This window comes from Aythya ferina (genome assembly GCF_964211825.1).
Source record: "Aythya ferina genome assembly, chromosome: 2".
Classification (NCBI taxonomy): domain Eukaryota; kingdom Metazoa; phylum Chordata; class Aves; order Anseriformes; family Anatidae; genus Aythya; species Aythya ferina.
This window is the reverse complement of record NC_140297.1, coordinates 83,117,692-83,597,363: the sequence shown is the minus strand read 5'-3', so window position 1 is coordinate 83,597,363 and position 479,672 is coordinate 83,117,692. Positions and strand designations below refer to the sequence as shown.

The 479,672-nt window shown below is 40.3% G+C and overlaps 4 protein-coding genes and 3 long non-coding RNA genes across 30 annotated transcripts; 5 read left to right on the top strand and 2 right to left on the bottom strand.

The window, feature by feature from the left end:
• Positions 1 to 33,990: 33,990 nt before the first annotated feature.
• LOC311432689 lies at positions 33,991 to 36,323 on the bottom strand. The gene is made up of 2 exons (XR_014690244.1): positions 35,679 to 36,323; positions 33,991 to 35,550 (listed from the first exon to the last, which is right to left on the bottom strand). It is a non-coding gene; the product is annotated as an uncharacterized lncRNA (long non-coding RNA).
• A 305-nt stretch (positions 36,324 to 36,628) lies between these two features.
• Positions 36,629 to 280,139, top strand: TRIO (trio Rho guanine nucleotide exchange factor). Of its 3 annotated transcripts, XM_084511133.1 has the most exons (58): positions 100,794 to 100,812; positions 101,117 to 101,215; positions 102,325 to 102,399; positions 108,988 to 109,102; positions 112,244 to 112,436; positions 113,084 to 113,596; positions 116,255 to 116,377; positions 127,511 to 127,702; positions 131,074 to 131,205; positions 135,033 to 135,263; positions 143,303 to 143,425; positions 149,319 to 149,510; positions 159,093 to 159,262; positions 160,180 to 160,354; positions 166,598 to 166,793; positions 167,409 to 167,575; positions 173,287 to 173,406; positions 174,734 to 174,925; positions 175,805 to 175,954; positions 177,413 to 177,527; positions 182,062 to 182,177; positions 184,717 to 184,839; positions 187,670 to 187,864; positions 187,987 to 188,102; positions 188,647 to 188,713; positions 189,532 to 189,641; positions 190,309 to 190,378; positions 190,853 to 190,942; positions 194,663 to 194,755; positions 196,761 to 196,872; positions 198,930 to 199,120; positions 202,453 to 202,554; positions 203,958 to 204,100; positions 204,700 to 204,799; positions 212,895 to 213,138; positions 246,253 to 246,545; positions 247,527 to 247,697; positions 251,614 to 251,709; positions 253,755 to 253,903; positions 254,659 to 254,725; positions 257,617 to 257,720; positions 258,069 to 258,138; positions 259,994 to 260,083; positions 260,699 to 260,791; positions 261,388 to 261,438; positions 261,671 to 261,748; positions 262,645 to 262,836; positions 263,785 to 263,962; positions 264,804 to 265,573; positions 269,270 to 269,517; positions 270,339 to 270,477; positions 270,839 to 270,866; positions 271,740 to 271,902; positions 275,778 to 275,899; positions 276,050 to 276,128; positions 276,791 to 276,991; positions 277,719 to 277,857; positions 278,603 to 280,139. In XM_084511133.1, the coding sequence occupies exons 1-58, from the start codon at positions 100,809 to 100,811 to the stop codon at positions 279,143 to 279,145; spliced, it is 9,213 nt and encodes a 3,070-aa protein (XP_084367259.1). In that variant the 5' UTR covers positions 100,794 to 100,808; the 3' UTR covers positions 279,146 to 280,139. The 3 variants fall into 3 exon arrangements, with proteins under 3 accessions (XP_084367260.1, XP_084367258.1, XP_084367259.1); XM_084511132.1 differs by lacking the exons at positions 100,794 to 100,812; positions 101,117 to 101,215 and adding an exon at positions 36,633 to 37,287; XM_084511134.1 differs by lacking the exons at positions 100,794 to 100,812; positions 101,117 to 101,215; positions 270,339 to 270,477; ... (5 more) ...; positions 277,719 to 277,857; positions 278,603 to 280,139 and adding an exon at positions 36,629 to 37,287 and having other exon boundaries at positions 264,804 to 265,019; positions 269,270 to 269,406.
• Positions 280,140 to 292,710: 12,571 nt separating this feature from the next.
• Positions 292,711 to 312,900, top strand: OTULINL (OTU deubiquitinase with linear linkage specificity like). 7 transcript variants are annotated; one of them, XM_084509945.1, is made up of 9 exons: positions 295,203 to 295,642; positions 295,838 to 296,057; positions 304,175 to 304,334; positions 304,440 to 304,471; positions 304,572 to 304,663; positions 306,524 to 306,673; positions 307,492 to 307,620; positions 309,774 to 310,046; positions 310,926 to 312,900. In XM_084509945.1, exons 3-9 carry the CDS (start codon positions 304,228 to 304,230, stop codon positions 311,103 to 311,105), a joined length of 963 nt encoding a protein of 320 aa, XP_084366071.1. In that variant the 5' UTR covers positions 295,203 to 295,642; positions 295,838 to 296,057; positions 304,175 to 304,227; the 3' UTR covers positions 311,106 to 312,900. The 7 variants fall into 7 exon arrangements, with proteins under 7 accessions (XP_084366065.1, XP_084366066.1, XP_084366071.1 ...); XM_084509939.1 differs by lacking the exons at positions 295,203 to 295,642; positions 295,838 to 296,057 and adding an exon at positions 292,711 to 292,918; XM_084509940.1 differs by lacking the exon at positions 295,838 to 296,057 and having other exon boundaries at positions 295,149 to 295,211.
• Positions 312,901 to 318,012: 5,112 nt separating this feature from the next.
• Positions 318,013 to 342,235, top strand: LOC311432376. Of its 2 annotated transcripts, XR_014690026.1 has the most exons (4): positions 318,013 to 319,225; positions 324,421 to 324,499; positions 330,531 to 330,641; positions 341,901 to 342,235. It is a non-coding gene; the product is annotated as an uncharacterized lncRNA (long non-coding RNA). The 2 variants fall into 2 exon arrangements; XR_014690025.1 differs by lacking the exon at positions 330,531 to 330,641.
• Positions 332,715 to 358,452, bottom strand: PRP4K (pre-mRNA processing factor kinase PRP4K). 4 transcript variants are annotated; one of them, XR_014690012.1, is made up of 19 exons: positions 358,296 to 358,452; positions 354,172 to 355,365; positions 351,148 to 351,321; positions 350,737 to 350,892; positions 350,027 to 350,108; positions 349,081 to 349,297; positions 347,192 to 347,265; positions 345,644 to 345,734; positions 344,829 to 344,976; positions 343,538 to 343,675; positions 342,246 to 342,399; positions 339,689 to 339,803; positions 339,037 to 339,188; positions 338,477 to 338,563; positions 336,030 to 336,784; positions 335,470 to 335,515; positions 334,853 to 334,939; positions 333,998 to 334,043; positions 332,715 to 332,900 (listed from the first exon to the last, which is right to left on the bottom strand). XR_014690012.1 is itself a non-coding variant. In XM_084510785.1 (15 exons), the coding sequence occupies exons 1-15, from the start codon at positions 358,334 to 358,336 to the stop codon at positions 336,581 to 336,583; spliced, it is 3,027 nt and encodes a 1,008-aa protein (XP_084366911.1). In that variant the 5' UTR covers positions 358,337 to 358,452; the 3' UTR covers positions 335,264 to 336,580. The 4 variants fall into 4 exon arrangements, 1 of the variants encoding a protein (XP_084366911.1); XR_014690011.1 differs by having other exon boundaries at positions 332,715 to 334,043; XR_014690013.1 differs by lacking the exon at positions 358,296 to 358,452 and adding an exon at positions 355,632 to 355,784 and having other exon boundaries at positions 332,715 to 334,043; positions 335,470 to 336,784.
• Positions 358,453 to 358,477: 25 nt separating this feature from the next.
• On the top strand, positions 358,478 to 448,293 carry LOC311432375. Of its 11 annotated transcripts, none has more exons than XR_014690014.1 (11): positions 358,478 to 358,581; positions 358,743 to 360,054; positions 364,967 to 365,092; positions 366,002 to 366,237; positions 379,741 to 379,789; positions 418,291 to 418,461; positions 420,202 to 420,397; positions 426,686 to 427,111; positions 428,723 to 429,991; positions 431,338 to 432,709; positions 447,773 to 448,293. It is a non-coding gene; the product is annotated as an uncharacterized lncRNA (long non-coding RNA). The 11 variants fall into 11 exon arrangements; XR_014690020.1 differs by lacking the exons at positions 428,723 to 429,991; positions 431,338 to 432,709; positions 447,773 to 448,293 and adding exons at positions 374,212 to 374,232; positions 374,941 to 375,065; positions 398,033 to 398,139 and having other exon boundaries at positions 426,686 to 427,339; XR_014690018.1 differs by lacking the exons at positions 428,723 to 429,991; positions 431,338 to 432,709; positions 447,773 to 448,293 and adding exons at positions 374,212 to 374,232; positions 374,941 to 375,065 and having other exon boundaries at positions 426,686 to 427,339.
• An 8,010-nt stretch (positions 448,294 to 456,303) lies between these two features.
• PXDC1 (PX domain containing 1) lies at positions 456,304 to 479,319 on the top strand. 2 transcript variants are annotated; one of them, XM_084508071.1, is made up of 6 exons: positions 457,182 to 462,064; positions 463,057 to 463,208; positions 467,647 to 467,738; positions 467,981 to 468,098; positions 472,102 to 472,213; positions 477,667 to 479,319. In XM_084508071.1, exons 2-6 carry the CDS (start codon positions 463,079 to 463,081, stop codon positions 477,782 to 477,784), a joined length of 570 nt encoding a protein of 189 aa, XP_084364197.1. In that variant the 5' UTR covers positions 457,182 to 462,064; positions 463,057 to 463,078; the 3' UTR covers positions 477,785 to 479,319. The 2 variants fall into 2 exon arrangements, with proteins under 2 accessions (XP_084364196.1, XP_084364197.1); XM_084508070.1 differs by lacking the exons at positions 457,182 to 462,064; positions 463,057 to 463,208 and adding an exon at positions 456,304 to 456,788.
• Positions 479,320 to 479,672: the final 353 nt, after the last annotated feature.

The following is a 479,672-nucleotide window of genomic DNA, read 5'->3' as shown; positions in this document are numbered from 1 at the left end:
CTCTCCCAGCTTGGTCCTGCATGCGAACACACATTCTCCATTCCCTTATGAGCCTGACTTTCCTAGTCTCCTGTAAGACTGACTTTCATATGATATCTTCCCAGAGTTTCTTGGAAAATAATTTATGGCTTGTCTTTTAACACAGTCTTTCTAACAGCTGCTGACCTCCATCATTAAATTATCAGTAAATTAAAATCAGTAAATTATCAGTAAAAAATCAGTAAACTAGATCATTTCTGTCTTGTTTCTTTAAAAATATATAAACAATATATATATCGCAAGATTTGTGTTGGGAACTTCACTACAAATTAGGGATCTGTTAGATATACTAGTTGCCACTAGGTGAATACATGCCTGCCAAGCAGCTGAACTAACAAGGAAGGTAATTGGATTGATTTGAGATAGATTCTTTGTAAAAAATCCATGTTGTACATTTTCTTTCCCTTTCTTGTCCCCTGAACTGCTAGAAAATGATAGCATAATGATTTGTTCTAGTAATCTTAAGAATTCTTCTTCCCCTATTTCTAAAAGAAAGTTAGTGTCTGATATTTTTATGTCCATGAGACTCTACACATCATCATTGAGAATAGTACTCAAAAAAAAAAAAAAAGACACAAACTGAAAAAATGATATCTTGTTTGGAAGATTGTTCTCAGTATTCAAAGGTATATTTCATTTCCTGTTTTCCTGAGTAGCTCTAAATTATACCAGTATTTCACAATATTTCTTTAATCTGATTCTTTCCTATTCTGGCTGTATCCATACATACCTCTTTTTATTATTTATTAAGGAAAGAGCACTAGGCATTGTCGTCTTCCCTAGGCCACCCACTATTTGTTTACTAGATCATTTGCTCATTCTGCATCACTCCTTTTTGATTTTAATCTTCCACATATAGTTTTCTTATTATAAACATCTCTATATTATGCACTCCTCCTTAGCACTAGTATTCTCCATGTGATTATTTTTTATCTCTCAGGACAAATATATCCTATCACAGTCACCTCACTGAGATTTTAATAGCAATAAGGGTACCAAAGATGCTGCTGTCACACAATCACAGAATAGTTGAAGCTGGAAGGGACCTCTGGGTATTGTCTAGTCCAAAGCCCTGCTCTGAGCAGGTCAACCAGAACAGGTTGCCCAAGACCATGTTCAGTTGAGTCTTTAATATCTCTATTGATGGAGACTTCACAACAACTCTGAGCGACCTGTTCCACTGCTTGGCCACCCTCCTAGCAATTTTTTTTCCCCATACTTTAGCAGAAGTTTCTGTATTTCAATTTGTGCCCATTGCCTTTTGTCCTGTCACTCAGCACCACTGAAAAGAGCCTGGCTCTGTCTTGTTTGTACTCTTCCTTCAGGTATTTATATACATTGATAGGATCCCTCTGAACCTTCTCCTCTCCAGGTTGAGCAGTCCCCACTCTACCAGTCTCTTCTGGTATGAAAGGTGCTCCAGTCCATTAATCATCTTCATGGCCCTTTCTGCACTTGTTCCACCATGTCACTGTGCCTCTTGCAAAAGGGAGTCAAGAAATGGACACACAGCTCCCGATGTGGTCTCACTAGGGGAAAGTAAAAAGGAAGGATCACATTTCTTGACCTGCTGGGGACACTTTTTCCAATACATCCAGGACCCACAGCTCCTTCTCTTCAAAGTTGCTTCCAGTCAGTCAGTCCCAGGACTGTGCACAGTTTTACTCCTCTCCAGATGCAGAACTTGGTACAGCCTTCTGTTGAACTTCATGAAATTCCTGTTGGGCCATATCTCCAGCTTGCTAAAGTCCCCCTAAATGGGCACAGCCATCTGGTATATTATTCCTCCCAGTGTTGTATCATCTACACACTCACAGAGAGTGAGTGTGTCATTGTAAAATCAAAATAAACATCCACTGCTCTCCCCTCATCCAGCAAACTAGTCACATCTTGTAGATGGATGCCAGGCTGTTTTAGAAAAATGTTGGTTCTTATAAAACAGAAATCTATTTTACTAAAATAGTCAGTTACTAATACAAGTTTCTATAGCTGAAGATTATTGTGCGTGTTTTAGAAATATTAGCTATACAAAAAAAAAAATAAACATAGAAGTGTTTTCTCTTCAAATTTAATTTCTAGGAAAAACAGCATTCCAGCTGTTTCTTTACTAATGCTGGGATAAATGAAAGGTTTATTCACATGCCATACTCTTGCTTCGGTGTCTAAATAAACTCAGGAGAGCCTGTGACATATTCAAATCATTGTCAAGTATTTAAGATATGTATTTAAGTATTTAAAATATGTAGATAGATAATGTAATCTATGTATCTATGTAAGATAAGTATTTAAGTATTTAAGTATTTAAGATATGTATTTAAGTATTTAAATCACTTCCATCTGAACCCCTGAAATAATGATAGTTAATTTGAATAATCCCAGTTTTTATATCTTTTCCTAGAACAGCCACTAGAGGGGGAGATAATCCCAAACACTCGAACACGTCTAATCCTAGCTAGAAGATGCTCTACATTTGAGTCTACTTTCTAACAATCACCATGACCATAAATCTGAAATCTACCTTTCTGTACAGTACGATACAAGTGTTCAGTTGCAATGGCTGCTTTACTCTTCATGCACTGTGACCGTGAAAAAAAAATCCAATGATTTGTTGATGATGATAGTGATACTACCCATTTTTCCACCTCTACATGTGTCAATCAGATCAGGGTATTTCTATAGCAGCTGTTAGCCCACAGTAGCCAAGGTAAGGAAGTCTTATATTGTGTTGTGTCATAAATCAATCAAAACCAATAGTTCTCCATAGAAGAGGAACTTTGTAACTACCCACATCTCTGACATTAATGAACGTAATCAAACACAACATAACTATGACAAAATATTTGCCTCAGATAAACGTGGTCCCATTTGACTAAGTGAGGAATCATTATATACTTTGTTGTAATTTATTAGGCAAATTTGTAAGGCGGACATGAAATAATGTGTTGTTTTTGTTCCTGAAAGGCAATCGGTCAAGAAAAAACAAGCAAGATGTGCCCTTGCAGAGCCCTGTGCATCCGCATGCCATTCTGGGCATGCCAGGAGTTCCCTGGTCTCACTTGCTCCTCCATCAATCAAGGCAGGGAAATGGCAGGCCTGACTGCAGAGACTGAATGCCCACCTCAGTGATGATCACAACCAAGGTGATGAAACAAAAGAACGTTTTGTCTTTTAACATCCAATATGAGTGGCCAGGACGAACCACAAACTGAATGCTTTTTATTTATGCAGTATTTTTTGACTGGATGATGAAAACTCCTGGGACTTTTCTATGGTCTATCTGAAGATAAACCAGTAATTTACTGATGGATGAATATTATTAAACAGTACATACAGAGATAGAACTGTACATATATATATATATATATATATATATTCCCTTGGGTATGAGTGTCAGGTAGCAAAAATTAGCATACATTTATTTCTCAAAAGAGGAAAAATAAATGTTGAGGAGAATGACAATTAGATCAAGACAAGAGGTCTAAGTAGTAAGCATAATGAGAAATTGTAATTATGAGATGGATGGAAAGGACAAGAGCTGGCAACTGGAAATTGCCACAGGTATTATGGTCAATCTCAGAAACAGACAGGATTTTTTTTGATGAAGAATGTTTGGGCTTCCAGGCAGATAAATAACTCATGATATATAGTTGAAGAAGAGAAAGGAAAACTATCCCATTGTTGGAGTTATAAATCTGATCTCTTTTTTTCGAAAGCAACGAATAAAAAATGCATTCCAGTTTTCTGAAGGCAGAAGATGAAGTGAGTGACTTTACTGTACCCTTAGGAAATGGGAGTGTGTGAGCTGTGCTGGGTAAACACATACAAATTCCACATGGTAGAAGCACCGGGAGCATTGATAACAATTTAAAGCAGCAGCAGTGTGGCGAGGGTATGCTCTCCTGGCTCTCCCTACAGGTTCTCTGAAAAGAAGGGCCCGGCAGTTGGAGCAAGGAAGTGCTGTAGAGCAATGGGAGCAGCAGAGAAATGTTTGAAGAACTGGTCCAAAAGTGTTCGTGCTGAGAAAGGCGAGAGGAAGCCCTGAAATCAAAGTGTTGTTCCTGAGGGGTGGAGAGCCTTTTCTTTAGGAAAACTGGCTGGTAGCAGGCATGGTTAGTGTTACAGTAGCTAGCATGGATATCATAGGAGGATATAAGAGTCTGAATGTGATTGCTTTCCTTTCCAGTTGCTAAAGAAAACCTCTGAAAAAAAAAAATAATAATAAAATAAAATAAATACATCACATTTTAACAAAGGAAAAATATGTAAATGTCTGCCATGGTTGTGACCATACCAACAAATCCCATGACTAACATTTCAGCCATTCATTGCCAAGAAAGATCACACTAGAGAAGAGTACAAGAAAAGTCAACAAGGCGAAGAGGACAAAGTTCTGGTTACAGTGAAAATCAAGAAACTCTCAGGAAGTTAGAATTTAACTGGAGGTACTTCATGTAAAGTCACAGGAGGGTGTTTAATGATTCAGACTGCTTTTGAAAAACAAAACTGAGTAACTGTGCTCCTAATATACCTGGTGTTTTAGAGCACTTTTACCTTGCAACCTCTTTAAAGAGCTTGTTAAGACCTCAGTAGAAAGTAGATAATAAAATAATTATATTGCTAGGGTCAGTTAAAGAGCTAGCTTGGCAGAGAGCAATTGTGTAAAATGAGAGTTTGGGCTAGAGAAATATGAAGAGCTGTGTGCCACAGAGACCAGTAACAACTGGGAGTGACTTCATTCCTCACATACACATCTTTGGCCAGGGTGAAGGAATATGGCCATAAGGGAGTGGAATCTGCTCATGACACATAACTGGGCAGACATTCAACACAGGGAAAAGAGTAATAAACATCAGAATGTCTTGGACAGGCCCATAGCAACAGGATATGAGTTACTTCTGTACTTTAATTGGGAGAAACAGTGATATTAAATACTGGACCGGTAAAAATGCTGTGGCACTGCCTCTGTAATGCTTCTTCCAGACTTTTTACTGACCATATACAGTAAGGGAGAGGGGCTGCTGCTGCTGAGGACATATAAAATTCTCAGAAGATTAGCACTGGGCACAAGTCTGGATGATACAGTCATCTTCAACAGTACTTTCAAAAATTTTTGAAAAATATGGATGTAAGCCTGATTTTTTTCAGTAACAAAGGTCAGGCCAAGAGAGAACATGGTGTAGGATTCCAAGCAAGCTCTCTTTGGATGTTTTGCAATAATAGTTTTTTTTAATCTGTTTTAAACAGATGAGGCTATACAAAAACTGAGCGAGATGCTGAACAGTAAACTTAATATTAAGGATGCTACTTTGAAGAGTCTATAGCTTTGATTGTTTAAAACTACTTTTACTTAGCAATTTAATTTTGCTGTTTAATAAACATGCATAGAACAAGTGCTGCAAGGTTCATTGTTGTGTCACGGAGGCCTCTTTGTTCGTATTTTTAGATCTTCCAAATATTTGTTTACACATTTCCTGTGGAGAACATACCTTCTGTAACACTGCTTCTGCATCAGCCCACTCCCGATTTATTTTAGTATTGCCCAGCTGATGGGGGACAGATGGGTGCGGGTTGTGAGCAGAGGAATGCTGCCCTGCCTCTGATGGCAGTGAAAGGCATGCAGCTCGCCTCCCCCAGATGGCTCCCAAACCCCTCTTGGGCAAAGGGCCAAAATGACTCCCTTGGTCACTGAAAAGGTTAGAGACTGACAGAAAAATTGTGACTAGGTTGAATCAGCTTTCAGTCTTGAAAGGAAGGGAATGAGTCACTGAGAAGCTGTCCCTGAGGATTCCTGTCCCAGAGAGGTTGTTTAAGATAGAGGGACCAGAGAAATTTCAGTGTGATTACACAATACAAATTTGAAAATTGGTGTCTAGTTTGTTCTGTCCATAAACGTTTCCTACTGCTCCCATCTCCCCCTTTAACTGTAGAATTTAAATTCTATTCTTGTCTTCACAGACTGGGAATTGCATTTTGGATGAACACATTTTGGATTAACACCTTGCAAAATTAATAGAACCTATTGTAGCCACATCTGCAGTATTTTGTGTGTGCAACACAAACCATTTCAGACTGTGATTCCCTGTCTTCTCTGACCATGATGGCACAAAATCCCTACTCGCTGAGAGATGTTCATCTGTGTCTCCTGGTTCAGTCACCATGTCCTTCCCAGCCTCCCAGGAGTTCAGAGCAGTCACAGGAGAGCTCCTGCAGCAGAGCTGCACTGACCATGTCTTGCACACACAATAGGTAGGGCAGAAAGCAGAAGAGAGACCTCTGAAAGCTTTAGTCAGTGCAGACAATTTAGCCATTGTAACAGAAGTTAAAGCAATGAGTAAGACTCTAACCACACAGCTTTCTTTGGGAAATATGGACAATATCACAGATAAATGCTTTGAAAGGGTGTAGGTGCAGAAAACAATGAATTTTAAGGTCAACATTCTTCTAATGCACCATTCGGAAACTCAATTTATGTTCAGTGAGTTCTGTAACACACTGAGCTTACCAGTGAGCTTTTCACCTATGAGTATAATGTACTACTCTCTTTCCAAATAGAAAGCTGGGCTGATTCTCTAGGGAGTAAATGAACACAAACAGCTGCTAGTATTAGTAAGTGATTGTGTACTGATGATGTTGAGATCATGGCACACACTAGTGATGGCAATCAGTACAAACTCAGGATGCAATTAGGCCATGTCCACTGGGAGGGTCTCATAACACTGAATTTTCAGACCCTTCAAAAAATCTATCTAGGACTCAGTCAAAGTTCTGTCTGGTTCCTCCCCTGATTCTCCTTCATCCTCTGAAAAGTCAGACAAACACAGCTGTTTCCTGTGTTATGGTGGCTTTGTCCCTCAACAAATGGTAGAAGCTTCCTGCTGTCTTCTCCCCTGGTATACAAGATTTCAGGACTCAAACAGAAAGTATTGCTGGCTGGCCATGCAGTCAGTCCCACATGCCTTTCTGGCTCCTCCAGGACTGCACAGGGAGTAAAAACCTGTGCTTTACATCACAACTTCTTCTTCCAGTAAGCAGGTGGAGACTGCGGTGGAAGGGCCTGGAGAGAGGAAGCTGAAAGGCCCAGCAGAAAGGAGAGCTGGCAGGCTAATGAGGGCAGATCCTCTGGTACATGTCTGGTGGGAAAGGGAGTTTTATAGAAAATGTTTAGTGGGAAACAGGAGGAAGTCGCCTTGGGAGGAATTAAAAGATTTGAAGTCAGAAAAGAAAGAGAGAAAGAGGCTTTAGGAGAGGGAAAGATTTTCTTCTTCACATCTTTCAACATTCCCATCCAGAAGAAAACATTGTAACTGCTCCACACCACCAAACTATAAATACATTGGAAATTCAGCATTTTCTAATATTTTTGTTCTCACAAACATAGGACTTTTCTATATCAAGAAAAACATAAAGACACTACCTCAAATGATGAAATTGTATATAAACCTGTTTACACTCTGTATCTCTGGGATCTTTTCAGAAAGCTGGGTAAGAATGAAACCCTATGGTTAATGTGACCATTTCACCAGTATTTGGTATACAGAATTGCTGATAAAAAGTACATAACCATAACAAAACAAAGCTTATATGAATAATAATTTCCAGTTCTTTCTTTAATCTGTTAATTTGTTCCTTGCCTTCTAGTTGTCACTATTATCATCGCTTCTGATTTTATACTTGAATACTTTGTTATTTCCTAGACTAAGACCACTTTGAAAATCATAGAATCATAATCCTAGAATGGTTTAGGTTGGATGGGACCTTAAAGCCCACCCCGTTCCAACCCCCTGCCATGGGCAGGGACACCTCCCACCAGACCAGGTTGCTTCAAGCCCCATCCAGCCTGGCCTTGAACACCTCCAGGGATGGGGCATCCACAGCTTCTCCGGGCAGCCTGTGCCAGTGCCTCACCACCCTCATAGTAAAGAATTTCCTCCTTATATCTATTCTAAATCTACTCTCTTTTAGTTTAATGTCATTACTCTTTGTCCTATCACTACACTCCCTGACACAGAGTCCCTCCCCAGCTTTCCTGCAGGCCCCCTTTAGGCACTGGAAGGCTGCTGTAAGCTCTCCCTGGGGCCTTCTCTTCTCCAGGCTGAACAACCCCAACTCCCTCAGCCTGTCTTTGTGGAAGAGGTGCTCCAGCCCTGTGATCATCCTTGTGGCCCTCCTCTGGGCTCACTCTAACAGATCCATGTCCTTCTTGTGCTGGGGACCCCAGAGTTGGATCCAGGTGGGGTCTCACAAGAGCAGAGCAGAGGGGGACAATCACCTCCCTCACCCTGCTGGCCACGCTGCTTTAGATGCAGCCAGGATACAGTTGGCTTTCTGGGCTGCAAGCATACATTGCTAGCTTATATCGATCTCTCATTAACCAACACCCCCAGGTCCTTCTCCTCAGTGCTGCTCTCAATCCACTCTCCACCCACCCTGTATGTGTGCTTGGGATTGCCTCGGCCCAGGTGCATGATCTGGAACTTGGCCTTGCTGAACTTCAAGTCAAACTGAGTCTTGAGTTAGTAGAATATTAATTTCTTCTTTTTAACCAGCTAAGATCATTTTATTTGACCAGAAAATAAATGCACATTAATAATGTCAGTATACCTTTAGGATATAGCTATCATCACAACAAAGCACACCACTAAATATAACACTGTGTTTCATGTTCATGGGGCAGAACCCAGCGATGAAGTATAGACATTTGATTATATTAACATTATATACAAAGACTTACTGGCCATAATTTGTTGCCTAAACATTCTTGAATATCAATGAAGTCTTGAGGGCTGCAGAATTGACAAGCAATTCACTTGAAACACCAATGCAGAACTGGAATTCCATGGGCTATTACATTTCATAATTCTCTTTGATTTTGTGGGTATAGACCTGCCCTCTCAGTGCACATAAAAAAAATTATTCTCTGGGCAGCAATATCTCAAAGTGAGCAGAACACAGGCTTTGAAAATAAAACCACTTTGGGCTCATAAATACTTTTGTATGAATATAACAATACCTAGTACATTTATAAAGCTGACAACACTTACATTGACAATACAATTAAAAATCTAATTTCAGTGTTTATCATACACAGAAATATACTACAAAACAGCATTATTTTGAAGCTTTACATCTGTCACGTGGCTCTGCATGTTAGACTGACCAGAAGAACAATTCTCAAAACCCCACCACTAAATAGAGCCCCACCCCATGTTCTGCTGTGTTCTGAGCTTCCACTTAAAAATGGGAATTTGCGATGAGCAAGATTAAGAGAGCAGGTCGGTAAATAATAAGGGTACTTTGACTGAATTAATGTAATTTATATTCTAGCATACTTGGTTATTTCTCTTTTGCAGCAACAGAAGGATGAAGTGGTCTAAAATTTGCTAGGCTTCTGTTGAGCTTTCCTTATTGTTCTTTGGCTGAGACAGGAAACAAAAACTAGTAAGCTATCGTCTCAAATTGCGCAAGCGATTGCATACTTTGAAAACCATTATCTGCATGAAATCTTTCATGGCAGGAAATTACAAACAGAAAGAAATTCCTTCACAATGAGAGAAAAACCCAGACTATTTTCAATGGTTGTTTGAAAGTACACAACATGCCACAAAAATAGAGCCAGCAGTTGCTTTGATTCCAGATACCTGCTCTGGCAGTAGATAGATTCCTTCAGAAAAAAATATTAAGGGTGTGAAATAAGGAAAAAAGAAAATTGTCTGAAATCCCAGTAGTTAGATTTTCTATCAGTCAATGTGTAATTTCTGACCGCTGGCCACTGAGGAAAAATACAGAGAAAAAAAGAAGAGGCGATCATACAAGTTCTTCTGGTTCAAGGAGCAAAGCAGTGCCATGAAACACTAGGAAAAACATGCCTGACCATTCATATCAGCATATATGCTTTGGAAATGTTTGGCTAACAAGAATAATGGACCAGAAACTTTGGTTCAAATTGATGTAGAAAATTACCCAAGCTACTATCAATGAATATGTTGCAACTCACTGCAAATGATGTTAAGTGACAAAATAAAATTTAGAAAACATAGTGGCCTAACCCTAATTTTTTTTTTTTTTTTCTTTTTTTTCCAGTGGACTTTTTAAAGCCATGCACTTAAAGTGATTCATCTATAGGCCAATGATTCATGCTGGGAGACTGATTTTTGTGAAAACAAGAGAAATACAGTAAACGGCATTTTAATGTCTTTGCTTAGGCTGCTTCAAATGTTCTGAGGCTGTGGTCAGTATGTGACCTTCCTGAGCCTGAGCGGGATGTCCCAGGAAACTCCATGTTTCTGAAGAAAAGGAACTGTGTGATCTTCACAGCAAGGTCACATCCTCATCTGTCAAGCTGCAAAGGTAGCTATATATATATATATATATATATATATATTTTATTTGTAATATATATTTGTTACTTGTTGCATGACACATTTTAAATAACAACAAATAAGGAGAATCCCACCCATATAAAGTATCTCATATTTCAGCTTCATAATGTTGCAATATATATTTTTTTCAAAGTTGAAATACTCCTATCCGTGCCAAAGAACTGATATACTTTAGCTCCTTTCTTTAAGCTGATTCTCTAAAGATCATAAAATGGGAAAGTCACCTCAGCTGGTCTTTTCCTTGGCATGCTGCTTTTATGTAAGACTTCTGGACAACCACACCTCCCTTCCTAGCTGCAATCATCTTCTGCCCTGTGCCCTTTCGGATCTTGTCTGTCTGCCAGTGCCTACTATTACCTTTTTAACAGCACTGCAGATTCCTAGGAGTCATAAATTACAGTCTTTACACTTAATGGTGACTTCTTTAATTCATTTATGTCAGTGACATAATTTAGATCACCCTCTTTTACCAGCAAAAGGGTTGTCCCAATGTCCAAAGGAACAGACATTTTATTGGGCTTTTTTCTTACCCAATTATCAAGTTAGGACAAAAACAAGCAAATGGTGATTTTCTGTGCCACATTTTCAAATGTTGATTTTCTGCACCATATTTTCTTGCTTCTGCTGTCTTCCAGCATCCGTCATACCTGTAAGACTGTATAGCAATTCTTCTTAATCATTTATTCTGTTAAAATTAAAATTGTGTCAACAAATGAAGGTGATTAAACTAATTCTGAAAGAATCCATGCCATCTGCTTGGTCAAACTCTGCCTGCAAGAAATGTTGCCTTCACACCTGTATTAATCATGATTTAGACATATGTGTTCTGCCCTCATATATCAGGAGCAGTATACCTTTCTATAGATGTAATTAACTCAATCTTCCCTGTGGCAAAGCACGAGGCAGATACATCAGTCCATGAATGGCTGAGCCATCTCACCTTCTCCTTTTGTGATTCTTCTTCAACTTGGGACTTTCTGCATTCAGAAAATGCTGGGTTATGCTACTGGGTTATGCTACTGGGCTTTCTTGGAGGCAGTGACATCAGAATTGACACCAAGGCCAAAATAAAAACTGATTTTAGTGTAGATAACAACAGTATTTTAACACTAGGAGGACTTAAATATTGAATGTGGGAGTTACCAGTTATGTTTTTGTTTTGCCTCATACACATTTCCAGAAGAATATTGAATTAGAATTTTTTACTCGTTTTATGTTTGGAAGCTATTTCTTAAATTGGCATAAAATTACCACAGTTGTTGAGATAATACAGAAGATAAAGGCCTGAACTTCTCATCATGAAGTGATATGTTACACAAATACTTATGCAATAAGATATGCTGTGCTTTGACTGGTCAAAAATGTCAGGAAAAGCATAAATAAAGGGTGAAAAGGATAACTATATTGAGACTGCAGTTGTCTTCTGTAACTGCTTTCCACAGTCTATGCCTCTACTGTTCTCTTTCCTCCTGAGGGCCACACCAGGGTGCACATGTCAACTTCAACATCAAGCAATGCATTCATCCAGTGCAACACACGGCTCCGCTGACGGCTGGCACAGGCCAAGGGACTGGATGGGGAACAGAAACAGTGGCTGAGGGCAGGGAGCTGGCATCACTGCCAAGGGGAAAAAACATCCAGGAACAGATGCTCTCACTACATTTCAACAAAATGTTATGGCCAGCCCAACAGTAAGGGAGCAAAAATATCTGTGATGAACAGCCATAGAAAAATACCAAATAAATAAGTAGATAAGCAAATAAATATTTGCTTTACTCAAAAAAAAAAAAAAAAAGTTTGAATTAAGTAGTTGAACTTTTGTAATTTATGCAACAGCTCAAAACTACAGGAGATGTTTCTGATAATGAGTGGCTTGAGTGGCTTTCAGAATAACACAGCTCACTTCTTTGGCTCCTGCTGTCTTCCAGGATTCAGAGAAACGCAGCAGATTTTTTAATAGTAGTAACGTTGTATTGAGATTCTGGCACATCGGTGGGGACACATAGGTACAAAGGGACTTGTGTCCCACCCTCTCTGTACATGAGGTGAGGCTAGAGTGGTTATTTAATTTGCATGTTTAGGAAATGATTGTGTCCTTATACAACAACAAATATTTCATTTATGTACAAGAACGCCTTTATTTTAGCATCCAGAGAAAAATTCTTGTGGGACAGTAACTCCACAGACTGTGGAATATTGTTAACATGGTTAAGCACAACTACGAAGGCTCTTACTTCTTTAAGCTGTTAAATTGGAGAGACACATATTGCATTATATACATGTAATATTGTTTGAAGAAAAAGGGGAAAACTGGACAAGGAATATACATTTAATACAATTTTTTATTTCTGAAAGGCTTCCTAAGCTGAAGGAAAACATGGAAATGAAATTAAAATTTAAGTACAACAGTGTATATTTATTTAAACAGGTATCTAATTTTTGTAATTATACTGCAGTTCATAATTCTGATTTTTAAATGATATGCCATTATTCAGAGAATTATGTATGCAGTATTATGACCACACATTTATATGTCATATAGCAAATATCAATCAATTTCTCTGCTTGCAAAAAAGGGAACAAAACAAAACTAGAACTTCGAAATACATAAATAGAGAGAGACACAGACAGATAAATAGATCTTGAGATCTATCAATCAGACAACACATGCTCTCCAAAAAAGCTACACTCTTAACACCTTTTAGTGAAATGCCATTGCTTTGTAGATCACATATTTAGGGAAAGAGGGGGGCGGGAAACTCATTCTGATAGTTCATCCATGTACTTACACAAATCAAGGTGCAGCTAGGGCACCTTGCAATCTGTTGTTTCTGGGGTCAGAAGGACCCCCCGGACACCCACCATGGAGATTGGCTGGTTTCTTACCCCCTGGGCATTGCAGGCGTTGACTCAGCTGAGGATGAGCAATTTTGCCCCAGAGCTGCAGCAAGTGTGTTGCCACACAGCAAAGCCATGGCTTGAGGGCCAGGCTGGGGGAGGAGAAGTTTTGTATGGCAGCTGCACCAACTTGAGCCTTGCAAATAGAGACAAAACCCCATGCATCCTCTAGACCATTTCAGGATGTTTCAGTGGAGAGTATTGGTGGTATCTCAGACCTATGAGCTGGGCTCTGGGGTTTTCCTGGGTTTTGGTTATGTATTGTGTTTGTGACCACAGTTTTGCCTTGCTGCATCAACACTGTGGGAAGTATTTCCATCATCCCTTTGCCTACAGTCAAAGCCGGTGTCATTAGGTGTGTTAACTACTGGAGTTGTAGGCTGAATGTTTGTGGGTTTTTTACTTTTTATTCTTGTTAATTTCTTTGGATTACTAGCACTCTCATGACACGAATCAACACGACATTTAAACATGAGCCCTGATTGAGTTCCCTGAGATTTAGCACTTGCCTAACCCTGGGCCCATCAGGACAGTTCAGTTCACCAGCAGGCTCTGAGCAGAGCCCTGGTGGCTGTGTCAACGACAAGTCAACACTTCAACGGTGTGGGCTACAGGATTTCACATTTCCACTTTTTTCCACACTGAGGCCCGCAAAGAACTTAATTCTGCGGGACATCTATGACACAGTTCATTGCCTCTCTCTTACTGGAACCAAAACTTATATTCATGGTTAGAGAACTAAATGTCTATTTTCAAACGTCCTTGTTCAAAGAGTATGTTCATGAATAAAAAACTTCTGGCTGTTTGCTACTGCATTCCGATAGAGAGTGTAAGCAAACAGACAAATTAAAGTGAATTGGAGCTTTCAGTCCCTTCTCCAGTGCAGCTATCCCTGGTGAATTTAACTGAATAAATGAATAAACCTCTTCTTTTAAATGACTGTTGAAAAAGAGGAAAAATTGAAAATAGTACCAGTGACCGTTCATAGCTCCCTATTCAACAGTCGTCTGTGAAGAGCTGAGAGGCAATAAATGAACCTCTCTGTGCTTCAGAAAGGCCTCCTTAAAACAATAGGGAATTCACATGTTTCTTTACAGGTATAACCATAAGTACACAGACGGATATATGTGATTGGTTTGCATTTACTCTATTGCTCTTTTCCATCCTTCCAGCATTTAATAGTGCTTAGGGAACTTGGTATACCCGTTATACGTAGTGGTGTATGGAGCCTCTTAATTAGCCAGATTGTTGCAAAGGACACTTAATGTGAAAAATGGGTCAATGAGAATGAACTGCACAACAGAGGCACACTGTGTGTCGGAACTGTAGGTGTTGTGGCAGATCCTCGGTTATGACACCCAGATAATTGCTGATGACAAACTGTGTATTCTTACGCTGCCGCACTCCCACAGCCGCGGGCCCTACAAAGAGACCTTTGTTTGGCCCTGTGGATGCAAGCAAGACCTCCTGCCGCTCTGCTGCCAGCACGCTAATCACTGAGCCCACATTTTCAGAGACTGTTAACCCACCCTCACACAGAGCCAGAAGCCAGGAGACCTCACACCGAGAGTGCACAGAGAGCGGTGTTGCACACAAAGCTCTGAAGAGAAAGTTTGCTGGAGGTCCGCAGTCCATTATCTGAAAAAGATAACACGAATCTGCCTGCACGCTTGTGGAGTGGAGATCTAGAGGCAATGCAGCCAAAGAGCTGCAAGCAAATGTCTTCTCCGTACGCCTCTACACCTTGCCCCAGCTGTGCATCCAAGAGGCTGAGCTTGTCCCTTCAGTGTTTCACTTTGGGATGCCATGGTCTTATCCTGGGTGGTATCATAAATAACCAAGATTTACAGAAAACTCTCTGAAAGAGAGCTGCTTGCAAAATGAACTCTGTGTCACGTGTCTGTCCAGTCCACAATTTCAAGTGGTTTGGTTTTCAGATGTTCTGAGTGAATATCTGTTTCTATACAGGGAACTGCAGTGTACTCTGCTCTTTGAAAAACAGGGCATACACATGGACACGTGTATGTATATGTACATATATATATATATATACACAGACATACAGACTTGGGAGTCTAATTTCCTGCTTCCAGATACAACTATTTTGACTCGTGTTTTTCTATCCACACACCCCATGACATCTATCTACATAACACATATACCCGAAATAAACATGCAGAGCTACAAACAGCCCAGAGGTGTTATTTCCTGTATGCTGGGCACTATTTGCCATGCTGTGCAGTGCCTGCCCTAAGCCCACAGCTGCTGAGTACCTGTGTTACAGTGAGCGTACGTAACACGGCTGAGGATGGGCTCCGTGCCATCCTGACGGATGGGTCTGACAGCCAGAAGACCACGGATGTGCATCCAAGACCAAGGGTCCTTTGCCAGGGAGATGGAAACAGCTCTCTGTTGTGCCTGCTCCTGCTCCAAGGACAAGGCTCACAGTGCACGAGCTCTACACAACCGCAAAGATTGGAGGGGAAGCGTCACGAGTGTCAAAAAAAAAAAAAAAAAAAAAAAAAAAAAAAAAAAAAGCAAAAAAAACCCCACTCCATTCAAATCAAGCTACAAAGCAAAAACATTCACTGAGAAAAGCGAGGCAGCATTATGACACTCCACACCCCTTTGCCTCCCCTCAGGAAGACTGAGCAAAACTGGTCATAACAAGTTAATTTGTCTGAACAAGTCGGCAAGGGTGCAGAAACCTGTTGCACAGGCTTTCTTCCTGTCCCAGAAGCACAGGAGATTTTGAGAAACAAAGGCCTAACTCTCAAATGCTGTGCAGACCCTGCTTTTCTGGATGGTATTAAAATCTGCTGAATAAAGGAGCTCATCTTTTCAGTACAAAGACCATGATTTTAGCTTGTGTCTTTTAATATACAGTTCCAAATGTCCGGTGAACAATGAGGTATTTGCATGGCTAGAAGTAAAAATCTGCTTTCAGAAATTATCCCCATAGAGAATTCACATCCTCAGGTCAGGCCTGTGTGTATTAATACAGAGTGAAGATAGACACCATACGGGCTGTAATTATTCACTGCTCTGAACGGTTCAAGCACAATCAGTGTAGTTTTCGTCATTATCACACATTTCATTCATACCTGCACCCAGAGAAATCTGCATGAAAATGAAGATTTAAAAACAATTGATGTACCTCCACTATAATCTTGAATTAAATTAAATTTAGACAGTGATCTGAGATTTAGCACAACATAGGGAGGGACCAATGCAATTAGATTATGGAAAAAACATATTTCAATACGACATAGATATTTTTAAAGCACTTAGCTGTTCAGCAAACCAACCAAACCATACCAAGTGTGCTCTATGGAAAGCACAGCCATATGAAGGTAAGACACATTTGGGAAGTGATACAAGACCTTACCATACACAAGCTCAAGTGGCAGGTAGAGCAAGGAAGCCAGGAAGCGTAAAAAGGGTTGATGTAAGGGAATTTTATAGCAATACTTAAAATATACATCAGGTTTTTGTGTAAATTAGAAAGCCTGTCCTTAGAAACATTAAAGGAAATTTTGTAACCAGGTTTCCAGGAATGGGTGTTTTCCTCCACCCCTCAGTGATCACCCAAGATGGATGATGCTTCCAAAGAAGCATCTTCCCAGCAGCAATGAAACCCTTCAGTCCCCTCCTCCTCTGATGTCAAGGCTTATGGTTTAAGGACTGATATTCTGAATTATACTTAGAAGAAAAGAAAGTGAAATTCTAGGCCATCTGCAGCCACCTTGTTTAAAAAGGCAATTTATAACGTTGGCAGCATGGGAAATCAAGGAGTGGTAAGCCAGCTTCCTTCCTGCTCCAGACTTCTCAGTAGCTTTTATTGTGTTTTGTTTATTGAATCAGCCCTGTGAAAAGAGGGAGGTTTTTGGAACGTGCTAAGTACTAAAGAACTCAGCCACAATGTGCCTGAACACGGTGGCACCAGCAAAATTGGACTTGTCCTTGGCCTGCGGGTGTAAGAAGAGGACAAAATGGCTTTAAGGAGTTTTAAGCCTTCCTATCTGTTGTATCAACATGGCCACCAAAACAAGCTACCTGCTGCCCTAAGGGCTGCTTTGGCACCTGAGGACTGCTGAGATGTTCACACATTGAAGTCTTCCACTTTCTGTGCGTCTTTGCCTCCTGCACTGTTGGATGCGGAGCTGCCACATGGGTCCTTCATGCCCAGTTCTGCGTAGAGGACGTTTCCTCAGGAGGGGAGCAGATCATGGATTCACTCTGCAACCTCACCAGGGCAATGCAGTAACAAGTGTGTTTGTGCTATATTGCCTATTTTTAAATGCACCTTTTAAACCATAAAATGTACTGTGTAACTTTATGATACCTGAAAAAAAAAAAAAAAAAAAAGTCATCTTAGTCCTCAAAGTTTCTCAAAAACTCTAAGCTTGGGAACATATTGTATTATTAACCAGATTATATCAATATATTAATATCCTGCCTTCTGTCATCTCAGATATTTTTTATTTGGTCTTTGGAGCCATTTTATTATAAACTTGACTCATCAAATAAAAAGTGATCCTCTCCATGTACCCTTCAAAACTCCTAACATTCTTTTAAAGGAAGGAAAAGCACAATCTAAAAGGCTTTCCATTTTAAAATATATTACAAAATTACATAGAATGTCTTATTTTTAATTAGAAAACCTGCTGTCTGTTAGACATCTTAGATATGCAAAAATTATCTGAAACAGTAATGCTTTATGACATGACTCAAATTGTAAATTAATGGTTACTTTGCAAGAGGCAAATGAGGAGATATTTCCAATCAAAATAAATCACATAGACTAAATTATTGTACCTTTTAGATATTCAAGTAATATCTTTTTTCTTGTACCTGGGCATGTTCTACATATTACAAAGCAGACGTGCTAGGAACTAGCTAGTGATGTAATTCTTTACTGTTTGGTTTAACCCTGCATACCTAACTCCTGGAATACCTTGCATTATTCAGTAAACTTATTATTTGGTACATTAAGGGACTGCTATTTAAAATGGGTGTGGAGAAGATATTTTAAATTTTGCAGTGAATCCAATACATTATTTCCAGCAAGAATAACCTCATTACTAATAGCTACTTCTGGACATTCACAGGCATCAAGTTATTTGGAGTTAAAGGATGGGCAAGTTGGCAATTTGTGAAATAGAAAGTTACAAAAGTTTTGGGATAGGAAAATGATTCTTTGCAAGGTAGGCAAATAACTTTGTCTTTGCTAAGATAAATAACTATACTAAAAAACTTGAAAGCTTGCTGCTCTTTGATGTTGTTGTCCAGAATTGTTGTTTTAGTACATGTGTATATCTATATGTTTAGTGCATGTATACATGTATATCTATAGCTGAATAAGGGCTTCCTCCTGGGTATGTATTTTGAATAGCCTGGTTACTTGTGTCTAACCAAGCACAAGTAACGCTCCCGTTGCTAGCTGAACTGCAGGGGAAGCCTCAGAGTTTAACCGGTATTAGCCCTTAGTCCTAGGTGCACTAGCATCTTCCTTCTCTCCAGTCCCAAGGGAAAGCCTGGGGGACCTCTTCAAAGCAGAATAGAACAGCTCCTAGGAATTTTTATTTCTTTTGGACAATAAAGCAGACTCCAACATCCTGAACTAATACTAAGAAAAAAATTTTGAGGGAAATCTTTGTTATGCTTACAGATTTGGATTTTGTTTTCTCTTTTTCACTGTGCTGCTTAAAACCAAAGAACAAAATATTAGAGAATAAGAAAAATGTGTCAGAAGCTGGACAATGAGTGATGTCACATGGTAATCTCAATAAAATCATTAAATGTAACCAAAGCAGTTCATGAAAATAAGAAAGGCAAGTGTGCATTTAATTAAGTTTAAGAGAGTTTCAAAAAGTTTAATCTATTTTCTGGCCAAAAATTAGATGTTCCTTATATTCAAGTGATCTGTGAAAACAGATCTTCACTCTTCCACTCTGCAGTAAGAGAACTCTTTTTCCAGAAGACATTCTGCTACAGAGAGGAAGAAAGCTGGAGTCAGAATAAAAATGAAAAGTGTAACAAGGAGAGAATTAGTAAAAACACAAGCATAATTATTTTTATATTTTTATTTTGGAGATATTCCATATGTTGATATTAATAAAGGGCAAAGCCACCAATTCAACTTGTTCTTAATTATCATGCTATTTGTTTTATCATCCCCAATTGCCATTTCCCTGACAAGGCACTGCACGTCAATTAAGAAAGGTAGTCATTTCTGACGGCGTGGGATAATTTGTAACAGGAGCAAAATCTTAAACACCATGCTAAGAGTAACAAAACTCATAAGGTACCAGATGTTCATCAGTAGGCTCCCTGTGTAGTTAAACAGGATCTCATTATAAAATCAGGAAGTATGTAAATAATCCCAAAATGGTGGAAAATTTAATAAAGATAGCTCATCAACACACTGATAGGAGTGGGAGTAATGTTATGCAAATTAGGCTCGCAGTTCTTCTACATCAAAGGAACTATCAAAGCCAAATCAGAGAGGAAGGAACCATTGCCATCTGCAATTCAGATCATCACTTGTGGCCCCATCATTAAACTTAGAAAACATTGGAGCATTCTACTATTAATCCTTAACAGAAAGTGAAGAAGCAGCACTTATACTTTGGCTCACGTGCCAGAAGCTATTGAGAGCTGAGGACACCAAAGGCGTCCTGAGGTTGGGGTCTAACTTGTCAAATGGCAAGACCATCCCATTCTGGGACTGCAAAGGAGAATGGACACATGCAGTTCACCCTACTTGCTCCTTTTCACTTGCCAGGAAAGAAGAGATAATGCTTATAGCGTCTTGTAGGAGCATGTCTAACCAAGGCAGCACCTGCCCAGCCAAGTCCTCTGCCTTGCATTCCAGCTGTCCAAGAGTGCTGTCACATGGCAGAGACCTCCTGCAAGCCCTGGATTTGTAGAAAGCAAGGGATTAGCCCACATCATGACACTGACCTGCCTGATGTGCAGGAGACCTTAGCAAGATGGTAAAGCATCCTACACCTTGTAAAGTGCCTAAGGTACATCAGTTGTAGAAAGATGGGAACCTAGGGAAGGAGCTAACAGTTGTTCAAGTCTCCACAATCAAGCTGCTTGTGGGGTTTGACGCTAGTTCTCCAGTATTGCCTCACTGCTTTTAATTTCTGCTTGTGCATTGCCACGCACCACAGGAACTGTAAAAAGAAGAGAGGTATTTGTTTTGGAATGGTCCTTACTGTGCAAAGTTGGTCAGCTAGGTAGTTGTTGTGAGAGAGCCCTCTGAGAGGAGCGTGGAATTGCTTGCCATAGTGCCTCCATTTCCTGCTGCAAGGGGCTGAGCTCTCCCTTTGTTTTTGTCCATTGCTTCGTGGCATTGCACCCACACGAGACTAATCTAAGGAAGTCTTTGTTCTTTATACTTAAGCCTCAACTGCCTCTGTTTTGGCCGTGAGAGAAAGTACTGATTTATGTTTTAGGGAACTAAGTCTCAGTAGTGCCAATGAAAAGCGGCTAAAATGAAAGATCCATCTCTGGGATCTTTTATTAAAGGCAGAAATTGCCTCTGCTTGAAACTTCTACTTCATTTATCTATACCTTATCAGATGCCATCTAGCTCTGCTATAATTCAGAATCACTGGTTAAAAACTCACCAAGGAGTAGACTCCAACATCTCCTAACTCAAGTCATGAAAACCAGTTTCGATATTAGTGGTAATTGGTGAGCAAGATCACCTCTTTATATGGTGCACCTACAGAAGGGGCAGCAAAGGGAGGAAATCTTTATGCATATGCTGTTACTTCAGGACAGATTATTTCTGGAGCTCTTTAGACATCTTCTTTAGGCTTGCTCTCAAATGCAGAAAGACAAAGGTGACCAAGAAGCCACTGTGATGGCTGCTGACCTAGTATCTCCTCAGTGTCTGGACAGCAGACCACGTAGCAAGCCTTCCTCAGCCTCTGCTCACTACTCCTTGCAGAATAGTGGCTCTCAAATTGTATCAGGTAGATCACAAGGCATCAGAAGTTCATATGAAAAAAAAATGTAGAATAATAGGACAAACTGATGCATTTACAGGCAAGCAGGCAAGAAAATGGGACTAAATAAAAGTACTAAAATGATATTTGAAGTTTAAAATAATTCAATTTGGTTGTAAGTGAAGAAAAGCATAGCATCTTTGTAAGCTTCCCATAGATTTTATATAAAAAGGAAAGATGAACTTTCACTTTACAAAGGTTGAAGAGACGTGGACTAGAAGGTACAGATACATGATTCACACAGATTGCTTTTGGGGTTGGAAGCATGCATCCAGCTTTGAATGCTTCTTGCATCATAGGATTTAGGCAGAGGCTGGGTCTGGTAGCACATGTGGAACTGATAGAAAATTATTCAACCATTAAGACATGAAAATAAACAGTACAGTTTACTGTGAAACAGATCTGGAAGAGCATTAAAATTAGTAATAGACGGTGAAAGCACCTAAATGTACGCAATCTAGGTTTGCCTATAGACAAAACTTGACTTTTCAGAGCTTCAATTTAACCTCTTGTAAGGGCCTTAATGTTTGTTGTAAGGAACCCATAGTTTTCTTCTTCTTCTTCTATGTGTTTTTTTGTTTTGTTTTGTTTTGTTTTGTTTTTATATAACAAAGGAATGCACCCACAATGGTCTACTGAAATATATATTTAAAAACAATCACAATGCGTACACTCATATACCAGAAGAAGATTAAAATTTCACTTTTCAGTTCACAGGTATGTCTAACTTTCTGAAGGTTACCGATCCAAATAATCATATCACAAAGAAAGGTTCTGTCTGCAATGACATATTTATCTGTTTCTATAGGAACAGTTATATCATTGTATGTTTTATAGTGACATTGTTAAATCAATATGCAGCTATTAAAAGGGTATCGATCTTTGCATTGCCACGGTTGTTCTAGATTAAAAGAAAACTTTTCACTTCAGTTAAAACTCTTTCCAAAGCAATATAGTGTAAACTGAAGAAAATATTCCAGTTTACAAAAGGAATCATTCTGGTGTAAAAATCAATGTATAAATCGACATGTTAGCACATGCAGTATTATTTTCCATGTGCAAAAATTCTTAGATAAATTCCTTTGAAGGAGAAAAGAAGCAAGTCACATAGTGAAGAGCAAAAAGAAAAAGGCAAGCTGAGAAAGAGAAAAGAAAAAAAAAATAAGAGGAGTCACTGTTGAACTTCTTCATGCTGCTATTTCATATCAACAAGGAAAGGCTCTCTACTAGAACCACCATTTTCTTATCTACCCGATTTATTAGCAATTTGAAAGAGAGTGACTCGTAAAATGCAAATATTCATAAATGACTTAGATTAATGCGTATGCAGGGAGGTCTAGATTTTTTAATTACACATTTAATCCTGCACAGTTATAGGTCTGGAAGGCACCTTAAGAGGTTATCCAATTTAGAGCACTATCTCAAGGCAGGGAGACCTAAATCTATTTCATTTCTTCCATTTATTTGTCTAACCTTTTCCTAAATTTATATATTCTTGGAATAATGAATTTATGTCCATACATTAGCTTTCTCTCTCTCTCTTTCTCTCTCTCTCTTTTGGTATTAATTTCTAAACTTTTTTATTGTGTTACTATTCTCACCTCAGAACTAAAAAAAATAAACTTTTATTCTCCCACCAATCTTAATGCAATAAATCCCCACTTTTGTGCAAGTATAAGATAATGGTATTATAAAGGTGCAAAAATGCATTTGCTACATGATCTTTTTAGATGGATTGATTGCAACTCATGGTTTAGACTAAAATAAGATTACACCACCAATGCATTTACTACTAATACTAGAACTTATTATTGCATGAGTACACAGGAAAACCCCAGCTTGAGAAGAAATCAGAAATCTGTTTTCTGTGCATTATCTGATACAGAAGGTAAAGAAGCAATGGAGTCCAGAAAAAAAAACAAAAAAAACTAACAAAATTGTTTAGAACCATGAAAGACATACACATAGGAATGCACAGAAATGATTAAATCCATTTAATATAGAGAGAATGATAACTGCAAAATATGGTCCAGGCTGAATCTGGTAAATGGAACGGAGAGAGCAAGGACTTATTTCCTCCTGTTTTCTCTAATTCGGAAAGGAAAGGAAATAACTTATTTAATGAAAAAGCAGTATGGTCAAATCCAATCAAAAGAAATAATTTATGGACCTCATAACATTCTAAAATATAATTTTTGCCATCTTAATATTCTTAGGACGTAAGAGAAACTAAATTTATAGTGTGAAGAAAGTCTTTAAAAAAAAAAAAAAAAAGTTAAGGCATATAAGACTACTTCAGTTGGTTTGAAGAATGTGCGTGTCTAAAACCTTGTCTGGCTTTTCCAGTTATACCAGCTCATCTGATCAAAGATACCAGCTTTTCCTACCGAGTTTTCCAATTGGCTTCCTACAAGTACAATAGTCACAATGTGAATATCTTTTACAGGATAGTGATACTTGAGTTTTAGGATTTATGATAGCAGTACAAGACTATTGGTAAAGCTCTTTATTTCTCTCCAGCATTTGGTATGTATTGCTCTCTGAAACAAGATAGAGGATGACATTACAGATCAGTATTTTCACTCTTTATGGCAAATGGATTGCTTAGTGAATAGAGAAGAAACCTTCCATTGTGATCATACCGCTTACACTTTCAAAGTCAGCAGTCATTGAAAAAAACAGGCAACTCTGTAATTTGAAACCATTTGTTTTATGGAAACTACGAATACCAGTACTTATTCAGCTCATTCAGTTAGTCTGTTATGAAAAGACTATTGACAGCTTTCTGAAGCAGTTGTGCATCTCTATGACTGGTCTTCAGCTTCAGCTGCCACCTTATTCCTCCACAGATAATACTTGGAGTATAGTTTTGTCTTGTTTATTCATAGTGTTCTGACTGGCCTTGTTCACAAAACCTCAATATTAATAAAAGCAAAGTTTCACTCTTTGAAATTATTTCAATATTTAGCTTATTACCTAATTTATAATAATCTAAAATCTTAGATATGAAAATATTAATATGCTTAAACACATGAAAATATTAATGGGATATTACTATTTTCTGAAGACCATTTATAAATAAAAATATTGTTGATGAATCAATGGGAAACAATAATGTTTCTAAATATATTTCAAGGAATGAATGTGCCTCATGAATGAATGATGATAGAGTGAATTCATGTCATTATGTACGAAAAAGAAGAAAACTAGTTTTGAATACTGCCAAAGAAATCACAGTTGAAGAGAACTGTTGGCTTAAAGATAGTACAGAAAAGTGGCATAAAAGGAGCAAGTGCCAGATTACTCTTACTGTAGTTTAAAAAAAAAAAAAAAAAGGGAACATAATTCTGAAAAATTATGTGTATATAAATATTTATTAATATATGTAGAAATCTATTTTAAATCTTTCATTGCTTTTCTTGATATTGTTCTTAAGGAAAACACCTAAAAAAGCCCACCATATGTCTTGAAAAGTTAATAAAAGTGTCTCTATCTTTGGATGTTACATATAACACATTTAAAACAGAAAGGTTGTGATAAATAGTAGTTATATTTTTCAAATACAGCACAAGATATGACAGTGGAAAATGAAACCCACAATGATGCAAAGAATTTGAGAGCTTGTGAATACTGTAATCCTTTTAATAACTGATACAGGGACTGAAATTATCAGAAATGCAATTTTTTTCACCTCAAAAGGATAAAGCTACATGCTTGCTCCCTTAAATTCTGTAAAATATGATAAAAAGTAAGCCAGTAAATTAAAAATAAAAAATAAATAATAAAATAAAAATTAAGAATTAATAACCATTTTATTATGCAAGTTCTATGGAATCTGGAATGGTCCCAGTCAACCAGAAGCCAGCACATGTTGTCCCAGTTTTTAAGAAGGGCAACAAAGAAGCCACTGGTAATTACAAGTCTGTCAGTCTAACTTCAGTGCCTGGTAAAATTATGGAGAAGATTATTCTGGGATTTTCAAAAAAAAAAAAGCACCTGAAAGACAATGCAGTCATCAGTCATGGCCAATGACAACGAGGGGAAAGGCCTGCTTAATGAACTTAATTTCCATTTATGACAAGGTTACCCACCTAGTTGACCAAGAGAAGCAAGATGATGTGTTCTTTTTGGATTTCATTAAAGCTTTTCATACTGTTTCTCACAATATCCTTCTAAATACAATGTCAGCATACAGCTAGAAAAATACATAAAATGATGGGTTGGCTGATGGATTGTGCTCAAAGGGTAAATGGGATTACACCAGGCTGGTGACCTAGTGGGGTTCCCAAGGAGTACATATTAGGGTCATTTCTCTTCAATGTTTTTATAAATGACCTAGATGTAGGACTTGAAGGTATACTAAGTAAGTTTGCAGATGACACTAAATTAGGAGGAGCTGTTGATTCCCTCAAGAGCAAATAATCCTTGCAGAGAGATCTTCACTAATTAGCAGGCTGGGCAATCACTAACTGCATGAAATTTAGCAAGACTAAGTGAAAGATTCTGCACCTGTGACAAGGCAGTCCTGGCTATACGTATGATCTGGGAAGTGAAAGGCTGGAGAGCAGCCCCACAGAAAGCAATCTGGGGAGTCTGGTTGACGGCAAGTTGTACATGTGTCAACATGAGTCTATCCATGACAGAGGGGCTGGAATTAAATGGTCTTTAAGGTCCCTTACAACCCAAACCATTCTGTGATTCTGTAAACCATGTGCTCTGGCAGCCAAAAGGGTCAACAGGGTAAATCAGGCATGGCACTATCTGGTCGAGGGATAGGATTGTCCCACTCTGCTCTGCGCTGGTGCAGCCTCACCTCGAGTACTGTGTGCAGCTTTCGGCACCACAAGACATGAAGGGCATAAAGCTATTAGAGAGCATCCAAAGGAGGGCAACAAAGATAGTGAAGGTGTCTAGAGGACAAGACATATGAGGAGAGGCTGAGGTCCCTTGGTGTGCTCCACTCAGAGCAGAGCAGGCTGAGGGGAGGCCTCATTGCGGCCTGCAGCTCCCTCAGGAGGGGAGCAGAGGGGCAGGCGCTGAGCTCTGCTCTCTGGGGACAGTGACAAGACCCGAGGGCATGGCATGGAGCTGGGACAGGGGAGGGTCAGGCTGGGGGTTAGGAAAAGGCTCTTCACTGAGAGGTTGGTGGGGCACTGGGACAGGCTCCACAGGGAAGCAGTCACGGCACCGAGCCTGACAGCGTTGAAGAAGCATTTGGACAATGCTTTCAGACACCTCATCTGATTTTTGGTTGGTCCTGTATGAAGCCAGGAGTTGGACTCAATGATCCTTGTGGGTCCCTTTCAACTCAGGATATTCTATGATCTATGATTCTAAGTTAGTTTAGGCTCTACTTACTCATGGACTGACACTTGGTAGTGAAAATAGCATCACAGTAGATATTTTCCTCCAGGTATCACAATTGTGGTTTACTGTAGCTTCTTACAGCCTAATATGATTTTCGTTTGTAAGAAATTATTGTGTGGAATTTTGGATTTGTTAGATTTGTTCAAGGCTTTTGTATTTATCCCTGCTAAAAAGCATGATCAGTTAAATCAGAAATCATACGTCTAGGTGAGCTAATACTTAAATAAAACTAGTATCAACCCCACGATGTCTGACTGGATTTGCTCTTCCCTGTAGCATAACAATAATTTTATATCACATTGTTGTAAAATGTGACTTTTAATAATTACACAAGCTTAGAGGTTAGTCACTGTAGTTAACTGCAGAATCAGACAATAATTCAAAGTAATCAAATTCCACACAGACAAAAAAAATGGAATGCAAGTGAAGTGACAAAATGTAGTATGCATTGCAGCAAGATCAAAAAAAAAAATCGCTTTTTTTTTTTCTTTTTGACAAAACACAGAGGCAGATTGTGTTAGCAGTGGTATTTATTCATGGCTCAACCCAGCAATCAAAGCCTATGAAGAATGTTTTAAATGAGCACATGGAGCTTGAAGCAACATGTTACCTGAAATACCCAAACATGGAAAAGTTGCTTTTATAATGAAATTGTTGCTTGTCACACCATCTCCATAGTGTAATGAAGATGCTCAAATTTCATATTTGGCTAGAGGACACAATTTGGTCTCAATCTTTGCTGCATGCTGCAATGACAAGTACTCACATGAGCTGCTGTTGCTCCTATGCTTCCTTCGTGAAGCCCTTACAGATGTGGCAAATCAAAAGCTTCATAAAACTGTGAAAATCTCCAAAGCTATTTGAGAAATATCTAAGTTTAGGGGAAAACTGGGCCAATACACTTGGTAGGTCTCACACAGGAAATAGTTCTGTTATGAGAAACCAGTAAATAGGAATGTAATTCATGTACATGATTTGAATAGCAAAATTTCAAGTAACTGTTTCATGAGACCCAACGTGCAATCTTTCATTAAGAAGTATTGATCATTTAAATTTTAATGTTTAGGTTAAAAAATGTGCTTAGTAAAGTAACTGAAATGGGTAACTGTATGGCATGTCACTTGCTCCCAGTCTGGTTACTCTATTGTTAGAAATTTACTGTCAAAGACTCATTTTGCACCTCTTATCAATATGAAAGAGATAACTGGTAAAACTCTAAGGATATATACTAATACTGATGGCAACTGAAATGACTGGGTGTAGCCTTCTACCTGTCAAAGGATTATTTTTGGTTATTAAACTGCATCGATCATTTTAGCAAAATGCAGAAATAGTACGTGTCCTACAAGTATGCCAAGGCCCAGAAGTTTGTGGGCATTTCCTGGGAACGCTGCCAACTGAAAACAGCTCCTGTCCCGCATTATCTTCTCCTCTCTGAGAACTGGGAGGCAGGAATACAGTGTAAGCCATGCTGAGCATCTGATCTGTAAACTTGCTTCATGCACAAACCAAGCAGTCCTTTATCTATTCAGGAATGAAAGCATAGATAGATAACATCTTTGGTCTTGTGTACTCACAAAGAGACTATGGACTAGAAACACTTGGGAGCTGAAGCCCTTCTGCGTTTCTATCTTCAGACACAGCAGCTGAGCCCCTGGAGGGAATGTGGAAGACCCAGCGACAGCGTAAGTCCTGAATGGTTTGCCAGTTGCTGAACATCTTCAGAAGCAACTGGCTGTAACTGGAGTTAACATGCCAATAGCAGTATGTGCTGGATACCTTACAGGGCGAATATCAAAAACTTGCCACTGCTGTTCCCAAGAGTTCCACTCTAATTAGCTTATTCTATTGAAAATCGGAAACTGGGACTACCCGTGAAATTAGCTGCTAAATAGAAAAGAGAAGAAAGCTAGCACATGAGGAGCAAAATGCTAACAAACAGTTGCATTTTGCTCAATTAGCTTACTGTGATATAATGAGGGAAGATGAATATACCAGGCAGGATGAAGGAAAATAAAAGAGGGTTTGTCTTCTAATTGAAAAACTGGAGAGGACAGAAAAAAATAAAAACAATTTATTTACTGTCCTCTGTCCACTGAACATTGCTGCAGCTGCTGCTTCTCTGCTGCTGAAAGCCAAGTGGCTGCCCAGACGTGGCAAGGAATTCGACTTTCTGATTATGAATACAGGAAACACTAGGAAACTTTGTTCCACATTGGTCAGCTCTTTCCCACTGCAGCAGCTCCTAGAGGAAGGCAAGGTTGGCAGTTCATGGCTGTGCACCCTCACAAAATTCGTGAAGACCAAGCAATGTCAGAAATGACATCTGCTGCTACTGTCTAACAAATAGCATAACTGACTAGGATGACAATTTTGGCTGACTGGTACGAACGAATCCTTACCTAGAAGCTGACCTCCCTAAATAAAACCATTCACTTACTGATCTGAGAATATCCCATACTATGCACAAAGACAGTAGTGCATAGGCAATTGTGAAATACCCACAGAAAGTGACGAATATCCTAAAATAACCAATCTGGAGACAAACCCTTGACAAAACACAGAGAAGGAATAAATCTTTAAATATATATGTATCTAAAAATAAAGAAATAAAACTGCAAAATGTGGCTTTGATACAAGAGATCAGCTGGGGTGATAGTTGGGCAGGATGGGACTAGCCATGAGTCTCAAGAAATCTCCTTGGGAATCTGGAAATCCTATTTCTGAGCAAACCAATTCTCTCCAACTAAAGCAAATCTGAGGGACGTGTTTACACACTCTTGCCATCTAGTTAAAAATGCTTGCACCAGCGCAGCAGAACAGCCTTGACTGGTACCTTGATTGAAAACCCCTTGAAAGTGTCTCTTTAATGAACTCTCAGGTGAACCTGGAAAACCTCAAGGTCCAATTGTAAATCTTACCTGGCTGACAAACTTAAACTCTTTGCCTTTCAAAGCAGTGAAGTCAGCAAGGACTGAATGCATTCAGGGAGAACTACGAAGCTGTGAAGACTTCAGTCATACAAAACCAACAAACTTATAAGTTACACAAGTTGCTATGAAAGCTAACTGCCTAGCACCAGGTACAAAAGTATTGTAAATATGTATATATATATATATTAAATTGGCAGATTTAAATGATTCAAACTGCAATTCAGTTCTGTGCATAGAAAAGAAACTATGCATTTTTGGTTTGTTTGTTGCATAAGCAATTACTCAAATTTCTTCAAACCCTGTGAGAAGATACTGATTGACAGAAGTGATACAGACATAGGCATCCAAGATGCTTTCCAATCTGGGCAACTCTAAACCAGCATGCTGATGAAGTTACACGAACACGAGTACACAAGCAGCAAAACTGATTTAAATGCCTTCTTTTAAGAGATAATTCTTGAAGCAGGATGCCATTTGTTTTAAGCTTCACTTTTGATTGACTTTTTACTTTGTCTAAGTTCATAGATTTCAATTCTATTTTATGCATGGCTCTTATGTGCTGCTCTATGCCTGCTCTAGCACATTATTTTGACAATTGATTGCAGACAAGCCAGTAAAATTAACAAACCATTAAAGCAGAAGGATAATTTTCTATTGGACTTAATATTGCTTTGATACTAAGTGAACAGTTTTCTCATAGGTGTAGTGTAGGGTGTGTCTAAATGCTTGGTATAAGACAGTGACATAACATAAGGCTGTCCGCTGATCTGTTGGCAATCACTAGCATAATTGCTTAGATTAATTGGTGAGTTATTGTTTGAGTCTCCATCACCAAGAGGTACAGCAGTGCTCTGTTTAAGGGCATGTACAGCATGTAACCAAATGGAACAATCACAACCATTAAAATGATCTGACACCAGTCACGAGGTTGCACAGGTCAGTTACCTAGTTTAGAAAGACAAAACAAAAAGAGCAGCATCCTGGAAGGCCAAGAAGGAAATTTGCAGTGTTAGGCTGTTTATGCTTTCTGAAGTGCAACCAACAGCTATTACATCTTTTTTTTCTGAAGTCAGCCACACAAAGTCCTCATTGTTTCAGTTGGAGCCCAAATTCTTATTTATTTATTTATTTATTTTCATTTTATTCTTAATAGTTCTTAATTTAAACTTATGAAGACTTGCAACAGGATGGTTTCCTTGTTAGGATCAATGAAATAGTGCAAGGTGGAATTAAACAAGAAGAGGATAGTGTTGAATTCTTCTCTGAGCTTTTTTCATAGAACGCTGCTAAAGTTAAAGAAAGACTGAGCAGACATCTTTAACTCTTCATCAGTTAAGGTGAACACATGTAGTGTTGCCAGTATCTTTAACCAGGAAAAACAAAACAAAACAAAAAAAATAATCCTACATTTCTCTTACCTGGAAGCATACCCTAATCAAAGCATAGACTTTGAGAGTTCAGGGATGAAAACACTGATATAAAAGTGTTAAATGATCAAGAATATGTAATTTGACCTGTTGTTCTGTTCAGGAAAATTGTTTTACAAGCAGGTTATGCCGTCTTGAGAATAACTGCTTAAAATGGGGAAGTAACCCATCGATAGAGTCTTTAGCATGCATTGTCCTGCTATTAGGATTTCTGGACGTAGAATCATAGAATCATAAAATATCCTGAGTTGGAAGGGACCCATAAGGATCATCGAGTCCAACTCCTGTCTCCACACAGGTCTACCCCAAAATTCAGACCACGTGACTAAGAGCACAGTCCAAACGCTTCTTAAACTCCGACAGGCTTGGTGCAGTGACTACGTCCCTGGGGAGACTGCTCCAGTGTGCAACAACCCTCTCAGTGAAGAACCTCTTCCTGATGTCTAGCCTAAACCTCCCCTGTTGCAGCTTGACACCGTTCCTGCAGGTCCTATCACTGGTCACTAAAGTGAATGCATTGCCTCCACTCCCTGTTGTGAGGAAACTGTAGACAGCGATGAGGTCTCTCCTCAGCCTCCTCTTCTCCAGGCTGAACAGGCCCAGTGCCCTCAGCCGCTCCTCTTCCTCTGTCTTCCCCTCTAGGCCCTTCACCACCTTTGTAGCCCTCTTCTGGAGACTCTCCAGCAGTGACCATGGACATGATCCAGCTGGGCTGTGGTCTTACACTGAATGTGCATGTTGTTTTCAGCCATAAGTTCAATTCTTTCAGCAGGTGTCTGAAGTACCGCACATATTTCTACCTAGAAAATCTTGGACATGTAGGAAAATACCCTTTGAAAGCTCAGTGTAGCTTAAATTGCAATGCTAGTGATAGAAAATCTGAAATTAGGGTGTGCCTGTGTGTGTCCATTTACATGTATGCACGCTTCCTTAGGGTGAGAAAATGCATTTTGGAAGATGTGGAGAGCAAAGGCAGTGGAATGACTCGTCTGAGATGCAGCCGAGCGGTTCAGCCGCCAATAACTGTACGATAATGTAGAGTTACGAGTGCCTAAGTGTAAAAAGAAAAACCAACACTTCATTAGGCTGAGGTTAGTCAACAGATGGCGTATAGACCACCAGTAGTCTATAAAATATCAGACGGGTGGTGTAATTTCTACACATAACAGAAGTGTCCTTGACATTGACAAGTCAGTACATGTCATGTAGCAGAACTGGGAGCTGGATTTTTATAGAGATATCACATCATTGAAATGGTGAGAATTAAAAACACACACACACATACAAAACAACAACAACTGTGGTTTGGTTATAAATAAAATCGGGATGCTTAACTTTTTTGGTAAATGGCATGTGAAAATGCACAAGTAGGTCTGTAGGTTATTAAAAAACTGCTTGATTCTTTGCTTAAGATTTGACAGTCACGACCACATGAGCAGGAAAACTTTAGCTGTAGTAACCACCAAACCCTGGCCTTCCATAGTTTTTGACCGAAGTGCACTAAGCCTCTCTTTGCAGACACTAAGCCGTGAAACATTATGTCCTGGTGTGTGCTGGCAGCGTTGCTCTAAGTTTACAACAACTGTAAGAATGCAAAATGCCTTACCAGTGGAAGTATGAGGAAAATATTTTCAAGGAGACTGGTGATATTTTATAGAGCTGATAGGCAGTTTATCCTCTATCAGATACTAAAAAAAAAATAACTGTTTTTCAGAAAAGTAGAAAAACAGATGAAAAGTCAAAGGCAGAAGTTTCAAAAGCTGATGGAACTCATATAATGAAAAGAGAACTTGGTTTTACAGCGTAAGGAAGGGGAGCATGTAGACTCAATACTGCTCGAGACAACTGCAGCGCACTTTCGAAAAGACACGGATGCTTCTGCAGGAAAGGAGGAGATAATAATCATAACTGCTGGAAAATGCCTCGGTGCTACTTTACAGATAACAGAGATGTATCTTGTGCTTGAAGGATAATTTGAAGTTGACAAATGTTGCTATAACACAAGCACAATGCAGATTAGAATCCAGATAGCAACTTGGAGGTGGTACACATTAATAACTTTGGTTGCTTTCCTCAACTGCCACAAACTTAAAAGAAGCCTCGTCATCTTAGAAGCGCAGCAGCAACTGGTATGGCATTCTCCAGTAGTTACCACAAATGCTTCTGCCTTGTTTTAAACATTTGGGTGGAACTCCCTGAAAGCCTGCTGCAGAAAAATAAGAAGCAGTTTGTAAGAAGCAGTTCTTGCAGCCTGGTTAGGTCGAAGGGAAGTTGACGTATATTTTCTCTTAAAGAGCTGTCCATGTCCCTCACACTTTTATGCTCTATGTATTAGCTTGTGAGATAAATGTGGATGGTGGAGTGGTAGAGCTTGTGAACAACTATGGGAAGTGAACTTTAATGTAAAAACCTGGCTGTTGGCTCTCTTTTTTTTTTTTTCCTTCTCTTAATTGAAGTTTTTTTTTTTGTTTGTTTTGAGCAATGAGACAAATCAGATTGACCACCCAGAGAGATCAGTATCCTATCTGATGGAGTCTGAAGGACTCTAAGGAGTTTCTAGTTCACTTCTGAAAATTTATAACTGCCGGTGATTTTAAATCAAGCTGTTGCCCCGCTTTCTTCATTGTCTTACCAAATGAGGCAATGCTTTTTCTTCATTAAGTGGACAGCAGATGGTGTAGGAAAAGATCTTGACCAGTAACCAGTCCGCATATGCTTTTAGGGATGAAACATGAGGTGACATGTGGCACTTCTCAGCCTGTATACTGAAGGCTAGACATGGCGCAAGCGTCTTTCCTCACAATAGATCTCTTTGCCTGGAATAAAGATCTTTGTGCATTGATATACTGGTTTTAGAGTGACTGTTCAGCCCAAGTAAGACTCCACACAAAGAAACATAAAGGACAAACAAATGAAACAACACTTCTTTTAGAGTATTTATCTTTCCCAGGTGTAAAACCTTTTGAACAATTTACTTTCATAAAATTAAATAACTTATATATACAAACATGTATGAAGTAGGTATAGAAATTCAGCATGATTTCAACATCTTTAGTTTTTAAGCTCCTGGTGAGGAATTAAAAAATAAATAAATAAAACACTTTAATTTGAATCTCAGCCTTAGCAGTGCTGATATTTAGCAGGTTGTAGCACCCTTAAAGTATCCTTTTTGTGCATAAGAGTATTTCTCCTTTACTGCATTTACCACCCTAACTGGTGCGGAACCACTTGTAGGCTGACAAAATCTGAGACAAGCAAAGTAGGAGCTGAGGATGGAGAACAATGCTGTTCTCCAATGCCAGGCTTCCAGAGTAGGCAAACTCACACAACTTTTCAATATGCAATTTTCTCCACATGGAGAATTTATACCTTTTTAAAAATGTAGTTTTCTTTTTTTTCCCTCCATTTTTATATCTCAAATGATCAAGAACAACCGAATTAAGAACCTTGATTCCCTAATGTTAAAATATTAAATCTGAGATCTAAAGTGGATACCAGTGAATGAAGTCTTTGCTTTATTCCAAGAGTTAAGTAACTTGGTCATAATGTCATTTTCCTATATTTGTCTTTTTATCATCAATTATCCTTCAGTAAATGTTGCATCATGAATGTGACTGTACTACACTCCAGTACACTGAACTGTACTACAATCCCTTTGAATGCTGCAGAGGACATCTATTTGGCTGTTGAAGGTTTCTCTGTATGGACCATTTCTGGTGCAGGTAAAGAACTTTAACTGTGGCTGTTTGATCTCAGTCAATGCATGGAACTAAATCCTAGGAGCTAGGAACCACTCCAGATTCTCTTAGTTTTGTATTGATGAGAGGCTCTTCCAGTGGGAGACACGGCTTAAGGCATCCATGTATTAAAGAAAAACAAAAGCATCATCACCTGCAGTTCAGCAGATGGCGGAAACAGGGAAAAGGGAAAAAAATCAGTCACACAGCCTGCAAAATTTATCAAACAAACCTTGACTTTTTAGCAGCTACTGACAATCAGTTGTACAGTATGCTGGATAAGCAACTTAGGTGGAAACAAGTGGTCAATATCTCATTTTCAACAGCTCTTGGACAGAACAGTATTCCAAAGCTAACACTGGCAATAACTGGTTACAAATGGCAATCGGTAAACTTCAGACCTGTGACCTTGCTCCTGCTTCTACAATTATTATTACACCATCTTGTTCTCAAGTCACCAAAAACTTGAACTATGGAAGTTCCAGGAGACCTGTATTCTCTTTAATCATTATATTAAGTCTTTTCATTCACCTATCCCGTTTTCTCTCATTCTCATACAATTTCCTCAGCGCTGATGTAAAATATCCTAGTACTACTCCCAGGTCAGGCTACTTCTTGCTAAAGAGCACTTGTTCCAGCAGTTTTATTGCTAGGTGGTTGCTGCTAGGCCAGCTAGAAAGGAATTCACATTGCAACCACTTCTGCCAGTGGGGTGCTAATTTGGAACTCTTTCCTGTGCCCGCTGTCTGAAAGAAAAACATAAAAAAAAAATCTTTTCAGTCAAACTAATCTCGTCTCTATAAGAGAAATTAGGGCAAGGGTAGTCGCACAAAAGCTTTTTCATCGAGCTACACGACTTTGCCCAGACACAAACCTTGGGAAAACAACTTCCACATCATCTGACTGCGATAAACCAACAGAACCACGTTTTTCTCTTGAAGTTACCTCTGCTCCTAACGCTTACGGAAGGTTCAGGAGTTTAATTCTTGCAGCTGTACTGCTTCTCAGCTATGCCCTGTGATGTTCCTGACTATTCAGCTATGAGCATTTCAGCTACACTCTGCAGTGTTTCTGACCATTGACCGTGAGCTTTTGAGACGTTATTTGGCTGTATAAATTTGTGCAAGTGTTCAGCTGCCTTCTTCACCACTCTCTCTTCAGCCCTGCCTTCATGTTACGCTGAGGGGATACCACGAGAAGCACGACTGTGCCAGGACGTGCTTGAACCGTGCACCCGACTGCACTTTCTATCACAAACCATTGGCTTATTTTTTTGTTTGTTGGGCTGGTGCACGACAGGAAACGCTTCAAAGCTTCCCCAAAATCACTGAAAAATAAAAAAATTGAAGATAGTTACTGGTGTTGTTGGAACGCACAGCAGTTGGAACCTAATGCAGCGGAAGATAAAATAACTACAGTCATTGTTTGAACACATGATAGTCAGAATCTTATGCAGTGGATTGCCTCAGTGTCTTTTAAATGCACTTCCCTGGGGGATAAAATCAACATTTATCCTCATTTTTTCCCCAAATCCAGCAGCGACCCCTCAGCCCCACCCCCCACTCCCCCTCAATCCTCCTCACACCCCACAGCCCCCTCACAGCCCCCCCCCCTCCCCTCCCCGCGGGCTCCCCCGGCCCCGCGCCGCAGCCAATGGGGTGCGGGCTCGGCGGGAGCCGTGACGTCATGCCCCGCCCCTTGCCGAGCAGCGGCGGAGGCAGCCGGAGAATCCCGAGCGCCCCCCCCCCCCCCTCCCCACCTCCCTCCCCTCCCTCCCCTCCCTCCTCTCCCGGCTCCCAAACAAGATGGAGGCCGGCGGCTGCTGCGGGCACCGGCGCTAGCGCGGCCGCCGCTCCTCCGCCTGGCGGGGAGAAAAAATAAAACCATAAATAAATAAATTTAAAAACAAACAAAAAAAAAACGGCAAAAAGGCTGGAAGCGTCTCCATCCTCCTTCCTCCTCCTCCTCGCTGCGCTGGCTGCTGGCCCTCCCCACGCCGTCGTCGCCCTCCTCCTCCTCCTCCTCCTCTTCCTCCTCCTCCTCCTCCTCCTCCTCCCGCAATTGTCTGCGCTCCGGCTCCGTGCATGCCCGCGCCGCCTCCTAGGTGGCTGCGGGGGGTGGGCGCTCCCGGCGCTGCCATTCCGCGCATACCTCCCCATGTCCCTGCGCCCGCCGTGGCCGCCCGCAGCCGCGTACCGCCCGCTCCGGCTGCTGCTGCTGCCGCCGCCGCCCTGAGAGCCGCGCCCGCCCGGGGCTGAAGCCGGGGGCGGCGGCGCCGGGGCCGGGGGGGTCTCGCCCCGAGGAGCCGCCGCACGCCGCAGCCATGAGCAGCGCCGCCGCTGCCGCCGCTGCCACCGCCGCCGCCGCCGCCTCCTCCTCCTCCACCGCCGCCGCCGCCACCGCCGCGGCCGGCAGCGGCGCCGGGGAAGGGGCCGAGGAGGCGGCCAAGGACTCGGCGGACATCGCGGCGTTCTTCCGATCCGGTGAGTGCGGGGCGGGGGGTGTGTGTGTGTGTGTGTGTGCGGGGGGCTGTGTGTGTGTGTGTGTGTGTGTGTGTGTGTGTGCATGGCGGGGTGCAGCGACATCTGCCCCCCGGCTTTGTCAGGTGGCCCCGCGGCCAGGTGGGAGCCCTCCGGGCTGAGCGCGCCGCCCGGCTGGGCAGTGTCCATCTTGCCGCCTCCTCCTCCTCCTCCTCCTCCTCGGACAACGGCGCCGCTGCGGGCTGGGGGCCGGGAGCCGCCGCTGCCGGTGACAGGTGCGGCTGCCGCTACCGGGCGGCGAGGATGAAGAGGAGGAGGAGGAGGAATAGGAGGAGAGCGGGAGCCGAGGCAGCGGCGTGCCGCAGGGCTGCGGCCACGGGGGGAGCGCAGGGCGCCCGGCCAGGCGGTGGTGGCGGCGGGGAGGCGGCCGCCAGCCGGCCCCGGGGCTCCCCGGCCGGCGCTGACAGCCCGGCGGGGTGCAACATGGAGGCCGCCACCGTGCCCCCGGTAATGGCGGCGGGGAGGGGGCGGCGGCGGCCGAGCCTCCCTCCGCTGCTCGGGGCCCTTCCCCGGGCGGCGGCTGCTGCTGCTGCTGCTTCTCCTCCTCGTCCTCCTCCTCCTCCTCCTTCATCCTCCTCCTCTTCCTCGCCGGCGGCGGCTCCTCGTCCCCCCGGGCAGCCCCGGGCGGGGCGGGCGCTTCGCTCCCTTGGGCTGCCTAAAAAAGGAGCGGCGTGAGAGGAAAATGCAGACTCACCGCCGGGAGAGATGGAGGGGGATTGCCGCTTTTTGCCTGTGGTGGAGAAAAAAAGAAAAAAAAAGACAATAAATAATAAAGCCGATGGCTGTAAGAAACAATGCTGACGAAGGCTGCGTTAATTTTTTTTTTATTTTTAAGGAAAGTCGGTGAGGGAAGTGGGAAGCGGCGCGATGGGTGCACGGTGCTGGCCGTGCTGGGCTTCGTGGGGATGAAGGAGGAGGTGTGATTCGCAGCAGGCATCCCAAAAACAGGGTTTGGAGCCGCCTGTGTGCGGACAGACGGACTGAGGCAGCGGGTCGAGGCTGCGAGGGGCCTGGTGCTGCCCAGAAACCTGTCTCGCCTGACAGCGCCGAGCGCGAAACTCGCTGTGGAGATGCCGGCCGTGGTGGGCTGTGGCGTGGAAGAAGGGCTGATGTGAGCCCTGCCGCTCTCAAAACGCCATTTTCACACTAAAATCGAAATGCTGGGTCCTGGTAGTAGGCTTGCGTAGTTACAAAGAGGTACGCGTCGTGTAGTAATCTGGCAGCTCTGGACGACCCAGCCAGCTGTATTAATAGTCAGCCTCCACGCTGGTGTGTGGGCAGGGGGATGACACAGACTTGATGAGCTCGTAAGTGGTGCAGCGAGGACTTGTGATGCTGGTAGCTTCTGATAGCAGGGGAGTTGCACCGAGCTTAGTCTTGCAGCAGCTGAAAATCTGAAAGCAGTAGAGAAAGACATCGCGTGTTATTGAGGAACTCTTTTATAATATTTAAAGACTGGCGTTCCCATTTCTCTGTTTACGTGTGGAGGTGATGTGGTTCAGCCAGGGCAGCGTCACACGCTGGAAAAGGTTCTGGCATCTCTGTGGGTGTTTGGTATTACGAAGAGCTCATTGAACTCTGCACCCCTACATGATCGACTATTCGATAAGAAAAGGGTCCATTAAAAGATCTTGGTGCTTCCCTTTGTTTGGACAGGAGGTACAATTTTTTTTTTATTTTGGTGAAACACAATGGACACAGCGATCAATGAACAAGCACAAAGCTTAGTTTGGTGTACGTGGGAGCAGACAAAATATTTTTCTCTTTACAGTATTTACAATGACAAATGCTTCCTTTTTCCTGTCACTTGCAGAGAATGTCAGCAAAGCTGTAGCTGTTACTTAAAAGAGAAAATGAGTAAAAATGTTACAGTGTTTTCCAGGAGAGGGGAAAAACCCACCCAAAAACAAATGAAAACCACAATGCCTGAACAATCAGTTCTAATCTTAGGTCAGTTAAATTGGTCAGTTGTACAGCCAGGGGGGGTGTTAGCTTTCCTCCTGTCCTTTTGAAAGACAAAGCCTGAAGCAGAACTGAAGTAGCCTGAAGAACAGCATTTCAGCGTTTGGAAGATGTTTTATTAGGATATTGAACAATGGCCATGCTCACTTGAAATGTGCATGTTTCCAGTTTCTGCTTTGGTTATGTAAATGTAAACTCCCTCTGAGTTGTTGTGGAAATTGGTTGCAACTGAAACACAAAGACATGTTACTGAAGGAAGAAGCTGGACTGGAAGTGAGGTGGTACTATGAAAACATAAAGATAAGGAGTCTTGAATTTCAATTTAAAATTAGATGTATCAGAGTTGGAAGCAATAGAGGCAGCTGACTTGTTATGTATTTGCTATCCAGATCTTATTAACTGAAGATGAAAAGGCGAGAGCACCTTGTTAGATCTGTCACCTTCTTTGTGGCACGATTAAGAGTGAAACCGCTAAGAAGCAGAGATGGTGCCAAGCAAAGCGATTACGTTTGGACTGAGAAAACACAGTGGTTGTAGGAAGTGCCTTTCTGTGCTATATGTAAACTGGAGATTAGAGATGACAGTGTAACTGATGGGGAGGATATGTTTTGAGCTGAAGGTGTGTAGACAAGTGTCCCTTTTTGTCTAATTAAAGTTGTGCAACTTGATGAATAAAATCTCTTAGTCTACAATTTTGTTTTATAATTCTAAGAGTCTGGGTAGCAAGGTATTGATGCATGTGTTAAGTATACAAGATCTATTCTGCGTCAAAGTATTAGGTACAAACCTCTCAAAATGTATTCAAAGCTTTAACTAAAAATCATGTGAACATACTTTTCAGGAAATAAATGTACGAAGTGAAATTGAGAGACAGTCATCAAGGCATGGCTTGCAAGGCAGTAAACATACAGAAGACTTGTTTGTTTATGCTGTCTTTTCATTGTTACTGTTTTTAAATCTCCATCCTTAGAGCTTCAAGTCCGTAATATTTTGGGAAGGTGGTGCACCAGTCAGCTGACATCTTCGCGATGCGAGAATGAGAGCTGTCCATTTAAGTTTAATCAAGCTATTCTAACATCGTCCTCCAAGCCAAATGGTTATTGCAAGTTGAAGTTCATTAATTTTGTTTTTAGGCGATGAGAACAAAACTTTTTTTCCATCCAGCATCTTAGCTAGGTATAAGGGATAGTGATTGTACATCATAGTTAAATTTACCTTCCCGGAATGCTGAAGAGGTGTGTGAATACCAGACAATGCAGAGAAAAAGGCTTGCAGACACTTAGGCAACTCTTAGCTAGACAATATAGCAAGTACCTTTATAAAGGACTGCAAGAAGTCTCAGTGGAAAAACAAATAAGCAAGTTGCCAACTGATAACTCTTTGCTGTTTTGTGATGCAAGTGGATGTAATTATTTCCTGTATGATAAATTACATCTGAGAGCCTTCGGAGAGCTGTGCAGTAACTTCATTCATGCACGGACCGATGGTACCATTTCTGAAGCCCCTGAGGAGATTCTGATTGTTACCACTGCTTATTGCAACACTCACCACATTTGCAGAAGCAGAAAAGTTTACATTCTCGGGGACCTTGCTCTGGCTAAGCCTGAGTAGTTACGCACCCTATTGATAAGATGTCCAGGGTGTCTTACTTTTCCTTTGTTTTTCAGACATTTCTGTCTTTGCCAGATCAAATCCAAATACATCTGTCAATCATAATTCAGAACTTGATCTAGGAAAGCACAAAGGTGGAGGACTTGCCATGTTAAAAATGAGTCTCCGCAGGTGGCAGCAGTCCTTTCTCCGGAGGAGGTCTCTGAGATGGAAGAGGAGCGGGTCTGGAGGAGAAAGGTGTCTGAAGTTTGGTGTGCCACCTCTCCCCGACGGGAAGTCGGAGAAGGAGGTGGTTGCCAGAACAGTTTTGAATGGCACTTGATTCTAGCATTGTGTGCTTAGCCTTTCCTGGAGCTGCTCCTTATTGTAAGCTTAACGGTAGGAAAACTTTAAACTTTGTTTTGAGCTCTATCTGGGCACTTAAATGTTTATGGGAGTATTTTGGGAAAATGGGATGCTGAATTCTGTCATGGTTATGGACATCAGATTGAAGACTTCTGCAAGTACCAGTGGCTTGAGAGACTTTGGTCAGTCTGCATAAGGCTTGAGTACAAGTCTGCCTATTGCAGGCTAGGCTGAGTAGGTAAAACCGTATAGGAAGTATTAATAGCATAAATGCATTCACTTGTTGTTTTTTCCTCCTAAATGATGAATTTGTGGCTTGATTAGTTTTCGTGAATAGCACTTAAATAATAACATAAAGATAAAAACCAAAGGATTTGTTGAGAAATGCAGGATTTCAAGTTTAAAGTGAGGAACTGTATTTTGCTTCTTCCTTGTCACCGTGTTTTGCACAACTTGGTCTTGTTGCTTTACATTAGTGTCCAAGTGTAGTAGTGGCTAGGAGGGCTGTCTGCAGTAGATAATATTAAAAATGCTAGTGAAGAAAATAAAATCTGTTGGAAGAGGGGAAGAAAAAGGCGGGGGGGGGGAGGGAAGAAATGGAGAAGAAAGTATGCATGCTGTGCAGCAAACTTTTCCATGAATACTGCTAATCAGAAACATGCTACCTTGTAGATCACGGACAACATAACTTTCATACTAGGCATCAAATTTTAAAACCAAGGGCAATTTTCAGCTTAAATCCGTGGAGCAGAACACACAACGTGTCAGGTTCAGGTAGCGGCTTTCTACCAAGGTTTATCCATCTCCTGCCGATACGTAGCGGCTGACTTACAGTGAGTGCAGTCAGAGCTGTGGTTGTGTGGGTTACTTGGCATGGCATCTGGGCTAGCTACAGAGTAGCTGCAAACATCTAATAAAAATAGTCTAATAGGGAAGCCAAAAACCAAGTGTTGGCAGGGAAAACCGGTGGTACCCCACGTGGCATCTCCGTGCTCTTCTCTGCAAGTATTCGTTCGGGGCCCTGCGGCTGTCAGGAGCTGGGGCACGTTGGGGGTTTTGTGAAGTGGTGAGGTCCGCAGAGAGCATGAGCTACGAAACAGGTTGGCCATTGCTTTTCACGACTCTGTTATTTTGTCCTGTGAGCCTCACTGGTCAGTGGGGAAGTTGCAGCAGCATTGCTGTCATTTGGGCTGCCTGATTCAGGCTGGGGAAGAAGTGGGACCTCCTGTGAAGTTTTCAATTGGGCTCCACAACATCCATTGTAATAAGATGCGGGGGGAGGGAGGGAGCTGAAAAAGCTGAAAGACAGAGAAATGTCCCAGCTTGGTAGTTGCAGGACTAAAATAACTACAGAAACAATACAATGGAGAAGTTACCCTGGGAATAGTGTTGTTGGATTGACATTTCCTGGAATAACGAGCGAGAGGACAGCGCGTGTCGGTGTGAGGCGCAACAGCTGCTGTGCCACTGCGTTTGGTGTGGAAGAGCCAAACCTCTTGGGGTACTGAAGGACGGGGAAAGGTAGAGGTTAGGCTGTGTGTGCAAGAGAGGCAGAAGTCATGATCATTACCAAGAGGAAACGGGATTACTTGTAACATCCGTGACAGCTGACAGTTGATAAACTAAATGCACGTTTGAAGTGGAAGGTAAATGGGAGCTAGAGAAAAGCCAGGCCAGTTCTTGAGAGGAGTAAGTTTGAGCAGGCATGAAGCACTGACACGCTCAGAACTAAGCTTAGAAAAGAGGCTTGTTGCAGCTCAGGCTTGCACTGTTTGCAGGGCTTCATTGCTGTGTAGATGAGGTGGCTGGTAAGCTTCTCGCAAAGAAGTGTTTTCTCCAGCTGGATGTGTTCTGCAGAACCAAGTATGAAACTTCAAACTGAGCTTTCACATGGCTTCCCAAAGCTTTTCAATGTAAAACGGTTGTGAAAATACATAAAATCTTGACAAGGATTGAAAAGACTTTCCCTATCCCAATATAAAGAGAAAATACTACAATCACTCTACTATTTTTCAATTTTAAAAAAGTAGTTCTAGTGTGAACAAATAGCACTCTTTAGATGCAGACCGTTTGGTCAGTTTATTAATAGGCTGAAACTGCACTGTGATTTTGCTCTGCAGCTTGAAGAAGGAGATGAGATCACTCTGAAATAGCTGTTTATGGTCAGCAAAAGCGTTAAAACAGGAAAGACATGCAAACTTTGGAAATGCCCTGGTAGGTGTGTGACGTCCTTTTGAAATTAAATGATGATTTTTATTAGAACAAAGGGAAATAATTTTTCTTCTTGATGCTGTGAGAAACAAGTATCGTCTAAAAAGAAGAGGTCTACAAAAGGGCTACTGGTTAAAATGAAAAATTAAAGCCATAGCAAGCTATTTTAGAACTAATCACTAAAATGGTTGCATGCTTGGTTCTTCTCATAAAGACATTTGTTTGATTTAGAGAAAGAACTTTGTCTAACTTAACATTTTTTTTTTCTTGGTGCAGTGAAATCAAAAAGTAGATTACTGGTGAAGTAATACGCATGATCTGCAAAGCTGAGTCATGTTCCTTCAGGAAGGATACTGCTGTTTTGAGAAAACAGATCACTTTCCCAGTAGTGAGGAGGAGGAATTGAAATGACAAGGAACAACAACTCAAGTGCTTTTAGCAGTAGACACTACATTAAAGCACCCGCTTTTGCATCTCTAGAATAGGTTGGTATATTGATACACAAAGAGGAGGGTCAAAAATGACTTGTGTCCACAACATTTCACCAAACAGTCTGTGTGGCAAGAGCCTACAGGCTCAGCTGTAATGACACCAAGCCCCTTCCATTCACTTGTCTGCCAAATGGATGTTCTAACTCATCTGAAACTGGAGCTGTGGATCCCAGATGCTTGTGGTTGCACAGAGGAGCTGGGGCTGGCCTAATTGTCTTTGGGCATTTATTTAAAAAAATAGGGCTGGTTTCCATGGTTGTTGAATGGAGTCTTGTCAAAGCATTGTCAAATCTGTTTCATCACCTTACATCATTACTACTGCCATGCATAAATGCCTGTAGCAATGATTGATTTTTAAAAAACAAAGGCAAAAAAAAAAAAACCCTGCATATATCAAACAGGTTTTCCTAGTGTGCAGTGCTCACCTGTGCATCTTGCTGCTGCTTTGAATGTGGCATTTGTAACCTGGAACTTAGTAATACTGATTTCAGTTCTTCAGTGTTTTATAATGCTGCTTTTTTTTTTTTTTTTTTTTTTTTCCCCCCCCCCATAAGAGGACCTCTGCAGAGAGGTGAGTAAATTCCTTAGTAGTATCGTGGATGGTTAGGAAGCAAGATTTAAATGATCAGAAGAAAACTGTAGGTCTCCAGCAGTTGCAATGCGCCAGTGGATTGCTTTGTCTGGTATGATTTATGTGGAAGCGTTTCAACAGGGTGCACAGATAATTCATTCCTACAAATCTGTGTAGGAGTCAAGTTAATATTATCAACTTACGCAACAGTCAGAATGTGAGGCTCAGATTCAGGAAGGTTTGTTTAACTAATTTGCCTGGGAATAAATATATAGATAAGTGTGTGTGTATGCTGGCAAAAAGAATATTCTGTGTGGCTTGAAAACTGGGTTGGTTTGATGAATCTTAACAAAAAGTTGGGGAAAAGTATTCTGGGCAGTAGGTGCCTAACAGCACTATTGTGACTAATGTGCTGTGTTCTGGTCTGCCATGAAAATAGCCAGAGTTTAATTACTCATGTTTCCTTGCTGTTTTAGTACGTAGATGAGCAATAATAGTCATTCTTAAGGTGTCTGCAGACTATGTGAACAACTAACAGTGCTTTCTGTAGTTAGCTTCATACGCAAGTGTTTAGCAATTGGAGGCTGGGGGTCTGGGGTCATGGTGAAAAGAGATTTCATAAGTGCTGAAAAATTAACAGGGAAGTACACTATGGCCAATAAGGCTCACAAGGAAGTGTTAAATACCTACTTGTTTTTATATAGCCCATTACCTCACTTCTTGTTTAAAAGAGCAAATTAAAATAATAATAAAAAAATATAAGAAATTGTTGCATTGTTGTGCATCAGTGAAACCTGCAGCCTTTTGAGATAGTCTGGCAAGGCATTTGGTCAAAGGTTTTCTCTAAGCTTTGTGATTGTCACAGAGCTGGTAAATAACTTTGAGGCCATCAAGGAACAAGAGATGTTATTGCTGATATTTCTTGACAAAAATAATTGTCAAAAACTGAAGTCTTGGGGACTGCTTGTTTTCAGAGCCAAAGCAGATGTTAAATTCTTGGATGAAATGGGGTGACGTGTCTTAAAATTTGGCCGAGACAATAAAGGGAGGATACATAAGAACAGCAGGAGAATACATCAAGAACATCCTGAGAAGTGAGTTAGAATAAATGGAGTGTTTAAATACTAGGCATTACTTAGCCTCTTACAGTCCACAATGTGCTATGCTGTAGCCATTGTGTGGACTTGGCTGTACACTACTGAATAGAATTTTCTAGTGGAGCGCTAAGGTTGTAAGACCTTTGCTTTCCAAATGTTTTTCATGCTACTAACTTCTGGACATGTTAAGTTATGTAGCATTGGAAGCAAAGATGATATCATTTTCTGAGAACGTGAAAATGTTCCTCCCTCTTCTAAAAAAAAAAAAAAAATATTTGGGTTAAGGTTGAAATGTCTTCGCTTTTTCTAATTCTTGTGGAATTGGAGAAATGGTTATCTGCAGTTGAAAGCATGGGAAAAATGTGGAAAGCTGCAGCAAAGCAAGGTGAATCGATACGTAAGTTTGCTGTGGATGGTTCCTGTTCTAAAGCTGATCAGACTTTAGATGTCAAACCCCACCCTTTTGAAGCCTCCCTCTGCTACTATACAGAAATAAAATAGGGTATGGTATCTCTGCTAAAGAAACTGAAAAACCGTGATTGTCATTTTTGAAAAAAAATCCATTCTTAATATCTAAGCTTTTATCCCCGACTTAATTTATTTATCTATTTTGTTGACGTCAGTTAGCACGCCCATTTTGGTTGCAATTGCACGTCAGGGTGGCCCTAAAACAACGGAAATGTGATGGTTACAGCATTAGCTTATGCTCTGCTTTGCACCCCTTGGAGTCACGTTTTGTATATGTCAAGTAGCTGTTTCTGCAGTTAGGGATAGTTGTTAGACTTGGACTTGTCGTGGCCTGCAAAGCTCAGAGAGGAAATCAGTGCCTTGCCGTGTTTATCTGACAGGGCTTCTTGTGAGCTGGGCTTCTGTAAGGACAACAAAGGCAAGCCAACCTCAAATTCATTAGGACTGTGACACCTTTTCAGACGAAAGGACTATGTGAGCTGTAATCTCTTATCTAGTATAGCAACTTGTTGGTTGGCTTCTTGGTGCTTCAGTAAATAGATAGATAGATAAAGACATCAGCTTCTCCAAATTTAGCTTTTAAAATCAAAACAAGAACGCTCACTCGACTGAATTTCTTGTCTTGGTGGCTTAGCAAAGAGTAAGAAAACCTGAACTTCATTTTTGTTCCCGTTGTGGGAAAATTGTACTGCTTGTCTGTTGAATTACAAAGTCAGCAGAGCTAAGGCAAGCCTGCTTGTAAGAAAGTGATAAAATACAGTTTGGATCTCGTGGTGATCCTTGCAGAAGATAGCCCTGATGTGCTGCTGTCTGTTGGTGCAGAAAGCAGTATCATTTATTTGTTGTGTGCTGCAAAGGTTGCAGTTGGATTTGCCTGTCCTTAACTCGGAATAAGGGTAATAAGGGTGCAGCTTCTCCAACAATAACCACTTGGCGTGTGTGTGTTAACTTCTTTTTTTTTTTTTTTAAGCTTGGAATCAGATGCATCCTTCCCTAGCCAAAGGGAAACATTTGAGAAGCTGTGACGCATTTACACAGATGAAGGAAGGAAATGTCCAAAAGAGTCAAAAGCTAAATATAGATCAGTTTACTGAGTTGAACTCTGGGTGGGAATTGAAGAACTAAATATAAATCCAAATTTGTACCTTTGTAACTTACATAACCGAGTAGTATAACCCTTTTCTGTTTTTTCATTTGTTAAACTTTATAGTGGACAACTTCGGGTAAAGAATTGTGTCAAGCCTTGTGAGAGAGCTTTCCAAGTGCCTTAAATACGAGACGGCACTGAGAAGTCTAACTGTTTCTCGATTATTTCTATAGCTCAGTTTAATTCTCTGGAAAAGTGGATTGTGGATTTTACTGTGTGGGTTTTTGTTGTTTTCTTAGCTCCGCTGTGGAAATTATATTTCCTGAGTTGGACAGTGAGATTGAGTGCACCCTCAGCAGATTTGCCAACAACACCAAACTGTGTGGTTCAGTCGACACGCTGGAGGGAAGGGATGCCATCCAGAGGGACCTGGACGGGCTTGAGAAGAGGGCCTGTGTGAACCTCAGGAGGCTGAACAAGGCCAAGGGCAAGGCCATGCATCAGGGCCAGGACAATCCCAAGCACAAGTACAGGCTGGGCAGAGAACGCATTGAGAACAGCCCTAAGGGGAAGGACCTAGGGAGTGCTGGCTGATGAGAAACTTGATATGAGCTGGCAGTGTGTGCTTGCAGCCCTGAAAGCCAACCGTATCCTGGCTGCATCTAAAGCACTGTGGCCAGCAGGGTGAGGGAGGTGATTGTCCCCCTCTGCTCTGCTCTTGTGAGACCCCACCTGGAGCCCTGCCTTCAGCTCCAGGGCCCCCAGCACAAGAAGGACATGGACCTGTTGGAGTGAGCCCAGAGGAGGGCCACAAGGATGATCAACGGGCGGGAGACAGGCTGAGGGAGGTGGGTTTGTTCAGCCTGGGGAAGAGAAGGCCCCAGGGAGAGCTTCCAGTACCTAAAGGGGGCCTGCAGGAAAGCTGGAGAAGGACTCTGTGTCAGGGAGTGTAGTGATAGGACAAGGAATTATGTTTTTAAACTAAGAGGGTAGATTGAGATTAGATAAAAGGAAGAAGTTCTTTATCCAGAGGGTGGTGAGGCCCTGGCACAGGCTGCCCAGAGAAGCTGTGGATGCCCCATCCCTGGAGGAGGTGCTCAAGGCCAGGCTGGATGAGGCTTTGGGCAACCTGGTCTGGTGGGAGGTGTCCCTGCCCATGGCAGGGAGGTTGAAATTAGATGAGCACAGGAGTGCCATCAAAGTCAAGATAAGTTGTCTTTTTTTCTGGAGCAATGCTTCCCTTTTGGGGAGACATGTACTTTGCTGGTAAAACAAGCGTTACTCTATTTGTAAACATAACTAATAGTAAGTGCAGGAGGAATTTATGGGTAAACATGGTAGCACTAGGGTCTGTAACTTTAAGCAGTAGCTGTCTCCACTCCCTCCTGCCTCCCCCGCAGATGAGGGGTAAGGTTTGCTATTTAATGTCTTCTCTTTTCTTAGTGTGTTGCCTACTGAAGAATGTTTACTTGACAGATGCATTAATAGTTGTGCTCTTGTTTGTTTTTGTTTGGTTTTCCAGAGGAGCTTAAGAATGTTTTTTCAAGGTTGTTTTGAACAAATTTTGCTGTCTTTGATAACTAAAATAGTATCTGTTCCAAGCAGCAATTTATCTGTTAAGGCAATAAACAGTTTGTAGAAAAATGACCTGACTACTTACAGTAGTGGTTCAGTGTGCCAACTGGAACTTGGTATTCATGAAGTATATTGGGATGTAGCAAAGCATTGCAGCTACTGTTCTTAAAATCTCATTTTTGTAGCGTGGTGTTGAAATGGATTTGCCCATGTTGCTGTTCTCGCTGTGCTAACCGCTGTCCTGAAATTAAAGCTGTAAAAACTCCTTGAAAGACCAGCTGGTTAGCTGAGTTGCGAACTTAATGAGCGATGTTTCTGCTTGTAGGCAAGTTTATGACTTGGAACCTGTGCCAGGGCTGAACTTGCAGTTCATGTCCACTGAGGCAACAAGAGGGGCATCAAGGAACAAGAAGATAGAGCTCCCCATAGTGTTGCAGATGGTCTTTAGGCAGTGAAAAGGAAGTTGTAGTGTCCTGTATTTGAGTGTGGGAAGATAAGCATTGGGTATACCTTGATGTTAAGGTACAACACTGAGGGACAGCTTTTGAGTTGTCTAGGCAGCCTGAGCTCAACTCCTTTGTCTGCATGTGCTGCAGGATTTGTGTGTGTTGATACAGCAGACAAAAAGATCGATTTTTTTTTTTTTTTTTTTTTTGTGTGTGTGAGTTCGCTAGCAGGCAGCGTGCTATTCTAGGCTTGAATTTTTGTTCGTGCAGTGTTTTCCGGTACTTGTCATGGGAATTTCACTCCCGGTTACCTCCTCTGCAAATGCATTGTGTTCTGACTTGTGTTGCAGCTACAAAACTTCAGAGGTGAGTACAGAACTGGCTGCTTTGGGTTCCCCTGGTTTAATGAGACTTTTCTTAGGGCACGAGAGATTAGAGGAAGGATAGCCATCTTTTTCCAGAGTGGCTTTTTACTGTCTTAATTGTTGTCCTCACGTGTGTGATCCCTTCTTTTGTTCCTCTTGCTCAATAAATAAGACAGAGGTCTGGCAGACAATGAGCTCAATCACTAGGCATCAGTGTTCATCTCCATAGGAGGTCCATTATGTGTACACAGATAAGTAGGGGGTCATATGGAAAAGTGATGCATTGCAAGTGTTAAAGCATGTGTGCTGCATTGAATAATAAGGGTTGCACAGGCAGCTTTTGTGCTGCATTACCTAGTTTCTGAGTGCTTTTTTTTTGTGGCTGCTTCTATCAAGCTTGGTGCTAGCTCAATTAAGTCATTGTTTAGGGTTTTTATTTAGGGTTTAAGTTTTTATGAAATGCCTTAGTGCATGATAATAGATGATGCTGGTTTTAGCAGACTATGCTGGATTACTGTGTTATATCAGTTACTTTGGGAGTAGAAGGGCGATAGTTCACTGTATTATGATATGAAGGAGGGTGGATGTATAAGCTGCTTTCTTAAACAGAGATGTTGCTTGCAGGAAAGCATCTCTTTACAAACACAGGTTAAGTACTTTACTAGGAGGCAACATTTTTTTTTAATTTTTTTTTTGGACTAACAACCTGAATACACTAAAACGTTAAATTTGCTAGCTTGTTCAAAAAAAGGTTGGTTTGATTTGTTTCACTTGAGCACCAGGTCAGTTCTGTCATGCTTGTATAAACTAAGTAAAGCAAGATCTAAAAAAACCATCAAATGTTAAGAAGAAAAAAGGAACCAAATGCTATGTTATGCTTGCATAAGCCTATACGTAGTTAAGATCTTAAAAGACATAAACTGTGTCGAGATGAGGGAAAACTTCCATGGCGTTACAGGCTAGGCTTCATGTGCAAAACCCCTCCCTAGAAGCCCACATGGCACTGAAGGGCTTAGGTGGATATACATGGTGATAAGTGACATAAGTTACTACGCTAGAATTTTTGCCAGCATGCAAGCAGTAACATTTCTGCTTTAATAAGAAACTTTCTGAACTGAGCTGTCATGTAACTTCTGAAGAAAGGACCCGAATGCAGACCAAGGGATGCCTGCCCTTGGGATAGAAAAGAATGTTGTTGCTGTGCAAAAGCCATGTAACTCCTGTCTGGTGAAACAGAAATTGGCTAAATATGTAAAATAATTGCTGCTTCATAGTAAGCTAAAGCTAGTGCAGCATTGAAATGGGTTCCTTATTGAAAAATGGCTAGGGAGATTGTTATCAGAGAGGAAATCTCCATAGTGGCATTGCATGTCAGAGGTGACAAACATCTGGAAATGTTAGTTACAATTTTGGTATTCGTTGGTTTCAGAGTCCTTGTTCTGGGCAAGGACTTTTTTTTTCATTGCTTCTCTGAGTTTTTGAACAGCACATAACACAAGGGCAGTGTTGCCATCCACTTTAACAACAAGCATGAATGAGTTCTGCTGGAATGGGTTGCCCAGGGAAGTGTTAGATCACCCGTCTTTGGAGGTTTTTAAGAGATGTGTGGACATGGCAGTAAGATACAAGGTTAAGTAATGGACCTCTGGACTTGATGATCTTGAAGGTCTTTTCCGACCTGAATATTATTTTTTCGGTGCATTCCTCTTGGGGGTGTCCCCTCCTGCTGAAGCAAATATGAAGAATTAGGTCAGGATCTGAGTCAAAGTTGAGGTTTCAGTCACATTGCTGATATTGTGGAGAAGGGGAGGGAGAAATGAGCAAAACAGTTGCTCGCATTAAGGAGTAATTGAGCAATTTATATGCAGTGAGGCAGGCCTGTGGTGTGAATTGTTGAGCATCCAGTGGTTGAAGTAGACCTCCAGAGAATAAGCTCTGCTGTCCTTATTCTGTTCAGCTCAAATATGCTCAGAATTGGCACTGATGTAGGAAATAGTCTTTGAGGAGGCAGAAAGGCTTGGCTTTGGGGCGGGCTGGAGCATATCTTTAGGTGATGAGGGATCAAAGAGAAATCTAGGAAGGTGAAGAGAGAACTGGTAGAATTCAGGGTGAGGGTTGGTTTGTTCACAAAAACACTGGAAGCCACCACACCACCTTCCTGCTGCCAGAGCCTCTGCCTCTTGTGGCTAAGGTCTTACAGGAATAGTGAAGCAGAGTTAAATGGCCTACTGATGTACACAGCCAGAGTAATAGATGCAAGGCAGCCTACATTTTCACAGGCCATTTGACAAAAATGCACTGTTCCCCTGAAGCAAATAGTGATTTCGAGGCCAAAAGGAAGGTTTTGTTGTTTTAAAATAAAGCGTGACAACTATGAGGCTAGGCCGAAGAATGGGAGGGAGATAATGGGTACCTGCTGCAGGAAACCCGAAATTGCTAGTGCTGAGAGGTTGTTGAGAGGACCAGTGCTTGGAAGGAATGGGGCAGTGGGTTGCCTCTTGCATGCACCGTGCTGCTCACATGTTTGTGTTACAGTGATAGTGTGCTAAAAGGAGAGGCAAGCTGTTAATAGGCCGTGCCCCAGATAGGCCTAACATTTCTTCATACCCTGAAGAAAAGAGCAAGAACCAGGAGAGGAAAACTTTCATAGAAGGTCTTACTTTTGTACTGTAAAGTGCAGTCTGGTTGACTTAACTCAAGAATAAGTTACTGTTAACCTGTGTTAACCTTAAAAATGACCTTTCGTCTCTCACTCTTCCTGCCACCCACAGCACTACTATTTGGCCCTTTGCGGAAAGAGCAGCTCAGTTGTTCCTGAAATACATTGGCAGCACAGTCTTAGGTGCACAAGGACCCCAGCACAGGAACAACTTTGTGGTCAGTCCCCTCACTGTCTCCTCTGATTTGTAAGAAGCACTGCAGAGGATATGTATAAGAGGCCACACAGATCTCCGAAGATATGTTGAACCGTATCTCTAGGTAATCATCTTGCTGTGTTCAGATGAGATTGCTAATCGCATCTTTTAATTAGAGAAATGTCATAGCTGTAGGAAAATAAAGCTGTTTGAAAATGTGGGTGGTGACTGGTTGTTTTGCTGACAGTCTCCTCTGCTTCAGCAGGCAGATCTAAGCCTCCTGAATTGGGAAACTTACGCTCTCTAATAAAAAGGAACTGTGACTAATTTCAGGCTGACGTCTTCCCAGGGACTTTTTCTTCTTTGTGGTCAAAAGTTCTTGTTGGTGAAGCGGTGTGAGATGAAAAACATTAATTGCCTTGAACTGAACCTAGGAAGAGGCAGCTAAGTCACCTTCGTTCTGATTGTTGCCTTGTAGCCAAGAATGTTGAAGGAAAGGCTGACATTGTTCGTGTAAAGATAAGTTTCCAAAAAGGGCAGTTCACATAGCTGAAAAACTGAGGTTGAGCAAAGAAACAAGAGCTAACTCCAGTTTACTCGCGGGGCTAACAGTAATTTCCAAGTTAGCATATTCTGCGAAGTTGCTTTGACAGCAATCTTGGATCTGGTCCTGCAGTGTGCAATTAGAATTGTCATTCCCTGTGATATTTAAAACACTTGTAACTTACTTCAGTTTAGCGCAGAAAGTGAGTGTGGCTGAGCTATTTTTTCCAGATAACATCTACTTCAATAGCTGCTTTCTGTGCAGATTATCTCATGCTAACAGCATTAATGTTTCTAAAATGAGAAATAGATTGGCATAAGAAATAAGCAAATCACACCCCATACGTTTTGCTCGCTGCCTTTAATTTAAGAGGCATACGTGGTGGTATTATTGTCTGTCCTGCTTTTGTGCCATGTTTGGTCAGGGTTCTGAGTCCATCAAAAGTATTTTCAGTCTGTGTTTTAAAGATGAAATGTCACAATAATGATTTTTATTTGAATCTGGTGGAGGAAATTGTCAGGTAGCCAAATGTATGAAATTACTAATTGGCTGATAACTTGAAAATGGCTCTTAATTAACAGAATAGGTTTTATAAAGATAGCTATGTACTAATGAGCTAACTTTATTTTTTTTTCCTTTAGAATTGGCCTTGCCAAAGGGATGGTATCCTATAATGGGAGGAGTGGAAAAAATGGTTAATGGAATAGAAGCACAGGTAGAAAGAGGCTTGTGTTCATGTACGCTTGAAAAAAAGTAGACTGAAAAACCATGCTGATAAGAAGGAACAAATGTATGAGAGCAGTAACTTACAGCAAGCAATGCATGTTTCTGAACAGGATCACAAGTGCCCTTCTCAGGCCTAGCTTAACTGTAAAACCTGAAAATAAGTGCTGTTTGCTTCCCTTGTGCTGCTGGTGGTTCTCCCAGTGAACGTGCTGTGATCTGACTTTTATGCTGTAGTTGCTTCTAAGGCTAGAAATGATTAGTCAAGTTTTGCTGAGGCACGCTGTCTGATAGTACTGCGCTTTTACTTCTTTGAATATATGGGATTTGAATATATGTTCTTTGAATATATGGGATTGCCTGCCTGCTGCCCTGCTTCTTAGTGCAGGTGTGAAAGTTGTTTTTTGTTGTTTTTTTTTTTTTTTTTTTTTTTTTTTTTGGAAGCCAAGGTGATACGGTCTTTAGTTGCAAGGATCCTGTGGTCTGACTGGCTCCTGCGTGTCAAAGGAAGAGTTGAATATAGGCTATACAGCTCGAATTCCCGAGGGGAAAGAGGTTGTACGTGTGTTCTTAAAGACATTTTTAGTCACCACATCTCTGCCTTTCCCTTAAGCTTTCAGAGACCTATTTGATTATAGCCTCAATTAAATTCCCGTCCTTTGATGAAGGAAGTCCTTTGCTTAATGTGTAGTTGGTATAGCTGGAACATTAGGGCATCAGTCAGGATCCAAAATTAATTGCCACTTGGGACTGCTAGTGACACCGAAGCATTGAAAAGAACATTGTCTCTTTCAAAGGCTTTCTGAAATGGTCAACTTAGCAAACAAGGCACATCCTTATTACATTAAGGGATTGTTAGTGTTGAACCTTGCTTCTCATTTTTACGTTGTAATGACAAAGGTGAAGGCATACTTTATCTGTTGAAGACAATGCAAGTTGAGGGAGGAGAGCCAAATGCTCCTCACGTGGTGCTCTCTTGTGCTCTGTCCTCCAGCAGCTCCCCTGTACAGGAGGAAAAAGCCCCAAGCTGACACCAAGGGAGGAGAGGAGAGCATCTCGTCCCACAACCAGCAACAAGCGTGTCAGCGGTAGAACAATATGGGTTCAACATCCTGTGCTTTCCTTTGTGTTGAATTCCTTCCTGTTTGAGAACATTGCCTTTAAAACATATCAGCTTGAGCTGTAGGAACATTGTGCTTATTACCACGGTATCTATATTCAATGATCGGTGCAGCTGTTTGAGGTCGCAAAAAAAAAGAGGAGCTAAGAAGGCATTGGCTGTGGGACAGCAGAGCTGTGAAGGCACATCCGATGCGTGGAGAGCTAAAAGAAGGCAGGACCTGGGAGGGGCTGAAGCTGCTGCCTGTGGGAGCACAGCGGTGGAGGAAGATCCAGCAGCCAGGCCAAGCTGTGCTAGGTGATCTGGATCCAAGCACACAGCTGCCAGCTAAATAGTTGAGATGAATCTCAGCGAAGCAACCGAGGGGTGCTAGGAAACGTGGTGTCAGCTTGCATTGTATCAGCTGATACAGAAGATTAGGCTCTACATGCTTAATTAAAGGAAACGCCTAATTTTCAGTAATGTTTGAGCTAATATCCACGCACTTCTCTGACTTGAGCTTCAAAAGTAAAATTTGAGGTAGCTACTCTACATTTTCTCTCTGACTAATTTCTGTGACTGGTATTGAACTGGTTGTGGGCAAGCGGGGAAGGGAGAGCACTGCATTTTTTCAATAATTGTATAATTAAATTCATTGATGGTAGGCCAAGAATACTGATCACAAGGGTTGGTGCTGAATCAGAAGGAATACTTTAAATGGTGCTCTGTTAAGCAGAGACATAATTGCCCTCTCTTTCCCTTTCTTGGCTTATTGGATGACTGCATTGCTTGTTTCATACGTGACTTTGAGTGTGACTAGAGCTGTGAATCAGTATTTGTGAGAATTCTGCATCTGGCTTGTGCTCTGACTTCCCTTTTATGAGCTGGAGAGGCTGGTTGTGTTATTACCAGCTACGCAGTGAAAATCCTCTTAAACTCTCCTCGTTATGAGTGGGTGAAAATGTTTGGCAAACATGGGAATCAATAATTGCTTATTCGCCTTGCTACTGCTATTCAAAAGCAGCACTGTCCTTTTTGTGTTTGCAGAGATAATCGATGCCTGTCCTCAGATGATAACCAACAGGGATAGGTAACTTTGGGTCTTACTTTGAAAAGTCATCCTGCGACTACATGTGTTTTTGCAACTGCTCTTGCTTCCACTCCTGATCTTTTGTCAGCTGCAGCAGGGCTTGCATCAAAACAGTAATAGTTTCTTTGCAATCAGAAAAACTTGATGGTTATTTTAGTTCAACTTAGTCACTGGTTTGCCATGCTGCTGAAATGCCTGGAGCTCTGTGCATCACAAAAAAGAATGAGTAAACTGAGTTAAAGCTCCTAAAAGGGAAATAAACACTTGTCTCAGTCTGAGGAAGAGCACTGTGTAACTTGACCTGGTAAGTTTTCATAAAGAAGAGTCTGGCTTTTTAATGGCCTAGTCTAACATGTCCATTTTGTTCTACTGTTGCCGGCTGAAATTGAAAATTAAAATGAGGGAAAAATACCTTCATGATTACAGTTTTCCCTTGGGAACTATTTCATTTGTGGCTTTCTCAGAAGAGAGATTGTGGCTTCCGTTCTATTTCTGTGGCATGAAAATTCAGATTTGTGTAGCCTGTTTCTAAAGTTAAGAAAATTCTAGATGCCAGCCATGGAAGATATAAACAGCTTCCAGGTGTCTGCAATTTGAGGAAGTCCCTAGCTGAAGCAGATTGCCATCTTGATGTGACCTTTGCCAAAAATAACTGTAGTAGTACGTGCACAAAGTGCCTGTGCGCTGTAGTAAGAAGACAACAAAAACAATCTGTTTTAGTGTACAAGATCTGTTTGCTTTTATAGAATTGTGTTTCTGTAGTGGAAAGGCAAGCTTCTGAAACTGCTTTACTTTGATGATACTCTGGTCAGTAGCATCTTACTCCATTGGAGGACTGCAATATAGACTGTAGCTGCTCATGTGGTCCCAAATCAGTAGGGCTCACTGTGCATCTTGCTTTATTCCAGCACTCGGCTTCTTGATCCACTGAAAACCTACTTTATGATACTTTTGGTACCATAACTTACACCAACTAACAAACAGGATTCCTTTCAGATAAAAGATAGCACAATTCGGGCTTCAAACTGCGTTGTTCCATAGATCAGATCTACCGTAGATGCAATATCTGTATCTGTCCAAACCTTCAAGTATAGGCAGATTGTATCTCGGTGGTATGATATAATGGAAAAGATGTTTCTTCAGTGTACAGAAATTAGGGTAAAAAGGATTACTTTCCCCTGCATTCTGTAGGCCTGGTACTGCATAGTCTGATTTGGTGTCTAGAGCCTTTAATGGCTGTCTCTCATTAGCATTTTAGTTCAGATCAAAGTGTGCTTTTGAAGTGCATCTTGTGTTTGCCCCATTTTATAGTTATTTGCTCTCTATTGTGGAGCACTGGAGGTGCACAAACAGGATTCCTTTCAGATAAAACCAAGCTAAAAGGCATGCTGTCTCTACAAATAGATACCAAGTGAACGCAACCAGAAAACAGCTAGTCTGAAATAAAACCTCCTGCAAAACATGAGTCCTCAGCACCGAGATTTTGCTGTACTGACCTTCTTCTGTTGTGCTGCACTAGAAGCTAAAATGAAGACTCAGCCAAAGAGGGCCAGGTTATATCCTGAAACTGAGCAGGTGATCAAATGAAATAACAAAGACCTTTTAGTGATGGAGAATCTTACATTTACCGTGAGAGTTGAGTGATTGCTCTAAAGGAGTGCATCGTGCTTCAGACGAAGGGCAGCCAAGCTTTCTGGGTAGCCAGATACCTTGGGACTGCCAGGACTTGGAGTGCTGAAGGAAGGGAAGAGCTGGCTGCTCAATTTACAGGTAAGAGATGAGGGACATGGTGCTGCGTGGGGCACAGCCACCGTTGCAGTTGTACTCGCTTCTGTAGTGAGACATTTCGATGACCTGTCAGCACCACCCCAGGGCAGGTCCTAGTTTTGAGTGGGACCTGTGCTTCAAGTTGTGAAGAGCTCTGCGTGTATAAAAGTTGCTCACTAATGCTCTAGAGAAGGGTAGACATTTAAGGTTCCTCTCTACCCTATATCTTTTCTTCATCTACACATTCAGTCTTAGAGAAAACATGGTGGAGGCACGAATGAGAAGATAGCTATACACTTCCCACTCCTGTGTTTATTGAAAATGTCAAAACGTTTCTCTGTAGAGCTGCTCAAAGTCAAGCAGCAATTGAAACCCTGTAGGAAGAAGACAACCAGAAGTAGGCATGTGAATTGACTCTCCAATGCAGATGTGCTGGAGAAACTATTCTCACCCCAAAAGCTTCTCCAAAGTTGTTTTTTTTTTTGATTTCTTGTTGTTGTTGTTGTTCAGAAAGGAATTTAGTAACTAAATTGTCTTCAATAGTTGAGTTCTGCTCATACTTTCTTTTTTTTTCTTAATAAATAGAGACTTTAAAAATTATTGTAAAATTCATTACCATCTGTGAAACATTTTTGGAACAGGCTGGAGAAGTGTGACTCTGCCCAAGGTATAACACTATTTAGAAGGTAGTTCTTCTCACTATGCCCATTCTGATGGGCATAAACTAGTAGCTCTCCAAATACTTAGATGAATTTTGGCATTGAGTGCTATTCATTAACCTGGCATCAGCTTGGTGCTTGAATAGGCTTGCTGTGTTAGCTGGACTTGAATTCTTTTCCCTACTTGCCAGGGTTTACATCTCCGTAGTAGAGTTACCTGAGTATGTTCTCAAGTCTCAGCTGTTTGTGTTGTCTCAGCTTTGCTGTAGCTCAGTTCAAATGTCACTGGGTTATGGGATTGCAAGGTTGCGCTTCAGAGGAGGTGCCAGCACTCCCATTTGTCTTCCCTGTGGGTGTCTTCAGGAGCAGGAGGATGTCAGGATAACTGCAGAAGAGAAGACGTGTAAGCAACACTGATCAATGCTGATTAAAAATCCTGGTGTAGAGCACTTAATGCTAAAGGGCTTAATGAAGGTCACTGCCGGCAGTTAGGATTTGTTGAGATCCAGGCTCTTCAAGGGCTGCTGCCAACTTCAAAAACTTCAAGACCCCAAATCTTTTGGCTGCTGAATTTGTTCACATTGCCCAGGAAGGGGTGTCAGGAGTCTAGAGTGAAAATTTGGGTTTCCTAAGACCTGCTGTGAGTGAGTTCACTTGCATTTGTGATTTTTTTTTCTGGAGAGAAGGTGTGGGACAGGCATGCACCTTATTTCTTAATCTATCACGAGTTGTAAGTTAACATTGTATGACAATGTAATTAAATTAACTTTCTAAAAAAGCTTTTTTTTTTTTCTATCCTTAAGTTTGGAAGTGATGACTCGAAACAGCTCCTCTAGATTCAGAGCTCCAGGTATAAATTTCACGTTTAGTTCTACTGTAGAAAGCCTTAGTGTTGAATTTGTAAAACTTGTCAGTCTTTGATGCCGTCGGTGAGATTGCCCAGTCAGCACTATGTACAGTCTTGGCAATACATTTGCATCTTTAAAATTTACTTGTAATATGTATCTTGCTACGCTCTGTTTAGTACCTTAATACTGTCATTTTTGCAGGAGGACGATGCAAACCTTGTTCCTCTGGCAATTCTTTCGGTGCCTGTATGTTGATGCATCAACAGCCAGCCACCATCTGTTTACTCCTGGACTTTAACCCTAACTTTGTGAGCTGTAAGCAGATTTGGATGTACAGCTTTGTTTCTTGAGAGGGAGGTTAAAATAATGGTGTGACTTAGTGGGTAGTTGATAAATACTTGTATTAATAGACTTAGTTTGAATCTTGGATAAGTGAATGTAACTAAGGAACGTTTAAGAAAAGAACAATATGTTTAAGATGACCGTGTTACAAATGGTCTTGTGGCATGAAAATAGTGGTGTTGTGGTGTGTTTTTTTTTTCTTTTCTTTCATCCCAGAGTCAGGGGTGTGAAGGGAAGTCTTGTCTTTGGAAGGAATTCAGTCTGCCTTTGCTTTCTTTGGGTGCATTCACAACTTGCTGTTGGTTTCAGATGGATAAGCCTGCCTGACTCTTCTGGAGACAGTAGACCCTCACCCATTCTCTTTACCGTACCTCTGTTCAGAGACAGTGCAACAGTTTTTCTCAAGTTGGCTTAGATATCAAAAAAAAAAATCTATGGAGAGAAAAGGGTACCTCAGGCTGCAGTATATTCTGACCTTCTTGTCTTCTAGCGAGCTCCCAGTGCTCCAAACTTCAGTGCGCTTCTTTCCTCCTCTGGTGGGCAAGCAGTTGTAGTCATTTGCGTGGCTCTGCTAACAGACCATTTGTAAAATCGAAATCATCAGGCATGATTGAAAACATTCCCTGCAGAGTCAGGATTGCCATGTTTGGAGTTGTGTTTATAAAGAGAGGAGAGAAGGGAGTATTTCTGGGATGTTTTTCTTCCCTCCTGCAGCCCACTCGACCGTTCGGTTTTGCAGTCAGTGCTACGAGGGCAGAAAGTCCCTTGGTGACAGAGCTGCCGAATCCTGCGGGCGTGCATGGATAAGATAACCAAGGGACAGGTCTCAGCAGAGGTTTTACTCAAGTATGCAGGGCTCTGGTGGGAACGTCCACTTCAGTTCATGTGAGCTCTGCCTGTCCCCCCTTGTACGTTCTGTTGTAGGTTGCCAAGAGTTGAGTGTGGAGCCTCTCAGAAGTATCACTTATCCCTGGTCATTTTTTTGACTAATGGATTCAAATGGAGAAAAGACCAAACGTTGCTGTGATATTAACGATGAGTGTTTGATTGAGAGGAGCTGTTGCTCCACTAACTTGAGTAATGTAACATAGACGTGTCTTCCAGGTAGTAGTGAAATGACTAGAGCAATCTTTGGTTACCTTTCATTTTAGATGATAAATGGCAGGTGAGAGTTATCACAGAATGCTACTTACTCATGTTATAATATATGGTATCCCAGTGGGTGCTCTTAAGTTACGAAACTTGTTATTAGTGGCTGAAGCTCCTGTCTGTAAATTTCTGTGAAATGTCTTAGGCTACAGGAACGCGAGGAACTATGATCCCTCTGGGTCAAGCCAAATGTGCACCCGTCCCATTATCCTACCTCCACTGGTGGCCAAAACAGCTGCCCACGAAATAAATGCTCCACAGGGTTAAGGTAAACCTCTGTGGTGCTTCCCTCAGCGTCCAGCTGGGTTTTCCAAAGACAAGTGATATTTTTGTATTTTCAGTGACCTGCGGAGCTTATTATCTATTAACTTGTTGAGTGTCCCCGTGGGATTATGTACACTTCTATCTTTAAAATCAAATGGTAGAGTTTCATAGCTTTTACTACACGTTGTGTGAGGAGAGGCATCCTTCTGTTGTTCTGAACATGTTACCACCTAGTTTTGTTTAATAGACACATCTCTTCTGCTGGAAGAGTTGGCACAAGATTAAGTACAATTAATTTGCCTTGTTTTGGTCACTTAGGGTTTTATCAAATCCTTCTCATGTTTCCCAATTTTCCATGCCAAAGAGTCTTACTCTATCCATTTACTCTATCCATTTGTGTGTGTGTGTAAGACTCATTTTAATTATCCTAGTTGGTTTTTGCTGAACTTTCCTTCATTTTTGTATCTTGTTTGAGAAGGTGGAACTAGATTGTCTTGAAGATGTGAACACACAGCTATATGATGTTGTTTCTAGTGTTCTCTCTTCCTTTCCCACTAATTCTGAGCGTTTGATCTGCTTTCTTTATTTCTTTATTTTTTCCCCATGTGCATGCTTTTGCTTTCATCTACATTGAGCATATCCTTGAAGATAAGATGATTAAAATACTTAGTAAACTTGTAAATTAAGCTGAGGCAGTCACCAAATCAGAGCCAATGTAGTTTGGGCACTAGGGGCTGAGTTAAACCACGTCCCCAAGTAAGAGAAGTTCAGTACTTATAAGCCATTTGTTGTGAATGTAAGTGAAAGTGTTAGTGACCTTGGATTGCCTGATAACAGGAAGCAAGACTCACGTCTCAGGAAATCTTGAAATTAATTTTTAATCTTTAAAAGTAAGGTGATTTATTTCTAGTCTCTTCAAATCCTGCCTCTCATAGCTGTTAACTCCTGTTTGAAGTAACTGACCTTGAAAACTTTCAGTATTCAGGTATGTTTTTTATTTCGCAGAGGGTTGGGATGGCTTCTCATCCCTTTTGCACAACAGCTGTAATATCACTGCCTTGTTTAACGTGTCATTTCAGTGTTTATACGCTGTTGCATCTGTTGGGGTTTATGAACATGACAGTGATGCTATTAGAGAATATAGAAACAAAGGGATCTCTGTACTCTTCTAAGGTAATGTTTAATTGTAAAATAAGCTGATTAGTTCATTGTATAGATTTTATCAGTTTTTCCCTTACAAAGACAGCTGTTGTAGTATAACTTCATTTAGACCAATGCTATCACAATTTTATTTCTGTTTGGAAATAGGGTGAAGTGAAACTGTCATGCCACGTGTGGCAGTGCTATTAATGATGTTTAAATGGTTCTTGGGACTGGGCTCGATATTTAAGCTTTGATAGTAGTACTCAGTTCTGAAATCCTTGCAGATGGCCTCAGCTTCCAGAAGGATGTACTGGGAAATCTCACTGTTCCTACTCACAGTAGTGCATGAGGTAAACTGATTGCTGAGACTGAATGGAGAGGGTTTTTTGTGAGTACTGGCACGTATGTATGTAAATACATCTAAATACATGGACATCTTTGAGGAAGGGAAGGATGTAGGAGTGGTTGGCCCAATGAAGGGTAAGCTTTGAACTTGCAAGATTTTTCCATTTTATTTCATTTTCCTCCAATTGAGTCAACTCCTTGGAGTTTGGATAGTAAACCTGGCTTAGGGAAATGTTTTTTTCTCTTGGCGAAGCACATAGTGTCAGTGCCCATGAAAGGTGGGGAGAGTGTCTTGTGTGAATGAAAGAAATAAATGAAAGGAATAAAGCAAAACTGGCCATTCTCCAGTAGTTACACCTAGTTGTAAAACTGCTCCAAAGAGTTGATGTTACACATAAAGCATTATGAGCTTTTTAAATGAAATTTATATGGTACAGACTTAAAAATAGATTTCTTCACAAGGATTAATATGATCAGATCATATAATATTAGGTGTTGCACTGTGTGTATTATTCACCTTACATGATACTTTTTCTAAAAAAGTTGAATTAATTCACTTTTATTTGTTGTAAATTCCAAGTTCCTTAAATAACAATAGATATATTTTATGGCTATTTCATAATCATAACAATAATGTGATTTGTGATAATAAGCAATATATATAATAAGCTTGTAATGACAAAGCTTAGTATAAATGTTCTTAAAATACAAGAGGTGATAATAGAGAAGCAAAGGCAGGTATAATCTTGTAGTCTGCTCAAACTACCATATACTTTAGACAGTGTTACCTACGTTCAGTGTAGTCTTGCCAAATTAATTGTGGAGCTTAATGATGAATGAGAATACCGATGAACTGAGTTTCAATAATCTGTAGGCTGTTTCTCTTCTATAGAGGAGAAGCCAAGAAATCTCTTACAAGTTCTCATCCAAATCCATTTTTTTTATCTACACCACCTGTATTTGGTGATAAAATGACACTGCTTGATTAGCTGCAGATACTTAAAATTCAAAGAGAAGTTTGCTGTCTATTTTTAGTCAAGTATGCCACTAGCTTTGGAAAACGCTGTCTAAATGTACAATACAAAGCAAATGAGGAAAAAAAAACACTTGTAAAATAGAAGTAACTTCTATTTAAAACTCTTCTTTTTGTGGGGGGTGGGGGGACTTTTCACAGGAAATTCAGTAGACAGGATATATGATATTCCTGAATTATGAAGTTGCAAAAAAACTTGGAATGCATGGATAAAATTATTACCACAGGTTTATACTTAGATTTTCTTTTCTTTTCTTTTCTTTTTTTTTTTTCTGGGTGTAGAACAAAATCACTTGTACTTCATGTGCAAATAGCTTGCTATTTCTACTTTTCCATGCTTGTTCACAAAGAACTTTGAAAAGTCCATTATTATCTTTAATCGTGCTGTGTTTCTCATAAAAAGAAGATTAATGCCAGGGCTACTGTTCTGGTTGCAAAGGAATATTTTTGATTAAGCTTGACTGTGAATACATACAATTATAGAAAGAAACGTCATCTCTTTGGTCTGTGGAGATTGGGAAAGCTGCTGATTATGTAAATGAGTTGTTAAGGCATAGGTTAGATTAGTTAGCTCTTACTGGGGTTGTGGTTTAATTCTCTTGATGTAGCTTTTCTGAGGAAATACTTGTTGCTGATACTATGCTGTTGGACTAAAGTGTTCTTCCTAGTAGTAGCATCCTTGAAAAACTTGTTCATGTCTCCTGCTGAAATGTGTGTGTGCCCAAACAGAAGACTTTCATCTCAGTGAAGAAGTACTTACAGCCTGAATGTAAAGTAGGTAAAGAAACATTAGCACACTTTATAAAGCGGTCTGTTTTATTTATTTTAATCATTTACTTCAAGTTAGTAATAATATTTATAGCTAGGTTGGAATTAGTAAAGTTAAGCTCCGTATTATTTTGTTTTGCATTCCCTTGCTGAAGTTTTTCTAAGAAAGGGTTTAACTAATTAGGTATGTCAAACAGCTCAAAGTAGTGCAAGTGGGGAAGTGCCTGGTAGGAACAAATGGTAACAAGTCTTGTAATTAAATGCTTTTAAAGTGAGAGAGTGGTTTCCAGGCCTTCCATTGTGAAGGTGCTTTTTAAGCAGTATTACAATTGCTCATGTGAGTCATAGCAGTACAGAACTTACCTGGTTTTGTTTGTGTTTGTTTTTCCTTCCAGTTTGCCTGATTGCTTGGGGTGAAGAGTTGATAATTTTTTTTTCTTTTACTACAATAAAAGGTAGAGAGGAGGATGTGTCTCCTCATACGAAGACAGATCTTAGAAAGGACTCGAGTGTAAATGATGAGTGAAAACTTGGTATGTGTGTAGCTCAACCTGAACTGTTGTTCTGGATGTTTCAGTAACAGCAGCACTGATTAAGTCTATCTTCACAGCATGCTGACATCATCTCAAGCATTAATTAAACTCGTTAGTTGCCCCTAACTATACTCCATGAAAATGTAAGCGCCTTTGTTTAAATATTAAATTTTAAACACCAGATGAAATCAGTCCTTTGCTGACATGGTCGGGTACTCACCAGAGGCAACTGGCAATCCTTTCATGATGTATTGGTTAGTTGTAATTGTTGAAATCAAGTTGAGTAACTAAAATGTCATTATTGATCGAGTGCAATGCGCGTAGACCAATTTGAAGGCTATTTAATTAGAATAATGTTTGTACTGTCTTTAAAGCACTGTCTATTAAAGGGAAGTGCCTTAAATGTGTGTGTACCATGCATCTCGGCAGGCACACCTCAAGGGACAGGAGGAGAGGGTATACACGCACATCTCATGTTGCATAGGCCAAGGAAAGCAGGAGAGTAGGAGAGCTCACAGAGCAGGTGTGGAGGTTGGAAACTTCAGTGAAGTGAGCTAAACCTTCTGCTTTTAAATGCCTAATCATGATTTTGATGTTGTTAGCCTTAAAGTTGAGATGTCAAAGGAACAACAGTTGCGTCTTGTAACAGCAGTGGCAGTCACCGCGTGCTGAGCGGAGCGTGAGGCCTGCGAGGTCCTGGGGGTGTCCATGGCCGAGGAGCAGCTCAAAAAGGGACCAGCAGTGCTGGGTGGCTGCAGGCACAACACGAGCCAGCAGTGTGCCTTGGCAGCCAAGGGACAAAGCATATTTTGGGTGCATTAAACACAGCCAGCCGGTCCAAAGAGGTGATTGTCCTACTGTCTTCAGCGTTGGCGTGGCCTCACCTTGAATGTTGTGTGCAGTTCTGGGCTCCACAATACAGAAAGCGTGTTAAGGTCCTTGAAAGTGTCCAGAGGAAGGACTTGAGGACACTTGAATTGTCTCTTCTGGAGAAGAGGAGGCTGAGAGGTAACCCCATGGCTCTCTGCAACTCCCTGAGGCAGGGGAAGACCAGAGGGAGGCGCCAGTCTCTGCTCCTGGTCACCGATGGCAGGACAGGAATGGCACAAAGCTGTGCCAGGCTGGACACGAGGAAAAATGAGGGTGGTCGAACACTGGCACGGGCTTCCTAGCGAGGTGGTTGATGCCCCAAGCCTGTCAGTGTTCAAGAGGCATTTGGACCATGCCCTCAATAACATGCTTTAATTTTTGGGTAGCCCTGAAGAGGTCCGGCCATTGGGCTTTGGCCTTTGAAGGTCCCTTCCAACTGAACTGTTCTTTTCTGTTGTATTGTATATTTAAATGGTAGATACCCAAAAAGGGGAGAAAAAGAAAAAAAAGAAAAAAAACAAACACCTAGAGTGAAAAAGCAGAGCTGTGGAATTGAGTACCTTTGTACTCTGTTATGTAAAAGACTTTTCACTTGGAAACTGCATGGGAATCCTAAAGGCTTGCAAAAGATAAGCCTGGGTAAGGGCTTCAGTTTGTTCTTGCTAACAAGTGATGGCCTAAGGATTCTCAGAATCAAGAAGTGGTGGTGGTGGTTTCTTAATCTGTTACTATGTGATACCTCTTGAATTTGGTCTAGGCAATCGAATTTTGCTTTAATCAGAACATTCTAAACCAGCTTTACCACTGGTCATTATATCAATCTGCATTGGTTTGCATCTTGTGGTGCAAGTTCGTTGTAGCTTTGTCACGCTTGCTTCTTAAGAAAAGGCAGCAGGAGTTTGAGTTGTGTTGTGTGTCCTGGAATTATGAACTTGCCTTTTTTTTCCTGCTCCCAGATGTGAAAAACTAGGGCACCCTTAGTTCTTGTCCTTGATCTACTGCTTAGGATGTTAGCAGTGGATGTAATACTTGACTGTATTAATTGCGCAGTGGCTTAGTGCAGCCTGTCTAGCAATAGCACTGCTACAGCCAGCACGCAAATAATACTGCTGAGTGGATAAGTTCTCATTTAATGGCAGTGACTTAATCCCTGCTCCCAGTTTGCTTTAGGGCTTGGGTTTACAGCAAAAAATGCTTGTTGTTTCAAACATTTGTAGTTGGAACAAATGCTGTTCCTACTAACAGTAAACTCAAAAAGTGTGTTTTGTAATGACATTTTAAAAAGTATTTAATAATGTCAGTGTTTTGAACATTAGAAGTTGTTTCTAATACTGGTCAGATACTTTATAGTTAAATAAGGTATATAAATTATTGCCCAAACCTGAAGAATCAAAACATGGAAATGATTTTGAAGCACACAAGAGGAAAAACAAAAAAAAAAAACTTTCTAATTATTTCATCTTGTTCAAGAAGTTGTATGCTGGTGTGGCCTGACTAAAGTATGTTTTCTAGTAATATTCTACTAAGGAGCTTATGTATACTTAACACAAATAAAAAGCAAACTGTCTGTAACTAAGAGCTCTAGTACACTGAATGTAAGGAAGCATGTGTTTCAGTTACTTACCCAAGGATTCAGTTTTAAGACACTGTATGAAAAATTAAAATTTTGTAAAAACACACAACTAGATGTTTTGGGCTGCAAGCTAGATTAATCCTTAGTGATTTCATATGTAATAGTGGAAGCACCAACAACACAGTGATGCATAGTGGCTGTGTGATTTGACTGCCAAATAATCCTAACAGTTAGTTTTCAGCACCTGCTACTTCATTGTGTTGTTTGGAATACATCTGAGTTATGGAAATAAAGCAAATAACACTGCAGGATAAGCACAGGTAACAGTGATATGGACTTTTAATGGACTTTTTAATTGCTTTGGCTAAGGGAATGCTATAGCTGAGTGAAGTAGCAATTCTTTACTGTTGGAAGTGAAAAAATGAATACTTACGTGAAAAGAGAGATGAAAGAAAACCGTTTCCTGACTCGATGTTAAAATTTAGGGGGCAAATTCTTAAACAGAATTGCATCTGCGTTGTTTCAAACTTGATCTGTTCCCCAAGTGCCTTTGGGATTTAAAAAAAAAAAAAAAAAAGAAAAGCAGGTGGGAATTATTGTCTGTTATTGTTATAGAGTTTGCTGTTAATTTGAGACACTTGAAAGTCAACCCAAAAAACAGGATACACTTAAAAAAATAACGCAGTGTGTCTTCGTCTTGAAATGAAATAAATATGAATCAAAATTAAGGTTAAATACTATGCCAGGGATACTAGTTTGTGATGGCCCCCCAGAAAATAGCAAAGTTAAAATCTTCAGGTATAGTTAATACTCAAAATTTAGACTTATTGAAAGTAGGTAATTCACTTAAAGTGCAGCATGAGGGCTTATTTGTATCACAGAAAAATGCACAGGTTTTGAATGCTGTGCGCTTATTTTCCATTAGCAAGCTTAATGATCACAATACTAAAATACTGCTGAGAAAAGTTTTAAAACATCTTTGAGTGCTTCAGTCTAATGGCTCTGAAAAAAATAAGTCTGTAGAATTTTTGTAGAAACTAATCTATCTTAATTTTACTTCCAGGGGAGGTGAATATAATTAAAGTGATTTTAGTCATTTTGTAGCAAACTTGTATTATTTATTTTCCAGATAGGAGTTAAATGATAAGCTTTAAGAACTATGTAGGTAAATAAATGCATTTTTATTTAGGTTAGACTTAGTTACATGACGGTGATTAACTTTTCCCCTTCTTTCCTTCTTAGCTTATGCAGTTGTTCCCTGAAATAGAGAGAGGTTTAGCAGCTGATGTGGAACAATGAACTTTCAGCCACTAAATGAGTAACACTTGAAAATTGTCTTGCAATTGAGGAGTTATTTCTATAAGGTAACTGCATGGTGCAGGGAGGAGCAGGTGGGATGCTCAGAAATTTCCTTTCAAATAGAATCCTTTCAAAGCCTGATGTTAAAGAAGAAAGTGAACTGCCAGACTGAGTGAGAGGTGAGATGCACATGACAAAGTGGTGGAGGAGGCTGCTTAGTAGCAGGACATCATGTTATCCAGAAAACAGATTGTGAAGAAGCCTTGAAACTTGACTCACTTAAATATTTAAATGATCAAAAGCCTATAGAAAACAGAGTTAATTTGATGAGTTTTGACATCCAAATAAAGTGAAAGTGTCCCATAATATTTGAGCCATGACTTCATTTAAAGGAAGGAACAAAACCAAAACTGATGTAGATAGGTGCTTAGGAATATCTTTGCCATTGAAGACAAAAAAATCTATGTATGATGTTAAGCTGCAGAAACCAAAAGAAGCATGTATCCATGTGCTGTTGTGTGTATTGTTTTTGTTAGTCTAAGAAATGTGACAGCTAATGAATTAAAGTTCGAGAACTTAGAGATGATTACGGACATGGTGAACTTCTGATTATAACTTAAATTTTGAGAAAAGCATTAGCCATTTCCTTCCATTGTATTTCACCTTTAATGGTGGCTCGTCCTTTGAAGTTAATCCTTGTGAGCTGGTGGAAAAGGAGAGCTGCTAAAACAGAACAGTTAAATGAGGGACATTGGCTGTAAAGTTGTAGAAAAGTAACTTGGAGAATTACTGAACACCGTCCTTGAAAAACTTACCATAATGTTGGTGTTTACCCAGCTTGGATCAGTTAAACCTGTAAAGCAAATGCTGACTTGTTTTCCTATTGCTATAAAGTGAGAGTTGTTGGAATGGCTGGTGTTGGGGGCAGGAGGGCATGACTCATGTCACAGCTCTGAAGAACTTCCTAAATACTCTCAGGTGCTGCCATGAGCATGTATGTCATTCACAGATGGAAGAAGCTCTGTGGATTCATTTAACATGGATCTGGGAATGTGAATTACCTGCTCCAATGCTGACAGACTTCTTAGAATTTAAAAATGATTTTGGAAGGATACTTTTTCCTTATAAATGTTCAACAAAACCTGCTTCTAGTGCTAGCAGGAAAGTTTATTGAAAAGGAATTTTGGTGTTAATATGAAGCTGTGCCATTAATGGAATCCGGATTGAATAGGTAATAAATATGTAATATTTTTTACTTCTCAAATAGATTTGGGGTGATTTCAGCGAACTGAACTTGCATGGGAAATAGCCTTTCTTCAGGAGTAACTAGTTGTTAGCATACATGCCGGCAGCATGATGGACGTTCCTTAACACAGGAGTAGGAACAGATCAGATCATAACCAGAAGTGGTTCCCACAACTAAAATCCGAATGAAAAGTTCAATTGTCTTGTTGTTTTTGATACTTCTACCTATTGTCTCAGGTGCGTTACTGTAAAACTGTAGGCCTGGTTAAACTGGTTACTGGTTGTCGTGGTTTAACCCGGCTGGCAGCTAAACACCACGCAGCCGTTCGCTCACCCTCCCCCCTCCCTCTCTGGGACGGTAAAAGAGTAAAGTAAATGTGTGAAAAGAAGAAACAGGTAGCCAGAGATGCTGTGGAAAATCTAGGAAAAAAGGTTGGGTCTGAGAGATGATTCATAGCAGGACTGCTGCTTAACTGAATTGAAGAATTAAGGCTTCTGTGAAATCATAGCAGAATAATAATAGTAATAATAAAAAAGATAATATTGCTGTGATTGTATCTACATGTAAGAGTATGCAACGTGGAAACAGAAGGGAACTGACAACGTGCAAGTAGAGCCATGAATGAATGAATAGTACCTTAAATCCCTGCTGTTGAGCCAGGGGAGTTTTAGGTTAGATGTTAGGAAGAACTTCTTTACAGAAAGGGTTGTGAGGCATTGGAACAGGCTGCCCAGGGAAGTGGTGGAGTCACCATCCCTGGAAGTCTTCAAAAGAAGCTTAGATGTAGAGCTTAGGGATATGGTTTAGTGGAGGGCTGTTAGCGTTAGGTTGGAGGTTGGACTCGATGACCTTGAGGTCTCTTCCAACCTAGAAAATTCTGTGATTCTGTGATTCTGTAGAGAAAAACATGGATGAGCAATTGTGATTTCACAACCAAAAGTGGTCAAAGTAACTAGAGTGGTGTTTTTATGACCAAGTTTAGAGTTTCGTGTCTATCTGTAGTGTGTATTTTTCTGTCTTGCATCAGGAAAAGGCTTTCAAGAGCAGGATTGTTAAACACCTGATCATAGTGTGGTGGTGGAGGTGTTAATATGGATGTGCAAGCATGTATTAGTGTCAGTATGTTGAAGTAACATGAAGCTGAAAACAAGTCTGATTATTACTGCTTAGGGATTTTGGTGTGAAGTGTCAGTTTGAGCAGCTCCAGATGGCACTGAGAAAGAAGAATCAGAAAATTAAGTGCAAGGGCTTTGGGCATCTGTGAGCAAAGAATAAGAAACACATAAAAAAAAAAAATGTTGCTGTTCATTATTATTGCATGAGATGGGGACCCCTTGAAAAGAGAGTCTTGACTTTTCTCAAGGTGATCCATTTGAGCGTCGTGATACTGGAGTGTGCGATGTCTGTCTCTTACCCGTCAAATATTGGCGGGTTTTGGGGCAGTTGTTTGAGGAAATTGAGGAAAGGAATACATAGCAGTCTTTGGTAGTTCATAGCCAGAGAAGAGTGAATATACATGTGAGAAAGCAAAGTGGTGTTACCACGGTACCTTTGTAATTTCTCTGAATTTTATGCAGTCATGGCCTCTTGTCATAGTATTACCTATGAAATGCAAGTGCTGCGTACGCCAGAGTAGCCAGAGTGCTCAAGCTGAGCTGAAACAGTCTTCTGGAAATTTATGGGCTACAGAAAACAAGTGAAGAGAGAAGAATTACTAGTGCTTACAGGGAGATTTGGATAACTCCTATTTCTCCTCTGTAATTCCATGGCTCAAAACAAATGACATTTTGGAGCACTGTGTCTTCAGTGATGCACTGTTTCCAGGCCATGCAAGCTCCCATTTTCCATCGAGGATCACTTGGAGAGAACACAACTTTATTGCCAGGCATCCACATGGTGCTGTTGTTCATTTCGTGACCTCACAAGCGTGAGATTGATGCTTGATGGTGGTTTGTTCCACTTCAGAGTCCAGTAATTTCTAGTGTACGTAAAAGCTGCTTGGTGATTCAGAATGGTGTATGCTGAATAATGTTGAGCTAGCAAGAACACGAGACGGGGAAACATGGGAGAGGAAGAGGGTTAAATTTTTGAAAGAGAAGTTCAGACATGCATGTGAATTGCATTTCTTGCAGCTCATAGGTATAAGGTATATGTTTTATGTCCAATCTCTCTACTACCTATTTTACCTGGATTTTCAATGCGTAGCTTAAATGTGCAGAATCGTGGTAGATTGAACATGAAAATACTGATAATACTGAAAATACTGATAATTTGCCAGCTCAAATCACCTGTCCTGTTCAAAGGAAGGGAATTCATGCATAGCTAATTGTTTGGACTGCTGGAGGAGTGAAAACATAGATCTGACAAGAAGATATTAGGGCGATTTCTTAAACAATTTGTCTCAACAAAAAAGCAAAGGCCAGAGTTTAGCTTGGGCACAACTTAATTTAAGCCACTTGCTTTTTTCTTCAGCTTATGTAGAAGCATGTAACACCCGATACAGGAGACTGATGGGCTGCCTTCATACAGGGGGAAGCGAGTCCTGCCGAGGATGCTTTTTGGAGCCATTTTACACACCAGTAGCAGTCTCTCGGATGACTTAATGTTTAGTCTCTTGGATGAGCTAATGTTTTTCTCAAGTTGGACTTACTGATGCAGCAGAAGCCCTGTGGGTTGAAGATAGCAATGATACAAATTATCACTGGAGGAATTTATTTTATCTGACTGTCACTATCTGGGTGTTAAGACAAGCAGCAGAAAGGAAGTAGGGAGCTTTGTAGAAAGAAGTAGGAGACTGGTGGAGTGGAGTTTAATGACTTTTAGCTGCAGCCAAATAACTAGCATTCCAGTTCATAGGGTATAGTTTTCCCTTTCCCTTGTCACCGTACAGTCTTGTGCCCACCCCTCGTTTCTTGAAGTTTATTAGAGAGAGCTCCAGCAACAAATTTGCTCATGTTTCAAAGCTGGTTGGTCAAATAGTACCAGTTGCGGGTATTTGTGATAAGTAGCACTTGGAGCAGTCAGAAGTGCTCACAAGTGCTTTCAAAAGGCATTTTGTGTGACTGGGCTGGTTATCATCTGGTGGGTTGTTGTTAAGGATGTGCTAATTGCATTACTGTGCAGGCAGCTAGGAGCAGTGATGGTGCACCCAAATTCCGTCCGAAAGATGTGGTAGAGTTGAAGATGCTGAGTAGGGGAATCCTACCTGGTTTCCACAGGAAGAGGGGACTACGTGGGAGGTGTAATGAACTACATGAACAACTCAGAGTGCCGTCAGTGGCTTGATTGCTTTAGGTCATTGAATGACTATAGATTCAAATGCCATTAGATAGTCACTTTTGATTAATGACATTCAGTACATGCTCTGCTGATTCTTTCCCCTGCATCTACTCCCTCGGTAATAGGCAGCTGTGAGACAGAAGTATATGCCACAGTCAGCCTCTGGAAGGGCTTGGCAGGGGATGGAGTAACCTCCATAAAACGGGATTTGGGTGGGAATAGGGTGATGCTTGCACAATGTGGAGACCGTGCTGTATCTGCTGTAGTTTATTGGCTTAAAATTTCTCAGCAACCTCAGGCTTCGGAGGTATTGTGGCTCTTTGATCTGCTGGAGATCTAACAGGGTTGAGGTTGGGTCTGTACTAATTATCATGGCTTGTTTCACACGTGTGGTGTCTTCACTCAAGGTGCTTAGTTGTCTGAACTGTTAGCGGCTTGGAAACTCTAGGGCAGTGCTGGTCTATGGGAAATCAGCTGCAGTGCCTTAGTAGCAATTAGAAAACCTGCTTTTCTGATCCTGTACTTGAAATTGTAACAGGGCAGAAAAACTTCTAGGAGTTTTCCACTGCTAAGATAACTTTTTGTCACACTTTGCCATAACACTGAGTGATTTTCTAGGTTTATTTGCTTATTGTTTTTAGAAATGTCTCTTCTTGAAGCCATGCTTGCCTGAGTAAATTGCAGCTCTTCATTTCAATGTCTTATTGTTCATATTGCTATTCTAATAGGGTAACTTTCATTTCTTTGGCTGAAGACATGTGGTGCGGGGGTGGGTTCCCCCTTGTTCCCTGCCATTTGGATTGCTGCTTAGCTTTCTGTGCCTGGCTTTATAATTGAGTGAGCACAGCAATTTTAACTGGGACAAATTAGCCTTTTGTTGACTTGCATAGGCCAGGATACTGGATTTCTTCTGAAGAAAGATTTCATTTGAATAGATTAAAGGACAAAGTGAAACCTGTTAAATTTCAGCATAGTGTCATCTTGTTCTCTGTAGTATGATGAAAAAAATAAATAATTTTTACATTGCTGTTAAAAACATTATGCCACTCACATTGCTGGGGTTACATGATGTTACTAGAATGCACAACCTAAATTGAAGTTTATGAATAAAATAAAATATAACTTAATGTAATGGAGGGAAATTCTGAGTATGTTATGCAAAGTACATTTTTAGATTTGGTTGATTTAGGTTGGGTTGTGGAAACTGAAAAGTTGACAGCTTACATGAAGATTATTTTAGTCTAAAGAGGGAAGTAGTATGTTTTGTTAGCAGAACATGCCTGGGGTGTAACTCAAATTATTGTTCTTAGCAGTACTTCTGTCACACTAAAACTTCTCCTTCCTTTCAAAAGAAAGGTGGTCTTGCAGTCTTCATATGAAGTATGTGTGTGAGGTATGCATGCGAAGGATTTTAGGATTGGTGTAAATAACAAGATAATCTGGGATTTTTCTACCTAGCCTTTCAGAAATGTGAATGTTTTCATGTAGAGTAGGAGAATGATACTTCGCCTCGGACCTGCAGCGTGCACAGTGCCTTGGAAATCAGGAAAAGGGAAGGAATACAGCAGTGTATTTCAAATGGTGAAAATCACTAGTTTGCAAGCCTATAAGACTGGCTGAAGTTGTGGCAAAAAAAAAAAAAAAAAAAAAAAAAGCCCCAAACCCAAGGAAACAGCCACCACTTTACAATTTAACTCGTTCTGCCCTCAGTGTATTGCCAAGCAGCAAGAGTGCTGCTAAGACTTCTCTCAGTAGTATTTGCCTTCTGTGCTTGTCCCAGCACCTCTAGTTTCAGAGCATCTCTTTCATGCTCGACCTCTTCTGCCTCTCTTCCCACACTTGCTCTCCACCACCTTTTACACCCCCTGCTCTTCCAGAGCATGCTCTTCCCTTGCCCTGATGGACCTTGCCTTGGATGCTGCTGGTTGTTTTGCTGGTGATAGGCAGGAGCGTACTGGAGGTGACTGTGCTGCTTGCAGGGCTGAGCCATCATCTTGTGCTGTGCTCTTCTACTCCCATCTCTTACTCCTGATTCTCTTTCCATGTTGAAGGAGAACAACTTCTGCTGTGGCTTTCCTCTCAGCTTGTCAAGCCTTGGTGGCCTTCTTGCAGTATAGTGGATGTGTGAGGAGGTAAAAGGACTTTTGAGTATCTGTTAATGGTGTGATGATGGTTTGAGGACTGAGGCAAGCCAAGGGGACTGCAGTGGGGATGGTCCTGTGATGCCCAAGCTTGATTTAATTCTATAAAGAAATAAGCACATGCCCCAGGATGTTCTGCTTTCTCTACTCTGCCTATAGGTCTTGGGAAAAATCATATTTCAACTTTGTAGTTATAAGTTTCTTACAAGGTGTTGACAAATTACGCTCAAAGCTTCTCAATAGTTGTTGGTTTTAATTGTGCTGCGTGTAATCTTCAGCTGGATAGGTAGCATGCAGGACCACAGTTACATGGGAAAACGCAACAGCATGTTTTAATAGTAGTAGATTTTGACCTTAAGCTTTAGGTAGAGATCTGGTGGGTCAAAGCGATTTAGGGACTGCTGCAAGTTGGTCTATGTTAAGAATTTACAAAGCCAGTTACATACTGCTCATTTTTAGTGGGCTCCATTTAGGTGCTGCTTCTGTGATCGTTCACCTCCAGCCTGTGATCATACGCTCTTATTTTCATAGCAGTGTTTTTTCAATCTTGTGTGTGTGTAGCTTATATATATATGTATATATATATATATATATATAAAATATATATTTATATATATACACACACATACATTTATATGTAAGTATATTTTCTTTTTACTACTTGAATATGCGGATTGATTGCAAATTGTTAAGATTTCTACTGGCTACAAATACATGATTGTATGGATAATGTATGGTTCCAAAAACATTAAGCTATAAATATTGCTACTTGAATAGTTGCAGTCATCTGCCAGGGAGAGCTGCAAGTGCGTTGTGAGCATTGTTTTGGGTTGCTGTTCGGTTAGATATTTATCCTAGCTGCAGTCACCTGCAGAGAACAGCACGCCTAAAGCCTCCTTGTGCAGCAGTGGCCAGAAAGCTGCTGGCACCGTTCGATCAGCGTAGGAGGCCAGAGTACAGGGCCTCGACTAAACCAGTTCTTAGAATTTAGGGTGGTGAGAAGTCTTCAAGCTGATTTGGCTCTCGGCAGAAAGAGCCTGTTGAGAAGAGGACAAAAAGGACCCTCACCTTGGGCGAGGGTTCAGCTTGCAGCTCGGAAGCGGTGCCAGATCGAGCTTCCTGGCTGCTCGCGCTGGGTTTGAACAAAACGGAGTCAGTTTAAGACCTTCTCCCCCCAAGTCCTTTCAGCAGATCGCTCTTTGGCTGGATCAGTTCCCTGCTGCTTTTCATCGCGCAGCTGCACAAATACTTCTGTTGGCACGGCAGCGGGAGCAGAGCCGGGGCAGGAATGAGCAGCTGGGGACACGGGCGCCTTGGGTCGGGTTAGGGATCCACCAGCCCGGCCTGCAACATCGCTCGGCGTAAGGAGAAGAGAAGTATCATGATGGGGCTTGTCTGAAGGCTTGAATCCCAGCTCTAGCAGGCTGCATGGATTTATCTTTTTTTAAAATATTGATATCTATCAGCTGGATCCCATTTTAGCTGGAGGCGGCTGGACATCTGAGAACGCCATACCGCGTCAGTGACTTTATTGTGCCTGGATATAGGGGTAGAGATGCCCTCCGTAAGCATTGCTGCAGCCTTCGAACTATTCGTGGCATGCAGAGGGTATTTCTAATTCAGTCTTGATCATCTGCTGCAAAATGTCCACAACTGCTCCTAGTTCCTTTGCTTCCACAAAGGGACCTCTGGCTTTCCTTTGGGTGCTTTCCTTCTCGTTGTCTAGGCGAAACTTGAATTGTTGACTTGTGTGGATTGCTTTGCTTGTCAGAGCGCTGCTGAGAGGAGCAGACAGCAGACATCTCATTTTTTTCTTCCTTTAAAATTTCTTCTAAGCCATTTCTATTAGGGTGAAGTCCTTGTGGCTGAGTTCAGCTAAACAAGCTATTCGTTTTTCTTTCAAATCATGCATTCAGGGAAGATTTCGAGATGTCACTGATAACTTTAGCAGTCACAACTGTCATTAATTTCTTCCAGCACTGCTGGTGTCCAAATACAAAATGGTGCTGTCATTTTGTTTTTTAACTCTGGTAGGGCACTAGGGTTTTCAGGCTTTTTCTGTCAGTGTACTCACGCTTTTTGCAGTAACTGAGGAGTGGAGACACATCAAGGGATGAAGATGAAGCTGGAACAGCTTGGTTTGTCAGTGGGCTGATATGGAGAAAGCATGAGAGGACAACACTGAGATATGGAAAGTAACATTAGGGAACTGATAGCCTGCTATATCCTGGCTGAGTGGAAGCAATACATGGCATGTAATTGGCAGGAATGTGGCTATTCAGTTATCCAATGAAGATATCTGCAAAACAACAGCAGTATGTTTCAAACCAACAAAAAAACATCTCCTTGTGATCTTTGGAAGATGAATGGCTCGCTGAATTGCCTGCTGATGGCTGAGTTGTTGCATCTCTTCAGCTGGTGCTTAGGAACTCCTTGAGAGCCCCTGGCTGAAGCACTTTTACTTGCCTTGCTGGCAAAGTGCATTAACTTTCTGGAAATAGGTTTCAGAAAGAATGTTCCATGTAAATTTTAAGTGGACTCTTGAATGGTATCCCTGAAGTGATGTGATACATATTTTAAGAGACTGACTCACTTTTGAAATCCTGCCAGCATTCTGCAAAAAGGAAGATCTGAGTATTATCAGTTAGAAAATATGTCTACAGGGACAGTTAATAGCAGAGGATTTTTTTTTTCCTACTAGATGTCTCAAATAAATAGGGTGTTGTCTGAAGATGAAGCCCCATCTACCAATGTGTTTAGCATTGCTGAAGAAGCTGAGCAGATTTTTCTAGGGTGTGGTGGTTTTTGTTTAAGACAAAAAGTCTTTTTTTTTTTAATGACTTCTGAAAGGAATTTGTTACTGAAGAAGTAAGGAAAACGTATTTGAGGAATCCCATCTGTAAATGCAGTCTAAGCAGACTGAAGAATTACAGATGAAACCTAATATGAAAGCTCTTCCAGCGGTAACAAAAAGCTGCCAGGGAAGGTAAGTGACAGGATCCAACTGCACACCAAATGCACATGAGAAGATTGGAGTCCTGAGTGTTGCTGGAAAGCTACTTGAATCAGTGCACAAAACAAAGAGGGAAGCTATCTCAAGCCAAATGAAGAACAATTATTTTGTTGTTTGTTACTGAAGTAGAAAGCATAATTAATGTTATTACCAGTACTGTAGTTTTACATGTGCATTATCTGAGAGTGCTATTCACTATTTCACTATTCACTATTTTACCTGAGCTCTGAGCTGAAGCAGTCTCCTAATGTCCATGAGGACTCCAGGGAAGAAGTTGGCAGCTTTGACTTCATTCATCTCAAGTGTGAGGTTCATGGACAGTTCTTTCAACTAGGAAGCCTTGTTTTCAGGTCAGGGTGGAGAAGGGGAAGATATCGGAGCTGTATGTAGTGACCCAGAACTGTGCCCTCGTTGTTGTTGATGAAAAGGAGAATCGTGACAGCCTTATTCCCTCTGAATCAGATATTTTCATGTCTTCACCATTTCATTTTGTGCTAAATACAGCTTAAAGATCAGTCATAATGAGTAAGCTTAGCCTGTGGATCAAACAAAATTAGATAATAGCTGTTCAAAATGATCCGACTGGTAACAGAGAAGATCAAACCTTAGGTTTGATCCTGTAATTGTGAAGGGAGCTGAGATCCTCATAAAAGCATGACTCAACTTCAGTGCATCAAATGATCTAGGAGGGCTGTGAGGACTAGACAAAAGCCACAAAAACAAATGCTGTGGATGGCTTAAACAGGAAATAATAGAAGCTTGTGTCTCCAGATGGGCACTTTGACAATGATAAAGAAGGTTTCCAAAGGAAACAAGATCTCAACCTAACTGTTTGGGTACTACTTTGGTCACTTAGGTGCCAATATATAGCATAATAGGCTGAGCCTTGTTTTACTTGAAGCATTTCAAGCTAGTTTGAGCAGATTAAAGACAAATCTAGCTAGCTAGCTTAATTGTGCAAGTCCTTGACTGGCCAGATCTTAAGAGGAGAAATAAACTATTTGTAGGATAATCCAAGTCTAAAAAGAAATCTGAAGTTGAAATTAAATGAACTATACAACAGTGGCTACTGCCACCTGGAGAATGGGCATGCTTTGGATATAATGTTAAGGTGTAAGCTCGTGCTATAGAAGACGGGAACAATTCAGAACATGCTGCAGTGTGAAAGACATTTAAAAATAGTAGGAGGCAAGGACTCCTCTAGCTGGGCTTCATTTTGTGCATAGTGGGTTTCCATTTGCTCTGTTTGTCAAGGCAAATGGAGAAAATGTGAACCCTTTTCCTCTGTACAGCAAATGTGTGAACTTATAATGCCGTTTATAAATTAATGTGGTTTATCAATTGAGGAATGTAAGAACACGTAAGAAGGAAGAACTTTGGGAATGACAAAAACAGGCAAGAGGTACAAAGCTCTAAGTTTGTAAAGCTGCTTTCCACCTGTCGGTAGACAGTAAATTCCATCTCAATTAATTTTAATGTACAGCCAGGCTGTAAAATATTGCCCTGTGTAGCTCATAGCCAAAAGCTTTTTCATCTTTGAATATATCAGAGAATTTTACATGAGATCCATCGGCTTAAACAGTATTGTTGGCGTCTTAGTTCAACAGCGGGTTTACACAGATTGTCCTGATGAAGTGCAGAAATACCTAGAAAGGTGCCTGCTGTCTGTAGGTGGATAAAAATGTACGTTATACTAATGTACCATTTTTACAAGTCTTTACTGATCTGTATGAATGACAGTTCTTCAAGTTCGTGTTACCACATGATTCTTTCAGTGGGATTCCAGCAGACCTTTATCCGGCTACAACACAATGGTGAGCCAAGGAAAAAACTTGATTTATTAGCAAGAGGAAACGTAGGGAAAAATGTGTATGGGTGAATTTCAGAGTCAGTCGTTTGATTTCTCTTTGCATCATTTTTCTCGCACAAATTCCTCAGAGTTGAGGTTAACTCAGATATGTTTCTGTGAGAATTTGGCATGTTTAAACACTTTTGTGGACTGCAGAGCAGAGCAGGGCAATCTCTTCCCTTGACAGTCTAGCATGTCTGAAGACTTTCTGCCTGCAGGTTTGCTTACAGTGCATGCATCTGTTCACAGACTGATGAAACTGATGTAATGTGGGCCAGTAGCTGGGGTGGCCATGCAGGCTAAACTAACCTCTAGGCTGTTGATGTACTCGATAATGTCGAAATTCTATTAATTTGTTGCAGATTATATTGTATGCTAAATTTGTGGGCATGAAATGAATTTATACAGTTGTCAATGCGTTGTCACCCGTCTTCTGGTTGGCTTTAAAAGTCCTTTTTCAGAGAAGAATCTGTACTCTCGCCATCATTTCCTCTAACTATTACAAAGGATCTCTATTTTTAGAAGTTCAGTATTTGCCACGAAAACATGGGAAAATATTGGAGATTCTAGCTGAATTCCTCTGCTGAAAAAAAAAAAAAAAGCAATCAGCAGATCTTTACACTGAACATGGTATTTTGAGCAGTAGCTAATATTTGGCAGGGTAGGACAGCAAAGGCATTTTAGCTTGGAAGTTTTAAGTTTAAGTAAACATTTGGTTCAGTGTAACAAAACAGGTATCTTTGCAGAGAATTTCTGTATGCTTTAGAAGCTTGCCTTGAAAAACTGGGGAAGAACTATATAAAGCTTTTAAAGTGTACACAGAATCGTTAGGCATTAGTAATAACATGCCAATCTGACATGCAGTGCGGAATATTAATTGCTATATATGTTGTGGTTGGCATTTCACACTTCAAAAATTAGTTTCTCAAAGTTCATTTGAAGTGTTCTTAATTCTGTGTGTTTCAAGACACGTAAATAATTGCAATTTTTCCCTCTAGACATAAATTGATTTTCTCTGAGTAGGAGTTTGACACACAAACTTAGGTTTCACTTCATCTCAGCCATAAAGTAACTTTTTTCAAGAGGGTGTTGGGGGCGGGGGGAATTAGGGCTACTTGTAAGTTGTTTTTGGACTGCACTTATACTCTCTCTATGAGCAGATGCTTTGAAGACGTTCCTGTTAGTTAATGAGCTCTTTGTTTAGAGTGGATAAACAACACCACCCCCCACCATCAGTGACAAAAATACTGCTGATTTTTTTTCATCTCAAACATCTCCAGAAACAATCTTACTGCAATTTGATCTGAAATTTCTTAACTTATAAATAAATAATAGTTCAAACATTTAACAGAAGATTTTAAGGCAAGGGAAGTCACTGACAAATTCAGTTGCCCTACTACAAAAGCATTGCCATGCTGGCTTTTTTTCTTGATTCTGCAGCATTACTGTAGAGCATGGCCCAGCAGCTCATTTCCATAGTTAAATATATATAAACCCAGTGGGACCAAGACAAAATACGTATCAGCCCCATAAAAATATTTTGTTGATGGTTCAATAATACCTGTATATGTATGGAATTGTATCATACTCAAATGCTATTGACTGAATCTTAAACATCAAGGCTGCTTGAAATACTAAATGCAAGAAACAAGGTCAGCATTTACAGCATCCTTACGATTGACAAACAGTTTTTAGAAGAGCTGTGAATCCGGTCTGATATTGAAGTTTGAAGAATTTTTAGCTGGACAAGATTATTTCCTGTTAGAGAGTGGTGTTTCAGTGGCAAGTCAAATGGACGTGTGGTGTGAATTTTTGTTTGTTTGTTTGTTTTTAGTAAACTGAGCAAATACACGTATTTGGGATCAATTTGGTGGACTGAACTCAATGTGGACCGTCGTGGTTTAGTAGAAATGAAGTGAGGTTAGTATGGAAGTGGATGAGAAGGTAAGGTAGATGGTGGTGAAATTTCTGCTGAAGTGTAGAGGGTTCCACGTATCTGGGAGGTGTGGAGGTACCAAACCTGAAAAGACATTCGGGTAGTTCTACATACGTTCAAACATAATGTATGTTGCTCTCAGGATTGTTGTGCAGGGCTGAGCTGGTAGTTCGTCCATTCTTGAGGAACACAACTAACCTAGGCGCTGAGTTTTCCCCATCAGATGGGAACCCTAGATTGTGATGTGCTGGTTTGTTGGTTTGTCATGCTTACGTGTCTGTAGACTTGAAGTGGATCACTGAGTCTAATCATCCAGCAGAGTTCAGACAGCAGCAGTTTGATGTGGCTGTCTGTGTGCAGAGATTAAACTGGTAGTCATGATTAAACTGGCAGCCCCTGCAACAGAACCATTGCAACAAGGTGAGCTCCCGACGGTTGCCTTGGGCCAGTCTGCTACGCTTAGTGAAATTACTGCTGGAAGTGCCGGGCTGAGAATGTGCTAAATTGTTATGTACCTTTCTGCAGTACACGTCAGGTGGCGATCCTGATTTTTTGTTTTGAAGACTTGCAGAGAAAACGTAGTAGCTGTGTTGTTTTTTTAAGAAAAAAAAATGTGTAGCTGGAGAAGGTATGGACACTTGCACAAGGTAACTACTCAGAGTTGGTCCACTCTAGTGCTCAGAGTAATTTAAATACATCACTGTGGAAATATTTAAAAATGGATCTAAAATGTTTTGTCTTAATTGGAGAGATTTAGATGTCTGTTGTTTAAATGGTACAATTAGGATTAATACAGAAAGGTAAACAAGCATACAGTGACAATCTGAAATAAGTGCAGAATGTTGTAATACACTGAAGTTTTTGTTGCAAGAAAAATATGCGGAGAAGATGTTTAGAGCATTGCATTCCGTATCATTTCATGTTCAGTGTGTGTATCATAGCTATAGAAATAATCTTACAGAAAACAGAATTATTAGGATGGGTGTCATTATATTCATTGGTCTGAAGTGAGGGACCATTTCTTCATTTTTTCAGTTACCTTTTCATTCTGTTTTCATCCAGAAATGAGAATGTAAAGCTGTTCACAGAATCACAGTGAAGTTAGTTAAAAGCTAAGGTTTCGTTTCAGTCCATTAAGAGTTAATTAGTTACCTTTCACATGTTTTACTAATTGTTCATTTCTCTACGCTGGTCAGGCCCCAGCGTATATTGGTACATGGGATTATTCCTCCCTGGGTGCAGGACTTTGCATTTCTCTTTGAGCTTTGTAAGGTTCCCATCAGTCTGTCTCTCCAGCTTGTCCAGGTCCCTCTGGATGGCAGCAGGACCCTCTGTATCAGCCCCTTCTCCTAGTTCTGTGTCATCTGCAGACATGCTGAGGGTATGCTCTGCCTTGTCATCCACGTAATTACTGAAGAAGTTAAACAGGATTAGACCCCAGTATAGACCCCGTGAGGTATGCCATTAAATTATGGCCTCCAGCTATACTTACTAGCTGTTTCCAAATTAGTTACCCCAAGAGAGTTACTTTTCCTTCATTAACAACCACTTTATCAGTAAATCTTTATATTATAGTTAGAAATCATATGTACAACTGAAGATGTACAAAAATCAGAACAGAAATTCTGAGTCTGCTGCTGTTTCTGAACACATCAAAAATAACTAGGGTATTCTCTTGACTTAAAAGGTTAGCAAAACAGACAACAAGGTATTCATATGCTATTTGAAGTTAAAGAAATAAATAATAGTTTGTCTTTTCTATACAGCTGATTGTATAGGGGCAGATGAACCTGAGGTAGCTTTTGATCTGCTTAGCTTGATAATGGTAATTTTTGAGAAAACACTTTTTGTGAGTGATTTCCTGTATGGAGGGGTTTCCCACCTGAAGCCTGTTGCCATGTTGTCTCTGTAACGATCAGACTTGCTGAATACAAATTAGTCGAGGTATTTGCTCATCAACAATGAGAGGATTTTCCTGGTACTGAATTGCAGTACTCGGAAGGCTGTAGTCTCTCCCCTCTGCAATTTGGCAAGAAGAATATAAAGCTACTGGAATGAAGTGCAAGCAAATTTATCATAATCACATTAGGTTAAAGTGCTTTGTTAAAGAGGAGAATCAGTGAAATTATACTTTGCGATACTTGTGCTGATTAGTGGCAATGTGATCAGGAATGGCAGCATCAGAGTTGATCCAGCTTGGGCTACTGCTGCTCTTTTACTTACAGGAGTAGGAGAATTAACTGGTCAAAACCAAAGAAATTGCTCAGTTTTGTACCTGACTTCATCTGTCTGTATTTAAAGAAGTAGCTTTCACCTGTTTGTCAAAATCCCTCATAGAAGATGTTAAGCTTTTGCTTTTCTTCCAGTCTGGGAAGACAGCACGTTCCTCCAGTTGTGACTTCTTGTGGGCTGCTGTTTACAAGCGTAGCATTTTGACGTAGCTATCCCTTACATTTATTGTGCTCTTCAACCTCTCAAGCAGAGTGCCTTATTTGTATAAAAATCCACTACAGCTCCCCAAACAGGCTATGACTGTATCAATGGGATTTTTGGCTTGCTAAACTTAAATATGCAGAAAACAACATCTCACACCAGGATTTGCCAGTTCTCTTGGTCAGAATGTTTGAAATAGCAGAGAGCTGCTGTTCTCTCTGTTAACCTTTGGCAGAAGACTACTAATGGGAGATGGATGCAAATGGCTAAACGGTTGGGCTTGCTTTGACAGAAGTGAATAATCTTACGGTGATTTAGGATGCTTTATTACAACCTTATGGTTGATTGACCTGTCGTATATGTTTTAAACTTGATGGCTGTGTGGTTAGCTCAAGATTTAATTGTTAAAAATGTTGTTATGATTTTAATGGTCAATAAAAGCTATCTTTGGATCTTCTCTGTATATTTACAGTGACAGTGCTTCCTCTCACTTTTTCTTCAGTGATCAAATTACAGGCCTATGATATTGTTGGCATCTTTTCCTTTTTAAAAACTTGCTGTAGTAATCTGGATTTGTAATAGGAAGGTTAATAGCATGATTTCTGAGATGTTTACTTAGAGGAAAATAACTGAGAACTTTGGATGCTAGTATGTAGTCCTAACAGTTGCTTTGTTAATATGTTAATTTAATTTTATTTATATAAAAGAGCCCAAAACTTGATTGTACATGGTCTGCCCAGAGTTTACTCCAGCTGAAGTAAGATGGAGTTATTCCATCACACCAAAAATACAGCGGTATCAGCTATCTCACCACTTCTGTAATTGTTCTCCATTTTAAGGACAAACTGTATTCTAGGTGTTCTTCGGTGAGCAAGTATGAATATGAGATGGCTTTAGGAAATGTATAAAATATATGTTCTTGGCACTCCGCAGGAACTGTAGAAAGTTGATCTGCAGAGTGGGATTTTAGGAACAGGTTGTGTAAACTAAGTGGCAACGAGGAATGTCTCAGTGCACAATGAGATAGTCGTGTTGCACCTTCCTTGCCAGCTCCAACGACAAATTAGATTTTAGGAGCAATCAGTTCAAGGGGAAAGCTCTTGAGACAATGAATTAGGTGAAGTCCAAGAAAATTCATGATATCAGAGTATCTGCAGGAAAAATGCCAAGGAGTAATGCAAAGGAAAAGCAAAAGTTCAGCCAGAGTTGAAACAAGAGATGGACATTGAGGGCAATAAGAGTTGCTCCTTCTACACTAGCAGCAGAAGAATAAACAAGAAAAAGGTGTGCCTGTTGCTGAATGGGGCAGGGAATTTAGTGACCACAGATGTAGGTGAGGCAGGGTTACTCAATGACTTCTTTCCCATCAAGAAGAGCTAAAGATCTTTTTTTTTTTTTTTTTTTTTTTTTTTTTTTTTTTTTTTTAGCTAGAGACAGGATTTGGAGAGAAGTGGAAGAGGTTCTAGTCAAGGAGCTGTTGAAGTCATGACCCATGTCAGCCAAGTCCATGTACATATTAGGGTGCCAAGATACATGCTTGACACCAGAACACGTGCTCTGTCATCTTTGCAAGGCCACGGATATGGGACGAGTTTCTCAATGACTGGCAAAAGGCAAATCTTAAAGAACAAGAGTTGTCATCCAGGGAACTACAGGCTGGTCAGCTTCACTTTGATACACAAGAAAATCATGGGCCAAGTCCAGCTGTGGGTTTGTGAAGATGGTGTTGCTGCTTGGGCATAGCTGGCATCAATTTACTGGGGATAAATCATGTCTGACCAACCTGATCACCCTCTGTGATGAACTGTGAGTGGATCTGTGGATAAGGGGAAGAGCAGTGGATGTCCTCTATTTTGAATTTTAGTAAGCCTTTTGATGTGGTCTCCCCACAGCAACAGCTTTGTATTTGAGTTGGGACACTGATCTAGACAGGTAGGCTGCGTGTGGAGTGAAAGCTGTCAGGATCATCAGGTTCAGAGGACAGTCATTAGTGATCCATTCTGTACCTGTTACAAGTGGAGCTCTTTTATCCCAAGCCCTATGCTGCCTAATATCTTCATCAGTGCTCTAGAAGAGGACGCAGCCCACCCTCATTACGTTTGTGGGTGTCCCCAGACTTGGGGGAGTGGGTATAGTGGGTTGAGGGCAGGCTGCTGGTGAGAGGGATCTCCACAGGGCAGACCTCAGGAAATCCAGCAAGGACAAATACAAGGTTTCACGTGTGGGATGGACCAACCCCTGTGTGTTAATACAGGGTGGGGACTGAGTGGTTGCAACTGAGGACAGGAAGGCCTCAGGGAACCTGGTAGTAGCTTTCTGATAGCTGGAAGGAGGGAATTGAGAAGATGAAGACAGCCTCTTTGTGCGTGAGAGGAGAAGCAAGAGTCTACAGTTATAAACTGAAACTTGGGAGATTTTCCCTGTGAGGATAATTAAGCACTAGAAAGGTTGCCCAGAGAGGCTGTGGAATTTGGCTCTTGCAGGTTTAAAGACCAAACTGGATTAAATTCTGAGCAGTCTGGTCTGACCTCAGCTGATCCTGCTTTGAGCAGGAGGTTGTATTAAGGTTCCTTCCAATCTGAGTTGTTCTGTATTTGGAGCTGGTATTCAAGTTAAACAGAGCCTTCAGGAGCTGCTTTGTCTCTCAGGGTCCTAAGACCAGGCACCTTTGTTAGTACTTCAGATTACTCATTTTGAGTTAGAGGATTTATTTCATGTAAAGGGTGTAGAGAGAATCTGAATATCCGCTAGTATCTTTTGACCTTAAAGTGTAGTAGGTTATAGTTGGCTCTTTACAGTGGTGTCCAGTGCCAGGAAAGGAAGCAAGGGGCACAAACTGAAATACAGGAGGCTCTGCCTGAACATCAGGAAACATTCCTTATTGTGTGGGTGACAGAGCCCGGCACAGGTTGCCCAGAGAAGTTGTGGAGTCTCCCTTCTTGGAGATCTTCAGAAGCCTCCTGGGCAAGTGGCTCTTGGTGGCCCTGCTTGTGCAGGAGAGATGGATCAGAAGAGCTCCAGAGGTCCCTTCCAACCACTACCATTTTGTGAAATACAAGTCTAAAGATAGCAGTAAGGACAACATTACTATTAGCTGATGTTGAAGTGAGTCATAAATTCCTGCAATTTGGTGAGTGAAGTAACATTATCACTCAGGAAACTGAGGCAGAGCAGGGAAGTTGCTTCCCCATTGGCATTATAGACATCGCTGCAGGACCAGCCCTGGTGAAGGGAAGCAATCTCAAGAAAGAAAAGGAACATAAATTAGAAAAGAAGCAGCTGGAGAGGAAATTATGGACTGCTTATTATGCCAGAATCCTGGTATAGCAGTGAACAACTGTAGGTGAAAACACAAATCTAAACAAGTATTTATCTTATGTCGAAACCAAATGTCTTAAGGACACTCAGTTTAATTGCTTACAAGCCCTTGTTATCCTGTACACCTTCCTGTGCATGTTCAAGCTACAAGAATCTGGAATGTAAACATAAGTTTTAAGGGCAGAGCTAAAGCTGCTGGGTTACGAGAGTTAAAAGTTCAAGAGTTAATGGCTGTGACAGGGGGGTGCTGAACATCCAGAGTGGTTCTGATCAGCTTCAGGTGGCTTCATGCATGTAGGCCTCTGAAGAAAGCTACGTTAACAGCCTGTATGGTAAATGTGAGAAATTTTCCTCAGATGAAGCAAGAGATGTGTGGTACCATGAATTACAACTGATTTTCAGACGTGGCAACAATGAATTACTGTAATTTTTTGAGCATGGATATACGGGGCCTGCAGTGGCAAGTGAGCGAGTCCCTCGTGAGGCCATGCTTAGCTGGGAGCTAGGCCGTGTGTTTGGGCTGTCCTCGTTTGATTTTTTGGGGTAGTTGTTGCTGTGGTACTCCTGCCCGCATGATGCTAGGGAGGCCAGTGTTTAGCAACACATGGATACTTAATCGAGATACTTACTCGTCTGTCACAGCTGCATTCGTGTTCTGCAGTAACCCCTGGCATCCTAGTCTAAGCTGAATTGCTTACATAGTTGGCGTAGACCTACTGAAGTAATTGTCGATGTATGGAGTAGTGTTTCATGGTAAAATACTCTTTTCAAGTGCTTGAGTCATGTTATAAGCACGTTGTCTGGAAATGGCTAAAAGAGCATCCTTGTGGTTTCCTTTGTACTCTTGTTTCCTGAAGAAGAAGGGGGGGTTGGGGCTAGTCATTTTTGCGTAGCAGACTGATGTGGAGTCACGGTGGCCCTCAGCTAGGACAGACTGTGTCCTGGGTCTGTCAGGAAGGCTGTCAGTGCTGCAGGTTGATGCTCTTGCTTTGGCACAGATCAAATGTTCTCCTGCAGCTAATAATCGTCAGCACGCTTTCTGATACGCCTGATGTCAGGGAGGCATTCTGGTTTTGTGCTGAGCACAGACAAAACAGTAAAAGAGGAACCTGTCTTTCTTTATTCCTAAATAAATAAATATAATCTTCTATTAGCTCTTTTAACAAAATCATCTGGTTTTGTTTGGAAGTCCTGGAAACAAAAGGCAAGATTCATGAAGTATTGGCAAACACATGCACAAATCTGGAAGTTGTATGTATTCCTGGGTGCTCCTAGCTGTGCTGTGCAAGTTGTTAAACAAACCTGTGGAAGACTCGCTGACAGGGAGGCTGGAGTTTTTGCCTGCCCAAATGCTTCTGCCACACAGAGCACCCGCGACTAACACTGCAGATTAAAACGAGAGGACTGACTTAATAGAGGTCCTCTTCTTTAAGTACTAAAATGGCCGTGTCTAATTCAAAGCAAATAAGCACATTCATTTATCTTTGGATGAAAGTGGGTAATTTAGGTGTTGTGGAGCCAAGTTTGAGTTCAGCTTTTCATGAAGCATTAAGACCGCAGCCTGTTAATAATGCTGAAGTTGTAGTCTGGTTAGATGTGGTGTTTCACCTGAATTGTCGTGGAGTAGAGATGCTGAGTACTTTGTCTGGAAGTGCTCCAGCTTTGGCATGGATTTCTTGTGCCCTGTATTATTGTGACACACTGTAGGTCAGTCTTGAAAAATGGCAATTAATCTTCCATCTTTGCATTTGTTTTTAGTATCTTGTTTTTGATAACTCAATCCCAAAGGAGCCCCCCACCCCACTTTTTTTCTTCTCATACTCAGAGCTGGCGTTAAGAAGTTGAAATCCATCACTCATAATTACTATCCAGCTATGTTGGCTTTTTGATTAGATTGTCAAGTAGTGATATAATGCAGCATTTGATATTTTCAAGGTGAAATCAAGTAGATTATTTTGTTCTTCTCTTCTGTAATTTGTCTTAAGGTTTATCAGCTGGTGCTGTAGGCAGGAGTTGTTACTCACCCTACAAATGCTTAGTGCTTCTTCTTAATTTAATTGCTGATGTAGTTTATTATCTAAATCTTAGGTATGTGTTATGCTGAAAATAACTTTATCAGACAGTTAATAATTGTTCAGGTTATTTGTCTATATCTGTAGAGTATTAAATAGAAAATATTGTGGGGATGTTAGGTTGTTTTCTTTTGGGAAGGATTTTCTAGTGTTTAAGTGATTAAGAAAAACTTTGTTGGTTCGATTTTAATTTTCTGAGGCCATGTATGTGGATATTCATTTAGATCGTGGCAATATCTTCTTCAGTAGGATAAGCATTTCAGAAACTGGGATGTGGACGTTCAGGGATAATCGAAGAATTCTGTTTCATGTTAATATGAGCTGAGATGAAACAATTAAGGAAGTAATTCCATATTTTGTTGTATCTCCCAGATTTTTGTGGCACATCCTTGCTATCCTTGCTATTCTTGTGGATACTGAAGCTTTTTATGTAACAAATGCTGTTATTGTACTATGGGGATTATATATTAGAAGTCATTAAAAAAAAGAAAGGATGAAATCCACAGATGATTCAAATGAGAAATTATATATATATATACACACTGCTCATTAAATAGTCCTAGAAGCTGGCAGCTCTAAACATATCAGAAAAAAACTGAGAATGGCTAACAACCGTCCACCTAGTTGTAGAAGTTGAACACAATTGAAAGCGTAGTTTTTTATTAGATGACTGGCCAGAGAGAAAGCTAACTGTTGAGCTTAAATTGTATTGCACCAAGGGTATTTCAGGTTTTGGCATTTGTGTTGTACTATTTCAAAGATGGTTTAAGTGCTGACACTTAGTTGTTAGCCTTGTTACTTGGTTTTATTGAAATGTCATTACCTAAAGTACAAACATTATAAATTTCAGATTATCAAACTGAAACTTTCAGTAAGGAATTATGTCTTATTTATAACTATTTGCTTTTCATAGATCAGAGATACATTTGTTTAAAACAGTTTAATAGCTTTTGTTTGTGGTAGAGTGGTCCGTTTTATTGTTGAGTTTTGCAGATAGAAGGTTTCTGGTGCATGACTCTAGACTTGGATGTAGTCAGGGAGACTGTGTTTTTAAACTGTCGTGCTATCTGGGAACAGTTGCATCTGGGTATTACATAGGATTAAATAGCAATCATTGTCAAAGCCTATTTGGTAGTAAATCCAGGCAGAGCAACTGTTAAACAAACTGACAGTCAAGCAAAACTGTACAAGCAGAAGATATGCATCGGCAAAAATGACTTAGATTTAGGACATGCATTGTACTTCTTTTTTTCTTTTCTTTCGTCTGACTGCTCAAACAAGACTGGTTGAAAAATGTTTTGACTTGAAAATAGACCTTTTTGGAGAAGATGAGCCTAGCAGTTATGGAAACTACATCAGATTCACTTGGGACTTGAACTCTGAGTTTTTGAAATATATATATATATATATTTTTATTTCTTTTTGATAAAAGGATAAGGATTTAATTCGCTGCTGTTCCTAAACACCGTTTAGTTCATCCATTCTGTTGGCCACGGGCACTTTAAACCTTTGGGGTACGAACAATGTGTTCTTGTAAGTGGGATACAAACCAAAAACCAGGTGTACTGATACTTCTGAATGGTAAGTTGACTATTCCTTGAACTTTGTCTTGTAATAGCACGTTACTGTATAATATCCAAAATGAATGTGTAGCTATAATATGGTAGAATCCTCTCTACTTGTGCTTTAGTTACTGACCTTGTAAGATGGAGAAACTGAAAACATAGTTATGGTGGGTGAAGCTTGACAGTGCTTCTTGACAACGTGTCAAAGCAATTCTGTATTCTTTTACTCTCCAAATAGATGTGGGTAACACTTCATGTTTTAGCATGATGTAAGTGATAATGGCAGCTATGGTATTAGGCGTCAATCAAAATAGCGTGCTCGTAATATTAGTCATCTGCTGAAGGGAGCATAAATGCGGATACTGAGCTCATTATAAAAAAGGAATGCCTATGGTGTATTCAGGACAATAGCACTTCCTAGTAAATGAAGATGATTCTGGAGATAAGGATGTACACAGATAGGATAATGGCCTTCTGTGTCAAAATAGCACTGTTCACCTGACAAGTATTCATTAAAGAACAGTCTTTGAGCCAGTAACAACACAGCGTTTCCTTGCTCTAAAACTGCTGTTCTGGAAGGAAAAAATTCAGGGGATGGCATTGTAGCTGACTACTGTAATGGAGTAATTCTGGCTTTTGTAATTCAACCTTAATCTCTAGTGGCATTCCTACAAGTGCTGCCGTCTGCTTTAGGTTAATTTTATTGTAATGCAGGGTTTCCATGATGCTGCTCTTCAAAATTTTCTTTCTCTTTTTGGAAACACGAAGGACCTCTGAAGAGCCTTCCCAATTCAAGATGCTAGTTGACGTGTGATATGTTTTGCTTGAATTTGCCATAGTATTTTAAAATTCAAACTCACAGCTGAGCTGCTGATGCTTGAAATTAAGCATACAGGTGTGGTTGGTTCATTTAGCTTCAGATTGTGTTTGTTTGGTAGGCTGGAATTCTGGAACCAGATCAGCTCCACAGGCAGGTGCCAGAGCCATCTCTTAATCTTCAGTAATATCCTTCCATCCTATAATACTTGATAAGTGTGCAGAGATACCAGCCATGTATTTGAATGTGTAGATCATATTTTCTTTTTTTTTTTTTTTGATTGTAAGCTTAAGCATAATGGGCAATTAAGCTTAAGAAATCAGCAGTATACGTTTATTTTATTATGTGATATATTGGTTTCTGTTAATTATATTTCTGTCAATCACTTTGTTACAAGAAATTTAAATGTTACAGCAATTTAAATGCTTTTAAGGGGAGGGATTAAATACAGTCTTTACTTTCAAGACTGTTCCACAACTGAAGTCTTTGAATTTGTTTCTACGTAATTTACAATTTGGTTAATTTAACTTGGTTTTTGTAGGAGAAAGTGCAACAGCTACACTTGAAGGTTAAAAATAAATAAATAAAAATACTGACATTTCCTTAAACAATTTGTCGAGGTGTTTGTTGAAACACTAAATTGCATTTCTTTCGTTTAAACAGGCATCTGATTTAAGATACCATCTTCAGTCACAGATTACTTTGTCAATCCTAGAAACTTGTAAACACGCTACTGATTTTTTTTTGTTCTAAATTCAGTTGTTTCTTATTAATTCATTACGTGTCTGAGAGATTTTCATGGCTGTCACTGTAAAGTTTTTTTGTTTTGCTTTTGCAAAATAGCTCTCCAAATAGCTTATTCTGTTTTACATTTCATACCCTTTTGCTCTCTGATGGAGCAGTGTGCTAGTAAGAGAGATGCTCGTTAACGTCGCTGTATCTTCATTTTGGAGATACAAATACCCACGTGGATTCAGTGCCTTGATGTTGACCAATAACAGCCAGTAAGTCTTCTCTTAAGGAAGGCAAAGATGAGTATTTCAAATTGTGTGCTTTTTTTTTTTTTTTTTTTTTTTTTTTTTTTTTTTAAACAATAGCCAAAATATGCAAAATTAATTACAGATATTTGTGACTTGAACAGATAAGTCTGTTTACTCTTGACTTGAACAGGTTATTTTCATATACCTTGTATTTAGCTCAGCTGCCTGTCCTGATTTAAATATGGATTTGGAAGTCTGCTTACGTGCCTGCCTGGTGTCTTTGCTGTGTTGGTGAAGACTGTCTCTTCCTGATAGAACATGATCACTCGAATAGCCTTCGTTTCTGAGGCCTCAAAAAAATCTATTTATATTGAAAATTCTCCATCTCTCTCTCCTTCCCCCGCTCTAGAAGTGAAAACTTCCTCAAGTGTGTTTTCTCCTGGTTGATAATGTTTATGTTTCAGTAGGAAGATCTCTATTTATTGAACTTCATTTTTTATTTTTAACCAGCTCATCAAAGGACAGCTGTACTTGATAATCAGAGTTAAATGTGTGGTAGCCTCTCTTCTGACTACCAACACGATAGTGGTTAATCAAACTAAGAATCCTCAGCTTATTTTAAGCTACCAGTGCCACCAGAAGGGACTATTGGCCAAATCACATCCTTGATAGTGTGGTTGCATGGCACTTGTTCTTGGGCAGAACCCTTTCCTCCACTTTCACTGTGTCACAGCTTGCATGCACGCACATATAATCCCCACGAGCATTTAATGAGCTCTCGGTACCTGTTTAAACAGAGTCTGTACTGGAAAATCAAAATATTGTAGCTTTGTATTGGACCTTGGAGCTTAGTACTTTGATAAAGGCTTAATGCTTGAAGTGAAGTGTGTCCTTTTGGAAAACTACAAGTAACTTTCCATTAGATCTTGGTGGTTAGTTCACCAGCTGCCACAAGTTACATCCTGCCCAGCCTAATTGTATCATTTTGCATTTATATGTTTGGTAGAAGGAGTTCAACTACATGATATAATGAAGCCTTAAAGTCCTTTGAAATCAGCTGGTAGGTGCTGAAAGATTAAAAAGTAACAACACTAGGCTGAGATGCTGAGATGGTAAAATAAAGCAGACTGGAAAGTTTTGCTTTCTGTTCAGAGGCTCGAACAATTCTTGTTCTACCTTTTAGCTGAGTGATTCAGTTTTAGATACTGCAAAACAAATGGTCAGTGCATGTGAAGAGCTATTGCTCATAATCATCAGTTATTTCAATGCTCACAAACTTGATTTTCACATTTAATCGGAAGCCTTTATGAGAAATCAGATTTTGTAAATGCTGATATCTGTAATGTGCAATATTTTACTTTTAATTGGAAAGATTAAAAAAAGAATCTGATTAGGTTAGGGAGCTCATTCATCGAAGGTCATTGAGCCAAAAGCTTGAAGAATGACAGTTCAACAAATCTGGATATAAAAAGAGCCATCTGAAAGGTGATTTTAATGGCAATCAATTACCCAAAGAAGTCAAAATCAGGCCTTGTGTAAGGACAGGATTACCTCACATCTGCCAACAACAGGCTGCTTTGGTGGGCAGTTAATGCTTCTAATATTGGCCTTGTCTGGAAAACATTTTGGACTCATTTGAGGTATCTTGTTGTACATCCAAATAAACTTGAAATAGCTTTGTTGATTTTGATTCTTAAATTACTGTTCTGTATAATATGATAATAAAAACAAAACTATTGAGACAAGTTGAAAATTGCATTATGATACTTAACTTGAATCTTATCATCATGCATATAGTTATTTTAAGGTTAAGTTACAGAATAAGTCCTGTTATTTCAAAATTTTGCTCTTGTCTCAACTACTTCATGTTTTTTTCCCCTGATGTTGAGATGGCAGTACGCTTCTTAGTTTGCTTTGAAATCAAGGCAGTTTTGCTGCTGCTAACAGTATCAGCATTCTGGGATAAATGCATTGTGAGATAAATGTGTACTGCTTCTTGCTTGCTTGGTGGCAGTGTCTTTGAACAGTTAAAAGCCATGGAGTTCACCTGGGTTTCGTGCTCTCAGTTACCATGTTCAGAACTAGGCTGACATTAGAAGTGATTTGAGCTGCCTGGGATGCTCTTCATGCAGCTGAGTTGAATGGTCTAAGTGTTGTCTCTCTTCCTCATGAGGACAGAAGCATCCTGAGTCAAAGCATCTGCTGGAGGACGGGTCTTCAGACATCTCAAGCTGATGTCCGTGTACTTCAAGTTCTCTTAAGTAACTTCTGCAGAAGACTAGTCCTCCTGATGCCCTTTGTGAAGAGTAAATGGACAGCAGATAAAATGCTCCATCTATTTCTATCACTCTTGAGGTAGTGCCGACAAACTGACCTGTCGTTAGCCAGGAGCAAGGCTGGGGGATGCGGTAGTAGTGGAGGTAAAAGCATAACAGGAAAACTGTGTGCATAAAGGACTTAGTGGGAATGCTCTTGTAAATCAAACGTACTAGGAGATGCTGGCCGTATACATTTGTGCTTGGTTAGGGAAGCATAAAGGAAGGCAGTTGTGATGTATCAGCTATTGAAGCTTTTGAGGAAGTCTTTTACAGAGAAGTTGCAGTCCAAGTCTTGCAATCTTTTAATTGGATGCTCAGTAACAATGTTGGACTCGACACACTTTTCCATGTGCTGAGTCCAGAATACGCCCATCATCTGTTCAAACGTTTTGAAAAAGCCAAAGGACTTGGGCTGGGAAAGGTTATGGCTAGGTAAACCTCTGTGACTTGATTTCTCAGGTTTTCTGTCTTTATTATTGTTTTTTAATAATAGTAGATATTCCATTCAAATTGCCAGACTCTCATGTCTCTGAGTTTTGGAGCTCAAAAGCAACGAAGAATGCTGCTGCGTGACTTGACTACAACAAAAGTGGCTCTGTACCAAAAGCACTTCAGTAGAGAGTGCCTCTCATTTAATAATGTGTAAAAATAAAAATATTTGCCAAACTAAATAATGTATCAATGATTGCTCCTCTGTACTACTGCCATAAACTTGCATGTTAACCTTATGAGATGGTCTGAGAAGGAAAAATCTATGTATTTTTTAAAGTAAAGGTGAAAACAGCTTAAGAAATCTAATTTCACGTTGTGTTACTGTTACTGCAAGGGTTAGTATTTCTAACCACACTTGCTAGGTGATTTAGCACTGCTAATTGGTTTTAGACTGAAATTTTCAGAGACAATTTGTGTGTCTTTAATTGTGGGAGAAACCAAAGACGTGAAGACAGAAACATTGTTGAAATCTTACCTAGTGCTTTTAAAATACATTGTAGACTTCTGAAGTAATGCATTCCTATGCATGCCAAAGTACATTGCTGCTTTTTAATGCAATTAAAATGTTGGTTAAAGAGCTTTTCCAGGAAGCCATGTGTGTTCAGAGTTTTGTGTAAAGTGAATCAGGTTTTGTAGAGTGACAAACCCATTTTAATCCAGTTTAAATTAGGCAAATTTGTGTGCACTTAATTAAGGTATCATAATTTACAGTGCCTGTGTCACTGACATCATGGGGCATCTGTCTTATGAGGAGAGACTGAGAGCTGTTAAGCCTAGGGATGAAGAGATGGAGAGGGGATGTTAGCACCCTCCACAGCTACCTCAGGGGACAGTGTAATGGGGATGGGGCCAAACTCTGCTCGGTGGTGGCCAGTGATGATGGGGCAAGGGGTAATAAATTGAACCCCAGGAGGTTTCATCGCCACATGAGGTGTGGGTGACGGAGCACTGGAGCAGGCTGCCCAGAGAAGCTGTGGAGTCTCCTTCTCTGGAGATATCCAAAACCTGCCTGTGTAACATGCTCTAGGTGACCCTGCTTGAGCAGAGGGGTTGGACCAGTGCACAAAATGGGCACGAGGCTCATTTATTTGTCCAAAAAAACAGCTTCACGCTGCCCGTGCCATGACGGAGCTGCGGCAGCGGCGGGCGGGAGGCGCCGCCTCCTTCCCCCCCCCGCTCCCGCCCGTGGCTGCGGACGTGCGGCGCGGGCAGCTGCGCGCGGCCGGCCGTTGGCGGCTGGGAGGGGCCGCGGGGCGGCCCTGTGGTGATCGGGGGGGGGGGGGGGGGGGGAAGCGCACACGTTTTCAGCAAATAAAGGGAAAAAAACGGATAAAGGCGCCGGATGCCTGGCTCACAGGAAGCGCAAAAGCGCTGCGTGAGGCTGTAAGGCGCTGCCTTTCGTCGATGTGTGTTTTGAACAGAGGAGGGTTAAAAATAGAAAGAGAACCCCACGCATTTAGGGAAATCTGAAAATGCCCCCAGCTGAGAGCGGTGTCAGCAGCTCATCGCAGGCTCGTAATTCCCATTTTCCTCCTTCAAGGCAGCTTCTAAAGCAATTCACTTCTGTGAGGCCCCAGCTGGCCGTGTGGCAGCACTGCACAGCAGCTCTGCACTGGTGTGGTGCAGCTCGGTGCAGCCTGTGCTGATAGCACGTAGGATGCAAAACAACACAGCAGTGAAACGTTTCTGGGAGCTGCTGGGATTAAATTCTGGGTTTGGAGGTGTCGCGTTTTCTGATGAGCACGATTTTGAGCCTGATCAGAGGTGGAGAGGTGGGAAGGATGCTCATATCGTGTTACTGGGATTGCTTTAAATTAAGGACAGGTTTCGTAGTGATATGAACAGCTGTAAGGACAGATTTCTTAGTGATAAGAACAGCTATTAGCTACAACGAATACTTTATTTGAGAGGTAGTAGGAACTAATCTTAATACTTTTATTAAGAGGCTGTGGGAACTACACTGAAGTCACGCTCCTCTGGTTTTATGCCTCTAAGCTGTGCCCTTGCAGTTAACTGTAGGCTTTACAATCCTGTCCGAGAAGCATGAATGAGTAAATGATGAATGCTAAGGTTAATAATATTGCTTAATGATCTGTACATCATTTAAAAAAATAAAATACTGATAGAATACTTCATTTTTTTCCCAAAACAGAAGATGTATGTTTTTAAAGATTCAGTGGCAGCCATTCTTAAAAGTTAGAATCCGTGAGATGAATTCCCATTTTTATACCTGCTGTAACTGGTCAGCTGGAAGAAAACACAGTTGTATTCTTTGCCATAATTTCTCCGAGTTTTTTTTTTTTTTATTTTATTTATTTTTTCAACATGAAATATGGTGTGAGATTGCTTAGCAGAAATGAATACAGGCAACGTCTATATCGGGAAGTGATAACAGTGCAGTTGGTGAACTGACAGCTCCAATCGCTTTATGAATCCTGTACTTGGACACAGAAGTATGAATTTATAGTTAAGCATACCACAAAATTGAATTCAGCACTTAAAATTCCATGTTAGAATCAAGAGAAACTGCCAGTAGTCCCACACGTGTATTAACACTAGTTACCTTTTGTTTCCTCTTGATGGGACAGTATTCTCAATTAGCATTACATGTATTTTTGCCCCTTTCTGCTTTATGAAAGTTCAGTTTCTTTTCTCACCTGTACCTCAGTAGTCTGATTGCATTTGTAAACCTGTGAAACAGTGGTGCTTAGCTCAGCAACCATTTTTACGGATCTTATTGAAGATCTGGAAAGAGTTGAATGTTTCTGCTGACTTAATCTGTGCTGGTTGGTATGTATCAACTTCAGCGTGAGGATGTGAAAGGTTTCATGGTGTCTGCTTGTCAATCTATTCAGATTTTGCTTGGAAGTATTTTTTTCTTTATATAGGCTAAAACAATCTTTAGAAACTGACTAATTTTAAAACCTTTCCATAGCAAACTAAGAGAAACAGGGACCTGCCTTGCGCTCTCTTTCTTTCTGGACACTTGGAAAACAAGGGAGGGAACTTATAAATAAACTTCAACCTGTGGTTTTGTCGTATACAGTTGTTAACTGATAGGCAAAGCTGAATAAACCTATTCGTTTTCAGGAGTTAATATCAGTGTCATCATCTTTTATGGGAAAAAGAAAAAAAAAAGACAAATCTGAATGAATCAGTCTGATAATGAACGATTTCATTTTATTATATTTACAGCTTCTTTACTTTTCTTTTTTTTAATTAACTTGAAGGCAATTTCTCTTGAAATGTGACTATGATGGCTTTATAGTTGCGGGGAGGAATAGCTCAGGTATGAAAATCCTGTGGTTAATATCATTCGTGCTGTGACACAGAGGAAATGCTGAAGGCAGCAGCAGCATCTTGGTGCCTTCTTGCTTAAAAGTGGGCTGGCAGCAGCTTTGAGCCTTTCTACGCCAAGAAGAAACTTTATTAGCACAGAGGGGCCGGTGAAAGCGAGAAGCCGCACGGAACAGCTCAGTGAGGGGAGCAGCCTTTGTCTGCCCGGCAGCGGGTGACGTCACCGCCCGGCGGAGGGTGACGTCACCGCCCGGCCGGAGGGTGACGTCACCTGCCGCAGCAGGCGGCGGAGGGGCGGCAAATGGCGCCGCCTCCCAGCCAGCCCCTCCTCGGGGGTGGTGGCTTGGCGTTTGCTCCCTGCTTCGGCACAGGCGGAGTTAAGATGGGTTCAGGGCTTAGGGGTGGGAGCACCCCGGTGTCGGGGGGAATGCGGAGCTAAGGCAGGCAGCGAGGCGCAGCGCTGCTTGCTGCGTGCTTCTTAGGTGAGGAGAAAGCGTTTTCTACCTCTAAATGCACTGTCAAGCAAAGGAGTTGCCACGGTTCTTGTGAAAGCCGGGCATGCTAAATCGACATTAAGCTTACGGTGGTGTAGCTCGGAGCGTGTTACAAAAAGCATTTAACTCTGGAAGTGTGCCTGTATGCTGTAGCAGTCAACTGAAGCACAAATATAAATTTCAGGTTGGAGAAAGGTATTTGCTGTCTTTTTAGATTGAGTTATTTAAGCCCAGGGTTTTCGTGGACTCTTGATGACAGCTTTAGTTCCTACCAGATGAAAACAGAGGATGTGTACAACTGGAGGCAGGTTCCCTAAAATATTACTAACCCACAGCCAGTACTCTGGACAATGGCAAGAGGTCCCGTTTGAGCCACCTTAAGCTCCTAGGAGCCAAAGTGCAAACATGGAGCCACATGAGTGCAAAATCCTGCCTCACGCTTACAGCTCAGAAGTGCTCTGAGCAGCTGGGGGTTGCCTGAGGATCTGTCCCGCTCCCAGCCCTGCCTCTCTGAGAGCTTGTAGCCCATTTGGTGTTCACAAGGAAAAACAAAAACAACAAAAAACCTAGACAGTGAGTGGAAGAGTTGTTTAGTTTTGCTCCGTTTGCAGTGGGTGGCGAGGCAATATTCCAGCTGAACACTTGCAGTGATCTGGAGGGACTCTGCCATGGCCTACATTCGTGGCATTTCTGACAGACATGTCTAATGCATTTTTAAAACATCCCCAGCGGTTGCCAGTCCACAGGCAGTCAATCTCCTGTGCTGCTTCACTCTTCTTTCGTTTACAAAACTTCATGTCCCACACCATAAATGTCTTGCTGCAGTTCTGGACAGCTTACTTTTGCCACCAGTGGACTTGCATGTGTTTTGTGCGCTGCTACCGTGTCTCCCCTCAATTCATCACAGTAAATGTTTTGGTTTGGTCCTTCCTCATAGCTCATGACCTATAAACACCCAGCTGGCTGCGTTCCTCAGGTGTTTGGTTTGGTGTGGGTTTTGAAGGATAGTGCCTGCGACTAGCTACAGTGGCACAGAAGTCTCAGGATTACCAACTGGAACAAGAAACCTGTTGAGCGTTTGATGTGTATGATGCCTGTATTTACAAGTCTTGTGTTTTTCATGCACTCATATGTTACTTCCAGGTTTTAGCTCAGAAGCATGCCGCTGTTTTGTTAAGGCTCAGAGGCTTGAGACAAAGGGATATGAAACATTTTGGATATTTTTGAGAAGTGATAGCCTGCTTCAGATGTTTTGCTGCACTCGCTAGAGGGATTGCACAGAGAAAGAACAGTTCATTTTAGAAAATAATGCCACATGCATACCTGAGCCTACTCTTGTAAGAATTCCCAGAAACTATAAATATTGAAGAAGGTTATTTTATCTTTTAGGTAACTCAAACTGTTGCTTTGAAGGAACACAACAGCTGTGCTCTAACAGGCTTCTGGGGCTATTTTTACTAAACAGCAATCAGCACTTCTGGGCTTCAGGTGTGGTAAAGAAATAAGTGCTTCCCACTTACTGCAGGAGACAGACATGAGTTTGTTGTTGTAGTAGTTTAAAAAAATAAAAAAGTGGGGTTCAGATTACTGAGTATCATAACATACATGTATTCTATAACTTGATAAGTAACCTTTGCTTGATGGCATGATGGCTTTTTGAGGTGCTTAATCTCTCATTGTTTGTTTAAAAATAAGAGACGTGAATCCAGAGAGACTGGGAAAAGTCACAGGGGCATTTAGTTAAAGTGTGCGTACAGAACCACCCAGTTTGTGTAAGATGAACCAGCTTGGCCCAGAAGCAGCTAATGTCGTATTGTACAGATCAATATGGAACTTAAGATCATAAATATAATGCTTCCTCAATCTCTGTTACTAAAGGAAAAGTTTATAATCTGTCCACAGAAATGTGATAGAAATAGAAGAAAATAAGAGGGCAAACCGGTGATACACAGCTTTGCAAAACTGACAGTAATAGCTCATCCTAGGGACCATTTCAAACTGTGTGTAGAGTTAATAAGGCAAAGTGTGCTCTGATACGAGATACTACTCTTGCAGGCAGCAGAGAAGATGTAGTTTGATCTCTGATTCTGCTTAGGGAAGTAACATGATGAAAGTTGGATTTAAATGGTGTTGCTGTGTTAGCTTAAAAAAAAAAAATATATATATATATATAAAATGATGGAAAATGTCTGGTACCTGCTTTTAAGGAACCTACTCTTATGAGCTTTATATTACTCCTTTGCTGGAGCAGAAAGTGGGAGATGAAGTTGGAATGCCTAAAAGTAACAGGAGCCAAGTGGCGGTTTTTATGTACTGACAGAAAAGGCTAATTCCCATGTCCTGTTTTCTAAGGATCCTTGCTAGGATACTACGATGTTTGTGTTAAGCTAGTCAAAGTGGTGATTTCTTTATTAATAATTTTAAAAGCTTTATGGCTTATTTTTCACAGCCTTTTTTTTGGTAAGATTATCTTAATTCCTGTCAGCATAACATGGAGATTGTGTTCCAAGGGTAAATGTTACACAGTTATTTTCATTAAATGTAGCAGCTAAATCTCTGAATTTCTGACTAATTACCTTGTCTTGTTCATTTTTCAGGGTTTCGCAAAAATGATGAAATGAAGGCTATGGAAGTTTTGCCAATTTTAAAGGAAAAAGTTGCATACCTTTCAGGTACAGTTACTTTCTTCTGTTGTGTAATGCATAACTCTGTTATTAGTCACATACAAAATAGCATTTAAATACTATAAATATCATTGCAAAAATCACAGGAATACAGGAAAGCGACTAATATAGCTAGGTATCCCAATTGTAACATGAGCATTGCAAAAGGATCTGCAATAATGAAGTTATGTGTTTTGTTGAATGTGGAGCATACTGCTTGTAACTGCATATCCAGCAGCATTATTTGGAACAACCTGGACTGTAGTCATATTTGTTGTCGTATTTCTGGTTCTTCTGGTGGAGAGTTTTGCAGAGTTGGCTTTGTTACTGGTCATTCTGAGGCATGGGAGAAATGTCTGTGTAGCAGAGGTGAAACTTCAGTGCATCTCCTTTGAAGCACATACAATATCTTCACGGTAAAATGAGTTTGCATCTAATTTTAGCTACCTCTAACATACACCTTGAAGTTAGTTGATTACTTAAGAAGGAGTAGCAGAGGATTTAAAAGTGGGGCTCAGATTAATGAATATTATAATTTATTTTGTAACTGGATAAGTAACTTGATAGAATGATGGCTATTTGAGGTGCTTATTCTTGTGAACTGCATTTTGGGTGTGACTTTCTGAAGTAAGTACATCCAAATCTGTTGGGATTAATCAGCATCATGCTCTTCGCCGTGATCTTAGCGTCAGGTGATTTAGAAGACAGTCTCATATTTGAAAGGGTTTTTTCAGAGGAGGCAGGTTCAGGATAAATAATTTGTCAGGAACTCCAGAAATAAGACTCATATCTGTAAATATTAAAGCACACAAAATAATCCCTGATACGGCACTTTATAGAGACTTACTGTGCGTGGATGATGACGCTTGCGAGAACAGTGTGGAGTTCACAGTACTGCATTCTGTCCGCTCTGCTGAGTCAAGTGTCATTGTAAAACAAGAAAGACGTTTTTATAAAATGTCTTGTCCTGGTAATTCTAGTGACTGACATAACAGACTGCCTAGGGTCAATTTCCTTGGTAGTCCAGAAACTCCTGATTCTTTTCCTTATGGATTGTAATGCTGGTGAAGGTGTGCTTAAAACGGTATTTTCTGAGGAAAAAAAGAGAAAACAGATTTAAACACAGAATTTCAGTCCCTCGTTGCCCTTCTTTATGCTTTATGGCATTTTATGAAAACTTTTATCTGTTTCCATTCCAAGACTTATAAATTTCCAGATTGTCCAGAGCTTAGTTTAGACCCCATAGGAGGGCACTGAAAGATGATAGGTTTTCTCTAATGTGATTTTGTAACATTATGCCCTTCTCAAAAAGCACTAATTCGGTAAAAGTAAAAAAGCCAAATGAAAGCTGGAGATGCATTTCAGTGGAGATGACGGATTGTGAACCAGAGGAGATGTGGTGTAGGCAGAAATGGTTGCCAGTGAGCCCGTGTGAAGGTAGTAACTTCTGACAGAGGAATGGAGCAAACAGCTGGGGACAGTGAGGCTGGCTGGAGCTGACCTGCCAAAATCCATAGTTTCACATTTCCATTGCAAGTGGTTCTCAATTGAAATGAGATATATTGGTAATGCAAGTGATTAATATCTTCCTCACCACTTCCCCCAACAAACAAAGTAACACCACCTCTAGGGCTTAACCATTTTGGAATAAGATCTGTCCAGCCTTGTATCTGGGAACACAAAGGTACCTGAGACCCACTTAACTACTGATTTACAGAGGCTTTCAATGTGCATCCTATGTTTTCCTCAAAAATACAGCTTTTGCTTTAATACTGAGTATTAATATTTTTAAGTACAATAACTGGTTAAGTAGGAAAAAAGATACTGCAAGTATCTGTACTAAAACTGCCTAAAGAAAACTAAGCTGTCTTTGCTAAAACCTGTAATACTCCCATTAAAGCTAAGATCCACAAACATCACTATGGTTTCTGTAGTTTTTTTCTCCAATTTTGTGTTGGAGCTCTGGTAGAGCTGTTGCAACATGTTCAGAGTAGATTCTCAAGTGCCTTCTTAAGGAGAAATAAAGTATGACAATCAATAGTGCAAAGAAATGTGTCTCTTTTATAGAGCAGGAAAGTCACATAAATAGCACTGTCTGAAGAAAAAAAAGAGTGCTTTTGATTCTTGGTTCATGTCCCATCTTTTGTCTGTCTGCCTTTCTCAAATGAGGCCGGCCTTCTCAAAGTTACATGAATAAGAATGGTCTGTATGGCAGTATATTCACCTTTGTGTTCTTAGAATACTAAGGACACTGATTTTTATACAATGATGACTTTATTGAGTACTTTCTGAGAGCAGCTTATTTGAAATAAGAGGTCTGAATCTGAAGTATTTGCTGGAAAGTCGGAGACTCCCAGCTCCACCAGGATTTTGGGAACCTACTGCAGCATTTCTGCCTACGTTGCTCCTGTTTTGAGCACCAGCCTGTTTCGACCATAGGTATTTCCTAAGTCATTCTTGAAATAATGTTTTGACAGAATCTGAAATCCTAGTGCATTAGGAGTTAAAGCACTTGATTTCAGATACCTTCCCCAGAGTTATCGTTTTTACTCCAACTGCACCATACTGCAGTTAAACTGTATTGGAGACCTCCCCTTTCTGCCTCCAACAGGTGCCTCTTCAGGCTGAGTTAGGCTGTAACTCTGTATTGCTTTGTTTCTGTCTTTCCATTTATTCCTCCCATTTGTTTTCAAGTGGATACGTTTTACATGCCTACTCAGCATTATTTCTTTCTTTCTCTTTGCACAGTCTGAGCACTTCATCACTTTTGAAAAGACTGTTTGTCATTGCTTTTTCTCTACCACAAACCACAGTGGGTCTGATGTGATTCACTCTTGGTTTCTTCTCCATTGTTGCAATCCAGTTTAGCCCCTCTTATTGATCTGTTAATGATGTGTTTTTGTAAATAAATAATAAAAAAAAATAAGTGTGTTTTCTTAGTCTAGCACGTCTGACGATATATTTAGACAGAAGAGAATTCTGCCACCTTGTCTCAGTTATTTGCGGCACAGGCCAGGTTAAGTGGGTTTTTGTTTGTCTGTTTTCAAAGAACTTTAAACGAAATGCTTCCCAATAAAAAATGTACAAATGAGGACTGTGATGTGGTTACTCATCTGGACTTGTTAAAATCTGTGGGCTCTGTTTGCATCTTAAAGTATGTTAGCATATATCTGCGATGCTCAAACTGCTAAAGCAGGGTGAAGTTAATGACTGAGGTGACGGTGTGAGAAGGAGAGATGTAGTCTCTGAATGAGAATTCAAATCTGAAACAGATCTGCAGGTATTTTGTGCTAAGACAGGAGGCAGTGAGGTGCAGAACAAATACTTCTGTCAGGTGTTGTGGCGTGCATCTTGCCGTATGTAGGGTGATAACTGCAAAGCCAAAAAGCTCCCCAGACTAGCCTCGGTTGTGTACATACTGGTACTGGAGTAATGCTGCATTGGAAATAACTGTCCTGACATCGCTCACTGGCTGGACAGCTTTATCTTCTACTGGACAAAGTAATGAAAGAACTCGATTATTTTGCTGCCATGGTGAGAGTAGGATGCAAATGCATTGTGCATCTTCCCTCTGAATCCTTTGTTGTTTTTATAATATTACTAACGGAGTGGTTCTCCAAAAAAGTGGAGTGAGAGGGAAAGAAAAGACTTCCTTGAACTGACTTACACCGAACTGGGCAATAATCTGCTGGTGTATTGGGCATCTCGTTGTCTGAAACAGAAAAGCCTTCTTGGCTTGTTACCATGAAGTAAAGATGGATTCTGGGATACAGTCTGTTGTTCAGGCTGAAGCCTGTTGAGTACGGGCACTCTTGTATCTCCACACATACTTAAGCAAGGGGAGCATTTTCTTAAAAGGAAGCATTTTTTCTCTAGGAAACCTGTGCCAGTGTTTGAGCACCCTCACAGTGAAGACATTTTCCTCATGTCCAGTCTGAACCTCCCCTGGAGCAGCTTGGTGCCATTCCCATGCATCCTGTCATTGGTGACCAGGGAGAAGAGACCTGCACCTCCCTCTCCATACAAGCTTACTGCCTAGCTTTACCTAAGTATTTTGAGACAGGGTAAAAAGGTATTTCCTGAACAAAAACTGCACTGCTCAGCCTGTTTGGTTCTGAGGTCTTTTGGAGACCGTCGACAAGACTTCTCTTTGCGATGTGCACTAGACAGAAGTGATTCATGTTGGCTGACTCATGTGAGTTGATCGGCTACTCATATGACACATCTGGGTATAAACAGAGATATTCTATCTCGGTAGCATGAGGGTTTTGTATAAAAGAAAAGGGTAAAAATGGAAGAGTGACTGATGAAAGCAGTAGCTTAATATGGTTTTTGTTAAGCCAGGACAAATAAGGGGGTTGAGTTGAAGAAAAGCTATTGTGAGACAGGAAATTCCCACCTGATGCCTCATACATTGTTACTTTTAACTGTGTATGACACAGCAGCATCAGGCAGAAAGGAAACCAGAGTTATTTATTGGAAAAGGCCTATGTTTTGGCTCTCCAGGCATAAGGATGAAAAAACCTTTGTGTTTAGTAGATGAAAAAGATATCGGTTGTATCCTAAAGCCTTAGGGATTTCTTTGCTTAATACTTAGGATCTTAGCATCTGGTTCAAGACTGGATAGTGAAACTTGTCTTGCTAAAAATCAAGGCTATTATTAATTTATCCATTACTCATCTAGACCTGAAATGAACATGACAAATTTCGTCCGCAATGTACCAAAATTTTGGGATATGATTTATCAGAAATTTACGCACTGTACTTTAAAAACTTATTTCCTCTGTGGTGTATGTGTGGAGCTGGGAGTCAGTTGCAGAGGCATCCAGAAAGACATTAAAAGTATGTGTTTCTTTCTTCTGCCATGCTGGAAAATAACATGATATAATACTTGATCTGTGGGAAAGGCCTGGGGAACGATCTGAGATGACTTTGTATAACAAGGCATTTGTGTAAAAAGCTTGGAGAGTGTTAAGAAGATTCAGTGCATGCTTTTCACTGCTAGCTGTTGCTTTTGAAGGAAGAATTTTGACTTTGAGCAATCAACCCCACTTTTTCTGTGGTGTTGGAATTAGTGATATTTTCTAGCTGTAACCTAAATCTTTTAGATCTGTAGCTGAGGAGAGAGAACAGTAAGGGCTGCAGCAGACTTTGAGCTAAGTTTGTTAGCTTTGAAGCCCACTGGTCATTGTGGAGCTGAGCAGAGGCTTGGGCTGTTAGACTCCTGGTCTGATCATTTAGACCTCCTTTCTCTGTGGCTTTTGTCCCGTCTTCGTTCTGTCTCTTGCTACACAAAATCCTCAATGTGCTCTTCTTGGCAAATGGGCTGGGCTGGTCAAGGCTAGACTTTAGAAGAAGAGTTGGTTTTACTCTCTCACCCCATTTAAGAGGGTCATAAAACATAAGATGAATTCCCTTTTATGTCTAAGTTTCTGGCATTGCAGCTTGACAGAAATCCAGAGCTGCTCTTCCCTGCTCTGAGTTTCAATTGGTGCCTTGTGGGGAATGTGTCCAGTGGAGGTGCTTTCTGAAGACCTTGGCATCTAGGCTTAGGGTCTCTAGCAACTACACACGGAGTGCTCTGGAGAGGATACTGATGGATTCTTGAGTGACTGAATTTATTCATTCACTTTTGGTCTGTCTTTTTAAAGGATTTTTTAAAACTCTGCTTAATAAAAACTCTGTTTAATAACATGGATTTACAATGGAGAGCTGATTTACAACGAGAAATCACTCAGGAGTACTGAATGGTGTTTCTCTGCATTTCCACGGGAGAGGAGAAAATAGTCCGTGCATCTGTGGTTGAGAACATGTATGTGAAATTCAGCTTGTAGGAATGACTGCTATTGTACAAGCATTGATAAAGACAGGTTACTGACTTGAATCTGATATTTACTAAACATAACATTTTGTTTCCACTAGCAATGCGTTGAATATAAAATTTTATTTTAAGTATACATTAAAAAAAAAAAGGAGCCACCTCAGTTTTTTTAAACCCTTTGAATTGAGTGGATTCAGAATTACCTTCATTTGCATTGCTAACAATTAAAAGCTATAAACTGACCATTCAGAATCTGCACATCGCAACAGGGTAAAACGATGTAACAGTACTCATGCTCTTCTGGTATACTCTATGCCTAAACGTGGTGCTAGTAATGAAGTTAACACTGAATATTGTCTAAATGCTAGCCAACAGAGTGACATAACTCTGCAATTAAATTTCATCTGTATAACTGCTGATTCAAAAATTAAATATGTAACAAAGCACCAGTGCTAGAGATGTCAGACTGCCCATCAGACTTGAATGTGATGGTAATACGTAATTGTAATGCTATCATCAGTCTTCGTTTCACTTTTTTTTTTCTTTGACAGGTATTTCCTCATTGTAGGAATTGTGACAATGTACTCACTGATAATCCCAAAATGCGATTTTAAGCTGGTCTCTGAATGACAGTGTTAGCATTTAACTTGAAATCTTGAAGTGGTTATTCATTCAAGTGTAGGAGTTAGGCTTTCCAAAAGCATTATGAAGACTGCTTTTGCAAACAAGAATGGTGTTAAGCTGTGTTGATTTGTTTTTGACGTTTTGTTTTTCAGGTGGCAGAGATAAGCGTGGAGGCCCCATCCTAACGTTTCCAGCTCGTAGTAATCATGATAGAATACGGCAGGAAGACCTTAGGAGACTAATTTCTTACCTAGCTTGTATTCCTAGGTAAGTGATGATAAGCCTTGATACGCTCTGATGCTGTGCAACAAAACAAAGGGAATATATTTCAGTACACTTAGAAGCTAAGAGACTGAGTGTTTAAAGAAAATGAGCAAATTTGTACCAAGTTCTGTCAGTTACTGTTTTCAGACAGTTTTTGAAAAGGCCCAAGTAGTTACTCTGCCCTGTAGAAGGACGGCTGTTGGCAGAATGTCTGGCGTGCTTTAGCTGGAAGTAGTTTGTCTTGGAAATAGTACTGCCGTGCTACATAGCTGTCACTGGGGAAAATTTGTGAATACAACTCAAAGGCGTTCAGTACATCAATAATTAGAAACATGGTGGTCATCATTCACAATATATCTTGCGTGAACTGGGATCAGCACAACACTCCAAACTGTTATTTGCATCGGACGTGTTGAATCAGGATGCTATAATTTAGGAATAACCAGGAGAAATGTATGTAAAATTTGCTTGTACAGGTCTCAGATAAACCTGTGGAGAGATCTGTGAAACTACTGATATTACTGTAAAAAATTAAACTATGTATTACAATGTGTTATTTAAACTAATCACCAAATCTAGTGCTTGTATGTGTGCATGTATATATGAATATATATTTAAAAATATATATTAAAAGAAATAGTAAAAAAAAAAATTGTTCAGATAGAACTTTGTTCTTGAGTAGTAAAACTAAGGAGAAAAATGAGCTTAAGACACTGATTGTAGGTTTATCTCAGATTCCGCCAACATTTGGTACAGACTAGAGCAACTCCAACTGTGCTTGAAAATGTTTGCATGCAACTTGCAGGACCAGTTGTCAAAATCTCCAGGACAACATGCCTGAATGTATTTTTTTCCATATTTCTGTAAGGTGTTAATTTGTGTGCACTCTTCCTTGCATCTGATGTAATCAGATAGCAGTTTCAGATTGACATAAATGTTCTCATTAAGCAAAGAAAAACAACTGCCCAAAACAAAACAAACAAACAAAAAAAGCTAAACCTTCACAAATTCTAGTTGAGAGTGTTTATGGCTTTCCTTAGGATTAATTGTTGGTAATTCAATTTCTCTGGTATTTACTTCACTTTTAAGCTTAGGAGTACTTAGTGTTTTTTCTTTATTTTTGATTAAACTGGGAGATTTGGAGAGACAGAGGAAGGGAGAGGAAAAGAAGTCTTGAAATTTTTACCTTTGAAAGCATTTGATTTCACATTTGAACGTTTGAGATGTATTCTGGTCCTCTAGATTTTTAAGTTACTAGAGACATTAATAGCATCAAAATAGGCCCTAGAGAGTTTTGTGGAGATAATCTGGCAAATACAGTTGTATTCTGGCAAAAGGAGTATGTTAATCAATAGATTTAAAATAGAAACTTTGTACAGGATTTTATATCTCTGCAAACATGGCAAAGATTTGAGTATAAAGGGAGCTTTATTAAAAGCTAGACTGATTTTCACACACATCATGTTTTAGGGGGCTGGTCATGTAACTCCTTAACTGAGAAGTCCTGGGTCTTCTCAACTGGTGCAAAATTTTACCAAGTTTAAGTCATCAACACTTACTTGACCAGCTATTAGTGCAGTTCAGGTTTACCAAACAGAGGACCTTGGCTGACCAAAGCCTCCCAGAACAGTTTTTATTGTTTTGATCCTTAGCTAAGAGGGATTTGTCTTTTGTCAGCTGATGGGGCCACATGAGTGGAGGACACATCTGCATCACGTGGTGAGCAGCTGCTTTGTGCATCCTAGTAGATGTACACCTCGTGAATTAGTGGCAAGCAGTCTTCCTTATGCAGTAGCCAGTTTGTGTGCTTGGATAGGGATGGGCTGAGCAGCTCTCATGTAACATGCAGCCTTTCAATAATGGGTGTGTCTTAGCTTCAAAACAATATTAGGTTTTGTCCTTTTAATTGTGTGTGTACCTTTGGGCAGGTGGGAGAGCCAGCATTTATCTTGATAAACTCCTTTTTTAAACTTTTTCTTTTTTCAAACTAACTTCAAAAAGCTACTCTCCTAAGGAAAGCCATATTACAACTCCTTTCAGAAGCTCTTCTGCCCTCCAGAGTCAGTCATAACTCATCTTTCTCATAATACTGCCAGTGAAGCATCCTTACTTCCTGGACACGCTAAAAACCTTAACACATGAACTCCAGAATTCCGTTTACGTTAGTCACATCCCTGTAAGTGACTAATGTACTTAAACAGCAGACATTTGGTCCCTCTTAATAGTCCATTGGCTATGACGCAGCTTTAAAATATTTTCCCTTTACACGTTAACAAGGTTCTTGTAGTAGGCTCTCTTGGAACAAAATCAAAATTCCCGGTGCTGGTGGTGATTGCTGCTTTTGATCAGCAGCAAGTAGTTAGTGTACAATAAGTAATGAAGAAAAGAAATGAAATCTGACATTTTCAGAAAAGTTGCCAGGAAATTTTTGTATGAGGTCTGCTAACTTTTGGACAGCAAAATTGAGATCAAATTTTGTAGAAACAGGTTAGTATGGTTTTCTTCACAGCCATGAAATGCTTTCTTATCCGTTAGCTATCCACAGATTGACCCCATTACAGAAGTAGTTGTTAGTAAAGGTTTTCCCTCTGCAAACTAACATTTTTTAACTCTTAGAAAATACAAAACAAAATCTGAGTTCAAAAATGTTTCAGAAGCAGTAGGGAAGAACAGCATACCAACTTCTGTCTTCTAGAGGAACCCCTCGATCATTAGAAAAACATGAACACTGTCATCAGTGAAGTGTGTGCTATGGAGTCATTTGTAAATTAATTACATTTTGGTGCTTCTGTAAATGGTGAGTGTGTGTGTTGGGTGAAGGAGAGAGGACTGAATTCTGGTTTATATTCATGTGAATATAAAAAAGGAAAATGAAAGAGGAGGTGAAGGCAGATTATCTAATCGGCAACAAGTTTAAAGCTATCACCCACCAGGAGTTTGGCAGTGGGGTGACAGCAAGCTTCCTGAGAGGTTTTGCACTGCTGTCATGAGAACTGCTTTGTGCATCAGATAGTCAACAGTGATGCCCTAGGGATGGAATTGTTAGCTGGAGAGAGCACGTTCATTAGGCAGTGTGTTGCAGTAGAAGTGCTGCGTTCAAATTTGTAATGCTTGCTTGGTAACGTTTTCTCCTTTCTTCTGCAGTGAGGAAGTATGTAAAAGGGGATTCACCGTCATTGTAGATATGCGTGGGTCAAAATGGGACTCCATAAAGCCTCTGCTGAAGATTTTACAGGAATCCTTCCCATGCTGTATTCATGTTGCACTGATAATCAAGCCAGACAACTTCTGGCAGAAACAGAGGACTAACTTTGGCAGCTCTAAGTTTGAGTTTGAGGTAATTTCCCCTATCGTATATGAATTTATGTTTATTTCATGGTTTAAGTGTGCTCAGTACTGATCAGCATCTTGAGCAGTCTCAAATTATGTTCCGGATAAGAGAGGGGTAGATGGGGCCAGTTGTTCTAGAAGAAATGTAGTTTATTTCATAAGCTGAAACTAGGTAATTGTGCACATTGTCATACATACTTTTTCTGAGCATGAAAAAGATGGACTTAGGGTTTTACCCCTCATGGTAAAGTGTTAGGTTTCATCTTTATTTTGTCTTGGTCTGTTCTGTGGTAATCATTCTGTCACCACCATTCCATGCAGATGAAAGCAGCCAAATAAACCTTGCTTCTATCCTGCTTCTGCTCACAATATCCAAGTCAAAATCTAATCAAAACAGTAGCCAGAAAAGTGGTTGCTGTTTTTTTTTTCCTTCAGTGTAGTAGGGTAAGAAACAAGATTTCTCTGACTGAGTGAAAATACCTGCAAGACAGGAGGCTCATCAGAATTGGCATTGGAAAAGACATGTATAAGCAAAGTTAAGTCAGGTGGACTTCAAAAGTCATGATCAACTTTTTAAACAGAGAGAAACAAAAACTTGCAAGAAAATGTCAAATTCATTCCACTAACAGTATTTGTTTGTTTTTCTTGTTTTAGACAAATATGGTGTCTCTGGAAGGCCTTACCAAAGTAGTTGATCCTTCTCAGCTAACCCCAGAATTCGATGGCTGTTTGGAGTACAACCATGAGGAGTGGATAGAAATCAGAGTTGCCTTTGAGGACTACATTAGCAATGCAACCCATATGCTGTCCAGACTGGAGGAACTGCAAGATATATTGTCGAAAAAGGAAATGCCTCAGGACCTGGAAGGTGCTCGCAATATGATAGAGGAGCATTCGCAATTAAAAAAGAAAGTCATTAAGGCTCCTATTGAGGACCTTGATGTGGAAGGACAAAAGCTGCTCCAGCGAATACAGAGCAGCGATAGCTTCCCCAAAAAGAACTCTGGGTCAGGGAATGCAGACTTACAGAACCTTTTACCCAAAGTATCCACCATGCTGGACAGGCTGCACTCGACGCGGCAGCATCTGCATCAGATGTGGCATGTGCGGAAATTGAAATTGGACCAATGTTTTCAGCTCAGGCTGTTCGAGCAGGATGCTGAAAAGGTAAGGGATTGGGGAGGGGAAGATTGGGGAAGGGCACGAACAACGACTGACTGACTTGAGAAGAGTACCAAGGATAATTACGAAGAGTAATTTCTGTCTTCTAAAGACAAAACTCTAAGTTAGTCACTACGCTTTTAATGAGAAGTAAGGGATTTTTTTATTGATACTGAATCTTAGTCTTCTGGAGTAGAGTGGATGGAGTAGTAATTCCAAGCTGTAAAGAACACAGGTAACTTTCATGGAAGAAAAATTTAAGTGGTAGCAACTTTAAAGCTTTTTCTTTAAAAGCTTTAAAGCTTTGCTCCAGACAGAAGCTTTTTCAAGCATCAAATGAAGATGGATGATGTATGCTTTATAAATACAGCTGATTAAGGATTGCATCAGTCTCCTTTTGAGTGACCCTTGGGATTTGAGTGGCAGGTAGCTGACAAAGTTTGAAGAGGTTGACGTGGCAAACTGCTTCATTGATGCGAGATTTAAGGTCCCAGGCTAAAAACTGATGTATCTTTTTTGACAATCATATGTCATTAACGGGGGACTGACTGATTTCAGAGTGTTTCGGGTTAACCAGTCCCTTTGAAGGATAAAGCTCTTGATTGACATGAAATCTGAAGAACCACCATAGCAGGCAGTGCACTGTTAGCTGAGCTCAAATAAGATCTATTTTCATATAGAATGGTTTTGCAATCGCTAACTTGCTACCATGGAACAAATAGCTTTAAGGAAGGATGGGGAGTTTTTTCTCTGGGAGAAGAAGTAACTAGACTATCCAGTCCAGTGGTAAGTATGGTCTTTGTCAGATTTCTTAAAGTATTCAACATAAGAATGTCTGAACTGGGTGAGACCAAAGGTCTACGTTAAACTAGTATCTTGCTCTCCAGTAGTGGTCACAAGCAGATGTCTGGGAAAACAGAGCAAGCAGATAAAATACTTCTCCTTCCTCTGTCTTCTTCCCCTGTACTTTCCTGTCCCCTGGTCATTTCTGCTCAGGAACTTTCAGAGCAGGACTCTTAATGTTTTCTGCCGTGTTTAAAAAAGAAACTTCAGGGCCATTTAAAGCGAATGTTTACTGAGTGTAGCTGAAAATAGTAGGGGCATGTAAGGAGTTGAAAAAAATCCAGTCACGTGAATTTAGAGTCATAAAGTTATTTAGGAAATAATAAGCCAATGATCTAATACTGCTCTTTCAGGCCCAAAATGATTTTAGTAACTGTTCAGCCACTTAATTACAGCATTAACAAAATACATTTTGATGATGCTCAAGTGGTATTGAAAAGTACATTCTTCATTTACTCATCTAAAAGTTGCATACGTAACTTGGGCTTTAAGAAACCCCTTGTCAAATATGTGAGCCCATGGAACTGATCTCTGCCCTGCCATGTGATTGTATAGGCTCATACCTGTGTTTCCTATGTTCCTGATTCCAAGAATCTGTAATAGATTCAATAGATCCATCTTTCAAAAATAGCAGCAAGTACGAGGCACCTCAAAAGGAGGTTGACAGCAGCCAGTGTTCTTGGAACTTGATTCCCCCATCAAACACTAGAAAAAGATTTGAAAGATGGTTTATGCGGTATCCCAACTGCTTTTTGGTTAAGGCCGTTGTCTTAATCTACATCTTCAATGTATTCTAGACAAGAAACCAAAAATTTTAGGAGTGTGTAATCATCTGTCTCAGTTGTCTAAACCCTTAAAACTTTTTGTTTGTTTGCGGTTCTTACCATACTGTTGTCCACTTACAATTTGTTTTTTCATGCACCTGGGTAGAATATTGGACCTGGTAACATTGCTCTGTTAGCCTGCGTACTTTAAAGCATCTTTAAATGAGTGCTTACTACTCATTGTAGCCATTTCTTTCAGAAGTATCTTTTTAAGCTAACCCAGAGTGTAGGTGGGTCTTTTGAGCTGAAATATAGCAAAGAGTTCAAGACCACGTTGTGTGTGTAGAACTGTAAAACTCGGTCTTTTGTTGTGCTGCTTGGTCTTTGAAAACTTTGTTTTCCAGTGCCACTGTTAACATACCTATTGTACCTTCAGTAATGGCCATTGGTAGATAAAACCTTTCCCAAACTTTGTTTGAATATTATTTTTTTGTTTTGTTGTGTTTTTACACATCTTTGAAGTTTATTCATATTTTTTTCTGGAAGAAAGTAATGTGTAATACTGCTTAAGTATTATTATTTTTAATTTGCTTAGCAGTAGAAAAGTTATTTTCAAATCTGCCATAAAGTTGTGAGCTAAAAATATCAAACTTACTGAAATACTTTATTTCCATGAGTTGACATTCTCATTTTAAATTACTAAATTGCTGACATCACAAAATGCCAACACTAAGGAATGTATAAGCTTTGTAACATAGGGCTGTGCTCCAAGTTTGTTTGTTTACTATGTCTTTGTAGTAATGATGTTGACTTCACTGTAGCTTGAGATAAACATCTGAGGAAAAGGTTCAACAGCTGAGGATACTGGTCCGAACAGTCAGATTTCAGTATTGATTTCTTTAAAATGTAGAGTAACTTACAGGGGAAAGACAATCAGCGTTAATTTTAACTGGCAGCTCTTTCTGTCGTCTTTGTCATGGATATCTAATGTTACTTGCATGTGATTTCTTCCGTAACACATCAGTGATTTTTTTTTTTCTTTAACATTTCCTTTCAGATGTTTGACTGGATCACACACAACAAAGGTCTGTTTCTAAACAGCTACACGGAGATCGGAACCAGTCATCCCCACGCTATGGAACTTCAGACACAGCACAATCACTTTGCCATGAACTGTATGGTAAGAATGGGCCTTGCTTCACAACACTGACATTTGCTCTTAGTTAAGGTAGAATTCATAAATCACACGCACAAATCATTCCTTCTATTACAACTAGTACAACTTGTATTTGAGCAGTAAAGTTGTATAACAAAAGAAGAAAATAAAAGGTGGCCAAGGACAGAGGTACTGTGATTGAGCAACTGAATTATTCGGACAGCTGGCAATATTCAGTTGAACTTTGGAACTTCTAAAATACATGCATCCAAACTTTTAGAACCTGGGATATGTGTTTGAGTACAGTCTTGCATCTTTTAGGAAATTTCAGGAATCATATATAATATGCTATAAAAAAGCAAACAAACAACAACAAAAAAAAACCAAACAGGATCTTCAGAATAGATTGCATCTCAGGTACAAAAAGTTTTGAGAAGTGCTAATCAGTAGCTGAACCCAGTGTAATAATTTTCCTTTTTTTTTTTTTTTTTTTTTTTTTATTTATTTATTTTTATTTTTAAGAGCACACACGTCTCTTTTCTGGTGCAGTGGCATGGAGCTAAAGCAAATATTTTACTTGTCAAATATTATCTTGATAAGGCATCATGTGCAATTAAGAATTCAGTTTCTAACCTGCAGTGAGTGAAAGCTGCTTATTATCAGTTTCATGAATGCCCTGTTCAGACATGGGGACTAAATTCTCAAGCATATTTTGGTTCTTTTTCACTAGGAGGGTTGGAGGTGTATAAGTAACTTCAGGAGCCTGGGCCTAAATCCAGTCCCTGTCTGTCAGCTCAATGGAAGAAGAACACTACAACTCTTGTTAGAAATTAACATCCTTGGCAGTCCAAGGATGGGAATTGAATTAAAGTATGGTTGAAACAATCAACTCTTGCAAGAGGGTGTTTTTGTAGGACAGTACTACTAACTGTGGAAAGAAAGCATGTCAAAGTAAACTACCCGTGGTTATTTGTCTTGCTAAAATCATTAAAGAGATAGTGAGGCAGCTCTTGTGTCTAGTTTTGACCAAGTTAAGGCAGTAGGAGACAGCAGTAGAGAAGTAAGTTTTCTTCTGCAACTCAGCTATCTTTGTGAAAGTTTTTTTTAACAAATAAATAAAAGCAGTGGTTTATTTTTTGCCAAGAATAAAGCGAACATTGTGGAACATTGTATTGAAGTTATACATGTATAACATCATGCATGGAAGTAACTTTGACCTTTAGGTTTGGAAGGTACAGGTCCGCTCTTGGGGCATAGCAATTTGCTGCTTCATGGAGTAACTAATTACTGCTGTTCATTGCTCTGCACATAAAACGCAACAGAAGGGCACTCAGAGGAGGACAGTAGGTGTCATTGACATGAGATGACTTTTGAAACTTGGTGATATTGGATATCCTTCCAGGCTGTTCTTGGGCTCATACTGTACAGGTTAAATTATTCTTGTTCTGTTAGCCTCTCCTGATGTTAGTTACTGTGACTTCTTCTTCAAATTAGGTGGCTTGTTTTCTTCTCCTTCATTGTCTTTAAAAACAAACAAGCAAAAAAAGTCCATACTGTTTAGATGCTAGCAACACTAGGAAGCACTCGGGTGATGTAACATAATCCCCCCTGTTCTTAATCTTTTGATTTTAATCTCTGTTTTGTTTGTAATAGTCATGTGTGTCAATTACACAGGGCTTTTTCTCATCTTGCACAATGATTTCTTGAAGCATGTAAGGAGCAGTTTAAATCTGGAGCAAGCATAGTCCCCATGAAGTGTTTTTTTCCCATAGAATGAGAAAACAATTAGCCCTTAGTTTTGATTTCAAGAGCATTCAGGTTTTCTGTTTTATTTGGTTAACTAACCAAAATTGAACACATATAGTATGGGGGGAAATTATGCTGAATATGACTTGAAAAAATGACATGAGCTGATTGAAATTTGACAGTTTTTAAGTGGGAAAATACCACTCCATCCTAACTCCTGCGAAGCATGTTCAGTTTCTCCCTGACCTCTCCTCAGATGCGTTCTGTGCTCACCAAGCTACTGTTTTGTTTGCTGCTGCAGTCAGCACAACTCTTCAGTAATCAGAGCTCATTTACGATCTCTTAGTGAGTGCTCTAACACTAGAGATGGAATTTCACTTCTAACACATCTACAGCAATGTAAATTTATCCAATTGGATGGCATGGAGGAAGGAGGAGTGGCAACTAAGTATTATTATATGCTGGAGATTTTGAAGGCTTTTCATTGTGGCCCTAATTGGCCCCTGATAGATCTTGCTTTCCAGGCAGTTTCTGTAGGCTCGCTTTAGGCAGGGAAGGGCCGTTCAAAGGATAAATGCTGCCCAAGCAGCTAAATACCTCTTGCACTTGCTCACAGCTTAACCCTGATAATTGATGTTGCAGCTGCTTTTCTTAACACATTGTGATTGCTGCAGGGCACATGCTCCCTTTGCAGCAGGTGCTACCCTCCATCAATGGCTGGCTCTCCCATCTCCCCTTCCTTCCCAAGTAGCAGCTTGGCTTTCCAAGAGGTGCAGGAGGGCAGCTTCTGCAGCTGCTTCTGCCGAGCTCGGGTGAGAAAGTATCAGCCTTTGGGTGAGATGCCAAAACTTTAATCTGGTCTTCCAGTCTGAAATGAGCCACCTGGTTGTAAACCATTGTGAAAACTACTTAGTTCCTGTTATCAAAAAGAGTTGGCTACATCAAGGGTAAAGAAGGTTTGCTGAATTTTTCTTTTTTCCTTTCAATGGCTTTCCGCCATTCTTAGAACCCAGTTTTCAGTATTACAGCACAAAGTAGCTGGAAGTTTAAACCAAATGTGAAAACAAACAGGTGAAGAATATATTGGGGGAGGAAGTTTAGCTGCACTTTTAGCAGTTTCGTTCTCAAGTGATACATCTAGGCATCTTGCATATTCAGTTTGTGATAGACACATGTGCAGAGGAGTACATTCACAAAAGTCTGAAGCTTAACACGCAGGCTGGTTCTTGTGGCAATGAAACTGTCCTGGGGAAAAGCTGGATAGGTGCAGTGATGCATGTCAAAAATGGAAATATGTTTTGTTACCGTTACTCAACACACACATTGGTATGGCTGGAAAGGATGCTGTCTGAAATACAGTTCACATGTTCAGCTGTAGGTAGGTATGTGATGTCCCGTTACTGAAATCAAGAAGCTGTGCACTGATAAGGGGCAAGATCGTTTCTTTAAAGGGCAAGTAGTTCCCATCTTCCCTAACCGTGTGGAAAAACAGTATCTTAGTGATTCTCTCCTCTAAAGACGAATATGTTCAGGTTGGAAATTAAGTGAAATTTCGTCTTAGAAGGAGTAGTCTGGCATTGGAAAGGGTTGCCCAGGGAGATGGTGGAGGGTGGTGGTCTCACAGGTGTGGGTGGTCCCCAGGGGTGTTCAAGGAAAGGTTGGACCTGGTGCTTAGGGATATGGTTTAGTGGGTGACATTGGTGGTAGGGCAGTGGTTGATGATCTTGGAGGTCTTTTTCAACTTTAATGATTCTATATTTTTTTCGCTATCATTTAAAAGACCTGCTTTCAGCAACAACAAATTGCTGTTGACAAGTCCTGAGATTTATGTGAGCTAAGCAATGCTCAGTTCTAACTTCAAGTTCCTCTTCAGATGAATAAACCGATGCTTCACTTCTCAAAACAAATTTTTACTACCTTTTAGGGTAGAAACTTGCAAATAAGACATTATAGGAGTTGTAAATACAAAAAAAAAAAATCCATCTAGGTTTTAAAATGCAGAATTTATGCTGTGATTGTACTATTAGTCATCATGGAAGAACAGGAGGGACTGATACTGTGTCCACTCTTATTCTTGCTATTTTCTGCAAGTTTTCTGTGACACAAGGGAAGCTAAAGCAGTCATATGAGATATGGGTGAGGAGGAGGATGATGTTATCTGTTTGTATATCTTCTTCTATTTTTGTTGCTGGATCAAAGGGCCTTGCTTTCATTAAAGGTTAACTGTGCCCCTCACTGCATAGGTGAGGGCCAAAATGATTGGAAAGCAATGCAACCAAAAATAAGCTTTCCTTGGAGAAGGTTGACTGTCTACTGTCAAAGGTAGACTACTATGACTACTTCTTGTCTCAGCGTGCTGATAGGACCATCAGTGGAACCAGTGTTTAGTAGCCATAATCCAGAAAGTCTTGTTACTGTGTCAGTCATGAGCATATTGGTAAATCAATTAATCCTGTTCCCAGAACAGGCTGTTGGCATACACTAGACCACTTTATCAAGGTGGCAATCAAGTAATCAGTTTCACTCAAAAAGAAAGTGCCAGAGATGAGCACTGGTGAGAGAATGGGGAGCTTGAAATAAAAGTATGAACATAACACTTGGCTCTCGCTGGGATTACAGAGTTAAAAGTTTCAAGGATGACAAACTTGCCTTGGCTTGCTCGAGTCCAGCCACAGGGACTGGTAAAAATGAAAACATTAAGAAGGTCAGGTGGGGTAAAATCAACTTAGCTGACAGTTCGTGTGACTCTTTCTACTGCTTTGTACTACTGATATTTTTCACTCTTGATTCCTTTTATTTAAAATACATTTTGTAACCACACAAAGTTGTCATTTAAGATAGACTTAATCACCATGTGAATTCTAAACTCCCCTGAGTCCTCTTCAGCACAAAAGACCAAAACCGTAGGTTGTGAATTGTGCAATTTTTGTTATGTGGTGGTTTTACCCCGCTGGGCAGCTGAGCTCCACTACAGCCGCTCTCTCCCTCCCTCTCCTCAAAGGGAAAGGGGGAGAAAATACGATGGAAAGGGCTCAAGGGTTGAGATAAGGACAGGGAGATCGCTCAACAATTAGCATCACGGCCAAACAGACTGACAGGCAGATCAATATAATGTCTTACCTATTACTAGCAGGCTAGAGCAGTGAGAAACTAAAACCACCTTCCCCCCCATCCACCCTCTTCTATGTCCTCCCCCTGAATTGTGCAAGGGAACAATGAATGGGGGCTGCGGTCAGTCCCTAACATTTTCTCTGCCGCTCCTTCACAGTCACTCTCTCCTCCTGCGGGGGCTCCTCTCCACAGGCTGCAGCTCCGGCCCGGGGCCTGCTCCTGCGGGGGCTCTCCATGGGCCGCAGCCTCCTCCAGGCCACATCCAGCTGCTCCACCGGGGGCTCCTCCACCCACGGGGGGGCTGCAGCGTGGAGATCTGCTCCATGGGGGACCCATGGGCTGCAGGGGGACAGCCTGCTCCACCGGGGGCCTCTCCCTGCACAGCCCGCAGGGGAACTGCTGCTGCCTGCCTGCAGCACCTCCTGCCCTCCTGCTGCACTCACCTGGGGGGGCTGCAGGGCTGCTTCTCACTTCTCACTCTCCCAGCCTTTGTGGCACAGCAGTTTTTTCCCCTTTCTTAAGTCTGCTCTCCAGAGGCCCACCCAACATTGCTCACTGGCTCAGCTCTGTTGAGCAGCAGGTCCCTCTGTAGCCAGCTGGAGCTGGCTCTGATCTGACATGGAGCAGCTGCTGGGCTCTGCTCACAGAGGTCACCCCTGCAACCCCTCACTACCAAAACCTTGCCACATAAACCCAATTTTAAAATTTGTTTTAAAACAAATTTAAACCCTAGTTTAATTTTTCTTTTATTTTTTTTCTTTTTTCAACTAATAGCTTGCTCAGGCAGGGCTTTCAGTAAAAATACTTAGAGGTTTAACAAGAAGTCTCTCAGCTCTCCAACCAATCTAAAATCCTTAACAGAAAGGGTATGTTCACCTTCAGGTATGTTCATGTCAGTGGATCATGAACTGAAGAAATACTGTTGCTTAAAGCGCTACTGCAAAGGAGCAACCTTGTTTCACTTTTAAAAATTATTGGAGGTGCTGAACTTAAGATTTCTGAAAAATTGCCTTGTTTCAGTCAGTCCTCCTAGAGAGCCAGGTCTGGTTTAGATCACTGTACTTACTGATGTGATGGGGAGCATCCCGATGAAGAATGACGCAGCTGTAAGGACAGGATGAAGGCATGGGTGTTTACTGTGAGAAAGGGAAAATAAGTGAAAAGCAAAGGAGAAACAATGGTGATGGTGGTGGACTATAGTCTTAGTTTCCCTGGGTCTACCATGAAAAATACAGGAAAGCGAGATGAAAAATTTGAAAAAAGTTAGAGCGGAATGAAATTATATTTAACTTGTTACAATACTGATAGCAACATTTAAATGGTTATCTGAGAATATTTTGAGGACCCACATAGCTGAAGAACGGGTTAACTATTTCCTCCGTTGTAGTCTGTGTGTTGCTGGTTTTATTTTTGTTCAAGGCAAGAGACACAGTGACTTGTGCTTGTTCTGCAGCTCCCTTTACTGTTGCTTCAAGAGAGATAACAAAAGAGGAGGCTTACAAAACATTTAAATCATTAAAGCAGGTGCTACTTCATACATTAATGCTATACCTTGCCTTAGTCGCCACTTCTGTGGTGAAGTGGCAGATGAATTGGAAATTCCATTGCTAGAACAGTGCTAAGATATTTTCATTGCAGATGATTAGTTTATAACTCACTGCAGTACATTACAGAGGTGCCAGTTATGATGCTTATGGCCCATGTCACTGGGGTGGTTCTTTTTAACACTGGATGCTTAATATTCTTTGTGTCAGAAAACTCCTGTTAGGAATCTTAGCACTAAACAAACATTTTATAAATGGGTCTAGGAAAATCAGGAAATAAAATAAAGCCTTCCGGGCATCTGCCAGCTATGTTTTGTATGCAGTACAACCGAAGTTCAGTCAAGCTGGCAGGCTGTCACCTATATTTTTCCATGTACTCGCTTTTCAGGCATGCAGCAAAGAATGACAGTGCACTACAGCTTGTGTTAGGCTACTAATCATGTTGCCTTGTAGCGAATAACTCTCTGCTGAGGAGCTTTCCAGATATTATAAGGTGTCTTTTCAGCTCTTGGCTAGAGGGTATTGTGAGAGAAAATAATTGTACTACATACATTAATGTACTTACTGTGCACACTGTAATGCTGTAACTTGAGATGTTCCCTTTTTAGTTTTCCTACATTGTTCGTGTGTAATACAATGAAGGAATTGAAGTACTGCTTTAGCATTTTGCTTTTTAGATGGCTGGTGAGTATTTAGAAGCTGCAGTTGTGTTGTGTAGATTCACATAATATAAATGAGATGGCTAAAAGAAAGTCTGTAACAGTTACTACCTGATAGCTGTTGTTTCTTTAGCTGAAATGAGGATGTGAATCCATGCAATGAGTAACAACAAGTCAGTTCCTGGAACCAAAGGAATGAGTGGAAGATAGCTTGGAATGGTGCTGCTGAAACTGTGCACAAAATATATGTTTGTTATATAATAATGACAATAAACCTGCCTGTCCCTTTAGAAAATGGAATAATATTTGTAAACCTTCAAGGATTAGTTGGACGTTCCAATTGTTCCAATTGCTCTCTGGAGTTCTTTTTCCTCATTAACTAAGTCTTGATCTCCTGGTCACTGCATTCTAAAATACTGGAATTTAAATGTTTAGTAGATGTAGGTATGTCAGTTAGTACGAGATATGATAGCAGAAAAAGTTGTTGAGATTGCTACAGGATTTTTTTGAGGAAAGGAACGTGGTATGCATAGTTTGGAAAGTGTTCAACTGTCAGTATATTAATTCATATTCGTACTACTGCAGGGGGTATTCCACATTTGTGAAGCCAGATTGCCACGGGAAGCTGGATGCATTTTAACCACAGCTTGGTTTTGATGTACTTAGCGGCCTATTTTTGTGCCCTGTCCTTCATCAGTGTGCTCCTGTCAACCAACGTTCCAGAATTACCAAAATTCTTTTATTATGATACATAGGTATTTAAAGTAGCAGTCTAATACAGCCTTTATGCTCTTCTCTTTTGACACATGTTTTTTCATGCCATTGTCCCATGTACTTGTTTTCTGGATTCATTTAGCAGTCTAGCATTTATGCTATTACACTTTAATACATGTAGGTGCAAGTGCTCTCAAGTCATCCACAATTTGTTGGAAACAACAGTTCTGTTCTCCTATGGTTGTTCAGGTGTGCTTAAGAGGAAAGCAGAGGCGTGAGAGATAACAATGAAAAGGTAGCATTGTGCAGGGAAGAAAGACAACATAACACTCCTGCGTTCAATTTAAGCGGACCAACTGAGGTGCAAGCTGTCAGGAAACTTTATGTCCACCCTTGCATATGTACATATATACACATACAACTATCAGAGACCTGTGCCAGCTACCTCTCAGACAAGTCAGCAGAGCAAAGCCTGGGGGAACTGCGACACTCACTCCTTTGTCAGGCCCCGGGCAGCAGCTCAGTGCCAGCAAGTAGTGCTTCCACCTCGGGCACAGCGTCTACGTGGCGTTGGGTGTCCCCAGTCCAGTGCTCCCCTGACCTCTTGTACTGGTAGGAGAATAGGCAGATTTCAGCACAAGCTGCCCAGCAAATCTATCCACAGTAATTTAACAACACAGATTTCAAGAAATTTGGGGTTTTGTTCCTCTGTCATTGTTGATTTGTGGCCTTTACTGAGAGCTGTCGCAGTTGGTTCTTGCCTGCATTGTTCTGTCTCCCTTGGCTCATGATGCTGTGTTACCCAACCCTTGACCAGGGCAGGCTGCGGTGCTGCTGCTGACAAGTAGCTCACTGCTCCGTGCCTTTTCTTGCCTACTGGAATTTCAGAAAGCACTGCACAGACAGGAGGGAAAACATTGCCTTAAAGAACATAAAGAGAATGATTATTTTTTCCTGCCCAACTATTGTTTCTGACCATGTTTGGCAGTTTGAGCTCGTGTAAATTTTTAGAATATAGGCAAGAGTGAGTTGCTAATGGAGGCAGCCAGCTGCAATTCGCACTGCAGTTCACGGAAAGGACCAGCAACTGTGCTCAGCACAGCACCCATGTCCTCAGCAGCGGTGATGTGCCACAGGGGCCTCCATCCTGGGGGAGCTCCAAAAGGAAGATGCAGCTCTGAGGCTGCAGGGAGTGCCTGTGGCCTCTTGCCAGGGCTGGGGCAGCCAGAGGTGGTTTCCTTGCCCACAGGAGGTGTGCAGTTATTAAGGAGCTGTGCTGCCAAGTGAAGGAGCTGCAGGAGGAGGTCAGCAGACTTGCAGAGCATCAGAGATGATAAGAGATTGACCAGATCTTTTCCATGACTCTGCAGCTTGAAGAGCCCAAGCTGCTAATTGCACTGAAGGGAGGCTCAGGCGGAGTCTGTGCCTGTCTTTTTGGGAAAAGGGAGTTGCCGTGATGTTTCAGGTTGGATGGTGATGGCTTCTGGCACAGGGAGGAAGGTTCCTGCTCCGCCTCAAGACTTGCAGCTGTAGAATCGGTTCCCTGACCTCATAGCTGACGAGGAGCCAGGAGCTGTGTCAAATGAAACATCTGTGCTGGCTGAGGTTGAGCCACACAGGAGCACCGAAGGAAGTGGTGAGTGAGAGCAAAGGGAGTTCCCTTCTGCAGGGGACAGAGGACCCCATCTGCAAGCCTGACTGTCTATGGAAGTGTGCTTCCTGTTGTGGACTTGGACTTGGGATGTTGCCGAAAGACTGCCAAAGCTTGTGCAGCCCTCAGACTATGGCCCCCTGCTGCTCTTCCACGTGAGCACCAGTGATACTGCCAGGGCGACCTGGAAAGTATCAAATGTGGCTCTAGGGTCAGCGGTCAAGGGCTTGGGGGCCCAGATGTTGCTCTCCTCTGTCCTGGTGGTGAGAAAGTAGGACTTGAGAAGGAGCAGGTCAACAGCTGCAGGTCAACAGTTGGTTACACAGCTGGTGTTGGCAGCAGGGTTTGGCTTCTACAACCATGGGACCCTTTCGAGGCTGCTACCTGACTACGTGGAGCAGAAGTATATTTGGCAGCATGCTGACCAACCCGTGATGAAGCAAGTCCAGCAAAGGGCCACAGAGATGATTATGGGATTGACGCATTTATTGGACAAGGAAAAGCTGAGAGAGCTGGGATTGGTTTCCAGGGATAAGAGAACACTCAGAAGGTTTTTTAAATACCTGATGGGAGGGAGTAAAGAACACAGAACCAGACTTTTCCGCACGGTAGCAAATAATAGAACAAGAGGTAATGAGTACAAGCTGAAATACAATGAATTCCCTTTAAACATAAGTCAAAAACTTTTTTTTTTTCCTGCGAGAATGATTAAACACTAGAGCAGGTTGCCCAGAGAGATTGTGTTGTCTCCACCTGTGGAGATTTTCAAAAGCCCACTGGACATGGCTCTGAGCAACCTGCTCTGATTGACCCTGCTTTGAGCAGGTGTTTGGACTAGATGATCTCCAGAGGAGATGGCCAGCTTCAGCAATGCTGTGATTCTAAGAACTTTATTCCAGGTATATAAGAGTCAGCCCTGTTAAAAGAAGTGTCAACCCAGCACTGTGTACGTGTGGCTCTGAAGGACCTACCTAGAAACTGTTTGGTAGTGAAGCTATTTTTGTTTCTGACTTTGAAGAAATCGGAAACACTCGTTTGCTTCCTTTGAAAAACACTGTTTGTTCATACAGAATCAAGAACGGCTTTTAGACACTTCAGGTCAAAATGCATACGTGAGTTGGAAGGAAAGAAAATTACAGTGACTAAGAGCCATTGTTTAACAGTACTTGTAAGCTAGGGAATCTTACTGGTCAGTGACCTTATTTGTCTAGTTCTCAGTGTTAAGATCTGAGGCAGTACAGTGGTAGGAACATCATATCTTAAAATGTTGAACTCTTTAGAACTCAGAGTTCTGTGTTTTGTTACTCTAGAAGTCGAAGTACTTCCAGAATTGATGTGTTTTTAGAATGTTGTTCCCCATGTACGTACCATTGAGAGATCAAATGCATGCTGATGATACTTTGAATTTCCTGTATTGCATGTGTCTAAGTGTCTTGTTGACTTGAACATCTACGGTCAGCTTTTCTTCTTTGTAGTAATAATGGGTCTTCACATAACATAACTTTAAGCTAATCCTTGAGACTCCCTAGTCTTTTCAAGTTGTCCTTCTCTCTTACCAGTGATATCAATCAGCTGCTACAGTATACACCTAGATTCCAAAATCAGGCATGTGCAAATTCGTCAAGTAAAACCAGTCTACTAAGCATTGCTGTATTAAAGGATAATTTTATAGAAGTATACTTACATATTTAAGTGGTCTGCAAACTAATTTTTCCCTTCATCTTCTCCACAGAATGTGTACGTAAACATAAACCGCATCATGTCAGTGGCAAATCGCCTGGTTGAGTCTGGTCATTACGCTTCACAGCAAATAAAACAGATCGCTAGTCAGCTGGAGCAAGAATGGAAAGCGTTTGCTGCAGCCTTGGATGAACGTAGCACACTACTGGATATGTCCTCCATCTTCCATCAGAAAGCTGAACAGGTTAGTGCATGTGGAAGGAGCCAACAAAAGTTTTCGTGCTGGAATGGTGAATTCTGTTGTACTTCTGTCCAAATCACAAGTAAGTAGAGTGTTTAAAAAGGTTGGTTAGAAAGCCAGAGCATTCATTTCTGACAGTTTCAGCTGATGTTCCAGTGGAAACTTGTTCTCTGTAGGACGGCCTGCTACCCTTATATTCTCCCCAAAATGCCTCGCCAACAACGTGAGATAAATCTTAGACAAACTAGATACATGAGTCAAAATTAAGTAGACATAAAAGCTTAACTATATGAAGCTTTTGAGTTGAAGGAAGGGAAGAAAAACATTTAATATAATCAGCATCAGTATAATGCCTTTTCTATCTCCAGAAATCATTGCTTGTTCTATTTACTTCACCACTCCACCCCAATGAGAGAGAAGTGTTCACAAATCAGTTCTAGAGTTGTTAGTATTTAGCTCCTAATAATTGCTTGTAGAAAACCAAGCTGAACTGGCCTGAAAGTTGAGAAGTTAATTAAGTCTTCTGAATCTGAAATTATGGTGGGAGATGTTTACTTAGTATCCCGTAAGAGATTCCTCCTAAATTAAACAAAAAATTTAGCTGTAGGCCCATACCAATTATTTTAATTAAGTCATTAACCATGTGTAACTGCAAGAGAGGAGGTATATATAGGGGAATAGGAATAAATATCCTCAAGTTAATCTTCTTGATGGTGAAAGCATGTTTTTCCCCTCAAGGGAATTCAGTTCTGAAGGAGTTGCTATGCGTGTGCTGTTGAGTCACCCATTGATATTATAGACTGTCTACTGTGTATGTCTCTGGTGAATTTGGAGGGCAGAGGTTCTCGAATGCTTATGGCTGACTGAAGCTCTGGTATGCTGTACAGCTGCCATAGATACTTTTCTTTCCATTTGCAATGCTAGATTGGATCTAAGAAAAGGTCTCGTGTCTGATATAACTTTAATTTAGAATAATTGAATGGACCAGTTGGGAGTTGATGACGACTGCAGAAATCGAGAGAAGCAGCACACCTTATTATTTTAAGAAGTGTTTTTTTTCCATTTTCTACTATACAGAAATTCAACTTCATAAATGCCCAGAGATTAGAAATGTGAACATACTAAGATGCAAATACACAGTGCCTCTCATTGTTAGTGATGACATTGGTTTAACCTTAGAGAGCTTAAGGTAAAGTATATAAACTAACGCCACTATAATAAATATTTTTAGCAGGTTTTAAAGAGAAGCTGCACAGAAAGAAGAGGAAGAAATTGTTTTCTGCTGTAAAAGTCACAAACCAGCTTGAAGGATGTGTTAGACACATCATGATAGTTGATCAGCATTGATGCTCTTCTAATTGCTGAGGTTATTTAGGTTAATTTTTAAGCATTGTTGGTCTTACATGTGTGAGAAGGATGGTAAAACATGAACAGATATATCCTCAGACTGAAGTGTCGTCCTGTTTTGTAAAAAAATTGAGTTTAATCAGAAGTCAGGAGAGTACATTTTTTGTGTGCAAAGAATTTTGTGGACAACTGTGGTAGTAGTTGGTGTTCCCTTCTTCAGTACTACATAAATCTAAAGAAGGGGAAAGAGAAGAATGAGAGAAAATACTGCAGTATGTTCAGGGATTCATTTACTTCCTCTCCTTAATTGTACCTTTTGCAGTTTTCACTTGATTAACTCTGATGGATTGTCATAGTTGCTTTGTAAGATACCTGGCCTTGATGCATTAGCTGTTGACAGTGGAGAGTGAGTTTGGAGTGAGAGGAATGACCCCTTTAGAGACTGGTGATGCTTGACCTGCATAGAAATTATTAATAAATAAGTAGCGAAAGAAATAATGCACCCTTCTTGAATGCATGTGTTCCCTTACAAGCTACATGTAAGTGTCATTGCCTCAGACACAGAGAAGACTGCACCCAACTGTGAGTTCATGCTGACTGGTACAAAAGATGCAGCTCCATGGTCCTACGTGGAGCTTCTTTTAATGTTCAGTGCTTAATGTTAGAGATTTGTTAAAACTGTCCCTTGATTAAATGAGAATTAAGCAAGTATCTAAGAAATAAACACTTCACCACCCTTTCTTCCTGTAGTCAAACACTAGTGGAATACCAGAGGTGGTCTGCGGATTACTTTTCCTCAAAAGACGACATGTGACCCAGGAATTAAGATATATGTAATGAGAGAAATGCCTTGGCTTCTTAAAGCTTTTGAGACTAGAGAACTTCACACAAAGAGAAGACAAATTTAGTTTACAAGCTGTCACACGTGTTTGGCTAAGCTAAGTGTAACAGCTATGAAAAATCCTAGAAACAAACAGATTCTTTTTTCCTCTTTCCTTTCCTAGTGTAACAAGGGTATAAAATCCATGCCCCCTAGCTGTCAAAAATAAGTTGACAGAACTTTTGAAGTGCATACAGCTGTGATGACAGTTTCTGTTCTGTCAGGGCAGCTTAAGCTTCAGAGATAACTTGAGTTATCCGCAGAAGAGATTCTGTCGCAGTATCCTCAATTTCCCCTGCAAGGTTTGACTTGAGCGGCTATGCTGACATAGCTGTGTGCTCAAAGTACAGTGTTAGTCCTAAGAGACCCCCGCTTAAGTTGTAAATCCCTTACGTGCTTGCTACTGTAGTAGCTTGCCAAATGGATTTAGTGCTGCTCTGGATGGAGAACTTAGTGCTGTGGGGACTAAGGTGTGAATTTACTGTGCTCTAACATGCTTTGCCTCCTTGACACTCTTTCCAACAAAAGACAACTAGGAAGTGTTTCAGTGAACCATTAATTGGCTTTCACCATTAAGTCTGTGTATGTAAGTGTGCACAAGTGCAAAATAACTTTGTTTTCTCTAAAGGTTTTTAAAAAGTGAGGGAATGGCTTAATTAATGTACCATGAGTATCTGCACAGGGAATTGACAGGTAAGAGGGTCTGTAGCATGTTTTTACCTATTTTTGTAGACAAGATCTTTGTTACCTTTCATGCATCTGAAATGGTAGGTGCAGAGTGAAATGAAGTTTTTTCTTAGCTGCAAAGTTGAGAAGAGGAGCAAGAGTAAACTTGAAGTATCAGCGGTGCCAACAGTTTAATTGGTGCTGAAGGCTGCCAGCATGTAATTAAGCCTGCCTGTCTGTGAAGGGCTGAAAGAGTTCCGTATGTATACCTAGAAGCAGCAGTACCGTCAGGCTTGAAAATTTGTTTCTATTCTAATATAATCTTATATTAGTTCAGAAATAAATGCATTGAAGAGTTTTCACTTAACAGGTGTCTTCTCAGTGATTGTCACACAGATATTTGTCCTTTTGTGTGTTTCTAAAGTATATTTACTTATTGATAGAACCCCAAATTAAGTAGGATGTCTCTTCTCTGTTGCAGTATATGAGCAATGTGGATTCATGGTGTAAAGCCTGTGGAGAGGTGGAACTTCCCTCAGAACTGCAAGATTTAGAAGATGCTATCCATCATCATCAGGGGATATATGAGCATATTACCTTGGCTTACTCTGAGGCAAGCATCTTCTTTGTTTCCTCAGGTTGCTGACTTGATAATATGGTGTAATATTAAGGTTGGGTCATAAACTGGCATTGGCTGTTGCATGATGTGTTAGTTGGAAACTCAAACGCCAGGCTTTCTCCCCCTAGTTTGATTCACTGTATTTTGCTGCTATTATTCAAAGTTAAAGTTAAATTTTAAGTCATCCTCCTAATCTTCTCAAAGAAATTTAAAGGCAAGATGAAACCAAACATGGTACAAACAATCCATGTAGTGTATTAAGTACGTTTAGTTTACAGTTGTGTATTCCTACCTTCTAATAGCAGTATGATACTGTCATTAAAATGTTTGAAGGGAAACAAGCTGGAAAAGTATCCCGTTGGTATGGATTGCTTTAAGTGTGTTTTGAAAATCAGTCTGTGAAACTGTCTGACAAAAAGGGCTTAACCATCTCAGGACATCATTTGACAAACCAGAAGTTATATACTTAGTTTTGCCAACCTTGGCACTTCAGTGAGCCAGCATGCCTGTGTAATCAGCCTTCATAAGATTAGCATATCCTATGCTGCTGCTCTGATCTTGGATTCTGAACATACTAGGGTATTTTTGAGAATGCTTTTTAGTATTTGTATTACTTGTAAATACAACTTAAATGCTTATTCTGAAGGTGTCCTAAAAACAATGACTGATGTATACATCATTTTTCTTCAAACTCAGTTCTCTTATGTTCTTCAGTTAACTTAGAGAAATCAAATGGGTATAGACTTCGCTATTAGCTCACAGGTATTTTTTGTATTACTTTGAGCTTTGGTTACCTCCCCCTCCGAGTTATCAGCATCACAGAATAAAACTATTTCTGGTGTTATATGCAACTGATTGAATCAAATAAAGCGGTTTCTGTTGCAACTTACGTGGAAATACGCATTTGATTAAATCATGGTATAAAATTATCGACACAGGACATGGACACAGGACAGCTTAGGCCACAGATTGCACATTTTAAAAGGAAGTGGTGTAGGAATGAAGTAACGTTTGCGATTTATGCTTGACAAAAAAGACAAAACTACTTTGTGATGAATCAACTCTGTTATGGGCAGTTGAATCTTACGTGTGGTCACGTTTCATTTAGCGGTAAAGGAATGTAAGGTTAGTGCTGATGATCAGTCCGTATTGTTAGTATACTGGATTTTTTGCATGCCTACCATCTTAGGGCCTGCGTAAACTTTATTGCCATTAGTCACAAGTCCAGAGTTCACAAGCTGTTGTCTCGTGTAAAACACATGCTGATATCCCTGTTCCTGTTACCATCTTTGTTGATAAAAGTTATGATCTTGCCACATGTTTTAACTCATTCTTGAGAACTTACGTTATAGGAAAGTTTTTTATTTTTTTATTGTAACCTTTGTTCATTGAGAGGATCCCCTTTTTAAATGCGAGAGAGAGCGACGTGGCATGTTTGTAGTAGGTGAGTGTGACAAGAGGCAATCTGCAGTGCATGCTCCATGAGAATGCAGCAAGGAATAAAAAGGTTTGGGCTGTCTGGAATAATTATAAAGCATTGAAGTTAAAGCATTGGGATTTTTGTTTGGTTGGTTTTTGTTCTTATTTGGTGTGTTTTTAAACAGGAATGTGAATGAATTGGAGTCTGCTGTTAAGTGTAAATAATTACTGTGGATTACTGTGGTAAATACTGTTTACTTCCTGGTGATGCATAATAAAAATAAATGAGATGGGTAGATAATAGGATTGCTCACAAACATTTTGTAAATTTATCTAGAGTTTCAGAGCTGTAGCTTTTGACATAGGCACCTTTCTTCTGATTTTAGGTTATTGCTTTTCCCCATCTGGTAAAGGAATAGCTTATTCTTTAGAAATCAGAATTTGTGCAGGAACAGTAGTCATATACGTATGTACAAGTCATGTTCCTCTGGACAGGTGGTTTCATTTCCTCTTATTTAAATGTGCATTTTTTTTTGGAGATCGATGGAGTTACCTTTCTGTGTAAAGATATTTTAGAACTACTGCTTATTATTGTTACATGTATGACTTCATTTCTGTTACAGCACAGATCTCCTTTCATTTTGTGATGAATGAACAGTTGGGAGAAAGGAGCAGTGTGGAAATTATAACAGTCATTTTTAGATTGTGATGTCTTAACAATACAATTTGGTTGCAAAGTAGAAGACAGAGTAAATGGTTTTAAGACTAGCTCTGAGTCTTATTTTACTGAGGATAATTGCTGTATACTACTAGAAAAGTAATTTATCTGAGTTTATGAGCCTAGATGACTAGTGTGCTTGAAAATCCAATAGCTGTGCCTTAAATGTTGTTACATATATCTAGCTGAAATCTCAGGGTAGTTATGCCCTGGGAAGGAAGAAAGTCTCACTGGGGAAACAGGCATGGTCATTTGCTTGTGAAGCTAATAAACTGATCAGATCAAGGGGCTTTCACATATTTTTTTCTAAATTTCATGGACTCTTGATAGGTAATTGAAGTCTGTTGCCTTCAAATATTTGAACGGCTTGTTCTAGATGATGGTTTGGGTATAGAAAGGGAATAAAAATCATTATTATAATAGCAGCTACTGTGGACTACACTTTTTTTTTTTTTTCTACCTGACTGGACTTTATGAGAGCTACTGTTTCAAGTGAGCTTCATTCTGTGCATTCATAGCTACTACTGAAATGAAAAAGCTTAAATGAGAAATAAACTCTCTTGTAAACTATTTATTAGAAAAGAACTTCCTTTCAGTCTGTTTGACTACTAAACAGCAGTCTTTAATTGTGCCTAAATTTAGTGAAAATTGATGAAAATAGCCATTGGGAAAAAGCCTTGGCCAATTTTCTGTTTGTGACATGGTGTTGATTTGACAGATTCTGACTGTTGTTCACATCCCACTCTTGTGGTTTTGGACGAATTTCCCTTCCTATTAGATGAGCAATTAGGAAAGTTTTTTACAGGTAGCTGAGTGATACCAAACTGTAACAGTTCTCTGAGCTTCATGCTAAAAGTGACGGAGTAGCTAACAGCAATGAAAAGTGCTTTCAACAGCCTTGCAAGTGTTAAACATCAACAGTGGCCAGATAAGGAAGGATTATTGCATTTTAATGCATGCACACTAAATGTTTTTGCCATGGTTTGAATCAGAGAAGACAGTAACTAAATTACTAGCATTCTTACAGCTTCAGTAGTTAGACACGTTTTGGAAAAGAACATATTGTGCTACATGGAGAGGTTTTAAGTAATTTGATCAGGTTAAGTTTGTCTTAACACCAGTTTGCCTTTGGCTTGCCAGTACCAGTAATAATCTGAAAGTTGTAAATCATGTCAGACGAAACTCTGTCCTAAGTCCATATCTGTTGGTCTAAATGCATTCATCAGATTAATATTAACTCATAGAAGGTAACTTCCCTGTTCCCCTTCACAGCAACATAGAAGAGAGAGATGATCCTGGAAAGACAGTTCTGGACAATTGTACAATTTTTGGTGCTTACTTGATGAGAGTGCTGAAGCTTAAAAGAGCTTCATAGTGAGATTTGACTGTTCAAAAAAAAAAAAAAGTCACAGTAAAGGAAAGGCACTCTTATCAAAAGGCAGGCTGTTACTTAGAAGAGTGCTGCTTCTTTAAATTTGCTTTCATAGAGTAAAGATATAAAAACGCAGTTGTGTGTTTTCTTTTTTTTCGTAGAACAGCTGCACATAATCACGCCTGGAATAGTAATAAAGATTTCGTACTGCTCCCCGAGTTCTTAAATCTAAAATAGGGAGCAGGGGAAATGAAATAGTAGAGTAGCGAGATTTTGGCAGACAAGTAATTCTTTGTGCTTCCTGGTGGTCAGGTGAGCCAAGATGGAAAGTCGCTGCTTGACAAACTTCAGAGGCCGTTGACTCCTGGAAGTTCCGATTCTCTCACTGCTTCTGCCAACTACTCAAAAGCAGTTCATCACGTTCTGGATGTCATCCATGAAGTACTGCACCACCAGCGCCAACTGGAAAACATTTGGCAGCATCGAAAGGTCCGCTTGCACCAGCGGCTTCAGCTATGTGTTTTTCAACAGGATGTTCAACAGGTAGGTTTTACTTCATGCTTTCTAAATGCATTTCTGTTCTGTCAGGTTGTGATTGGGTGCTGGTTGCAGTGACAGGTGGGTTTGATTGCTAGACCCCATGTTCTTTAATTCAACAATCAAATATATCCATGGGATCGATTGACTGATTCCGAGTTCTGTGTGTTAAGAGAGAAGACTTGCTATTACAGGTAGAAATTATGTTCATAAGTTAGCTCCACTTCATTTTCTTTCTGTTTTTAAATTACCTTCTCTTTTTTACTTGAATTCAGGTAGGATGACAAAGATTTTTATTCTAGACAGAGGCTGTTTTAAGTTCGTGCTGGAAGCTGGTATTCACATTCTAGGTAAAATTCTGGACTTGATGACAGAAAAGAGTTGTAGTAGTAACATGCAATAAATTGTGTTATTCTGTAACAAGGTTTTAGTTTCAAATTCTCAGGGATACTTTACAGGTGTGGTTTTTTTTTGTTTTTTTTTTTTTTTTTTTTTTTAGAACCTGAACATACTGTGTTAAATAGGCAGAATAATTACAGATAACATTACTTTCTGACATTGTCACTGTTTTTGAATTGATGGCTATTAGCTGCCATGTTTTTGCTATTATTACGGCATCCATAAAAGTTAGGAGTGAAGTACAAACATTAATATCTCTGTGACCTGGTTTTAGCTTAAAAAGGTAAAGCTGTAAAAAAAAAAAAAAAAAAATGTTAATGGATTTTTAGTAAACAGAAAATGTTTATTTTCGATGGCAGTTAACAGAGTTACTAGTAATGTATTCCTTGATATCTGTTCTATAAAAAGTAAAGATACGGTCAATACTTACTAATCATGTTCTTTCATTTTAGTGTGAAGGTGTTTACAGACAGGAACTTCTGAATGTGAATTTTAGATAACCAGTCATATGTTCTGTTAAAATAATCTTGTTTCTTCCAAATTAGTTGCACTTTAATTCAAATTTCATGTACTTACCTGTTTCATGTACTTAGACTGAGAAAATGTTGGGTGTAAGCAGTTGGGAGGAAAATAGCCTGGTTTCCATTTGCAGTCATCGACAAAGAGATTTTAATCAGGTAGGGGTAGGGTGTGTGTAAGCAATCTTGTTTGCTCGAATTTCTATACATAGTGCCTATCTTTTCCTGTACAATAAATAAAAAAGATTAAAGAATACTTAAACATGAAGTGTAAAATTATTTAAAACATTCATTATTTTTTAATGTTAAAAAAGGCAAATATTCAAAAGGCAAGCATTTTTCCAAATTCTCAACAGTGAGCTGTGACAAAGAATGTGGAAATGTGTGAAAAACGTCAGCTGACCAAAAAAATGAAAAAAAAAAAGCAGAGTTAATGTTATGAATGTCAGGAAAATCACTGAGAACCAATCTGAAAACACTCTTATGCCACTGTATAAATCCTAGGAGCTCCTCATCAAGTTTGTTATATCAACAGTAGTTAGTCTGGAGGGTCTGATGTTGGTACTTGCATGTGAATAGTCAGGGAAGTGGACTTGTCAAAATCACCTCTTACATTTAACAGCCTTCATTCTGAAGAAATTTTCAGATACAGAAATTAAAATAGTAGTTTGTTTCTCATATGGAAAAAGTAGATCCTCTCATCTGTAGTCTAGTCTCAACAAGAGTGGATTGGGCCCTGAAACTTGCTCAACTACCCTGAATTCAGTCAAGGGAGGACCTACTTGGACAACCAAGGCAAAGTGCCTCCTGCGGTTGTTTGCAGGGTGTATAATTCAGATTTCAGGCCTGTAGGTTAGGCTGCAGGCAGTTTATTTCCTGGGGTGTTCATTACATGCTACAGTGAGCCTTACTGTGCTGAGCCTACTCTTTGCTTTTATTATCTTGGGAGTCATAAAATGTTTATATGAAATTCTTGTTTTCCTCTACATCCTAATTCACGGCTCTGGGTGAAAGACTGAGCTCTGAGACTGCTTGTTTCTTTAAAGCTGGCAAATAACCCTTTGTCAGACTGAGGTCATGGTAGAGTCATGATCTGCTTCTTCAGCAAGGAGATGGACGTTCCTCCTCTGCCTAAGACCAGTCAGCTCTCAGAACCGGTGCGTTTAGCATCAGTCACAGGACTGAAAACACTGAAGTAGACAGCTTTACCTACTTGTATGACTTTGAGTATCAGGAATGCATTATCCAAGTTACACGTGCAGATTATGGGTATTCCAGAAGTTCTTGTTACAAAAAATTCAAGAAGGTTACTCTCCCTCTAGGTGTATTATTCAGTGCTTACTGGCTAGCGAAATTTCTCTTCCTTGTTATGCCCATTTTTTCTGTATGCTATGCAAGGCAGATCTTGCGTTAAGGTATCAAGATGACCTCTTGACAATTTGAAACTGCATCTTCTAGTGTTAATGTGCATCTCTATCAACCACTTCAGATTTAGAAGTAAATTTTATGTACAGAAATACAGCCCCTGGTTCAGCGAAGTAGAACACGGTTGCCATGCTCCTCAGTCCTTCCCTTAATATCCAGTAGCTGTTCCTGTCAAAGACCGTGTTGTCCTTTGGTTTATCCTTGTAATTGTCATTAGCCATCCACTTTAAGGATTGTGAAATGTTTCATGTGGAGGTATAGCTTTTTGTTACATTATTTCAAATTAACTATATACTGGCCTATTTTTGATGCTGCTTTTTAGTTGATCACAATGTGAATTATGATTAATGTTCCCTCTTGAAATACAGCTCATCATTCTCTAATTTCATGCTGTAAGACAATAATAAATCAACATCCACACCAGATAAATTCATCAGACAGTAGCCAGTAGCAGAGCTCTTAAAGAAAATGGCAAGCACATAATGAAGGTTCCCTGGAATAGTTTTGCTTTGGCAATTTGTAGCTCCCTTAGCTTTGAAAATCCACAGGGGGAAAAAAAAAGTGATCTTGAACAATAAAGATTCCTTTTTCTTGAAAGAGAAAACCAAAACAAATCTTACTAGATCATCTAATTCGTCTGAGCAATGTTAGCTCTTCAACTGAACACTCATTGACTCTATTCAGTGCATGAAATTACTTGGTTTTGAAGCGTTGCTTAAATGCATATCCAAGACAATTCTGGCATGATTATGTAGAGCTCCAAAGAAACTTTCTCAAATATCTTAGTTTTCATTTGCATGTTCTCTCAAGCTTGCTAATCTTTGTTCAAATGTTAATAAATTAATTTCAGATTGTCTAGCATGATTTAACAACTGGTGTGAAAATCTTTTTTCATCATTGTCAGGGAAGCTAAATGTAATTTTTTTCCGTGACAAAGTAAACGAAGTGTAGCCCTTTTCCACTGTTTATAGTTAAATAAAACACAGTGGCAAGTAACCAAGTTGCACTGTAAGTGAATTTATAACTGTCCTTTAGGATGAGTCAGTGATTTCCTCCTTACCCCTGTCCTGGCTCAGTTTTCTACCAGGTTAATGAAATAAATCGGTTCATGAAAGTGTTAAGTGAGTGACAGAGCTGAGTTGGAAGACAAATAGGCTGTGTACCATATTTTGTGGTACTCCTCCTTAGCTGCTTTCCCCCCCCCCCCCGTTTTGCTCAGCATTGGGACGGAGTTTTTTGTGGAGCTTTCCAAATCAACAAAAACATGATGGTGCTAGCTAGCTACATACACCAAGAATCATCTGTTAATTTCTTGGAGCAAACAGTAATGCAAGGCACTTGAAATAATAAAAATGATAGGTACCACATAAATTACATCAGATCTGAAAGGTGGAATGTGAAAACCTCTGACTGTGTTAAACTGCACAGAGTTCTGAGTTTCACATTAAATAGCAGAAACGTGCCAGGATATCTCATTTCTAGTTAATTTATATTACTGCCAAAAATTGGATGCTAATTAAAAAAAAAAAATTAAAGCTGTTGCATTCAATTGTTGAAAATAATCCTTCTAATATAAAATATGCTAACAAAATTATAATTTTATGCTTAAGAATTGACAGGCTTACTGAGTGGAAAATATAAACGTCACATCAGGAAAGAAAAGGAAGCAGCTCTGACAATTCTGATTTAAAAAAAAATAATATTTTTTTTTAAAAAGCAGACTTCTAATAGAATTGTTGTATGTGGTTTTATGGTGCTAAGTCTTAAAAGGTCAAAATGAAGATAATGTTTCTGGTATAGAGATACTGTTTACACTCATACAGGGAAAGCTTTAGGGCCTGAAAAACAACGTTAGTGGCTTGCAAGTCAGAAATTAGTAAAACATACATGTAAAAGTTTATTTAAATCATGTATTTATTACGTCCCCACTGACCTTGGATGTCGTCTCTGTCTGTTCTGGATAAATGTGCTGTTTCTTCCTCCTTGATCTGCCATCCACACAGACTGAGTTTTTTGTTTTAACAGTCATTTGTTTCAGTCTGGACTAATGAAGGGCGGGTCAAGAATGCTTTCTAGTTTCTCGGCATCAAAATACTACTGATTTCACTGCATGATTCTACTGTCGCGTTTGGAGGCGGTGCCAGTGTGAAATAATTGTTTTGGGGAGAGAGTTTTTGCACATTTTAACTACTTGAAGATTAGAAATTCCAAGATTTCCTCCCTCCCCTTCTAAATTTTATGTCTGGAAAATAGCACCGAGTAAAGCAGTGGAGATCAGAAAAATGTAAGTGTGTAAAGGAGCTAAAGGGAGAGTGGGGAGGGAAGGACTGGATAATAATGTGGGAAAAATTGGTGAAAATGAGCATGTTGAATCTGCAAAAGATCAGCTGTCTATCATTTATTTCTGCAAACAGCATATCCACAACGTATATTGCAGCCATCAATGATGATTTTGTCAAGATGAAGCCATCTTTCCATAATAATTACTACTTTTAAATATTCTGTATCAGTGCTTTAAGGATGAGCACTTTTCTAGATCCTATATTGGGCGTAAGGATGATTCTGCTGAGACTGCAGTTACAGCTTAATTGCAATTTACTAAAGCAGCTTGCAGTAGTTGAGAGTAAGATTATTCACCCTTTCAATGAAAATTGTTTTAAATTCCTGTGTATTACTGCGTTACTGGAGTGTATTCCATGTGCTTCCAGTACTAGTAGACAAGTTCTTAGTGGGTTTGTATGATATATAGGATAATTCTTTACCTCTTCCAGGAGGAGAGAGAAAATGCATCATTTAAGTTGCAAATGCCTAATATCAGTGTCAACTAATGGTATTGTCCTTTGGGCAAAGTGGTACGTAGGAGTTTTCAGTGATGGGTAAGAGAATGCTCTTACGTCTGAGTCTGTTTTTACATGCTGTGAAATTTCCAAACACAGTGCTACCTCAGTTTTGTTAAGAATCAAGGTAAGAAGGCTGAACACTAATAAGATTTGTATTCATACTGGTTTCATTTAGGGGCAGCAGTGCCTCTATAGCTTACTGGTTTAAGTTATCGCCTGTGTACTGGATTTCTGTGGCAATTTCTTCTCTTGAGAATTTAAATGAGCATTATTTGTCACAAAATGAGTTCTCACTGTACTGCTTTTTGCTTTTCATCCAGGTTTCTGGGGCAGATTTTGCTGCTGATTTCATTTGTTAGCTTGTAAGTGTCAGTAGTCCCTAGACTCTAGTCTAATTCTCTCATCCAAACATGTCTCTCTTCAGCTCTTTTTAGAATGAGAAGGGCAGAATGGTGTACTGAAACTAGTCAAAAGCATTGGTAACATAAACTTTACAGATGACTGAGGCCATGTTTGGCTGCTCCTTCTACCTTCTTCAATCAATTCTTACACTTGAAAGAATCAAGTGAAATTGTACATTGAATGAAAAAACAATAAGCATTCATTTGGCAATATTTACGTGGAAAAACAAGCATGTACATGCCATAGATATTCAGTGAAGTGATGGTGATTTGCGATGGCTGTACTACATAGTACTATGGGATTGTTTGTTGTCTTGAAGGTGTCGAGTGGACAAGGATTTGCAAATGAAAAAAGATTCTGACAGTCAAGATAAATGAGAAAATCACACGACATGATTTCATTTTGTGTACTAAAGAAAGCATGGCTGTCTTGTACGGGAATAGTGTGTGGGATTGTATGTGTATCAAATAGAGCCATGAGTGATGTTGCAGGAATAGTTCTTAACTCTGTGATTGTACGAAAGCAAGAAAATTATCTTTCTCTTCAGTTGTACTACATGTCAAGTGCTTTTAGTACGAGGCAAATACAGTGTGTGTGGGGGAAGCACCCAGTTCTTTGAATCAGAGTTAAGGACACCAGTAGATGAGGAGAGATGGTATGGGGTTCTGGCAAGTTTATTTCAGAAGGAAGCAAAACATTACGTTTTTAAATTTCTCTGATTGGAGAAATGGGTTGATAGGAACCTCATGAAGTTCAAAAAGTGTGAAGTCCTGCATCTGGAGAGGATTAGCCTCAGACACCCACCCAGCTGGAAAGCAGGTTGGTTGAAAAGGAGCTGAGCATCCTGATATACATGTACACCAAGTTGACCATGAACTAGCAGTGTGCCCTTGTCACAAAGAAGACTAATGGTATCCAGGGCTGCTTTAGGCAAAGTGCTACTGGACTACCATGAACAGTACCACTGAAGGACCATGGAAATGGTGAAGGGACTGGAACATCTCTCATGTGAGGAGAGGCAGAGAGAGCGGGGACTGTTCAGCCTGGAGAAGTGGAGGCTCAGGGGGGATCTCATCAATGTGCATTCATACCTGAAAGGAGGGTGCAAAGAGGATGGAGCCAGGCTCTGTGCAGTGGTGCTCAGTGACAGAACAAGAGCCAGAGGGCACAAACTGGTGCACAGGAGGTGCTGTCTGAACGTCAGGAAACACTACGGTGTGAGTCACTGAGCACTGACACAAGTTGCCCAGAGTGGTTGTGGAGGCCCGTGGAGACATTCAGAAGTCTCCTGGTCCTGGTCCTGGGCAAGTGATTCCACTTGAGCAGGGGCTTGGACCAGATGATCTCCAGAGGTCCCTTCCACCCTCAGCTACTCAGAGATTCTATGATAAAGTAAAAGAATGCTGGAGGTGAATATTAAGTGAAGCATTCCACACCTCTTCATAAATACTGTATAAAAGCAATTAGCTGACTTAAAAAAATTACTCATATGGAGTTGTTTTTAATTCTGAACAGCATTCTTGAACCTCAGAGTATCTTCCAAAGAATAAAATACCATATGCATGCTAGTTTAATGAAGGAATTAAAATATGGCTAAGATGTATTAATTTGGAGAGAGACCAGATGTTTTTGTTCATTCGCTCATCAGAAACTTGGTATGTGTGCAGTAATGCTTTGTGTTAACTGGCAGGAACTAATTGCATGTACAACTTACTATTTATAAAGCCGTCAGACCAGTCATTGTGGTAGAAGCTTTAATGTCCTTAAAACGTCTTTCATTCCTCCCATTTTCTGCTATGGAATTTACAATACACAGTTATGTCTATCTGATGTTTTGGGGAGATACTTCTGTGGAACTGGGGCAGAATTCTTCATGTGCTCTGAATGCAGACGTCATTCATCTCATGAGGATTTCAACTCAATTATATTGTGTTAGTTAAAAAAAAAAATACTTTTCTTCTTGTCTTCACAATATGCAGTAGGAGAAGCAACTGCTCCTCTAATATAAGACATTACTGTTATTCACCAGCATTGTTTGAGAATGTGCAGACTCCATTAGCGTTACATTGCAGAAGAATGTCAGCTGAAGGCACAGGCTACAGAGAGACAACTCACCAGGGGTCTCGCCAACTGGATCAGATTTGCTGTCAAATTTATGAATGTGCAGAAATTACGCTGTCCTTGGTAGACTTCAAATGCATCCTAAGTCATACAATTTACCTACTTTCATCTAGTTTGGGCCTTCATGAAAGTTCATATGAGTGCTCATAAGAGGATATAACTAATGGCTTCTGATGGCAGTACTGCATTTTAATCCATCAATACAGTTCCTTATATGCAGTCCCTTTAAAGCTCCTTAGTTTCTTGAATAGTTGTCTTTTTATCACAACGGTTGTCTTTGTATTGCAACAAGATATTCAGTGCATTCATTTAGTTTTTGTGTTTTTCTTTTGCACCACAGGTGTTGGATTGGATTGAAAACCATGGAGAAGCCTTTCTTAGCAAACATACCGGAGTGGGGAAATCCCTTCATCGAGCTAGGGCATTGCAGAAACGCCACGAAGACTTTGAAGAGGTCGCACAGGTAAAAAATAAAAAAAATGAGACTTGCAGTACTGTGTGCTTGCCATTGAAATATATGAAAACCTTTTGCTCTGGAACTGAAGGGCTAGACAGAGAGCTCTACTACTACTACCAAAAAAAATCCATTCCAAGAATGGCCTATTTTGTTTCTATCACAAGCTTTTATTCATTTACCTTCTGCACTCCAGCTTCAGTAAGAAAAAAAATAAAAAATCCACAGTGTTACAGAGAGTGGGAGCCTTGAAGCCTGAAAGAACTGCTATTATTCTTTTATTTTCTTTATTTTCACTTAGTTGTTTGAAAGCATTCCTTAAAAAATAAAAGGGATAAAATGAAAATCAGGCTTCTAAGAAACCAGGTGCGCCAGAAAACCCCTTTAGGTTATTTGCTTTGAATGCAGTTGAGTTTGTATATGCCCTCTTGTTTTGAATGACTAATACCAGTGTTTTTTCTGTGGGAAGACTCTAGTTTTAGCTTTTAGTGGAACTGATGATATAACTTCAAAACACACTTTTCTGTAGCACTTAAAAAAAAAAAAAAAAATCAAGCTGAATGAAGTAGAGGCTCCAAGAAATTCAGGGAGCACAGCAAGGAGGTTGATTTGAGTAGCAGCCTAGAAAAGGGATGTGAGGTTAGTAAAACCCATCTACAAGAAGCTGAAGGCTTGAATCCACCCCATTAGTAACACACGGTGTCTATTCAAAATTAACAGTTAGTGATAGTAAACATCCAATGTTCATCAAGAAGAATCTCATTAAGGTGGGGTCCTTCACTCAAAACAGAAGGTGAATTATAAAATTCTGAAGTGACATGCAGTAGCTTAGCAGTGACACCTGGTATGTTAGATGCATGGGAGGTGTGTTTATAGTTTGCCTGTTTCATTTGCCTGTGTTTATAGTTTGCCTGTTTTATTACTAAAAACAAATTGTAAATATGGTCTTAGAGCAGTCCAGTGGCAGCTATAATTGGAATTGTATCACAAAGCTTCATTAATATTGATTTTCTATTAACTTTTGCTAAATAATAAGCTTTGTTAGTTTTATACATTCACATGCTGGATTTTCCATATGCATGCCTAATACTTCATTTTAAGTAAAATCTGTAATATTTTCCATAGAGACATACTTATTTTTCTGGGTCAGACAAGCAAGAATCTATTTGTGTAAGACACTTCAGAAAACCCAAATGATCTCATACTTAATACTGTGTTATTTGAGCAAAGAAGAATAAAATGTTTGAGTAACCAAAGGGGATGAAGTGTGTAGAACTATTTAGTGGGATGTAAACTGATGGAAAAAAAAAAAAAAAGGAAAGAAAAGCATCTTGTTAATTTGCATTTTTATTTAAGCTAGAAAGAAGTTATACAGCAAATACTTAGCAAAAGCTTCCTAAAACTGAATGCTACTAGAGTTTAAAATGATCTCTTTAGGGGATGGGTGGAATTTCTATTTTTGGCGACACTGAAAACTAGACTGGTCAGAGGGCTTAAATATACTACGGGGAACCATCCTCTGCTGACAGAAGGGTGGATGAAATGATCTAATAAGTAAATCTTTTTTTTTTTTTTCATCTCTAACTTTTTCAATTTATAGTGACTGCCAAGAGAGGCACACCCTCTGAATTATTTCTCTTACTTGTGGATATAAGCAGGCTGTAAAAGACATCTTTGCTGTTGGTATTATAAGAAAGATTATGTTCAAGTATAAGAAAGCAAGCAATCTGAAGTCCCTGTTACTAACTTTCAGTTAATTTATTCTCTACCTACATTTCTGGTTGGTCCAGGTACTTCATTTATTTGTTTCTTAATAGGACCCTAGGCATCATCGGAGATTTTCAGTCAGCTCTAGTCAGAAGTTGAGAGGAAGCAGTGTCAAGTGATCTGCCAGCGGCCCAGCAAAATTTTATAAAATGCAGCAAGCCAATAGTAATCCTGAAATGTTCCTGGTCGAAGACTAACTACAGATTAGAGCTATTTTTCTTTTTTTCTTCCCTTCTGCTTCCTCCCTCATTTGTTTTTTTTGTTTGTTTTTTAATATGAATGAGATGCCAGTTCTTCAGCAGCAGTCAAAGAGATGTTAAAATAAGCTGTCTATAGAATAGAAAAGATGTTCCAGAGTCAATGGACTGTAGGCTTACAAATTATTCAGTTTAAAATTCATGTGAAAGGAAGGCTTGTCTCTATTTTTACACTTTTTGGTACCACCGCAGAAACATTACATAGTCAAAACTCATCTGACTGGAAATCCTCCCCAGATTCTCATGTGTCGACATCCATGCTACACATGCACACTTTGACTTGTACCCACTGAAGGAAAACTTAGTTTTGCTCTTTTCACATGTAGCCTGCCCTATCCACTTTCTACTTAGCATTTCTCCACCTCCCACCCCACTTCCCATGACCACCTTCATATCCATGAGACTATTTAGTCAGTGCCAGGAGTCCAGCTTTTGACTTAACCAGTTCACGTACGGGCACAGATTTGCAGCTTAGAGCACTGGATGCAGATCAGTAGTGCAGTTGTACTTCCCCGTGCATTTCAGCATGAGATTTGAAGTCAGCTTCTCTTCTTTCAACTATGATTGATGCCTGCTTTTTCACACTCAAAACCCATGAAAATGTTATGGCAAGAATTAATCAGTGTGACATTTTTCCACAGCTCAGTTCTCTTCTCTATCTGTAGACTGCATCTGAGTTAAGAGCTCAGTCTGCTTGGTGCAAGAGATGCACAAAAATGATACTTCCTTATTCCAATACACCTGGAAGTTTCCTACAGGCACCAGTACCACCTCCTTTAAGGATGGAAGAAAGCTTCTCTGCATGAATTGATTCTCACTTTACTGTACCCATGAATGGCTGTAGTGCATCAAACTGAAGGTCTATGTCTTGTGGCCATCACCTGATTAAAAAAAAAAAAAGTTATCTTTACTCTCCCAATTGTTTCGGTCTGTTTGATGTCTGGAACTGAAGGATGCATCAGAACCAGTGTTTAGTCATTGATGGACTTCTCTTCCCTTAATTGGGCTAGCTGCTTCTTGAACCAATTTATGCTTCTGGAATGTATGCCAGTCCCTGTGCCAATGAGTTATGCAATTTAATTGCTCCTTAGATGAAAAGTACTTCTGCTTTCTCATTTTAAGTGTGTTGTCTGATGCTTAAACGTGATAGCATCCACTGCATTTAATGAGTAATCTATTTTAATTTTCTCTACCTTTAATGCTTTGTATACCTCTGTTAATCTCCCTCTGTCCATAATACGTCTCTCTCCCTCCCCTCCACAGTGCACTAGACTCCGCACACTCCTGTTGTATTTATTGTTGTCAGTACTCATTTATGCATTAATCTCTTAAATTTAATTTTGACTTTTCAGTGCTCTGTCACTTCCTATCCTTTCTAAAAATATCAGGCTTGGTTTTTTTTCTGGAGAATATGCAGAGAAAGACTTCTCAACAGGAAGACTAGGAAAGCTATAGGATACATCATTTGGGAAAGGGAGGCATCTCCGTTATTGGATTTTTGCAGTATTTTAGAAAATAATGCTTATTAAAGATTTGAGTATAGTTGATCGTGCCCTGGGGCACTGAGGGATGGACTAAAGGACCTAAAGTTCTTACCAGGTTGGTTCTCTTCCTCTGAGATTTGGGGAGGGCGTACTAGTGGAGAAATTATGAGGAAATGTTAATTGGTTTCCAACCTCTGTGTTGAATGTGTCATCGTGAAGGCTTCTTTGTCAGGTTAGGAAAGGGGCATAAGCAGATTTGAGGGAGAGCTCCTGCCCTTGCTGCCTAACCTTGTAACTGGCGGCTGCCCCTTGCTACCAACACTTCTAAAATCTTCACTGTTCTGCTTTTTCCTCCAAGCTTTGTTTAGAAGTAAGCACAGAGCTGGCAGCAGCATGAGCTAGGAGAGCACTCGTATTTGCTATGGTTTCTTTTCTGGATGGCAGTTACTATCTCCCAAGATAAATATTTATATTGTATTCCAGCTCTACTTGGAAGAGGACTTTTAGCGATAAGGCATGCGTCTGCTGTTACGGCTTGAGATTTGCAACCTGCTTTGAAAGCAGCCTCTAGGTTGGGTTCATTTTGAAGCGCAGGTAGCTCACCATCCAGCTTACAGGAAGAGAAATTTGCTGTGCCTGGGCCTGTTACGTGGAAGATCCTCCTGGAATTCATAAACAACGCTTCATGTGCGAGATCAAGTTTTCATTAAAATGGGAAACTTTTGTTTTAGCCATCTGTAGCTGGGTGTGGCTCTCGGGGCTGATGAAGTATTTGTTGTTGAGGAGTGCCTTGAGGATCTTCAGCCTTGCCCCTGGAACACGTGTAGTCTGTGACTGGGGAGAGCAAAGCAGCAGAGCACAGATCAGAGCCCGTTCTGGGCCAGCACGGCCTGAGCTGCAGCTCTGGAGCGCTGAGTAATACGCTCCGCTCTGAAAAGGGTGGGTTTGTCTGCGTCTCTGCAGGCTTTCCCAGGGAAAGTGTGGAGGAGTTCTCTGCCTCTCAGTGCAATTAAAAAGCTGAAGGTTAAGGAAGGACTGAGGTGCACATAGTCAAAATCCAGAAGCAGCATGGGTTGAATTCTTTGCATAGATACCATAAATGAAGGGGGAACTCCCCCCAAATATGCAAAGGCTGCACTGGGTCGTGCAATCCATCCTGGGCTTGCTTTATGCAATTTGCTTGAGACCCTGGAGGAGAACTCTCATTTTCTGCCTCTTAGTTGAGTTTAAGGGCCAGGTTTGGATTTAAATTTTCTGAATATCATAATATTAATTAGAGGTGTGATACAATATTTATGGCAAAGAAAAACATTTACATAAGCTTAATTTACCCTTGCAAGCAAATTGAGTTGAGAGAAAATGGTGAGGGAGGCGAGAAAAGAAAAGGTTCGGTTTATATTGTCAACGTTTTTTTACATACTCTGTAGTACAGCCTTGTCAGGAGACCTCATGCGGTGACATCAGCAAAGCCTCTTTACTGTACATTTGACTTTTATTTGTATTCACCAAAGTTTACCATCCTACTGTGCTTTCTTGATGAGTCCATTCTGAGAACCATTCTAATTCATGCATGAAAACCCAAGGTTAGGCTCAGAACAGAGCATGCCCAAATTATAGCACGTATGGAAAAATTCCTGTTAATGAGAATCATAAAGATGCAGGCTGCAAGTGCTAAGTTTTAAGAGTTGTTACCTCTCTCTCTCTCTCTTCTCTGGACCACAGCACGCTCAGCACATCAGATAGCAGATTTCTCCCATTCTGTTTTTGCTGTGACTGACTGATCAGCTTTAGTTAATCCTATGACACATTGGGACAATATTCCTCTCCAACACTCAGCCATAGACTACTTCTAAATCTTATTTTGTTGTTGCTGCTTTCACAAATGGTGACCCAGCTGACATGAATTTTGGATACCTCATTTCTGTAAGGATGAAGATAATTTTTTCTGTTTCTGTGCCCGGTCACTTTCCACCTTTTTGCTGGATGTATCAATTTGATGCCAAGTGTCTCTGTCAGCAGCTAGGACTTTCTCACCTTTGATAATACACTTTTGAAAAATCTCCTTGTCATTACTGTTGCGGTTTTTTTCACCGTGGGAACAGGCCAGTTTACAAGTTATTAGACATTTAGATTGATATTTATTCTTGTTGTGAATGTAAAATACTAATACCAAAGAAGAATAAGTAGTTTTCTAAGGTATGGCTCAAGGAGACTTTTGAATGGACATAAACAAGAAATTAATTCAACAGTTAAATGAAAAAGTATCTAGAAATACAATAAAATCTTTAGTAAGTTCATGTTCTACTGCCTTAAAAAAATAAGAAAGAAAAACACATTCCAAGGGTCCTCTTGTTCTTTGATTTAACCCTGTGAAACTAACTTATTTCTCTGCAGAACACATATACCAACGCAGATAAACTTCTAGAAGCAGCCGAGCAGCTTGCTCAGACGGGAGAGTGTGATCCAGAGGAAATCTATCAAGCTGCCCATCAGCTCGAAGACAGGATACAGGATTTTGTTAGGCGTGTGGAGCAACGCAAGATCCTGCTGGACATGTCTGTGTCCTTTCACACTCATGTTAAAGAGGTAAAACTGCTGATAAGTCACAGTCCTATCTTTAAGACTTAGACTCGTTATTGTCCGACGTTACTTTCATTGGTAAACCTTTGTCATGTGAAGTAATGAACCCCCTATTGCACAGTGAGTTCCAGGTTGCTTTTTTGGTGTGGTTCTTTATTATTTTTGTTATTATCATTACTGTTTTCCATAAGCAGCTTTCACCTTCTTTTTTGTGCAGGTGTACTTGCTTGTTCAGTCAAGGGGAAAGAGTCAGATCAGGGGACCGATACAGCTGAAGGTTAGCGTTGCTGTGCACTTGTGGTTTTTTATCCAGCAACTGAGTTGTCAGGCACGTGGTTAGATGGACACAGTTCAGTTTAGTTCAGAAGTGAATGGCTAGTTAAGGCAATCCTGCTGATCAGAGAGACTTTTTTTTTTCAGTTTTAGACAAATCATCTTACTCATTTACATTGACAGTTCTTCTCAACCTAAAGAGTTCATCTGATATTAACAATGGTTTGCCTCATGTTTTAGTCTCCTGCAAAGGTTCTGTTACCTTTGATGCCAGACATTACATAATGAGTTGGTAAGTTAGCATTCAGGAGCAAACCTGTTTCAAATAAATAAATGAAACCATTCTGATAAGTGGTGTAAAAGTTACTGTAGTTCCATAGTGAGCTGAGGAACTGATAAACCAGGAAAAAAATACATCAGGCAAAGACACTTAATTTTTAGCCAGATCAGTTTTTCTCATCTCATTCAGGGACACAGACCATATGTATTTACAAGCTCATGGGGACGGTAGAATAAGCTAGAGCTAAAATAAAGGCTTCAGTAAGGGTTTTTGGTTATAGACTGTGGCAAATCTTGACAACTGTGGATTTGTTTTCTGTTAGGTTAAATCTTTTTGCAACTTAAATTAGGTGAAAATATGAAAGGCTTGTGGATCATTACATGTCAATTTATATGTATTTCTCCCCTTCGCCCGACGTAAAGAAATGGTCTGTTCAGTAGGAAAGTGTGGTGTTCAAAGGATTTTCTTAAGCAAAACCTTGTAGAGGATCAGAACGGGAGGTTTTTGTATGTGAATCATCTGCTTTCCACTTGAAACAAATGCACAAGGCAGTTGCTCTTTGAAGAAGGTTGGGATTGTATTACATTTTAGCTTTAGATATGAGGACATAGCTCCCCCATCAGTTTTCTGTTAGATGCTTTCTCGATAATACTTTCCCAGGACCCTGCTTGTTTAAAAAAAAACATAAATGCTGAATCTTAAACTATTCTTCTGAAACTACTCTAATGAACTTTTTGCTTTATTTTTCTTGAGCACTTAGTGCTGTTCTGTTACCTGTTATGAAGCACAGGAGCAACCAGCTGCTGTGAGCCATGCTTGGTGTTTCTGTAGATGTCTTCATTACCTGTTTTTCTGAGCATCAAGAAGAGCAGCTTAAATGATATTTAAATGGACACAGTTGATTGTAGTGATGAAAGATTAAGACTATAAAAGGAGTTGCGAGGAAGGTCCTTAAAAAAAAAAATCATACTGGACTGTGAGTCACTGTTGAGAAATTCTGGGAGGCTGATCCAGATGTGCTGGCGTGTTGCCACTGCTCCCCTAGATAATAATGTTTTACTGAAAAAAAATACTCTGCATCTTGATTTATTTCTCCTTAAAAATGGATGTTATTGTGACCCTGTAAGTGCACACAGCTGTTACTATGGCAGCCTCTTTGCAGCCTGGACTTTGGGAAAAGACACTGTAGTTGATGTCTAAATGTTTGCTTATTTGTTTATTTTTTTATTTATAGTTGTGTGGCTGACCTCTATACTTAATAAAGCAGGGAAAATTAAAAAGAGTGTTTATTTACGTAAGCAAGACTATCTTACTTATTTGCATACTACTTAAAAATACAGAGGACAGCAAGTCTGGCAGTTCACGTTTAGTAGACGAGCCCTTTGGTTAATGTGCAGAGAAACAGCCAGCTCAGAGATGTCCTGTGCTTTCTGTATTCTGTTTTGTTTTCAAGAGCACGTTGTTTGTTATCAAACACGCATGTGGAGTGCTGAGAAGGCATCGCAAAGCAGATGGAAGATAAAAATGCCCTAAACCTGAAAGTCATCCATGCTTTGTTGGCAGGAGAATTGCATTTCTCCCACAGGATGTGGGAAGTCGCTGCATAAATTAGTGCATACCTGTAAGAATGTAACCTTTCTGCTGGATAGCTGAGTTATGAAATTAATGCGTGTGCTTAACTGGCAAAGGGAGGAGTTCACGTAGCAGGATGAGATGCTGTTTGTTGAACTGAACAGAGGCATTGCAGTTGCTTTAAAAATAAAAAAAAATGTTTCGCTCTTCAAGTATTCAGGGTGAATTTTGTGCCATGTGAGTGTTGTCTTTGTGTTTTCCTCAACTACAAAATGGGCACGAAGAATAAAAACCCTGTTCGTGTGTGACAGCTTGGACAGAGCCGCAAAGCCAACAAAAGCTGGTACTCAGAGCTGTTGGCTGTTTTAGAGGCTTTGAAGTCCCGCTCCAAAAGACATCCAATATCTTGACTGTTGAAGTGGGATGTTTTGTTGTATTTTATTCTTTTCCCTGGAAATACTTCACACTGAATGAATGTTCCTCATCTGGATAAGAGCATTCCAGTACTCCTCCCCCCCCGCACCCCGTTTGTGTAACCTTTATCCTTTACGCAGAATTTGCCTGCAACTTTTCCCAGTTTCCCTGGGAAGCATCAGCCCTGCTGTGTCTGCTCCGTTCTGTTGCTCTGTTCTCACTTATTAAACCAGTTTCTGCTTTCAGAAGCAGCCCCGTTGCTACAAACGCAATAGATCCATTTGACACATCCTAGAAGTAACAGACTTTTGCTATACCTTTGCACAAAGCAGCTGTGTAATCTGTGCACAGCAGCCTGTTTTGATGCACTTTGGAAGTGCTGGCTCTGTTTAATGTTTCCAGAAGTTCTGTGGCCGGGTTATTACAAGCTGGTAAAGTTCCCTGTGGCTTAGAAACATCAGAAAACAGCGTGGAAGTTCTCAGACGCCTCGTGAACAAACCTCAGTAGGCCACATCTCTCAGTGGGACAAAAAAGGATGTATTCAGGGAAGGCAGAAATGAGATGTTAAGTAATGCTCTCACCATTACCTATCTTGCTTATTGGTGATCCAAGCAAATCTGTTATTTCTTATATGTACATCGATTCCATTCTGCTATGCTATTTTTAGATTTAAGTTTGTAAAATTGTGAGTACTGACTCTTAGTTCCCATTCAAACAGTGAGAAATTTCAGTCTAAGCCAAATTTTTCAGGAAGTGAAGCGCTGAAGTTAAAGATGTCCACTGGTGAGCTTTAGAAGTGTGGGGGACCAAAAATATCCCATCAGAGTCATTGCATTGAACGGACTGTGCCCAGGTTCCCAGCCTGGGGATGGATAAAACGCAGCTGATCACCCAAAACTATTCACCCTTGCTAGACAGTGAATCTCTTCTGGCCTTTGCCACTTTGGTGTTTAATAATAGGGGGAAGGACATGGTCAAATGAGATGTTATGGGAGACAAATCCCACAGGTAGAAGATACATTCCTAAATAAATGGTTACCATAAAAGCTTGTGTGCAAAACATAAGAGCAAAAGCCACAGTAGTCTTTGTTGTGAAATCTGCCACCAGGTAGAGTTGAACAGAATTTTGGTGTGAATTGAAATTGTTCCATGCTCTCTCTCTCTCTCTCTCTCTCTCTCTCTCTCTCTCTCTCAGCTCCCTCAACATCTATGAGTGGGAAGACTGAAATTACGGCCAAACCAGGTGTTTGTAGTAGTGCCAAAGCAGAGCAACAGATATTTTCCTAACTAGAGTGAAGTGTGGGAATATAGATAAGGGCTGAATGCTCATGGAAGAAAATGATCTCTTAAGAGCCTGTTGACTTTTGCATATAACCTTTGTGTATGTTTTGACAAGTTGATTATAAAATAGCTCACAGCACTTTTTATGTATACACAATATGTTTAATAGTGTTAGAAGAAGATTTATCTTTTCTTTTTTTTTTTTTTTCATCTTACTCAAACTAAACTTTACACCAGAATATACTGGGGCTGGAACAAAGACAAGGGAAGTGGAGTTGGCAGAGATTTCAAATACAGAAAGCCATGGTTCCTGAACAAAACGGGTAAAACAGTAGTCAGTGCAAGCTGCTGAAGGAAGGTGCCATCATTTTGAAGCTGTCAGTGCATGGGAAAGCTGAGGAGGCCTTGCTCTGATCATAGTGCTGCTGACTGACTCACATCAGGCTATGGAGTGTGTGCACTTGATTCAAAAAAGCACAGTGATATGGTCTCACTTTCTCTTGACTCGGTGCCAGAATTCTGTGATTCTGTGTGATTCTGTGATCAGAAATACGCTCTCCTTTGCATTATCCAGCACAGAAGGATGTCTGCCTGCACGGGGTTTCATACATTTCATCCCGGGGCGCACCTTGGGGTGACAGACCTGCTGTTCTGTCACTCCCGAGGAATTGGTTCTTCTGTGTTGGTGGAGCGTTCCCTTCCCAGGCAGCTGGTCTGGCAAAATACGGGAAGTGCAGCCTCTGATGGCTATGTTGATATGCTGGTATTCTTGGATTTTAGAGTTGAGCAGGACAATTTCTAAATCTGAAATAAGAGAGAAACATTCAGCAGCAGTACATTAGAGTGTATTACGCTTTATTGGCTTGATGGGATCCAGCACAAATTGCCTCTCTCAAGTTTTTCAATGCTGATTGCTACTTTGGCTTGAAAGAAATGGCCCAAGTTTATGGGTTGCAGTCCAGGTGTTATTGAAATAGTACTAAGAGCTTTGGAAAAGTGAAGCAGAAATAGACCTCTAAAGCTATGGTGTGGGCTTTTTTATACTCGTTCAGTTAAGTAATGGGACAACTGGTGACAGGATGCTGGTAGTTAATGTGATTTTAGGGAGATGTAAGAAACTTGGTGATGCTTCAAGGATGAACTTATTCTGAATTGGAATATATATATATATTAAAGTATATATATATGATTATAACTGTAGAACAGATGGGGATCTTTGAAGCTTTTAAATATAATTAAATCTAATTTTCAAGAAATATCTGTGTATTCAGTATCTTAAGTGTCACAGAAAGGTCCTTGGAAGACAGCCTACCGAGGCTTTAACATCTCAACTTTTTTTGTTCTTAAGATGCAATTTTTGCCAACTGGATGTCCTGAAGGCCAAAGCTTTCAGGCAGACATCAGACTCCCATGCCCAGACATACATGCCAGGGAATCTTATGGCAACGTTTGGCCCAGTACAAATACCATCTCCTTAAAAAATCGCCTGTGGTAATACGCAGACTGCAACACTGTGCTAGGGGGCAGAGGTAAAAAGAGGAATTGACAGTTTTTAAATGCGGAAACTGTGCGCCTTTTTTTGGTTTAGCCTACTGAAAAGACTGACTGCATATCCAGAAGCTATTACCAAAATGAAAAAAAAACAAGTAAATTATCTGATTCGAAAATAATGAAAGTGGCAGATACTTTGCTTAATAAAATAAGTGTGAACTTGGGAAGGTACTTACTCACAAATAATTGTTCTCTGATTATATTCAGCAAAATCCTGTAAGGTCTTATTTCGCTTCAGTCTTTCAGGGGATTGCAGGGATGGGACTTAAATGGATGGAGGCCCATGATGGAAACACTGAAACTTCCAGGATGTTGCAGACAATTAAAGTAATACCATCTCAGTGACTAATGGCATGCTCCCAAGAACTTAGGAAAGAGGTAGGACAGGATGCAGGCTCGTTCAAGCAGATGTTTCTTAGTCTGTGCTATATTTAGATCAAGAAAAAATGTGCTGGGTGAAACATTTGCCTGTCAGAGATTCAGAATTTGATTTCCCTCTCTAATTTTAATTCTGATAAGATGTGGAGAGCAGATGAAAAGAGCAGAAGAGCCTCATTCTGTGCCTGGATTTAGTTATTTATATGTTTTTCTCACTGTACATTAAAGCTGTATTGCCACTGGATAAAGTTCTTATTAAGGTCACAGGGCCTAGTGGTTTGTTTGGGGATTTTTTGGCTTCTCTTTTACAATGAATTGGAAAACATGATAAGATGTTGCTCAGAAATTCACATTGGGAGAAGGTTAATGTTTTTTCAGTGATGATTTTTTTTCCCCATCAGATTCTTGTTGCTTTCACTATTTGATGGAATAATGAGTTGCCACAGAGCATCACTGCAGTATAAAATCTGTAGTTCTGCACTTCTGAACATGTATGGATAAGCTCCAGTATCTGTTCTTTACCCACAGTAAACTGTTTGGCTTCCTTTGACTTTACTGTACAACTTCGTACTGTCTTCATCCTTAGTTTTGTATCTGAAAACAAGGTAATTTATGTACCTTTCAGTATTCCCTGTGCTTGTGTTGGTTTTAAAGCTCTACACAAGCCAGCACACTGTTCCAGATATTGTGAATTAAGCTCTCAATAAATTGCAAACATTTATATTCAGTTTTGATAACCTGACAGTTCTGTTCACCTGTGGTAGCTTAACTCTAACTTTTGCATGTAGACTGCATCAGATAAGATTATTTTGAGGGGAAACTATTTGGCAGAAACTTACATAGTGGAAAAGTGCAAAAAGCTTACCTGGTGGTAATGTATTAGATCATATTTTTTTTTCCTATGGAAGTGTCACAAAGCTCTTCAGTCGCTTCAGAAATGGCTTATACTGTTGAAAGTAGAACAATTTATGAATCACAGCTAGACAAGTTGTGCATGCTAATTACCATCACGCTCTTTCTGCACATTTGTCAAATGCTTTTCCTGCCCAAGCAGCGGGTGATTTGACTAATGAACTAGGCAAATGCAGTGTATTTCTGAGCTCCTTGGCACCGTGGGGTCAAGATACCATGCTTACACTCATGCTGTGCTGATTCTGCACGGAGAAACTGGTTCTCTGTTCCTGGCAACCAGGCACCATGCCAGCCAGAACGTCATGCTGTTGTGCTAGCACCCATGTCCTTCTGCTCCAGGTAGGTGGTGATGCTTTGGGCCGACTACGCAGAGCAAAGTGTGCTTGTTCTGTGCTGGCTTTGTCTCCAGTACCCAGGGTGAGCTTTCAGGGAAGTGTTCCCGGGCTGAATACATCACCAGTCCAACGCTCGTAAGTTTTGTTGACCCTGTCAGGTCTTCTCCCACCAGGCATAGGAATGGCTGAAGCATTTGTGAAGAACAGGAATCCCAGAGGCAAAGTGTCCCTGTACAGATGTGACCCAAGGCTCAGCTGCAAAAGACGTAGTGGAAAAACATGAAGTGGTGCTTAGACCTCCCGTGAGCTGCAGCGCAGGTGCTTGTAAGGGAGCCACGGGGCAAGTCCGATATAGTCCAGGAGACCCAAAATGGCTTTAATTCCGGTTTGTCTGTGATAAAAGTCTCTGAAAACTGGGCCTTTTATAGGCAGTGCAGTAAGCGTGAGGTAAAGCTCTTCTAACTAACACCAAATGCATTCCATTTGTAGTCAGCAGCAATGTTATGCTTTCTGCAGTGTGTATTTGCACAGTTGCAAGGTGCAGGAACTGTGTGCACACCAGCTCTCTCAAAAGATCTCAAACTCTGCATCCTAGTTCTATAATTTAGACAAAGCTTATAAACTAGGACAGGAATAAAAGCATGTCTTCTGGCCATCGAAATCTGAGTAAAGTTTGTGGGTTGTACTATCAGGCTTCTTGCTCTTAAGTTTCATTTGCCTTGAAGTGAAATTTGCATTTCTAAATACGCATTTGAAAAAATATTTGTTTTGGATCTTGCATTGAGTTGTGCTGCTGGAATGAATGTTGACTAGGGCTTTTGATGCACTTGGTAAGTTCCATTGATTCGTGCTCTTTTATTATGAGAGACTGCTGTGACTCGAGCTTGTGGTGTTTATGACTGCAGAGTTGCATTCAAATGTGTGACAGGCATTGTCTTTGAAGCATATGAGCAGTCAGAAGATGAGTGTGGATGAATAGGCAGTTCTGGTTTTTGTTGTTGTTATTGTTTGTTCGTTGGGTGTTTCTTCTTAGTAAATTTGGGGAAAAGGGTTTGGTTAAGTATCATTAATATTTCCTGGTTTGTGAAAGCATAGCCTAGAACTTGGCTCACTCAAAACTGAAGTAGGGGCGTGTAAGGCTCTAAGATATTAAAGCAAACAAAAGAAAAACAAAAGCCTAGCATTTGGTTTTAAAGCTGTAATGGAACTTATCAAAACTCAGAGTCCTTCAATGAATTTTCTATTTTATTGTAAATCCATTGGGAGTTAATAAACCCTTACGGGGTTAACATTGTAAGAGACACCAGCATAAAATGGGTATTTCTGTAGAAAATGTTAAGCAAAGAAATAAAGCATTTGTTCTACTGTCTTTGAAGCTAAGCCATTTTGATTGCTTACTGACTTTATTTTAACACTGTTAACCTCTTAATTAGGTTCGGGGTTAAAGAAGCCTATTTATATCTCTAAAATATTTATTAAATTAAAATGTAGACAAAAGATCTCAATCTTGTCAATCAGAACAGAGTTGTCTTTTCAGGATAGAAGGCAGACTTTATTCCTTGTTCTTGGAAATCACAGAGTTTGAGATGTGATGATAAAACAAAGGGGAGGGCCTGATGTGGATGCTTCCTGTGAGAATAGCTGTTTCCTTGTGCTCTAAGCACTCGCAGGAGGGTCGTAGGGGACACAGGCACAGTCCCTCTCTTCAAGCAGTGTTTTTATCATTTGCACAGTAGTTGGTTTGTGGGTGAATAATTTCCACACAGAGCTTAGGATGCAACAGCTTGCCTCATAAAATTGTGGAAAGAACACAGTTGGATTCAAGTGATGACCGGTAATGATATCTCGCTGGCATATTCCTGGGGATTTTTCCATCTACTGCAATGTGTGGGCAATTCTGAACAGGGTTACGTGCATACGTTAGAGGAAAAAAAAATAATTGTTGGTGTAATTCCTCGTGATGATTTTTGTTTGTAATGGTGTGATACTGAAAGCAACAGGGTAAGCACCACAGCTGTAGAGATCGTGGTAGAAAAATAACTTCTCACATCTGGTATCTCTCAGTATATTGTTTGCTGAAATGCCCTTTTCTTTTTCCTTTTTCTGAAGGCCACTGAAAAGTGTCATGCTATCTGTGTGCATGTGTCAGCCTGGCAGTGTAAATTTGATGGTGGCTACAATACATCTCCCTTCCTTCCTTCCTTCCTTCCTTCTCTCAGGGAGTGTTACCATAGCATTTCCCTCCCCGCGACTCTCGCAGAGCTGCAGATGGGATTCTCGCTATGAACTCTCTGCTGCTCAGTCGGATACACTCAGTACCGTAGAAGGAAAATAGGAAAGAAAGGGTGACTTAGCAACACAGAGAAAGCTTTCCTGGTATTTCCAAGACACGAAAACCTTATTTGAAACAAAGGCTCATTTTTATTAAATTGAAGACGGGATTTTTCTATGAAGAGGAACAAATCCTGTTTCAACCCGCTACCCCAAACCAATCTATTTTCTCCTGATTGATTTGGAATAATGACTGCCTGACCCTGGTGCTTACATTTGTTGTTTTTTTTTTTTTCTATTTTATTTTTTTCCTCCTTTAGCTGTGGACATGGCTTGAAGAGCTGCAGAAAGAACTGCTTGATGATGTCTATGCTGAGTCTGTGGAGGCTGTCCAAGACCTGATTAAACGTTTTGGTCAACAGCAACAGACTACTCTGCAGGTTACGGTCAATGTCATAAAAGAAGGCGAAGATCTCATACAGCAACTAAGGTAAAACAAGTTTCTATTTAAATCTCTTCTGGCAAACCTCTGATATTCTGCACGGCTCTTTCTATTTTGAGAGTACAGATAATGACTACAAGTTATGACCTATAAATAAAATTTGTAAATATTAAGACTAGTTATGTTTCATGCTGTACTGATGGTCTCTAACCCTCTGTTTACAGGAAGCTCAGCTTATAAACACTACCTTCATAAAGTGGAGACTTTGTTTACATAAGCTACCTTTGTAATAGGAGCAGTTGTATGCCTTTGTAGTCTGACACGCAGGACTCCACAGTATTTTGAGTTCTGAGTAGCAGACTTTTCATAAAGAGATGTTTGAAATTGTTTTGCAGTCCAATATGTAACATTTTCATAGTGAAGATTATCAGTTTGCAGTCCGTTCAATTCATTAATAATCTAAATAAATTTAGGGCCCCTAAACTGTGTACGTTACATGTCCTATTTGCCACAGGACTTCATATTATCATATATGAATTTGCAACATTTTTTTTTATACTACAATAAAATATTTGTTGTTTTTTTTAGTATCTTACAATGATTTTTCACTGCCAGGAAGATCCCATGAAGTAAATAGTTATCATATGGCACTTCCTTTTCACAAAAAAGGGTTTCTCTCTGGTTTTAAATTTTGTTCTTCCTGTAAGCAGAATGTCCTTAGGTGTTGAATCAGTCAAAAATGAAAGCCGTCTAATTTTTTAATGCTTTTTCAAGTACTAAAATAGAATTTGGATTTTTATAAACAAAATGTACAGACTTAGCTTTCAAGTAATAAGACTGGTACTAACCTTTTCTAAGGAAGCCTTGCATTTCATGGTCATGTATAGCATCCAAATTGTGTGGTTTTCTTTCTTCAGTAACAATCTCCCCTCTCTATTCCTCCCCACCCCCTCTGCTTTGAATAGGGATTCGGCCATTTCTAGTAACAAGACCCCCCATAACAGCTCGATCAACCACATAGAGACAGTCCTGCAGCAGCTGGATGAGGCCCAATCTCAGATGGAGGAGCTGTTTCAAGAACGCAAGATCAAGCTTGAGCTGTTTCTGCAGCTCCGCATATTTGAAAGAGATGCAATAGATGTGAGTGTCTGCTCTTGGCGTCGTACAGCACCTTTCTCATTGTGGAAGAACATTTATGCTGAGATGGTTGTGTGGTCGCATTGGCACGTGGCTCAAGTGTCTGATAGTTCGTACCTGAAACAAGACTTATGTCTTGTATGTGAAAGTCTCAGAAGAGAGCAGAGCTCGCTGATGTTAATTCCCACTCTGGTTGCCTCCCAGTGTGTGTGTAAGCAAGTGTCGTGTGTCTTGTTGTGTGAAATCAGCGTGCCATTTGCTTCATCTGGCAAATGTGGTTCAAATATCAAGCTGCCTTGACATAACTAGCATGCTAACACGTAATGTGAATTAGAAGACTTGCAAGATGGCTTCATACAAAACATGTAAGCTGTTGCTTTGTAGTAACATCTCTCTTTTCCTTTTCCAAATCGGCAGCCTTTTTTGCAGTTGACAGCTGTAAATGGTGTTCAGAATTCTGTTTTAACCTTTTGGAATGTTGTTTGCAATCTCCTTCTCTCCCTCCCTCCTTCTCTGTCTTCCTCTCTCAAATGAGATGTTTTTCCATCTCTGAAAATAACAAAAAAGTAGTTGTAGTGCTACACCCCTGCAAAACTGGAGGCGTTTTTTAAGTTGTACAGGTTTTGGAGGAGGGTTGCAGCTGTGCCACTTGGAAAGGTTCTGTTCATGTGCAGGGACATGCACGCAGACATGAAACTTCACATGGAGTTTATGTTAATAGAATTGCATTATAAAGTTTCAGCTAAGCTGATCATTCAACTTCTGTAAAACAGGAGCATTGTACACAGTGACTAAAACTGAGATGGTGCTTCAGAAAGTTTGTGGTTATCCATTGGTACGTGATCCTGTTTGGCTATATAATGGTTTACCTTGAGACTCAGGAAACCAGGAGTTACAATGCTGCAGGAGTTGCTAACTCAATCTCTTCCCGTTTACATAAGTAAAAGCTGCAGCTGTTAGATGTGGATGGTGTAAGGATAAAGAGTCAATCATCAGAAGTTATAGCTTCCAAGTTTTTTTTCTTAAAACCAGGATTAGATATCGTTGCTGGATTCTGGTTTAGATAAGCAAATTGTCATGTGCAGTGCAGGCACAGGCAGACACAGTTCCTTGATTTGTGCCCGCAGAGGAAGTGAGACTGTATGCTCCATGGTAATAATAACTACTGTAAAGGAAGACTGAGAAGCTTCTCTATTTTGGTGTTCACATTGAGGAGGTGAAACTAGTCTGCAGGGACTTTGCTATTTAGATGATGTGAGGGTAGCTGTCTTGAGTATGCAAGGGAAAGGTTTGGCAGAATTGTGATTGCAATGGTTAATTGAATGACTGGTACATGTGGAGGAACATGAAAGGTATCCTCTTTTATAGCACTGTCAGCAACTTTACAATCAGTGCAGAGCTGATCCTCAGTGCTCGATGGGGTCTGCACAATGTTCTCACAACACTTGTGTCAAGGAAATGGCAGCTGCAGGGGGCAAAGGCATGCTAAGAAAATTAAAGAATGAATTACGTTCAAGGACTCAGTGAAGTTGTTAAGGTGACTGCTCTCTGCTGTAGGTTACCTAAACCAGATTTGTATAGTACCAGAGAGCCAGTTGCAGAATCCCTGCTTTGCAGATGTGTTTTATTCATTTGGTGCAGGATGACATCACGTAGGCAGTAGTACTGCTGTGTGTGTTGTGTGGTGACGTCTGTGGGATTTTGCATTGGAAAGCTGCATATTCTAGCTTCACAGGTTTTACTTTTTCTGCAGCTGACACTTGGCAAGCTTTACAATTTGGCCCATACAACATAAGGTAAAGCACCAGTTGCTGTGTTAAAAGAGCTGGTATGTTTTGTTTATATGGCTTGTAAACAAAAATTGTACTTATTTAGGATTGCCAAGAAGCCCTCCTAGGAAGAAATTGGGCTGTGACGACCCTGGCTGCAGAGCATCTTCAGCAAAATGTTGATTGCTTTGCTGTCTCTGCTTCCTCAGCAAAGCATGCTTCTCTTTTCCCTCTCCCTGAAGGCAGACATCTGTTTGGAAACTTCCGGGAAGAAAAAGCAGGGACTGGTTCCAGGTCAGCCATGCGAAAGCAGAAGCCGAGCTGAAGTAACATGATAGCGAGGAGGAGCCAGACATCAGCTATGAACTCGCAGGCTTTGTTTTGACATCCTCCTTTGCCCGGTGATTTAAGACTTGGTTGTAGGGGCAGTTCATTCAGGGGAACATCCTGTGAGAAACGTTTTTGTGGGAGGCGAGTAGTGTCGCTAGCTTGTCTTAGAGCTTGCAAAATAGCACACTCTTAAGTGGAACAAAGGGCTCCCGTAGGCATTGCAGGTTCATACTGTGCAGCCGTGCTCCTGGGGACAGTGAGGAGATTTGCTGCCAGGGTCAGTCATCCTCTTTTTGTCCCTCTGCTTCCCCTCACTAGTTAAATACTCTTTCCTTTAGTTGCTTTTATCCTGCAACTTGGGCCCGTTGTGAATGCCTGTATTAACTAAAGGCAGGAAGGAGCAAAATAAGGTATATGAAGAGTCTCGTGTTAGAGTGAACAAGTATTTGCAGCATAAGGAAGCTGTGTATGGACCTGATCAGTAGCAAGGTAACACTGGTGGCAAGGAATGGAGCCAAATGTATGTGTGGTTTGGTTTGTGTAAATTGTCGTTCACCTGTGTGCATTTTTTTTCACTTGTCCATGACTTAAATATCTCTAGACCTATGTCAGGGCTCCACAGAAAGCATACTGCACACTTTTCAACCCACAGCCTTATCTCTGCTCTATTTCTGGACCATACTTACAAGATGCCTGTGAAGTCATCCAGCTGAAAAGGCAAGTGTGCAAAGTGCTGGATCACAAAGACTGAACTCTTCTCCCTTTTCTATTCTCCCTTTTTCTTTCTCCCTAGTAGATAAAATTTTCCAGGTCCAGGTTAGTGTTCAGTTGCTGCGAGCAATGCTGGTTACACCCTTCTGAGAAGAGACCCGTGTTTTTTTTTCTTTCCCATCCAGTGTGAAAGAATCTGCATCTCTTCTGTGTTATACCCTGCCTTCTTTCCTGTCAGTGCTCCCTAGGTTGTAACAAATACAAAGGTGTGTCAGGCAGCTCAGACTCTGTGCTAGGAACTTTTTGAACAAATGCTATGGTAATTGCCCTGTATTTTTGCTGGGTTGTCCATTTCTTGAGAGCAATATTAATTTGCAATTCAGTTACTCTAGTTGTCTAGTAGTCATTCATCTTTGTTCTGCATAATTAATGCTGAATGGCTTGACAAAACTTCAGAAACAAAATAGGAGCCTGGTCTCTAAGTGTTACTTGTAAAGCGGAGGAACTTCCGGGGGAAGCCCTGAAGTACGTGAGCAGACAGGGCTTAACATGCTCTTTTTGTTTTTAACTCTGCCCTCAACACACAGTGGGTTCATAATGGCTGAAATAGATCATCATGAGCCACACAATTACTGCTGAGAGAATGTAAGGACTACTGCTCTTGTTAGGAACCCTGGTGGAGGCAGTATCACTGAAACCTCTTGGCTGAGGTGATAACACAGTGTTGACCTCTTAAAACTACCCGTTGTTTGTATCAGGTGAATCGTAGGAATAGTCTGAGAAGACACAGTGGCTGCAATCTACTTAGAGTAAACCATTCCATTAATACAAAAAAATTGAAGCTTAATCACAGCAATCTCCTGTTCTAAGACAGTTTTTCCACCTTATTTAACGCTCAGGTTTTTCAGTTTTGCCAAGTCTAACAACAATTATTTCTTGAGAGTAACTTATGAATGTTGCTAACTAGATGAAAATGAGATGGCAACTCTGATTCCGGAGAGCTTTCATAATGCAGTGGATGGTTTCAGGAAGCAAAATGTTATTTTTAGTAAAAACCAAACACCGTGTTACCCTGATCTGAGAGCTACTGGAAAGTATGCTCATGATGATGAACTTCATGGTGACTGTGATGTCTCCAGTGAAAAGTAAGCACACCATCACTAGGAAGCTTGTTGTGAAGTCTGAAGTATTCTGTAACAGAAGTTTGAAAGTATGCCACAGTCATTGGACTTGATAGGTGTTAGAAGAAAGTAGAAAACTAATCCGATTTTACAGACAAGAAAGCTATGGCAACAGATTTTCACAGGGAAAAAAAAAATCTCGTTGTTATTTACCCTGTTTTGTATTTCAAGGGGTAATTCACTTAGTATCTCATTGCACAGTGTCAGAAGGGAAGTAAGTTGTGGAGTTGGAAGTAAGGAATTTCTCAGACTGGACTGTCAGGAAGACTTGAAGTTTGCGAAATACTTCAAGTCGGTTAAAAGGAGATAAGAGCAGAGGGAGGTGATGAGACAGGTCAGATGCGGACCAAGCAGAAGGGAAACAAATGGGAGTTGTGTAGGACTTCGTAAGAGGGGAAGCCTCGGTGTGTGTTTCGAGGGGAAGCCAGTCATAATGCATAAGTAGATTGTGTGTGATGTCTGAAGTACACAGAAGAGAGATGAAAGAAACTTTAAGCAGTAGCAAAAGGCCTAATCCTGTATATCTTCCTTTACCCATCAGATTTTATCCATCAGATTTTGTTTTCAGTGTTACCCCTGAAACATGAGCTTCTGCCTGTTTCCTCTGAGGTAGAACTGGACAACCAAGATTAGAGTTTGTAACTTGCCGTCCTAATTGTTGAGTGTCTCCATCACAGCATGGCGTAGAACTTGAATTTGTAGTGTAAATTTTTTTTTAGAAGTAAAATTTTTGCAGAACACCTTTAAACCATGAAGTCGCTGATGCCACAATTTTAAAATAGTTGCTTGACATGTCTAGTTTTTATGGTGCCATGTGAGCAGAATGGAAACAAACCATCAAGAAACTGTAGAAAATTTCGACAGATGATTTGGCTTTGCTTTCTTTTTAATTCTGTTTTTATTCTACATGTGTTTTTCGTTCTTTTTCCCTGGAGTTTCTGTTGTAGTTTAACGGTCTTGGTAACTTCACAGCTCTGATGAACCACTTGGAAAGCTTGGTGGCATACTCCTGCTGACAACAAATGGCTTTGGTTAAATATTTATGCAGACAACAGTTTTGTTGCTAGTGCCGCTTTGGCCAGATTCTCTTTTTGCTCTGCCTTGCTGTATGAATGGGTGTATTCCTCTCCATCACTTAACATTGTTCACATCAGTTTGTCCTACTGCTGAAATTGCAGAACTCGAGAGCTAAGACAGATGTGGTTCCTGATATCTGTAACTTTGCTTTCCCAGTGATCTGCGTTAATTTGTGGCAAAATTCTGCTGAAAACTCTGAGAAGAAAAAAAAAAAAAAAAAAAAGACTGCAGGCTTAATGGTAACCAGTTGGCCTGTCTGAAATAAATAACTGATGCATCAAACCTGTGCCATAAGACACTTCGATCAGCATAATTTGTAAGCATTAACTGTTATCCTTGAAAGCAGTTTGGTATTCCAGTTGAAAGGAGTTTGTTTTCAGCCGGGTTTTGGAATGTGATTTGGAAAACATGCATGTGTGGATGGGCAAGGAAGACTTTTTGTTCTGACACATGTTAAAACTAAAAATCCTTCCTTAACGCCTTCTCTGGACATTTTATGGCTGAGAGTAAAATCCAGAATTAGCATATCTGAATTATTTCAGCATAGAAATTTAACTCTGATTAGTTTTTGTTCTTGTTCCATTCGCTAAGTACCTTGCCTTTTGTGACAGGTATTGCTTCCCAGTTGTTTGTTAGAAGTTGAAGGTGCTCACAGAGCCTAACACTTCTTCTCTCAGAGGGGTAAAGCTGACTTTTTTGTAAAAGAGCTTGAGAATGGTGTAAATGAAAGCTGAGCTGGCACTTCGTGCATGAGTTAGTACTTGATGTAGTCTGAAAAACTGAAAGATGTTTTAAGACAACAGTTTCCCTTGAAGGTGGAGATAATGTTTTTAACCTTTTTAATGTTTTAATCTGTTTCACAAGTGATGTGTTGGTGAACGAATTACTTTAAACAATGCTAGGCTATCCACGGTGTTAGGTGCTTGACAAGGCAAGCTCTGTTTGAACGAGAGGTGTTTTGATTCTCAAATATATTCTTCTGGATTGTTCGCTAAAATTTAAAACCCCTGCTGAAACAACCCATGTCTGATCCATATCAAACCTGATCAGTGAATTCAACCAACAATGCGTGACTCAAGTTTCTGAACTCCATCTTAAGTGCAACATTGGAAATAAAAATGCATTGTGTAAGTGAACGTGTTGATAAGTGAACATTGTCTTTCTACTTTTTCTCTCAGATAATTTCAGACCTTGAGTCTTGGAATGATGAGCTCTCTCAGCAGATGAATGACTTCGACACTGAAGATCTTACAATAGCAGAACAAAGGCTCCAGCATCATGCAGACAAAGCCCTGACCATGAATAATTTGACGTTTGATGTCATCCACCAAGGGCAGGATCTGCTGCAGTATGTCAATGAAGTGCAGGCATCTGGTAAGATGGCTCCTTCGTGCTATTCAAGGTAGTGGCTTTACAAGAATTATCCAGTTGTCTCTCTATGGGATGTCTGAAAATGACAGACATGCTGGTTAAATGTAAACTGGAGAAGTGTGGACCTGTTTTTTCTTCTTCATGCTCAAATCATTTGAATAGCATTCATCATTATATGTTGTAATTACGGCATGCAATTGTTATCTAGGAGTTGGCAACACCTGGAGACGTTTAGTTTTGTAACAGATTCAATGCAGGAAGCCAGTAAAAATTAGCGTAAATAGTAGGGAGTTAATTTTATAGTTATGTGGAAGAATTTAACCAAGTTACAATTTTCAGCTTCCATTAGGAACTCTTCCTTTGTGGTTTCTTATGATCCTTCAGTTGATGTTTTTAACTGTATTCAGTCACTTGGGGTAGGTCACAGGCTTCTTAAAAATAATAATAATAATAATTTTGCATTTTTAAAAGGATGCAAAACCGTATTGTTTAAGCAAATGCTTTAAAATCAGGTTATACATGTGCTTTGAGAAGTAACTGGAAAAGTGTAGAATAGAGGAAATGTCCTGTTTGTCTTCAGAAGATTTACATCTTTTATAAACGTCTGGCTGATTACAGGTGTTGAGCTGCTTTGTGACAGAGATGTAGACATGGCAACTCGTGTTCAGGATCTGCTGGAATTTCTCCATGAGAAGCAGCAGGAGCTGGATTTAGCCGCCGAGCAGCATCGCAAGCACTTGGAACAGTGCGTACAGCTGCGCCATCTGCAGGCTGAAGTCAAGCAGGTACGAATTAATTGTGCCATGAGCTGGGGGATCAACCCCCAAGAGCTATTTTCAGACCTCCTGGAGAGATACAGCCCCATAAATATAAATAAAAAATTACTTTGTTATATGAACTCTTGTACTTGGAGGTAAGGAGGAACAAATTTGAATTAAGCACCTAAAGAAATTTCATCCTTTGTTAATATTAAGCGATTTTTAAAATTTGCATTAACACTCTTCGTACATCAATGCAAGCCATGTATTTGAAGTGCAATTTGAATCTGGATAAAAACCATAGTTTTATCTTCTGTTTGGTGATTAATAGAAATATTCAGTGACATTCCCTGAACAGTGCCCTGATACTTCTTTGTATATTGTTTGCTGCATCTACACATAGTGGCATCGTAATAAGGTTTACTTTCCTAGAGGTGAAAACTGAATTCTCCTTATCATGGCAATAAAGTGTTAAGTTTTGAGATCCTCACCTGAGAAACACTTAAACCTTTGGTGAATTTGAGATGCCATGGGTGAAGCCACTAAAGCAGGTGAAAATAGTGTGGTTTCTTTTTTTTCTTTTTTTTTTTGCTTTGTTTGTTTGCTTAGTGTTTTAATAATAAAATAACACTAGAAAGTAATACTTCGACCTTATTAGACTTGAAGACCTCGCAGAAGTCTTCTAAAAGTTGTTGCATTTAATATGTCACATAATGCCTCCCAGTACAACTTGTTTTTTTTTTTTTTTTTTCATTTGTCACGAGCTCTTAGAAAAATTCATGTTCCTTGTGAGACTGTGAATGATAAACTTCACAGATTGCAAAGTAATACAGAAGGGGTCCAGTTATCATTGGAGAGGTGAATGGTAGATTCCCAAAATATTTCCAGGAAGCCGTTGGTGAATGTGGTGGAACACCCAAAGTTTCAGTGTGGTCTTGAATTAAAGGGGTGCAGAGAACTTGTAGTGTCTACTGTGTGCAGTCTATGGTAGTAATCAAATATATGGCCTTCTAGTTAAAGCCTTCGCATACTCTGCTGAATTATCCTGTGTATATCATAGTACTTGTTCACCTCCAGAAAATGCAAACTACAGATGACTTTTCACATAAATAATGGTTGAAATAGAAGTTGTTGTGGATTAGAATAGTTTCTGTACTCAGTTGCAAGCTGTTCTGAGGATGAAGGAAAAGAGTGCAAATTTGCAAAGAAAATTAAAAATTAGAAAGAAAGAATGTGAATACCAGCTGAGGCAGTCTCATTGCATTATGGTACATCAGTAGGCAACAATGGGATAGATTAGTAAGAAAGATAAGTCATGAATTCCCACTGAACTGAAATAATATTTGGTTACAGAACAGAATGTAGCACTATAAAATAGTTATTTCCTTTGGATGCTCCCACAAGAAACTGAGTACCTTTCTGCATTAGCTTTATTTGCATACAAGTTAAATATGACAAGAAAGAGACACCTGTTTAGAATGTATTTGCAGAAGAAATGTTTCATATTTTGGCAGATACAAGCAAAAGATGAATATCATGGATTGTAGAGGAATATCCATATTACACTTAGTACATGGTTTGTGGATTCATTCTGTAAGATGTTTGTAACTTTTCCAAGCCAGTACTAGCCCTGACTGAATATGAAGTTCAAGTTTAGATTTTTAAAAAAGCACTGGAAAAAAAAATCAGTTCATCTCATAATTAATAGAGAGGTATATGCTATTCTAGCCAGCTACTTCATCATAATAGAGTGGGTTTTAGGAGAGAAACATTATTCTATTTTATATTCTTAGAACACATATCTATCAACTGTCAAGTTGGATTTTATTTTGAATTAAAAGCTCTAATTGATGTGAATTTTCAAACAAGCTTACATGAACACCTAGCTGACAGGTTCGTGTATTACAGACTCCTCTTCCAAGTTTTCATTGTACCAATGAATCTGCAATGGTTCCCCAGCTTGAAGGCCTAAAAAATGAACTAAAACAACGTTATATTGTCTTACAAGATTTCTTTTGATCCTTTGGGGAATGTTTTGGGTCTAGTAACTTCTACTTTTGGTGATTTCAGTTGCCTTTCCAGAAAAACGCTTCTGATTTACCTTAATTTTATGAACTATCAGGAAGCATGATCTTTGTTTTTTCCTCTTAACTGGGAAAAGCTCCATAGCTCAGCAGGTCACAGCAGGTGTGCTTGACTTGAGAGTAAAATGACACAGTAAACCTCCCCTTCAGTCTGTTTTGTTATTTGTATTTTATTGCCTGAAGCAGTGAGCACACGGTTTTCTAGTCCCATTATTGTGATTTCCTACCAGATTTATTGTTGATGAAGAGAGCTTAAGCATACTTATTATGTAGATGGGATATTGTCTCCATATTTAAGTTTTTAATAAGATTGACATTTGATTTTTTTTTTCCTGCCAAAACTGAAACGACTGCTGTTGTAGTTTCACATTTTACACACATGTATTTAGCTTGTAGTCATGACAGATTATTAGATTGGAATACTGTAGGGATTTTTCCATGGGGTGCATCCCTCAGGTTGTTAAAATTGAGACCAGAAAACTGTCTCCTGGCTTCATTTTTAGCTAAGTATTTTTTTTAAGCCTTTATAAGTTAATTAAGCCTTTATAAGTAAGTCAGTCTTTATAAGTTAATAAAGTCATTTCAGTACTAGGTGAACTTCTTTTGAGCACAGAAAGCAAATAAAAACACCCAGTGTTACTTCTCCCTCAACTACAGTACCAGTTCTGCTTTGTGTCATTGAAGTTCTGTAGATCAAACCTCAAGGAGGAAGCAGAAGGGCTAGAAGACAAACAGGTTTAAAGAAATCCTACAGAGAATTTGCTTTCCAACCTGATATTTAATAGGTACAGAAAGGGCAAAAGCAGACAGAAAATTGAGGTTTTCTTACACCATAGAAGTCAGGAGGAAGAGGGTGCTCACTAAAGTAAGAAAGGACAGCTATATGTAGAAAAAACAACACGGAAAGGAAAATGCAATCACTTTATACAGGGTAGAGAAATACAAGTAGAGGCAGAGAAATAGTTAAGAGAGCATCTGGTTCATCCACAACTACACTTGCATGTTTGCCAGCCAAACCTCTGATCACCTAAAATATATAGCTGCTGGATTACTTATTGGTGCAATCGCTCCCATGTACCATTGTGTAGAATGAATGCTTTGGTTGTCTTAGCATGCATCATCTACATTGGTCAAATTCTCTACCGAGCTCCGAAGTGCACTGGTTTTACTATTCTTGTTAAACCTTTGCAGTGCACTGTTTGCAGCTGTGATTATGGTATATGTTCTTGGATATGCTTATATATTCACATGTATAACAGCGTAGTCCAAGCTTGAATCCTCAAGGATGCCTTGAGCTGCCTTGGATTCATACATGTAGATCTTAAAGCTTGGTGCAAACACAGTCCACAGTGTTTGAGCTCTGATTCTCCAAGAATACTATTCAGGGCGAGTATCCTGGCACTCCATACAGGGCCATATGGATATGAAAATGCACACAGGACTGCTTGCTGAAGCAGGTGTGTCTTGTGATCATGTCTAGTTGGAGTAAAAAATCAATGCAAGAAACCAAACTGAGAACAAGCATTTTTCTATAGAACTACCCTTTCAAGGGTCCCAAACTCTTAGTTTCATTTCCACAATTTTGCTGATGTTCTGCTGATGCTTTACTAGCCTGCTGAAGACTAGAAAGGGAAAAGATGGGAGGTGTGGTCCATTCCGGTAGTGAGGTGATGGGAATACGCCAACAAACACTGCAAGGCAACAGCCTTGGAAAAAGAACAGGCTTGCTGTTTACTGGTACTTACGTTATCCCTTCCAGTCAGAGCAGAGAGAAGGGAAAGGATGAAATGCTGCTGGCAACTTCCCTCCTGTGAGTCCCACCCGCTTCTGCACTTCCATCCTAATCTGCAATAAGCAGGAGTGAAAATCCTTGTGTTTGAAATAGCAAGTTCTGTGCTAGCTGTCTCCTCTGTGTGATGGGATGCCAAGTCAAGAAGAGCTTTGAATTAGTGCTGCCTTAAACACTCCCATTCTTTGTAAATTCTCTGGAGAAGGCTAAATGTGTTTTAACACAAAGGTGGTGCATTTTATTACGTTATACCTGGAAGAATTAATTTGTGAGATAAAAAGCAGGTTTAGAAATGCTTGCATAAGACAAAATAGTAATTAAAAAGTGATTTTAAAAAATCTTCCACCCTCTGTGTTCTTCAAGATAAATCCTTTCCTCCAAGCTTAATTTCTAAGTCTTCTGAACCCATCTGTTTCCTAGGAGCCTTTTCTTGTTCTTGAGGCCTTCCTTGGCTTGCTCCCTTGAGTATTTAAAAACCCCAGGTGTCTTAACCTTTTTTCATGGCACTCTTCACCTGCCCTGTGCTGTGATCTGGGAGCCTTTCCTTGCAGCAGAAGAGGTTGTTTCAAGGCCAGAAGGTTATGTTTGTAGTTAGAAAATCTGTAGGTTGGTGTAGAGATTATGATATTAAATTTGAAGATGAAGGCAAAAGTAACTGGAAAAGGTACTTCAATTTATCTGAAGACACTGAATTACAGTTCAGGACAATCTTGATGCATTGGAGAATTCTGCTGCATGAAGGATATGGATTTTATTAGTGACAAATGCAGAGCATGATTTACTGGCAGGAATAATCAGCTGAACAAATGCAGCACAGGGGTAATTACTGGCTGGGCAGTAATTCTGCAGAAAAGTTCACAGACAACAGTGAATAACCTCAATTATGCCCAGCTTTACTCAGTAATTGAAAGATTTTGATAGAACTGATGGTTATCAACTGGAGAGAGCTCATAAAAGAGTAGTGAGAAAAATTAGGAGGCTAAGTTCATAGGGGAGTGGTTGAAGACAGGTGTCAATGAGGAGTGTTGTCTAGAGGAAGGAATTAGGGTAAAACTATTGATGAAGAGGATGGGGGAAAATGATGCCAAGAGGGAGACAAGTTTTTTGTTTGTTTGTTTTAGTATATTTTGGGCAGGACAAATTAGATAAACTGAAATTAAAGCAAGAGAGATTTTGACGGCTAGACATTAGGAAGAAGACGTAAGGTGATAAAAATGTCTGGTGAAAGTGTGGGATGCCCGTTATTGGAGTCTTGAGTAATGAACAGGGAACAGATCTTTGGTGGGAGGGAGGCCTTAAGTTAATGTTTCTGCTGTTGGTGAGGAATGCACTAGGTGGCCTCCTGAGGCTTCTCCCCATCCTGCAATTCTTGTGCTTTCAGTGGACGAGTCAAGAAGGCACTTCCTGGAAAACAAAAACCTTCAAGCAATTAGAAAACACTTAACAGTCGTGTTTTTCTTAATATTCTGAATAATTTGCTCTCTTTTTACGAAGGTGCATGTCCTCAATTTATGTGACTGACACTGGCTTTTCAGCAAATATTACTTGTAACTTCAATCTGTTTTCCAGGTGGCATAAGTGACATTCAGAAGCACAACCTTGCTTCAGTAAAAAATGAACCTACAAACATGTAATAGTTGACTGAAACATACAAGTTGTCAGCAAAGTGAAATAGGCAATTAAAGTGAATGTCATTGCCTGTGTTATATTACATATCTATTGCTCACTGTAAATGTATAATAAATGATTTAGGCATCCATTCCAGAACCACATGTGTCCATAAATGGTTTTGTCCCTAGCAATGATGCTTTTCTTGCTGGCTGGCAGTGGAATTGCGTATTTTAAGGTCTTCTCTTTTGTTACAGGTTTTGGGCTGGATCCGAAATGGGGAGTCTATGCTAAATGCTGGCCTTATCACTGCTAGCTCTTTGCAGGAAGCAGAACAGTTACAGAGGGAACACGAGCAGTTTCAACATGCAATAGAGGTAAAAGCACCATTTCAGTGACCGTATCCAAGAAGTCCTCTATTATTGTTCATGAGTCTCTGTAAACAGCGTTGTCCTAAGGAGATGTATCTCCTCTTTCCCTTTTCATACTGGTGGGTTAACGCTACAGCATTGAAATCATCTTATGGCAAAGAGATAAAAACACTTATTGGGAAGGTGGGGATTTTGTTCTTTTTTTTTTTTCTTGTTTTGGAGCTGCAATGCCAGACGATCACCTCTTCTTGGTGCCTTTTTTGCAGCATTGTAAAATAGTAATTTTTTGATCAGAGAAGAATAAAAAAGTTAAAAAAAAACAAATCAAGTAAGTCTGTTAACAGCAGCTTTACTGAAAATGGTGGTTCCCTTTTTTAGAATACAACAATATTAAACTAGGCATTAAAGTTGAGAATATATGAAACAGCACACATTAATTGTATGTATTCTGATTAAAGAACAACCACCATTTATTCATTGTATTATGATATGGTCTTTTAATGTTTCCATTTTTGTTCAATGTTAAGTTTTACTGAAATTTATGTGTGGTGAAGTGTCCTTCCTCCTGCTTTGATTTCAAACTAAATATATTGGACTGGTCATCTCTGTGCAAAAATTGTACAGAGATCTTAAGTTTGACTGGAACACAGTAATACTGATTTATATGCTCTATTGAGGGATTTGTGGTGACTTTCATTGTATATAGTATGTTTTTAAAAAAACTTCTGATGCAAATGTAACCAATGTTATGTTCCTTTGGGAAAACTATTTTCATTTTCAGAAGTACTGTCCTGCAATAATAGTTTAATGCTCTTGCGCCATTTTGTGGAGCAATTTTTCTTCTAATGAGTGGAGAGAGTTGTCTTTTTTATTGTCCTATATGCTTGCGTCTTTGTTCACTACTAATTTGCAATAGACTTTCTTAAAGCTGTGAGGACAGAAATAGCAATCAGACCAAAATAAGATAAATCCTTTTCATCTTTTTTCCCCTTCTTATGATGAAGGGAAAGCAAATCAACCTGGAATTCATGGTTATAAAGAATTTTACTGTGACATAGAGATGAGATGTGTGATTAATGCTTTGCAGTCGGCTTTTATTGTAGTCTGCTAATCATTGTTGATTTGCTGGTAAATCTCCATAGGATTTATTTTCCTTGTGTTTGCATAATGAAGTCATGCAGTGACTAATATTAGACAGTTATTTTTAGTTTATGAGTATGTGTGTGTGCATGTAGAAGTGTCACTGACACAAGTGGAAATGTGACCCTTTGAGGTCTTCAAGAACATGAACTCAAATGCTCTCCTGAACCCCTGAATTTTCATCTCTTGTCAGAAAACGCATCAAAGTGCCCTACAGGTTCAGCAGAAGGCAGAGGCAATGCTGCAGGCTAATCACTATGACATGGATATGATCAGGGAGTGTGCAGAGAAGGTTGCTTCCCATTGGCAACAACTGATGCTGAAGATGGAGGACCGTCTCAAGCTTGTGAATGCCTCTGTTGCCTTCTATAAAACTTCTGAACAGGTACAGAAATGCTACATGAGCTGTGTCAGCCTTGGTAAATTCTTCAGTGCAGTGTCAAAAAAAATTGGTTGACTGTATTTGGTTATGTTTACCAATTTGATAACAATGAAATGCAGTCATAAAATACAAAAAAATCAAAAAGCAAATTATTTTCCCAGCTGCCTTAGAAACAGAAATCATGGTTTTAACTGAGTAGTAGACAAATTGCACTAACTACTTGGAGGCTACAGTGTAATTTGTCTGGCTACACTCGCTTCAATTAGAAAAATTCAAAGATTACCAAAGTGCTGTGGTTATTGGTGAAGACTCAAATCTTTGTCAGCCTCTTCTGTCTCTCTGGCCTTTAATATTCCCCAGATTCTTATTTTAATTGAGATAAAGGCCTGTAAAACATTTCCGAAATAAAACAGGAATACAAGTGCTTAGTTTTATTACTGCTTGTATCAAGAAGTTTTGCTTAAACCACAAGCAAGTTACACGGAGGTTTTAATGGAACTACTGCAGATGGTTAATGCTGTGTTTTGTGTGAGAGTCAGAGAAAAGTCAGCTTTATTTGACTTGTCAGCAGAAGAGTTAGTGGGAATATTGGCAAGGTTACTTCCTTTGCAATCATGTCTGAAGCTTATCCTGAACTTTGCAGTCACAGAAACTGGGAAAGATGAGCAACTTCAGAGAGAGCATCCTGAGAAATGTCGCCTAAGAAGGCCAATGCTTGCAATCCTAAAGCCAAAGTTGGTTATTTTCTATTAAGTTACAGTGAAAATATGTCAGAGCCTAAGATATATGTAAGGGATAGATCAGTTTTCATTTTTACTGCCCTGAATTTCAAATTTTTGTTGTACTGAATTACACTCAAGTTGGACTCCTCCTGCCTGATAGGTGTGCAGCGTGCTGGAAAGCCTGGAGCAAGAATATAAGCGAGAAGAGGACTGGTGTGGGGGTGCAGACAAACTGGGTCCCAACTCTGAAACAGATCATGTTACACCCATGATAAGCAAACACCTGGAACAGAAGGAGGCGTTCCTAAAGGTAGGTCTTGTCACTTATTGTGGTCTTCCGTGTCTTAGAAAACAAGCAGTCAAACATTGACTATTGGAGCACTGAAACGTGCCTGGAAAGCAATGGAGCAGTGTCTAGTTAAAAGCTAAGCTATGTACATGTTCTGAACCACAAAATGTGGTAAGTGGCATGTTAACCACTTCTGACGGTGAATAGCAGAGTATAGCCAAGTGCATAAAATTGTGGCCAGCCCTGTAAATGTATTTCCTGTGGAACTTCAATAGATGTCAGGTCTCCCACTGTGACTGAAGTTGAATTGGGAATCACAGCTTTGAGCAACTGTCAATGTAAAGAATACTTAAAAGCTGCTGCTTTGGAAAAGAAGTGGCAGTCACATATTGTCATTACTGCCTGCGTATCAGAGCAACTCTTAGTTGTACTTGGACTACAGTACAAAAAGAAGAAAATTACTAGACAAGCGTCTGGAAGTAGCTGGGATTGTGTAATAGTCTGCAGATAAATTAAAGGTTTTTTATTCTAGCTAATGCCCTAATGAAGAGAGTTATTGATCATACCGAATAAAAGTGTAACGGATGCTTGCAAAGCAGCATGACTAAGCCTATAACCAAAGGCTTTTTCCAGTATCGCCTTGAAAGACTTCACAGTATATAACTTAGTTTTACTAAAAGCCTTTTTGTTCTCAGTGCACAGATGAGAACATTCAAAAATGTATTAGCATTGCTCTAATAATGCTGTCAAACGCATCTTTCAGCAGTGGGCATGTGAATTTCCAGTCTTTGGGTTAAAATAATTCGAGAAATTACTTGGTATCTTTGTTACTGCATGTAACCAATTTAAAGCAGCATTTCATGTTCTGGTTATTAGAAATAAGGCAGCCAGGCCATATATAGTACTTGATGTGCATTAAGATGAAGAAGGCAGCTGAGCTGAGCGTTGGCAGTACAGCTGAGAGGACTCAAGGTTCTCAAGGCCTTTAAAGGACATCTTAATATTTTAGCACTTTTGGTTTCACTTCAGCAAAGCAATTACTTTTTGTCTAAAGTATTGGTGGATGTTTTAGAATATGCAGGTGATGTCATAAGCATGTGCACTCTGTTTATGCAATAAATCATTTCAAGTGGCACATACACAAAACAAACTATGAGCTCTGAGTCATGCTGAAAGCTCTAAAGCAGGTAATTGCTTTCCAGGATCTTCAGATAAAAACTAGTAGCATTTTGTTTGGTTGGGTTTTTTGTTTCAGTTTTTAGGTGTGGTTTTTTTTTTCCTGCCAGATAAGTAAGGATTATTTGTTGGGGAAACAATTTTAATGGTTGGGTTGGCTTACTTGTAGAAGAATTTAATAGGCAACGTTTCTTAATGTGGAAAGGGGGGGATATATACAAAAAGGGGGAGAGGAAGGCTCTTCATCTCTTTTGAATGCATATGCGTACATCTTGGAAGAAAATAATACTGCTGACTCTCTAGGCTTGCACACTGGCCCGGAGGAATGCCGATGTCTTCCTGAAATACCTGCACAGGAATAGCGTTAACATGCCAGGGATGGTGACACACATTAAAGCACCTGAACAGCAAGTCAAAAGTAAGGGGACTCTTGTTCTTATTCTTTTTTCTTTTCTTTTTTTTCCCATCCAAAGAGCGCAATGATCATGTGCTGTGGTGTGTGTGATGCTGGGGGACTGAAGCCCGCACAAGTGGAAATGGTTCTGTCAGGCTTAACAGGAATTAATTAAAATTGTTCTCACACTTTGAAAGAGCTGACAGTCGTCAAATTTTCTTATACCCAAATGAATTTGCTCTGAATTTATTTATCTCCTTCTTACGCTTGATCTTCTTGCAATTTGAAACTCAGATGTGCTGCTTTTGTTTAGAGAATGAGATAGTAAACTTCCATGTGATGATGTTTGGTCTGAAGCCAAGAGGGAGCTGCTGATCACTTGAAGCTTACTCAGTCTGCCGGTGTGGTGCATTTTGTGAGTTCCTCAGGAATGCCAGGGTGATACAAGGCAATCCCTCGAATGATGCCCTTGGGATCTTCATATAGTTGAATCGTTTAAAGGAACTTGATGAAATATAGGATAACTGGTGTCATGTTTAAATTTCTTGTTTAGATAAGTAGTAGCTGAGATGAGGCAGGAAAGTACCATTATGTGGGGCTTGGCTTTTGGTAGGACTAATTCAACATAGTGCAGCTTTGAGGTGTAACTTGTGTTGTGGGGAATGGACTAGAGACAGAAATCTGCAGGGTTTTCAGGGATGAAAGTGGCAAAATGACAGAAATTAGTAGGGTGTGCATAAATGGTGGGTGAAGCAGGCAGAACAGAGATTAGAGGGAGACATTCAGAAATAAATACTGCGTTTTAATAGCTTATTTGCTGGTCATATACTGCTTGATGCATTTTGAACCTGTGGCTGAACATGTCAGTGCTACAAACTCAGAAGCAGAGAAGTCTAAGTCAAATTGCCTAATTAATTGCTGTTTGCAGGTATCCAAAGGGAGTTGTGCAGAAGGTGGAGCCAAACTGAGAGGAACACAGCATTGGGACCTTGATGTAAATTTTTGGTCCTAATAGAAAATTCTGATATAAGGAAAAACTGGTAAAGCAGGAGTGAGAAACCACTGAGTAGAACAGGTACTCCAGAGAGGTGGTGGAGTCTTTGGGAAAATTTAAAATTCATTTGAACATGTCCCTGAATGATTCTGAAGTTACTCTTGCTCTGAGGGGGACATTGGAATGGATGATCTCCAGAGGTCACTTCCACTCTAAATTATTTTTGATTCTACCAGAAAAGGACATGCTGACTTTCTTCATTTTCCTATAACAGAAAAAAAAAAGTTTGCTAAGCTCATCTATGTATCTGATGGTACTCAAACTGAAAATCTCCCTGTGCTGATTTTTTCTTCTTGGAGAGATAATAGAGTATCGGACATTTGTAGGGAAATAATTAGATTGTGTCTGTTGAAACTTTGGACGTGTGCAGATCAGACAAAGGATTATTTCTCCCCCTATCCTGAAGACATCAACATTTATAAAACTGCATAAGACAAAATTTCTATGCAGATTCAGGTCGTATCAATAGTGAAAAATTGTTAATGACATTTGTCAATTATCTCTACTCTTAGTAGTGGAAAACAAAATCAAAGCAGAAGCAAGCAGAAAGTTGAGCTATAATGTTTCTTGAGTGTAAGAAAAAAAGTTTTAGGACTTGTAGGCAAACTTTTAAGATTTGGTTCCAAAAGCTGTTTTGTGCAGAAAACAGTCATTCTGAGAAAGATAAATATGTTCAAATGAGGGAAAAGTAGAGAAGTCTTTGCTAATGTCCTTAAAAATAATTACATTTCAGAACAGTAGTCTCTTTTAATCTCTTTTCTAAATAGATAGGATTGAAAAGAATAGAGTGTTTATTTCAAGAATACATCTAAGTACGAGTGTGTGTAATGGTCCTGCAGAACAGATGCACCCTGTGTTTCAACAAAATGAAATAATGTGTTAGACTGTGCTCATTATATAGTATTCAGACATTAAAAAGAACTGTTTATAAAATGGAGTAACCCTTGAGTTTCTGCAGAACTGCTGAACTTTTTTTTAAAACAAACAAAAAAGCAAATTACCATACATTATTCAGTGGCAGACTTGATCCTTGTTCCCAGATGCAGGTTAAAATATCTAGAAAAGCAATCTGTTAATATAGGCAAAGTTTAGCTAAACACATTCTTCCTGGGAAACAGTAATCACAATGATACTGAACTCTGAAAGATGTCATTCTGTCCCTTCATACCAGTGTAAACAATTTTCTTGACATGTCGTTACAGCTATAGAAATTCTGTATCAGACACCATGCCAAAGCCAATCTTTATGAAGTAGTAGTGGCCCGAAACTTTGTTGTGGCAGGTGGATACAGCCAGTGACAATAGCTGTAAGCTCAGAAACAGAGCATCTTCATTTTTCCTTCTGCTGCTAATTTCATGTGCTTCTTCCTTGCCTCTCCTTCACAGGTTACAGGTGAACAACGTAGATGAAGGAACTTTGGTCTAGTGTTGCTCGTATTTTTAGATAATCTGATAGAGAGTGCAAGAAGTGTAGAGACGAGCTCCAAGAGATTTCAGCTGATAGAATAAATTGAAAGCTTAGGAACTACTTTGGTATCCTAACAAATGATGGAACTAAAGAAAACTACTGTTCAGAAGGCTCAAAATAGGTTGAACTGCTCATCTAAACACGATATGAAAAGTCGACATTCTATAACTTCTTATTATTATGTTATAAAATGTGTTCTATTCCTTGTCAGTCCAAGAAATTAATGGCAGTAACATTAATGGGACTCAGCCAAATGCCTCTCACTGGCTTGCCATCTGTATCATGTCCTCACAGAACAAGTGCTGTTCCAATTAGCTAAATTCACCTTACTCGCTGTGTATCAGAACTACTTCACTTGCGTCATTATCAAGACATCTCTTCTTAAATGCTGTCCATTTGGGTTTATTACATTACAAAATGGTAGTTCCCCAGAAATCTGGTGTATGTTCTGTGCAAGCATTTCAGAGGTGGCCTAAGGCAGAAATAAAACTGAGAAAGCAGGTGAGGCAGCACTGCATATAGCAGTTCAGCTCATGACTTGGCAAGGGGACAGATGAGTTGAGGCATGTTTGAGGGTAGCCTGCCCAGCAGGAATAAAACATTGGCTGCAGTTACCAGCTTCCAACGAAAAGCAAATTCTGGGTGATCTCAGCACTCCGTGTCAAATGGGACTACGGTATTTCCAAGCAGGAAGATACTGGCAGCAGTGTAGCCAAGTTTCATAATCCTCAGGAAGGCAGTAGCAGGTGATTGTAATTGGTCCCAGCTCACCCATGGGTAGGGAGAGATGTTTTTCCCTTCAGGCTGCCTTTGAGCTTATCTGTCAAACCGTTTCTCTGAGTTGCTAGCTTTTGCAAGTTAAGACGTGGTGGACCAGCACCATGAGGCTGGGGGACACAAAGATGTTCAGAGGTCTAGCCCCTAAGACTCTTCACATTTGTTGAAAATACGCAGTTGTGGGTGTCAGTAGAAAAACAAGTAAAGCATTGCTGTGAAGGATAAGCCTTTTTTGTGGTCTCTCCTGTTCTTTTCAAATGGTGGAGGCTTCCCTGTGGGTTCTTTGCACTTCCAACAGAATCACCTGACAGAGATCTTGTGATTCCCCATTCCCATGTATTTCAGCTTGCCATCTAGGTTTGCAGTAGCTACAAAATCCACTAGGGTTGCTGCTCTGAAAGAAACAGTGGGTAAAGTGAGCTTAACAAGAAACTGCTAGGATTTATTTATTTGAAATAAAAACCAATAAGCATTAAAGGAGCAGAGTTCAGATAAGATCCACAGCATATTGTAAGCAAAAACCCTTTGCCATCAAAGAATTTATAAGCCAGACACATGGAATTGCAGGTTAACAGTATAATTTGGATGCAATTCTCAATGCTAGACAGTTTCTTATACTCAGAAATGGAATAGCAAATTGTGGAGTTAATTATTTGATTACCTGGAAATTCTGTCGAGGCTCAATGAACATGGATATTTGAGCAAGTCATCATTCTCAATTATACTGTTATTTTGTCTTTTTTCTTTTTTTCTTGTTATTCCATATGTCCAAATGTGTGGCATTTGTTATTGTAGTGAGCTAAGCTTATATACTTACCCATATATATTAAATTGTAAAAACACTTTATAGGAAACTTGTATATTCAGAAAAAAAAGGTATTCTGTGGTTAATATGAGCCTTTAAGCATATTGTGATTGCTTCTGCATGCTCACTGTTTCTGAGAAAATCCTTCAAGAACTATCTTTGTCATACTAAGCTTTGAGCTCTTTTAAACAGTGGCAATCCCTGATTGAAAAGCATCTGATAGAAGAAAAGGTGTCATTAATAGGTTTCAATTACATCTCTGGTTTCTTTAACTAATGTTTCTCTAAACAAAAAAGGAGCACCAACATTTTATGAACATGAAAAAGAGCAAAATAGAGTAACAGAGAGTAACACCATTACCAATTCTATAGTGTAAACTACTTCCACTGATTTTGGTATGTTATTTCAAAATTGTTTGTCATAACCTCTGATGAAACTGTTTGCATTCCTTGCAGATATCTTGAATGAGCTCTTCCAGCGGGAAAACCGTGTGCTGCATTATTGGACCATGCGTAAAAGGCGTCTTGATCAATGCCAACAGTATGTGGTGTTTGAAAGAAGTGCCAAACAGGTGAGGGTTGTACATAAAAATTCTCTTCAGAGCGATTAAGGTTTGACATAAACTGGCATGTCCTGTAATTGCAAATTTGCCATTAACTTCAATATTCCAAATGCTCGAAAGATCAATAATTAAAGTAGAAGGTAAGATGAATTATTTGCTGTTCCTTTAATACAGAACAACTAAATCTGCTGAGGCAGGCTGTCTTTATTGCTGTAATTTAAAGGTAGTGTTTTACTTCTGCCAGCTTGATCTGATACTGCCTAGTCTCATTTCTTCAAGCTTGTGTTGACAAATTGTTATGCTTGTTAACTTTTACACACACACACAATTTGATCAGGGAAATAACAGACATCAACATATTTCTCAGATGGTTGGGGGTAGGAGGGAATCTAATTAATCTAGATAAACCTAATCTAGAAAATAGAAGTGGGATAATTCATTAAACAGTGTAATTGAATGACTGCAAAGGTCTTCGCAATTTTTGTGTATTTGCATGGTAGGTCCAACTTCTTATATTTTGTTGAATTTAGCAGTCTGGAAATAACCATTAAGAAATTACAGCTGAAAAAAATCCCCTTTACTAATCATAATGGAAGCCATAAAAATAAACTGGGGGGTTCCAAGGCAAAATTGCTAACTGGAATGATCGGCAAATCTTTTTTTTTTTTTTTTAACTGGATATAGGACAAAGAAAGGAAGCTAATCTATTCCTGTTCCGCAAAAACGAATGCAACGCCCGTAGTGCAAAATATAGTTAGACATATTTTAAAGGACTCTAAAAGCTAATCTTATATTTCTTTCTGACAGCCGGTGTAGGCAGAGGCTTAATTACTAGTGGTCTGTTTTGATCTTGAAAGGTTTCTGAAGTCTGTCTTTCATGACTTCACAAAGAAAGTAATGCAAGTTAAATCCTGGAGTGAAGTTAAAGATGAATAAGCCTTTAAAACAACAATTAAAAACTACAACACCCCCACTCCAACCCCTCTTCCCGGTTTGTGAATGACCTTAACTTCAACTTCTGCCAAGCACATGACCTGCTTGCTTTTGAACAGAGATTACTGACTAATGGTCAAACACCAGAGATAAAGATCTGTCAGCGTTTTCATTGTAAATCCCATTTTGCAACAACCTTCAGTTTAGTCACTGCCATGTTTATTGGCACTCCACACTGATTAACCATAAATGGGAAATATTGCTGTCTTTGTTATGGTGTTTGTTTGGAAGTTGGAAGAACCCATGATTTGTGCTTTCAGATCTATGTTCCCTGCTATGGAAACAGATACCACAATAGTTTGCAAGGAAAGTGATTGAATGACTGATCATCCCAGAATTAAGGGCTCACCTGGTCTCTAAATTGATTTTTTCCAGTTCATGTCTGCTGATGTGCATCTCCATACATTTTAGCTTGGTGAAGAGAAGACTTAGAGGGGATTTTATCAGTGTGTACAAGTATCTAAAGGGTGGGTGTTAAGAGGAGGGGGCTGGACTCTTCAGTGGTACCCAGTGACAGGGCAAGAGGCAGTGGGCACAAACTGAAACACAGGAAGTTCCAGCTGAATACGAGGAGACATTTCTGTACTGTAAGGGTGACAGAGCACTGGAACAGCTTGGACAGAGAGGTTGTGGAGTCTCCTTCTTTGGATTTAGAGAACTCAAAACCCACCTGGATGCCATCCTATGAAATGTGCACTAGGTGATCCTGCTTGGCAAGGGGGTTGGACCAGATGATCTCCAGAGGTCCCTTCCAACCTCAACAGGTCTGTGATTGTATGATTCCAGCATACAGTCCTGACCTTCACATGAAATAAGCTGACTTAAACTGTAAGAATTAACATCAATATTAACTTCGGGTCACATGACTCTAGAGAGCTGCCAAGAAGTAATGCAAGGGTGATACTTGCAGAGGGAAAGTTCTGTTTGTCACTCATTCCAGCACTGTGTAATAAACCGACAAAAAAAAAAAAAAGGAGGCTAAAAAGTGAAAAAGCAAGAAGTATCAAAATAAACATTGTTTATAGCAATAACCTTTAATGTGCTTCTTGTCTATATCGGGCTTCACCTGCAAAGTTTGACATTAGAATTGACAAGAGACATTGTGCAGGTGGCCAGCTGATGTGCACCTCTTCTTGATCCCAGTCCAAGAGTCATTGGCTTGTTTCCGTCAATGGCACTTGAAAAGTGCAGGCCCATCTCGTCAGGCTAGCATCTGCACTAGTATGTGACCGGGTAAATTGCATGCTCGTACACCCTTACAGTCTTTAACATTCAGACACTGACGGTCAGTGTTCTAGCCAAACAGTATTGAACTCATTGAACACTTAAGATGTCAGAACCAAGAAGTTTCTAAGTGCATGTGCCTCTGCACGCTGCCATAGCAGCCTGTATTAAGAGTTTGTGCCTCAATTTGTGCCACAATTGCCTCAAGTGGAGTAGAGCAAAATTTACCTGTAACCAAGCTGTGTTTGTGAAATGTTGATAAAAGTTGGTTTCTGTTGGCAAAAGTATACTGCCTTCTCTCTTACTTTTCCTTCATTCTTGCTTTATTTAGGCTCTGGAATGGATTCATGACAACGGAGAGTTTTATTTATCCACGCATACTTCCACTGGTTCCAGTATCCAGCACACTCAAGAGCTGCTAAAAGAACATGAAGAATTTCAGATCACAGCAAAGGTAAAATAGAATTACAGAATGCGTTGGGTTGGAAGGGTCCTCAAAAATGACCTAGTTCCAACACCCCTACCATGGGCAGGGACACCACCCACTTGATCAGGTTGCCCAAGGCCCCACCCAGACTAGCCTTGAACACCTCCAGGGATGGGACATCCACAGCTTCTCTGGGCAACCTCTTCCAGTGCCTCACTGCCCTCTGAGTGAAGAATTCCCTCCTAACCTCTAATCTAAATCTCCATTCTTTTAGTTTAAAACCATTCCCCCTTGTTCTGTTATTATCTGCATGAGCAAAAAGTTCTATCTTTTTTAAAAGCCCCCTTTATGTACTGAAATGTCACAATGAGGTCTCCCCGGAGCCTTCTCTTCTCCCGGCTGAACATCTCCAGCTCTCTCAGCCTTTTTTTGTAAGAGCAGCCATCTGATCAACTTTGTGGCCCTCCACTGGACCTGTTCTAACAGGTCCACATCTTTCTTGTGCTGGGACCTCCAGACCTGGGCACAGTACTCCAAGCGGGGCCTTAGGAGGGCAGAGCAGAGGGGGACAGTCACCTCTCTCCACCTGCTGGCTACTCCTCTGGCGATGAAGCCCAGGATGCAGTTGGCCTTCTGGGCTGCAAACACTCACTGCCAGCTCATGTCGAACTTTTCATCCATCAGATTTCCCAAGTCCTTCTCTGCAGGCTGCTGTCAGTGAGTTCTTTTCTCAGTCTGTACTTGCATCTGGGATTGCCCCAACCCAGGTGCAGCACCTTGTACTTGGACTTGTTGAACCTCATTAGGGTCCACTTCTCAAGCTTGTCCAGGTCCCCTTGGTTGGTATCCCTTCTTGCTGGTGTATCAACTGCACCCATTCAGTTCAGTGTTGTCTGTGCTCTATGAAAAGTATCCTTAAAGAGCTGCTAGCTATGATCAGTTTCTCTGTGCACAAGGATAAAAATAAATAAATAAACCATGTACCATTTAAAAAACAAGCAAACAAAAAAACACAGTAAGAATGTCATGAAGAAGCTTAGTGTATTTGCATTGTCTTTCTGTATTTCTTCTGGGAACGGAATAAAACAAAAAATAATCAGAAAATTATCACCGTGTTACTAGAGCTCTATCAGCCAGCCCTATGTGCAGTTGATTTCTTATGACAGAATTGTAGTGAAATAGTTTTAAAATGACTTTAAAAAAAAGGAACCATGAGGTCCTTTGATTTCCATTTTTACATTCTTATGCCCGTGGATTACTGAATGTTCATTTAGGATATAAAACACAACAGAACATGTTATTCATCTACAATTTAATTGTAGCATAGTAGAAAAACAGCAGATAGTGAAAAATCATTACTGCTAAGGTTATTTGTTTTATTAAAATATTTTGTGATTCTATTGCAACTTTTTGAACTGTGGCAGAATTATTTTCTTCTCTGTTTCTGGAGGCCTATGCAGAGATGGAGATGTTACGTGTGAGGCTTAGTAGTTTTCACATGTGAAAAAACAACAGCTAGTGCATGACCAAAGTACCTGAGATTACGTAAACTTGTCAGTCTTTGTGTTTCATTTTGCAACTGTCACCTGTTTCCAACTCTTGGCTCTCCAGTCTTCCAAGGAGCCCAAAAAAGTAAACAAGAGTTCATTTTTCTAAAGGACTGCCTCAGAAGGAAAGAGACTTGGAGGTAGAGTTGGTCATGGAAAGGGAGAAAAGAGAATCCAGAAAGAACAGAGACCATATTTGTTTTTCAAACCCAGATTTTCTTCCGAGTTTCGCTCCAGCCTTTGTTCTGTTGGATTCCATCCAGCATGCAGAGCGCCACTGCCCCCGTTACTTCCTCTGTCAGTCAGTGGATGACGCTGGTGCCCCTTTTGAGAGGATGTTGTTAGTGCCACTCCCTACTTGTTTCAACCAGTTTCATTACTGGCTGGGAGGAAATACTAGCCCTGGCTTGCTCTTACACTTGGAATTCCACAGTGAAAAAAAGTGCTTAGATGAGTGACCATAAGGAAAGAGAAAGAAAAGAAAGAAAATAAAAAAAAAAGAAAGGATGAACACCACCACCAAAAAAAAAAAAAAAAAAAAAAAAAAAAGTCAAGTTCTTATTAACTGCTTTGCTTAACTCTCTGTTATCAAGGGCACTGGCAGGATGTTTTACTCTGACACCGTATCATAGAGAGGTGGACATATAAAGTCATGTTATGGATAATTTATGATTTACACAAAGAAAGTGCATAGTGTTAGGGAGCATGTTAATTGGGAAACACACTTAGTTACAGACTTGGTGGTGGTTTCTTGTTCTTTTAGAATCTAAGGACTATGTGAGAGCAAAACATCGTATGAAAAAATGTAAAGAATATAGTCTATATCCATTAAATTGTAAAGTGTATAACAAAAATGGTATCTATCACATCATTTCATTGATGCCCTTGTAAAAAGAGAGGAAGATTCCTGAGATCTTGTGGGCCTGGCCCAATACCAGTGCTTCAGTGGTAGTGAAGAAAATACTTTCAGTGGGATCAAAATCCTTTTGTGTTAGTGCAAGGAGATAAGTGTGCTCTGCAAAGCTCTTCTAGCAGAATTTAGTCTCTGGGTTAGATATGGAAATTCACATTTTTGAAAGAGAAACAAGTAACCAGCTTATAATGTAACAGTAAAACCCAAGGAGTTCTGTATTCATCCTGTGCCATTTGTATTTAGAAATTGATATCTGTTTAAAGAAGTTCTGGGATGAGAGGAGGAAGCTAGCTCCTTTCATGGCTTCTTCACCTGTACTTAGTAGCAAGTTAAGCAAAATGATCCCCTTCATGACAGGTAGAGTTCCTAACTGTTTGATATTTTCCTGTTTTCATAGCAAACCAAAGAGAGGGTGAAGTTGTTGATACAGCTGGCTGATGGCTTTTGTGAAAAAGGGCATGCTCATGCAACAGAGATTAAAAAATGTGTCACAGCAGTGGATAAGAGGTACAGAGACTTTTCCCTGCGCATGGAGAAATACAGGACCTCTTTAGAGAAAGCTCTGGGTATTTCCTCTGATTCCAATAAATCGGTAAGTGAAATTGGAGTGTGATGATAGACACACAAAAAAAAAAACAACTTTGCTTGCATTTGATTTAGTTATCATTTTCTCTTGTCTCTTGCCTTAATTAATATTTCCTTTCTTTAATAAAGAGCAAAAGCTTGCAGCTGGATATAATCCCAGCCAGTGTCCCTGGGTCAGAGGTGAAACTGCGCGATGCTGCTCATGAGCTTAATGAAGAAAAACGAAAATCTGCCCGCAGGAAAGAGTAATGAATTTATTTATTTTTAATCAATGAGAGTGCATAAATCAATCCTGATAATGAAGCAACTGTCGTGGCTTGTCTGGGAGCTTAGAAATCAGATAAATAGTAAAAGAGAGTGATACTCTTCATTAGCTCCTATTGCCTTTTATTCAATGCTTATTCTCACAGAAAATTCGAGCATGTCAGAATGCTAAGCTTCCAAAGCCATGTTACACTTTGTAACTTTTTTTTCTTTTTCTTTTTAGAATTAATGTGAATTATATGTGTAAGGGGAGGAGGGAGTTTAAGTTAAATCAATATAGCAATGGAAAAGCATTTGACAAAACTTCCATCTCCTTCCCCATTTCTTTTTGCACTGATTAATAATGGAGAAATGTTATCTGTTATGTTGCCTTCATGTGTTTTCTCTTGTTGCATTTCAGTTCCCAGATATTTCCTAGAACAGTAGAAAAAGCAAAACCTGATGAGAAATGTGTATTCTGGTTATTATATATTCATAATGATTAAACAGACTGAGATTTGATTAGTCTTTCTGTTGTCACCTAAGGTTTATTATGGCTGAACTAATTCAGACAGAAAAGGCTTACGTAAGAGACCTCCGGGAATGCATGGATGTAAGTTTTCTTCTTTCACTGGTTTTTGAATTCAGGATTCAATCTGTTGCTTTCTACTTCTTTCTGATAAAAATAAAAAAAAAATAAAAATGTGGGGATCAGTTTGTTGTCATAAGACTTAAATTGTTTTTTCTGCAATTAATAGGAAACTTAGAATTACAATTGTTATCAGCCATTTCAGAATTCATCCTATATGTTTTGCTTTTGTCAGTACTGAGTTTTAGTATTTGATAATTTCCTTATTCATAAACTTTTTTTCTCTTTTCCCTTTTCTCCTCTCTTTTCCCTTTCCTCCTCTCCTTTCCCTCTTTTTGGTGAGGGACAGGAAAAAGGAGGGGATTAATTTATGTGCTTTGCTAGCAAGAGAAAAGAGCTTGTGTTAATTCCGTTATTATGTGTATCACATGTTCTGCTACTTGCTGACTTATCGAATAGAAATTCAGAGAGATTCTATGGAAAAATGCCCAGTAATTGTTATGCTCGAGCTAGTAATGTTCAGCGTTAGCTCTTGCACAAAACATGAACTTCCAGACTGCAGACATGACCTTCATAAGGAATATCCTGAAGCGTTAGAGGTTGTCAAGAGCACTATGCATTTTAAATGATGTAATCTGAAGGACTGTGTTAAATTGTCAGTTTTAAAACGTGGATTTGCCTGTCAGAATCACAAGGTACATGTGACACAACAGACAACTGGAATTGATGATGCTACGTGATTTTCACCAATTTCTCTGCATGAGTGTGTGCTTACAGATAACCTGAGTGCTTCTGTTCAGCTTTTTGATGATTTTTTCATGCATCTTTTTTGTTCTGGGCAGACGTATCTATGGGAAATGACAAGTGGAGTTGAAGAGATCCCACCTGGTATTGTAAACAAAGAACACATTATCTTTGGAAACATGCAGGAAATCTATGAGTTCCACAATAAGTGAGTGACTTATCTCCCATTTCCATATTAGTGGTAAATCCACATGATGACCTGAGGGATTTCCTAATGAAAATATAGTGCATATGAATAATGAACTCTTTGCCATCAAAAATGTAAAGGATTTCTTCTCATACTGTTAAATTGTTAAAATTGTTGCTTTTTGTACCCAGGTAGGTACACCACTAAAAACTGTCTTTTTCAGTCTCAGGCGTCTTTCAGCTTTTAAGAAATTATTTGAATGCATTAAAATATTGCTGTACATTTTCCACTTGTCATGAAGAGGTAGAAATCACTGAACTCAGCAGGTATAGCACAAGCTGTTTCTTTAGTTAACATGAGTATTTAAAAAGCAAGTCAGCCTCCTGTTTCTCTTGAGATGAAGGCTAAACTTTTCCTGAAACTGATGTGTACGTGTATTAACTGCGTAAGTCTGCTGGAGCAACTTGGAACTTTCACATCAGAGTTTGTATTGAATTATAATAGCTAATTTATATTATTTCTGATATTACACATTTGTCATCCATTCCTTTTGATTCTGTTAGCTCATGTTGTTGGTATGAATTACAGTAAGATTTCTATCTTTATTCACAGACAATAGATCAAAGTCAGCTGCTCTAATGAAAGTGTTTCATGTGCCTTATACAGTTCCTTTCTTCTCTACCCATAGTATATTCCTCAAAGAGCTGGAAAAATATGAACAGTTACCAGAAGATGTTGGACACTGCTTCGTGACATGGGTAACAAAGTCAGATTTGTGTTTAGAAGTAACAAGGGAGATAGGAAGCATGGAGGGGTAGATACTTACTCTCAAGTCTCTTATAAATTTGGGTCTCTGTAAAAGTAACTCTTCCTTGAAATTTGGATTTAAAAAATTGTCTATCTTGAACAGGAAAATAATTAAGGTACTGCTGTCAGGTGCCAGTACTTGGCTGCTCTCAAAGTTTTTGTGAATTGCCGAAACCTCCATTTGGGTTTTTGTTTAGTTCATTATCTTTGTCTTAGCTATGAATAATCTACTTTTGCATATGCTGCCATTGTTTTCAGTTGCATTTGTATGATGTATTTTCCTATGCTGCCAGTTTAAGTAGGTAAATAATCCTATGTTGTTTAGTTTCTTGAGACAGATGAAATGTTCTCTGATAACTGTAAAAACTTTTTGAGACAGCAGTTACACTCTGTGATTACACGTAAATTTCCATTTCCGTCTGCAGGCAGACAAGTTCCAAATGTATGTTACTTACTGTAAAAATAAGCCTGATTCTACCCAGCTGATATTAGAACATGCGGGAGCATACTTTGATGTAAGTACTTCGTGTCCATCTTAAAAATATGTCTTTCTAGTTTGAATCTTGTATTTATGTTTATATTGAGTGCCTTATTTCTTAAGAAAATGCAAGCTTAATACTAAAATTTACTGTCATCTTAAGAAAATCAATCATATCTCACATGGTTAATTTATATTGCTCAATTGGTCTTCATAAATCTGTTAAATCAAATATAATAAGTCAGTGTTATATCACAGCAGTTCAGAACTGCAAACAGGGTTTTGGCAGCAACAACCAAGACATGAGTCTTCAGTTCTCACTAGCACATTCTTCAAATCTTAGCATTTTGATTTGCTTAGGTTGCACCACACATAAAAAAGACGACCATCTTTGTTAAATTTGTTGGGGTGCCTTTGACTTGTAATTGAATGCAGTAGTAATTTAGTTGACTGGCATTGTTCAGAGCTGCTAAACCAACCACATTGCTAATTCAGTCCCAAAGATACCTGGTCTACATGTAACATTCCATTTAGGAAAGGACAAAAATATGGTAGCTGTTGGAATTTTTGGAGAATTTCAGTCATTCTGAAGGACTTTGTGCCCTTCTTTGGTGATTTTGTTGAATACATATTTACAGATGATTCAATTACATTGTTTCCTCCTTTCCCCTGCTAAGCTACTAGATGTGTAGCAACAACACCGTTGTTCTTTAGAATTAGCTGTGGAAATAGAGGGAAGGGCATAATATAAATAATATTATCCCTGAAGCTCTTGGTGTTAATTTCAAAAGCCTTTCACTAAGGAGATGGGGGCTTCTTAACAGTATAAGGTAAAGTCTTTCTGTGAAGCCTCTGGTTAGTTTTCAATGCTTGTACAAGAGTAGATACATTACAGAAAATCAGGTCATCTCAATTAGATATGGTCATATGACCACAAAAATTTAAAGAAGTTATTAAATACTGTAATTGCTGATGAAAAAAAAAAAATCGGTGATAAAAGAAAGACTAGGAAAATTGTGGGCTTTCTCTAGAATGAAATGGGAGACCTGGTCACCCAGGATATGGAGCAGGCTGAGGTACTTCATAACTATTTTGCCTCAGTCTTCATTGATAAGAGCTCCAGCCACATGGCCCAAGCTCCCAGAAGGGATTGGAAGAATGATGAACCAGCCAGTGTAGGAGATCAGGTTCAAGACCATCTAAGGACCCTGAAGGTGCAGAGGTCAATCGGACCTGATGAGGTACATCTACAGGTTCTGAAGGAACTGGCAGATGTAGTTGCTAAGCCAGTGTCCTTCATATTTGAGAAGTCATGGCAGTCCCTTGAAGTTCCTGCTGATGGGAAAAGGGGAAACACAACCCCCATTTTTTAAAAAGGGAAAAAAATATTGGCCCTGGGGAACTACAGGCCAGTCAGTCTCGCCTCTGTGCCTGGAAAGATCATGGAGCAGATCCTCCTGGAAACTATGCTAAGGCACTTGGAAAACAGAGAGGTAACCGATGACAGCCGACATGGCTTCACTAATGGCAGATCATGCCTGACAAATCTGGTGGCCTTCTACAATGGGGTGATAGCATTGGTGGATGGGGAAGAGCCACTGACATCATCTACTTTGACTTGCGCAAAACATTTAACACTGCCCCCCTTTATATGCATGTCTCTAAATTGGAGAGACGGGGATGTGACAGATGGACTGCTCAGTGGGTAAGGAATTTGCTGGATGGTTGCGCTCAAATTGTTGTGGTCAATGGCTCAATGTGCAGGTGGAGATCAGTAATGAGTAGTGTTCCTTAGGGGTCAGTACTGGGACCACTGCTGTTTAATATCTTTGTCAGTGACATGGACAGTGAGATTGAGTGCACCCTCAGCAAGTCTGCTGATGACACCACACTGTGTGGTGCAGTTGACATGCAGGAGGGGAAGGGGTGCCATCCAGAGGGACCTGGGCAGGCTTGAGAGGTTGGTCTGTGTGAATCTCATGAGGTTCAACAAGGCCAAGTGCAAGGTCCTGCACCTGGACAGAGAATGGATTGAAAGCAGCCATGAGGAAAAAGATCTTGGGGTGCTAGTTTACAAGAAGCTCAACATGAGCCGACAATGTGTGCCTGCAGCTCAGAAAGCTGACTGTATCCTGGGCTGCATCACAAGCAGCATGGCCAGCAGGATGAGGGAGGGGATTCTCCCTCTCTGCTCTGCTCTCATGAGACCCCACCTGGAGACCTGCGATGAGCTCTGGAGCCCCCAGCACAAGAAAGAGATGGACCTGTTGGAGTGAGTCCAGAGGAGGGCCACAAAGATGATCAAGGGGCTCAGCACCTCTCCTGCAAAGACAGGCTGAGGGAGTTGGGGTTGTTCAGCTTGGAGAAGAGAAGGCTCTGGGGGAGACCTTGCAGCAGCCTTCCAACACCTAAAAGTGGCCTACAGGAAAGCTGGGGAGGGACTCTGTGTCAGGGAGTGTAGTGACAAGACAAGGAGTAACAGTGTTAACTAGAAAGGGGTAGGTTTAGATTAGATATAAGGAAGAAATTCTTTACTGTGAGGGTAGTGAGGCCCTGTCACAGGCTGCCCAGAGAAGCTGTGGATGCCCCATCCCTGGAAGTATTTGAGGCCAGGCTGGATGGGGCTTTGAACAACCTGATCTTCTGGGAGTATCCCTGCCCATGGCAAGGGGGCGGAATTAGATGATCTTCAAGGTCCCTTCCAACCCAAACTGATCTATGATTCCATGATACTATTTTTAAAAGCAACAAAAGCTCTAATAAAAATGTTTTAGAAATATGTTATTGCCACTGCTTCCAGTGGAACATCCTCAATTCCTCTATTTTAGCAGTGTATCCAGCGCTCCATCCCCTAATTCAATTAAGGTGGATTAGAAAAGTGAAGACCTGACTGTGTACAGGTAACTTCAAGAGCTCCTGGTGATGTCATGACTGGGCCACATGAAAATGTCATGTGAATCCTATGTTGAGAATTTCTGATGCTGTAATCGTGGTTAAAAGGCCTATAGCTGTAGTGCATAAGCCTGCAGCTAGAAATAACGTGGTTAAAATACATACAATTCTGTGATAAAAGGCAAGCAATGACTTTGAAGTTCATCCATGATCTGTATTTGAATTCCATAATTATCCCATGTAATTATCATGTCATTTTTATTTTCCTCCTTTAGCTTAGCCAAAGACATCTTTATTTATAAGTGGCTCTGGTTTCTTTTTAACCTCTTGCATAACTTCTTTCCTTTGGTTAGAAAATGTTACTTCTTGCTCCCCCTTGTGGATTTGTAACAGCTTTTGGGGAAAAAAGGCTCTGTGACTGTTAGTTAAAACTAGCAGATGATCCCGAGAAACTTCTTTCTCAGTCTTCATGCAGTAGTCCTCTCTGTTCTCTAGAACTCTTAGATTTGCTTTCTTTTCTGTCCTGAAAGTAACCAAACCCCACAAATTCCAGTTTATAAAAATAATATTAAGGCAGTGCCACTTGATCGATATTCCTAATCACTGCTGTTTGGATTTAGGCTTGTTGAAATACTTCAGAGGCACCCTTGGAGGTAATAGTCTTTTGTTTGCATAAAGTGAGAGGGTAAATTCTCAACTAAATTACTTCCTGTGACCGGAATATGTTGTCAACCAGTTGTCTTTTTTCTTCTTCTTTCTTCCTTCTAAAATAGAAATTTTAGTTAATGTCTATTACATAGCTTTCAGAACAAGCTATATCTGCATGTTGGTGCTCACAGTCCTCACGTTTCCTTTTTTCATTTAGGAGATACAACAGCGACATGGACTGGCCAACTCCATCTCCTCTTACCTTATCAAACCTGTCCAAAGGATAACAAAATACCAGCTTCTTTTAAAGGTCAGTACTAATTCAAAGTTCTTAACCTGATTTTGCTGTTCATAAGCATGCAAAGCTGTTTCTGAAATCAGGAAGGGTTTTTAACTCTTCACTCTGAGACTACAGCATCCTGGGCAGCTTTACTCTTGCTGCAATATTTGTTAGGAAAACACTGAAAAAGAAAGATGGCATAAATAAGGAACTTTTTTCCAGATTTCTGTACATCAGAAGGATACCTCTCTACTAATGTTTACGTAGAAAATATCCTTTGGGTTTCCAGAGCAAAAAATCATTCACGGCAGTGAGGACAAGTGTGTTTTTGTAATGGTTTCAGCAACAAATTTTCACTAACCATTAGCTATGATAATGGTATTAAGTTGTTACTTGTAATGTTGCCTGGTAATATCAAGTACAAAGTAGCTGTTAAAATAACTGAAACCTTTGGTTACCACTTTCACTCAGTGGACAGATGTTTCATTGGCTAAGCAGCTATGTTCTCAAGCTGTGCTAGATCTCTACTAGATGGCATTGCTTAGTTTGTAATAGCCCCTACAAAAGTAACTTAACTGATCTTTGTCTCCCCTTTCCGATCAAGAACTGCCATGGATAATTGTTTTTTTAAAACTTCTGGAAAACATTCCTTGCTATTTCTGGTTGAGTTGGATGGAAAGGAGTCTGTGATATTTCAATTTCTTCCCTTGCAAAAAAAAAAATGCAGTTTGATTAAGTTAATAACTTGCATAAATAGGTTATTGTGTTTTAGAAGTTTTAGCGACTGATTTCAGCAATTACTTTCTAAATCTTATTTAATGTCTTAGCCCATGCATTATTGAAGGAATGGATAGATTGGTTTCACCAGGCTTTTCAGAGCCAGATGGCTTTGCTGCATAATAAAATGGATTTATTTGATGGCTGTTGAGTTTTCTTCTTTCTATAAGAGAAGAGTCAAGAAACATGGAAGGATAAAGAGCCCGAATCTTGAATGATGGCAAAATACACCTTCAGAAATTCTGTTTATTTTTGCAAACAGTGCTGAAACTGCTAATCTTCTCCCTCTCCAAGAGGATATTTAGTTACATTCACTTTTCTGTGGTGTTGTCATGAGAAATTTAAGTGTAGTGCTGTACAGTTTTGATGCAATGATTGATAGTGTTGGCAGTTAAATAAAAATAGTGCAACAATGCAATGCAGGAGTCACCTGGCTTTCTCTTTGAAAGGAATTTAACCTGAGGGAGTGAATTAAGTGGACTTTTTGAATTACAGAGAGAACATAACGTGCCCTTTTGGTTATGTAAGCTACATTTGATCTTGATACTATTCAAACGCTCAAAGTATGTGAGGAAATTTGAATATCTGCTCAAGCACTCGTACATTAATATCGTTGAGTCTTGAATGTGCACTGAACTGAGTCGCCTTAAATTACTACATTTCAGTATATTCCTTTTTCTAACTTGTCCATTATTTAATGGTTGTTTGTATACAAAAATAAAACTTACCTGTAGGATGCTTTCAGCTGTGTGAATGATGCAAAATAGAGTAGATCACTGCATATTTGAAATGAAACAATGTAAATACTTTTATCAGCAGTAGTACAGTCCGGGTCTTTGGAGCAGTAGAGTAAAGATTGACATGCAGACCCTTTTGTACTATCCCACTTTCCACTAGGTTCATGACTCAGCATCTATATTGTTCTGGGCCTTGAGGTAGCACTACATCCGATAGCTGTGTCATGGCTTATCAAAAAAAAAAATAAAATACTGTCCTTATTTTAATTTTTAAAGATTTATTATTAACCTGATAATCTTAGTTAAATCAGAGGTGGTTAACTGAATGCTTGGGCTGCTCTGTGAAGAAAAGATCGTGATAAATACAACGTATGCTATCAGTCATTGGAAGAGTAAGAAGTACAAAATAACAAAGTAGATGTTACTTGCAAAAAGTAATTTTTTGCTTTTTTTGCTTTTTAGAAGTAGCATTTGATTGCCTCGTTTAGAAACAGGATAGATTGTCTGCTTTTGTTTTGCAGGAGTTGCTCACATGCTGTGAAGAAGGTAAAGGTGAGATTAAAGATGGCCTGGAGGTGATGCTTAGTGTGCCAAAGCGAGCCAATGATGCCATGCACCTCAGCATGCTGGAAGGTAGGATTCAAACTGGCCTTTTAACTCAGTCGTATGATGTATATTAACTTTGTTTAATAACTTTTTATATTACTATATGCTGAGAAGATCTGAAGAATATCAACATTTTTATATCTCTGGGTTTGTATTTTATATACTTTTTATTTAGAGGTATATAAAATGCAAACTTATTTAGGAAAATCAATTGTGTAAAACTGGTACAGTTTTGTTAATGCTTTAAAAATGATCTTTCATCCTGATCTACACCTCTGCCACTGCAGGTTTGAAAAATACATAGGCTAGCAAAATTTTCCACCAGTCACCTAAAATATAGTAGATGAATAGTCAGATATAGTAGCTTCATCTACGTTTTCCAACTAGTATCCTTCTTTATAAGAGGGTCATACATGTATTAGGGTTGATTTTTCTGATTTATGTGTCAAATAATAGTCTCCAAGAAATTCTTGGTTTTCACATCTGTTTGCTGCCTGTTCCACAGACTTCTGGTTGAAATGAAATGTACCTTCTGGCAGTAAAATGTCAGCATAAGCCAATTTAGCCTGAGCCTTAGCCAGAACAGCATAATCATGTTCATGGCAGACAGTTGAGGTTGGATGTAATTGCTTCTATGTGCTGAGAACGACTTTCTGCCAAAATCCATTTTGTAATTGGCGTTTTATCATGTATGATGGTGCCATCGTAGTAATAAAACTTTTTTTCATTGGCAAAGCAATTTTTTTTTTTGAGATAAAAGCAGAGCCACCTTAGCTTGCAGTTGCAGAATAAAGACTTATTGTAAAGTGTTTTCAGTCAATATTGTTTATCTTCCTCTGTGCCTTCGTAATGGAGTTTGTAATAGGAATGCAGTACCATGCAAGTTACTATAAAACTCATCTTGGTTTGACATGTGATCCTTGGTCACATGAATGCTCAAAATCACCTTTCTTCCCTGATTTAAAACAACAGGAATGTTGGTCAGTCTGCAGGATCAGCTCCAAACGCTTTGTTGAGGAGATGCTGTTAGTATAAATGCTGACCAGCATTGGCAATAATCATTTAACACCGGGAATGTGACTCTGGAGAATATCCTAATCTTTTACATAAGTTGGTGTTATAACAAATCATGCGTATATAGTTGAGTCATCCCATGTTAAACAAATAGAGTGAGTGAGCACATTTCCTCTTTATGTCTCTGGAGGTTTTTGAATGAACATCCTGAAGCAACTTGCCTCTGATGCTCTCCATACTTCTGCTCTGTTTAGAAAAGCAAGGAACTGTTGTTCTCCTGACAAGGCCAGTGCTTTTCTGTTGAGAGACTATTGGCAAGCACTATTTCTTCAAAATGCAATTTTATACCACTCAGAAGAGTATCGTAGACTAATTTCTGTTATCCTGTAGATCTAAAGCTCTGTATTAAACTGGGAGAATGCTGTCACTAGAACATGGAAGTAAACTCATTGGTATTCTCAACTTTCACCTTTGTTATATATATCAAAATGAGTAATCCAGCTGCAATTTCTTGATTGTGGAGTGAATCAACAGCAGGCTCATCACCTGGCAGCAGCTCTGAGCTGCCATCTTTTTTCATTCTCTGTTGGAATACATTTACATACTTCTTTCATGCACTATAGGGAAGGTGTACTAGCAGAAAAGATGGTGTTTGGGATCCTGTTCGTGTCAGAACCTGATCTGCTCTCTTTGTCCTTGCAAGCTGTTCACTTTCTACAATGGCAGAAACCTAGTAGGAAAAATAATTTTTGTTGTGGAAGAAGTTAAGAGAAGTCAACAGAAAGAGATGCTGATTGTTGGTGAAATACTGCCAGAAGAGTTGATAAACTTCCTAACAGTTGAATTTCTAAATTTAGGCATAAACTTGAGCTACAGTTTCATTCAGTGTATTACAATGTTAAAATCAAGGCTTGTTTTTAGTATTGCTTCCTTGGTCTCCTATCTTTTCCAAGCTGTATTTGGGAAAAAAAAATGTCAGATGAATTGCTTAATGAACTGAAGCTGTGCTTTTTAATTTCCTCATATTATCAACTTTTCATGGTGAACTTTTCTTCTCCTTGGGTTTTTAGGCTTTGATGAAAATATAGAATCTCAGGGAGAGCTCATCCTTCAAGAATCCTTCCAAGTATGGGACCCCAAAACTCTAATTCGAAAGGGAAGAGAGAGGCACCTTTTCCTTTTTGAGATGTCCTTGGTTTTCAGTAAAGAAGTAAAGGACTCAAGTGGAAGGAGCAAGTACATTTACAAGAGTAAACTGTTTGTAAGTATGGAAAAATGAGTGGTCATATTTAGAAAACTGGCTAGATGATTATGACTAAGCTCAGATAATTTAAACATGCCTGAAGAACTGGAACAACGATTATACTGCACTGAAACGTGCAGACTGACTCTTCTAACTTAGCTATTTTGTTATGCTTTTCAGGAGACAGAGTAGGTTGATAGCGACTGCTGAAGACTATGTGTCAGTGTCAGGATGGGGAAATCAAGACTAGGCCAGACTGTTTTTGTTTCATGTGTGTTGGTTCTTTAAGAGCCTTTAAGGCTCATTTTTAGAAAGCAGAAGGATGTAAGTAGTTGACAGAATGCATTCATTATACTAGTTTAACATGGATATTACTGTAACACGTGTAGTAAAGATCCATTCTGGTGGATATTCTACACATTCTGGTCTGGAAACACAGGTACTCCTTGTTATGGAAAAGTTAATTCCAGAATGTCTACTGAGACTAGTAGTCTCAGTAATACTTTTTGTTGTTGTTGTTTGTTTGTTTGTTTGTTTGTTTTTAATAAATAAATAAAAAGCTCTTATGGTCCACTGAAAGGATGTAGAGATGAGATTTTTTTTCCTTTCCATTTAAAAATAAAAAGTAATAATAATATAAAAATCCCCTCTTGCATTCCTCATCTATAGCATGTATGCTTTACAAGTGTAATTCACACATCTTATATGATGACTTGGGTGAGAGCAGTATTCACGCTCTGTAAATTTAGGTAGTCAAGTGACAGTCTCCCTTGGTTTGATTTGCCCCCAACCAATGCAAGATTGGCTTTCGTAATAGTTTAGAAAAAGAATTTGAAATAACTTTACCTCTCAAAATCAAGCTCTAAAAGAGCTTTTTATTCTGTTGATCTGATTGGGGTATATGACCAAGTCTAGGAGGTATGAATACTGAGCCTTTTTTCCCTGCTTCAGCACCTTCTTACCCCTCCTTTCCCTCTTCCCACCTCTGTGTCCAAACTGGTAAAGCAGGTTGGTTCAGAAAATGATTTTTCTCTGTCTTACTTTGCATGTTCTGTCACTTCATTTCAAACACTTGTTGTCCTTCCTGATATAAGGTAGCTGGCAGGCAACAAAACAGCAGCAGTGTTGTTGGTCACGTCTTTCTTTGGTGCCCTGAAGAACCTGAAATACAAAAAACTTCAGGTGTACTGGAGGTAATATCAGCTGCCAAAGCATTACGTGGGAAAGGAGACAGAGATGAAAAATCAGTCCCATAAGCTTGTTGTGTCAGTTCATCTGGCAAGAACAAGTAATTGTATAGAGTCTAGAAAAGTTCCTGGAAATGTTGAAAACTGATACTGTACCCCATTCTTAAAATACAAGCTTATCTTTATGTCTTCATATCCTAGTTTGCAAAATGTCCTGTAGTGCAGATTACTTACAATAGCAATCCTTGTAGTTTGATCTTTAGAAAAGGCATTATTAGAGATGTTGAAGGCATGAATGTTGTTTGAAAGATCTTTCTTGCACATTATCCTGTCTTCCACCTCTGGAAGGCAGTTTTAAGAAAGTGAGGGTCATCTCTAATACTGTGGATGTGATTACTATTGTGGTTTCCCAGTGCAGGATATTCAATGGCATGACTTGTATTAGTAGAAGAATGTGTTTATGAGCTCTTTTGAAAAGACATAAAGTGGCCAAAAGCAAGTGCCTCAGGAGGGATATGGAAACAAAGCAAGCAAGTGAAAACAAAGCAAGTAAATTGCCAAAATAACTCTCCCAGCCATCCATAATTGGCAGTTTAGGTGCTTCCTTGCCTGGGTGTGGTTTCTGTGCACTCAGTAACCCCAAAAGGATTTTTCTTTCATGAGCTTGTCCACAGACCTCATACAGACTTTTGACGTTTCTAGTGTTCTTTGGCAAAGAGATGTTTTTCTTAGCTACGTGTTAGGTACAGGACAACCTCTGTGTGTTGTGCTTGAACCTTACTCCCTCTCACTAGTTTTGATTGACACCCACCAGTATGGAAAGGGACAGTGACCAACCTCTGTCTGCTTCACCACTCATTATTGTACAGGCCTCTATCACATAGTCTCAGTTGTTCCTGAATTAATAACATTTGCAAGTGTACCAAGGCTTCTAATTTTACTGGGCTTTAAAAAAAATATTTAAGTTGTACTATCCTGGTCTCTCAGACTTTACAATGGGCAGTACAGTAATAAATATTTTCTCAGAGTTGATTAATGTGATGTTGCATCAAGTATTTTATAAGCTTTTTAACAGGCACAGGAGTTGTTGGTGAGTCAAGTTTAAAACATATTGCAGACTTTCAGCATTTCAATGAAAATTTTACCAAGTGAGATGACAGAGATGAAAGGGTGGGTGTTTTTCTCTTAAAAAAAAAAAAAAAAAAAAAAAAAAAGACACCAAAACGAAAAAGCAGCAACAAAAACAAGTCAGTATCCAAGCAAGACAAGAACCAAAGTACCTTTACTCAGGTACAGTGCATCCAACACCTCTTGCAATAAATGTATTTGCTACAGATGATGCATGTGAGGGGAAAAATACAGTTTCTAATAATGTCGGAATGCTTGTCAGCTATCTTTTGGAGTAAGGATTCTTGTTATTTCTCAGTTGTAATTTTTTTTGGAGTAAAGTCTATATGAGATGTGTAAGTGGAAGCAAATTCGCATGATTGAGATGTTATTCCAGTTGGAAAGCAAAATCATTTTTGATGATAATTAGCTATAAAGGTCTGACATTAAAACATTCCCAGAGACTGATTGTTAATGTAGTTGTTCCACAAAATTCTCAGGGGAAACTGAATTTTTGAATTTCTTCATCAGTTTCACACTACAAGGACTCACTTGTGAAGGAAACACTATAAAGAACATGCTTGGCAGAAAATAGTTGTAGAAGATATCAAGACAATTCTTAAGCATATCTTATCTTTAAAAAAAAAACAACAAAAAAAAAACAACATAAAAATCAATAAGTGATGAGTGTTCCCTAATGGAAATCAGCAAGGAGAGAAGCCAACACTTGGCTTTCACCAAGTATTTCTAAAGTTACCCGGCTTTTTTTGGTTTTGTCAAGTCAAAAATGTGGAATAAGCAATTTGGTATTTCAGGTTATAAATGCTATTGTTAATAGTTACTTTACTGAAAAAAATAAAGTAAAAAAGATATCTTGCAGCCACTGCTTCTGAAGAAGCCCCCTCCACCCTCCCAAGAAAAAACAATTCTCTCTGAAGCTAGACTGAACCTTCCAATACTCTCTTCAAATAGCAGAGCTCAATTGTTATATTAGCATCCCTTTGTGTCTCCTGAGAAAAAAGTTGCGATGTTCTAACTTTTTTTTCTTAATTCCAGACTTCTGAACTGGGTGTCACAGAACATGTAGAAGGAGATCCCTGCAAGTTTGCTCTTTGGGTTGGAAGGACACCAACTTCAGACAACAAAATTGTTCTCAAGGTAATTTTAATGAATATGTTTAGTGAATTTATATGGATATACCAAGTACCAAAGTGAATTTATATGGATATACCAATTATACCAAGTTGTAATACCAACAAGTAGTTATTGTTCTTGCTTGTTAGGAATGCAACAAGTGATGACTTCTGCTACGTTTAGTGACAGCTGCTGACAAATAGTCTTCCCTTGTATGGAAGCAAATATGGTGTACGTATAACCAAAGTGACTTGACAGCAGAGGGGAATCTGTGTTGGCCTACTGAAAGACTAAACCAATACAAACAGTATAAAGGGTTTTGTTTTCAAGGGATTGTTCTCCATAAGATCACTTTAAGGTGTTCCTATTCTTTTCTGTACTTTGAGTGTAGGTGTTTAGATAATTTGTATGGTATCTGAAGCTTTTCAATCAAATTTGTTGATTTTTTTATTTGTTTTTGAAGGTTGAAAGTAGCATGGCCTTAGCTCACTAATAATATAAGTAAATTCCATGAAAACAGTAAATAAAAGATTTAACAAAACTGTATTTGGCTTCTAAATAGGTTTGTTTGTAAAAGAAAACAAACATGTTTCCTAACTGTTCATTGTTCCTCCAGTTTTTTCCACCCCTTTAGAATTCTATTTTGATTTTTTCCTTGTTTATTGAATGTATATAATATATGAGAAATCAATTATTTCAGAAGATAACGATTAAGAGAAGTAAGACTTTATACACAATATTTTTTTTAATCCACACCAATGCCTATATTTAATAGAATTTCAGGTGCAGGGTAACTGGGCTAAATTGGATTCAACAGTCAGATTACACGTTGAGCAGCTGGATATCAAATCTTTTCTGAGGTATCTCAACGGTATAGATGATGTGTTGCAGACAGTCATTAAAATACAATCTCTAAATTAGCTTTCCTCTTCAATATAGGTTTCAAAAGTGGTAACAGTAATATATAAAATACGTTATGTTGTGACGCATATACTTCCATAAGTTTTCTTTCAGTGATAGCAGATTGTTATATAAAGTTAGAATTGACCTAAAACATATCAGGAGTTTAAAATACTAATATTCAAGGTGTTATTACTGGAATTCTTTTTAATTTAATCAATCCACTGTCACTATCATGAGGTATGTATAGGGCTTCAGCCTTCTTGGGCCTTTAAGTTATGAAAGAAGAATGTAAATCTTAAATAAAATGTTTTTATATGAACAATATTAACAATGTTGATAAGTGTAAAGTAGTATTGTTGGTTCAAAATGAAGACAACTAGCTTGAATTTCCATTTCTCTGTTCATGTTTTCAAAAATGATTCACACAGTCTTTCTTTTTGTCTTTGATATTCATTAGACTATTTGTGGATTTTCTCAGCTCTAATAGTCCAGTCTGGTGTTTTTGTTTCTTTTACATATCAAAGGCATCCAGTATAGAAAATAAACAGGACTGGATTAAACATATCCGGGAAGTGATACAAGAAAGGACCATTCATCTGAAAGGAGCATTGAAAGAACCAATCCACATCCCCAAAACGGCACCAACAACAAAACAGAAAGGAAGAAGGTAATTAATATTTTAAAAAGTCAGAGATCTTCAAGTATGCTGTTTCAGCAGCACTGTTTCCTCTGCAGTGTTGAATTTCTAATAGATTTCAGTGAACTGGACAAAACCAAGAGCCATAGTGTCCAGTGCTGAATGTATTGAGGTTTCTGCGCTGCACAGTCCCTGACTAGTGTAGATTTAACCATTACAGAAGGAATTTGGAACTGCAGTACAGGATAGCTGTGCATTTTAGATTTTCACAATTCTGTGTGTGTTACTCATATTCAGGTCTTTGGTTTACTTTGACAGAGCTTAAAATGAGTGACTTAGACAAAACTAGCAAGCAGAGTGCTAAGTGGCTGTTTCTTGCCAGAGTTGGCATGAAAACTTGCTCTGGCTGGTTGGTTACATTAATTCCATGATGTTGATGTAGATGTTGAACAAAAGAATCTATTCTCTTTAAGCATAGAACAAAGTATTAAATGCTGAATATTTGATTTTTACATCAGTTATTTTGTCTGTCTAGGGTCCATTGCCACAGTATCCCCTTTCTTAGAGTTGTAAGTATGAGCATTACAAACACAATGCTAATATTGTAATGAAAACTGAACTATTTGCAGAGACGGCGAGGACCTGGACAGTCAGGGAGATGGTAGCAGCCAACCTGATACTATTTCAATTGCCTCAAGAACCTCACAGAACACACTAGACAGCGATAAGGTAAGTTTCCCAGGTGTTGCTCTATTCTTAGAGCGAACAATTCGTAGCTTAGTGTGAGTTAGCACCTGAAAGTAGTCCTTAGTACTTTCAGAGAAAAGGCATGGAAGCATTTGATCTTTTAAAAATAGCTGTATGCAAGAGTAAAATATCTTATGTAAGAATAAGTATCTTGAATACAGTGGGGGACCAGGGGTGATTATTTGAATCCAGTAGGTCATACATATATTCTGTTTATTACAAACTGAAAATATTTTGCCCCCTCTCTTCTGCAGATTGTCCAACGCTTTGTCACAGTTTAAAAATGAAGTTATATTTTCCATAGAATTTAATGCAGTGCACAGTTTTTTTCATGATGGCAGTCTCAGCTTTTCTGAAGGCATATCATCTGGTTTTTGACTCTCTTGAGGTTGGTGATTTCCATGTGGTTACTGTTGTGAAGCAAACACACATAGACAGTAAGCGTTCAGTGTCTGCATGAGAACTAATGAAAATCACCTTATTAGAGAGGAGTAACCCACAAGTTGAAGTATCATATGATACTAGTACTAGTGTTTTCTTTCCTCCATCTTTGCCTATAGATTTTGGCTGGGTTGTCCCATAAGGATAACACAGCCAAAGTTTCCCATGGGTAGAAGAAAGATAGGCATCGAAAGAGCAAAAATTCTTATATGAAACATGTGTGTATTACTTTGGAGTTGAAAGATTTCTGGCAAGTGAGAAGTGTTAAGACCTCACAGGGAGGTAGAGATGGCTAATAGGTATTTATCAAATAGGAGAATGAAAAAAAGATAGAAACTGAGTAGTAAATTACTTGAAAACACATTTACGAATTTTTGGCCTGTTACCTCATTCAGTAGAATTCTTCTGATGAGCCACTCAAATTATACAAGTAAAATAATGAGTATATTACAGGGCAGCTGGGTGAGTAGCTTCTCAGAGAAACATTTTGACAATTCCCACAGTCATCTAAAAGAGAGTTTGTTTTCCGTATTTTTGTGTGTCACGTAAATTCTGTGATTTAATTTTCTCTTTCCTGTCTTCCTCTTCTTTACAAAAATAAGTATGAAGGGCTTAGGTTTGTTCTCATATTAGTCAAAAATAGCTTCTGCTTTGACCTGGTACATTTGTACCGAAGTTGGTCTGTAGTTCTGGTGGTTCTTCTTCTGTGGATATCTGTTAGAAAAATGGTTGCTTAGAGCAAGAAGACACTCTTTCAGTGACAATCTTGCTATTTTATTCCTTGCATTCTTAGTTATAGAGTGATTTACAAAAAAAAAAAAAAAGTCTTATCTATACTGAAAAATAGCTTTTAGTTTTTCAATGTGTTCTTAAAACCTGTGTTGCTATTTCTGCTCTTAACAGTCCATGACTAGTGTAGATTTGGGGTGATCTATCACACTCAAAGCCAAGACACAATCTCTCTGATTTCCACGATTGTTGACTGAGATGTTAAGCTGTTTGTCTAGATTGTCCTTCAATTTCAGCTGAGGTGATGCAATCCATCCCTGCTATGTACAGCAATTGCCCATCCTCAGTTGCTTATGATGTACTTATTTACAGGGAAATGATATGGATGGTCTCCTGTTGCCCTTCATAGCAATATTTCAGGCATCATACAAGAATTACTAAGAAAGTTGGCAAAGTGAAATGCCCCCAGGATTGTCTTTCAGTTTGACATGAGGAAGAATCTTACCAACAACCTGATAAACAGGATTTATAAGTTAAAAGGAGGAGAAATAGAAGGAAAGAGGGATGGAGAGAGCTTTTAAATATTTTATTGACAAGTTATATTGTAAAGTTGGCTAGTGAGCTTAGTTGTTTGGTTTTTTTTTGTTTTTTTTTTTTAAGTAGCTTTGATTTTTCAAATTAACAGATAAAATTCTTGTTAGACTTTTCTTTGACAAGAACAGATCAATCCATACTGGAAACTGGGAAATCACCTAGAGGTTACTTGTGCTGTGTCTTTCCTATATGTGTCCAAGGAAGGAACTGACTTTATGCACTTTTTGAAGTGTGCGAATTAAAATATTTTTGTTTAATATTTCTGTGTTTTGATTTGTTAAATACATTAAGATGAGAAATTTAAGATATCTGTTTATAAATAAAAGTTGTTAAGGAACAGCAACAGGCAGAAAGCCAGTGAAATAAGTAGGATATGTTGATACTTGCTGAATCTGAAGTAATCTTTCATTTCATATGTTGAGAATTCATTGGCTCTAGTCTGTTTGGGATTTAAAATTGACTGAATTTTTTTTTCTTCAGATTGGAAGCTTAAAGTGTGTTTGAATGCCTTACAGAGATGGAGTGAAACAATTATAGGGATTTTAGGTGCTGTTAATGTGTTTAGTCAGTTGGAGCAGTGGAACTTCTCAGTCAGTTTTGGAGCATGTCCCAAACTGAGCTTAGATTCCAAACTGAGAAGCATTAAAGCTATCAGCTAATTCAGTATGTTAAGCAAGTGGTAAAAATGTTTAGCATTTTATCACCTACTGTGTTGTTGCTGAACTTTATTGTGTTCACATGTCCACTATTGTGGTTAAGAAAAAACAATACCAAACAACTCATACTAATCAGCAACCAAGTAAAACCTTTTTTCTGTTCTATCCAGTCATACGTTCAGACAATTGACTCTTTTTAAATAATGTTTTGGTTAGAAGCGCTAAGTTGTTATACGTGGAGAACAGCAAGTGTGAAATCTTTTATCCAAAATAAAATAGTCTCTCTTGCCTGGTCAGACATCTGTTTTGAAAGAACTAAAAATCCTTGGCCTTGGAAGTCGTTGAGCATTGTCCAGATGAACTTTTTTCTTTGCATCCTGTTTTGTGACTTAATTGGCAATGCCTTAACAACAGAAAATAACTTTCTCATTACCTTTTTTCTTCTCCACCCTGGCTTTTTGGGCTTATTATTGGGCAAAGAATTGTAACTTTTGATTGTTGGCTGTAGGTCTGCATTCTGCTTTTTAGTAATGACCCAGTAATGATCCAGTAAACCACTTATAAAGGCTGACATCCTTCCCAGCTTCATGTTACCTGAAAACTGTATTGGAAGAAGGAATTAGCATTCAGAATCATCTTGGTACAGGGAAAAATGAACTGGCAAAATACTAATTTAATAGGGACTCATTTGAGTTAATATGAATGGGTGGAAATAATTAAGTATTAATGAAAATGGTGACAGTACTGAACAGTTTTTTGAGAAGGAGATCTAGAAGTTACAGAGGCTCACCACGTGTATTATTTTAAGTGTGATGCCATTATGAAATGGGACGAAGCAGCCCTATACTGATGGTCAGAAAGTCCTCATTCTTTACTCAGTAATTGTAAGGCTTCTATTAGGTACTGCATCCAGTTTTGAATACAGAATTTTAACAAATTAGTGGGCCATTGGAAGAGTTCCAGCAAAGCCAAAAGATTTGATTAGAGGTTTACCAATCATAATTTACTTTGTAAGACAAGAGCCCCAAAAGAGTTAGGTCTGATGAGTGTAAAGAAAAAAGGTGCGAAGAAAAACGTAAGGTCTTCAAGTGTGTAAAAACTACATGGAGTTACAGACCAGTCTTTTACCCATATTTTTAGTGGATACAATGAGATTAAAAGACATCGTCTTTATAAAAGATTGCATGTTGCAAAGACTTTTTTTTATATATATCTATGGAAATGTGAAGCTCTAGAGCAGCCTGGTTTGGAAGGCTAGTGAATATCCATAATTGGAAATATTTGTGAAAGCTTTGGATAAATGTTAGTCATGATTCACATAGATGCAATTGATCGTGCTCTAGAGGAAGAGAAAGGAATGGACTTAAGATCCTTTTCCACCTACCTTTCATATTTCCTCCATTCACGTTCTGTAGCTGTGTACCCAGCATTTTATGTGGCTAATGAATAAAAGAGATGACACTCAGTCTTTCTTTCCAGCCTTCAGCAGTTACCTAGCCTCAGAGCTTGGATCTGTTTTTAGCATCTTGTTTTGAATGTAATCCAATGCATAAGAAACAAAATGGGGAAGCTGAAGGAAACAACATAGATCTGATGGATCTTTTTATGCTTGTGTTAACAGAGCTGGCAGAGATACAAAATAATCCAAACTACGATTTTGGTAGCTGAGAAGAGATAGGCTTTTATAAGAGCTGTCATAGGATGTTATCCTAAATAGGAGGTGTCAAGCTAGCCTAGCTACCCTGTGTGGTCAGTGCAGCAATATTTTATTTTTAATGAATTGTCTTTTGAGTCCAGCTGGTATTACTTTGTATTGTTGTCTGTGTGAAGTTGTATTTCATTCACATGCTTCTTTAAACTTGTGTGTAGTACTTCAGGAAATAGAAAAAGGCCTGAAGCAGTGGGAGACAACCAAGTATTTAGTTCTACCAGCTGAGTACACAGAAGGAAGAAAAAAAAAAAAAAAAAAAAGAAAAGAAAAAAGTGTCTGCCAGCAGGAAAAAAAAAATCTAATTTTTAATTTTAGTAAAAAAAAAAAAAAAAATGAAGAAGCAGACATAGTTCTGAGAATACACCTCTCCTCAGCGTCAGAAATCAGGTCCGAGCAGCTGCCTGGTCAAAGTGAAATACTATGAGAAGAAAACTTCTCCCCTATTTTCTTTACTCCCACAGTGCACTTGTTTCCATTTTTAAAAAGAGGTTATAGATTTTTCACACTTCAAATAATTGAGAAATCTTATTAGCTGCTCTTTCCTCCCTCATAATGTGAAATTACCATGTGGAAGTAAATTTAATAAGCAGCCCTGAGATGAGGTAATACGGCCTGATGTAAAGGCTGTCATTGTACTTGGCAGAACTCAGCCACTAGTGATCTTCACGGGGTCTGATGGCAGATGAAATTCTGATGTGGTGTCTCTGACTTCACTGAGAATCTACGTAACCAGCATGTTATGCTTTTATTTCTTTTTCCTCTCTACAGTCAGCAGTGATTAAAAAAGCCCCAGAGAGATGAACTTAGATGGCTAACATTAAGTTCAGCAACAGCAAGGCACTGTCCCATGATAAGCTGTTTAATTAAACCTTACACTTTTTTAATCTGCTGTTCTATTTTTGTCTGGCTTTTGTTTCTCGTCTTGTCTCTGTCTCTCCATTTTCCATGTTTCAGACATAGCCTCATTTATTTTTATCATGCCTGATTAATTCAGTTTACGTAAAGGGTTTCTTGAGAATGATGGATAAAGCATAAAAAGCCCTTGTTCAGCCTAAATTTGGATTTAGGTGGTTTGTAACTCCCTTCTTTTCAGTGCAAGACAGTCTCCTGGTTCTTCCGTGCCTCTTTCTCTTCCCTCCAGCTAGCCTGGAGAGCCTTGCCAAAGCTGTCCAACAACAGCTGTTGAGCAATGTACTTAATTCCAAACACTCCTTGCTGTCCAACTGCATTTAATCAGTGTAGAGGATGAAACTGCTTTCAGAAAGCATGTTATGGAAAGAAAACAAGCACCAAAACAAAGAGGAACGCGCTGTTTGCTGGCCATTACAGCTGTGGGGAGAAAGAATGGTTGTCATCCCAGGGGAGGTGAAGGTTGGTGCTGGTCGACTGTCCAAGATGGTAACTTGGAGGTGGGCTCAGGAGAGCACAGCACTGGTGTAGGTGCTTTAGGCAGCAGCAGAGAAGTCCTGTGCTGAGTTGCATCTAACAATGTCAGTGTGTTTCAGAACGGTGCGGAGCTAACACCTGCATGGGGGAAGTGTCTTGCACATTGAAGTGCGAAGGATGGAGTAGTTGGTTTCAGTGCAATACTCATCAGCTAGGACCTCCAGTTCCCACACAGTCTTAATGACTTTTTTGGTACCTTGGTAGTTTCTGACATAGCTACTATCAACATTTGTTTGCTTTTTCCTTTAGCTTAATACTATATAAAATACTTAACAAACAAAAAGTCTTAGCTGCTTTTGTTGTTTTTGTTTGTTTGTTTGTTTGTTGTTTTTTTTTTTCAATCAGGAGAAGAAATAACATCTACATGAAAGCCAAAAGCAGATGTTCTTTGCACTGGTGTTAAAGTATATTTTAATCTCCTATTAAAGGAGATGAAGGGTCAGACAAGGAAGTAGAGCACCAGAGCTGTGCTCCTGTAGGTATTCAGGAGAAAATACAATGGCTAAATGGAGTTTCTGGAAAGTGTCCACTTGTTACTGTCTCGGTGCTTGGACTGACTGAGGATGTATATGGACTTGCCTGAGAAAAATTCAATCTGCATTAGCCACCTTGTGAAGTCATACTACATCAGCTTTTTCTTGGTCCCCATCAGGCATACAGATGGTTTCAATTGTTGCTTAGTTTGTCTGAAGAAGGATGTAATATAAATCAATACCAGAAAACAAGGGAAAGCTCTTACTTTTTCCCCTTTGGCATAGTTTTGCATGGATTAAAAACTAATATAATACAGAGAAGAGGGGGGGAGGGAAAAGGAAGTTTTTAATGAGGGAGAAGGTAGCATGTTTTGAAGATGTAACTACCATAATTTGGGTATTAGGACTGTCTGGAGAGATGTAGTAGTAAACAATTTGATTAACTTTTAGCCTGGATCTAAACGGATACAACCTGACTTACCATCCTTAAACACTAGATGTATAACAATTTTCATCTCTTCTTAGTCCCTGCATTTCCCCAAAGAAAACTTTGTTCCTTCCTCGTGTGCAGGCACAAGCAAGGGTAGCCATTGAGATTAGCAGGCAGAAACCATGGGAAAGCCCTGGAGTTACTACAGGCTGTCTGCTAGGAGTTACATCCTGTTGTTTGTTTGAGTAAGGGAAGGTCAGAATTAGCCTTTTAGTCTTACTTGGGTTTTTGCATTTTTTGTCATCTGTTCTAAAATGCTTGATAACCAATAGTGTTACCCTAGCAAAGTTTCTGTCTGTTGCTTTAGTTAAAGGCTTTCAGTGAACACTAATAAATAACAGTGCAGGCTGTTACTTCCTTTTCCTAAAGCTCGTAGGATGTAGGCTGCATTTAAAAGCCTAAATGCAATAGGCAAAAATAATGTGGTGAGAATGGTTCAACATGTTGGTATAGAGGCACATGCCTCTATATCAGCTAGAGGTGGAACTCTCACAGAGTGTTTGTCCACCTTTGTCCAAGTGTAAAGCATTGCGGGGTTACTGCCCTGAGTTGGAGGAGTTCACTGGCTTGATCCAAGCTACTGAATTCATAGAAGGGGTGTACCAGCCATGATCTAACGTGCATGTTGCACTGCAGCATCCTGAAGGTTTCTGACACGAAAATCTGAAGTAGCCAGGAACACTGCTGCCTCGTGTAAGGAGAAGGCATTCCCAGGCTGTTTGGTTACGTTAGGTGTGTGTTCTGGCACCGAGCAATCTTGGGAACTTTGCAAAGCTGAAATAATAATTTTCAGATCAAAGCAGCTGAAACAATCAAAGAGAGGAAACATAAGCTTAGGCAAAAAAAATTATAATAAAGTGTTTTGGAGTTGGGGGGGAAACCCTGAGCTTGCATGCTTTTAATTCCAGTTTGTGTGGTTTTATTTGGGGAATCAGCAAGAAGGCGGAAGTTACAAGTAAATGTGGGGTTTGTATCAGATAGTTAAGTATTTGAGAATCTTATGTGAAGAAGTTTATGCTGATTTTTATATTTATGTATGGAGTATCCTGAGTGATTTTGTGACCTGCATGTATGTAGAACTGTAAATGGCATGGGAATGGGACACTAAGCTCATTTGAAAAAGATCACTTTTCTGCCTTGGGTTTGCAAGATGATAAAGCTCGTGAGTGATTGTATTTAGCAATATCTGTCTTTTTGCTGCAAATTATCAACCATAAAGCATTCTGAAGTGGCTGCTACTTCAACTTCCAGGGTAAGGAGCAGTCTAGCAAGAAAAACTGCTTAAATCCTCCGCCCAACACTGTCACAAGCAGTGTATTTTGAACACAGGAAGAGACAAGCAGAGTTAAAAATCTGTACTAAAACATCAGAACTGCTTGGTTTTGAGATGATCCCTTCTTGATGTGGAAAGCCCCAGAAGCTTGCTATCTCATCCAAAACACAAATCCTGCCAGGAATCCTAAATAGGTAACGGTATGTGACGGATGGTTTGATAACGAGCGTTCATCTGGCTTCTTGTTCTTGTTTTCCCTGACAGTTGTCTGGTGGGTGCGAGCTGACGGTGGTAATCCACGACTTCACCGCCTGCAACAGTAATGAGCTGACGATCCGCCGTGGGCAGACCGTGGAGGTCCTGGAGCGACCCCATGACAAGCCTGACTGGTGTCTGGTTCGAACCACGGATCGGTCCCCAGCCGCAGAAGGCCTGGTCCCCTGCGGGTCCCTCTGCATCGCTCACTCTCGCAGTAGTATGGAGATGGAGGGGATCTTTAACCACAAAGGTAAGAAATGATGAAAAACAAGTCTCTAGTCAGCAGCATGAGTTCGGGGTAATAGGGAGAACCTCGTAAATGGGAACTTCAGTGTTCTTGCTCTGCTTTGGTTTCTAATTTTTCAGTTAGATAAAACACAGTGCTTTTTGGAACCTACAGCCATGCTGTCTATTCCAAAATAAACAGCAGTTTTTTTGTGAAAATGTGGCTGAAGACACGGAAGAGATTTAGGCAAATTATGTCGTGGTAAACACAGTTACGTATCATGTTAGATCAAGCTTCGATAATAAGAAAATCTGTTCCTGTCGTGCACTGAAAGTGGGGAAGAAGAAAATCTCCTGCATGTAATAACAATAGCTCGCTTAGAAACTGTGCATTAAAAAGTTGTGATAAAGTCAGGCTCAGTGATGGAAGAGGTAAATACACCCATGTGCCCTGGCACTGATTATTTGGAGTTCTGTATTTTACTTCAATGAGTTTTCCAGACAAGCAGTGGCAAAATTAATTCATTTTTCCAGCGTAGCTAGATTCTGAAATCTTACTTCAATTTTGTTTCTGAATGGAAGAATGGGCCCCTGAAGAGTGCAGTAAAAATCTGATAATTGTTTGATAGTTGAGGTTTTGCTATGCTGTAGTCCATTGGCTTAGTAAACTTCCCAGGCTCACAGAGTAGGTAGTTATTGGAAAAGATGTTTGCTTGCTTCGTTTGAAACCATTTGAATTTGAAGCCTTCTACCAGAAAGCAGTATGGATTTAAATAATTAAATAAATAAAAGCCAGTTCATTAGAAGGTGTTTCAGCACATGCTGTGGAAAAAAGATGCATTTCAAAAAGTTTGTTATTGCAAGTAGCAAGATTAGTAAGAAAATAGTATTGGGGAAAACTTGTTTTCTGAAACACAAACTTCTGTCTTTGGAGAGTTTTTCATAAATATGCTCATATTTTTTTTAATTATTCAGTCCATCCCAGCTAGCACATGACAGTTTTTCTCAGTTAATACAGACCCAGTATTAATATGCTTGCTTAAAAAAGGGAGAGTTTGTATTTTTTTACATCAGGAACACGCACGGCAGGAACTTCCTGAATGTGGGGTGATAAAAACATCTGAAGGATTTAGTTGTAATACTTCTTTGAATTCTTGTATCCTGTAACCATTTGGGAAGAAAAAGTTTGCAGTTATTTTGATAACATTGAAAACGCATTTGGGTATCACTAAAACATTTCTTCCTTGTACAAGGGGGTGAAATCATGGAAATGTTAACAGGCATTTTTTATTTTTTAAATACCCACAGAATTGATAAATCCAGTTTCCTTTGGAGCTAGGGACTTTACCTTTGAATGCAGATAATTTTATTAAGTGAGGCAGGCTGTACTGGACAATAGATGGTATATCAAGAACACTGGGCCTGTCAGACTCCTGAGGGAGACACAGAGCTGTTTTTGTCTTTGAGAGGTTACTTTCAGTGGATGTAATATGTATTGCTTTTTTTCCTCTAGCGTTTGTTTGGGGAGAAAAGAGGGCAGTGCATTGTAAAATTAATTTAGTTTCTGATTGACATATTGATTTGAAAAAGAAGAGGTTTAATTAATTTTATTGATCATGGACGTTGAAGAACAGGAGCAGGCAAATGCTAGAATCGACATGATTTGAAGGGCTGAATGCAAGCTCAAGTGACTTCTGTTCCTGCCTCTGCCACGGCCTTCCTGTGTGATGTTATTGCATGCCATCTAAACCCCAGCTGATAAGAAGCAGCTGCTACTTGTTTATTCCCACATTACTGGGTGTCAGGCTTTAGGACTTGGATGTTTGATTTGTAAAGTTTCCCGTGCATGTGACTGAAGTCACTCTGAACTGTCTTGAACATGCAGCCTATTATATAACGCTAAGTAATCTGGAGAGGCAAATAAAAAAAGCTTTAGATTGTGCACTTGAAACCGCAGGATGCTTTGGCTTTGGTCTATAACTCAGCTCTTTATTGCTTGAAAGAGGTTGATAGCACTCATTGCACAGAGGGGTTACAAAAAAAATTAACGAAAGTTGGTGGAGTGCTTTGATTATTTTTCCCCCACGTAGTGAAAAGTACCTGAGACAATCTCAGAGAGCAATTGTTCTTTCTCAAGTGCTGGATTTGATTAAAGATCTGTAAACAAGACATTGGGGAATATGCTAATCAGAAGAGTGGAAAAACAATTAGATGATGATCTCAGTTTTTAAGTATTGTTCATTGTGGGCATTGATTGAGGTATGAATTCTTCCAAGCAACAACAAAACCCTTAACCAACAGCAACAACAACAAAACACCCTCATAAGAAAGAATAAGTGAATGACTTAAATAATTCAAGGCAGACCTTCCTGCACTTGGGCTAACACGTCTTAAATTTCCTAGATTTCTAGTGATTGATTCTGCAACTTCAGCCTTTTTAATACATATTTTTGTTTGTTTATTTTTTTGTTTACAATGCAGTAAAACTTGCAGAGTATTTGAATGATTTAACAAAGGAGGATATTGCCCTCTGGAGTTTTTAGGTCTGCAAATGTATGTGATACGTCACACTGTGTGAGCATCAGGTGTGAGTAATTCTATACAGTTCGTGGGTTAAGAGATGTGCAGCAGAGATGAGTCTGGCATTTGCATATGTCTGGCATCTCAATCTGCTGTACAAGGCTCAGAGAAAGAGAGAGGTTTTATGTAATCCTAAAGCAAAAGGGGAGATGACCCACCATCAGCAAAGCAGTGGGATAGCTGCTTGAATGCTGAGTGCTTAGCTTACAAAAATGGATTAAGTGAAAAGTTTTTGCACTCCTTTCAGTATAGTTTGAACACTGTAGATCTTTAGTAATATCCTCTAACTTCATCTGTTTTTGTGAAACAATATTCAGAGTTTTTCTGGTGCCTCATATTTCAAGTTCTACAGACCGTAAATTTTGATCTTTTCAATAGTTTTTAGCAGTGCCATCTGTTGACTAAACAAGCTGGAAAGCCATGTAATATCAGAGATGAAGTGAGCATCCAAGTTCTGAAATGGCAAACCTCTTCTAATGTACAGCTGATCCTTAAGTTGCATAAAGTCACATCTCATCACTAAGTACAAAAGTGTTGGGTTATTTAATGCCGTAAATTATCTGAAGTGAGGATCATCCAAAGTAGGGTAATACTTTCTGCTTTAATAATCTTTTGTATGTTCAGTGAAGCCTAGTTCAGACAGCTGATCTTGGTCATTCAGTTTCTGTCCACAGGCTGTTAACCACGAAAGAAAAATGTTGTTTTATTCTCATGTTAGAAGATGAGATGACAGCCCAGAAAGTGACTCTCTTCATTTGCATACAGATCTTTGTAGATCTTATTTGTCCCCTGAGAATGTCTGTTATTTTAAACATCGAATCGGTATCAAGGGGTACAAAAAAATATTTACAGTATCTTTACTCTTAAGAATTTTATAGTAGTTAATAGTATGGGGAAGGATTACATAGAAAAAAGCCTTTCATGAGGTGGATGGATAGTCATTTACAGGGAGTTGATTGCAGATTCCAGACCTCTTGCTTGCTCTGCTGGATATCAAATCTATTTTTATAAGTTATTTGGGTCATTTAATCAATTTAATATGCATTTTTACAGATGAGCACATTTTAAAAAATCTCAATCCCTTTTATAATAGGGAAAAAGACAAACAAGTGGGTAGTGAAGAGGCTGAATAACAGTTGGTGCACTCTAAAAAAAAAAAATAAATAAATTACTAGCTTGGGAAGAACATGTTTTTCACAAGTAATACATACGGCAACAATTTTTTTTTTCCAATGATTCCCCACATGTTATTGGGTATGGGTGAGAAAGAATGTTCCTGTTGTTTTATTTGGTGCTTTTCTCTTCTTTTTTTTAACAAGGTTTCTTTTCATTCTGTTGAACATTCTTTTTATATATACAGTTCTCTTTCCTTTGTTTGCAGGGCATTTACATAGCCACAAGGCTTTGGGTAAAAAAGCAAGGGACAGAAGATTTAGTATAACAAAATTAAGGTTGTAAGTTCAGAAAAAAAATTGGCAGGTATTCAAAATTGTTTGTAAATCTTTTACCTGTTTACATCAGAAAGTTCACCATCTTTTCCAACTTTGAGTACTTCCGAAATCTGGAGAATTTGTGTTAGTCCCAAATATCCCTCCTGCAGATGTCACTGTTTGGAGAGCAACAAGGAGCAACAAACCCTTGCTCAGGAGGCTTACAGTTACACGTCGTCATTATGAGTTACACTTTTGGGGGGGACCACATCTCACTGCCAAATGTTGTTGCGATCTGTTTGGTTCAAAACTTGGCCACAAAGGTGTTTTGACAGGTACAACGTCTGCCTGCTTTACAACTTAAAATACGAGTATCTGTACAGGTTTGCTCAGATATGAAAGGTGGTTGACACCTTAGTAAAGTGGTGGGATGTACAGTGCACTGCAACAGTAATGAATGCTGGCTTTTGATTTTACTCTGAGGATGCAGTCCTTACTGGTGCCATAAACTGAAAAATGTTTTTTCAGCAGTCTTTTTTTTTTTTCACCAACTGTAGCATCTCTCAAAGTATCTGTGGTAATAAAAAAGGATCAAAGAGCTGACACAAAGGTAGACAGACTTCATTGAAGAGCTGTGTCTGAGGTGTCAAGGCTTTTCTTGAATGGTTACAGGGACCTCCTACCCAGGAATAAGAAAAAAAAAATACTGAATGGGTGATCTAGAGATACTTCCCCAGAAAAGAGAGGCATTTTATAGCTGAGGCCACAGAATGAGATAAAACAGTCTCAAATTTGTTGCATTTAAGTTTGATGTCATAAAACTGGAGACCCTCTGTTCGGAGTATTAATTTTAGGTGAAAGGCAAAGGGGAGAGAATAAAGGTGAAACATCGCATATGTGATGGAGAACTTTGAAAGTTACGGTTGAGAAATGGAGTGTTTCCATGTGGAGCCCAAATACTGCGAGGAGGGAAGAGGAAGTTCTAACAGCACAGCAGCAGAATTTGATCAAGTAAAACGGGAATCCAGTTTGAGCAAATGAAGATGGACTGCCTGTTTGCAGTGGGAGTAAAGGAAGAAAAAACATGGCTTAAGCAGCAATGGTTTGCTTAAAAGCAGAGGGAGGCTGCAGAAGGGGGAGATTTGCTGTTTTAAGACTGTGAGCAAGCAAAGTAGGGGCCATGAGTAAGGACAAAGATCTCTGGGCGTGTGGCTCAGAGCCAAAGCATTGCCTCTGAGAGACTGTCTGACAACCTTTGCAGCTGCAGGAAATGAAAAAGTTACAACCCAGGCCAACAGGGAAAGCAACTCGTAACAATGACTAGGTATGTTGCTTGCTCTGCTTTGTTGCCTTGGGGCCAGGGGGCAAAAGGTGCAGGCTGTGGTTTCCAGGGCACAGTACAGCGAGGGATTAGCTCCTGCTGCATAGGCAGATATGATCGCATGCAGAAAGCGATACTGAGGAATATGGTTCAGCATACAAGATGCTGAATGTTAATTTAAGAATTCCATGTCTTGATGAATCAATTGTCTCCTAATAGCATTTCCAAATAGCAGGCTGCCCATCCAGATAACCAGCTGATGGAAAGCCTCAGGAGCAGCTCACAGGATACAGAGCTGAGCAGTCAGTTGGATTTCACACTCTGCTAGTCTGAATTAGCAAGAAAATATAAATGTCTTGCTGCGGTGTCAGTTCAAGATAGTTACCAGGCGAACTTGAGCTTGAAAAGGTGCAGGCACTTTATTAGCTGAAGTCCAACTTCACAATTACCAGTTGTTTTGAAAGCCTAATAAATCATAGATTTCCATGTAATCGCAAATATTTTACCAAGAAGCATCGATAGTCTAATTGTTGCAAAGATAATTTGAAGGGGGGAGTTGGGGCTTTTTTAAAAACATGTTCTCATGCTCTGGTCCAAGTAAATAAAATAGCTGCAGTGTAGAAGTAAAACAAGAATTCTCTATCCTGCCTTTCCCACCTCACAGTTTTCAGTTAAGTTTGCGGTTAAAACCATGCTTTGAGGATAAGTAAACTTAAGTAAAATGTCAGCAATTACCTGTGGGCTGTTCAATCATAATTGTTGCATTGAGTTTTATAGCTGTACTATTCTAATTCAGCCTTGAACAAACAGCAGAGTCTGTGCTAATTGCTTCCCTGGCGTTGTTCAGTCCTAAATTAGATAGCATGGGTTTTGAAGATTCACTGAATCTCACAGTTTGAATTGCTGGGAGAGTTCTCTATAAATCAAGTTTGCATTTGCTCAAAGCACTCATAGGAGTGATTTTGGCATAAATCTGCCTCTAATTTAAGAGGTATTCTACCATAACCCAGTCCAGGAAGACCCGTCCGATGTATCTGCATTCCCCATGCTGACTCTAATTGCAGGCATAAGGACGTGGTTAATTTGTCTCTGGGATTTTTGTACTGAGGTAGTGAAAGCTGTTTGCCCTGTTGAGGAGTTCGCTATTATATCTGAGCAAAAGAAGAAACGTTGTAATACGGGCTGGAATGTACTTTTGGTCCCAGAGATCTGCCAAATGTATTTTCTCTTATAAATCGCAGATGGAAAGGAAATCACTGTGTAAAAAGTATCTGCTTCAGAACAGATGTATTTGCACAGCTGATCTCTGGGAGGTAGAAGGTGGATATAAAGCAGCAATTCTGATGGCTTTAGATTTCCCCAGGGAGTTATTTCACTTGCAATTAGCCTTTTTCTGACAGCAGCTTTTTTTGCCTAACCAGGATTTTGAGGCAGACCAGAGTCCAAGCTAAAATTGTACACTGCAGCGTTGCTAGTATTTTGCAATTGAGCATCCTGGAGTGTTTATTTTCCATAACTGTCCAAAGTGCAACAAATCGTTGAAAAAGCTGCTTTAGAGGTAGAAACCACTCGTTGAGGGTGCCTTTGTGCCCCGTGTTTTCTTTTGCATTAAGCAATGCTTCGGAGCTGGTGCTGGCCTGCCCAGAGCAACCTGGAAGATTTTCCCTTCCGCAAGGAGCAGCCTGGCAGGGCGGAGAGGGGAAGGGCACTGGGGTGGGAGACGGCTCCTCGGCAGGGAGGGTGCTCTGAAAGACTGGGTAATTCGACTCGATCAGTTTTTCTTCTGTCACAGAACTATGTAATGTGGCTGTCCATAAGGTCGTCTGTTCCTTTTCTGGCTCTCTGGTTTTCTGGTACTTGTGCTGCTGTGGTTGGTGTTCTTAAACTTGGTGCTGGAAAGAGTATTTGTGTTGTGTGAAGAGAGGAGAAAATGGAGGGAGGAGAAAATAGTTGGGGAGCAGGCTAGAGTGGATGTTCTTGTGCACCTTTCAGGAGGCCGTCACGTAATCGCCTGATGTCTTCCCTGCCTGCAGGTGGAAGTTGGAGGATTTTGCAGCCCATTGACTTCCTCCAATTCTGGTTTTGTGAGGAGGCTGCTGAAAGTATGCATCTTGTTGACTTCATTTCACTTCTTCTGAAATCAGAGAGTAAATTAGTCTCTGTTGCATGTGCTAAACCAGAAATGCTCATCGCTTTTAATGCTGCTATCTCAGAAGGGTTGGTTTGTGGTTTTTTGTTTGTTTGTTACTGTTGTTTTTTTTTTTGTTTTGTTGTTGTTTAACAGATGCTTTTTACCTCTTGTAAATTGTTGACATTAGTTTCAAATCACTACTTCATTATACAATATTTTATTACTGCTATGAGTGCACATTTTGTGATACAGCTATTGATCAGAAGGCTGGACTAGATAAATTTGTGAGGTCCCTTTCAACGTGGGTCGTCCTGTGTTAAAAGTTGGAATCGTTAGCATGGACTTGTTATGTTCAAAGTGTGGTCTCAATTCCTGGACTCCAGTTAGAGTCTGCAGGGATGTCAGAATTGCATGGGTTTTGCCCTAAAATACATCAATTTGGTGTAAGAAATGGAAATGAACCGTAAAAAATATTTCTTTTCAAACGGAGTTATTCTGTTTGGGTGTGATCATAGCCTGATTAGGCATGTGTTTGTTCCTTAATGTACGCTTTAAGGAATACATGATATGGAGATTCCTTAAACACAAAGTCAAGGTAAATCTAGTTGTGTGTGAGAACCTGCAAATATGCCAAGAGGAGGAAAGCTTCTAAGGAAGCCACCTGTAAAGAGCTAGTGAGGCTGAATGGTCTTCTTTCTACAGAAATGTTTATGGTACGTGGAAGTAAATGGGGTCTTCAGTCTTAAGTTCATGTAGTTGTTCTTTTGGGAAACTGTGAGATTTCTCTTTCTTGCTGCTCCTTTTCTCAGTGAAAGAGTGATCGAGCAGAATTTTCTAAGGCACAACATAATTTAGTGGCTAAGCACGTGTAAAACTGATAAGGAAATTCAAAGTAAAACCCTCCTCCTTACAGATTTTGGGGGTTTGGTTTGGTTGTTTTTTTTTTCAATTCCCCTGGCTCTCCTTTGAAATTATCTTCACTTGTAGTAGCACCCACCTTGTACTGGACTGTCCATTTGTTCTGATGGGACCTAAAGGCTCTTAAAAGGTAGTATTTCCCCTTATGAATAATAGGAGGAGATAATTGGAGTGTTAAAGGTGGGGGATTTGTATTGAAGACAAAGATCATAAAAGACAATGAGAAGGAAAATGGGGCTCATTGGTAGAAAAGTATATTAAATGGAAGTTTTAACTAATAAATAACAGAACTGGTTGAGTGAGTGGATTAATGTTTGGTTTGGGCAGTATTAAACAGAAAAACTCAATTGGTGAAAACCACCAAATTTATTAAGCATTTGTCTTAGGATTTTTATCTATCACTAGTCATTTGAAGGATATTTATCATGGCCTGACTAGGTTGTTCGTCTATCCTAGTATGTTTTGTGCTAACTTTTCACATTGTCTCAAGGGTAATAAAACATGTGTGCTCTAATTGCTGATTGATTTAGTAGAACAGGCTTGGATATGTTAATCCTTTCATCCTGAAGATTTGGTAGGACTAACTGCAATTGTGCCAGAATCAGTTTGGTAAACCACTGACTCAGAGGTCTGGTTACAGGTCCAGAGTAACATCTAAAGAAAAAGTACTTACATTAGGCTGTGCCCTGAAGATATGTGCAGAAGGAGATAGTACAGTTTTGTCTTAACTTCAAGCTTTTGAAGGGCACTATTACCTTTTAAAAAAGAGTTTCAGATAAAATTAAGTATGACTGATATAAAACTTTTACCATGATGGCACGCATGTTCATGAGGAGCTAGCTCAGAAAGGAGAACTGGCAATGAAAAATACTTTCTTGCACCTCAATTCTAATTGCTGTGCTGAAGAGGCATTGTTGTCTCAACTGACTAGTTACTTTCTGAAATACTTGAGGTCTAGAATCAGACTGGCCATTTCATAACTTCATTATCACCGTTCTGGTGAGTGGTGATGATGCAAGCTGTACAAAGTATACTCCTTTCAATTTTGTGAACTGTGTGAACGTGTTTGGTTTTTGGTTCAAACCTAACTTTTTTTTTTTTTTTTAATGGAGGTAAAACATATACTGTGTAACCCAAACAAAAATGTTTTATCTATTTCAGGACTGAATTATTCTACATCTAAAATTCAGAGTGGTTAGAAAAAATGTTAATTACAGGGCAGAAATACACATTTGGGGAATTGTTTGGCAGTACCTGTTCTCTAGTGTTTCTGTGTTTTAATATCTGATAGGCAAAGTAGAATAATGAACCCCTTTGCTGCGGGCTTGTTGCTCCCTTATTCCCCTTCTCACTGTGGTAAGGCTAGGCTCCAAATATGCTTAAATATGGTTAGTAACAAAGCTCTGGTTATAACTGATAAATATGCAGCATGTGAAATCCTGATTATACATAAAGAGAGAAAATCCCCATTTCTGATTTTGTTCAGCTGTTAGATGTACTAGAGAGGACTTGTTGGAGGTTACTTCATTTTACTGAAGTATCTTTTTATATAATAAAAGTATCTGTGAAAGTATGCAAGGTGTTACACACTAGTTAAACACTAGTGCTTGAAATCCAGATGTCCTACAGGTGTATTCAGTGCCCAAGTGCCTGCCCTGCTACCAGAAAAAGCAAGATGTTGGTTTGTGGCTGGTACTCAGCAGAGATGAAAAGTGATGAAAGTCTTGATGAAAACTCTTTGGAACTAACAAAAATGTGTTTCTGTACAATTTGAACTTAGCAGAAGTGGAATAAGAAATGTATTTCGATCAGCAGTATTGACCAGCAAGTAGCCCAGGCAGATTGCAGAAGCAATTTCTCTGGATACACGTGTACACATGGAATTTCAGTATCAATATTTCTTATGGAGTTCGTGCATCCAATATTAAAAATGTTTTTCTTTCATTTTAATGACCTAATTTGGCTACTAGACATGTTCATTTTCCTTTTAAGTGACTTAAATTCATGTTAAGTCAGGAATGTGCTTCAATATTCTGAAGATTTTGGATAAATATATTCTCATCCTTTCCTTTTATCTTTGTCTGCATGCATTTCCCATTAAGATAATGAGCAGAGATTTATGTTAAGAAGCACCCAATTCCTGTATGTGCAGTTACAACTGGTTTGGAAAAGTGAACAACACTGTGTTGACTGGATTTTTTTTTCTAGCCAACAAGCTGATTCCTTTTTTTTCTTTGGAGGGGGGAAGGAAGAGAAAGGGTGTTTTAAGTATGGCTGAGGAGACTACTTCAAAAAATCCAAGTAAACAAAACAGTGAGAAGGATGCTTAAGGGTGACTTGGATAATAAAATTAATGTCAAAATCCAGCATTTCTTCCATATGTCTCATTAGGACTGCAAGTATTTCTCGCGTGGAACGCTTTTTCTGTTTTCTCCAATGCAGAGAGGAGGCATGGCATATTTCTTCTCCCCTCCCACCCTTTGCTAAGTGGTGCATGTATGTGGAGCAACATTCCTTGGACTCACCCAGAAGATTTTGTTTGAATTATCTGAAGCTGGTTTGTTGTGGTTTTGCTGACAGTGGCTGGGATCCTTCAAGCTGATTTGGCATTCTGCAGTGGTGACTGTTGAGGAGTCAGAACTTTCCCAAAGCTTTTCCAGATAAACAGAAAGCCAGGGACACTGAACGTCTCACCATTTCTCTGAAAGGCCTCTGCATTCTTGGGAGGGGTATACATACTCCAGTTCCTTGGCTACAGCACAGAACAGGCTTAAAAATTTGAGAAAGGAACGGCCTAATGAGTAAGATGAGAGAGTTTTGTATGTCGTGTGCTTTTCGATATTCTTTCTTACTGCAGGCATGAGCAACAGCTAGGGCATGTTCTGCGAAGCTGGAGACAGGAAGGGCTTGTTTAGATCCTGGCCTTGCTGACTGAACAGTTGGATAAATGGTTCATTTCCCAGCAGTTTTAATTAAAGCCTGAGTACTTCAGTGTCTTGATATCAGTTGCTCTTGACAAATGCCTTACCCATGATGTAGAAAGGAGAGGGATATTCATCCTCCAGCTGAAAATATCTCTTTACCATCAATCAGAAAATACTTACCCCAGGTTTACTAGCTAATGAGATAGCTTTAACTCAAAAACATAACATTGCTTTTTTTTTTTTTTTTTTTTTTTTTTTTTAAATTGAAATTGGATTGAAAGGAGTTCTTAGAAATCCCAGATCAGGGATGCTGACACAGTTCACTGCAGAGTACAATTTCTGACTGATTCAGTGCAGAGTGCTTTTGGCAGCTGGCAGCACGGGTAGGAAAGAACAGGAAACAACGTGCTGAATGTAAACGCAGAGAGCCGCTGTGAGAACGACTCCACGCCGTGCAGACCGGCAGTGTTATCTGTGAGAGCGAGGAGAAGCGAGGCTGGGTTTTGGGAACAGGATGATCTTTGTGTGTGGAGCTGAAGAAACCAGATCCTAGTGGCGCAGCTGTGCTCCAAGCCTCTAAACTGTGGGCACATTGTACGGTGAGGAAAAGGCAAAGCTAGCTGCCTTTCAGAATTGTAATCGTGGTGTGGGAACTCACCTTATGAAGGCTCAACCTCAGATTTATTTATCGATGCATTTCTGCCGGTCCGCAGTTTCTTGGTTGTGTTGGAGCATTCTGCTGTGAGATAGAGATGCTAACTTGCCAAAGATAGGGTTTGTATGCAAAGTCCGCCTGATTATTATTTTTAAAAATGGGCAATGCACAGCGTAAATAAAATTCCAGTTGGTTTGTGCAATGTTAATTTAGTGCAAGAATTTTAAGAGTTACAGATTTATGTCTAACTTTGACTCCTAGGTCTGGGTGGTCTTTGGTCCTGCACAGTTCTGGAGAAGTCTGAGTCCTTTCTCTCCCACATGCGGAAGCATGACTCAAAATTCTGAGAACAGTGCACTTCGAAATGGTGAAAAAAAATTGCCTTATAGACAACTTTGAAAAATGATTTTGAAATTGTGATGTTTAGATGCTGGCAGAACTGAATATGAAAGAATCATGCTTCTATTAATTTCAACTAGCTTCTATAATTCTAAGAAGAACAGGATTTTTTTTCTCCCCAAGTATCTTTGTAGTACAGATTTCAAAATATGGGAATTGCTTTTTTTAATTTGAATGTCTGGAATAAGAGGGGGAAGATTTCAGAGACAGGTGTAGTTTGCTTGAGAACAGAATTGTATTTTGAAGCCTTTCCCCCCCCCCCCCATTACAATCTCTGAAATTCTTTTTTCCTTGCAAAAAAACAGGTATTAAGGGAAAAAAAAAAAAAAAAAAGTTGGTTCTTGGGCTTTTTTTTCAAGGTCTCAACTTAAACAAGTGTTTAAAAATGAAATTTCTGCATTTTATTAGCTTCCCTTTCTTGTTTTGCTTGTTTTACCCAAGATGGTGCAAAAAGTAATGAGGCCTTAGGAGGATTAGGCTGGAATGCTGTTTATCCTTGCCTTAATGTCAGTTAAGATGTTGTTTCTCTTACCATGCAAATGTTTTAGAGAAATGCAGTCAGTTTAACTCCAGTTGTCATCTTAAACAAAAGAGATGAATGTTTCCATCCTTACATGCAAGGCTAATAGTACCCAGAAATGAAGTAGCACTTCCATCCGGGGGCTCATACCATGGCAAATGGTTGCAGACACAGCAGGTTGCAGCTAGTACCTCTGAGCCACCGAAGTTGCAGCAAGCTGAGCTGTTGACCAGCAGAGGCAGAGACTGATGAGCTGTTCCTTCTGTTCTGGGTGAGCAGGCAAAACCTACTAACTTAAATTGTTTTTGTCGGTCTGATGTTGTCTGTCAGGGAGTCCCAAGATTAACTGCAGATAGTTAATCCTATTCCCTTGCTGTCTAATAGATAGGGGCATGATGCTTCGCTTACACGTGGTATACAAGGTATGCACTACTCAATCTCCTGAGAATATACAGTGCTCTTCTAGAAACTGCTGGGCTTTTTGGTTTCTCTGTTCACTCTTTGGGATGTAGTCTCTTTTTCAAAATGCTGTCTTGAAAGTAAGGGGACTGTTTTGACTGAAATAGCCATTGACGAGAAAATTTTCACCAGGATGCTTCTTTTGTCACAGATCAAAGAAAAACTGCTCACCAGTGAAGTCTTAAACTGCTAAGGGTAGGGGTCTGGAGGGCCTTTCATGAGTTATCAGCAGGATTGATAACTGTCTACTTTTTTGAAGGAAACAGTGTAAGCTGCTCAGCTGAGAAAATGCCTTTCAGCTCTGCAACAGCTAAGGTGAAAAAGGAAATAGTTAATTTTGTCTTTTAAGAAGTGCTATTTTAGATGCTGCCAAATGACATGGGTTGTTATTTGAGTGTTTTTCTTCGTGAATCTAATTTGAGCTTGTTCTTCCATTGAGCTGACTTCTAGAAGTATTTAAGCAGAGGGTAGTGGTGGGGGCAACTCTGTGCCCCTGTGCTATGCGTGTCACGCAGTCCGAGCTCTTCTGTGCCCAAGCCTTGTTGCTGCCTAAAGGTGTTCTGCACGTAGGTATTTTCTTGTCTGCTGAATTAAGGCTACCTGGCTGGTTTGTTATTACTGAGGATGAGTTCCTATGAAAAGTGTCTGAGGTGAGGAGTCGCAGAACGAGCTCTCCAGCAGACCAGGAGAGCTAAAGCAGAATAAGGCTCTGGAATACAGACAAGCTGATGGAGCTAAAGGACAAAGAGAGCTTTGTAGTAGAGCCTGAAGTAAACCACAGAAAAGCATTAATAGGCTGCTTGTTTGGGCTTCAAAATACATATATTGATAGAGGTCACTGCCTCAGATGGAGATTGATACTTGTGGTACATCTTTAGGTATTTCAGGCTAATCTAAGATGATAATGGTACTAAATAATGGTCCCCATGGGTTCAGTAGCTATAGCTATTGTTTCAGTATATGCACTGAGATGTCTCTGAATCAATTTCTTACAGGTAGCCACAACCACGCGGCAAGCATGTTCATGTGGAGTGTGCTGTCTCCACTGTAGTGGTGCTATGGGGCTTTTTATGGCAATTTTGTTTATTGATAACAAGTGCATATTCTCGATGCATTCCTCTTTACCAAGTAACCTGTGAGATATGCATTATGTAGTTGTTCATGTGGTCATTCACCCCCTACCGCCACCATAATTTACTTTTCAGATTTCTCTTCTGAGAAAGGATCAAAGCAAAACCTGAAAATAATGGTGTTCAAGTTGAGTAGAGAAAAGGAAGGACTAGTTGCAGTAGCAAGATGCAAATGCTTTGGTTTCCACAGCATTTCAAATATCTTCCTGCATATGTTATTGCTGTTATAAGGTCAGTTTATATGCAGTTTAAAACACACACACACACATATATATATGTATATATAGAAATATATATATATACGCACACAAACTTTGCTATGTGTTAGTCAAAAGCTTTCTTACTTCTGGAAATCAGTATTTCAAAGCTATACAGGTGACTTCACTAGCTTTTTCGAAATGTTGAAGATTTTGAGTATAACTACAGGAAGAATGGCTGGTTATTGTGTAGCATGTTTGATGTGTGTGAGAACTGCTGGGGAGTAGTGGAAGAGGATTGTTTCATTTATTATTTTTCTTACTCAACAACTAGAAACTAGAATCACTTTCAGATGTTCTACAATTTCATGAAGAATAAACTAGCCTTAGTGGAAGTCTCACTGTAGGTGGCAAACTATAAAAATAACTAAATCGTTTATCTTCAGAAAAGAAGATTTTTTTTCTTTTTTTTCCCCTCCCCTCGGGAATTCAGTGTCATTTGAAACACATCTTGGGTCAGAAGAAAAATGTTAAGGATTCAGAATTAATGGATTCAGTGAAGGACGCTATGAAAGAGAAACTACTTCAGAGCTTAGGATGGCTTTCCTTAGAAATAAGAAGAAAACAAAATTTTAATCTCAGGTGGAGGGTGCACACATCTCCTTAATACTGCAAACAGGTTAATGTGTGTATCCAGTTTGTGTTAAGTGCCGATGGTGAGCCTTCTTTGTCTTTAGGTCACTATGTGCTCTCAGCTCCACATAAAATTCCTACCTTTCCTTTCATTACATGCAATTGTTTGCACTGTTATCATTGGCAACCTCCTTAATGCTTTTTCTTTTTTCCCACTACATGCTGAGGGGTTTTTTTGCAGTACTGTTTGTTCAATCTCACTTCTTGATGGCCCTTTTTCATGACAGTATGATGAAAGCATTTCATTACTGTTTTTACAGAAATTTAATCCTTGCTTTGGCCTCCTAGATGTTTATCTATCTAGTGGTTGTAGCTTTTTGTATGTCCTCTAAAATTAGATGATGAGCTGTTCAGGAGAAGATACCAAGCATCTTCTATAGGTTTTACAAGTGTTTAGTTAAGAAACAAAAATGAATCCTCTGGGACAAATGCTTGTGTGGTATGCTAAGTGAAGAATGCATAGACTGGAAAAAAATTTCATGCAGTTTCAGTTTACTGAACAAGCAGACAGTATGATAAACTAGAAATGTATCTCACAGAATATGAGCTTAGAACTGCATAGATCTGAAATCTGCTTTAAACCAGGGCAGGACCTTAAATGAGTTAATGAGAAGCTGTGGATTTTCTAGTGTTTGACTTCTTATTCTTTGTCACCAGCTAGGCTCAAGAGAAGATGAAGGTAAGGGTAATTCGGTGCAGATTTCATGAAGGAAAATGGGAGCTACACAGCAAGAGCTGCATGCTGTAGCTGACCGGAAAATGTCCGTCTTTTTTGTGTTTCTTGTTGCTTTAGCTCAAAGCATTGAAACCTAACTGTGAGCTGTAAAATAAAAAGGAGGTGTTAAAGGTGGGCTTTGTGCCTTCCAGTTGCTATAAAGCTTTGTAGAGGTGCCAGGCTGTATCTTTTCTGGAGGCTGGGAGGAAAAATATCTGCTTGACTGTGTTTTTAAGATGAACTTGAGCCTCAATTAGGGTAGTTACGGTAGAGTGTAATCTGCTGCATCTGGCTATTCCCACATGTGAATTTAAAGACTGGAACCGTGCTCAGTGAGTCAGAGGAGAGCATCCCTAGAAGAGAGGAGCTGCTCTGACAGCAGGGCAGTGGGCTAGACCAGGCTGCAGAGATAATAGCAACCTCCTCGATTTGCTGGCTTTGCTTGCAATGCTGCCTGTGTGAACACCTCCCGGAGGAGCCGTAACACATCCCTGGGGTGCAGGCGAGTAGGGGTTTGTAAGCTGGGGGTATCGGACCAGCTGACTCCTCGCCATGCCAAACAGGATTAAGCAGACCGACACGCTGGGATCGCTTCATTCAGTGAACCCTACCTGCTGCAGCAACGGGCAGCCAAGCGGCTGTAAATACTGGATCCTGGATTTAGGTACAGATAAGTACGATAGAAATAACGGGCTGGGGGAGGAGGGTTGTTTGTTTGTCTTGGGATTGTTTTCCAGTCATAGGATCTTAGTAGGATGTTTGCTTTTCTCCTTCTCTCTCTGCCTCTACTCTCCCCTCCCTCTTGACCCCAATCAAAACGTGCAGAGTATAACAGAAAGGACCTGCATGGGAAAGGCAGCAGTTATGAAATGAGTCTGCTGCGTAACCTGCCGGGATGCTGTACAGTAAGCTCTTTCAGAAAAAGAATGTAAAATGCATGTACTGCTTCATTATTTTTAGTTGGGATGTGGAAGTGAGAAATGGTAACTCTTGTTCTGTGAGATGTTAACAGGGGTAGTAATTTGTTTTAACAGCTTAGAAATTTTCTTAGAATAATGCTACTAAATCAAAAAATAATAGTGTTTAATATTTGTCAGTTACTTTCACTAAGTTACTGTGGAGAAGTAACAGTTCAGGAATAGAGCTTGAAAGGAAAGGGTGGTTGGGAAATAAACCGGTCTGTATGCAACTTGTTTAGAGACATCATTGCTACTGAAATGGGTAATGTGGAAGAAAGCAATGCTGTTTCCATCATGACTGCAGAAACACAGGTAAGGTTGGGGATATTCATGTTAAACTCGGTTGTTGCTGGGTCTGCATCTCCTTCTCCATTCTAATATTAACAGGAAATGATATTTGTCCTTGCCACTTTGTTGCTGCAGAACAAGTTTGATTCTTGTGTGTAACGCTCTGAAATGTCTGCAGGAGAAAACAGTGCTGACCATCAGTGTCTGGAGCTGAGGTAGCTGTTGGGATGCTTCCTTTTCAGCTGTTTGCAGCTAGGGTCAAGTCTTGCATACCTGTTGCTGTGTGCTGTGAGCTTTTATGTAAAATAAGCTGCAAAAGGCCAGTTATGTCATTTGTTAGTAGCAAAATTGCTTTTATGGGTGAAAGGAGAGGGAAGATGGCAGGAGGGTAACAAATACAGAATCAAGGGTATCATGGAAAGTAATCTCAAAGGGCTGCATGTAAGTCTCAGTAGCTCCTCAAAGACAGCATGGCATCAGAGTACCAGCCAAAGGGAGTCAGTGTTAGCAGGCTATCAGCTCTGATCCTGGCAATAGAGCTCTGATCTCAGAAAGCTGCTCTGTAGCCCCCAGTGCTGTGTAATCACTTTCTAAAACAACAGTTATTGCAGATGTAAACAAGTACCCAGTATCTTGGAAGTGGGGGGATGAAAGGAGTCGATTGCAAATAATAATTGATAGGCAGAATGCTTTGCAGCAAACTGTCCAACAGCAATAGCTTACCCAGAGCTGTGTCTGCCTTCTCAGCTGGAAGTCTGTTAAAGGCATGGCAAGAGTCTTTTCCTCTTTAATGTTGCTTTGCATTTTCCTGTCTTCACTTTTTTGCTTCATTTTTGAACTCTTGTTGCTGCGGTGGTTACTCAGGCTTAGATTTATCTATTTTTTTAATTCCAAAGTATTTTTAGAAAACCTGCTTTGTAAAACGCTGGGTGTAGTCAATTTTTATATAAATTAAGATCATAGACATGTACAAAGTCTTGTTGGGCAAGCATACGTGATTTCACAAGCATTTTTCATTGTTCTCTCACTGTTTCTTAAAAACAGATGTCCGTGTAAACAAACCATGTTGTAAAAAAGCTCAATAGCCTTTCATAATAGGCGAACAAATGTACTTGCATGCCCCCAATATAACTGTATGCTGTTGCTTGAACTGGAATGAGTAAAATTATAACTTTGGTATTTCTGGCCACTACAAATCTAAAACTGATAATTTGGTTTTAGACTGAATATTCACAATGTACTAGATCTACTGCGTGATTTTATTGATAGAAAAGCTCAACCAAGTCTTTGACTTTTCAAATTCCTTAAAAATTCTCTAAGCCTGTTCAGTTTATTTTTCATCAGCACGTTGGATGCATGTAGTGCAATTGATAACCGTGTACTCCTGTTTAACTGAAGGATCCAAAATTTTTTCCCACTTTTTCCTGAAGCCTGAGGAGGAAAAAATGCAGTCCAAATTGAGGGAGAAAGAAAATAAGGCCTTAAGTAATGAACTGGCAAGAAACTACTGAAATTAATAAATACATACTGTATCTTTGCCTTCATCTGACATCAGTTGGAGAAAGTAGTGGCGATGTTGGGAGGAAACCAATTCTCATGGTAATTCCACCCATTCCCATAACTTAAAAATGCTCTGCTTTTGAGACAAGTGTGGATAAACATCGAAGTTGTTTATGGTTATCTGGCTGAAGAGAGAGTTGAGTAGTTTGTCTGGAACTGGATATTAGAAATCATAACATCTTTTTTCAGTTACCTTATGAGCTGGAGGAAACAATAGCATGTATGTATTTCAGTCCCTAAGAGGGTCACGTGAGTCTATATTTCACTTGGGAAATTTGAGAGGCAAATCTCATGGATGAAGTCCAGGGAATAAATCTACAGAACCAAAATTTATCCTGAAGTTATTAACCATCTGGGGGCCGGTTTGGAGGAGGAAAGGTGGTCGTAGGAGTACAGAGTTCTCATTTAGCTTTGAAGAAATCTATTTATTAAGCTTGCAATAGATGGTTAGAAATCATGTGTATGAATCAAACTAGCTTTTTTTTTTTCCTTTCATAACATTTTATGGTATATCAAGCTTCAGAAATCATTCATCCATAAAACAGGATGCTTTTACTATAGAGTAATTGTTAGCAAACTGTGTCCAAGAGAGGATAAGAGGTCTCTGAGGACTAGACTCAGAGGATGCAGTGGGAGAGTCCAGTATTACTAATGGGTTGGTGTAATTCTTGGCGTAGATCCACCTCTACACTTTGAAAATCTATTCTTTTAGAATACAGATGGAAGCTGTTAAGTATGTGCTGTGTTTGCTTTTCCATCTCCACCAAAAGAGCATGCACCACGAATCCTCCTGAAACTGAGCTCATGTGTCAGCTGCATCGTTCAGTATGCAAAGGTGCTGCTTCTTGACCTGTATGTCCTTCCTCGCTGTTCTTGCAAAAGGGCTTTTTTGAATCCTCAGGCTTCAAGACTTAGAAGAGGGTTATCTTGTGCTGTTTCTTGGTTAGTAAAAACTGAAGTACATGTCAGATACTGCCAGCTTACTTACCCTGTGCTTGCACATGTGATCCAGCTGCTTCCCTCGTGTCAACACGAGCAAGCACGCAGGCAGCCAGACCAGGGAGTTGATCTAGCAGAAAACATTGTACCACTCCCTTGCTACCCTCAACATCCCTCCCTTTTTCCCCCTAAAATGAATTCAGATGTAGGAGCTTATGCAGGAAGACTGATGTCCTTTCACAGCTGTCATCTTTACTTGTGAACTTGAAGATTTCAGGCTTGGGTTTCTTGCTCTGAATGAGGTCGTAAGATCCCCAGGTATCCATGTTTTCATCTGAGCTACACCAAGTTTTTCTCCCCTATGGTTTGGATGTGTCTCTTCAGTCAAACTTGCCATATTTTGATTCATGTAACTTTCATATGTATTACTTGCTTTATGAAATAAGCTGAGACTGAACAGCAGTGTGGATGGAATTAGCCCCAAGCAGCCTGCTCTGCCTCTGATCCTTGGGAGTCTGTTCCCTCTACTGCAGTGTTTTCTTGTCTGACCTCTTACAAGTACTGCATGAAAATGTAGTAACTGAAATTGCTCTGTGACTACCAACTCCTTGTCAAGCTGGCTACTCAGCTCTTAGTTTAAAAGAGTTTGGAAAGATCACAGAATCACAGAATTTCTAGGTTGGAAGAGACCTCAAGATCATTGAGTCCAACCTCTGACCTAACACTAACAGTCCCCACTAAACCATATCCCTAAGCTAAGCTAAGATGTAAAAGGAAAATGTATACTGTTCTAAAGGAGATGTTGTTAGGTTTGTCCTGCAAACTTTATGTAATGAGGACTTGTAACTCCATTTTTGTAATAAGAAAAAAATATATATATTTAGGCATTTTTGGGTTCTGCTAAGATGACTGTATTCCAATTTATCATTAATGAAGAATATTCAAAATCTGAAGTAGGAAAGAACTTCTAGACTTAATTCCAAAAAGGTGATGGGAAAAAAGTACTCAATACCAAGAAGAAGGCTTCCTAAATGCAGAGAAAGACTCCAGAATGAATAGTGATACATTTTGAGAAGGTTGGAGTTTGATTCCATACAGGAAGATAGCAGCTGCCTCTTCACCTCCTCAACAAATCTGTTTTTCTCTGAGAGTACCTGTAACAAAGCATTTGGTGCAGGTATTTTTGGTATCATGGTCAAAAGTCTGTATCTGAGTGGATGGGCTTAACCTGAGCAAAGCAGAAATGCCTCAACTCACATTTCAACTTGTCTCTTGCTTTATTACAGCTCTATTTTAAATGAATTACTTCAGTGAAGCAGCAGGATAAGAATAAGCTATCACCTTACGTAATGAAAGTTCCCTCAAGGTGCTCATTGCTAGACTGGTAAAGAACAACATGTTCATAATCTCCCTTTGAATGTGGCTGCAAGCAGCTGTAAAAATCCATTGAATATGCCCACCAAGGCTTGCTCTGACTCATTCCTTTAATCGAGGTGATGAGAAGAACAGAATTTAGGTGGTGTAAGTATACCGCATCCTGCTTTGAAGAGACCACGTTAATAATGTAACAATTCCCTGTAAGGATTGGTTTTCTTCAGAGAATAGGAAAGTATGTCTATTAGACCATATTTTTTTCCTTGTTTTTGAACGTGAGATTGGGCACCTCCAGTCCATTTCTGTGAATTAGTGTTTAAAAAAAAAAAAAAAACAACACGTAACCCTATTTGATGAGGGAGGTAGTTTGCTCTAAGAAGAAAACTTCATAGAGGTCAGCTGCTGAGACGCACTCATTGTATGAAAAGCAGGGGACCTGATTAAAAGAAAAAAAAAATCAATGCAGAAAAGAAGGGAAGCTAATTAAATTCTGTTTCCTTCAAATAATTCATGTTTCCCCTAAATTTAGGCTTACGGTTGAGTCTATAACTTAAAAAGGTGATTAACAATGATCTTTGTTGTGTAGAAGTTACTATTGACACCAATCTCTTCCCCCCTGCCCTTTCTGTCTAACTAAAGCAAACAATAAAAATTCTACTTTATTGCCTTTCAAAAGAAGTAGTTTTGCTTCTTTTATTTGCCCCCCCCCCTTTTTTTTTCCTTTTGATTCCTACATGCAAAGCAGTTTTGGACAGCTTTACCATGATGCTATCACGTTCTCCTGTGGCCACTTAGGTAGTACTGGATGGGTGGGAGCTGGGGAATGATTCTAGGAACTGAGATTTAGATGACTGAGAGTTCATGACATCAACTTTCTTCTGAGCCTTTATTGGGAATAATTGTGAAGGAAATAAAAACAACAGTTGCATGGCAAAAAGCAGCTTTTTTTGTGTGCGCAATATGGGCTTTTATCATGCCAAAGAAAACTCAGCAGTGCATATGTTATTTCTGAAGAGACTGTAATCAAATTAATAACGTGGCAATGATGGATTCTGTTTTTAGTATTCAGTGTAGTCTGGGTTTCATACATTTTAATTGCACTTTAAGATAAAATGTCACATCTTCTGCTAATTTATAGGCTGCTTGTTTTAAAATACATTTATACAAGAGTTATCTTTCCCCTTCTAACTCATTCGGCTTCTTTTTTTCCAAGATTGATGAAGTTGTAGAGGAGCATCTTCCCCTTTCCTAATCTCTTACCATGCTTCACCCTGAAAAGGCATCTATGTAGGAATCTGCAGTTACGATTTTAATAGCTATCTGCTAGTCAACCTTGACTGCGAGTCTTTTTAAAAAAAATACTTCCAGCGTGGCTAACCTTTATTAAAATCATGTGTGCTCTTGCTGCTTTGCTCAGGTTACATTTCCATCTGTAGATAAAAAGTCTAAAAACAGTTCAGTTTCCAATCACTGTCATCTAAGTCTGCTCTTGATAATGGCGTTATTGAGCAGGGATTGAGCCCGGAGGAAGTTGTCTGTCAGCACCTACAGCCATCTAGCTGAGCAGTGTGGAGGCTGATAGCAGTGGCATGGCTATATGTGTGCTCATGAATACTCCAGGTAGTCTGTGCACTAAAAAGGTTAAGGTTTTACAACACAAAACACTGTTAGTAAAATTAGTTTATATCTATATTAAGTGAATTGGATAAGGAAGCATCTTTTCTATGCATTAATTTTGGAGCACAGATTTTGTCATGGTTTTAGCAGTTCTTTCTCTCCTCCCAATTCACTTAATTACCTTCTTAATTTATTTTTTGAGCTACAACAACAAAGTATTTAGAAAGAGAAAATGACCACAGTTATTGTAATAGCCCCAAAGCTAAATGATATGAGTATATTATTATTAAGCTTATGGCAGAGTTCCTAACTTGAGATTGATGTGTTTGCACAGCTGTTGCTAAAGCTGTGGCTCCAAACAATCGCTGGTTGTTCTAATGAACTCTTCTGCTTTGAATCAAGAGGATGGAGGAAAAAAAAAGAGACTGTTAAAATCAGTGTTGGATTAGTATGTGTATTTATGTTAACATGTAACTGCAATAAGTGAAGAGAAGAGGAAATAAGTATTTTTTTTAGTATGAGTGTTCTAATAACTTGGGTTTTATAAGAAATAAAATTATATAGAAGTAATTATTTCTCTTCTGTTACTTGTTCTTCTAAGTTAAAATTACTACTGTGTACTGTCTCTTTATTTACATTTATGGGCTTTATTAACAGCCTTGAATATATGATCATAAATCATTACTAATATCTACACTTTGTGATTCAAAGTATCTGTTTATTGACTCTTACCACATATTTTCACAATTTTAATAGGGAATTTTTGGAGGTTTTCTCATGTGTTGGAATTTTTTACGGTATCGGTGGGGGGTGGAGAATAAAATACATCTGCTTTCATCTTTCCCTGGTGTCTACTCCTTTGTAAATATCTGGCAGAGGTTATACTTGCTCTGTTTTTTTCAATCTTCTGGACAAAAGGAGAAAAAAAAAAAAAAAGATGTTCGTTTAGCAGCATTTTATGCTGATTTTATATATGATAGTTTTTTGTCTTTATAATTGTGAAGTTTTTTTTTATTGCTTTTGCTAGGGTAATGGAAGCTAATTTCCTCCCTACCTGTATGTATCTTCTCAATTTCAAAATTACACCAATAGAGCTGTGCATCCCCTACTTCCTTCTGAGATCAGATTTGCTTGAACTCACTTGCAATAATGTAGTTAATACGCGGCTTTTTTGCTGGAGGAGTGAAGATATTCTAAACTCTTAATAGGATAAATTCCTTCTGTTTGGATGCTCTGCATTGTTGAGCTTTTGCACAGAAAAGTATGTCATGTACTGCTTTAAATAACATCTGAGATGAGGCTCTTCCTAATGAGCTTCCCAGTTTCTGCAGGCATGCTTCCTTTCTTCTCCTCCCCCATATATTTCTCTGATTTTCAGTACAGCCGAAGACTTGATAAATGAATGTTTTTGTTGTTTGTTTTTCCTTTTGGTTGCCTGTTCTGTTATCTGCATTGATAGGGCGTTTTTCATATCTGTTCATGTCTTCCTCTTCTGGACTGCTGCACGTGGCATATCAGACAAGTTGCTGTGCTGCTTCATAACTATTTCGAGGAGTGGCATTTATCTTGATCCATTTCAGATGGCAACATTACTTTGCAGCAAAAAATAAAGGAGCGGATTATAAAACGCTGCAGCTCAGTAACAGATGAGCAGAAATGGATTGTGCAGTTGCCCTGATTAAAAACGGAAACTGCTTGTCACAGATCTTGTGTAAATAGTGGCTTCCATTTGTAGTAAGTGACACACAGCTCTCCACCAAGCGCAGAGCCACATCATTGCCGCTAACATCACGCGGCATGGCTCTTCAAAAGTAGGTTGCACTCAGCGTGCATGAGACAAATGGCTTGTCAACAGCCAGCAAAACTTTCTGCCTAGTGTCTTAAGTGCCAGCACTGCCTATGAGGCCCAGGCCCAGAGCTTCTGCCTCCACTCTTTCCCTTCTTTGGCTCACAGCTTGCTTCTCCCCACCAGCTTGATTTTGTCAAAGGCTGGGAGCTCTGCAGCTCTGAGCAGTGGGAAGGAAGCTGATGCTGCCAGCTCCCACAGCTCCAGGAGCTGTGCTGTGCCCTCTGCCAGCTCCTTGTGCTGATGTCTGGAACTAATAAGCAGTGACGTGAGCAGGGGCAAGCCAGAGGCGAGGGCTGTGTGTGGCTCTGCTCTGCTCCAGGCCAGGGCCTTGGGCCTGCACCATGGCAGCTGCTGGCACTCACCGCTCCTGTGGCACCCGGTCTGCTGGAGGAAGAAGGGAACAGACCATGCCTTCATCCAGTCTTCTCATTTGGTCATCTTAATGGAGCTGGAGATTGCTCATGCCAAGGCGTCCGGGGAGGGAAAAAGCATGCAAAGAAGACCTCTTAAAATGCGTGTGTCTCTCTGTAATAAAACTCCAGCACACACGCTTTGAAAATGAGTGATGTAGTTGAGACTTTATGAAACATCTCAGTGACAATTTGATTTTAAAAGCTGTATTTTAAGGGATATAGGAAAATTACATTTGATTTTTTGGAAAAAATGTATTGCTTTCTGACATAGAAAATAAGTATTTCTCTTATTTTCTTTCTCTGCACTGGAGAACTTTCACAACTATTTAATGGAAGGAGGGTGGTACCTTAATATTTCTAATTACGTGGTTTGTGTCAGTCCCTCTGAGGGAGTTGTGTGTGTAATTATTAAATCTATTAGTGAAAATCTTGCCTGTTACAGCTCTGCAGAGAAAGTGTGTCAAGTGCTCCATCATGGTGCTGTAAAATGATGTCATATGTAGAAGGCACTAGGGAGCTGTGAGAGAGAGGCAACTAACTGATGTCCCAAAGAAACCCACTGGAGATTGTGCATGAAAAGAAGAGAACTTTGTCTGAGAGTTAGAGCATGGGTTTCTAATGATGGGTTTATCAGCTCTTGCGTAAAAGCATGCAAGCCCTGTGCAATTAAGGATAGTAGAAGTACAACCTTCGTCTAGGGGAAGATGAATAATTTAGTATAATTAATTGTACTAAAATGATCACTTTGATCTGTAGAGATATGATAGAGGATATCTTGCTTGTTGCGCTTAATAGACTTTATTGGACTGGCATAGGATGAGAACCTGACTGACAAACTGACAACCGACATAAATCTGTCTGTCCTGCCAGGCACGTGGATGTAGTTGTCTTTAAGTATGAGCTGAAAGAGTTGAGTTTAGATCAAGACATCGATCATTAAAATATAAGCTGCATACAGGGAAGCTGATTAATCTATTAAAAGCTTGTGATTTTCACAAACTGGGAAGCTGAACTTCAGTAGTATAAGTAACTAAACAAAAAAAAAAAATCTTCTCAAAAGTAGTATTGAATAACAGCTTGTTGCAAAGATTGAAATACCCCACATAATCCACTCTCCTTCTCAAGCACTATCTAGCACTTGCAGTAATACACAAAATTTAAGTTTGGGGTTTTTTTATCCATGCGGTCTTAATTCCAGGGAGTACAAACAGAACTACTTCTGTTCACCTGAGAAAGTGTTTTTTGGCACAGTATTATCCCTTCTTCCTGCTGAAGAAGAAAAAAAGTGTGGATGCAAAACCATCCAGCAGTTGTAAGAGGAGGCTTTTTTTCAGTGTTGGTGTTTAGCTCGCAGCTAACAGTGGTGTGTTTACAGCGCTCCCCATGAGTGATTTATAACGCCTATGAAATTGTTAAAAATTTTAAAACCTCTATTTCTGAACAGGGTAGAAAGGAAGGTAGGAAATGATATTTGGAAAAAAGAAAAGATTATGAGATGACAGAACAGTAATAACATAAACAGTGTATTAAACCCTTCAGGCATGTAACACTGATTTTCTGTCTCAAACACACAGTATATTCTTCTTGCACTTACTCAGATATTTTCCTCATTCCTTCCTCTACTGATATCGCAGATATGTTTGTTGGATGACTTTTTTCAATTTCAGAAAGACCTTTGGAAGTTAAGCTGACAATGTCTGTCTCCACCTCTCTCTGGAGGTTTTCTGTGTTTTTCTGTTAAAATTGCAGACATGCTCATGGGGCAGCTTAGGATCTCATTAAAAGAAGTTGACTAGTATCTAGCCTCAAGCTTAGAATTCCAGTCTGCCTGATACTAACACAATCATCTTTTGATAACTTGAAAGGTTTAATTATTGAATATATTTACATCTAAATGGTCTGGGCATGTATGTGCGTCAGTCACAATTAATACAGACAAATCATTAATCTGGGAAGATATACTAATAATTGAGCTATCTTCTTTTAGCTACACACACTGGAAATACCAGAAAATATATTTCAGCATAGAGCATAACTTGAAATAAAAGGCTGTAAAGATTTGCTGACCAGAAGTTCATAGGCAGTGTGTTCCACTTCTTCAGTCTCATTTGTATCTGGATTTGCGTTTATGTATTGAATACTATTTTTTTGCATCTATGAAAATTAACAATTAATGAAAATTATCTTTGTATCATAAGTGAAATTAGTGCTTCCCAAAGAACATTGGTAAAATTCCACATTTGCAAGCTTAATAAACTAAAACTGTATTGTCTTTAAATGGTAACTGCTTTTATGGTGGTTTGGTAAAGCTGAAACACATCCAGTGTATTTTGATATGTTCCAGCATTGGTTTACAAAAACTGTGCAGTAAGGGTCCAGGGAGGATACCCAGCAGGAGAGAACTGAAATTCCTGGCATGCATGGAGTTCTGAATGGTCTTGTACGTGGCACCTTGACTGCCTCTTACTGCAAAAGAAATTCCCAGGCAGAAACCGCATGCGTGTCCACAAGTAAAATAAGCTTCTCACTCTTTTTCTTTTTTTCAAGCCTTCCCCATCTCATCTAGTAACAAACGATAACTGTATGATTGGGGCTTTGTGGGCTTTTGTCATTTTTTGCTTCAGAGGAAGTTACCTGTTGACTTGGCTCAAAATGGATCATGCTTGTTTGTAGGTAGATATAGTCTTGGAGATTGTTGCTTCCAATTGCTCCCAACTTACATATTAAACTCTTTTATTTTTTTTGAACCAACAAGCAGCTCTCATCCCCAGATATTTGTAATGTACCTACTTGTAATGTACCTACATCACAATTTACAGATAGCTGACTTGTAGCCCTATGTGGTCTCTTCAGTCTGTACAGGCCATGGCAGCGGACAGGACTTGCAGTGGTAGTGTGGCACACCACGTAGGGGCCTACCGAGCTTGCTTTGCTCCTTTTTTTTTTTTATCTTTTTATTTTTTTAAAACTCCTTGACCTGTTTCTGTTTCATAGTCCCCAGAGTGGGTGAGGTGTTTGCAGCATTTTGGTTTTAGATGGTGCAGAGCAGGCATCAAGGAGACTGTTTGATTCCCTAGGTAAGGAAGTCGGGTTTTTGTAGCCCCTTACTCTCCTTGTAAATACAGAAAGTCTAGAAATTGCAATATGGAAATAGTTAATATGAAGCAGAGTCTTTCAAGTCATCAACTAGCTCAATATGGCTGATTTATTTTTTAGGAAAAAAAACAGTTTATTAATTGCAGATGTGCGTGTTTCCAGCGTTAAGAAAGCTGGGACTAGAACGAAAATTGCCATTTCCCTTTAAGTTTCAAAAATTTGTCTGTTCACTGAAGTAACTTTATCTTCTGGGTTGAGGGGGGTTACAACCCCCTCTGCCTGCCCTTTTTCTTTTACTTAAAAATATATTTATGGACTCTGAGTGAACTCTCTGACCTTAGCAACAGAGCAACATATGTGATTTTACTCGGAGAGAAATGGAAGTTAAATGCCCTCTTTTCTTATTGTGGCTATGCATTATGAAAGAAAGCACATCCCTTCGTTTTGTTTTGTATTGTTTTTAATAAGCTATTGAATTATAAAGCTGTCTCTACTTGAGTAAATGGTGGTTTAATTAAGTTTGATGGTTTCTAGTTGGATTGGTGTTGCTATGTGTGATTGTTATGTGCGTTGGGGTTTTTTTGCTCTCCAAGATGGCCATCTGTTGCATTTATCTTTTTCTAAAAGGGAATCTGACACTCACTAGAAAGTTTACTGTACTTGAAACACAGTTGGGGTTTGCATACCCCAAATTTATTCCATCTGTTTTGGTTTAAAAAGTCCGTGTTGTTCTTGGTTTAATTTTTGAATACTCCTTTTTTCCTCTTAGCATGTTTTAGTGATAAAATATTCTTGAGCAACCCTAGAAAAACAATTTGTTATGTAGTCATGAAGGAAACAAAGCCAATTTTAGCATAAACATTCCCAAGCATAGTAATCAATCAAAGTGTGTATCTCTGATTAGATAGATAGATAGATATGGTATATAGTGATGGGCCAGGCAAAAATAAGACACACCCAAATGGCTTTTCTCAGAGTGAAGATTAAAGGTCTTTCATTTTGTGTTCTTGAAAACCTCCTGTATTGGATGCTGAATATTCCCCAAGGTTTGAACCTGACAGTGTGTCCACTTGAATGTATGAACTTGAACAGCTTTTTTTTTTTTTTTCCATGACTGTGCCCAAGTATTGTGACCCTTGGCTAGAAACACTGATCTGAGGAAACTCATAGGAGTAGGAATTGCAGAATCTGGACTCCTGTGAGCTGGGATAGGATGGGAAAATGGACAATAAAAGGTCTCCCTGGAAAAACACTGCAGTGTTTTATTTGCACTGAGTATTAACATCGATCCATGGGACTGTGGGGGTGTTTTCTGCAAATTTAAGGAGGCCAGAGGGAGGAATCAAGTCTCATCTCTGAAGAGACCAGTGGGTTGACATTCCATTTGGGTTAATACAGGTGATGTTAAACCTTTTTTTTTCTTTCCAACACTTTTTAAGTAGAATTGGATATTTAGGGTGATGTTTTTATGGCGATGCAGTATTTTTTATTCATTTTAGGGTTTTTCTTATCCCCCAGTGCTTTCACAGTCAAAGGGGAGCAGTGCTATCATTTTGGTGTACTGCTTACACTCCGTCCACTTTTATGATTCCCTGAAGCCCTAATAATGCTTCAATAAGTACTTTATATTAAATCTTGCAGAAGAGAAGATGAGAAGCAGTTACATGCTGAACGCCAAATGAAAATTAATGCTGTGTGGGAGGATATGGCTAAAGTATGTGCTGTGAAACATGTCTGGCTGACATTGTTTTGTCTTTTAGATCCTCTCCACTTGAGTGGAGTGTATGCATTTCTTCCTGCTCTCTTCACTCCTCCTGCCCACAAACTGTTGGCTGCCTGGAGTTAAGAGTAGGAGTGGTACAGCAACAGTGCATTCAGACAAAAATACTACTTTCCCACACTTCCAGGGGCTCTCCGTTGTGCTGTTTGTTTTTATGAGAAATCCATTATTTCATGTGTTGACTGTCAAAAGGATGGGCAAAAATTTGAGGAGGTTTTAGAAAAAGGTTTTATTAACTACTGGCGTGTTAGATGCTTAGGGATAGGCATGTTTATGTAAAAATAAATCTTACGCAATCTGTTACTGCACCACAATGCTGCCTTTTCCTTAGCAGGGAGTAACTGTAAAGGAAAGAAATGCCAACAGATACAAAAACACAAAACAGTTAGTGCTTGGTGAACTTCTATGTGAAGGCCTAATTGTTTTTTTTACTAATCAAATGAACATACTAGGTTTTATGTGTGGGTGGACTTATATGGACCCTTATTGGGACCCAAAAATTATATACAAATGGAAGAAAATTGGCTGAGTGCTTATAACATCCTCAAAGTCTTGAAAGCACAAATTCAGTTTGTGCTTTCAGAAACTTATTTACGAGAACCCCACTGATGGCAGAGAGTTATTGAAGTATCCATCAGCTGATACTTGCTTAGATTCCTGAAATGAGAAATCTGGTAAAAAAAATTAAAGATGCTCGATACAATAAAGGTAAAGGTGGATTTGGTGAAAGAGCAGTCTAACTTCTTACAGAGGCTTACAGGGAGACTGGATTCCCGTGGAGAGCTTGCAGGTGATAGGGAGATTTGTTTGGATTTCTTTTTTAATAAACAGACAACTTTATTTAAAAAATGAAATCTGTAGTGAGGTGGGTGCTGATGGCTAGTATGCTAGCTTTTCGAACATACATGCTGATGACCCCTATACAGTAATTCACAGGCCTTAGAGGGATCTTCAGACTGCAAGTTGAGAACTGTGGTTATAGATAATTAATTTCTTCCATATGTTTCCTGCTTCACCAGAAAGAAGTGTGTAGTAATTCTGTAACACTCGCGTCTCTACATCTTGAGAAAAAGGTGACTAACATAATTCTGCATCTGCTTTTTGATGGTCCCCATTCTTAAGGCCTTAGATCAGGTTGATAGCATTACAGGAGGTCTGCTTAGTCTTGCGCAGCACACTTACAGAGAGTAATTCTGTAGATGCATCCTGATTCTGATTTGAAGTGCTAGTAACTAGGTTGCTGGACTGAAAGTGTGTTTTATGAAGCTTGTTTTCTTTATGGAAAAACAAAAAAGCAGTTATTGGTCTGGATGTGTACATTCAGTATAACAGAGCAGATCTTAGCACCAGAGCCAATGTGTTTTAACAGTCACATGCCTGTTAATGCAGGCAGATCTGGTTTTATTGGAGCAAACTGGAATGTTTATAAACAGCCTGATCACAATTTTGGTTTCCAAGGAAAGGAATGTCGCTTTTTTTTTTTCCCTCAGTATTTTGCATTTTTTTAAGATAGTCCTCCTTGAAACACAATGAACAGTTATGGAAAAAGGTGTTGTCTTATTATCTTCACATTCTATGTCTCTTTCACCATCTTAGCTGTGGCTTTCAAGACAGAATTTGCTCTTAATATTCTCTGGAAACAGAGCAGACTCACATACTGGTGTGTAGATCCAAGTGATCCAGGATTTGTGTGTTTGCAGTGAAGTGCATTGCTATAACAGTGACCTTATTATCCAACAAGATTCAAACTACCTCTGGTCAGCCTGGCAATATGCCTCTTATGGAAAAGCTGCCAGAAGAGGTGACCTGAACGTCTGTGTCAAACTTCAAGAAGGAATGCAAACACTGCATTTAATTCCCAGCAGAAGAAACATTCAACAAAACATGATTTATGTCATCTTTATATAAACTAGCTATCTACAAAAGTGCACACATGGGAGGAAAAAAAAAAAAAAACACACTATACTTGACAACCTAGCAGAGTCTTGTTAATATGCTGATGGTAGGTAATATTCATAGGAGTGGCATTATGAGAATGTGTCTTTCTTTATATAAAATACATATATACATATATATATGCTTTTAGGGAAAAGAGCAATCGGGGAAAGAAATGTTGTGCTGCATGGGAAAAATCAATGTAGTCTCGCAAGAGCTCACCCAGGGAGTGTTTATCATAAGCATACTCTATGGTCCAAGTGCCTTGGTGGGAAGGTAATATTGACCTCATGTGCATATAGCTATTGCTATATCCTTTGACTATAGAACTTTACAGGCATTGTCATGCTAAGAAATACTGCTGATCCTGAGACTTGAAGAAATGGGCCTTTAAACGTAGTTGTTCACTACCTAAAAAAAAAAATAATAATAATTAATTAATTAAACAAAATAAACAGATATTTATCTGTTCTCTTGATTCTTCTTTCCCTGTTTTCCAGGGTGGAAAATAAATAAATAAATAAAGTAACTAGAGCATTTGTAATGAAATTTGGGGTTTACAGAATTTTACTTGTCTCACTGAGGTAAAACTTTTTGCTTTTTGTGTCCATGCTCAAAGCAATATGCATTAAAGGGTAAAATAGTCATATCATTCCATAAAATTAGGTTATATAATGAAAGAATAATCTGTTAACAAAGAAGTATCAATAGTGCTGATATGAATTGCAAGAATGGAGTCAGTCAGAACTACGTAATGTTTGCTTGACTGCTGTAAACAAAGTGCTTATTAGTGGGTGGCCATGTGCTGCGTGGACACTGATAGCTCTAGTGTTATTAAAGGCCAGTTTACTTTAAAATAATTTTGTCTATTCTATCATATGTCCAATCTGAGTTTATCAGATAGTCCTTAGGGTCCTTAAAACTGCTCTACTAGCATGTTTTATATTGAGCATAGTAAGTTACATGTCAGTTTTGGGAAGTCAGTACAGGTTTCTAATAGTGTTTATGCTTGCTGTGTAGTTTCAAGTGATATGAACAGCTGGCAGGAGTAGCCTACTAGTTTTCATATGTGTGATTTGACTGTTAATGCTATGTTACCATCAGTCTTTGATTTGCATGAGATAGTAATGCCTTTTAAACTATTTTTTGAGTCAAACTGGTGGAGGGTTTACACAAATGAGCTACCAGTCATTTGCCTCGTTTTTCCCTTACAAGTATCTCATCTTTAAAATGCTCTCCTCGTTCTTTTCTTTTTAGACTCCCTTTCAGTCTCCAGCAATGATGCCAGTCCTCCTGCTTCAGTAACATCGCTTCAACCCCATATGATTGGAGCACAGAGTTCCCCGGGTCCCAAGCGCCCTGGCAACACTTTGAGAAAATGGCTTACCAGTCCTGTGAGGCGTCTCAGCAGTGGAAAAGCAGATGGGCATGTCAAAAAACTGGCCCACAAACATAAGAAGAGTAGAGAGGTTCGCAAAAGTGCCGATGCAGGCTCTCAGAAGGACTCTGATGATAGCGCAGCAACCCCACAAGATGAAACTATTGAAGAGGTGAGTGTTCAGGGCAACTGCCCGAGCCGTGTTTCTGTGACTCTTCTAGAACTTGTTTTCTCATAGAGATTATATTTTCAGTTGACTCTACAGTCAATTATTTCTCATTTTTCTTCATCTTGATGTATTTTGCTGCAAGCTTGGACCATCAGCAAGTTACACAGTGAATATAGGGAAAGAGAAGACTAGTGACTTGGTAGCATGGTGAAGTGGGAGATGTGGTTTGGGAAAGAATATTGGCATCTGTCCTTGAATGCCAGACTCTACAGAGACTCTCTATGGTGCAGTTGCAGCCTTGTTTTGAGGGCATCATTCTGCAGTTCTGTGAGTGAGGGAAAATCTACGACCAGGTTTCCTCTTAAAAGTGAGGAAAGAACAATAACTGTCTATACTGTCTTCCTTTAAATGTACTTAAATTATCCTGTGAAGTCAGTTGCATTAAAGTTTAGCTAATTTATAGTTCCTTGTGTGGTTGGAAGGACTGTCTTTCAACATGACTGTAAAAATTATACAGGCAGTCTGCTTTCACTACTTTAAAGTGGAGCTGTATGTTTCAGTTAGAAAGGATGGTTGACAAAATACTTCTTTTAATGTTTTTGTAGCTTCAGACATCTCGATACAAAGGTCAGTACTTCCAATACAAAGTCCTTGAGTTACTAAATTAGAAAAACGTGACTTTAACTTTACAGAACCAAACTGGGAAGGCAAGCATTGCTTTGGTAACACCCTCCTGTAGTAAATTTCAAGCTGACTGTTTCAGTATCTCAATCCATCTGCTTTTGCCCCAGACATTGAAAACATAATCTTTGGCATAGGCTTTTTTTTTTCCATTGTTGAGGAGTTGACCTGTGTGTGTAGGATCATCTTGACTTGTTGGAAGACAGGTGAATCTACAAAACTGTCTTAAGACAAGCTTGTGTTTAACAAGCTTCATGCTACTGAGGAGGCAATGGAGCTTGAATGTCTTAATTTTATTTACAGAGAGGTCGGAATGAAGGGCTGAGCAGTGGCACTCTCTCCAAGTCATCCTCTTCAGGCATGCAGAGCTGTGGAGAGGAAGAAGGTGAAGAGGGAGCAGATGCTGTACCACTGCCTCCTCCCATGGCAATTCAGCAACACAGTCTTCTCCAGCCCGATTCGCAGGACGACAAGGTAGGAAGAGGAAGCAGGGAAGGCTTCGCATGTTGAGACAACCTCTGCCAAAATCTTTCTTCTGTCTCCAAAAGTCTTTGTAGAGTATGTAATACATCTTTATGGTAGACAAAAACTATCAACATGCAACTTGAGACAATATTAAAAGGGTTTCCTGTGGAAAGTGTGTGAATAAACTGTGTATTTTAAATGCAGAAGTGCAAAAATTTTTCTACTGGACCTTTCTATGTAGAAATGAGAAGCTTGATGTTTTTGCAGACCTATTTACATCTGTTTAACAGATGTCATATTTAGAGATTAGAATTTTATTGCTTTATAACCATACCTTTGGTACTCAAGTTAAAATATTATGTGCAAGTAAAGTTTATCTGGAGAAATGAACAGTTATATATTGGAAACTTTTTTAGATCATAGACTATTCACTAAACCGTATTATTTTGGATAGCCTCATGTTTGGAAAAAAAAACAAACAAACAATGTACATACCTTAACAGAAAGAGCTGTTGGCATTGACTTCAAGTTGTTTTTGTATAGCAGCATATTTTTATTATTTTTTATTTTTAAATGTGTGCCTTTACATTTGTGCCACAAAGTTAATATCCAAGTGAGGGTAATAATCCAGCTGTTGGGCTTTTTTGGGTTTGTTTTTTGGTGGTGGTGGTGTTTTTTTGTTTGGTTGGTTGTTTTTTTTTTAAACAAACGCACATTTAAATTGAGGGTTAGAACTTCTGTCTTAGTAGGTGAAATTCTGGATAAAGGTAATAACTTCGTGAAGGAGTTCTATGTATATAACCAGTTTTTCTTAAATGTTGTGAAGTTCATACATTTAGAGGGTTTATTTCAATTTTCAACATAGATTGAATGTTTAGGGGACAACTGTCAAGCCAGGAAATGAAGGTTTTTAGAACAGAAAGTCTGGACTTGCACAGCAAATATTCACATTACAATTGTCTACCCATTTTGCTGTTGAAAATTTTTAACCATTGTAATATAGTGTAAAGACTCTTGATGAATATTGTGAGTATATCGTCACTATTTTGAGTGATGAAGATGTCACTGACAGCTTTGACTGATCTCGTTGACCTTTTTTTTTTTTTCCTTTTACCTGACTGCCTTTCAGTAGGGATCTCAATCATCCCCAAAGCTGTCGTTTGTAGGATTAAACTGGCTGGCTTCCATGTTCTATGCGTATTTCCTACATGTTTTCTGAATTGGAATATTAAAATACACAAGTTGGGGTGAGGGGAATGTTAATATATTGGGAAACACTCCTGAAACAAAACAGGCATTTTAAAATCTTGCTGACCTTCAGACCTGAGAGAATATTTTAGGGCTAGAAAACAATAATCTCTCTTTGAGGTTAAGGAATAGAGTAAAAATACTGTTGGTGAAAATACATTGAAACTCCTGCTGAGAAGCTGCCATGTTTTCATGTCCCTTCAAGTGATACAGAAAGAAATTATGAGAAAGCCATATAAAAATTTGTCCAGATAAAAGTGGCTTTTGCTTATAATTAGTTATTTTTACACCGCAGGAACATTAATTTGAAGAGGTATGCTTGTAACTTCATTCTAAAGAAACCTTACAAGTTAGTTAAAATTCGGTACAGTTATATGCTATGCCATAACTGTTCAAAATAAAACTGTTTCTTCTGAGGCACATCGTTTTGATGCAGTATCTGCATGGTTGGAAGCAAATCACACAGCAGCCTTAGAGTTTGTGTGTGCCACCCTGAAGTCCACACACTGAAACATAACACCAATTTCCAGTACCTAAAGCAAATGCTTTTTATATACACAAAAGTGAGAAGCCAGAGCCAAGTTTTACCCAGCAGAACTCAGTTGGCTCTATTGACTGATTAATAAAAGCTCACAAACAAATTCCCTGCCATCTGCCTTCTGGGTGGAGTCTTTCACATTCCTGCTATGGTCAGTGGTTTCTTGGGTTGCTCAGCTCCTCTGGATCCCGAGGAATGTCCGCTCCTTTTCATGACCTCAGAGGCTTGGCTTTGGTCTGCACCTCACTGCAAACATTTCTTCCTTTCTGTGGCTCCTGATCTACACTCACGCTGCAAACTCCCAGCTTTTCTGGGCTTTCCCTGTCCTGCCCAGCCTGCTGTGGACTCCAGCAGCATCTCACACCTGTATGTGCTCATTTGCTCCTTCCATCTTTCTTCATTTTCTGGGCAAGGGTTGTGCTCTGCTCCCAGAGCAAATACATCAGAAAGAAGATTAACAGACAGACTTCATCTGTGCAGCCCAACAGCTCCTTCTTTTTCGGATAATATACGATATACCACATGAACTGGAAACCGAGCAGTTCGGAAGTTTTACCCACAGTCACACTTGATATACTCCCACAGCACGACAGAGAGAAGGGTCCTTGACCAGAATCTGATTACAATGCTGACAGTGTTTTGTGAGGCTGAGCTGAGCCCCACATCCAAAGTGAAAAGCTGCATACCAGCACAGCTTTGGGAAAAAATTGTTTACAGATATCAGGAGCATATGATTGCCTAAAAGACACGCTAGCTGTGGGCTGCCTTAGTTTTCGGTGTGCATGCAAGTATCATCTGCTAGGCCATGCTGGTATGTCTAATATCACTACATGACAACCATTTTCTCCCCTAAGAGCTCACCTGCACAGTATGCATTCTTCTGTTTGGTAGAATCATTGCACACTTCATGGATTTGCATTTGATGGCAGTTTACAAGTTGTTTGCGTTTAATTTTTGGATAAGCAGTATTAAAGTTTCAAGATCAGTTATACTAATATGAAACTAATTATTTTTGCTTTTTGTTTTCTCTTTGTAAACTCTGACGCAGCATTATGTTGACTTGTGTTCTGTCTCTGCTTTGGCTCAGTTCCCGTATCTTTCCATTTAAAGCTGCCTGTGTTTCCTTTGCTTACCCAACCCCTCTTTTCCTTTCCGAATAAGGCGAATACAAGGCAAACTACCCCAAATCTGTACGTTGCTTTTTGTATTGACTTAAGGAGAACCTTGTCCCACCCATACTTGATTTGAGCGGAACCTCCTGTGTGAAGTCATTATACATGCCATTTCTTTGTCCAATTTGTTGGAAACATTTGCAGGACAGCTTACCCTGTGCTACGTGATGTTCACCGTGCTGTTTGTAATATGAAATAAGGTTCATATTACACCCTGTTTCCGCTTTCCAGTTATTTAATGATGAATGTAATGTGCAAACAACTCTGTTTGCAAATTACTGAGACTGAGTTTAATGGCCCTCTCCCAGAATCCTTTACTGTGAACACCTTTTGCCTTCAGTTGTATCTATAAACTGGCATTTTATAGCTTGTGAGGCCAGAGATCTTCTGTACTCTACACATACCATTGGGGAAAATGGATGGCACAAGGAATGGTGAGCTCAATTTCCCCTCTGAATCTGGGCAATGTATTCCAGCTCCTTTAGCAAAGTAGATGCCCCTGAGTTACTGCTGTATTTTTTTCTTAGTTTAATTGGTGTTTCATCTTATATTTCAAGCCCTCTTGGTTCATGTTAGTTTTCTGCAGTTGTCATTTTGTTTAACCAGCAATAAAATGTTAACTGTTTGTTGTTCACTGGGTCAGCTCAGGTGATATTTTTATAGCCATTTGTCAGGCATAATTAGCAAGATGAAGGATATTTCCTTGACTTCTATTGCATGTAGGAACAGGAATTTTCATCCCAGTAATTATAATGAAAGGCATGAAATATTTTGACATTTAACTTCTGTGGGGTTTACTTAAAATTTCCAATTCCAGTTGCCTAAGTTGGGATGATTTTAGTGTTATGTTACACTGACAGTTATTGTTGGGTACTTTTGTCTGACAGAGAGGTGAAGGAAGTCTCTTGGTTCTTGAGCAAGTGCTAAACTAACTCTGGGATTCTCCTTCCTTTATGTCATTGCACAGACATCTTCTCGATTATTGGTGCGGCCTACCAGCTCCGAGACACCCAGTGCTGCAGAGCTCGTCAGTGCAATTGAAGAGCTTGTCAAAAGCAAAATGGTGAGGCTGATTGATAGATGCGCGTTTTCTTTTAATTGTCTTTAAGTCCCAATTTGCTATTCAGAGAAAAACTCCATGCCCATCCTGAGCATCACGTTCTGGGTTGGTGTATGGGTCACTTTATACACCCTTTTCTGTGAAAGCAGTTAAACAATAGGTGAGTGGCTTTGTAGAGAGGTAAAAAACAATAAATATGAGGAGGAAGAGAACAAAGGAAATGCACATCCTCTTAGCAAAAATAGAATTAAAATGTCCTATTAGAAAAATGAATGCTAATACCCAGAGTTACCCTGATTTGCCTGATAGACCTTTATTAGAAGAATACTTGAAACTAAATTTGCAGTGGATCTTGCAGAGTAAAACAAAACTAACCCTCAAACAGAAATGTTTATGCTATCTAGTTTCTCTTTAGACAACAAAATAATGCAGAAATACGTAAAAGAGTAAGGGAGGATTGCTTTGTATGTTATTGGCTCCTTCTTTGCTTTGCAATGTTTGCTAACAAATTAAGTAGTAGCACTTTGTGTCAGCTTTTTAAAGTTAATATTTTCAAGTTTATTTGTCCTTGAGATGCTTACTGACAGGGAATGGGTTATACAGATTGTTCCAGAAAGTTCTACCTTCATACTCAAAATCCAACTGGACAGTCCTGGAAAACATGCTCTAGCCTACCATGTTAGCAAAGGTGCTGGACTAGATGGTCCTCTCCAACCTCACAAATTCTGTGATTCCATTGATACCTTTAATTCTGTCTTCTGCAACATACAGAAGACCCCTTTAGGCTTGGTAGAAGTGCCACTGTGGAAACTCTACCAAGGACTGCAACTTGGCAAGCCCATGTTACCAGAAGTTGATATTTCCGTGTTGGTTTTTTTTTTTTTTTCCTCATTTTAAGCAGCTTTGAATTTCAGAATGAGATCTTTGAATTTCCATTTACTCATTCATTCAAAAAGACTTAACACTTCACTTACGTTGCTGCATGAAGTAACTTCTGCACTTCTTTGGAGTATTAACTTCAATTTTTACTTCTGTTGCACCAGAAGGGTGAATAAGAAGTAATCTATGGAAAAATTCAAAGCAGCCTTTTGTAAATGGAAAGTTTGGTTGTTCATGTCTCTTTCGGGCAACCTAGCAGTGGATATAGATTAATGATCCATGCATGTAGTCCCTGTTGGAGATGTTCTCATTTCACATTTTTAGCCAAGGGTCAGCTTCTCCTGTTTTTGGGGCCAGTCTTATCATTATGGGCTTTTTACTGTTTGTAAGGAAACAACAAAAAATGCAGTTGAACCCCACCCTAGTGAAGTAAACGTGTCTTGTGTTAAAGACTGTATCGCATGCAAGGAAAATGTGACACACAACCATAGCTTGATCCAAGTTCATAGCTTAAATTAAAGAAATCCAATAAATACATCAGAAATGTGTTCACATTATTTTTCCCATGGCTTCTCCATCTCTTATACAAATAATAAGACTGAGGAGTTCATGCATGGGAGACAGTGTATGGCAGAAAGGGCTGCTTCTTCCCTAGGATTTGACCAGTTCTGAAGCTCAAAAACAGCATTGGCACTGTAGAAGTCATTATTTTGGCTGGCTATATAAAATGTTTGGCAAAGAATACCCCCTCTGTTGTGATATAAAAAATTGAACATCCAAACAATCCCCTTGAAGTTTGTTCCATTTATTATCGAAAGTAGCTTGCATATCAGAGAACTAAAATATAACAAATACGATTTAACCTCTAGCAATAAGCACATATACACATGTCAAACATGATCGTGACACATGATCAAACAAGTTGCACTCCATTCTTTTACTGTGAAGGACAGACTGATGTATTTAAGATGTGCTTCTGGGAGCTTAGATTATCTGTCCTGGAAAACTAAGCTGTTGGTTGGTTTTCTAGAAGCTTGAGATGTCCTTTGCCAATATACATTGCAGTAACTGATCTTTCACGGGTTCCCATATACAGCTGTACATAAATGTATGTTGTGAATAAAGAGGAAATAAATCACTGTTGCATTCTTTCTTGAATGCCTTCTCAGGCCCTGGAGGACCGTCCAAGTTCATTATTGGTAGATCAAGGTGACAGCAGCAGTCCGTCCTTCAACCCCTCAGATAACTCTCTTCTCTCCTCCTCATCACCCATAGATGAGATGGAAGAAAGGAAATCCAGCTCCTTAAAAAGACGACAGTAAGACCTCATTTTTGCTCTATTCTTGATAATGTTTTAAAGGGAGAAGTGGAGTGTTTAAAGAATGTTCCTTTTGAGCTGGCAGTGGAAACTGTTAATCTGGAAGGGACAGGACTCACATTAGGTGTCAAGCACACATTCACATTGTGCAAAGAAAAAACTTTTCTCAAACACTAGTCCCAGTATAAATTTCTTGTGAATTTTAATCTGTCACACCTGTGTTTGACTTTTAGAACATCAGTGTTACTTATGCAGAATGATACTGATCTTTGAATATTCAGAGGTCTGTTAGGCTTCAAAAAACTGGTCATTCCCCTTGTTCTGTTTCCCCACACCATTCCTCCAAGGACTCTGAATTTCTTTTGTAGTAGTAAACTGTTACCATGGTAGAACAAAAATATTCCTGGTTTCAAAAATTATTTAAATATGTGGCAAGGAAAAACTCTCAGTTCATATGCTTAAGAGTCTCCAGACCAGAGATGTAATAGCATTTTATTTTAAACAATAGTTAAATGTTTAATTTTAATGACACGTGTAGGAAAACATCTGACTTTTGATAAACAGAAGCAAGCCTGCTCCAGTTCCAAAGTCAAAGACTCTTCTTGCTTAGAAAGAATGGGCATTAATTCTTCCCTTTCAGCTCTGCTTATCAAGAATATGTGACTGCAAATGTGTAAAAGGTTGTATGTCATTAATCCTCTCTTAGAATGTTTTCTTTAATGAAACGTGTGTTCACCATTTTCTTTCCCTTGTAGCTACGTCTTGCAGGAATTGGTGGAGACAGAGCGAGATTATGTACGAGATCTGGGCTATGTAGTTGAGGTATGATTTTTTTTTTTTAATGTGGTACCAATCAACTGTATTGCTTAAACCTCAATTTTTATTTTTTTTCAAATCAAAACACAGGAAGAAACTGAACATCTGAATGTTTGCGTTAAGAATTTTCCCTCCTGCAGGTTTTTAATATATTAGAAATACCACATCAGATTTCATTCCTTCTTTCTTCCTAATATTGTGTGCTTCTTACTGTTCTTTTGAAGACTGTAGTTCTTTTGTCATTTTGAAGATCACTACCTCTGGTGTAATTGTATCTTAGACTACGTGATTTTATTTTTAGCCCAGCTGAATTCAAAAAGCCTTGTAGCTAAGCAGGTAGAACAACCATACTGGATTTGCAAGACTTACCCCCTTTCCTGCTGCTAGGCTTCTCTTAGACTTCCTAGATTTCCCTTTTGTGAAAGGAAATAAGACTTAATGAAGGTGTGTGATTTTGAGCTACCAGTAAAATGCAAATGGAAGAGCAGGAAGAATGCATATACCAGTGAATTTTAACAAGGGTCAGTTCTTAAACTCTGTTTTAATGGAAGGAATAAAAAAAAAAAAAAGGCACTTAATTTTCCTCTAGTGGAGCCAAAATTTGTTTCTAGCTCTGAATCCTCCTCCAGAAAAGCATCTGTCTCTGCCAGACTATGGGAGAGCCTACAAATAGTAACCTCTGGGGCAAGGGGCAGCCTTTTGAGAACATTCCCATTGAGTGTTGTCATTCATGAATATCATTTTCATCAGGATCTTGTTACGTTCTTGTCCAAGTGCCGCAAATTATTTTTTTATCCGATTAACAAGTTTTGTAAGACTGATAGTTAAACATCATCCATCCGTTGTGTTATCCAGTGCAATTCTTATGGACTATGGAGCTAGCAAAAAGACTTACAGAGCTTTCACCATCAATAGCTGAAGAAATTATTTTTGATCGCTAAGATAGCTAAAATGAATTTTTTGTTTGCTTTCCCTGTCATTCTATGTGACTTTTTTTTTTGGCATTCAGTTACAAACTGAGTAGACTTTTCTAATCTGCATGTTTAATATTCTTAAGAGCTTATTTGTGCATGTAGGAGGACTTTAAACATCCATGAATTCACAAGCATCTTCCATTTTCCTTTTGTTTCTGTTTGCTACATCCATTTGTTAAGTATTTGTTAAGAATTAATTTAGACCCTAAACCCATTAACACTTCCATAGGTGTGCAACTTCTCTCAGGTAAGGTTAGTGACAGTACTCAAGTGAGTACTGTTGTGTATGTTGCTGTACTTCTGGCAGTATGTCTTAAACTGAAGAGTGATTTCAGGCAAGACATTCTTTTAATACAGCTAAATGGCACCTTAGGTATTGATGCTCGCATCTGAAGAAGAGAAAAATGTTCTCGGAAAATGAAAAATAGGGCAAACTTGATTTTAAAAAGGACACTGTATGATACTGCTACCAGTTTGAAAACAGTTTACTGTGTACTTGTATTTTAGCACCACATTTGATCAGCTTAAATTTGCAGAAAGATTTAAGACTGCTGTTTATCTGTATTGGTTTCTTGGATTTTTTCCCCCTGGATCTACACATTTCCAAAAGAAAGCTGCTTAGCAGGCCTGTAGCTAGATCAGAGGCAACTCCGTGTATGTATGAGGTCTGTGCTGAATCAGTTCCAAACACTGCAGGCTTTGTGCGCTAAACATTTATACTGGATTAATATTTTATACACGAGATAAAATGCTTATGCATATAAAATGTCTTTATGTTGTGCATGGAGGTTACGGGTACAGAATGTCTTCAGTAATCTGAAATTAATCCTCCTCTCTCATCAAAGAGTGTCTTTTATTTTTCATATGATTTATTGAGAAAGGACATGAAATGATTTCAGATAACAGCTTTATGTTACTCTGATGGTGAATTTTGTATCAATATTGAAAACTATAATCTTACCACTATGCAGATGAAGGTCAATTCACACATATTTGTTCACTTTATCCACAGAAGCAGCTATAAAGATGTTTGGCTTTTTTTTAATAAGCAGCTATAATGAATGTGTGCTTTTCCTGCTATTGTAATAGCCATCATACACTATTTAAAGGGAGCATTAGAAAGCTATGAACAGGTATTATTTTCATAACTAACAAAAAAATTCCTAATGAAAACATTAGATATCAAAACATGAATTTGGCAAACTAAAAAAAAAATACCTGGCTAATTAGGAAAAGAAGTCTTAGAAGAAGTAGAAGGAGTAGACTTGAATGAATATTAAGAAATTTTAAAAAGCCAGTGGGATTGCACAGTGAAACAAGTCTATGTAGATCAGAAAACAGAAGACAAGACTACTGGAAATGCTAAATGAAACTATCCTGCAGCCAGAATGCTTGCTAATAGAATCGACGTTCAATTGTTTGGTGTTCAGTTTGCTCTTACCACAAATTTTAGTCCATGTAATGCAGTCCTATATGCAGTGCAGTTGCTTTCTTCTTCCACATATCTTAGTGTAGGGTTAGTTTGGATGACCTGAAATAAACACTGAGAAAAGGAGCACAGAAGCTTGTTCAGTGGCTCTGACTTGGGCAAAGCATTGCAGCTGGTTCAAATGAATAAGGGTGGAACTGCTGAATTCTCAATATGCTTTGAGCCTGTTCACACAGTCTAAGTTATCTAAGGTGAACTAATCTTTCCAGCACTCTGGGCACTGTTGCACAGACAACCTCAAACTAATTCATGTTGTTTGCAGACATGCTTTATATGAAGTTATGTTATAGAGCAGTTTTTTTGGCTTGTTTGCATATGTGTCCTAAGCAAGTTGTTGTTATGGGCGGTTTGGAAGGTGTCTGGGGAAAGGGAGTTGGGAAGGCAATTCTCACTTTAAGTTGAAATACTAAGTGAGTTTCCGTGGATTGTTGCAGGGTTACATGGCACTTATGAAGGAAGATGGAGTTCCTGATGACATGAAAGGCAAAGATAAGATTGTATTTGGAAACATTCATCAGATTTATGACTGGCACAGAGAGTAAGTATATCTGCAACTTAAAGGACACCTGCTGAACAGTTCTACCTAGAAAATACTAGTTTGGCAACCTCAAGCACTCAGACTGAGTAGGAGAAAAGTTTCAATCGATATATGAAAGAAAAATTTATTAACGAACATCAGTATTTTTCCATCTTGGCATATGTGTCCCTTTGGAATATGTATTAAAATACTACACTGTTAATATTGTCATTTTGGAAGTAGGTTAATGCCCAAAGCTGTTGACAGGGGATGCAAAGTATGTATTGTAATACGACTGCATTGCCTTGCAATCACCTGTTGCCATAGTATGTGCTATCAGAAGAAAATACTTATTGTGTTTATGTTCAGCTTCTTTTTAGGAGAATTGGAGAAGTGCCTTGAAGATCCAGAAAAGCTGGGATCCCTGTTTGTTAAGCATGTAAGTGCAAATGTTTTCTTTGGCCAACCCCTATTGTTGCTGCTGTCTAATGTGTTTATTAAGGATTTATGGGGTAACATGGTTAAGAAAGTTAATAAAAAAAAAATGTTTCTCACTGCAAGAGAAAGAGGGAGAGAGAGGTTGTAAGAGCTTGTAAGTAAACTAGTAAGAATCTCACTAGTGATTGAGATTCCTCCCTCCTCACCTGGGGAAGAAATCACAAGTGCCAGGCATTCGTGATGTTTAATCTTAGTCCAACACCGAACCCTTTATAATTTTATGCAAGTCCCTTTTTTTCCCCGCTTTTCATCTGCTTGCTAAAAGGAATAGCCATGTGATACATCTAGATGTGGTAATGCTTTGGAAGGAAATAATATAAACTAGTTATCTAGAAACTAGATATCAGACTTCATGTACTACTAATCATTCTCCTACCCTCTTTTGAGTGAAGTCTCTTTGTGTAGAAGAACACCTTAGCATCTATTTGAGATGAGGTCTCAAGGTACTCCAAATCACACCAGGTAGCAGAAGGGAAACTTGCCTACTATATGTGATTGCACAAGTGTGCAAAGACTGGGGACAGAGTGGATTTAAGCACATTTAGTGGGCTTCAGTTTTTTCCTTGTGGACTGTTTGAAGTCAATACCAAGGTAGCAAAAGAGTACGGAACCAAGCATTAATAGAACAGTAACACTGGAAGTCAGGTCTAATTCCTGAGCTAATGATGAGGAGTGAGCTGTTTCATTTCTGTGGGATCACAAAAAAAAAAAAAAAAAAAGCACAGGAAGAGGGGAGAATCCTGACACTGGTAAAATGGGAAACTTCAAGGGAGTAACTCTTTCTGTTTCTGATTGTTCTGATTGCTGTTTTACTTTCTCCTGGAATATTTGTAACTGAATTGTTTTTGAAAAGCACCCTTACTACTGCAGATGGAAAGGCAAGCTATGATCCTATTACAACATACTCTGGCAAAACCCTATTGGCTAAAACTTCCTAGAAATAGAAAATTCCATTTCTGCTCTTAATCTACGTCCTTTGTCCTTTTCAAGCACCTTCTTATATCTTCTTTTTTTATTTTGTTTGTCTTCACTGGTCATTGTTCTATAATTTTCTGACTAGCAAAGCATCAATAGCAAACTAACCCTGGTAAAATAAGGAAGATTTTGGAGTAGATAATAAACACATTATTGTGTGTCTGTGTTTCTTAACCAGCATGGTGGTAACCAAGAATGAATCTTAAAGGTCAAAGTTATGCTCTTTCTGTTTCTTTGTTGCCTCAGTCTTAAAAACACGTGCACACAAAATACAGAATCAGAGTTCAAAAATACTAGCACCACCATTTCCAGGCTACATCACCTACTCCCACACTCAAATTCCAATATGACATCTTCTGTGTAAAAGACAGACAGGCTTTGCTTAACTGCTCTGTACAGCAGAATAGGAGGGAGACATTATGATATTAGAGTAATAATGAGATCATTAAAATAAAAAAAATCAAAAATACAATATTTCAGAGGCTCCCTACATTATTCTTGGTAAAGAACATTGTTCCACTAAAAGAAACCATTTCTGTGGTTCTTTTTATTATGGGACTTGCTAAGCTATCATTTCTATACGCCTGAGGCATTTTTTTACTTGTGTTTTCTTTCTAAAATCATTATGACATATCCAGATAAATTTGGTTTCAGATCTGTAATTTCTGCATGTGTAGCTGCTTCTTTTCATCAAAAGGACCTTTTTATGCTTATACATTGGAACAGTTGTACTTCTTAAAATTATACTCTGTTTCGATCTGGCACGCGTTTTCCTGATGATAACATTGATAACATATCGTTTTGTATCTTTGTTCTTCTAGGAGAGAAGGTTGCACATGTACATAGTTTACTGCCAAAACAAACCAAAGTCTGAGCACATTGTCTCAGAATACATTGATACATTTTTTGAGGTAAGTTCTTGAGGGAGGATATATGTAAAGCGAAGGATGTGTACAAATCATAAGCATTATCAGATCTGCTAGTTTTTTGGTTTTTTTTTTTAAAAAAAAAAAGGCACATTTGGTTGTTGTTGTTATTCCTTTGAATTATAATTCTTGCCCATTTCTATTCTCACTTCTCAAGTCTGATACAGGCTCCTAAAGCCAATTATTAATCTTGTATCTGAACTTGAGTTTTCCTCTCTAAGGTATTGATTAATCAGTAGTCTTATCCTTACTATCCCTAGCCTAGGTGGTTAACTGTGTATATAATATGAAGTGGTAATATTGGATGACCAAAGATCGCTGTAGAGAAATGGCCAATATACAACCTGTGACTGAAAAATTCCGTTTCACTGAACAATCATTTAAAAATAAATAAATAAAGATTCTGGGAGGAGAGAATACTTTGGAAGTAGAGCTGATACAGATAAAGGGAAGGACTCCAACTTTTGCTAATTGCAAATCAACTTCTGCTCTGACTTTTACCAGTTTTGTTTTGGTAGCCATTAATAGTGATATATGCTGCTATGTTTCTTAGTATCAGAATATTTTAAGCCCCCCAAATATTTGTTTTACATCCTTCAGGATCTAAAGCAACGCCTGGGCCACAGACTTCAGCTCACGGACTTGCTAATAAAACCTGTGCAGAGAATTATGAAATACCAGCTGTTACTAAAGGTAAAGTGAATGATTTAATGTATGTTTTAAATATGTTTTCCTTTTTTAAATATTGCTTATGCTCTTCCAATGTAGAATGATTATTTTCTGAACATATTCAGGTAGTTGTAAAAATTGAAGTAAATCGCTTGGACTGTTTTTTGCATTTGTTTGTTTTTTAATGTTAAAGACCAGATGAACTCAAGTCAGTGACATGAAATGTTTAAAATTTGTACAAATATTATGCAATGATGACAGTGATATCCCAACTCTTTTCATCTCTAAATGTGATATTAGTTACTGGGATTCCTCCCAGTTTTTCCATCTACATGTGCAACCATTTTAATACCGTGTAAATGTTTACTGAAAACCAACCATGCCTATCACAGGTGTCATTAAGTTAGTACATGTTCTTGTGTAATCTAAAATAAATAGTTAATAAATCTTAAAAAAATATATGTATTAGGGGGAAGCCCCCCAACAAGAAGCTTTAAGAAGGAAAAAAAAAGTGTATGTGTTCTGTAGTCGTTCATCCTCTGACAGGATAGCAAGTATCTAAGATATCTCTGTGTGGTTTAATGAGCAAAAACTTACATTATTGATTTTTCCTTTTTCAGGACTTCCTCAAATATTCTAAAAAAGCTAACCTTGATACAACAGAACTAGAGGTACTTGAGACATTTTCTCTCAGTGATTTAAATGCTCTAAACTCTGAACTTATACTTTTTTTTGGCAAGTTATTTTCCTTTTCTTATCTTCTTGAGGATGTGCTTATGATAAGTGCTTACTTTTCACATTACTTTCTGTTCTAAATCAACCATAGCAAATGAAACTAAATTTCATCCTGCTAACTTGGTTTTGGAAAAATAAGCTTTGACTTTTTTTTTTTATCTTGAACAGAGAGCTGTAGAGGTCATGTGTATAGTACCAAAACGGTGTAATGACATGATGAATGTTGGCCGCCTGCAAGGATTTGATGTAAGTTGACTGGGATTTTTCAGTGGATTTTGCTTAGAGCTTCTGTCAGATGCTCTAGAAATTAACCATTAATATTGTGGGGGGAGTTGATGGGGATAAGGAGAGGTGGGGTGCTCCTTCACCATATGGTTAGCTAGTGCAAAAAGTAGTGAATGCAGAATTATGTCTTAGCCCTGCCAAGGACTTCGTCTTGGAAAGCTTACCTCCTAAGTCAGTCACACTGGAGAAGTCTGTCTACAAAATCTGGGAAGTGCTTGTGTTATTACAGTTCACGTATTGACTAATGATTTCGAAATACTAAAGTCATCAGTTATTAGCAGATGAGCAGACCTCAGCAATGTAGACAAAGGAGAAGTTTGCTACGGTCAGTAACGTACCTGAGGCAGCTGTAGCGCTTCTTGTTTTGGTAAGGCTAGAGGAGATGAAAGTTGGCTGTTGAAGCAGTATGCATCAGCCAGATTGTAGTCATGTGTTCTACTTGCAAAGCCATTTGAAAAAAAAAAAAAAAAAAAAGCCCTTTCTGCTCTGCAGGTATGAACTTGAATTCTTCCCCTTTTCAGTACTCGAAGACACTGGAAGTATATATGAGTTACTGTGTGAGAAGTGGCAGGGAAGGAATATCTTAATAGAGAGATGAAAGCCTTCCAATTTTACCAGTGTTACTAATAAGCCTCCAACTGCAGTATGAATTTAAAGGGGGGCAGGGGCTGTTTTTTGAGAGAGGTCACAAGCGTATCTTGTGTATTGTAGGATCAATTAATATATAATGGTCAGTGACACTGAGAAACTGGAAAATGTACAAAGCTATTTTGGCATGAGCATCTGCTAAAAAAAAGATTTATTGGGTTAAAATGAAAGGTTGCACTAACTATGTTTCCACTTGCTTCTGTCTATAGGGTAAAATTGTAGCCCAGGGTAAGCTCCTGCTCCAGGACACATTCTTGGTTACAGACCAGGACACAGGTCTTCTGCCACGCTGCAAGGAGAGACGGGTCTTCCTGTTTGAGCAGATTGTCATTTTCAGTGAGCCGCTAGATAAAAAGAAAGGTTTCTCCATGCCCGGATTCTTGTTTAAAAACAGTATCAAGGTAACTGTTTTGTGTGAATCTTAGCAGAGTTTGTGCAAGGGACACAAAGGTAACGGTTCCTAATACAGTGTGGAGTCACTAATGGCATCTAGAAGGGGAATCTGGAAGCACAGCAAGGTGTCAGTCATTTCCTCGAATGACCTCCTATTGGATTTATGCTCACTCTGATGATAAATGGAAGTATTTGGATTCCAGCTGTCTGATGCTTCCCGCGTGAAGCATGCAAAAGCAGGTGTTGCTGGACAAAACGTTGCATGTACACCACATAGCAAAGTAATTGCAAATAAGGAAAAGTCTTTAAGTATCCCTTCTGATGAGTTTCAGCTGCAGTCAGTCCCAATGTGTAGGTAACATTTGTCACCTTCTTGGATGTATCAGCTTTTCTGCAAGCAAATCCCCCACTTCAAACCTTCCCAGAAACAAAAGCAGTTGCTGGTATTGCTCACCAGCCCTCCTCACGAAGCATTTTGTGTGGACCCTGCTTCCTCTGATTTGCCTTGCCGCTCCGTGTACCAGCTGCACATCCTGTTCTGCCCTGGGCAGGCAGCCTGTTCCATGGTGTTGCTGTCTCTGCGGGAGAAGACTTTAGTGGGGCCATCAGCAGAGCTCCAGAGTGGGCTCAGCATTTTAAAGAACACAAGGGGAGAGCAAGGGCTGATGGGGAGAACATTAAGCCATAGTGTCCATGTAGAGATAATAAGAGTGCAGTGCATCAGTCGGTTGCACTCTCTGGAGCAAAGGCTGCTGTAGAGTAAGACTGTTGTTGATACTTTGCTTTAGCCAAAAATTACATATGTTAATCCTTAGTTTACTGTAATCCTTCATTTCATGGTATTGAGCAAAAAGATGGTCACCTTAATTACATTTGAAGATTTGACTCTGAGTTATCAAGTAAGCAATTTCTCAAAAAATGCATGAAGGAAATTCTCTTTTTTTTTTTTTGTGAAGGTGAGTTGCCTTTCCCTGGAGGAAAATGTGGACAGCGATCCATGTAAATTTGCACTAACATCAAGAACGGGCGATGTCACGGAGACCTTTGTTTTGCATTCTGCCAGCCCAGCAGTCCGACAGCTATGGATCCATGAAATTAACCAAATTTTGGAAAACCAGCGCAACTTTTTAAATGGTAAATGATTTGCTCTCTTTGAAAGTTCATAATTGAGTGACTTCTCTCTCATCTGTTGTTTCTTGGCTTTGAAATTGTTTGCAAGTTTCCTTTTTCCTGAGCTAATGCAGAACAGTTGGGGGTTATGTGCCACGTTTTTGCTTCAGAACAGATGCTAGCATTTGTCATAAGAGTGGTAGTCTGAATTTACATGGTGTTCCCTCAGTGAAATTTTCCAAATGTTTTGTAGGAGTGAACTACGACTGGTACCATCCGTTGATGTGGAGAGTTTGTGTACCCCATTTAAGCAAATGCAAGCTTTTAAAGACTAAATGCAAGTGGAATTTTAAGCATCCATTCAAAATATATTTTGCTTGTGTTATTCTGGTGGCCATTGTTGTCGCACTTACTGTGGCAGCAGCATTCAGATTCTGCAGGAGAACAGTAGAAGTGTCTGCCGTGACACCAGAAGTTTCTTGCTATATTTCTATATCCATCAGTTGTTTCCCTGATGCAGGTTTTTTGAAGAGATGTATAGAGAAAAATGAGCTGATTATTGGAATCACACTTGTTTTTTTCCCTCTTGGTTGCTGACCGACAATGTGATCTAGAGGAAAACAAGGAAAACATTTTTCCCTGGATTTACCTCTTTTGTCTTTAATGAAGATTAAATATAGCAGATCGTGAAGGTGTAATATAGAACAGTGACTTGATGTCTGCAGTATGACCGTCATTGCTAAGGGAATTCATCATATTTGAGCGGTGCTCCCCTTTTGCTACTAAGCGTGTCTGTTTTAAGCTGTTCTTGTTCCCTTTCCTGCTCTCCTTTCCCTGACCACCTGCTCTCCTTTCCCCATTGCAGCCTTGACGTCCCCAATCGAGTACCAGAGGAACCACAGCAGCGGTGGAGGCGGCAGCGGAAGCAGCAGCAGTAACAGCAGCGGCCCCAGCAGCTCTAGTGGAATCCCCAGCTCCAGCCGTAGCCGGCCATCCCGGATCCCCCAGCCTGTCAGACACCATTCCCCAGTCCTGGTCTCCTCTGCAGCCTCGGCCCAAGCAGAGGCAGACAAGATGTCAGGTATGTCCATTCACAATCTCTCCCTGCCACACTACAACACCTCCTTAGAAACTGGCCTGAGCCAGCCAGACAGGCACCCTCCCAGTGCAGAACCGGACGGTCCTCAGAGAGAAGCTGAGCAGATTCCCAAGATGAAAGTTATTGAGAGTCCCAGGAAGACAGCGGGAAACATTTCTGGCTCAGCTGACGGAGCCCAGAAAGACTCACGTGGAAGCTCAGAGGAAAGTCGCTCAAGAAACAGCATAGGATCACTGACGCTGGGGAAGCCAAGGCCAGGAGCCATCTCACCAATGAACTCTCCTCTCTCCACGACTTTCCCTTCTCCTTTTGGCAAAGAAACCTTTCCACCCAGCAGCCCCCTGCAGAAGGGCTCCTTTTGGAGCTCCATCCCAGCATCCCCTGCCAGCCGCCCTGGCTCCTTCACTTTCCCTGGGGACAATGACTCCCTCCAGCGGCAGGTTCACCGCCACTCTTCACACAGCAAGGACACAGACCGCATGAGCACATGCTCCTCGACCAGCGAGCAGTCAGTTCACTCCACCCAGAGTAATGGGGTAAGAGCGGAGCACCTCTGTCCTGCGAGCTCTTCTAAAACCTTCCCATGCTCCTTTTCTGTGCGTTACCATCACTCTCCGTACTAACTTCTGGCTCTCCGGCGCTGTACTGCTCTGAAATAATCAACTGTTCCAGTGTCTTCTGCACATTAAAAAACAAAATTATCTACCTCTTGTGTATGTATACATAAAAACATAGACGGTGATATGTATACAGACACACGAACACTGCTAACATTAGATGCAATTTCTGCCTCTGCTGAAAATATAGATCACTAGGCTGATACTTACTAACTTGCTGTCCTTGCTTTTTCGTCTCTAATTTGAAGGCACATAATTAACATGCTGAAGCGTGGCAACCAGAGCACCTTGGGGTATGCATTGCAGCCAGCATTTAAATCTGACTTTGAGATTTTGGCAGATTGCCTTGGGGCTTTTTTCCCTGTCACGCCAAATCCGCCAGCACTGTCCTGTTGAGTTTTAACTTCGTTGAGATGTCTACGGTACAGTCCCTGGGCTGCTTGATTTTTATTTTGTATTTATTTCTGCCCCCCACCTCCTCCTTTCAGCCTTAGGTGATGTGCAGCATTCTCTTTTTAAATTCTTTGCCTGGTCAAGGAAGCTTCCTGCAGTCCACTCAAAATAGGCAAACAAAACCTAGCTAAAATAATCAACTGTTCTTCTACTACAATCAAAACAAATAGTGGCTCCACTTTTCTCTTCTGCTTTATAAGAAGAACTGTTTTAGGGCATCTGGAGATTCAACCTTTTAGTATGTACTTGGTATGTTTGTGCGGAAAGCTGGGGTATCAACAGAATCCACATTCTCTGTAATAAAATCTACCAGGAAATGCAACACAGCAATCACAGGGGCATGTGCAAATATAAGCAAAAATGTCAAGGCACTTGCCATGGATGGTAGGCAGGCTCTGGTGCCTTTTTGATTTCTAATAAAGGTGCGTTTGATTTTCTTCTCACTAAGTATTGTGTTCACAAATGTTTGTTTTTCTACTCTCTCACAAATCGTATGCAGTACCAATTTTGCAAATCAACCTAACTTGCTGTACTTTTTAAAATGCATGCATTTCTTTATAGAACTGCTAAATGTAACTAAACAGAGAGCTTTCTTGACTTCTTAGTTCTTATACTTTTATAGTAGCTTCAGAAGAACAAATTGTGCTTTGCATGTATCATATTTTTATCCTGATCTTTCAACTTTTCATTTGGTTTAGCTCTGTCTTGTGTGTATCTTCAGTCTAGCAAAATGTGATGATAATATAATAGCTGGGGTAATCGGACTTCCTCACAATTACTGCACAGCATGTGAATCAAGACTTGCATAGTATTAATTGATGTAATTACATTAAAAAAGAGGGAGAGAAAGAATGGCACTAAGTTTTCAAAACATTTGAATTTTGATACTGTCAGCAAAGATACCTTTGCTTGTTTTTATCTTACTGTAAAACAGTGTCTGAATGTGCCTTCTGCTGCTTCACAACTACATTGCGCTTGATAATTAAGCTTCATAATGCTTACTTTGTAAACCATATTTTAGCAGGATTTCACACCGCATTCAACAAGCTGGAGAAGATGGGTTGTGAAGGCATATTTTAACCATTTGCTTGTGTATATTTACATGCACGCATGGTTAAGTTTTCTTCACAAGCTTACTTATGCATGGAAAGGTTACTCCTAAGAAGAAAAAAAATGAGTAGTTCTTGCTAGCTTTGTAGGAATATGGGAGCAGTTTCTTAGATTTTGATTGTATATCCTCTGTAATTTAGTAATTGCAGACAGTGATGACCAGCAACACTTGCAGTAGGAAAAAAAAAATCCTGTGCAAGAATAATTACTTCTTTGCAAGGCAGAGGAAGGGCTGTCTTTCTGTGGTGAGAATAAATTCTGATATAAACATGTTCACAAGATAGAAAGTTACTTTGTACTTACCAGACAATTTAGTAGATTTATCTGTCCTTGCGACAATAAGAAATATTCAGACTTTAAAGTGGTCCTTCAAGGCTTAACTATTAAAAAGAGATGTATGCAAGCCAGTCCTGCGTACAAATTCTACTGCATGCTAAGAAACAGTACATTCAGTGGTAGTGTATGGGGCAAGGTTTGGGTATAGGTTGGTTTTACTACTTCAGCCTTCCTCTCCTCTTCCCCATAGGTCTAACAGAAGGAATTAGTAAAAGCAACTTTCTCTGAATGGAGGTTTTTTCCATCTAGCTAGAAAAATGTATGAATTTGTAATCTTAGTTTAAACAGCGACTGAAAATAAGACTTCTGCATTTTTTAGGTGCTACTATTCCCAGTTTGCCAGAAGGATGGAAGGGTCTTGCTAATACAAAAGACCACGTAGACAGTCCTGTAAGCTGCACAAACTGTTCTTACCACTGGAAGTATAGCACCTGGAATTAAATATAAATATCCTTTAGTAGAGGTACAGTCCAGGGGCGACGTTGCTCTCAGGTAGCATTTGCTTCATCATCCTAATAGAGAAAACAGGAAAGGGATTGGAAACCCAAGCATTGATGAGCTGAACATTGTAGGAATGAGTAATCGGAGCTCCCTTCTGAACGCCCTTGTTTCTCAGTGCACCAGTCAGCCAGCACGCCCACGAGGAAGCGCAGGCTCCAAGAGATGGAGTGACTTGATCGTGGCCGTTAGCAGATAGGATGAAAATGTGGGTTTGGGGGCTCCCAGTGCACCATGCTCTCATCTGACCCCTGCTGTGTCTCCGCAACACTGATGAGACAAATATTTGAGAGTTTTGAGAAAAAAAGGTGGCGCTATTTTAATCCTGTGTGCCAAGCTTCCTACGTGCTGCGTGCACATACATGATGCTACCACATGGCTGTGCCATATGAGCCATAGTAGCGTTCAGCTACAGCTGGGTACTGCTTTCCTTCTTCAGCTCAGTTACTGCTAGGCAATAGTGAGTACTCGCTGATAGCAAGCTGAAAGAGTTTGAAGTAAGAACACAGAATCAGAAGGCAGGTGTGCACACATACATACCTCATCGACTTCGTTTTTAACTTGTTTCAAGAAGGAAATCACTTATTTCAGGGGATAGGTTGCATAGTCTGATAATAGATTTCACACCTCTATTTATTAAACCTAATACGAGAAATGCATGTATTTGGGCAAAAAGAGTCTTACTTTAGTAAGTTACCATGGATTCATGGTGTCTGAGATCTGACAAATGGTGCTAGGAAAGACTATTATGTGTGTTTCATTGTTAGTTTCCAGTGTTTATGAGGTCAAGTCTTGGTTTGTTATACACCCATAAGACTTAATGAAAAATTGTCACATGTGATGTAATGTGGCTTTGTCACCTGATAAAGATGTCAGGTTTAGTGTCAGAGCTGGAAAGGAAGACTAGTTGAGATCCTGTAAAAAATGGAAGAAGTAAAATTAAGTAGTGATCTTTACTAAAAAGGAATAAATTTCTGCGCCTGCTATACATAATGGTGTTCAAAAATCAAACTAATTTACACAAGATAAATCAATACAAGCAGCTCTATAAGAGAAATCTGATTTCTTTTCTTTGACTACAGCTTAATCTATGTGTATTACGCAGGTCATGGTTGAAATGTAGCAGGCCAAGAGCAGCCTTTCTCCTTTATAAACTTTAAACTTGATTCTCTTTTCTTCTTTTTGCCTCCTCTTTGTGCTTCTGGTTGACACTTGCAGAGTGAAAGTAGCAGCAGTAGCAATATCTCCACCATGCTGGTGACACACGATTACACGGCAGTGAAGGAGGATGAGATAAATGTCTACCAAGGAGAGGTCGTGCAGATTCTAGCCAGCAACCAACAGAACATGTTTTTGGTGTTCAGAGCCGCCACTGATCAGTGCCCCGCAGCCGAGGGCTGGATTCCCGGCTATGTCTTGGGGCATACCAGTGCAGTCATCATTGACAACCCTGATGGAACCATCAAGTGAGTGCCTGGGTGTGGGTAGAAGGGGCAGAAGGGAGAAAACCTACCAGTTCAGACAATTTGAAACTTATAAACTGAAAGTTGAAGTTATCTTTGAGATATAAATGAACATCAAACAGAATGAGTACGTGTGAGGTCTCTTAGAAAAAATATTAAAAAAAAAAAAAAAAGTGGTAAGAAAGAACTTAAATGCATGTATTCTTTATCGAAAAGCTGTAGTAGTGCAATCTTCTGGGAAAAGTAGATTAATAATACTTCCCTTAAGAGAAGCAACTGTTCCTAGCTTATTCAATAGGATGAGTTGCCAGGTTAGACATCTTTGTTTAGGAAAACCATCATAATGTTTGCTCCAAGCAAAATGAGATTTCAGAGTTCCTAGATTTCCATCTTGAGCCACAAACCTACTTAAAATGGCTGGTGGTGCTAAAAAGATCTCTCTCAACTCTGCTGTAGCGGATCTAATATCACAACCACATTCTTAGCAGTTGTATGTAAAGCTTTTATAGGCTGTATTTGAAATGGATTTTGTGCTGTTTGTTGTTCAGTTTGATTGACAATTTGTATTTTCATATGGAAAGTTTATGATTGCAGCAAAGAATTCAAGAAATACTGAACTACAGACTAATCTTAAGAGCTTGCTTACAGTTTTAACCAAAGATAGCATCTCTTATGGAATACTTAATGTATTTCATTTCAGTATGCTTTAATACAATGAAATAACATTCTGGGATAAATGTCATCTTCATCTCAAGCTAGAGATTATAACACATAACTGAGAGTTTGAAAAGAAAATTTATCAAAGCTTATTGTTCCACATTCAGGAAGTCAACATCTTGGCACACAGCACTCCGTTTAAGGAAGAAATCTGAGAAAAAAGATAAAGACGGCAAAAGGGAAGGCAAGCTAGAAAATGGTTACCGCAAATCCCGAGAAGGACTTGCCAACAAGGTTTCTGTAAAGGTAAATGTGACAAAGAAGTAGTAGTTTTCAAAAGGAGTTATGTTGGAATTTCTTTAAAAGTTGCTTCTAGTTCTAGCTCTGATAGAATTTCACGTGAAGGAATTGGAAACAACAGTGGTTCTAATGGTCAGTGTTTGTCAAATCTCAAAACAAGATGATAGGATTTTTGAACCCACAGGCATGATACTGCATATAGATACTGCAGAAAAAGTAGAGTGGTACAGAAAATCTGATATTTAAGTGTTTATTGGACCTTTGTGGGTACAACTAACGTCTGCCCATCACTGTGCTTTATTTTCTATAATTCTTTTATTTATTATACATTTATAAGGACACTAATTCTTTGATTTCTCCTTTCCAGCTTCTCAACCCCAATTACATTTATGATGGTAAGTTGTTTTCATCTTTAAAAGTCACAGTAAATGTAACTTGATTAAAGCATGATTTATTTTCTTTGAACTTGCTTGACATGAATTACATCAGGAATTAGTGTTTTCTGTAAAATACATGTAGCCTCATTTGGGACAGGAGAGGCAGTTAGTGAAATGTCATCTCTCTTTTTTTCTTTTTAAGATTAAAGGAAGATGTTCTTGTTTACATGTCCAAAACAATGTAAAATACAAGGATCATATGATATGTTGCTCAGAAATATTTGTACTAGTGCACGTGCACTGAGACTGTATGGAAGTTGGGCACTGCTGAATTTGCAAAATAAGAAGGTCAAGAGTTGGAGACCTCTGCTGCTTCATTTTTCACCTTGCATCCTAGGGGATGTGCAGGGTCTCTCCAGTGCAGAGGCTGATCAGGAGAAAAACAGTGGCACTCTGGAGTAAGAGCCAAACTTCTTGAGTTTCACCTGTAAGCAAAAAGGGAAACCACTACACTGTAGAGAAGGTGTTTTGTGTTCCCTTCTGCAAATGCAGCTGGACATAAAGATATCCTAGCTGAACACATCCTTAAATATTTTTTACTTCTGGGTTTATTTAGCTGACTTGACCCAAAAGGTTTGGTTCACTGTGGTAAATTTCAGGGTTATCCATAGCATGTCAGTAGTGTCATGTCCAAGTTTATGCAGAGAAAAAGTATTAGCTCTACAGAGCCCCAGCAAGTGCCCTAAATGTGGACATGCTCCAAGGGCAGAGGGATAGATAAACCCTGGAAACTGTAAGTACAACATACTTTGTCTAATAGAAGAGAGAGTGAAATAGAAAAGCAAATTGATGAACTTCAATTGACCTAATGCCATTAAATTCTTCTTCCAGTTCCCCCAGAATTTATAATACCATTGAGTGAGGTTACATGTGAGACAGGAGAGACCATCGTGCTTAGGTGTAAAGTCTGTGGTCGCCCCAAGGCTTCAATTACTTGGAAGGGTCCTGATCATAACACACTGAGCAATGACGGTCATCACAGCATTTCGTACAGGTACAGTAATTTATGTAGTATATCTCTTTGTCTTAAAAGGGAAAATTATTCTAAATTACCTCGGTGGCTTACTTGTTTTGATATGTTTGGGGCATTGTCCTTAATTATATCCTCTATTTCCTCCTAGCATTGGGCATCCAAAAAACAAACAAACCTTAGCTCATGATGATACTCTGATGCCACACAGAAAGATTCCAGTGATAGCAATTCAATTCTCAGCTTGCCGCTGTCACATAAATTTCCAGGTGCCAGTGGCAAGAAGATTCAAAGCTGGTCTTGATGGATAAAACCCCAGTGTCAGAAGGCTACTTTAATCTTACAGGACTCATTAATATTTAGCTAACCCTTGTGCTTGTGTTAAAGTTGGCTAATGAGTTTTCCATCCCTGGGTCGTAGTTGGTTCCCACTCAGCTGTGCCAGCATAGCAGTTTCTGTTGGATAGAATCACAGAATCACAGAATTTTCTAGGTTGGAAGAGACCTCAAGGTCATCGAGTCCAACCTCCAACCTAACGCTAACAGCCCTCCACTAAACCATATCCCTAAGCTCTACATCTAAACGTCTTTTGAAGACTTCCAAGGATGGTGACTCCACCACTTCCCTGGGCAGCCTGTTCCAGTGCCTCACAACCCTTTCAGTGAAGAAGTTCTTCCTAACATCTAGCCTAAAACTCCCCTGGCTCAACTTAAACCCATTCCCCCTCGTCCTGTCACCAGGCACGTGGGAGAACAGGCCAACCCCCACCTCGCTACAGCCTCCCTTGAGGTACCTATAAAGAGCGATAAGGTCGCCCCTGAGCCTCCTCTTCTCCAGGCTGAACAAGCCCAGCTCCCTCAGCCGCTCCTCGTAGGACTTGTTCTCCAGGCCCCTCACCAGCTTCGTCGCCCTTCTCTGCACCCGCTCAAGCACCTCGATGTCCTTCTTGTAGCGAGGGGCCCAAAACTGAACACAGTACTCGAGGTGTGGCCTCACCAGAGCTGAGTACAGGGGGACGATCACCTCCCTAGCCCTGCTGGTCACGCTGTTCCTAATACAAGCCAGGATGCCGTTGGCCTTCTTGGCCACCTGAGCACACTGCTGGCTCATATTCAGCCGACTGTCCACCATCACTCCCAGGTCCTTCTCTGCCTGGCAGCTCTCCAACCATTCCTCTCCCAGCCTGTAGCTCTGCTTGGGGTTATTGCGCCCCAGGTGCAGGACCCGGCACTTGGCCTTGTTAAACTTCATGCAGTTGACCTCAGCCCATCGGTCCAGCCTATCCAGATCCTCCTGCAGAGCTTTCCTACCCTCAAGCAGATCGACACACGCACCTAACTTGGTGTCATCTGCGAACTTACTGAGGGTGCACTCGATGCCCTCGTCCAGATCATCGATGAAGATATTAAAGAGGACCGGCCCCAGCGCCGAGCCCTGGGGGACGCCACTAGTGACTGGCCTCCAACTGGACTTGGCTCCATTCACCACGACTCTTTGGGCCCGGCTATCCAGCCAGTTTCTAACCCAACGAAGCGTGCGCCAGTCCAAGCCAAGAGCAGCCAGTTTCTTGAGGAGAATGCTGTGGGAGACGGTGTCAAAAGCCTTGCTGAAGTCAAGGTAGACCACATCCACAGCCTTTCCCTCATCCACACAAAACTGCTTTAGCACTGTTAACAGGATCACTGAGGTGATTTGTGATAAAAAGCAGACTTCTCTTCACCTGGAGGAAGGTGGAACACTTCTAATCTGGATCCTGGATCACTTCTTTCCTGGATCCAGGAAAAGCAAAACTCCAGCGAAGGAACAGGGACTGCTGAATCTGTTGTGTTTCGTAGCCTTGGTGCAGGATAACTTTCGGCTTTGAGACATAAAGATGGGATTGTCCTCAGACAGGAATACTTCATTGTTGGGATTTTCTGGAAGTGTTGTTTAACTTTATCTGAGTATGGCCAGGGGTACTCTCATGTCATATTCAGTTGATTTTAAAAACAATAAAATTCAGATGGTATTTTTCATTAATTACCGCAGAAGAGACCATGGTTCTCTCACACTGACCCAGTGCTTGAACTAGAGCAGTATGCTGTGGCATTCCAGTGCTGTGACATGCCACATTGCCAGTCCTTTCTTTTCATTAGTAGCATACATCGTTTTAGAGGCAAATGACTGCTTTTGGAATGATTATGACAGTACTTTGCAAAGAAAAGCCTCTGGTTCATATTAACATTGCAGTGCTACTGTTTTCAGTGTCGAAGCACGGAAACAAATATCTTTGTCTGGTTTTAGCTTTGCTGTGATAGAACTGAGCAGACTTAACTGGTAATTCAATGAGCTGAGTAATAACAGATATTACTGCATTTTGGATCGTGAAACTACCTGTTAGAAACGTTTTTTTTTCATTTATTTTTTATCCATTTACTGAAAGCGTTATTTAGTCACTTCAGTGTGAATACGTCTTGTTTATGAATTACGTTCTCACTTCAGAATGAAGTTTTTTTGTGAAACCTTTCCTCCTTAATAGCTATATTAGAGGCTGTATGATAGAGCCCAATGCATATGCAAACCTGTTAGCATGTTATGTTGTTCTTTATATTCTACTGTAGCTGCTTTTTTCTTTTCACCTGGTATAATTTTTGTTGTGGAGAGACAGGAACATTGTGGCAGCTGTGCTGTTGTATCCAGGACCATTGTGAGACCCCAGTAAGAGCTAGATTCACTAGAATTATCTCACAGTGATCTGTTACCGTTGCAGAATTATAACCAGTTAATCATGCTGGTTGTGGCTGACAGATTTTTGGAGATACTAGTAAAGAAATGTTCTTTGAGCTGAGGGAGGAGAGTCATCTTCCTGTGTTCCTAAAATTTACATTGTTTTCCCCTGAAATTAAATGGTATAATAAAGACAGAGGCAAACAGCTTTTGTTTTAGTAACTCAAATGACTTGAGTAACTGGGGTGGATCCAAAGGCAAACAATAAGAATGATGAAAAATCTTGAAAATATGCCATGTTGTGAAAGAATAGCACAATGTTTTGAGCCTAGAGGTGAAAAGCATAGGCAAGATATGCCAAGTGTTCACATTTGTAAGAGACTTATGCAAATAGAATTATTTACTGTTCCTGTCAGTGGTAGATGGTATAGAAAGTACTAAAAATGGTATATGGTAGATGGTATAAAAAGTACTAGAATTGCACAGAGGAAGATTAAGGCAGACATTTGAAGACAAACCATCAAATAAAAAGGGCAGTTGAGCAATGAGAAAATTTAAGGAAGAGTTTGTAGAATCTTTCTCCTGTCTGATATAGATTATTGCTGTCTCTTCTGGAGCTGAGAGAAAACTTCAAAAGACTTCCTGAGTTTCCTCATACCCTCATACTCCCAGATTCTGAGGTCTCTGAAGTCACACTGTGGTGTACCTTTTGTACTGAAGGTGGAGCCCATTCCTACAATGAATGAATGCTTTGAAAGTAAAAACATTAACCCAGCTTGTATACAGTTCCAGGGAGTCAGGGATGGAAACTAACCTCTCAGAAGGAATAATGATGGATGGTTGTCTTGATACTGCCTCTAATTAATTTGCAAGAAATAGAGGGAGCATGGAAAGCATTTGCTTTTTCAAACATAGAGGAACCTAGGATGCACTAAGACAGTGTCAGTGAGGATGTTTTTTTTATTAAAAAAACACTATTGTCTGCAGGATGTTCCATGATAATTTGTACACACAAAATGTTTGGATTCTGCTAGACGCTTCTGAAATGGCAGGAACAGGGTTGAAGTTGTCAGTAGAGTACAGGGGCTGGACAATAAGAAATCTTAACATTGTCGCTCTCACTTTGTCTAATTTTCATAGTTTAAGGTCTGTAAACTGAATGCAATGTTCATGGATGCCATTGTGTTTCCCAGTGACTTAGGAGAGGCTTCACTGAAAATCATTGGCGTCACTGCAGAAGACGATGGTATCTATACGTGTATAGCTGCAAACGATATGGGTTCGGTTTCATCTTCCGCCAGTCTACGAGTTTTAGGTAGGCCTGTCTCGTTGCTCTTTTCTTTATGATTACATTCAAAGCACCAGGTACCCAGTTCGATAACTACAAACATTTAGTTCTAAGGAGGCTCTGACTGTATTAAATATTGCCTTTACTATCCTTCTCTTTTTCTTTCTTCTTCTGTAGGTCCTGGAAGTGACGGAATCATGGTAATCTGGAAAGACAACTTTGATTCCCTCTACAGTGAAGTGGCTGAGCTTGGCAGGTGCGTTCTGTATGCTGATGTCAAAATATGAGCTTCTGATTCAAGAAATTGAATTGTCTTTCTAAAATGCTTATATGATCCTAGAAGGACATAATTACATTGAGCTAAATAAAAATGAGGAAGCCAAAATCTTACTTGCACTAGATGGCACTGCATAAATAGAACACAGTTAGGCTGAATTAGTGTCATAGATTCACGGATGAGTGTTCGAGTATTTTGGAAAGCTACAGTCCTTTTTTTTTTTTTTTTTTTTTCATTTTTTTAGTATGCCTTACTAAAGCTGCTTCTACAGCGAAGCACTCCAAAACTTTACTTAGGGTATGAAAATTAAAGCCCAAAAACATCTGAAATTGAGCAAAATATGAAATAGCTCATGCAGAATATACATTTGTCTCGCTTATTGGATGGACCTTTGAAAGCTGGATATCACCTTGACTTCTTTGCAAATGCATTAAAACAGATCTCTATCTGCAGCTAATTATTTATACAGACATATTTTGTAGAAGATATATGGACTTTTAAATCTTGTTTATGGCCAGAACTATTCTGCAAGGATATCTTATCAGAGATCTCAAATTGGTATCTCCCAGAAACTTTGAAGGTATAAGCATTTCCTTACTGCATTTTTCAGTTAATCCTTTCCTTTCAATACTGTATTCCAGGGGCAGATTTTCTGTCGTTAAGAAGTGTGACCAGAAGGGAACCAAGCGAGCAGTAGCCACTAAGTTTGTGAATAAGAAGTTGATGAAGCGAGACCAGGTTACCCATGAACTTGGAGTCATGCAGAATCTCCAGCATCCCCAGCTCATTGGCCTTCTCGATACCTTTGAGACCTCCACCAACTACATACTAGTATTAGAAATGTGCGTAAAATGCAGTCTCTACAGCAGACTTTCCAGGGTGTTCATAGTAGTTTATAAATAAGAAACATTAAGATTTCAGGGAAGTTTGACAACACCTAAGCAAAATACTGCGGTTCTCTAATACTGTAACTAAAATGTCAGGTTTAATAATAAATTTGGGAGGAAACAAGCTGGCATATTAAACTGACATGTAGGTTATCTTAGTCTGGAATTCCAGAAATGATTTTAGGTCAAGCAATTGCAGAAGTGAATTTGAAATGTTGTGATCTGGTAGTTTGATGTCAGCTCTTCCCTTCATATCCTAGTCTTTGGTCTTCTAGATTTTGAAGGCTCTAGCAATTCCCATAGCCTAATGGCAGGACACATCTGATCTTTCGGTCTAGATAACATGCTATATTTCTTCCTTTTTTTCTTTGCCTTTACCCTCTGCTCCCAGTCCAAAGTTAGTTCACCTTATTTTAGGTGCAGGTGAGCTGTAAATGACAAAACATTGCGGCTGGCAGGCAGAAAAGTGTATGATAGAGCAACTCAAGCCAGACAAGAGAAACAGTGATGATTACTTCATGAAATTGTGGTTGTTAGGGGATGCTTGCTATGAAGGTTTTTTTTAATATAACATTCAAAATTGATTGTATGGTGTAGGCTTTTTTTTTTTCTTTTAGTTCTTGTATACAGTATTAAAATGTAAATGTTTTAAGACTTGCATTAAAATGTAACCTTCCAATAGGGCTGACCAAGGTCGCCTTCTAGACTACGTCGTGCGATGGGGAAACCTCACTGAGGGGAAGATCAGACTCTACCTGGGAGAGATTCTGGAAGCTGTGCAGTATCTTCACAACTGCAGAATAGCACATTTGGACCTAAAGGTAAGGAGCGAATGGAATTTCCAGCAGTGTGCGCCTTTCCAGGCATAAAAACTTCCTTCTAGGAAACTGGCAGCTGTATGAAGGAGAGGGAGGCAGGGAGGAACACTATCCCCAGATGCTTTAAATCACTCATAGCCATCAAAGCAGAAGCTTTGAATTCCCTACGCTTTCCTCTTAAAGCTTGCTGGCTGTTTCCTTTGTGCTGGAAGTAATTGCTGTCAAGCACGATTGCTTTGTTTTGGTTTTTAATATATATTTATTTTATTTTTCCCAGTGAAACTTGCAGCAGAAGTTCAAATGCAAGGTTTTTGTTCTTTATGTGTCATAAAGCAAATAGAGTAATTGTTTATCCACCCTCTATTTATAATTGCTGTACTTTAAGATTAAGTTCCCAAACACAGTTTTCTGTGAAATTTTGCAGAGCTGTTTTTGCAAACACTTGCAGTCTTATCTGGCAGAGCTATATTTCCTGCAAAAGTTAAAATACCAACAGCTGAAGCACATTAATGGCACACTTCAGTTGGCAAGAGAGTGCCTGCCAGTCAGTCTGGGGAAAGGACTGGTAGGACTGCCTAGGAGCTTAGCAGAGCTGCCTACAGCAGTGATCCTCATCATTTGTAGCTGTTTGTTACTTTCTTGAGCTAGCAGCTCGGGCTAGGAAACAGTAATGTTGGAACACCAAATGTGTGTTGGATTGACCTGAAAAAATACTTCTTTTTTTTGCTTTTGCTTTTATGTCTTCTAGCCTGAAAATATTTTGGTGGACCAGAGTTCCTCTAAGCCAACAATAAAACTGGCTGACTTTGGAGACGCGGTCCAGCTCAATACCACGTATTATATCCACCAGTTACTTGGAAACCCAGAGTTTGCAGCTCCTGAAATTATTCTCGGAAATCCTGTTTCCCTCACTTCAGATGTTTGGAGCATTGGAGTGCTCACATATGTCCTTCTTAGTGGCGTCTCTCCTTTCCTGGATGAAAGTGTAGAGGAAACTTGCCTGAATATTTGCCGCTTAGACTTTAGTTTCCCAGATGACTACTTCAAAGGAGTTAGCCAGAAGGCCAAAGATTTTGTATGCTTCCTGCTTCAGGATGATCCAGCTAAGCGTCCCTCGGCTGCACTGGCCCTCCAGGAGCAATGGCTGCAGCTGGGGAATAGCAAAAGTGCTGACAGCATTGACATATCCAGACTGACTTCGTTCATTGAGCGGCGAAAACACCAGAATGATGTTCGACCCATCCGTAGCATTAAAAACTTCTTACAGAGCAGGCTCTTGCCAAGAGTTTGACCTTGCTTGAAGTTCTCTCTCATTCTCTTTCACCTGCCAATCAATCAGACTGGAGATAGACTCCTCCTGCCAATCAATCAGACTGGAGATAGACTCCTCCTGCCAATCAGCTGTTGACTTGAATTTTGAGGAAAGCAAACCCCGAGCCAACCAGCTGCTAGCGAATGTTCGTGTGCAAACGCATTCCAAGGGGACCACGCGAGGTGGCGCGTGGGACTTGCAATGCAGACTTCACTGGGGTGGAGGACGATAGCACTGTACTCTGCAAAAAAGCAGTCACGAGTGATACAGTAACAGTATTTTATTCAGGTTTCTGCAAAAAAAAAATAGTTTTTTTAATAAACAAGAGTTGAATTTTGCAAGTGAACTTAACTACCGTTTTCAAGATTTATTCAAGGAAGAAATGCCTATGTTCAAAGCACTGGTGTTAAAACAAAAATGAAATCACGCCTGGAGAAGACTCACCCAAATGGCTGCCCATTGATAAGGCTTCCATTTATAACATCTGGTTTTCACTTGGTCCTAGAGCTTTCCAGTTGCCTCGCCTGTATGTATCTCACGTAGCAGTGCACTGAGATCAGACTCTGCTTTTAAGTGCATCCAACCTCAAAGTTTTTGCATACAAATAGAATGAATCGTTTTGCTCTGATAAAATGTAGGCCTTACTTGTATATAGACTGTTACCTGCCTTCGGTCTGTAATTTTTTTCCCTCCTTATCCTTTTTTCCCCCCCTCCTTCCTAAATGGTGGTATACCACTGTGCGGGTCTTCAGTTTGGGTCAGTGTTTGCTGTCCCGTTTGAAAAGGACGTCCGGTTGGTGCCCAGCTTGCCAACCCGGCTGTCAAGCAGTATACAGCAGGATGAAATACTGTAAATGCACTCATTTGGGATTTTGTTTTATTTCATATCATGTGCAATGTTGTGGCTTTAACATTTTATGCAACTATTTATGAGGACCTCTGTTGTAACTGTAATAAATATATAGAAAAAGCACATACTTAGTACGGCGAGCTTTATGGTTTTGTTTGTGTGTTTGGGGTTTTTGGGTGGGCAGGGGAGGGTGTTGTACCACACTGTCATTATTAGTTTAAGATGAGGGTTAGCGTAGAATTTAGTCAAGACTAGTCAGTTTTAAGGATTGTTGAAAAGAGAGAGAGAGAGAGAGAAAGAGAGAGATTCGTATCCCAAATCTCCAACCGTTTAAGAAATAGGGTGACACTTTTTAAAATTTATTATTATATTCAAAATGCCAAAGTATGACTTTCCCAAAATCAGTCTCAACACTTGCTACTTTTTAAGAATTTTCAAAGCTGTTTACTTCTTTCTGTGAAATGAACAAATGACTTTTGTGCTCTTTGGTGAAGAATTACATTCAAAAAAAGTAGTGGTCAGATGATGAGAGTCTGACACGTAATGTAATTGTCTTAGTAACTGTTTTTAAGGTTGAAGTAATATTAACGTGAGCTATTTAAGAAGACAGAGATGGTTTTCTGTGCATCACTGAGTTCATATGGGTGTGCTGTCATCTATGTTTGTGTGAAATGCCATGTTTAAAGAAACCAAGCCGACATCCCACAGTAGTTAGATACATGGGTCTTAAGCCATAACCTAGCTTGGGTTAGTTTTGAGCTTTGCGGCTTCCACTGTATTCTATTTATTCCTTTTTTTTTTTTTTTTTTTTTTGTAAAGTTGTACAGAAACTTTTTAAAAGAAAACAACTGACTTCAGAACTGGATGTGTATTCGTACCAACCTCATATCATTATGTTTGTGTATTATTTTCCTTTATTGTTTTAGTTAAATTTTTGCTTTATTTTGCATGTATATTTCTTTGTACAGTGACGTTACATGTTTACACAGTATGACGTGATGTAAATACTTTATTTTGCCATCAGTTATTTTGAAAAAAAATTAAACATATTTGACATATTTGTCTGATCTCTTGCTTTAAGGAGTTTGAAAGTAGGTTTGGTTATATTTTAATTTGGCTCTGTATTGGGGAAAAAAAAAAAGTACGTTGTTTTATTGCCATAGAATTCATTTTAATTTGCAATGATGTATCTTTATTTCGTGCCTTACAAAATAATATTTGCCTTTGCTCCAAGTGTTGAGTGCTTTGTAGCGTCCTGATTGCTTTCATATAAAACATGCATAATGCTCTGTGGAAATTCATTACAGTCTTTATTAGCCAGTAAATTCTGATCAGCAGAGTTTTCTTCCAGATGTTCCCAATTAAAGACCAAAGGATTACAATTTGGTTTAATATTAAGCCAGGGAACAAATTTCCCACATCTTCATAATGAAGCTGGAAGGCCTCAAAGGAAAAGTTTATTTAATCCATAAAGATTTGGGTTCTCTGTTCACATCCTACAAGGGATGAAGCAGAAAGGTTTTTCATTCATTTTGGGTATTTAGCACTCTCCCTTTTCTGTTAACACACTTGCAACTTGAAGTCCAAGGTCAAGAAACAATGCAGATTGTTTTTGCTTGTCACTGCATGGTATACATGACCTATTTACACTTTTTATTCTGCTGTTATGTGTCAGTGATGAAACTGCTCCTTTATACCTCGCAATTTACTGTTGAGACAGAAAACTGAGAGAGGCAACTTAAATTGAGACAGAGAGTATTTAGGGAAGATGTACTGCCAAGCGTGAGCCACTAGAAACTTTTTCCATGGCAATGAAATAGACGGCAGCATCATCTGTAGGAGGGTTTGTATCCTTGAGTTCTCTAAAATGCTTCTTTCTTGACTGAAAATACACTTAGCAGGGGAGAAGTCACCCAGGTGGCATACCCAAGAGAAGTAACGTGCTTGTAGGTGTTTCCAGCAGCAAGGAAGCATCCCCCTTAGAGCTGTGGAACTTGTAATCATTTCTGAACCAGAGCTCACCGTTTCTGGCACCAATTTGAGAGCCCAGTTACTTGGGGGAAGCTAACATCTTGCAGCAAAGCAGGGTTTTACACTAGCCTTAACTGGAAAGCCGTGATGCCTCTGGTAAGCAGGGAAGCTGGCTAGGAAATGTTTCTGTGGTGGGGGATGCAGTTGGCGCTGCCTTACCCACCACCTCCCTGCCTGTGCTCATGGGGAGAGCCTGGCTTTTGTTTCAGGTGAGTACAGATGTCACTTAGTACAAGCTACCCTCGTTCTCAGGTGGGACTATTCACCTTATAACGAGTAGAAGAGAGGTAAGTGGCTGTCTGTTTCTCCAAATTCGACGGCCTGTTCAGGCTAGGGCACAACAGATCCTCCAGAATGGCACAGCAAAGGCATTCGGCTTCCTGCAAAGATTTCAGTGCCTGTGCAAACCTGACTGGCGGTGTTAGGTGCCTGAAAATACAATGGGATGTTCTTTCCATGTAATGTCCTTCGTGATAGTGTCAGAAACATTAAGACCCTGCTGCTGAGGCAGTCCGGATAGGACTCCATGTAAAAGATGGGCTGAGGAGCGAGAAATGAATGTAAGCAAGGACACAAACAAGGGCTGACACAAGTTCAGTTTGGGAACCCCAGGGTTCCCAAAATCTTGAGAGAAACAACAGAGTGTACTTGATCAGTGGGTGCAGGTAGTGAAGTGTATGAGGAGCCGTTCTTCAGGGAAGTGTTTGGACAGCCCCCCTTTGCTGCAAACAGCTGTGTATTTGTGTTTTAGGGATTAATGCAAGGAGTGAGGTCATCTCTCGTCCAGTCCAGAAGACGAGCAAAGCTTTATATACCTTTCCCGTTTGTGTGTAGGCTTAGTGTGTGCAGGCATGATTAGTTTCTCTGCTATAGTGTTTCATTTGCACGTGGAGGTGGGTGAAAACAAACAAAAGCTGTTTCTGTATTTGTTTAAACCACCTCTAGACACTGGTGTTTTTGTCCTCAAAATAGGAACGCTTCTCATCTTGGGTCGCTTCCTTACACAAAAAAGCTTCAGCAAAATGAGCAGCAGGGGGAAAGCTGGAGTTGTTGAGAGCAGCCTATTCTTCTCTTCTAGTACTGTGAGGAGGGCCAGCACCCAGCCTGCTCATAATAAGCTCTCATCAGCCAATTTATGCCTTCCAATAAAAGAAGCCATTATGAACTTACTAGTATTAGAGAAAAGCACCGATTTTCTAGCTTTCCCCCCAGGTTATAGCTCAAAGTGATGAAACATGGTAGAGATGTCTGAAGTTTAAAATAATAATAATGATAATTAAAAAAAAAAAAAAAAAGAGTTCTTTGAGTTATCTTCAGGAAAGATTTCATATTTGTATTATCTTTATTATCATTTTATTCCCCGAACCAAGCAGAGTTATTACCACTGGCTTAGGGTGAGGTTGTTCTGAGGGAACTCAGCACAGAGGTCTGTTACATTAAACACACAGAAACTGGCTGCTGTTGGCCTTCATTTTACCCTTCAGATGATCAGCCTAGCTCCCCTGACTTTTTCAAGAACTTATTTCACAGGAGTCTATCCTGGCAAGAGACTTTTCTTGCCAGCTCCTGGAGCCACTGGACCCAGTTCCTCTCATTCTGTGGGAGGAAATTGTCCAAGCCTACCTTGGACTCCATGGCACTGAAACTCCAAGTACTGAGGAAGAGCTGGCAGCAGCTTGAAGTTTGCACTGTTGTGCATTGAGGAATCGCTTCTGGTCAAGTAGTTCTGTTTTCTCTCAGGATTTTTTTTAGGTACAAAATGTCCTTTCCAAATTCCTATTAAACTTTTGGTTCCTCCATAAGTTGTAAGCCTTGTGGTCGTGCTAGGGATGAGGCAATCATCTGAGCTCCTAACAGCTTCACCTTTCAACAAAGTTTTTTTTTTCTTCCAATAGCATGAGAGAGATTCAGGTTTGAGAACTGGATCCAGATCATCTCTCATTTTGGTAAGAGGGACTGGAGCTTTGTGTTTGTTAGGCATTGGAACAGGCTGCCCAGGGAAGTGGTGGAGTCACCATCCCCGGAAGTCTTCAAAAGAGGTTTAGATGTAGAGCTTAGGGATATGGTTTAGTGGGGACTGTTAGTGTTAGGTCAGAGGTTGGACTCGATGATCTTGAGGTCTCTTCCAACCTAGAAATTCTGTGATTCTGTGATTCTGTTCTTGCTAGGAGTCAATAAATTAATTTGTCTTTTTTTTTTTTTCGTTTCCCTCTAACACTTCTATGTTCGAGTTGCTTCATAACTCACACACAACTTCGGCTTTGGTTTTTGTCCTGCAGAAAATCCAGCCGTTCATGTCAATCCCCATACATGGTGGTTGCTACAGCCAAATGATGGAAGAATGTGGCCCTGGGGAAGTTGTCTTACTGGCTACCTGGCTGTTTCATGGCCTGCAGCAAGACTGTCAAGTTAGATCTGCTCTCTTTGCTGAGACCATTCTCCACTGCAATTCAAACAATAGCAATTAAAAATGTCTTTGGATTTGCAATGTCATTTTAGCACATAATCACTACGCTGTTACTTAGCTTCCATACAAGAAGATGCACGTATGTTGACAAAGTGTGTAAGTTTCTTCAGGGTGTGCTGACTGCATACACAATCCCTACTATTTTTTTTTTTTTTCTGAATTCAGGGCTTGCAAACTAACAAAATGATATCTGCCCTTCCTTGCTTTCCCCCTCAATAGAAATACAGCAGTGGTGAAGAGGGGCATAGGGGACTGTTTATATGACCAAAGAAAGGAAGCCTGGTTTCCTAGGGTTTTGCCTCCGAGCTTAATTATGTGATAATTAATGAGAAAGACTTTAAGGCTTTTCCAACATCTGAGACACTCATAACGTAACCCATAATACTCCTAATATGCTGAGTGAGTCGCTGGTGTCAAAGAGGAGTTTGGTTAACCTGTTCCTTCTTCCATAGAGCACTGGTACAGCCTCTGTCCTCCACATGGCCACCTAAGTGCATTACCTTGTTCCGCCTAGTGCCGTGGAAAAGCTGGGGTGCTACACCCAGTCAAGCCAGCCAACAATTTCCAAAAGTACTTAGGGAGGCCAGGACAGGTGGAGGCTGAGGAGAAATAAAATGAGAGAGGAAGAAAGAGAAGTTGAAGACAGCAGGCAGACACACAAAGGAATTGACTGCAATGTCTCACTATGGTGCCAAGTTTCAAAGCCTCCTTAGGAATAGGAGTGGCCAACTCGGGGCTTTCTTTAATTGCAAGCCCGATCCCTGCCAGCACCTTGCAGTCTGACCACTGGTAGAGCAGGCCACCTACAGAAACCAAAGCTTGCCTGCCTGCACACCTCCTGCTTTTTCACATGGAGCTTCACAGCAGATGTTCTCTAATTCACGTCCTCTCTTTTCCTCTGAGCTGATGTATCACTGTTTCCTGCCCCTGTGTGCTTGCTGTCTGATACTGGGCTGCGGCTGGCGTTACGGTGTGCTGCCATCAGCAGCTCAGCCAGGGGAAAGCCATCACAGCCAACTTCTGACATCTTTGGAACAGGACCGGAGGGCTGCTGAGGAGGATGGCACCACCTGCAGAAAGACTGGCTTGGAAACGTGTTCAAATAAAATAGTAATCAAAACCTTTAGTCAAAAAAAAAAAGTATTTGCAGCAGTTCTGAGAAGCTAGTGGTTCTAGTGGTGGCAAGATACAGCACACAGAAGAGGTGGCATCCTTTCAAAATAACTCGCTGTACAAGTTAAAAGTGTTCCCCAGAAGTCTTCGCCTCTTGTCCTGGAAGCTAATATCCCAGAGAGACTGCAGAGATAAAGTTCAGGGAGGGGAAAATATCTTTATTTGGTATTTAATAAAGATATTATGAGTCTATTTGAGTAAGAATGGTCTGGGATAGTTGGTACATGGCTGGCTGTGACTCCTGCTCAGCCTCCAGAACATTTATGGTTGGGTAGGGATGGCATTTGCCTGTGAAAGAGAACATCTGTTTCTGTTTGCATGATGTGACTTTTCCGGTTGTGGTGTGGCAGGGTAAGTAGTGCAAGTACTTGATTAAAGTTGAATCTTCCTCTTGAGTCTGTAATGTTTGATTTGACAAATAATCAAGAAACATATTTTTCTCTGTTAATCAACTTCAAGAGTTGAGAGGGGTAACCTTTCACAAGGCCAGGACACCATCTCTCAGTTTAAAAAAAAAAAATAAGAGGAAATGGTAATGCTTTTTTTTCCATCAGTTCAGATGTGAACTGTTTCTGTACTGAAGTGCTTCACGGAAATTCTTTATCAGCTTTGTAAATCTATTCCTAGATAACCTATTTTTTCTAGTAATCTTATTTTTAAAGTTTTTCTTTTCTATCACACATCAGACCCTGTGTTAGGAAACAAACATTGTGATGAATCTATTGAGATGTGAAGTGACTTAAAAAATATGTATATATATAGTATTACAATCACATGTGCATGCTGTGGAATCCAGTGCCATGGAAGCTGCAGTCTGTGTTCTAAAGTGTTTTGTTTTGTTTTGTTTTGTTTTTAGAGCTATTATTGTCCTACATAATGCAGGGTTTTATTTTCCATGGCTCACTTTGCTCGATGTCAAATATTGACTTTTTGCCCACGATAGGTGGTGAAGTATCAATTTCTACAATGTTACTTGAGCTTTTTCCTCTGTTATATTTTATAGGTGCAAGAGAAAAGCTTTCCAGCTGGATGCAGGGGTATTAGATGAGGGATATACCCTGGGTAAATGTTGGAGGTCATCTGCAGTATAAAAGTGGGTTGTCTCAGCCATAAGCAGCTCTTGTATTTCTCTGTCATGCTGCAGTGTTGTCATGGGACACCTGCCATTTCGCCTTATTGCAGATACTTCTTGTAGTCACTGAGGCTTTTAAAAAATAAAAATAAAAATAAAAAAATAAAAAGTCTTTCAAGTCCAGCCACTGGACTTGAAAATTATGTTATTTTACTGTGAAGAAGCTCTGCTGGATCCGATCCCCCAAGATGTCTGTTTATATTTCTCCCCTTATAAGTTCTTCCTTTCTATACATAGGGGACCAGAAGGGGACATCTCCACGTCCAAAGCACCCTGTCCTAGACACAAAGTGCTCAGGTGCTGAGAGCAGTTATGCTGGGAGGAAAATACATGTGATCCATATGATCCAGCATTTAAACAGGAAATCACTGTATACAAATTCATGTGAACTCCTGATTTTTCCCTAAAGATTTTTTCAAGCACATTGCATGTCCTAGCCTCCTTTTGAGGCAAATGAGCAGGCATTAGATCTTACATCTGTCAGAGCAACGCACATATCTCAGCTTCCTGTTCCTAACCAGATAGCTGGCTTCACACCCTGGAGCTCCTGTATCAAAAGTCAAAACCCTTCCAGACGTTCTGGACAGTGGTGTTTGGCTTAGCAAGGCTATCGCCGTAGTTAGGTGGTGGAGGTGGGAAGGCAGCAGAGGTCTCTGTGTTGCACAGTTAAACCCCAGACTGGTTTCTGACCAGGAAAATATGAGGTATGGCAACTGCCTGGAGTGTGCTTGCCACTCTGTCAGCCACATTTACACTGCTTTTTTGAAATGTGTCAATTAATTCCAAGAACAAGTCAAATATGATGTTAGATTTGGAGGGGAAAAAAGAAAAAAAAAAAGCTTTCAGAGGCTATAGGTCTCTGTACAGAGCCACCGGCTGTTCAGCTCGCCAAATCTGCTGCCACCTGCAGCCTTATCATTGGCATTTTAGGCCTCCCACTAGTTTGACTATACAAATGTCTCGGTGCCTACTGAGCTGCTCATTTGCAGCCAACATATTGCCACTTAAAAGTAGTTGCTCGTTTCTGGCTGAGTTGCCCACTGGGCTTTGTAACAGCTCTCTGTGTTTGCTTGTTGAGCATAGAGTATTTTACTACCGGGTGTAGCTCTGTCTGAAGTCTGTCTCCTGGAAATATTTTCACTGAAAGGAAGTACAAATATATTATATTTACCTTGCCATGATGCCGTTTTAGTCATGCTGTTTGAGTCATGCTAGTACGTTTTGTGCCAGAATAGTACTCAAAGGTCAGTGGAGTAGGGACTGCTCCCGTGTTCACTTGAGAAAAATAAAAAAATAAATACATAAAAATGTAGAGGAGCACAAATAAGGTTTTGCTTTTTTTTTTTTTTTTTTTTTTTTTTACTTATAAAATACAATTGATGGAAAAATAGCTTCACTAGCAGAAGCTGGAGTTGTGCATTTGATACTTAGGTTAGATCTAATTTAGGAAGAAAGGAAGAAAGGAAGAAAGGAAGAAAAAGGAGCAGAGGAGAGAAGAAAGGAAATCCAGCACCATTATGCTTGTATGACCTGTAGAGGAGTGCTCCAAGGCATACTAGAATAGCTTACAGTGGATGGAGAAAGAAGCAGAATATCATACTGAGCTTTTTGAAACAACCCAAAGGTGAGGTATCTGGGGAACGTGAGACACTTATTAGCAGAAGAGAATCCAGGAACGAGGCTCTTTACCATCTCAGAGCTGTGAGGCTATATTTAACAGGAGCAATGGTTGTACATTCTGTTCCTCATTGGTTTCCTGCTGTCTCTCTGCTATGGCAGATTCCTTTCTTCACAAAAATGGAAGTTTAGACGGTCTCCCTTTCATTTCTGCTCCCAGAAAATTTGTCATGCCTTTAAGCTGTTGTTGCTAAAGTAAGTTTATTAGCATATGTAGAAATCACTTAAGCTTTTTTAAACAAAGCTTGGGACATAAGGATCTAATTATGTGATAGTATAGTTGATAATCATTCTAAATGTAAAACACCCCATAAAAAGTTGGTAGGAGCTTTGAGTATCTGCAAGCTGTCAACTATAAGTGCTACAGAAAATACCATTATTCTGATGTAACATAAACCCAGGTTGTTCAGAGGATATCATTTAATCTCCAAATGATAGGGAGGAGATAAAGGCAGAATCCAAGGGACAGTTCTTCTCTTGAGCTTAGGAGAGAGATTACTGCTTTGCTCTTCAATTGCTACCCAAAATCCATGCTTTCCTTCTGTCAAACGGCTGCAAGAGGAGGGTGCTGAGCATCCCCTGCAAGCAGGGGGATCCTGTTCTTATTTCCACTGCCTGAAAAAGGAGAAGAGAGTGCTGCTCGTCCACACAGCGGGTGCTGAATGCCCAGCTGAGCGGTCTCCATCACCATGGCATTTTCAGTATTTCTCAATGCTAATCTTCAAGCTTCACTTTTCAGATGGAGAAAGCTTCCTATTCCCTTTCCCCTTTTTTAACAGGTGGTAGAAGGATTTGCTGAAGATACATATGATGCAGGCGAGTGCAAAAACAGAATTTCATCCTCTGGACTCCTGCCTCGCATCCCACCCCATGGGTGGTGATGCTGTTAGGAGATGGGGAGAAAAATGGCAAATAGAGCCAGAAAAAAATGGCAAATGGAGCCATTCTCTAGCCCTCGTCTCTTCATGACCTTTCCATCAGCTCTGTTGCTCCTTTGTGCACATGCAGCTGTTTTCTCTCCGTGGCCTGGAGTGTTACATCTGGCTCATTTTCCTGCTTGTTGCTAACTCTCCATCTGAAGGAAGTTCATTCTTTGCACTGATGGCATTTCACATTTTGGGTTGGGGTGGCTCCTTCCTCTTAAAAGAACGAGCTCTTTTCTTTCCCTTAGTGATCCGGTTTTGCTGTTTTAACACAAAAACTGCAGTTCCTAGCAGAGAAGTGGCTCGCTCCTTCTACTTCGGAGGGGAAATACAAGGAGGAGGGTGCTCTGATTTGGTTCTGGAGTCTTAGTGCATCACTTACAGCTGCCGGGTCTTAAAATACTTACTTTTATTTGCAGCTAAGCACTTATGACAGTGAAACATAAATCTTTAGTTGTTGTTGCAAAGGCAGGCACTAACACTAGAAAAAAAAAAAAAAAAATCTGTGCTTTGCTTCTTTCTTTATGGAGAAATAGCAGAATATGGGGAGCTGACTTCTAAGGAGAAAGAAGCCATGCTACGGACTCTTGTTACAAGTAGGAAGTATCTTATTTACAAAGTGCTGTCCAAAAGCAAGGCCTGTCAGAGGCTTTGCAACAGGGATTCCTCTTCCCAAAGGTGCTGATCTCCTGTGCCCATACTCAGGGCACAGAGGGCATCTCTGTGCTAACAACCTGCTTGATGCTTCCAAAATCCTAATCTGCCCAGAAATTAGCAGGTACTGATGCTAGATTCATTAATAGTCTTCAGAAGGAAGAGGATAACCCATCATCCCACTAAGTCACCTCTTGTGCACCTGCACAGGACAGCACCTCTCCTGCCCCCGTCCTCTCCTGCCTGTGGCAGAAAGTTGCTGGCGATGAGGATAATTGTTCCTAACAGGGTCATTTTCTTCCAGGTAACAGAGAAGAGGGTGGAAGAACTTGTGATGGTGGGGCAAAAATGTCTACCTACAATTGGGGTTTGGGGGTTGTTGTCTCTGGAACCTTAGTCAGCTTCCAAAAGGAAGGGAGGGGACAGAAAGAAAGGAAGCAGCTGGCTTTGGAGCTCAGTAGTAGAGATGAAATTGCCTGCAACTCTGGGACAGCTCTGTTCATTGCATCTCTACAGTATTGGTGCTTAAAATATTCAGATAGCTGGGTGATGTTCTGACACAGCATGCTTGGGTTTCCAAACTGCTGGTGGAGGACCAAGAGCTTTCCTATCGTTTGCGAGCAGGGCAAGGAGCCTGCTGAGCTGTGGCAAAGTCAAACGCCGAGCTCGCTCTCTGCATCTTGCAGAACCACAAGGGAATGTCACGGGTAGGAGAGGCACGCTGATAACACCAGCCACAGAAGTGCGGGGGTGGACAAAGGAAATTTCCTCGTCAGCTTTGTGAACATGATAAAGAGTGCAAATACGCAGGCATGCAAACACTGGCTACTTAGCAAAACACAGCGACTCCGAGCCTGTGGGTTGTATTAGCCCAGGTGCTCACTGCCTCTGGCACGCCGAGCTTGCCGTCTTCCACTTTGGAGTTTTCTCCCCCTTTTCACCATGACCCTGCATAAATCTCATCAATGATCCTAATAAAAAAAAGCACAGGGTGTGTGGAGGAGGGATTTTATCCTGTTTTTTATTATTTTGGTGTGTTGGTGTGTTACTTAGTCCAGCTGCAAAGCTCAGCTGAGGCTTTCCTGCAAGTAAGGGCTGCTGAAGGTCTTAGTCTGTCCTCTTCTTCCTTTCGGAGCTCTGCCTGTCCCCTGCCCCTGTTGAAGCAGAGATGATCTCACTTCCCAAAACTTCTCCAAGTTCCTAGATCCCTGCGTCATACAGTTCAGAAACCCCAGTATTTTCACCATGCTCTAAAGATGCTCACAGGACTATAGAAGATGTGCAGAGCTCATGCAAATATTCATGCCCCAGGACAGCAGGAAACTGAGGGAATCCATGCTTTTCCTGCTTGGATAAAGCATACAGAGTTGATAAATAGTTGATAAACAGGTGAACCAGTCAGCCATGTTTGGTTGAGAAATACGTTATATGTGATAAAGGATGTGGAAATTCAAGAAAAGAGACTGAGTAAGCAGTGCTAACCATCCACAACTGTTTCTGGCAGGGGCAAAACAACCTACCAGGCAAAATGAATTAGGAAGGTGGACACAGACAAAAAACAAACAAACAAACAAACAAAAACACCCAGAAACAAAACAAAACAAAACAAAAAAACATCTTGCATAAAATACTTGCCTATATCCATATAAATACAGGCATATAGATACACAACCCACTTTCCCACCTGCACTTTCTCAAATATCCATCACTGTTTTAAGCAAATGCTCCTGATCCAAGGATGTTAATGGAGGCACATTTTCAAAATTAACTTAACAAAAATAGCATAATAAAAAAAAATAAAAATGTAGGCAGGGAAATCAACATTCCCGTGACAGGGAAAATGTGAGTCAGTAACCATACACATTCCAGCAATTTTTTTTAAATCCATCTGCAATGTGGTGCAACAGCCAACAGGCGACCAATCTGGCAAAGCAAACGGTTGCTTCCATGTCTGAAATAGGAACTTGTGGGCATTTTCAGAGCAGAAGACTGGATTTAGTGAACTTGTAGGCTGTGGCATTGCAATATATCTTCCTACAGTGTAATTAAGAAAGAATTAGTAGCCTTTGGCTGTTGAGAAACCGCTGGCCTCATTTATCTTAAAACAAGTCAGGAGGGGATAGGAAAGAATCTCTCAAAGGACTACTTTCTTACTCTTATTAAAACCCTGTATCTATGAAGTGAATTAATAGTATCATCTGTGTAAATTTTACTTTTATCCATGGTCCCCACCTTTTACCCATGGTCTATATCTTAAGGGAGATGGGTTGGTTGTGTGAACCACCTCTTCACAGTCCTGGTGTTTCTACAGAAGTACCTTGACTGCGTATGTTAAAGACATAGTAACCAAACATGACCTAGGAGTTGAAAGGAAGAGGCAGCACCGAGGCAGACTCTCTGAAGATTACTACTGCGATACAGCCCATGCATGGGTGGTTCATCACCGTTTGAGAGTCACTCCAACACTCAGACAACTTGGAAGATGCACAGAGAGGTAACAACTTGACCTTTACAAATAGCTGAGTTATGCTTGATTTTTACTTTTTTTTTTCTTCTTGTGGCTTGGATATAGAGAAGCACACACAGCCTGGGTGACTTTGAAAACTCGAACGGAAATGAAACAGGAAGTCAGATCCTTTCACCGTTTGTTGATCTGTAAAGACGAACTCAGCCTGTAAAGCCTCATTTTGTCCCCAGCACGAGAAGCTGGGGAGAGAAACCCAGCTGGGAGGATACTCCGGAGGGAAGATGCAGAGGCGACATGACAGGATTGCAAGCAAAAACAGAGACCAGTTCTCTGAGCAAGAAAAAAGAAGCAGAATTAACCACTCGAAGAGAACGGTTGGTAAGTTCATTGAGCTGTGCCTCTAATTTTGGCATCTCACCAAGCTGCTGATCAACCATAGGAAGCCTTTGTGATGGAGATCATAGCTGCATGGGCGCTACTTTTACCTTTGTGTTGGACTATACCTACCTGAGTAGTAGTAGTAAATTATAATATACAGGGAAATTGTTCCTGACTCTTAATAATGGACTTGAAAACCTGAAGGCTGAAGCTCTCATCAGCTCTGTACCTAGGTTTTTCACTTTTACTGAGCTGGATACTGTTGCCTTTGTCTCAGTGAATATTTTCAGCACTCTTTTTGAATTGTTCATGTTCTTTGGGCTGTGGTTATAATCCTGCCACTCATCTGTAGACAGGAGCAAGAACATGCAGTTTCTTCTGCTGATGATTTGTCAGTTTAAGCAGAGACAGCTAAAATGTCTTCATACTCGCTCAGTGCGGCTTCCAGTATAAGCTTTTGCTGTGCTTGCTCTGGAGTCCCACGTGGGTACAAGCAGAGGGAGGTCAACACAAGTCATGCTGCAGCTTGCAGATGCCATCACCTGGAGAAACGCACCAAGGTGAGGTTCGTGTTATGGGCAAGTTTATAACACTCCCCTAAAAGCAGGAAATATCATAAATATCCTGAAGCAGTAGAGGTTTGCCACTGGCACGTAGCCGTGCCTGAGCATCATGAATATGTGCAAAGGGCCGTGAGCAGAAAGTCTGGAGGATGAGACTCAGGCTCAGGCTGCTTTCAGCTTTTCAGTTTTTGCTCCTGGAGCTTCCCCATTGTCCCCAAGGAGCTGCTGCCTGCTCCGCAGGGAGGCGTTACTTCTGCAGAAAAAACTTGAGCACTCTTTCTAAATAGGTCCTTCTCTAGCTCCCTGCATGGGTCTCCAGGGTGTTTTGGGGAAGTTCACAAGCTTTCTGAGCCCTTGTAGCAGCACAGAGAGACATAGGCTGTTCTGCAGATCGCACCGACGTGGTGAACGGATGCCCTGAGGGGAGGGCAGAGAGGAGCTGGGAAGGGCTCACCGACACAGGCCTTGGTTCGCAGCTTTTGCACTAGGTGTGTTTCACCTCGCTTCCCCAATGAGTCAGCAGCCAGATAAACATTAACTTTCATGCCCAGCTGCGCATGGAAGCCATCTATTAAATCCCGAGACACTAACACGAGTCAGAATGGGCAGAAAGAGGACAAATTTGGGCCTGAACGGAGCATGAAACCATGAAGCAGCACTGAAACCGGCCTGCTGAGCACGGGGTGGAGAGCAGCGCCTGGAGATGGAGCCAGAGGGGGAAACTGAAGCCTGTGGGTGCCGAGGTGGCACTCGGGAATTCTTTATTTTATTTTATTTTATTTTATTTTATTTTATTTTATTTTATTTTATTTTATTTTATTTTATTTTATTTTATTTTATTATTTTACTGTTATTTATTATTATTATTTCTGAGAAGGATTTTTCCATGGAGCAGCACAGAGTGCTGTGCAAGTGACAGCTTTGTGTCTTTGAAATCAAGTATTTACTGTCTGTTCATAACTTTTTTGTTTGTTTTATTTTTCTTTTAAAACTTAGATTTTCTTCTGCTTGTGTGATCCTTCTCGTGGCTTTCTGTGAGCTTGCACTTGACAGGTTTGTCCCCAGCCCCGTTAAGCTCCTGAGCGCAGCCCTGTGAGCTTGTCCCAGCCCCGGGCCGCAGCGAGCTGCTAATAACTCTGTGAAAGATTTAAGCCTGCGTCACTGGCTCAGCCCATTACAATTCCCTTCTGTTTCTCCTGCAAAGTCCCCGGGGGAGATGAAAGAAAACTGCTTTTTAATGTGTAACCAGAAAAGGAATAGCTCTGCTCTATGCAAATACCCCACGCCGGGGCTGGGGCGGGTTGCAGCCCAGGCACTGCTGCAGGGGAAGGGATCTGGCAGGGAAGCTCTTTCGGGACGAACGCGCTCCACCCTGCTTAATGAATGAATTAGTGAGGAAACGAATTTTTAATGGTAGAAAAAAAAAAAAAAAAAAAAAAAGACAACAAAGCACAAAGTGACTCTGAGGTCACCAAGCTGCCTTTACACATCATGGTTTGATCTCAGGCAGAGCTTGGCCTCCGTTGGGGGGTCCTGTTGCTGACAGAAAACACCAAACAACCACCCCACAAAGTTTGGGGGGACAGAGAAGGGGGGGACACGGCCACGTCCCCCCGCCCCCGTCCCGCCCCCTGCCCGCCCGGGGCGGTGCCGGCCTCCGCCCCATGGCCGCCGCCCCATGGCCTCCACCCGCCGGCCTCCAGCCGGGCTCCGGGCGCTGGCAGGGAGCGGTGAGGCCTGTGGGGGGGGATTGCGCGGTTCCTTCTCCTTATTTCATTATTATTTATTATTGTCGTTGTGGTTTCGGTTCCCGCGAGGCCGTTTTTCAGGCGAAAAGTGGGATTATCGGGAGCGCTGCTGCTGGTGCTGCGGGGAGGTGGCTGTGGGGCGAGGGGCAGGTCTCCTGGGGGAGCACTGCCTCTGGGAGCGGGTCTGCTCGTGTGGGGGCTGTGTGTTTTGGGGGCCTCCATGGGAGTCCCTGCGAGGTGTGTGTGGCTTGTGGTGGCTCTGCTGTGATGGCACGTGTCGCTCCGTGATGGGTGCACCCGTGGGCTCCTGCGGGTTTCGTGCATTTGGCTCTTGCTCTTCTCATTTGTCTGGGTTTTGCTGTGCCGGATCTGCACCCAAACGCTGCCCGCTGGCTTCTGTGCCCATCAGGCAGGTGAGGGTTTGGGGTAAAGAGGATCGGAAAGGAGCATGTGGGAAGATGCACGCATCCCTTTGGACCCGTGGCGTGTGGCTCTTGGCACCGCGTCCTCTGGAGCCCCGTCGAGTGATGCTGTGGGCAGCAGGTGCTGGGACACCTTTCTGCCTCCTGGGTACCGCTTCAGCCCTCTTTTTGCACCACCTTCCACAGGAACCAGCTGTCTGTTCCCTGAAGGAGCCCTGCGGACTTAATTATTACACCTCCATTTTCTGAAGTGGAGAAAGAAGCGGCTTTCGGGGGCACTGAGTGAGTGAGCTTTACTCTTTCGTGGTGCCAAGTGCCCTGTTGCCAACTAACGTGTGGCAGCACGGTTATCCCCACTTCCGTCCTCTGACCCGCTCCAGTTTCTGCAAGTGATGAAACAAAAGAGGTAAAAAGCGTGTGACACAGGAAAGAATGATTCGCTTTGGTTTTAACACTCACAAAACTGTTGGCTCGTCACTGAAGCTTGTTCTTGCATGCTGTTACTGCTGGGCACATAGCTTAGTAAGGAATCGAAGGGGACACCGTGAGGAAAAGCTGCTGGTTTGCATATTTATATGATCTACTAACAGTGTTGCTTAAGCATCACGTAAATTCACATAAAGGGTGAAGGGTGTTAGAATTGTTTTTCAAGGGTAAAAGCAGCAAGATGCTAGTCAGCATATAAATCACAGGTGCTTTTCAGGTTTGGCCTTCTAAAACATACATATATATATATATAATTTTCATAGTTCTGAGTTTGTTTTTTCTGTTGGGATATATGTTTTATTATTTTGTTTTACGTTTTGGACCAGGCTGCCTGACCAGGTGGTGTGGCTTTCCCTCTCAGGATCAGGACTTTCTCTCCACCCCGTTTCTTAGATACAGCTTCCAGGTTAAATCCTCAGCTCCTATCTACCGAGGCTGTAATAACAAACATTAACAGCTTTTTTCAGTAAAGCCTGCAATTTTCCCAGAGCTTAATGTCTGAAAAGGATTGACCTTGCGTGATTACCCAGGCAAATGAGTTAGAGATTTGAGAAACACCTCCCTTCTGTGCTTCCTGGCCCCACACAGCTGAGCCGTGGGAGTCACAGCGCCAGATCATGCTAGGGCAGAGGGGGATGGCTGTAATTCAGCTGTTGTGAAAACACGAGGGAATAACCAGTGCTCTGGTGTCAAAAGGTTGTGCAGATCTGCTGCTGTCATTACACCCACATAACTAAGTTTGTGAGTGTGATTTAGGTAGCATAAAGTTCGTCTTGAGGAGCTTCTTAGGTTCCTTTTAGTTGAAGCTGGGAAACTCTTTTTAAAATTACCATCGGGCCCTGTTAGTCCTATTATATTCATGCTTTTATTCAGCCATCCTGACTTCTAAAAGAGTTGTAGTGCTCCTTAAAGTCAAATGCTCGTCAGAGTTGCTGTCTGGTGTTTGACCCCACATCATTTAAGGATCCATTTTTTGCTGTGAGGGAATTCCTGGGAGCACAGCAGACGTGCAGCAGCATCCTGCCTGCACTCCCAGGCCGATGCAGCTTTCATGTTGTGGGCCTGTCAGAGGAACAGGGGACTTTGCCCACGTGCCCTGGTGCTGGGATTCCCGGCACGGCAGAGCTGGTGCGTGGCTGGGACACCGCAGCAAGCTGCCTTCCAAAATTGCAGAGAGAGAGCTGCTCATTAGCCAAAACATAATTGTTTCCTGATGGAAAGCCCAGGACTTGCGTGTACCAGGCTCAGCGACATAAAGAGGGGTCGTTTGTGGCTAGGGATCTCGTGCCAGTACCGAGGTGCTAGACAGAGTTTAGTCTGTGCGTTGCATGGCTTGGTGTGAGGGGAAGTTGTTTTCCAAGGAGCGGTGTAACTCACGGCTGGGTCAGCTGTCAGCTGAACCTGCAGTAAGTCAGAGTTTCACCCCAGTGTGAGAAAAGCTGGGGATGGGGGTGCTGCTGTCCTTGTCTCGAGAAGGATCCGGCGAGGGCAAACACTGCCCAATACTCCAGAGCAGCAGGAGAGCACTTCATGAATTTTCTGAAAAACTTTCTGTCGGCAACTTCTAGTTTCTTTGTAGCCTTGTTCTGTCACTGTAGTATCTTCCTCATTTTTCACTGCTGAGGGGCAATGCTGTCCAGTTTTGGCAGTCTCAGGATCCAGAGCCTGGCATTTGGGGTTTCCCTATAGCTCGTGCTGGACGCTTCTGACAAGGTGAGGAGGGGAGTCCCAAGCTCCTGTCCCCGTGCCACCAGCAAGGACAGGAGCCACTTGCACTGTGTGGCTGACAAGGCTACTTGTGCTGCCCAGAGACTGCTTTCACCTAACATTTATCAGGCTGACCAGAGAAGCTGTGTGTCTTATTTGAACTCAGTCACCTGTTGTTCTGCAGACTTGGATGCTTCCCTTAGGGCTGTGCGACAGGGATGTCCCACCAGCTTCTCCCAGTTTTGTTCAGAGCGCTGCGTGTCCCTGCCGTGTTTGCACCGGAGCGACCCGCTGGCTTCCTCGGCGCTCTGCAGTTCTGGTTTCACTTCGTATCACTTCCTGTGCACGAATCTGAGCTGTGGCATGCCTGCCAAAGGGTGAGGTTTTAAAAATAGGCGCTTTCACATCACTGGAGATCTTCTAAACGCTGCGCTGCCACGTTCCAAGGCTGGAAAACGGCCCGAAATTTTGTGTATCATTTCCTCAGTTTCCAAGTGAGAAGAAGTTGTGCCTTTGCCAAGTGCCACCCCCTCGAAAAGAGCTTGATATGTGAGGGTGACACCCGAGTGTATTTTTACAGGGCTGCATCCTCTGCACTTCATGTGCAGCTCCTCACCTAGCTGCCAGGTGCTCGGGCGGCTGCTGCAAACACTAGCAGCATGGGCTCTGCAGAAGGAAGCTGGAGCTGTGGCTTTCATCGGGTTGGACGTTGAGAGGAGGAGGGCAAGAGATGCAAGACCAATCCCAGTCACTTGTATTCAAAGTGACGACTGGTATTTTGCTTTCTGTTGCTTTTCTCTTCTGTTTTGAATCCATCTTGGGAACGGGGAGAGAGACGAGCCAAACTCCCAGGCAGACAGATGATGGTGCTGGGATAACCTCTGCACGCACCTCCTGGGAAAGCACAGGGATTGTGATCTGACCTGCCGCCAGGAGATGTTGCTTTGTAATCCTTATGAAAAATGCACAGCTCTGCGTAGCACCTCATTATGTGCAGTCTGGTAGGCTTTTGGAGTCTCAGGGATGCAGCAGCAAAGATCTGATGGGACTGACAAGCTGCGTGGATGCAACCTGATTAAAGGGACTGGCTTTCGGAGCAGGATCTTAACAAAGCCCTGATGTCGAATGGGTGCACTGCCTGTAAGACCAAGCAGCTGTTCCTGATGGTGCTCAGGGGGTGAACAGGCTCAGACGAGTTCATTTTTTTGTTGGTGGTGTTTGTCATGGTGCTACCGTGTTCTTATTACTAACGTAAGACTTCAGCTTTTTTCCAGACAGAGGCTTCAGCTCTCTAGACAAATCAACAGAAAAACCCAAGGCGTTCATACGGCTCCGGCCTATTAGCGAAACTTAAGCGCAAGGAGACATGCAGGAGGAAACTATTTACTTTGCTCTGTCCATTTGGGTTGAGCACAGGGGAAAAAAAAAAAAGCATTAGAGAACCCATTTGGAGGAGTTGTGTCTGCAAATAGATAAAACAGAAACAAATGTGAGTGGCTTTAGGGATGACTCAACGTGCAGCCCAACAGCAGGCAGAATAAGCACCCTTGGAGTGGGCTTCCTTGAAAGAATGGGTTTAGCGCTTTTACGTCAGTTCTGCCTGAAGTTTACAGGCACTAAATAGCGTTTCTGAATGAGGACAGATGTTTTTCCACAGGAGGGAGAGAGAGAAAAAAAAAAAAAAAAGGAATCAGCACAGCAGAAAATTCAGAGGCTCATTCTTTAAAAGGAAGTTGATTTTATTTATTTTTAAATCATGGTTAGGAAAAAGAGATTTTTAAGAAATAGTTCGGGTTTTTTATGGTGCAAAAATTTTTTGCATATTGCTCTGGACTGTAAAATCTCTGAAGGCTTCTCTCATGTGTTGTTTTTTCTTATGTAGATGGAAGTGGTGTTGAGCTTGGTTCGTCTGAAGGTCCCGGCTGGCACCCTGTGCCTTAAGAAAAGGAAACTGAGTTACCCAGGAGATCACGCACTGACCTTTCCTTTAGTTCTTGCAGGAATTTGTAGAGAAGAAGTGGTGTGTGTGGGCTGAGGCACGCATTAATGCCTTGACTGTGTAGCTGATATCGGTTCTGGGAAGGTAACTACAATAGGGTGTGCTTCAGATCATCACGCCGCCGGTGGGAGCTCCTCGTGCCTGCTGCTGCAGAGCGGGAGTAGGCGGCTGTCAGAGGGGGCTGGAAACATTAGCAGCAGCAGCCCGGCTCCTCTTAAAGACCAGGGAAGCCAAATGAGGCTGCCTGCCTTTTTCCTGAAAGACCTTTGCAGAACGGGGACGAGGGCTGAGAGGACATCTGAGACTCCTACACGGACCAGCTGTGTAAATAGAGGCTCCCTTGCCGGTTATGGGCCTCGGTGCTGCAGAAACATTCCCATTTTCTAGGTAATTGCATGATTCTGGTAACAGCGTGGGGCTGGGGTTTTGTTTAATTTTGCTGGGTAGAAGTTGAGATGCGGTCAGTAGACACGGTTTAACTTCTGGTAAGTCGCTGACGATTCCTGTCTTTGCCTGTAAATGGTTCCTTCCCTTCTTATCCCAAGCAGAGATCCTAATCTCCAGTTGTTACATCAGAACAGCTGAAGAAAGTTTGCTCAGCGGGTTGACCTTGCTTTGCTTGGTAAAGGAAGGGTTTCCGAATGAGGTGGTTATTGAATACCACATGTTTGATCTGTGCTGGGCTTGGTAGTTTCTCTTATTTATTTATTTATGGTGCGGTGCTGATAATAAACTGGGAAATCAAAGTAGTCACTCAGCACTGCTTAAAAAGGCGTGCTTCTTGCTCTTCAGCTGTTGTGGGATGTAATCCATCATAGCTATTAAATACGTATAATTAATAGCTTTTTGTCTCTTCTGGCTCAAAGGGTTGAGGTGCGTGTGCAGACCCGTGTGCCACTCAAAGGATGGCTGTTTTATAAGGATCGGTGGGACCTTGTTCCCATAAAAGAGGGAGTTAGCAGGTTTTATGCCGTACCCTGGTACTTGTGCTACATAGTTTGGGAAAACAGAACGTGCCACAAAGACGGCTCTGCAGCACAGGAGTGCAGGCAAACTTGGACCTCCTGGTGTCAAGCCTTGCTTCTGTTACTTGAGGTATTTAAGAAATTCCTCAGCTGGAGGTTCAGGAAAGCTGGAAGAGGGTCTGATGAGTTCTGCACTTTTTAGTGTAGGGTCAAGGACTCCCACACTATCTTTCTAGCTCTGGATCCAGGAGAGGAGTGAAAAGGAGGGTGGTATGGGTGGGCAGCAGAAGCAGATGCTGCAGATGTCTCTTACTCGTCATTTTTCTGGCGTTTTTTTCTTCTGTGTGTCTCTCCTGCTGACTTCGGCAGGGCAAAACCCGCAGGTTTGGCACTAGCAGGAAGTTGCTGATGTGGCACAAAAAGAAAACACAGCGCGTTACGTACTTGGTAAGACAAACACTGCTATCAGCTCCTGCTCCGGCGCTGCTCAGCCTCTGTTCATCCCAGTTTCTCCTTGGAGCTCTGGGAGATGTCAGTCAGCCTCCAAAGAGATGTCGTGTTGCAGAGCAGCCGGGCTGTGGCTGTCTGCAGAGAGAGAGAGCAGGAATTGCATCCATATCCTAGGGAACGGACTGGGTTGAAAGGTCCGTGGGTTTATTTTCCTGCCCCTCCCCGGCATGTTATTAATGTAATTGCGCTTCATTTTCTGAAGAGTTGGGGAGGGGGAGGAAAGATCTACTTTAAATCGCTCTCTTTGTTAATCCGTGTCTTGTTCGTGATGTATTTTTGTCTGCAGCACGTTGTGATCCAGCTGACACTTCTGGATGTCACTTGAATAATAAAAAAAGGTAATTAAATTTCAAAGTGTGACGTGTTCACTGAAAGTGGTAACTGAATCACCAAGTGCTGTTTGAACAGCAGCTTTCCCATGACAGGAGGGAAAGTTTATGAGGACCAGGGTGTGCTGTAATAAAAGTGTAGTGAAAACACTCAAAATCACTTGTCTGCAGGTTTTCCCATCTCCTGTTAGGCTTTTTGGTAGGGAAATTGTCTCCTTGGAGAACAGTGGCTCATGCACTTGCTAACCCTGTGCCTCGAAAGGGGTTTTGTTGGACTCCCAGCAAAAGGTTGGTTCTTTTTGCAGGATTAATGCCATCCAAAGCTTAGCTTGCTTGTTTTAACGTAAGAGCTCATGCGGATGCACTTCTCTCATCTTTTTGCCTGTTAAGGGAGGTGAGGAAGAATTTTTACATGCTGGTGGACTGTTCACATACACTTCTGGTACCCAATAAAGCAGAGCATGTCAGATGAACACAAACCAGTTTCACTTTTTATGGTACCAGCTGGTTCAAAATCAAGAAAGGGAGCATACACTCATTTTAGATAATGAGATGAAAGGCTGCTGCATCTTCCTTTAGGTACCGTATGTTGAAGTTGCTGTTCACAAGTTCTGGTCAGTCGTTGACTGGGTGGACCCAATAACATCTGTAAGCCTTTAAGCTTTCAGTCAGCAAGAGGTTCAGGTATTTATGGCTGAATGAGGTTTTTCAGTGCTGATACTTCTATCCTAAGGAAGCAGAGAGAATATATTGCTGTGACATGATCCTGCTAGGAGCGTTGTCTTCTACTAGTTCTGTTTTTGTTCTCTTGGTAGCAGTTTGGGTGCTTATTAAGAAGGCATCTCTTGGTTTCCATCAGCAGTGTGTGCTCAAAGTGGGAGTATCCCAGTGTTTCCATGAGCTGTGACACTTCTGCCCCATGCAGCTGATGTTTTGCTGTCTGTTACTTGGGACCAGTCATAAACACTTCCTACAGCTTTGGATTTTTGGTCTTTTTGGTTGTGTGCATGGTTTGTGCCTGCCCTTTTCCCCCTCGGCGTGTACAGGCTGTGCTAGCTAAGCCCTTGTTAGTGCAGCATGTGAGTAGTAGATAAGGGGTCTGTCTTGTACAAATTTACACAAAATCCATACTGCTGCAAACACCATTTATACTTGTGGCCAAAAATCTTTTCCCATTACCTCTTTATGAGCACCTTTACATTTACAGCTCTTGGCCTGCCTCTTGTTCAAGGTAGGCACTAGTTATGGGTCTTGCATCCAGACAGTGTGTGTATGACATCCTGTAATAAAGTTTCTTAAAAATAAAGTTTCTTAAAGTTTCTGAATATTGGGAAAGGCCAAACGTCAGCAGTGCTCCGACTACACGCTGCAGTGCTCATAAAACTGTACGTGTGGCTGTTGATCTCAGTGCCAAGGCTTGACTTCATATGTAACTCTGTGACTGGATATCTGTCAGCGGTGCATGGGCTTAAGCTCCTTGGAAAACTTAAGCCCCTCTTAAATTTCCTGTTACAGCCAGGAGGGGCAGAAGTTCAACTGACATAAAACTATGCTGAATGAATTATTCCCTTCAGGAACTCTCCAGAGAATAATCTTTGCAGCCTTCTCTGGAGATGCCTTAAAAAAAAAAAAAAAAAAAGTTCTCTTAAAATTTGGTACAAAAGCAGTGAAGAAGTTACTAACAGCAGCTGTTGGTCATAAAATCTGGGAATTTCCTATGCTCAGATTTCAGCCAGAGAATACATTTCTCACTTAGGGAGCAGACACTGCATTTGTCAGCTCCTCAGCCTCCCTACCCTCTCTCAATTCTAGGGTTTTTGATTAACAGAAGACTACCCAACCCTTGTTTAACCCTCCCAATAATTCCAGGAGATCAGCAGAAACTTGTCCTGGCTTATGTCAGTGAAGAACAGTGTGATTGAGCCCTCTTTATGACCATCTCCTGAGCTTTCTACCAAATCCCTGGGGAGGAGCTTTCTCCCAAGTTTTAAATTGCTCCTAAACTTGCCCAAATTGAGCCAGGAACACTCCTTTAATTCCTGTGGCATTCATAGGATGCTTAGTCAGCTAATGCATCGCCTGATACAGCACATTTGCAGACTACAACTCCCAGGAACCTGTGGTCATTAAAATCTTGGCTGAATGGCAAAGTAATGACAGCACGAGTCTCTGACCTAGCACGTCCTGAAACAATTTTTCTGTTGTTGTTGTTGTCATTGAACAGTTGCTTTGGTATTGGTCTTCTTGTGAAGCCTTCCACTCTATTTTGGCTATATATCTAGCCTTGGTTGTGTGGAGGAAAACTTGGAAGCATGAATGGTGTGCACCCCAAAACCTATAGACTTGAAAAACCAAGTAAGTTACTAAACGTATTGTGCCTTTGGCATTTCAGCTTTCATTTGGAATGATATGGTGCTTGGATGATTTTTCCTTTTGAAATTAAAAAAAAAAAAAAATAGAAACAAGTATTGTTAAGCAGTAAAAAGATCTTATTTTTTCTCTCTTTCTCTCTTTATCACTGTTGTAGGAAGGCATGAGGTGCAGTCCTGGACAAGAGCTACCAAGCAATCCTTGTGTCTCATGTGGCAAAAAGTGAAAATACAGCTGATGCTAAGCATGTCTTTCCTCGTTGCTGTTTTTTGGTATTGCAGAAGGCTGTACAGCTTTTTAGCACAGCTATTGAAACGGTAGGTTTTTATTACGCAGACTGCTGACTTTCAGTGCTGTTGCTTGTTTCAGTATTTTCCTTGGACAACTCCTTTCTGATACCTGTTTTCTCGTTTGGATTTCAGGTGGAGCGACTACCTTCAAAGAAAACTCATAAGTAATCTTTTTGTTGTCATTCTCTGCTTGTCATTAATCCCCCTGCCCCTTAAATGCAGAACAAGAGAAGGTAACTAATCCCTGACTTAATCTTGATTTAGAGAATCACAGTGTGTTGGCAGAAGTCGATCTACTTGGCTATAGCGCAAGAGAATGGAAAGGAGAAACCAAGCAGGCCAAACATATGAGGGAGGTAAGAGTTAGAATTTAATCTCTGCGTGCGGATGGGGGAGAGGTACCTGAGAAAAGAAGAGCAGTTGCAGAACAAGCAGCTGCTGCAACTACCAGAGCTTGCTGCACCACTTGCTTAAGTGAACAGAAAGATGGATAACATTAGCATGAGTCCAAATAAAGACTGCAGTAGAACAGATCGCGATCCAGATCAGATTTTAGTTTTACATCTCCAAATTCCCCCCCACAATACCAGCCACCCAAGCAGCGGCTGTAAGTGCTTGGGGTGAGCTCCCATTACAACAGCACGAAAATATGATCCCAGGCACTGCAGCCCAAATAACTTGGCCTTAGGCAGCGCCTCCTGCATCCGAGACGCCAGCTGCATTCTTCTTAATCATTATTCTTCTCCTTGGGTTTTTATTTCTCTTACCTTGCATCATTTCAGCTGGCATTTTCTCACAGCTTCGTAGGTTTTCTTCTTAATTAGGTGACAAGGTGACAAGGTTGTGTTGTACGTGTGCTTACACCCCCATAGGCAGAAACGGCAGCTGCGTTTCTCACAGAAGACATCAGGTATCACACATGCAAAGGGCTGCTGGCTGCTGCATCTTGGTGGCCTGTGATGGAGGCAGTGTGGCAGGGGGCACGCCAGGAGCCATGATGCGCTCTGGAGGGCCCTGGCAGGTGCTTGCAGTTGTAGCAGTCCTCCAGTACCCTAATTTGTGATGGGGCTGGGGCTCCAGGAGCAAAGAGGAGCAGATACCTATTTCGTGGCTCACTGTTTCAACTATGATAAGTGTCAGTGGCCAAGGGAGGCTTGGAGGCTGCGGGCTGGAGCTATACTTTTCTCATACCACTTCTAGCTGAAGTAGCTGTCCGGGTGGTGGAGTAGTGGTATCTGTTAAAGCTTAGTGTCAAATCCTAGTTAATCAGCTAACTGGGACGCTGTATCCTTGCATCCTCATGGTGTGGTATTCCAGACCAGCTCAGCACAAATACGGCACTGGTCTGTATTTCTGATTATCTAACGATGGTGAGAACACAAAAGGAGTTGTGCTGAGAGAGATCGGAGAGGCAGAGGGAGCAGGAGATGCGGTAGTAAGAAGAGATGCTGAATATCTGCCCTGGGCAACAGCTAGGGGGGTCAGCTTCAAGGTGCTGCCAGTGGCTGTTTCATGGGACAGTTTTTCAGGGAGCTTTAGGAAAGGGAAGCAACCCTTGCCTTGGACCTGAGTAGTGCATAGGATCTGCCTTAGAATACTGCTTTCTAATTAATATTGCCACTCTCTGGAGCAGGAGAGAGCAAGCATTGTATCAACATCCTTACAAGACCAACAAGTCAAAAGAATCCTTACAACTGCATCCTTCTTCAGAAAGGGAAACTACATAAAAATGAGGAAGCTTGTTAAAAAGAACCTAAGGAGAGACCTGACTCCCTGCTGTCATGTGCTCCCAGTGCACCTCTTGTGCTGGCCCTGGCATTCATCCGATCCTTCTCTGAACCACCTGAACCTGCCGAAGCAGCAGGAAGCTAACCCTGCAGGAAGAATTTGTTAGGCTACAATTATCTCAGCCGGTGCAAAGGAAGGGTTGGGGAGGCTGCACAGCCAAGAAGTGGTATTGGCTGAGGTTGCTGCCACTCTTCCTTAGCTTTAAGTCATCACCAGTGCAGAATCCCTTTTAAGGGGCAGTGCCAGTTTAAAGGTGTTTACAAAAATGATGATGTTAGGCCATTTTTGTGTATATAAAACTTACAAATATAGTCTCTCTTTCCCCTAGTTCCCTCTTACGAATAGTTTGGAATTGGGCTCCAGTTGAACATGGGTTTGATCCAAGTTCTAAAATGTTTATTGCTACATTTCTTGTTGGTCTTTTTTAGGCATATAATGAATTGTTTTGGAACTATCATATCAAGTATCTGCGACAGGTCAAGAAGGACAACTATTGCGTGCTAAGAGCAGTACTTTTTCAAATACTCAGCCAAGGCATTCCTTTTCCATCATGGATGAGGGAGAGAGATATCTTAAAGGTAAAATTAAGTTCCTAAATCAACAAGATCTAGGGGCCCTTGCAAAGCAGAAGGAAGCTTTGTTCAATGGTAAAAGGGAAATGTATTCTGTGGTAGTAGAGGAAAATTATTATTAGAATTTAAAGAGAACTTTTTCAAATTCTTTGAACTATAAAAAAAAGTCCTGATCTAAATATAGTGACATGAACATGAGGTTTAAAAAAAAAAAAAAAAAATGTGGTAGGATAAATATTTCTGCTGCTCTGCTAGATGTCACTCCCTTAACACTAAAGGACTTGACTCTCCCTCGTTCACATCCATGTAAAATCCAGTAGCTCGTTTGGGAGCACAGCTGAAGAAAGCGTCAAGCGTGGCTGCTCAGCGTGTTGCTGGAGCAGTGTGAGCTCTGCACTGGGTTCCAGGAGCTCTGTCAAGAGACAGCAGTGGGGAGGTGGGATCGATAGCTGCTGCCTGTGGGGGCACATCTGCCAGCTGGAAAGTGCCTGGAATCCTAGAAACCTTACTGAGTTTGGATGTATCCAGCTTTCCTGGAGTGTGGGCTATATATTTTGCTGAGAACATATTTTCTTCTTTTTTGGCTGGCATTGTTTTAAAAGTTTCATAAGGACTTGGCAGTCAAGTGGAGCTTCCTTAACATTTGATTTGTTCTGAAGCCTATTTCTATTTTCTGTTTGAGCTGTACAACCAGAGGGTAGAACCACATCATAAACTAAAATGTGTTGCAATCTCTGTAGGCAAGTTTATATAACTTTATGTTCTACTTCTTGTTATGGTTATGATCTCTACTTAATTAATTTTCTTGTTCTTTTTTCTTCCAGCTCCCTGAAAAGCTTTTGTATTCTCAAGGTTGCAACTGGATTCAGCAGTACAGTTTTGGTCCAGAAAGATATACAGGTCCCAATGCTTTTGGAAAATTACGCAAGTGCATGGAAACATTAAAGACAAACGTGAGTATTTAGGAGGTGCTCGGGAGGCATAAAAGCACTGAGAAGTGGATTGAGGCTGAATTAGGGATCTTCACTACGTATTTCTGTGGCAGTCTGCTTCCCAGGTTCAGAGAGCTCAGCTACTGGGCAGGCCATCATTTCTCCTGCAGAGGAATTCAGTTTTTGGGGGATTCTGCAAGCTAAGTAGTTGGGATCTCCTAGCAAGCTAGGAAGGCCATCCTATCCATGGCTGTTACTGCATGGTTGGCTGCCCTTGTCATCAAGTGGCTCCTGCAATACCTCACAATTTCAATAAAAATAACTACGTGCTATAGGATATCCTGCTAGATTCCCTCCCCAGATTGGATGGAACAAACAAATGGTGCATTTTCTTCTCAATCTTGAATTTCCTCCATTCTCCTCTCAGTTAAATGTTTTATTTACAGAGTTCTATTATAAGTTCTCTCTGTAAGCCAAAGCAACTGATTACAGCAACAACTGTGTAGTTTTAAACACTATCAGTGATAGTGACCAACCATTTTAAAACAACAATAAAATCTTAACTAGACTTATTTAGCTATAGAAGCAGAGTATTAGGAAATAAAAAGAGGGAATTAAAACTGAGAACCAGTCCTTGTCTCTTGCCTGCAGTGTCAGCTGCCTGTCTTCTTCGAACGTGTCTCGTGGTTCTTGTGCAGTTACCATCTTGTCCTAATTGCTCTTTGTATTTGTCCTAGTTGCTCTTTGTATTAGTTTTTTGGCTTTTTTTTTTTGATCTTCTTGTGGTTCTTTGTAAGTCCATGTTATTTCCATAGCACTAAGCATTTAGCTGGATGTTTGTACAGAAAAACATTTCAAATCAGCATGGTAAACAAATCCATACAGTTTACAAATTGTTGCAGAGCAGCTTTATTATGCAGTATGCTGTTACTGACCGTGAGGTCTAACTCCCAGTTTTATTGTTAAAAAAGATGCAGTTTGGCCAGTGGGATGAATTTTTGCTTATTTTCACAAACAGGTTTTTATGGTACATTTAGAGGTGTGAAAAGAGCCAGCACTGGGAGTTAGGGTTCTGTTGCATTTAACCATCTGCTTGCTTCATTATTTGGCAGGGAAAGAACAAGGATTTACAAGAAATCTTGTGTGTTTTTGTGGAGCTTGAACAGCCAGATTTACTAAATGTTTCTTGGTGTCCAAAGCCTATAGATGCACTTCTGCTGTGGCTATGGTGTGAAGAGGCAGGGAGAGTGGGCTCCTGCCAGAAGTATTTGAAGACTTTTGAGGAATATTAGTCACACACCAGCATGCTTTTTCAAGAGGTTTGCTCTGCACCCTGAACTCAGGAGATTGAGCCTCCTCACTCCAGACTTGCCTCAGTTGACCAAGATGCAGCAGAGTGCCCGGTTGTTGGCTAAGCCCAGGGCAGCCACTTCAAGCTTTCTGATTTGGTGTCCTGTCCAATGTTATCAGTCTCCTGGCCAACCCCTTTTCTAGGTGTGAGCACTGACGTTTGACCCCTCTAAAATAACACGGAGTTAAGGAGGTCAGAGGTTGGACTAGGTGATCTTGGAGGTCTCTTCCAACCTAGATGATTCTGTGATTCTGTAAGAAATTCCTACCCATTGTAGTCCTACGTGGCCTCATGAAGCTGAACACCGAAGATATACAAATGTGTATAGTTCATAATGGCATGCTGGCACATCCTGTTTATATAAGTTCCTTTTAACTGATCTACTTCTGAGTTAGGTCTGGCATCTAAAGAATTTAAGCTAGCATAACTTTAATATAAAGGATACTGTAGGAAAATAACTAAATTTTGGAAAGCTGTAAGTTAAAAACAGGCCAGGAGTCATCACTTAAGCTAACCTTTGTTTATGGCTTAGTGTGTGTTTGACGGACCCACACAGATTTTCTACAACTTTCTCAGGTACTTTTGGTAGTTACATGCCTTACAGACTCTTTACTTACAGTCACAGCAGGATTTTCTATTGTGACACTGGGTGGCTTTTGTATGGGGGAATTGCATTTGCTTTCTCATAGCCTATCATTAGCATACAGATGCTTGGAGCTCTATGTAGAAAATAGGTTCAGCTGGATAAATGGCAAATGAAATGAGTAAGGTTTGAAATCTCACTGCAGAACCTGTAATTATTGTTCTTCTGTGTGCTTTCTAGTGGATTGAAATAAGTGGTACTAAAGATCACGAAGAAAGAGGAAACCTGTGTAACGCACTCTTTTCTGATGAGAGCAAGGAGCACAGACTATATGAGGCCATAAAATTCATCATGCTTTATGAAGTTGTTGAAGCCTATGAGCAGATAAAGAACAGGGAAGAACCCATACCCCATCTTTTTAGCCTCCTCCTTGCTCGGGATACTTCGTCTGACCCTTTGAGTTTCATGATGAATCATCTGAACTCCATAGGTGACTCTGGTTGCCTAGACCAGGTAACGATAAAAATGAAAAACAAATCACAATTATTCACCTAATGACATCAGAGATGGAATATATTGTACATTATCTGTGATAATTGGCCTGTTTTTTTCTTTGGGACGTAGGGAAGTGCACTGTGGACAGGCATTTATCTTCCAAGGAGATTAAAAAAACAAACAAACATGCAATAAAGTAAAATAGGGTTGGCAGCTTTCTTGCTGGGCCAGAAATAAGTGCTGTGAGCACATAATTTAGAGCTTTGCAATGGGTGAAATCATTTCTCGTAATCAGTTCCAGTTATCAAGTCATTCATTAGATGTTGCATTCCCCTTCAGTTTGATATAGCTACAGATGTTATGCTCTGTCTGGCTATGCCCAAGGAAGTGAGTTTTTTCCAAAGCATTTTTCCAGATTAAGGCAGGTTTTGCAAGTGCTATGGATGAAGAGCCAGTTCTCAAGCATAATATGCATGAAGTACAAAGAAATGTTTCCTTTCACCATTATATTTTGCTAACAAGTGATCACAAGGTGGCAGGCTTCCTATTTTCTAAGGTGTATCAATCTTTTAATGTTAGTCCCATCTTGCTCCCCAGTAAGGTGTGTGAGCCGAGTTTGGGAGCAGATTATATATTGTGTAAGGTGGAAGACATGCTTCCAAAACTGCATGTGTTAGCCAGAGTACCCTAACATGCAAAAGAGCAGTGGAAAGATGGTTGGGACACTGTGAATATCCTCAATCTTTTAATTTCCTTACTTCAGTTACAAATGGGCCCTTGTAATTCTTTGTCTACTGTTTTGAAATAAGCTAGGTGACTTGCTTTAACTTAGAAAACTGAAATGAAGAATAATCCAGGTCTAGAAATACATGTCTTACAAGCCTGTTTTATTTTTAGGTTGAAATATTTCTTCTTGGATACTTACTTGAAGTGAAGATTAGAGTTTACAGACTGCATAGGTTTAATACTGAAGAATTTCAGGTAAACTACCCAGATGAGTACCGAAGGGAATGGAATGAGATTTCTCTCCTGACTGAGGATGACCGCTATTATCACATCCCTGTTATCAGAACGTGAAAGTCCAATGACTGTGTTTTATTTTTTTTTTTATTTGTACAATATAGTGAGTAACCGGTTCCAGTGAATTAGGTTTCTAATTGGCAGCAGATATGCATGTTGATGATTACAAAATGATTTGTGGGTTTATTGTGTAAACACTTTGCTTTCCCATTACAGCTCAATTCACTGCCAGTCAGCCATAAAGAAGCACAAAATGTATTGTTATATACTGTCTGGGGGAAAATGTCATATTTGAGGGTTGTTGGACACAAAAGATTAGACTGCATGACCAAGAAAGAAAAGGTAGCGTTATGTTTTCCTTTGTTAGGCTAATGGTTTACTCAGACAATACCTGGATGGCTTAAACTGAAGTTCCTAAAGCAATTCCTGCCTCTCCCTTTTCTATCTAGCTAGGGTGGATGAATCACACAGGGGGCAACTCCTGGGGTCCTGAGTTTATACTCCAGGATATGAAACTCACACTGATTTGAGGCTGCCTAGCATGTGAGGCTGTAAACTGGGGCCACTGTGTAGCTGATTCAGATCACATCCAGCTTTCACAGTTGCTGCAATGTCTCCCTCCAGAGACAGAAAGAGCAAACAGCTGCAGACTGCAGTTACTTCAGACACTTGAAATTAAGCTGTCTGCACTCAGTACTGGTATCTGAAACTGAAGAAGTGTTACAAAGAATGAGAGAAAAACCACACACACAAGAATATAGTGCCAGATGAAAGTTTAGACTCCAGTGTTTGAAGAAATCTGTCTGGGACAACTAAATGAGATTTACTTTATTATATGGGACCTTTTGCCTGATTCTATTTTCTAAAATACTCAATTGTGTTTTGATTATTTCTAAAATGAGGGACCTTAACTTGAACAAATATTAAAATGATATAGTAGATCTTGCAAAATATTTGTGAAATACTTAAAATCCCATAGGTATCAGTTACATTGAGAAAGTGGGGGTTATTAAGAAACTAAGTCTCCTCTTTCCTTGTCCTAGAGGCACAGTAGTAGGTAGGTTTGGTTTTAATTCTTGCAGGGGAAAACAGAAGCCCCTAGTAGTAATTAAGCCCATTTAGTAGGAATTAAGAATACAAAAATGTAATCTGGGCCTGCAGGAGCTACAGCAGTTGAATGTGGTGACTAAATGGTAATGTTTGGAGTGCACAAGGACTACTCTGCTCCTTTGTGCAAAGCAATGAAATTTTATCCCTTACAGTCCTTTTATTTGTATGTATATGTGTGTATATATATATATATATTTATAAATACAAACACTTGAGTGCTGTATTATAGCAGGTTTGTTTCTTGGAAGCTTTTCCAAGTTCAGTTTTGTTCAGTAATTTGTAGCTTTTAATTAAAAAGGCTTGATAGGTATAAGAATTTCATCTCATCAAGATCTGCATGACGAATATTTATTTAAAACAAACAAGCAAAAAACAAAACAAAACCAACTTTTTTCACTGAAAATTTTCACTTTTTTGCCCACTTCAGATTTGGTTCTGCTCCATGTGGGGAAATGTTATAATGCCTGGGCGCAGAATATTGTTGTCTATTTTTCATCAACAGTATGTATAACACTTGCACCGATCAATAAACTTATCTATATTTTATTCTTGTTTTGGTACAAGCAGACATACCAAAAACTGTATATTTTTATAGAGAGCTTTGTAATTGTTTGCTATTATTTATGAATAGCAATGCAAAAGCATGATAGCTGAAAGTGTTAAATTGTCAAAATGTATGTTTATGGAACGTCAAGCACCTTAATAGAAGGGAATTAATAAAGATCTAACAAAGACAGTGAAATTTATCTCTGGTTTGGATGTTTACATGTGATCTAAGTCACCTTGGGCACCCTGCAAGGTCAGTGGAGGGCAGTGGCAGAGGAGTTACAGGCAGGTAATCAGAGGAATTGATCTCCAGAAGAACATGGTTCCTCCTCGCTGACTGTAATGGGAGCTGGCAGTGACCAGCATACAAAGACCTGGTCTAGATGTCTGAAGTTAAATTATTCCAGGAATCCAGAAAGGATGTGCTGAAACATCAGATGGCAGTGGTGCTGGCTGAATCATGACAACAGCAGAAGTGAGACGTGAAGGAGGAGAAATTTGAGGTGAGGATAATTGCAAGTCTTACAGATGAATTCAGAAAGCACTCTGAGAAACATTGAGACAGGTTTGGAGCTGCACTGACTTTAATCGTGTTTTCTGATAATTCATTTTAACTACAGATAAAGCAAATATTTTATGTGCAAAGAAATGTGTATTTTATACGTATGTATATAAATGTAAATATGTATATATGAAAAAAACATCCTGAATCAGTGGTTGCAGACAAGCTTGCTGTAGTGCTGTAGGAATCCAGAAAGCTGAGCACTAGGACATGCACCGGAGAGCTCTGTTCTACTGATGTCAAGTGATCAAAGAGCTCTTTTCATCTTTTGAACCTGTGATTACTGCCTTTCTGCTCTTGAACTTTGGAAGGCTGCCTTTTTAAAATCACTTGTGTCCAATAACTTTCCTTTGTAATTTGTAGAAATGGGACAAATTTGGGAATGACAAGCCACTGAACACAGCGTACAGATGTCTCGTGTAGATCCTTTGTATATGATGTATGTATTTTTTATTTTATCTAGTCATCACTGAAATGAATGGTTGTCTACTGTAGGTCCAAACCTTGGAGCTGTGAACCGCTTACCATACACCTAAGCAGGAAGCTCAGGTCAATGTGACTCAGAATCAATTGTTTGTGAAATAATTTCATCACTAATCCTTCAGAAAATTATCAAGGTCAACTAAAACAAGCTTTGCTTGGTTTAAAAAAAAAAAAAAAAAGTTTTATAATAACGTTTATAGCTTTCTTTGCGCTTAGTTTCATCTTTCCCCATGAAGAAAATACGGTAATAAGACGTGGATCTTTGCACTGAAGGAGTCCTCAAAGTCTCAGTTATGAGTATGAGAGAGAAAACCAGATCAGAATGACTTAATAAAGTCAAGGCAAAAGCATTTAAGTTTGTGGTGAGAATGACAGCAACAATAAGTGGAGAGACATTACCATTTTTTTTAACTGCAGTATTATAGACAACTAAAAGTTTCAGATCAAAATGTGTTTATAATTTGTCACTGCTGGCTTAACAAGACGAAGCGTATTGAAACCTCAGTGGTGGGGTGGGTTTGGATTCTTCCCAAAACTTGAAAATGTATGTTAAGAATATTAAGTAGCTGAAGTAGTGTGTATCTTTGTTATAACAGTGGGTAAGAAAAATCTTGTTTCTAAGTGACATCTTTTTAAACAACTGCTTATCAAAAATGTATGAAAAATCCATATTTCATGTCAACTCCATAGTGCAATATTGGCAATCTGGATTCTTCTACCCTCGTACCTCATGTCTAGATAGTAGACAATCTAAACGTGAAGCTAAGTTGAAGCAAATTTAAAATCACCAGGTGTAGTTGTTTGCCTTGGCTGGTGAGTTTCATAGTTTGAAGTCCTCCCTTTGAGGAGAGAAGCTCCTTTGAGTTTGGGCCTGGTTTTTTGAGAGGACAGGACATGGTTCTTCAAGGAACTTTTAAAATCATCTGGGAGTAGAGCCTGGCATGGCAGCTGGGGTTGGAGGTGTGCTGCTGCCTTAACTCATGGCATTCATTCCTGCTTCACTGCTTGGAAAAATTGAAAATATGAAAGAAGTCAGGCAGGTGCTGGATGTTTTCATCTTCCAGTGTACTCCAGTTTTGCATAATTCAAAATGTAATGCCTCAGAGGACATTTAACCAGAGCTTTTTCCACGTTAGCAGAGCTTTTGGCCATGAATCAACTCTTTATTGAAATGTGGTGGCAACTATTTTGAATCCACTTGTGCAGGTTTGTGTGCAGCTTCTGCTGAAGCCTATAGCAAGTAGCTGCTAATAACTCTGTATCCTTTGAGCCAAGTTGCATGTTAAGCTGAATGCTTTCCCTATGGCAGTAATTTTGGGGATTTTCATACACTGTGTGCTACAAATCTTGGAAATTATCATCTTTTGAGTTATCAAATTTAGCTTTTTGCTGATTAAGGATGTTGTGTTTGTCTTACCCATCCAGTAGATGGCTTCCAAGCATCAGAAAATGTATTTCAGTAAGCTCATTTCTGGGAATCTTCTGCTCCTGTCGCACTTACCCGGATGATGGCAGTGGGTCGACCCCAGCCAACAGCCACGTACCCACACAGCTGCTTGCTCACTGCCCCTGACCCAGCGGGACAGCAGAGAAAACACCGTGAACAGGAGCAAGAAGGCTTGTAGGTGGAGATGAGGACAAGGAAATCACTTGCCAAGGTCCATCATGGGCAAAACGGGCTTGAGGAATTTAACTTAGTTTTGTGCCAAACAGCATAAATATTTAATTACTGGTTTGGATATTGGGAAAGAAATAAGCAAAAATGTGATTACTAAAATACTTAGGGAAAAATACCACTCCTCCTTCCCAGGCTCAGCTTCCCTCCAGACTCCTCTCCTGCCCCTTGGTATTGCCAATATACTGAATACTGACTAGTGGTGTTCAATCTTTCTGCTTAGAATCTGATCTTTCATTCGTTTGAAAAAACTTCTTGCTTATGAAAGCAAGAAAGCATGATACACGCCTATCAACACATATATAGGGCGAGACTCTTCCTTCCTCTTCCCAAAGGTTTCTAGTTATGAAAAGCTTCCTGTGATTCAGATTGATTAAATTCCAGCTAGATTATGTCAAAAAATAAAGCTTGCAGTTACTAATGCTAAACTCACTTAAATAAGTTCAATAAGTTGATTTACCGTTAATAGTAATTAATTTTTTGAATAAAATATTGGTCTGGCAGAAGCAGTATTGTTATTACATATTCTAACATTTTTCTCTTTCATACAAAGTAAACTGTTCTCTTAAAATACATTAATCCTTTGTTTTCCAAGGATAGTGAGTGAATGAAAAAAAAAAAAAAAAAAAAGAAGAAAGGAGAAACTCCTGGTAAGCTACACTTTAATTACCATTTTTATAAAAGTTTGTTCATCTTTATATAGTTTCTACCCATGGTACTGGAGTAAAAACATTTAAAAACATCTAGTCAGGAAGTATGGATGATCAAATTGGACCACATGCCTGTCTTGAGTGTCACCAAAGGTATAGTCGAGGGAATGCTGCCAAACTTCCCAGGTTAGCTTTCAGCATGGGAGCTTGTGGGAGTTCTTACTGATGAAGTACTAGACCACAATACATAATCTAAGTAACGAGAAAAGTAGGAGTCAAACTTCAGACACTTAGCATACTAGCAAGGTAAATTTCTTTATGTTTTGGACATGATATGGCATTTGGTGTGAAGACAACTCCAGAAAGCTGTGGGCACAGGTATCTGGAATTGAGACGTTCCTAATAGCTTCCAGCGAAGTCACCTGAGCACAAATGAAACTGCGAAGTAATGACCACTGGATGCTCTACCTGGTTTAGTAGCACAAGGAGCCTAAGGGTGTTGGGCACCCACACAGCAGTGAGAAGTTCATGTTGGCTGATATTTAGAAGAATCCATGCAAATTCAACAAGGGTTTGGTTCTGTTCTGGCCATCTTCAGTCCAAGCAGTTGCCACTATTTATGCTCGTAAATTGAGGATTATTTTGGTCAACTTTGTCAGTGGTAATACATCCATACTTGTGAAGAAGCCACGGTCCGCAACAACTGATTTGTCTGCAGCAACCACAGGGCAGAAGCAACCTGATCTGCAGTTTCACACCTTTCTGGAATTGCAGTTGGTACTAGTCATTTCTGTTTGGCTGTTATTTCTGTGTCTGTTATCCTCTCCATGCTTTGTTACTGACTTAAATCCACATTCAGACACATGCACATGCAAAGCCTCAGTTCCAGCTATCCCATCTGTATTTCTGCCTAAATGATGCAGCACAGCAGCTCGGTCCATGGAATGCTTTTAAACATCATGAACATGCTCCATTTCAATCTTGGCGTATGACCTGGGAGTCCTCTTTATATATATATATTTTTTTTTTCACTAACACTGGTGGCATAGAGCTAGGACTCAACATTAGCTGTCTCATCTCTGATCCTAGGCTGCTTGATGTGCACCAGGTCACAGTAAATATTTTGGATTTAAACTTACGGTTCAAAACACAGTTTAGCTAGCATTCAGTCTCTCTTCATAAACTAAAGTTGTGCTAGGTTTGAATAGAAGGTGAGAGATATTTGCTGGATATTAGGACCTCAATTATTGAACTTGCAATGATATTCTTAAGACAGAGGGAAGCAACTGATGCTTTCACTGTAGTAGGATAGTTTAGGCTATGGGGTTAAATTAGTAGGTTAATATTTTGTCTTAATTTTTTGGCAGTTTAGAAATTTGAGGTAAAGTAATTAGGAGATCTTTTGTTGGAAAGCAGGAACTCTTGAAGCACTGATGAAAGTGAACATTATTTTAGAACATAATGCTTTGTTTGTTATGCTTTATAACTTTTTTTTATGCAATGTTTGAAAAGTGAACAGTAAATAAACATGTCAAGCTACATGCCAACAGGACAACAGAAGAAATAGTGACCTGATGTGCATGTGTACCAGTGTTTTTGTTTCTAATCTATTTCCATTCTTTTCAGACATAGTTGTCAGTAGTAGAGTTTTCTGTTGATAGAAACTATTGATAGAAAATCTATTGATAGAAAACAACAGTATCTAATAAAATTCTTAAGCACATAGAAATGTGGTTACTTCTGCCTTTCTTCCCTTATTGGTCCCAAGCAAATTTTTATCACAATATTTCAATATTTAGAAGTCTGTTTAGAAGTTGTCTTCTTCAACTTTTTCTTTTGTTACCAACTGTACTCTTTTTTTTTTTTTTTTTTTTTTTTTTTTTTTTTTTAGATTTAATGTACCACTTCAATAGGCTTGATTTTTCAACATAGAGCTAGCTGAAATATTTTACTGATCTAAGTGGGCAGTAGAAATTCATTTGTGTGTCTTCACCAAATCCCTGTGCAAAAGCAGAATGCCACATGCATCAGTCTATTTTCTCCTTAGATAGGTGAGTATCACTGGACTTGCTGGTCATATTGCATGAAGTATGCTCATTTTCTGTAACAGAAAATACTAAGCCCTTACCTTAGGTCTTTTTCCCTGTGCCCTTTTATGAAAGTTTAGCTTGGTAGGAAGGCATGCAGTTCCTCTATGAAAATACACAAATGAAACAGACATGGGACTTAAATTCAACAAACATGCAAAAATAAGGAAAGCAAGAAAATAAATGTTTAAAAATTCCTATGTCTGTGAGTTCCCTTTTTCAATCAGTAAGAATCCACTAATTTGCATTTTTGTTTCCTGGCTTTAGTGGTGTTGACTGTTTTGCCCTGTGTCAAGTACGAAACTCTCTGCTGTTGCTCCCCTTTGATGCTGGTATGCTCCCTTACGGCTGGAAACCTGGTGTGGCTGGCAACCACCCTCTCTCTAACTTATAAATGTAGATTGGCAGTAGAATGATATCACTAAAATCACTTGTAACTTTGTTATCAATTTCTGCTTGGATCGATGCTGAGACATGATTTGCATCGGATGATTTCACAGATGGGATTTTAATCCAGGGCAACTAAATTCCAATTGATCTCAAGTCTCCCCAGAGGTAGCCCTCCCCGATTTCTTTATGGGACTTGAAAATATTCAGAACTTTAAAATAGCATGTTAGTCCTCTGTAAGCTCCTTGAAAGGTAGTGAACAAAGTGTCATTCAGCTGCAATCAGAAAGTTTAGCAGAAAGCCTTGCCAAAAGCCACATTATTCAGCAACAGCTTTGCTTTCCTTACTCCTCATTCAAATACATATGTGTGACGTGTGATGTGGGTGGCTGACCCAAGCTGACTTCACTGCTTTCCCTGTGTCACTCTCAAGAATTAGTGGAGTAAAACATGCTTCTGAAGGCAGTTACCCTGACCTTTAGCAGGAGGAGAGCCACAGCACAAGGTGACAGGGAAAGGAAAGTGAATTCAAGGAAGAAAGTACTTAGGTTTTAGCAGCAAAATGAAGCAATGAGAGAACAAAATACACAGCTCAGCTTCATACTGGATTGATCCTGGGTCAAAACAATGGAAGCAGCTGAAAGCCTGCTCAGAAGCAAAAGCATAGGAGAAACAAGGTAAAAAAAAGATACTTTTTATACTCAGTAATGTGAGAATTATGTACTTGTTGTTTGTTTATGTTGTGAAACAGTATTTAATTGTCATGACTAGGAAATGTGAAAGTAAATGTTATTAATTCAGGTGAGAATGAGATGCAAATATAACAAAGTCATCAGCTAGCTGCTACACTTTGTTAAACAATTTTTAAAAGCAAACTGTTCTAGTATCAAGTAAGACATTAACTGGAGATATTTTTGAGTTTTCTTGTACTTGAAGCAGCAGCTACAATTACATGTCCTAATCAAAGAAGGTATTTAGGAGAGATTAAATATAGGTAAATGCTATTTTGTTTATATATTATTATATAAACAAATATTATATTTATATATTATATTTATATATTATAGATTATATAGTTGTTTATAATCTACACACATACACCTAGCCACATTGTATCTCCAGTAAAGAGATAGATAATCTTAAAAAAAATAATAAAGTTAAAAAGAGAGTTCTTTAAGATGTTTTATTATTTCAGTAACCCAGACTGAGGCTACTTCTCTTGACCATAATGGTACATGCTGTCACAAAGTACATTTGACTACAAAAGACATCCTCCTGTTACACATGAAGTCAGGCTCACAGGTTTGCCATCACTACAGCTGATGAGGGTGGTCTCTCTCTGTGCTCATTTGTAGGTGTGCAAATAAGCTTTTATCACATAACCGAACAAATATGACAGGTACAGACATGTCAGACTCCCTAGGCAGAACATTATAACTCACCGTTTGACTTCATCTTGATCACATGTCATGGCAAATCCAGATGGTGGTTTTGCTTCTCACTGTTGGGCTTTCACTTCATTACGCCTGGGTGGTCAGGCAGACTCATGATCTGCTTCACTTCAAAGAGGAGGTCACACCAGATAGAAGGAGAAGTTGGTGGCCCTGCCAACTGCATGCTTCTCAACTCAAATCTGTATTTAACTAACTCTGCTAGCAGAATTTTTTGCTTGAAACAACAGCCTGGAGCTTCAGGCCAGAACCTGCTGTATAGCCTGGGTACTTCCCTTTATCATGCAGTCCAGCTAATGGGGTATTTCACAACTGGGTTTAGGTAGCTTCAGAAGCCTACTGATAGTAATCAATTTATTAAACTCAACACTAACAGAAAGTCAGTCTTGGCAGCAGCAGCGAGGATGCTGATTGACACAAGCAAAATGCTCCTTGTTTTCTGCTATCTTATGAAAACAAGACCCACTTGTTTCTGTAATATAATAAACATACACACAACTTTGGTAGATCTAATGTAAAATCTTGAGCACAAATGCTAATTCTAAACTTCCTTTGCAAGTACAAAGAAAATTCAAGCAATCAATAATGGAAAAACATACTTGATACAGTGTAGAAGATGGGGCAACCCATTTGCTTATATTTCAATTGCTGTCTCCTTCAAACCAACATCAGAAATTCAACAGAATCCTGTGGAGATTCTTCTTAGCATCTGTAATTTCAGCATTTCTGTAATGTGTGTACATATGCTTAAGAGTAGGCAATGACAAAAAGCAAGACACTGTCACTGTCTTGAAGACTTTACACAGGACAACTGTCATTTGTTGGAAAAAACAACTCTACTGATGTATATAAGTCAATACGTATGACCAAGCTGCAAATTAAAGTAGTGACTAGTTATGACTAACATATTCTGTTCAAATGTCAATACAAAATGGAAAACACAAGAAGCAGCTGCGTGCACTGATATTTTATCTAATACACTTAAATTTATATAAATCTGTTGCTTAGAAATATTGCATACTTTGAGCAAGTTAGACTGCTTTTATATATATAGATTGCATCTGTTAGAATATTAAACTGAATATACACATCAGAAAGGGGTCTTTGTTTTGAAGTGGGTTTAAGAATTATCTCAGAAAAAAAAATGGTTCACCACTTGCAGTCTTCTTAGTAATGACAAAAGTGGTTTGCCTCCTGTACATGAGACCTCCAGATCTAATGTAACAAGCATAATTTCAGAAATCTGTGTTATATTTTTCCATGAATTGCTTCATATTTTGCTTTTTCTGGGGAAAAAAAAAAAAGAAAAAAAGAAAAAAAGACCATATTAAGACCTTTTACTGTAGCCACTTAACAATTAAATTCCCAGAGCAATTATCTTTCAAGACAATTTCTTCAGTGTTCACAGATGTCTTTACCCTCTCAAAATCAGGGCAGAGAGTGCACAAGGAACTGAAGAGGACAGGGCCAGGCTGCTGAAAGCAGGTAGGAATCATGCCAGTGAAGGCAAATGGTGGAGAAAGCAAATGGTGCCTCTTGATCACAATGAGTTGGTGTTGACAAAAAGGAGGTCAAAAAATAAAAAGATGCAACCCCAGTCCCTGCAACTCCTCGCAACAAAATGGCTGCCCACATCCTCTGCGACAAAATGGCTGCCCGCAACATGGTGTTGGGGTGAGGGGCTGGGTGGTATGGACTGGCTGAGGGATGCCACAATGCAGCTGCTGGGCTGCCAGCAAGGAGCCGTGGGGAGGCAATGGGTGCACCCAGAGGAGCTGCACCGGCACAGGTGTCAGCAGGACACCATGAAGTGCAAGGCCCTATGCTGGGCACAAAATGGTGGTCACTGCGTCGGAGCGAGGAGGAGGTCCAGGGCCACGGCAGCCCCTGAACTTGGAGATGGCTCAGGTAGGGTGAAGCATGTCTTTGTCTTGACAAGGTTTTTATGGCTTACGAGATTTTTTATATATATTTTTAATGACATCTTGGGTTGGAGAGCAGCTGTGCAAGCTCGTGGTTCACATGCTGAATCCGTGAAGTATCGTTTTTGGGGGTTTTATGGTACGGTGGTGGTGGCATAGGTTGCTGTGACCTGATGGGTGAAAGAGCAGAAATAGGGCTTCCTTGATCGGGGAATGCTAGTATGTCATGGTAATGGAAGAAAAATTTTGATTTTGTAATGAATTAGATCTGTTGGAATAGTTTTTCTTTCTGTTCTGACTGAATAATGAGAATAAATCAACATTACTTGTAGGGAATGGTACTTTCTGGGTGATTTTAGGTAACTTATTGGAAAATCAAAGATATAATTATTCCTATAGAATGTCTCAAATCTCTTACGGAGCTTACCAACATCTTTAGCTGCTCTTACACATTTTATAGGTGTTATTCCATTATTATCAACAAAATATGACTGATGAATCTCTTCAAACAATTTTTATTTACTCCATATAAAAATATATACAAAAATAGCAATTTCAGATAACTTATGCTGGAATAGAGTCATGTTTTAATGATATTTATTATAATTAGAATGTCAGGATTCTAACAAATGTTCTGGAATGTTCCCTCCCTTCCCTTCAAAGTACTGCCATCGATGGTGTCTGTGCTGCTAACATGGAGGTGCAGGCAGTGTGCAATAGGATTCAAGTCACACTTGCCATAATTATACATTTGTTTTGTGATCTGCTTCCTTGTTTGTGTAGAGTCACAAGTAAATAATCAAATATATCATGAAGGTATACCAATGGCAAAGTATTTGAACACAGGCTTGGAAAATTATTACATGTAGTTCAAAGCTTACACTGGGTACTGTTTTATTATAAAAGATCCAGTATGTTCAGGCTGCATCAAATGCCAACTCTTATGTTTTTATATATGTGTTTTATAACGTTGTATTTATGGTTTAGTTGTAAATATCACATAACAACTCTGCTGTATCAAAGTGCCTCTCCGTTGTCCCAATTGAAACTAACCACATAATATTATAGATTTCTGATCTAAGCACGGACTTCTGTGTTTTTCAAGTAAGTTAGAATTTATGATGGAAAACTCTAAACCATGATTGTCCTCTAAAGGTTTCCTGCATCTATAAACCTTCCTAACTTACTTGCAGATAACAGTAGATGTTATATAATCTTCAAGTAGTAACTACGCAAATATTTTCTATTTGCACAATTTTCCTGGAAGGTTAGTTTTTCTTTTTGGTTTGTAACCCAGCGAACTTTAAAACACATTGCACATTGTTTGTAAGAGGTAAAATGTAGTATCAACACTGTAGCCTTAAGTAGATGGAATAAGTCTAGCTTGCAACGTCTAAAACATTAAAAAGAAATCCTTTTGTAAGACACTAACTACTTCTTCGTTCAAAATAATCAAGATGTATATGCTTGAAAGGAACTTGTATATAGTGTTTAACATGATATTACTTTGATTAATTGGTTATAGTGGAAAATATCTGTGATAGCAGTTCAGCAGCTTCTCACCAAGAAGTTTACACAGTATGAGAAGATGTAGTTCATGAATCATATTTGACTTTGCTGCCCATTCACGAGTCAAATACAACTGCAGAGCTTTTCAAGGTTTTTAGTTTAAAGGCTGCAGGAGACTGGAGCAAAAGGCTAAGATTGCTACTGTTATGTTGTCTGTAACTTTGGAATTACAGTGTAAATGTGTGTGAGTGAAAATTCAATAGTATCTGGTCAGGCAGTAGCTAGTCTATGGATCAAAGTTTTGGGTGTATATTTTTTTCCCCTTCTACATGCTCTGTCTGGGCTGAGGTGTTCTTTCTTGGGCCTTGCAAACCAGCACTTTTCATGAATACAAAGTTTACGTACACCTATATTGTATCAGAGGTATAGTGTGCCATGAATGTAAAGAAAACAAGGTTTGGAGGAAGAGGTACTATTCTTGGTTAGAGTAGTTTGTGTAGTATAAAAGGTGGAAAACTTTTCTGGCATATGGCTCTTTCTTCACATGCCCCAGTAATACTCCTCTGTTTTCCAACTATTGTAGTTAGTTTTACAGAAGGTATTTTTCCCTACCTAAAATCCTCATCTTTTTAAGGTGAAGACACAGCATTTGAAGCATGTTATTAAAAGGTGAGTTCAGCTCACTGAAACCAACAGAGATGTGTATTTTAACAGGTAGAAATATCTGGAGTTAAAGATCCAGGAAGATTAATTAATGATTTCTAGAAAGTGCACTAAATCCCCCAGTTGTTAGTTTATTCTTTTGAAGGACTCTTAGAGACTTCCCCTGGAATTACTGGCAGACTTAAAGTCATCTGAGAATAAGAATGGCACAGTACAGGTAAACTTTGGCCAAATAAATTAGCTATCATGTTTTATTTCGTATTCATTGTGTTCATTCTAAAACATGTCACTAATATTTAAACAAAACTGTTTTTTTCCTTACTTTAGCAAAGTCAAAATATCAGCAAGGAAGGAATGTTTCATGCCTGGAGGAAGACACATTGTGAAGGAGTATTGCTGTGAGCAGGTAAAATAATGTTTTAATACTTATATTTATATCCTTCCAATTTAATTAAGACCCTTTTTTTTTTTTTTTTTTTTTTTTTTCTGTCTTACAGGCCTGCTGAATAATGTTCTTTTTCCTTTTGACTTCTAAATTGATTAGATTTAAGGAATATTTTAAAACTTAAAATATTTGAGCAACAAAAGAGCAGAAGCGAAGGCATGATCACAATTTACCGTTAGCTCTGATCTTCTAAGAAAGTGTGACTTTACTCTTCTGTTGTGACATAGCACCTTAAGTTTTTATATCAGGGTCTGCTATTATACAAGTAGCAGAAGGTAGAATATCAACATCACATTAGTGGAGAGAGTTTCTTGGAAGTCTCCTCCCTGCTCTGCAATAATAAACCAGAACAAAACTTAGTCCATATTTGTCAAGGACAAACAATGCCAAAGTGATCTAATTTCCATTGTTAGTGTGGCTTGGTGTATATGTGAACAGCAGGGAATGCAATTTAAAATTTAGTAAGGCTTCTGTACTGCTCTGCTATGCAGCTGCCATAAACAATTCCAGGAAATATGACCTAAATTAAATCAGTGTTGTAGAGTTGTAGAAACAGCTGAAGCAATCTACTAAGCAGTAGTCATGTTATCAAAGTGAGAGGGCATAGATTGGGATCTGACAGGAGTTTATGCTGGTGTTGCTTTCGCTCAGTATCTTCATGAATGAGTTGGATGTCTCAAGAGGGTGTCCTCTTACAAAGTGTGTGGCTAACACCAAGATTCAGAAGCATCTTGGTGAGTTGGGTTATTCAAAACCACCAGGGTGAATTTCAAGAGAGAAGCACCTTTCCGCTTACCCCTAATACTACTGAATTTTATTTTGTTCTAGTGATGACTATACTGTATTCTGATGCTGAAATTAAATACCCCAAGATCTTGTATAACTGCTCCAAACTGTTTACCTCAGTATGTTGGTTTGAAGTTTAACATGCACTAATACACCCATCAAGGCAGAACAACTTCTGCCACATTAGGCAAGAACCCAAAATACATGCAGAAACACTTAAATTAAGTGCTTCCTTTTCCCAAGCCATTCACTTTATCCATATTTTCAATACTGTGAAAATTTGTTGTTCTTTTGTGCTTGTTGAAAAACAGAGAGCACAGTAAGTCTAATAGGGTAGAGTGAGAAATTGTCCTGAGGTTTGGTACTCTGTGCTAGCAGAAAGCACATTGTTATGTTTTTGTGCTTTCCAAATGCTTTTGTGAACTTTTTGTAAACTGCATTTCAAAGATTGAGGGACAATCCCTGTGAGATTGCATTTCCCATTGCAGGGCATTCCTGTTGCAGTTGTGCCATCTGCTTCTGTAGAAAATCAGGAAAGCAATTAAAATCTGCTTGATTGTCTCCCCCAGGAGTAGACTGGGAACTAGAAGAACCATAAGGGTGGCTTCTGCCAGTCTTTATTTCTCAAATCCATAGAACATTATGGAAGTCTAGTGGCTTAACAGTACTCAGTAAAGATAGCATTTTACTTCTATCATGGATGAGAAACCAAGAAACAACTTCATTTTTTTTAACTCCTTTAACTTGTGTTTTGTGCAAACTCAGCTTAAAACAAACCACAATTTCCCTTGTGGCTTTCCAGCTTCAATTCCTTTTTTCTTTCTTGTTGTAGATAAACAACTTGATATTATTTTAAGTTTTTCTTCTGGGCAGTGTTCTAATCATCATGGGACAGTAGGCTTCCTCTGGCTATTGGGACAAAGGAGATTGGAGCCAGAATACTCTTTAAAGCAAACCAGACTGCTGTGCTTTTCATAAATTTTGTCCAGTATCTTGCTGTGTCATAGCACTCTAGATCATTTTTTATTCATAATATTGCAACATATACTCAGAACAAGACTGTGCTTTGCCACAGTAAAATTCCTTTCATGAAACATCAGCTGCAAAGAATCAGAGAAACCTAGAAGGTGATACACTGGCAGTAGTTTGTTACTTTGTGTAGTGATGGCCTAGTATTTGCTTTGTTCTGTAATTGATGTATTAGAAAAGCAGAAATACAGAATATGTTGTTATTCTAGTAGAAACAGTACTAAAAAGAACCTCCCTCAGCCTTTTGTAGTTGGAGGATAGAAAAGTAAGCAAGGTGCACATCTTCTGGTGGGAGTCTAGAAGAAAAGGATTGGTTTCAGTCTCTGGAGCTGAACATAGCTCATGTGAACTAAAAGCATGGATGTTCCTTTTGGGACACCCCTTGTCATGTAGAAAATGAAGAAAATTTTAGATAACATTCATGTTATTATTTATTATTTTACAATACTTTTGCTGCTAATCATGATGTGGAAAGTAATGTGACTGAACATTAAACAGCATCTTACACCAACCTTCAGCAGACACCAGTAGTAATCTGCTGGTCAAAGCGAGACTGGCATATTTTTCCAACACTAGAGCTTAAACCCTGATTGCCAGTTTAGAGCCCTTTCTGTTTACAAATGTAGCATCGAGTTACAAAATGGTAACACAGAGGAGAGTCTTTCAACAGAAAAAAATAATGTATCTGAGAATGAAAAGATAAATAATGATTTGTCTATATATTTAATATTCATTTTGTATTTTTTTATATATATAAGCACAGATTTTAATTAAAAAGCCATAAACTATAGAACTGAAAAACTAATATCCAGATGTGAAAAGGAAATATTCCTCTCCTCTCCTTTCCCTGCCATTCATTAATCTTTTCAGAAGGTAGTGTTTACAAAGTAGGATAACCACAAGTGAGGTGCTGATCTGTCCCTAGGGAAGACCAAGACCTCACAGCTTTTGCCCTGATGATAATCAGCACTCAACCTATTTATTCCAAGTGCACGTGTCAGTCAGCCAGGGCTATCTCAGTCTTCCTGTCTTCAGTCAGGTTTTAATCAAGAAAATGCTGTACATGTTTGAGCTGTTCAAAATGTGTTTGCCAGCACTATTGGACAAGCAGGTGTGTAGTGGAACACCCACAGCAAGCAGTTCCGCTGTGCGGGAGCTGAGAGCATCACGCAATACTCCGGAGAGCTCCAAGACACCACTATTTTAAAAACAAACCATATGCTCTTGAGGAGACCTTCCTCTTGCTCTGTTGCCGAACAAAGCCCTCATTCAGCTGTTTTGGCAACTTCAAAGTTAAAGCCAAGTACAGCCACCACCTCTACCCTTTCTGCAAGGAAGATGTCATTGCATATGAACAATATAGGAGCAAAAAAAGCCTCTTCAGACAAAGCTCAATAGTGACTAAGCTTTTATCATGTCAAAAAGGTAGGGTTTCTCACTTGCCATGCCAAAGCAGAAATACGCTCGTATGAAAAGTAATAATTTCTTGAATTATTTATCTGTTATAAGTGAGTCGCATTCAGCACTGCTATTTTAGTTTAGTTTATAGGTTAAGTGGATACATGTTCTAAGCAGTAAGAGAAGCAATGGGAAATACCTCATGGGAGTTGAGTACAGCTGTATTATTTAAAAAAAAAAAAAAAAAAGTATTTCATCTGTTTTATGTGCCAGGATCTTGAGACATTTTGTAAGACCTCTTTGTAAACAAACCAGTACTTAATTTTCTTCCAAAGGGGTTTTCCTTACTACAATTTTATTTTCCCCCCTGTGTCTTGGGAAAGCACTAATAAAACATAGCATACAGGCTGTGTTTTAGTTGTGTTAATTACAGTTTTATTACTTAGCATAATTATGTTTAAACAGTGGAAAAGTAGGGGAAGGAATTAGATGCAGTCTCTGGTTCGCATTCCAACTTTCTGAAACTGGTGTGGACTCAACGTTTTTCAGGCTCCAGAGGAATTACTTGCATTAGCCTTGGTATAAATAGATTAACCTGCAAGATAGCTTACTGAGAGCTCTGACTATCTGAGACCAAATAATGAATGACCTTGTAAATTCAATACGTACATGATTACATCTGTCTCGGACTCTGGAACGTGCTTCTGTGGACTCACGGCTTTTGGAGGACTGTGACAACTATTTCAAGAAAACCTCTTCACACTGGGAAAACGACATGGGAAATGACTGGGAAAATGACACGCTTAATTTCTTTTTGTCTTTAAGAAACTCGTTTCCATTAATATCTATTTAAACTATATTGATTTCTCTGTACAGAAACTTCCCAAACACATGAATCTTGCTGTTTCTCTCACTTTAAAATTCAGATGTTGCTTATGCAGGTCTTCAGTGGGATGCCTTAAACTGCTCTTACATATATGTATATATACATATACATACATACATACATATATATATATGTACTACTACATATTTTACGTGTTGAGATTTTTTTGATTATTTCAAATTAAAACCTGAAGGAGAAAAGCATGAGATAGATATTATTTTGGATTCTGGTATAAACAGCTGTTTGTTTATTAAGCCCTTATGAAACAATATAGATTAATTACTTGCAAGTAGAAATGGGTGTGGTATATTAGCGTTAATGAGCTAGAAGACCAGTTAGAGTCAGGTCCTGAAATCAGCTCTTTCCTGTCTTGCAATGCTGCCTGGCTGTTCTATTAAAATGCTAGGAATTCTGTGCCTAAATTTACACTGCCAGTTCTTTGGAAACAAAGAATTTCTTAATTTAGGCCTCCTAGGGGAAGAAAATAGGTAGGCATTTTGAGTATTGCAAAACTAACTTAAAATTTCCCAGAGAGAGTGGGTGAATTGCTATTTTCTGAGTGTACAAAGTCACTTAAAATGAAAAGTGATTGCAAGCTTTCCTCTTGTTCAGCCCTGATTAAAAAAAAAAAAAAAAAAAATCTTCATTCAGGAGTCTGAATGGAACAGTATCTTTACTTAAATCCAGAGTAAATTTTGTAAAAATGTGTTTGACTATCTATGTCACCATTATAGATGTTTGGTAGGTACACAAGCGGATATGGTGTAAAGGTCAGCTTGGCTTTAGATGAGAACTCTGTTCCTACAGAAAGAGTACAGTCCACATGTTCTATGTAGTGTTCCGTATAGAGGATCTCATCTGGATAATGGTTTAGGATGAGCTTTATTTTAATAGGAGATAGATTTGTAGAATGTCTGAACTTCAGATGTATTTAGGTAATGTAAATCTTTTCAATGTAGCAGGTGAGGTTCAACTTCTTCACTGGAGAAGAAGCTTAGGAGCAGAAAGATTACAGATAAATTCGGAGTGGTGAGTGAGACAGTTCAAAGCTACTGTCAAGAGTACTTACAGACGAAATGGTTTTGTCAAAAATCGTGAATATAAATTCTGCTGCTCCTGCTTGCATTATGTTCAGCACTTCTCTTACTGTTTTCAAGAGTTCATCTCACCTTCAATTAATGGAAGAATATTCTCCTGTTTATTCTCATGAGGATATGTATTCATCAGGTGAGAATTAAGGTAACAGCAAGATACAGTACTTACGAAAGGATAAGGCTCAAACATTTTATTACTTTAGAACCAAAACCTCATTTCTTGCAAGAAACTTCACATAAAAAACAACACTGCTAGTAAATGAGCTTTTACAAAGGCCAGAAGTAAGCCCCAAATCATAGCAGTCCTCTCCAGTCTATGTTATTCTGTAGGCCATCTGGTCTTGCCCCCTGCTCAAAGCAGGGTCAGCTACAGAGGTAAATTAGGTTGCTTGATGCTGCATCTTGTTCAGTTTTGACCGTCTCCAAGAACAGAAATTTCATAGCCTTTCTGAGTAACCAGCCTGTTCAATACAAGCTGCTGGCTTCCTATTACGCTAGTGAAACTTCCAGCAGCCTGGAAAACAGGCTTATCTTTTTCTCTCTGGGAATTTCCTTCCAGTTTTATCTGCAGAAGATAATACAAAAAACTCTTACGCTCCAGTCAGGATGCAGTGAATAAAGTGCCTGTAGTTCCAGCCTGTCCTGACTGAAAAAACGCATTTAGCCAGGGAGATTTGGAAGCAGCAGGGTTGAGAGGCTATGGTACAGTTAGAAGAAAGGATGTACAAAATGCCAAAAAAAAAAATCTCCTGAGACACCTGATGACTTACTTAAAAGTAGTTGCCATTCTTTCCATCAGTGCAGGAATTCACCTGAATGCTCGCTGTTATGAAATTGTCCCTCTGCCTGATGATGCTTCAGATTCCATGAGAAATCCAAACAGAAAGGCCTGGTGCAGCTCCTGGTCTAAGTAAGTTTTCAAAGACTTTCTTCACTTATTACTGTTGGCAGTAACTCTCATCAGCCCTGTTCTGTGGTAGTGTGTATCTATCTTAGTAGTCTTCACAGGTACCCCCTGCTCGTTTCTTTTAACAATCTTCCACAAGTTGCGTAGGTTTTGCCTTTTTGTAAGTTAAGTGCAAGTTGTAGTGAAATTCTGGCTTTATTGTTCTTGCGGGGATGCCATCTCCCTCTCTGAGGAAAGCTCTTCAACACTGTTTTGAAGAGATTGTTTCCAGGCCACAGGAACAAGATTATAGCGGCTGGTCCTCTTCACCTACATTGTGAAACAAATCTAAAAATACTGGTCTCTACTTTGTAGCCTTTGGGGCAAATGGTAACCAACTGCATGGAAGTACCGTATCTCCCTTTGCACTTGATATATCGACAGTGCAATATTATCTGTGATAATTGTACACTACCACAAAAGTAGGGTTAGGCCTAGTTACAAAATACACGTGGAATTTAGATCACATTTTATGCATAACCAAGAACTGAAATTGAATGCTTTGACTGGCAATGAACCCCAGAAACCTGAGATTTAGTGGTTCAGATTGGCAATGAACTGTGTATTTCAGAAGAATGCTCTAGTGTGTGGAACTATGTCTCGGTCACTTCTCCAAACCATCCCCCAGAGTCAGTATGTGGCTGTGCTTGAGCGTAACAGATCTGTATCTTCTACTAGCAAAATGATGACAGCAACAGATAGGAGGGGTGAAAAATAAAATGCTAACCTCCAGAACACATAAAAAAAGCCACGTTTCTTGTACTCCCACTTGAAAAGCAACACTTCAAAGAATGAGCCATGAACAGTTAGTTACAAAATAGACTGTGACCGTATCAGTATCTACCCAGAAATCTCCTACACTCCTGGCATAGATTATCAGCAAAATATGGAGTTTACAGGGCAGCCTGCTGTGCCAACACAATCATTGACAAACTAATTTGAACAAATTATCTTCATGTATCCTCTCTGTAAGATGCCAGAAAAAATAGCTGGGAAACAATTGTTTAAAGAAATTGTATTGAAACAGAGAACAGTTTCACCTGTGATCACAGCTGCTGATGGCTCTAACTTAAAAAAAAAATACAGGAAGAAAATAAAACTAGAATTAGATTTTACTACTGACTTTTTGAACAGAAGCAGCGAAATGTGATAGGAAGGAGTAGTATAGAGAAGCTGACTAGCCTGATGTGCTAACAATATTTTGATTTCTTCCAGCATTTATTTCTACCTGCCCTAAGGAGCTTTACATTTTGTCTCACGAATTTAAATTGAACAGGCTGTAGCATTATAAAATATTTTTAATCTTTTTGCTAACTTATAATTAGCTTATAGTTTGTAGAAAGATAGGGGCTGCACTCAAAAATCAGTGCTTATGAGGAAACAGTTGAAATGATAATGTGTACTTTATTTATTACAAGTTTAAACTAGATTTTAGTTAAATATTTGGATGAGCAAAACTAAAATGTGAGACTAAGAAACTTTCTTTCAAAGGGACATTACCAACTATCTTTCCATAATCTCGTAATAACAAAGATATACTTAAACTAATGATGTGATCCATAGTTTTACAGGTTAGATGTGAAAATACGCAACTCCATCTCATTTCACCAATCAGCACTTCTCCCATTTGTCTAGCCTCACTTTTCTTATCAAGATCTATCAGTAGGTAAGCTAAGACTAAGCTACATGAAAAGATACTTTTGTATCCTTCATTTAAGCTTTTTCAGGCTTGCACTGAAAAAGTTTGAAGAAATTTCCCATCTCCTGTAACTAGTGATGTAAAGACGACATGACAGCCACGTCATCAACCAAGCAGTTTAGCAGTCATCTCTATCAACACTACATTCATTCTCTCCACAAAAAAAAACAAACACAGCCATATCACAGCATCCCCCAAGCTTTTACTACCTCTGCCAGCTAAAGCAGACAAACCCATTCAAAAAAAAATTGTTTATAATACATTTCAAAATTGTTCATGTATTGAGAAGTTTTGCAAGTTCCACACTTGTGAACACAACAGAAAAGATCCGATCCAAGTAAGTTTTAAGCATGTTTTATTAACTTCAAGCAATTGCCACTTCCCAGCATTCTCCACGCAGCGTTACAATCTGACACACACTGTAGAAGATTGCTCTATCCCCAGTAGTCTCACAAACTGGTCTGCCTTCTTTATACGGGTCATTATACATATAAAGGTTCTTCAGAGGTTTAATGCCACTTACCCTATGTATGGAGATAAAGTATTATTAAAGATATTTTACAGAATATTACATTCTAGCTATCAAAGGCTCTTAAACAGATTTTAACTTCTTACTTAAAGCAGTATATACCATAGTAATAAAAACACAATCTAACTGCATATTTAATTTGTTGCAGCACAAAAGAAAAAAAGACAGGGCATTTCATCTCCTGAGGAAGCTGAGTTAAATCAATTTGAGTTAAATCCAAAGAAGTAGTATTTTGTTTTTCTCTAGATGTGTGGTAAACTAAACATATTAAAATAGGTGAAGTCCCTTGTTGCCATGAGGGCAAAGTAAGTTGTTAGCACAGTAGATTTAACCAGACTTTCAGTAGGTAGGACCTCAGGTAAAGATACAAATTCTATCTTCACACATAGGAGGAAAAGATAAACTATCCTCCCTTCTTAGATCAGCTGAAGAATAGTGTAACAAGAAAGCCTTGTTGTTCTGTTTGTACAAAGCTGCAGCCACAGGAATTCAGTTGACTGCTGGGGCCACCAGCAGCTTTTCTGCTGTCCTCAAAGACCAGAGGCTACAAGGACAGGTGTTGCCTAAAACTGCAGAGGTTCCTTAACCTTGTCAGGAAGTTTTTGATTCTAAAGGCTTTGAAGTTAGATTTCAGGTCTTCTGCTGTTGTCAACATAAATGCCTGAAACTGATACTGGATGAAGGACTGAAATCCACTTGTTTTGAATAATGCCTGTCAGCTAATCTCTGCATCAATATAGTTTGACAGTTAATGAACCTGCTGATGCTAAAGAAAAAAACACATCACCTGCTCAGCTATTTGCTAGCTACAAGCAAATGGCAGGCTTTCCTAAATGACAGGTTTTGTAGCCATCGTTCTATCATTTTAAGAAATTTGCATTAAACAGTCATGCTTATTTACCTACATTTAATCACAATTACAAATCTCTTCAACCAGAAACAAAACAAGCACAGTAGGCATACAGTAGGTGTGCTTCAGGAATTATCAATACCGCAGCAGCGTTAATCGATTCTAATCGGAATGCTGGAAACCAAAAGATTAGGACAGAACTATATGAAGAGTATTTTTCATATCTTTTATAGGACAGAAACCTTTGTTCATGTCTTCTGGTAGTCATCATCTTCTTTTGAGCTGCACCTACAACACAAAGAACAAGTGAACGAGCAACTTTATGCTTCTCTAGAGTAGCTTAAAACAGTTCTGTAGGCATTAAGGTGCATCTTTCCTACTGCTTTTTGTATCACCAACTCATTTGCTTTATATTCCTAATTTAAGAATAAATTACAAAGCAACAGAAAAAATAAGCTTTTACTACCTGTGTAAAACTGCCCTCAGAAGTGCTGCCTATGTCGTGGAAGTGCAAGTTACTTTCTGCATTTAACTAGCAAGCAACTAGTACTTCATTAAGTGTGAAAGCTGAATTTATTTCTGGTACATAATGAGATACCTTAATAGGTGAAAATAAAGTCTGATTATTTTTTATAAAAAATTCTACAGTAAAAAATTGAGAAGAGACAGGTTGAAGGTTCAAAATAGGCATACAAAACCACCCATCTCCTGCCTGCTTTTGTAGTTAGTTCATTACATCTCCTTGGTGGGGTATTCCCCACCAGCAAAATGACTGCTTTGCCTCATTTCCCATTCCTGCGTGCACTAAGAGTGCATGATTTTTGTCAATGTATACCTAGATGGATAAAAAAACCTTTCTTAATTCAAAGAATTATAATAAAATATGTGAAACCAGTGGGTTTATCACACCTTTTCAGAATATATTAATAAAAAAGTAAAGAGGAACCTCTTAATTTTGTAAAAGAGAACATTAAAACAGCAGTAAGGACCTGAAAAGTTTGATTCTGTTTTCCTCCTGTTGTATAACCAACTCAAATGTTTCAAGCTGTTTTTAACTTGTTGCTAAATGTTTATCTACACATGCTGTCAGAAATAACCTTGTTAGGAAGGTGAAGTTGGTGTCTCAGCAAATCAGACCCCATGGAGTAGGCGTTGAGTGGCCTGTGACTCGCTTTCCTTTTTCTCTTTCAGCACCATCAAAAGGAAAAGTGAGAAAAACAGCACAAACATTAGTTAAAGCCTGAATTTAATCCCACGTCCTACAGGAATAATTTCATTACAATGAAAGCAGACAGACAGTATCTGTAGAGTTTTTTGCTTTCTTTTGTTTTTTTTTTTAAGCAGTGATAATTATATATCTAATTAATATAGCCTATAGCTCTTCCAAAGATCATAGTTTTTAATAGTCCCTTTAATTAAATGATTAATAGAAAATGCAGGGGTGGTTCTTACAAATTACCTGATTTACCATCACTGAAGACAGATTCTTTTAAAAATGGCTACAAATGCCTTGTTCACAAAAGACTTTATTATCTAATGATGCATACTGAAAACATACAGAAATCTGCATGGTCCACTTTACATGCAGCAGAACAATCTTCACTTTACAATAAGTAAGTGTCAACTGTTTTATGCAAGAGACAACACTTTAAAGTCACATTTCTTAAAGAAAAGCTTCATTTACAAAAGAAATAAAAGGTAAAGAAGCAATTACCGCTTTTAAAAAGCAGCTGCTTTGTTCAAGAGTGGAAGGTTTATGCCTGTATTGAAAGACAACATGATCACAAATAATGAAAACAATGAACAAATGAAACACTTTTAGCATAAAGCAGTACACTTTCAAAATGACATACAAATAGTTAAAAAGTTTCATTATGTTGTCTATCTATCCTTTAGATATAAGGTCTTTTGAATGAGATCCCAACGTATGTAATTACTAAATGAAAACTCTTCTGTAAGTATTGGCTCTATGTCATAGTGAACTGTATTTAACAAAATGTATACAAAGTCTATAGCAAGTTGATTAAAAAAATTAAAGTAATAAGAAACAGTACACTGAAGGCGCTCTATCCATCAAGTGCGCACTCTCAAAATTTTAAATGTGATGAACAGAACAGAAGTTGTAACTATGCCACGGTTGCAATGCCAGAAAATAAAACAAGATCATTTCTCAAACATGCAGGGAATTCTGCCACAATGCTATTGTCTCTCATTTGTCAGTTGTTCCAGTAAAATAACAGCTTAAACACCGGTGATGTTGATGGGTTAGCTTACCTTCAGTGTACTGAAAGTTGTACACAACCTGCTTTAAAAGAGGAGACCATCCCTGCGGGCAGGCTCAAGAAGGAACAGACCCCCTTCGGCACTGACTACACCAAGGGCATGCTGCTGTGGCCTGCACACACACACCTAGGAAAACGTGAATATAAACAGCATTTATGCTGGCCATTTTTTAAAGACAAAAATGAAGCCAAGTCTGCTAAAAACAAATCAACCACCCAGTATTACTGCTTTTTTTTTTTAAACAGATGCTTTTTTCTTTTTTATAATATATACGAACTGCAACCATATACATTAGCATTGTACTTCTGTGCAGTCTTGGCAATTAAAACAGTTCTACAGTGAAAATTCTCACATAAGACACAAAAACAGAATTACTCTAACATTTCTAAAAGAAATATCAGCCTTGATGTTAATTCAAATGCATCTTTCTTCCTCAACTTTGCAGGGGAAATATTTATGTTTATATACATTAATAACTGTTGTGAAATTTCTTCAGTCTTTGTATCTTAATTACTCAAACCCTTTGAACTTCTTCATCTGGCTTAAATTTTTTCCTGGATGAAGGCGTGCTGCAGAGCCTGGTTGATGCTAATCCGTTTAGCTGGATCTAACATTAGGATCTGGTCCAACAAGTCCTTGAGCTGGTGTACTTTTTTACGCTGGTCTTCAGGGAGTCGCTGGCACCCAATCAAGTCTGCTAACAGGTCCTTGGTTGGATTAATGGTGCTCATTACAGTAACTTTCTCCTACAAACACAAAAGTGGCAACCTTGTAGAAAAGACGTAACACACAAAAACCCCATACCTTGTATACAACTTCACCCTGTAAAAACAGTAGCTGCTTATCTTATCTCTCATCAGCAACACCCTTCATCATCATCACATGGCATCCTAAGTATTCAGGGCTGGCAAAGGAAAAGTGGAAGTAAAGCCACTGGGGTAGGCCAGTAGTACCTGCAGCTATTGCCAGCAGCAGGTACATACCAGAACCTAATATCCCTGTTGACAGAGAAGGTAAAAATTCCCCTTGGGAAGGAAGTGTCCCCTATCTGACCACTAATTCTGCCGTTCTTAATAAATACAGCGTGTTAAAATCATAGGAGGCCACTGCTACTTTCTGTGCAACACAGTCACATTACACTGAAGTCTGACACCCTTCTCGGAAATGAAGGCAGAATTTCTTTTACTTAGTAACTAAAGCTTAGGTTATGCGGAGACAGCCTTTCTACCTACGAAGATTAAACTCTCATCTCACAGAATCACATAAAAATCATGGTTGGAAGGGACCTCTGGAGGTCACCTGGTCCAACCCTGCTGCTCAAACAGGGCCATCTATAGCAGGTTGCCCAGGACCACATCCAGACAGCTTTTGAGGATCTCCAAGGAAACTCCACGACCTCTTGGGGCAACCTGTGCCAGTACTCCGTCACCTGCACAGCAAAGAAGTACTTCCTCATGTTCAGAGAGAACCTCTGGTGTTCCAGTTTGTGCCCATTGCCTCCTGTCCTGGCACTGGGGACCACTGAACAGAGCCTGGCTCCATCTCCATTGCACCCTCTCTTCAGGTGTTTAGATGCATTGATAAGATTCCATGCCACACCCCTGAGCCTCCTCTTCTCCAGGCTCAGTAATTCCAGTTCTCGTGGCCTTTCCTCACCAGAGAGTTGCTCCAGCCCTTTGATCATCTTTGTGTCCCTACGCTAAACATTTTCTAGCATGTCCAGGTCTCTCTTGTACTGGGGGTCCCAGGACTGGACACAGTACTTCAGACACAGCCTCACCAACGCTGAGAAGAGCTAAAGGACCACTCACCTCTCTTGACCTGCTGGTGATACTTTGCCTAATGCAGCCGAGGGTACTGTTAGCCTTCTTACTGCCAAGGGCACATTGCTGACACGTTCAGCTTAGCATCATGCAGAACTCCTAGTCCATTTCTACAGACCTGCTTTCCAACTGGGTGGCCTCCAGCATGTACTGGTGCCTGGAGTTGTTCCTCTCCAGGTGCAGGACTTTGCTGAGCCTCACGAGGTTCTTGCCAGCCCATCTCTCCAGCCTGCTGAGGTCCCTCTGGGTGGCTGCGTGGCCCTCTGGGGTATCAGCCACTCCCTGTGGTTTTGTGCCATCTGTGAATTTGCTGAGGGTGCACTCTACCTCATTATCCAGACCATTAATGAAGAAGCTGAACAGGACTGGACCCAGTACTGACCCACCGGGAGTATTCTGCTCCATCTCGACCTCCAAATGTTTCTCTTAAAACATGTTACTGAATCACAGGAAACTTCTTATTCTACCAGTTTAGAAGCTTCTATTCTACCAGTTTATAATTATGTAACTTGTACGCACTGCTGTGAAAGGACATTCTGATAGTTTACAAATCATGACTTTTAGTTATCGAGGTATGTTTGAGATACTGTAATAGTGGACACATTAAGGACTTACCCTTTCCGTCACTTTATCTACTTCTATATACATAAAGTTGAGATTTTGATCAAAGTGCTGATCTTTGAACACACCTTTTCGAATCATCTGAAAAATTAGTGAAAAGCAAGAGCTTTAGGTAAGGTATCTACGCGGTATCAAATCCATAATTAGCATCAACACCTACCAACTGATTGCAACATGACTAATTTAGCATTTCTGAAATATACAGCAAAAGGACAGTGAGAAATAACTAGACTGAATAAAAAACACAGTTCAAGCCACTTGCAAAAGGAGAGAGCATCTTCCATTGACTTACGTATCTTTTTCAGGTCAGTGCTTAGAAGTTTTCTGCTTTCACTTTATACTTAGTCTATGAAAAAGAAGCTGTATACTTTCACTTCTTAAGATTTTAAATCAATATAAATTATACAGTCATAGGATGTCTGATATTTACTTGCTGTTAAGAGAAGATGTATATGATAAGAAGCAGAATTCAGGCAGGAAATAGAAATTATGTTCTGCTGTTCATAACAGCAGTTTTAGATATTAATTAAGAGTCATATACTTATTTTCCGTACCTTGTTTGGCATCTTTCCTTTGAGATCCATGGCTAGTTTCAACATGTGGTTATTGGTTTTGCCAGGAAAGAGGATTTTTCCTGTATAAAGTTCATACAATGTGCAGCCTACAGACCACATATCTATACCATAGTCATAGATTTTTCCTATAACTGAAACAGAACAATGTAAGTTAATTCCATAAAAGCAGCTTTAAGGACATAACAGCAGACAGATGAAAGAAATATCTGGTTTGGAAACAATATAGGTTCTTATTCCTGAGAGGAGAAGCACCATAATTATCATAAATGCAGGATGCAAGCCTTTTCATTATGCTTCCCAGTTTTAGAAAGACAGGCTTTTACCTTACACCCAAACTAATCACAATACCTTAAGTCAGTCAAAAACCGCTAAGTCCGAACAGTACCTCTGAATTAAAACAGAACTACAACAAATCAGAATGACTTCTCCCTGTCCTCACTGAGCTGACCACCAACACATACGAAGAGTCACATATGCTTTCAAGTCTGAATTTTTTGACAGCCATCATATTTCCAGAGTGGTGTTTTGCTCAGACCAAGCAGGAAGTAAACTCAAGTCAAATTCTCATTTCCTACTACTGGTATATACTACTGCTGCTTAAAATACGTGTAACCAATCCAAATTTACTTACTGATTTCGGGAGCTCGGTAAAATCTACTAACTAGATATGGCGTGATATCGTTATCTGCGACATGTGAAGCTGATCCAAAATCACAAAGCTTTAATATCGTTTTAGACTCATTCACCTGAAAAGTTAAACATTAATACATGTTAGCACTAGTTGTAGACAAAGTTGGCAACAGCACCGTGAAAGTAACAATACATTTAAGTCAGAGATCAGAAAAACATTCAGCCTTTAAATTGCAGTTTCTTCCCGTATTTCAATCTTTCTTCTCTGTATTCTAAGGAAACTATCAAACCTTCTTAAACCAAAAGTGACAGTTAATGTCTTCAGATCCTAAGAAACATGAAAAAGGTCAGTTTCACGTATTTTTTCTCTTACCATGTTACTTTTTTTCAAAGTTACTCCATTATTTCTGCATCAATTGTGTGTATTTACACATTACTTAGCAGCTTCCATCTGTACAATGATCAAAAACTAAACAGAAAATATTCCCAATTTTTTTTTGCCTCCTTGTTTTAAGACTTCTTCACAGAGCACACTAGTAGTGACATCTGCTGAGAGAGTCAGAAATAAACTCTCACAGCTTTGGACAATCATGGCATGACACTGAATGGCATGCGAAGGATTACTGAGTGAATATCACTTAAATCAGCAACTCTTTAAGAAATAATGCAAAGAACAATAAAATCCCACATACCATTATCGCAGTACTTTCTAAATAGTTATTAAATAAGGTACATCATTTGCCACAGTGCCCAGACAACTCTCCCACGGTATTAGGGCACCAGCTTCACTTTGCTTCATCTGAACTGGTACAAAAGTTATTTGAAAAGGTAATCCCTCAAGCATCCTCTAAATATTATTCATGTCCCTTGAGAATTAAAAAGTTAGCATCTTCTGAACAGGCAGACAATATCCTACTAATCAGCCCAGGATGTAAAGGCATGTCAGTCACTAAGGAGGTAAGCGAGCCACTTCTGCAGTGCGACTTGAGACAAGACACGCCACATGAAGGGCAATCAAAAGTTGTTTAAAAACCTGAATGTGCTTAATTGCACCACCCTATCCCTAATGAACGCAACATGCACATTAAACTGGTTACAAGAGAAACATCTTTCTAAACTCTTTAGTCATTAGTGAGCTAATCACTTGTTATGTATTTATATATAGATAGATAGATAGATAGATAGATAGATAGATAGATAGATATCTCCATTTTTTTCCCAGGTAATTCCATATTGGAGTTTAAATAATAAGAAATAGACTATTTATTTGGGTCACCTTACTTAATCAATCCTTTATTATTACCTACATGAAAGCAAGTCTTCTGGGTATCAAAAGTTTAGTTTCGAAATGGCAATGCACACAATGGAAATCCCTTTTTCCCTGACAGAGTCCTAGTTAAGCCATAACAAAGGAGTATCAGAACTTCCTAATATAAATATAATTGCAATGAAATGAAAAATAGTACACTTCGTAACAGAATGCAGAAATTTTTAAGAGAGAACCCCATAGAAATTGAACGTGTAGTAGTAGGAAACAATTTTTTTAATGTAAAATTGTCAAGGCCAGCATGTTATTCAGGTAAGTACTACTATTTTCCGTAATAATGGATAGACTTCTTATTATTAAAACAAATGCAGTCATATTCCTTGCTGCCTAATCATCACATTCAAGTATCTACTTGGTAAAGTCAGCCACTATGTTAGTATTTAAATCTGTTAAACATTATTTCACAGCTGGTGATAAAAAGGCTTTCTGGAAATGACTACAAATGCTCAGTAAGGTGTCAGGAGGCCACCAATGACATGCAGTCATCCCATTCTCCACAAAGTATGGAAAAATATCATTGCTGGCCATGGATTTCATTCTAGATAATCCAATTGTAACAGTTCAGACTTCCACCTCTGGTATCCAGAGCACCATTCATAAAACAGAGTGCTGTTCGCATATCTCATGCTCAACCAGTACATTTTACTGCAGAGATGGCAAGAACTGACCATTTTAAATAAAATAAAATTCTGTGTTTGTCACGTGGGTGACCAACAAGAAAATTAAAGTCAACACACTTGATTCTTCTGATGTACCTGTTACACTGCTAACCACAATGTTTAATAGGAAAAAAATAAGAGGACATGAATGACTTTTCCCAATCATCTCATTCACACAAACAGAAGAATCTACTTCCAAGCTTAACCAAATTATTTCCATTTTGCAGAAAGCAAGAACACTTAACTACTGATGAAAGAAGTCCCAAGATTTTTCCTAAGAAAGGATGCTGTCTTTGGAAGATCTACTTTCTAAAAAGATACAATGGATGCAGGTTAGTTTGAGAAAGATTGCCTGAAAGATGTTATTTAGATGCTGCATTATACTTCTTACTAACTTATTTATACCATGATAGCATTTCATTTCAAAGCATGACATTTTATTTCAAAAGGTTTTCTTAACCTTTTCAGGTGAAGTAATTTTTTACTTAACCCAAATTAACAGTATGGTGTTCATTTCACATCTTGATTTTATACTGTCCATGCAAAATAGGTTTTGATTACGTATTACTTACCAAAATATTATCTGGTTTAATATCTGCATGTAGGATATTGCATCTTTTAAGAAGTTTTAAAGCCAGGAACAACTGTTGGCTGTAGGAACGCACAGCTTTAATATGGAGACCAACATCTTTCCCATACTTTTTCAACACCTCTCGTAAATTCATACTATTGTAAGAAAGAGAAAGAACAGTAGAGAACTTAGCAAGGAAAATATACTTGCCTTCAAAACCTAAGATGAAGAACATGAAGAAACTAGTTAACTTCAGACATTTTTGGGGAAAGTTACATTCAACTTCAGATATATACCTTGCTATTTTCTACAGCAATAAACTAAGATACTGAGCAATCAGATCCATCCTGTACTGCATAATTTCTACTTACTAGACTGGACTGACATCACTTCAGAATATATTTTTAATCCAGATTAATTTGAGAGGATTACTTTGCACATGAACAGCATTTTCTTAACAACTGTACTGCCCCTGTACCAAGTTTCTTGAGAAACGAGTGAAAACGAAAATATGCAAGAGATAGAAGTTGATGAGGCAGTGTTTTGATGATGAATGGCAGATAAAAAGACCACTATTCCTGGACAAAGCCATCACTGGATTGAAACACTGTACAAATGTGCTACAAAGAAACAGCACATCACAAGACAGTAGTTTGCCACATGGCTTATTAATGAAAACAAGTAGACATTTCAATAAACTTGTATTGCTTCAGCAAATGACTCATCTTCACCTCAAATATCTATGGCAAGAATTAAAATATGACAGAAAAACAGTGGATACAAACAACATCAAAGTAGGAATGGGAATTACTGCATCTATATCTATGAAAAAAGAGAGTGTCTACAATCAACCTGTTAAAGAAGCCTAATGATTTGAAGAAGTGAGCATGCAAACCACTTTTCTTTCTTGGGTTGTTGTATATGCATTCTTCATAGAACATACATATACTCCACCTCTCCGGTAATGCATTTTCAACCCAAATTTGTAAAGAATTAGTCAAAAATTTGTCTTAGCTTTCATAAAAAGCAGTTAAGAGGAGCACCGCTGAGATGAACCATCTTTAATAATGCATTATTCTGTTTCAAATATTGACCGGGCATAAAGTTCACAGTGACACTATGTAAACCTGAACTAGTTCAGCAGACTGTGGGTGTGTACCTCTGGATTACAATTCTTAGTGTTCCTGAACGTTGGCAATAGAACACGGTGTCAAAATTAGAACAATAGCCAAGTTAAAGATCACTTAGTACTACCTCACTTTTACAGAGAACCCCATCCATTTGTCACCTTACCTCAGTGGCTCAAATACCAGACAGAGATGTTGTTTGTGGTAGAAGTGCCTGAACAACCTTAGACAATGAAACTTGTCATCAGGATCTGCATCATTGAGCTTCTTCAAAAATTCCAGTTCTTTTAGGCCAGTTTTTTGCCTGAAAACAAAAAAGCAGAATTAGAAAACGAAATGAGATTCTAGTACCTTGCTTAATCTACAGATTTACTTGCATTGTTTTAATTGTCAGAAAATGAGAAGTGTCTCGTGATTACATAATATAGCGCTGCTTAAAACACCAGCAGAGTGGTTTACTGTCATTGTCTACCTTTTTAATTCTTTGATTACCCGTGACTTTTTAACCTACTTATCCTTTCCTCCCTCCTCCTAGTTGCGTCCTGTAATATGACAATATTTCAAACAAAAACTACTTAACTACATACACTATTTAAAAAGTTTTATACTAAACTGACTACACTCAAGTACATGCACAAACCAAATTACCTTAACATACCAAACAAATAGCTTATTACCTTTTTTCTTAAACATTTCTAGATAGTATTCATATAGCTCAAAATAGCCCAGTTACACAAACAGCAAGGCAACTTTTAAAACTTCCAACATAAAATGCATAAAAAGTGGAAAAGATTTTCATTTAAGTTGCTCATAATGGAAGAAGACAACACATGACCACAACAATACTGCAGCAGATGCTGAAAGCGACTATTAGAGACAAGTCCTCATATAACATAATGCAGTTTAATTCATCACCCTAGTTAATGTTCACTCATTCTAAAAGACCTCCAGTAATTTTTGTCCTACAGGCAGCGTTCCATCACTGTCTTATCTTATATGCATGCACACATACAAAGAATATGCGAAGATAATTAACTTAGAGGTCTTCTTGTAAGTTAGAAATGACTGATTAGTATCCAACCCACAATTTTCCAAATGGATTTGGTCCATCAAAGCAACACTTGACAGTCTACAGCTCCCATCTCAGAAATCTTAGGGCTGGGCAGACCACGTGAACAACTGTAAGCTTCTTTCTTGCCACCATACCCTGCAGCTTTGCAAATGAGATAGTGCCTGATGAAAATGCAAGTACCCTGCTCCTGTGATAGCTGTAAAGTGCAGATATACAGTCCTCAAGCGCTTCCAATTACATGGCTCATATTAGCAGAACAGGCTGGAATCACAGCTGTAATCTGTTACTTCACTTGAAACAAAGGAAGATTCAAATCACATTGGGAAAAACTTCCAGCAGTCTCACGTGATTTATTATGACATTATTAAACAAAAACATTACTTACATAAGTTCATTGTTCCTGATGATTTTAACCGCTACTTCTTGGTTTGCTCTTGCCATGTCCCTGGCTCGTACTACATTACTGAAGACTCCCTGACCAGTGTAACCATAGACATTGTAACGTTTATCTAGAACTTCACCTATATTAACACCTGAAGGATAAAATCAAGTAATTTAAAGTAAGAGTTGTGAGTGACATGCATCATAAAACATTTTATGAAAAATAAACGATTCTGTATAATTCATAAAGAGGACAAAATGGTACAATTTTACATTACCTAACATACAAAACATACAATGTTTTATATCACCCAGATTCGTGGAAACTACACAGAATGAACTGTGCTTCAAAGCCTGGAATATTTGCATTCCTGAGGTTAAAACCTGCATGCTTATTTAATCTATTACATGAATATTTTGGCCTTCACACTTCAATACTGACTAGTGAAGTGAAACATGCTTAATTATCTCCCTTTTGAATTGCAGATGACAACTACCACAACTGCTATCTGTATTCTCTTGGATGCTTGTTCTCTTCGTTTCAGATCCTGGCAAGCACCCCTTACTTTGTGAGGGTGATCTCATGGCTGTAACTATGGACAGGTTTTAGTTTTACTTTGATTTTTTTTTTTTTTTTATGTATGAGTAACTCGATGCTACACAAGTGTGCAAGACCAGAAAACTACTGTGGGCATGCCACACTCAGTGAAGGCACAGCAGAACATTTCCATTAGAATGTTTCAGTACATTGACATGAGGATCTTTTTCATTTAGCATCCTTCTTTTATCTATAGTCAGAAATCAACAAATAAAACTTACGGTAATAGCCTTCGGCATCAGTCCAGTTATCCCTGAGATTTGGGTTTTCTTTGAAGTCTTTTCCAAACCCAGCTGCCCTTAAACGAGCACTCTGAAACAGAAAGAACGAAATTAACAGCTCTGATTGCACACTCATATATTTTTCCTTAATGTTTACTAATACAAACCAGGTCGATGTGATTAGGCACTTTTATCCTACTGAAACAATGCTCTTTCCCACACTACAAACACACTTACCTTGTAGGAGAAGAGAAACTACTGAACACAAAAGGCTATTTAAATACAAGCATTTGAAGACTGCTGCAAGGGAAGGGGGTAGGGACAACCAATGGAACTATTATTAAAGATGAGAAATGGGCCAAGTTTCAACTATTACCTACACAGATTCTACACAAGTCAAATTAGAACACGCATTTTGGGTCATCTGAATAAGACACTGCATTCAGTATGTTTGTAGTAAAGTTTAGCAATTTGAGGGGTAATTTTAATAGTTTAAGCCTTGAATTTCTGTTCATTCAGTGCCACTTCACAGAATCCATACTATTATACTTATGACCATACAATTATTACAATTGCTGTTGACATCTTTTAACAGATTTGGCAATATATTATCAAAAATCCAAATGGGTAGTACAAAACACCTTCAATTGCACAACAGTTTTTTAGAGGGGGAACTGGTTACTTACAAGCTATTTAAATCCCTCCTTGCAATTTTGAAGTTTTTAAAAGAACAAAACCTCCATTGTTCTTTAAGTATTTATCTTTTTCCAGGTTTAAGTGTTCTGTTTTTTTTTGTTGTTGTTGTTTTTGTATGTTATAGTGATACAAAGGCAGCCTTCTGTCACCAATACTTCTGTCAAAACTTACAGATTATGTCTGCCATAAAACAAGTTTAACTGGAGAATCTGAGTTAAGAAAAAAAAATTTACCTGTACATATTTCAAGTTGTTGCACATCAGCAACAACTAGTATCAAAACTATTCGCTGGACTGGCAAGATTTGCATGCCACTTCAGCACATTTACAGAAAAGCTGCTGGAATAGTGCAAAAAGTAAAAACAGGAAATGCAACTCTTCATCCAAGAACAAGCCACTACATTACTCCAACACAGCATCATTAGCAAATCAAAACACACTACACAGACACTTTCTAATTAACCATACACAAATCTCTGCAGAAAGTACACTTCCCTGAAGAAAGAACAGTGCAGCATGCTAACTCGAACATAAAAGAGTAACGTATAAATAAGTTTGTTACTGTGTGCAATCATAGGCCCCATTTAAACAGCAGATTATATCCCTGTTTATTCTGGCAAAAATCCTCTTAATTTCAGCAGGTTTTGTGTGTGTGTTTTTTTTTTTTTACCCCCCACTGAAATATTAACTAACAACCACTTTGTCTGCCTCAGCTGATCAAAAGAACACATTATCCACTCAGTTACACGTGCTTGTACAAATAAGCATTCCCACAAACCTCAAGCAACAGCAACTCCTCAACAAAAATCAAGCAGGGAAAAAATGATACATTTCATCTCCAAGAATTACCTACATCAAAGTATGCAGCAAACATATCATCTGATTCTGTGAACATATCAGGAGCTAGCAGTTTCTTCTGAGCTGAACCTTAAAAGGAAATTCAGGTTACTCAACATGAAAGAGATGACAAACTTATAACTGTTACCAATACAATTTTTGACTTGATATTCTTACAATATAATCTCAAAATCGATATGGTGGCAAACAGGTGGCTTTACTAACAAATACCATTTTATATCCTAGAAATACAAAACTCAGATGGGTGAAGTTCTTCAAAGCACTCAAAAAATTTGCACCTCCTTGAAAAATTAAGTATGACAGCTTTCAAGCAACTCACATAACAGAAAGAAAGAATAAATACTGTACATGATCCCTACAGACAAGGACAGTGTGTATATGTATTAAAAAACTGACATGTTTTTAATACACAAGTTCAGGGGTTTCTGCTAATCACAAAGTATTTTAGTAAAAGTTGAAAAGCCCAGAAACCCTTTCTTCGGTTAGTGCTTTCTTCAACCATGTCAAAAAGGATCTTGTGTAGCTTACAGTTAAGGACAAAGTTAATTATGTTTAAAGAGAGAGACATAAGAGAATCTTAATGTGGGCAAGATTATCCCTTTCTCACCTTTTAATCATCTTTAAAGTCCCAAAGACATTTTACTTGGTTGACAAGATAAAAACAAAGAAATACAAATTAAGCACACATTAGTGAATGCAAATAACCTTCAAACTATTTTGCAACACAAATTATGATAGCATTCCTTCATGACCATAGTGAATTACACATACTCCATTTAGGATATCAAGCAATGGAGAAAAATAAACCCTTTACCTTGGTATTCTTCAGTTCTCATAATGCCTACAGACTTTCCTACAAAATATCTGGACTGAAATCTGAAAGCATCACAATGCTCATCCATCATGCTGACACCATTGTTTCCAGGTGTACACCCTTCCAGCAACTGCCTTAAGTTTTCTTCGTTTGAGTTGCTGACGTTTTCACTGGGCTACAATGAATTACTAACTAGTTCCTTAGCGACTTACTATCATGCCTCTATAGGAGGGCAGGATATAAATCAAAAATAGGTCTGACAAAAAACAGATGATCCACTGTTTCCTATTGTTGTTATAGCCACCCCTGATCCAGAATCCTATCAATATAAAAAAAAAAATCCTTGACATCATGTGTGTATTCGATCAGTTTTTTTTAAAAAAAATCTCTTGCATCTTAAAAATGTCTGTGTAGTTAACAGCTGTATTTCCGCGTACATTAGTGGACAAAATGAGAGAACATCATATACCTCTCACAAAAAAGGAACAAGATATTATTGACTGTACACACAGAAAAGATTCAGTTTCAACTTGTGCTATGCTTAACAGAGGGCAGGTGGTTAGTATGATTCCTTCTACCTCCACTGCACAAGAATAATCTGAAAACATACTGCCCAAGGGAACACCAGGACAAACTACAGAGCAGTTTGTCGTGATACCAGTCCCAAAGAAATGCAGCTTTACTACTGCAAAGCAGCATCCACTAGGACACAGCTTATTTAGTTCCCAAAGATGTATCTAGTACATGATACGAAATGCAAGCTAACTGTCCAACTATCTCCTGAAGGGTTTTGCAGGTTAAACAGCACGATGCTGCAATTACCTGAGTAGTTAAACTAGCCCAAGTATATTTGCGTGGCAACTAGAGACACACCTTTGACTGCTTGGAAGATTTACAGCAATCCCATTTCAAAGGGCAAAAAAAAAAGGCAGTTTTTCCAAACACTACAGGCTGCATTGCAGACGGTCTATGAAGGTGTACAAAGAAATCAAGCGATGGCTCTTTTGCAGTGTTCTGCTTACGAGCTGAGCATTCACACAGTTTTATACAGCGGTATTTCAGATTCTTACCATTGTTCTGTTCAACCGTCATGAGGTTGTGCTTGGCTTTCACTGATGCCTCAAATGTGTCCACATTTTCCCGTTCGTACTCTTTAACATCAGCAGCTACCCTTTCTAGGATGTCATCTGGCGAATTTGAGCGACTACGCGTACTACTTTGAGGACTGCTTGGTTCAGATGGCACAGATATATTACTGTCTTCTGGCTGGACCTGGCCCTTGTATTTCTAAACACAACAGAATTATTAATCTCAGCAACACAGTTTATCACAATTATTTTTTATGCTCACTCTGAATGGTTTGTGCTAAAGTTAAGCTTTCATAATCACCTACATCTCTAACGGCAACAGATTTGTAGAACTGGATACAGCTTGTGAAAACTCATTCTGCTACAACGCACTACTGCTGAAGCCAAAAAATCAGGCTAAAAAAGTTGTCTTTTCAGGCTTTTATATTTCTGTAAAAGTTGAATTTAGTGAAAATCAACGGATTCCTTGGGCTTGACAAAATGTCAATGCTTCCAGATTTATTCTGAAACCACTCCGGCACACAGAGTGAAAGAGAGTGCTTAAGAAAAAAATAATCATAGTTCTAAAGAATTTTTACAATGAGCATTGCATAAAACTCAAAATGTGACTATTATAACATAGACCTTATTTTAAACAGCACTAATTATGAGCAATATTTTTACAAATAAATATGCTAAAGCATTTTGCCTACTGCATTCTAACCATGTGCTAAATGCCATCCTTAAAAGACACCCAACTTGTGGTTTAGAATTACAACCCCTTGGCTTGGCGTCAGCTCCCTTTCAGGGGACTCAACCACGTCATACCTGTCACTACTGCCACTTCTTACAAGGAGCAAGACCTTCATGGGAATAAATTCACATGTACAACTAAATACATTATTTACTTTCATGAAGGGGGAACCCACGTGATAATACAACCACATACCTGAACAATTGCTTCCCGCTGTAACCTTCTTTGTCTTATCTCTGCTTCTTCATCTTCTTCTTCCAAATCAAAATCTTCTAGACTATAAAAATATAATTACTTTTTATATAACATTATAAAGATAAGATTACGTACTGAATTTTATCAAATGCAGTTTTTAGTGCAGAATAAAATATTAAACAAAGGCTATACAGCTAACTCAGAAAGCAAAGGTGTAACCTCACACACTGGGATTTAATACATCTCCTTACTGAGAAAAGGTGCCTTTAGTTATCTCACTGGGACTCAGTATTTTATTTGTAACTGCAAACCTGATTGTTATGAATGCATATTCTTATTCAGTTGGATTAATTAGATATTTAGCGAGTACAAAAACAATTTGCTAGTGGCAATCCTTTCAGCTGTTACAGTTTTTCAAGCAATAAGCTGAGATACACACAGACCAAATGATTTTCACAAGATATTAATCAAGTTGAATTTAGCAACCAAACCACACATCATCCCCTCTGGCCTGCCCACTAGACAACAGATCTCGATACTCTAGGGCATCTCAACAGTCATTTGATAAGATTATAAGTACTAAAACATGTGATTAAGGTTTTAGGTGACAAGCCAGAAACTACAGCATGAAATAAAAACATCAATTCATTCTCCATGTAATGAGATCTGTATTTTCAGATAAGAAGCTTAAGTTAGATCTTAAAACTTACTTTTCATCCGATGAAGATTCCTGTTCAGCTTTCATACCCTCAGAAAGACTACCTTTAAATTTGTCTTCTTTAACTTTGCTTCTACTCCTACGTCTATGGCCACCACGTGACCTGGATCTCCTTCGAAGGCGAGATCTACTTCTTCGGCCTCTATCCCTAGTAACAGTAAGAGGGTTATTTTTTTGGTTTTGTTTTCTTGATTTTCAAAAGAAAAGGAGGAAAATCAATTCAAGAAACAAAGATACACAGCAACTCCAAGTAACAAATCAATTTGTGGAGCACAAAATTAATTCAACTACGCTAGCACATAAATGTGGACTGAAAATGCATAAATCTTTTTTCTTCTCAGGAGATGCTTAGTGTTTTTTAATTCCCATTTTAAGAAACAAAATGGAACTGTGGTATCTTTACCTCCTCCGAGGAGACCTACTCCGCCTTCTTGGTGATCGGCTACGCCGAAGAGGTGACCGAGACCTCCTTCTAATGGGTGACCGAGACCTCCTTCTGGATGGAGACCATCTGCTGGGTGGGCTGATATCTTTTGATCTTTCGCGTCTGGACAAAATATCATCTCTGGTCCGCGTTCTAAAAATAAAGAGAGAGGACAGTAGTAAAATTGGGAGCAAAGTGAGAAAAGCAAACCTGCAATTCCTTCTAAAAGCTCGCTTTAAGTATCTCACTGCAGGTGAGGGTCCACCAGACGGGCTTCTGAGGGCAGGAAATGGATAAAAATGCATTACAGAACTGGCTGCCCTCCTTGCAGGTTTCTTCCCACGCTGGGAAATACGTGCCCATACGTAGGTCTAGTTTAGGACAATTCTGGAAGCAAAGCTCAATTGCTATGATAAAGCTGAGAAAGGTTTTAAAACAGAGCTCGTATTTACTTAAATAGTGGCCTGTTTTCATGTTTATCAGAAGCTGTATTTAAGCAGTAAAGAAAACCCAAAAACTAATTGTTGAAATTCTCAGAAACTTCACAATAAAGTTTAAATTTAGCACAAAGCTACTCCACAGCAATGACTTCCATGTCTTCCTCAATTTGGGCACTAGAACTGGACTGTTCCAGCATTTCACACATTCTAGTACAGCAGCTGGAAACTACAATTCTCACTTAACCCTTCTCAAATTTAAAGAAGTTAGACACCATGTACTGTTCAAAATTTGTTCATTCTTGTCTACATAGATGCACAATTATTTAAGAAAGAAAAACATCCTTGATGAGCCAATGATATTTAAAAGCTTAATTGTATTCCTTGACCCAAAATTGTAAAGAATGAATGCTAAAAAAATATTTGACTACTATTCTGACAAGGCTGCAACATAAACTCTTGGAAATATTTCTATGCCATTGTTCAAACATTCAAATAAACCGTTGCTATTCTATTTCTTTTAATTTTCTTTTAAATTGAATCAGGACAAGTTATTGCTGTACGCCATCAATGAACAAAGTCTCTCGGGTCTGAAAGATTAATTCTACCCATTCTGTAATGATTTTTTATTTTTTGCAACTATTATTTCAGGTTCAAATACCCTAGCTATGTATAAGGGACACACATACAGAACTGATGCATAGGAGTGAATGGTGAGACACAAAAAGTTAAGGGCATACAGAAGTTCTGCCAGTTTCTGCAAGAATCCAACGATGGAGCAGGCTGATTGATCTCTTTATCCCATTTAATTTAGGCTGTGTTCTTGTGAACAGTATTACCAAAAAATAATAATCAGAGGATAAACTGACAGTTCTAGGCTTCCTAATTAACAAAGTGGTTGTACTGCCAAAATATCAAAATATCTGTAAGAAAAACAATTTCAGTCATAGAACTAAGCACCTCACATGACTAGAACACTGGAAACAAACAGGAAAAATAAAGTTACTGGCAATCTGTGGTTAGAAATGCTCGTCAAAGCTGAATTTCTCTGGCAGCCTGGGTAGTCACAGGTAGGTAATACTCCAACATAGGAGCGTTGGCTCAAGATGTCCCACAAAAACGTCTCCTAATGATTTGCAAACGCTTCCAGCAAAAGGTATTTCTCAGTAGTCCCCTACTCACCACAGCATTACCAAAGTTACCTTTCTATAAACTTGACAGCACAATTCTAGACATATGCATCACTTGAAGTAGTGTTGAGACAACTAATTCAAACTGGCTACACTGCCAGCTGTCATTAGAAATGAAAAGTGAAAGATGTAAAACGCTAAGACAGACAAATACCACATCAAAGAAGCTTAACGGCATGCCCATTCACCGAGAAGCAGTCAGATAAACTGGCTGCATTTACAATACTCGTTCAATCTGGTTAACACCACTGGGGCCATTCTCCAAAGCAGCTGCACTATTGCTTATCAACAGCCCAGTCAAAGCAAGCTGGTAACCGTGCCTGTGGAAGATACCCATACTTGAAACTAGAGTAACCCTGGTGATGCAGGCAGAACGACTTTCACACTTACGTGATGCTAATTACCGAGTTATATCTGAGCGGTTCCAAGGTGCGAGTTCATACTTCTTAGTTCTCTGAATGTGTGAAGCTAAAATCCATGTTAAAAAGTTTAAAACTATTTAAAACTTATTCATCATCCAAAAGCGATGCCGAACGCTTTTGCCCGCTGAATTGTTTTTGCATTTAACGAGTTATCTTCCAGAAGAGTATACATTTTTGTTGTTCTCTGGAAACTTACCACCCAGGCCGTGTCAGCTTCAGAGACGGGGATACTAGAAATTATTACCTGATGGTTTACACCAGATCTCAAGGTAACTTCTTTTCAGAGGCTAAACCACCTTTTAAAACAAATGCTAAACGTGCACTAAAAAGGTTTCTGCCTGTCTTCCCTCAGTTGGGTGTATGCAGAATATGGCAATGATACATGAGCTCAGTCTCAGCAGTAACACAGATCAATACAGAGAAACCCTACCGTACCTATAGCAAACGAGTGACAAAATACTTAAGAAATAAACAACTAAGAAGGACATCTTGATACTAAAGATTTGTTTACATCGTGCTGACAGTATGACTATTTTGGGGGGTGTGTGGTGGTGTTAATTACCCACTGTCAGCCACCACTGAAATTTAAGAGTAGAGCGAAGAGAGAGAGCTCTCTTCTCAGGAATTCCTGAAAACAAATCCATTAACTAAGACCCAAATTGGAAATTCAAACCTGGATGGAACAGAGTGACAAAAGGCCAAACCTGAGCTATAAAACTTGCTCACAGTACTGGCGTGAGCAGCAAGTAACTCGGTATTTTAACAACCCACACTGAGTCTGCATGTCTGGGGGGGGAATATTTCTGAAACCTGAACATATACAAAGGAAACTTGTAACATACAATCAGATTCCCCTTTTAATAGCTATTTTCAAAATAAAAGAGAAACACCAAACTAGAAGACAGTTCACCCCATAAGGCATTTTTGCAACAGTTCATGACATCTTCAAGTTACCTGGGAGAAGACAGACGCCTCCTTTCCGATTCTCTTCTTTTCCTTTCTACTGATCTACTCCTCAGTCTTCTACCTGGAGACCGGGTTCGAGAGGGGGATTTACTCTGTTTAGATCTACGATCATTAAAGAGAGGGGATCTGCTTCTTCTCGACTTTTCACGTGGTTTGGGAGATAAGCTTCTTCCTTTTGGGCTTCGGCCAGGTCTTCTAGGGGACCTGTTTTCTTTCCCTGAAGAAGCATCTTTAGAAGGAGATTTAATTGGCTTTTTTTCTTTGTCAGTCTCTGATCGCCTAGATTTTCTATCTTTGGACCGTGATCGTCTATCTTTGGATTTGCTTCTGAGTTCTGTTGGAGATTTGGATTTTCTGCCACGATCTCGACTTTTGCTTTCATTTACAACCGGAGACTTTCTGCGATCTCTTGATTTACTTTTATCATCAGCCTTATTTCTGTCTTCTGGGGGAGATTTAGACTTCCTATTTTTCTCCTGAGATCGCCTTTTAAGCATCGGAGATCTTGATTTCCTTGTCTGATCTTGAGACTTACTTCTTTTGTAAGGGCTTTTGGATTTTCTCCTTTCTTTTGACTTGCTTCTAGTTGTCTTCTCTTTGATTCCGTCAACTCCTACCTTGCTTTTCTTTTTGTCAGACCTGTGCCTAGTCCTTTCTTTTGATTCACTCTTATTTCCTTTCTTGGAACTAGCTTTATTTTCCACAGGTTCTAGTTTCCCCTTGGTGCTTGACTTTGTTGCGGGCCTCGTCCCATTCCGCACTTTTTCATTAATTTCCCCCTCTTCTTCAGATCCTGACTCGTAACCTTGTAATATTAATCCCATACCAGACTGGACTTTTCCTTCCATTAATTCATTTTCAAGTTCAGCTTTCAATAATGCTCTTTGTTTCTCCAAGTCTTCCAGAGGAGCTAGAAAATCAATTTTAGTTCTTTTAGCTGGTCCATCTTCTTTGTCAGAGGCATCGGCTACCTCTTTCCGTTTATGTTTCTTATGTTTGTGTCTGTGTTTGTGTTTTTTGTCCTTATCTTCTTCTGAAGAATGTTTATGTTTCTTGTGTTTACTTCGATGTTTGTGTTTCTTTTTTTTGTGTCGGTTGTGCTTGTTCTGAGGTTGGTCTGCCTCCGATACTTCCCCATTTTCTTCATTTGTACTTTTCTCCGACACATTAGTATCCTCAGCCCTGCAAAAATACATACAGATTAGTATTAGCAACTCACTTCAGTCCTTTACTTTATCTCATGTTACTTTGCTAGCCTTTTATGATAGAAGTAGGATTTATCTGCTTTTGAGAGAACTAAAAGCGTACAGCCATTGTAACGAAGTTATAACAGCAGATTCATCATGGACAGACAGCTGACTGCAAAAAACAAAACAAAACAACAAAAAAAAAAACACCACAGAAGGAAGGTACAGCAAATCATCTTTCTTATTTGCTGCTCTACTCACATGCCTAACTCAAGCTATGCCTTTTAAAAGTACTTTCAGATGGCAGGCCACAGTTTTGCTTCCAAGATCAAAACTTATGCCAAGGGATGATTCTGACCACCTAAGTAAACCATTGTGCAAAACTTCAGGCAAGGCAGACTGATTCTCTTGTTACTCCTTTCTGTACATGTATACACCTGTCGGAAAATAAAAATATGTTTTTATGATCTATTTATATTTGCAAAGCAGGGAACACTATCAAGGACAGGAGAAATTAAGGAAGTTTAATTTCAGAAAAGCCTTCCAATCGTGTATAGAAGACTATCGGCTTCATGAGAAAAAAAAGCAGTTATCTTTAGACCTGCAGGATGGCATTGGGCAAAAAAATAGAAAATAAGTATACAGCAGGTTATTAAAATTAGAATGGTAATGTCTAAAAAAAACCTCAATTCAATTAGCTAGTAAAAGCAATGTGCAATTTAATTAGTACAACACCTTCAAAAGTTACATTATCCAGCCCTGACATGTCAGGCATTCGTTTGTGTTACCTTCCTTAGAAGCCAAAACTGGATTATCAATAGACTTGCACAGTGTTTAGCAAATACCTTCTTCAGAACATCAATTAAGTTATCAGCTATGCTACAATGGATATTTGCCTTCTGAAATCTGTTGCCAAATCACAGCACAGGTGCCAGCTAAATTAACCTTTCCACAAACTCACCCCACCTGTACTAGTTTTGGAATTTACCAACACTCCAGTCATTTAAATACAGATCTTTCTCAGGCTTGCTCACAGACAAGAAGTTCTCTGACCACGATGGCCTGGAGCAGTGGTGGGATGTGCACAGAAAGGTAGAGACATCCTCTGAACTCCGCTAGGGTCATACGCCCAGCAATCCAGTAGTTTAAGTGTATCAGAAATATTCTAAGACATCTAAGCGACAGCACCTCACTATAAATGAGATCAGTGTTTTCCTAATTAAGAACAGGATGTATAAACAGCACAGTACAGGATTCTCTCCTACCTGAGTTGGTGCAAATTCAAGTACTGGAAAACAAACCTGACTTTTTGGCGATATTCACCAAAATAATTTGCTAAGACCATTAACCCTTTATTGTTTTGAAGTGTTCTCCTTCACTTTCTGAGGGGACAGACTGGGAGTTACAAAATACTGAAGTTTCTAATAGAAACTTAAGTCTGAACACTGTATGTTTTCCCTTCTACATATCTACCACTACTACTGCTTACTGCAAAGCAGGGTATTCCTCTTAACTGCCCCCTCCTGTCACTTGACACGGTTGTGACAAGAGAATATCCAAAAGAAAGAGGACAAACAGTGTGATGAGTTCATTCAATGTCACATTAGGCACAAAAAAAATACCAAAAACAAAAAAAGGGTTAGGTTTAAAACTTTCTCAGTTCGGATTTGCAATCCACATAGCATCCAAATAGCATCAGTGCAATGAGTTAGCAAAAGGGCAGAGAAAGGTGGCAAGGGGAGTACTGAGGTAACCGTGCATCTTTTAGGATTCCTTTAAGCTGGCTACAGGAAACTGTGAGAGTACCCTGTTAACACACTGATGTCCTTCCAGTACAATACAGAAATATTAAGGAACAGCAACAAAAAACCTGATCTGTTCAAGCTGCTCCAGATAAGGTGACACCAAAAGCCAGAAGGAAGTTTTTTTTAATCAAATGTATCACCACGTTATGTAAGATCTTTGCCTCACTTTCTGCAAAAGCGAGAGCTGGTAGCAGAGGCCCCAGACGGGGTGCCCCCCCACGGCAGCATCTCTGGCCACCAGACTGCTAACATGACCACCCGTTTTCTTTGCTTTTGCGCCTCAAACACTCAATTATTGATAAGTTCTGTCAGCATGAGATATTTCGGTCAGTTCACGTGCAGGATTTCCCTCAAGCAGTGCCGTGGGAACACGCACAAACTTTTGCTGCATGTGAACGGCTCGGAGCTGGGAAAGCTTTTAGGGAGACCTCACAAAGCGGGGAGGCAGCGAGGTAGCTGCACATTTTGGGGCCAGGGGCTTCAGCCTGAGAGGGGTCAGGACTTACTCCTGTGACAGCCCCGGCTCCACAGGGAGTTCAGGAAGCTCTGCGAGGCGGCGGCGCCCATTTTTCCTACCTTCGGGCTCCCTCTCACCGCCTCATTTCCTCGCTTTGCCTCTCCGAGCGCCCTTATTTTTATTTATATATATATATATTTTTTTACACGCTCTTCACTCGCGTCCTCTACTCCCAAGATTAACCGGAGCAGAAAAAAAAAATAAATAAAAAAAAAAAAATAAAATGCTCAGAGGGCAGAAACCAGGCACGGAAGCACCTCGTGGGGCCACACGAGGAGGAGGAGGAGGAGGAGGAGGGCAGGCCGAGGCGGGAGGAAGGCTCGCCTCAGCGCCCTCCGAGCCCGCGGCCCACGCGGTGCCGGCCCCGCGCCTTCCTCCCCCTCCTCCTCCTCCTCCTCCTCCTCTTCCTCCTCGCGGTCGCCGTGCCCCGCCGGCCGCCTCTTAGCAACCCCTCTCCGTCCACGCCGCCTCCCTTCTCCCTTCTCCCTTCTCCCTCCTCCATCCACCACCACCGCTCCCCTCACCCCCGTCCCCTTCTCCTTCCTTCCTCCCCTCCCTCCTCCTCCTCTTCCTCCTCCCCCCCCCCCTCCGCCGCCCCCTTACTCGGGCGCCCGCAGCAGCTGGGGCTCGGCCGCGGCGGCCATTTTGAACGTCCCAACTCCTGCGCCGCCGCCGCGCACGCGCGCCCTGCGCGGCCGGGAGGAGCCGGGGCCGGGGCTGGGGCTTGGGGCCGGGGCTGGGGCTTGGGATGGGGCCGGCAGCCGAGGCGGTGGCGGCGGCGGCGGGCGGGCGGGCGGAAGCCGCGGCCGGGGCTGTGGGCGGGGAGCGGGCCCCGCAGCGCCGCCCCTGCCCCACAGCAGCCGGGGGCGGCGCCCGGCGGCCCCGTGAGGTCGGTGCCGGGGAGGGGGGAGGAGGGTGGGGGGGGGTGTGAGGGGGAGCTTCGCGGAGGGGAAATGCGTTCTTGGGGTCGTCTTCAGAGATTTGGGGTCTGGGTGTTGTGGCCTGGTGTGGAGTTTAACTGCTTTTACTGTGTTGTTCTGTCTTCTGTAGGTATGCCTGACAGAAATGTCCGACGATGAATCACAGAGCCATTAGGATTGGAAAAGACCCCAAAATGACCTGGTGCAACCACCCCCTACCACCAATGTCACCACTAAACCGTGTCCCCAAACTCCACGTCCAGCCTCTCCTTGAACACCTCCATGGACGGTGACCCCACCACCTCCCTGCACAACCCATTCAATGCCCGACCTCCCTTTCTGAGAAGGAAGCCAGCAAACCCGCATCTCCCAGAGGGAAACGAAACATCCCAGCTGCATGCTGCTCGCTCTGAGGGTCTTGAAGCCCAGGCTGCTGGCCTGGAGGAGATGTTTCAGGTGGAGGTATGAAGGTGCAAGCTCTGCCAGTTCACAAGCAGCATCACAAGTAAGATCGCGACGTGCCTTACACGAAAAAGATAACAGCGTGTCACACTTCAGTCTGTCCTAAAACGGACCCAGATGCAAATGAGTCGTACAGCATAGGAGATGAAGTTAACCAAGAAAAGAAGGAAAGCAAAGAAAATCTTGTAAAATCGTCCCATCTATTACCCATGTGTCAGATGCGTCAAAATGCAAACCCTCACTGATGTGACATGAGCCCAGGGAGTCCGAGCAATAATTCTCATGCCGCTCACTCATGAAGTGAAGAACACCTTGTTTGGAGAAGAAACAGGCCATTTCCAGCTTGAGGAGCCCTGGCCTGCAGTGCCTGGTTCTCTTTCCTATATCATGGACTTCAGCAAATCCAGAAAGAGCAAAGGTAAAGAAGAAGCACAGTCTGTTACAACTTTTGGCCAGTGTTGCGTTTCCAGTGTTAGAACTCCAACTGTAGTTGAGGAGGTAAAAAAACAAACCTGAAGCTGAAATGGGGCCTGAAAATTGCAAAAATCAGAAGAAAGCTAGGCATGATAATAACATGGTAAGCTCTTCCTATGAAAGAAGTTTGCACCTTAAATCTGAATTCTGAGACAACACAGCATTTCTGCAACACGTGCAGTGTAGTATTGAAGTCAAAAGATGCTCATAAAATCCAGGAAAGGTATCATGACGTGGATTGCAGTCACTTGACGGTGGGTCTTAACAGAAAATCTATTAAAATCATACAAGCGCATAGTAGTAACCTACTAGTGCTTCATCTGTTAAAGTGTTCGTAATATCACAGTGTACCTGGAAAGCGCACAAAACACCACCAGAGGAAACCTCATCTCTCTCAGCACGAGAAGTGTTCATCATTATCATCATTTGAGAATGAGAAGATAGGATGTCTTCATGTAGCTTGCTGCTAGTAGTCTACATTCAATGTATCCAATGTGATTTTATCAGTAAGTCAAATACATTTTTAATTCTCATACAATTGTCTCAGCTATAAAGTTGTCAGTGCACATGACTATTTGGTCATGTGTAAATTTATTAGAGAGTTTCAGTGTGAAGTACAAATGCTTTCATGAGAAACCAAGGCAAAACATTTTAATACTGGTTGAAAAAAAAATGTAAGAAATAATTGCAAAAATTCTAAAAGGTGTTGTAAATGTCCACTTTTTGGTGATACTCCTTCATTTTGCAAAATCCTAGCTCACTTTATAGTGTGGATTCGGAAAGTTTCTAGGACTAGTTGACCGTCACATTGCAGGAATTTGTAGATTATTAGTTTTTTAATGGGTCTGTAATGTTACTGAGAAATTATCAAGATTAATGTTTTTTGTTTGTTTGTTTGTTTTATTGCTAAGTTGTGTGAAACAACTAATAGGTAAATATTATCTCCCTTTATAAATGAGTAACTTAATCTGGATCTCGTAAATTAGAAAAGGACAGGATGCCAGTACTCCTCTGCTGTTTTTTACATTGATGACAAGAGTTGTCATCAGACCAAGTGTTCTTTAATTGAGCAAGGGATGAAAAACTTTAAATTGTTTCTGTTACTAATTGCAGGTGCTTTCCTCTCAATAAAGCGTTGCGTTTAGTGCTTACCTTCAAGACACTGGGTAAACTTGTGCAAAATCTGCATCCATGGGTGTCCATTTAACTGCTCAGGGTTGCAGGTGATCTGCAGTGACTGCAGATTTTCTTATTTATGTTTAGCAAGGCTGCCTTGGCAGCTGCTGCTCATACAGACCAAATTCTTGCTGCCCGGGTTGAACTGCTGGCTCAGTTCTGATTGCTCAGTAAGGCTGCTGCCAAGGAACTGCAAGTCTTTATGAAACGAGGTGGTGGCTCACAGGAGTGCTCGGAGTTTGTGGCAGTGGTTGGATTAAGCAAACCCTCTGCTTGTGGGGAATGTGGAATAACAGGGCTTCCTGTGTTCGTAGCCACGCCAGACTTTGCATCTGCATTGTGGTGTTGGGTTTGGAGGCTTTAGGTTAGATTGTGCTCGGCAGTCTAATTTTGAAGTCTTCTTGTTTATCTTTGGGAAAGGTAGGGTTGTTCTGAAACTTAACTGCTTAAAATGGCAGTGCTTAAAATTTCCACGGAAGATTGTAGCAGAATTTCTGCAGGAAAAGTAACTTTTTTTTAAAAAAAAAAGTCATTTTTAAAGCTAAAAGCAGAATGGGTTTTTTACTTCTTTGCTCACAACAGCACAGTGTCTCCATTTAGTTATATGTAACTAAGCGGGCAGCAAGACTGCAGTCCACTCTATAAGGGGTTGGGAAGAAGGGTGTAGGAGACAGCTGGAATTGTGACAGCCCCTCTCACTTCTGTCACAGTGTTTCAAAACAGAAATGGTTATAAGGGTGGAAAGCTTTATGAGTACCTATGTAAACAATACTTTCTTAGGTCAAAGGAGAGCTGTTTTGTATTGACAGTTGTATCTTTTAAAGGATAACTTCCAGTTTGTTTGAAAAAGAGATCAAAAATCCACCTCCCTTGCAACTGTAGTGAGAGGACATCCTGGGGTGATGTCTTCTGGGTTACTTGTTTCGCAATTTCCATTATGGTCGAGAAGTGATGAATTTTGAGAGTTGTAACCATTCACTGTTAACATACGCAGAAAGTTTTCTTAATTTTAACCTCCCATCTAAATAAAAGTAATTGTCAATACTTACACAAGTTGTATAGCAACAGTTTGCTGTCTGTACTGGGGATGAAGAAGCAAAAGGCCTGAGACTAATCATGCTGCTGCCCGTCACCTTTTTTGGGCTTTGAATTTTAAAAGAGAGTCTAGAACTTGCTATGAAATTCAATGATTTTATATTAAAAGCTTTACAGGAAACAGTTCGTGGTCTCGATTCCACTTACCATGAAACAGAAATCCTCTATGCAAAACCCACAACCTCCAATCAAGTTCTTTCTGGAGACCAAATTTAGACTGTCAGCAGATGCACTTTGAAGAAAATGGGCATGTGAAGCATATTGCATCTCACCACTAAAAATAGTCCTCTGAAACGTGGGTATTTTGCTTGTTTCTTAAGTATCTGTTCCTTCAGGGTTTTTCAGGCGTTCCATAATTCACATCAAAACAACTCTGCAGCAGCGGTGTCTTTTGCTAACTCATGTTTAATTGTGGCGTGAAGTCTTTGAGAGCTGCTTGTCATCCTTTTGTTGCTGCTGCTGTTCTGTCCGATGCTGGGAGAGAGGAAGGGACTGAGCACCCCTAGTGCTGAGCTGACCTTGCATTTGCCACCAGAGCCCCTGTGCTCAAATCGGGTCTTCATGATCAACAATTGCTCTTTCTTCTGATGTACTGTGCATCTGAAGCAAATTCAGCCTCATACAGCTCAGAAAAACAACACCACCAACAACAAAAAACACCACAAAACACTTTAAAACTACGCAGGAGTTAAGTTTGAACATTTATGTTAGCGCGTGTTTAATGTGGACCAGCTGTTTAGTACACAGAAGTGAAAGAAGAGAGTGCAGGGAGATACGAGGAATTGAGATGCATGGCACCATGAAATATTTGCCTTTTTGCATTTCTTTCTGCTGATTTGATTGCCTGATTGACTTGTTTTGGTAATTTCCAAAACTAATCATTTTTGGCAATTGATAATTGCTTGGTTAAGCAATTGCTTGATTGCCTGTTAGTTTATAAGAAATAATGAGTTAATAGCAGCAAATTTATCTTCAGTCTGCTTCATCTTACTCTGTGAGAGCTTTCTTCCAATCTGCAACAGGTAAGATTGGTTTGAAAGCTTTATACAGAAAAGGCTCTGTGTTATCTCATAATTCTGACTGGATCCTTCACTTGTGTGGGGAGATGACCGTGCTGTATAAAATGTCAAAGCTGAGGGGTGCTTCACGTGTGAAACTTTTCTGATTTGAACTCGGTGACAGTTTGACTGGAACATCATCAGAATTTGGATGCTTGTCAATGCAGGCCGGCTTTGTTCAAACCACAAATTAGATCCATGTTTGCAAAGAGTTTGGTCTCTCTCTGATTCCTCTTGTGCACTGAACGATGCCAGAGGCACACGTTGCAGTTTGTACCATTAGCAGCTCCAGCTCCTCCGAACTCAGCCTGCAGCTTCCCAGACCTGTGGTGTTTGGACCAGGGCTGTGTGGAGAAACCTGTCCCTGCTTCTCCGATTTCTGACTGCTGTCTTCAGTTAATGAGGTTACCTGAAGCTGGGTGAATCTGACGAGGAACTATTTAGCAGCCTATCAATCAATATATATATTGGATTTAGTTCCATCAAATATGGGTAACTTCAACATTTCTTAAATCATAAAGTGACTTTCTAAGGACACCCTCCAGCTTTGTCCCTTGCTGAGGGAGCTGAGCGATCTTGCAGAATCTTCACACCCTCAAATCTGACTGTTTAATTTCAATTGTAATAGTGGTAGAGGCTATGCATCTAACAACAGCTCCTCTCCATGCTGGTAAATGTTCCTCAACATTATGTTAAAGAAAGGTAATTCCTCAAAAAATTATTGTTCATGATGTTTTAAAGTGGAAGCAGTAAGAGTGTGGCTTTTATTTAAAAAGCCCTAATGACCCATGGCTTGCAGGAACACTCTAAGCATTTTCAGATGGTGTTTTCCATAAGAAGAGCTGAAAGGCATGCTCCTGATGCAAAAACCTGTCTTGGTTTGGCCTCTTCACAGCCTCTGGAAAGTGCAGGGAGCAATGAAGAGACTTTACTGTAGGAAGCTAATTGTGCTTTGTGCTTTAGGGAGGGAGGACTAAGAAAACTTGACGGTTTTCTTTGGTCCCAAATGTTTTGAATTCATTCATAGAGAGCATTTTAAAAAAGCTGGATACTGAAGACTGGTGGAGTTGGAAAACCTGTGAGAAGTTGCTAGAGGTCAGGATGAGATGGGTAGGTGAACTTGAGCACAATTTTACAAACACAGAAACTGCAACTGGGACTGGGCACAGCACACAGCGTAAAATAAAGTGGCAAGTCTCGGAGAATGAAAGTGCCTTAGGATACAGGGTGGTCTGAAGCTGAGGGAAAGGATTTTGAGTCTCAAATAAGTGGACCAGCAGTAATAGAAGAGGGTAAAAGATTGCAGTTATCAGCAATTAATTCAAACATCAGAGGTTTCTGGTGTGTGTAAGGGTTTCAGCAATGCCAGCGGGCCCAAAGATGTTTAGATGTAGAGCTTAGTGATACGGTTTAGTGGAGGACTGGTTAGTGTTAGGTCAGAGGTTGGACTCGGTGATCTTGGAGGTCTCTTCCAACCTAGGTGATTCTGTGATTCTGTGATCCCCATTGTGAAATCTGGAATTTCTGTCTGAACTTCTTAAGTACGTTGTTTCAAAAAGTAAAGCCCAAGCCATACCAAGAAGTTTGTTTGTTTGGTTGTTTTTTTGTTTGTTTGTTTAAAAGCAAAAGCTCACAGTAAAAGCTCCAAAGTCAGATACTCATCTTCTGCGTGGGTGTGTAGGTACATTTTAAAAGTCTTCAGTTGCCTGCCTGCATACAATCTTTCTTTCTTTTTTGTTATCCTTCCCAAATTCAGTGCAAGAATGAATAGTGCTTTAGTAGTTTTTTTTAGTGAGTGTTGAGTGTATAGGCAGAAAGCAATGAAATTAAGGTTACCAAGGCAACTTTGATTATGGCACTTCCTAATTATTTTATTTCTTGGCTTAGCAAATTTAATGAGCTGGGGGTTTTATTGTGTTTTAATATAGGATTTATTTAGTGTTGAGGGAGATATGTTGGGAATCTGCCTTAACGTATTAAAATAAGTTACCAAAAATCCATTGGCTTTCCCAAGATGTGGTGTAGGCTCTTGGTGACCAGCCTGTGAGACCATGAAGCACATTGTTACATGCACGGATTTGTTCCTTAGGTCCTGTGACGTCTAGACCCTCTAGGGTTGCCGGGTTTGCCTCCATCAGGACATCCTAACATATACGCTGCATTGGTTGATGATGTATTGATCACCAGAGCTGGCACACACGGCATAGAGGGTGAGGTAAGTGTTTGTTCATAACGCTTACTTGCGTATACGATCTCAAAGAAGACGTATGACATGTTAAAGTTTTTGCTGTTGCTTTTTGATCTATAAATGTTCACAATTGAGGAGACCTAGAAAGCACGAGTTTTTTAAATGTGCATTTTTAGATACAGCTTTTGTATGATAAAAACATTTAATTTGATAAAACCAATGGATTCAGATCAAACGAGATTCTTGAAAATCGTGGCTCTCTTCTCTACTTTCTCATTTTTAAAAAAGCAAGGATGTTTATTGTGGCAACAAGCGTGTCAAAGACAGCAGAAACTTTCCGAGTGTTTTTATATTGCCATTATCACTTGTGCTTATTTCACCTCCTTTTTCTCTTTGTGCAGAGCAGCACCATAGCAATTCTGTGATGGAAGTGTGCATACAGAATGACAGTCTGTTCTTTCAGGGTGTGTGTGAATGGCAGTTAAACATTCCTGGAAGTCATCTACTATTTATATGTGCGAACATAAAATAGACCATTTACTTCCTCAACATCAGCAACTTAGATCTAATTCTGCCCTACAGTTAAAAATCAAATGGCTTGTCTAGCTCTTCGGCTCTTCTGGGAAGCTTTTTTTTTTTTTTCTCCCCTTCTGTGTGTGTTTGTGTGTTTGTTTCACAAACATAACCTAGAATGATCTGCAAGGGTTTTTTTTTTTGTTTGGTTGTTTTTGTTTTCTCTTAGTGGACTGATTTATGAAGGTTACAGTATTTCAAAAGTCCCTTTAAAACTGTCTTTTGAAGATACTTTTGAAAGTATCTTACCTGAAATTAAGTCTTTTCGGTCATTGATGGTAATGTAAAATATCAGTTGATACTGTATTTTTGGGTTTCTTTTTGAATTAGCTTACTTAATTTAGTTCTTTCTTGACAATCTAGAGCAGAGTTGAAAGAACATGTGAAAAACCACAAAACTTCTCCAGCCTTTTTGTGTTCAATTTGTGGTCGAGTATTCAAAACCAGACATCAGATGAATGGACATCGCAAACAAATCTATTAGAAAACGCAAATTAAAGAGAGGAAGAGATGAAGGCTGAAGATAATCCCGTGTGGTCCAACACAAAAGCAACTGGAAAGAAGAGTTCAAGTGAATTTGCATGCAGTACCTGCAGTCGGTATGGCCCGTATTATAGCAAAATTCTCTATTCCGCTTGATATGCTCCAATTAATTCTGTAGATCTTTACTGCAGAATCATAGAATGAATGAATCAAAGAATCACAGAATGGCCTGGGTTGAAAATGACCTTAAAGGTCATCTAGTTTCCACCCCCCTGCTCTGGGCAGTGTTGCCAACCACTAGAGCAGGCTGCCCAGAGACACATCCAGCCTGGAACAATTGATAATGTGGCACACTTATTTCCTTACTCACCTATTTTTACAACAAAGATTTCCACAGATAGCCTGAATGAAAATAAGGTACCCTATCCAAATAATTGTGTCTTCTACTTGTCTTGTGATGGTACCAGTCTTTTTGAATAAAGCAGGCAGGAGCTGTTTGAAAGGTGTTTCTAAAGCTTGCATTTTATTCAAGCAGTAAGAAAGAACCACTGAGATGTGCTCATTGAAGTGGCAAGAGATGTGTACTCTTGTGCACGTGTGAGGCTTTTCAGAGTCCTGCACACAAACTGGATGAAAAAAATTGTGACAATGTACAGCTTTCTCTGCAGTCAATGGTATGTTTGTAATAGGCATAGTTACTGAATAATCACTTCTGTCAATTAATGCAGAGTTCAATTTATCTGCAGCTATGAGTTCACACTAAGACTTTGCCTGATCTCAAGTGCATCCTCTCTTCTGAAGAGAACTTAAGAAAGCATTTGATGCTTTTATGTTGTTCAGAAAAGATCCTTTGGTAGCCACCTGTCCATGACTTAACATCACACAATATTCTAGTGATAGTTTTCCTACTACTTAGGTAAAGGACTTAATGAATGTTCTGTTTCTGAAGGTTTCTTCTAAGTATGTGAGTTTGTTTTTGAGGTTGTTTTATTTGTGATGTGTGACCATACGTTATATGCCTGTTATATTACTAGAAAACTTTTTCACAATACACACCTACTGTTTAAGTAGAGAAACCACTTTCTGACTTTTAAAGTTATGTACAGTAATCTAAATAATTCACATTTTCACGGATTTTTCCCAAATAGTTTCTTTACCCTGCTGTTTGGTAGGACTGAAATAACTGTCTGTAATGAATCTGGATTTCCTGTTTTAAAGTCATTATTGCTCACGTGGAAAGAAATAAATACGTTTTAATTGCTTACTGAAATTGGTATAATAAAAAAGAAAAAGAATTTGGGCTTGGATAGTCAAAGGCCTGATTACTTCTAATGAACTAGCAGCATTGCTAATAGATACAGAATAGACTGACATGCTGGTGATGTACCTTTCACATAGGCATATTTTTTTTAATTAAGCAGTCTCTTAACAAGCCTTGTCATAGTCAAAGCACATTCCAGCCATAACAAATTGTGCAAACAGAGCAGTCAGACAAGTTGCTCTTACATTCACAGCGAGGTATTTTGACATAACTTGTCTCAATTTTGAAGTGTTTGAGAAGTATATTTGTACAAGGTTAAGCATTTGACATTCTTACATCATTACAACTGTTGGTTCTAGCAAGTGGACTATGGCAACTCAGATTTAGTGTAAGGTTACTTACAAAATGTGATGTTATCTGATGTAAGTGTAACACCTCTGATTCAGAAGTAAAAGGTGTGTTTGCAGAAGGGGTCTCTGGAACTATTCCCCAACAATCCTTCCAAATACAGCAAATAAGGAATTTACTTGAGTTTTTCATACCTCATTCTCACATGAGTTTTGCTGTGCTATCTGTCCAGCAAAGCAAGCTTCGAGCTAACCCTGTTTCTTTCTTACAGCCTCTTTGAAAGGCATGCTAGCAGAACTGCTAAGTATCCGTGATGAAAGATAAGAAGACGGCCACAGGCTTTCCCCTAAAGATTCGCCTGAGAATCTGTGGCAGCTCCTGTACAGCAGAATCTGTTGTGAACTGCAGCCAATTCAGTGCTGTGCTCAGGAGCTTAGGTTAAATCGCTGATGGCAGAATGGCACACAGATAATCCTGCTGTGCTGGCTGTGCCTCTGAATGCGCAGAATGTGCTGCTGTGCACAGCTCCGGAGTGCCAAAGCAAGCAGCCTTGCTTTCCCTGCTTCCTAGAGTTGTCTCTCATTATGCCTAAATTAACAGCTCGTTTGGGAAATATATTTTAGTGTTTATTGATGCTTCAAAATTAAAACTTAAAAAAAATAATCCGAAGCCTTTAAAATGAAAAAGATCTGCTGTCCCAAGGCTGAGTCGTCTGAGAAATGGAGGTAACGGTGTGCAGGGACCAGCTATTTTCCTGTCTTCTTGTTATGTTTGTTTTGTTTTCCACAAGGGGGCAGCAAAAGAGCAACATAACCCTGGCTTTTTCAAGGGCTTTTTCAGTGTTCCTTTTTGACTGTATACCTACCTCAGCGTAGGCTACCTACTCTTGTCAGAGATCCAGTTTAAAATTATAATTTCTACCTAACTCATGTGATACAAGGATAGCTGTAATACATGAATTAGATGTCTTCATTCTTTTCAGTTTTAGACAATAGAGTTTACTTAGTAAAATCGAATTTGAATTTATACAATTTTAGGAAAAAAAGGTAGCTCCATGTGAAGGCTTAAGATTTTTGACTATGACATTGGGTGTATGTATATTTTAAAGGACAAGATAGTAGAACAACAGAACGCCATGACATACTCCATGACATTATAAGTTAGTCACCTAAGTCTTGCTCATGTTTTTCAAATATCTGGTATTTTCTACATTCAAGTTAAATTAAGGTAATGTTACAATTCAAAATAATGCTCCCTTGGCCATTTTTCTCCCATCAGAAAATAAGGCTGAGAGTACATTAAATGTAGAGATAATTTTAATTCACATATTAATTTAGTACGAGGATGGCTCTTGCTTTCTTCCAACAGTGTATGCAAGTTAAAGACTTCAATTCAAAGGGAGTAGTAGAGCTACTAAACAGTATAACCAAATTTTATTGCCTTCTTTCAGCTATGAAGTACAGTTTTTATAACCTAAAACTTTATGGAGACATGCCATATTATCAGTTTTGGAGAATAGTGTTTTCTAACTACATGGGAAAATGTTGGCATACCTAATGTCTTGACTTTCTTGAAAGTGTGTGGCCATAATTCTATTTACATTACAGAAGAAGTAGTTAGCAAAAAATGGCAGAGAGAGGGCAGTCTAACCTCTTCAGTTGCTGAGTTTTATCTGCTAGAGTGGCTTCTGTGATGATCAGCTACCTATAATCAGTGTTCAAAGGCTAACTGGGAAGAATGAAACTGATTCTTGACAGTCTTGCCTGACTGTTTTGTTAATTTTGTAAGTGTTATAATGGGGGGGGGGGAGCCTTTATTGAGCCTAAAAATCTGATGAAGTATATTCATGATAATCCATTCTGTTCCAAAACCCAGAAAAACCCTTTGCTCTTAATGTGCCTGACTTGCCCAATGTTTCAAATAAGGCTTAGTGAGATCTCAAGGATGACAGGTTGAAAAATCCATACTACAGTTCCAGGTTCGTTTGGACTTTTGGTCCTTAGCCCATGAAGATCTCCTAGTAACACAGTCCTTCTTTTCTCATGAAAGAAAAAATGACACACCGGTATCTGTGGGTAGTTTGCACTACAAACACTGCATGTGATGGGCACTGTCCACAACATCAGAATTCCAAAGTCTGTATTTAAAGCTGTTACTTTTGTTGAGGCATCTCTGCTTAAACTTGCTAAGGAGTGACTGAAATAGCCAGAAAATCCAAATAGCTCTACTCTTCTACAAAGCATTTAATCCACTAACAGGGAAAGGTTGTTCTGCTATGTCACTGTGAAAGACATCCTCTGAATGCATAAAAGTACACTTTTATTTCTGATTTCAATGAATAGAAATGGTAACAAAGAATGTTTTCCCAGTCTGTTAATCAGCACATTATATACATTAAAACTACCGTGCTTGTGTTAGATTCACAAAGATATTACAGAAATCAGCCTCTGCATTTTTGGTCTCTGTTTTGTAGTGCTAAAAAAGTTCTGTCTATCCTGTAGGAGCTGAGAATCTAGATCTTTCACAATGTGAAAGCCTTTTTGTGATAGCCTTTCCCCATGAGAGAACACAAATGTTTAGGGAAGAGGGGAAAAATTAATGCAAAGAGTTATTCAGAATTGTACTGCTCGCCTTTCAGAGTTGGCTTTCATCTTGAAGCCCACTGTTTAAATCCCAGACTTTTCCGTATAGGCCCTTGGTTTTACTGAGATTATTGTTTTAGCTTTCACACCTTCTATGTATCAAACACTTCAACAATTCCCCTAAGTACTTTAGTTCCCTCATGCAAATTAAGGGCTTTTATTCTTTAAGCAATGTAAGCTTTATTTCTCTGGTGTGAAGCTTTATTTCTCTGGTGTAAGAAAGTATTAAGCTACACAAATAATTGGGGATTAAGCCAAGTCCCCTTTTGCATCTTTCTTGTTTTGAATCCTATTACATAAAATAACAGCCGTATGATTCAGTCTTTCTTTTGAATTAGCAGAAATACTTTTACCAGTAGAAGTCTTGAGCATTATATAAACTAATTTCATTGTTTTCTAAAATACGTTGTTTGTAAGATGGCAGAACTTCAATGGCCTTCACAAATGTGTCATGAAAATAACTGTGTTTTCATTATGGAGTGTTTAAAGAATGAGTAACCCTGTTTATTACATCTAACGTGAATGTAGTGCGTGTAGTTAGAATTAGTATTTACTTGGTAGTTAATTATTTACAGCTATGATTTGAAAGGGAATTGTTTCATTTTGCTATGTTGATCAATAATCTGGATAGAGGGGTAAGCACCTTTTAAACCTGCTGTAGTTAACTTCCACAGGACAGGGATTTTGAAGTTGTTCTCTGCTTATATTTCTCCCTTTGAAATTATTGTGTTATAGATGTGCATTACAGACTTGAATTTGTGAACAACCAGTGCTTCCTGTATTTTTGCTGAGCTTTGAGGAACTTTAAATGCTTGAGGCATAGAGTTAAATGGTTTTGAGGTATTATAAGCATGGTGTGGGGAAGAATCTGGCAAATCGAGGAATTTGGAACAGTAGATCTATGATCTGTAAATGTTTTATGATTTTGTTTCCTAGGAATCCTCTCTTTGTTTACAAGCACATGGAATGCTGACACATATTATTTTTCCATTTGGAGAAATTCCACTTGCAGGTCTGAAAGTGTAACAGGTCATGCCATAGAGAAGGTAGGGTCTGTATTTCTCACGCAGAGAAAAAAACTCTAAGAAGTGTAGGCAGACCATTCAAGCAGGAAAATCCAACAATCCAATGTGATCCTGCTGCGCTGTACAGTATTGGCTGCTAGTGAATTCCTTCAACACAGGAAGCTATGTCATTCTGGGAATATAACTAGTTGAAAGATCATAAAATAATAACTGAATTACTTGACTGTAGACAGGTCTGATAGGAATCTTTATGCTCTCATCCCTCCCGTAATGATATCAGTATTTCCTATATAAATTATAAGCTCAAATACTCGTGATAATAATCATCAAAAACCTGAATTAACACACTAGCTGAGAAATATCATCCCTTCAGACCACTTATACAGGAAAAATAGATGACGATTTTCCAACTCTGACAAGGTTCATTTCCTTTCTGTCAGGAAGTGTTCTCAAAGTTAGCTTTGCAGGGACACATGGGAATACATGCTGGCATCAAAGCCTTTCACTACCTGCACTATGAGTCCTAAACAAGTCTCAAGGCCTCTCTGATACAGCATGTATGAATTTGTACAGGTGGATTACATGTGTGTCTTTTTTATGTTACCACTTGAACTACTTAAGGAAAAAAAAACAACAACTGTACAGTCAAATGTTGAGTGCTGTTTAAGGCAAAAACTGAGTGCTTCTTTTATGCTGTGGAAAGGATCTCTCAAGAAAAGGGGTATTTTTTATTTTTTATCAACTGGTATTTCTTCCTCTTATGTTGAATATGAAACAACCAAACAAAATCAGATCCTGATTTAACAAAATGAGCAAATTTTTAACTAAATTATTTCTGTGGCCTATCCCTTAAGGATATGTTTGTGTTGCTTCCCTGAATATGGGTGTACTTTAGGAAATCCTGGCTTAGGATCTATATTCAGAAGACACTTGTGACAAAGTATAGGTATAACTAAGACAAGAACAGCTTGTATCCCTGGCACGTTAACTGAGCAAGGTGTCCTTGCTAGTTTGGAGGGATGTGGACTTGAATCAGATGATGATTTCTTATTCTCTATTGGTACACCATGAGCAGAAAAGAATGGGAATGCCTTTGCAAAACTTTTGAAATCAACTTGCACATTTTTGTACACTTCAAGATTCTTTTTAACATTATAGATTGATTTTTGCCTGCCTTGGCTATATTCCCTTTCATTTTCTGATGTGTTTCCTACTTGAGAGTTCTGTTTCAAAGTTCAACCTTGAGCCTGTTGGAAGGCCCAGCCTCTGCCTGACTGATGCTGTGTTTGCTTTTTTCCTATCTTAGTCAAGTAATTTGTTTACATACACTTTATATTACCACGGTTATATCAAGTCTGTCATCACGCCAAAATGAAGGCATTTGTATTTAGAAATCCTGAGTTTGCACAGAACATACTTTCTATCACTGCTTGGAGCTTTTGCTCCATCTTGCAGGTATTCAAAAAGTGAAGTCTTTCTCCGTTTTTGAGCTGAGCATTTTGTGAGATCTGTAAGTTTGTTTAATGGGAAGAATAGCACGGGAATGTGTTGCATTAATGGCCTTCTGAAATCTGCTCTGTAAAGTGAGTGGGTGGGCAGGACAGTGGAGAGGCAATTACCTGCTTGTGAGAATATTGAGATAAATCCGCCTGTGGAGAACTCATCCCATAGCATAACAAATAGGAGACCTCCACTTTCGCCCATGTTGAGGAGATGAACTTTTCGGCAGGTTTAAGGACCGAAACGCTCTTGCAGGGGTTTGGCAGGAGTACGGCGTGCCTTGACTTGGGTAACATGGGCGCTGCTCCCTCTTGCAGCGCTGGGAGCACGGCAGGAGGGGAGGGCAGGCAGCTGGCTGGCAGGCAGCGGAGGCGTGAAGGAGGCTGCCAGACGTCACACGCTGCTGGGACAGATGGCTCCACGTCTATGCGGCAGCGAGTATGCCGCCTCTCGAAAGGCAGGCGTGTGCTCTGCTCAGTATTCTTGGCCTGTGTGGAAGGCAACTGGCTTCAAAAGGTAGAGGGAAAAGACCGTGATATATACATGTAAAGGTGAGATAACTGGTGACAGCTGGGAAGTTGACTAGACGCTGTGGCCTGGCACTGTTAAAGGTATTCAGGTGTATGAGTAGACACATGACCAAACCCATCCTCAATAAATGAAACTTCTGCCAAAAAAATGAATAAAATCACTGTCTAGAAGAAGGATTGCAAACCCAGAACAGTTCCCTATCGCTTGTTCTGCCACTGACTTGCTATGTAACTTTCTGCAAATGCATGTAACAACTTTTGGGAAGCTGCTTGTTACCTGTGGAAAACGTAGTCTGTTATCTGGCCATCTGACAATTGCTCCTGAAAATGTCCTCAGCCTTTTCCTGTTTGCTTCTCCATTGACAATTGGGAGTAAACATTAAAAAATAAAAATAAATCTCCATGTTATGCTGACCCTGTAATGAGTACACAATGTTATATCCTCTGTGTTAATTCTTAATAGATAACACTAATAAAACTGAAGTGCTGTACACTGGATAAACTGTACAAGTAACTGGAGTTACTTGTAATAATGTTGCCTTAAAATGCTGTCTTGAGAATTATTACTGTACCAGGGTTATTGTTAGGACTTCAGTTCTTAAAATCTGTTCATTTTTCTTTATTTTTACCTTGAAGTTATTTACTTGCTTTGTGCTTGATTTTGAAGATGAAGATAAATTTGCCCATTTGGGGTTGGACTAGATGGTCCTCCCAACATCAACCATTTTGTAATTCTGCAATTCTATTTCATTTTTTTTTTAATCTGTGCTTTCTTTCTGTTTAGGTGCATTTCAGGTTTTCCACTGTAAGTATAGTATTTTGGAATTCCGTTACCTCAGAAAAATATGCACATAAATGTTGTGAATTGGAAATTGTTAGTGTGCATGCAGATGAACGAGGAGGGCAGTTCTTTAAGAATATACCTCACAATGCTTTTGTTATTGAAATTCATAGTTTATCTTTGCATCTGTGACCTAAATGGTTGCCCTTGCTATCTTTCGAGAAAATTCTTTGTGTGTTTTCTTCATTAAGTGCAAAATGACTTTCCTTTAATGTCATTTCCTTTTGCCTCTTGAAACCTTCCTGTTCTGCTCCCATTCTGAGGGATGGCTTTGTGTTTTGTGCTTCTTTGGTTTGTTTGTTTTGTGGAGGTTTTCCATGACAGAGTAGGCTGAAAGCACGCCGAACTTTGATTCAGAAGAAAAGATCAAAACTAAATTTGGAAATGGGTCTGGCCAGTTTTTCTTGATTACACTTATGGTGGAAGCCAAATTTAAATGCGGTAGGTCTCCTGCTGATAACACTGGCCATAACCTTTAACTGAAGAGACTTTTATGAAAGATCATGATTCATTAGCAGTGAGTTCACGTGAAAGATGAGCTGTGGGTTTGAGGATGTGCTGTAAATGCTAATCCACTGATCTATTATTATTACTATTTTTTTATTTCATTTTCCTCCCTCTTCTCTGAGTTCCCATAGAAGGTACTAGATTCTTCACGTTTGCTTTCTGTAGGCCAGAAGCCTTTCAAATATGAAATCTGCCCTTACAACTCCAATGATGAAAGTGGTGAAGTGGCAGGATTTACAGACACACACTAGTGAGATGCCTTGAGAATGTCTACTCTGTTCATAAAGTTGGTAAGTGTAAATAACCACTCTGTCAGACTAATTCTGAAAAAAATGTACAGTGTTGTGGTTTTTTGTTTGTTTGTTTGTTTGTTTTTGGTTGGTGATGTTTATTTTTATAGGAAAGACTTTAAGGTATGCACTCCTACCCATTAATAAAAGCAAGTCAAGCATTTACATATATTCCTGTAGGGAGCTTGGCTCTATGAGGGCTTTTTTGTTTAAAGGAATTCCTTTCTGTCCTTTCTTTATAGCTCTTTCTGTACATAACTACTAGATAGACCATTCTGGAAGATGTGTGGAACAGTAATGTGACAAATACAAAAGTACCTGATCGAAGAAGGTGACAGTGTCTGTGTGTATTCATTCAGTAGCCATGTGTCTTAATTTACCGTGCTAGGTGTGTACAATTCTGCTTCTTCACACTGATTTTGTCTGCAGCTTTGCTTTTGTCTGCAGCTTTGCTTGTAGTGTTTTGATTCCACGCTCCCACCCTGCCAATTGAGGAAATGATCACATTTCTGACAGTGCTAACACATTTCATTTTGCAGTGTTGGCAGAGTGCATCATGTGCTGAGTGGGAGCATTAGCTAGTCGTAGTGTAGCTGAAGTACACGTTGAAAGTGTGTGCTTAGCAGCCTTAGAGACTGTTTAAATGTTAAATTTTTGTGTGTTTAAACTCTGTACGCTAACGGATGTACTGTTTGCTCTGTTTTTTAACTCCAGAGGTTTAAACTAGGATAAGCTAATGTCCACAAGTCGCATAAGCTGCTTCTTGAAGCACACAGTGGTTGGAGAGGGCTTGATAAGTTTTTGTTTGTTGCTTTTGTGGAGGAAAACTTGGTTTACTGTTTCTTTATCTGTCATAATAATTGTAATTCTGATTATAAAACTAGTGCTACTTTTGGAGAGTCTTCTAATGCCAGAAGTAAAACTGGGAAATGCATCTATCAGAAGTGATAGGATACCTTGAGCTGAAAGAAAATTCCTTCTTTGCTGAGAGTTTTTCAGCAACTGAGTAATGGAATAACAGGAAAAAAGGCCTTTTCCTAACTTTTGTGGCAGCTGGGTAGAAATGCAGACTTGTAAACATTACGCAATATTTGTATTAAAAAATGAAGGGAATTTGAAAAATCAAATGGTCTCTTGCTGTCCCAGTTACTTGTTTGCAGATGTCTTTTTTATTCTTAGGAAAGGAGATGGCAAGTATAACTTTCTAGATGACAAGTATGTCCTATTATATGTACAGGAGAAAACAGTAGTTGGGATAATTGAGAGGAATGGCAGTGATGAACTCGACAGACTATAGAGTAGAACACTGGTAACCTCTTTATTCATTCATTTTTTTTCTGGTAGGCACGAGAAATCCGGTTTCCTTTCCTATCAGATAAACATTAGTTATTGGATAGAGCTAAGCATAACAGCAGACTGTCATTTTAAGTCTGGTACTGCTAAAAATCTTTTTATTTTATTTTATTTTATTTTATTTTATTTTATTTTATTTTATTTTATTTTATTTTATTTTATTTTATTTTATTTTATTTTATTTTATTTTATTTTATTTTATTTTATTTTATTTTATTTTATTTTATTTTATTTTATTTTACTATTTTACTTTATTTTATTTTTAATTTATTAAACCACTCTGTAATATGTCATAGTATTGTCTCTTTTGCAATATACTTTTTCATGTATTTGTAGTAAGTCAGCCCTACTTACAGGAATCAAAGATTTTGTTGCTTGCAAATTAATGTGTCCCCTTCCACCAGCCTGCTTGGATGTACTTTAGTCATCATAATGTAGATGCTTGCATGCTTAACTTTTGCTGTGGGACTGTTTTTATTAAAGTTGATAGAATTGTTCTTTAATAAGCTAAAAATTTGTAACATTATGAAAGTCCATAGGATCGGAACGTAAATGTTTTAATCGGTGTCTGTAAGAGTAAATGATAACACTGCCTGGAAGTACTATTTTCTTTTATGTAAAATACGTATTAATGTAAAATCTTTTAGTTCCTGTCTGCAAAATGGTAAGTGTAAATGCTTGCATAGTGTTCTAGACCTAATTAATTTGGATGTTTGAAATTGACACTTGGGAAACAGTTTGCTTCAATTGGGTAAACATAGTTCAGGCTTTTTTTTGTTCTAAGTTATCTCTGTCAGGTATGCGATAGCCTTAAGATTTTAAGGACAGTACACTGTAACACCCTTTATTTGGGGAATTGTAGGAGGAATACAACAATATGTAGGAATACAAAAGAAGCAGAAAACAGACACTGAACACCTAAAGCCAACAACTCTTTACCAGTCCCCAAGCATATGATTTACACCCACACAGAACCCATTGACTGATTCAGTGGGCTGTATTCAAAAGTGAGGTGTAAAGGGTGGAAACAGAAATCATGAGCAAGCAAATCTGAATGTAAGCAAAGCTAAGGATGGCATAACCACATTAATGAAATCTGGAAAAGTTAAGAGACGACACTTTTCTGTAGTATTTGGGTTTAGTTTGAGAATAAAAATGCATTGTTTACTGATACTCAATTAGAAAAGAATTTCATTATTCATGCTCTCATGAGCTAATACTATTTGTGCTCTGTGTTTAGCAGAGACGTTTCTTTTCAGTAATCATATAGATGCCAGTACAGTGAAATCTCAAGTGGCAACTCTTCATCAAAATTCAGAATTACACTGAAATTTATTTTTAAAATGTATTGATATGAATCTGTGAATGTTTGTGTAATGAACTCTAGACTGGAAATGTTCACAGAATCATATGTGTATGAATCTAGGCTGTTTACAACAGGTTGAGTGCTTTTACTTTAAGGCTTTTGTCATATTAAAAGCTGAAAGTGATCTGGAAGAAGAAAAGTCAGTTAGCATGAGATATCTGCATTACTCAGCGACTGAAGTCAGATGACTGCTTCTGATGGCACAGAATCCGACAGGTTCACATTTTCGGTAGTTTTGCTGTCAAAGGCTGCAACAGGATTTCCTGAAAATTATGTGTTCCTGATGATAATGCAGATAGGGATTTAAAGAGTTCTGTGATGATTTAATAAGAATGTCTGGGAAAATATTTAATCTTTTCCATAAACCGTAACTTGAAAGCCAAAGTTTTTTTTTTGTCTGTGCTGTAAAACATTTTCTCATGTGCCGGATTAACCAATTACACTTCTGTTATGTGTGAGAGGAAGAGGGGAGTTAAGTCTACAGTCTTTTGCTTGTTCCATCCACATAAATAACACCACTACTTAAGTACTACAACCCCGTATATAGAAAACTGGTAAATATTTGCAGCACAAACCATGATTTTTTTTTAAGCTAGTAGGGTGCATTTACCAAGTCTAAGAATTAATTTTAGTCTACTTTGTTGCTTGTTTAATCTGACATCTCTGTAGTTCCCCTTCTATAATCAATGGAAAATGATGGGTATTCACACAAGACATCCTAATTTCATAATAGACACTTAAATGTGTGGGCTGATTCACCCCAGTAGTGTTACTTACTACCTGCCTGTAGTTAATTGTACAGAGGAAACCTGGGAGATAATATGCCTGTTAGATAACATTATGTGGGATGAATCCTACTGTAGGTTTTGATTCCTAGCTCATAGCACTGTCTGTGGCTGTTGCCAAAGTAAACAGATCCTTAGCATATGCTGGGGGCAAGGGACTTAAATTCAAAGACTCTTACATTACAAATTTATAAGCTTTGAATTCTGACTGGTTGGTGTTTGGTAGCAAATGCTGAGAGTAACCCACGTGTCTCAGTCCGGATTCTCTTACGGTCTGTACACAGTTACATCCTAGGCTGGCCTCGTACAGAGGAAGTGCGAAAACCAAGCTTTAGATCCTAGATTTGGCATTAGGCCAGTCTAAAGGAACAAAGGGTTTGATTAAGACCAGGAGATAATCCCACTGGTTTAGACACATAGTAAGTATGTAGGAGACCTCACAATTTAATATAGAATGAACCCTTGACACAATTTGTGTTATGGTTAAATTATTTATTTAAAGATTTGCCCCCCTTTTTGTAACACAAAATTGATAGAACAGGATGGCAAGTGCAAGGTCAAAACTGTATTCAGACTGATTAGCTGTGTTCATTATGTTGAGCTGGAATTACATGCAGATAGATGCACATGCATGTGAAAATGCATGCAGCTATGCTCTGTGTAGCTGCAAACTGGAGTAATTGTATCCTCACTATAGAAATGCATACATGTTCTATTAAGACAAAAGAATAAATTGGCAGACTTGTGCTTCTAGGAGTTTTTAATTTTAATGTCTGTACAGAGGTTTTGATTTCAAAGAATATAGGTATCCACAGGTACACAACTGAAACTAAAATAGAAATCGTGCTGACAATATGGTGCACGCTACACTAACTTTTTGCAGTGGTAGGCAAAAGATCTGGTGAAAGAGATCATCTTTCTCATTTAAAATGACATATTTTAGGTCATTTTTATAGGAAAAGAGCATGCTGGAGCTGAAATCTTTGGCCTAGAAGTCAGGAGAGCTGTGTTCTAGTCTAGCTCTGTCACTGGAGAGAGCCATGCAATCTTTTTAGGGATGACTCACCCCTAACCTACTGTTCAGCTATTTTGGAACTGGAGACTGACGGCCTGTGTTTGTGCAATGCTCACAGTTGGCACTAGTGACTGATATATTTTTAAATTTTTACAGGATTCAGAAGACAAGGTTGGACCTTCTCATGTACACCGACATTGCACTGGTGAGACATTTGGCTGTAGTTTTTGCTGGTATTCTTCCCCTGACAAACAACTTCTCTGAAAACACATTAAGAAATATCATCTGGGTGCAGGAACCTCATTAATCAGTTCCCAGCCCACCTCAACTCACTTCTTATGGAATGTTAGGTTCTTCGTGCTTAAGCTTCCACCAGAGCATCCCAGCAAATAAAGAAGCTGTTGGCATTGTCAGATTTTTGTGCTGAAAGCCAGGGATGATCTGGAAGAAGAGAAGAAACAGTCCTCTTGTGGCAATTGGAAGCATGGGTGAACATATTGAAATAAGATGCTTAAGATGGTCATCCCCAAAACATGTGTGTGTGTTACAGTACAGGTTGTAACTCTAATTTGCTGAAAGGAGCATGGAGATTTGTGTTCTGTAAGGAGTGAATATGTTGGTTTTTCATTCTGGTTACATCTTCCTGATATATTCTGCTTGATTACAAATGAAGAGTTTGACATTTGAAGGCAGAATGTGTTGAAATGTGCCTGAAGTAACAGTGAACCCTACAGGTTGTTTCTGTGCTACATCTCTCATTTTTAATATTGGTCTCTTTATATAAAACATTAAAGGATTCAAGAAAATCTGTTGACACTGTAATACTCATAAGTCAGTAAATTGTTTCCTGGATTTTGTTTTTAAACAAAATATATCTATTATGAACTAGTCCAAGTTAAAGTAAAAATATAAACTATTGAAATATGACATCAAATAAACCTGACTTGAAAATTCAGTGGCTAAATACATCTGTGCCTAATTCAACCACATGGAAATTGCTCACTTTAAAGAATATCAAGTTAGAAGGAAAATATTTTCCAACTTTAGGCTGTCAGAGGACTGGTTTTACTCTAAGACTCCACATTCTTTGACTATGGTGGTTTTGTAGAGTTTCTTATTAGCTATGAATGCTATTCAGGAAAAGTAACTCTTACTAAAAATAAAAATAAAAAAATCATAACATCACAATTCCTACTAGACAGAAGCAAACACTGACTGAAGTGTGCCTACACTGTTCTCTTAAACTTAAAGAGTACACTAGTTCGACAGGATAGAAATTTCTCTTCAGGTAAGTTTTAGTTTCCTTGATTTACACCAAGATGCTAGTAAAAGGAGTTATGTGAAGAATAGCTATTGGCAAGTGGTAGGAGACATGTAAAAAGATATATTTTATTTTCCAAAGAAAAATGTTGATATTGTTAAAAACTGATGCACATCTTCCTGTCATGAAGTCAGAACAGAAAAGCTTGGAAACACATACCTGACACAGACACTTGGTTCCTCTTCATCTAGAGTTGTAATAGTTGGACATTGCAACTAAACACATACATAATTACTAATGAGAAGTTTTTACTTCTCTTTAGTACAATTTACGTTGTACAAACCACTCAAAATGCTGTAATATTCTGATAGTTCTTTAACTTGAATTTACTTGAATGGTTAAGTACTCATTTACAAAAATAGCTGTTCTTTATTCAGAAGTATTTCAGAAGCTTTTCCCTAACTTTGCACCAGGGAACTACTTCGATCCTTGCTGATGTTAGACCCAGAGGACATTGACTTAGCATGTTCATTATTTAATAGCATTTAGAAGTAGATGTGTGGATGTAGATGTGTGGAATTTAATTAACCAAACTGGAATTCAGCCAAAGTTCAGATCAACAGTTGCAATCTTGCAAAAAGCACAAGGGGACTTCTAATAGTTAAGTGGACTGAGCTTTCATTTGAATGTCACCTTGACAATTGTGGTGTAAGCAATACAGTGCCTACTTTTCTAGGGAATTCATTCAGTAATATTGTGAAGGGTGGACTATACCACTTACCAAATTACTAGACATCACTTCTGGCAGCATTCTGTCTGGTTTTTGCATCTTTCGTGTAGGCACCAAGTTCAACCCTAGTATTTGAAAACAGGCAAGGGTACAGCTTGGAGCAGCAGAGCTGCAGGCTGAGCATGGTGCAGTTGCATGCCCACTAGAATTTCTAATGTGCTGATTTTTTTTCTTTTTCTCTCTTTTTTTTTTCTTTTTTTTTTTCGCCTCTGTTATTTGTGTAGTTGTATAATAGGCTTGAGAAATTAATTGAGCTTGGATCATGAATGTAAAATAAGCACTTCATTTTATATATATATATATTTATTAGCCTATTGTAAGTGGGCAGAAATATTCATCATTAGTGTACTGAAGAGAGTGACTGCTGACAGCAGTTTTTATATGTACAAGGTATGATTTATAGAACCAAATTCTAATCTGTTCTTTATACTAGCCTCAGGCAGTACACTTAGTCTGCAGTGAAGTGAAATATTTTGGTGTGTCCTTGTAAGTGATCTTTAATAAGCATATGACACAACCTGTCAGAAGTACCTCCTTGTTCTCTGGAAAGGGGACAAAATTCAGATACAAAAAGTAGTAATCTCGACACGTTTCTTGTTTGTTTGTGTAAGGTATCTTGGAATCCTGGCCTTTTATCAAAAGTCCACACACCCTAATAACTCAGGAATAGCTATTAATGGAATTCTGAAGTGTCTATAATGTAAACCTATCACTTATTAATATAAAATAGTAACAATTTCATTAGCTTAGAAATCAGTTTCTAGTTCAATTAATGTGTATTACAGATCCTATGAGTCCACTTCTGGCTCCAAGCACAATTCGTCTAGGAATAACCTAGGTTAGTATGCTTTGCTTTCTTTCTGTGCAAACCAGTAAAGCTAAGTGTTGTGTGTGTTTTTTTCTGAGCTTTAGTTTATGTGAGTACAAGGGGAAAGAGAAGAAAGTTTTCTGTGCAACTGTTATGAAGCCGTTAAATGAAATGTGCTTTTTCCTGAAAGAATTGTCCGCTGCTTTCTGTTTCCTTCTCTCTCCCTTTGCTGTCAGGGCAGACATTGCATAGAACGCTTGTTCCACAGAGTGCAGTCTCAGCATAGGTTAGGGGTTGTAGCAGAGTTGACAAAGGACTCTTTGTCTTGTTACAGTGAGGCAAGGGTTCTACTGCTATAAATAATGCATATTTTAATTGGAAACTGCGCATAGCAATACCTGTCTCTACAAGCTTGTTGATTTCTGTGTAATCTGTTAGGGGCAGATTCTGTTTGCGTACTAAACATACAACACATTCCCCAAATTTGTGGTTGGTTGTTTCTGTTAGTACTACCTGTGCTAATGAGTTCCTATGTACAAATCGAGACAAATGCCATATCTAGCTAACCATCTGGGAATTTCTGTCACCATATATTATGAAAGTTGCCTAAACCACTTTGCTAAGGCAATTACAAGACTAGGTACGCATTTTCCTTGGTCAATAATAATAGAATCATGCATTGTATCTGTTGAAAATAAATTTAAGTATTAGTAGGGGATGAATTATACAACAGATAATAAACGTGCTCATTTCTTGCCAGATTAATCTGGGATTAATCACATTGTGCCTGATGTTAGCCACAGGTTTAGGCTTGTATGCATAGCTTCTGTGGTGAGGCTCATACATGGCTGGAACACTAATCACATCTCAGAGGATGAACACAACTTCTTCTACTGTTTTAATTAAATTGATTTAAAACCACACCTTAAGGCCTGTTCTGAACAGAACATCCTACCAGGTTTAGTGAAGATGCCTGACAGTTACCTGAGTGGTGCATAAATGTGGGAATACCGGTCTGCGTGAAGGCTATTAGATTGCTTTGGGCTAGATTGATTTTTTTTTTCTTTACTTTGGATCATTTCTATGTACATGTCATTACCAATCTTGTTTTAAACTGATTTAATGGTGTTAAGAGGAATTTTGCAGATTTTTTTTTTCTTCTTAATTTCATATATGTATATATATATATATATTTGAATAGTGAGTGAGCCCCCCTTCTCCTTCCTCAACTTGCAAAACTGTAGAAGAAAGGGGAGGCAGATTAGGGTGGCCCGTAATACTAATTCAGTGCCAATGTTATTTTATTACTGTCCAGTTTGGGCAATCTCAATCTCCTGCTGTTTGTGGACAAGCCTGAGAAACATGAACTTAAGAGTGTTTCTGCCAGGAATAATTGAGGATTTAAATAAGGCCTAAATTTATAGCACTCCTAAGTGACATGGATTCCTTCCAATAGTAACTGAAGGCTGATTCCAGGAAATGTTGTAGGAACACCAGACCCTAAGTTTGGAGTGCCTACAGCAACCCCATGTCCTAGCTTTGGTATGAATTGAGCTATAGGAGAGCTGGGTTACCTCAGAGTCCAATCCAGATGTTGACCCTGAGGAGGGAGCCTTCAAGTTAAGGACTTAAGTCGACTGGAATTTGCTCTGACAAAACAACAACAACCAGGGAAAGTCCGAGGAGCCCTACTTTAATGTATATAATGTAATCCTAGTGTTTAAATACCAGATGGCAGTTCAGATCACTTCTTTGCACAGGAGAACACTGGTTTGTATTCTGTGTTTCCTATGAGAGTGCAGAAGACGAAAGCCTCTTGAAAATGGGCTTATAAAGTAAGGCAGCAAAAGTGTTATACACATGCATGAAGATATCAGGGATCTAATTTCTATTCCAGAGAATTTTTAGATCTTCCATGTTAGACAGAACAGGAATTAGTTCTCATCATTATGCGGTGTTTACAGTCTCATGTTGGCTAACAGTTACTGAATTAGTCTCTTCGAAGCAGTGGTTTCGGGTGTTCTAGCATTACGGTCAGGACCCTTCCTTTAGAGGTGATGGCAATATCATCAGGCAGATGAGTTGTTGTTTTTTTTTTTAAATTTTTCCTTCACTTGAGGTTTCAAAGCAAGTCAGGGCAGGAGCTAGAGAATCACAGACTCACTGAGGTTGGACACGACCTCTGGAGGTCACCTGGCCCAATCCCTCTGCTCAGGCAGGCCCACCTAGAGCCAGTAGCCCAGGACCATGTCCAGACAGCTTTGGAATATCTCTAATGATGGAGGCTCCACAACCTCTTGGGGCAATCTGGAAAAATAGTTCTGTCTCATGCATCAGCCTTTTCAAACGTATATGTCCCTTTTAGGACAACAGAAAAAATCGAGAAGAAAGATAACTTCCTTCCCTCCCTCCCCAAGAAGATCCTTCTTGAAAACAAATTCAGGATAGCCAATAAAACTAAAATTTAGGAGGGAGAAATGTGACTCAGATAGAATTGCTTCAACCTGAAATTTCTCAGAGGACCAGGAGTTAAACCATAATGCAAGGTAATGTGTCCTTGATCATACCTAAACAGGGCTTAGTGATACATACGCTGTACATTCTTGAATTGCATTGCTTGAAACGTCTTGGATAATTTCTTGAGTGTATTGGAAATCTAAATGCTATGTTTTTAACTTGACATTCTCTTGAAGGGTATTCTGTGTATAACAGGAAATATAAAAGGCCAACAGAAACAAATTGGCTGCAAACACAGCAGCAGTCTATGTAGAAAGATACCCCAAAAATGTTTACGGATTTTTTTCCCTCATGTACAGTGTATTGATTATTTTCACAACAAGCAGCTGTCAGTAGAGCCTTAGATACAGAAAACACGTGACAGGAGACGACATACAAAGACGAATCACCAGACAAACCAACAGAGGAGGGGTAGGTGAAAGTTCCCTGCCATACACTGACACTCAGCATTCTTTTGGGTCGTTTCCTTGATAGCTCCACACCCAGTGAGTAATACCCAGGGAACAGGGACAAGCCACTAGAGCCCAGGGAAGCTCTATTTGTGTTCCTAACCAGGCATATTCAAAGGTATGCTTGTATTAGGAACAGCGTGACCAGCAGGGCTAGGGAGGTGATCGTCCCCCTGTACTCAGCTCTGGTGAGGCCGCACCTCGAGTACTGTGTTCAGTTTTGGGCCCCTCGCTACAAGAAGGACATCGAGGTGCTTGAGCGGGTGCAGAGAAGGGCGACGAAGCTGGTGAGGGACCTGGAGAACAAGTCCTACGAGGAGTGGCTGAGGGAGCTGGGCTTGTTCAGCCTGGAGAAGAGGAGGCTCAGGGGTGACCTTATCGCTCTTTTTAGGTACCTCAAGGGAGGCTGTAGCGAGGTGGGGGTTGGCCTGTTCTCCCACGTGCCTGGTGACAGGATGAGGGGGAATGGGTTTAAGTTGAGCCAGGGGAGTTTTAGGTTAGATGTTAGGAAGAACTTCTTCACTGAAAGGGTTGTGAGGCACTGGAACAGGCTGCCCAGGGAAGTGGTGGAGTCACCATCCCTGGAAGTCTTCAAAAGACGTTTAGATGTAGAGCTTAGGGATATGGTTTAGTGGAGGGCTGTTAGCGTTAGGTCAGAGGTTGGACTCGATGACCTTGAGGTCTCTTCCAACCTAGAAAATTCTGTGATTCTGTGAAAAAGTGCTGACTGCACCCAATCGGTGTTCATTTGCTGTGCTCGGAATTGCACTGCCTAATAGCTGCTAGCAGGAGCCGAGGAATTTTGCCCTTTATAGGTGGGGCTCAGAGCCTTGTCGATTCAAGTCTAGCAGGAGAACAGAGTGCATTGCTATGATTATTAGTAACTCTTATCCCTGGGGAAAGGAATCTGTAGCTCTCCTCTTTTGTGTCATGAGGAATACTTTGGCGAGAATTTTACTGCTTCCTGCCAACATGTGTTGGTAAGAGGCTGGGGCTTGCTGTCCTGTCTGTGTATCCCCATTGGCCCTACGTGTGAGGTTATGTGCGCTAGCAGTGGGCTGGAATGGGATTGCTCAGAGGGCTGCTACTGATTCACTTGCTTGACACAGTGTCTCTTTGCCTCTCCTCAAAATTTTAGGCGTGGGTGTGTCCAGGGTCAGTGTGACAGGATTAGAAAATGCCTTGCAATCGTAAATAGCTGTGTTACAGTTTATTGTTGCTATTCTTTGTTCGCACACAAATACAAGGAAAAAAACAACTGAATAACGTAAGCATTTGACACGCTCAGAAAACATCACTTCCTCAGCGTTACTTGGTATGACTGTCTCGAGATGTTTGATTGTTGTCTGAATTTCGGAAATGATGTCTTGATGATTGGAATGCCTTTTCTTCCCATGCCAACCCCTGCGTGGAGATGCAGCAACTCCATTTTCATGTGGCAGCTTTAATTTCTGTTTCCTTAACAGCAAATGAGCAATGCAGTACACCTTTCACAGGATACAATTAATCCTGCCTTAGTCACAGCTCGAGGAACAGGCAGAAACAGGTCATTTAATACAATCTGTCTCCTAATAAAAGAGGCAGACATGTCCTGTTGAAGAGTTGGGGCATTTTTCTTTCAGGTAAATACCTGCCTCTTATGGATGGACATTGTGTGATGTTTCTTCTGTTGTACTTCCCTTCCTGTAGATGACAGTTATAGTTAAATGTCGAGTTACTGAGATTGAAGCCAGGGTTTCATGCACCATGTCTGTAGGCAATGCCTTTCCTCCCCACCCTACTAAAAGGCTGCGCTCTGCCTGCCATTGAATCTTCCCAACTGATCTGGTGTAGGTTTCCAGCTCTCCTGGAGCCAGGTGTGTGATCCATCTAAACTTTAGTAGCCAAAGAAATCGCGTGTTCCATCTAAAATTAAGCACTTGGATTCATTCTAGGGCCAATGGAAGCAGAAGTTATTCTCTGAGTGTAATTAATCCTACTTTGATGGGAGCTTCCTAGATGTGGCCACAGCCGGGAGCATTCGAACAGCCAGGGCCTCTGCTCTCTGCACACCTGATATTGCAAAAGGATCTGCGAAGGGATCTTTTTCCAGGTTAGATTTTCTGTCAAATGAGATGCCATCAGTAGCCAGAAGTCATATTAAAAATCTTCCTTTGGGGGGATCTGTCTGATAATTGCAGTGGCATTTAAAAAAGAGCAGTCCCTGCAGCCTAATGGCGAATGTGGCATTTGAATGAGTAAGGAAAGCAGTGTTACCCACCACATTTTTCACTACTAAAAATGGATTCTCTGGTGTCTAATGCTGTGGCCAGTTCCTCTGTGGGGAAAATGAGATCCTCTCGCTTTTGTCTATTTTCACAAATTGTTTAGCAATTTAGTATTTTACAGCCCCCTTACCTTTCTGTTGAAGTTACTTCGAATTGGCCACTGGGCTCCAGAATTGCCTAGTAAGAGGCAGTGGACAGACCCACGTCTGTGCGGAGCACAAAGTTGTGCTTTATTTTCATAGGAAACTTGGCAAAACTGTAGAGCGAGGGGGTTGGTGGTGACTGATTTCAAAGGGTGGTTGGCCCCAAGAAGCACAGAAGGGGGCCTGTGTCAGATCTCCTACCTTGCCTTTTCTCTGCAGTCCCTTCCACAGAACTTCTCTGTGCCCACTTGTGTCAGACAAGGGATGGCTTGTGTTTTAAGAAAAGGTTATATCACCTAAAACCAAAAAAGAATCTGCTGTTTCTGTTTGTAATCAGTCTTAGTGATGTCTTATAGCTAAAATGTTGCCTATTTTATTTCTGAATTTACATAGCTATTTTTAGCTTTAATTTCTTACTATTGATTCTTGCAGTGCATTTCTGCGCTAGGTTATACAACCCCCTGGGACCAGCTATTTTTCACCATGAAGGTGTGTTTGCACACTGTAATCAGATCATTCTTTATTTCCTTTTTGATAAGTCAAGTGCTGTAAACCCCAGTGGAAGTGTGTTTTCTCTAGCCTTCCTATTACTCTGGCTCTTCTTTTCATTTTGTAATTGCAATCAGTGTGGTCAAAAAACAGTTCATAAATTCCTTGTCAGAGTCAGTCTATAGCCTGTTTCCTGGCTGGCACAGAACCTGCAGAAAGAGGGCGATATCCTGTTTCCTCTCTGCTTTGCACAGTAAAAACATATGATAATCTAAGAATGGCAACACCAAAAAGTTTTTTTTTTTTTTTTTTTTTTTTTTCCTCCAGTGTGACTGTGAAGATGCTAGTACAGTACAAGCTGTAAAGCAGCTAATTTATGAAACTGCTTTTTAAAATCTTAAGTTTTCCTTTTACAACTCCTGCATTCACCAGCAAGCATGTGTCGAATCATGCTGTTCCTTGGAGATCCTCAAACGCCCTACTCAAAGTCAAGCAGTCAAACTCGAAGTGTGCATTCATTAAGATGTCAGCCTATCACAACACATTTCCTTTTTTCTCACTATGAAGATGAATTTAAATTCATTACTGCCAACTGTTTCTTTCTACTGTGTATTTTTTTCTCATGTCATTAGTAATTCTGATGGATTCAAGTCATTGCCCTGCATATAAAAGGAACAGGACTGTTCCACAATGTTAATTTTACTGGCAAATTTACCACCACAAGAGATAGAAAGCCATCAGCAGAGTTTGACCAAATTTTGCTCTCTTAAAATGCCCTCTGAAGTAAGTAATAAGATTTTGTTAAAAAAAATACACTAATAAACAAATGTGGTTAAGCTTATATTTTTTTGTCAGTTTTATCCAGAGAGGTCATCTTATTACGCTTCTCTTGTGTAAATAGTTGCACCAGTTTTGTTTGCTTTTCCCTTTCTGGCTCATGAGGGTGTCATCTCATTCACTTCTTTACCCTCTTGCTGACAACGCAGCAACTGTTCCACAGAGACACAGTGATAGGCTTAATCCTTGATCTCTGAGGTTGATCAATAGATTTAAGTTAACCATTTCACTTTATGGCTAAACATTAATTATACAAAGTGTACTAAGGTGGTTTTTTTTTGGAAACATTTTACCCATATGCTTTGAGTGATCAAGTCCTGGCAGGCCATTTTTTTCCTGAGCTTCCTAGTGATTTGCAACTGTGTTTGTAGCTGGGAGATGAGTAGCATGGGTTTGAAAAGATGCTACTGGAAAAAAGGATGGGTTGAAACCCATATTCTATTGTTGTTACAGAGCAGCCAGGCTGCAATGAAGTGGCAGTGGTTCAAGTACATGCTAGACAGACCATATGCTCCGTAGAGTGAAATGAAGTGGTGTTGTATAGCTGTATTGCTAAGCATAAGGACAACAACTCCAGCTTCCAGAGCTGCTGGCAGGAGTCCTACATGGAAGAAATGTATTCTTCCTCTATCCTTTAAAAGTCATTCAGAAGTGAAGCCAATGTCTGTTCCTGCCCGCCACATGCTAGAGCAAGACGTAACTAGGAAAACACGGCTGATGTAAAGGAATAGACATCGGTATTATACTTTAACTATATATGCAGCTAAGTTCTAGAATCGGCATCTAAAATCATCACAAAACAGTCACTTTTGAAATACAGGACTGCAAAGGATCTCTCGTATCACTGAGTCTCATCCCCATTCTCACAAGAATTAAATGATTTTCAACTATTCAAATAAATTCCATTCTGAGAGTTGTTTTTGTGCCTTTATTGGAAAGTTGCTCAGAGCTTTGGTTCTCTTCTGCCGTAAATTAATTTTCTAATGTCCGTCTGTCCCTATGCCCTGCTACTAACCACAACATTTTCTCCCAACCCCAGTTTACTTAGGTAGCAAGGGCTGGAGGCAAGTGGTGTTATTCTTCTACTGTTCAGCTGGTAAAAGACGAGTGAAGAAGAAATGTAAGAGACTCATCACTGAGGACATATTCTGCCAGCCTCTGTGCTTTTGTGAGACTCTTGCCTGAGCAGAAACACGAGTCTTAAGACAGTTACGTGGAATTGTAGCCCTATGTAAGTTTAAATGTCAGCAGGTGGCAACTAATTTGTCACTTTTCTAAAACTATAAAGTCTGTGCTAGAACACTGCTGATAGTGGTGGGATAGAGGTACAGTGTCAGAAACAGGAATATAACTATTAAGTCAACTTTTTGAGTCTGACATAATTTCTTGAGAATATTCTGGCTGTTTCATCTGTTTCACAAATATTCCCAAGTGTAGTGCAGTCTGCCTGTGTTCCTGGACATTGAAACTTGCTCTCTATTATCTTACCCATTTTACAAACCCCACTGTCTTTTTGTGTTGTGCTCCAAATAAATCAGAACAGGGATGAAAACGGATAAAGCTTATGGAGGGCAGAGAAAAGCTGAACGCTCAGCTCTTTCCATCGCAACCCTGGAAAGCTCTGCTGTGACTCAGCCATGGGTGAGACAATGACAACACAGACAAATGCTGAAGCAAATTGCTCTGTGAGGGAAGTGCAGCTCTACATCCTTCATCAGCAACATCCTCAGGATCTTCCTTTGCTCTTTTCAGGACATGGTATTGTTAGCTCTAGTGCTGTGCTCTCCATGCAGGGTAGTGAAATGAAATGCATGTGCACTTCAAAGAGAAGGTAACTCACACAGGTTCTTTGGCCTTGGCTTCTGACTTACATGCTCCTGGGCTTGTTATGATGTCATTTGCTAAAAAGCAAAAGGGAGTAAGCCATTAGCAGGAAGTCATTTCATTTTATTATTTTTTTATTTTCTTCTATGAAATGCTTCCACACTGTTAGTCAGAACATTGGCTGCATCGAACCTGCCCAAGTTTGTGTGTTGTGCTGGCTGCCATCCAGAAAGAGAGAGAACAATTTAAACACATCTCCATGCAGTGACACCTAAAAAAAAATTGGGAGCTGCTAAACGAGTCTGTGAAGTGTGAGGGGCATGTGGTTTAGTGGTTTCCTCTGTGCTGACAACAAAAGTAGAAGACCAGTTTCATCACAGCACTGTGTGTATGTGACAGAAGTAGCAGGAATCTCACAGAATGGAAAGAAACTAATACATACTCTAAACTTTGTCACTGCGGTGTCTTCTAAGTTAGCATGACAAATGCAGTGCTGCTGGAAGACTGTGAGAGATGGCGTTGTGTTGTGCTTTTTGATTTGCACTGCGTACATGTACATCAGCATGGGTTTCTGAGGTCAGGTTTCCAGCTGGTACAAATCATGACAGTGAAAGAAATGTTGATGCAAATTCCCCTCATAATCTTTAATTCATTTTTCTAGATCACATGGCAACTGCAAAGTAATTTGTCTTCATTAACATGAGGCAAAAACCCTAGATGCTTGGACAGTTTAAGTAGAAAAAATATATATCTTGTAGTGTAGATGTTCTAGCTGAAAGCAACCCAACTCCATCACCTCAGAAGGAAAGTTGCTCAGAATTCAGCATCACTAGCACCAAACACTGCAGCAGCATCAAATTTAGAGCCCAGTTGTCTTCTCCTCTTGCACTGGTGTAAATTGGTGTCGTATCAAAAGAAATTAGTGGGCTTGTGCTGATTCTGCACTGGTAAAAGCAAAGAGGGTGATGGTCTCAAGTGGAATATCTTCTACAAAACCTGAGATTCCCTTTCTTGTAGGGGATGGCTTCAGGTTAGCACAGTAGTTTATAAATCTCCTTCTATGCTGTAAATACAGCTATGCTGTTTGACATTGAATAAGATCCCTTTGGAGAACCACACTGCGTGTAGATCTGTGGCCAGACCTACGCTGCAGATTTCTGTTGGCACAGCAAAACCAGCCAGGGACGTGACAAACTGTGAACTTTGGCCAGTGGAGCTGGGCCAGGAAAATCTCCCAGTCCTAATGCAGTTACACCAGTATAGCTATTACGTAGTTATAGGGTGACTTTCAGGAGGGTTGGCAAATGCTGTGGTCCTGCTGTTCAAAGTTACATCCACGCTGGGGATGCACTGATGGCTGCATATGGCTGAAACAGTTACTCCAGCAACAGGTCCTATTAACATAGATCAGATTAGTGTCCTTTGAGGCCTGCCTTTTTTATCACAGCAGTGAATAATTAGCAGGCTTTAGGCAAATGCGGAATCTGAGCTTTTCAGCAAACTGTGGAAGACAGGTTAAAGGTGCCAAAAAGAACCTGTGCATCATGGCAGTAGTGAAGCAGTAATTGCAGACCCCACTTGCAAGCACAACATGGAAGAAAAACACATTTCAGAAAGTATTTGTTTTGCTCATTAAGACATTTTCTTTTCTTTGCCTTTTTTTTTTTTTTTTTTCCTGCTCTTTTTGCCAGGAGTTACCAAAATACATGATGTATATAATTCCAAGGGAAGTAGAAATGCAGGGTTTTAAAAGCATGATGTAGTGTTTGAGTTTGAACAATGTTATAAAATAAAACGAAAAGCAATACTGCATATCATCTGGGTATAGATGATTATCCTGCAATCTAAATCCCAGAGTTTTTGGAGCCCATCCATGGACCTAGTCCCAGAACCACATCTCTCCCTGGGAACAGCAGGTGCTCCACATCTCACAGAGCTCTTTTCTCCCTCACTTTCCGTATTGATGAAGTTTTTCCCCGGGTCAGGAAAAAATAATGGTAAGTTTTTGCATGTTTAAAAATAAAAGAGGATTCCAGAAATTAGGAATAAATGGAGTTAGTAATAATGTTAAATAATCAAGCTGCTCTCGGAGGGAAAAAGAAAGAAAAAAAAAAAAAAAGAAGAAAAGCTATTTTTCTCTAGCTATTGATTTTATTTTTGCAGTATGATTTGCAGTAATGCTTCCAGCACAGAAATTCTTAGGGAGCTTAAACTTCTCTTCTCTGTAATTTGTTGTAGTTTTGGACAATCTAGTCACTGGTACTGATGGCAGAATGGGAAGACTGGGACAGATTTGTTCCAGTGTGTACACTAGGACTTGCATTAATCTCTGGTTTATGTGCCTGGAAGGATTCCCATCCCTCCCCTCCAAGCATGGCCTGCATGTGTCTGGGATTTGTTGCCTTCCAGTCAGTGCAGCATAAATTCTTATTAGATAGCTCGTAATGATTCCTGCTGCTCAGCTCGGGCATGTATTTGATGACTGTAGCCATTTACTAGTAGAATTTGAAACAGGTTTCTACTGAAACATGATTAGTAAAGCAGCCTTTCGATTTTTAATATCCTAAGTAAGCTAGTTTTATCAATTCCGCCCCTTCAGATTGACTTCTTAAGGCATCTCCCTGAACGTGTTGCCAGATTAAGATATTGGAGAGAAAAATACCAGAAGAGTGGGAAAATCTCTAGAGCCAAAATGCAAGAGAAAGAAGTTTTGGTGTGTGTGGTTTGAAATGGGCTGAAAACTAGTGAAGCAAAGCACCACCAGGAAAATTGCTGCCGTCAACACTGCTGGGAAGAGCTGCGGTGGGAGCAGTGCTGGTTCTGACAGACAGCTGCAGAAACCTTGAGGCTCGGTTGCTCTGCAGCACATCTGGGACACTTAAACCCGTTTTTAATGACATGAATGCAAAAGGATGGAAAACGAGGCTCACTAGTCACTTTTAGTGCAGTACGGTAAATGGTTGCAGGGCCTGATCCAAGGATGGGGAGAGCGTTCTCCAATATCATCCAGTAAAAGCAGACAAGAAAAGCAAACTTTCTCCAGGCAAACTCCCACTGATCATACACTACATGTCCAAATCCTCCATAGGAAAGAGTGCCAGCTAAGATTTGAGGTAAGCATTAGCATAATTACAAGCTTCTCTCACTGATCAGAGCTGTCATCTCAGCTATGTGTAAAAATAATTTTGTCTAGAACTGCCCCCATGCATCTCTTAAGGAGATAACCTTTGGGGGATAAATCCTGCTTTTGCTCTTCAAGCTTTCTGTTTTCTGCTGTAGTGTCTCTTGTGGGAGCAAAGGGACAGCACTTTTGAAAAGTTTGTTGTGGAGAATTCACTACAGTTTGCCATCTGCTGTGTCACTGATCAGGTTAGCATCACCGAACTGTTCTGCAGTCTTATCACGGGATGAACAAGCAGACCTCCAGAGCATGAGGAAGCTCTCTACGCTTTAAAAATACAAATTCTGACTTTGTTAGATGGGCTTTGTAGAAAATGTCACAACTCCACACACTTACTGTGGAAAGGGCTTTGGTATTTGAAAACGCCAGACTTTGGCCTGAATATTACCATTGGATCAATGTGCTTGTCATGCTACCTTTAGTAAACCGTGGAGAAATGAACATAATTTTGAAAGTATTATGTGATTTGGCCTGCATCACAATTATGGCTTTAGCTCGCAGTTTACTCACGAACAACTGAAAGTGTTTAAATGTACAAGGTTCAGTTTTCATCGCTCCTGGCATGAAAAACCAGTCAACCAGCTCCTCACCCCCTGAGACCAACAGCCTGGGAAGTTAACTCTCCAAAAGAGAAGGGGGCTTTTGATAGTCAAGTGAGTTTTCTTAATGCAAGGAACTCTTTCTTTGCTGTTGATATCTCTAAAATCTGATTTCCAGATGGCAGCCTGGTAAGTCCTCTTCACCAGACTTGCTCTCTCCCTTGTTATTTATGGAGGGGCTTACAAATTGGTTCACTCGGAAAATGTACACTACACAGCAGGAGTAACTAGCTACCTAGCACAGAAAGGGGAGTTTTATGTGAAGATGATAAATTTTACTTCATCGAGCGGAAGATAATACAGGATTTAAAACTAGTGGCCAGAAGTGCTTTTTGAAAAGAACTGGCAAAACTTATGCTGACATGATGAAATAACACCTGAAACACCTGAACATGATGAAAAAACACCTTTCCAATTCCAGGTGAACTGGAATTGGAAAGTACCCCTAAAGAAAGTCGAGGTGGGTCACTCCAGTTTACTGGCTTTGAAGGTACAAAATCTGTCCAGATGTTTGAGCTATTCCTGCAGCATTTAGAAGTACGTATTTCTTAAGAGGCATAACATAGTTTTGAACTACTTTGGTTGGGGGAACTCTGTCATTCTCATTAGTCTGAGAAATGGATAATGCAAGCTGGAGGTAGATACAATGCAGCCAGCTCTTGAGCAGCCCGTGATAGCTCATTCATAACCCAAGGCAAAACAGTGCAGGAGAAGACTTTGCAGTGTGGGGCTCCAGCAATCTTAACTGTCATTGATTTTCCCAGCTCTCACTTTTTGTAAACCAGCCTGTTCTCCTGGTCTTCTCAAGAAACGTTAAGTAGCATGCTACAAATGAGTTACTTCCTGACCTAAAATGCAGTATGAAGTACCAGCTTGGCCCAGTGGGATTTAAAGTAGTTCTGATTCAAGCTCAGGTTTTCTGATCCATAGCTTTTGGGAGTGAAACACGCTTGCCTCTCTACAGACAGCAAAGGCTGGAGGGACCCAAAGAGATTAGGAGCTGTTGTAATTTTGCTCATGTATTCTCTCAGCTCAGTTTATCTGCCCATGTTGAGGTTTTAAGTAAGGAGATGCAATGTAAGGGTAGTTTTGAGTATTTGGGGTCTCATTTCCACTCTGTCCTTCTTTGGTTATTTATGCTGATCTTGTACCAATCTTACTGGGAAAGCACCAATTCCAAAGTAAACATCGAGCAGCTGCCAAATGAGGTACATGCATACATACATCATCGGTAGTGGCAGAATGGTGAAGGTGCCTCTGCTGCCAGACCATTTACCTCTTTGGAAGGGCCTGTGTCCCTTCAGTCTGGGACCTCATTGCAGGTAAGATGATAAAAGAAGGTTGGTTGACAACTTACAGTGATCAAAACTAAGCTGTACAGTATTAAATCCCAACCTCTGAAGTGACAAGCATCTCAAAATATGCAAGTCTTCTGCTTCACTCTTCTTCCCTTGCAGCTGTATGCCCAATACGTAATGCTGCAGAGCATGGTGCTAGAACTATGCAAAAAGATGAAATTCTTCAATACCCTTAACACCATGCAGTGTCTATTAAATTACATTTTCTCTGGGTTTAGTGTAGATTTTCTGCAATATTTTTGTTCCTTGCTATTCCTTATTTATGTAAAAATATGCAACGGGGAGGGAATGCAGAGTTTCCATTTGAAAACTAGGAATGGTAAAAGTGTTATTTGATGAAATATGGGAAAAGAGTATTCTGGTCTGGGCCAGTTTGTTTTGGCATCTGAGATGATGCAAGTCCTTAGCTGGTTGCTAAGTATCATTTCATGCTCTTCAGATATTCTGATCCAGCATTTCCTTCTCTGGCTCATAGTTGTCCTGGTTGGTCTTGGTACATCAACAGGTTTTTTTTCTTTCTCCCTGGAAGTTTAGCAGTTTTTCAAGGATAAAGAAAAAAAAAAAAAGTTTGATTTTCATCTCCAGAAGAAAAAAAAAGCTTTCCAGCTTTTTTTATACTGATATTTGGCCTCAGCAAGAGACTATGGAAATGTGTTTGACAGAAACCAGTGCTATGAGTAAGGAAAGCATTCTGAAGTGCCACCTGTATTGTTAGCTTCTGATTGTAACTGGATTAGCAGCACATTGGCATAAGCCTGAAATTAAGCATAGGCTTGATTTTTTACTGAAATGCTGTCTCTAGGTTATTGGTATGTCTTTGGGGCTTGGAAGAAACAAGTTTTCAGAAGATTGAATTAACAGTCTCTTAAAAATCTGTTTCTTTGTGCATATACTATTATTACTCATAGAATAAACCAAGTTGTCTCTGTGTTTCATTAGCTTTGCCTATGCATGCGTACATAAATTGTATGGCAATGCCCACTGAATAGGCAGTCTCTCAGTACTCCATTGTGTTTGCACATGCATGCATAAGAGTGTTGCATTTTTATATATAAAGGCTATGTGATCTGTGATGATGCTTCTGGAAGAAAGCAAGGTTCCTGGAGAGTCCTGTCTCATGCTGCCAAAGACCCTATATCACTGTTTATCTGCTTTGGGCAAAGGTATTTGGCTTTCCAGACCCAGTACTCTCACTTCACATGATTAGATTTCTGTATTAAAAACAACCTGCCCTCCTTCCTGGAGTTTTCTTGATTAAAAATAAACAAATGAAAAGCCACTGAAGTCACTGGAAGGACAGTAAAGTTGCAGAGTTCTTAAATGGCTAGAAATGCCTCAAAGCATGTCACCCCTGTAAGTTTAATTCTGCTCCCTTTGAGGTTTTGCAATTCAGTCTTTTCTAATTGAAGCACTCATTTTAATTCGACGGAAAGAATTGTTCTGACTGGACAAAATGATGCAGAACTGTGCAGCAAACAGTGAGAAAGAATTTGTAAGGGACTTTTCACGTCAAGTGTACAGTCACAGCCAGAACCACAAAGATCACAGTTTGTCTTACAGTGTTACTGCATTTCCAGACACCGTCTTTTCTGTAGAGGGAACAAGAGCAGGTTTACATGGATTAAACAGCACATGATCAAATGATTAAGTAGTGTATCTGAGTGCATAATGCACAGGAAACGTGATTAAAAATCCTGTTGGGACTCTTAATGTGGGTTTCTATGTAGGAAAACAGACAGGTAGTACTTAAGAGTGTGAATTAAAAACTACGTAATGCTTGCACATATATACACAAACTGTGTAGTGAAGAAGATAAATGGTGGAGATATCCAGCTGTGTAAGAAGCTGCTGAATAAAATGTGTACAGCTTGCCATGAAGAAAATGCTTTGGCTGTAAACTAAATGATATTTCCCTCCTATTCTAGAATTGATATGGCTGGAGAGAGGTGGTGACCGTCCTGTTGGTGTGTTAGTCTGAGAATTAGTGAAGAATCTACACAGTGGAGAATTACATCAGTGTTGCCTCATCCAGGTCAGATTTTATTCAAATTCCAGTTTAAATGCTAGTCGCAACAGAGGAAAGTGTTTTACAGAACTGCTCAGCCTGGGGTCTCCTCCTTGAAATCCTTGCAGACTGGCTATGACATTCACTCTCCTGGCATTCCTCAGTGTCCCCCTTGCAGACATCTGGGGTGTTTCTGTTTCTCCCCCAGGGGCTGGTTATGCTGGCTCCACCGTAGGAACATGTGCTGATGCCTTCTGAAGTCTGTGGGCATCTGCTTATTTAAGCAAATGATTATCAAAGCAAACCCTCATCTCAGGCAGTTGCAGTGCTTCCTGTAGCCAGTGGGGAAGCATTAATTTCTGCTCTGGCAGTTTTTGGGTACCATCTGCCCAGCCAGGCTGTCAGAAAGTGCAGCTCAGTAACCTAGCTGGTAGTGTTTGGGGATATAGTATGGCTAAACACAGGGGTTGCTTCTCCACCCTCAGCTACTGCTCCAAAGCTGCCTTTCAGGAGGCTCTCAGCAGACATGGAAAATCTTGGAAGCCAAAGTAATGCAGCAGAGAGTGGTGAATCTCCACATTTCCTCTGATAAGCCCCACCGTTCTTACGAAAACCCTGCTTGGGGAGGGAAGCGGACAGGTAAATCCTGGCCTTTGCTGGGAACAGCCAAGCAGAGCCCCAGGTAGTGCCTCGGGCAGATATATAAGCCAACAGGTAATGTTTGACTGACCAGACCTGAATGGATGATCAAAAAGTGGAAGCCGCCGTGGCCATTCATCCATTTTCTCTGTCTGAAACAGAACCCTTGAAACCATTTGAGTTTGAAGTGCTTAGAAAATTAGACCTTATAAGCCTGGAGAGAGTGTGTGTGGGGGGAAGATCCTCAGTTTTGATTATTTCTCTACTTATAGATTCACATTTCTGTGTTATGCATTATTCATGGCATCAGTATATGGTACTGCTGACATTTGTCACTGCTGATTTCATTCTATGCAAATCTGCAAACCACTTTTGTAGACACTACATGAGACTCCTTTTCATTACGTGAAAGAGTGAATGTGTAATTAACAGTGTACCAGTGAAAACAGCACTTACTTGGCCTATCAGAACAGGAATCTGTTCTTTAACAGCATTTCCAGTTCATCACACATACCCTATCTCCTTGGGATATGAGTAATAACCTTGCCTTTCTTGAGTCAGATTCAAATGGCTTTTTTTTTTTTTTTTTTTTATTGTTGTGGAAGGAGTCTGAACACTGTTGTACATGGTAATTTAAGCTACCCCTGTTCCGATGTTGCTGGCCTCCACTGGTACATAAACCTCCACAACATCGGGCTTTCATTAGCTCTAAGTATGAAAATTAAGTTCTGATCGTGGTTATCCCGATACATCTCTGGAACACATCCACTGAGAGCCACAGCCTGACACCAGATGTTGTGTTGTACCTGGGGTGATGGAGGCAGCTTGCCTTGGGAAGTGAGTCAAAGGCAACTGGTACCCTGCAAATAAGGCCCCTAGATTTATGTGTAAATAAGAGAGGATTTTGGCTCCGGAGTAACGAATGATACTCAGGGGAGGGTGCTTTCATTGCATTCATTTTAAGAAAAATCTGCTATTGGACCAGGAACAATTTAACTCTTATTATGCTCATTCCTATGTGGCTCACTGAAATACTCCCTGCTCGAATATTATTTAGAGGCTTATTACCTCCCATATAAAACTCTTCATTTGTTTAAAGTTTCTTAGGTTAAAACCTCAAGTACTAAATAAATCATTATAACAAATACTTTCTGTATTTCAGAGTTCACTGACCTTTCAAGCAAACAAAAAAATATTGCCCTTATCCAATTCTCCTTTCCTATTAGGTCTGTGTTCACCCTTCCAACACAGTGCTCAGGTAAACAGTTTCTGTCTGTAGCTCTTTGCAGGAACAGTGAGGGAATAAAGGAAAACTGGCTTATACACACTGTCCTTGTTTCACTGTGGAAGGAAAAACACCACAGTGCCATGTGTGAGAATCCCTTTGGAGCTGCTGCAGCCCATGTCAGAGCCTGAGTGGGGAGATTCAGACTAAGCAAGCGCACAAGGAGCACAGAAAAGCTTCACAAGTCTTTCCTCCTCTCTATCTTTTTTCTGCAAGCTCAGCAACAAAGGAAGTAAGGACAGTGAAATTTAAACGTATGCCTTTTAAAACATCCAGTTTATGTAGTTTTCTAGCCTGCCATGGCTGTATTAGAAGGCAAAGCTGCACTTAGAATATTTGCAGAAATTGTTCAAAACCCTTTTATTCCCCTCTCTTAGCTAGAATTTTGGTTTTGGCCACAAAGGGGTTTTTCACTAAAAATAAAAATGTTTCATTCAAAAGTCTTTACAGCAGAAAATCCTTTTGTTTGTTAAATTAAAAACAGAAACCATTTCACTTCAGAAACCCCTACCTCCTCTTTTTTTGAAGTTTCCGTGGAAAATATATATATTTTTTTCACCAGCTCATATCACAGAACATAGTAGACTCTTAGGAATTTATTCTATTGCTGTTGAAATATCTTAGCAAATTAAGCCTTCCCTAGTCTGTGATTTCATCTCAATACCTCTGCACACACTCTGTACTCAAAGGCTTTTCACTGCACTGAAATCAAACTGAACCCTAACATGCCTCCTGCAACTCAGTGGATGAATTTGACCTCTGAAATCTGCAAAGCAATTAAGCAAACATCTTTTGCAGGATGGATCAGGTGAGAAATTGTTGCTGTTCTATCTAATCTCATTCAATTTTCTGGGTGAGAAGGGACCGTGTTGATCCTCCTGTTCAGCAGCAGGATTTTCAGGGCATTGTGAAGTTCAGACATGTGAAGGTCACCCACATACTGCTTCAGCTGTGTGTTTTTCACCTCTGGAAACAAGAGCTTCTCAAAAAAGGCACGATTGTTATTGCTACTTATACTTATGTCTTGAAAGAGCTACCATTATGCAGTAAATTACAGTGTTTATATATGGGTTTGGGACCTTGAACAAAAATAGAGAGTTTTCTTAATCCTGTTTGTCAGAGGCTAAGATTAAGTGTAGATGATCCACTAAAAGAAAAATTGAAAGAGTGTCTGGATTTGATCCTAGCCTGACAGAAGTGCTAAACTAGGGATTGAAGCTATTCACTCTTAAAGCTGAGCCAGCGATTCTCCTGGAAACCATTATGGCTAATGACAAATTCTATAGAAATCCTTAATGTATGAAAATATAACACGTACAACATCCAGCAAGATACAGATGAAGCCAAGCAGAATTCCTAGACATTTCTGGCACTGTTGCACAGAGGAGTCTTTGTGGTGTGTCAGTAAACTGGATTTAACCCCTGGCAAAAGCAGCTTGCAAGTACCATACATTTTGGAGTAGGCAAAGGCTTTACAATGTCGCAGAGGGAAAAACTGAAATTCCACTGTAATCCCAGCCATCCACCGGGGCTCGTGTGGTACATAATGGACTCCTGAAGCTTCTTTTGCACAGGAGCCTGATGCCGTTGCTGGGAAGGATCTCCTCCCAGACATGGAGGCCTGGGTTACAAGGTGCAGAAGGATGGGGGCAGCCACGTTAGTTGTGTCTTCTGGAGAGAAAATTGAGGAAGATGATTAAATGTTATACATTTGGAGGTAACCAAGCTAAGGGTCCTGGGTCAGATCTCTGTCATTAGTAGAAGTCTGGGACTGCTGCTGTGTATGTGTAAAATAACGTGGATGTTTTGTAAGGCAGAGAAACTGGAAGAAAAACACAGCACATCAGAAGGTGGCCACGAGCTAGCCAGTTTATTCCAAGAAGGAAAATGAGAGATGGAAAGGAGGTGAGATTTTTGTAAAAGTTCTTCAGTGTAGAAATTAAAAAAAACTTTGCAGGCTTCTGAGGCAGACCTAAGGGAGGTTCATAAGCCTGGTTCTGGTGCAGAGTGCTTTCTGCCATGTCTGGCTGTAGTGGAAATGGATCTCCAAAAATGTACAGCTTCTGTCTCAGGACTCAGATCCTTTCTTGACATGTAAGAAGGACTCAGGGAGCTAGATGAGACTTTGAAGGTTACAAGTGTGTTTGTGCATGTTCAGAGCTCTGAAGCCATTTGGATTTGGGTCAGCTGTAGAAGTGAAGAAGTAATTCTTCTGCTCAAAGCATTTGAGAAATGTAACAGGAAGAGGTAAATGAATAACTGTTCATTAAGAGTTTGCAGCTGAAATTTACACATCTGTGACAGAAACTGTACAGCTTGCTTATGGCTGAAGCTCTTACAGCCTTATGGTCAGCAAATGCTGAAGTACAGTTTGTTTTATTGTCTCTGGAAGTGATCACTGTGCAGAGTCACTGTGATCAGCAATATGTAGCTTTGCTCCCAGCAGGAGAGGGAAGTGCTTTTTCTGCTTTGAAAAATTCAAAAGTTGACTTCAAAACAAATTGTTGTACATCTATTGCGATGCAGGAGTCATAGGTTGGCTACAACGTGCTGTGCAAAAACAAAAAAAAAAAAAAAAGAAAAACCAGATGAATTTTCTGTGATGCTCTGAAAAGCTCTTCCTTTCCAAGAAAGGCTAGGAACAAACAAAAGTGGAGCAATATAACAGGCTAGTGGTATATAATGGTGCTGCCATAATAGTTCCCTGTTCTGTCCATGCAAACCTATCAGCCAGGCCTGGGTCATTGCTGTTTCATACCTCACAGTGCTCTCCCCACCATGTCTCCTGCATCGTTGTTGTTTTTTTTAGCCAAGTGTGAAAACAGGCCTTCACTTACTGTAAGGTGTCGGGGAATACACACATGAAGCAAATTGTGGTCTGTATGTGCAGCTTTTGAAAAGGGGCTTTCTTCCAGAAAACAGGATGGTGTTGTGACCTGTGTCCTTGGTTTCCCTACCCCACAAATCCAATTAAAGGTCTCCAAACAAAATCAGATTCATGAACCTCCTGCCTCGTGAAATGCTATTCCAGGCACAGTTCTCGTCCCCCAAAGAGGGCCGCTGCTGTCATTCTTTAGTGGGCACTGACAGGATTTGAATGTCTCTAAATTGCTCTTTTCTATTTAACACTTTTCTTCTGCTGCTGGGCTCTTTCATTGTCTGTGGCTCCACTTCTGCTCATCTGTATTCAATTTATTTTGTGGTTTCAAGAACTGCGGTAGTTAATGCTGCAAGCCGCAAAGGCTGATGAATTATAAATCTTTTCAGTAAATCCTTCTGAAAGGAGCACAGTGCTTGAGAAAGGTCCTGAGCGGACAGGATTGGCACCTAATGTCCCTACTTGTGCAGGAAGCCCCTCTGAGGCAGCATCCCCCATATTTTAGCAAGATGCTCGTTGGACGTGGCTGACTCGGCAGGACGTGGCCCCACAGCTTGAGGGATCTGGCTACTGTTTTTGTCATGGTGGGTGAGCTGCTGGCCAGCCCCTCTACCTACCTGTGCCTCCTCATCCTCTGCAGCGTGAGGCCACTGCTGCTGGCTGTAACAGCACGCCTGTGGAAGGCACTCTCAAGGGAAAGGGGAGAGCTTGACAGCTATTCAAGGCCCACGGGCAAACAGCAGTTTGGGTGTGTGGGTAGGGCTGTCACGTTAGCCTTGCTCTGCGCTCACCTGGACCATTTGTAGCTCTGGGAGGCTCTGTCTCTGCCCGTGCTGTATGATTCATACAATATTCTATGTCACTGGGCTAATAAATACAGTTATGTATTGTAGCATGGGTACATCTGGCCAGTATTGGACTCCATGAATGCAGTTGTTGGCTTTTGGTTACCCTAGGAATACACAGTAAAATATCCCATAAGTGGTGGGATGATGCTAAAATTCATCTTCTAGAGTGCTTCAACATAAAGCTTGGGTAGCTGGTAGCCAGAGCAGTGCCAGACAGCATTGCTTCTGAGTATTGCTATTAATTATGTATTATAATTTATTTATAATTGATACTGCTTTTTTTTTCAGATGGGCATAGGGTCTTTGACCTACCTAAATGTACCTAAGAATGCGATCTGTATGAGAGGTCAAAATTAGCCATGTCACACATGGGGATCAGCACAAATGGTGTCCTGCACCTTGTTGTTGCTTGTGACAATGAAGCCATTGTGTGGGCAGGAGGGGAGGGAAGGGGAGGCACAGCCACAGCTGCAGCTTGCCTCGTGCACTCTTCCTACGCCCTTGCTCTGCCTTACAACAAAACTCTTCCAAAAGGGGAAACTCACTGTAGAAGTACTTGGTGCAGTGACACCGGTGCATCCCATGAGGGTGAATTTCACAGTCTGCCGCAGCAACAGCTGAGCTGGGATGTGCCTCCCAGAGGGGCCATGAACTGCTGGGTTCTGGGGAAAGGCAGTGAGCTCCAGCTCAACAGGGCAGTGCAGGAAAGGAGCAAGGTGCTTTAGTTAACACTGAATTACGATCCCAGCCTTTTCACTTGCGCTGGTGTCTGCATTAGTCTCTTCTTGCCTGACCTGTTCAGATTGGATGAGAGCCCAAGCCAAAATCCCAAAGAGCACCGTCCACTCTTGTTTTGTTAGGGTCTGGATGGAAGGAGCCCGCAACTCATCTGTCATTAAAGCGATGTCTCTGGAGCTGGGTGGGTTCTGAGTCTATTTCTGCGCTGTTTCTAGCAGCCAGCAGATCTGCTGAGGGGCTGAGCTGGAGGAAATCCAACGTTATTGTAGTCTTAAAATCTGACATCCAGAGATGTTTCTGTTGCCTCTTTCTTACAAATGTATTTTCTAAAATAGTAGCCAGAGAGCCTCAGTCAGGCAGAGACTTCAAACCCCGAGCAGTTTCTCATGACCCTCCACTTTGGTTGGTGACTTTTACCTATGTTGTGATAAAAATTCCCTATCAGTTTAAGTTACTTGTTTCCTTCAAGAAACTTAATGACTTTGTGAAACTATCTTAAATGAGTGTCAGCTCTTAAACACCCTGTTCCTCTTCCTCTGCAAGGTTCAATGATTTTTAACAATACAGAATGCTAAAAGAGGTCACTGCAGCTAATCATATATATCAAATATTCAGCATCCTTTCTTCCTGGAAGGAAGTGGTCCGAGCATCCTTCAACTTTGACTATATAAATAATGAGGATATTGCTTCTATTTTTCACAAGTCAATATAATAAAATGTCAAAAGATAAATACACTCTATTAAAAAGATTTTATTGTTTGTGCTACAGGAGATTTATTACTTCACTAAGAAAAATATTTAGCAGACATATGTGCTATTTTACAATTGCGTTAAGTGCAATATATTGGCAGTGCAATGAAGACAATGTTTTCCAGGGCTATGAGACAACTGTGCCATAAGATGTTTTGAGGTGGCAGTATAATGATGAGACATAAAAATATTATGATTTATTATAAAATATTTTTAAACTAAAATAAATTATATATATATACATATATATCTATATAAACTACTAAGGCTTATTGAAGTCTAAGGTTCATGAATAACCTGAAGAATGTAACCTAGAATACAAATATAGCTGTTATTTCTGGTTATATCCTTTCATGGCACTATGAAGTGTTTTCATGAGTTATCACAGGGCTTTGTTCCGTAAGTAAGAACTCCCACACTCTACAAAAGCACTTTATAATGCCAAAAGATGGTCATAGAGTCCTTTTAGTCTGTACTATAACAACATTAGTATGTCTGCAACCCTTTCCCTCTAAGGACCACTCAAGCATCTCTTGAGGAAAAGCACTGTGGATAAATGGTGGTTCACAACCTGAAAATGAGAATTGCTGCTATAGGTGATGGTATTTTTTTTTTGTGTTTACCCACAGTAGGGAATGATTTTGAAGGCACTCAGGAAAGAGAGTTAAAAATAAATAAATAAATAAAAATAGGATGTATATGGAAATATTTCTGTATTTCCAAATTTGTTCTCACTACTAAGATAAGATTTTTTTCTTATTATTTATTTATTTATTTATTTTTAATAAGAGCCCTGCAGACATTTTGCAGTATTTGGGAGCCGTAAATAGCTGAGCAAGAAAAGAACTTATACTGAATAGAGAGCTGCAATAGGCTGCCAAAACTGTGGGTGGGCATTCCAGAGCTAAAGAAATTAAGAAAAAAAATGGGAAAGTCGGCTGTCTCTGAGGGATTTCTCTCCAAAAAGCTTTTGTGTGATGGGAATTCAGCTACCAGCTGTTGAGGAGGCAATAATGTGAATGACAAATATACTGGAAAAAAAGAGTGGCTCGACTAGCATGGCATTGCATTTTCTATGCTAGCTGCTCAAGTGCTTGATTTCTGTTGTTGTGGTTTTTGTTGTTGTTTTCACTTTTTTTTTTTTCTCTTTTTTACCTGATGTCTCATAATTTGCAACATATTCTGGATCAGAGATGTTCATCCTGATGCTGGACTGTGCAGTGGCTGCCAGTACTAGTCTCAGCTCTCAGGGCTGTTGATTCACTGATGTTGGTAATTGTTTGTAGTAGAGCCCATCCAAAACAGGAGGCCCGTCAGATATGCTCTTGATTACTAGATTATTGGATTGTGGTTGCCTCGATTATTACTATTTTTTTACTCTATTTTTTTCCTGTCTAAGATAGCTGTGCTTTTAAAAGCCAGTGTCAAGTGTCACTTTTAGATGCCATATTACATGTCAGAGATTTTAAGACCTGTGTGGTAATAAAGGCCAATAAAACTGCAGTTTTATTGCTTAACCACTGAGCTCAGATTAGCATTATAAGGGTCTTTCTTTAAAAACACTCACAAATATGACTGCAGTGGCATATAACTGGGTTCTTTCTAAGGGATCAGGACTCATCCTCCAATACTTGTGCAGAATAGTTAGACCAACCCTAGGAGTGCCCAAATGCTGGAATAGCTTCTTTCAGCGTAATATTTTAATGTGTGTGTCTCTGATAGAGACATAGCTTAAAGTTAGTCTTTTCTGCTATAGCTGTACTCTTTAAGGAGGTATTTCAAGGGTGTTGAGTTGCTTAGGGGACCCCTTGTACTTAGTGTGAACTAGTGGAGATCGGCTCAGCTGATAGCACTTAGATGGATTTTGAAGGCATGTTTGTATGACTTCTGCTAGTGCTGATCTTTTCTAACACATCCAGGTTTTAAAATCTTGACACATATTTATTTGCTAATCTCCAGGAGTTAATTGCTCCCTTGTGGAAATCCCAGAACAAAAAGTATTCTGTATACTGTCCTTGGAGAGGCTCAGAATACACATTTCTTGACATACATTTCCTTTTCTGAGGCTTTTTCTTCCTGATGGTGTTGCTTGATTCATTTTCTTCAGTTCTCACTGGCAGAGATGAATGAGAAAGAGGTAATGATCCCTCCTCAAACTTGCTATAGAAATGTGGCCGCTTTGTACACCTGAGAACTGGCACTGAGAAGACCCAGTAAGTGCAGCGTGCCCGGGAGCAGCCCAAGCAGTAGGCCACCTTTGGGCAAAGTGGCTATCATCACGTCCAGAAGAGGCTCGTCATGGGTGAAGCACCTTCTGGAGAAGGTCCTGAGACCATCCCAACTGCTGGTCTGTGTCTGGCGATGGTTTGAAGAGAGTGTGGCTGGAAGGGGTAAATTTGGGACAGAGAGGACATTTGAGAAATTAACAGGTGGAGAGGAGCACATTGGGGTGCTTGGGAATGCTCTTGAACATCGTTTGTTGTTGTGGCCTAGATGAGTATGATGCACTGATGTCCTCTTTCACATGGAAACTGTATAGTATATGGCAAAAGTACTGCAACTGGAGCTGGAAGAGCTCATTTCTAATTCTACCTCAAAAGCAGATCTGTTGCTTGATCCTCATGAACCTACCTGTCACTGTGCCTCTGGCTGAAAACACGGGGAAAATTACATTTCTTGAATGACTTCCAGTCACATTGCTACTGCTGCTATTAGTACTGCTATTACCACTACTTAGGAGCAGTTTGTGGATCTACACAATCTGGCCATAGCCACTGCTGTGGCTCCAGACAAGGCCTACTGCAATTTCAATGTCACCTGGTGGGCGGGAAGCCAGTCTGACAATGTCAATTCTCTGAAGTTTGAGTACTCTTAGCACTATATCAACACTCACAAATGTTTGTAGCGGCTGTAAAATTATGCAGCCTTAAAAAAAAAATCCAGAGACATGCCAGTTCTATTATAGACCCCATCTGTGCATCTACTGGTTCAAAATGGAAAAAAAATCCTTGCGTAGCATGTTGATCAACTAATTATTATAAACTATATCTCGTAGTAACATTCTGTTTCAATGGTGTACAGCTGTTTCTGTCTCTGTGTTCCCTTCTCCTTTTTTGTGTCTTTTCTCATGCTCCCTTCTCAGTGCTTTGCATCCAGTGGAAGAACTGAGAAAGTCTTTAAAATATTTGATCTGAAGCCTGGATCCGAAGCAGTGCACTCAGTAACAGCCTTTCAAATGAATTCAGTGGACTCTAGATCAGTATCTAATCATAAAAGGTGACAGGCAATGAAACATACCCTCTGTTTTTATTTCTCCACCAAAGCTACAGACACTATACCTTCTTTTGAAGGCCTGCAGGGATTTTGAACAGCTTCTCAGGCTGCACTGTGGTGTGGCATGATCAGAGGGGTGCTCCGGCAGCAGTGCTGGCTTACAGGGCCCAGATCCCTGTCAGGTCGTGGCTTGGCATGGTGTTGTGCTTGATCCTTCTCTGCCTGCCCTTACTTCCCATTCTCCTTTCCAGATGCCCCTCTCAGGCATGCTAGCACAGTGGCTTGTGATCCCACTCTGAATGGGATCAGGAAACCAGACTGGTTTATAACTCTTTGTTCCCCTCCCCACGTTTTCATGCCTTTTTTTTTTTTCCTTTAAGCTGGACCCTTCCCCTTACTGGTCTTCCAGTTTGGCCATCCCAACAGGCATGTTGGCAAAGCTGAAGATGAACAGCATGGGCTGAAGAGTAGGGGAGTCAGGTGAATAACCAGGGAACTATTTGGAGGCTGTTTTCCCTTGACCATGCAAAGCAGAAGCCGAGGAAGCGGAGTTAACCCAGAAGACTAAAGTGGGAGGCTCCTGCTCATGGTTCAGCTTTTACCCTCTGAATATTTCCCCTGAAGCTGCTGCTGCTGCTCCCGGGAAGGAAGCACAGTCTGACAGTGTCAGCCCCTGGCTCAAAGGCAGGCCCATCTGGCGATGGATCTCTTTCAAACATGAAGTAAATTTGGACTGATCTATGCTTTTACCTAAAAATCATGCAGTGCTCCCAGAGCTGAATATTCAGTTGATTCTGAACCAGGCAGTGTTGTAACTGTATTTATCTCAGTTGTTTGTCTTTGCAAATCAGCTCAGACTGAAGGCAGAGAAAGATTTGCATTCATGATTGCAAACAAAAACTTGCTGATTTCTCCAAACTCTAGTTAATTGACCATCCACCAACTCGGGGAGAAACAGATGTAAATTGTGGCCAGCAAAATAACTTAAAAAACAATCCTCGAAACACCAACAAAGAACCTGCAGCACAAGGCTATAGCAACAGCTGCCTTCTGGGGATCCTTGGGGCTCATTCAGAACAGGGAGCAAAGCAAGAGCATATGCGACCCTTGGACTTCATTTCTTGTTGGCAGAGAGCCACCCAATTGTTGCATATAATAAACATCGCCTCCTCTTCCTTGGCACTGACAGGTTTTCCCACAGGGTGTCAATGCCAGCAGCACTGAAGGTTTTCTGAGTGCTTCTCAAAGAAAGAGGTTGTGTCTGAAAACCAGAGTCAAGTGGCGAGCTGACGAAAGGCCTCTGCAACGAGTCAGCTAGAAAAGATAGAAAAGCCTTTGTCTGAGGAGGAAGCAATTTGCCCTGAAATTCAAAGAATATCTCTGAGGACATGTCTGTGGAGCCAGATGTCACCCAAGGAATCCTTCTCCTGTCCTGTACCCAAAATTGCATTTTGGGTAGCAATTCAATTGCAGTGTATAAAGCAAATCCAAGATCTAAGACTGCATTCCCTCTTGGTCTCTTGGCTGTTCATGTAGGAGGGGTGAGGAGAAAACATACAAATGTCCTTATTTGCACTTCTTGTTTGAAGGCTGTATTGTGCAAGTCCAGACAACGGGCAAGATTAGTCTGCCTGAAAGAAGTAATTGAAGATAATCTTTGGGAGATGCTTAGTGCGGGGGGACAGGTATGAAGCCTGTGTCAATGCCTGAGGAAGAGAGAGAAGTCCACGAAACAGCCGGCCTAGGGATGCGAATTCAGACACTTTGTCCTGCTTTTGGAGAGCTGAGACCCTTCAGTCGCCTTTGTGACTGGGGCAGCTGCTCCACATCCACGGCGAGGATGTCCCCGTGCCTCCATGGCAGATGTCAGACACGGCGCGTTAGGGGACAGGGTGCCGCTGCAGCCCCAGCCAGGAGGCCGTGAAAGAAAGGGCACAAAAGCAAGGCCGCATCTGTTCAGGAACAAAGGACATCTGTCCCTGGCCCGAGCAGCTTTTGGCATGATTTCACAAGGACAAAGGCTCAGGTTGGCCGCTACAAGGCTGGTACTCCATAAAACAAGCCGTAGGGTCGTAGGCTGTCCAAATGCGTGCTGACAGTGAGACGGCGCTCTGGTAGGAGTGAGGTTTTGTTCCATCTAGGGGAGAGTGTAGCACAGGATGGGGACCATCCTTAAACCACACATCTGCCCGTGTTTTGGGATCTCTTTGTGCAGTACAAAAACTAGACTACCATCAGATTATACACAACAGATGTTCTGTTCAAGTACATTTATGTGTGACATCCTCGTATCAGGAAAATTTCTTTTGCCTTTTTAGAAACTGAGTTCATCTGTTGCTTTCTCTGGGTTGTTAAATTTTTGTTGCGAGGGCAACTTATTTATTGAAAGGCTGCAAACCACAGATGCACATCTGCCTTCTGCATGAATGTGAGTCTTACAGGAGAAAATATTTTAGAAAGGGCAGATTTGTACTGTGCCTTCAGTACAGTGCTCTGGAATGAGCTGAACATAACAAATTCTAATTAATAGCTTGCTTAGCATCATTGTTCAAAAATATGCTGTACTTCCTTCCCTCTTCTGCTGGTGCCAGCACTGGCTGTAATGCTTTTTAGCTGGTGGGATCACAGCAGCAAATTTTGTATTGGAGTGTATGTGCATGTGTGCACGAAACTGTAATGTGGTGGAAATTTAGGAGAACAGTATCATGCAAAACAAGAATAGTCTGGGTTATTCATTACCAAGATTGTGCTAACAAGATGAAAATATATAGTTGTTGAATAAAAAACAAACAAATATGTCCAGTAATCATAGTTGCCAAAACTGTTGACCTTGCCCAGCTATTTAAGAAGCTACTGCATCTTTGAAGAAAAAGAAGAGTATATTTACAGGGAACCAAGACCAGAGATACATGCCATCACTCTCTTCAATGAATGGAGAATTTGAGCAAAAAAGGGAAAAGTGTTTTGAAATTGTAACACTCCCCTAGATGGTCTGAGAGGCACCTGCTGGTGCACCTGCTACATTTGCAGTCATAACAGAGGGACGTAAGGCAAAAAATGCACACCAGGATCCAGATGAACTCTGTATACCATCATGTACAAAGACCAAAACAAAAAAAGTGGAAATTGCTCTTGTGTATGCAAGAGTGTCCAGATAAGATTTCAGATGTCCAGCAAAGTTACGTGAAACTGCAGTAAGAGAATGGTTTAAAAAAATAAATGTACTTTTCAACTGCTAAATGAAGATTTTCTTCTTCAGAACAATTTGTTACATACCGCTGTTCGAATGGCTTTTGTGAGTGCACATTTGTAATAGCTTTTCTGGGATTTGAGCAATTTGCAAAGTTAAAAGCTCTGTTAATTTCCTTTGGCCCTCAAAGTGACAGAAGTAAGTACAGAGACATATACGGAACATTCACCTTGGCTGGCTTTGTTCACCTAGCTTAAAAGCCTAAATTAAAATTGCAGGCATCATACCCAGCCAGTGGGACCTCCAGAGAGGGACTGAGAGTGCATCCATGAGGGAGCTTTCCTCTCTTCATTCCTCTCCACTATACGAGCAGTCTCAACTTGGGCAGTGAGAATCCTCCACTTGAACTGAGTTGATATGCAGCATCCTGAGATATGCCCTGGAGTCCTTCCGTGTTGACTTAACCACTGCCTGGCCTCTGCTAGCACATGCTGAGCACGAGAGATGATGGAGCCCTCCTCCTGATCAACCTGTTTTCATCTGAACCTGCTGCCACTGGTTATGCAAGGATAAACTCTTTGAATGCTCTTCCTGGTTCTTGTGTGGGAAGCTGCTCTTACATCTAATTTATTGCCTACAGGGATGTCAAAATGCTCCATCAGTAGGTGAGATAAAGGCATCAATTTTGGCATAAAACTGATTGGTAGACACTTGTGTACATAGGAAGAGAGTTTAATATATCTACAGATGTTTCTCTTGCTGCTAGTGCCTGCTTTGGGGCCACCTGTCTCCTCCTTTTTAATTCATTCTTCATTCATTGTACAGGTGAATCAGATCAGGGAATTTATTCGGATTAAAAATATCCCAATGTAAAACCTGCATCAATTCCCTGACCAGTTCACATTATGCTGTTCACAAGTGGGTTGTATAACCACGTCCTGAATAACTGCTACAAGCAAAGTGATACCACCTGAGGTTTGTTAAATATGAATTTTTATTCAAGAAGTGTCCTGGCTCCACTAAGGGGGTGGTGGAGTAGTGGAAATGAATAGCTGTGAAGGAGATGGGAGCTGATGGAGATTCACACGAGCACTGAAGGAGACATCCAGAATCCATGGTCTGGGTGGTTTGTAGGTGTAATGTGCTATACAGGGCATAGCAAAACGTATATTCCTGAGTTACTATCAATTAAGAAATGCAGGGATAGGTCTCAAGCTTCTACTACGGACCTGTACAACTTAATCTGCTGGAGACTTTTCATTCCCTAAATTCCTCAAGCACTCAAGAAGTTATATATAGCCAAGGTTGTTGGAAGGCAGCCACTTGTGAGGAAAGGGACAGTAGTTGGCATGCATTGTTGCTGTGGCTGGCGCTCGGAGAAAATCTAGAGATATGCAAAATCAAAGAGGTGCTGTGTTTAAAGTTAACAAGTTCTTTAAGCAATCATTACTGTGAAGTGTTCACCCAAGAGGATGAGACACCGAAACTCCATCTATTTTATCAGCAAAATAAGAAAAGTTGGAATTATTTTTTTTTTTCTGATTTTGAACTGTTACTTGGCCACCCCCTCCATCTATCTGAAACAAAATAAGAGTCATTGTTTATGTACTGCTTTAAAGCCAGTTCTTTCACTGAACTTTTCTAAATCTGGTAGCGTAAGGATCAGTACTTTGCAATGTCTATTAGAGCATTTTAAGGCGTATTTTAGATTATGTTGTTTCAAAATTAAAAATCTCAGGTGTTCACAGTAATTACTGAGATAAATTAAGAAAGTTTCTCTTGCAAAATGTCATTCCCACTCTTCCTTAGTTAGCCTTAGCCCTCAGCCAAAATTTATCTCCAAGTTATATGCCACACCCCAAAGAAATACTAACACTTTCTTAAGAGAAAAAGAATGCTTTGGAGTCGCCAGAATAAAAGGTTCCAGAATTATCTTAGTGATTGAGTCATAAGGAAAATCACTTGGACACGGATGTGTAGAAGTCATAGGGATTAATACAGACCTTGCATGTTGGTAGCTGTTAATACTTCTGTGCCACAGGCTCCGGTTCTGCTGTGGAGGTGAACAGATGCCCCAAATGCAGAGCGTGGGCATGCTGAGTACCAGAGATGTCCAGGTTTTGCTTTGGTTTTGGTCCCTGATGCTCTGCCCCATCTCTATAGTTAGCCAAATCCAAGCTGTAGAGCCAAATATCTCAGTCTCTTGGACTGACACTGCGACCTCGACTACTCAGCTGGCCCCTGCAAAATCCCATGCCCTAAAAAGAGACAGGATGGGACTGTAAATAATGGAAAGGAGATTGTTCATTATTGCCACTAGTAGTAAATGGAATCCATCGTTTCTCCACAGAATCTAGCATCTGAGTAAACATGCTCTGGGTTATCTGTTGTCACCACAGAGAGCTCCCCCGCTGGATTGGACAAAGAACTTTGCAGGACTCTTGCTCGTTTCTTAAGAGTTTTTTGGCATTACAACGAGCCATTTATTTTCCAGTGGAAAGTTTGAAAACGAACACTGGTAATTCTTAAATGAAAACACACAGTTTTAAAAATTTGGTTGCTCTGTCCCTTTACCCCAAATTCCTCATCACTTCCAATTGTAGATGGATACCAGTCAAAAATGTGCTTTTGGATTTGTTTTGTTCTGTTTTGTTTTTAACAGATCTTTCTCTGCAGTTTATTCTGAGGCTTCCCTGATGGATGTGAAAGAAATCTGAAAGCTGTAGGTTTTATTTATTTATTTACTAAGTTGCTTTGCTGTTAAGCTCCTGGAATGATCATTTGCTTTACTCTGAGGAGTTGTTAATTATGTAGCATGAATTATACATGGTTTTCGAGACCGCAGTTTTCTTGCACAATGGCCCCTGTGGTAAAGGGTAGAGAAGCCTCATCATGGTACCCGTTAGCACTATTTTAGCTAAGAAGCTGTCAGTCTCCATTATAACCCCCATTATTCAGGATTTCTGAGCAATCTATAAATATTTGCTCTAGTACAAAAGAGCTCAGCTGAAGAGCTCCTATTTTTAGCTGGAGGTTAGTTTTGGTTGTTTGTTGTTTTGTTTTTCCATCTCCTTTTAAAAAGATGCTCTCAAGGTTAATGGAACCATAATTTGACCTTCCTTTATTATACTGTGCCTGCTTGCCCTCTGCTTGTATTTCTGTATATATGAGTATTCCCCTGACAAATGTGTCACAACATGAGTCACTGTGAAAGATGCAGACCGAATAACAAAGTTCATATTGACAGTCTGTTCAAGACTGAATTCAGTAGTAGTCAGGGTACAGTATATCTTCTGTCACAAGGTTTTGAACCTTTGTTAGAAATAAAAAAGTCCTGCAATTAATCCTGTTAATCCTTGATGCCTCGCTTAGTGGACTACTCATGCGATGGGATCTGCCTGTGCTGGCCTAAATGCTCAGTGAATGGTGTAGTCTCCTGCCCTGACCCAACAAAGTGTTTTAACAGGGAGAGTCGCCCTTGTGACACATAGGTTTGATGGGCTTGTGTTTTATTAAATGGCATGTAGGTTCTCCTAATGAACCTGTAGTGGTGTTTTATTCTGATTGTTACTACTATAGGAAGTCTGCTAACGAGAGCAATCAAAATTATCATCAGTCATGGTGAACTGAATGGAGCTCAGCTGTCCTTATTGTGAAAGGCCCAGACCAAGTGCTTCAAAGGCCAAATCATATCTCATAAACTCTGCTGGTAAAGAATGCTGCACATTTTGATTAGCATTTATTGGTGTTCATCTACACAGCTGGCATCATATACATAGATATAAACACGAAGAGGAAAAAATGTTTGGGCTTTGCTCATCCATGTATCTAATTTTAGAGAGCAAGAGGTTGGCCTTTAGCTGTTGAGCTTTTTGTTTTTGATGTTGAATTCTACAGCAAGTTACAAATACATACTAAATCATGCATTGAAAAAAGTATTGCCAAAGTCTTGCCCTTGGAAACTGAGAAGAGCAAGAATTAGAGTTGCAGTGCAATCTGAATTTGGCCCATTTGGGCATAAAGAGTAGAATAATGTCTTTGTTTGCTCTTACAGTTTCAGTGCATGTGACTGACAAGATAGATGTCTAAAAGGTACAGAAACCCAAATCATCTAATTTCATGCTCACAGCTTCCCTAAGCCTACTAGCAGAGTCTGTGGGAATGTGAATGTTCTTACTTTCTGTAGATATGGTAGGGAGTACTAAGCCAATCTGACGTATGGAAGTACATAGGACCACACAGGATGCACCACAAGGTGAGAATGGAGCCAGCTGATGTCACCTTGTGGCTGCTCTCTATCCTTTTTGAAAAGTTTTAGCAATTGAGGTAGGTTCCTGATGACTGGGAAAAGGCAAACATCTCCCCTGCCTTCAAGAAGAGGATCCAGGGTGTTATGGGTTGCTCAGACTCCCCTCAGTCCATGAGAAGGGCAGGGAAACTTGTGAGGCAACATCTGGAATACTATGTCCAGTTTTGGCCTCTCCAGTACTAGAAGAACATTGATATACTGGAGTGAGTTCAATGGAGGGACACAAAAATGGTGAGGTGCTTGAAGCACAAGATTTGTGAGAAAAGGCTGAGAAAGCTGGGTCTGTCACCTCCTGGGGAAGAGAAGGCTGAAGAGAGACCTTAGTGCTATCTACAGCTACCTATACAACAGGGAGAAGATGGGGCCAGACTCTTCTCAGGGGCAGACCATGACAGGACAAGAGGCAACAAATGAAGGAACATGGGAAATTCTGGTTTCATATGAAGATAATATTTTCCTGTGAAGGTGGCCAACCACCAGAACCTATTCTTAGAGGACTTGTAAACTCTCCACCCCAGGGATCTTCAAAACACAGCTGCATATGTAGAACTGTTTCAGATGGTGCCTAGCCGTGGGAGGCAATTGCAATGACACAGCAGAAAATTGTCATGAGATTACCACATGTAGAAAAGGTTTAGTGATAGCAACTTAGGTCACGGTCAAACTTCACCTCAGAAAGTCTTCTTTTTTTAGGTTCTTTCACCCTAGTCATTCTACAGGACCTGGATCATCACAGCCTCTCCGGAGTCCTGCAACACAGCAGCTCCACTGTTCACCATACAAATCATCAGTGTATATAACTGGAGCACGCTATTTAGTGTAGCGAGCCCAGAAAATGCCAGACACTTGCAAAATTGTACACTATTAAAACCATATGTGTAACAGCTTTTCAGTGACAATTTGACCTTGTAATTTCGTAAAAGGACTTAGGCTGGGTTTATACCAGTAAACTAAATGTGCACGGGAATGTTCCCAGCTGTTGAGGCTAACTGGCGAGGAGCAGCCTGCATCTACGCTCGTGCACAGCATTCGCTTGTGCTAGGTGGCTGCAAGCAAAGTGCTGCTTGGGTGTGGTTCCTGGCACACTCCAGCTACCAGAACAGGTCCAGAAGTTGCTTGGGGAAGCGTTAGTTGGAGCAGGCTACTTTCATGCCAGGGAACTCGCTCACTGCTTATTAGTATAGGTAACCGTGCTGGAATTTCATAGGCACATGGTGAGCGGGCTTGAATTTACTAGCAGAGTTTTATGGTCTAAGGCAGATGAGCTAACAAATCTTTGTGATTAGAAATGAAGGTTTAAACTCCAGCTAAGGACCTATTCCTGAGACATCAAGTACTGTCAGATGACCCCTATCTTCTCCCAGTACTTGCTTGCTAGAGACTTCTTGAGGCTTAGCCTTTTGAGTTGGCTTCAATCCCTTTGCCAGAACTTTTGTACTTAGAGCTACTTTAATGTTTTTCTCTCTGGCAATACCCAGTATGTTGGGTCTTAGGTCAAGAAAGTGCTAGTGAGAAAATTTAAAACCAAATTTGTTTTCTGCTTCTGTAACGATTCTCACCCATCAATAAATATGTGTATAGACTCTCTTGCAAGAAAATAGGGCAGGCATGAGAGCCAAAGCCTTCTCTGAGACAGTGAATTCTCGGTGACTTCAGCCAATTCTGGCGAAAGTGTTTCATTGATCCTCATGCGACGCCTTGAAAATCTTTTTTGCTATAAACGAGACATATGTTACAAATATCTCCAAATGATAAAGCTAGAAACAAACAACTCTTGTTCCCAATGTCATGTAAACCCAACTGAGCATGCACTACAGGCCTTGGAAAGGCTGCAAGTTGGAAAAGTTAAAGCCCAAAGGAGTTGTTCCTCTCTGTTGTATATGAGTAGAACACTAGCTTATGCCTGCACATATCTAATCTGCAAAATACGTACAATTGGAATGAACCTGATCAAGCAAGGACAAGAGCTATTCTTCAGAAGGAGGAAACAAGTGCGGAAGTGGAGCAATTGCTTGAGTCAGTCATGACATATTTTTCTTTTATGAACATTTCTGTTAAAAGCATAGAAGAAATCCCTCTGGTTTTTGATGGCTTCAAAAACAGCCTACAGAGAAGGTCAGGCCAATACTCTGAGGATGTTGTTGGCACTATGGCTCCAGTGCCTGCATAAATTTCTTTCATTTGCTCATAACATAAATTTTCAAGTGTAAAGGACAGAAAGCAGATGGTGGTGGGAATCTCTTGGCTTTCCTCTTTCCCTGCTTGCAGAACGCATCCGTACAAGACAGGATGGTACCAGAAGGTGACACACGTTCTCCCTGGAAGGACTCCTACTGTGGCAAACTGACAGTATCTGCTGTGGTTACATTACACTGCCTTCACAACTGATGGGAATCCCTCCTGGGACTGCAGGAACAAAGTCACTGGAATAACTGCCAGGTAGAGCCTTTTGATTTTCAGTATGAGGGCATTTTTACATCTGGCCTGAGAAAATATGTCCATAGTCTTTCAAAAACTTTCATTGAAAGCTTATGTGTGTGTCCAAGGATGCTCCTAGGGAAGCATCCCCTAGACTTTGCTCCAGGGTACCCTCCGTGGGCAGAAGGCTACAGAAAGTAGTTTCAGCTGGTCACAAGAGTCACGTGAGGACTTATATTGAATATATTTCAGCAGGTGGCAAACACTGGGGCTGCAAGGATGTATAGGGTCTTACAGCTGTTTGGTAGGCCATACACCACACTCTACTGCTGTCTAAAGAAGAGAAATTTTGTGAACTTAAAGTTCATTGACTTGGAAATTTGGAATCACTTTTCTGAAACTGAAATCAGTAAGTAGACTTCCGCTTGAGTTCTTGTTGCCTCAAGCCTTTACCCCCACATTCAGGAACAGGAGCAGTGTTACCATGACACAGTAGATATCTCACAAAACTTACAATTTATCTTCTGCCAACTTACTTTTGAGACTGGGATCAAATTATAACACAATGATACAGGATAGTAGCAGTGATCACCATTAGACCATCTAATCCTTTTTTTTTTTTTTTTTAAAGAAGCCACAAAATGCTGTTCTTCAAGTCTTTCTCCACAAATGCAAGGAGTGAAAGAGTTTAGTTCTAACTTGTGGTATTTTTTTTACAAGTTTTAAGCTGGTCTTCAAAAGTGATCCCTTTTCTGCCTGTTATGAGTTAATGAATTTTAAGTTCAATACCACAAATAGTTCTGATCACTCTCATTGAAGAAAGGTGAATTGGAACTGGTAGATGCAGAATACGGCAGTGAGAAAGATCAGACAGACAAGGATCCTGCTTTATGGTAGGAAATTGAAGGGAAAGATTTGTTTAACCTTGCAAAACAAAAGCAGAAATGGGATATGTTTGCTGTCTGGAAATGTACCAGGTGGGTAAATACCAGAGAGGAGAAAAGGAGCCATGGATGCTTCAGAATACAAATAACCAGGAATAAATTCAGGCTTGAAATTAGAAAATGGTTTCTAGGCATTCAAACAGTAGTCCCACAAATGGGATTCGTGACTGCTTTTAAGACAGAACTTGCTGTGGTTACAAATGGGAAAGGCTGGCGTGGTGCTTTTATTAGTGGGCTAGACTGAATGACCTGGTAGGTCCCTACTAGTTTTGTCTTCCTACCATCAATGCGTTGAAAAACTCTCTTGGAGATAATACTGCGATGACAGTGAGACACACACCCAGCAGATTTCTTCCTTCCTAAGCAGTAGGTCCTCTTCATCATTTTAAATTGTCTTCTCCTATGGATTGCAGTATCTCCTGGTTTGACTCTTGCCTTGGGTAAAAAATGCTAATCCTTCTAGAGATGGGCCTGATACATATTGAGGACAGCACTTACCTGCAAGTCAGACACCAAAGCCAAGCTGAGAGGACTTTTTGGTCCTGATCCACCTCATCCTAATGAAGTCATATCCAAGAGCTGGGTCCCATAAAGACTTGTATGGGAGATAAACCTTTTTTAGCCCATCTTCTTTGGGTTAGCTTTTCAGGGGCAAAGAAGCTGCTCTGCAGAGTTGGCCAGTACAGTTGTAGAGGAGGAGTAAAACTGGTGTGAAGAAACCTATCGCAGAATGCACTGTGAACAGATACTTCTGGGTATTTGAACAGATATTCCTACCTGCTCTAGCACTGATATTTTTTTCCTGAATGGTTTTCAGCAAGCAGAATTGCTATAGGGTCCAAGCAGCAGCATCCTCAAGAAAGCAATTCTTCTGTGCACCTGAAATATTCCACACAAGGGAAATTTGGGATTACCTCTTCCCCTGCAGATCAAACTGTGCTGGTGAATTTCCAGCCATAGATGATGACAAGACAGATTATTTTGTGTTGTGGAAGAAAAACAGAGGTAAAAAGGTAAGTTGACAGAGGCTAAAAAAAAAATAAAAGAAAGCAGATCGTATACTCTGGAGATTTGGGTAGCCCTAAAAAGAAGACAGATGGGTTCCGGTAAGTGACAGTCCAATTTCATTTGATGTTCCTGAAGCTGTGGGAAGAAATTACCCTTTTAATGTGGAGTCACGGCTCCTTGAAGTGGATGAGAAAATTGGCTGAATTACACCCAGAGGGTGTCAGTGCCACAGTTTGGCAGAAAACCTGGACTTAGAAGATGTGAAGACTAGTGCCTTTCTGTGGAGAATGGAGCTGCTCTGACTCACAAGTAATGACCAAGCCGTGAGCAAATGAGACACAACAGACCTATATGACAGTTTCCCTGAATTTTGCTTGGGGGCTGATGGTGGAAGAAATGGCTTAAAGCTCTCAGTGGCAAAATCGTTGAAGAAAAGACCTCTGTGATGAATAAGTACAAATTGTAGAGAGTTTTTACTGTATTTTTCTTGCTCCATTATTATTTTGATATATTTGTTTCTTGTGATCACTTCAAGGAGAACTTTTTCCTAGCAGAGATTTACCAGTGATGCTCTGACATCAATTCCTGTTTTGCTCTGAAGCCTGTAATAATTGGCAACAGAGCTGCAATCATGGACGAGCTAATAATGACAGGGATGGTTTGGAGATGTTCAAATGAAAAGGGGAACCTCAGGTATAGTGGTCCACAGGTACAGCTGTTTTGCACAATTTTTGGCAATTCTGCGGTGCAAACACAGCCCTGCCAGTCTTGAAACTGTTTTCATGAGCATGTGTATTGTAAATGTACAATGGGCTGTGGGTCGGTTAATCCATTTGGGCAACACAGAAACTAGTAAGAAAACAGAGATCAGAACAGGTTACATGATACATTCAGACATGACCTGTCCAGTAGAAATAATGCCCACACAAGTCAGTGCTCCAAGAAAATAGTATTGGCCAATTTGGGCTATGGGAGTAATAGCAGGGTATAATCAATAAAACCTTCACGTTAGTGAGTTGGAGAACGTTTGTGGCATGGGGCATCTCAATGCTGCCAGCCTGCCCCAAATGTGTAGTAACCTTCCATCACCATTACTCTCTAAATCAGTGGTGTACAGGGGAAAATAGGCCAGCTAAATCTCTCACAGGTCCAAATTGTTCTTGTTTTGGAGCACACCATGTTAAATGGTCGGTGAGGTATTTGGCCCTGAATGCAGTTTCTTTCCTTGCTTCCTTCCTTGCAATATCGCAATATTTTACAGTCTGTCAGAACTCTGTGGTACCTCTCCTTCCTCCTTGTGCTTAGGTAATACAATTTTATATGCAGTTCATCAATTCACCTAACCTCTAGTTTATACTAACCTTTATACTTGTAATTTATACTAACCGTACATAACCTTTTTAGTTTAATATGCATCATGTGGCAGTTGTGAAACACCAGTCCTTTTATTTTACTCATCTTTAAGTCCAGATTTATTGGCTGTCAGCATAAATAGCTATTCTTGCCCTTGTCTTGTTGTCTGGTCTTTAAAATAGGGATAAGAAAGGTGAAGATTCAGATTTACTTCACGGGAGTTTTTGAAGGTTAATGTAATTAATATTTGCCAAGTATTGGCTGGAATGCGCTAGGGGATTGCAAGGTCTTCCTGCTATTCCAAATGAGATATCTGGTGCCTGATAAATACCTGCAAATGCACAAAATGGAGCCGTCAGAGGAACTTTTTTCCTCTGGCTTTTATTCATCCAAATCAGCTTGGGATCCTCTCATCCCAACTTCACTATGAGGGTTTGAGGAGTATACGAAGCTATACTGAAAAATACTTATCAGCCAGCTGCTGGTGGTGACATCAGCTTGGCCTGTAACAGGGAACAAAGTGTGTATTGCTAACTCCTGCTAAATAAAGCCCATGACTTGTCATCGTTCTTCCTTTTTAAAGAGCAGATTTCCTTATGGGAAAAAAAAAAAAAAATCACAACACAACACAACGCCAAGGCAACGAGTCTCATTCCAGTACTTTCAGGTTCTGTTTTTATTGCTCTCAGCTCTCTCCTACTTCCAATTATTTATGGAACAAGCTATGAGTCACATGGTGGAGCCGGAATGATTCAGGAGTTTGTTGAGCGAAGGGAAACAGGAAAAGAAGGGCCTGGCGGTTCAGGCAAATGACATCAGTGCTTCGGCATCCCATCCCAGGCCTCGAAAAACTCAGCCCTCGCTGCTAGAAGCACTGCGGAGCAATACTCAGAGGCAGAAGCGGTTTGTTTTTTTGGCTGGCCTGCAAAATAACACTGGATGTGGTCTTGCAAGGTGTATGGATAGCGATGAGTCAAGTGGGAGATGTGGATATGTAAATTGTAGCAAGGGATATAGCTGAAAGTATTGAAGAAAAAGCCCATCAAAATGGGCAATTGTGCATCTGCAAAAAGTACAGAAACTGCAAGGAGTGTCTAATCTTCTTCATATTTCTTAGCCGATTGCCAGCGCAGGTTTGCTTGGCCGGATTTTCTTATTTTTCCTTCTTGAAAGTAGGGATTATGCCTAGGTGACAATTCCTGTGTACTCTGCAAGCACAAAGCTAGCAAAGAATTATTTATTTTCCAGGATAATGAAAAGGAAGCCGCCAGACACTCATCACAGCCAGATATCCTTTATCCCTGGGTTCTTGAGACTGTGCTTCTGTACCACGTAAGAGATTAGCTGGAAAATCTTGAGATGCTAAAGCAGCATGTTTGCAGTGACATAGTTTCCTTTCAAAGTGGCTTTGGCTTAAGGACCACTCAGTAGCATAGCTGATAAGAGTCGGTGAAATCCAGCACATTGCTGTAGCTCAGTAGACAGTGCCTAGGACAATGGGTGTCTCTGCAGCTGCTACAATAAAAGAACAGCACAAAAATCTATGGCAGTGCCTGGTTCTTACATATCCCAGTGAAAAAAATAAAACTGGGTCATATGTTGGGGGAAACAAAATCTAGTATATGTTCATGTTAAAATATTTTCTTTTATAAACTTGATTTGCATAAATGTATGGGGCACCAGCACTGTTATTGCATTAGTTGCTTACTCTAGTCCAGTGTGTACAGTTTTTAAGGAACATGCATATATGTGCTGTTAGTAATGATGTTTTACTGACATAGTATCTAAGAAAACACGCCTCGTGACAAGCTGGTGAAAAACTATTTTGTAAAACAAGCTCAAACATATTTTACAACCCCACTTTGGTTCTGTTTTCTGCATTAGGGTTTTCTTATTGAAATGACTGAAAGAGCCCTGTTTTAGCCTCTGCAGCATGACCCAGGTGTTCAGCTCTTTTCTAGAGAGAGCGAAGCCAAAGTGTGGAGCACTAAGAGGTTGTGCCAACACGGGCTGGGGATGTGCACACTGCTGCAACCACTGCTACTTTAACCCCTGTCACTCTTCCAGGCTCTGCATATTGCCCTGGGGGAGCGTGGTATGGGAAAAGGTACAGAAGAAGGAGGTGTAGGCACTAATCCTGCCCATCAGGTATGTCATTCCTCCCTAAATGTGCTCATTTGCAGTAAGCACAAGCAGTGCATAAAGCAAAACAGCCTCGAGCTGCCCAGCCCCATGCTGCTGGCAGGGAAACAGCCACAGCAGAGGGGCTGGGCAGGTCGGGTAGCAGTGTGAGGGGCAGAGCCACAAGACCACGTCAGGAGGAAGGATGGAGAGCAGCAGCAGGCAGCAATAATGATGGCACAGCTAAAAACGTAACTCTTCAGCAGGAAGGCACAAGTGCAGGTGCAAGAGGTGTGGCCACAATGGCCCGTGGTTGGCCTGCAGTAGTCATAAGTGTGTTTATTTTGGCCAGTGAAGCTCTCAGGCCCTGCCTGCCAAACGTATTTTAGGAAACTGGTTGGTGCCGAGGCCCTGGCATCGCCGAGGCAGCCTCTGTGGGGAGAGGATGCTCTTGCAGGAGGAAGGCTTAGTGAGGAAGTTGTGGTGCTGGTCCCCACCGTCCTCACCCGCTGGCACCAGAGCCTCTCTGCCCTGTGCCCAGGAGCGGCCCCAGGCACTGCACTTCCTCTTTTGCCTTTAAGATGTGGTTTAGTGAGGGGAAGGAAAAGGTAGCGCAAGGAGAGTAGCAAATGTCTTTTTTTTTGGAGGAGAGGTGAATGTCTCGAGGAGTCCTTTTCCTACTAGCAGCTCCAGTGCCGCTGCAGCGGGCATGGCTGACTCGGGGGCACAAAAATAAATGGGTGATTCACTAGGAGGCAATCTCAGGAATGACAAGTGTTTAAAACAGCCTTAATGAAAGCCTTATAGTTTGTCAATGAAGGCGCATGTTCAGGTTACAGCAGTCCAGGTTGGCATAAGGCTATACAGGGAAACACTTCAGCAGCAGGCGGATTTGTGTGTGGGAGGGGAGTTAAGATGCTTCCTTGACAGCTCCAAGAGTTTGCACAGGAGGACCAGTGAGTGCTCCCACAGCAGCCGCAGCCAGTCAGAAACCACCAGACCTTATGTGGGTTAGTCACGTCAGGTCACAAGATGTGACATTAACTGGTGACTCTTGCACATGCTGCAAATGGCTTGTTTTCCTATGCGGAGAGCAACTCGTTTCCTTCTTTCTTGGGAAAGTAAGCAAGCAAAAAAACTGTTTTGATTGGATACAATATTCTGGCAGCATCCAAGTTTTGGTGAGGCATTTAAATTAGTTTGAACCTCCCTTAATTCCCTTTCAAAATCACATTTGGTCAGGTTTCAAGATAGAAAAAAGTGTTATTTGAAGGTGTACAAATAATGATTTTGACTATCCTATTTTTTCTCTCTTTCTTTTAGCTTAAATTGTTCTATGATTTTTGTTCCAAATGTGTAGGTTACTTCTCTCCCCCAAGAAACTTCATGAATATTTGTTATTATAGTTATAAATATAGCATGTGATATATGTAAATATTTTGACTATTTTAAACGTAATACATGCCCAGACCAGGTGCGAGCAAGCATCATCATCATCATTCCTCTGCTTTAGTCACCTTTTTCTGAAGAGGAATTCAGGTTCCTATACCTGCTTCATGCTTTTTTCATCTCCAGCAAAATCAGCCACTGTGAAATTCCCAGGAACAACTGTCTTGGTTCTTTGCTTTAAAAATCTCACACTTTGCCTACAAGTGACTGGATTTCCAAAGAGTCTCAGTGTTGTTTTTTTTCTTTTCTGTAAGGAGTGGTAAATAAGGCTATTTCTAAAGAACTCTGTGGGCTCACACTGACACCAAACTTAGAACTCTGTCTGCAAAATCTGTTTCAGGGGAAGTCCCTAAAAGCAGGGCTATTCCAGTTATTATGAAACTTGTGTGAAACAGCCTAGTTCTGACACAGGCTGAAGGTCTGATCTCTATTTATGACTAGGTCTTGATGTGGAAGCTGGACGTTTTCAGTGGTGTTATGAGTTACATTTTGGGATTTGCTCTAACAGCACTTTGAAGGAGGAGACATAACTAAAGGGGAAAAAAAAAAAAAAGCAGCAAATAGTTATTTTGCATTTGAAGCCTGCCATCCAAAAAGAGATGGATTTTGCCTTGAATGTGTACATTATTGGAGGAAATCTGTTCCGAGTTAAACGAGTAAAATGTGTTATGAAAACTGAAGAATATGTGGATGTTTCCTGTAAACAGCAGTGTGAAAGAGGAGGATAGAAGTTGAATGGTTCCTGTGTTTTCACCCATTGCCCTGGCAGCTGAGAAAATAAATGGCTGATTTAGTGAAGCTGAAGTCGGTTGCAATAAGAGAATAATTGTAATTACCATCGGAATACAAAGCTTCCACACAAGGCCAATTACAGATGTCCTGTAACACCATGGCTATTTTTAATTAGCTTGTATGTGGGAGAGGAAAAAAATGTTCTATTTGGGTGTATCGTTGGCATCAAAAATTCAGGAAACATTAGCTACATGACCCTTAAGCCAGATGAGTGAGCTTTGCCCCTGTCTCTCAGACAGTAACATGTGACTTTAAAGTATTTCCTATGGTCTGGGTTTTAGGCTGTAAATGCATTATAGACTTTTTGCTACCTCCCGGTAGCTTCAGTTTCATTCCAACAACCCTGTTAGACACCCTCTGTATTCCCAGAATGTACATTTTTGCTTCATATGGGTGATGTGTGACATCTGCTTAAACATGGAGGGTGGACGACCAGCTCAGATGCCCCAAACCTGAGTTTCTTCAATCCCATGGAAACGCTTTTAAGAGAACCAGGAAAATTATTTTGTGGGCAAACACGCAGATTTTTTTTCTTTGTTTCATTACTTCATGCTTGTTCTGATTTTTTTTTTTAACAGGAACATTCAGAGAACAATTTTACTTCCCTTATGTGCCTATGCTATAGTGCTGTCAGCAGGCACAGTCTGGGCTGTGGATTAAAATAACAGAGGAATATGAGTGCATCAAGATCTCTGCCTGAAAGAGTGGCCATATAATGGTCTAGATGAAGATCTGGCTACAACTTTTCAACTTTCTTCACCGGCACAAATTCATACGCGCATCCGTATTGAACAGCCACGTGCATGTAAAGAAATAGTTGTTAAAAGAGTGTTTGAGGTCTTGTTACAACACAATTCCCAGGAAGTGAGAAGATGAATGCAATAAAATAATATTCGGACCACTCTGCTTCCCAGGTATTTCATAAACATTAGCTTGTTCTCAAAACACTTCTATGAGCTACAGAAACTTCATCCCCAGTTTACAAAAGAGGGATCTGAAAGGCGGTGAGTTGGAAATTTCAGTGAAGCTCCTGACTGTCACATACTTGCCTTGGCTCGATCCAACTGGCTTTCTCTCAAGGCACTGTAACATTCAATGCTTCCTATAAAAACTACACTGCGGGTCTTCTGAGCCTGCAAAACCAGCATCCCCAGTGCAGCCACGACTGTTATAACAATACTGACCTTTTGTCATGTGCTTTAACTTTTTAAGTAATTTTTCTTAACAACATGGCTATGATAGACTGATCTTCGTCATTCTGAAGTGTGTCCCAGTTTGTTTTGCCTACTGACTATGGGTAAAGGCATCCTAGGTTAGTGCCATCCCTTCTTGCCCAGCAGCAGGTTGCTCACAACAATTCTCACCTCAAATCTGACATTCCCTTGGATGTACAGTCAGTGGTATCCCTCGGCCATTTGCCAGAACTATTATAATTAGAGCAAATTCAAGTTAACTCACCTGTTTGGGGTTGCATCTAGGTTGTGAGTCAGTCTTATCTGACCCCTAGAAATGCTTGGGGTCTGCAAATGAACCCAACTTCATGTGGATGGGCTATGTTTTATAGCAAAGTCCCTACCCAGAATAACTTTGCCATAATTTGTTTGGGACAGGAACAGAGTTAATGGCTGCAATCATTTTGGTCTGGTCTTTGTGCCTGACAGAAAGCAACTGTTTCGGAGCTGGGGAAATACGTGAAGCCTTCTAAGCATTCATGAGAAGTTTATTTCCCAGGGAAACAAGCTGTATTCTGCCAGTTTCACTTTTTATGGGTATTGTTTGGCTTTTGCTGTCATTTTTCTGTTGAAATTAATCCTATCCAAGGCATGTGATACCTCTTCCTCGTGGCATTTCCATTAGCAGGATCTGCTTCACTGCCTCAAATGGCCTTTATTCAGGACTTCAGCATATGCTTGAAGGAATAGGATGCTTTGAAAAAAGCCTGGGCCTTTATATGAAACTGTAGCTATCATATTATCTGGTCCTTGTGCTTCTCTGCAGTCCTGCGTTACATGTTTTCCCGATTATGGCCTGTACCTTGTGAATGCCCATGGCTGACGGTGTTCCCCTGAGGCAGCACCCTGCATTTCTCATGGCCCAGCATTTTGCAAAGGATGTGTTTTTATACTTGGTTTTAGCAGGGCTTTTGTAGAAGAGGCCTCGAAGGGGCTTCATGCTTCCACTGACAAACTGTGGGCAGTCCTCCAATGTTTCATACAATTACTGGGAAACTTGTGGGGGATATTTTATTGTATTTCTTGCTCTTTATGTATGACCTGCTGTAGAAGAGCCCTGGAATCATGCCTCTTGTGGAAGCAGTGCCTCTGGAAACTGGGACCAAATTCCTCCACAGAGGTAGCAAATTTTCTGTAGTCTGAGATGGTTTCTCGAAAGAGTTTCGAGACTCATCTATTATATATCACATGCTTTGGACATTTTTTCATGTTTGAAAGAATATGTTTTTGTTTTCTAACTACACCCATTTTCTTAAGACAGCCATGCTTTGTTTATCTTGCAGAACTCTCCTGACATTCCTGACTATTTCATGTTTTGTTGAATAATCTGCTCACCTAAGTGACTAAATTATTTCTCATGCACCCCCTTTTTCTTTCATCCAGACGCATAAAGGAATGCTTTCCAAGGAGTCTTTGGAGACAACAGGGATATGTAAAGATATTTAAAGAATACATAAAGATAAATCACATTTCCTTTCCAAACACTTGTAGCTCCAAAGTAAATATTCTGTATTGTTACTAGTTGTCTCACTATTTGAAAAGACCACTCTGCCTTTATGTTTCATATCCAAGCGGATCTCGTGGATAATCAGATAATTGTTCCCCCTACCATGGACAAATAAAGGAGAGAATCCCTTAGAAAATAAAGAAAGGGTAGATTGCTAAGGTTAATAGTGCTGAGTTCATGCTTAGAGTTTACTTGTTATTGGGTGTCTTACCAGTTTTTGCAAGGCCTGTGAGATGTGGACAACTAAAGTTCACTTCAAGCTGTGACTCAGCTGAAATCCCCTTGCACGTCATTGAGACTTTGTCCTCCAGACCTGAAAATTACATTTAGGCCTCTTAACGCCATGGACATCTTACCTAATTACTTCTAAAATAGATAAATAGATAAATAAAAACAGGACTGTGGTGCTTTCCTCTGCTTTTTTGCTCAATCCTCCCTCCTGTAATTGGATCCACTTGAAGTTAATTAAGTTCTTGGTGCAAATTATGAAGCTGCCTCAAAGTTTATATTAGGCTCGCAAATAGCAGCAAGAGTAGGTAACACTTACTGATGACTCCTCCTTTTTGCCAGTGGGGAAGATGTGTTTACAACAGGCTGAGAAGGCAGCTGAACCCCTCCAGGAGGTAATGTCACTCAGCGCTGCTCATCAAACTTGGCTCTCCTGAGTCCTGAGCCATTCCTGTGGTTACCTGCACAGGCTTCCTCATTGTGTGCTCGCTTTGATGCTAAGAGGCACTGATAATTGCAACGTTGTGAAATACTTGGAGGATTGGCTTGGCTGAAGGACATAAATCCAGGAGAGGAAATTCTGGGAGGATGAATGATTTCACAGACCAAAGGCTTTGCATGTTGACATGATAGCAATAAAATTCTTTAACTCTGAGCGTTGCAGTCTAAAGTGAAAGGAAACCCTGGCGGTCTCTAACGATTGATGCATTTAGACCTTAGTGTTTTCCCTTTGCTTCATGGTCGGAGCAGAGGAAGGAGACTGGCACCAACGCTATTCCTCGTGAGTCAAAACAAGAGCTTACTTGGCAGCTAAACCTGTGAGATCATGGAAGAGTGCAAGAGCAGCTCTGGGTTATTATTTCATTGAGCTGGCAGATGCCAAGAAGATCACACGATACGATTATCTCAGCCTCCAGGTAAGAAGCAGGCACTTTGACTCCCTGCTGTTGACTGCATAGTAGTAATACTGACTGGAGAAAGTCTTTTCTGATTTCTTTTTTTTTTTTTTTTTTTTTTTTATAAGAATTGTGGCATGAGTGCTGCAGCCTGATGGACCTTCTACACTATTTACTTGGCTCTGAGTCACTGATGTTGATTTAAAACAGTAAGCAGAGAAAAATATTTAAGAACAGAAGTTATTTTTCTTCACTTGACAGCTGTTGCCCAAAAAAGAGCGACATGGTCATGCTGCTTCTCTTCACTTACAAGCCTCAAGTGAGGGTTGTGGTTCTTTAAAACTTATATGAACTCCAAATGAGAGACACAGCAAACAAAAATAAATAAATAAATAAATAAATAAATAAAAATCAGAGGATTGAAGAGATCAGATTTTAAAAAAGCTGACTATGCATCACATGGGTTTCCCAGCACCAGTTAGCAGTGATTTAGTTGTCTTCTGGGCAATGCAGAGAAATTAAAACCAAGCACCTCTCAAAATTCTTTCCTCAGAGTTTCCTGAAGTCCTTGTAAGCTGAAGAAATTCAGCTTGGCTGACCCAGAGGTCTGTGCTGCTGATTTTTATTATAGTTGTCCCTCATGACTCTCTTTCAATTACAGGATTGCTGTTGTCACTGTAGCATTATATTTGCCAACATTGTATGATGCTCTGCAGACACTGCAGTAAATAATACAATGGTAGCCAAACTCCTTTCCTCAAAGGTTAGTGGTCTTGAACAAAAAATAAAATTAGCCAGAGAAGTAAAAAATCAGCACATTTAAAGACTCAGCCAAGACAGCAGTCCCAAATGCAGTTCTGACTCTTCCTTACTATAGTACAAACAAGCAGTTTGTAGGTCTTCTGATAACCCATAGTGTAAAGTTAATTGTGTGTTTTGTTACTGAGATGCAATTTCACATTATGATATGAAAATCATATTAAGATTTTCCTAATGAAAGTGGCTGTGGAAACTCCTTCTAGTTCTGTACCTTCACTGATGTGCATGAGGTTAGGAAGTTGTGGGTGACACAATGAGAAATTTCTTCTAGATTTCATTTCTGCCTAGAAAAATTTGGATGCTACTCCTTAATCAGTATTTTGTGGAAATATTGATCTGTCTGTGTTGGAAAAGGAATGTTTGGGCTCTTTTTAGCTGTTCGGGAGCAAAGAATAGTTGTTGATTTTCTTGCATAGAAAATATGGGATTTGTGGTTAGAATCCAGAGCTGCAAGGAAAGCGTCCTCAGAAGTTAAAGGTGTTAAAACTGGCAAGAAAACAAAGAAAAGAAAACTGAGTGCTGCAACACCTCACTGTTCCCCCATGCAGGTTATTCACCATGGAAAGGACAGTTCAAAAATGATGCGGCTGTACAATACCATGACTACAAATGCTGTCAGTGCCAGTCCTAGCTTGTGGACTTCACTTTGGGCTGAATCACTACTGAAAATACAATGGCTCCTGCACTGCCAGAAGAAGCACCTGCCTCCTCTGGCCCACAGTGGCCCTGCAAAACAGAAAAACCCCTAAGGCTGGAGAACAGGAGCTGTGGATGAGAGCATTTCCTAGAAATAAGAAAAATTTGAAATCACACAGAACAGGAGAGACAGCAGAGAGGAACCCAAAGGAGGAGTGAATACAAAATAAAACAGGATTTCTCCTGAGTTTAGTGCTCACGTGTGTTTCTAGATTTGTTTTATCAAAAATCTGGATGCTACGTAAACATCTTTACACAAGTTTATACTACCCAAGTGTTAACTGTATTGATTTGGAAGTGTTTATAGATGGACCACGAGGTTGTCAGCAGGCTGATATCTTGTTTTCATCTTCCACAAGACAGGAACCACCTGAACAAGCCTACAGCAAAGGATTTGGGAAGGATGTGATCTCGAGTGCCTGATCAGAGGCTCATGTCAGAGGCCATATGTCAAAGCCTGCTGAATGCAAGGCCGTGCAGTGCACATTTCTTTTTGCTTTCTTTGTGGAACTTCCTTAAGAGAAATGTCACAGCTCCCCGGGGGTGATAATTGTGAAATTATCCAAGAGAGCTGGCTGCAAGCCAGAGGAGGAGGGGAAGGGAAAGACCCCTGCAGCAATGTAAAGCATACCAAGAGGAAAAGCTAGTACAACAAACGCAGTGGTGGTGTGGGCACTAATCCTGTTGCAGGGGCTCCAAACTACAATCCCGGGCAAAATGTGCAAGTTTCTCTTTCATTTTCTGCCTCAGGGCAGGAAAGCGCCAGGAAGTTGTGCAAGAAATGTTTCCCTGGTGGAGATTTATTAAAGAGATTACATTGCCTGGGGAGAGCAGAAAGGCTATTTTAGACCATGGAGGACCAAAATGGAATTAAGCCCAGAGACAGAGAGAAGGACTTGCTGTGGACTTTTGAGGTTGTCTTGAAAGGCAACCATTTGGGGTTGGAGATACGAAGACAGGAATTTGTGTCTGACGTTTTCCAAAGGGAGTGAGCATGCAGCTCAGAAGAGAAGTGGGATACCTGCTGTGGGTGAAGAGGAACCAAAGAGGGCTCAGAAGGGCAGTGGGACTGTACCAATAATTCTTCCTTTTCTAAAAGTCTCCTTCATTTTACAGTTGCAGAAAGGTAGCTGCAACTTCTAGATGCATGGAGTCGCGGCTTGAAGTGAACACAGTTATTTTTGTGTCATCTATTGGGCTCTACTCTGAGAGCTTCCACGTCAGGTAAATGTAAATTTGGGGTGGGTTCGGGAGAGGAGATGCAGCAGTCCTAGATATTAATGCCTGTGCCATATTCTGTAAAATGTAGTCATTGTAATGAAATGTGCTGTCTTCATTTGTCCTACACTGTAGTGCTGCATAATGAATTTGACGTAGGAGATGTTTGGAAATCAGTCTTTAATTGAGACATGAGATTTCTAGATAATACACTGTGGCAGAAACAAACTCTGTGAGGGACTGTCAACACGAGCAAGACATCCACTGAGGTTACCAGTGAGACCTGGTGTAAATACCATTCCAGCAAATTCAGAGGAAGTTACACAAAGGCTGTGCTTTACCCTGGTTTATGCAAAGTCCTCATTGTGCCTTATTCAGTAAACTTGAAAATGTCTCAGGCAAAGGAAAGAGGAAATTCCACGTTTTCCTTTGCAGCACAAGGAAATTACTGTAGCTTGCCCTAAAGAAACCTGCAGCAAGGCCTAGCTGCACTGAAATCAGTGGCAAAACTCACGTGGTTTTGTGAGCTGGGGTTTCACATCTGGTGTTTTTCTTCTTGGCAATTAACCTCTCTGACATTGTGTCATGCCTTAAATCTTGGTCATGACTGCACTTCTCTTGCCTCCAAACTGGAAAGTGCTGTTCATGGGCTGATACATTTATTGCAATTATTTCCTCCCTATTTTGCATACAATCTCTTATTTTTCTTGCCTCTTGCTATTTTCTTTTCCCCTGGAGAGAAGGTCAAGTTGTGCACTGTACTTCTTCCCTGTTGCATATATGTGTGTATTTTCCAGATGTCAATCCCCAGATGCAACTGATCATTCAAAATAGGACCTGAAACTCTAAGAAGATGGTCTGTTTCTTGAAGCTGGAGTCTAAATTCATAGGAACCTTGACACGGGTTTGGAATTTTTTGCAGAGTGGCTGTTGCCACCTCTGAAGAGTTGTCTGGAAGTTTTTGTCAAAACTGACCTGGAACCACATTCAGAGTTAATCCTTGATTTCCATCTCTACAGCTCTGTGGCCTTGGTGAGACTAGTCAGACTGCAACAGTTTGCCTGAAAAGCCTGTTAAGATAAACCAAATCTGAAACAAACCCATTATTTTGAAAAGGCTTGTCATTTTATATTCAATCACCAGTGCTGGCTCTTCCTTTGCACACAACTGTCTCATCTTGTTATGTATGTGTACATACATCTGAGAGGTCACCTACTAAGAACTGACATAACTTGGTTTTCATTTGAACTGCAAGGTTACACGCTTTGTTGCTCCTATAGGCTGTATTTCATTGCACTAAGGGTAATTTTTGCATTCCAGTAGTTCTTGCAACTGCAAACTTTCTGTATGTCTTACCATCCTCTTTTTCAGAGTGCTTGTCCCACAGCTGCCTACCAGGGGTTGTGAGTGCTGATGCTTTCCAGTCTCCTGGAAAGAAAAAAATAAATAAAATAAAATAAAAAAAATATCGCAGTCTCCTCTGTACGTTCAATGTGGGGAGACCACGTATGTTTTCCCTTTTGCTTCTCCTTTCTTCTCTTCCCAGCTTCATCCTGCCAGGGGGCCAGGGGCTTGTGATGGTCCCAGTTCTTCTCTACTCCATTTAACCTCTCAGAGCGTCATCTTTTCCATTGCATCAGGAAACCACCTGGGAGGGAGCAGTGGCAGAGTGGGGTATTAATGTCTGCCGTTCTGTCATCTGTACAACTGCAAGTGTGGCCCAGCCTGCCAACAAGGTACCACCAGTTCTGTTTCACACCATCTTGTATATGCTCAGCAGGGAACCTTAAACCCACTCCAACCCAAATCAACAGGTTTCTGCCCATAGATGCCTCCAGCTTGAAGCTGGATGTCTCCAGCATTTGAAGCTTGGTTCTGTAGACCATTGTGCGTTAGTAGCTCTCACTTTGATCAGTCTCCATTACTTAAGATATCTGAGCCCTTCATGGAGACCCTTTTAGTTTTAAAGCAGCAATAAGGATGTAATGCATATGGATAACAGGTTTGAAAAAGATGTGCTGAATGTATTAGAATAAATGATTCACTGTTAGTAAAGTTTTCAGAGAAGGTATCTCCATGGTCTTCCTCTGATATGCTATAACTAAAGTATTCCATTTATGTTTGCTATAAAAGTGTAGCTGAATGTTCAGGTACCAAAAATACCTTTTTAATAGTTTGTATTAACCTTTCAAGTCTTGTTTCCTATGGGTCTCCTCTTTCCTACGTTGTAAGCTTTGCTGACTCTTTGCATTATGCAAATTACCCAGTCCAGGTTTGCAGTTGATGTGATTTGCAGTTTTTCAGCTTGCAGAACTCTCCAGAGGCAGCAGGCCAATATACATCAGTAAAAGAGATCTTCCTTATCTTTCTCCCTTGTTCAGACTTCCAAATGCATACACCAGTAAGCCCAGTGGAGATATTGTCCAGTATTTCCTATCAAAAACATAGCTTAAGCTTACAACTGCAGATTGGCTTTACAAGGTGATATAGTGGTCATGTCCTCTACTGTTAAACTTAGATTTTCAGAACTACTGACCTGAAAATGAGCTCTTTTTGGATCAAGTGTCCAGAGCTGCAAGCTAAGTCTGCCACCATTGAAAGCCCCAGAGCACCAACCATCTCTGGTGGCAGCAAGTTTGAGCTGAACTTGTAAAAGGTTGTTCTTAACTCCAAACCTTTCGTATTATTTTATTTTCATGCTGGTTTAAATTGTATGGTATGTGATGGCTGGCTGTGAATTATCTGAGTTGTATGAGTTTGTCAAAAAGCATTAATTCATCTTTTGCTGGACAAGAAGGAAGTGACATAGCAGCTATCAAAAAACTCGCAAACCTGTCCTTGGAGAGTGTCCTTAAAAGAACCCTTTTCAAATGATAAAAGTCTGGCTTATATATGTGTGAAGCATTTTTTTTCCTCTCCCCCTCACAGAGGCATTCATTATGTCTCAGCATGCCCAGATTGGTTCTGTGCTGCACTCCTGGTGCACCCAAATACCTCTATTGTCCCCAGTAACCAAGATTTGACTTGAGAATAGTTTTACTGATGTACATGGGCCAAATCCAGTCATCCAACATGGGGCTTTAATGCAATTCCATGGATACATGGAATCCGCTCGATTTTCAGAGTTCAAGGCTGAGTCTGACTTTGAAGATGTTCCAGCCTCCTTTCCAGTGCTGGTAACCATCACGCTCTGTGAGGGTGGACTTACATCACTGCTGCTGATGGCAGAAGTCCCCCGCTAGCCTTGGCTGAAGACATATCAACCCCTGAAGTTTCAACCTTTCTGTTAAATTTATTGGGGGAAAAAAAAATAAAGAATGGGCAAAGTTGAATCTCTTTCTTTATGGAGCTGTTCACACAGCCGGGTAGTTCTATGCCTGGAAATGCCATGTCTGAATCCCATAGAGCAACTCCTGATAAGGTGTTCTGCCAAGGGAGCTCTTAAAATGTTTATGCTGTTATGGACTGCCGACTGGAAATAGGCTTCATTTTCTGCAAAGATGAATAAAATCATGAAGGAAAATATATTTCGGGTAGTAAAATGCTCTTAAATGTCCTAGATTTCAAATGGAGAAGATGAAAGAGTTAGTGTGTATGTGTGTATAGAGAGTTCATAATTTCTTCATAGGGTTCTTTTTAATTCCTGGTGGAGAAAATGGAAGCTGGTGTTGCTTTCTGTCTATTACTTGTTATGTTCTTTTCCTGGAAAGTATTTTGGATGTGAAAATGAGGAGAAAATGGATTTCAAACCAACCGACCAAATACAGAAACTCGTTTTTCTGCTTCTTTTTGTAACCCATCTCAAAATGTAAAAGCAGGCAAATGAAAGTGAGAAGAGTTTCAGTGAAAACTCATCCTTAAATGCTCTTCTTTGGGTCTGCAACATCTGTGTGGGGTGGGTGGGTGCTACTTCTGTGTGAGGAAAATACTGCCTTTATCGTCCTTTCTGGTTTTGAAGGGGTAGGGCTCTGTAGAGTTTACCACACAGGACGGTGTTATTGCCCAGAGCTGAGCACAACTGAGAAAATAATTTTGACCTGCTACATAGAAGTAATGTCTAGACAGAGAGCATTTGAAGTGCTTAAGGGGAAACTCGGAGTAGGAACCAGTTATGACAAACTGAGCTTTTGAAGTGACAAATAGAAGCAAACACGTATAAACTTTAGATCTGATAAAGTAAATGGGAGATTCGCTGCTGACTAAAACAAAATTAGAATACAGGATCAGTCCCAGCAATGAAGCCACTAAATTAGAGTGTGGTTTGTTTCTGCTGCTCTCCTGTTCCAAACAGGAGCCAGATGCAATTGCTTGTGGAGTCATGCTATGAAACCAGAAAGGTGAAGCCACCTTCTTTACAAACACAGGCTTTCTTCTTTTACCTGATCCAGTCTGCTGTTTGGCCTGACAGATGTGTTTGGTCTCTCAAACAGTTTCACCAAGATAACCTACAGATTAATGATCTGCTGCATATCAGCATATTTAGGATCATTTAGGACCATAGTGTCCTAAACTTGGCTCTGCTCTGCAGACAGCATAAGTGAGGCTGTATTCCTGAACATGCTGACATCTGGAGTGTTTTGACTTAGCACAACTGAATGCCTCCTTCATGGTGCTGTGCATTGTAAAGACACCAAAAGAAATGTTGCCTACGTCTGGAGAAATTGAACTGAAGTGTGACTTCTGACTATCAATGCTTCTAAAATGTTAGAGGTGGGAATATGTTATTGGGATGAGATTTTTCATTAAGGAATACAATTATCAAAGGCAAATGTTGTAGCCAAACTGGTCGTTTGTACCTGCACAAAATATCCTGAAGTTCAGAAGATCACATTTAAGTTCTTGATCTGAATCAGGGCACTCAGGCTTGGTCTCTGCTAACCCTAAGAAGAGTCTTTGGCACTGATATAAAACAAGGAAAATACTGAAGCACTGGAGTTTCTTAGGCTAGAGAAAACAATTTCACACAGAATACAAATTAGAAGAGACTCGTTAAAAGTTTTGAGAGAAACTCTGTTCCTGGGGAGAATTGGAGGTGGATCTTCTTTATTCTAGTTCAGTGTTTTATTCTGAATTAACTTTCTGGAGTGTCTGTCAGTGTTGTACTTGAATTATAGCTTATACTTGTTCCTAGCAAGTAGGAATGCTAGTCTCTCCTAAGCTACCTTTTTACGTATGCTTTCTATGTATCTTCCATCATCATATTTAATGAGATGTTGTATGATTCCTTGAAGGGCTTTACCAGTACACAGCATGACTATAGCTGGTATATGTGTAATTGCTAACTATTATTTATCTATTTCAACTTCCTCTGCCAGAATAAATAACATAACGATGCTTTTATGAAATCACAATTAATTACTGTGGCAGTGAGTCAGATGTCATCCTCCACTCCAGCATTTATGACTGACTAAATTAAGCAGGACAAATAGGCTGATTACGCTCAATACTTGAGGTGTAGAAAAGCAGAATGCTGTCCTGTTCCAATAATCTAAAAATTGTATTTGTGGTTGTATTTGCAGGGGACACATGACAGTGGAGGTTTGAGGGGACTCCAAGGGAGCAGTTTTGCCTTCTGAACTATTTAGGTTCCAATTAGGAAAATGCTTTTTTTTTTTTTTTTTTTTTTTCAGACAGGATTTAAAAAACACACGAGCTGCCAAAATCCAGTGATGTCAGAAAGATGAGGAAAGAGCACGCTTAAGCATTTTTGTTGTTGTTTGCTTATTTTAAATTAGGCACACCAAATAAGAATAGTCTTTTTCTGTCTTTTTTAGACACTGATCTTTTTATTATTTCTTGGAATGTCTTACACTACAACAAAACAAATAGTAAATCCTCACAATCTTAGTGAAAACAACAACAGGAAGCGTGCAGTAGATACTTTTCTTCCCTAGCATCTTTTGGACCACACTGTCTGGCTACTACGTGGTATAAAGACTATTTTTAATTTCAAGCTAGAGTAAATCATTGAAGTTCTTGAGTACTGATGCTTTGTCAGATATCACCGTTAAGACTCTGTGGATGTATTCTACAGGGTGGAAGATCCTGAACCCAGGCATTTTTGGTCCCTTTACTTCTAAAACGATCCTCTGAGGGGACTGGAGCAGCAATGGGAGAGGTGAACAGCAGTCTGGAAGTGTTAGGGGATCCATTGCAACATTCTGTAATAATACTATAGTGTACCTATCTAAAAAATTCTGTCTCTTTTTTTGGGGGGGAACAGATATCTTACTTCATTTATTAGTCTAAATGGCCATGTAAGAGTTAAGATTGACCAAAAATAGGGTTTATTGCCACTTAAATGACTACCTTGTTACTCACAGTCATTGACCATAATAGTTATGTGTCATTTAAAGCACTGCAAGGGTTTAAGAGAATCTTTCCTTCAATACCATCCCAGTTTTGCTTTCATGGGAATGAATCCCTTGTGTATCAAAGGGCAGGGAATGACCATAAACATGGCAAAAGAGAAGATGGTGATGTTATAGGCATTAGTATTTCCAGTACATTTAATTCTCTTTGGGTACAACAAGGACATTTGGGTTCTAATTCCTTGAAAGTATTTTAAAATGAAAGAAAATTATGGGGCATGATAACTACCCAAGGAGAACAACTTTAAGAATAAATCTAATATTGAAATGTTTGTAATATCTTGCCAAGGTTTACTCAGGGCACAACAGAACATAGCAACAACATAATATTACCTGTTGCAAAACAGTAGGTAAATTATACATCAAGTGCAGTGTACTGTATTACACAGCATGCCATGTGCCAGGAGGTGCACTTGGGTTGTAGTTACAGTCCTACATCAAAACTGAGGAGAGATGGAAAGGAATGACCTGGGAGACTTCTAAGAAAGCTTTTCCAAAACCGTGTTACTTCTGGGCAGGTCGTGGTAACAATCTGGGGCAGATGGCCTGATGCAAGCAGAATTACAGGGTTACATGCATGACGCAAAACATAATTTGCAAGCAGGGTATGGATGGTTAACAAAATATAGGTGATAAGACTAGATAGCAGTAGTGTTAAAATGTGCTTCCTTTTGAAGCTGGTAGTAAATACTTATCATGTCTGACCTGGATCACTGATCTTCCGTGCATCACTATGCATGCCTATATGGTATGCTGGGACAAGGCACCATTCATGAAAGTTTTCACCCTTCATGATTCAGTATAGTGAAGGTGAAATTGTTCTTAAAAGCAGTTTAGAGCTGCTATTACATTATGCTTCAGGATGGTATACAAGGAGTTGCCAGCAAATACACTTAGTTTTCTTCTGCTTCCCACCACTACAAGAGACACAGTCTCTTTCAATTTCCTTTGTCTTCCTTTTTTGTGCAATAAGTTTATTGCAGACAAGCAAAACTGGACAACGGGATTTCCCTTTTTAAATGTTACTCTTTATCTTTCTTTCTGTCACTGATTGATAGTAGGAACTCCAAAAATTCACGCTGGAAAAATTCCAAGGAAGGAAAGAATCAAACCTGCTGAGTGCTAATAATTTCTTACATTTCCAAGGATCTTATAATACATAAAAATGAATATTCTTAATCTTTGTTTTACACAGTCTTTTTTGATCATTGGCCTTCTTCCCTCATTATGAACACTAGCTCTGTTTCTGGAATATCTTTCCCTGTCTAGAGCAGTATGTTAGAGAAAAACAGCAGTCTTCTGAAAAGAATGCAGTCCACATGTATAATAAGTTTCTTCATTAGCCCAGTTCATGACTTTGGTTGGAGTGAAAAATACCACATTTGCTCTGAAGTAAAACATATATATATATCCTTTCTATAAAAAACAAGCAAGCAAACAAACAAAAAAAAAAAAAAAAAAAACAAAAATACCTTGCAAACTTCTTATACAGAGATTTATCTTCTATTTATCAAAAATTTCTGTATTATTCACTGAGTTAAAGACTTGAACATTTCCTTTTATGTGTGTGAGGCAGAGGAAAAGAAGAATTTTACACCTGGTCTTTTTCATTTGATCTGTGGGAGTTGTGCATAATTCGATGCCATCTTTAAAACTAGAAGACCTAAATCCACACAAGGCCAGGTTCAAGTCCTCGAAGTGAAATCCCAAGGGTGAAATCTTGTAGTAGAGCCCTTGTCAACTTCAGCAAAGCTGGAATTTTATCCTGAGGCTTTACCAGCTTCTTTATGGTCATGGCCATTACAGCTTTAAGACTCAAGGAAGCATGTGCTTTTTATTCCCCCTTATTTTGAATGATGGCATTTAATTATAGTCCCAATGTTCCAAATTCAATTTTTCCTATTTTGCAAAACTGCTAGGACTTCAAAGCAGAGAAAATTCATGGGCAGGGCTTTCTACCAAAGACCAGAACAAATGAAAATGCCACTTTTTGAAAGACTGGTTTCTTAAAGGGCATTATATGATTTTAATATTTTATTGTACATGTTGTTAAAGCTCTAATCCTCCTACAAATTCCCCAAAGCATTTTTTTCTTGCAAGGGGGAGGGATTCATTCTGGAATCCTTTTTAAAATACAGATGTATATGAAGGAGTATTTAAACGTGCATTACCCAAGAGGAGCAGAAGTTAATTTGTAAACAGAGTATAGCATTTCAAAGCATTAAATGAGGTAGGTTTTCAGGCAGAGCTAACTTTTCACCCTAGAAGTTGCCATAAAGACATTCTTTCTAGATCAAAAACCTATAACACACCCCAGATCCAGTTAAAAACTTTTCTTCATGTGGAACCAGATCCTGAACATTTTTCTCAAGCTGGTCATCATCAGTCTAGGTCATTATGAAGAATTAAACTAGGCCCATAGTTTTCAATGTCAAACGAGTTAATGCAACAGTATGACTTGCAAGTGGTTTCTGACTCCTTTCATTTCTCTAAGAAGGCAGTACCTTGTCTGGCCCTTTGATGGGACATGCAATAACCACTTTGGACATTTCATGCCTATTCTTGTGTAGCTGAGAAGACTTCAGAAGTCCCTGTGGAGCAGGCTTCCCTGGCTCAGGTCCCACCAGAACCCTTTGGCCGTGGACCCCTTTGGCTTACATGTTGTGCAGATTTAGGAGCTGAGAGTGTTATGCAGCTTCCTACTTTTGCCTTGTGCCAACAAAGAATGATATTCACTAATTGCTTTCTTTTAATGCCTTTTCAGTCTTCTTAAAAAACACCTAGCCTGGTTTTTTTCTTCTTTCTTGTATGGTTGTTTATGATGAAATTCATTAGGTCATGCATTTCTCAGTCACAGTGGTGTATATTGAGATGAATTTCTTTCTTGGGGAACTATTCAGACTCAGGCCAGTGTAAACAGGATAAGAATCTCTCTGGATGACACTGGTGGATTTAGTCTGTTTTTTATGTTTGTAGGGCAAGGGAGAAGGGATTTTCTTGGAAGAAACAGGCAAAAGTCCTATTTCAAAAGCTTAAACAGCAGTTAAGCTTTAATAATATACTCCCTTCTTTGCTTTGCTATGAATACCTGCCAGAAGAAAGGAGGGATTTCTTTCTTCTGAATCCCAGATGCATTAATCTCTGAAGTGACTAGTCAGAACAAAGTTTACAAGTCAGATAATGATATCTGGAGTAGATTTTAATGTAATAGCTCAATATTACAGACTGAGAAAGAGGGAGGTTGTTTGGTTTTGTTTTTATACATCACATCTGAAAAGTCCTGCTTCCTAAAACTTTGCAGATCTACTGTGAAAAGGGGTGGATTTTTACTTGTTTGTGTAGATATTTTGCATCTTTTATTGCTTTGTAATTTTCTATAAAATGATTTAAGTTAGAAAGGACCTCAGTAGGTCTCTAGTCCAACCTCCTTCCCAAGGCAGGATTAGTGATAAGATCAGACTGGGTTGCTCAGGACTTTGTCCAGTCAGGTCCTGAAAACCTCCAAGGACAGAGATTGCACAGCCTGTCTGGGCAAACTGAGCTGCTGTCTGACTGTCACAGTGGGCAATTTTCCCCCTTCTACCCTTTTCAATTTGTGGCTACTGTCTCTGTGCTGTGCATCTTCCTTCTCATCTCTTCTCAGAGGTGCTCTCAGGTTCCTGAAGCTGTCTCTTCTCTGGGCTGAACAAGCCCTGGTGCCTCATCCTCTCCTCACTGGCCTGTGCCCCAGTCACCTGGACTTGCCCTACACGATCATCCTCCCTCTTGTCCCGAGGGCCAGAACTGAATGCATATTCCAGTCTAATTTAGTGCCAAGAAAATGGGAATAACTATTGCCCTCGATCTGCTGCCTGAGGTGCTGTTGGTGCAGCCTGGGATGCTGTGGGCCTTCCTGGCTGCCATGCTGGGCCTTCTGCCCAGCTCACAGCCCACCACCACCCCAGGGCCTTCACAGCAGCACAGCTTCTGGCCAGGCAGCCCCAGCTGCCACCTTTCCTCCCTTTGAGCTTTCTGTAGACCCTTTCTTCAAGGAGTTAAGAGCTCAGTGGCCCTTTCTGAGCATAAGAAGCCTGTGGCCTAATAACTGTGATGAGTTCCTTCCAGTGGTCTTTCCTGTCCTTGAGAAGAGAAGGGTGGTGACGTGCTTCTATTGAAAATTATAATGATCTCTGTTAATGATCTCCATGGGAGACTGAGATGCACACAGGGAGTTTCTACTGCGTGCTTAGGATCCTATTAGGGAAAGCAAAGCAACGTAGTGGCACTTCCATTTCTAAAATGGTCGCTAGTTGTAAGAGTCACCATCACTTTTCAGAAATACCATGGTATCCTTAATGAGGTAAAAAGTATTGTAAAATATGCACTTCTCATTGCTTACATAGAGATGAATCCTTAATTCTGTAACTAACACCTACGCTTTATTCTGAAGGAGAGGGGAACCTGCCTGGTATGGAATGAAGAAAAATGGAAGTCTGAATTCTGATCTCGGTTACACCAACTAATGTACAGCGTAGCTTGGATCCAAGTCTGGTTTAGGAGGAACTTTAAGATTTAGTTTGTTAAATCTATACAAAATGAATTACTTTAACAATGGAAGAAAGAAAGCCTTGTAGTAATAGGACAATAAGGGTTTTATTCTTTTTTCTTTTTTCTTTTTTTTTTTTCCCCACAGAATTTCCTTGGTGATCTTGACATTTTTAAGCTGTATGACTTGGTCAAGCTTGATTGCCTGTGGGTAGACTAGACATTCATATGCAGAGATGCTTCTAGTAAGCAGTCTGCTTTTGAGAGAGTTAGATCATTAAACCTCCCAGTTCTCACCAGAACAGAGAATGTGTTCTGCTTGACCTCTTAATTTACCTGACGTGCTGTGTTTTGACTGGATCTCCCCAAGGAATCCACTGAGGCTTATACAACCGTGTTTGTACATCATGCTTTCTTGAAGAATGGGCTGATTCTATGTGCAGTTCTGTGTTAAAGCCAGACAATCAAACAGGATTTGGGCCTCTAGTCCTGTTCATTGTTCTCAGAATTGTTTTTTCAAGTTTCCAAATGGGTGACATCTTGGATGTTCCCAGTGTAGAGTGAGAGACTCAACTGAGTGTCAGCAACATGAGAGAAAAATAAGAGATGACACTTCACCTTCTTCTCAAATACGTTAGTCTCAAATCTCCTACTTCTTTCTTCTAATTTTTTTAATGTCCTTTGCTGTTAGAGGAAATCTGTGCAGGATTTGAAGACGGAGACCTTTACAGGGATGATCTTTTCAGCTATATTGAAGCAATCTGCAATAAATTATGCATTTTTAATAGTTTTATGCTGACAGTGGTGGAAAGTAAGCTCAAGGCAATGGCGACTTTCTGGAAGGATAGAGCCTATGAGGTACTCTGATATTTATCTCCCTCAGTCATATTCTATGGCCTCTTGCCTGCCAGTAACAACCATTTGAGGGGCTAGATGTACAGGCCCTGTCTGCCACGCTGGACAACTCCCATTGCTCCAGGAGACAGAGAAGGGTTGCTTTTTCTGGGGATATCAGGCCAACTCATTTGAGTACCAAATATGGCTTTGGAAAACTACTTTTAGTGCCTCAGGATAAACAAGCTTTGGGCTTATCTCAAAAGAAACTGCTAATCTAATAAATTTAGAAGCTGTGAGATAGCACTGAGAAGGATATGGAGAATAATGACTCAAGGGCCACCCTCTTTTCACCATCTTAGGCATTATAGCATCATCAGTCCTTGGAGCTGAAATGAAGATGAGAAATGATGGCTTTGGGAATAGTGAGCGCTGCTTTTTTAAACCGCACTGTGCCATGGTTTTGCACTGTACTATGATGAATTTCTTTGTAGACCTTTTTATTCTATCCATCTGTTTGCTGGTGGTGGTGCTTTTTAAAGGGAGATAATTCTTACTAGCAATCATCAGAGAAGCTAAAAGATAAATTAGTTGGTGATTTTCAGTACTTAGACTTACTAATACATGTCTACTGTAAGTGTCCTGTGCTGCTGTTATACAGTGGCACTTCTCAGTAGTGTAATGCAATGCAAACGTTTAAGTCTCTGCTGCTGTTGACTGTAGCCAGCTATTGTTCTTCTGAGCTCTGCCTCAGACAGGGAATGACAAGTTTCCTGGGATTTAGGCCTGGATTTTTCTGACAGGAAGCCAGGGAACAATTAGGAGGCAGTTGAGTCTTTCCCCCCACGCATGCCTTTATAAGATGAAAACTGGGGAGAAGAGGAAGTTGGAAGTTTCACTTGTTTTACTCAGCTGCTGTGCAAGGGGCTGGCTATATAATATATGTATATATATATATATGTATATATATGTGTGTGTGTGTGTGTGTACTTATGTTTCTAACTCCTTTGGACTTCTATTTATTTATTTATTTTCTGGCACGTGGTGGGAATCAAGCCATTCTAAAGAGGGAAGTTGCTCCTCTTTAATATCTTTAATATCTTCATCGATGATCTGGACGAGGGCATCGAGTGCACCCTCAGTAAGTTCGCAGATGACACCAAGTTAGGTGCGTGTGTCGATCTGCTTGAGGGTAGGAAAGCTCTGCAGGAGGATCTGGATAGGCTGCACCGATGGGCTGAGGTCAACTGCATGAAGTTCAACAAGGCCAAGTGCCGGGTCCTGCACCTGGGGCGCAATAACCCCAAGCAGAGCTACAGGCTGGGAGAGGAATGGTTGGAGAGCTGCCAGGCAGAGAAGGACCTGGGAGTGATGGTGGATAGTCGGCTGAATATGAGCCAGCAGTGTGCTCAGGTGGCCAAGAAGGCCAACGGCATCCTGGCTTGTATCAGGAACAGTGTGACCAGCAGGGCTAGGGAGGTGATCGTCCCCCTGTACTCAGCTCTGGTGAGGCCGCACCTCGAGTACTGTGTTCAGTTTTGGGCCCCTCGCTACAAGAAGGACATCGAGGTGCTTGAGCGGGTGCAGAGAAGGGCGACGAAGCTGGTGAGGGGCCTGGAGAACAAGTCCTACGAGGAGCGGCTGAGGGAGCTGGGCTTGTTCAGCCTGGAGAAAAGGAGGCTCAGGGGCGACCTTATCGCTCTTTTTAGGTACCTCAAGGGAGGCTGTAGCGAGGTGGGGGTTGGCCTGTTCTCCCACGTGCCTGGTGACAGGACGAGGGGGAATGGGTTTAAGTTGAGCCAGGGGAGTTTTAGGTTAGATGTTAGGAAGAACTTCTTCACTGAAAGGGTTGTGAGGCACTGGAACAGGCTGCCCAGGGAAGTGGTGGAGTCACCATCCCTGGAAGTCTTCAAAAGACGTTTAGATGTAGAGCTTAGGGATATGGTTTAGTGGAGGGCTGTTAGCGTTAGGTTGGAGGTTGGACTCGATGACCTTGAGGTCTCTTCCAACCTAGAAAATTCTGTGATTCTGTGATTCAATTTCTTGCTTGAAAGAACGTATTTTTTGTGAGCCGAGACAAGGTGAGAGCAAAAGCTTGTGGCTGCCCCACCTGCCAGAAGGACAGGCTTGCTTCAGTCCAGCACCTATCGCAAAGCATGCGACTGACAGCTCCCCCCAAGCAGATGGCAGATAGTTATGCTGTTCTGCCTTTGTGTTTCTTGTTTCCTTTCAGGATAGGGCCCTAGCATTGATTTTTCTGTGCAGCTAAAAAGACAAGAAAGCTGCTGTGCTTTTGAGGGTTTAGACTGTCAGTTTTCTTATTCCCTGCAGGTCTTTCCAGGGTCTCTCATCTCTTTTTCATCTATGCAGATGCCTCTGTCTTCCCGAGATCCTTCCTGGCCCCTACTTTTTAGGAAGGAAAAGAAAACTTTTGTGGCCCCACTGAAGCATTTTGTGATAAAACTCTGATTCTGTGCTTACTTCTGCATGGGCTTACTTGGCACCTGTGTTTAATTGTGCTGACACATGCCTTTACATCGGTGCAATCAGAGCTTCCTGGAGATTTGCACTGATGAAGTTGGGCTTGTGCAGTTATGTCACTCTAAAATGCTTGGATGCAGAGAAGCTTCCAGTTCTTGAGGGGAATATCTTTATGGCTGAGGGAGAAGGCATTTTCCATGGCATACAGTCCTCCCGAAGGCTGTTTCCTCCTCTATTCCCATACAGTCCTGCAGGCTGAATGATTAGAAAATTCTTGCAGCAACAACAAAAAAATCTTTCTTTGCATTTGGGACCCTGTGAGCAAACACTATTATTAAAATGTTAGCAGTGCTTTTATTTTAGATTGTTTTGTTTGGGAGGTGCACTCCATGAGCAGTATTGTGTTGTTTGGATCACAGATGTTATGGGAAAGCAATTGAAAGGCAAAGAGAACATATCCTCACAGAGCCATTACTTTTTTGAAACAAAGCGTGCACTGGGAATCTACACTGTCAAATGGGTTTCTGAAAGTATGCAATTCGAGGAAAATTGCACTTAATAGTGGAATTTACATCTCATTTGGAGAAGAAACATCTAACTAATTGTATATACCTCTCATTTAATATTAACTTTTTTTAGTAGGCCTAAGTATAGCGGTTACTTTGAGATAACAGAAGAACTAGCATAGGATGTTCACTAAATATTAGAGGGAAAAAAATGTGAGTCATGGTTTAGCAGCAACAAGTAACCATTCCAGGCAGTTTTTGTCACCTCTGCTTCAGTTATGCAAATGGAGAATTAGCAAGCAGAGAAACCTAAGCAGTAGAAAAGAAAAACAAGCCTTATTTTTTTTTTCCAGGCAACAACTGAAGAATCAGACTGATCCACAAACCAGCCAGAAGATGCAATTTATGCCATATTTACAATAAGATACAGCTTTATTATCCCATTTATTTACTTACATAATTAAATCATTTAAATCATGATACTGTGTAAGCTGCTGTAGTCTGGGATAAAAGAAGCGTCTGGCACCATGATGGTCTTCCTGCAGCACTGAACCTCTGTTCATGTAGCGGTTCCCATCTACAGAGGTTGCAAAGAACTCTTTGACTCAGTCCCTGAACTGAAGTTAAGAAAGACTTTCAGACCTCATTGCTAAATTCCCTACTAGATTTCTTCAGAAAACCTTTTGCTTTCATCTTTATATATTTTCAATTTCTTCTTTTGTTATTTTTTAAAATTTTGCTTATTAATGATATGTATTTTCCATGAGACCTCTGTATGACATCGTTCTTTGCTTACCCATTATATAGCACCTTTAATTTTTTTAAGTCACATTTTTTTGAACTGTTACCATTAAAACCTAGTCCTGTCTGGGGAGAGCTCCTTGAACTCTCTTAATTTCCAGATGTTTCCTGTGGTCAATGATTGTATGCACAACTGCAAACTTCTAATACAATTAATTTATATTTGTTTTAGTTTCACTGAAGCGACTGAAGAAATGGTCTTGGACTAAGGACTGCATTGGGCTCATAAAAAACTGCTAAAACTGCACTGGAAAGGCCCAAAGTAGACAGGCAGTGGAATTACAGTAATCTTGCAGTAGGATATTGCATTAGCATAGCCTCTGCTTGCAGGAGCAACCAAGGACTTGTACTTTTGACAAGGACTGTATAGACCCTTCCTGTCCCACAAAGTAAGTTGGATCGGTGCACCATGTTACAGAGTCTGTTGGTTCTGGCCCATGGGACATGACAATATTTTGTGCTGAAAACCAGAAGGCTTCTGTAGGTTTTTAGCTGGCCTAATTTGAGCCTGACTGTGCTGGAAACTTAAGCTGGAGTGCAGTGAGCTGTATACCTGAACTGTATGGGAACAATTCCCACTGGCTTTCCATTCCACTTTCTTCAAAATAAAACAAACAAAATACCTTTAGTGTTGCAACCCTATGTTTTTTTATGCTTGGAGCAATTGTACAATCAAAGCCAAAGGCTTTTATCATGGGTAGAGGTTGTTCTTCCAAAAATCATCTGTACTAAAACCATGGTGTGCCTCTTGCATCATTCTTCATGTTCCTTTGAGGCTTCGCAGTGTGTTCAGCTGAGAGTCAACCCTTGGTCAAAGTTAATGATTTTATTTATTAAGGAACAAAACATCACTGACCTATGCAAGGACAAAAATTTTGTAGGTGCTTTCTTAACCTCCTTATATTGAGAATAACAAGAGTTGTCCATTAGATCTTGCCCTTTGCTTATAAGAAGGTGCTACTACCTTCTTCAGTGAGTGTAGCATATACAGGAACCATACACATGTTCAAGGTACTCCATTTTTTATAACATGATAAATAATAAAAGGGCTTTAGGGATAGTACTTATCATATGTCTGGTTCAAAGGGAAAAATACATAAGGCCAACACAGTAATTGACTTACAGTGCTATAAAGGGAAATATCTTTTCTCATAGAGAAAAGAGCCTCGACTCACACATGAGCTGCGCTAAGTAACAGCGATGAATATAGCACAATAGTCCTAGCAGATTCACTACAAGCCCCTTCCTGAATAAGAAGAAAAAGAAACAAAGAAGTAGGGGGCAGGGAAATGGTTTCCTTCTTGCTCTCGGGAAGAGTTAGAAAAATAGAGTGCTGAGCAATATAGGAGGAAAAAAAAAAAAGGAAAAAGGAAAAATAGTCGTATATTATTAATGCTCCATTTGTGTTTGGTACATTCACATAGACACATTTGGCATGAAAAGAACTCTGAAACATAAATAGAGACATTCATTGTGTGGTTTTACTTTATTTTTTGTGGCAGAAGGGAGCAGAATGAATGGACTCCCCAGTCTAGTGTTTCTCAGAAGGAATCCCTTCTGAAAACATTCTGATGAAAGCATAATTAACCTTGTTTTCATTAGTGGATCTTTCCTTTGTGGTTTAGACAGCTAAAAATGGGGGAGAGCATGGGCCACCCTGGTGATAGGGGAAGAAACATCACAAAAATTGAAGAACAGGTTGTTATACAATACACAAGCTGAACTACCGAAGGTATGATGGGCTTGAATTTTATTCCTGTAATTACACTAATGATGCAGAATATAGCTCGACTGAAATAACTCAGGTAGTTACTTAGCATATTGCTCTAGTTTCTGCAACGGCAGCCGTTGTTTACATCTCTAATTACGCCATGTAGACACATCAAATCACTCACGCTTGTTTTGACTTGAAGCATTTGAAGCATAAACACTGATGAGCTGTATCTTACGGATGCAGCTACGTGAATGAATGCAATTCAGTCATACCTGTTCGTCAGGCTCGGGGTCCAATCCTGCATTTCTTTCATACTCAGCATTCCTGTTGCTGCAACTTCCTCATGCGTTTCTGTCATTGAGAGCTTCTCCTTGCCATGGGCAGGTGTTGAAGGGCTCCATATTCACATAGCTAAGCACTTAACGTGCCCTTAATTTTAAGTGCAAGAGCAGGGTACTGCAGTTCAGCTGGATGGCTCGTATGTTTTCAGTGAGACTTATCACCAGTTCGGATACAGCCAGAGGTTTCAGCATCTAAAACAAGGCCAATTACTTATCCTAGAGTGGTGCAGGGAGAGCAAAGGAAGAATTTGTTCCAGTTACTAACAACAGTAGCAAAAAAATGCCCAGCTTGAATTTGTTATCCTCAGCACACCATTTTTAAACTGGATAAATTTTCTTCACTACAAAGAGAAAAAAAAAAAAAAAAAGAAAAAAAAAAAAAAAAAAGGAAAAACATTAGAGCTAATTCATGGTTAAAAAAAAAAAAAAAAAAAAAAAAAGGAAAACAACATAAACCCATAACTTCTTAGCATGTGTAAATGGTTCACTTTTGCATTTATGAGTCTAGTGGACATATGCAATGTGCTTTTTTTTTTTTTTTCCCCCTGCAAAACAGTATGTTCTCTAAGGGTTGCATACAAGTCCATGTGCCAAGTGCTACAAATATTTTAACCTCTAGGACAACCTCTTTTTGCGGGCTTAGGCAAGCTGCTTTCTCTGCTCTGTGGCTGTCTCCCCTTCTGCAGACTCAGAATAATAATGCTTGTCATTGCTGAACACTTTAGGGCTTTCTATTTCGATGTGCAATACGAATTTGCAGTCTTAGGCCATACAAGGGATCATTACAACCCATACCAAATCCCAGTGCTGCAGACCTTGCATTGCCCAGTTGGTTGATTGCATTAGGCTGAGAGACTGAAAAAGCAGATAAATTTTGTCTTGGCTATTTTCATGCTGGTGCTTTTTGTTAGTGTACCTGCAGGTGTATTTAATTTATTTTGTTCTGCTCGAAACATAGTGAAGGCATACTTTCTATGTTGTCTCTAGGAAGAAAGCTCATAAAGGGTAAATTGTTCCCCTAGAAATATTCCCCTATTAGATGAAGCAAGTTTACCCTTTGGCAGGAATATACCTAGCTTTCAACTGCAGTTACAGCTCCATGAGCATTTATAATATACTTTTTAATGGAAAGAATTTCAGGCTCTTCTATTAAATCAAATTCAATGTCAATGTCTGGGGAGAGGAAAGGGTCTTTCAAACAGTTTTTTTACCCAGCAAACATGTAACAGACTCTAAAAATAGGCTGTGCATACATTAATGGCTATATTATGAAGTAGCCAAAGCTGGAAGGATATTGAGCGTTTTTTAACTCCCACTGGCTCCAGGAGGGCTCAGTACTTCACAGGATCAGCCTGGGGGAGAGAGGAGAAGAACAAAGTGTGAATACAGAGCCCCAGCAGTGCTCTGGCTGCGCGTTCAACCCTCGTGCAGTCGAACCGCCCCACAGGAGCATGAAAGGATGCTTCAGTCAGTAGCTCATTTATTCAGGGGCTCCCTCCCGCCAGAGGTGTTCAGAAGGGACCAAGGGACCATCTTGTCATGTGAGCTAAAGACTAAAACACAAGGAGCTGCCTGGCCTTCAGATTGCACATTAAAAAAAATAAAAATAAAAAAAGTAATTTAACAGAAGGGTGTGCATCATGGGAGAGGAGAAGGGGGCCCACTCCTCACTGTTTGCAAGCATTACAGAGGTGTGTGCTGCTTTTCAAAGCTCATCATCTTTTCACAGTTCATGTAAGTGGATAAAGCTCCAGTCCCTCTTGCTTTCCAAATTGCTTTGGTACTGCCAAGCAAGGGGAATAGCTGAATAGTTTATTTATTCCAATCCTACGCTGGTAACAGAGCAAAATGAGCTGAGCATCTTTGCAAAGGTTCTGGTCTCCCGCACTAACAAATCTGATGCTGGAAGTGTGACTTCATCTTCCGCTGCAGAGTCCAGGCAGTCCATGTTTTCCCAGCAGGAACAGCTTTATAAATTCCACAGGCAAGAGCTCTTTGGTGACTCCAGGCTTGGGAGCTGTTCCTGCTTTTTGATGTGTTAAGCAGCTTGTTGAAATGTTGGGGTCTTGAGCACTTGTTCCAGTTAGAGAAATGCTTAATGGAGCCAGGCACCCGGGGTGCAATTTTGTCTTATTTACAAGAACGAAGAAAGTCAGCTTCTTTGAGCAAGGGAAGACTTGACCGGAGAGCCTCTCCCCCCAAGGCAGGCATTCTCCCCCTCCTGCCTCTGACTGTTTCCAGCGTGATGCACCAAAGCCATTCAGCCTCCTTCTTGAATTGGCATTTTCCAGTGCTTGAGTTTTGGTAGCAGTGCCAGCTGAAGGAAATACTTCCCCTCTCTGCTCCTGGCTGGTTCTTCTTCCTCCATGCCACAATACTGCATGCTTCACCCAGATCACCTGGCAGGTGGGGCTGTGCATTGCCTGCTTGGTGGATGCTGCTATTTCTGCAATGTGTTTCCTTGTAGGGAGGCTAATGAGCTAAACCAAGGTCGTGAAACCTGCCAGCTTCAGGGGGTGCACTCACAAAAGACACTGGTTCAGACAGTGTGTTTTTTCCTTAAGGTGAGAACTGCTTTCCTTATGCCATGTTTTGCAGTAGTGGATGGTCCTTATTGCTTGCTGTAAAGTCTACTGCCAAAAAAATTAGGACTTTATCTATCTGTGTAGCACAAAAAGCCTGTTCCCTACCCTGTGAATTATATAGATTACGGATGTGGACAGAAAGAGGGTGAATCACCATGCCTCTCAGCTAAGGGGGTTGAAGGTATAATGGCAAAAGGAAACCCTAATGACTTTCAAACAATAACAGAGAGAGATCTTCTTGGATGTTTACATGAAGTTCCTCCCAAATGCAGATGCAGTCTTGGAGTCAATAATTAGTGGAGACTATAACCAGTAAGGGCAAAGGAGGTGCTGCAATGGACTGGAGGGTGCAGGACACATGGAGAAAAGGTAGGTGGTGTGGGGACTGCTACCAGAAGTCCCCATAGCCTGTTTGTATGTGACGGAAGGCAAGTATCCCTATCACTACCACTACATGGATGAAGAAACCTGAAAAAGCAGGGCTGGCAGATGTCCCAGCATGGCATGAGGTTAGAACCACACACTCAATATTCTTCATTTGTGTTTCCAGCCATAGTTCACTGTGTAAATGTAAGAGGGAAGAGTTACCTGCTCCTGGGCTTCTTAAACACTGTGATTTGATGCCGGCCTCTTCGCAAATTCAGGCCATTTCGTTGCATCACTTTGCATCTGTTGAAGACTTGGGGGTGAATTTTTGGCCAGATTAATCTCCAAAGAGCCTGGGTCACCTCAGCAAGGTGATTAACAGTATGTGATAGGTGCTCTGCATGTATTTTAAATGAATGAAATTGATTACCAGCTTGTGAAACCAAACACAAGACTGAAAAACTCGTAGGTAGAAATGAAGCTAATAAATGGCCCAAGAGAATACATGCGTCCCACTAGTATTTTACGGCTCCAATGAAACAATAAGAGCACAAAAAATGCAAAGGAATAAAATACATACTCAACCAGCATCTTTCTTCTGTCAGGTGCAATTGCCACTTATGTCTCCAAACTTAAATATGGAAAATAGTAACCCAAAGTGTCACACACAAAAGGAATAAAATGGCTTTCAATAAAAGCCTGTCTTTAAAAAAGGGCAAATCCATATTCCCCATTTTCTGCTGAAGAGCAGCTGCTGCGCAGTGCCTCTGCCCATGCTGCATGCACGTGAAAAACTAGTCAAATGCAAATGACTGCCCTCTATGTACTTTTAAAAGTGCATGACAGATACAATTAGTATAGCAACAATAGAAGGTGCTGATAATAGGAGATACTTTCATCTGCAAGATGTCTGTGTCCCTTGTGACTATCCATCCTCATCCATTTTACATTCCACAGTGCAGAAACTCTTGCAAGAGCTGCCTTCCTCCTCAGCACACCGTTATTCTAATGCAAACATTTATTTTCTGTGTGTGAGCATTTCCCGGCGAAACTTTCCCAGCGCCATACAGTAACAGATGATTATTACTAAGCCAACCTTCCTGAGCAGCAATTCTGCCCAGATTTAGTGCCTGGCCGGCATTACACTGCTACATGTACTGGGTCGACAAGAGGACAGATATGTTATACACGTGCCCTGCCACCTGAGGTGAGAAGCAGATTAAATTCCAGTGGGCTGTGGACTCGCCCACAGGCAGCGAGGCAGCCACCAGAAGTACTCAGTGGCAGGTTTCGAAGCTCCACCACAGCTTACCCTTTCACTCCAAAAAGGGGATGTTGTGCTTCTAAACTTACGGGATCAAGACTGCTTTTTCTGGAACAGTATTGTACTCTTGGGGGAATAAGGAACCGATCCTACAAATTCTACATGTACGGCATTAGTTATAGGAATACTTCAACTTTTCATAATCCTAAAAATCAGGATCTGGCACCAGTATGTCAACTTCAAGCCTTTTGGATGTAAAAATGTTGGCATAGGCTTATTTTGTCATGAGCAGGCAGTGACAGTCACATAGGGTTTAGCGCGATCTGAACTTTTTAATAAAATTGGAAGGGTGGCACCAGTCAGACTGAAAGAAAAATGGAACCAAACGTTTAATGACTCAAGCCTACAGGACACTGCACATCACCCATAACCCAGCAAAAGTGGGTCTGCAAGACCTCTTAACTCAGGAATCAAGCTGAGGCCAGAGCTTTGGTGAGGTGCTGAGAGCCTCGGAGGTCTGGGAGTTGCACACTTCGTGGGCAGGCTGACAACAGCAAAACTCATTCTATAGCAAAGGCAAAAAATACCAGTAGGAATGAGCAGAAGTCAAGCATGCGAATAGTTAGAAGCAACTCAAGGCTGACATCTTTCAGAAAGGGGGGGGGGGGGGATAGTCTTACAGCTCTCTTCCTAAAAGTTTCACTTCCCTCAGATACGTGGCTATTTCAGGTTGCCACAGCAACTGTCAGACGAGAAGGCATTTTATTTTCTTGTTTTGTTTTTTCCATGGAAGAGCTGGGGAGACCACCAAGTGCTGGGACAAGAGGAGAGATCACAAAAGCCCGTCCCAAACAAAAAGCACTGTGCCAAGATCCTCCTGCGGGACAAAGCTTCGCGGCGATTCCTTTTCTGCGGAGCCGCATTGCACATTCTGGCAGCCCATACCCGTGGCACGAGGGGTGTCTGGCCCTACAGGGCTGCGAAAACCCTTTTGTGGTGAGCCAAGGTGAGGTGGGTGGGCCTCGGTGCGGAGCGAGGCTGCGGCGAGCAGGCACGCGTGTCTCTGTTTGGAAAAGCAGGGCTCTGCTGTTTGTGTTCCTTACATATGAGACTTTCCATGTTGCCCACCTCGTCCCGATCCCTGTCCCGCAGGGTGCTCCCTGCCGCAGGCCCCGCACGCAGAGGCCTGTCCCGATGACACACCCCACATCACCGCGCTGTCATTCCCTACACCTCCAGGAATGTACACGTCCTTTTTGCAGCTTCCAGGCATTTTCTGGCACCCGGGTGTCTCCCCCCACGTTCCCTTGCTGTACGACCCCACAGGCACCCCCGGGGTGCATTATGCACTGCTTGGGGGCACCCATGTGCAAGGGTGGTCTTCCCATCACGGGCAGCACAGCAGGGTCTCAAATGGGGATGCTGGCTCATGGGGCTACCAAGAGTCCTTGCTGCCTTTCTCCGTGTCATGGGCTTCCCTTTCCCCACGGATGTCTCCTTTTGGGCTCCCCACAGCATAGGGGAGCTTTGTGGGGTGCTGGGTGCCCGCAGCCTCTCATGCAGCAGCTGGAGGCTTCCTTCCTCAGCTGGCCTGGAAGTTTGAAGAAAAAAAAAAAAAAAAAAAAAAGAGAGAGAGAGAGGAAAAACAAAAAAGACTTCTAGGGTCACTGGGAGGGGAAAACCAAATTCCTCGTCACGTCTGTGGCGTCTGCGAAACCGTCCCGGGGAGGAAGAGGAGGATCCCGCCGCCCTCCGCGGGGCCTTCGGGGGCGGCGGGGGGACGGGGGGATTTGGGAGGGTTTTGGGGGGATTTGGGGGGCCGCAGCCCCGCTCCCCCCTCCCTGCCCGGAGCCTCCCCCCCTGGCGGCGGCGGGGAAGAAGGGGCCGGGCCGCCCTGCTCCTCCGCCCCGGGGGTGCGCTGGGTGGCACCCCCCATCCTCCTCCTCCTCCTCCTCCTCCTCCTCCTCCTCCTCTTCCTCCTCCTCCCCTTAAGTGGGGCGCGGCGGGCGGGGCGGCTGGCTTCGCCCTCCGCCGGCGGCGGGATGGCCTCGGCCGTGTTCGAGGGCACCTCGCTGGTGAACATGTACGTGCGGGGCTGCTGGGTGAACGGCATCCGCCGGCTCGTCATCAGCCGCCGGGGCGACGAGGAGGAGTTTTACGAGATCCGCACCGAGTGGTCGGACCGCAACGTCCTCTACCTGCACCGCAGCTACTCCGACCTGGGGCGCCTCTTCAAGCGCCTCCTCGACTCCTTCCCCGAGGACCGGCCCGAGCTGTCCCGCTCCCCGCTGCTGCAAGGTTTGGGGTTGGGGATGCGGTGGGGGTGTCCCCCTCTCTCCCCTCCAGCCCCAAGGGGGGCGAGGGGACGGGACGGGGCTGGGGAGCGGCGCTCTGCGGTCGGCAGCTCCTGCCGGGCTGTGCGTGTCTCGGTTGGGTTGGTTTTTGGGGTGGTTTCGTGGCTGGAAACGAGCGGTCCCCCCGCCGCGGGGGTGGGCGCTGGGTCGGTGTTGGCACCCTTGGGGGTGCTGGGGGGGAGAGGGGCTAAGGGGGAAGCTCCCCAGCTTGTCGGCAAAGGGGGTGGGAAAAAGGAAAGAAAAAAAAAAAAAAAAAAAGAAAAAGGGAAAAAAAAAGGAAAAGGAAAAAAAAGGAAAAAATGAAAAAGAAAAAAAAAAGAAAGAAAAAAGAGAAAAAGAAAAAAAATAAAAGGAAAAATAGGGGAAAAAAAAAAAAAAAAAGAAAAAAGAAAAAAAATGCCGTCAGCGGCGCTTGGCAGTGGACTCTCGTGGCGCTGGGAGCGAGCGCAGTTGCTGCCCTAACTTCGTGCAGCGCAGGGCAGTCCCAGCAGCCGCGGCCCGAGCCATTTTCCTTCTCCCTTCCCGTTTCGGCAGCGGCTGGAGCGGCCCCGGGGGCGCTCCCCCTGCTCAGCCCCCGCTTGTTAACCCGCGGGGTGCCCTCCGTTTGCTGCGCGGCCGGGGGCTGCCTGCTTTTATCCCCGTCCTCGGCTGTCTGGGAGCGGCAGGGCAGCCCCGGAGGGCTCCCCCCGGCCGGGTCGTGTCCCCCCCCGGTGCCGGTGGCATCCCGGGGCCGCGGTGTCGCCTCCCGGCCGGGCACCGCCGCCACTCGCGGGGGCCGGGTGCCCTCTGCAGGCGGCGGGCGCTGGGGATGGGGCCCCGCTGGGGAGCTGGGGGCAGGCAGGATCGGGCCCTGAGGGTCCCGGACTCCGGCCCCTCGTTAAATTCGTCCCTCAGCGCCTCCTGCAAGAGCCTGGAAGCGCAATGAGGCTTCTGTGGAGTGCTGAGCTGGGTTCCTGCATCGCCAAGGCATCGTCAGGGCAGGTGCAGCCAGGTGGGGTTACAGTCGGTGCTTGGGGTGTGCTCGGCAGGGCCAGGTGACACACGATGTTGGTCCATGAACAGCTGGGAAAAGCATCCTCAGATCCTGCCCGAGACCTGGAGCCAGCAACCTCCGCTTGCCCCTATCTCGGGAACAGACCTGGAATGAGCCAAAGCATCAGGCCAGGGTTTGAAAAATTGATGGCTAATGTAAGCAGATCGTGATCTATTCAGCATGGTGAGGAGGTGGAGGTTAAATCTGCTGCAGAGACGGAATCAAAACCCAGAATAGTTTGTAAGCAGTCACGGCGTGCCTCACAATTTCAGTAGTACTCTTTAAAATTAAGGTGCTCCTGGGTTGAAGAAAATTACTTTGCCAAGTGTGTTTCTCTGCCTGGAGAACACTTCATCACGCCGGCATTTTAAACTGAGTGCCCACAGCCTTGTGTAACGTCATGAAGCTGAAACATAAAAATCTCATTTAACCGAGTGACACTGATGCAGAGACTTGGCTCTAAGCACAGGCTGCGTGGCGCATGTCTGCTCTTGAGAAAACTTCTGGGGTAAGCACGGTTTCTTCATGTCCTGTTTAAAAGCAGAGGTAAAGCTCAATGTGTTTAACCCAGCAAAAACACCTGACAGAGATACAGCCTTGCGCGTGTTAGCATTCAGTCATATAGATCTGTGTGTGTTTATATGCATACAGATGTATGTGCATATGTATGTGTGTTTGTTGGTGTATTTATCTTGGGCTTTCTGAAAGAATCTGAATATTAGCCGTGCCTTTTATCTGGAGGAAGTGGTTAAATGCTGCAAACCAAATTTGCATTGCATTGAAAGAATGCAGTGCTCCTACAGATTTGCTTAAGGAGCATTAGAAGAACCAGAATTATCCCGCAGCTTGGTCATGCTGCGGTGTGTTACAGTAAAGGGATGTGCTTGAGGAGTGCAAGGTTGAGCTATTTGATGTTACTGACTTCTTTTTGGAAGAATTTATATATTTTTCTTAATGTGAGCAATTTTAGGAAGAGTTGGTTGTCACCGTTATAGCTGGTTTCAGCAAACAGCCAACACCGAGCAGCAGTGTGCTCCTTTTCTTGCTCAGCCAGAGCAAACAGCACAACCTGCCTTCTCCTTCCATTTCTCCTCCCCTGCCCCTTTCCTTGCCCTCCACAATCTCTCCCTGCCCGTACTTAGACCCGCAGGGCGCTTTGTGGTTGCAGAGGAGGGGATGGGAGGCACCGCTTTCGGCGTGCGCTGTTCGTCTCACCCCTGCTTTGGCAGGAGAAAAGAGGAGGTCCCCGTGGGGGAGCAGGGCATACACGCAGCCTGGTCTTGTCTTTGATAACTAATAACAGCACATGGCACGGCGCGCTCCGTGCCTGCATCTGGAGCGTGTTATGATGCTGAGGGCCAAGGATGTTCAGCGACACGAGGCGTCTTACTAGTGAGCTCGTAAACAAGGTTAGATATGTGCATACCTGCAGGGTGACTAAACATGATTCACTGTGATGTTACCAGTAACTTGCTAGTATCTTATTTGTGTCTGAGGCGTGCCCAGCCCTTGCTGTAGGCAAATGCACAAAGAGGCTCACAGACAAACACAGGCTAGTTCACTCTTGACGTTACTAATCTGTCTGTGCCTTGCTGTATGCAGAATAAACAATGTTTGTATTTAAATCACTGGATGAGAAAAACAGCCCCTGGACTTAGGAGCTGACTTTATGTTGGTGATTTAGAAGTCGTTGCAACAGACCCAGTAGGCGCTGGAAGCAAACTATAAATCTGGAAACGCACTTCTTCATTTTTCCCTTCTGTTTTCTCTACCTCTTACTTCTAAGGATTCTTGGTTAAGATTTATCCTGGAACCTGACCCAATGTCAGTGCAGTCATCTACTTGTGAGCTCATTAGCAACCTTTCAGAGTTTGGGTTTGGTTTGCCCTTGGAGTGGCAGGGTGTTCTCTGGCAGCCCTGCTCTGCCCCATATGGGTCTGTGCTGCCCCATACCACTGCTCTGTTGCTTTCATGATCGGGACAGAAGCTCAGATGCTCTTCCAGCATGGCTGTTTGCCCCGTGCCTCGTGCAGCTCTGATACTCCGAGCTGTCAAGTCAGAAATGCTCTTCAGTCTTACACATTTTTTTCTTCCTAGATGGACTTCCTTTCCAAAGTGCTCATTCCCTCCCCTTTCTTCTTTCCATCCCTCCTCTGACTCATTCTGCTCTGTTGTGGCCTTTTTTTCCCTCGCTCTCCTTTTTGTTATTGTATCTGCTTCTCCGCTTGCTTTCCTCCAGCTGCACTCCCTTTTCTTCACCTTCACCAGATTGCTGCCAGTGGTGTTTACCTGGAAAAGCTCTCCGAAACTTCTCGGTTATCTTCTGCTGTGCTGGCACTCAACCTTTGTCCAGCTGTACAAGCTGTCCAGCAGCCGTGGAGGCTTTCCATGGAAACTCTGCGCCTGTAGCTCGCCTGGTAGCACAGAGGACATCACCCATAGCAGCCCCTGGGCAGTCCTTCCTGGGTGACTAACGCTGAGCTCAAGCTCTGAGGCTTGTGCCTGCCCTGCGGCGGGGTTGCCTCATGTGGGAAGCAGATGATCAGCTGTTTTCTGTGCCCGGGAAGCACATGGGAGGCTCCTCCGGGGCTGCGGTTCGAAGGACCTGTCCCAGGGACTTTGCCCACGCTTTTCGCTGTAAACGTTGCGTTTTTAACGTACGGTTTTCTATATGCTGCATTGTGCTGTTGTTGTTTACAAGGCCGTCTGGGAGGGTGATTTATGCAAAGAGGGAGCTCTGCACAAGCAGCACAGTGGTTTTCCACAGACGGCAGCTGTTTCGGTGCGGTGACAATGCAGATAAATACACTGCATCTATTGTGCTCTTTCCATTGTTGACATTGTCAACAGTTCATTAGTGGAGCTTGCTCTGAGCTTCTGTCTGGCAGACAAAGGATGCCGCTCTCGGTTATCAGGCTCTAGCAGTGCTCTATGACTGAAATTAAGTTTGGGGCTTCTGCATTTTTTTTTATTTTTTTTTTTATTGGCTGAATTTCATGGTTCATCGGTAATGATGGAGATAAATGAAGCTTGCTGTGTTGTAACAAAGCTAGGCACAAGTTGCCTTTTTGTGGTGGACTGAGGCAACCAGGCAATGTGTCTGGGAGGATTTTGGTGGGAAGGAATGGAAGTGAGGTTGTTTCCTCGTGACAGTTCTCACCTGATAAGGAGCTGGCACTAAAAATGGTTGTAGGAGCTTGCATTTTTCATCAGGTGCTGACTGCTTTGTTCACTTTTATCTTGTGCTTCTTTGACATCTCGTTTCTTGTGGCTCATCAAGCATCAAGGCAGGGAGCTCTGCGGGGAAGGTCTGTGCTGAGCTCAGTCACTGGGAGGTACCATTTCCCCACGTCTAACACTCACACACACGTGTGAAAAATGTGTGTAAAACCCGTCAGCTGGAGGTCTGGACTTTTAACTTGCTTTTAACCCGCCTCCTGTGCTTTGCTTGGGTGTGCCAGCATCCTCAAGTGATCCTGAGGATCGATTTTAGCCAGACAGCTGTTTGAATAGTACTTTGTGCCATCCGTATTTTCACACCTGCGATGTATGAATTGCCAAAGAAGTGCTCAGCGTTAGAGCTAAAAGCACACAGTGCAGGCAGCGCTTTGAAAGCTCTATGTCTTTCAGTGTCTAACAGACTCATATCAATGTCAATATGCTCGTTGCTACCTAGTAAGACTTAGAAAAGCATGGAGTGGCTTACTTGCATTTTCTGAAATCATCTCTCTCTCAGAAGCACTGTCCCTATTTTGTTCCTCAGCAATCTGGGTTAAGAAGAGCAGCAAATGTGCAACAAACTGCAGACACCCAGCCCCCTGCACCCCTCTTTTGAACTCCACCATATCCTTTTGACTGCTCCATGAGCAATGCCAACAATATGTATCATGTCAGTGATACTCCATGAATAGTAAACCTTTTGTAAAGGTTTTAGAGACTGCAGTTGACTCCTGTCATACAATATGGATGGATTTCCTCACGAGAGGAAGGGGCAAGTGCATCTGCCCCAAGAGAAGGGTGCAGAATAATTAGGGAAGAAGCATCAAAGAGGAGCTGCCAGTGCTGCTGGACTAAGACTAGAGCCACAGCTAGCTCTGGGATCCTGTCCGTCATGATGAGAACCAGATGCCCCAGAAGACATCATAAATAACCAGCAGAGAACAGAGGAGTGGCTATCCTGGTCTCTGGTAATTGGAGAGCTGATATCCCTGATTGGCCCTAATTATCTGCCCTTCTCTGGGTCTTATCAAGCCTTTGGACTGAAGGGATTCCTGTGGTGTTATTTCTGCAGAATTATTGAGAAGTTGTGTGAACCGAGCTCTTACCTATCTTCCTAGCAGAGTGGCAGTCATCTGTGTGAGACAGCTTATGCATCTTCCCTAAAGATCTGGGATCCCTAATTGCCGCTCACTGACTTGTGCAAAGAGATAAGGGTGGGCTCAGGATCAGCACCTATAGGCCATAAATCTTTATTGCAGTGCAGATTTAGCAAAACACAGTAAGACTTCTGCCTCTATTTATCTTCTACTCCTTTTTTTCACTTTGATACCCGTTCTGCAGTTTTTCCTGCAGGGGACTGAGAGGGGATTGGGTGAGGAGGGCTCAGTGCAAAGGTTTAATCTTCATGTAGATACTGAAATACATAGCATTTGTACTGTCATCTCCAAAAAGTACACCTTGGCCTCTGTCCTTGCTCAGTCTCCTATACTTGTTGAACTAATTTTGAGAAAATAGGAGATCTCTTGGACATTCTTTGCTCCTCTCCCGACCAAAAGCCTCACGTGGAGTCCTTCAGCCTGGAGGGACAGGGTTTGCCCACAGTTTGAGATCACGGACCTAGCAACTTGTACACAGCAACCCCTCTCCAGACAAACAGATGACTTTGTGTCATCATTGAGGGATGGCGCATGAGGCAAATTTGATTTAGGCATGAACTCACTCACTAGAGGACTGCTGAGACAAAGCAGTCATCGTGGGCATCAGCTGTCAGGACCACATCGTGATTTCATTACAAGCTATGCAGTGGGTTAAATGTGGCTGTCAAAATATCATTAGTTGCAGGTTTGGTGGCTCATATGGCAGTAATAGGACAGGCTATCAAGGCTTGTGTGTTGACATCTTTAACTGGCTCCCAGTTCGCTCTCCTCCTCAGCTGAACTCGTTTCCTGCTCATTTTCAGCTCTGGGCCTCTCTCCCACGCCATGACCCAGCGTGCCAGGGACACAGCTGCATGCTTGATCCCTGAGTCTCCTGCAGCTGCTCTGGCACCAGGGTCCCCAAGCAGGAAGGATGCTGCAGGCCTGAGCTGCTGTTTGTGCTGTTTTTCCAGAGGTGTGTTGTTGTTACGTGTGCTTGGTCTCAAACTGGGCTAATCCTGTTCACCCCGTCTTCAGGACTCTGTGTGGGGTTCTTGATCAGGAAAGGGGTAGGGGGGATGTCAAAATGATCATCTCCTCCCTTAAAATCAGCTTGCTAGTTCCAGGGGTTGTGTGCACAGCAGCACACTGCTAAAACCAAATATCCCAGGTACAGGCAAGTGCCACCCTTGGTCACACAGTGTGTCTGTATTGTCCCTCCCATGACCCAGCGTGTGGGCTCCCTTGTGTGCAGGGTGAAAAAAAAATCTTAGAGGTTTGTGGTGTTTGGCAGCAAAAGGCTTTGTGGTTAAAAAAAAAAAAAAAAAAAAAAGGGAGCCAGCAGGGCTCCAATTTACCTCAAGCCCTATAAACATAGGTGTTTATAGTATTTAAATCACTTGAAATGATAGTTAATTGTCCAAGCACAGTATGGGTAAGAAGACAGAGAGCAAAGTTTTCCTGGGAGGAGTTTGCACATGTTTTCAATTAGCAGTCAGACAGCAGCCAGGGCAGAGGGAAAGGCATGAGAACAGCGTTTCGCCATGACCTCACTAAGAGATTTCCTAGCCTTCAGCTCAGCTCTGTTGCATGACTGAACAAGTGGAAGAAAGCACAACTGGTTCCAGGCTACTGGTAGCTTTATTAATGTTTTCTCTTTATTTCAGGGCGAGCTGCCTGAAGAAAGGTTCTCGGGGTCAGAAAGTCCCTGATGGAAAGATAGGCACGTCTCTCAGCTCTATGGGCAGAGGGACAAAGGCATCAGGACATGCTGTAGCTGCCGTACGGACACTGCATACGTGGCCAGTGGATGTGCAGTGAGTGCAGTGTGCTCCAGATGCATCCAGCTTGTGGTGTGTTCGTGTCAGGATTAACGAGAGCTGGAGGTGCTGGACTGTCTACGAAGGCAGCTGGCACGTGCATCGTGTCTGTTTGTTCAGACGCTTCCAGCGTCTGGAGATCCTAGACCAGTTTCTGGTCTTTTTTTTCTTTTCCTCTGCCTTGTCAAAGCCTCAGAACGGAAAAAATAAGGCAGCCAGGGGAGAAAGCCCCACTCAAAGGGCAGCCTCTGTGCTTAATCAAGCTGTTAGTGAGGGCTAGAGATGGAAAGCTCTGGTGCAATTGTGACCTTTCTTAACATGAATCCCAATTCCTGCTTGAGTTGGCTGTGTGGTGCCTGGGGGGGAAAGGAGCTTGCAGCGGGCATCCTGGCCTGCAGGCTCTTACATCTCCTGCACAGGCTGGGATTTCCTGAGGTGAAGTCTTTGACAGGGCTGGCTGAAGGTATTCCCTTAATTGTGCTGGCAAAGCAGAGGCAGCGGTGTGCTGCAGCAGCGTGGGAGAGGAAATGAGTTGCAGGGGAGGGTGAAAACACCTTGAACCAGCACTGCCGCTGGAGACTTCACCTCAGGAACCCATGGTGTTGTTTCCCAGGCACGTGTGTTGTGGCTGATGACAGCAAGCAGTCAGCAAGTGCTGGAAGGGAGCAAAAGGAGGGATTGAGGCCTCCGTCCCTGCCGGCTGTGTGGGCAGGCAGTGTCTTGCTCAGGGTAGTGCAGATGTTGGGCTGTAAGCAATCCCTCGGGGTGTGGGATCGCAGCCCATGACGAACTGAAAGCCGCCAGGGCATCTGTTAACTCTTAAAAACAGAGACTTTCAGAATTATGATAAATGAGGGCCTTGTGAAACTTGGTAGCTGTTGCAGAAGAAATTACAGGGCTCAACATATATATATAGTGAGTCAAGTGGTTTCTGTGCGTTCGGTCTGCAGACGTATGGAAAGGAAAGCTGTAGCCCTGCCAAGCTCAGTTCCCTGCGACTGATCGTGTAAGGCCAGCAGCTCTACACAGCAGAGCTGTGTATCCATAGTCCTTAAGCGCACGCAGAGGCATCTGTCCAGGCAGATGTATCGCTTGCTCTTCTTCCTACGCTGTCTGCCTTTTGGTTTTGATATTAAAAGCGTCGGTAAGGCACAGCTCTTACTGTGTCAGATGTTAGAAGTTGGCCGTGCCAGTTTCCGTGGGTTTGCATGCCTGGTGCCTCTCCAGCAGCTCGAGCAAGGAGTACACAGGGGCTGGAAATCCCTGGGGAAGGCAAGAAGCTGTAAAACCTCCTACTGGGTGAGCTGCGAGCATGCTACAGGCTTCTGGTCTTCTCCAGCCTCCCTTGCTGAAGCTTAAAAAGGCTGTGCGGAGCTGCAGATGCTTCGCCTGATTACTAATGAGAGAAAATCTCACTGCTTGGCTGGTTGCCCTCTGAGTAGGAATGTGCAGTGCTGTTGGTGAGGTGGACTTTTTCTTTTTTTTTCTTTCTCTTTTTATTTTGGCTGCTCTTGATTTGATGAGTATCTTCATTTGTTTCAAAGCATCCCTCCTCCTGGCAAAATACTCATTTCACCAACAAGTGCTTATTTGGGGAAGGCTCTGAGGACAAGGGCGGATTTGAGAGCACATCCCTGGTGGGTCGGTGGCGAGGGGGCCTGTGTCCCTCAGCTCTCTCTGACGTGGGCTGTGGCAGGGGGACAGCATGGCTTGAATACCACACGTGGGCTCCTGAGCTGTGTGGCTGTTGGCAAACTTTTTTTCAGGAGGGTGAAAAAGATTAATTTTTTATTTTTGAATGGTTTGAGCTTCTGTCAGATGTGGGCTGGGAACATACTTGAGAAGGGGCGACACGGATCCTCCCAGGCCCGCTCACACCCAGCAGTTAGGAAGATGAAGGGTGCTGGTCTGCAATTCAGGTCTGAGGCGTCAAGCACAGCCCTGCTAATACGCAGTCTGTGGACCCATGCAGATGAGTTAATTTGTGTTTACAGCCTTTCAGAGAGTTCCCATGCAAAGCTGCTCTGCCATGGTATACACCAGCCAAAGCAGGATGTGCCGCTGCCATGCTTACATGCCTGTGGGTGCGTGCCGCTCTGCAGTCAGGAGAAGGAGAGAGCTGTGCCAGAGGAAGAAGTGGTAGTGACACTGACAAAAATGGCAAAATGAGGGACTATTGAGCAATACAAAGACTTTCAAGTAAACCTGGCTGCTCTGGAGACAATCTCTGTTTTATTTAGCGCTGTAATCTGAGGAGAGCTGACAGTTTCCAAGTCACGCTTTTTTTGTCTGGAAAGTTTGTATGTGGTCACGTCACACCAGTAACGCAACATGGACTGATGCAGACAGAAACATTTCGTGAATGTTGGCTTGAGATTGTGTGTATTTAACAGCTCTTTCTCGTCTTTTAAATACAGAGGTGGAGATACATGCAGAAGCCTGCATTTAGAAAGCTTAGTGCTTACAATGTCAATATATTGAGGTCGTTTCTAACAGCTTGCCTTTTGGATGTTTTTCTCTTTTTATTTAGATGGCTTTGATTTATTGGGTCTTCTTTTGCTCCTTTTTAAAAATATTTTACTTTTTGTTTAAACCAGTGAATCTTGTTGAATTTAGTAGTCTCTTAGGTATTTCTTTTCACATATGTATCTTGTTCTTTGGAAAAGCGGTGCAAATGTAGAAGCAAAATGATGATTAGGTTAGAACAAGTGAGTTACAAAGACCAGAAATAAAAAGGCTGTTAGAAGGATGTGAGGTACTGGGGTTTGCTTCTCCTCATTTTTCCTGTGCGTGCATATGATGTGCTAGATTTCCCTGAGCTTGCCAGGAAAGACAGAAGTTACGTATGCCCTGCAGATTATAAATATGAAATTTCTACAGTATTACACTTGAAGATCCCTGTATTGAACAATTCAAAATTAGAAGCATTGTAATGCGTCATTCAGGACACTAGAATGCAAAAATTCCTCTTTAATCCGTCCTGCAGCTCTGTGATAATTCAATGATTTAAGGGGAAAAAAAAAAAAAAAAAGAAAGGCAAACAGTTGTTTTGCACTTGGAGAACATGGCACTGAGAAATCTTCCCTGGACTGTTCATTGGTGTTTGCATTCAGAGAAATACAAGAGTGCTCTCGAAGGCTTTTGTTTAGCTTGTGTTTAGTCTTTTCCTCTGATCTGTGGGTTGCATTTTTTGGCTTCTTTGGGCTTTCTTTCAATTTTTATTGACATTGAAAGGATGAATCATGGTTCTGGGAAGAAGAAAACAGGCATTTTGATTATCATTGCTGGGAATGCTGTGTAGTGAAACTGTGGGTGAAGGAGTAGGCGGTTCTACTTCTGCTTGTCTTGCAGCTCCTAAATGTGATCATAAACAGCTGAACTTGTGTCAGGCCTGCAACTGTGCTAGTAACTACACCCACCTTAGTTTGGGTACACATTTTGTGATCAGTGTGGGTTAAAAGGCTTATTTCTGGAAGGCATAATATTTGAGGTCTTTCCACATCTTCTTGATCAGCTGCTTTTGGGTGCTAAAGTGTGTGTACACATGAAAATGTGCTTTTGCCTATGCTCACAAACTGTTTATTTTGTTTCTAGGGCTCATCACTATAAAAGAAGCCCATGACATAGAAGCCAGACTCAACGAAGTGGAAAAGCTTCTGAAGACTATTATAAACATGCCGTGGAAGGTGAGTAAGTCAAGTTCCACACTTAGCCTGGTTTGACTCCTCCTTGATGGTGACACACACTCTCATGCCGATTAGAAAACAATGGTTTTTGCCAAACTGTAAAAGAAGCAACAATTTGAGTGTCTTGCAGAAGTGATGAGTGCCTGAACCATGTGATGACATCTCCAGGCAGTGGGATGGAAAGGGAAAAGAGGAACAAAGCAAACTACTGGTAAAATAATGGACGTCTTTCTCTTTTTTAGTATTCAAGGTCTGAAGTAGTACTCACATTCTTCGAGAGATCTCCTTTGGACCAAGTTCTAAAGAATGACAACGTCCATAAAATTCAGCCAAGCTTTCAAAGTCCAGTTAAAATATCAGGTAAGAGTTGTTTGCTTCCTACAGTCAAGACAAGAATTAAAGAATGAAAATGACTGCATTTGCTGTTCCCTTTGTTCTTTCTCCATCAGCAATTCAAAAGATAGTTCTCCATAGTCTGCTTTGTAACATAGAACATATAATTAACCTTGACATACTAGGCAATAAAATGACAGGTGAAACTGAAAGCTGAGTTCAGAGAAACAACATGAAGAAAAGGCAGTCCTCACTATTGTTGCATATGATAGTGTTGTTACCACTTAGGAAGGAGATTTTGAGCTCTTTACGCAGTTCTGTAAAAATGTAAGCTCACTGCTCAGAGGCTAGCAAAAAAGACAGTGAGAATATTCAGAATTATTAGGTAAGAAATTAAGAAGAACCACCACATCTTGAATACAGTGTGCTCTGGTCTCTCTATCTCAGACAGGACATAATTAAATTTTAAAACATACAAATAAAGGACAGGGGCTCAAATAATTGGACAGCTTCTCTACAGACAAGGTTAAATAAATAAATACGTTTCAACTTTGAGAAGACATGACAGCAGGAATGTAATGGAAGCCTACAAAGCTGTGAATGGAAGGAGGTTGATTACCCTGTATTTGTCACCAAACAAGAATTGTAGGTTGGTAGATAACAGGCTTTAGACAAACAAAAGAAAGGTTATAATATTATGTTGCTTTCATCTGGAACACGGTTAAAGAATGCAAGTAATTGTCATAGGATATCATGGAGCTGAAAGCATAAATGACTTCAAAAAAGAATTAAGAAAATGGAGCAAAAGTGCATTGAGACCTGTCACAGTTGGAGACAGCAAGTTTCTAAACCCGGAGGGTAAACTGAAGACCAGTATCACTTCTATACTTGTCCATCCTTTCAGTCTGCCCCCCTGAAATCTGCTACTGACTGTTGTTAAAAGGTCTGTGGATATTTGGCTTGCATGGTTTTGTATTACTACACTGAAAAGCTTCCTTTGAGCCTAGCGGGAACTGCAGACTTCTCCTTTGAAGGTTGCAGTCTGTGACCTGTCCCACAAGGTGGCAGTTTTATTGTCACCAGAAGAGTTTATTTTAGTGGGTGAAATAAGAGTGAAATACTGCATAGTCCTCCAAGGTGCCTAAGATGTTTAATATTAAATACATCGGTTTCCGTAGGTACTAACCATATATTAGTTAATGACTGGTCAGTGGATCAGCATGCTAAGGATGTTAATGCTGCATCTTAAGGACTGATCTCATAAACTGTTTAGATTTTTTTTTTTTGTAACTGATCCTGAGCTCTGGTTATAAACAAACTAGTCATGGGTTAAATATTATCTTCATAAATTGGTAAATCGCTTGTGAACCTACCAACAACTATTTAGAAAAGTACCATGTAACACAGAGCCTCGGTGAAAAGCGTGGTTTTGCCAGCCTGTCTGGGCTGGTGCCTTCTTGTAGGGCCCCCAGGGCCAGGCTGCAGTGCAGGACAGGACCGAGCTTGTCGAGAAGAGCCTCTGGGGTCGTACAGCCAAGGGGGTGACGTGGGTATGGCTCCCTGGGCATGAGAGATGGGAGCCAACAAGTGCATCTGACGCTCCGCCTGAGAGCAGGGAGGTTTGGGTGATGTCTTGAGCTGATATGGAAAGCACAGGTGAAATTCCTCATGTGCATGTTTCCTAACATCAGTCATCCTAGGCTTTGCTATGTGCTTTACTTCTGAACACCTGGATGTTGGCTCTTGAGAGCATAGTCACTATTTTTGTCTGGAATATGTTGCTACTCCATGAGAACAGAGGTTGCAAAGTGGCTCCTAGTACCTGCCCATTATGAAATGAAGGATCCGAACTATATGCTATAAAAATGTACCACTGAGAGCAGCCACGCTTTTAAACCTTGTTCCTTTTGCAAACAGGTAAATATCAAGAACAGGTGTATTTGGAATTGCATTGGTTAAAAACTGCACTGTTGCTTTGGCTTGATTGTTTTTGTTTGTTTGCTTTGGTTTTTGATTTATTTATTTTTTCTTGTTTGGAAATATTTCCTTTAATTGTTGTGAAGGTGTGTACCCCCTTGGGGCACACATACTGTGCATGTCTGAGAATGCCACGCTTGGGTACAACAGAGAAGATGGTGGAGATGAATCTAAATTCACAGGGAGGGTGTCTGGCTGAGGGACAGGCTAGCAGTACAGGGAGGCCTTCTGCGTGTGAAGGAGCTGTGGAAACCATGTTAGCTGAACACTAACATGTTTTGTTTTAATCCTAAATTAATTTTCATAGTCGAGTCATACCTAATTAATTGGAGGAAGATTGGAGAAAGACCTATATGGCTATTCAAAAGCATCATGTGGTAATTTTTTTATCATTCAACTGGCTGCTGCAAATAAATTTTTAAAACATAGGCGGAAATCTGATAATAAATTGGTCTCTGCCTCATCTGAGTGTTGCGCGCTGGGAATGGCTTCAGTGTCGGGAAGTGCTGTCAGTAGATGGCAGTAAATGTTAACGTCCGAAGCAGTTTGCATTGCAATGAAATGCTGTAACTTTTAGGTCATGTCAAGGACACTAGGAAAAAACTGTGCGCTATTCATGTTGGCCGTAGTGCAGCTTTTTGCACGGCTGCAGACTCAGAAAACAGGCAAACACGTTTTGTGCTCTCTGAACAAACAAGCTGTCCCCTCACGTGGTCCGGTTCAGGGTGGTAGGTGATGGGGATGAGAGAAAGCCCCCATCCTTTGATGAAAGCTCAATTTGAATGTATGATGTAAATTTTATTCTGCAGTATGATGTTGGCTCGAGATGAGTCATGACTGAAGGTGATTCTGCTGCTTTTCAGTGTTTTTACCACCTCAAATGTATTCTGCTGAAGTGGGTTGCAATAAAATACAGATTGAAAGTTGAAGATTACTTTCTCAAAATATGAAAGTGAGTTCTGACTTTACCTTTAGGTAGTAATATGCAAATGTGCACTTAAAAATTACCTCCTCTCTGCTCCCCTCTCCTGCTCATTGCTTGAGCTGTGTAGTTGAAATTGGTGCTTTTGAGGCAAGGTCTTAGGCATTATTCCCTGTACATATCTCTTCTCTCTACCATATTTACTGCCACAGAAGAATTTCATTTTGCTTGTACTGATAACTCAAGGATATAACAAAGGGTCCTCTTACTTTGAAGAAATGATCGGTCATCCTGCTTAAGCTGGTGCTGATTTAAATAGAGAGCATTTTCCTTTTGTGTTGGCCCTAGCCTCATCAAAGATTGTGTGACCAGAAGAAAAATCCTTGTGATTTGCCTAGTTTGCCTTTCTGTCTAATACAGATGTGGATTAACTTCTCATTGATATCAAATACTACTCTTTAGTTAGCAGCTCTGTCCTTGGCGGTAAGTCAGTGGAATTAGCTGTAAATTTTAGCTCTTCTGGACTGGAGCTTCTTACACAGTAAGAAACAAGTAAGCAGAGAGTAAGCAGAGTTGTGGGCAGTATAGCAGATGATATTGTTTTACATGACTTAAAGATGCTGGTTGAATTAATTTGGAGGGTAACTTTTAATTTCCTGTTTATCTCCTGTTGTGGGGTTTTTATTTATTTATTTATTTATTTATTTATTTATTTATTTATTTTTTCTTTTCTGCTTAACGTGTTTAAGACTTGGAAATCTGTCCAGGAAAAGTATCATTATGAGAAGTGGTAGATTGCAGCTATATAGATGGGCTACCACTCTTCTAAAAAATGATGCAGATTTTGCCACTGGCATTAGTGGGACTGAACCTGGGTTTTGCTTCAAATGCTCTGCATCAGGAGTTGTTTACATGAATAAAACTACTTAAGTGCTGGCAGTTTGTAGGTGTTAGAAGCTATGAAACAAACTCTTTGTTTCTGCTTTCCTGTGCAGATTTTCAGTGTCACATGCATATCCCATTTCATAATCATTTCAACTACATATGACATGCAGTTGTTTTCCAGCTTCCTCTTTTTTTTTTTTTTTTTTTTTTGGACTCTCATCTTGTTTTTCTTTCTTCCCCTGACAGAAATCATGCGATCAAATGGATTTTGTTTAGCAAACACTGAAACAATAGTCATCGACCACAGTATACCCAATGGAAAAGAGAAGCACCTGGACGTAGACTCAGCAGAACACTTGTAAGTGTGGTTTGTCCATGAGTCGTGCTGTCAAGTTTGAGATAAACTCTCAGTTTTTGGCTGTTTCTTTCCCTCTATGCCTTTGCCAGCAAAATATTTTCTGTATGGGAGCAAGACTAGTGCAGTTGTCATTCCAGCTGGTTAAAGATTACTGGGCATGGTTGCTAAGGCTTCGCAGCTCTTTACATTAAAATGTATAAAATGGCTGTCTGAGAATTATTGACCCCAGGGAGCTCAATCCTCTGTGTATCAAAAAGCTGTGACTGTCATAGGGACCCTGACAGGTGAGAACAGAACAGCTTTTTCTTTCTTGTGTGACTGTGAAGGAGCTGACTTGATCCCAGATTTGGAAGCTGGAGAATCCTTACTGATGAAATATCCCAAATATTTAGGAAGCAAAACACCATCCTTAGAAGAGGGGGAACACATCCCTGAAAAAAGGAAGCTGGGCAGCTGCTCAGGTGCTGCCACATGCTCTGAGTTGGTGAAATGTGTATTTCATTAAGAAGGGGTGAAGTTAGATTAGCCTTATTTGTAAATTTTGCTTGTTAATGCATGTGGGTATTCTGGGGTCAGAGACCAGTAACCAGAAAGGTTTTCATGTACATATAAAGTCAGTGACTATAATGACAGATGGGCACCGATGGCAATAGGCTCCTAGAAATTTCTGTGATGGAAAGCGATTGATATTTCAATGAGCTGCAGGTAATGAAGCTTTTAAATATTTTTAATGAGAAACATTGACCTACATTTTCATTAGAGCAGTCAAAATGATGGAAACAGAGTGCTAAATGCCTTATAGAGGCTTTATCTTTGAATACAAGGCTGTCTTGCCACGTTTGAAATGTGATCATTGCCAGTCTGCAGAAGGATTTAGAGCTTGACGAGATTTTGTCAGGGGCTGAAATGTATCTCTGGCTCCACTGTAATTTCTTTAAAGCCATTCTATTAACTTTTAAAAGAACCAGGGTTTTATCACTTACTGTTTTGAACCTAGACCTTGCTAACAGCATTAAGCTCATAAGCTTATATTAATGAGGTTGAAATGATGTGCTGGAGATAATTCTATGTGGCCAGTGTCTGGAAATTAATGTTGACAGTTCACAGTGGATCTTGTTTTAGGGCTGAGAGTGATAAATAATTGGAGCAGATTACCAAAAGGCAGCAAAAGACTTTCCATTTTTACTATTTCAAAATATTTTTATTTAAAAAATAAAAAAATAAAATTAGTCTTGATTTGAAAAATGTGCTCTGGACCAAGCAAAACTTAGTAGTATGGGTTTGGAAATTGCTGTCATCTACTTGTCATCCCCTTGTTTGTCCTATATAGAAGGTCAGAAGATACTAAAGCCAGTATATAGTACTAAATACTAAAATACAGTAAAAACTGGAGGATCCCTTTGTTTTCCCAGAAACTGTGATAAAAGAAACAAATCCAGGATAACAGCCTGGCTTTGTGGATTTGTATCTTAACTTCCTGAAGGAGGTTATATCAGAAATGAAGAAGTTAATAAATGTTAAATGTCTGTTGTGCATGGTACCCTAAATTTGCTCTTCCTGTAGCTGTATATTGAAGCTGGAAAGTAGTAGTTAGGAAGTAATGGCATTTGTGTAGAACAGCTCTTTTGTAAAAATTGATTTTTTTATTTTTTTTAAAGAAAAGGTTTTCTATGTTGTGCTTTAAGTGTAGGTTAGTAGCCCAGAAAGGAAGTTTTAAAATCTTGCGGAATCCTATTCAGTTCCCTTTTGGTCTCTGTAAAATTGGATTTATGGGACCCATGTTTTCTGTTCTGAAATTAGAGTTAATTCCTTGTGGACTTGTATATCCTCAAATGGGAACTTTTTCCTTTCAGCAACATTAAACTCCATGTGGGTTTTGGCTGCAGATGTGCTTGAATCAGACATTTTGCAAAGCAAACTTGTATTTTTTTGGATAGAAGCACTTGGATCTTCATCAGGTAGCATTCGTTTGCTGAGGCCCTGCTGCACTGCTCAGCTGCTGGACTGCCTACAGTGCTACCTACCAAGCAGCCCATCAGCTGAAAAGGCTGAAACTTCTTACAGAAGAAACTAGTGTTTTTGCAAGTTGGAGTTGCTTACTCTGTTGTTCTGAAGTACTTGCTTTCTTCTTCCACCATTTTTTAGTTGCCAGTACACTGTACTATTGCAAAACGTGGTGAACCCAGTGCGTTTGGTCTCCAGGTGCCATAAAACAGTCCTCTTATATAAGCTTCTTTCAGTACTCTGCAGACCTCAAAGAAAAGGTGGTGAATAAGCACATACGAACTCTGATTTTGTTAGAGAGAGAACCTTTCCCTGCGAGGACTGTTTGCACTTCTGGCTTTCCAGCCAGCAGCAGGCAGCAAAGGCTTTGGAGCTGGATGTGCTGCCTTTCTGGCAAACTCATTCCAGTGACAGATGTGTATTTTCAGGACGGTGCTGCTGTCATCATTAGCATCTTGCTGTTCGTGGGAGAGGCTTTCATGGGTGGCAACGCAAAAGTAGGTGTGTGCTGGTCAAGTTAGATGCCGAATGTTTCCAGGAAAGCAAAATCCTGCTCTTGTCAGGAAAAGAGCTTTGCAGAACCCTGTGCCCATTTTTCCTTTCCAGCAGCAAGGAATCCTTTCTGCCTACCCACAGCATGTGAATGCCACAGCTTTGTACCTTGTGTGCTGCTTGTAGAACCTTATTGGTAAGGTTGAAGAACCACAAAATCTGTGGGCTCTGCACGTTGTAATAGTCTAGTTTTCTATAATTGATAAGAGAGGGAAAGAAGAATATGAATAGCCTTCTTGCCTCCTCTTCTGGCTTTGTCATTCTGTCTGCCTCACTGGTGTTTTATAACCTATTGTTTCTGAATCACTGGTGGTCTGTAAGATAACACAACATCACCTGTGAAATAATTGTAGGAAACTAAGTCAAATTTGTTCTGTGCACCTTCACACACATGAAGCTAACAAACAGCCTGGTGGGAGTAGAGGAATGAACGTATAAACCTTCAGTGTTCGGTGTAATTTTTATGTGCTTGTAAGTAAAGAGCATAGTGACAGCACTGCAGGAGAAAATGCATGATTTTCTCTTCAGAAAGTGGTGGTCCTCATCATTAAGAGTTGAGAATGACCAGACAGGAGTGTGGAAAAGACAGAGCTGTCCATGTCCATATATTCCAGGATGTATGGACACTGCTATCCAATAACCCATGATGCTTCCAAAGAAAGTGAGTTTTGTGGAAGACATGGAAGTAGGAGATGTTTTCTGTTTCTTAATCCTACCATGCCTGTTTGTGTCTTCTGAAATACCTGAGTTTCAGGGATATCTGAGTCCTAGGGCTTTCTAGTTTGAAGTTAGAATGAAATCTGCAGTTGTCCTACTTAACTGCAGGAGTTTAAGTAGTTGATGTGAAGGTAGATGCAGTTTTAAAACAAATCATTTTAAAGCTTTCTCTGTATACCTGTTATTCGGAGAGCTGAAGTATGCCAGTCTAAAAAAAAAAAAAAGTTAGAAAATATGTCCCCTAAAGGGACACATCCAATAGTCAGAGCTAGGTTAGAAATTATTTTTCCATCTTGTGCAATTTTTTAGTTTCCATTTTTTCACTCTGTATTGAATGAATGCATGTTCTTTCAAAATACTAAAGTGACAGTGTACGAAAAAGAAATTTGACAGTTCTTCAGGTCCCTGGCCTGAACTAAGATGAGATTTAATCCTTGGTCTGAAGTGACTTGCTCTTAACTGCTAGGCTATCTGGGAAGAAGTAAAATGTTTTCTTAGTGCAGAAATCGCAGCCTCCTTGGAACTGGAATGTGTGTCACTGAGGAAAGTGTAGGTTTTAACAAGTTGATGCCTTCTGGTTGACAGTAGGCATGAGGTGCTGAGTGATCTTTGCAGAAATTCGAGTTGTAACACAGGAGGTAGGAAGTGAGAAGGAAAATACCAAGCAAATTAAACCAAATTTGGGAATCTCTGTATTCAGATATCCTCAGTTTATCAAAATCTAGATCTCATGCTATGGGGAGGATACCAAGGCTCTGTGGGAAGGATGCTTTAGTCATTGTTTCCTGGTTGTCTTAAACATTTGGCCTCATAGAAAAGCCAAAGGGAAAGAAGGGACTCGTAGCCTTTCACTTCATAGGTACAAGTTCAGTCTGGATACAAAGGCAGTTTCTGTTCCACTTTTGTGTGGGAACAGAGGCATTTCGTGTTGCTGCCAAATGCTCTGAGAACAAAATGGAAGAATGTGGACCTCAGTTTCATGACTCACTTTACCAGAGTTCACTTGCTGCTTTCTTCCTTCGTCACAACTACCTTTGAAAATCAGAGAGGATGAGAAGATTTGCGTGTCCTCACTGTCCTGTGGTTGATTCATCAACACCAGGCTGTGTTGAGGAGGAGGTGGATGGGATAAGTTCTGAGTACTTTCTATGGAGCTCTTCCCATACCACAGTGAAAGCTCTTCTAGACTCATAAAAATCCAGTTTCAAAGGTATTCAGAATTGCCTGATAAGAAAGGCTACATCCCATGAAATCATTCATTCATTAGTAGGAGAGGAGCCCTAGGAAATTAAAATCAATTAATAATGGTTTTGATCCAGGTCACCTCCAACTCAACACGGTCACCGGGTGTCATGAGATAAGTTCAGGTATTACCATGACAAGTGCTGTGAAGAGTCAGCGTCATAGGAGAGGAGTGATAAAAGTCCCTTCCACTGAAGACTGCTGTCCAAAGAGATGTGGAACTTGCTCTCCTAGTGTGCTGTGTGGCTGTGTTTTGGCACAGTTTTAGAAGGGAATAGCCATCCTGTTTTACTGAAAGTAAGCTCTTTTGCCCATTCATTTCCACATGTTACAAAGAAGCAGGTTTTCTTTGTAATGAAGGACATGGAAAGCAAAGTTTTTCATTTCTGTCTCAACCCTCTTTAGTAAGTGCTGGATCTGGGTTTACTTAAGTGGCAGAAGATGCCATTTCTGGTCTCTCCACACTAGCACAACAATATGTAGGCTGAAACTGTAACTTAATGATTCATGGTTGATCTGCATGGACCTTGTTTGACAGCTTCTAAAGTTTAAATCTCAAGCTGCTGAGAGACGGAGATACTGATGATTTCATTCAGAAAAGGGTTGGGACTCTAGATCTCTGCCTTGCAAACTGAGCTTTGCAAAGCTGAAGCTGCAAACGAGCATTAGAAAGACTATCACAGTAACACTACTCAGGTGCAAAGGAAGTCAGTGCATTATATTTACTCAGAAATTTAACCTGAGATGCCAGCAGAGGCATTCTTGCCTGCTGCCCTAATTCCAAATGACCTCCTCACAAATGTCTTTTCTCAAAATTTCCAGGGATCAGTCTTCAGATATTCTAGCCATCTCTTCCCCCAGTACTTTTCTTCAAATTCCTTTGACTTTTTAAAATAAATATTAATGACTTAATGCCTTTTGGTTTGGTTTCTCCTTAGGTTCGAGAGTGTGAGTGACTTTACCTCAGAGCTAGAAGACAGCGATGACCCAACAGCTTATGTCACCAACTTGACGTACTACCACCTGGTCCCATTTGAGACTGATATTCTGGACTGAGGCTGTTCAGTGTTGCAGTCAGCCAGCATCCAGCCAACCTCTTCGTCCGCAGGTGAATTCTCTGCTCTCTCCAGCATTGCAGCTCTGTGAACATGGCTGTGCAGACAGGACCAACAGCAGAGAAGTCGCAGCAAGTACACCACAAAGCTGGCTTCAGAGTCTGGCCTTCCGGTGTGTCTTGCAGAGACATCATGTGAGGAGATAACTGCTTCGCTGCTGACAACAAACTCGTTTTCCATGAAAGCAAGGCAGCAGAGGCTTCCCGGGGCTTGAGGAAATCTCTGCAATGTCTGTGGCAACTGTGACTGATACAGCCATGAAAACTTGTGCTGTGGTGTGCTGTCACCCTTGCTCCTTGGCTTGCAGTGCAAGTTGAGGCTTCCTCTTTCAGGATTCCACCAGATGTCTCGACCACACTTTTTATGCTATGTAAGCGAGAAGGCAAGCAAACCAGCTGAATTTTGTCAGTTCCCTCTGCGGTTGCTAAATGGAGGCTTTGCAGGTCACTTTTTGCTCAGCTACCGGGTGACTGGTGCCTTACATGAGATGTCAGAAATACCATTGAGTGCCTCCAGGACACAGGACACATGAGCTGACTGCTTTATTTCTTTTAATTGTGGGTTTTTATAAAATCCCTGAAGAGATGACTACTCTTACCCTCTTTCCATGAGTAAAGCAGACAGCAGCTGGCATTGCAATGGACTGCACACAATGTTTGGGTACCTGGATGATGTCAGAGATCGGGAAAGCTGATGGAAAAGCTGAGCTGCCCTGCTAAGAATGGTCAAGGCTATGACAGGCACTTGGATATGAATTTTGTCACGTGGACCAGAAAATGTGAATGGTGCTTACAGTTGTTTACATCAGAGAGATAATTTCCTATGCATCTTTCTTCCCAGAGGATGGGGAGGAAGCCAATGAGATTTATAATGTGTTTGGACTGAAAAAGAATAAGCTACAGTGTGTCTACAGTGGTAGGACATACACTCTCTCCTGGGCTGGTGAAGCTCGAGGAGTCTGTCTAGCTTTCTGGGATATGCCTGGGGGCCTGGTGCAGGCCTTGTCACGTAATGCTCTTGGTTTCAGTGGCATTAAGACAGTGGGAGCAAGAGAGGGATTGGACCCTACAGCATCTTGGCTACTGAGTAGTGCAAGGTTACAACCTCTTCGGGGGCTCTCTCTTGGGGAGCGCTGTGAACTCCCAGCTCTCATTGTCAGTGTTCAACACTCGCCAGCGTGACCTGTCATTGGGCTTCTTGTGATCTGATTGCAAACGTGAATTTGAAAGGATTGAAACTGGGAGGAGTGTGTTTTGGATGTTTCCTTGTAATGGGGCTTGTGTGGTCCTGAAGAAGTTGGTACAATTCCTTCTGCAGACTTCTCATTTCTATCTGTAGAATAACAGTCAAACAGCATTTGCTAATGTAAATAATAAATTATTGAGAACCCTAATTCTTTTACACAGTATGTTTTCAAAATATATTTTAATGAAATAAAATATAACTCGCCTTCAGTAAAATTTCTGCAGCTTTAAATGGTGGCTACTTTTTTTTTCTCCCCTTCTTGTTCTTTGGGGACTCTCTCACAGTCATGCCAAATTTTCATTCTTTCTCTAGCAGTTTTGGAAAAATGCTGAGTTTTGGGAACTCTTTCTATGCTGCTCCACGAGTATGTGCCATCTCAGCATTATGGACAATACATGCGCAGCCTCTTAGCGTAACTGTTGATCTTGTGAATGTTGTTCAATACCACTAAGTTTAGTGGAGGAATGCTGCATCGTTACAACTATAAGGTAAATCAAGTCTGGCACTCACAGTTTTTAAAGATAAAGCAGATTCTTGTACATAACACTTCTAGAATAGAAAGGTGCATGTCCTCACTCATCCAA

Bases quoted from the DNA above. Each gene is read 5' to 3' on its own strand.
- PXDC1 (XM_084508070.1), top strand. From the start codon at position 456,533: ATGGCCTCGGCCGTGTTCGAGGGCACCTCGCTGGTGAACATGTACGTG. The intron at 468,099-472,101 runs GTAAGAGTTGTT...TTCCCCTGACAG, and splicing joins AAGTCCAGTTAAAATATCAG to AAATCATGCGATCAAATGGA. The intron at 472,214-477,666 runs GTAAGTGTGGTT...GTTTCTCCTTAG, and splicing joins GTAGACTCAGCAGAACACTT to GTTCGAGAGTGTGAGTGACT.
- OTULINL (XM_084509939.1), top strand. From the start codon at position 292,822: ATGCAGAGGCGACATGACAGGATTGCAAGCAAAAACAGAGACCAGTTC. The intron at 304,335-304,439 runs GTAGGTTTTTAT...TTTGGATTTCAG, and splicing joins TTAGCACAGCTATTGAAACG to GTGGAGCGACTACCTTCAAA. The intron at 307,621-309,773 runs GTGAGTATTTAG...TGTGCTTTCTAG, and splicing joins TGGAAACATTAAAGACAAAC to TGGATTGAAATAAGTGGTAC.
- PRP4K (XM_084510785.1), bottom strand. From the start codon at position 358,336: ATGGCCGCCGCGGCCGAGCCCCAGCTGCTGCGGGCGCCCGA. The intron at 351,322-354,171 runs GTAACTTGAAGA...CTTTATTTTTAG, and splicing joins AGGCGTCTGTCTTCTCCCAG to AACGCGGACCAGAGATGATA. The intron at 344,977-345,643 runs GTAAGTTTTATT...TTTATCCTTCAG, and splicing joins TGATGCCGAAGGCTATTACC to GTGTTAATATAGGTGAAGTT.
- TRIO (XM_084511132.1), top strand. From the start codon at position 37,128: ATGAGCAGCGCCGCCGCTGCCGCCGCTGCCACCGCCGCCGCCGCCGCC. The intron at 173,407-174,733 runs GTAAAAGCACCA...ATCTCTTGTCAG, and splicing joins AGTTTCAACATGCAATAGAG to AAAACGCATCAAAGTGCCCT. The intron at 261,749-262,644 runs GTAAGTTGACTG...TTCTGTCTATAG, and splicing joins GCCGCCTGCAAGGATTTGAT to GGTAAAATTGTAGCCCAGGG.